This window comes from Poecilia reticulata, chromosome 18, assembly GCF_904066995.2.
Source record: "Poecilia reticulata chromosome 18, P_reticulata-male-v2, whole genome shotgun sequence".
NCBI classification, from domain to species: Eukaryota; Metazoa; Chordata; class Actinopteri; order Cyprinodontiformes; family Poeciliidae; genus Poecilia; species Poecilia reticulata.
The window spans coordinates 44,081-620,796 of record NC_088847.1 but is presented as its reverse complement, the minus strand read 5'-3'; the positions used below and the strand labels follow the sequence as shown (position 1 = coordinate 620,796).

The window sequence follows — 576,716 nt, the reverse complement described above, 5'->3', positions numbered from 1 at the left end:
AGGAGAGCGGCAGGCGGAGATGTTCGGTCTTGTCAGGAAACGACCTCTTAGTCCGGACTAGGTTCCTGGCTTGATTCCAACAGCTCGTCGGTTTCTGAGGGAATACAAAATATTACTTGAAGTCTCTTAAAACATCCATAACATGATTTCTGGTTAGACTCTGACCAACAAGTGGGACCATCGAGTGATGAGTGGCTGCTCCACTGCTTCTTAAAGGTCCACCAGTCAATCACTCGGAATCAGCTGCCGGTGCGCCAGCCTGTCAGAACTCTCCCCCGAAGATCCTCTATAGGAAAGAGCACTCACACTAACCCGAATCCTAACACTTGCAAAACTCTGCTCGCTTTTGAAACATTTTCTGTTTGCTTTTGGAACAAAAATGCACCGTTGCCTGGCAACCTCTCAGCCAATAGAATGAAAGCGTTGTAGTGGGTGCATTTGTTTTCTCCTAGCAGGTGTGCCTGTGTGGCTTGATTGTAACAACCTGCGCCACCCACTGGATGTAGGGAGAAACAACAACCTCAGATATCTGCATCGTGTTGCTCTGTCTGTCTGTTGTTGGGTTTCCGTCCACCTTCTCTGTGGTGAAGAAAAAGACTCTATGCTACAGACTTTGGTTGAAAAGCAAAGTTTTATTACAGTACTGCAACCTAAGTCAACATGACCGAATTGCGAGAAAATCTTTGCTCAGTTGTCATGAAATCCCCCTGATTTCACTGCAATCAGGGTGAAATCATTATTTCCCCCTCGGTGCTGTCATTAGACAGCACCCTTTTTATAGGGTCCTGGTCAACACACTCTCTCCTCCAAGTTTACATTATCACATGCCTGTCTTCCCAATATGGGCATGTTCAGGTCACAGTGGCAGTATATCTGCTAATGCATCTGTAGTGCATATATGAAACCTGCTTTTTGAACTCAATGTGTCTTTTTCTCAGCCGGTCCTCTTACACATTACCAAAAAAGTCCTCATATGTGATCAGACAGCCATCATACTCTGCATGAAAGTGCAGATTTGGGAGCTGTACTTTGGATTATTGTCTGGTTAAAATATCCTTCCCCAGTGTCTTTCCAACATTGTAAGTGATTCTTCAAAATTATCCTGAAGAATCTGCTGATACTGAGTGCAGCTGAAACACTGAGTGCCTTTAAATCTCAAATTAAAACCCACCTGCTTAGAGTTGCTTATGGCTAAATTGCGGGTTTTAATCCTTGCAAGATGCTGAAACTGAGGTTTGAGTTTTCTTGTATGATGTCGCTCTGCTGAAACTCTGTTCAAGGAGGCCCCATAAGGGCAAGTCCTCACGTGGATTGATTTTTTAATGTTTTTATCTTTACTTTTAATAATGTTTTTATCTTTTCTAATCTTTTTCTCTGTTTTTATTTTCTTTTTATTTTAATTATGTAAAGCACTTTGAAATGCCTTGCTGCTGAAATGTGCTATACAAATAAAATTTGATTGATTGATTGATCCATGCGACCCTCAACTTTAACGAGATTCCCAGTATCTCGTTAAAGAGCATGATGGAACCTTCACCAAATTTTACGGTGGGCAACATGTGTTTTTCTTGGAATGATGACGTTATAAATGGCTTTTGGCTGCCGTGCATAACGTCCGTTGTAGAGACCAAACATTAGGTCACTTCATTTTATTCCAAAATGCTTTTCCATACCTCAAGCAACTTGTGCGTGCAGAAAAGGCTTCTGTCACATCAATCTCATGTATAGCTTCTGGTGCAAAGTGTGCTCAATTTTGGTGTCAGACAGTGACACCATCTACGGTATGATGATGTAGGTTTTTGGAGGTTTTCAGTGGCTTGTCTTTGACTGTTCTCACCATCATTCTTCTCTGATAGTTTTCTTGGCCTTCCACATGTGGGCTTAACAAGAACTGCGCATGTGCTCCTCCATTTCCTTACTCACAGTGGAAACTGACAGCTAAAATCTCTGAGATAACTTATTTTATCCTTCCCCTAAATCATAACATTGAGCAATCTTTGTTTTCAGGTTGCTGAAAACAAAGATTTCAGCAAAATCTGAAATGTTTTGCAATGTAAAGAAGTTGATCTCTTCTTTACATCTCTGAAGAGTGGCAACATTGGGGCCTCAAACCCCCAAACAACAACCCAAATGTTGTTTGGGGCCTCAAACAACATTTGAAAGTTGTTTGAGGCCCCAATGTTGCCACTCTTCAGAGATGTAAAGAAGAGATCAACTTGCAATTAAGGCAATTGTTAATCACCTTAAATAAGGTGATTATTTACCTTATAATTAAGGTCAATCCATCCATCCATTTTCTTCCGCTTATCCGGGGTCGGGTCGCGGGGGCAGCAGCTTCAGAAGGGAGGCCCCAACCACTTCTTCCAGCTCCTCTGGGGGAATCCCAAGGCGTTCCCAGGCCAGCTGAGAGACGTAATCCCTCCAGCGTGTCCTGGGTCTTCCCCGAGGCCTCCTCCCGGTGGGACGTGCCCGGAACACCTCACCAGGGAGGCGTCCAGGAAGCATCCTTACCAGATGCCCGAGCCACCTCAACTGGCTCCTCTCGACGTGGAGGAACAGTGGCTCTACTCTGAGTCCCTCCCGGATGACCGAGCTTCTCACCCTATCTCTAAGGGAGAGTCCAGCCACCCTGCGGAGGAAGCCCATTTCGTCCGCTTGTACCCGTAATCTCTTTCTTTCGGTCATGACCCAAAGCTCATGACCATAGATGAGGGTGGGAACGTAGATCGACCGGTAAATCGAGAGCTTCGCTTTTTGGCTCAGCTCTCTCTTCACCACGACGGACCGGTACAGCGCCCGCTTCACAGTAGACGCTGCCCCAATCCGCCTGTCGATCTCCCGCTCCCTTCTTCCCTCATTCGTGAACAAGATCCCCAGATACTTAAACTCCTCCACTTGAGGCAGGACGACCCCCCTGACCCGGAGAAGGCACTCTACCCTTTTCCGGCTCAAGACCATGGCCTCGGATTTGGAGGCACTGAGCCTCATCTCGGCTGCGAACCGCTCCAGTGAGAGCTGCAGATCACGTTCCGATGAAGCCAACAGGACCACATCATCCGTAAAAAGCAGAGATGCGATCCTAAGGCCACCAAAACGGATCCTCTCAACACCTCGGCTGCGCCTAGAAATTCTGTCCATAAAAGTAATGAACAGAATCGGTGACAAAGGGCAGCCTTGGCGGAGTCCAACTCTCACCGGAAACGAGCCCGACTTACTGCCGGCAATGCGGACCAGACTCTGACACCGGTCATACAGGGACCTGACAGCCCGTATCAAAGGGCCCGGTACCCAATACTCCCGGAGTACCCCCCACAGGGCCCCCCGAGGGACACGGTCGAACGCCTTCTCCAAGTCCACAAAACACATGTAGACTGGTTGGGCGAACTCCCATGCACCCTCCAGGACCCCGCTGAGGGTGTAGAGCTGGTCCAGTGTTCCACGACCAGGACGAAAACCACACTGCTCTTCCTGAATCCGAGGTTCGACTATCCGACGGACCCTCCTCTCCAGGACCCCTGAATAGACCTTACCAGGGAGGCTTAAGAGTGTGATCCCCCTGTAATTGGAGCACACCCTCCGGTCCCCCTTTTTAAACAGGGGGACCACCACCCCAGTCTGCCAGTCCAGGGGAACTGCCCCCGATGTCCATGCGATATTGCAGAGTCGTGTAAGCCAACACAACCCTCCAACATCCAGAGCCTTAAGAAACTCCGGGTGGATCTCATCCACCCCCGGGGCCCTGCCACCGAGGAGCTTTTTGACCACCTCGGCGACCTCGTCCCCAGAGATTGGAGAGCCCAACCCAGAGTCCCCATGCTCAGCTTCCTCAACAGAAGGCATGTTGGTGGGATTGAGGAGGTCTTCGAAGTATTCCGCCCATCGGCCCACAACGTCCCGAGTTGAGGTCAGCAGCACACCATCCCCACTGTAAACAGTGTTGGTGCTGCACTGCTTCCCCCTCCTGAGCCGCCGGATGGTGGACCAGAATCGCCTCGAAGCCGTACGGAAGTCTGTCTCCATGGCCTCTCCAAACTCCTCCCACGCCCGAGTTTTTGCCTCTGCGACAACCCAAGCCGCATGCCGTTTAGCCCGCCGGTACCCATCAGCTGCTTCTGGAGTCCCACAGGCCAAAAAGGCCCGGTAGGACTCCTTCTTCAGCTTGACAGCATCCCTCACCGAAGGTGTCCACCAACGGGTTCGAGGGTTGCCGCCACGACAGGCACCAACAACCTTGCGGCCGCAGCTCCGATAGGCCGCCTCGGCAATGGAGGTACGGAACATGGTCCACTCAGACTCAATGTCCCCCACCTCCCCCGGAACGTGTTCGAAGTTCTGCCGGAGATGAGAGTTGAAGCTCCGTCTCACAGGGGACTCCCCAGACGTTCCCAGCAGACCCTCACTACACGTTTGGGCCTGCCAGGTCTGACCGGCTTCCTCCCCCACCACCAGAGCCAACTCGTCACCAGGTAGTGGGCAACTCCAGAGTGGAAGTACGTCCAGCCCCTCTCAAGGAGACTGGTTCCAGAACCAGAGCCATGCGTCGAGGTGAGGCCGACTATTTCTAGCCGGAACCTCTCAGCCTCGCACACTAGCTCCGGCTCCTTCCCCACCAGAGAGGTGACGTTCCACGTCCCAAGAGCCAGCTTCTGCAGCCGAGGATCAGACCGCCAGGGTCCCCTCCCTTGGCTGCCGCCCATAGCACAATGCACCCGACCCCTTTGGCCCCTCGGACAGGTGGTGAGCCCATCGGAAGGGGGACCCACGTCTCCTCTTCGGGCTGAGCCCGGCCGGGCTCCGTGGGTAAAAGCCCGGCCACCAGGCGCTCGCCATCGTGCCCCACCTCCAGGCCTGGCTGCAGAGTGGGGCCCCGGTGACCCGCGTCCGGGCGAGGGAAAACGCAGTCCAAAGTTCATATTCATCATAGGGGTCTTATAATTAAGGTAAATAATCTTATTTACCTTAGGGTTGAGTAGGGCATTTACCTTGATAAAACAATCAAGGTAACTGCCTGTAAATGCATTTAGAATTGATGGTGTCTATAAATCAGAACTTGAAATTAACAATGGTAAAAAGGAAAAAAAAAGCTAAAAATAATATGCTGATTTTAATAATAGCAGCACCATACAGGCTACTTAATTGTTGAAATTAAGGCAATTAATCACCGTAAATAAGGTGATTATTTTCAAGTTGTTCTCTGGATGGACTTCTCTTTAAGCTTCAACCAATAGCATGCAAAGTAGCATTGCATCTAGGAGTTTCCGCATCCTAAGCTGTGGACTACAAAAAATTAGCAGTCAAATGTTTCACAAATAATTTATGTTCCACAGAATACTCCACAAATGCTGAATCGCAAAACAGTTGGGAATCCACTGTATTTTATAAGCATGATTTCTCTATGTGGATACTGAAGTCCACCCATCTATTATAGAAGTTATAAGGGACGGTAGGGTCAGACGGTAAGCACTAGCATCTCTACAATAACACTGTGACTCTCTCACTATGGAACTTTCAAGCCTTTCACAGGATGGAAGGACAATATTATTCCTGCAGTGAGTTTTGGATCTTCTGATTTCCATCCAGTTGGATGTGCCAAAATATTAAAATAATTGGAACTTGTAGGTCCCTTAGTCAGCCCTTTTATTGCAGTAGTAGTAGTAGTTATGACTTGGCCCAGGTCTAATGTCTGAACTCCTCAACCCTCCCACTCACCAAAGTAAACTCATCACCGTTATCCTCTTCTGTCAGAGTACAGTGCTTATAATTACTTTGAATTCCAGCCAAATATGTTGGATAGTAATACATGTTCTTTTCTGTGTCCACAGGGAGATGGTGAATGCCTGGTTTGCTGAGCGTGCTCATACCATCCAGCCATCTGTCCCTAAAGAAAACTGTTCCCAGCAGCGTACCCAGCAGTCCTCCTCAGATCTTTGCCCCTCTTCTAACTCCACCATCCTCCCTTCAGGCCTCACCCTCCTGGACAACCGCTGCCCGTCCCCTGCCACTGTACCGAGCCCAGCTCCTGGTACCCCAACTCGCAAAATCTCAGCTTCAGAGTTTGACCGCCCACTAAGACCCATTGTGGTCAAAGACTCTGAGGGGTCCCTCACATTTCTGAGTGACTCGGAACGGGAACCCGTCCCTTTCTGTGGTTCGGTGATGGGAGAGGGTGGTGGTGATGATGGGAGTGGCAGGGAAGTTGACCGCTGCACCAGGCTGCTGGAGCTAGTAAAGGAAGTATCAAGTTATCTGGATGTGACTGCGCTCTGCCATAAGATCTTCCTACACATCAATGAGCTGATCACTGCAGACCGATACTCACTCTTTCTGGTAGGAACCTTTAACTTTCGCTCTGCCATCAACTACAGATAGGAAAAGATAGATTAATGCAAGCTCATGCTTATTTCACTCTAACACCTTATTTTTAAGTGAATCCCAAAACCAGGAACCACATTCAGAATGAATCCAAAGGTTTTAAATCCAATGATTTTATTGCCACAATAGCACAGATTGTAATATTTTTCAATGAGATGTAACATTGTTAGCTTACCGTTTTTGAAATTTCTCACTGTGCAGTGCATGTTATCCTCAAACGTTTAGCACGGTTTTCCCCAGAAAACTTGCTAAGGTGGTCGACCGGCGGTCCACCGTGTTTTTGTTTAAAAAGATGTTAAGCTGACAGGAAATGTAAAATTTTACTGGGTATTTATGCTACTGGCAAACATTGTCAACAATAATTAAACCCGCAAACACAGCAAATCAAAAATGCTATCAATGCTGTCATTTTAACACAGACCACAGATATAGAAATGTAATATTTGTTTATTAAAAATATAAATGCTATTGAATTTGATTTTGTGGTTTCAGCAAGTTTACTTTGTAAAAATTCACAGCTATAGTCTGATGCTGTGAGTTTAATCTTTAAGATTGAGCTCTGTTTGTTCACAAATACATTTCAGTAAATTACAATTACTACTGATTGCTTTTAAGGTTGGTCAATTAAACTAGGCCTTTTCCCAGAATTTAATAAAGGTGTGCGATCCACACCAAGGTAAACTTCAGAGATCAAACTGCGACAGCATGCACAGGCGCCAGCAGTGTGATTGGTGCACGCTCCCCTCCTGGCTTCATGTCGATAGGGGATTCTGTCCTGCCAGTGATATATGCAGCGCAGCAGTCTGGTTGATGTAAAAACAAAACAAATTATTATAAAAACAAAAACAAGCATTGCTTAGCCTGGGAGAGAGGTGGGGGATGTTCTTATTCACTGGGGGAAATCCTGAGTTTAGGGAATGTTTGCAGATAAAGTTCATCGAATGTCAAGTTAAAACACCACGTCTGCAGACATTCAGCCAACAATGGCTGTATGATGGCTGGACATTTGCTGAATGGCCACGCACAATGTCCACTGAACGTTTAATAGTACTTAATTTTGCCTTTCAGTGAACATTGTCTACAAACATTCACTGAATATTTATGTTTAGAATATGTTGTCTGAACATTCAATGCTTCCTGCATTGTCCCTACATAATTAACAATGCTCACAAGTTCTGGATTATGTTTTCTGATTTCTGGGAAAAGGACTTAATGACATAAGGAAAATACCTTGAATTTTAATCTTCTACAAACAAAAATCTAGGTTTCACTTCAGCTGCACCTTGTACTGGTACTGAAACATTTCATGGAATTGTTGAAGAAATAACACATCCAAGAAATTTACTCAATCATTTACTTCAACACTTAGCATTCTAGTTATGTAGTCAACAGTTTTTAAGGAAAAGGCTTGTATATTTAAATACATATGTGAATATTCATGTAAGTAAAGTCATAAGATTCCTAAGAATTGCTTAAGAAAGATTTGTTTAAAAATGCACTGGGCAGGGTTGTGTGATTCATTATATTTTATTCACTCAGACACAGCCTATTACTTTAACCCAATATTCTTGTGATGCTTTTCATGGATTTGGTTTGGAGTTTAGTGAAGAAACTTTGTTTAAACATTTGTTGGTTACATTGTTTTTGTTGACTCGATTAATAAGAAACAAAGTTAAAACATGACATTTCAAATACCTTCACTCGCTGTAACTATTTCTATGTTACAATTCTGTTAAAATTATTTTCCTTCCAACCTGTTTTGTCACATCAAAGTTATGAGCTTTAAAGTATTCCATTAGAATTTAATAAGATTGACCAATCCACAGGAGTAGCTGATTTTTAAGCAGAAGGAAAATTCTGCATGATTTTTACACAATGTGCAATGTTAAGCCCACTTTATTTAAATACCCACTGGCAACTCGAGACCATGGTCTTTAGCTGTTAAAGGGTGGAGGGCCTACTCTGGGTCAGCTGGGGTTTTGTCCTACTTCTTTGTAAAATAGGGCAGAAATTTATGATTGCTTAAGTAATTAATTTATCAATTATTGGACAACTAATCGATTAATCTGATTAATTTAAGATTTTTCATTGAACTATTTAAGCTTATTTTACACAATGTTAAAAGTACATTAAAAGATTAAAAATGAAGAAGTCAATTCATCAAATTTATGTGTGTAGCACGTCACCTACAAACAAAAATAAAAAGGCATGAAAACACCATAAAGTCAACAATTGAGAAACCAGTAAAAATACATTTTGATGAGTACCATCATCAAGATCATTAATGTGTAACGGACCAGGTTACATAATCACAGGAACTTGAGGTCAGGTTTTTACTTTATTGTGGTACTAAGCCGCTAAGTGATTTATAAACTAACAATATTTTAAATTCTCTGAGCTACAGGGAGCCAGTGGGAGGATTTTAGAACTGGGTGGTGTGCTCTATATTACTGGTATTAGTGAGAACACCATCAGCACCGTTCTGGATCAGTTGCAGCTGGAGGATTGAATTTTTTGGGTTTTTTGCTCTGGCAGACTTGAGACGACATTGATCTGGCAGAAACATTTGTCTTTTAATCCTGGAAATGTTCTTCAGATAACAGAAGGCTGACTTTGTATCGGTCTTTATGTAGGGCTGGGCGATGTATTGAGTATACTCGATGTATCGCGAGTTTTTCTACTTATGATTGTTAAAATGGCTATATCGCAACCATCGAGTATAAATTGTTGTTCAAATAATAAGCTTTCGCCATCAAATTTACTGCGAGTATGGTTTATCCGACAACCTACGAATGCATCACTAATCCCTCGCCCCTCCCAACTTGAAAATATTCCATCAATCACGTTGCGCGGAGAAAACAAACAAAGTGACAGCGACAGTTTGACGAGCCGTGAATGAGACGATAACTGAAGAGGAATCAGATGAACTAGTCTAGTTCCGAAGAGAAACAGCGCTGGATTAATAATTTGGTAGTAGTTCAGATTTTATATGGAGGATGTTGAACAAAATGAGGCAATTTGTGAAACATGTTATAAAACTATTGCCACAAAAGGTTCAACCACAAATTTATTTCACCACCTAATGAGACTATTCTTTTACATGCCGTTCATACCCGCACTGCCGCGGTAGAACTAGTCTGTTAAAGTGAAACCTGGAGACGTAGGTATGATTCATTTAGTGCTATGCAATGGGAAAAATAACTCAAAACTTTTTTTTCTCGCTCTCCGTGTTGGCTTTATGATACACGCAGGCTCGTTGCCATAGCAACTGACAACAACGCAACTTTATGTATCAGGATTCAGCACCAAAAGTACTCAAACATTGCCCCCACATAGAACAGAACATTCATTCCTTACAGTTTTGGGGTTTTAGGCTTGACGTGTATTTTGTGAGTATTAAGTAAATAAGTGATTGTTGTGGTAGATTAGCTACCACTGCTTTCAGCTAAGCTAACAGTGGTGGCTGATTAGCTAATTTAAACACCTTCTTTACTGATGATCTGTCAGTCTGTGTGTAGGTCGCCTTTTTTATTTTTAAGATGAACCAAAACACCTTATTCCACAACACGTATGTTACGTTTGTCAAAGTCAAGCAAGCAACTGACCCATTTTCCTCTCCCTCGCTATGTTTTTCTTAATTAAAACATTTTTCTGACCTTGTTATCTAGTCTTAGTGTGGACAGTTCATAGCACAACACTGCATCCCTTTTTATTTCATATAACCGAGATTATATTTAAGTCTAGCAGGGAAAGGGGTGTGGAAACTTGCATGGGTGAAATCATGCTGCAAGGGGTCTATAGTTTAAAATAACATTTGAAGCTCATTTAAGAATACCGTGATATGTATCGTGTATCATGATATAGCAAAAATATATTGGGATATTAGATTTTCCTCATATCCCCCAGTCCTATCTTTATGTGACTCTTAAGGTTCAGGTTTGAGTCCATCATTACACCTGATCTCTAGTTTCTAACTGGAATAAATGAAGCTGCGTCCTGACTCTAGATCAGGGGTGGGCAGCTCCAGGTCTTGAGTCAAATAATGAGGTCATCAGCAGGACTCTGGAGAACCTGACTGCACTTAGGAGGTAATTCAGCTGTTGGATTCAAGTATGTTGGACCAGGGAGACGTCTAAGAGTTGCAGGACACTGGTCCTCCAGGACCAGGATTGCCCACCCCTGCTCTAGATCCTTCCCCTTTAGATCCAAAAAGAAGAACTTCTGTTTTGTTTCTGTTCTGTTCAGCTGGAGAAAGTTATGGTTGATTCACATATTTATCTGTTCTAAGCATTTGTTCAGCGCTAGTGGGAGCAGGGGTCCTAACATAGAACCTTGGGGTACCCCACATGTTCGTCACAATTGTTCTTGGTACTCTTTTGACCCATATGCAAACACACTTAGAAGAAGGAAGCAGAATTCAGAAAATGTTATTAAAAAAATAAAGAATTGAATGTGGAGTTATGGTCAGGTGGATCAAAGTTAGAAGGAGGATTTGGCACGAGATTATTTTAAAAAAAAATTATTTCCTTTATTTAACCAGGTAAAATCTGTGAGATCCAGATGTCAAGAAGGACTTGGGCAGAAATCTGCAACACACAACAACCTGGTTACATAAAAATAAAACATATGCACAGGTTTAAAACAAATTTTAAAAACTGTTTAAAAGCAATGTCATTGATTAATAGAATATTTTTGCATGAGTTTAACAACTCCCCAAAAAAGTTCCAAAGAAATAATATCCAAAATCTTTAGTTCAGACTGGAGCTGATTAAATGCTGCGGGAGCCAACACACTGAATGCTGCCTTCATGTGGAACATGCAAAAGAAAAAACAATGTTACTGGTAGCGTAAAGAATAGAAAGTAACAGATTGTTATAAGAGAGAATTTAAGTATGTTTCTAGCCAAGGTGAGTAGAATTTTATAAATCAGGATCAAGTGCAGAGCTGGCCCGAGCCTTCGCCCTAAACGAAATCTGGCTTTGGGGCCCTCTATTTCTGCTAATAACGTGGAATGCTGCAATCAACAGTCAGATGATTAGATCACTTGTATGCCTGCTATAAACTTATTGCATCTCTGAGTGTTGTTTTTATCATATCATATAAGCAACTCACAACGATGTGTAAGACGCCTGCTACCTGTTACAAACCTGATACAATGATAGACAGTATTCAAGGACTCAATGCATTTGGTTGAAGCATTAGTAAAGAATGTTTCAACCAAGCATAATCCAGGAGTGTTACTGATATTAATTTTTTCTAGCCTTGAGGGCCCATTGCAATAATAAAATACAATCTTCATTTTTAGTGTGTGTAATAAATTTTCAATGTGTTTTTTTTAAAAAGAAAGCTCTTTATCTGACATATAACCAAGATATTTATAATTACTGACAAACTCAATTTTGTGAGTAGCGTTTCTTAACGGGGGCGTCGCCCGCCAGGGGCTGATCAGAGGACGGCAGGGCGGGCTGGCAGAAAAATTTACAACAGGAGGGCATTTGCTTGAAGGTAAACTTTACCCCTTACATGCACAACAATACCAGCTTAGACTTTGAGCTACTTGCTAAAAACTGAGATGTGTAACATAAAAACATGGACTGTATCGATGCGACTGTATCGATAGTGGCTCTTCTTCTCTTCAGTGTTTGTAGCTTGTTGGTGCAGCTCCACGCTCCTTCTACTGGTAGCTTCACCACATCAGTTCAGTGTGGCACTAACAGCACTTTTAAATACTCACTAGTCAGTATATCTGTATTTTGTAACGTTGTTGTAACGGGTTTACATCAGTCGGTCTTTCCATATCGATATGCTCCCTGACAGAAACTCGCCGTAGGGGTAAAAAAAAAAAAAAAAAAAGACGCACACGTTGCGCAAAACTCAGAAACAAGCAAGAGAATTGGGACATCGAATGGAGCAACGAACTAGATGTGAATCGGGGCATAAAAACAGAGAATCTGACTCTGATTCACGCTGAACAGTGAAAACAGCTCATACTGGCAGATCAGGTGAAACACATGATGATGAGGCAGTGAATGACATGATGAGTGAAGATGGTGAGCGTCAATAAAAAAGGGAAGCAAATTAACGAGAGAAACTAAAGAGGACAAACAGTAAACTAAGAAAGGATAATACTAATCAAAGGAAACTAAATGGAAATGAATGAAGATCAAAATGCAAGAAACTAAGAAACTAAAGTAAATACGGAGGAATAAACATGACAAGAACTTTCAAGCAATAATTAATACAGGAAACTCTGGCAAGAACAAACAAATACTATTTTCAGATCAAAGGTTAGATCAAATTGTGCCATGTTTTTGTTGGGAACACATCTAGTACTAAGGAGAAATATATTTTACAGATTGCAACAGTAAGAAAATAATCACTTATTTATGTTTTTTATTCAATTTTATTTTATATATTTATTCAATATTATTGTTCATGTCAGTGTTAATGTCATGAGGCTGATGACTCCATGACACTTTTAATTTGACTCATTAGGATTTGATTAAAAACCAGCTTTGTTCTTTGTAATTTCTGTCCAGTAAAACTATTAATCTATAAATCAATAGACTATTGAAAAATATCATCCATGTTTCTGTCTCATATTTGTATACCATTAAAAGGATCTGGAACTTTTGTTTTTTTCACTGAAAGCTCTGGTTTATACAATAAATGCCATGTGGGTGAAATTTTATAGATGATACTCTGATGTCCCATTCTCCTGAAGGCAGCACAGAGCTGCACCACCAGAAACCGACAGAAACACTGAAGAGAAGAAGAGTTATGATTGATATAGTTACAGTTTTATTCATGTTTTTATGTTGCAGAGCACTGTCTTTTTGCAAATAGTTTAAATTGGTATATATGTGACTTATCTGGCCATTTTGTGCTAAATTTAGCAACTAACATCAGAAAATGTCACAGAGCAAGATTCTTTTTCACTCTTATAGGCCTACCAATTTCAAGTTGAATGTCAGTTTGCATTTTTCTTAAGACACCTTTAAAAATGATTTCTGTTCCCATGTCTTTTTTGTTCTTTGGAAACTAATAATTCAGTAATGTTTTTCTTTTAAGGATTTTTGTTGATAAACACTGAAACAACAATAGAAATCAAGACAGCAACAATAATGATAGTAATATGAATCATAAAATAATATTCAGTGCAAGTAGCTTACATCTTCTTTGATGGGGGCCGGTGAAGGACCTAATGGATAGGGGGGTACTGGCCCAAAAACGGTTGAGAAACACTGACCTAGAGCTTTGGTAAGCAGAGACTTTCCCATTGCATCTCTGATTTATCTTATTTATTTCTTATAGATAATTCTGAATGGAACTGTCTTACTGTGTAGATGAATGGTGCAAGTCTTCTCGGGAAAGTGATGAAAGGAATCCGGGAAGTGAATCAACAGAGTGGATGGAGGAGAGAACAGTCTTTGGGTGTTCTCTCCCCCAAAAACTCCCCCAAAAGGTTCCTTCAACTTTTTTCAGTAAGGTTGAAGGAAGCTGTGTTGTGGAGATGTTTGAGGGTGTACACATAACTCAGCAGCAGATGGATTGGATGGAGCCAGCTGTGGAGGATAGACCAGAATCAACAGAACTTGAGCGGAACTAGGAAACCAGAACGACACTCACAGAATCCAGACTCGGAGATCAGCAAGAACCTACACAAAGAAATATTCAAGGAAAGTAATATTCAATAAGAACCAACACTAGGTGAGACACTAGGGTAACTCAGAGGGTTTACCAGTGCATGATTAACTCTCAGGCGTCAAAGTGCTGGTAAGGACAGGTTTAATCTGAAAGACATGAAATGTGGGATGAATCCGGAGGTTAGGAATAAGGCAGAAATGAACAGATGTGGGGCTGATGATGCAGTCCATTTTGGATGGACCTATGAATTAGGGAGACAGTTTTCTGGACATGAATTTTAGTGGAATATCATGAGATGAGAGCCAGATCTTTTGAACAGATGTGTACTGGGGGGCAGGAGTCCTTTTTTGGCTGGCAAAAAGGTGGTTCTGCCATGCACCATAATTTGGGATATTTACGGGAAAATACTAATATGGGAGCACAGCTGGAAAGGGGGGTAAAAAATAATAGTTTCCCAGCCAAAATGCAGTTCGTAAGTCTGGTTCCAGGATTAGGTTAATCTAGAATGGTTTGGCCCACAATATTTTCAATGTACCCTTAGAGCATGTGGGAATGATTGGCACTGGAATCTTTTCTGTCATCGATGGAGTGCTGACAAGAGAACATCTGGTTTGACATTTTTAGATCCTGGACAGTACGAAATGGGCAAGTTCAAATGTGAGAAGAACAAGTACCTATGGAATTGATGTGAATTAAGTCTCTTGGCAGATTGTAAATAAAATCAATTTTTATAATCTGCCCGAACCACCACAGGATGGAGGGCGCCCTCCAACCAATGGCACCACTCCTCCAGAGCCATCTTAATGGCCAAGATCTCATGACCCCTCAGATCATAGTTTTGTTCTGGGAGAGACTGTCTGTCAGAGAAAAAATCCCAAGGATTAAGCTTTTGGTCTGTCTCAGAATATTGTGATAAAACAGCTCCGACCCCCATTTGAGAAGCATCCCTATCTCCACGAACTACGTTTGGAAATCAGGCTGAATGAGTGTGTGCTTGTTTTTCCAGGTGGGTGAAGACAGCTCCAACAGGAAGTTTTTGGTCAGCCGGCTGTTTGATGTTGCTGAAGGATCCACATTGGAAGAATCATCCACCAGCTGCATTCGACTAGAGTGGAACAAGGGGATAGTGGGGCACGTAGCTTCCACAGGACAGCTGCTCAATATCAAGAATGCTTATGAGGTGAAGTCTGTGCTTTTTTTGTAATGTGTGGTTATTTTAACCATGGTTTTTGAGTTTGTGTCTGTGCTCTAATAGTTGGGGTCAATTAGTTGTTCTTGCTGACAGAGTAAAGGTCTTGATGACCGCTCACAGGAGACTAAACCAAAGAAAGCGAAATTAGGTCAAAGGGCTAGTTTGAAGACTTTATCCTTACTATACACACACACTTATTTGCTGCTATAATGACCATTTTAGTAAAGTGATCTACATGGTCATATTTCTCCAGCTACCAATTGAAAAAAATAAACTATTTACAATGGTGCTATCCATCCATCACTCCATCCATCCATCCTTTTGGTGTCGTAATTTTTTATTCTGTCTTTATGTCTTTATCTTTGTCTGTCAAATGACACTAATGAAAAAAGAGCAATTTGCAAAATACATCTGTCGGTCCATCATTGTCCATTTATCCATCCATCCATCCATCCATCCATCCATCCATCCATCCATCCATCCATCCATCCATCCATCCATCCATCCATTGTCTGGCTATATATCTGTCCGTTTGTCCATCCATTCTTGTATTGCTTGACCACCCATCCTACAGGATGAAATTAGGTCTGATAGGAGTCAAAACCCAAAGACAACTCAAATATAACTCCTAGATTTTTTTTACATTGGATTTGCTTACTGAGCAAAAAAAAGTAACTGTCTGAATTTAGAATGCAAGTGACAGGAACTATTATTAACGTATCTGTCTTATTTGTGTTTAAAGCATTTACAGAATAAACTAAGTACAATCTTACCAACCTGACTAAAGCTAGACATATTCTGAATAAACTTCTAACCATACAGCCAGACAGAGATTCTAAGAGGAGCAGCAAAAGCAAAAGAAGTGGATTAGCACACGATGTCCAGATATTGTTGTGTTTTTTTTGTCTTTAAAGGATAAGTCCTTTTTTTGAGACATTGTATTGCTTTTTCTGACCAGAACTTTGGATGCGCACTGCACATTGCAGCTCATGTTACCGGTGAAGCATGTGGTACCAACCGCGGCTACCAGGGGCCCCCAAGAGCATTTTATTTATTTTTTTTATCAATAAAATAATTTCTAAATACATGATCAAATATATATTATTGTAGAAACAAATCACTTCATAGTGAAATTGTTTGCTTTTGATATTATAATTACAAAAATAAATAAATAAATCAGCTCCACTGAGGGGGCCCCATAGTGGCCCAGGGGCCCTAAACGGCTGCTTAGTTTTCTTATACCTTGGGCTGGCCCTGGTTCATCCAGGACATGTTACTGTGGAATATAACTTCTGCTACCTGGAAATTAAGCTGTTATGCTGCACCTTCTCCGGGTCAGGGGGGTCGTCCTGCCTCAAGTGGAGGAGTTTAAGTATCTGGGGATCTTGTTCACGAATGAGGGAAGAAGGGAGCGGGAGATCGACAGGCGGATTGGGGCAGCTTCTGTCGTGAAGCGGGCGCTGTACCGGTCCGTCGTGGTGAAGAGAAAGCTGAGTCAAAAAGCAAAGCTCTCGATTTACCGGTCGATCTACGTTCCCACCCTCATCTATGGTCATGAGCTTTGGGCCATGACTGAAAGAACGAGATCACGGATACAAGCGGCTGAAATGGAATTCCTCCGCAGGGTGGCTGGGCTCTCCCTTAGAGAGAGAAGCTTGGTCATCCAGGAGGGACTCAGAGTAGAGCCGCTGCTCCTCCACATTGAGAGGAGCCAGTTGAGGCTCGGGCATCTGGTCAGGATGCCTCCTGGACGCCTCCCTGGTGAGGTGTTCCGGGCACGTCCCACCAGGAGGAGGCCTCGGGGAAGACCCAGGACACGCTGGAGGGACTATGTCTCTCACCTGGCCTGGGAACGCCTTGGGATTCCCCCGGAGGAGCTGGAAGAAGTGGCTGGGGAGAGGGAAGTCTGAGCCTCCCTTCTGAAGCTGCTGCCCCCGCGACCCGACCCCGGATAAGCGAAAGAAGATGGATGGATGGATGGATGGATGGATGGATGGATGGATGGATGGATGGATGGATGGATGGATGGATGGATGGATGGATGGATGCTGCGCATTCAGACCAAATGTGAAAAAAGTGTCTGATGCTTCAAGTTGGATGCATGTGTACTTTAAAGTCAGACGCTTCACATTTTGCTGTAGACACTTATCAAATCCATCAAAATCTTTGTAGTCCTTTTCCGTTGCCAGTCTCTTTGTACAATGGCAGATTAAATTGAGAGAGTGGCACCAAAATATTATGTAATGAAAGCTCCTGCAATCATAAGGGAGGTTCAGGCGTCTTTGATGAACATTTTGTGTTCAGTTGTTTTTTTAATATTTTTTTTTATATATGTTTTATTTTAAGTTTTCAAAGTTTAGAACATACAGTTAAACAGACAAACAAGGCCCAGATGCACAGGTCGAAGCATAAAACATTGCGGTTGAAATATGGTGTACACACACAGCACATATACATAATCACATACAAGGGTATACATACACACACCACAGGGTGACCAAGGGGAGAGACCATGGAAGAGTTTGATCAACTTAGTCTGGTCTTTGTAAAGTGTTCCAAGAAGGGATTCCAGTAACATGAGAAAGTGTCTTTAGAGCTTAGAGTGTCAATCAAATATTTTTGACCAAAGACCAGTTAGAGAAGGGTAAGACCAAAAAGCATGAGACTGTGTGCCTTCAGACATGTTACACCTGTCACACATTGGGCAGACAGAGGGGTAAATCTTAAGCAATCTGACCTTTGAATGGTGTAACCGATGTGTGATTTTAAACTGAATTAACTGATGCCTTCTGTTTATTGAACAAGAGTTGATTTTAGAAAGGCACCTGTTCCACAAGGGTTCAGGGATTGTTATCTCGAGCTCCTTTCCCCAGGCCCCCCTCATTTTTATGGTGTGTTCCACAGTACGGTCACCAAATAGATGTATAATTCTTCTAAGAAGATGTCTGGAGTCATCAAATGCCGTGCTCAAGTGGAAGAGTGTTGGAAGTTCTGAATCTTTGACTTAATGTAATGCCTGACCTGCAGATATTGGAAGAAGTGTGAATGGGGCAGATTGTATCTTTCTTTAAATAGGCTGAATGATGCAAACTTGTTGCCAATATACATGCCATAATTGACACCAGCCCCCTTTCCTTCCAGTCATGATAAGCTTTATTCTGCCAAGGAGGTAAAAAACTGTGGTTAAAACATAACGGCGTCTGTGCTGATGTATTTGGTAATGCAAGGAAACTTCTGATCTAATTTAGGATTCTTACTTCATGTTTTAACACAAAGCTCAGGTTTCGGTCGGCTTCCTGCTTTTCAAGGCAGGCAAACAACATAGCTGGTAGGGAGGAATTATTCACCAGTTTGGATTCCATCTTGACCCACAAAGGAGTATCAATCGCTGGGTTACCTGGGAACCCCTGCTGCCAGAACGTTAGTGTTCTGATGTTGGCAGCCCAATAATAGTGTTTAAATACAGGTAGGCCCAGGCCTCCCTCCCCCCTCGGCTTCTGTAAATGTACTCTAGAAATCCTAGCATTTTTCCCATTCCACATTTTTCCCATTCCAAAGCAAGTGGCTCCAGCGCAATGGCAAAAAGCACTGGAGACAGTGTCAGGATGGAACACATGGGTTCTTGATATATCAGCTTCACCCAGGAAATGAACGTCTCACCAAAACTGAATCTGTGCAATGATTCAAACATATGTGGCCATTCGACCTGGTCAAAGGCTTTATGTGCATCAAGGGCCAGAATAGGGGCGTTAGTATTTTTATGGTATACAGTACTAAGTAATCGTCTTACATTGAAAAAAGACAATTTGCCAGTCTGATCAGGATGGATAATAGATGCTAAACATTTATTCAGTCTAGTGGCCAAAATTTTTTTGTGATTATCTTATCTTAACATTTTGCAGTGCAATTGGCCTAAAGCTAGCAGGATCAGTTTTATCCCTCCCCTTTTTAGGAAAAAGAGAAATGTTAGCCTCGTAAAGGTAAGGTAAGGTAAGGTAATTTTATTTATATAGCACATTTTCAGTGCTGCACAGTGGCGCAGTTGGTAGAGCTGTTGCCTTGCAGCAACAAGGTTCTGGGTTCGATTCCCGGCCCCGGTCTTTCTGCATGGAGTTTGCATGTTCTCCCTGTGCATGGTGGGTTTTCTCCGGGTTCTCCGGTTTCCTCCCACAGTCCAAAAACATGACTGTCAGGTTAATTGGTCTGTCTAAATTGTCCCTAGGTGTGAGTGTGTGTGTGCATGGTTGTGTGTCTCTGTGTTGCCCTGCGACAGACTGGCGACCTGTCCAGGGTGACCCCGCCTCTCGCCCGGAATGTTAGCTGGAGAGGCAGCAGCAACCCTCCTGACCTCACTGAGGGACAAGGGTGTAAAGAAAATGGATGGATGGATGGATGGATAGCACATTTTCAGCAACAAGGCAATTCAAAGTGCTTTACATGAGTTAAAAGGAAATACAAACAAAATAACAAAGGAAAAAAGAGGAAAGAAAACTAATCTAATGTTGTTCTAAAGTATGTAAACTAAGTGCTCCTGTTCAGGGTTGCTAAGTATCTAATTCAATTTCTAAATAGTGAAACTCTACAGTTTCTGATAAAATAAGCTAAAGAGTGACTGATCTAATTCCTTTTCTGGGTTAAAAGTAAAATAAACTAAGCAGTGACTGTTCCTGTTAAGTATTTTTGGAATCCAAGTTTGTAGTTATTTTAATTCTAAGTCTGATTTCATTTCTGGGCTGTATAATATTGATCTAAATAGTGCGTACTCCACAATTTCTGATATTACTAATAAACTAAAATAATCATTTTCTGGGTTAAATAGGAAGAGCAGTGTGGTTTTCGTCCTGGTCGTGGAACACTGGACCAGCTCTACACCCTCAGCAGGGTCCTGGAGGGTGCATGGGAGTTCGCCCAACCAGTCTACATGTGTTTTGTGGACTTGGAGAAGGCGTTCAACCGTGTCCCTCGGGGGCACCGCAGGGTGCCCCCGAGGGACACGGAGGGTGGCACGCAGGGACACGGAGGGTGGCACGCAGGGTGGCTGGGCTCTCCCTTAGAGATAGGGTGAGAAGCTCGGTCATCCGGGAGGGACTCAGAGTAGAGCCGCTGCTCCTCCACGTCGAGAGGAGCCAGTTGAGGTGGCTCGGGCATCTGGTCAGGATGCCTCCTGGACGCCTCCCTGGTGAGGTGTTCCGGGCACGTCCCACCGGGAGGAGGCCTTGGGGAAGACCCAGGACATGCTGGAGGGATTACGTCTCTTGGCTGGCCTGGGAACGCCTTGGGATTCCCCCGGAGGAGCTGGAAGAAGTGGCTGGGGAGAGGGAAGTCTGGGCCTCCCTTCTGAAGCTGCTGCCCCCGCGACCCGACGCCGGATAAGCGGAAGAAAATGGATGGATGGATGGATGGGTTAAATAGGGAGTTCAAAAAAGCAGAAAGGACACAGTAGGGCAGGTGACAACATTCAGACAAAACAATGGGCAAAACAAAGACATGGGTGAAGGCGGTGATGTCAAAGGGCCACGAAGGAAAGTTACTGAGCCTCCTGGCAGAGTCCGATAGAGCTGTTGTTATCGAGGAATGTCCTTAGGAGTGTTCAGCTTCGCAACTCCATGGAAACAGGAGGGGGTGAGGAGGGAAGAGCGTTGTGTTTACATATCTTCAAGGAGATTGGAAATATGCAGCCCTTCCAAGGCCACACAGGGAAAGCCAATTCAGAAAGCAGAATGTCTTACGTTGGGAAGATTATAAATTTCAATCTTCCCTAAAGTCTCTCCGATACATCTCAGTTCCCATCCATCCATCCATCCATCCATCCATCCATCCATCCATCCATCCATCCATCCATCCATCCATCCATCCATCCATCCATCCATCCATCCATCCATCCATCCATCCATTTTCTTTACACCCTTTTCCCTTAGTGGGGTCGGGAGGGTTGCTGGTGCCTATCTCCAGCTAACGTTCCGGGCAAGAGGCGGGGTCACCCTGGACAGGTCGCCAGTCTGTCGCAGGGCAACAGAGAGATCATCTCAGTTCCCAATTATCCACATTAGTTTGGTCGTTCCACTGAGCCGAAACTAGCAACTTCTCCAAGATCGATGCCAAGTCGTTAGAGAGTTTTAGATTCCTCGTCTCTGTCCACCAACAGTCTGAGTGTTCGCTTGTTCGGCCAAGTCCATCACAAATTTGTCGATAATCCAGGAATCCACAAGCTCCAAACAGCAGAAATCCTGTTATGAATAATCCAGGGTAAATCCCACCGGGTGTGTCCCCGCAGGACAAGAGGTTCTACTGTGCCCAGACTTCTCATCGAAATTTGATCAATTGCATTGAGAGACTGGTTGACCAGATTCATAATTTGTAGATTTGGATGATGTGCAAAGAAAGGCTCCAAAAATATAGAAAAAGACAAAAACAGAGCAAGCAGGGAGGGAGGGAGCAGAGGAAGAAGGCATCCGCTTTCATCGAGAGAAAAGTCAAGCAAAGAGTTTTGGGCAGTTTTTCATCCTTTTTTGAAGAAGATATCATTCTAAACAAGAGTGGTGCAAGAAAGTCATAAAATTTCTTATAGAAATCTGAGCCAAAGCCGTCCGGCCCGGCAACTTTGCCAGATGGAAGGGATTTTATAGCGTCTCTGACCTCTTGAAGCGTCAAGTCAGACTCAAGGTAGTCTCTGTCAGGTTTATTCAGTTTAGGCAGCGGGAGGGATTTGAAAAAATTGTTAAAATCAGATTGTGTTGAATAATTCTCAGACAAATATAGCGTGGCATAGAACTCTCTGAATCTGCGATTTATGTCAGCAGGGTTGGTTAAGAGTGTGCTGGTTTTTGACTTAATGCTATAGATTTACCTTGTGGCTTGGGCACCCGTAAGTTGTAGCGCTAACAGTTTACCAGGCTTATCTCCAAGCTCAAAATTCTTTTGTCGTAGTTTCCAAAGCAAATTACTAACCTGGCTGTTCATAATTTCATTATATTCATATCTGAGTTTAAGTATTTCCTTATAGTCATCAGGTGATTGAGAGATTTGGTACTTTCTTTCCAAATTGGAGAGGGCACAGATGATTTCAGACAGATGTTTCTCTCTTTCTTTTTTAAGGGCTGAAGTGCAGAAGATTATTTTGCCACGCAAAACGGTCTAATGCTTCCCATAAGATGGAATCTGATACTTCACCATTATCGTTTATTTCTATAAAGTCCTTTAATTTAGAGGTTATATTTTTAATAAACTTATCATCATTGAGAAGGTCTGCTTTAAGTCGCCAGGAGTAAGCCTTAGTTGTTAAACAGACTATAGGAGAGAATGTCACTGGTTATTGAAGTATGTTATGAAATAAGCAAATTTGCTGCTATTTTACTAAATAAGCCGTAATATCTGGCTGTTTAACTTCTACAGCAACTTGGGTGCAGACTGCTCTAAAGATCAAAAAAGCTCAGAGGGGTTAACTCCTCTGAACCTCTGACAGATCTAGAATTGTAAGATTGAGAGAAAACTTAGTAGCAGAGTGATTCTATGAATTTGGTGCCTTTTGGGGTCTCAGGTTGCTAAAAAATATACCACAAAAAATTGTGTTTTTGAACACTGCATCTATTCAATCAATCAATCAATCAATCTTTATTCCAGACCAAAAAGGTCCATAAAAAAGGAAATAAGAGAAAATAAAATAAAAATAAAATAAAATAAAAAATAAATAAAAAAACATGACATTCACTGAGTCACAAATAAATGATGACACCAATGTTTCCACAATCTTGAGAAAAATCTCACTGTACTAAAAACAGGATTTACTAAAATTGCAATTATATTATTGCATGACACAGAAAATCTACACATACATCTATACATGAGATTCCTGAGCACAGCTGCGCATGTGGGAACATTATTATGTACAAACATATGGCTAGCACTGCTCCATCTAGGCACTCTGAGTAGGAGCCTCATGCCGTCATTGTAGGCCACATAAAGTTTCTGCAGGCTACTTTTGTTGTATCTTCGCCACAGATGGGCCGTGTAAAATGAAGTGCAAAAAGCTTTAAAAAGAGCTATCTTCACAGAGGATGAACACATACTAAACTTTCTGACCAAAGTATTAGCTTGTGCATACATCATACAATACTGCCTACGAATGTCACAATCATCAGACAGGTCATCAGTTATGTAATGTCCCAAATATTTAATTTCATTGCATCTGTTGAGGACAATGCCAGATAAAGAGAAGTCAGGGGTTATCAGATGCTTATCTGCCCTACTTCTAACAATCATAACATTGCTTTTCTTAGCATTATATTTGATGTCAAAGTCACAACCATATTGGGAACAGACCCTTAACAGTTGTTGAAGGCCAGCACTATATGGACTTAAGATTACCAAATCATCTGCATACATTATGTGATTGATTATGCGGTCACCAACTATACAGCCTGTTTTACAACAATTCAGGCGCTTTGATAGTTCATCCATGTAGATGTTAAAAAGGTAAGGGGACAGTAAGCTTCCCTGCCTTACTCCATTACCAACTTTAAACGAATCAGACATTGTGTTGGCCCATTTTACAAACATTGATTGATGACCATACCAGTAGACCAGAATTCTAATTAGATATTTGGGTACACCTCTTGAAGGACTCTGAACCTCCAAGAAAATATGTCTCCCCACCTTATGCATGAAATCCCAAACATTAATATGAATTTCTTTGCTGCTTAAGTTGTTTTAAATTCAACCCCGTAACGGGACAATTTCATTCCTCTATCAGTATAACTGCATAACATAATTAAACTAATTCTTCCAGCTCCTTTGAGATCACCTGTCCCTTGATTAAAATAACTATTTGTAAGTCTATTTTATTTTATTCTGAATCATAATAATTAGACTGATAAGTAGAATATGGCAACTTGATGTAAAAGCGCTTCTCATAATTCATGAAAATACACTTAAAAATAAAAATTAAATCAGGCTTTTTTATGTTTTTGAATCATTCTTTAAACTTTGCATCCAGTCCAACAAATTTTAGTCTAATATTTGCTGTTGTTATAAAAAAATCATAATGTATTGTGTTACAGGGTTGAACCCATTGTAAAAGTTGACCAGACTGTTACGGGGTTGAACACACCGGCTGGCTTAACAACTGGCTGTTTAAACAAAACTATTGTTTTTGTAATGGGGTTGAAGATTTTCTCTAAAGTATTCTAAAAAATGTTTATATTAGTAGAAATAGCTTGCAGTTACTGGCTATTTTTATTTGTTTTATATTCACTGAAAAATGAACATTGGTCAGAGTGGACATGCTCATTTGGCTGACTTCTATACTTCAACAGCCCATAAATTTTTTCAAAACATAATTTATCAAATATATTTGTATGTTATATTATCAAGACACATGGATATTTCCACTTCTTGATTTTCTCAAAAAAATGTGGGATAAACCTGTGGGACACAAAATGCACCGAATTCAAAGAATGATCCAGCTGCTGGTAGTCTCCCTGCAGACATTCAGGGGCCCCTATGAATGGTTGAATTGTAAGACAGGCTAAAACTGTCTTTTGTGCTGTGAGGTAGCAGCAGAATAATCAACGCTCTAGTACTAAACGTAACTGTAGTAAAGTACACCAGCCATGATGCTTGTCCCTTCTTCTTTATTCATCTTCTTTTCTACATAGATCTCTGTACAACTCTTTACTCACGCTACCTGGTGGCATTGTGGCAACATTGTGAACACAACATTTTCCCTTTTTGTAAAATGACTTACTTGTATAACAGAAGAATACGAGTTTCAATGTAAATAAGAAACATTGAGTGAACATCTTGAAACAACCTGTAAATATTAAGATAAAATTTATGTTACCTTAGCAGATAGCATACGCAATAGCAATATCAATATCAAAATCAAAATTTAACAGAAAACTTCTGTAACCAAAATATTGTAATATCAGTATTTGCGGTCAGACAAAGCCATAAACAGATATGCTGTATATTTTTTTTTCTTCTCTTAACACATTAATAATTAACTTTTACTATCAGCACAAGAGGAACAGATTATTTTCAAAACAACCAATATAACAGCGTAGCAACTTATCTTTAGAAAACATTTGCATAGGGTGCTGTGGTGGCGTAGGGGCAAAGAATATTATTTAACATTAAAGTTATTTAAAATATTGAATATGATTTGACATTTTAATAGAGGGTAGTGTGTCTCATGTAAAAGCATGAATTACCACTTTTTGGTATCAGTTGGTCACAAGGCGAGGCATGTTTGGTTCGGAGATTTGTTGACAGTCCCTAAGTGAACCTCCAAGCGCTTGAGGAGGGAGCTGGAGAACAGCTGGCCAAAATTAGCGTTCATAAATCGGATCAACCTTGAGCTAAACGCCGCTTGCTCAGCGGATATTGGAATATCCAACTCGAAACTAACTTCTCTGCAGTCAGTAATACAATAAAACCACCGGGATAAAGTTTGTTTTGGTATGTAACCTGCAAAGATGCACCGAGTGACTGGACCTAAACGCCCCACAACGTCTGACGCAGTGACGTTGGTTCCAAAACTCTACTGACCAATGAATAGTAGAGGAGCTAGATATAGAAGGCAGCTCTTCTCATTAACATAGTGAAAAAGAATAAGCAGAAAAAGAAGAAGGAAAAAAAAGACAAAACAAAATATCTACTTTTCTTGACAAAAACGCATGTTTAGGGGAAATGAAAAAGAAAATATATACGTTACTTGACGGAAACTCATGTGTAAGGAAAAGGAAAAAATATATATATATTTATGCTTTTATTTCTTATTATGTCGGTTTTGGTCCTCCATAGTTGCTTGCATCAGCTATGATAAAAGCTGTTACTTGCTGCGCTTATTGTGCCGAGGTGTTGACTCATGTCACAAATGTGCGTCAACACTGTGACCAGAATCGGCTTGTTCTTCTTGGAACAAGCCGATTCTTCTGACCAGCTCTTTACTATTAACGTTAGGACTGGAGTCTCACTGAGAACCGTTCTGTTCTTTGTTTTTGTAATGCTCAGTGCACACTGCAGTATCTATTATTATTTTACTTTATTAAAATACATATTTAATAATTGAATAAATAAAATACAAGAATGTAAGATCACACAGAGCGTATGCTCATTGCACTTTGATTATTTTCATCACCTGCCATCGGTGTGCTACCTGGTTTCAAGCAGCAGGAGACAGAGTGACAGTGGTGCGCTCCTTTTGTTTGGTTACTTCTTGCTTGTTTCTCTTTGGTCAGTGCTCATAGTTGAGCATTGTTTACCATTGGTGCATGGTCATGATTGTTATGTTTCATGATTCAGTCAGTGGTGGTTTCTGACATTGGCCATATGAGCAACTACCCAGGACTTTATCTTGGACCTCCGCAGATTGTGGCACAGAGATTGAAGCAAAACAGAACAAAAAAGAACTTAAATTGATAATTATTCATTTAAGCTCTAAGCATTAATATCTAGGTGTTTTTATATGAGAATGTGGATCTTTCAGATCAATTTTAGAAGCAATTTTTAATCATATTTCACATTTTATTGTCATGCAGCGCAGGGTGCTGGTCTTGGTCTTGACTTGGTCTTGGGTTGGGTGGTCTTGACTACAACACTGCTTGTAGTTGAGGATGTGTCAGATACAAGTAGGAGTGTAATGTTTTGATAAGTGTGATGCATGCCATTTCTTACCATCAACCAACAAATAAGTACACAGACCTATTTTCTTCTTAACAGTCCCTGGCTGAAAGTTGTGTGGATGTGCTTTTGGCACTTGAGTCGGCTTCCTTACAGTTGTTTCTCTTCTTCAAAAAGCAGAGTGCATGCATCCCGACTTGAGTCTGTGTATGACTGCATTTTCGCCTGCTTGGTGAAACTCTATGGTGGAGTGAAGCTGTATTAGTGAGTGTAGGTCGCTGAAGTGCTTTTTGAAGCTAGGTGAAGTCTGGATCTGATGCTGATGCATTGTTCAGCCATTTGCTGCTCTTATATAAGGTCTGCTTACTGTCTGTTGACATTTAAAGTTTGCACACAGCACATAAGTCAAAAATTAAACAAACAGTCCATTCATTTGCTGCTGTTCTGAAGTGTAACCTCCGTTCTGCAACTTTTGAACAGTTTGTTTAAGTCAGGGGTGCCAAAAGGAGGTCTCTGCAACTGTGCTTTGAGTTGGAGATGGAACAGGTTCCATTTTTAACCCAGGAACACTCCTACGCAGAAGTATTCATACCATCTGAACATTTGATCACATTAGAGCCATTGACATGGATGGGTTATATTGAAATTTAATGACAGTAGGGGTGCACCTATTGCAGTTTTCTGGCCAATCATTGATCTTTAAAATAGATGAACTTCACCAATATTCACCAAAATATATTACGCTGAGAGGTATATCCCAAAATATTTTTAGCTGGCAATGCAGCCAAATGTGGTGGAAACATGCATTGCTCCAGCATTCCAGACTTTTCAGACCTTCATTTACTAAAAAACTAATTGTAATCTATGCATCGGTTTTTTTTCTTTCACTTCATCAATATACACTGCTTGCAGTTAGTCTGTCACATGTAATCCACATAAAAGAGTTCAGAGTAGGGATGAGTGATATATAGTTAAAGTTTTATCTCAATATTTTGTGATACTATTGTGATGATACTAAAAGTGGCAATAAGAACTAGTCACTACTTATTTTTAGGTAACTGTCTTGCTGAAATGGCAATAATGTCCCCAGAAACAGAAATACTGCTCTTGAAAAACATTCCCATATGATACTTTAGGACACCAGTCACATAAAAAAAAGTGATTTATATCACTAAGCTGTGCACAATAAGTGCATTAATCATATTTTTCTATTTATTGATACTCTGACTGAACTAGCAGTTGAGAAAATCGTAACAATAAGAAATCCTGACAATATGGGCAGTATGGGTCTGACAATATGTCCTAAACATCATAATATGGAATTTATTGTTATAACAACAAATAAGAAAGAAATTTATCGCAATAAATGATAAACAATGCAATAAATGCCCAAATGTAGTTCAAGGGACATGAACACTTTACAAGTTCCGTACTTAACTTAATAGCTATTAGAATTGGTCATAAATTGCACCATACCATGTTGTGAAAGAGCATTATGTTTGGGACCAAAGTAACCTCACTTCATACTAACAAGATGACTTGTGGAACTTCTGCCTCCCTAGGACCCAAGATTCAACGCAGAAGTTGACCTGATCACAGGCTACAAAACCCAAAGTATCCTTTGTCTACCCATCAAGAATCACAGAGAAGAGGTGAGATAGTATATACTTACACTCTGTTCAATCCTTTCTGTCACTGATGATCTAGAAATCAGATGCTGTGCCACAATTTCAGCAACCTAGCTGTGGATTTTAAGGTGAATAATGTGGAGGTTGTCCTTCTCTTTCTTTATAATTACCAATGACCAATGATTGGAACACGGGGAACCTTTGTGGATCTGCATGATCGTAGTCCATGCAGATATAATACTGGCTTTCCACTGGACTGTTACACTGGTGTTTTCAACAGTTTTCATGTTATGTGAAAGATGAGTTGTGCAAGTTCTTGAGATTTGAACCTGTTAATTAGTTTATTTTCTTCTTAGTATAACAGTTTGGGTCCCAGAGGGACATGGTCAAATGCCTTCTCCAAGTTCACAAAGAACATGTAGACTTATTGGGTGAACTCCCACACACCCTCCAGGACCCTGCTGAGGGTGTAGAGCTGCTCCAGTGTTCCACAACCAAGACAAAAACCACACTGCTCTTCCTGAATCCGAGGTTTGACTATCCAACAGACCCTCCTCTGCAGAACCTCTGATTTCAGGGCTGTGCAGAGACCATTAAAGGGGCAGGTGCTCAAAAAAAAAAAAAAGGGCACATCCAAACGTATTTTAGGACAGAAAGTTAACAAAGCCACACAGCTTTTAAAGTTTAATAAACAATGATAAATTACAAAATTGTGAGATACACAATCAAAGCTAACGAACATCTCCATATAGAGCATAACACTATGCCTATGTAAGATATTTTATTAGTAATTTCTTTCTGCAGGTCTATTTTGTTATAGGAAAGTTTTGCAATATTCAAACCCACAATTTAGCAAGATATGTAAATCAGAGCTGGACCACCAGACATATTTTATCTTTACAGAATTACACTATTAAAATATAAACAAGGGCACAAAGCAACCTTTTAGTGACTTTAATCTATAAAACAGAGCTGCCTGTTTGCTGCAGTGGAGATGAAGACGGTCCATTCAGGAAAGCAGAGCTGCAGCAAACTTTAACATGGAACTGCAGAAAAAAGAGAAAAACAAAAGCAAATATTGAATTGTTAATAAATGTCACCATGAGAAAAGCCTACTGAGTTTTGCTTAAAAACAACTTTTTAAAACATTTAAATCACACATTTGTCTCATGCAAAACAAACTTATTTGTGCATGTCAGAAATCTTTTCTTAATATTCTAAGTTTTTGTTTGACTCAAAGTTTTGCTTGTGATTCTCACGAGTCGTGAGCAGAGACTAAAATCACAACAAAAGATTTCTGATGTGTGCAAATAAAAGTTTATGTTTGGAAAATAACTTTTTAAGTTCACAAGACAAAAATTAGTTATTTAATTAAAAAGTTTTTTAAACAAAACAATTTGTTTTTTAGAAAAGAAATTATTACAATCCCAAAAGTTTTGATTACAATTTTATTTTACTTAACTGAGGTTCGGTTTATTTCCCCCATTGAATAATTGGGAAAAAAAATTTAACTTCATACTCTGCGAACCAGACCCTAAACTTACTTAAAGTCTTTGTTGAGTTTTTTCCCCTTCATTAATGTCACTTTTATTACATTCATTATATCTATCATGGTAATTCAGGGTGAGTTATTTTTAATTCTAAATTAATATCCTTATTGGACTTTTATTTAAGAGCTATTCTCCTTCAAGATACATTTACCTAAAGGTAGAATAAATGAAATGTACATTATGCAGCAAAGGAAATTAGAAGATCCGACATATATCCATTATGGAGATGACAGGTTTTAGACGGGCGATGTGCCCCTATTGCATAAGCGATACTGAAGAATGACTGATATCATTAACAATACAGGGAAAAAGCTTTTAGTTATCTTGCTTTGCTAGCAAAATCGTTAGCTAGCAGCTAGCTAATAGCACAACAACAACAACAGCCTAATGTCTGCATGATAAAATAGTGAATCGATAGATAAGAACAGTTTCTCCTCACCTGGCTGTCTCCTCCCCTCAGTAGTTCTTCAGAGAAAGGCAGACGCAGAGGCCTGTCAGTGTCTGTTGTATTTCATTACCTCTCTGTTTAAACCGCGACTCCGAGCTGAAGCAGAAACGATACTTCAACGTTTTCCATCATCTGACAAGCAGCAGGTCTACTCCACTTTATTCACCAAAAATGTTTTTTTTAATTCATCAAAAACTGTTCTGTAATCTGGAACGTTCGCTACGTTGAGCTCCAGTTAGCCGTCTTATCTCACTGCGCGAGAAGCAACTGAGTCATGCGTCACGGGCAAAAGGTCAAAGGTAATAAGGTGACCGGAGGGCTTATTATGTTGTATAAAAATGAAATAATAATAATCATAATTTTAGTACATGTTATGTGTCACAAGAGGGCTTAGAACATAATAATACAAAAAAAATAAAATAAAAATTGACCAAAAGGGCACTTGGGGGCAAGGAGCAAAAAGGGCAGGTGCTCAAGCACCCCAGCTCCCCCTCTGCACGTGCCTGCCTGATTTAGACCTTACTAGGGAGTCTTAAGAGAGTGACCCCTCCGTAGTTGGAATACACTCTGCAGTCACCCTTTTTGAATAGGGGGACTACCACCCAGGTCTTCCACTCCAGGGGAACTGTTCCCAATGTCCTTCCAATATTGAGTCATGTCAACCAACACAACCGTTCAACAACTAGAGCCTTAAGGAACTCTATGCAAATCTCATCCACCTCTGTTTTGACTGCCTGGACCTATCTGCTGCTTCTGGGGTCGCTCAGGCCAAATAGGCCCGACAGGACTCCCTCTTTAGCCTGACAGCATCCCTTGCTGCTGCGACAGGCGCCGACAACCTTGCGCCCACAGCTATAATAAGCTACCTCAACAATGGAGTTGCGGCATATGGCACACTAAGCCTTAATATCCACAGCAGTAAATTAGCGCAATTACAATTTATCTGGAAAACTGAAGCTAGAGGAAGCAAAGTTTCCTCTAGAAAATTAGAGGAACAAACTAGTTACAGACTACAAAGCACCCAAAATCACCTGCTCAATGTTTTCTAATTTAAAACTAAATTAAAAATTAGCTCTGCTATTAGCATGCGCCCATTCCTACACATTTAAGTCCTTGATGTCTTCCAATACTGGAATCCCTCTGTTCTTTGTAATTTTAAGACTATCTGCATTCTACCCTTTTTTCTGAACTCTGCTCCTTGGAAACTTAGGAGCGTTTCCTATAATGCTTTTTAAAAAGCACAGTATGCTAAAAGGCTAGAGTAGCAGTCCCTCTAGGAAGCAGTCTGTCCATATACCCTACAGCATGTTAACACTCTGTAATCATGAAACTGTGGTATTTTTACTCAAAGTTTTCATGGTGTGAGAACAAATAGTTACCCCAGTGTGGGGTAAACTCTACTGCTTAAAATAAATAAAACGTAAATGACACAGTCTATAAAACAGCTTTATGAATGGAATGGGAAGGGAGATCAAAGTTCTTCCCTTCAAAGAACCTTACCTCCTACCTCTATTCTCAAGTAAAAGCAGGATGGCTGAAGTTATTATGTTGGAAGATTCATTAACCACCTATCTTTCCTCTTCTTAAAGATTTCACAGTAGTCACTGATCTCTCAATGAATGCCTCTTCCAGCACCTTTAATAGAAAAAATGTCCCAAATCAGTGTTTCCTGTCATAGTTGACATTGAAGATGGTGTTCCTGAAGTCCTACTCAGCTTCTCTCCTCCTAAAAAACACAGCAGATTGAGTTGTTGTAAAAGAGCTCTATTTTTGTCTCATCTGACCACAACATTTTCTCTGAAACCTTTACCAAGTCATTTAGGTGTTTGCAAGGAAATCAAAAAGATACAGGTGGTGATTCTTCTGCAGTGTGGCATATTTCTGCTACACTTCAGTCCCTTACAGAGTAGTCTGAGTGACTGTGGTCCAATAGCCTTCAGATCATTATAACAATCCCATTTTATATAACTGTGGGTTGATCCCTGAACCTTCTCATGATTATCTTCACCCTAATATTCTCATTCTCACTAAGCTTCTAGATTATGTTCTTGGAGCTATTAGCAAATCAAATATTTATTTCTCTCCCTGTTGTGTTCGACACCGTAATTGTTTTTAAGTCATTAGAATACGCAAATCAATATGAACTTTATAAACATCAGTACTGTATGAAAACCTGTGCCACACTTGGAATAAGGAAGGAACAGCTACCATTTGGTCCGATGAGCCAAGAATGACAACAGCCCCCACTGAGACATGTTGGTTTTTCCATGTAAGCATTTAAACCTGCATTTGTAAGAAATGTTTATGGTGTTTTCACTTTCCATTCTACAAAAGAAAAATGACTGAGCACCACCAAACCAGCTCATGAGCCATTATATTTTTACAGTCAGTCTGACACATTTAACACAATCCTGCTGTGTTAAGATCTTGCGTTGTTTTAGTGTTTTGATTATTTAAATCTAGTTTGATTATTCTGTGTTCCTTAGTCTCTTTCTTTGATTAGATCAGTCTTGTATCTGTTTTATTTTAGTTCAGTCCTTCTTAGTATTTCTACCAATTTTTTGTCTAGTTACTCCTTAGTGTTAGATTAATTTCTTTCTCCTTTGTGTATTCTCCCTCGCCCCCCATGCCATTTTCTCTCTCTCTCCCTACTGCCTGGCTTCTGCTATTTTTCCTCAATCCTGCAAACCGTTAGCTCATCAGTCGAGGAATCATCATATATAAAGTGTGCATATGCACAAAATATCTGCGGCACCATATTTTATGTACAAGTCGGCAAGTATAACAATAAATGTGGGTTAAAGGTTTGTGTAAATATGTGCAAACCTTAACCTTTACCTGCCACGAAAATGTGCGCCAGCCACACAAACTTTTAGTGTGGACAATAACAAACTACAAAGAGTCAAAACTCACATAAAGATGCAACTGTGTATTGGTCTAAATGCACTGAAACCTGACTCCAACCAGACCAAGAACCTGATGTTTTTTCATCATTTTAATCTTTTATTGTTTAAACTTAAAAGATGAAATTGTACCACATTTATCCTCTGACAACAACATAACACACACACAAAATAAATAAAATAAAAATTAAAGAAAAACCTCACTCGAATGTAAATACTGGTAGTAAATTTTCTCAGTTTTTGTAAAGATGTAACTGCGCATTGGTCTGTCCGACCAGGTGGATGAAATGTATGTTGTCTGCAGGGTAATTTCATTCTCACTGAAAAAGAAAACAGGGGGCTGAGGTTAACACTGTCAGATTTGATTTCAACACTTTTAAAGTGTCTATATGGGTCCACACCAGAAAGTGTTAGTTTAACTCTTTTTGGAGAGTTAGTGTCAGGTAGGATTCTGTTTTGTTTTCGTTTTGGTTTGTTTTCTTTGTTTTGGGAAGCCTGCTGCTTCCACGTTCCCCCACCAGATGCCGCCTGTGAGCAGAGCCCCTGGAGCAGCGAATGGGAGAACCTGGAGACACACCTGTGGTGCATCAAGAGGACTGATTCTGTGGATATTTAAGAAGCCGCGAGCTGACACGTTGTTGCCTGAGTATTTGTTTTACCTGGTAATCAAACGTTCCTGTGAGAGGCCCTCTGAGTAAGCTTCCCGTAGTAATCCTGTCTGTGTTTGTCCTCCTTGTCAGGTTTTGCCTGAGGTTCTCCAGCGGTTCTCAAGAACGGAGTTTATGCTAACTCCTGCGAACCCCCCCGTCTGCTTCCCCTCGACGCCATTGGTATTACCAATCGGTTGCCTTCCCGAACACTCCCTTCCTGGTCCTCTGTTCTCTGCGGACTCAGCAGTACGTACCTGGTCGTGCCCAAAACTGCCCGGCTTCTCATCCTCTGGACCTTTGTCAGCCGTCAGCTTGCCCTCCACGCAGCCATCTTACCTGTCCATCCTCCCACGGCCACTTGGTTCTCCTCACCGTCTCCGGATAACTGTCTGCTCCAACAAGTAACTCACTCTGCTCTAAAGTAAGCCGCCGCCATAAGATCTGTGACTCCTTGTGTGTCTGAGCCTTACCTCTACTTCTCATCTACAGTGGCTGATCTGGTGGTTCCGATCCTGATTCCTGCTCCACACTCACTCCCTTTCCCTTTTCCCTTTACAATAAACCATATTGTTGTTTTGAAATGAGCGTCTCCTGATTGTGTTCTTGCATGTGGGTTCAAAGACTGGAACTAAACATGACAGAACACTCAGGCCAACAGTTAACCCCAGCAGACGCTAGTAGGAGACCTTTGTCCGAACAACAAGAACTCATACAATCACATCATGCCGCTCTCCATGAGCTGGAATCCCGACAAGCCGAAACTAACCGTCGCTTAACTGAACTGTTTAACTTTCTTCAAGGTCCGGCTCAACAGGATCCTAATATGCCGCCCCCATCTTCAGAGGTTCAGAGTTCATCCACTGCTGCCATATTTTTTGAGGTACGCCCCCCAGCACCTGATAAATTTTACGGAGAGGTGAAGAAATGTAAAGAATTCATTTTACAATGTGGAATAATATTTAATCACTCACCTCAAAGTTTCCGCCATGATGACGCAAAGATAGCGTATATGTCCCTGTTAACCGGACGAGCCCTGGAATGGTCTGAAGCTAAGTTTTCCTCTCCTACAAACTTTGGGTGTACATTCTGATTTTTTTGAAATATTTCAAGCAGGTTTTCTGTAGATACCGACAAGACCTCAGTTTCCCGTGATTTGTGGAATCTTAAGCAGGGTCAAAAGACCGTATCAAAATTTGCTATAGATTTCAGAATAAAGGCTGCAGCTTCCGGCTGGGACACAGTCACACTGAAGAGTGCATTTTTCCACGCATTGAATGAACAAGTGAAAGATGAGTTAGCCACCCTAGACGAACTTGAGTCTTTAGAAGATTTCATAAGTTTAACCATCAAATTAGACAACCGCATAAGGACACGCATCAAGGAACGAACTCGCCGCAGTTTTCATTTGGAGTCCGCCATCTGTCTCATCTGTACAACCAGTTTCAGCAGCTACCCCCGAACCGGAACCCATGCAGCTGGGACACACTCGCCTGACCCCGGAGGAGAGACGTAAAAGGTTAAACTCGCCTGTGTCTCTACTGTGGTGAGTCTGGACACTTCATTGCAAACTGTCAAATCCGTTTAAACCCCCAGGTCCGAGAGTAAAGACGAGGAGACTTGCCGGCACCAACATCCACAACTCAATCTCGTCTTCTTCTTCCAGCTACCCTGATAAATAACCACCTGTCTCTTCCCCTGTCAGCTCTAATCGACTCCGGTTGTGAGCAAAACTTAATCGACGCCTCCCTAGTTAAACAGATGGACATCCAGATCGATCCTCTTCCGGTTCCCCTTCGAGTTGCCGCTCTCAATGGAGAGGTCTTATCGCAAATCACGCACAAGACCAAGCCTGTCCGTCTCATCATTTCCGGTAACCACTCTGAGAACATTTCATTCTTTGTCTTTAGTGCAACCAGTTCACCCATTGTTCTGGGCTTCAACTGGTTTATTGCCCACAACCCGCACCTAAACTGGGTTAAAGCACATGTTGAATCTTGGTCCCCCAACTGTCACGCTACTTGTCTTTGTTCTCTTGTTCTGCATTTCCCTCGAGTTCCATGCCTGCAGAGAACTCCGAAAGTGAACCCCCTGATCTCTCCGCAGTTCCAGTTGAGTACCATAATCTAGCTCCTGTATTCAGTAAGGATAAGGCCTTGTCACTTCCATCTCATCGCCCGTATGATTGCGCCATTGATCTTCTGCCCAGCGCCCCTCTGCCTAACAGCCGTCTATATAACATCTCACGTCTTGATCGCCAAACCATGGAAAAATACATTAACGATTCATTAGCTGCAGGCATTATTCGTTCATCCACCTCACCTCTTGGTGCAGGATTTTTCTTTGTAGGGAAAAAAGTCGGTTCATTACGCCCTTGTATAGATTACAGAGGTTTAAACCAAATGACCATAAAGAACAAATATCCTCTTCCACTCCTCTCGTCAGCCTTCGAACTGGTTCAGGGTGCAACTGTGTTCTCTAAACTGGATCTTAGAAATGCTTACCATCTCCTTCGCATCCAAGAAGGAGATGAATGGAAAACCGCCTTCAAGACTCCTATGGGGCATTTTGAGTACTTAGTCATGCCCTTTGGTCTTTCGAACATTCCTGCTTTTTTTCAAGCCCTTGTGAACGATGTTTTAAAAGACTTTATTAATGATTTCGTTTTTGTCTACTTGGATGACATTCTGATTTATTCCAGCTCCCTGAGAGAACACATGTTGCATGTTCGACAAGTTCTCCAACGTCTTCTTGAGAACTGACTCTATGTTAAAGCCGAAAAGTGTGTGTTCCATCAGTCACCTTCCTCGGATATGTCCTCAAAGGCGGACAGGTAAGACCGTCAGAGGACAAAATAAAAGCTGTGTTGGAGTGGCCCAGACCTGAGACTCGTAAGCAGTTACAACGGTTCCTAGGATTTGCCAACTTTTATCGCCATTTTAGACGGCCTCCCCACTAACAGCACTTACCTCCTCCAAGGCAATGTTTTCTTGGACGCCCGAAGCGGAAGAAGCTTTTACTCTGTTAAAGTCACTGTTTGCCAACGCACCAATCCTCATCCAGCACGATCCCACCAGACAATTTGTTCTCGTGGTTGATGCTTGTGATTCGGGAGTAGGGGCCGTCCTGTCCCAAGTCTCTCCCAATGATGACAAGTCTCACCCATGTGCCTTCTTCTCTCGCAGACCGTCTCCTGCAGAGAGAAACTATGACGTAGGAGATCGAGAGCTCCTGGCTATAAAGCTAGCACTGGAGGAATGGCGTCACTGGCTGGAGGGAGAGGAACACCCCGTTGTGGTTTGGACTGACCACAAAAACCTCTTATCTTCAGTCAGCCAAACAAAACAACCCACGACAGTCCCGCTGGTCAGTATTCTTTTCCCGGTTTAACCTCTCCATCTCCTACCGCCCAGGATCTAAGAATGTTAAACCGGATGCCCTCTCCAGACTCTATACCCCTGACGACTCGGAGGAGGGACCGGCACCTCTGCTATCCCCGAGTTGCATGGTCGGGGTAGTCACTTGGGAAATCGAGGATATTATTTGTCAAGCCCAGCGTCAAGAGCCACCTCCGGAGTCCTGCCCTCATGGAAAGGTTTATGTTCTCACCTCGATCCGAGCCCACTTTCTACAATGGATACACTCATCCAGATTCTCGGGACACCCAGGAGTAAGCCGCACTATTGAGTTGGTCAATCGAAGATTTTGGTGGGGATCCGTTCATAAAGATGTCAAGGAGTTTGTTCTCGCCTGCCCCACCTGTTCAAGAAATAAATCTTCCCATCAACCACCTTCCGGCTTACTTCAACCCTTACCTGTTCCCAAACAACCATGGTCACACATTGCCATCAATTTTGTTACTGGGCTTCCACCCTCAAAAGGTATGACCACCATTTTCACCATCATAGACCGTTTCTCTAAAGCCTGCCATCTCATCCCTCTCCACAAGTTACCCACCTCTGCTCAAACAGCCCTCCTGCTCTTCAAACATGTATTTAAACTGCACGGCATGCCCCAGTAGATCCTTTCAGACCGTGGCGCTCAGTTCATCTCTCAGGTTTGGAAACAGTTCTACTCATCCAACCCCGAAGATTGGGCCCAGTATCTCCCTTGGGTGGAGTATGTCCATAACTGTCATGTGTCTGCAGCTACCGGTCTATCCCCTTTTGAGGTTTCCCTGGGTTATCAGCCGCCATTGCTATCCGCCGACGAAGACAAGATCTCGGTAACCTCTGTTCAACATCACATTCGCCGTTGCAATAGAATCTGGAAAGACACAATCTCTGCATTAAACATTACAGCCGCACAAAATAAACGTCTGGCCAACTGCAGAACCCCTGCTCCTGTTTATACTGCGGGCCAGAGAGTTTGGCTGTCCACTAGACATATCACTGAAGTCTCTGTCGAAGAAACTCTCCCAGGTTTATCGGCCCATTTGAGATCCTAACCGTCATCAGTCCCACCGCTGTCCGTCTCAGTTTACCCTCCTCCCTACGCATTCATCCCACCTTCCACATTTTCCAGATCAAGCCAGTCCGGTCCAGTCCCTTGTGCCCTCCGGCCGAAACCCCTCCTCCTGCCCGTGACATTGATGGTCACCCGGCATACCCCGTTCGCCGGATTGTTGACTCCCGTCGACGAGGTCGTGGGTTCCAGTACCTCGTCGATTGGGAGGGTTACGGTCCGGAGGAACGCTCTTGAGTTCCCCATTCCTTCATTCTTGACCCTTCTTTGATTACTGATTGTACCGCCTCTCAGCCATCCACCTCTTCTCGGCCGCCAGGTGGTGTCCGTTGAGGGGGGGTACTGTCAGGTTGGATTCTGTTTTGTTTTCGTTTTGGTTTGTTTTCTTTGTTTTGGGAAGCCTGCTGCTTCCATGTTCCCCCACCAGATGCCGCCTGTGAGCAGAGCCCCTGGAGCAGCGAGTGGGAGAACCTGGAGACACACCTGTGGTGCATCAAGAGGACTGATTCTGTGGATATTTAAGAAGCCGCGAGCTGACACGTCGTGGTAATCAAACGTTCCTGTGAGAGGCCCTCTGAGTAAGCTTCCCGTAGTAATCCTGTCTGTGTTTGTCCTCCTTGTCAGGTTTTGCCTGAGGTTCTCCAGCGGTTCTCAAGAACGGAGTTTATGCTAACTCCTGCGAACCCCCCCGTCTGCTTCCCCTCGACGCCATTGGTATTACCAATTGGTTGCCTTCCCGAACACTCCCTTCCTGGTCCTCTGTTCTCTGTGGACTCAGCAGTACGTACCTGGTCGTGCCCAAAGCCGCCCGGCTTCTCATCCTCTGGACCTTTGTCAGCCGTCAGCTTGCCCTCCATGCAGCCATCTTACCTGTCCATCCTCCCACGGCCACTTGGTTCTCCTCACCGTCTCCGGATAACTGTCTGCTCCAACAAGTAACTCACTCTGCTCTAAAGTAAGCCGCCGCCATAAGATCTGTGACTCCTTGTGTGTCTGAGCCTTACCTCTACTTCTCATCTACAGTGGCTGATCTGGTGGTTCCGATCCTGATTCCTGCTCCACACTCACTCCCTTTCCCTTTCCCCTTTACAATAAACCATATTGTTGTTTTGAAATGAGCGTCTCCTGATTGTGTTCTTGCATGTGGGTTCAAAGACTGGAACTGAACATGACAGTTAGTACCTCAACTCTTATAAAGTCTCAAATATCAAATCTGCTGGAGTTAATTTAACACTTTCTAACTCTAATTCAGTGTTAGATCTTAATATTAACTCTCAGAGTATTTTTAACTTGATGAGTTATTTGTAATTAATATTAAATAGGTACTTTATTGTTTTGAACTTTTAAAAATTCTTTTTAAAACATTTAATAAAGAGGCAATAATTTTCTGAAAAGCATTTATTTCAAAACGTGCACCATAATTACAAAACATATTACGTGGAATAATGTGCATGTTTCACATGTTTCTTTCTTTCACATATTGCTTATCAAATGGTCTGACATATCAGCTGTGCAATACAAACTGCAGTATGCTTAATACATTTTTCTTCAAAACATATCAATGAGGAATGGAACGAAGGAATACATTTTTACTACAACTCTAACAACAAGCCTCAATTACAGAAATGTAGAGTTTCAGAGATATTAATACTTACAAAATCATTTTTGGAGCTTGAATCTTCAAAGAATCCATGGAGGGTGAGGGAGGGGGAGGTTAGGCTGACGACTGGAGATTCATCCTCAACCAGACTGGTTCTAATATATACAAAAGGGCAATAAAACAGTGGTTCTTAACCTGGGTTCGATTGAACCTCAGGGGTTTGATGAGTCGGTCTCAGGGGTTCGGCGGAGCCTCTGCCGCGGAGGTAAAGACACACTTGTGTAAAGTCGTGATGATGCCCTGCTTTGCAATCACGTTACATTGCTTAGCCAATCAGAGCTGCGGAGGAGCACTGATTGAAGGAGTTCCACTCTTTTTACCAAATTCTATAGTCTAAATCTGCTCCTTAGTCGCATCTTTTCGGGGTTGCTACTGCCGGGGGGGGGCGGGTAAGAAGGGTGGGTTCGGTGAATGCGCATATGAAACTGGGGGGTTGGGTACCTCAAAAAACGTTAAGAACCACTGCAATAAAAGGATTAAAACATGCTGCAAAACGTATATAAGAAGACACAACAGCGGGAATAACGCTTTCAACAGTTTTTCAAAGGAAAAAAATCGATCAGAAAGGTTGATAAATCGGACCAATATGCATGTAAACGTTCAATATCATGAAAAAACACACTCAAGATTATTACGGACCTGTTTAAGTTAGCCAGGAATTTGACTGAATGTTCACCGGCTCTATTTTTTCCAACACTTATACTCCGCTAACATTCGGCATGCTAAGCTAAATATGCTAACACCGAGCCGTGTGGCGAACGTGACGTCTATCATACAGGTTGAGCTCAACTCAAAATAATAGTTATAAACCATCTCAGAAAAAATGACTTACCAAGCGTGGTAAACACCTCAGACATGTGGAAAGTAAATAGTCCTGAAATGACTTGGCTTCTGTCGCTTCGCTTCGGTAGGAATCTGTGATTCTGGGGCGGAGTCAGTGAATTAACTCCTATAGTCGCTGCAGGAGTTCAGAGTTAAGAAGTAAAGAGTTATTGATTCTATTTTAACATCTCTAGATTTGATAAGGAAACACTTTGTTTTAACACTGGATTTTAACTACTAGTAATATACACAACAGAGTTACATAAACAGAATGTGACTCTATTAGAGTAAAATTAACTCTGCTTTTGCACAAAGTCTAACACCAAAACATTTAACACTTGAATTTGCTGTGTAATGGAGAACGTCGCTAATAGAAGGATTCGGAGGAAGCGATTGATCAGAGACCACATTGATATGCTGGGAAATATTTATGATGATTTATTAGCATTTAGATTACCCCCTGAGTGATCATTCTAGAGCTCTGCACAGAACTTAAAGGAGCTGTTCGTTACTGGTGCAGCTGGGGCTGCTGCCAGGTCAGACAGTGCTTTAGTCGAGCTCTGCACACTGTCTTTCTTTAAATCCCAGCTGAACTCCTTGCTGTTCAAACAAGCACCTCCATTTGAATCTTTTTATTTGTTTTAAATTCTAATTGGAAGTTTTTCTTTAAAATGTATTACTTTTGTGCGGTGACCTTATGTGCCCTGCTGGCACATATTAAATAAAAAATACAATTATTATCATTACAGCTACTTAAACTACTACAAACAAGGCACCATTTCCATGGTTATTGCTCCACGTGGTGTCAGACGTCCGGGTATTTATTCTAATTTACAGATGTATGTATTGGTGGCTCCAGGGCGGACCAGCAGCTAAGCTCCATTTTCCGCACATTAGGATTGTGTATAGGAAAGATGTGTGGCCACATGCGCGCACATTTGTATACATCTGAATTTTTTTGTGCACTGTACTTTTCTAAATTTTTCCATACACCAAGTTTTAGTGTGAAAGCCGTCCACTCTTTTATACATGAGACCCCAGGTCTTTTGTTCAGCATTCAGCCTCAAAGTCTTTAAACCCTTTTCTTCTCACACTCCATGCTGGTTCCTCCTATTATTCCCTGTTGTTTTCTCGTTTTTTCCTGTGTCTCTTGCTGGTGTTTTACTTGGATTTATGGCTTTTGGTCTGCTCTGTCTTCCTGTGTTTTTTTATTTTTTCATTTTTCATTAAAACTTTCTACATAATCCCAGCTCCCAGCTACTGTCTGCATTTTGGTCCATCCTCAAACTCATATCATGACATGCTGTTCTGAAACGGTTTCTGATGATATAAAGCTGCTCTAAGTGAATTACTTTGTCTTTGCTTTATTATTATTCCTATGTATTGCAGGTTGTTGGAGTGGTTCAGGCTATTAACAAGAAATGTGGAGAGAACAGTGCCTTCACTGAACAGGATGAAAAGGTTGGTCAGTTTGACTGTGTAACATCTGCTATCAGCCAGTGGTTTTCTTCCCTGCTTTACCGTTGCTTTTGATAGTCCTCATCTGTAGTCTGGCAAAAACCAGCCCTTTATTCTACACTTTGCTTCAGCCAGAGGGTGTAGATCCTTGGCTATTGAGAAGTAATTGCTGGAGGCATGGACTCTTTGATCCAATCGCTAACATTTGGCTGAGGCATATATAAGGTGCTAGTTTGAAGCTGTGAACCATACCGGAAATTTGCTTGCACTGTAAACAACCATCCTCCACTGTGAAGAGAGAGGTCCTGAGCCAAACAACATCTTTGCCTGAAATAAAATACATCAAACATTCCTCTTGCTTCAACTTATTAAATCATTTATTTAACCATGTAAAACCCCATTGAGGGTTTTACATGGTTAAAAATGAGATCCAGATCTCATTTTCAAGTGGGACCTGAGCAGAAATCTGCAATACATAAAATTCACATTGTACCATCCCACCTGATTTGGACAGCTCCAGGGAGGTCAAGGTAGCTGGAGCCTCACATGGGTCCAACTCAATCCCTGCAGCCCAGAACATCCTTAAGAGGCATTGACCACCAGCCAGGAGCCCACTACATCCTGAGAGCCCCAGTATGACACCAGAGTTGCACTCTCCATATGAAATGTATATCTGTTTATATTTTACCATGAAGCACTTGCTATATAGATAAAAATGATTTATTATTACATGGTACCTGCTTACTATTTTGCCTCCCAACAGGATTTTTCAGCCTATCTAGCCTTTTCAGGCATAGTTCTGCACAATGCACAGCTGTACGAGACCTCGCAGTTGGAAAACAGACGCAATCAGGTAAGAGTGGATGTCTGTGCAGAATCACATACATGTACGTGTAGCTTAGTGTGTGATGTGCTGAATGTGCAGGTGCTGTTGGATCTGGCCAGACTGATCTTTGAAGAGCAGCAGTGTTTGGAGGTTGTGCTGCGGAAGATTGCTGGAACCATCCTGTCCTTCATGCAGGCTCAGGCCTGCACTGTTTTCATTGCTGATGACGACTCAATGGTCAGCGCACATACACACATAAACACACACTGATCAATCACTTGTATGATGCCTTGCAAGAGTATTTACACCTTGTGAAAATTTCTACATTGTATCATATTATAATGGTGACAAGAAAAGTAAATGATGCTTCATTTAAATTTTTTATTGTTTTTCACAAATAATAGTTGTGCGTTGTAAAAACCCAACCCTATGAAGGCCTCAGAGGCTATTAGAGAATATTAAATAACCCACTGCCCCAAAAAGACCAGTTTAAAGTTTAAAGCAGTTGGGGTTGGGTTCTGGTCAAATTGGACCAAACTTAAACTTTCTGAGCTCCATGCAATCTGACACACTATATCCATGGTGAAATTTATATTGGTGGCAGGATCTTGCTGGTATGCTTTTCTTCAGCAGGAACAGGTAAGTTGGTCAGAGTTTATGGAGCTAAATCCATTAAAAGAAAATGTGTCAGAGACTGCAGGAGACCTGAGACTGCATTAGGCTCTCACCATCCACCAGGACAACCACCGTAAACATACAGATAGTGGTGCACTGGAGTGGTTTAGATCAAAGTAGATTAATGTGTTAGAATGGCCTAATCAAAGTCCAAGCCTAAATTCAATTGATGACATGTAGCAAAACCTTAAAATGTATGTTCACAGACCCTATTTATCCAATCTGACAGAGTTTGAGTGAGTTATTCAAGAATGAGAAGAAATTTCAGCCTGTAGAGATTTAAAGTTGGTAGAATCTATTGATGGCCAATGTGGACTTAAAATTTTATTGCAATGTTTTGTGGTTAGTACGACAAAAAAATTTAATAATAATAAAAAATATGGTAAACTATTTATTCTTTTTTAGGTAACTTTATGGCTGTGACTACATGTCAAAGCATTTATAGCACCACAAACATTGATCTTTAAAACCATTTCCATTTTCCATTACTTAACGAAAGTTCATATCACCAAACTGCACAACAACAACAACAACCGCATTTAGCCATTTTTTCCAGTGTATTTACATTGGAAAACAGAATTGATTATCATTAAGGGTGCAAATATTTCCAGTGTCTCAGTAACTGATTTCGCCCTGTCTGATCAATTCTCTGTTATTTTTGAAAGTACAATCTCAATTGACTCACTTAGCAAAACAGCTATTACAAAATGTTCTTACATGGACAACACAGCAGAAACATTTAATCAATTCTACTCTTCCTTGCACATTGCATAAACATTAACAATGCTTGAGCTTTATTTACCACAGTTGACAGACGCACAAGCCCTCCTGTGATTGTACCACCTGAACCCCACTCCTACAAGGCCTGCGATGAATTTGCCAACTTCTTTACAGAGAAAATAAAAAAAGGTTAATTTGAACATCCACACCAAAAAAAATCAATGCTATGCCCAAACAACAAATACAAAAAAATGACTCATTTTCAAATGCTTAACTATAAACGTTTAGAAGACGTTCTAAATCAATTAAGCTCCTCTTCCTGCTGTCCTGGTATCCTACCCACAACTTTCCTTAAGAAAGTTCTGCCTGTCGTTGCCTCTGATCTGATTCAGCTCTTTGATTGAAGTGTGTTGGACCAGGAAGACATCTTAGAGTTTCAGGACAACGGCCCTTAAGGGCCAGGATTGCCCAACTCTGATCTAGAGCAAGTCCAGTCCTCAAGAGCTACCGTCCTGCAACTTTAGATGCATCCTTCCTCCAACAGATCGGAATCCATCCATCCATCCATTTTCTTCCGCTTATCCTGGGTCGGGTCGCGGGGGAAGCAGCTTCAGAAGGGAGGCCCAGACTTCCCTCTCCCCAACCACTTCTTCCAGCTCCTCCGGGGGAATCCCAAGGCGTTCCCAGGCCAGGTGAGAGACGTAATCCCTCCAGCGTGTCCTGGGTCTTCCCCGAGGCCTCCTCCCGGTGGGACGTGCCCGGAACACCTCACCAGGGAGGCGTCCAGGAGGCATCCTGACCAGATGCCCGAGCCACCTCAACTGGCTCCTCTCAATGTGGAGGAGCAGCGGCTCTACTCTGAGTCCCTCCCGGATGACCGAGCTTCTCACCCTATCTCTAAGGGAGAGCCCAGCCACCCTGCGGAGGAAACCCATTTCGGCCGCTTATACCTGTGATCTCGTTCTTTCGGTCATGACCCAAAGCTCATGACCATAGATGAGGGTGGGAACGTAGATTGACCGGTAAATCGAGAGCTTCGCTTTTTGGCTCAGCTCTCTCTTCACCACGACGGACCGGTACAGCGCCCGCTTCACAGCAGACGCTGCCCCAATCCACCTGTCGATCTCCCGCTCCCTTCTTCCCTCATTTGTGAACAAGATCCCCAGATACTTAAACTCCTCCACTTGAGGCAGGATGACCCCCCTGACCCGGAGAAGGCACTCTACCCTTTTCCGGCTCAAGACCATGGCCTCGGATTTGGAGGCACTGAGCCTCATTCCGGCCGCTTCACTCTCGGCTGCGAACCGCTCCAGTGAGAGCTGCAGATCACGTTCCGATGAAGCCAACAGGACCACATCATCCGCAAAAAGCAGAGATGTGATCCTAAGGCCACCAAAACGGATCCCCTCAACACCTCGGCTGCGCCTAGAAATTCTGTCCATAAAAGTAATGAACAGAATCGGTGACAAAGGGCAGCCTTGGCGGAGTCCAACTCTCACCGGAAACGAGCCCGACTTACTGCCGGCAATGCGGACCAGACTCTGACACCGGTCATACAGGGACCTGACAGCCCGTATCAAAGGGCCCGGTACCCCATACTCCCGGAGTACCCCTCACAGGGCCCCCCGAGGGACACGGTCGAACGCCTTCTCCAAGTCCACAAAACACATGTAGACTGGTTGGGCGAACTCCCATGCACCCTCCAGGACCCTGCTGAGGGTGTAGAGCTGGTCCAGTGTTCCACGACCAGGACGAAAACCACACTGCTCTTCCTGAATCCGAGGTTCGACCATCCGACGGACCCTCCTCTCCAGGACCCCTGAATAGACCTTACCAGGGAGGCTTAAGAGTGTGATCCCCCTGTAATTGGAGCACACCCTCCGGTCCCCCTTTTTAAACAGGGGGACCACCACCCCAGTCTGCCAGTCCAGGGGAACTGCCCCCGATGTCCATGCGATATTGCAGAGTCGCGTAAGCCAACACAACCCTGCAACATCCAGAGCCTTAAGGAACTCCGGGCGGATCTCATCCACCCTCGGGGCCCTGCCACCGAGGAGCTTTTTGACCACCTCGGCGACCTCGTCCCCAGAGATTGGAGAGCCCAGCCCAGAGTCCCCAGGCTCAGCTTCCTCAACAGAAGACATGTTGGTGGGATTGAGGAGGTCTTCAAAGTATTCCGCCCATCGGCCCACAACGTCCCGAGTTGAGGTCAGCAGCACACCATCCCCACTATAAACAGTGTTGGTGCTGCACTGCTTCCCCCTCCTGAGACGCCGGATGGTGGACCAGAATCGCCTCGAAGCCGTACGGAAGTCTGTCTCCATGGCCTCTCCAAACTCCTCCCACGCCCGAGTTTTTGCCTCAGCGACAACCCGAGCCGCATGCCGTTTCGCCCGCCGGTACCCATCAGCTGCTTCTGGAGTCCAACAGGCCGAAAAGGCCCGGTAGGACTCGTTCTTGACAGCATCCCTCACCGAAGGTGTCCACCAACGGGTTCGAGGGTTGCCGCCTCAACAGGCACCAACAACCTTGCGGCCGCAGCTCCGATATGCCGCCTCGGCAATGGAGTTACGGAACATGGTCCACTCAGACTCAATGTCCCCCACCTCCCCCAGAACGTGTTTGAAGTTCTGCCGAAGATGAGAGTTGAAGCTCCGTCTCACAGGGGACTCCGCCAGATGTTCCCAGCAGACCCTCACTACACGTTTGGGCCTGCCAGGTCTGACCGGCTTCCTCCCCCACCACCGGAGCCAACTCGTCACCAGGTAGTGGTCAGTGGACAGCTCCACACCTCTCTTCATCTGAGTGTCCAAGACATACGGCCGCAAATCCGATGAGACGATGACAAAGTCAATCATCGAACTGCGGCCTAGGGCGTCCTGGTGCCAAGTGCACATATGGACGCCCCTATGCCTGAACATGGTGTTCGTGATGGACAATCCGTGACGAGCACAGAAGTCCAACAACAGAACACTGCTTGGGTTCAGATCGGGGGGGCCGTTCCTCCCAACCACGCCTCTCCAGGACTCACTGTCATTGCCCACGTGAGCGTTGAAGTCTCCCAGTAGAACAAGGGAGTCCCCAGGAGGGGCACTCTCCAGTACCCCCTCTAAGGACTCCAAGAAGGGTGGGTAATCTGAACTGCCGTTTGGCCCGTAAGCACAAACAACAGTCAGAACCCGTCCCCCCACCCGTAGGTGGAGGGAGGCTACCCTCTCGTTCACCGGGGTGAACCCCAACGTACAGGCGCCCAAATGGGGGGCAACAAGTATGCCCACTCCAGCCTGGCGCCTCTCACCGTGGGCAACTCCAGAGTGGAAGTATGTCCAGCCCCTCTCAAGGAGACTGGTTCCAGAACCAGAGCCATGTGTCGAGGTGAGGCCGACTATTTCTAGCCAGAACCTCTCAGCCTCGCACACTAGCTCCGGCTCCTTCCCCACCAGAGAGGTGACGTTCCACGTCCCAAGAGCCAGCTTCTGCAGCCGAGGATCAGACCGCCATGGTCCCCTCCCTTGGCTGCCGCCCATAGCACAATGCACCCGACCCCTTTGGCCCCTCGGACAGGTGGTGAGCCCATCGGAAGGGGGACCCACGTCTCCTCTTCGGGCTGAGCCCGGCCGGGCTCCGTGGGTAAAAGCCCGGCCACCAGGCGCTCGCCATCGTGCCCCACCTCCAGGCCTGGCTGCAGAGTGGGACCCCGGTGACCCGCGTCCGGGCGAGGGAAAACGAAGTCCAAAGTTTGTATTCATCATAGGGGTCTTCGGGCTGCGCTTTGTCTGGTTCCTCACCTAGGACCTGTCTGCCTTGGGTGACCCTACCAGGGGCATAAAGCCCCAGACAGCATAGCTTCTAGGATCATTGGGACACTCAAACCCCTCCACCACGATAAGGTGATAGCCCAAGGAGAATCAAAAGGCTGAATTCCCTCACCAGCAGTCAGTCAGCTACGAAGAGGCCTGGTAACAAACCATTCATTTAATTCAAGTGTGTTGAAGCAGGGATGCAGGATGACAGATCTGGAGGACTGAACTTGAGCACCCCTGATATAGAGTCAACACACAGCTTCAGTTATTACATCTGGAAACTAGAGATCAGGTCTGAAGTCTGGGTGGAGTGATGAACTCTGACCTGAACCTTCTGAGTCACGTAAAGACAGTTACAAAGCCGGCCTTCTATCACCTGAAGAAAATTTCCAGGATTAGAGGACTTGTGTCTCAGAAAAATCTAGAGAAACTCATCCATGCGTTTATCTTACGCTGCTGCTGGCGTTCTCACTAAAACCAGGAAGATCACATCACCCAGGTCTAAAGCCCTTCCACTGACTCCTTGTAGCTCAGAGAATAAACTTTAAAATACTGTTACTAATTTATAAATCACCACGACACATTAAAGATCTGCTGTTGTTGTATCAACCTTCCTCTCAGATCTTCAGGTTCTGGTCTGATCTGAATCCCCAGAACCAGAACCAAACATGGAGAAGCAGCATTCAGCTTCTATGCACCACAAATCTGGAACAAACTTCCAGAAAACTGCAAAACAGTTGAAACACTGACTGCCTTTTAATCTAGATTAAAAGTTGCTTTTGAAACATAATCAATTAAACATTAATCAACATTCTCACGTGTAATGGTGGAAATTGACAAAATATAATGTGACTGTGTGTTCTTTAACTTTCTACTTTTGCGTTTTTATGATGTAAAACACTTTGAAGTGCCTTGTTGCTGAAATATGCTGTACAAACAAACAGTGGTAAAAATAACATTTCCAATAATACTCCGTTTTTGTTTTTTTAATGGACATCATTAATTAGAATTTATCAAGACAACATCCATCCATCCATTATCATACACACTTATCCCCAGTGGGGTCATGAGGCGTGCTGGTGCCTATCTCCAGAGGTCAATGGGCGAGAGGTGGGGTCACCCTGGACAGGTTACCAGTCCATCGCAGGGCAAAGGAGAGACAGACAGGACAAACAACCATGCACACACACACTCACACCTAAGGAGAATTTACAGAGATCAGTTAACCTAACAGTCATGTTTATGGACTGAGAAGAAGCCGGAGTACCTGGAGAAAACCCATGCATGCACAGGGAGATCAAGACAACAATAAATCTAAATTCTTATCATACGTTTTTCACAATGAAAAGTGTAATTTCAGCCCTCTTGAAATTACAATAAATGCCCACACATAGCAGATATCTACCCCAAAAGTCCTGCAGCTGGATCTACTGTGAAAGATGGTAATACACAGTATTGGCAATAAATTGGCCCTGATCTTGTAGCAATCAGCAATCGGATGACACTTGTATGCTGTTAGAGAGGGCTGACTGACAGAACCTGCCACAAGGTCACATTTGCGGTTAACAATAATCCCCCCACTATTGCCAATTTAATGACTTTTTTGCTATATTTATGAATGTTTCAAACAAAAAAATCTGTATCCACCAAAATCGGAATCAGACTTTTTAAAGATCTAAATTGGTTGAAAAACTGCAATTAGTGCACCTCTTAAAACCACGCATCATTGTCACTGTACATATTGATTTTGGACTACACTGTGTTGTTGGATCACAAAAAATATCACAATAAAAGAACGTGATTACAGTGTGACAGAGTTCAACAGGAGTACATTTTTTTTGTCAGGCAGCATAACTGAGCTGTTTTTCTCTTGCTAAAATCTCCCCTTCGTCAACAAACACTGTACCCCTGGGACAGATTGTGCAGGATAATTTTTAATGAGATTAGTCCATCTGAGGGAATTGAAACACAGTCAATGCCCTCAGATGCCCAAGAGATCACCTCCATGATGAGTTTCATTATTGCACATGATAGATGACAGGCAGGCAGCGCTGAGGTCTCTGCTAAATATAAACATCCACTTTTCTACTGTAATGTAGGTAATGATTGTTGCAAGAGCAAACTGTAATTTATTCCTGCCAGCATCTTTATCCCATAGTTTTTTTATTCAAGTGACACTGTGTGCAAAATTATAATTTAGTTTTGATCACATCATCATTTGTATGCATATTTTCCAATTCCAGGCTGTATAAACTTGAATGCTTGTTGAATCTAAACATATCAGCTGATGTGTATTTGTTTAGTGAGGGAGGGTGGGGCTAAGAAGATCAACATCCTATATCAAGATGTGTATCATTATTAGGCAGCTTATTTTCCTCAGGCAAAATGAGCCAATAAAGAGATTTAAGTGAGTCTGAAAAGTTCAAAATTGTAAAAGGCCTTTCAGAGGGATGCAGCACGCTTGAAATTACTAAGATATTGGGTCGTGATCACACAACCATCAAACGATTTGCTGCAAATAGCTAACAGGTTCGCAAGAAACGTGTTGAGAAAAAAAGATGGAAATTAAACTGCCAAAGAGTTGAGAAGAATCAAACGTGAAGCTACAGGAACCCATTATCTTCCAGTCCTGTCATTTTCCAGAACTGAAACCTACCTGCAGTACCCAGAAGTACAAGATGTTCAGAGACATGGCCAAGATAAGGAACGCTGAAACCCGACCCCCATCGAACACTGCAGTAGCTATTTTATTTCATTAAAATATCTTTATATTTAATTGGCGAATAAATAAAACAAGAACGTAGGAACGCAGAGCATGCTCATTGCTCTTTGTTTTCGTCACCTGTCATGGTGGCAGACGTTGCAGCAGGAGGGAGGATGAGAACAGTCACGGTGCTCCTCCTGCTTGGTTACTTCTTGCTTATTGGGCCTTGGACAGTGTTCATAGTTGAGCGTTGTTAATTGCTATGTTTAATGGTGCAGACAATTATTATTTCTGACATTGGCAATATGGGCAACCGCCCAGGGTGTTATTTTTTTAGGGATGGCAGGAGACCTCTGTGTATTGTGGCACAGAGATGAAAGCAAAACAGAATGAAGAAGAGTTTGAATTGATACTGGTTACATTTATTTCAGCTCTAAGTATTTAATATCTAGGTGTTTTTATGGGAAAGTGAATCTTTCAGATCAATTTGAGAAGCAGTTTTGATAGGTGCACTTAATTTTATTGTCATGTAGCACGGGGTGCTGGTTTTGATTTGGTCTTGGGTTCGGTGGTCTAGACTACAACTCTGCTACGTGGCTCCTTGGTTCCATGTCCTCCTCTGCTAGTCGGATTTCTTTCAAAATAAATTATGTGGCAAAAAAAGTGAAGTTCATGTTATGTTAGGACAGGAGACAAGATGTTTCCATCCCTGAAATGATGATGCATAGAATCACATATCTAAGTCTAAACTATGTTACAGAGTAAACGCAATAAAAACATGCTTTATCTGTGGCTGTTCATTAAAATGGCACATTACTGATGTATTAAAATTAAATACGATTGGGACACTTAATGATATTAGTGATTAGGTAATGCATTCAGCAAGTACTTTTACTTTTAATACTTAAGTATTTTTAAAAACCAGTACTTTTTTACTTTTACTTAAGTAAAATGTTAATGTGGTACTTTGACTTTTACTTAAGTACATTTTTGTCTGTGTATTTGTACTTTTACTTAAGTACATTTTTTGAGTACTTTCTCCACCACTGGTGAAATGCCTGATAACGATAAGACCTGGCGGAAATGACGGGAGAACCAGAAGCGAGAAGCTTGTTTTCCTGGTTCAGAAATGAAGAGAGGATCATGAGGAGAAGCGTTAGCGGCGAATCGGGACTGGACATAATTGAAAATGGGCTCGTACGGGTTGAGGGAGGAATCGAGGCGGAAAAGATAGATGGGACAAGAGACGGCGAGCTGATCGGTCTTACTTTTCCGCAGAGTAAAAATCATGGTGTCGTGGCTGAGAATGGAAATATCTGAAAAGCAAGGATGAATGAACTAAAACTTTTATTCTTCGGGACTTTTTTAGTCACTAAAACCTGGATTTTCTGTGTGTGACTGAGACGTGGCTGAGTGTTGGTGAGTCCAGTGCTCTATCTGAGCTTTTACCGGCGGATTGTTCTTATTTTAATTCACCACGGACTTCGAGGAGAGGGGGAGGCACAGCGACTGTTTACAAACAGGACTACAAATGTAAGCTGTGTTTTCTACAGACGTCTTTCCACAGCTTTGAGTTTACGTCATTTGAAGTGAGACACGTAAACCCAGTTTTCTGTGCTGTCGTTTACCGCCCCCCCAAATATAATAAGGATTTTATAAGCGACTTCTCTGACTTTTTATCTGGGATTATAACTAACTATGAACATGTTCTTATTGTTGGAGACTTCAATATACACGTGTGTTGTCCTGATAAGCCTCTGGTAAAGGACTTTTTAAGCCTTCTGGACTCTTTTAACCTGGTACCGGCCGTATCCGGTCCTACACATGAGCACGGACACACACTGGACCTGGTTATTTCCTGCGGTCTGCCTGTGACTAACCTGGAAACCTGTGACTCTGTGTTCTCGGATCACCTGCCTGTTTTATTCAGTGTTAGTTTGACACTTACTGCAGTTAAAACTCGCTGCTGTTCGGCGCTGTCCGATTATTAACCCTTCCACTGCCACTCAGTTCTCTGCTGCTTTTCTTCAGCTCTGTGGATCATCTGACTTCCTCAGCTCTGATACAGAAGAGCTCTGGTCCTGGTTCTGTTCTTCCTGTCAAACCATTCTGGACTCGGTTGCTCCATTAAAAACCAGGCAGCCAAGGATTAAACCTGAGCCTTGGTTTAATGACAGAACTCGTGCTGCAAGGCAGGAATGTCGTCGTGTTGAACGCAGATGGAAAAAGGATAAACTGCAGGTTACCCTTCAGATTTTAAAAGACTGTTGGCGTCTCTACCAGAACACGGTTAAAGAGGCTAAAAGGGAATATTTGGCAAATATAATTTCCTCAAACAGCCATAACCCACGTGTTTTATTTCACACCATTGACTCTGTCCTTAATATTCCACAGAATGCCTGTTTGGAAGCTTCTCCTGACATGTGTGATCATTTTCTGCGTTTCTTTATTGAAAAGGTTGGTAGTACCAGGGCTCTTATCACAGCTCCTGACTCTGTTTCGGTCCCTTGCTCTGTTGCTTTCACTCAGTTTGACCTGTGACTGTCTCACTTTTAGAGGACGTGGTCGGCTGCATTAAGCCATCAGGTTCCCCCAGTGATCCTGTCCCTCCACGGTTTTTTAAAGATATTTTATCTAGCATAGTGCAGCCTGTTCTTGCAATTATAAATAGCAGAGATCCAGGAGGAAGCTCAGAGGGGACAGGGCTTCTCTGTCATGGGTTCTAAGTTATGGAACGACTTGCCTTTGCAGGTCAGAGAGGCCCCTTCACCGTCCACTTTTAAAGCTCGTCTTAAAACCCATTTATTTTACTTGGCTTTTAACACCAGCGGGATCTAGTTTTAAATTGTATGTTTTTGTTTTTAAACTGTAAGTTTTTATTTTTTTTATTATGTTGTGTTTTAATGTACTTTGTATCAGCTGTGGTTGTTTTAAAGTGCTTTATAAATAAAGTTAGTTTGGTTTGGTTTGGATATTTTCAACTTTTTTAACAAAAAACTGCAAAGTGGGGCGTGTGATATTATTCGGCCCCTTTACTGTCAGTGCAGCAAACTCACTAAAAAAGTTCAGTTTGGATCTCTGAATGATCCAATGTTGTCCTAAGTGACTGATGATGAGTAGAATCCACCTGTGTGTAATCAGGTCCCAGTATAAATGCACCTGCTCCATGATAGTCTCAGGGTTGTGTTTAAAGCACAGAGAGAATCATGAAGACCAAGAAACACACCAGACAGGTCTCAGATACTGTTGGAGAAGTTTAAAGCCGGATTTGGACACAAAAAGATTTTCCAAGCTTTAAACATCTCAAGAAGCACCGAGCAAGTGATCGTATTGAAATGGGAGGAGTATCAGACCACTTCAAATCTACCAAGACCCGGCCGTCCCTCTAAACTTTCATCTGGAACAAGAAGAAGACTGATTAGAGATACAGCCAAGAGGCCCATGATCACTGTGGATGAACTGCAGAGACCTACAGCCGAGGTGGGAGAGTCTGTCCATAAGACAACAATCAGTGGTACACAAATCTGACCTTTATGGAAGAGCGACAAGAAGAAAGCCATTTCTCAAAGATATCCATAAAAAGTCTCATTTAAAGTTTGCCACAAGCCACCTGGGAGACACAGCAAACATGTGGAAGAAGGAGCTCTGGTCAGATGAAACCAAAATCCAACTTTTTGGCCACAATGCAAAACGATATGTTTGGCATCAATCAATCAATCAATCAAATTTTATTTGTATAGCACATTTCAGCAGCAAGGCATTTCAAAGTGCTTTACATAATTAAAATAAAAGCATAAAAGCAACACAGCTCATCACCCTGAACACTCCATACTTACTGTCGAATATGGTGGTGGCAGCATCATGGTTTGGGCCTGACTTTCTTCAGCAGGGACAGGGAAGATGGATGGAGCCAAATACAGGACCATTCTGGAAGAAAACCTGTTGGAGTCTTTAAAGACCTGAGACTGGGACGGAGATTTATCTTCCAATAAGACAACGATCCCAAACATGAAGCAAAATCTACAATGGGATGGTTCACAAATAAACATATCCAGGTGTTAGGATGACCAAGTCAAAGTCCAGACCTGAATAAAATTGAGAATCTGTGGAAAGAGCTGAAAACTGCTGTTCCCAAGAGCTCCAGCTGTTTTGCAAGGAAGAATGGGCAAGAATTTTAGTCTCTTGATGTGCAAAACTGATGGAGACAAAACCAAGTGACTTGCAGCTGTAATCGCAGCAAAAGGTGGCGCTACAAAGTATTAACACAAGGCGGTCGAATAATATTGCACGTCCCACTTTGCAGTTTATTTGTTAAAAAAGTTGAAAATATATAATAAATTTTGTTCCACCTCACGATTGTGTTCCACTTGTTGATTCTTCACAAAATAATAAAAATTTTAGCTTTTTATGTTTGAAGCCTGAAAAGTGGCAAAAGGTTGAAAAGTTCAAGGGGGCCAATACTTTTGCAAGTCACTGTAGCTGCTGATGTAGCCTCAGCTCGTCTGTATTTGTCCCTCCCATGAACTCTCTCTGTCCAGACAAGCTGTCTCCTCATTGCTTACCTCCACTCTTTGTCTCTTTGTCTCTATTCTGTTTCTCTCCCTACCAAACATTTACCTAGAGATTAAGGACTTCTTCTGGCTTATTTTCCACACAGCCATCTTTATGCAGGTGTCAGTATTTTTTGTCTGTATTTTCTCAACTAGGTCCATTAGTCAGCAGATTTTAACACAATGTTTTCTACAGGAAAATAGTTTCTGTCTTTTGGAGTTGGAGTAAGAGGCAGTCCAGAAAGAGCAAGAACATGTTTGCTGCCTTCATTTTGCTCATGTGTTGTGTCACGTTGGGAACTGTCTACATGTCTGCTGTATAGTATCTATATAGTTTACTTGTCTATGCACTTACCTTTATAAAGGCCAGGAGATGTTTAGCTTTAACTGACATTTTTATTCTCCAATCTCTTTTTTTGTGGTACTCAAGTTGCTCTGACGGAACATCTGGTTGTTATGTGCATGAATGTTACTTCACTGTATCTCAGTGTGTTGGCATTTGCAAGTATAATTGTGTCTGCTGGTGTTTACATAAATGATGTCTGATTGGGTTTGACATCTGCATCACCACTGGACATGTTTCTTCCCCCACTACACTGAGAAAAATTTGACCAATGGTTACTTAAAAAAATTGTGGCAACAAAGTGACACGTAATATAATTGAATAGAATTTAAGTTCTACAATTTTGATTAAAAAGTATTGAATATGTTAACTTAACTTAACTTAAAAAAATGAAGTACATCTTAATAAAAGCAACAGCTGAAATGTGTTTGATTTATTAATATCAATGCAAATGATCATTTATATTGCCCAAAAATATTTAGTAAATCCAAGTCAATTTTACAAGAAAAACTAATTTTTATTTACCAAGTATTTGAGCAAAAATGATGTAGATTTATTAAATATCTGGGGGAAATTTAATCATATTTACTAATAATCTAGGTGAAATTAATTTATATTTATTAATTAAATGGGTGAAATTGATTTACATTTACTAAACATCAACATAAAAATTATTTGGATTAAGTAAATAATACAAATAATATCAATTCATATTGTAGCACATTATTGGTTAATTCAACACATTAAAACTGTTGTTCTTATTAATCTGTAGCTAAAATAATTGATCAATTTTAAGTTTTTATTTGTATCATAGCACTTTAAATCTATTCAATAATATTGAATGTCACTTTGTTGCCCTAATTTTTCTGTGTCTAATTTACACAATATCCTGACCAAACTTGAGTGGCATCAAAAAATAACAAATTACAATGCATAAAACAGCAGCAGCATTTATTTGTGCAATTTTATAAAACGTGTTTATCCAGCACCAACTAGTGCAAAATTCCTAAATACAACAATAAAACAGAGAAGGGGCAATATATATCAGTATCAAGTCAAAAACATAGTGCCACTCTGCTCAAAGTTAACATGATTTTTTAGAACCATCACATCAACAACAATCAACGTGGACTCAGTTAAACTTGCTTCAACAATTTATCAATCACATAAGAGTTCACTTTATGTTTAAAGTGAACTCTTATGTTCACTTTTGTGCTCTGCATGTTTAAGGCATGCAGAGCCCAAAACAAGTATGCACATAAAACCTACCTGGGGAAAACACATGACAAGATGTGAGAGTTGGGCGAGACCTTTGAGGCATAAAAACTTCCATTTTCTTTTTTTGTATGTTTATGCTACATCTTGTCACCTTGTTGGGGCCCTTGGCTCCGTGACACTTACTTTCCTTTTCAAAAATAAGTTGAAAGACAGAACTGGAAAAAAACATATTAAATAAAGTGAAAAAATGAAACACAACAAAGTTTTCCAGCCTGCAGATCATCACCCTTCAGTGGTGAAGCCTGCATGGACTCTCGAAAAAGGCAATAGTGAATGCTCTATGCTGTTTAAAAGGGACAAGGGTTCATGTGACAGACCTGAACAGATCCAAGCCATATAACAGGCACATATGAGAACAAGGGGTCAGTCCTTAGAAAGGGTGGTTAACTGTAATGTACTGCAAGAAAAAATACACATGCAGAAATCCACTGAACTGAAAATGACCCTAATTTTAACTAACTTCACCAAGCATTTCACAAAGTTTTGCGTGTTGGTTTTGACAGTGGCTTGTCTATTCCCTTTTGTTTAGCAAGGGTCCGTTTTCTTAAGCCAGTAGTTTATTCCTGAGGCTGTTCACTTTTGGGGAGAGCTTTGAACTATCCAGCCCGAGGAGAAGTTTCTGAAACACTTCAAACGTGTATCTGAGCTCCTTTGGATAGGCGAGATTCACAGCATACGCCAACCCAACAAGCAGGGAACAAGCCCTTGGAAAGTTACCCAGAGCAGTTAGAATTTTCATGCCGTCCACCACGATACCGATGTCTGGATCCTCTGACGTGTTAGCTTTGATGTTGTAGATCTTCAGGCTTTGAACAGCAAGGTCCTGTGACACACTGTCTTCATCAGCATCCTGTAATAGCAAGAACATTGTGCATATCAGACAGTGCAGCCAAAGGAGAAGGTTCCATTTCCCAAATTGCTTGCAACTGTTTGGACAAGAAAATCTAGAGCTTGTCAGCCGTTGCTTGTAATGCACTCTATTTATGTCAGTGTTTTAGACAAATCTGAGATGACACAAAAAAAACTCACATAATTTATAAAGGAAAAATATATATATATATAAATCAATCATAATAATATATTATACTATAATCAATTATGCAATGAGGAGCTGAACAGTTACAAATATTTCTAAATGAAGTTTCTGAAATTAAATCAATCCATTACACTATTATTTCTTCCTGGCACTGTCTTGATTAATATCTTATTCTGCGTTGCCTCAGTCTTTCTGTAAAAATGTCTTTGTATTCACAAAGCAGCGTCTTGGCCATCATTTCTTAGCTCACTTTTAGGGACAAATTGCCAAGACTTAAAAATAAAAAAGTTATGGTTAGGTAAAGCATTCTTAGGAAAAAAATTACATAAATTACTGACAAGTTTTAAATTATGCCAGTTGGTGAAATCAAATTGAGATAGCATTCTGCACTAGCATTTAAAAATTACTTAATGGAAAATAAGAATTTAAACACACTTAACAGAGGACAATGATATACCTTGCCAATAACTACTGATAGAAATACAGTTATGACTATTTTGTGATTTGACTTTCCAACAAACAACAAGTACAAGAGATGAGAGAAATCACCTACTTTATATTTTAACATCTAATTCAACTTACATCGTAGTCTTTTAAGAGTTCATCTGTAGATTCCCCAAGGTACATCATCAAACATCGAATGATAACATCTCTGGTCATGTTGATGTCAGGATTGCTTGGAGTCTGAAACGAAAAAAAGAAACACCAGGTGGTTTATATTACTGTTAATATTGAGTTCCTGTGCCGTCTTGGGGACCAGTGTAATAAAACACTACTCATACAAATTCTCATGCGATTATTTCATATTCCATTTATAAAGACAATCACAGGCTGACCTCCAGTAAATTTAAGTAATAATATTCCATAAGTTTAAACACGAAACTTTGAGAATAAAATATTAGCAACGATAATGCTCAATGAAAGATACCTTGAGTAGGATAGCCTGCAATCTCAACCCCATGCTTCCGCCCTTCGAGTGGAAGAGGTTCAGAAGTCGAGGAGTAAATTCATCCAGTTTGGACATGAACTTTGATTCAAGATGCACCATTGTGATTCTGTGAAACTCATCCTGGATCTGAAAGACAAATCATGAAACCAGTTTTAAAGCATCAAATATTACAAACATACATACTGTTCTTACGACATTTTTCAAAAGGAAGAAGATGGATCAAATTTGATCTATAAAAAAGATGACAGTAATGTAACACATTTTGTATCAAATTGCTAAATGCAGAATCACAAATGCAATCCTTCACATTGACTAGGAATATTTCTGATTGGCATGCACTTAGAACTCACGTGAGATGTCTCAAATAGAGCGGGCCATCTGGCTTTGATGTCCTCTATACTGTGTGATTGGTTGATGATTTCGTTTCTTCTGTGTGCAAATGTTTTGGCCATTTTTTCTTTTATCAATGCGTTGTTGTCCTTTTTCTTTACTTCAGTAAGCAACAGAATTCTCTCTTGTTCTTGACTTTCTTCATCCTCTCCAGCCGGGTAAGGAGGAAGGAAGTTTATCTCTGCTTTTCGAGGCTTTTTAACATTCTTTGCAGACTTCTTGTCCGCATGGGTCTTGCGTTTTAGTGCATTGCATAACACCTCAGGAACACCGTAGCCTCTGAGTTTGGTGCGATAATTTGACATCTTGTATTTAAGGCTTTGCTGCCAGCCATAGTAACCTGCAAAGGAACCGGGTTCCTTGAGACAAGGATATTTATTGACAAGTGCCTCAGCAACATCACTTATCTGTGAACCTGAAGGATAGGCTGTATAAGTATATACAGTTTCAGCCAGTTTCTCAAGTATGTCTGCCTTGATCTTAGAGGTAGTGAGAAGTGTTCCATTCTTCTTGTAGTCCTCATTGCCTCTTTCAAGATACATCTCAGTTTCGTATGCAAACTGCGGAATGGGGAACTGCTTTGGCCATGGCTGACAGCGTTCTGTGGTACTGCGCCCAGACAGGATAATGGTGTCCTGTGAAGAAGATGTTCCAGCAGATGACTCTGCATTTGATGCAGTTGACTCTTCAAACGATGCAGAGTCACAGTCAGTGGACTGTTGAACAGAGGAACTGTCCAAACTTTCATGAGCTGCATACAATTTCAGAAGAATAGGAGAAGTGTGAACAACCTTTATGGTGCCTTTGTGTTGGATAAGATCACTGTTGTGAAGAGTAAAATAATCTTCAAATTCCAAGTCAAAATACTGAAGACTGAACTCAGTAGAAATCCCAAAGGTCTCTTTCACAATATTATGCAGCTCCTCCACAGTGGGCGGGATTCCTGATGGAAGAGCCAACTTCTCAATTCGGTCGTCAATTATTACTCTGAGTTTTGCCTCCATCTCTGCCATCCTGACTAGAATAGACAAAAGTTAAAGATATTCTTATAAAGTACATAAAAAAACCTATATAAAACATTTTATAAATAAAATCTGTACTTATTTAAGTGCAACACCACACTTATAATCAGAACATTAAATGTGTGTGCCATAATTATGATTCTTAAATTGCAAAAATGTCAACAAAAAAGGATACTGTTGTTATATTTCCAGAAAAATGTGTTTAAAAACAGATGTTATGAGATGTAAAGGTTAATATAATTTACCAAAATTACCTAAAACAAAGTACAGATGTGACGTTTGAGTGTGACCAAGCGTTTTCCTCCCACACTGTATGCAGCCAAGGGGTACACATCACCAAGTTTCTGCTGCTCAACAAGAGCCATTTTGCCAGTGTTCTCAAGTTGAAAAGATCTAAGATGCTCTTCATACCATGCATCTAGTAACTTTACAATAAAATGTGCACGGTTGTTCAAAATGGCTATCTGAATAATCTCAGCAAAGTCAGGAAGTCCCCCAGTAGAGCCATACGGTAAGATCATCCCAACAGTGTACTTTGTTCCATAGCAGGTGACACTGTTAGCAAACTGCACGGAAGACAGAAGCGGTGATGTTTCTCTTAAAGCTTCCTGTATGTCTGAATGCAGTACATCTAAAGGCACCACAGATATTTTTGTGACACACAATGGCTGTTTTCCACCATCTGTATGTAAATGGCATGCCATCATCATCTGATGTTTTGTAGCAAGGGTCACCAATATATTTTTGAAGTTCTTTGTGTGCCTCACAACTTGCTTGAAAAAGCTGTGTTTCGCTTCAAAGCGCATTGTCCACACACCAACCAGAGGCCCATACTCTGCAATCAGTGCAGGGTAATGTTCTAAATAATGGTGCTTGGGTGTCAGTGTCTCTTCAGGAAAAACTTCTAAGAATCTGTCGCGATGCTCAGATATTTTAAAGTCAAGGTATGCAATACTTTCAACTGAATGAACAGGGGCAACCACCAATTCAACTATGTCTTTTAAAGTCAGAAGAACCTGCCAGGCAGCATCATCCTCAGGTACTCGTGAACCAACAATGAGTGGCAACAACCGTATTAGGGCCCAATTTTCATGGGCATTTCCTCCTATCGTTCTGCGACGAATGTAGTTTTGAGGGACTGCTTGAGGGCTGTTGGCTTTGTCTGAGCCCTTATAGGGAAAACGTGTGATTAACTCGTTGAGTTCAGTCAAATTAAAGTACTTCTTCTTGGTGAAAGTCTGAAAACACAATGCTAGTTCTCTTGGGACTATTCCTTCAAAAAGGTCATGTAGTGCATCTGGTGGATACCCAGATACAAAATGAAAGTGATTCAGTTTATCAGTCAATGGACACGAGCGCTTAACGCCAAAGCAATGGGTTAAATTTGGATTTTCTCTCACAGTTTGCACATGCAAACTATGGTCCTTCTTTGTCCGAGGTGGAAACACTCCAGTCCGCACTTCGTGTGTCTGGTACTCCGAAGAATGTCCAAGACAAAATCTACAGATGTACGGCCCCTTGAAACTTTCAACTAGTCCACTAATTGAATGTGCACCGAGATTATCGGCTACAACACAGTGTACAGTTCCTTTAACTCTTTTTCCAACACTGGAAATGAAAATCCCATCCTCTTCTAGAGTGGCAAGATCTTTCAAGAGGGGTTCCAAAACTGCTTTGTATTCAAACTGTTTGACATCAACAGCTTTGCAAAGTAAAGCTAGGTGTATCGACGTTAATGCAGACTGCAACTGTAAAGGCACATTTGCCAAAATCCAATAAACGGCTGTTATTTTGTGTTTTTTTTTTGACGTTCCTAGTGGGTTGCACACTTCAAAGTCATCGACATAAAGGATTATAGAGAGTTTTATCTCTTCTCCAGCATAGAAGGCATTTTGCTTGAAATGTTCACCATCAAAAGTTGACTTAATATATCCAGTACTGTTTAAATGTCTGGATGACAGTCCCTCTGCAATGTGGTTATTCTTCAAAACCTTCTGCAAAGTCTCGAGAATAGGCACATATTGAAAGGTCTTGTTCTTTTGGGAATCAAGAATATATTCAACAGGATCAATGCACTGGAAATGCTCCTTAAAATACCGTCTTCTCTTAAAAGCTGAACCAAGTGGACCACCTACAGCAAATGCTGTACTAATGGGATGGAAGTTGCACAACTGTTCTGCCAAGTCTGTTATGATGGCCTGGTCAACAATGCTCTTATTTAACTTCAATGTTGAATCAAGTATATCTCTAACAACTTCAACAGATGCTGAAGATGAAATGAACTGAAGGTCTTCAACCAAGGCATCAATGCACTTCACTGAGGCATTATAGACACTTTCTAGCTTCAGCAGAAGTAAACCGATTCTTTGAAGAACCAAGTATGATGCACTTTCGTTATCACAATCTAAACTTGTGCCCTCATTATCACTGGCCTCTAATGAATCAGAATGGTCAACAATCTGATCGTGGTGACTCTCATACACACCTTGCTTAAAATCGCTCGAAGAATAGGATTTGTGTGTTCTACTTTTGTGTTTCAAAAATGTATTGTATATATTTGTCCGAAAGCTGCATCCTTCAAATACACAAAAGACAGTTTCGTGGCTCTTCAGGTGATTTCCTATATGCTGAAAGTAGTCCTTCTCTGTAGAACAACTAGCACTGCAAACTAAACACTTAAAAGCAGGGATGATTCCTGGCTGTATACTGCCATGAGCTGTATGATACCTGGACAAATGTGTGCGAAGGGCACCCTGTGTTTTAAATGTGCAGGGGCAACTGTCATATAGACATGGCTGGGTTTGCCCACGACCAAATGTTGCGTGTTGTAGTCTGTAATGTTTTAGTAGATTCCCTTTTGTTGCAGACAAAGACTTGCAGATCTTACACTGCCACCCCATAGGCCAGAACCTAAGATAATAAGAAAAAAAAAGGTGTTTTTAATTTAGTGTATAACTAGTAGCCTACATCACTAATAGATCTAGTAATTAAATAATGTGCCAGGGCTGAACAACCAATCAAAATTTTATCAAAATTGCAATACAGCCTACTGCAATTTTCAAATCACAGGAGGTACAATATTTCTTACATTTCTTAAATCTTAAAAAATTATTTTAAATGAAATGTTCTGCTGCAAAGATGTCCTGGCCTACACATCCTAATCTAGAGACTTAAAAAAAAACATCCGTTACACATCCCTGCAAGAATCACGCCATAATCATCTTAATTTTTTTAATGAAAATAAGAAAACAATTATACAAAATTATATTTCCCTCAGAAATTGCAAATCATTTCGCAACTGTAATGTCACTGAAAAGATCATCACAATTAAGTTTTTTTTTTTAAATCATCCAGCTCTATAATATACCAACTATGGATGAATACCTCATCCAATCCCACTTCAAAAAATGAACTATCGTTTTAAGATGTTAAGACAAAAATATGAAACAGGTTTTAAGGTAATATGCACATCAACAAATGCCAAAAAATAAATATTAAAATCAAAGTTGCCCAAAACGGACTAAGGAAACATTTCTCTCACTCTCTCTGTGGCAGCTCAGTCAGTACGAAGCTACATACTGATTTCAACCCAACAATGACAGACGCATCTCACTGTAACTGTTTATCTGTCAGTGAGCTGCAGCCACAGTTTGAAAGCATAACGTTTTTCCGAGAAAACGGGAAAAATGAGGAAGCCGTGTGTGCCAACTGAATGTAACTAACGTAATGTTAATGGAGAGCCTCAGTGAGAGCCGGTGAACTGGGGTTTAGCAAAACACCAGCCATTGTGCTCAAAACACGCCAAATTAAAAGAAGAAAGAAGAAACAGCGCACTTTGTCTGAAAATGTAACTATGCAAAACGGCTGATTTTTCTTTCGAAATGTGTAACGTTATAAAAACTGATTAGAAATCTGCTATTAACATGCTACTTGAGTAAAAATGTTACTTGAGTACATTTTAATTGTAAAAACTACATGCAGTAACTTTAAACGAAACTCCTGAGTTGATTAGCTCATTGATTATCTCACCGTTGAAAACAACGTCTGTTCCTCCATTATGGTGCCCAAACATGCTAGCTAGCTTGTTAAGGTGGGGGAGGGGAAGCTTGGGCTGAGGCCAAGAAACTAAATTAAATAAAAGAGTAGCTTGTATTCTACGGCCACTATATAACGGTATTACGTTAGTCACATTAAATTGTGACATTGAGACTACTTTTTCAATCATTGCAATGCATTTAGTCAAATCAAAGACGACGTAGACTGACTTCGAATCCTTCACAATATAACTTAATTGACTTGCTGTACAGTAAAGTTGCCATGTTTGCTAATTTGCAGTAACTTAAGACAATGTTTAACTGCTACAGACACTTGAATTGTTTAACTAAAAACACTTAAAACATGTCTTACCTTTAAGCAAACGGTAGTCCACGAAATGCTGAGCAGACGCGATGTTCCTGTGATGAAAATGCCTTGGGCGGGAAAAAGTCAAGGCCTCCCAAATGAGTAAAATTTATCAATTTTCTGCATTTTTGACTTTACCAATGAAAATAAATAAATAATACTTATTGTTTTTTTGCTGATTATATTTAAATAAAAACAGAGTAAAATGCAATTAAAAAAATATTCAAATTTGGTTAATTCAGCTCAGTGAGATTCAAAACTGCACACAGTCTTTTTTATTATGTATAGTTTGCTCTTATTTATTTAGTAAATATTACTTAACCCTGATCACACTTTTTTCAGTGTAGTTGGAAATGAAGACACGTCTGAGAAAACATTTTTCATAGTATTTCTGCACACAGTATATATTAATAGTTATATCCTTAAATTATAAGCATATATAGATACTGTATTATCTACATGTGCTCAAACTTTTACACATATTGTCACATTAACTACAGATGGGGATGTTAATTAATCAGTATTGTTAAAGAAAAATGCCACATGGTTTTAAAGGGTAACTAAACCTTAAATGAACTTTGATTTTTCAGATGAGCTGTCTAAAGATGTTTTCACACCTGATTGTCTGGTAAACTTTGTTTGATTTGGAGCCAAAACTGCAACATTTGTTACATTTTCAGCTACTGTGGTTCTCTTTCACACTACACTGCATTATATAAAGTGTTTTGGCTGTTGTTCATCTTATGTACTTATTATTATCTCACGTAATTCATTTGGTTTATTGATGACAACTTCACTTTTTTGTGCTCAATTAATTAATTTAGCAAATCTAAATAACTTAATTAACTTAAAGCAACTTTTTACTTTAACTTTGCTTGAAACAATTGAGTTCAAAGCCAGTTTTGTATCCTAAGTCTGACCAACTCCATTCATTATGATCATCCAGCTCATTTCATTAAGTCTATTCAACTGAATTTACTAAGTTTTTATAACTTAATTTATTCAGTGTGTTTAACATGACAAATTTAAGTTAGTCTTACTTAAATCATTTATTTTTTATTCATTTATTCAGATTTTATTCAAATTTCTTTGAATTATTAGAAACTTATCTGTAATTGAATTGCTTCAGCTAAGTTGAAACTGTTACCAATTGAAGCAATTAAATTGGACCAATTAAGAAATGTGCTTTGATCTAAACTTAATTTGGACCAAATCTGGTTGAACCAACTTAATAAATTGAGTGACTATAAGGCCACATAAGGAGACTTTAGTCCTGGACGCGGCCGTCACAGGTTCAATTCCAGCCTGTTGACCAATTTGCTGCATGTCTTCCCTCTCTGTCATGACCCACTTTCCCGTCTAACTACTCTTAAATAAAGGCCACCTGAGCCAAAAAACCCTGGTAAAAAAGAGATCATTTATTAGTTTCCTTTTTTATTTGATGTAAACTAAATGATTTGAGTAAGACTGACTTAAATTTGTCAACTTTGTTCAACTTGTTTCTTTTTAAAGTGTGTGTCATATCAACAGGTTGCTGTGAGCCTGTTTGCCCCCTTTGCTTGTGATGGCGCTGCATCAAGAACTGCTGAAGGAAACAAAATAAAAACCTCTGAAGAAGACACTGAGTGCAAATGTTTTCTTTGTGAAATGCAAACAAAAATGGATGCTACTTTTGTCTTTGAGCCTTTTCTCCTGCCAGCGTACACACATACCTTTGTTTTGGTTGCATTTACCCAGAATGCCCTGCACTTTCGGTGGAGATAGGCACCAGCAGCCCTCCTCACCCCACTAGTGACTAGGTTGTAAGAAAAAGGATGGCCCTGCACTTTAGTCCACTTCCTGCTTTTGGAGCAGTTTTCAGTCCACTTGGTATTTATATGTTCATTCTAGATATGACACTTCAACTGAACCAAGACTGAAGACCAAGAGTTTGCTTTTTGGTTCCACAGTCTTCGATTAGGAATTCACATCTCCCCAAATGAAGCAGACTTTCCAGGCCAACAAACTAGCGCTGGCAGGAGAAATGACTACGGTCTTTTACCAAAGACAAAACAGAAATCCTATAATCACTAAAATCTCACTCCACGCCATTTTTGTTTACATTTTGTGAAGAAGGAAGTTGTGCTGTCTTCTTCAGAGGTTTTGGTTTCCTCCAGTGCTTATTGGTGCAGTGCCATCCCAGGAGAGAGGGTGAACAGGTTTTTCAAAGGGTTTGGTTACTTTAGCAAAGTACAGTGTAAAAACAAACTGCAGCAGCAGAAAATGTAACAAATTTTGTAATTGTGGTCCCCAATTTAACCAAGTCTACCAGAGTATCAGCTGTGAAAACACTGATAAATGCATGAAAGAAACAGAAATTCCTCTGCTCTCCTGAGATTCTTTTTGCTGTCCTTCCTCATCAGGTACAGCTTTTATGGATAGCTGAGCTCCAAATGTATCCTGTATTTGGCCCAGTTTTCCATTATCCTGTATTATCCGGTTATAAACCTTCCTGTCTGTCACAGACCCCAATAAATGTCATAACATTTCTGGCTCCTTTTTCTGTTTAAAACATCTTTATTGACCTCACCTAGACACCTAGACAGATATAGTACTACAGAGCAAAGCTGTGTATATAGCATGTGTGCACAATTGTGCACATTATTCCAAAGCGTAGAAGATGCTTCTTCCAGCTTCAACATCCTGTCCCTACACTTTAGATGGAAAAATTATACTTTTGTGAGGGTCTGAGAGAGCAAGTTGAGAGAAAACAAGTCCCTATAAGGGGGGAAGGCAAAAGAAGTGTTGAAGTAAACTCTGCTTGATGAAAGGCTTAATTAATAGATCAACATCTCCTTTTCCCTACTTTACTTCCAGGTAGTGTGCAAGGTTTTACTGTTGGATATTTTGAGCTGAGCTTTGTTGCGATCACGTAATTTCAGGGTAGGAGGTATCTAATATGACTAGAGCACTCAGGATAAAACACAGAGGAGCTTCTCCCTAGAATGAGCTTGAGTGAACTCAGACCAAGTCTGTAATCTGTTAGATAAGTTAAAATCTGCATTCAGACCAAATGGGTTGTACGCGTCAAAAAGGCGTCCAACATCTCAAGTTGGGTGCACACTTTAAGGTCAAAGTTTAGGAAGAGGGAAGAGAAGTCTGAAAGTTGTGGGTCCGATTCCCCCTTTTTCCTGCCACATTTCAATGTGCTCCTGGGCAGTGGTGTGCATGCTTTTGTTTTAGAGTAGCGGTTCTCAACGTGGGCAGTACCGCCCCCCAGGGGGCGTTCAGAGGACGGCAGGGGGCGCTGGCAGACATTTTTACAAAAGGGGGGCGCTGGGATGCCTTTGGGGGGCGTTTGGTCGAAGGTAAACTTTACACCTTAAATGTACAACAATGCCAGTTTAGACTTTGAGCAACTTGGTAAAACTGTCTTGTGTAACATTAAACTATGCTTGGCTGCAACTGTATCGATGGCAGCTCTTCTTCTATTCAGTGTTTGTTAGCTTCTGTTAGCTTCATGGCGCAGCTCCGTTCTCCTGCTACTGGTAGCTAAAATCACAATACCCTCACTTTGTATCCCTCTGAAAAATGAACCCATTTAAATAAAGAAATCCCTCCATGGTGATACCACGATAGAGAGCGTTCATTTTATAGCGTTAACACGGAGCTGTAAGTGGTCCGGTATGAAACGGGGTGATAGAACAACACAGCACTTTTAAATTTCAATAATCAGAATGCAGAAATTGTTTCCGTTGTTTTAAAAGGTTTATGTCAGTCTGCCTTTTCCCCATCAATATGTTTCCTGACCGCCCTGCACCTTAGGGGGTTAAAAAAAAGACGTTCACATTACACAAAACTCTGAAACAGGAGAAGCGGAACATAAAACGGAGCGACGAACTAGATGTGAATTATGGCATAAAAACAGAGAATCCGACGCTGAACAGTGAAAAAATCAACACATGATGTGAAACACATCATGATTAGGCGGCGCAGCAGGTGATGAGTGAAGATTACTGATGGTCAATAAATGATAAAACAAATTTAGCAACAGGAAAAGAAACTAAAGTGGACATAGCAATAAACCAAGAGAGGATAATACTAATCAAATGAAACTAAATGTAAATGAATGTAGAACAAAATGCAAGAATAAACTAAGAAACTAAAGTAAATACAGAGGAATAAACTGGTATGGCAAGACCTTTCGAGCAATAATTAATAAAGAGGAATATATGGCAAGAATAAACAGACACTATTTCCAGATAAAAGGTAAAATAATATTGTTGAAGTGTCATGGGTTTGTTGAGACCATATCTAGTACTGAGAATAAATATATTTTACAGACCATAACAGTAAAGAACTGATCACTTATTTATGTTTTAATTAGATTTGATATATTTATTTCTTCAATATTATTTTTCATGTCAGTGTTAATGTCATGAGGCTGATGACTCCATGACACTTTCAATTTGACTCATTAGGATTTGATTAAGAACCAGATTTGTTCTTTGTAATCTCTGTCCAGTAAAACTATTAATCTATAATCAATAGACAGGTCTATATAAAGATATAATCCATGTTTCTGTCTCATATTTGTATGGCATTAAAAGGACCTGGAACTTTAGTTTTTCCACTGAAAGCTCTGGTTTATACAATAAATGCCATGTGGGTGAAGTTTTATGGATGATGCTCTGATGTCCCATTCTCCTGAAGGCAGCACAGAGCTGCACCACCAGAAACCCACAGAAACACTGAAGAGAAGAAGAGTTATGATTAATATAGTTACAGTTCTATCCATGTTTTAATGCTCAGTCGTTTTGCAAATAGTTCAAAGTTTAAACTGGCATGTTGTTCATCTTTTATCTGGTCATTTTGTGGAAGATTTAACAACTAGAAAATGACACAAAATAAGAATATTTTTTCCACTGATTGGCTGCTGTTAGGCCTACAGATTTTAACTTGAATGTTTGTTGCATTTTTCATAGACGCCTGTGAAAATAATTTCTATTCCCATGACTTTTTGTTCTCTGGGAAATTATTTTTGATGATAAATACAGAAACAAGCAAAAAAATCTAAACATCTACAATAGTGATAGTTAATATTAAGGATAAAATAATAGTCAGTGCTGTCGAGAAAAGTCGAGCTCATGCCACTTCCCCATGCTGGAGATTTTAGTTTAATAATAACTATGAATAAAGTTACCTTTAAAAATAATTACACAGGTGACATCAAGACCCAACAGTAGAGTCAGACGGTAATAAAATTAATCTGGTTGTTATTATGTCCTGCAAACTTTGCTTTAATTTCTTTTTCTATTTAATCATAAAAAATCACAGTCAGGCAGAAAGAGAGTCATGGAACAGGAAGAGCTGGTTTCCTGAAGAAAGAGGAAGAAAGCTTCCAGCCTGCATGAGTATAAAATAGTTCAGACCATTCCTTATTTTAAAGCATTAAAGGTTTAAAGAATAAAATCTAAACATTTTGAGTAATTGGATAAAACCCAGAGTGAAATACTTACATTAATAATAATAACTTATAATTGGGCCAATAATTAATATTGGTTTAACCAGTGGTTGATGTTGGTTTTATTATAAGAATATTTAAACTTACTCTTACACTTGTGGAAATTCTTAGAAGTAAAACAAGTAACTGTAACATGATATCAAATAATTAGAATAATGGATTATTCTTGGTTTCTTTTCAGAAGTGTCTAATAACTCGCATTATGATTATAATAAGAGTAACTAATAAGTTATGGTTATTATAATATTATAAATGAATGCTAAACTAGAGAAACTAAAAGGTTATAAATGTGATTTTGACATTGAACTTGAAAAGGTGTAAAATGTGAAACTGTAATTAAAGGTCACTGATGTTGTGTTGAAGGTAGATGGGAGGTGAAAGGTCAGGGGAAAAGAGGAACTGATAGGAGAGCAGAAGTGACCAGGGCCTTATTGCTAAACTTTAACTTTCCTAAGAAAAGGTTGGGCAGGAAACAGACGTAGTTCGACTGTTGAGCAACTTGGGGATCATTGGAACAGAGATCAGGTCATAATGTCTCCAAGGTGATGGATATGAGATAATTTGTCCAAGCAGTCAGCCAATGAGAGGCACAGCAACAAAGCTAGCCAATGCAAATGCACCAAAAGGTGGATAAACCCTTTATAAGGTGGGTGCAAAAGAGGAATCGTTGGTTGGATCCTTCAGGCAGCTTGGAGCCAAGACGGAGATGGACAAAGAACTCTGCAGCTGAAGAAGAGCCGGGGCCACAGAGCCGGAGACTGTTCTGCACATGGGGACCAACCCGTTAGCCCCGCAACATGTGGCTTCAAATCGCACTTCTCTCATCAGCTGGGTTCAGACCCCAAAGACAAAAACTAAGGCAAAGATGAAGATAAAGACAAAGAACAAAGGTAAAGAGGAAGAACTGGTTTGTTCCTTCCGTGGGACCAGGAAGATCGTGAGACGAGGAGAAAGGAGCTACAGAGCTGCAAGACAAGAAGCTGAGGACCGCTACGCGCATGAGGAAGTCACCCTGAGGCCCGAGACCTGCTGCTCTAAGTCAGTACTCTTCCTGTACTGGGAACCTCCTGCTGCTGCAACACCTTCTTCATCATCAGGCCAGTTCTGGGGTTCAAAATGCCAAACTCTGTCCGTCTCTCTCAAAGTTTCCCTCTTTTAGTTCTCAGTGTCAGCATTAGGGAAAGATAGGCTACATTATTGATTTTACTTATTTGATTATTTCTGCTACTGAATTAAGCTGTACTGACTCTTGCAAAATTGCCTCACTAATAACATAATTAGCATTTAAGAAAATCTAAAAGATGTTGTGGACATTCAATTAATGAGTCACCTTAAAGTTCTTTGATGGTTGTGAAATAGCTATGAAGTTTGATTCTGGGAGGAAAAAGTGGAAAATGTTTTATAGGTTGCTTTTAGCCAAAACTAAAACACCCTTGGGACTCGCCCGAGTCACTAAAACCAACCTGGTTCAGTAACAAGTTGTAATAAAGAGAAAGAGCGACCGTTAACAGGTGACCTCTGTGAAACTAGTTGGTTGCAGGCTGCTCAATCTGGCTAATTCACAGGGTGAAGAAGGTGGGACATCTGGATGGAGGTCGTTAGAAACCAGGCTAGTCTTTCTTGATGCCAGCTTAAACAGAGTTTACTTCAGTTGTGGACAGGGTAAAATCCCATCAGATTTAGAAAACTCAATTCACCCGGTAGATGGAGAGCTGGTAGCTCATCTCCCTCCTCTGAGAAGGGGAAGTTTGAGAGAGAGAGAGAGAGAGAGAGCGAGAGAGAGAGAGAGAGAGAGAGAGAGAGAGAGAGAGAGAGAGAGAGCGAGAGAGAGAGAAGGGGGGAGGGGTGGGGGGTTGTGCAACAACAGTGCAAAGTAGCCTGCACATTTTTTGGTGGGGGGCGGTGAGGGACGTGGATAAAGGCTAGGGGGGCGCTGGGCCAAAAAAGGTTGAGAAACACTGTTTTAGAGCTTTATCTTTTTCTTTTTGCTAACTATGAAAACATTTTAGTGCACTTAGCTGCCCCTAAATAAATTTTTCTGCATACATTCGAGAGAACTAATTTATATGACTGTTTGTAAACCTTCAGTTGAATAAAGTTTGACTTTAGTATTGAACTTTTAGCTACCAACTGGTAAGTATTTTTCAAATAGTTTGATAAAAGCAGTTTGATCATGCTTTTATTTTGAAGTGGGTGAAGACTGGTCACTCTGCAGTTCTGTTTTCTCCCTGTTTCCCCAAAAAACCTTTATTTCAAATAAGAAACATAGGAGCAAAATGAAACACAGACAGTAAAAAAATTATATAAACAGAAGATGTAAACATAAACAAGGACAATATCTAACAGTTTTGTAGGACATGCAAATTTTAATGTCAAAAGTAAATTGGACCTCGATGGTTATATTTTTTTAAGGACACATATTATTTAAATTGAACTTAGTATTTAGAATTAGCTTCCGCTAAATATAACGTTGATGTAGCGCTCATTGCTTCATCAGTTCAATTTTTTAAGACTAAAATGCGGTGCTAGAAGGGCATTCCTAGTGTGTCACTTCCTTTAACTTTAGCTTTGTATCTATGTGCCCATGGGTACTACGTGTGTGTATATATGAGCTGTGTGTATATATGAGCTGTGTGTATATATGAGCTGTGTGTATATATGAGCTGTGTGTATATATGAGCATGCAAGCAGCTAAAAGAGATAAAGGAAAACAGAATTATTTACTCCCAGCAGCGCCCGCCACTGCCCCCGGCATGACACTTAACCTCATGTTGCCTACTGATCTGGGTATCAGTGAGTGGATGTGTGCATGTTGTGAATGTGATTGGCTGCAGTGTAAAGCACATTGAGTGGTTGGTATAACTAGGAAATTTAGCCTATTTGCTTATTTTCCAAGTCAAATAAACTTGTTTCATTGTCTTTGTAGAATTCCTTCTCCAGTGTATTTCACATGGAACATGAGGAGCTGAGGGAAGTCCTACATACTCCCAAAAGGTAAGAGGATCCCCTTAGATGCAGACTGTCCCAGATTCATTCTACTCTTCCCTCCCCCATTTATCACAAATAATAATTCCTTAATTTTGCAACCTATGTTTTTCCCCCTCTCCTTGGGCTGCCACCTTATCGTGGTGGAGGGGTTTGAGTGTCCCAATGATCCTAGAAGCTATGCTGTCTGGGGCTTTATGCCCCTGGTAGGGTCACCCAAGGCAGACAGGTCCTAGGTGAGGAACCAGACAAAGTGCAGCCCGAAGACCCCTATGATGAATACGAACTTTGGACTGCGTTTTCCCTCGCCCGGACGCGGGTCACCGGGGCCCCACTCTGGAGCCAGGCCTGGAGGTGGGGCACGATGGCGAGCGCCTGGTGGCCGGGCTTTTACCCACGGAGCCCGGCCGGGCTCAGCCCGAAGAGGAGACGTGGATCCCCCTTCCGATGGGCTCACCACCTGTCCGAGGGGCCAAAGGGGTCGGGTGCATTGTGCTATGGGCGGCAGCCAAGGGAGGGGACCCTGGCGGTCTGATCCTCGGCTGCAGAAGCTGGCTCTCGGGACGTGGAACGTCACCTCTCTGGTGGGGAAGGAGCCGGAGCTAGTGTGCGAGGCTGAGAGGTTCCGGCTAGAAATAGTCGGCCTCACCTCGACGCATGGCTCTGGTTCTGGAACCAGTCTCCTTGAGAGGGGCTGGACGTACTTCCACTCTGGAGTTGCCCACGGTGAGAGGCGCCGGGCTGGAGTGGGCATACTTGTTGCCCCCCATTTGGGCGCCTGTACGTTGGGGTTCACCCCGGTGAACGAGAGGGTGGCCTCTGTCCGCCTACGGGTGGGGGGACGGGTTCTGACTGTTGTTTGTGCTTACGGGCCGAACGGCAGTTCAGATTACCCACCCTTCTTGGAGTCCTTAGAGGGGGTACTGGAGAGTGCCACTCCTGGGGACTCCCTTGTTCTACTGGGAGACTTCAACGCTCACGTGGGCAATGACAGTGAGACCTGGAGAGGCGTGGTTGGGAGGAACGGCCCCCCGATCTGAACCCAAGCGGTGTTCTGTTGTTGGACTTCTGTGCTCGTCACGGATTGTCCATCACGAACACCATGTTCAGGCATAAGGGCGTCCATATGTGCACTTGGCACCAGGACGCCCTAGGCCGCAGTTCGATGATTGACTTTGTCATCGTCTCATCGGATTTGCGGCCGTATGTCTTGGACACTCGGGTGAAGAGAGGTGCGGAGCTGTCCACTGACCACTACCTGGTGACGAGTTGGCTCCGGTGGTGGGGGAGGAAGCCGGTCAGACCTGGCAGGCCCAAACGTGTAGTGAGGGTCTGCTGGGAACGTCTGGCGGAGTCCCCTGTGAGACGGAGCTTCAACTCTCATCTCCGGCAGAACTTCGAACACGTTCCGGGGGAGGTGGGGGACATTGAGTCTGAGTGGACCATGTTCCGTACCTCCATTGCCGAGGCGGCCTATCGGAGCTGCGGCCGCAAGGTCGTTGGTGCCTGTCGCGGCGGCAACCCTCGAACCCGTTGGTGGACACCTTCGGTGATGAATGCTGTCAAGCTGAAGAAGGAGTCCTACCGGGCCTTTTTGGCCTGTGGGACTCCAGAAGCAGCTGATAGGTACCGGCGGGCGAAACGGCATGCGGCTCGGGTTGTCGCTGAGGCAAAAACTCGGGCGTGGGAGGAGTTTGGAGAGGCCATGGAGACAGACTTCCGTACGGCTTCGAGGCGATTCTGGTCCACCATCCGGCGTCTCAGGAGGGGGAAGCAGTGCAGCACCAACACTGTTTATAGTGGGGATGGTGCGCTGCTGACCTCAACTCGGGACGTTGTGGGCCGGTGGGCGGAATACTTCGAAGACCTCCTCAATCCCACCAACATGCCTTCTGTTGAGGAAGCTGAGCATGGGGACTCTGGGTTGGGCTCTCCAATCTCTGGGGACGAGGTCGCCGAGGTGGTCAAAAGCTCCTCGGTGGCAGGGCCCCGGGGGTGGATGAGATCCGCCCGGAGTTCCTTAAGGCTCTGGATGTTGCGGGGTTGTGTTGGCTAACGCGACTCTGCAATATCGCATGGACATCGGGGGCAGTTCCCCTGGACTGGCAGACTGGGGTGGTGGTCCCCCTGTTTAAAAAGGGGGACCGGAGGGTGTGCTCCAATTACAGGGGGATCACACTCTTAAGCCTCCCTGGTAAGGTCTATTCAGGGGTCCTGGAGAGGAGGGTCCGTCGGATAGTCGAACCTCGGATTCAGGAAGAGCAGTGTGGTTTTCGTCCTGGTCGTGGAACACTGGACCAGCTCTACACCCTCAGCGGGGTCCTGGAGGGTGCATGGGAGTTCGCCCAACCAGTCTACATGTGTTTTGTGGACTTGGAGAAGGCGTTCGACCGTGTCTCTCGGGGGGCCCTGTGGGGGTTACTCCGGGAGTATGGGGTACCGGGCCCTTTGATACGGGCTGTCAGGTCCCTGTATGACCGGTGTCAGAGTGTGGTCCGCATTGCCGGCAGTAAGTCGGGCTCGTTTCCGGTGAGAGTTGGACTCCGCCAAGGCTGCCCTTTGTCACCGATTCTGTTCATTACTTTTATGGACAGAATTTCTAGGCGCAGCCGAGGTGTTGAGGGGATCCGTTTTGGTGGCCTTAGGATCGCATCTCTGCTTTTTGCGGATGATGTGGTCCTGTTGGCTTCATCGGAACGTGATCTGCAGCTCTCACTGGAGCGGTTCGCAGCCGAGTGTGAAGCGGCCGGGATGAGGCTCAGTGCCTCCAAATCCGAGGCCGTGGTCTTGAGCCGGAAAAGGGTAGAGTGCCTTCTCCGGGTCAGGGGGGTCGTCCTGCCTCAAGTGGAGGAGTTTAAGTATCTGGGGATCTTGTTCACGAATGAGGGAAGAAGGGAACGGGAGATCGACAGGCGGATTGGGGCAGCGTCTACTGTGAAGCGGGCGCTGTACCGGTCCGTCGTGGTGAAGAGAGAGCTGAGCCAAAAAGCGAAGCTCTCGATTTACCGGTCGCTCTACGTTCCCACCCTCATCTATGGTCATGAGCTTTGGGTCATGACCGAAAGAACGAGATCACGGGTACAAGCGGCCGAAATGAGTTTCCTCCGCAGGGTGGCTGGGCTCTCCCTTAGAGATAGGGTGAGAAGCTCGGTCATCCGGGAGGGACTCAGAGTAGAGCCGCTGCTCCTCCACGTCGAGAGGAGCCAGTTGAGGCTCGGGCATCTGGTAAGGATGCCTCCTGGACGCCTCCCTGGTGAGGTGTTCCGGGCACGTCCCACCGGGAGGAGGCCTCGGGGAAGACCCAGGACACGCTGGAGGGATTACGTCTCTCGGCTGGCCTGGGAACGCCTTGGGATTCCCCCGGAGGAGCTGGAAGAAGTGGCTGGGGAGAGGGAAGTCTGGGCCTCCCTTCTGAAGCTGCTGCCCCCGCGACCCGACCCCGGATAAGCGGAAGAAAATGGATGGATGGATGGATGTTTTTCCCTCTCCCTCAGAGGCCATTTGATGATATTTGTTTGACAGACATTTTCATAAAGTTTCATTATTATCATATGGAGGGAAATGTATCTTCTTGACATAATATTGAAATCAAAAAGAGAAGCATGGTGCAGAAACAGTCTCAGTATTAAATGCACCAAACAAGATTCACAAATGGACAGAACAACATTTTTACTTTTTCCTTCAATCAATCAATCAATCAATCAAATTTTATTTGTATAGCACATTTCAGCAGCAAGGCATTTCAAAGTGCTTTACATCATTAAAATAAAAACAGCATGTGATATTGAATAAACAGTTAGAAAGACAAATAATTTTTTATTTTTTTTAAAGAAAAAGGGCTGCACAGTGGCACAGTTGGTAGAGCTGTTGCCTTGCAGCAAGAAGGTTCTGGGTTCAATTCCCAGCCTGGGGTCTTTCTGCATGGAGTTTGCATGTTCTCCCTGTGCATGGTGGGTTTTCTCCGGGTTCTCCGGTTTCCTCCCACAGTCCAAAAACATGACTGTCAGGTTAATTGTCCTCTCCAAATTGTCCCTAGGTGTGAGTGTGTGTGTGCATGGTTGTGTGTCTCTGTGTTGCCCTGCGACCGACTGGCGACCTGTCCAGGTGACCCCGCCTCTCACCTGGAACGTTAGCTGGAGAGGCAGCAGCAACCCTCCTGACCTCACTGAGGGACAAGGGTGTAAGAAAATGGATGGATGGATGGAAATAGAAAAAAGGTAAAACCCGCACCCCTTGTAGGACTTCAGTTAAACGTCTCACACCTCAGAGTTTTAGTTAAGATGTCATTTAACAAGGATTCTCACACCCCTAGATATAGATTCGTTTAACTGGGACGTTTTCCGGGGGGGCTTTACATAGACAGTGTGAAAGAGAAATAATAAGTAGATGAAAAGTAAAGATAAAAACATTAAAAACATCAAAGACATCAAAACCCGCACTCTAACCCTAATTTAGCCATAAGCAACTCTAAGGTGTGTTTTAAGTTGAGATTTAAAGGCACCCAGTGTTTCAGATGTTTTGTAGTTTTCTGGAAGTTTGTTCCAAATTTGTGGTGCGTAGAAGCCAATCATATGAACCGACCCTACATTGGGGTAACTTAGCCAATCACATGAACCCATTCCAACAGCACTGTAGCCATGTGGAAGTACAGACATTTTAGACCTCAGCATTGCTTCTGCAGCGACAGAGGAGCAGTAAGTGAAATATCTACCTTGACATATTTAGCTGCATGTATCTTGATATGATTATGACAGGGAAGCATTGTCGATTGGGTAAAATTTTAGACTTCAACAGAGGAATCAATCGTTTCCCATCAATCAAGAGTCCAGACACTCTGGACAAAGCAAATAGCATTGGACAAGGGACTGGTTTTTACCAGGTAGTGTGACTATAGTGATTGCGTGAAATGAACTGTTTTCCTGGGATGATGGTAGTGACTGTGGTAGGAGTTTGCCATACCAACTAAAAAATACGGTAGCAATTCTTCATTGCAGAACTGCAATGAAGAATTGCTTCATCTAGCTTCATCTTCCAAAACTGCAGATAAATTGCTTATATCTTTGGTGAAATCCTCATAACTTCTTCCATCCATCCATCCATCCATCCATCCATCCATCCATCCATCCATCCATCCATCCATCCATCCATCCATCCATCCATCCATCCATCCATCCATCCATCCATTTTCTTTACACTCTTGTCCCTAAGAGGGGTGCTGGTACCTATCTCCAGCGAGACATTTTGGGCGAGAGGTGGGGTCACCCTGGACAGGTCGCCAATCTGCCGCAGGGCAACAGAGAGACACACAGAAAAAACAACCATGCACACACACACCTAAGGAGAATTTAGAAAAACCTGACAGTCATGTTTTTGGACTGTGGGAGGAAATCGGAGTACCTGGAGAGAACCCACCATGCACAGGGAGAACATGCAAACCCAGGAGTCTTATAGTTTGGCTTGAAAAATTACTCTGTATGACAACATTGAGCAAGAGAAGATTTCTTCTTCCACATCACCTGCTCAGGTAAAATGTTGATGGAGAAGATTAATTAATATAATATATATGCGGATTAAAAAAGGCATTGAAATACATGAGAAAGTGAAAACTATTGCTATGAGTGTAAACAGTTAAAATGTGCTGTATGGATGTTTTCCACCTTTTTGATGTTATTTATGGGTACAGGAACAGGAAAAGAGAAAATAATAGTTGTGGAAAACATTCTGAGAATAGCTGAATGAGACAAAAACCAGATGTCCTTTTTTGCCGTGTTGTCCTTTAGATATCCTTCTCTTTTTCAACCAGCTTCCAGTGCAGTTTCTTCTAACCTAATAACTTCTGTGAATGTCATTATGTGTTTGTGCTGGATTTCCTCTTGGCAAGATCAAATTCAGCAAAATTGGACGTCTCCAACAGGGCCAACTTGGGAGAGGAGGGGTCCTGCAGGATGTTAGCTTTAACCAACTCCAACCACAGGAGGATTTTTATAGTGGCATTAACCAAGGCCTGCGGCTTCCCAGTGACCCACCATCTGTTTCTCCAAAGCAGGAAGTTCAGTCAAGCAAAACCAATGTTTATCCAACTCGCAAGAATCACAGTCGGAGCATTTCAAGTAGAAAAAGTTGAACAATTAAGTTGTCCTGGATACAGAGCTGGATTGTGCTTCTATACAGAAATCTATAGTTGTACTGTCACACTTTGTGGGTGATGGCAGTAGTGAGGCCTCGTTTAACTCAATCCAACAGAGAGGAGGGACAGAAAAAGTGAACTGAGTGAGCGAGCAAAGAAACTAAATGCATGCTCAGAATGTCAATCTGATTATGCGTGCTGAATCTAGTTAGGAAATAAGATTTGATGAGAAATTAGTCTGAGGCTTTGTGTAAAAGCCAAGAAAGAACAAAAAGTTAGACACTCAGAAATAATGCCTTGGTCTCAGTGTATTGGTGCAGACCATTGATGACTTTGTGAAACCAGCTGGACAGTCTAAAATGGCATAGTGACTTCCAGCTGTGGTTACATTTCTACTAAAATATCAGAGGTAAAAAGATGAGATCATGATGAAGCATTTCTGAACTTACTTTACTTTCTTCACCTTCAATGCAACATATAGTATATTATGTACAATTTAACAGAAAAAAATCAATATGTGTGGGAAAAATATAAAACATAAAAAAGGTGCAATGTTATGATTGCAAACCATTGCAGGGTTTCCCCCAGAAAATGTGCTAAGCCTGGTGGTCGGGACACCGAGGCGGTCCACTATGTTTTTTTATTAAAACATGTTAAGTAGACAGAAAAAGTAAAAATATTACTGGGTAATTATATGTTACGGGAAAACATTGCTAGTGAAACGCTATTTAAACCCACGTCTTAAAATCAACTAATCAAAAATTCAGTTAAAATGAATATAAACTATTTGCACTTCTGTTTAATCTAAATTACGTCAGCAGCTCCATCAGGCCCCCCAAGGGCTTCAGAGTCTGTGTTAAAATGCTAATATTTTAACACAGACTACAGATACATAAATGTAACATTTGTTTATTGAAATTATCAATGCTGCTAAATTTCATCTGATGATTTCAGCATACATAAATTAAAATATTTTAAATTGTTTAACATTTAAATGTAAGATTTTAAGGAGCTGGCAAGTTTACTTTGTAAAAGTTCAAAGAACAATATTCATAGTTAGATTGTTTTGTTACCATAGCAACAATCTGATCCTGCGAGTTTAATCTTTGAGTTTGAGATCTGTTTGTTCACAAATACATATTTAACTCTGTCTGACTAAGTGGACAAAGCATTTGATATGTTTTGATTAGGGTTGCCACCCGTCCCGTAAAATACGGAATCGTCCCGTATTGAATCGATACGGGACGGGATTTGTTCCGTATTTCTATAAATGTCAGATAGACTCGCCTATTACACACATATCAACACTAAGTGTAACAATAATGACCAAAATAAAACATAGGAAATATTAAGGTCAGCTAATTTCTCTTTGCGGGAGCTACACAGGACCCCCAGAATGCTACGGACCGACGCATATTGTATGAATTCATTGTTCAGTGGTCATTAATGACCAGACACAGACCTGCAGCCCAGGGGCGGATCTAGACGGGGGCCAACTGGGTACCAAAGAAGTTATACTAACTAAATGTCTTATGTTAATACTCAGTGGTGGATTTTTTTAACCTTCACAATTTTACTTTAACAATGAATTAAAAATTATAGTGTTGCGCTTTTAGCTGCTGTATTGAGATATGATCACACTTTCCATCTGCTTTGTTTGCTCCATTTGAATGTAACTAAAAGTATTTGCTATGTTGTGTGTTTTCTTCCTCAGAGACTGTGATGTCAGTCAGATAAACTACATGTACGCTCAGTATGTTAGAAACACCATGCAACCTCTCAACATCACCGATGTCACCAAGGACCTGCGCTTCCCTTGGACAGTCTGTGCCTCACACTTCCTCACTTTTCTTTATTTCATTTTTTTCCTGGTCCTATTAAGTTAATCCCCTTTGTTATTTAACAGTGTGAGAGCCCTGATTGCTCCAGCAGTCGGATAAAAAGTTTGCTCTGCACTCCAATCAGAAATGGCAAGAAAGACAAAGTCATAGGTATGAGCCATGTTGCTTTCTTTGTTTACTGGCCCAAATTTTACCGTCTTGGGATTGAATCTGGTAGACCAGCTCAAGGTTCTGCAAGACAAGGGATTTGTTCAAATGAATGCTAAAGACTAACTGTAGCATTTAGCAATAAACTCTACTACTCTAAACTTTATAGCAGGGGTTACCAACTCCAGTCCTCGAGGGCTACCGTCCTGCAACTTTTAGATATGTCTCTGCTCAAACACACCTGGATCAAATAAACTGCTCATTTCCAGCCTATTGCAGAGAGGAATGAATGCTGGTGAGGAAATTCAGACATTTTGGAGCAGAGGTGAATCTAAAAGTTGCAGGATGGTAGTAGCCCTTGAGGACTGGAGTTGGTGACCCCTGCTTTATAGCACGACTGAAACATGTCCAGGGTTTTCCATAGTGGTGCCAGCGTAATGCTAGTGGGGATGATTTGCTAAATTTCCATGTAAGAACCAAACTGAACAATTTGTGTTTTGTGTGTCTGCTTGCGTGCTTGTAGGTGTGTGCCAGTTGGTGAACAAAACGGACGAAGCGTCAAGCACCGTCAAGACCTTCAACAGAAACGATGAGCAGTTCTTGGAAGCGTTTGCCATCTTCTGTGGCCTTGGCATTCAGAACACACAGATGTATGAGACTGTGGAGAGAGCCATGGCCAAACAGGAGGTCACTCTGGAGGTCAGCCCCGCTTACCTTGTTCAGATCTGGAAGAACACATTGAACCCTGCCTAGTCATGGTTCAGTGTTCAAAAATTTTTTTGTGAAAAGTAACTCCAAATTATCTGTGGAACATATGCAGATTTTTTTGTAGAACATATCTCAAATATTTGAAAGAAAATGGGAAGCTGAATGACAGTGTTGGCTGACATGAAAACACCCAATCCAGGCATTCATTTTCCTTGGCACTGATTGGCTGTATCCCCAAAAATGGAGATAGATAGGAATGTCACGATACGATGTCACGATCCAATATTGATATTGGAAAACAGTCCGATATCACCGATTTTAAATATCAACTACTCATGATTACAGTGGCCTATTAAACACAGCACACAGGTCTGGGAGAAAGTTCTGAAGAAATTAAAGCAGAGTTGACTTTTGCAACAATATTGCAACCTTTGAAGATGTCACATCTTGTCTCCAAAATATTTTCTTTGTTTGGGACACAAAGGGGGAATGGGCCGACTGAAAGTGGGCTTAAGATCAAGGAGTCTTTATTTGGAATAGAATGACTTTAGGTTCTCTTTATGCTGAGTCAGAAATTACCCATTTCTTTTAATTATTGTTCCAACTATACACTGTGTGCACAATTATAATTTAGTTTTGATCACATCATCATTTGTATGCATATTTTCCAATTCCAGGCTGTATAAACTTGAATGCTTGTTGAATCTAAACATATCAGCTGATGTGTATTTGTTTAGTGAGGGAGGGTGGGGCTAAGAAGATCAACATCCTATATCAAGATGTGTATCATTATTAGGCAGCTTATTTTCCTCAGGCAAAATGAGCCAATAAAGAGATTTAAGTGAGTCTGAAAAGTTCAAAATTGTAAAAGGCCTTTCAGAGGGATGCAGCACGCTTGAAATTACTAAGATATTGGGTCGTGATCACACAACCATCAAACGATTTGCTGCAAATAGCTAACAGGTTCGCAAGAAACGTGTTGAGAAAAAAAGATGGAAATTAAACTGCCAAAGAGTTGAGAAGAATCAAACGTGAAGCTACAGGAACCCATTATCTTCCAGTCCTGTCATTTTCCAGAACTGAAACCTACCTGCAGTACCCAGAAGTACAAGATGTTCAGAGACATGGCCAAGATAAGGAACGCTGAAACCCGACCCCCACTGAACAAGACACATAAGTCGGAACATCAAGACTGGGCCAAGACAGATCTGGAGACAGATTTTTCAAAGGTCCTATGGATTGGTGAGATGAGAATGAGTCTTGATGGACCAGATGGATGGACCTGTGGCTGGATCAGTAATAGGCACAGAGCTCCACTTCACATCAGACACTAGCAAGGTGGAGGCAGGGCGCTGGTATAGGTTGGTGTTATTAAAGATGAGCTAGTTGGACCTTTTCGGGTTGAAGTTGGACTCAAAATCAAGTCCTAAATCTACTGCCAGTTTTTAGAAGACACTTTCTTCAAGCTGTGGTTCAGGAAAAAGTCTGTATCTTTCAAGAAGACCATGATTTTTCTGCAGGACATTGCTCCATCGCATGCATCAAAGTACTCCACTATGGAAGGCCTTAAAGATAAGAGAATAATGAAGCGGTCCCCTTCCTCACCACACCTAAACCCCATTGAGAACATGTGGGCCTTTCTTAAACAGGACATGTATGGTGAAGGAAAACGGTTCACATCTCTGATCAGTGTCTGGGAGGCTGTGGCTGCTGCTGCACGAGAAGTTGATCGTCAACAGATCAAGAAACTGACGGACTCCATGAAAGGAAGGCTTATAAGTGTTATGGAAAAGAAGGGTGGCTGTAAAGGTCACTGATTTATTTTTTAAATGTCAGAAATGTTTGTCAATTTTGAGCTGACAAGTGACAAGTGAGAAAAGTTTCAGTTTTAATTCAGCTGCATAATAGTTCTGCGCATACAAAAATATTGTATTAAGAAAGCGAAAATCTCATTTTTATTTTCTAAAATATTTAGTTTCGAGATAATTAACATTTTGAATTGACCGAGAGAGCTGCAGTTGTTCCACAATAAAATTATTCCTCAAAGCTACAACTAGCACAACACTTGTGCACTCAGTGTATAACAGTATCTTACAATACATGACTCATCAGAATAAGTAAACCACAGGCAGAAATGAGACCAGTTTACAATTGTCCTTTGGATAATTTTGTGCCTGTTTTTGTATATGCGTTTCCATTTTACCTCTCCTGGTTGTGAAGTATTTTAATAACATAAGGGATTAAACAACAGTTATCAAGCGTATCTATAGGTAAAACTGTTAGTGAAACTCAGTTAAAATTTTAAATTGACCTAATTGCAGGGTCTGTAATTGATTGATCACAATTAATTACATTTTATTCAAACACAATTGAAAACCCTTTTTGCCCCTAAATTATTGAACAAACAGAATCACATTGATGTGATTATTTAATCGAAAGTAACGTGGTAAAGTCTCCCTCCTGCAATTATTCAGACCCTTTGCTCAGTAGTGATTAGAAGCACCCTTTTTCACACCTGGATTCCTCTGCCATTCTTCCTGTTTTGATTTTAGGAAGTGGCTGTAGTGAAACAGAGTGGAAAATTTTAAAAGGGTCTTAATTCTTTCCATAACCACTGTATTTCCATATATGCAGCATATGCTGCCACATGCTGCTGAATTTGATTTGTCTGTGTCCTCCAGGTTTTATCATATCATGCCTCTGCCACTGAGGAGGAAACCCGGGAACTTCAGGTAACTGCTGTAAATTAACATTTCAAACTATGTATGATACAAACATCAATATGAAACTGGAGGCACAGTGACACTCAAAGAATGAGTTTCTAAAGTCACAAAGAGCAGACCTTTTGTTTGATGACAGACATGAAATGTAACACAACTGAATCAGCACAAAGACTCCAGTAAAAACAGCTCAAAATGGCTGCTTTCTATTCATATTCACAACTGGAATAGCAGGAGAAGTTATTTAGCATTGAAGTGAACATTTAGCTGCTTGATAATTGATGATGTGTGATGCTGAAGTAGTTACCAAAGACCCAGAAACTCTGTTTCAGGCTTTACAGTAGCGGTTCTCAACGTGGGTTCTCGACTTTGAGCAACTTGGTAAAACTGTATCGATGGCAGCTCTTCTTCTATTCAGTGTTTGTAGCTTCATGGCTCCGCATCAGTTCAGCGTTACACCGGCTGATGACGCTGCTGGGATTCACTTTGTCTGGTATTTATGTAGCTACATATGTTATGGCAGTTCTGTGATCATGTCAAAGCATCAATTTATATTAAAAAGTGTTTTATTTCCGTTTGAAAGCTGCCCGCTTCCATGGAAGGACAACAGAAAATCGCTCTTATAAACATGTAATTACTAAAATCACGATACCCTCACTTTGTATCCCTCTGAAAAATGAACCCATTTAAATAAAGAAATCCCTCCATGGGTGATACCACGATAGAGAGCGTTCATTTTATAGCGTTAACACGGTGCTGTAAGTGGTCCGGTATGAAACGGGTTTGAGGGAACAACGGTACCACAGCACTTTTAAATTTCAATAATCAGAATACTGAAATTGTTTCCATTGTTTTAAAAGGTTTATGTCAGTCTGCCTTTTCCCCATCAATATGTTTCCCGACCGCCCTGCACCTTAGGGAGTTAAAAAAAAAAAAAAAAAAAAACTCCGCGCACATTGCGCAAAATTCTGAAACATGAGAAGCGGCAAAACGGAGCGACGAACTAGATGTGAATTAAAATAAAAACAGAGAATCCGACGCTGAACATTGAAAAATCAACACATGATGTGAAACACATGACGATTAGGAGGAGCAGCAGGTGATGAGTGAAGATTACTGATGGTCAATACATGATAAAATAAATCTAGCAACAGGAAAGAAACTAAAGTGGACATAGCAATAAACCAAGAGAGGATAATATTAATCAAATGAAACTAAATGGAAATGAATGAAGAACAAAATGCAAGAATAAACTAAGAAACTAAAGTAAATACGGAGGAATAAACTGGTATGGCAAGACCTTTCGAGCAATAATTAATACAGAGGACAGTATGGCAAGAATAAACAGACAATATTTCCAGATAAAAGGTAAAATAATATTGTTGAAGTGCCATGGGCAGGGGCGCAACTACACATTATTCAGGTGGATGCGAAAACATAAATTGGCGCCCCCCACGAAGGAGCGTAGAAACATACGCTCGTCCCCCAAACCCCCTCCTCCAGACGCCGATACGTTTAGGCAAAACTTGCTACATTTACCCCGTTATGTGCGCGAGGTGAAGGAGCGTAAGGCGCGCTGAATGTCCGGGAAAACATAATCAGTGCGGCGATTCAAAACATCTACAGTAATGATAGTAACATTAATAATAAAATAATTATCAGTGCAAAGTAGCCTACAAATTTTTTGGTGGGGGGCGGTGAGGGACCTGGATAAAGGCTAGGGGGGCGCTGGCCCGAAAAAGGTTGAGAAACACTGATTTACAGGCCATAATTAGCATGCTAGCTATGGCCGGTATAAAACAAACTAAACAAGAATGATGGGTCGGTATGAGATTCTCACTATGTGATAATGTTAAATATGAAAGATTTCTTTCATATTTCTCAGTTTGTTGTTGCTTTTAATCTTTATTACTGTACAGCATTTTTGAGTGTCTAGAAAAGTGCTTTATGAATAAAATGTATTATTCAGAAAATACCACAATCATACAAACAGATTTCCGATTAATTATGTACATTACAAATTGATCCCAGCTATCAGACAAAGCAGTCACGTTCAGTTGATTTATTTCAAAGTGGTTGAAAAGTTTTCTATCAAAGGAAACCCAGCAGATTGCATAGAGTTGCATGGACTTGCAGCACTCACTCCTCCTGGACGAACACAGACAGTGGAAAGGAAAACTCCTCCATAACAATTAGGAAATCTCCAGCAGAACTAAAACCTGAATCAGGTTCTGCCATGGGGTGTTCTGCGGGGGTAGGGGTCTTCAACCTGTGGCTGTGGAGCTGCGTGTGGCTCTGTGGACAGTCTTCAACGACACACCCCAGAGGAAAATGTGTCCAAATGACAGTTTTTTGTTTTTTTTTAAGAATGAACAATTGACCAGAAGAAATGTATCAAGACAATGTAACATTTGTGGCTCTAAATGAGTATATTACCTAGACTGAGGTCAAGAATGAATCTATGTTGTAAAGGTTGCAAACCCCTGGCCTAAAGGTTTGAGAAAACACAGAAATAAAACACAGCAACACTGATCCAGGTGTACTTTCTGTTTTAAAGGAAAGTTAAAAGTTAATGGCAGTAGTAGCTGCTTGAGTAGCAGAGACAAATCAGCTCTGAGCCTGTTAGGATGAAAAAGAGCAGATACAGTTCAACATAGTAAAAGCTTAGCCAATTACTTTGTCGTGTTAAACACTGGAAGACATTATGGAGGACCAAAACTGACAGTGAAAAATAAAACCAGAAGTGTATAACGTTTGTTTTTCATTTTTCTTACACGTGCATTTTCATCAAGAACTATATATGTTAGAGATGTGCCGATCAGGTTTTTTCCTGCCGATCACCGATACCGATTTATTATTTTTTTAATCATAAGCACTGGTTACATTATGTGGAAAAAGCAACCATGAATTCACCTTAATTTAGACAAAAACTTGTTTTTAATAACTTTTTCCAAGAAAAAAACAAAACAGGCATTGTGCAAATTGTACTGCTATCGGTAATACTATCTTTAACAGACTGAAAACATATGAAGGTTCTGAAGAGGTTAAATAAAACCTCTCAACATTGCCAAAAGATTCAAGTATAAAACATACATTCAAAGGCAAATACAAGTACAATAAACAATCCTGAGTTACTGAATGAAAACTTCCTGATAGCATGGCGGCTAGCTGATTACTGCTAGTTCTGAGTGGCTGTTTCTGACTGAGCGGAGTAATTATGCAGAACAGGGAGGACATCGATTATTTTTTTTGAGATTATCTGTCTCATGTTAGGACAGCGAAAGTTTTAATACGTATGTAAAAATAATTTTTTTAGGTTAGATGCTGCAGCTTTAAACAGAGGTTCGGTGTGAGAGTCACTACCAGGTGGAGCAGAAGCGGCGCTCCGTCTGTGAAATATTACTACCTGTAGCGTAGCAGCGGTTCAACAGCGAGAGCAGAACCAGCGTCTTACATTGCAGCTCGAAGACTTAAATAAGTGTCCAGGTTATTTGTTTAGCTTTCTGACCGTCATGCTAATCCAGGTGAGTGTTTGTAGCTGTGCGCTGCTTTACCTGCTATCTGATCCTCAATATGTCTTTTTTTACTGCAGTGAGCCTCGATGTAGCCAAACTCCGTCAAGTATGGCATTGTTTTTATGTCGTATTAGCTTCGTTGTGTTGATGCATTTTGACCTGCTTCACCCCGAGGTAATTTTCCGCTGCAACATGCAAACTTCCCCATTCACTCAGTGCGTTATAGTTCCACACGACATCGCTTAGGATTTGTTGCTGCGCGTTTGCGCAGTGTGAAGGAAAGAGGAGACCAGCTGCACAGGCAGGCTGAGAAATGAGATGCAGGTGATCGGTTTATGTGATCAGCAACAAGAGACCGTGATCGGCGATCACCGATCATACACTTTTTCACGGAAAATCGGCCGATTATGATCGGTGGCCGATTGATCGGCACACCTCTAGTATATGTCTTGAACAGTGGTGGAGAAAGTACTCAAAAATGTACTCAAGTCAAAGTACCACATTAACATTTTACTTAAGTTAAAGTAAAAAAGTACTGGCTTTTAAAAATACTGAAGTATTAAAAGTAAAAGTACTTGCTGAATGCATTACCTAATCGTTAATATCATTAAGTGAACCAATCGTATTTAATTTTAATACATCAGAAATGTGCCATTTTAATGAACACTACCACAGATAAAGTATGTTTTTATTGTATTTACTCTGTAACATAGTTTAGACTTAGATATGTGATTCTATGCATCATAATTTCAGGGATGGAAACATCTCGTCTCCTGTCCTAACATAACATGAACTTCACTTTTTTGCCACTTTTATTTTGAAAGAAATCCAACTGAAAGGGTGGGCAGGGGAAGACATGCAACCAAGGAGCAACAGAGCAAAGTTGTAGTCAAGACCACCAAACCCGAGACCAAATCAAGACCACGCTACGTGACACAATAAAATTAAGTGCACCTATCAAAATTGCTTCTCAAATTGATCTGAAAGATCCACATTCCCATAAAAACACCTAGATATGAAATACTTAACTAGTATCAATGCAAACTCTTCTTCATTCTGTTTTGCTTTCATCTCTGTGCCACAATACACAGAGGTCTCCTGCCATCCCTAAAAAAATAACACCCTGGGCGGTTGCCCATATTGCCAATGTCAGAAACCACAACTGTCTGCAACATTAAACATAGTAATTAAGGCAATGCATTAACGGTAAACAACGCTCAACTATGAACATTGACCAAGGAACAATAAGCAAGAAGTAACCAAGCAGGAGGAGCACCATGACTGTTCTCATCCTCCCTCCTGCTGCAACGTCTGCCACCATGACAGGAAAAGCAATGAGCAAGTTCTGCTTTCTTACATTCCTGTTTTATTTATTCGTCAAGTAAATAAATATATATTTATAATGTTTTTTTAATGAAACAAAATAATAGCTACTGCATTACAAGAACAAAGAACGGCTCTCAGTGAGGCTTCAGTCCTATCGACCTTAGTAAAGATCCGTCCAGAAGAATCGGATCGTTCCTGAATGTCATATCACTATGTTGCACTTTGGTCACAGCGTTGTCCCATATTTGCGTCACCTCAGTCAACACACAATAATTCAGCGCATGAGTGACAACTTTTTTTTCAACACAGATGCAACATGTCTCTCTGTACAGCTAGCTTTGCTAGCATCACCTCCACAGATCTTACCTTTCTTTAAGCTTTCCTTTCAAGTGACACTAAAAGGTGGACGAAGTTCCACCGTCTGTGAAAGCGAAGCGCTGCTGATTTTACATGTCGCCATATCTTATGATTTATGCAGCTATTATATTACTGACATTAGACAGACATCTTCTCCTGCTCAGAGGAAACCACTGCGCATGTCTTAGAGCTCCGCGTGCGAGTAAAGGTGGAGCCGATGGGTGACAACAGACACTAAGTCACGTTATTGCTTGGATTTTACGGCGCCATCTTAAGTCCCTGAACTTCACATCTTAACGGAAAAAAAGCTAAATGCGACTTGGATGTAACGAGTAACGCGACACTTTTGTAGAAATGTAGTGAAGTAGAAAGTACAGATATTTACTTTAAAATGTAGTGGAGTAAAAGTAGAAAGTATCCATTATTAAATCTACTTAAGTAAAGTACAGATACACGAAAATTGTACTTAAGTACCTAAGTCCCACCACTGGTCTTGAAAATAAAATATATATTTTTTATTTTCCTTTCCGTATTCAAGAGTTTGTTCTTTTTACATTGAATCATCTCCTTTTTTCACTTTTCTTTATGCATTTCTGCCTCATTATGCTAATGAGGAAGGTGGTGTCAAGGCTGTCCAGCAGTTTATAGATGAACTGAAGCTTAACAACCAGTGGCGGAGCCAGACTTTCAAAATGTTAAATGTGCGCACACACACGCACACACACACATGAGCTATATAGCCTACCTCATACCATGAGAGACACAAATAAGCATGACATGCCGGCTCAGACGTCGCCCGGTCAAACAAGGTCTGCGTCAGGTGCTGGGGGACCAGAGCACCCTGATGAAAAGTGGGCTACTGGAACAAGACGGAAATGGGCGAGAGATGAAAACATGGATCTGTTGGAATGCTACTACTCAAGTAATCCTAGTCAGAGGGGCTACATGCAAAGACTGTGGGAGGAATGGTTAGCTCGACATCCCCAGTCAACACTAACTGCCAAACAACTAGTAGCTCAGTGTTCCAACATCCGCAAACGGCAACTGCTGTCACAACTGGAGATTGACGAGGTACGACACAAGTGCTACGGGAAGGAGCCAGGATGCCAGGTCAGAAGGGAGTCAACTACGACTCCCCGCCCAGAGACTGGGTATGTAGCCCCAGTAATGAACCAACCATCTGAGCTGAACGAGGCAGCAACTGACCTGAGAGAGAGAATCATGGCCCGCATGAACACCAGACGACCCCGACACCAATTACAACGGCTGAGTGAAGTACCATCAGAAAGTCTCATTGAAGATGTGAATTCGGCATTGAGAACGATCCCTACCAACACCATAACAGAAACCAATGAGCTGATATACAACTCAGCATCAGTGATCCTTGAGATGCTTGGTTATAAGAGCAACCATGAGACCCAATACCCACCATGGAAAAGACGGTTAGAGGCTAAGATCAAGACAACAAGGAGGGAAGTGAGTCAACTGTCAGAGCTCCAAAGGGGTGCAATGAAAAGATCAGTACCCAAGAAGTACAGCCAGATGCCCATACCTGAAGCACTCGAAACTGCCAAACAAAGGCTCCAAGCCTTGGCCAGCCGCCTAAAGAGATACACGAGAGAGAATGAAGCCAGGAGGATTAACCGGCTCTTCGCCACCCAACCAGCTAAAGTGTACTCTCAATGGCAGGGTAATAACAACAGAGCAGACCCACCCAGGCTGGAGACTGAACAATACTGGAAAGGCATATGGGAAAGGGAGGCGTCCCACAACAGCAATGCACAGTGGCTAACCTCTCTACGAGAGGACCACAGCAACCTCCCTGAACAAGCCCCGGTAACCATCACTGTGGCAGATGTCCAAGACAGAGTCTCGGGTATGAAAAACTGGACAGCACCAGGACCTGACATGATCCATGCCTACTGGCTTAAGAAACTCACTGCCCTCCATGAGCGACTGGCAGCTCAACTGAACCAGCTGCTACAAAATGGGACTCACCCTGAATGGTTAACTGAAGGGCGCACAATCCTGATACAGAAGGAACCCTCGAAGGGTTCAGTCCCATCCAACTATCGGCCAATAACCTGTCTCTCTACAACATGGAAGCTCATGTCAGGCATCATAGCGGCTAAGATAAGCGGGCACATGGATAAATACATGAGCAAGGCACAGAAGGGCATAGGCATAAATAGCAGAGGAGCCAAACACCAACTCCTTGTAGACCACACAGTCGCCCGAGACTGCAAAACCCGACACACCAACCTGTGTACCGCTTGGATTGATTACAAGAAAGCCTATGACTCAATGCCACACACTTGGATCATTGAATGCTTAGAGATGTACAACATCAATAGGACTCTAAGAGCCTTCATTGCAAACTCGATGGGGCTGTGGAAAACCACCCTTGAAGCCAACTGCAAACCACTTGCACAAGTCTCCATCAAATGTGGCATATACCAAGGAGATGCTCTGTCCCCACTGCTGTTCTGCATAGGCCTGAACCCTCTCAGCCAAATCATCAACAAGACTGGCTACGGATACCGACTCAAGAATGGGGCCACGATCAGTCACCTCCTCTACATGGATGACATCAAGCTGTACGCCAAGAGCGAGTGAGACATCGACTCACTGATCCACACCACCAGGATCTACAGCACTGACATTGGGATGTCATTCGGACTAGAGAAGTGTGGTCGGATGGTTACAAAGAGAGGGAAGGTCGCCCACACAGAAGGGGTCTCACTCCCAGAAGGAACAATAGCAGACATAGAGCACAGCTACAAGTACCTGGGAATACCACAAGCAAATGGCAACCTCGATGAGGTCACAAGGAAAGGAGCCACAGCCAAATACCTCCAACGAATAAGGCAAGTCCTGAGAAGCCAGCTCAATGGCAAGAACAAGATCCGTGCAATAAACAGCTACGCCTTACCAGTAATCAGATACCCTGCCGGAATAATTAGCTGGCCAATGGAAGAGATGAAGGCCACGGATGTTAAGACTAGGAAGCTACTAACCATGCATGGAGGATTCCACCCCAAATCCAGCACCCTGAGACTGTACACGAGCCGTAAGGAAGGAGGCAGAGGACTAGTGAGTGTGAGAGCCACTGTCCAGGATGAAACATCCAAGATCCATAAATACATCAAGGACAAAGCCTCAACGGACGATGTGCTCAGCGAATGTCTCAGGCAATGGGGAACAGAAGACAAGGTGCTGGAAGTACCATCATGGGAGGACAAGCCCCTACATGGGATGTACCACCGACAAATAACTGAAGTGGCTGATGTCAGGAAAACCTACCAATGGCTGGAGAAAGCTGGACTCAAGGACAGCACAGAGGCTCTCATCCTGGCCGCCCAGGAACAGGCCCTAAACACCAGAGCAATAGAGGCTCAGATCTACCACACCAGACAAGACCCAAGGTGTAGGTTGTGCAAGGAGGCCCTGAGACAGTCCAGCACATAACAGCAGGGTGCAAGATGCTGGCAGGGAAAGCATACATGGAACGACATAACCAAGTGGCGGGCATAGTGTACAGGAACATCTGTGCAGAATATGGACTGGAAGCCCCGAGATCAAAGTGGGGAACACCCCCAAAAGTGGTGGAGAATGACCGAGCTAAGATCCTGTGGGACTTCCAGATCCAGACAGACAAGATGGTAATGGCGAACCAACCGGACATTGTGGTGGTGGATAAAGAACAGAGGAAAGCCGTTGTGGTGGATGTAGCAATACCAAGTGACTACAACATCAGGAAAAAGGAGCATGAGAAATTGGAGAAATACCAGGGCCTCAGGGAGGAACTGGAAAAGACCTGGAAGGTGAAGACCACAGTGGTGCCTGTGGTCATCGGGGCCCTCGGGGCAGTCACCCCCAAACTGGAGCAGTGGCTCAAACAGATCCCAGGAACAACATCAGACATCTCAGTCCAGAAATGTGCAGTTCTAGGCACAGCCAAGATACTGCGCAGAACCCTCAAGCTCCCAGGCCTCTGGTAGAGGACCCGAGCTCAGAGGATGAAACAGACCACCCGCGGAGGGTGAGAAGGGAATTTTTTTTTTTTTTTATATATATATATATAAATTCCCTTCTCACCCTCCGCGGGTGGTCTGTTTCATCCTCTGAGCTCGGGTCCTCTACCAGAGGCCTGGGAGCTTGAGTATCTTGGCTGTGCCTAGAACTGCACATTATTTCTGGACTGAGATGTCTGATGTTGTTCCTGGGATCTGTTTGAGCCACTGCTCCAGTTTGGGGTTGACTGCCCCGAGGGCCCCGATGACCACAGGCACCACTGTGGTCTTCACCTTCCAGGTCTTTTCCAGTTCCTCCCTGAGGCCCTGGTATTTCTCCAGTTTCTGCTGCTCCTTTTTCCTGATGTTGTAATCACTTGGTATTGCTACATCCACCACAACGGCTTTCCTCTGTTCTTTATCCACCACCACAATGTCCGGTTGGTTCTCCATCACCATCTTGTCTGTCTGGATCTGGAAGTCCCACAGGATCTTAGCTCGGTCATTCTCCACCACCTTTGGGGGTTTTTCCCCACGTTGATCTCAGGGCTTCCAGTCCATATTCTGCACAGATGTTCCTGTACACTATGCCCGCCACTTGGTTATGTCGTTCCATGTACGCTTTCCCTGCCAGCATCTTGCACCCTGCTATTATGTGCTGGACTGTCTCAGGGGCCTCCTTGAACAACCTACACCTTGGGTCTTGTCTGGTGTGGTAGATCTGAGCCTCTATTGCTCTGGTGTTTAGGGCCTGTTCCTGGGCGGCCAGGATGAGAGCCTCTGTGCTGTCCTTGAGTCCAGCTTTCTCCAGCCATTGGTAGGTTTTCCTGACATCAGCCACTTCAGTTATTTGTCGATGGTACCTCCCATGTAGGGGCTTGTCCTCCCATGATGGTACTTCCAGCACCTTGTCTTCTGTTCCCCATTGACTGAGACATTCGCTGAGCACATCGTCTGTTGAGGCTTTGTCCTTGATGTATTTATGGATCTTGGATGTTTCATCCTGGACAGTGGCTCTCACACTCACTAGTCCTCTGCCTCCTTCCTTACGGCTCGTGTACAGTCTCAGGGTGCTGGATTTGGGGTGGAATCCTCCATGCATGGTTAGTAGCTTCCTAGTCTTAACATCAGTGGCCTTCATCTCTTCCATTGGCCAGCTAATTATTCCGGCAGGGTATCTGATTACTGGTAAGGCATAGCTGTTTATTGCACGGATCTTGTTCTTGCCATTGAGCTGGCTTCTCAGGACTTGCCTTATTCGTTGGAGGTATTTGGCTGTGGCTCATTTCCTTGTGACCTCATCGAGGTTGCCATTTGCTTGTGGTATTCCCAGGTACTTGTAGCTGTGCTCTATGTCTGCTATTGTTCCTTCTGGGAGTGAGACCCCTTCTGTGTGGGCGACCTTCCCTCTCTTTGTAACCATCCGACCACACTTCTCTAGTCCGAATGACATCCCAATGTCAGTGCTGTAGATCCTGGTGGTGTGGATCAGTGAGTCGATGTCTCGCTCGCTCTTGGCGTACAGCTTAATGTCATCCATATAGAGGAGGTGACTGATCGTGGCCCCATTCTTGAGTCGGTATCCGTAGCCAGTCTTGTTGATGATTTGGCTGAGAGGGTTCAGCAGTGTGTCTGTGAACAAGTTTAACTAAATATTGTATTATGACCGAAAAGAGAGATGTAACTTCAATCCTGTATGTAGATCAGCAAAAAACCCTACAAGTTACAATGAAATACTGCTACTTCCGGTGGGCGCCGGAAGTAAGACCCATAATCGTTTCCCCAGTAAGCCTCCGAGGAATAAGGTGGATAAGGAAAAGACAAAACAAAATATTTACTTTTCTTGACAAAAACACATGTTTAGGGGAAATGAAAAATAAAACATATACATGATGGAAACTCATGTGTCATGAAAAGGAAAAACTAAATATAGATTTATGCTTTTATTTCTTATTATATCAGTTTTGGTCCTCCATACTTATGAACTTTGCATTTGAAACATTATTTAAGGCTGTTTTAAGTAGTCCTATACACATCTCCACCAGTGAGAGGCAACAGTGCACGAACAGACGTGCAGTGTGTTTATGAACAAGAAATCTTCCATCTTGCTGGCCTCCCTAACACAAGTTATAACCATAGACATAATATAAGGATAGACGCCTTATGGACTGCTCTTGCCTATTGTCGCTGACGAGATTTAGGGCGTTATGTGTTTAGCAGCACAATGACGTATCAGGTCATTTAATCAATCATAACACACTTTTTGTTACTGGAAACCATATTCAAACATCTATCAAACCTACATTTATAAACAATTGTATTATTTAAGTATATTTTTAATACATAGTTCAGCATATTTAAATATGCTTAGTGGCTACAAAATAGAATAGGAATGGAATATTCTGATATTGATGTATGATGAGCATATTACAAAGCACACAGCCGTTCATCATTTATTTAATAAATTATTTAGTAAGATCAATACATATTTATATAACTATACAAACACAAATAAATAATGATTAATACTGAATAATATATATTGGATACATGTTTATATGTATGTATGTGTATACATACATATAGATATGTGAATATGTTTTTCAGCTGATGAGTTCTAGCTTCAGTGATTCAGCAGCTGAGATTCCCAGGTCAAAAAAAGTATATTTTAGTATATTTCAAACATACTTAAATTTGTGAAAGTACACCTATACTAAGTATTAAGTGTACTACCTATAAGTATATCTGAAGTATACTAAAAGTATACTTGTACCAATTTCGAAATTAGAACTTTAAACACACTGAAACATAATTGTACCAAAATACACTTTTAATATATTAAATAAAAGTATACTTTAAGTGAACAAAATATATATTTGCCCAAGTGTAAATATACACTTTCTGAAGTGTATTTAAAATATATTTTGTGTATATTTAAAAATATATGCTCAAAATATATATTTTTAAAAATTTACTTAACACTACTTTAGATTATTATTTTCAATATGTTTTAAATTACATCTCAGTGTAAATTTTAGGCTAATAAAGTATGCCTTAACTTTCTTTATTTAACCAGGTGAACCCCATTGAGATCCAGATCTCATTTCCAAGAGGGACCTGGACAGAAGTCTGCATCACGCAGCAAAATGATTACAAAATAAGACTAATTAATACATATGCAGAAGTATGTCTTTTAGGCACCTTTAAAGTGTGTTTAATGTAATATGTAGGCATACTTTTTAAGTACCTAAAAAGTATGAATTTTTAAGTGCCTTAATAATCTTTTACTAGTTATTAAAATTGCATACAATAAAAAAATGTATAATCATGATGTAATTTTTAACCTCTTAGTTAACCTCTAAGTACCCAATCCATTTTCAGATGTGTGATGTAAAACCTTATCATCAACGGCATTAGCTCCAGTTCATACTCCAGACCAGATGGTGGCGGTATTGCACACTTTCATTTATTTAAAAAAACGCCACAAAGAGAAGAAAAAACTTGAACGCAGGGAAGATAACAGACGATGTTCAAATTCGCCATTTTTACTCGCATAATACTGCCTTAAAAGTAGAGAGGGCCTTGAAATAGTAACTAATTTTGGTAAATTCAGCCGGTGACGTCCTAGTCCAAGTTAGACGACAACACAACGGGACAACAACCGATGGAAATGAAATGTGTGTCACAAAAGGAGCCCGGAGGGACGAAGGCTGCTAAGTGTTGCTAGCTGGTGGTAAGTTTGCTTATTAATTATCTTCATTTAATTATAAACAGTGCAGTAAAGATATATAACTTATGTTGGTTTCATAAATAATTATTTTATCAATTTTATTGTGACTTGTATAATTATTACTATAGGAATCATTCAGCTTCATGTTATAACTGCATTGAGGCTGTTTGTTGCGACTTATACTTTAATTCATAAACTTAACCTGGTTTTAATTAAGCTCCATAAGAGAAAGAGACTTTGATATTGTGAGGTTGTTGTTCTAACTCGTTCATCAATGTTTTTATCTTCAACATATGTTTGCAGTCTAAGCAAATGAAAGAGGAAGCCAGAGAAATCAGGTGTTAGGAAACCTAAAGACTTTTCTGTCTCAGAAGAAGCTCTGACTCCACAAGATCACCAACCAGCTCTGAGGATGAACCTTCACATCATCTTCATGGTGTAAGTTTGTTTTTGTTTTTTCAATGAGGAGCTAGCTACATTTCATTTTCAACAACAGAAACTGCTGTTACCAACACCAAGTGCTTAATAAACATGATTTGGTTTAAAGGTAACTGGACAGAATTTCCCCCCTTGTTAATCTAACATTTCTCTTTCATACATTTTATTTGTTGTTGGCTTTCAGGGCCCTGTGATGGACTGGTGACCTGTCCATGGTGAACCCTGCCTCTCATCTGATGGCTGCGTTCAGAACAGATGTGTTCAGATCATGGATGGAAAGATTTTAAGGTAGTTTGTCTCCTTAAGTCCACACTTCAAACAGCTTCACAGTTAATGCCAACATCAACTGATTCTGTGACATTGCTGACTATTTTTTTCTACTTCTAACATAAACAGGCAAAGAAGACACCCAGAAATGTTTTTCCACCCCAGGCATCTGGTCCCAATCATCATCTGTTCTGATGATGTCACATATATGGCGAGTCCACAACGTCTTAAAATTGTAAGTATAATTTTTTTATTTGACAGTTTTCTGTTCTCTTTAAATACAAATACTTTCTCTGTTTAATTGCTCTATTGTTCTTTTTTGTAGGTTTCTGTAAGGTGCAGTGAACGGGAATGTTCTGTCGTTGATCCTCACTTTTATGTTTTATTGTCACACTTAAATTTTTATGTTCATGTGTTCACTTTTGATGTGTAAACTGATAATTTATGTAAAGTTCATAAAGTTGTGAGTAAAAGTGGACAATTTTAAAATGTCGGTAATAAAACAAAATATTTGAATTACCTTGGGCATCTTGTGTAATTAATCTTTCCATGTAATTGTAGCCTAAAACAATGTAAATACTGTAGTGTAGTTATGCATGTAATGTACAAAATAGGAAAGTAGGAATAAAGACGAATTATGAGTAATTAAAATTGTACTTTATTATCAAAAGCAGGAAATAAAAAATAAAAAATCAACTATTCAAAATATATTTGAAGTATATGAAATATGTATTTTAAATATATTTCTGAGACAGAATTATTACACTCTAAATATAATTATATCAAAATATAATAATAAAGCTCTGAAACATTATATTTAAAAAGTATACTTTAAGTACACTAAGTACAACTATACTATACTACTAGTATACTACACTACAGTGTACTATAAGTTGTAATTTAATACTATTTAAATACTACTAAAGTATACTAAGCACAAAAATAGTTGTTCCAAAATAATACAGTTTAAGTACATCAATCAAAGTATGTTAAAATTTAGTATACTAAAGTATACTTTTTTTTTACTTGGGCTGAGTCCAAAATCTGATGCGAGATTTATCCGTGGTGCAGTGAATCCGTCTCTCTTTGTATATATCTCCCTCTACTTCCTCACATGTGTCTTAGGGAAACCCATACATCCATCCATTTTCTTCCGCTTATCCGGTCTTAGTGAAACCTTCAAAACAAAAACGGAAGATTTAGGATGTATCTTACTTCTGACAGAGTGGAAGAATTACATATAAATAATAGTCTTTACCACCTGTGTAAACTATGCTGGTGAATGTTATAACACATAATATACATTTTATAATATGTGTTACATTGTTTCATTTCTAATATAGGCTCTTGTGTCAGATAATCTAAGCCAATGTTAGAGAATAATTAATTTTTTTAGATTTACAGAATCTCAGTTAACCTTCATAGCAGCTGAACCCGTATTACATCAAGCACTGTAGCTAATATTAGCTGGTATCTCGCTAATATTCTAATCACAATATATACACAATGATATGTCCCTCTTACTTGTGAAATGTTGTCTGTGGAGCCCTCACATCAATAGTCCATGGATCTGAAAAACAATATCCCTCAGTGCTGAGGCATCTTCTGTTGTTTTGGTTGAGCAAAGTAGGAGGGACGACTGCTCCAAGATGGCCGCCGTATTTCCTGCGCCGGAGCAGCCAATGCGGGGTCTAACTCTTATATTATGACCATAGGGTCATAACGACCAGACCTCCTGTTTAAAAGGAAGCTGAAGTGTGTCACCTATTACATATGAGGTATGTGTCTTATTAACTTTACATTTTCTTTGAGAAAATAACATTGACTATGTTCTCTTTCTTTGTAGTGTTAGCTATAAGCAATTCAAGACAATGCCACCTTGCTGTAAGTTAATGTTAGCTAAAGTTATTAAGCTCTATTACTGTAATGTTAGCCCTTAATTTTAAACATATTTTAAAGGCAGGCAAATAGTTTTTTTTCCTCCAATTTTAATCTAGCAAATTAAAAGCTATCGTGTTAGTCAAAGTTATCCTTTATGTGCATTACTTAGTAACTTGGCTGAAGTGACACAGTGCTTGTGTTCTTTGCTTTGGCAACTTTAGTCACATGAAGACCCATGTTAGCCTAAGGACACATGGTGGGGACAAAGGTGGCTAATGAAGACATGCTATGGGTGTAGAGGATGATAATGAGGACCAGCCACCAGAGAAAGAAGTCCCTGTTTGACTAAAGAGAAAGAAGCAGATGAAATATTCCCCAAGAATATTAGGTAAGTCATTTTTGTGTTACTATTTTCTCCAGGTGAAGAGGGGTGGGAGGTCACAGGGTAAGTGGAGAGGGGGGAGTAGGAATCAACATCCACCAGCTCAGTTAGTATGCCATGTTTTAGACAAATATTGTTGTCAAATGTAAAACTGGTGTTTATTCTATTAATAAACATCTTGCAAACATCCATAAGCCAGAATATCTGGTTGGAAATAAGTTTGAATGCTCATTAAGTGAAAAGATACTCATGTGCCTAAAACTACACATTAAATGATGCAATCTGAATAACAGTGGCAGGCTGCATGAACTTTTGCCAAACAAATATTTCATCAGAATAATTTTGTTCAGCTGTAGTCATAATGCTTCTTGTATTAGGAAATAGTTTTAACTAGGCTTGTCACGATAAATCAATTAATCGCATGATAAATTAAACCTATCGACCTCATTTTAATTATCGGTTTTATCGTCTCTTCCTGTCTTTTTATTTTCTTTCTGTTGATGACACTGAATGAAAAAAGGCTCAGCTCCGGTGCTCTCCACTGACCCTCCCTTCCTCATTTCCTTAGTCTAATGTCCAGCGCACGGGACATGAGTTGTCGGCCCATTTTCAAAACCTGAGAGACACATTAGCCGACAGAAATCCTAGGTATAACGGTTCGATCGGGTTCGATCGTGCCGTGTGGTGTCCAGCCACACAGCCATTATTTTGGACTTGTAGCCCAAAATAATGGCTACAAGTCCAGTTAACTAATTTTAATATCAGGCATTAATAAGTGCTTCACTAGAATCTACCTGTGATGCATGTGGCTCAGTGTAAAGTCCTGACTGAATGAAAAATCATTATAACCTATTTATGTCACGTTAATGAAGAACAGCTGAAAACTTACCGGGTTTATCAACTGCTGTAGCAATTTGGCTCCAACTCCTCTCCTTGTCATTTCTATAGTCTTTGCACGAAACGTTGAATAAATATTAATGTTGTTTCCACATATCATCTCCGATGTCCGCTGGACTTCGGGTTGCGCCGTGTCAGCTGTTTGGGATTCCCCTCCTTATTTCCCCTCAGAAAGCGCAGAGAAGAATCCGCGCATTCTGATTGGCTACCTGTCACATTCAGCGTTAAGCTCCCAGTCGGGGAAACCTCCTGATTTAGATCGGAGCGGTCATGACGATCTACCGTAACACACCACACACTGCAGGATGATCGGTTACAAAATAACCAGCGACAATCTTAGATCGGCCAACGTTCTAAGATTGTCATAAGGAGAAAATAGGAGCAAAAAACGGTGTAGTGTGAACTACTGCATTAGGTAGTGGGATGTGCCCATCTTCTCTATTTAATTATAGTGATTACTGAAGGGGAATATAGTATACAGACTTCATAATCTGCACTCTTTTGGTTGAATGCAGTATTTATTTCCACTTTGGCTTTATGTTGTTTAGTTTTTATTCAAGTACGTTTTTTGTTAATGGAGACTGAGAATCCATTTTATTTTTGTTTTTGGTTGTTTTGTTTATTTAGTTTATCAGTTCCAGTGTTATGTGTTCTTTTGAAAATAAAGTGTATCTGTCTATGGCAGGAAATAGCATGCATTATTAGTCATTTTCATTAAATCAGTGTCAAAAGGTCTTGAAACAATATCGTTTATTGCAATAATTTTTTAGACAATTAATCTCTCAGCAAAATTTGTTAACGTGACAGGCCTAGTTGTAATCCACTTTATAACAACCAGTCATGTTAACTAGACATTTGTCTGCCAGTCTACCATTCTGAGAGTGTGAAGCATTTTTGGAATGGTATTTAAATAAATGCTGAATTAAGATCATATTGTTTTCTGTTTATCTGTTTTTGTTCTTTTGACCACAGGGGATTGAGTCATCAGCCACTATGAGAATGTCCAGAAGAGATTCACCAAGTTTGAATTCATGAAAAGGCTTTCATCATGATTAACACTAACCACAAGTATTTCAAGAACAGCTATAATTTTTAAGCATTTCCGGACACCTTCAAAAAGCTGCTTCCAGGAAATGAAGACAAGAAGATCTCCCCATTTTCAGAGCTTTACAAGAAGGCTATAACGAAGGAGAAGGCTGACACAATCAAAGCAAAAAATGTTAGGACTGTTGAAAGAACTTATTTTCTTAAATTAAAGAATAAGTAATTCTGTTTTAGTTTTCCAATCAGTATTTCAAAGTTTCAATATAGTGACCAGAAGTTAAACCCTCAGTTTGAAGAACAAGTGATCTTTTGTTTTATTCCAATGTACAAAGGGTTTGTTCTACAGCTATGATGGTAGTTATAAGTAGTCCAGTGTTTTCCACTTCACTTGAGGTAAGACTTAATATTAGTGACTGTGTTAGCATAGCATTTGCCACTGTAATAACACTGAATGACATTTTTACAATTGTTGCTATTTGTTTCACTTGAGGTAAGAGTTAATATTAATGATATTGTAATGACACTTAATGACATCTTTATAACTCTTGCTACTTGTTTCACTTTACTTGAGGTAAGAGTTAATAGTAATGACTCTAAATATAGCATTTGACACTAATAACACTTATTGATATCTTCATAACTTGTCATGGTTTTGGGTAGTTTCTTTGCCGACATGCAGAACACACTCAGGAGGCAGGTGATAATGTGCTGGTCTGGACAGGTTTGATCTGGGATACATGTGTGGGATGAATGCGAAGAGAGGGGAGAATGGGGAAGATGGACTGCTGTGGGACTGATTATGGAGTCAATCTCATACGGGCCAATGTATTTGGAGACGAGTTTCACGGAGACGGACTTGAGAAGCACATTATGTGCTGTTAACCAGACCTTCTGTCCAGGTGAATATTGTGAAGCAGAAATTCTTCTGCAGTCAGCAAAACGGCGGTTCTGTTTTGAGGTGCGATGTAAGGCTTGGATGGTTCTGGACCCGATGTGTTTGCAGCGGCGGTGGACTGATGGTGATCGTTTTCATTTGTAGGAAAAAGTGGAGGTTGATAGCCAAGGGAAACTTGAAATGGGGACAAACCAGTAGCAGCAGAAATGTGTGAATTATGTGCATTCTCAACCCACGGAAGGTACTGGCTGCTCTAACTGAGGTGTGGACGAAAGTTCTGTTTGGGGGACCGGTACCAGGGTCAGGTTCAGTGAGGTGGGCTTGTTTTATGGAATCTTAAATGTCCCAGGAAACTGCTCCAACGGTGAAACTGGGATGTAGGTAGGATGAGGGTAGGGGTCTTGTCTTGGTCATCAGGAGAGAACTGTCGAGAAAGAGCATCCGGCTTGACATTCTTAGAACCTGGGCAATAAGAGATGGAGAGGTTAAAGCGTGAGAAAAATGGAGACCAGCAAGACTGACGGGAGATAAGACGTTTGGCGGATTGGAGGTATGAGAGATTCTTATGATCAGTCCAGAGCAACATGGGAAATTCTGCGCCCTCCAACCAATGACGCCACTCCTCCAAGGCAAGTTTTATGGCAAGAAACTCTTGGTTTCCCATGTTGTAGTTGCACTCAGAAGGGGACAGTCTGCGGGGATAAAAGGCACAAGGATGAGTCTTGTTATCAGAGGATGATTGTGAGAGAACTGCACTGACCCCTGTCTCAGAGGCATCAACCTCAAGAATGAATTGTTTATGTGGATCAGGTTGAATGAGAATGGTGGCTTTAGCAAAGTGGTCTTTGAGGTCAGGAAAAGCTGAATTAGCTTCTGGAGTCCATGAGGTGCTGCGGTCTGACTGTAGTTTTTAATGAAGCGGCAATAGAAGTTAGCAAAAAATAAAAAAAACCTTTGAAGTTGTTTGCGTGTCTCAGGTAGGGGCCAATCCAGAACAGCCTTGACTTTCCCTGGATCTGTGTGAACCTGTCCGCCCTCGGGGATGTAACCAAGAAATGTTAAGACGTCTTATGAAATTCACACTTCTCTGCTTTTACATAAAGATGATTCTCGAGGAGACGCTGAAGAACCAGGTGGATGTGTTTTTGATGTTTTGACAGGGATTTGGAGTAAATGAGAATGTAATTAAATACACGAAAACAAAGACATTCAGGAAATCACAGAGAACGTCATTAATTAGTGCTTGGAAAAATGCGGGAGCATTACAGAGTCCGAGGGGCATGACTAAATATTCAAAATATCCGATTATTAGTTAAAAGCTGTTTTCCACTTATGTCCCTCCCTAATACGTACGAGGTAGTAGGCGTTGCGGAGGTCTAATTTGGTAAAGGGGGTTGCTCAATAAACAGGTTCGAGCGCTGAGGATATAAGAGCTAATGGATATTTATTTTTTATTGTGATCTAATTCTGATTTTTGCCCACAAAAATAAAACTGCGCCAAGTGGGGAGGATGAGTAGCGAATGATTCCAGTTGCTAAGGAGTCACTTAGATATTTTTCCATTACCTCTCTCTCAGGACGGGAAATGTTGAAAAGTCGGTTAGTGGGTAAGGGAGCTCCAGGAAGTAAAACAATAGCACAATCGTAAGGATGATGAGGTGGGAGAGAGAGTGCATTACCTTTACTGAAAACCACTCCCAGACCGTGATATTCAGCGGGGATGAGAGAGAGATTCGGAGGGTCAGCCCCATCAGGATCTGCCGGGCTGTAACCTTGAGGAACGGTGGACCGGAGGCAGGAAGCGTGGCAGTTGAAAGACCAGTATTCTATGTGCAAGTCTGACCAGTTGAGATGTGGATTGTTCATCTGTAACCACTCAAAACCTAATACTATGGATGAATGAGAGATGGGGAAGACAAAGAATATGACTTCATGATGGTTACCTAACAAGATGAGTTGAAGAGGTTTGGTTTTGTGTGTAATCAGAGGCAAGCCTCTCCCGTCAAGAGCTGAGACATAAAGAGGAGAAGGTAATGGAATGGTTTCAATGTAAGACTAGCTTACAAAAGATGAATCAATTAGGTTTTGTTCACAACCAGAGTCAATGAGAGCAGACAAACTGATCGATTCAGAATTAAAACAAAGCGGAGCTGAAAGCAGAAAACGGGGGCATAAATTTCTCCTGAGACGGTCCGTCAGTTTTCCTGTGTCTACTGTGTCTCTTTTGGCTGTTGTACTAGCCGCAACATAGTGACCGGGAGAACCACAATAAATGCATTGATTGGCTTGGATGTGCCGTAATCGTTCCTCCGGGGTCAATCTGGTTCTGCCTGTTTGCATGAGTTCGAGACCACTGTGTGAAACGGCAGCGAGGGCCGGAGGTTGATTTACAGGAAGCGGTGATGAAGTAGGTTTGGATGAAAAGCGCTTGGATCAATCTCTGTTACGGTCTCTTAATCGATTATCCAGACAGATGGCCAATGAAATGAGTTCATTTAGAGTACTGGGTTCGTTTAAAGGTGCCAACTTGTCTTTAACAGAGTCATTGAAGACATGAAAGAAAACACTCTTTAAAGCTGGTGAATTCCAACTAGAGGCTGCAGCCTTCATTCTAAATTCCACAGCAAATTCTACTGCAGAATGTTGTCCCTGTTGTAATGTCCATGCGTTTGTTTGAATTCCAGTAAAAAGTCATCAAATGAACAGCCAAAACAAGAGTGGTCCTGGAAACGGGCTTCAGCCCATTTTACAGCCTTCCCAGTGAGAAGACCTATGATATATGATATCTTAGCAGCATCATAATGGGAAAAATTCTGAGGTGCTCGGTTAAAAACTAATGAGCACTGTAATAGAAACCCCCAGCAGCGCCCAACGTCACCTGCATACATATCCGGTGTAGGTGAGCTAACGTCACGGAAAGAGGCGGAAGGCTCGGAAGCCAGCTGAGTAACGGAGGGAGCATCGGGGAAGTCGGCTGATTCCGGAGATGGTTGCAGATTCTGTAAAAGTTTTGCTAAATGATTCAACTGTTAATTTGTGCTTTCTTCTTGTTCACAGAGAGATCTCAGGACGGCTTCATGGGATTGAATGAGCGTATTCTGTTCGGAGAGCGCGCTCCTGAGTGTGTCAGTGGGATCTGTCTGGCCCGAGTGTTCTGTCATGGTTTTAGGTAGTTTCTTTGCCCACATGCAGAACACACACATGAGGAAGGTAATAGGTAATAAAGTTTATTGTACAAAGATGATTATGAATGTGAGTCTTCAGTCTGGGAAATCGGGGAGCCAGGAGTTGGGGACGGAACTGGAACAGTGCACAGTGGTGAGTGGCAGGAGATGACACGTTGAAAATGTGTAGAACCAAAAAGTGATTCTTACTGGTGGCACAGAACAAGAATCTGTGGGGGGAGACAGCACATATGGGGAAGCGTCTTGGTGTCGGGGAGATCCTGAGACTGTCCAAAAGGACAACCGCAGGGTGGTGGAGGACAGGTTCGCAGGTATGAGGAAGAGAAGTTGAATGTTGCCAGCCATGGTATGTGATCCAGAAGAAGAGACCAGATGGATTTGAAGGGATGATTCCAGGAACTTCTTCAGAAGAAACCATAAAAGCTAACACTCAGGTGTCGAGGCACTGGCAACAACTCCTCTTATCCTCAGACTGATGAGCCCAGATGAACTGCAGGTGTGCAAGATGTATAGCAGGTGCATCTTCCACAGAGGCTCATTTGCTCTCTCGGGAGGACACTGAGGGAGGCAAAACCCACACAGAACCCAAAATCCAGCCTCCTGACATAACTGTTGCTATTTGTTTCACTTTATTTGAGGTAAGAGATAATATTAATGACACTGTAATAACACCTAATGACATCTTCATAACTGGTGCTACTTGTTCCACTTTCCCTGATGTAAGAGGAATTAACAATCATTTGACAGTGTAATAAAGCTTAATGAAATCTTTATTGTTGGTCCTATTCCACTTTATTTCAGGTAAGGGGAAATATTGAGTACTGTTTTGTTAATATGCTTTTGACAGTGTAATAACACTTAATGACATTTTGACATACTTATGACATATGATTCTTGGTTAATGTCAAGTTATCATAAGAAAGACATTTTTTTCTTGGTTAATGACAAGTTGTCATAATGAAGACTAGGTGTGCTGATCGATCAGCCACCGATCAAAATCAGCAGATTTCCATGAAAAGGTGTATGATCGGTGATCACCGATTACAGTCTCACCAAAACTGACTTTACAGCCTGTGTGTGCAGCTCATCTCTTTCCTTGACATTATGCAAGCACGTGGCAACAAATCCTAAGCGATGCCGTGTGGAACTTTAATGCTCTAAGAGTGAATGGGGACGTTTGTGTGTTGCGGGGGGAAATCCGGGGTTGAAGCTCATCAGAATGCATCAACACAATGAATGTAATATGACATTTAACTCTCACACAGAATGTTTGCTTAATGCTGCAGCATGCAAGTGAAACAGACAAAATATTTTCCATATTATTAAAATGTTCACTATGTCTTAACATAAGATGGATAATGAAAAAATAATCAATCTCTTCTGCCTCCTCCTGTGTTCTGCAGAACTACTCGGCTCAGTCAGAAACAACCAATCAGAACCAGAACAAAACAGCCATGTTCTCAGGACATTTTGATTTAGTAATTCAGGATTATTTATTTTGATGCAACCGGTGTTTAACATTGAATGAATGTTTCCTTTTTTACTTGACATTATTTGATATAGGCAATGTTATAAGATTCATTTGATTTATATATAAATTAGACTTTAGAGAGTCTTACTGTTAAATATTGTATTACTGATTGCAGGTTTTTCTGTTATCCTTTTGACTGAGTAGCTGCTCTATTGTGCCTGCGAGTGTTTTGCATGTTTTACGTCTGAAATTATGTGAATTTATTCCAGATAATTTTTCCATTTTGGAAGATCACATGGTATCATTTATACCTAATCTGAAAAATTAACAGCCAGTCAAGGTAATCTGCATAGATCGAAGATTGGCCTCACGGGTGATCAGTAGAGGTGTGCCGATCGATCGGTCACCAATCATAATCGGCCGATTTTCGTGAAAAAGAGCATGATCGGCGATCATTGGCTCTTGTTGCCGATACCGATCACCTGCATCTCATTTCTCAGCCTGCCTGTGCAGCTGGTCTCCTCTTTCCTTCACACTGCGCAAACGCGCAGCAACAAATCCTAAGCGATGTGGAACTATAACGCACTGAGTGAATGGGGAAGTTTGCGTGTTGCGGCGGAAAATTGAAGCAGGTCAAAATGCATCAACACAACGAAGCTAATACGACATAAAAACAATGTTATACTTGACGGAGTTTGGCTACATCGAGGCTCACTGCAGTAAAAAAGGAGGATCAGATAGCAGGTAAAGCAGCGCACAGCTACAAACACTCACCTGGATTAGCATGACGGTCAGAAAGCTAAACAAATAACCTGGAAAATTATTTAAGTCTTCAAGCTGCGATGTAAGACGCTGGTTCTGCTCTCGCTGTTGAACCGCTGCTACGCTACAGGTAGTAATATTTCACAGACGGAGCGCCGCTTCTGCTCCACCTGGTAGTGACTCTCACACTGAACCTCTGTTTAAAGCTGCAGCATCTAACCTAAAAAAATGCATTTTACATACATATTAAAACTTTCGCTGTCCTAACATGAGACAGATAATCTCTAAAAAATAACCCATCTCCTCCCTGTTCTGCATAATTACTCCGCTCAGTCAGAAACAGCCAATCAGAACTAGCAGTAATCAGCTAGCCGCCATGCTATCAGGAAGTTTTCATTCAGTAACTCAGGATTGTTTATTGTAATGGATCCTGTATTTGCCTTTGAATGTTAAGTTTTATATTTTAATTTTTTTGGCAATGTTGAGAGGTTTTATTTTGGCTCTTTGCATTATTTAGCCTCTTCAGAGCCTCCATATGTTATCAGTCTGTTAAAGATAGTATTATTGATAGCAGTACAATTTACACAATGCCTGTTTTGTTTAGTTTTCTTCTTGGAAAAAGTTATTAAAAACAAGTTTTTGTCTAAATCCACATAATGTAACCGGTAGTGTTTATGATAAAAAATAATAATAATAATTATGTGATCGGTATCAGTGATCGGCCCTCATGGGTGATCAGTATCAGCAGGAAAAAACCTGATTAGCACATCTCTAGTGATCGGTATTGGAATCGGCAGCAAAAATCCTGATCGGAACATCCCTAACAAAGACATTTTTGTCTAGATTAATGTCAAGTTGTCATAACTTTCAAATTATGACATATTAAAAAAGTCACATTTTGAATAATGTCAACTTTGTATTAAAAGTATCATGATTTACCAAATGACACTTTATGACAACATTCATAAGTATTCATGAAGACTTAGTCATGTTCATGACAGGTGTTATGTCATGTTTATGACAGTGTCATGTCAGTCTTATTCACACCCTGTCAAATAAAGTGATACCAGCCAAGCTTGTCCACTGATCTTATCTACCTCAACAAAGGCCTAAGACTCAGCCACTGTCCTCTTTTGCTCTCCCACGAGAAAGGTTTGACTGATAGACCGACCCACCAGGGGATATCTGCATATTTACAGTCAACAATAGTTACCCCACTGTTGCCAACTCAGCAACTTTCTTGTTATAGTAAGCAACATTTCAGACAAAAGAAAATTGGTATTGCCAAAATCGGAATCGGCAGGTAAGGCTTTTTAAAAGATCGGTAATCGGCCAGAAAACTGCAATCGGTGCACCCCTACTAGCAACCAACAGTGAACCTGTAGTCTGAGAGGGAAAGGTTCTGTTGGGAATATATGGGCCAACCAGATCTCTACTACATTAGCTCAAACAATGGGATCATAGGATCAGCTAAGGTCCAGCTCTGTCCGTCTCTTCTTAGTGTGAAGTGATTGTGATAACAGCACAGCCTGATGAGGGGCCTCCCTTTGGCGCCACAAAGTCTGAATCATCTGATCAGACACATGCCTGATTTTCTGAGGCCACTACATGCCGTTTGTGACAATGCAAGACAAGAAACCTTCATAAAGACCTTATTGAGTTTCTAATGGCATCAAAAACAATGTCCAACTTGTTAATGTCCAACTGAGTACTGCACAAGGTTCACTTCTGCAATCTTTTCAAACTTAAGGGAGTGTGTTGGTGTTTGCAGGTGACCACAGTTCCTTCGGCACAGTCGTTGCATCTGCTGGACTTCAGTTTCAGTGATTTCGACTTGTCAGACACTGAAACCACCCTGGCTACTATCCGCATGTTTATTGACCTCAAACTGATCCAGAACTTCCAGATGAAGTACACGGTAAGAACTTGCATATATTCTGTATAGTTAATATATTTCCTTATCCTTCTCTAAGTTTCCTATATACCTTGGATTTCTTTAATTATATATATATATAAATGCTGTCAATAGATTTACATTTTTAATCAAATTACTCTCACTCTGGCACTGTAATTAATCACAATTGCTATACCTAACTTTGTAAGCATGCAAAGCATGCAGTTGTGTGAGCCCCTCATTCCGGCTAATCCCAATCAATTAAATAGCAATAATTTTATTTATTTATTTATCTATTTTTTTGAAACAGAAAGCAGATAATTCTGTCTTCCAGTACTCAACAACAACTAAGTGAAACTTACTCCACTACATATTCATACAAGTATTAGCACACTTGTTCAGGGGAGAACTGATAGATAAGACATAGTTAATTTCCACTTCTTTATGTATAAAAGAAATATATAAGAAAGTTGCCAAAAATATTTGAGTGGCTTTTAGCAAATAAAATTATGCATACAAACACATATACACATTTTTTCTGTCTGTCTGAAGTTAATTCAAACTAACCTAAAACTTGAAAAATTTGGTTTGATTTAACTTCAGACAGTATATGTGTTTGTATGTGATGTATGGAAACAGGGTGTCTGTTCTTAAAATCTTAACTTCACTTGTCTAAAAGTAACTCCTTGCAATGTCTTCAATTCATTTTTTAAAAAAGCAAGCTGGCCTTGAACATGTTAATCACAGGTCTTATATTTTGTGTCACTACTATTTCATCTTGTATTCTATGTAGTCTTTTTTGTTGTGGGACTTTTCTGTCATCCAAATGTTTGAGTCACCTCTTCTATGCCTTCTCTGTCTCGAAGCGGTCAGGTTTGTTTGAATTAACTAGGTTCTGATGTACTCTCGCTAGCTAGTTGTGTATTGTGTATACCGTTTATTGCTTCTATGTAAACAGTTTCCCTTTTTTATTAATTGCAAAAACGATTGACTTCTTTCTCAGTAGTGCATGAAAGTGAGTAAACACATTTTTACTTAGTTTTAACAAATAGTGACACTTTTCTAGTTACATTCATCTGTCTTTTACAGCTATATGCATTCCACTTTATAAGTTGACAAAAGAGCAGATAACAATACTGTCAAATGTTTTAATAATGAATACAATCCAATAATAAAGATGAAGTAATGACAAAAGAAAGACAAAACTAAAATATGTAAAACAAATAATGAAATCCCGTCTGAGGTAAGATAGTCCACACATTCTTCACAATGGTATTTTTTATAGGTCCAAATGTGTACAGTGCGCAAAAGGGTGGAGAAACATTTTTAACTGTGTTAATACCTGTGGAGGGTGACCTCACAAAAACAGCTTTGATTGTAGAAAATGAGTAGCTTGAGGCAGAGCAGACTGTCAGTTTGACATTAACACGGAGAGCTGAGACTCTGACCACCCCACAGCATCTCACCCAGGAAGCACACTGGGTGAGATTTACTGTACTAATAATAGTACATTATTAGTATTCCAGAAGATTCATTACTGCAGTCATCCATTCTAATCTATGATAATTTTATGATTACTATGGAGAAAATAAGCCAGAATTTGATTAGCTGAGTAATGCTGTAGAGTTCTTGTGGTGCCTTGCTTGAATTATTTCTGCATACTGTTCCTGATGAGCACATAGAGCAGCAGGAAACACCAATTTATGGCAAGAGGGTTGAGTCTTCACTCAGACTGCACTAACACCTCAAATAGCCAAGTTTGGTCTGTTTGTCCTGCTTAGCACTGTGTAAAATCCTACTTGCTTTCAGTGATGCTTTACTTTATGTGACCAGTGTGGTTCCAACCCCCAGTCTTAGACACAAGGGGGAGCAAGCAACTCAAAAACCCAAGGAACAAACATCAAATTGAAAGTCATTTATTGCTAAATCGCCTCAAAGGTAGGCTCAATAAAACAGCTCTTTTCCAGGTGTTTGCCATGGTCCAACAATTGTCTGTAAAAGTCACCGGGTGAAGGGCCACATTTGATACCTGGTGCCATTGATTGAGCCCCACTTGCTGTGCTGCTTGCGACCGTAGTGATCTGCCTGCAGCGTACTCCTCAGGTCCGCACACAGCTGATTCTGTGCCACTCTGGAACCGCTCCACTCCTCAGGTATGACATGCCCTCTCCAGGAAGATGCTGGTCATCAGTGCTGGCCGTCCGTCCACCTCCCATGACTCTGCACCTAACATGTGGGTTCTTGCTCCTTGTCCTGGAGCGCATCCTTTTATCTGGCATCAAGACACCTGCATGATCAGTCAGTTACTCCTTATTAGACGACCAGACTTCAGTTCAGAGTGTCTCTGAGGCAAAACACTACTAAAATCAAATGCAAAAATAAAATGTTCCACTGTGTAACATTTACTCTGTATCAGGTGTGTTATGCTCTCATATTTTGTGCAAGAAAGAAAGCACAACAAAATGCAAAAACTGGCAACTCTCTAAGATAATTCAAATAAATAAATAAATAAATGATGATCATACTTTAGATGAATTAGCTGTGGTCAGGGCAACAACAGCTCTTGGGAAGAAACTGTTTATCAGTGCATCTGTTTTTGATTTTATTGCTCTGGTACGCCTCCTCTAGAGACAGAAGAGGGCAGCCAATCAGTCTCTGGGTGGTTTCTGACCCTCTGGAGCTGCTTCCTCTCTGCCACCCTGCAGCTGGAGAACCACAGCAAGATGCCATGGCTCAACACCAACTCCACAGAGTAGCACAGGACACCACTGGGCAACTTTATGATGGTGTTCTTCAGGGGGCTACAGTCATGGGTGTAGAGAAAGTAGAGTAAGGGGCTTAGAACACATCCTTGTGGAGAGCTGGTGCTGGTGCTCAGTGCTGAGGACAGGTGGGATCACACTCTCAGGAAGTTCATGATCCAGCAGTAGATGTTGTGGAGTCACCCAGATCCCCAAGGTTCCTCACCAGTCTGCTCCGAATGATGGTGTTAAAAATGAGCTGAAGTCCAGGAAGAGCAGCTTCACATAGCTCCTTTGCTGTTCCACTTGGTCAATGTGGTGTGCAGAGTGGTAGCGATTGGATCCTCTGTAGACCAGTTGGTTCTGTATACAAACTGGTGGGGGTAGAGTGTGGTTTCTCAAAGCACTTCATGAGGATGGCCCTTAGTGCCACTGGCCGGTAGTCATTGAGACTGCTAATGTTCTTGTTTGGCAGAGGGATGATGATGAAAGACTTTAAGCATTGTGGGTGGGATGGAGCACTGGGTGAGGGACTGATTAAAGATGCTGGTAAAAAACCCCAGCAGCTGATCTGCACAGTCCCTCAGCGCTCTCCCTGTCACACCATCAGGTCCAGAAGCTTTCTGGAGGTTCACTGCCCTCAGAGTTCTCCATACTTCCTGTACAGTGATGGTCTGGCAGTGGAGGAATGCTGCTCTGCTGGTGTTTCAGCCTCGAAATGGGCAATGAATTTTGCCAAAGACACTGAACAACCTCAGATAATCACAAGCTTTCTGTAGCATTTATTGCTTAAAATACTTTAAGATTTAGGAGCACAGAACGTGACATACAGAGAACTCTGACGTGGTCATTAGCTTTGTTCCGATCCAATTGTCACGCTAATCTTAAAGTGTTGCAAAAAAGAATTAAAAAAATAATAATATATATATATATATATATATATTATACAATTTTATATATATATACAATTTTGCCAGACGTTGACAGTCCTCTCATGGCTGTAGATAAAATGTAGCTTGCAATACTTTGACAGGACCACATATTTCAGCAAATTGGAGAGTCTGCACCTCTGTGCTGCAGGTTTGGAGTTTTGTTCCCTGATATGGCACAGACCCACCAGTGGATTGGAAAGTTTTCTATGTAGGAACTTTTCCTGCAGATGACAAAAAAGTTCCTTTTTCGACAGTTCCATCTTTCCTCTAGCGCTTTAACTCTTTTTTGGAAAAGCCAAAAACCACGTCAAGCGAGTGTAAAAATGTTTTTGTGAAATTGAGGAAGTTATTTCCATTGACCTTTTCTAGTCCAATATTCCAAAATATGCATGAAAAACATTTCCAGAAACAGCTAGTGTCTTGGCTCCTCTAATGCACGGCAGCCTCAGCTCTCTATCTTCAAAACGAACTAAGATCAAAGATTTCTACAAACAACATGCTCTGGACATAGACCACCCAGGTATTGACCTATACTCAAACTGTTATGGCAACAACTTACAAGAAAGCAAAAAACAAGATAAATATTGGCAATAATGTGCAGCCTCGACTGACACCCTTTTTCTGTTGTGAACATAAAATAAATCTAAAGCACAACGTTGCAATGAATTAAAATGCTGTTTTCTGAATTTTTAAACTTGTGTTCATGTGCAAATTGCATTACACAAAGCTTTGCAACTTTAGAAATATGATTTTGATTTAATAAACTATGGATTAAAGTTTGTGTCATCTCCAGCAGGACCTCTGTTTTTTGCGGTTGTCAAACTTTTACTGCTTCTTTTATCCTCTACAGGCCTTGTGCCAGTGGGTTCTGAGTGTCAGGAAGAACTACAGGAAGAGTGTGGCCTATCACAACTGGAGACATGCACTCAACACAGCACAGTGCATGTTTGCTCTGCTCAAGTCAGGACGCTTACAGGTAGGTCCTGATTTTTCAATTATGCCAGTTTCATACACTCAGCAACACCCTCATTTATGCAGGGCCATTTTCTATAAGGTTGTATAAAGCTACAATATCCATTCTGAACGATATTTAATCATGAGAACTGGGTTTACTTGTCTCTTACCTATCTAGTAAGACACAAGTATTTAGCCCTGTATTTTACATACAGGGTTAAATATACAGCTAAGTCCAAAATTATTCACATCAAGATTTTGTTTTTATTTGACTGCCATATTTCCTGGGAGTAGAAGTTATATTAATGTTTTGAAGTGTTGATCTGTGGAGGGAGCTAAAAATTGGAGTGATGGTGAGGAGACCTTCTGGCCTCAACGACTTGTATAAATAACATTCAACATGCCATTTTTAATAAAAGAATAATTTAAAAACTTTTCTTTTAATTATTCCATAGATTAAATCTGTAAGATTAGAAATTATTACATTTCCATTGCTTTGTCAGTGTTTGAGAGAAGAGTACAAACTCCTTTGTAGAATAAAAATCATTGTATAAGTTGCTTCACTCCATTCACATTTTTAATTGAGTTAATTGCAGGATCTATAATTAATCGAAATTAATCTTTTTTTTTTAATTCCTATGTTGACAAAATAAACATTTTTGATTCAAAAACCTTTTTTGCTGCAAAGTGTTAAATAAACAGACATTTTAGATATAGTTTTTAATCTGTTCTTTTTCACCATCAGATTGGTGCAAAGCGTTATTCTTGGCTTTCAGCTTTCCAGAGTTGATCATTGATGGAACTTTGGTAACACTTTATTTGAAGGGGTGACTGACATGACACTGTCATAAACATGTCATAAACATGTCATAAACATGTCATAAACACCTGTCATAAACATGAATAAGCCTTCATGAATATTTATGACTGTTGTCATAAAGCGTCATTAGGTAAATTATGACACTTTTAATACAAAGTTGACATTATTCAAAATGTCTGTTATGACAACTTGACATTAACCAAGAAATTATTACTGATATAAATTTGTTCTAAAAGTATTACTGATTGCACTTTAGAAATGAGGTAACTTTATGTTATTAAAGGTAAAGTTTAAACAGTAATGATTTCTTGGTTAATGTCAAGTTGTCATAACAAAGACAATTTGAATAATGTCAACTTTGTATTAAAAGTGTCATAATTTACCGAATGACGCTTTAAGACAACAGTCATAAATATTCATGAAGACTTATTCATGTTCATGACGGGTGTTTATGACATGTTTATTACAGTGTCATGTCATTCTTATTTACACCCCTTCAAATAAAGTGTTACCAGACATTTTTAGAAAGGCCATCCTGTGGATACTGACATGAGCATTGAGGATGTCTGTGCTGCTGCTACATGTTGAGATACTATGTAGGCTTGAATAGCTTTGCTGGTAGGCTAACTCCTTGTAGCACAACTAAAAACATAACCACATAAAATCTTGCCATGGTGTTCACAGCTTCTATAGAGTAGTATGCAAAAGTCTTGAGTCATTCTTTGTTTATTTCGTTTTCACTTCAAAGAGTCAGACTGTCTTATAACATTTCCTCTTCTAATAATCTACAGTATTTCTTTAGGTATTGACTGGTTTGTCACTAATTTTTCTGTAATGGACATAATCAGTGGCAGCAGTTCTAAGGAAGTAATTCTATTCCTTTTTGGACAGAATAACCTGAATGATGTGGAGATCTTGGCCCTGATGATTGCAACTCTCTGCCATGACTTGGACCACAGGGGAGTCAACAACTCCTACATACAGAGGTACAGTAGGAAGTCAGAAAGGGTGAGATGGAGGCCATACATGTAATCAGTGGATTTACAGTGCAGGTGACTGCTATGTCACCATTGTCCAGGAGTGATCACCCATTGGCCCAGCTGTACTGTCACTCTACAATGGAGCATCACCACTTTGACCAGTGCCTCATGATCCTCAATAGCCCTGTACGTATACGCACATAAACAAACACAATATTCAGTCCAACATCTTATTTTTATAGCATGACTAAGGCATCAAACCTGAAAAATTAAAATCTGCTCACATTTAAGTAATTGTACATAAATTACAACCACAGGAAAAGGCCATGACTTTCAAAGAGCAACTCTGTTTGTGACACAGAGTAAGCTTGAGAATAGTTCTAGTTTAGATTGAGAAATAACTAATTAATACCAAAATACCAAATTCACAGGTAAATGTGCAGCAATGGGATTTGTGTGCTGGGACGTTTTTTGTAAAGTGCCTTTAGATGAGCTGCATTGTGAATTGGCAACTATAAGTAAACTGTATTGAAAATGAATTAAATTGGGTGTGTTTGTGTGAGCATGTGTATCATAAGGTATGAGTGGTTTTCTTACTTGCTCACTGGTCTTATGTGGATGAGAATGTGGGGATTTCATATTTTCATATTTACACACATTATGACTGTGTCATAATGTGTGTGATAAAAAAATGGAGTCAGCTAGATCTAAATCAAGCTTGATTGTAAACGGTAAAGATGAAAAATGTCTATCCTAAATTCATTAACTGACCAGGAGAAAACAACGATAACACCAGATTGAGCTCCAACAATTCAAAAGATTCACCACATCATTTACATCCAGTGACAGTTGATGCAAATAAACAACTGCTAACAGAGCTGAAGGGGTCAAATGAAATTCAAACTTTCAGCAAAGGCCAATCTTTATTTTTTCTGCCAAGATGAGACATACCTACTAGGGGTAGGCATTACTTGTCATTTGTCATTTATTGTAATACATTTCTTATAAGAATTTTTATGTATTGTTGTCATTATAAATTCCAATTACGTTTACAGTAGAGATTATGATCTGCCACCGATCATAATCGTCCCATTTCCGTGAAAAAGTGTATGATGGGTGATCACCGATCACGGTCACTTGTTGCTGATCACCAAAACGATCACTTTTATCTCTCTTCATAACCTGCGTGTGCAGCTCATCTCCTCTTTCCTTCACATTCACAAGCACACAGCAACAAATCCTGTTATGTGGAACTTTAACAGTCTGAGAGTGAGTGGGGACGTTTGCGTGTTGGGGCAGAAAATTACCTCTGGGGTGAAGCACGACACAATGCATCAACACAACGAATCTAGTGTGGAATTTAAAAAACAAACAGTTGACGGAGTCTGGCTGCATCGAGGCTCACTGTAGAAAAGAAAGGACATCCGGAGCGGCCAGACAGCAGGTAAAGCAGAGCACAGCCACCAATACTCACCAGGATTAGCATCACGGTCAGAAAGCTAAACAAATAACCCAAAAAATAATTCAAGTTTTCGAGCTGGCAGTGGAAGATGCTGGTTCTGCTCCCACTGTTGAACCACCACTACATGCTACTGGCAGTAATATTTCATATATGGAGCACCACTCAACCTCCACCTGGCAGTGAACTCTCACACAGAACGTCTGCTTAAAGCTGCAGCATGTAACGAATCGCCGCGAGAACTGAACCTCTGATCTAAAGACTCCAGCAACTGGTTCCCCACAATATATTATTATATATATAATTATAAAAATGAAATGATATGTAATTATTAAAGGGAAAGTTATTTAGGTTTTTTATTAGGGTCGTATCTGTCCATTTGTCGTCCTTGTACTCCTGTACTCAGTAGTACGTTCTTCCAGCTATACTTGCCAACCAGCGTTCTTGAGTATTGAGAAATGATCTTAGTCTCTGCTTGGACTCTCTGCTCACTTACGAAACATGGAACTGCCTTTTTGGCAGAGTCGTCTCGCAACCTCTCAGCCAATAGAATGAAAGTGTTGTAATGGGTGTGTTTGTTTCCTTCTAGTGAGTGTGCTTGTGTGGCTACTATCGATTAGAGATGTGCCGATCAGGTTTTTTCCGTCTGATTCCGATCACCCATGGGGCCGATCACCAATACGATCACCGATACCGATCACATAATTTTATTTTTTTTTTTAAATCATAAACACTACCGGTTACATTACGTGGAAAAAGGAACCATGAATTCACCTTAATTTAGACAAAAACTTGTTTTTAATAACTTCTTCCAAGAAAAAAACAAAACAGGCATTGTGTAAATTGTACTGCTATCAATAATACTATCTTTAACAGACTGATAACATTTGGAGGCTCTGAAGAGGCTAAATAATGCAAAGAGCCAAAATAAAACCTCTCAACATTGCCTAAGAATTCAACTGTAAAACGTTACACTCAAAGGCAAATACAGGTTCAATAAACAATCCTGAGTTACTGAATGAAAACTTCCTGATAGCATGGCGGCTAGCTGATTACTGCTAGTTCTGAGTGGCCGTTTCTGACTGAGCGGAGTAATTATGCAGAACAGGGAGGAGATCGATTATTTTTTTAGAGATTATCTGTCTCATGTTAGGACAGCATAAGTTTTAATACGTATGTAAAAATAATTTTTTTAAGTTATACGCTGCAGCTTTAAGCAGAGGTTCGGTGTGAGAGTCACTACCAGGTGGAGCAGAAGCGGCGCTCCGTCTGTGAAATATTACTACCTGTAGCGTAGCAGCGGTTCAACAGCGAGAGCAGAACCAGCGTCTTACATTGCAGCTCGAAGACTTAAATAATTTTCCAGGTTATTTGTTTAGCTTTCTGACCGTCATGCTAATCCAGGTGAGTGTTTGTAGCTGTGCGCTGCTTTACCTGCTATCTGATCCTCCTTTTTTACTGCAGTGAGCCTCGATGTAGCCAAACTCCGTCAAGTATGGCATTGTTTTTATGTCATATTAGCTTCGTTGTGTTGATGCATTTTGACCTGCTTCAATTTTCCGCCGCAACACGCAAACTTCCCCATTCACTCAGTGCGTTATAGTTCCACATCGCTTAGGATTTGTTGCTGCGCGTTTGCGCAGTGTGAAGGAAAGAGGAGACCAGCTGCACAGGCAGGCTGAGAAATGAGATGCAGGTGATCGGTTTATGTGATCGGCAACAAGAGACCGTGATCGGCGATCACCGATCATACACTTTTTCACGGAAATCGGCCGATTATGATCGGTGGCCGATTGATCGGCCCATCTCTAGTATAAAAATGTCTGTTGCTGTCCTTGTTTACATGCTACAGCTACCATGTTTTAAATAAACAAATAAATGAAATTTAACATTTATTTATTTATTGTTGTGAAGCACTTTGGTCAGCTGACGTTATTGTAAATGTGCTATATAAATAAACTTATTTGACTTGATTTGACTTAAGATAGCAAACTCCAAGGGTATCAAATTCTTTTAGGTCAAGAAAAAGTTTTAGTTAAAAAAAATAGAAAGGGACAGTGAAGTAGGTCACCTATGCTAGCTTGACTTTGACAGCTTTAACATGTAGATGTGCTGCAGAATTCGGTGTGCTTTGGTTCAGTAAAAAAAAAGAAGGCGTCCTACACATTAACTCTGACAGATCATCAGTAAAGCAGGTGTTTGAATTAGCTGTATTCAGACTTATTAATAATTGCAAAATAAACATTAAACCTGAAAACATTAAAATGTAACGGATTAAATGTTATGTCCTTTGTGTGGAAAATGTTTGCTGAATCCTGATAAACTAGTGGAGCGTTTGTCAGTCAGTTGCTATGGTAACAGGTCTGCATGTAGCTTACCCAACACAGAGTGAGAAAAAAGGAGCATACGAGTGGTTTGGAGTTGTTTTTCAAAGGTTTTTTGTTCTACTGCAGCAGCACAGCTGTGGATGACAAGCAAAAGAATATTTTTTTGTACTCCAGTGTTGTGCTCCAAATTTCCGGATGTAAACAAGAACATGCAGCATGTTTACACTCACACAGTTTTCTTTCTCCAGGGAAACCAGATCCTCAGTGGTCTCTCTTTGTCAGAGTACAAGACCACTCTGAAGATGATTGAGCAGGCAATACTGGCTACGGACCTCGCCCTGTATATGAAGTGGGTACCAGAGAAAACAATTCTAGACAGGCCAGCGGGAGGTGTGCTGGGTAATTTGGTCTAAAGCTAAAAACATTCACTCTGTCACCCAAAACGTGTTTGCTCACCCCATACCAAGACATGTTGAACAGTTTCATAATCCCAACTTCATAAGAACAGATTGAGGACGGTCACTTCCTGTTCCAACGGTCACTGGTGTCCAACATTTTGAACACCAGTGACAAAACAAGGTCCATAAAGACAAGGACGGGGAAGTTAAATGCAGACCAACTTGAGATAAATTAGAGCAGAAACTGACTCAGGCCGTCTTGTTCACCATCGGTGTCTGACCTCAGAAATGTGACCGAAAGGTCACAGAAAGGTCTACATTTCTGTAAACACTCCTAAAACCTGTGCAGAACTTTTCCAGAAAAGTTGAAGATCTTGTAAAGGAAGCCTTTCACCTAGGCCTGTCACGATAACAAATTTTACTGAATGATCATTTGTCCCAGAAGTTATTGCGATAAACCATAATATTGTTGCTTTCAGACAATTTTCAAGCAATATAATGGTAAAGGCATAATAATGCAAGAACACATTCTCAAAGATGAGTAAACTTTAAATTTGAATGAATATTTAAATAAATATCCAAAATAAACAACAGAGGACAACAAATAAATTAATTATCAGTCATATTTTTTATGTCCTTCAAAAAAAGGGCTAGTTAATACCAAAACACCAGATTGAAGACTCTTATCATCCAGTTTTTGGTAGAAGGAGAAAAATGATAAATTATGCAAATGAAAATGACTGAATTTGTTTCATCCGATTAATTGATTTATTGTGACAGGCCTACTGACGCCTGTGGATTAGGTACAAAATATCACTGAAGTTTATATGTGGGTGAAGGCAAACCAGGAAATACTTTGAAACAATCTAGTGTATAAAAGTTTGCTAAAATATTAATTTCATTAATTGTAGCGGATGCACCAGTTTTAACTTTTTTGCTTTTCATCTGCGTGTATCGTCAGAGGACGAGAAGAGTTCTTTGAGCTGACCAAGAACAACCAGTTTGTTTGGGAGGATGACCATCACAGGGACCTGCTCAGGTGAACAAAAAGACTGAATTTGAAAGGAGTAAATAAACTTTTAACAGCAGGAGGTGGCTAGTCTGGGATTAGTTTAGTTATTTCTTTCTTCACCCTGTAGCCAAAAATCTAGTACATTATGTTTAATGTATGTAAAAATGCAGACATAATATCTGGATTAAAATTTTTTTAACGGAAAAATCTGATCTGAAAAGTGTACTGTGTATTTGTATTTTTACCCTCTTTTTTCTGATACACCTAATTAAAAATGTAGGTCAAATATTCATGAAGTTATGTTTATACCATCATGTGACAGCGTTTATATTGTGTCCCTTCATCTCCCTCAGGTCAATGCTGATGACTGCGTGTGACGTCTCTGCCATCACTAAACCCTGGCCGGTTCAAAAAAGGGTAAAAAACAACAATCATCTACTCAGATTTACCTTTGTCTCTTTGTTGTGTTTTATTTTCTTTAGGTCACCTAACATTATTCTAACTGCTGCTTTCTGAATGACAATGGATGAGTTATTCTTTCTCATCATAAGCCTGATATTTATTATGGAAGCGCATTGCTATGACGGAGAAAAAACAAAAATTCGAGCGCTATCACCTTATAACGTGACACGTATCTTTTATAAACGTGATAATTTTATGTCCAGGAAGCATCTTTAATCTATTATACTTTTAAAGCTAACATACTTAGACACTTCCGACCTGGAATAGATATTCATCTCTTGTGCTATGTTGCATGACGATAAATCTGAATCTGAAAAGTTGTTGGCATCATTATCCCAGCTGATGCATCCCTGTGAGCCACAACAGCCAAACAGAAAGGCAGGCAAATGAAAGAAAACAGAAAGTGGAAATAATAGCAAATATTGCAAACGTGATAGTTCATTTCTAATCCATTCCAGATGCAGATGTAAATTGCTCATTACTGAAGTTTCACAATTCAAATAAAGGTTTCACAAAACACACTAGGTTTGAAATATTTTGTTATTGGGGTAGAATAATCTAGTCCAGATTTGAAGTGTCGATGTATGTTTGTTTTAAAAGCAGAACAGATCATTTCATTATGTTAAGTAAATTTCCATCAGGGTTTCCCCCAGAAAACTTGCTAAGCCCAGCGGTCGGGGCGTCGAGGAGATCCATCGGTGGTCCACCATGTTTTTTTGTAGTAAAAGATGTTAAGTTGACAGGAAATGTAAAAGTATTACTGTTTAATTATATGTTACGGGAAAAGATCTCCGGTGAAATGTTAATTAAACCCACAACTAGTCTAAAAACAACAAATTTGCACTTCTGTTTAATCCAAATTAAGTCAGCGGCTCCATCAGGCCTTCAGGGGCCCCATAAATGCAAATATTTTAAAACAGACCACAGATACATAAATGTAACACTTATTTATTGAGATGATCAATGCTGTTAAATTTTATTCAATTGTTTAGGCATACATAAATTAAATGAATTTAAATTGTTTAACATTTAAATGCAAGATTTTAAGGAGCTGGCAAGTTTACTTTGTAAAACTTCATAGAACAATATTCATAGTTAGATTGTTTTGTTACCATAGCAACAATCTGATGCTGTGAGTTTAATCTTTGAATTTACAAATACAAATTAGTAAACTGCGATTATAACTTATTGCTTTTTAGGATGGCCAATTAAACTCCCTTCTCCCATATTTCACTAAATCTAACACAGAAGCTGTTAGAGGTGCTGATGTTTTTAGCAACAAAAGGGGCCCCTAAATAAAATTCTGCTCCAGGCCTCATACAGCCTTGGACCGGCCCTGCATGATGAGGTAATCTGCTGCACTACGCAGAGATGAGCAACAAACGGGAGATTTAATTCAATGCTGCTAATGTAACTTTAGTGTCTGTTGAGTTTTTAATCGTCACAGAAACTATTCTGGTTGGTCGAGTTTCTGGGACTCGACCTGCCTGACAGTCACGAGTTTCTCTCAGATCTCCGCCTCATTAACTCTAAGTAGACAACAAACAAACATTTGATATGGTTTTAATGCATCGTGTAACCAGAAAAATAATACTAAAAATAATAATAAAATAATATGAAATCAGCATGAAGCTCCTCACCAGCTGAACCTGCATGATGAGGTTAGCGCTGCTCGTTATCCACAGACATAAACTTTACGGGGAAGACAGACAAAGAGCCACACGGTGGGCAGCGTGTTGAGATGGAAACGCCGCATATAATTGTTTGTTTACAAAGATGAATTATTCTCACCACTTCACAACGCGACCTCTGAATTGGAGCTGCGTGAAGCTGACATCCCACCCACGTCCAAAAACTCAGCAAATAGTCTGAATGGTTGGTGCTCCTGTGTGGTTCTGGTGGCTTCTATCGGTGTAGCAATGAATGACAAGGAGCTGCTCAAGTTGGCATCAGCGGTTTCTTTAATTCTTTATCTGCATTTTACAGAACGGGCCTGGAGGTAAAGTCAGTCTCTGGCATAAAACAAGCTCCTCGTCGGTGATCCTCATTACCCATAATACCCCGCTCTTTCTAGGTGAAGGCAATACAACTTTTTACCAGCAGATGGTGCATTTTAGCAGGATTTAACCCGAACCATTTTAACTATGTTACACTCCGTTTGTGCAGGTTTGTGCAGTTAAAATTGTCGTTATAATTAAACATTATAATTTTGTCCGATGACGTCACGGTCACCCACCGCAGTGAAGATGGTTCGAGCTCCGTGGAGTAAGCACCGTTTAGCTTAAGGTTGATCTGATTTATGAACGCTAATGTCGACCAGCGGTTCTCCACTGCTCCCGGCCGCATCGCCCGAAGCTTCACTTAGGAAACCAAAGCTACACAAACGACAATTTTAACTTCACAAACCTGCACAAACGGAGCACCAACCATTCAGACTATTTGCTGAATTTTTGGACGTGGGTGGGGTGTCAGCTTCACGCAGCTCTGAATTCACTACAAGTTATTTCTGCGGTTCACATAGAGCTGCGCAACCAGAGCTAACACGGCGGGTTTTAAACTCTTACCTACAGTTCTCCAAAAGATTATAATTCCTAAGTAAGTTGATATTTACGTCAACTTATTCTGGTAAACTGATGTAAATATCAGGCACGTGCAGAGGGGGGGTCTGGGGGGGCTTGAGCACCTGCCCTTTTTGCTCCTTGCCCCCAAGTGCCCTTTTGGTCCAATTTATTTATTTGTTTTTCATTATTATTTCCTAAGCCCTCTTCTGACACATAAAAACATGTGCTAAAATTATTTGCTTTTTTGTTTCTTTTTTTTACAACATAATAAGCCCTTCGGTCACCTTGTTACCTTTGACCTTTTGCTCGTGACACATGACTCAGTTGCTTCTCGCGCAGTGAGATAAGACGGCTAACTGGAGCTCAACGTAGCGAACGTTCCAGATTACAGAACAGTTTTTGATGAATTAAAAAAATCGTTTTTGGTGAATAAAGTGGAGTAGACCTGCTGCTTGTCAGATGACAGAAAGCGTTGAAGTATCGTTTCTGCTTCAGCTCGGAGTCGCGGTTTAAACAGAGAGGTAATGAAATACAACAGACACTGACAGGCCTCTGCGTCTGACTTTCTCTGAAGAACTACTGAGGGGAGGAGACAGCCAGGTGAGGAGAAACTGTTCTTATCTATCGATTCACTATTTTTATCAGACAGACATTAGGCTGTTGTTGTTGTTGTGCTATTAGCTAGCTGCTAGCAAAGCTAGATAACTAACAGCTTCTCCCCTGTATCTTTAATGATATCAGTCATTCTTCAGTATCGCTTATGCAATGGGGCACGTCGCCCGTCCAAAACCTGTCATCTCCATAATGGATATATGTCGGATCTTCTAATTTCCTTTGCTGCATAATGTACATTTCATTTATTCTACCTTTAGGTAAATGTATCTTGAAGGAGAATAGCTCTTAAATAAAAGTCCAATAAGGATATTAATTTAGAATTAAAAATAACTCACCCTGAATTACCATGATAGATATAATGAATGTAATAAAAGTGACATTAATGAAGGGGAAAAACTCAACAAAGACTTTAAGTTTAGGGTCTGGTTCAGAGTATGAAGTTAAATTTTTTTCCTAATTATTCAATGGGAAAAAAAAACTAACCTCAGTTAAGTAAAATAAAATAGTAATCAAAACTTTTGGAATTGTAATGATTCCTTTAAAAAAAAAAGTTTTGTTTAAAAGACTTTTTAAACTTAAATAACAAATTTTTTACCAAACAAACATTTATTTGCACACATCAGAAATCTTTTGTTGTGATTTAAGTCTCTGCCCATGACGTCATGTGAGAATCACAAACAAAAACTTAGAATATTAAGAAAATATTTCTGACATGCACAAATAAGTTTGTTTTGCATGAGTCAAAAATGTGTGATTTAAATTTTTTTAAAAGTTTTTTTTAAGCAAAACTCAGTAGGCTTTTCTCATGGTGACATTCATTAACAATTCAATATTTGCTTTTGTTTTTCTCTTTTTTCTGCAGTTCCATGTTAAAGTTTGCTGCAGCTCTGCTTTCCTGAATGGACCGTCTTCATCTCCACTGCAGCAAACAGGCAGCTCTGTTTTATAGATTACAGTCACTAAAAGGTTGCTTTGTGCCCTTGTTTATATTTTAATAGTGTAATTCTGTAAAGACAAAATATGTCTGGTGGTCCAGCTCTGATTTACATATCTTGCTAAATTGTGGGTTTGAATATTGCAAAACTTTCCTATAACAAAATAGACCTGCAGAAAGAAATTACTAATAAAATATCTTACATAGGCATAGTGTTATGCTCTATATGGAGATGTTCGTTAGCTTTGATTGTATATCTCACAATTTTGTAATTTATCATTGTTTATTAAACTCTGAAAGCTGTTTGTTAATATTCTGTCCTAGAATGAGGTTAGATGGGCCCTTTTTTTTGAGCTCCTGCCCCTTTAGTGGTCTCTGCACGGCCCCGGTAAATATCCATACAGGTCAGCCTGTGTCCAGTTTGAGTGAAAGGAGGCGCGTGCGATCCCGCTGAGGTAAAGCAGCAGCAGCGCGTGAGGCAGCTGTGTGATTAGTCCGCGCGCTGTCGGCATAAACTATAAACCTATCCTTTAGGAATAAATCTGCACTGCTAGTGAAATGCTAAGAGCAACAGAGACAAGCCGGCTTGAAAAAAAAAAGATTATTATTATTATTATTTTCCTAGAAACATAAACAAGCAACGCTTAGCCTGGCGGCGGGGCTAGTAAAGCATGGCGGGCCGCCAGGCTTATACGCTGAGGGAAACCCTGTCCATCATTAGTTACTTATTTACAGTCATACATTAAGCATAATTTACATGATAATTATTATTCACCGAATTCAACTTGATTGTACATAATTACAAAAAAGTGATGTGAAAAATAATCAAATTCAAACCATGATTTGTTTTAGAGAGAGGAAGTCTTATATTTTGAAGAATGATTAACAGGATCTTGTTTTGTCTTTTGCCACTAACTTGTTTTCTGTTGATTTCGGTTGCTTGGTTACGGACAGCCTTTTGCCGTTATTCAGCTATTGCATTGTTCAATAAAAATCTGAACAGAAAATGTTCAGCATATACATCTGAGCCTCCGTTATAATTGCTCTTTAGCCATTCCCCGAATCAGGAGCTACAATCGGAAGCCAACTTCAGCTTCCATCCAGACAGTCAGTTAGGAGCGCCGCCACAGCTGGAGGATCGGACTGATGTTTCCTTCTGTGCAGCCCCGTTCTGTTTAGGATCATGATCAGATTGCGCATGCTATTAGTGGTTTCAACCACAGTGCAAAGCAGCATCCATATCTCTCCATGTTTTGGATCAGGGGTCTCAAACTGAATTTACCCGACGCATGACGTCATTACCGCTTCTACTTGTCACAACAGCACAGCGGATGACGAGCAGCCCAGTAGCAGTTGTCTTTCTCTGCGTTTGATCGTGGCATTTGTTAATCTTAGAAAGTACCGGAATGGTGACTGCAGGGAAGGGCAACTGGTACCGGACTGGTCCATCATCCACCACACTGTTACAAGCGTAGTGTACATGAAGTCTGTGTAGCTTAGCCTAGCACCGAATGTCAGCCATGACGAGGAACGGCGGGCGGGACTTCCTTCAGAGGTCCGCTCACTCTGTGGGCTGCACTAATATTATACTGTCATATCACAGTGGGGCCACGAGACATCGTCCTGTGGGCCGCAATTGGCCCGCGGGCCGCGAGAATGGGACCTCTGTTTTAGACCAAACATGAAGGGAAACTCGACCAATTCCTGTTAGCCAATGTACTAGTCTAGCATAATACTGCCACTTCCTGGACATAAAATTATCATGTTTTTACAAGATACGTATCATGTTATAATGTGATAGAGCTTGAAAAAAAAAGTTCTGCGTGATAGCAAAGCGCTTCCGTAATTTATTAAGCTAAATAAGAAATATCATAATTTGCAATATCACACCGTAGAAATACTCAATGTAGGCTTTCAGTTGTTTCAAAGTTGCATATGGCGCTAAATCTCTAAAGCTCAAATAATACTCCAATCTCTGATGACCTTTTAAACATATGGTAGTTAGAACACCATTGAAGTGGACAAGAACTACCTAACCTGAGACCAAGTAAAAACCAAGACCACTGCCACTGTGTACTGAGACCGAGACAGAACCAAGACTTTTAGGGGCTGAGACCAAGTCAAGACCAGCACCCACACTAATATTAGGTGACATTAGATAGTAAACAGCTGACAAGAAACAGAAACTAGCACCGTAAACCATACCACACAGGTAACTTGTATAGCTAATATTCACTACATCGTTTTGTGTGAGGGCCGGGTAAAGAATTGCTTATGTTAGACAGATAGCTTTCCTAGCATTACTTACCTTACCTTGTGCTTTTCTTCTTAGTGACGATAAAAGGCTGTGATAGTCCCCACCTTCAAAATTTGTATTGCCTTCTCCTCAATTTTGTTTTACAGATATATTCTTCATGATTTATGTAGCTAAATTGTATTACTAAAGATTTTGCAGACATCTTCTCCTATTAACACATAAATTGGAGAATATTCTAGCAATTTAGTGATATTTCCACAATTGTGTTCTTGACTGGCCTAGAAATAAAATCCAAAGTCCTCAATCTCCAACACCAACATAAGACTGAGTACAAACGTGGACGAGAAAGTGTTCTTGAGACCAAGACCAGTCACCAGTACTGCAGCACCAGGACTTTTTTTTCTAGTGTATGTACAACAAACATCATAGAGTGACCAAAAGCAAAAAGGGGTATTGATCCTCAAAATAATTAACCAAATAATAGAACAAATAACAGCTATAGAAATTATAAACCAAAAAGGAGGAAAAAACAAAGCAAACACAAAAGCACAAACAAACAAGGACTTATACATTAAAATGGATACATTCAACACAAAAACAAAACACAGAACATAGTCAGTTGGTGTCTGTTTTATAGTTCATGTTCAGTTCATCTAGATTACCAAGTAAGGATAGTGGGATGTTGTGGCCAGAGAGTTGAGACAGTTTGGTGATTGTTTCTCTCCAGACGTTTTGGATTAGTGGACAGAGCCAGAATGCGTGGAGGTGGTCATCAGTCGTATTGAGTGTACAGTGTGTGCAAATGTCTGATTCTCCAAGTCCCATGATGTGCACCATGTGCTGTGTGAAATGTGTTTTATGGACTATTTTATATTGTTTCAACAGTATGTTGATGTTGTTGGAGATGCTGAAAATGCTATGGCAAACATTATTACAAAATTGATTGTCTGTATGGATGGTAAGACCTTTTTTCCCATTTAGTGATCAGAATTTGAAGTGCATTGTTTGTTGACGATATTAGTTTTTATAGTTTGGAGAGTGTTTTTGGAGACTTTGTGATTTTGTTGAAGCTATCGAGTAGGAATGGTTGTCCATGATGAAAGTTGTTGATGTTATTTTTGATTTGATGGATATTTTTTTATGGATTATATTGAAGAAACTGTTTTTTTTTTGTCAATGTTGTATTTAGCAATAAGCTGTTGAAATTAGGGGTGCAGCAATTTATTGGGCAGCCGATTTATTGGTGCCGATTTCCTTAATTTTGTGAGATCGGTGATCGGACGATTTATACATGTGAAGTTGATCTTATCTACCAATGTTATCGACCTCTGCAAAGGTCTAAAAATCAACCACAGTGCTTTTCTTTTCTCCCGTGAGAGAGGCTTGATTGACAAACCGGCCAACCAGGTCATGTCTGGACATTTACAGTTAACAATAGTTACCCCAGGCTTTCCCCCAGTGTATTATAAGCCTGGCGGCCCGCCATGCTATACTAGCCTCGCCGCCAGGCTAAGAGTTGCTTGTTTACGTTTCAACAAAAAAAAAAAGAAAAATTGTTTTTCTTTTTGTGTTTTTTTTTTCAAGCCGAGCTGCAAGCATCTCTTCCACTCTTAGCATTTCACTAGCAGAGCAGATTTATCCTAAAGGATAGGTTTATAATAGATAGGTTTATAGTTTAAGCATTTAAACCCGACAGCACGCGGACTAACCACACAGCTGGCGCTTCTGCGCTTTGCCGCTGCTTTACCTCTGCGGGATCGCGCGCGCCTCTTTTCACTCAAACTGGACACAGGCTGACCTGTATGGATGTTTACATCAATTTACTGTGAGGAATTATGATCCTTTGGAGAACTCTAGGTAAGAGTTTAAAACCTGCCGTGTTAGCTCTGTGAACCGCAGAAATAACTTGTAGCGAATTCAGAGGTCGCGTTGTGAAGTGGTGAGAATAATTCATCTTTGTAAACGAACAATTATATGCGGCGTTTCCATCTCAACACGCTGCCCACCGTGTGGCTATTTGTCTGTCTTCCCCGTAAAGTTTATGTCTGTGGATAACGAGCAGCGCTAACCTCATCATGCAGGTTCAGCTGGTGAGGAGCTTCATGCTCTCACCAGCATATCAAATGCATTGCCTACTTTCAATTAATGCGCGCAGAGATCTGAGAAACTCATCCCATAAATTCGACCAACCAAAATAGTTTCTGTGACGATTAAAAACTCAACAGACACGAAATGAAAGAGTTACTAAATCCAAATCTCCCGTTTGTTGCTCATCTCTGCGTAGTGCAGCAGATTACCTCATCATGCAGGGCCGGTCCAAGGCTGTATGAGGCCTGGAGCAGAATTTTATTTAGGGGCCCCTTTTGTTGCTAAAAACATCAGCACCTCTAACAGCTTCTGTGTTAGATTTAGTGAAATATGGGAGAAGGAAGTTTAATTGGCCATCCTAAAAAGCAATAAGTTATAATCGCAGTTTACTAATTTGTATTTGTACATTCAAAGATTAAACTCACAGCATCAGATTGTTGCTATGGTAACAAAACAATCTAACTATGAATATTGCTCTTTGAAGTTTTACAAAGTAACCTTGCCAGCTCCTTAAAATCTTGCATTTAAATGTTAAGCAATTTAAAATCTTTTAATTTATGTATGCCTAAATTGAATCAAATTTAACAGCATTGATAATCTCAATAAAGTTATATTTATGCATCTGTGGTCTGTTTTAAAATATTATAGTTTATGGGGCCCCTGAAGGCCTTGGGGGCCTGATGGAGCCGCTGACTTAATTTGGATTAAACAGAAGTGCAAATTTATTGTTTTTAGACTAGTTGTGGGTTTAAATAGCATTTCACTGGAGATGTTTTCCCATAACATATAATTACACAGTAATACTTTAATATTTTCTGTCAACTTAACATCTTTTAATACAAAAACACGGTGGACCGCCTTGACGCCCCGACCACCAGGCTTAGCAAGTTTTCCGGGGGAAACCCTGTACCCCATTGTTGCCAATTCAGCAACATTCTTGATATATTGAGCAACATCTCAGACAAAAAACACTGGTATTGGCCAAAATTGGTATCAGCAAGTTAGGCTTGTGTTGGCTGTTTCCTGTTTTTGTCTCTTTTAGCTCTGATTACTCGGTTCAACTCTGTTTATGTAGTAGCTGGCAGTGTAGTCCTCGTGCACTCAGGGATGTGTCCCTACTGTTTCATCTCCCTGGTGCTTTTCGTTATTCTGCTCCTCATTAGGAATGGAAGGCTCACAGGGAGCTCAGCACTTTGACATGTTCTTTGTGTGTCCATAATTGAGTGCTCATTAATAAAAACAGCTGTGGCCCCCATCATTAGATTACATCTCTGAGGAAAACATGCAAAGCAATAAACATGCATGCACATGCAAATGATCTGTAACATGGAAACAGGGACAGACAGGAAGGCATCTTATGTGGGTCTTAGTAAGAAACAACGTCACATCTTCTAGGATTACAGGAAATTGTTTACTTTAAATTTCTTAGCAAACGTTACCTTATGTTAAGACAGACTGAAAGTTTGTCTTAACATTACTCAAACTATAGTGTATCCTAATACAATCTGGAGTTGCGCAACATCACTGTGCACAATACCTATTTTGCAATTAACTGTTTGGGCGGCAGTAGATATTAGCCAATAAAATCAATACCATGTGTTCAAGCCCTCTGTGTAATTCAATCAATCAATCAATCAAATTTTATTTGTATAGCACATTTCAGCAGCAAGGCATTTCAAAGTGCTTTACATAATTAAAATAAAAACAGAAATAATCAGTGAGAAAGAGAGAGATTTAAAAAAAATAAAAACAAAATAAAAATAAAAATAAAAAAAAATTTTAAAAAAACATTACATCATTAAAACGTCGAAAAGAAAGAAGAAGAAATTAAAAACATTAAAGACATAAAAACATGGAAGACATCAAAATTTAGTTTTAATTTAGTTTTAATTAATTTAGTTCAGCTGCTCTCTACATGGGGTCTGTTTGCAACAAGCAGAAAGACATTCCATCAGTTTATTTGTCATTAAATAATTAGATTTAAGTCAGGTCATCATCACAACATTCATCAGCATCATCACATATCTTCCGGCTTTCCTAATATTGCACAGTCTTAATACGAAGCTGAGTGCCACACGTTAATAAAGGCAGAACTAAATTTTCTTTTAGCGCTTTTGCTAATTTTGTTTATTGCACTTGACTTTGTTGCCCTGCGACAGACTGGCGACCTGTCCAGGGTGACCCCCCCTCTCGCCCGGAACGTTAGCTGGAGAGGCACCAGCAACCCTCCCGACCCCACTGAGGGACAAGGGTGCAAGAAAATGGATGGATGGATGGATGGATGGATGGATGGATGGATGGATGGATGGATGGATGGATGGATGGATGGATGGATGGATGGATGGATGGATGGATGGATGGATGGATGGATGGATGGACTTGGCTTCCTCCTTATTTATTTTTCCAGATAAATTCTAAAGTGCTCATTTTCTTGGCTGTTAGCAAACCTTTAGTTGAATAAAGTTCAGCATGCTTTGGTGTTTCAGTTATGAACTGTTAAGATTTTTTCAAGTACTTAAATATTAATTATCTTATTGTGAAGTGGGTGAAGACAGTTTATACAGAAGTTCCATTTCCTCTCCTCACATTCTCTCTATTTTTCCCCAATAACATAAAAAACATACAGGAATGAAATACAATAGACCGTAGAGAACAAAATATAAACACTAGGGGAATAATGGAACATGTAAATTAGACTTGGTCATTGTAGAATGTGGATGTTCTCCAGACTTGAATGACTCCTAAATCTATCTGTAAAACTCATTGTTTTGATGCAGACATGGGAAGGTGTTGCTTTCACTGACACAAGTAAATAAAGACTTCCTGGATGTTGTTTTTCTGAGCTATAATAAGATATTACTCAGCTAGAGTCCTCCAGCTCTGCTGCTCTGAGGCTTGATTACCAACCCATGGAGCCCTGCAGGTGGCGTCAGTATTCACTTCCACAGAGTAATGCTGATTGGAACCTGAGGCTGATCTCTGTAAGCACAGACTTTTTACATAGCAGGACTCTGTTGGCAGGTTTATTATTTCTGTTGTTAGTCTTTGTATTTCACTTTTTGCTCTTTTAAAGTTTGACAGCATTAAGAAATATCTTTCATTTAGAATACCATGTCTCATGGGAGCTTCATTAAAATGCCAGATGTGTTGGATTGTCAGTACAGCAGCATTAGGGGTTTCCAGCTTCAAACACTGACAATGTATTGTGCTGTATTTTTAAGCTTATGCTTAAAAATACAGTTGTATTTATTTCTGTTTTGGCTTGTATGTCTGTGCAGTCAAATGTTGACGTTGAGTTTTTGCAGATTGCAGAACTTGTGGCCACTGAATTCTTTGAACAGGGGGACAAAGAGCGTCGGGAACTGAACATCGAGCCCATTGTAAGAACACAAATCCTAACTAACATATTAGAATTTATTCTGTCATATAACTTAAACTGCCAAATAAAGAAACTACAACTTTTGCTTGGAATCATTTTATGCCTTTTACTTCAGGATCTTATGAATCGTGAGAAAAGAGATAAGATACCCAGCATGCAGGTTTCCTTCATTGATGCCATTTGTGTTCAGCTATATGAGGTAATTTGGACCCAACTGTTTCTGTCTTTTCCATCTAGTGATCCAAGTGACTTTCAGACAAAAGCCACCGTATCATTTTCTGTCATTGTTGTTTTCACAGACCTTGGCTGGCTTATCAGAGCACTGCTGCCCTCTGCTGGAAGGGTGTCAGAAAAACCGGCAGCATTGGAAGCATCTGGCTGAGGATGGTGAGAAAGGCCTGGTCAATGGCCTGGTGTGATGCAACTACAGTTTAGCTTCTGGAAAAACTGCTAATTTCAGGACTGCTTCCTGTGTCTCCCAGACTCACTAAGCATTCATAAGATTAGTATGATACTACAAACATGTGGACTATGGGCCTTTAACCATTTCTGAAAAGGGAAAGCCACCACAAGGTCTCAAATGTCATGTGGTTCTCACCAAGCAGTTCTTCCCACATCTGTCACTGCAGTCATTCTATCCTATTCTGGTGTGTTCCATTTATCTTGGAAGTCGGAGCTAAGATATGAGAACATAGGCGTAACTTCCTGAAGGCCTGGTCCCCACCAATATTTCCTACACATTCTTTCTTTATGTACCTGCATGTATTTGTGGACATTAACTCAGCAGCAGCTGTGCGCTGTGTACAAATATTAACAGCCAGTGGACGACTGCTTTTTAAAATTTCTTTGTAGGACGTACAGTAAATGGCGAGTCCGCTCAGTGAGCTAGTTGATAGGACATCACAAGACTTGCAGTGCGCCACATGCGCTATTGGTTTGCGTTGAGCCCAGAATATTGGTGGTCGGGGAAATGACACAGTCAAGCAAAGAATCTGAAAAAAGGACAGTGTTTTGCTATTAATTGAAAATTTTACAACAGCAAGATAAAGTCCAAGGGAATCACTTTTCACATGGCAGTAATACAAAAGAAAGTGGGGAGTAGGTTAGTTGCTGTAGCTTAACTTTGATAAACTTTACATATGCAAGCTGCATAGTTCAGTGTGTTTTAGTTCAGTTAGCACAAAAATAAGGCGACCCACACATCTACTTTGTGACAGATTATCAGTAGAGCAGGTGTTTAAATTTGCTAATCAACCACAAGTGGTCAGGCAATTACTTTTTAATGATTGCACAGAAATCTGTAACAGACTGAATGTTCTCTTTTGGTATTTCTTGATGTGGGAATTTTTTTAGTCTGTCTTTTTATGTTAATTCCTAATACACTTGTACTTAATCTTTGAGCTCCTGGAGCTGTTGTTTGACAGTTGCCTTGGCAACGGCTCTATGTGTGACGTTAAGCTGACACAGAATGAAAAAAAAACAAAATTCAATTGGTTTCAAGTTGTTCTCCTGGATTTCTACATCCCTGGACTAATTGCATCATTTGTTTGTAGAACGTGGCCATATTCACAGCAATCATAAAATAGGATGAAATATTATATAAAGCATAGGAGTCAAAGTTTAACCATTTCTCCTACAGCAGCAATTAGGTAAAATTAAATGATTGGCTTTAAAAGAGAAATTTACTTAATCCTCTACTGCATCTTGACAGAACTGACAGAAACAAAGTTGTTTATATATCTATATCCAGAGAGAATACATAGTTTACATATCCAAACATTGGCAATCTTTGGTATGTTTAATTTAAGCCACATTTTAAGAAAATTGCATCAGCAATATGGGCGTTATGACCATTTTTGTGACAGATTCCTGCTTATCCTGCATTGGAACAGTAAGTGGTTTTGTGGATATGACTATCGGCATCTGCCATCAACAGGTCACTGGCTTTAGGGGCTAATAGTCAATCTTCAATCTAGTAATTAAAATAAATAAATCCCTTCTCACCCTCCGCGGGTGGTCTCTCTCTCTCTCTCTCTCTCTCTCTCTCTCTCTCTCTCTCTCTCTCTCTCTCTCTCTCTCTCTCTCTCTCTCTCTCTCTATCTATCTATCTCTCTACCAGAGGCCTGGGAGCTTGAGGTTCTCCAGTATCTTGGCTGTGCCTAGAACTGCACATTTTTGGACTGAGATGTCTGATGTTGTTCCTGGGATCTGTTTGAGCCACTGCTCCAGTTTGGGGGTGACTGCCCCGAGGGCCCCGATGACCACAAGCACCACTGTGGTCTTCACCTTCCAGGTCTTTTCCAGTTCCTCCCTGAGGTCCTGGTATTTCTCCAGTTTCTCCTGCTCCTTTTTCCTGATGTTGTAGTCACTTGGTATTGCTACATCCACCACAACGGCTTTCCTCTGTTCTTTATCCACCACCACAATGTCCGGTTGGTTCTCCATCACCATCTTGTCTGTCTGGATCTGGAAGTCCCACAGGATCTTAGCTCGGTCATTCTCCACCACCTTTGGGGGTGTTTCCCACTGTGATCTTGGGGCTTCCAGTCCATATTCTGCACAGATGTTCCTGTACACTATGCCCTCCACTTGGTTATGTCGTTCCATGTATGCTTTCCCTGCCAGCATCTTGCACCCTGCTATTATGTGCTGGACTGTCTCAGGGGCCTCCTTGAACAACCTACACCTTGGGTCTTGTCTGGTGTGGTAGATCTGAGCCTCTCTGGTGTTTAGGGCCTGTTCCTGGGCGGCCAGGATGAGAGCCTCTGTGCTGTCCTTGAGTCCAGCTTTCTCCAGCCATTGGTAGGTTTTCCTGACATCAGCCACTTCAGTTATTTGTCGGTGGTACATCCCATGTAGGGGCTTGTCCTCCCATGATGGTACTTCCAGCACCTCATTCTCTGTTCCCTATATACAAGTTTCCCATTGGGATTAACAAAGCATTTATGAATTTAAATTTGAATTGAATATATCAATGGTCACTCTACAACCTAACTGTAGGTTGTACAGTTGGGTCATTTTCAGTCCCACTAAAAATGACGAACAGAGAAACAGATGTGACTTGCTGTGGCAGCTTCTGATAAGGCTAACATGGGCAACCGCCCATGGTGGCATTTTGTGGGGGATATGAGTTGAATTTTGTAACTTTTTTCAACTATAGGCAAGCATTGAGCAAATATACAGACTCATTCCATAAATTAGAATATGACTATAAAGTTCAATATTTTAGTAATTCCTTCACCAAGTGAAAGACATAATAGAGATTAGAGGACAGGTGTCCCTGCCACTCGCTCAGCTGTTCCTCACAATACATCCCCACCAATTTGCAATACAAAGTCACACCCTTGTATGAGAATGATGTCGCACACAACTAATCTATGTGTCAGAAAACTATAAGTTACACGATGCATCAAACCATAATAATAATAAAATAAAACCAGCATGATGCGTGACTACGAGGGGAATGTGAAAGCTCCTCCACTGGCTGAACCGCTTAACCACTAACACACCAGCCAACCATACATAAAATTGATCAGTGCAGACACAAAACCACATGCTGTGCAGCGTGTGTAAGTGGCGGGTGAGATATAAACGCACACACCACACATAATTCTGTGTTCACGAAGACAAATCACTCAACCTTCTTTTCTTAGTTCTAATTTCATCTACCACCTGCCTGGGGACTGGTGCAGAGCTGCAGCAGTGCAGACAAGAGGCTGGTTGTACTCTGGACAGGTTGCCAATCAGATCACAGGGTAACACAGAGACACAGGACAGTCAAACATGCACACACATACTTCAAGATAATACTATACTCAATTCCAACTTCAAAGATCAAATGGAACACACAGTTACAATATACGCACACTAATGGATGAACAGGGATAATTTTGATCTGTCTGGGTACAAAGCAATAATGAACATGTATACTGATTTGATGGTAGTATGGTGTAATTTCCCTTTTAAAACTAAAGATAACTGAGAATGGAAATGCTTATATTCTTACTTGAATTAAGCCAAGAGCCAAAATTCCATTGATTCATCAGAGTTTAATTTCCTGTCATTTGTGAGGGTTAATCCACTTACACTGCAAGTGAATCCCAGAATTAACATTATCCCATTGCCTGATTATTGCACCAGCAGCTCACATAATCCAAATTTAAACTCTAACAACAAACTGGAGACAATAATGTGTTGCATCAACAACTCTGAAATCAGTGTTGGCAACACTTACATTGTCATTCTCAGGAAACATTACCAAGTGCAGAAAAGAGCCTCTTAGGCTGTGTTCACACTGCAGCCTGAAGTGACCCAATTCCAATTTTTTTGATGTAATGCGACCTGTATCTGATCCTATTATGACAGTCTGAACAACACAGGTCGGATTCCTTTCGAATGCGACCATATCCGATACGTATCCGATTCAAATGCGACCTAACGCTCAGGCCGCATTTATCCGAATTGAACGTCACTGATTCTCAACAAATCTCACTATTCTGCATCCTGATACGCGCAAGTGGGAAGAAAAACAACAACCATGACGGACTATATGAGGATTAAGTTGTTAATATGCTGCTCCGGTTGGACAACAACTTCAAATATGTAAGCTAAGCTCCACCGTTAGCCTCCATGTTTACTTCCACAAACACTGAGCTCTTCTTCTTATGGCGGTTGGCAGAACACTGAGAACGCTGACGCTATGGCGCCCTCTACTGCGCATGCGGGACACTTTCAGGTTGTTTGCCCGTTCAGACTGCAGGACACATACAGGTTGCATAAGTGTAGCTGTGTGAACGGCCCGGGAAAAAAATCTGAATTGGGCCACTTCATCCTCCAGTGTGAATGCAGCTTTAGTGTCCTTTCTGCGCCAAGTGACTTTCACCATTAAGTCTCACCTGCACAATTATGGTCACTATGAACACAGCAACATCCCAGTGGGATAAACTGCTATACTTACTGTATACTTTCAACCATGTCACAGATTAACTTGTTAGATATCTTATTTCGTTTGAGTCATTTATACTGTTTCACTCACTGCCATTACTGTTGCATATTTATTTTGTTTTATATATTTATTAAAGTTTCTACATTGCAAGTTGAAGCGTTTCTTAGGAGCACTCAGTTGTCATAGGAAGAGTAGTTTTGCTAATAAACTTGCTTTACTTACTGGACCTTTGTAAGAAACAACTGACAAATGAGATTTACTAAGTGTGTAAAATCCATATGACAGATTTATTTCCCTGAACATTTCAGCCATATAAAAGGAAATTCAAATGCTCTATAGCAGTGGTTCTTAACCTGGGTTCGATCGAACCTCAGGGGTTTGATGAGTCGGTCTCAGGGGTTCGGCGGAGCCTCTGCCGCGGAGGTAAAGACACACTTGTGTAAAGTCGTGATGACACCCCGCTTTGCCATCACGTTACAGGATCACGTTACATTGCTTAGCCAATCAGAGCTGCGGAGGAGCACTGATTGAAGGAGTTCCACTCTTTTTACCAAATTCTATAGTCTAAATCTGCTCCTCAGTCGCATCTTTTCGGGGTTGCTACTGCCTCTAGTGGCGTGGGGGTGGTAACACAGCTAATATAATTACATTACTAAATCAGAATACCGCAAAGTATGTTGTGTGTCGGGGGGGGTTGTAGTGGAGGAGGAGGAATAAGAAGGGTTCGGTGAATGCGCATATGAAACTGGGGGGTTTGGTACCTCAAAAAAGGTTAAGAACCACTGATCTAGAGGTTTCCACTGCTGGGTTTTGGTACAATAGGACTAATCCTCAAGTAAGTAGTTTCTCTACAGCTTCAACACCTTTTCATTGACCAACCAATGTGGATAATGTCTAGTTAATTTTGTGAAAGGATATATTTATAGTGGACCCCTGTGAATTTACTTATTGTTTTTTTCTCCTGTAACTGCAGATTATTCACAAATGTTTTCTAATAGGCTATCTGAAATAATAGAAAATGCAACTTGGGAAACTGAAATACCTAGCCACAATGCTACTTCTCACATTATCCAAAACAGCCAGTCCAGAAGCACCATTTATTTTCCTTGGTTGCTGGTTGGCTATACTCCTATGAGCACAGCATGGACATTAGCTACTGCAGTAGTGCTAAGAAGGTTTCCTTTGTGTGTAGTAATTCATATTAAGGTATGTTTGGTGTTTGAACTTTTGAAATAGGCTGTTATTTGAATTTGTGGATTTTACCTATTCGTCCCCAAACTCCATGAATACAGGGGTTCACTGTAAATTACTTCTACTGTTTTTTCTCAGATTAGGTCACAGATTTGCTTACGTACCATCAAAGCACCTTGTAATCAGTTGACCAGTGTAATTGGATTTTACTGTAACAAAGGCTTCCAATAGCAGTAAGACTTTCCAAGTCCCAAACCAAAGGCTTCCCAAACATTCCCTTAGCTTCCATTACTTATCTTGCTGTAAAATATTTACTGACAAAAGCAACTAAACACCAGGTCAATTAACTGAAGACGGTTTTATATGACCAGTTATTGGTACTCAACGTCTTGATGTGGAGGGAACTGGTAACTCAAAATAGGTCAGCAAAGGGCCTAGGACCTAGACCCTAGGTGGTGGCATCACAAAGGTTACTGTAGTGCAGGGATCCCCAAACCTTTTCCTGTGAGGGCCACTTAACTTTTCCCTTCTCTGGTGGGAGCCGGAGTCAGTTTGTAACAGAAAAAATGTGACAATTGCAGGAGAGCCTAAATGTAAAAATGTATAGTTTTCCAGAAAGCACAATCAAATAACCCTCTCTGGGTTCTTCACAGAAAAAAATCTAAGAAGGATTATAGTCCGTATTTTCCGAACTATGAGCCGCACCGGACTATAAACCATACGCCGAAGTTTAAAAAAAACAAAAAAAACAGTAAACATACACATATAAACCACAGATATCTCTGCCGCTCCAGGTTTTCCACAACGATGCAACAGCAGCATTGGGGGGCGGACACCCAACAGTTGAGTCATAACAGGTCAATTGAATATCACATTTATTAGGGTTGAAAAAGAAAAAGTTGCCAAGTTTAGATTTAACATAACTGATTACGGTAGTTTCCGAACGGTAACTGTAACAGTAAAAGTGCTGATCCTTCGTGTTGCTACTAGCATGTGCTAAATGACAATGGGCGCTTTCTTCTGCTGCTTCTTCTTCTGCTGCTTCTTCTTCTGCTGCTTCTTCTTCTGCTGCTTCTTCTTCTGCTGCTTCTTCTTCTGCTGCTGCTTCTTCTGCTGCTTCTTCTTCTGCTGCTTCTTCTTCTGCTGCTTCTTCTTCTGCTGCTTCTTCTTCTTCTTTAGATTTCAACGGCAGCTTGCATCCATTATTGTTGCACTACTGCCATCTACTGGATCCTAATATCTATACTTCAAATTTTCATAATGATCCCTGTATTATTTAAAAAAAGAAAAGAAAAATCTTCTTTTTCCCCTCAAAGCTTTTTAAAGGATCAACAACATTCTCAAATTTCAATTCCCTATTAAAACCTAATTCCATTTTAATGATCGCTTTCTTCTTTTATTTCCAATTTTGACTTCCAATGATTGACTTCCTGCTAAAGAGCCCCCTGGTGGTTGAAGAAAAATCAAAATCCACATATAAGCGGCTTATAGTCCGGAAAATACGGTGTATATGAATATAAATCTGAATGCGCTTTGGTAATATTCAGGAGGTCGGACCAAATGTCGAGGCGGGCCTCGACATTAGTCACACTGATAAAAGTGACTAATGTGTTTTACTCACTCTCGCAGGGCCTGACTCTATAACTTATTGTTGTACTCAGGGTACCACTTGGTTCCCATACCAATCTTTTTTTCTGGCCGCTTAGCTGGTTTTGTCAAGTATAAAATGTCTCAAGTGAAACTGGTCAGTCATTCAAATAGGAAGCTTTAAATCTTGATAAACACACAACAGGTAACAGGTGTTCCTTAAATTCAGCTTCAATACTGAAACACTTGTAGACGCACACTCAGAAATCTGTTTGTAACTGTGGTCGTTTTGTGTATTTCTAAACCATTGAAATGTAATAAACTGATATGGTACAATATGAACATGTTTCACGTCTACATCTGTCGACACCACTGAAAACTGTGGGGCAAGTAAGCAGTATAGCTGAATAAATGGAGCTTATTTTTCATTCTGTTCGTGGATGTGGTTTGTGAAGTGCCATCCAGTATTTTCACTGGATGGCACTTCATCCAGTTTATAGATTAGCCTATAAGAATTAGACCTGATTCCAGTTTAAAACAGCCAGATATACGGCTTTTCAGCATTTTGAAGCTGGTCAACATCTAACTAAATTCGAACTTCACAGTGGAACTTCGTAAACTCAAGAAGTCCATTTATTACTTCTTTCGCTGAGATAAAGCGATTTTGGCTTCAACTCTATTGGAACATAAGAATTAGACCTGATTCCAGTTTAAAACAGCCAGATGTACTGCTTTTCAGCATTTTGAAAAGCAACACTGTTTATTCATAGATTAGCCTATGAGCAATTTTCCATGTATTGAGAGTTAAATAATCCAACCTAGGACAACTCCAAACTTCTAGTACAGCCGACGTTGCCAAAATAAAAAAGAAGTAAAGCATATAATACTGAGTAACTGTATATGTCTTTATAGACAAGGTTTATCTTCCTCTCTCAAAGCTAGATTTATAGTTGATGGGTTGAACCAGGCACAGGACAGCGCACCAAAAGCACTTACCCTACCTCCGCGCGTTGGCCTCAGATGACGTCGCAGAGCCTGGTCGTTCACCTCTGAATTTGTAACTTAGTGTGGATCTGGACGATTTATAAGATGTTTTTGCAGAGCAGGTCTGTTTGCGCTGACATTTATATAAACCCTCTGTGAGGGCTCATTTTAATTTGCAAAAACTTATTTTATACAAACATTTTCCTCGATCCAATCACCTGGCAAGAGCTCCTTCAAAAGACGAAGCAACTACAGATCCACCCGCTTCAGTTGTGCTTCAACCCACCTCCTCCCCGTTTCCATCACCAGCCTCACAGACGCCTCCAGGTCCCCTCAAGACTCCTCTCTCCAAGCTCCGCTCCACCACCAGTGACTGGGCCCGGGGGAAGACCTATCTGAGCTTCGTTCGAGCCGATCATTCAAGCTCACTGCGATTCTCAGCACGCTCGTCTTCCGCCGATGTCCGAGCGCCAAATTCTCTGTCCAATAAAATTGTCTAACTGCTGTTTCTCTCTCTGTGTGAGTCTCTACAGATTGAAATAAGTTTTAAATGTCCTTACATTCCAGTGTCTTCAAATAGACCTATTCATAAAATTCAAATCTGTACCCAGATAGCACAGAATGATTGAAACAACATTGAATCAATGTCAGCCAGAAACGTTGAATCAACATTGAAAGTGGACGGTGTAAATAAACAGAAATGTGTGCAGAACCACATTCAGATGAAGGTTGAATCAATGTTGATTCCTAACTGATTCAATGCAATATCAACACAAATATGCATGTAAATTGACATACAAATGAAATGATGGTTGAATCAACATTGATATAATGTCAGTTATGGTTGAAACCCTAATGTTGATTCAACATTCAAGTCACCGTCCACTTTAAATGTTGTTTCAATGATTCTGTGCTATCTGGATTGGGTCGTTCCTGGACAGTCAGCTCAACTTTGCTGAAAACACTGATTATATTTTGAAGAACTGTTCTCAGAGACTCTACTTTTTAAGAAGACAGTGATCGTGTGCTGACTCAACCAGACTCTTGAATTTAAAGGGAAAAAAAATCATATTTTATTCATCACTACAGAAGGGTTCAGTGAATGCGCATATGAAACTGGTGGGTTCGGTACCTCAAAAACGGTTAAGAACCACTGCTCTAAGGTAATGCAATGGATCCAGTTTGTCCTGTAAAATGGTTGAACCTAGTCCAAGCAGACTGAATTATGGATCTCTGATCACTCTATTGCCACATTCAAGATGGTGGCAACGTAACGCAAGACTGTTTGTAGAATGACACATCTATGTATTCATGTCTATGGTCCATATCGCTTAGTTAACATAGGCCTGCAGTACCGATTCTGAAGTGCAGGGCTAAAGAGCTCCAGCCGGGGCCGGATATCCGGCTTTTGACCAAACGGTCCTCCTCAACCAAACTGTTGTCTCCGGGCTTAAAACCTTCTAGACCGTGTCGGCGGCGACACATCTAAATTTGCAGTACCGTAATTCCGACACACGTAGCGCTATCTGAAAAATTCCAACGGTTTCTGAAAGGGGAGACGTTGCACTTTCCAGCAAGTATCGGGTTAATATGGAAACTTCACAGCTGCAGCTGCAGAGTGTAATTAATCCGGGGGGCACTCTTTAACAGTAAATTGCAAAAATAACTTGCTGGATATTGAAAGTTCCGGTTGTTATGGATACATGGGTAAGTATATCATCTCACAGGACATTTAAAGAACTACTTACAATTAAAATAAGGAAGATTTATTTAGTCAGACGTTTGAAACTTAGGCGTAAAGAGCTCCGTCTGGGGGCTAGACTTTCAAGCAAAGCGAGCATTGGACCAAACGGCCCGCCTCAACTAAACTGTAGATAATAGACAAAGATGTCTGCCAATCAGAATTCTAGCTCCTGTGTTCATGACCAGTGACTGTAAAACGGTTTGTAGAAAAGCAGCGCGTGCGTTCGGTTCGGCGGTTAAATCAAATGCGATATGAAAGAAGATGGAGTTTGTCTGACCATGTAGAGAAACACGTTTAGTTGAGAAAGGAAACTTGTCTGATGTCTGATTTTCTAATATTTTATGTTTTATTGAGAATTTTTGTACAGATGTTTTAGCAGTTCTGTGATCATGTCAAAGCAGCAACTTATATTAAAAAGTGTTTTATTTCCGTTTGAAAGCTGCCTGCTTCCAAGGAAGGACAACAGAAAATCGCTCTTATATGTAATTGCTAAAATCACGACACCCTCACTTTGTATCCCTCTGAAAAATGAACCCATTTAAATAAAGAAATCCCTCCATGGGTGATACCACGATAGAGAGCGTTCATTTTATAGCGTTAACACGGAGCTGTAAGTGGTCCGGTATGAAACGGGGTGATAGAACAACACAGCACTTTTAAATTTCAATAATCAGAATGCAGAAATTGTTTCCGTTGTTTTAAAAGGTTTATGTCAGTCTGCCTTTTCCCCATCGATACACCCTGCACCTTAGGGGGTAAAAAAAAAAAAAAAGAAGATGCGCACATTGCGCAAAACTCTGAAACAGGAGAAGCGGGACATAAAACGGAGCGACGAACTAGATGTGAATTATGGCATAAAAACAGAGAATCCGACGCTGAACAGTGAAAAATCAACACATGATGTGAAACACATCATGATTAGGCGGCGCAGCAGGTGATGAGTGAAGATTACTGATGGTCAATAAATGATCAAATAAATGTAGCAACAGGAAAGAAACTAAAGTGGACATAACAAGAGAGGATAATACTAATCAAATGAAACTAAATGTAAATGAATGAAGAACAAAATGCAAGAATAAACTAAGAAACTAAAGTAAATACAGAGGAATAAACTGGTATGGCAAGACCTTTCGAGCAATAATTAATAAAGAGGAATATATGGCAAGAATAAACAGACACTATTTCCAGATAAAAGGTAAAATAATATTGTTGAAGTGTCATGGGTTTGTTGAGACCATATCTAGTACTGAGAATAAATATATCTTACAGACCATAACAGTAAAGAACTGATCACTTATTTATGTTTTAATTAGATTTGATATATTTATTTCTTCAATATTATTTTTCATGTCAGTGTTAATGTCATGAGGCTGATGACTCCATGACACTTTCAATTTGACTCATTAGGATTTGATTAAGAACCAGATTTGTTCTTTGTCATTTCTGTCCAGTAAAACTATTAATCTATAATCAATAGACAGGTCTATATAAAGATATAATCCATGTTTCTGTCTCATATTTGTATGGCATTAAAAGGATCTGGAACTTTAGTTTTTCCACTGAAAGCTCTGGTTTGCACAATAAATGCCATGTGGGTGAAGTTTTATGGATGATACTCTGATGTCCCATTCTCCTGAAGGCAGCACAGAGCTGCACCACCAGAAACTGACAAACACTGAAGAGAAGAAGAGTTATGATTAATGTAGTTACAGTTCTATCCATGTTTTAATGTTGCAGCTCAGTCGTTTTGCAAATAGTTCAAAGTTTAAACTGGCATGTTGAACATCTTTTATCTGGTCATTTTGTGGAACAACTAGAAAATGGAAAAGAATAAGAATATTGTTTCCACTGATTGGCTGCTGTTAGGCCTACAGATTTTAACTTGAATGTTTGTTGCATTTTTCATAGACGCCTGTGAAAATAATTTCTATTCCCATGACTTTTTGTTCTCTGGGAAATTATTTTTGATGATAAAAACAGAAACAAGCATAAAAATCAAAACATCTACAATAGTGATAGTAATATTAATAATAAAATAATAGTGCAAAGTAGCCTACAAATTCTTTATTGGGGGGGCGGTGAGGGACCTGGGATAGGACCTATGGGATAGGAGTGCTGGTCCGAAACAGGTTGAGAAACACTGATTTAGTTGGTAATGTTGCATGTTCTAAAACATTGACTAAAAGGACTCTTATTTAATGTTGAGGGATTTTTGCCTGTAAGACTAACCTATAGGGCACAGACATTTTACATTTTGTTTTGAGTTGAAATGTAGTGAAGTCTTATTTAAGTTTGAGTGTTTAGCTTGTTAATTGTATTGTTAGAAGCCATTGTTTGCACTATTCAAAGACTGTGGCAATAGCAACGTTATAGTTAATCTCTATCATAACTAGAAGTTTCAGGCTCAGGATTTTTTTTACTTTAAGCCCTGGAAGTGCCTGAGCAGATTAGACTGACCTTGGCAACACATAGATACTAAAATCTGATTTGACAAAACACCAAAAATCCACACAGACATATACGGGAAGCAGCAAAGACAAGAGAAACATTATAAAAAAGAGAATAGACTATTGAAAGTAAATAACATTTAACCGAATACTTTTTATCAATTAGGTTACAGCTAAATGTTAGTGATTCTGATAGCTATCGGTTGATCCCGATATTGAGCCGATTTGATATTAGTACAAATCACACATACTTTTGTTACTTATTTCTGGTGGGCAGAAATGCTGGAAAGGAATGTTTCCATCAGCGTGCTAATACTGGAGATTTTAGATAAGGCCTATATATTCTGATCTTTTTTTTTTTTGGCTGATATTGAACCAGGACACCGCTAATAGCTAAAGCTAGTTTGAACCCCATTTTGTCTTCAGAACTACTTTAAGTTAGTTACTACTTAAAGCTGCAGTCTGTAATTTTATAGGAAATATTTATTTTACATATTTGCTGAAACTGTCAATATGTTGTGACAGCATGGTATGAGACGGGTAATCTTTGAAAAAATGTAGCTCCTCTACCTTCTAGTGATAACTAGGAACAATTCATTGGAGCCACAAGGCAGATCTTAGCTCCAAGGGTGAAGGGACACATATTGGAAACCTGACAAATAAATAGCTTGAGCAGAAATGTCATAAACGGGTTACTTAGTAAAATGTTAGTCTAATCTGACCAAGTAATGTAACGCGTTACTATTTACAATCCAATAATCAGATTAAAGTTACGTCTACAAGCCACTCATTTTCTTACACCTTTGTCCCCAGTGGGTCAGGAGGTGTTGGTGCCTTTCTCCAGCGAACATTTCAGGTGAGAGGCAGGGTCACCCTGGACCAGGGGTGGGCAACTGGAGGGCCGGTCTCCTGCAACGTTTAGATGTGTCTCTACTTCAACACACCTGAGTCAAATAATGAGGTCATCAGCAGGACTCTGGAGAACCTGACTGCACTGAGGAGGTGATTCAGCTGTTGGATTGAAGTGTGTTGAACCAGGGAGACGTCTAAGAGCTGCAGGACACCGACGGCCCTCCAGGACCAGGATTGCCCACCCCTGCCCTGGACAGTGGTGACTGCATGCATCTTTCCCCATTTCAAGTTGCTGCTGAGCTCATGTCTCTTGATGAGCAGAGTATAAAGCTGGGTGAGGAACTGATCTCAGGGCCTCTTGGCCAATGGGCAGCCTGGGTGCTGCAGCTTTGTTGGAAATGTGTGTACTTGCCTTGTTTTTAAAGATGCCAGGTTCATGGTTTCTCCCAGGTTACTTTTTACTTAAGAAGATTGTCTAAAAGCCCTGGATTTTGTTATTTACACTCTAATGTTTTCTTTAGGTTTTTCCCCGCCACCATCAAGATTCTTCCTGGTTTATTTTTAATAAAACTTTAACTATGCTCTCCTGGTTTGGCCTCTTCATTTTCTGTGTGTTACACCCTCCAAACAATAGACTGGCTTGGGGATGCAACAGATGTATTTTTCATTGAGTAATCAAGTAGTTACTTTTTCAAAGTAACTATGCCATTCCTGGTAATAAACTATCTGTACATTAAACGTATGTATATGTTTTATGATCTCAAGGTGACAAACTGTCCCAAAAAACATCATCTTCCATTTCCTCTTGAACAAAATGGCTGGAGTCTTTAATCAAGCGTCATTCCAGGACTGAACGCTCACTTTATCATTTGCCTCACAACTAGCAAGATAAATACACACAAGCTTACTACTAGATTTTGACATATTCTATTTGTCAAAATATGTTTTATTATTGATCAAAAATACTTTTACATATGTTTGGCACTTGAACTGGTTCAAGTTTGGTTCAAGAAAGTATTTTACTTTCAAAAACTAAGTAAAATACAGCTATTCAAACAGGACCCAACAGTTTTACACTGAATACAGTAGTTTGACCAACAAAAATTAAGTCTAAAAACATTTTTTTCTTAAACAACTCTACATCAGTGCAAAAGTTTTCCCATAAAAATAAATGAAAATCATGCTTTTCACATCTAACAGACACTTTAGCTCCTCACTGATAACTCGGTGTCGTCTCATTTCCTGCCCTGCATTCAGTAACTTGCCAACAGGAGCCATGGCTCTCAAGAGATTGAAAAAGACACAGGCAAAAAAGCCTAAATATTTTTTTTCTCTTGTCATTTTCAGCCACAAACATTTGATTAAAATATCTTGTCGTGCTCCTGTCTCTCCCCTGTCCTGCTCTTTTCATAATTTAGCTTATTTAAAACGTAACAGGTTAATACATATTTCAATAAACTAATTGAAGACCTCACCAGAGCTTCCTCAGTCACTTCACCTTTCTTCAACAGCATCACTATTCTAGCACTGCCGTTCTCCTGAACATTACATCATATTTAATACAATGTTATACGTGTTGATAAATACAAAAACAGAAAAGGCTCATTTTACTGCTGTTTCAGTCTCATTGTGATGAAATAAAACATTGTAGCTAGAGGAGCTAACCTTTAGCCAAAGGTTAGCAGTAAAATATTGGACGTGTGATTATTCCAGAATTATACGACTTGGCCCTGCAGTTTGAGTTGTGAGATAGCAGGCAGTCTTCCGCTTCAGTCACCGCTAACCAATAGGGACAGGTCTTACATCGCTCTCTTTAGGCCCCGCCCAGGATGTTCATGTGAGATTCGCAAGCAAAACTTGAGTTCAACCAAAAAATTCTGACATGCGCATTTAAAAATTTGTTATGCAAATAACTTTTTCCCTTCAAACAAGTGATTTTAATAAAAAAACTCACATTTTTAAACATTTGTTTTTGTTTAAAAGAAAAATTCTTACAATTCAAAAAGTTTTGACCAGTTTCATTTGAGATTTTTTTTTAAACGATTTTTTTTTTTTGTAAATCCAAAAGTTTTGACAATTTTAATTTGACTTTTTTTTTTTATTAATTGTGAAACCAATTTAACTCCATAATCAGTGAAGCAGGAAAAAAACATCTGTCAACAAAAATTCCTTTTATTTGACATTTTTTTTATATAAAGCACCATCTGATAAAACAGAAGATGGCCACTTTGAAATAACACACATTAAAGAAAACTGTCAACATTTACATCAGAAAGGACAGCAGAATTTCTTCCAAAGTAAAAAAAAGTCCTGTAAAATGTACTTTAAAGAGCAGCCCCGGTGCTTCAGCAGGTCAAACTGAGTCGGTCCTCTTGTAAGCCACCATGCTGTTCACCTTGTGGATGGAGGTGGTGAAGGAGCGCAGGCGCACCTCCTCTGATTGGTTGATTATCTGTGGGCCAGACTCCTCCCACTTGTCTGGAACCACCAGGTCTTTATCAGTGTAGACCAGGAGATCAAAGGCACCTGCAGGGGAAGGTCAGAGGTCAGAGATCATTGGAACAAAGCAAGATAGTAAAGAGGAAGAAGAGGAACTTACATGGCGTCTCCAGCAGAGGGAGGAAGGTAACCGTGGCTGTTATCTGCCTGATGACAGAGCGGATCTCATCTTGAATGATCTTGATGGATTTCTCCCTGGGAGCACTGGGAACACAACCAACGACCAAAACTCATCCTTACTGATGGCCGAGAGCTTATTTTAGGTTTATACTGCCCCCTGCTGGGGAAGATCATTTTGTACCCTACAGTTTCTAACAATATTCTAATTTGAATTAAAAAAAGCATCAAAAAATATTTGTGTGAAATCAGATTTTCTATCTGAAGAAAGCAACATGGCGCTGACCTGCTCTCCTTAGCCGATTTGTCACACTCGACGTCAAACTGCCATCTCTCCAGCACCTCATTGGTTTCCAGACACGTAATGACCAACACCAGCTTCTGCACGGTGCACTCAAACAGCCACTCTGAAACAATGATGAACAAAAGGAGAAGATTTGGAGAGCACCGATTCCAGCTCTTCTGGTCTGATCGACCAATAGTCATTTTCTTCCTAAAAACATCAGTTACGGTAATTAGTTTCTGAAAACTTCATTCTACAACTAAGATAATACACAAATAGTCGTGCACTGATTGCAGTTTTCTAGCCGAACAACTTAATTGATCTGAAAAGTTGCTAGATATAGCAACAAAGTTCTTTTCACATGCAAGTATCGAAGGATCGCCTGAAATGAAGACGATGGTGTCTGTTTTATTGCTGCTCTCCTACAGAAAGAAACAATGGAGAATCCAACCGAAAATGAAAGAACTGAAAATGATTCTCATATATTAACTGATTTTACTAAACTTCAAACAAATGATTTAAGAAATGCAAAACTATTTAACCAGGATAACTTTATCATCATCTGCATATCTTAATGAGGGCAGTATTTTTAGATCTATTGCTGCCACCTACTGGCCAATGATGTTACATTACATACTCTTAACTTTACTGTGTCAGAATTACTGATTTTAACAGGGATATTTGACTCTGATCAGACTATCGAGATCAACTTTCAACCTTTTAGTTTCCATGGTGACCTGTAGCTGAGGCCAAGCAGAAAAATCAAGTTGTCATTAGAACGTCAGGAATCCATGGAATAAAATCTTTAAACTATTTCAGTTCAGGTGACTCGTCTCTCGAGCCGTCCCACTGAGCACCGGTACCTTTGAGCTGAGACACCACGTTGGTCAGGTAGCTCTTCAGCTTGGGGTCAGTGGTGAGCTGCAGGGTCATGTCATAGTGTGTGACTCTGGTGAAAGTCTCAGGAGGGTAGATGCCCCTCTGATACAGGATACTGTTGATGCCAAATGCTGTGGAGAGACACTGGGTCAGCTAAGGTTCAGCTAAAGATGCTTAGAAATCATGTTGAAGTGGAACTGGAGATGCATGGATCAGACATTACTGGCTTATATTGATTTCTTGCTTTCTTTGAGGGAGACCGACTCAATATATCCAATTGCAATGATCACTACAATTGCAATATGTGGAATATCAACACAAACTGCTTGAATGCAATATTTTTTTGACTCTAACATGCAAAAAATGTTTGGCCTTTTGGATTTCTTTCTACAGGCTATAAACCCACACGCTTGTGCACTAATTTACACTCCTGCTCATAACAAACTGACATAACATGGTGACAGCTTTTTTTTTTAAAAGGTTTTGTTGGCTCTAGTGGCCTTTATTTGAAAGTAGTTCGACAGGAAAGAGGGCAATGAGAGGGGGAAGACATGCGGCAAATGTCACCAGGCCGGGAATCGAACCTGCAACCACCGCCACGAGGACCAAGGCCTCAATACATGGGTTGTGCTTTGCCCCTGCTTGAATAAAATGCAAGTACGCAGCATTTTTTGAGAAGTCTGGATTGCTTCACGTATATTTTGCACATTGCCTATGACTGTTGCTCGTGGGGACAGAGATTTCAGTAATCTAAAACCAGTGGTGGGAAGTAACAAAGTACAAGTATATCGTTACTGTACTTAAGTACATTTTACGTGTATCTGTACTTTACTTAAGTAGATTTAATAATGGATACTTTCTACTTTCTACTTCACTACATTTCTACAAAACTGTCGCGTTACTCGTTACATCCAAGTCGCATTTAGCTTTTTTTCCGTTAAAATGTGAAGTTCAGGGATTTAAGGTGGCGCCGTAAAATCCCAGCAATAACGTGACTTAGTGTCTGTTGTCACCCATCGGCTCCACCTTTACTCGCACGCGGAGCTCCAGACATGCGCAGTGGTTTCCTCTGAGCGTCAGTAATATAATAGCGCTGCATAAATCATAAGATATGGCGACATGTAAAATCAGCAGCGCTTCGCTTTCACAGACGGTGGAACTTCGTCCACCTTTTAGTGTCACTTGAAAGGAAAGCTTAAAGAAAGGTAAGATCTGTGGAGGTGATGCTAGCAATGCTAGCTGTACAGAGAGACATGTTGCATCTGTGTTGAAAAAAAAGTTGTCACTCATGCGCTGAATTATTGTGTGTTGACTGAGGTGACGCAAATATGGGACAACGCTGTGACCAAAGTGCAACATAGTGATATGACATTCAGGAACGATCCGATTCTTCTGGACGGATCTTTACTGATTAAATTTATTTCAGTTCTAAGTATTTAATATCTAGGTGTTTATGGGAATGTGGATCTTTCAGATCAATTTGAGAAGCAATTTTGAAAGGTAAAAGTAAATTTTTTTGTGTCACGTAGCGCAGGGTGCTGGTCTTGACTACAACTCTGCTACTGGCTCCTCGGTTGCCTGTCCTCCCCCACCCACCTTCTTTCCATCCCCTTTCTGTTGGATTTCTTAAAATAAAATAAATGCCACTAGTGGCAATAAAAGTCAAGTTCATGTTATGTTAGGACAGGAGACAAAATGTTTCCATCCCTGAAATTATGATGCATAGAATCACATATCTAAGCCTAAACTATGTTACAGAGAATAAAAACATACTTTATCTGTGGCATTGTTCATTAAAATGGCACATTTCTAATGTATTAAAATTAAATACAATCAGTTCACTTAATGATATTGTATTAGCAATTCAGCAAGTACTTTTACTACTCAAGTATTTGTAAAAGCCAGTACTTTTTTACATGAGTAGAAATGTACTTAAGTACAAACGTTAATGTGGTAGTTTTACTTTTACTTGAGTACATTTTTGAGTACTTTCTCCACCACTGTCTAAAACTTTAAAAAAAATTTAAGCAACCTATTTGCGTATTGTATTCAGAGTGCTGCATGTAAAATTCACAAACAGTAAACATTGTGATAGTATCAGTATTGGACCAAAGAAAGCAGGGCTTTAAAATTGTGGTGCTTTTTATGGGTGAAATAGACTCAAGAAATTGTAACAGCAACTGCGAAGGGGGGGCTTCATTTTTTATTTTTTTTTGTCATAGGGCCCAAAATTCCTGGCGGCGCCTGCAGGAGACTAATAAACCATCTGATCCTCTCAGAGGAGCAGCTCTTGGGTCCACCAGGCGTTTTGAACAGATGCATGTTTTTTCAAGCATGCATGGAAGAATCAAGGCAACACTCCAGGTATGATTTTGATGAAGGAATAAAATCATTAAACCCAGCAACCTCTCGCTAAAGATTCCCCACAAAACGCTAAAATGTAACCATATCGATGCCTCCTGCTCGAGTAAACAACTTTAACACTGAGGCAAAGATCGGTTTATGAACAAATTGCGCTCCAATAGACTTCGGGATGTAAAATATCAACATTAAACTCCCATTTGATTTGATTTTGTAGCGCTCAGCGTGGTGCAGGTGGGCGGTGCTTTCCACTATGAAGACAAGTAAAAATAAATTGTTATCTGCAACGACAATAAGTTGCATTTATAGCTCCGAGAGCAAACACACTGGCTTCCGGTGTTTATTGCAGTTTCACGTTGAGGTCATGAGTTTTACAAAGACTCAGCTCAGGCCCAACAGTTGCACTTTAGCACAGCGTGTTGTGTAGAAGCTAAGGGAGGAAACGAGCTGCTAAGCTATGGATTGAACTGAATACTTACAGAAGAAGTCAGCCACCAACTCCGCGCTTCCTTTAAGAGTGATTCCCTTAAGAGTACTGGTCATGGTTCCAACTATCACCAACAGATTCTCCTCTAAAAGATTTTTGTGCCGCTTCTCTGTTGTCTTCTGCTACCCGCCGTGTAGTTTGAAAATGTCATATGCACTTACACGCATGCGTAAAGCCTCCCTTCTCAAGTTGCGTTTACATTTTCTTGACGCGAGGGGGCAGTGCGTAACAATCCAACTGTTGATCTCAGTCTTGCCACAAAAGACCCTGAAAGATTTTCGCAAATTAAACTAGTAATCTCTACATTTAACTTTATTGCTACACTCAGTGAGCCAAACCGCTGCATGTGTTCAGAACAAGAAAGCAGGCATTCCTATACTTTTGTGTAATATTTCATTAAAACTTGTCATTTGTCAAGATTTGTTGTTGTGCTGTTAGGTTTTGGGGCCATTGCTCGCAGGTCTGTCCCAATGTCATAGTGGAAGTTATTTGTCCTTCTAAATCAGTGGTTCTTAACCTTTTTTGAGGTACCAAACTCACCAGTTTCATATGCGCGTTCACTGAACCCTTCTGTAGTGATAAATAAAATATGATTATTTTCCCCCAAATTCAAGACATAGTGGTGACCCAACTAAAGTCTAGTTATGTCACCCCACGATCACTGTCTTCTTAAAAGGTAGAGTCTCTGAGAACAGTTCTTCAAAATATAATCAGTGTTTTCAGCAAAGTTGAGCTGACTGTCCAGGAACGACCCAAGGTATTTAAAATTTGCCAGTTTCAACAGGTTGGCCATCGAGAGAAACTGGAACCACTTTAAGGTTTTGTTTAGGTCATTTAATTTGCTCTACATTCTTAAGAGAATGGAAAAATTAATAATAAATACTACAGACTTTGCGGTATTCTGATTTAGTAATGTAATTATATTAATTGTGTTACCACCCCCACGCCACTAGAGGCAGTAGCAACCCCGAAAAGATGCGACTAAGGAGCAGATTTAGAAGTTCACCGAAAGCTACAGAATGTGGTAAAAACTGTGAGCTTTGCTGAAGTAATTAAAGACACAAGTTCAAATCCATGCTGAGAGTGGATCTCCTTCAATCAGGGCTCCTCCGCAGCTCTGATTGGCTAAGCAATGTAACGTGATCCTCTGATTGGCTAAGCAATGTAACGTGATCCTCTGATTGGCTAAGCAATGTAACGTGATCCTCTGATTGGCTAAGCAATGTAACGTGATCCTCTGCAGCAAGTGATGGCAAAGCGGCGCGTCATCACGACTTTACACAAGTGTGTCTTTACCTCCACGGCAGAGGCTCCACCGAACCCCTGAGACCCACGTTAAGAACCACTGGCATAAATATTTGAATAATTTACCCCAACTCTTACTTCTATTGTTCTATTATTTAAAAAATCGTTAATCCAATTATACATTTTTCATTTTATTCCCATTTTATCCATCTTAATTAATAAACCCTCCTCCCAAAGCATGTCATGCGCTTTTTCAATATCAACAAATGAGCCTAAGAGAATTCCTTTATTTACCTGAGCCTTTCTTATTTCATTTTCTAAACAAACAATTGGATCTACAGTTGTCCGTCCACTCCTAAAACCACTCTGATAAGGAGATATAAGAACTCCTTTTTCTATTTCATACATTAATATCTTAGTTATCATTTTCTCCATCAATTTACATAAATTAGATGTAAGAGCTATAGGCCTATAACTTCTGACCTCTATCTTATCCTTACCTGGCTTTACTATCGGTAAAACGACTGAATGTTTCCAACTAGGGCAATTCATCTTGTTCCCATATTTTATTTTATAACTTTAAAACTACTCCTTTAGCAGCATCTCATAACTGTTCAATCTTATTATAGTATACGCCATCTTTCCCTGGAGATATATTTTTTACTCCAATCAAAGCTCTATTCATTTCAAACAATGTAAAATATTTATCTAAAACACCTCTTTCCTATTTAAAATGTCTCTATTATCTTCAGTAATTTTCAATCTCAAAAATAATTCATTTGATAAATTTTTAGAACTATGCACTTTCACAAAGGACCTAGCAAACATCTCTGCTTTTTCCTTATGTAGCCTCACACTGATTACCTTTAATTATAGGTAAAGAAAAATCCCTTCTAATTCCTCCCGTCATTCCCCAGATCTCGTTTACTTTATCTTCTGTTCCAATTGTATGACAAAAACCTCTACAATAATTCTTTTTAAATAATTTAACTATTCTCTTAACTTTAGACTGAGCATTTTTGTATAATATTAAATGACATAGGGGTGACCCAACTAGAGTCGGGTCACCCCACGATCACTGTCTTCTTAAAAAGTAGAGTCTCTGAGAACAGTTCTTCAAAATATAATCAGTGTTTTCAGCAAAGTTGAGCTGACTGTCCAGGAACGACCCAGGGTATTAGCTGACCGGTACGGCGTCCATCAGTCCACGGTCTGCCGGATCATCACAACGTGGACTAACTTTTTATTTACAGTACTTAGTTAAACTATGATCTAGAACCCAGAGCACCAGATATGCAAAACTCTACCTGCAGACTTTGTTGGCTACCCTGACCCTGCAGTCATCCTGGACGGGGCTGAGCCGGACTTCCTCTCCTCCAGAGTGACGAGTTTTCATCACCAGTAAAGGCAAAACAAGTCTGATGTCTGATTAGCTGCTAGGAAGTATATTATATATTCACTGTTCATTTTGCTATCCTGTTTGTTCCTACAATAAAACTGAATACTCTACATTTCACAAACCTTTTTTCCCCATTTCTCTGTGTTTACATTATATCAAGCATGTAGATCAAGAATTCAAGTTAGATGTTAAAATGCAACACATTTAGGTTATACCAGCAAAGAAATGTGAATATTAAGTAATATGTTGTTAGTCATATAATTTAATATGCTGAATAAGGCTGGATGATATAAGACATAGAGATAATATAAGGATAGACCCTCATGGCTGCTCTCGCCTGTTGTCGCTGACGAGATTTAGGGCGGCCATCTTGGAGCGGTCCACCACTCCACTCAGCGTTATGTTTAGCAGCACATTGACGCATTTAATCGATCTGAACACGCTTTCAGATCGAAAACCATAACTTTACAGTAATATGGTTTATTACTGGAAACCATATTCAAACATCTATCAAAGCTACATTTATAAACAATTGTATTTTTAAGTATGTTTTTAATACATAGTTCAGCATATTTAAATATGCTTAGTGGCTATAACAATAGAATAGGAATGGAATATTCTGATATTGATGTATGATGAGCATATTACAAAGCACACAGCCGTTCATCATTTATTTAATAAATTATTTAGTAATTTAGTAATTAGTAATATAAACACAATATCAATACATATTTATATAACATACAAACTATACAAACACAAATTAATAATGACAAATAAATAATGATTAATACTGAATAATATATATTGGATACATGTTTATGTATCCAATATATATATATATATATATATATATATATATATATATATATATATATATATATATATATATATCCAAGGCCACGGATGTTAAGACTAGGAAGCTACTAACCATGCATGGAGGATTCCACCCCAAATCCAGCACCCTGAGACTGAACACGAGCCGTAAGGAAGGAGGCAGAGGACTAGTGAGTGTGAGAGCCACTGTCCAGGATGAAACATCCAAGATCCATAAATACATCAAGGACAAAGCCTCAACGGACGATGTGCTCAGCGAATGTCTCAGGCAATGGGGAACAGAAGACAAGGTGCTGGAAGTACCATCATGGGAGGACAAGCCCCTACATGGGATGTACCACTGACAAATAACTGAAGAGCTGATGTCAGGAAAACCTACCAATGGCTGGAGAAAGCTGGACTCAAGGACAGCACAGAGGCTCTCATCCTGGCCGCCCAGGAACAGGCCCTAAACACCAGAGAGGCTCAGATCTACCACACCAGACAAGACCCAAGGTGTAGGTTGTGCAAGGAGGCCCCTGAGACAGTCCAGCACATAACAGCAGGGTGCAAGATGCTGGCAGGGAAAGCGTACATGGAACGACATAACCAAGTGGCGGGCATAGTGTACAGGAACATCTGTGCAGAATATGGACTGGAAGCCCCAAGATCACAGTGGGAAACACCCCCAAAGGTGGTGGAGAATGACCGAGCTAAGATCCTGTGGGACTTCCAGATCCAGACAGACAAGATGGTGATGGAGAACCAACCGGACATTGTGGTGGTGGATAAAGAACAGAGGAAAGCCGTTGTGGTGGATGTAGCAATACCAAGTGATTACAACATCAGGAAAAAGGAGCAGGAGAAACTGGAGAAATACCAGGGCCTCAGGGAGGAACTGGAAAAGACCTGGAAGGTGAAGACCACAGTGGTGCCTGTGGTCATCGGGGCCCTCGGGGCAGTCACCCCCAAACTGGAGCAGTGGCTCAAACAGATCCCAGGAACAACATCAGACATCTCAGTCCAGAAATGTGCAGTTCTAGGCACAGCCAAGATACTGGAGAACCTCAAGCTCCCAGGCCTCTGGTAGAGAGATAGATAGATAGATAGATAGATAGAGAGACAGATAGAGAGAGAGAGAGAGAGAGAGAGAGAGAGAGAGAGAGAGAGAGAGAGAGAGAGAGAGAGAGACCACCCGCGGAGGGTGAGAAGGGAATTTTTATATATATCGTATTTTCCGCATTATAAGGCACAGCTAAAAACCTTCAATTACCTCAACAGCCGACAGTGCGCCTTATATATGGACCAATATTGAGCCACAACAGGTCCAGCAACTACGATAAGCAGCTGCCGATTTCATTTTCCCCCGTAGAAGAAGAAGCGCACGGTGCATGCTGGGATAGTTGTCAGAACGCTGGTCTGTAATCTATTAATAAAGTTTGACTGACCTATCTACCTACCGACCTGATAATCAGGTTGTCTGCAGGTCATTTAGCACCACGTTCTCCACCAACATGCTGTGCGCGAACGGAGAAGGGTGACCATCGTCCAGCCACGCCCCAGAAGATTCTCCTCGCTGACCGCAGTCAGACTGTTTTGTTGACAATCTCTTTAGTGCAGCTCCATCTAGTGGATGCATAACGTGACTCCAGCCTCTACTGTAGCGTCTATTCTATGCGCCTTATAGTGCGGAAAATACTGTGTGTGTATATATATATAGCCTTGACCAAAGTTTGAAGGCTAAAACATCATTAGCTAGCATCTGGAAACAACTTGTTTTTACTTTCAATCCAAGTCTGTGAGTCACAGGATGCCTCCAACCAATGGCTCTTTAGTCTTTTGACCTTTCAGCAGATTCACACTCCAAAGGAATTGTCTAGAGGGTGTTTAAAACTCGAACCATCAGCAGGCAGTCCTAACAAACAGTAATTAGCAACACCAAAAGCAGCAAATGATTTGCCAGCTCTGGCTGCTTGGTTTTATAGGTCTGACTGGGCAAAAATCTGCAGTTTTATTAAGATTTCATGCCTACTGGCTATTCTACACCAATAAAATTTTATATTCTAGACCAAGAAAAAGAACATTGATAAAATTGCCTTTTCAGCACATTCAGTAAGAATTCTATTCCTTTTAAATGGATACAATGGCATCAGCAAGTTGGAGCATGATGCTGACGGCTGTAACATGATCCTGAAATCACTGCATTATCATCTCCATCACATCCATGCCCCTACTGAGTTCTTGTTCGGCACAGCAGCACAAAAACCTCTCCAGACTGGCTGACTTTATACATGCAGTACTGTTCAGGTAGAATGGTGGTTGATCAGGCTTTGATTTGGCAGCAGGGGGGAACGGGAACAAACTTTCCCACCTGTTTATATGTAACTCATAAAACTGCTAGGCTTTTAAACTGCTGCAGTATGTGTAGTTAAGATAAAGACTTTATTTGAGTTGCCCTTGAATACTCCAGTGTTGGATCTTTAAAAAAAATCATTTTTGTTTCAAATAGTTAAATCATTGAAACATTTTAACAAAACGATAGAAATGCAGAAACTCAGACTTTGATGATGCTCATGAACTGTAAGATCCTTGGTTGTGTTTGATTATTTAAGGATGTCACCTATATTAGCACATGGAAGAAGTGCATCACTTGTATTGTGAAAGAAATGTCAAAAAAAAATTTTTTGTTGAATTTGGTAAAAATATAAAACCAGAAAAAAAACATATTTTCTTAAAAATATGTTTTTCAAGACATACTTCACTGGCAAGTTATTGCGTACATGTCAGTGATGTTGTAGTTATTACTATATAACAACTACAATGGGTCAGACTTAACTGTCTGACATGTCACAGTTGAAAAGACAGTTATTCTGGATACTGACCAGGGGCCTCATGCATAAAAAAGTGCGCAGTTTTCAGACTAAAACTTGGCGTAAGGACAAATTTTAAAAAGTGCAGCGCACAAAAAAATCGGATGCATAAAGCCGTGCGCACGCACGTGGCTGCAAACCTTTCCTTTATAAATCCTAATTTGCGCGGGAATTTACTATTATTATTTAATATTTTTATTTTCTTTATTTTGTTTTTGTGTTACTTTATTGTTTGGGAATAAATGCGGTTCAGTTTCATCAGGCACGTGGGGGGGCTGGATGGGGGGTGGGGGGGGGGGGTTCTAGAGCACCTGCCCCTTTTGCTCCATGCCCCAAGTGCCCTTTTGGTCAATTTTCTTTTTTTGGGGGGGGGGTTATTATTTTCTAAGCCCTCTTCTGACACATAACATGTGCCATAATTATTCCGTTTTTTGTTTTTTTGTACAACATAATAAGCCCTCCGGTCACCTTGTTACCTTTGACCTTTTCCCCGTGACGCATGACTCAGTTGCCTCTGCGCAGTGAGATAAGGCGGCTAACTGGAGCTCAACGTAGTGAACGTTCCAGACTACAGAACAGTTTTTGATGAATTAAAAAAAAAAAGGTTTTTGGTGAATGAAGTGGAGTAGACCTGCTATTTTGTAACTCAGTAGGCTTTTCTCATGGTGACATTCATTAACAATTCAATATTTGCTTTTGTTTTTCTCTTTTTTCTGCAGTTCCATGTTAAAGTTTGCTGCAGCTCTGCTTTCCTGAATGGACCGTCTTCATCTCCACTGCAGCAAACAAGCAGCTCTGTTTTATAGATTACAGTCACTAAAAGGTTGCTTTGTGCCCTTGTTTATATTTTAATAGTGTAATTCTGTAAAGACAAAATATGTCTGGTGGTCCAGCTCTGATTTACATATCTTGCTAAATTGTGGGTTTGAATATTGCAAAACTTTCCTATAACAAAATAGACCTGCAGAAAGAAATTACTAGTAAAATATCTTTCATATCCATATTTGTATGCTCTATATAGATATTTTCCTTAGCTTTGATTGTACATGTCACAATTTTGTAATTTATCATTGTTTATTAAACTCTGAAAGCTGTTTGTTAATATTCTGTCCTAGAATGAGGTTAGATGGGCCCTTTTTTTGAGCTCCTGCCCCTTTGGTGGTCTCTGCACGGCCCTGAGTTTTATCGTTTACTTTTAAGCAATAAAAACATAAAATCATGAAAAACATTGGATTGATGATGCTTCTTGGTCTAATAACATTGAATGTAGTCTGATTTCAGTGTATTTAGGTGAGTTTTGACACTGTAGTTTGATATTGTCCACAGAAAAAGTTTGTGTGGCAGCCGCACATTTTCATGCCAGCGCAAAGTAAAGTTTTATACATGCCGACTTGTGCGTAAAATATGGCACCGCACATTTTTTGTGCGCACACACGCTTTATGCATGAGGGCTCTGGTGTCTGACTTCACAACATGCACTTCTGCTCACAACTATGTCATTCATCTCACTTATCAGTGTTGTCCAGGTTTAAAGCAATGGTTGTCTTCAACCAGTGGAGACAGTGGCGCAAAAAGTGGGCAACGCATAGGGGCGCTGCACCAGAGGGGGCATCAAAACCCCGTCTCGAGGGGGCGGCGCGCTGATGATGTGTTCGCATCCACCTGAATAGTATGTAGTTGCGACCCTGAGTGGAGACCAGTATAGGATAACAGTGTCAGGGAAACCTTCTGCAAAAAAGAAAAAACTCACCTCAAGGCTAAAGCTTCAGCATGAAGTTCAGAGAAAACTGTGGACTTAGCCTAAAAACTGCAACAAGCCCACCTAACAGGAGTTCTCCCCCGCCCCCAACCCCCTGTGGCTCTCTGCTGCCCTCCGGCCCTCTTCACAGCCACACCGATTTTTACCCTCATTTTATATGAAGCTCAGGTTCATTTGCTTTAGCTTGCTTTTCACCATGGGTCTTCTGTTTATCTCTCTTTCAGTGGCAGATGTGAACAATTTTTTGGTAGGGCTGATGTGTCACAAAATTTACATTTATCCAGAGCAGCACTAGTATTGTGTAACTATAGCAATGTTAATAACTGATTTTGTACATGCATGTTTAACTGAGAGAAACTACAGGACAGCTTTATGGGTCCAGACGGTGTCAGACCCAAAGTTCTTAAGGCTTGTGCATGTTGGGATTCTGCAACATCTCTTCAACTCTAATTTGACCCAGTAGACCAGGGGTGGGCAATCCTGGTCCTGGAGGGCCGTCGGTGTCCTGCAGCTCTTAGACGTCTGCCTGGTTCAACACACTTCAATCCAACAGCTGAATCACCTCCTCAGTGCAGTCAGGTTCTCCAGAGTCCTGCTGATGACCTCATTATTTGACTCAGGTGTGTTGAAGTAGAGACACATCTAAACGTTGCAGGAGACCGGCCCTCCAGGCCTGGAGTTGCCCACCCCTGCAGTAGAAGGTTGCAGTGTTGTGCAAGACATCCTGCCTGGTTCTGATCCAAGAACAGTCAGACTCTGACTGCAGACCTGTTGTCCTGGTATCCCGCATCCTGTTGGAGCACCTGAGTTAACAAACAAACACAAATTAGGAGTTGGAGCTGAAGACGCCCTCATCCACCTATTTCAACAAACCTACTGTCATCTGACCAAAGCAGTGACCAACGTGAGGAAGCAGTAGACATGGTTTGAGTGTGGAGAGGAATGGATACATACAAAATATGTTAGTAAATTTAAATGATAAATCACAAATTTTATACTTTGTTTAGACCAAATAATTTTTTATCATTAACTGATCGTATAAATCTTAAAATTGAAAATGAGGAAATAATTAGAGAAACTTCTACAAAGTTCCTGGGGGTCTTCATAGATTAGTCCTTAAATTTTAAACTACACAAACTATCTACCAACAAAGGTGTTCAAGTATGTTGGCCTGTTTTTACAATGAAGGTTTTATCGACCTTTATCCACACTTTTAACCATGTATAAAACTCATATAATGCCCCCACCTCTCATCCATTCCATCTTTTTGAACTCCTTTGCCTAACAGAGATAAATATATATCAAAACGGCTGCATAATGTTCCAAGTTGTAAATAAAACTACTCATAGATTGACTAAGCTCGTTCCAACCAACCAGTGGTCCTCAGCGTACTTGCAGAACTAGGAATAAACATCTTATCTCTAGCAAACTAGAACACTTAATATTACCGGACAAACTTTTGCTTGGAGGGGCCCAAAGGTTTGGAACGAGCTCAATGAGAGATTAACAAGGTTGAAACTCATCTCCACTTTAAAAAAACAGTTAAAGATTAAATAGTTTTATTTACATACCTGAGATCTTCTGCCTGTTCAAAGGTTACATCAGTCTGTGGAGTTGTGTGTTCCCATGTTCACTGTATAAGCTTTAAATCAATTCTTTGGAGACCTGATTCACTCTATTATTTTACAGTAATGATGTGTTGTAAGTTTATCATGGAATTTGTTAAATTGACTAAATAAACTGAGGAAAAAAAGTGATTTGTGAACACATTAGTATTATTTTCAGGTTGGTTCTGCATATCATGGATGTGGGTCAGAGAAAGCTCACTGCTGACTGAAATATGACTGATAATCTGCAGGTGAGGGTACAGGTTTTGGGGGGCTATGGTAGTTTAATAACGTCCACCTGACACCACACAAAGGAGGCCCACAGAAGACCCACTGGGCTATTTTAAGCCTCTGCAGTGCATGCCTCTCTAGACTGGAGATGTTGAAGAAGGCAAATCAACAAGCGTGAGTATGTGTGTCAGCCTGGCTGCCCTCACACAAATAAATGAGCAGTTTTCTGTGAAGCACACTGAGCTTCTTTCTCCATACATAACCTGTGCTGAAAAGAACTGCTGCTACACACAGAAGCAGCCATGACATGGCTCTGTGTTACATTATGGTGACTGAGGGGATGTGGTCAAGATGCTACTCGCATATTATTCTGACATATTACTCAAAAACTTACAGAGTGCTGGATTACATCAAGCACACACACATATCCTTGTACTTCTATACAAACTGAAGACTTTGTTATTGACTTCCATTCATTTTAGAGACTGTATTTATGTTTAGCCCAGACATTTTTTCCTAACACTAACTTTAACCAAAACCTAATTTACACCTTACCTCTAAACCTAACAGTCATCGAACTGGGCTTTGGTCCCCATAAGGCCCATGATTTTAAGAGGGTTAGTAAACAGGCACGTGCAGAGGGGGGGCTGGGGGGGCTTGAGCACCTGCCCTTTTTGCTCCTTGCCCCCAAGTGCCCTTTTGGTCCAATTTATTTATTTGTTTGTTTTTCATTATTATTTCCTAAGCCCTCTTCTGACACATAACAAATACTAAAATTATTTGTTTTTTTTTGTTTTTTTTACAACATAAGCCCTCCGGTCACCTTGTTACCTTTGACCTTTTACCCGTGACACATGACGCAGTTGCTTCTCGCGCAGTGAGATAAGACGGCTAACTGGAGCTCAACGTAGCGAACGTTCCAGATTACAGAACAGTTTTTGGTGAATTAAAAAAAATCGTTTTTGGTGAATAAAGTGGAGTAGACCTGCTGCTTGTCAGATGACAGAAAACGTTGAAGTATCGTTTCTGCTTCAGCTCGGAGTCGCGGTTTAAGCAGAGAGGTAATGAAATACAACAGACACTGACAGGCCTCTGCGTCTGCCTTTCTCTGAAGAACTACTGAGGGGAGGAGACAGCCAGGTGAGGAGAAACTGTTCTTATCTATCGATTCACTATTTTTATCCGTAGACATGAATACGTAGGCGCCTCATGCAGCGGGTCGGCCCGTTGCTGCGATACGTAACAGCGTCCGCCATGTTGAATGTGGAATATGTGCCAGTAGCTAATACAAGTAAATTGACCGAACTTTATAAAGCGCCGTTCTATAAAGTATTTTAAGTTAATTCCTGCCATTGACACATTTTCTCACACACATTAATATATTTGGCAATCAAAGAAATTACTAAAGAGAGTTTCTAACTTTTGATGTGATAATTTAATTGTTTTGGAGCATTTCTGAATAAAGAGCACAATGTTTGATTTTATAGAAATGATTCTGATTATTTTTATATTGAAATTGATAAACAGACACACTTGTGTTTTCTTAAAGAATATATTTACATAATTTAATGTACATTTAACATTTCAAGACAAACAAATAATTTTCCTGTATTTATTTTTTATACGTTATTGAGAAATGACTTTTGATTTATAAATTGTCAAACATTAAACTACATATTTTTCTTACTTTTTTCCAGAGAATCAATATTTATTACAGTATGTCAACTCTGCTATTGACAGCAAAGAGTGAAAATAATTCTAACAGAGTAAATTTTTATTTCATTACAAGCTGTATTAATACACTAACACTTCAGATTGAGATATTTAAAAATACACTAAAAGTGAAATAATAAAACATTTATTTATTATACTGGGAACACTGGTCACAGGCTTCAGTCTGCTGGTCACACTGGGAGAACTCAATGACTTCTGAGACGTCCTGGTTCACAGGCTAAAGCCAAGAATAAAAGAGAAATTATCCAAAAGTGTAATAGAAAATACATAAATGTTTCCTTCACATTCATAAAAAGACATTTTCAGCATGTTGGGCTCTGACTAGTAGCATCTTTATAGCTAAATACCGACATGGAGAAGCTGAGCTGGAAACAGACTGAAGACCAGCAGCTCCAGCTCTGATCCTGACTGACCTTTACTCACTAAATCCTCTGGTTTTTAGTTAACTTCTCCTCTAACAGCGGTTTCTCATCAGCTCTCATTAGAAAACAGTATGAAAACTTTAGCTGCTATGCTAACAATCAGCTGTTATTTCGGGCCAATTTAGTTACTTAGGAAATATTTTCCGGTTGTTTAGAAGGAAGTTTCTGGCTGCAAAGTCAAGTAATTCTGATCTTTCATCTTTACCTGGGAAATGTGATGCCAATGAATCCAGTTTGTTTCGTAAAACGGTTGAAACACAGCACAGGACTTAAGGAGCTCCATCGCCCTGCTGCCACATAGAAGATGGCGGATGCTGTTACATACGACTCAGTGCTCCATGAGGGATCTACGTATTGATGTCTATGTTTTTATCAGACAGACATTAAGCTGTTGTTGTACTATTAGCTAGCTACGCCTTTGCTAGCAAAGCTAGATAACTAAAAAGCTTCTCCCCAGTATCTTTAATGATATCAGTCATTCTTCAGTATCGCTTATGCAATGGGGTACGTCGCCCGTCCAAAACCTGTCATCTCCATAATGGAGATGACAGGAACCCACATTACACCGCAATTTAGCAAGATATGTAAATCAGAGCTGGACCACCAGACATATTTTGTCTTTACAGAATTACACTATTAAAATATAAACAAGGGTACAAAGCAACCTTTTAGTGACTGTAATCTATAAAACAGAGCTGCTTGTTTGCTGCAGTGGAGATGAAGACGGTCCATTCAGGAAAGCAGAGCTGCAGCAAACTTTAACATGGAACTGCAGAAAAAAGAGAAAAACAAAAGCAAATATTGAATTGTTAATGAATGTCACCATGAGAAAAGCCTACTGAGTTTTGCTTAAAAAAACTTTGAAACATTTAAATCACACATTTGTCTCATGAAGTGAATTTTTTTTTGCAAAACATGTAAGGGTACTCAGAGGGGACCCGGAAATTCAACCACACACAGGAGTATAAAAAGGAAAACAAAGTTTATTTTTTCAGATACTGGTTTCAGCTAAGGGAGAGGTCATCAAACACAGCACTGAGGAGAGAGTGGAGAAGACTGGTGATGCACGAAGGAGGGGTATCTAGAAATGTTCAGCTTAACTGACCTGTAGAGCAGTGGACGGGTGGAGCAGAGGGTCTGATGACAGGGAGAAGCAGGAAACCAGAGGAACAGGCTTCTGTGGAGGCAATGAAAATCTCCACGGGGAGATCCGAGATGCAGCACCCAGAGACTTTGTCGAAAAACAGGCAGAGGTCATACACAGGAGGACAGAGAGCAGACTTAGCTTAGAGGGGCAGGCAGTAATCGGTGGTCGTGAGGCAGAGCTTGGGTCAGGGTCCAGAAATCCAGAATAGAAGGGATCCGTGAAGGGCTTGGCAGGAGGGGTAAATCCGTGGTCAGTAGGGGGGGTCGAAGAAACACAGAAGGCTTGGCAGGAAACGCTGGATCTCTACTGGCTCATGGCTGTCGATAATCTGGCAGGGAAGCAGAGGCTGAGGGGTGTTTAAGTAGGGCAAGGCCCAGGTGGAACAGGTAAGCAATCAGGCGTGGCAGGTGAACTGAATGAGGGCTTAACACAGCATGGACAGGACATGAATCATAACAAAACAAACTTATTTGTGCATGTCAGAAATCTTTTCTTAATATTCTAAGTTTTTGTTTGACTCAAAGTTTTGCTTGTGATTCTCACGAGTCGTGAGCAGAGACTAAAATCACAACAAAAGATTTCTGATGTGTGCAAATAAAAGTTTATGTTTGGAAAATAACTTTTTCATGAGACAAAAATTTGTTAATTTAGAAAAAAGTTTTTTAAATAAAACTTTTGTTTTAAAAAAAGGAATCATTACAATTCCAAAAGTTTTGATTACAATTTTATTTAGTTGGGTTTTTTTTTGTTTAATAAATGGGAAAAAAATATTTAACTTCTTGCTCTGCGAACCAGACCCTAAACTTTCTTAAAGTCTTTGTTGAGTTTTTCCCCTTCATTAATGTCACTTTTATTACATTCATTATATCTATCATGGTAATTCAGGGTGAGTTATTTTTAATTCTAAATTAATATCCTTATTGGACTTTTATTTAAGAGCTATTCTCCTTCAAGATACATTTACCTAAAGGTAGAATAAATGAAATGTACATTATGCACAGTGGCGGAGCTAGACTTTTAAAGTTGGGGGGGCCAAGAGGGGGCCAGGACTACGTCTGGGGGGGGCAAAATTTAAAATGTGTGTGCATATATATATATATATATATATATATATATATATATATATATAAACTAACCAAACTGAATATTTGGTTATTTTTTAAGCCCCTCTGTCATTTGACATGTTATAATTAACACCTTTGACTGGAGCACATGGAGACATGATGGACTTTAGCATAGAGTTCATCACAGAGGAAACTAAAATCAATCAAATAAAAGATCCTTTCTGAATATCATCTCATGGACACTGAACTAAATGCGTCTTTCTGACCGGGAGCTGACAGCGTGTTGAAGAGTTATGGACACCTTGGTTAGGAAGCTCTGATTGGACAGGTCATTTGACAGGTAACAATATTTCGGGTCGGACCAGAACTATTTGCCTGATGGTGGTTCAGGGTTCTAATGAGTTTACAGTTAATGAGTTTGGAGCACACAGAGAAAACCTAAAGAGAATGTTATGATCTACTTATTGTAGTTTATGTAGAGGAATAACAGCTGACTGTTGAGAGAGGAAAGAAATTAAAGTGCAGATCCGTTAGGCAGAAACAAGCGCAGAGCGCTGGACAATAAATGCGCTTAAATGCTCCACGGTTACGCTCCAATTAATCACACATGACATGACAAACGCCAAATATACAATATATAGTTACACTGTTTAGTTAATGGTGTTTTAAAAACAAAACCAGTAAAAACTTAACCTAGTTAATATGTCAGATTCCCTCCTCAGCCTCGTCTTCTGTCCAGACTGTGATCAGCTGACCACTTGGTGCACAGACAGTTTCAACTTTACTCACAGAGAACATCGTGGAGCTCATTATTAATCAGACTAAGAACAATATCTGTCAGAGAATCATCTCTGATCTGGTCGCTTTAACGGACCAGAGACTTTGGAGCGTCCAGCAGCTGATCCGCTTCTGCGGGTTTTTTCTCCTGCTGAGGGAAGTGATGCGGGATCAGGAAACGATCAGAGTTCTGCCGTCTTCTAATCACGTCATTTCGTGAAATGTTACCTGATTTCAAAAACGTTCTCGCAGGGAAATACTAAATGTTTTGTTGGATGACTACAAATTGGAAATAAAATGATTTTTTTCTTTGACGGACAACGAAAAAACTCCAGCGCCACCTCTGCTCCAAACCACGAACATTGTCGGCCCCTCTTCGGTTTTTTTTCTTTTTGCGGAGGATCAATAAATAACTTATTGGTGTTTTACCATCACCACCAGGTGTGAAGTGCTTTAGCCTTTGAGTTGCACCACAGCAGCATAACTGAAACATCCAGGAGAAGAATATCAGCTTGTTATGAGTATAAAGGAGGCTGGTATCGCGCCTGATCTAAATCTATTTATTTATGTCATCACATGGACTTAAATAAAGTTTTATACATTTTCTTTTCATATATTTATTATTGTTTTTCTTCTTTAGATATTAGGTTGACTATGATTCCAAATAATGTACAGGAATAACCTGGTGCTGTTACGTCAATCATCTGGGGGGGTCACTGGGGGGGCCAATCAGATGACAGGGGGGGCACTGGCCCCCCCTCTGGCTCCGCCACTGATAATGCAGCAAAGGAAATTTGAAGATCCGACATATATCCATATGTAGATGATCGGTTTTGGACGGGCGATGTGCCCTTATTGCATAAGCGATACTGAAGGGCAAGGAGCAAAGAGGGCAGGTGCTCAAGCTCCCCCAGCTGCCCTCTCTGCACGTGGCTGCTCAAGTGGATGCAAACACATCATCGGCACGCCGCCCCCTCCAGACGGGGTTTTGACGTCCCCTCTGGTGCAGCGCCCCTATGCGTTGCATGCGCTGCATACCCACTTTTTGCGCCATTGCCCTTACCCTAACCCAGTGGTTTTTAACCTGGGTTCGATCGAACCCCAGGGGTTCGATGAGTCGGTGCCAGGGGTTCGGCGAAGATAAAGATTCTTGTGTAAAGCCGTGATGACGCCCCGCTTTGCCATCACTTGCTGCAGAGGATCACGTTACATTGCTTAGCCAATCAGAGCTGCGGAGGAGCCCTGATTGAAGGAGATCCACTCTCAACATGGATTTGAACTTGTGTTCATATATAAGAGACATAATATAAGAGTAAACCCCGCATTGGCTGCTCCCGGCGCAGGAAATATGGCGGCCATCTTGGAGGGGTATTCCCTCCTATTTTGCTCAACCAAAACAGAAGATGCCTCAGCACTGAGGGATATTGTTGTTCTGATCGATGGATTATTGATGTGAGGCTCCACAGACAACATTTCACAAGTAAGATGGACATATTATTGTGTATATTTTGTGATTAGAATATTACTTTACTGTATTTATGTCCACCGGTGAGATACCAGCTAATATTAGCTACAGTGTTTGATGTAATACGGGTTCAGCTGCTATGAAGGCTAACTGAGATTCTGTAAATCTAAAAAAATTAATTATTCTCTAACATTGACTTAGATTATCTGACACAAGAGTCTATATTAGAAATGAAACAATGTAACATATATTATAAAACTTATATCATGTGTTATAACCATAGGTGTAGGAAGCAGGGGGAACGGGGGGGGGTCATGTCCCCCCCGATATTGGAGACGGTCACATTCGTTCCCCCCAATAATTTCACCGCAGTAGCAAAGAATTTTTAATCTTCCACTCGCGTGCTTTTATTTTGAAGGCGCACAACAGCGCATTCAGCAGAGCGCTTCCTCCCCCTCTGAACGGCTCAGAGTAAAGGCAGCAGCAGAGAGTCAGAGAAACTCTGTTTGAATGAGGTAAACGATCTGTCATGAATTTTGCCATGAATATCGCTCGTTTATAACATCTTGTTGTCAGTTTACTTTCATATATAGAACTAAATCTTTTTTGTTAAGCCGTTTTAATTCTGGGATAGTCACATGTTCAAAATTTTACTGCTAACTAAGTTAGCTAGTCTAGTCACAATGATTTAGTATAGCGGTTCTCAACGTGGGCGGTACCGCCCCCCAGGGGGCGTTCAGAGGACAGCAAGGGGGACTGGCGGAAATTTGTACAAAAGGGGGGCCTGGGATTCCTTTGGGGGGCGTTTGGTCGAAGGTAAACTTTACACCTTAAATGCACAACAATACCAGTTTAGACTTTGAACAACTTGCTAAAACTGTATTTCGTAACATTAAAACATGCATGGCTGCAACTGTATGGTAGCTCTTCTTCTATTCAGTGTTTGTAGCTTTTTGGTACAGCTCCGTCTCCTGCTACTGGCAGCTTCACCGCATCAGTTCAGCGTTACACCGTCTGATGACGATGCTGTGATTCACTTGTCTAGTGTCTGATTTTCAAATATTTTATGTTTTATTTAGGATTTTTGTACATATGTTTTGGCGGTTCTGTGATCATGTCAAAGCAGCAACTTATATTAAAAAGTGTTTTATTTCCGTTTGAAAGCTGCCCGCTTCCATGGAAGGACAACAGAAAATCGCTCTTATAAACATGTAATGACTAAAATCACGATACCCTCACTTTGTATCCCTTTGAAAAATTAACTAATTTAAATAAAGAAATCCCTCCATGGGTGATACCACGATAGAGAGCGTTCATTTTATAGCGTTAACACGGAGCTGTAAGTGGTCCGGTATGAAACGGGGTGATTGAACAACACAGCACTTTTAAATTTCAATAATCAGAATGCAGAAATTGTTTCCGTTGTTTTAAAAGGTTTATGTCAGTCTGCCTTTTCCCCATCGATATGTTTCCCAAACGCTGCGCACCATAGGGGGTAAAAAAAAAAAACAACTCTGCGCACATTGAGCAAAACTCTGAAACAGGAGAAGCGGAACATAAAACGGAGCGACGAACTAGATGTGAATTATGGCATAAAAACAGAGAATCCGACGCTGAACAGTGAAAAAAAATCAACACATGATGTGAAACACATGACGATTAGGCGGCACAGCAGGTGATGAGTGAAGATTACTGATGGTCAATAAATGATCAAACAAATTTAGCAACAGGAAAGAAACTAAAGTGGACATAGCAATAAACCAAGAGAGGATAATACTAATCAAATGAAACTAAATGTAAATGAATGTAGAACAAAATGCAAGAATAAACTAAGAAACTAAAGTAAATACAGAGGAATAAACTGGTATGGCAAGACCTTTCGAGCAATAATTAATAAAGAGGAATATATGGCAAGAATAAACAGACACTATTTCCAGATAAAAGGTAAAATAATATTGTTGAAGTGTCATGGGTTTGTTGAGACCACATCTAGTACTGAGAATAAATATATCTTACAGACCATAACAGTAAAGAACTGATCACTTATTTATGTTTTTAATTAGATTTGATATATTTATTTCTTCAATATTATTTTTTATGTCAGTGTTAATGTCATGAGGCTGATGACTCCATGACACTTTCAATTTGACTCATTAGGATTTGATTAAGAACCAGATTTGTTCTTTGTAATTTCTGTCCAGTAAAACTATTAATCTATAATCAATAGACAGGTCTATATAAAGATATAATCCATGTTTCTGTCTCATATTTGTATGGCATTAAAAGGATCTGGAACTTTAGTTTTTCCACTGAAAGCTCTGGTTTATACAATAAATGCCATGTGGGTGAAATTTTATGGATGATACTCTGATGTCCCATTCTCCTGAAGGCAGCACAGAGCTGCACCACCAGAAACCCACAGAAACACTGAAGAGATGAAGAGTTATGATTAATATAGTTACAGTTCTATCCATGTTTTAATGTTGCAGCTCAGTCGTTTTGCAAATAGTTCAAAGTTTAAACTGGCATGTTGTTCATCTTTTATCTGGTCATTTTGTGGAAGATTTAACAACTAGAAAATGGCAAAGAATAAGAATATTTTTCCACTGATTGGCTGCTGTTAGGCCTACAGATTTTAACTTGAATGTTCGTTGCATTTTTCATAGACGCCTGTGAAAATAATTTCTATTCCCATGACTTTTTGTTCTCTGGGAAATTATTTTTGATGATAAATACAGAAACAAGCAAAAAAATCTAAACATCTACAATAGTAATGATAATATTAATGATAAAATAATAGTCAGTGCAAAGTAGCCTACAAATTCTTTGGTGGGGGCGGTGAGGGACCTGGATAAAGGCTGGGGGGGCGCTGGGGTGAAACAGGTTGAGAAACACTGAGATAGCCCATCAATATCTTCACCAGTTTTGTTTGTGAAACTGTCACCAGTTATGATTATGCAAGTGTAGCAGTGTAAGCAGATAAATGGGACAGAGGAAATCTATATTTGTATAATATATGTGACCATTGTTATTGTTTGGCCACGTTGTGAGGAAAGACAACTGCAACCAGAGAGGTGCTGATTTTTACATTTGTTCAAACATCTTGTACTTGTTTTTTTACAAGCTCAACTGATTAAATACGTTGATTTGCTAAGCAGAGAGCTCTTGGAGATCAGCTGTTTTGCACCAGCTATCCGTCCCAATACGGAGGCACAATGCCTACACTGCCCCCTATGGGTTGATATATTTGGAACAACACACAATGTGTGTAATAAACTGGTCTATGTAATGTGTAATTCAGCGGGTTCATATGGATGACCACTTTTTTAAAAAAACTGATCAGGTGTGGACGAGATTATTTTATATTAAAAAAAAACAATATCTCTGCTACGTCGTTTTAAAAAGACCCAGCTACAGGTGGACAAGGCCTAAAATTCAAACTACCTTGCAAGCGTTAAAAACACGGATAAATTACAGAATAAATATACAAACCGCTTGCCATACAATTAGTTCTCTGAGCGTTTGTGCAGTTTGTGCTCTGTGGGAACTTTCAGCAGTGGAGCCGCAGCAAGAAGACAAATGGGAGGATTGTGGACGGCTTCTGAACGCGTCATGACACTGAGGGGATTGGACTGATTCGGACCTGCGTCCTTCTGCAGAACAGACCCCGCTGTGTGAGTCGGGGGACAGGACTGCCTCTCTGAGCGGAACTCCACCGGAGTTCTGCTTAAGTTCCCGGGCGGAGCAGCTGCCGCCTGCCTGCGAGCCACATGGACCCTTCCCGCTGCAGAACATGCTGCTAGCGCCTGTTCATACCACCGAACCCGAGCTCCACGCGCCGCTGCTGCCTCCTAGTCATGCGCACAGACCACCTCCGTTGAAGATCCGAATCGGGCTGAAGATGTTCCTGACCTTCCTCCTCAGCTTCATCGTTCCTCCGGTATGGAGCGTTCACATGTCGTGGGAAAACTGGAGGTCCGCGCTGCGCAACGGAGGAGATGAGTTCGAACCGCCGATCTCCCAGCCGCACATCGTCTTCATCCTGGTGGATGATCAGGGCTTCCGGGATGTTGGATACCACGGCTCCGAGATCAAAACTCCGAACTTGGACCGGCTGGCCGCACAGGGAGTGAAGCTGGAGAATTACTACGTCCAGCCGCTCTGCAGCCCGTCCCGGAGTCAGCTGATGACCGGCAGGTAAAGAACCTACCTTGCAAATGAAAACTGGCCCAGTCTGCAAGGAAAAGTGTAAGACCTTCATTTTTAATTCATTGCTGAAGTAAAACTATAACATGAAATTGATCCAAGGGACCAATTAGTTACTGTTTCTGTCGATACATATTACATAAAAAATTATATAGCATATATATATATATATATATATATATATATATATATATATATATATATATATATATATATATATTAATCAAATCAAGCCTCAAACATACAGAAAATCTAACAGATTATAATCTTAATTTGTTTACTTTATTATACCAAGGAAACTTTTTAAATTCTAAATAGGCCTGTCGAGATAAACGATAAATCGATTAATCGCACGATAAATTAAACCTATCGACCTCATTTTAATTATCGGCTTTATCGTCTCTTCCTGTCTTTTTTTCTTTCTGTTACACTGAATGAAAAAAGGCTCAGCTCCGCTGCTCTTCCTTAGTCTAATGTCCAGCGCACACTACACGAGTTGTTGGCGGATTGTCGGACCATTTTCAAAACCTGACAGAAATCCCAGGTATAACGGTTCTATAGGGTTTGTCGTGCCTTGTGGTGTCCAGCCACATGGACACAAAGTAATGGCTACAAGCAGTGGCGCAAAAAGTGGGTATGCAGCGCATGCAACGCATAGGGGCGCAGCACCAGAGGGGGCGCCAAAACCCCGTCTGGAGGGGGCGGCGCGCCGAGGATGTTTTCCCAAACACTTCAGCGCCTTACGCTCCTTCACCTCGCGCACATAACGAGGTAAATAGCGAGTTTTACCTTTCACGTATTGTTGAAGACGAGGTCCTTGGGTCCTTAGCCCTGACCTGACGTACCTTCCGATTTATGTTTTCGCATCCACCTGAATAATGTGTAGTTGCGCCACTGGCTGCAAGTCCAGTTAACTAATTTTAATACCAGGCATTAATAAGTGCTTCACTAGAATCTACCTGTGATGCATGTGGCTCAGTGTAAAGTCCTGACTGAATGAAAAATCATTATAACCTATTTATGTCACGTTAATGAAGAACAGCTGAAAACTTACCGGGTTTATCAACTGCTGTAGCAATTTGGCTCCAACTCCTCTCCTTGTCATTTCTATAGTCTTTGCACGAAACGTTGAATAAATATTAATGTTGTTTCCACATATCATCTCCGATGTCCGCTGGACTTCGGGTTGCGCCGTGTCAGCTGTTTGGGATTCCCCTCCTTATTTCCCCTCAGAAAGCAGGAGGAGAATCCGCGCATTCTGATTGGCTACCTGTCACATTCAGCGTTAAGCTCCCAGTCGGGGAAACCTCCTGATTTAGATCGGAGCGGTCATGACGATCTACCATAACACACCACACACTGCAGGATGATCGGTTACAAAATCACCAGCGACAATCTTAGATCGGCCAACGTTCTAAGATTGTCATAAGGAGAAAATAGGAGCAAAAAACGGTGTAGTGTGAACTACAGCATTAGGTAGTGGGATGTGCCCATCTTCTCTATTTAATTATAGTGATTACTGAAGGGGAATATAGTATACAGACTTCATAATCTCTTTTGGTTGAATGCAGTATTTATTTCCACTTTGGCTTTATGTTGTTTAGTTTTTATTCAAGTACGTTTTTTGTTAATGGAGACTGAGAATCAATTTTATTTTTGTTTTTGGTTGTTTTGTTTATTTAGTTTATCAGTTCCAGTGTTATGTGTTCTTTTGAAAATAAAGTGTATCTGTCTATGGCAGGAAATAGCATGCATTATTAGTCATTTTCATTAAATCAGTGTCAAAAGGTCTTGAAACAATATTATTGTTTATCGCAATAATTCTTTAGACAATTAATCGTCCAGCAAAATTTGTTATCGTGACAGGCCTACATCCAAAAAGAAAAAGTAAGAAGACAAATTCCTCCAACTTTGATACTTCAATGTGATTTAAGAGAAAAAATAGCAGCGACATGCTGCTGAACAAATGCAACTGATCATCAGATACCTGCTCAGTTTTGGTGATTTGCTAGACTGGTGTTTACAGGTGTCTGTTCACTCCATGCCAAAGTGGAAAAACATCAGCAATGAGTGGAAAGAAGCAACCATTATTGCTCATCAGTCTGGGAAAGAGTATAAGGCCGTTTTCAAACCATGAGGTCCATCATAATATCTGCCAGTCATCCCAGAACTGGATGTCCCAGGAAGTGATTCACCCCATGCAGTACTAAAGAAATTGCTAGAAAAAAAGAAAAGATTCTTGATCTGCAAACCTGTGGTGGCATGTTATAAATGTTAGAGTTGTCAACAGCTACAAATAAAATGAATTGTTTAAAATACTTAAATAAATTCACCTAATTTAGACATAAAACAGGCAAACTTCAGCAGCTACTCGGTCAAAAGATAAACCTGCAATCAGTAAAACGATATTTAACAGCAAGGATCTCTGTACCATAATTATTAGTCAAATAAATCTCACCTCAGCGCTTATATCAAATAATGTCAAGAAAAAAAAACATTTATTCAAAGTCAAATGCAGGTTGGATCAAAATAAACTTATGAAAGTTTATTTTAGTAAGTTACTTAAAGCTTAAAGTTGCTCAATCAAAACATCCTGAGAGCAGGAGATTGATTATTTTTTTCAGATTGTCTTATGTTAGGACAAAGAAAGTTTTAATACATGTATAAAATCTTTTTTTGTTTTTTTTAGAGGTGTGCCGATCGATCGGTCACCGATCATAATCGGACGATTTCCGTGAAAAAGTGTATGATCGGTGATCATTGTCTCTTGTTGCCGATCACCAAAAAGATCACATTTATCTCACTTCGCAGCCTGTGTGTGCAGCTCATCTCCTCTTTCCTTCACGCTGCTCAAGCGCGCAGCAACAAATCCTGTCGTGTGAAACTTTAACGCTCTGAGTGAGTGGGAATGTTCAGCAAAGCACCTGATCAGACCATCCCTATTTTTTGTTTGTTTGTTTTGTCTAGGTTACATGTTGCAGCTCTAAGCAGACGTTCTGTGTGAGAGTTCACTGCCAGGTGAACTCTCTGAAATATTACTACCCGTAGCGCGTAGCAGCGATTCAGCAGCAAGAGCAGAACTAGCGTCTTACACTGCTAGCTCGTTGACTTAAATTATTTTTCGGGTTATTTGTTTAGTTTTCAGACCATGATGCTAATCCGGGTGAGTATTGGTAGTTGTGTGCTGCTTTACCTGCTGCCTGGCTGATCCGGATGTCTTTTGTTCCCTGCATTGAGCCTCGATGTAGCCAAACTCCATTAAGTGTTTGTTTTTTGAAATGCCATATTAGATTCGTTGTGTTGATACATTTTGACGTGCTTCACTCCCGAGTTATTTCTTCAGTGGAACACGCAAACCGAGCTTCTCTCTCTAAGGGAGAGTCCAGCCACCCTGCGGAGGAAACCCATTTCGGCCGCTTGTACCCGTGATCTCGTTCTTTCGGTCATGACCCAAAGCTCATGACCATAGATGAGGGTGGGAACGTAGATCGACCGGTAAATCGAGAGCTTCGCTTTTTGGCTCAGCTCTCTCTTCACCACGACGGACCGGTACAGCGCCCGCTTCACGGTAGACGCTGCCCCAATCCGCCTGTCGATCTCCCGCTCCCTTCTTCCCTCATTCGTGAACAAGATCCCCAGATACTTAAACTCCTCCACTTGAGGCAGGACGACCCCCCTGACCCGGAGAAGGCACTCTACCCTTTTCCGGCTCAAGACCATGGCCTCGGATTTGGAGGCACTGAGCCTCATCCCGGCCGCTTCACACTCGGCTGCGAACCGCTCCAGTGAGAGCTGCAGATCACGTTCCGATGAAGCCAACAGGACCACATCATCCGCAAAAAGCAGAGATGTGATCCTAAGGTCACCAAAACGGATCCCCTCAACGGTTCCCATGCAGAGAAAGTGAAGAATGTGAAATATGCCTGAAGAATGTGTCTGACATTGTGAGACCAATATTTCTAAGTGGTCCCTTTTCACACTCCTGAACTTTGTAAAATCTAATTAGTTCACCTTACCTAAAGAAAAATATGCAAACTTTTTGTCTCAAAAAACTCTTGAGAAACCCTCATTTTTAAGATTAGTAAGATAACCTCACTCATTTTAAGTTAGCAGTACTAAATCATGTAGTAAAATTAACAAAAATAAAATAAGTTGATGTAACTTATTTTTCATGCACTGTCAACTTATTTTTTAATTTGTCTGGACTGCTTGATAAAAATTGAATCCCACCTAGAATGACTAAATACTTGCAACTTACTATTTACTCATTTTTCAAGTTCACTTAGACAAACTAATTTTCTTGAATGAGTCCTTTCTCCCACTTATTTTTCCTTTATTTTATTAAGTTTTTATTGGTTCCTGTCTGACCACTCCTTACTTCAGAGTGGTACTAAAAATGGGTAATGAGAGAGGGGGCAGACATGCAGCAAAAGGTTAGGTAAGGTCATTTTATTTATATAGCACATTTTCAGCAAGAAGGCAATTCAAAGTGATTTACATGAATTAAAAGGAAATACAAACAAAATAACAAACCAAAGGAAAGAAAAAAAAGAAAAAAAGCAAAATGACAAATTTAAATCCTTTTCTGGTGTAAAGTGAGTAGTTACAGTTTCTAAAAAGTAGTAATATAAAAGTAATTAAGTAGTGACTGTTCTTGTTAAGTATTCAAGTCAGAACCTGAACCTTTGACAGCCGCGTCCAGGACTAAGGCCTCCATGCATCAGTTCTTCTTCACCCCTGAGGTTCAGAAACAAAAGGTTCAAAATTTTGTTGAACATAAATGAAAATGCAACATGGACAAGGCACACTGGATTCCACATGTTTGGAAGGAGAGCAATGAAATTCCTAAAGCACAAAACTCTGGGTTTGATTTAGTGAACAGGAGAGTTGAAGAGTTTATTTTCTTAAACTTGTTTATATCTGCTCACAATGAGTAGGTTTGGTAAGTAATGTATTATCTGGCAGGCATGCTTTCTGTATAGTAGAGTTAAAGGGGACTTATTATGCTAAATTTAGCACATTTTTGTACTTCCATTTGGTGTTTACCGCTTCTATAAACAAGTGCTTGAAAAACCCACCCAGTCATTTTTTGACAATAAGTTTGTTTTTTGGTGTCTAGAAAATAAACCGTTTCAAAAATCTCCCAACAATCAACTGTAACTTGTTACCTAGCAACCCCAACTGAGCCCAGCCCATAACCTATCGACCCACCTTAAGCTTCAGTACTTTTACTCATCTGGTTTTACCCCTGTGTGGACTCTACAAGGGCTGCTGAAAGATTTGATTTGGCATCCAGAAACCTCTTGCTGCATTTTTGTTGGTTGAGCATGAGGCTCCACTTTAGCTTTTCAAAGATGTATGGTGTATAATTGTGCATCTGTTTGCAGTAATTTTCACATGGACGTATATATGTGGAGTTGGGGGCGTGGCCAGGAGCAGCTCATTTGGATTTAAAGTGACATGAGGTCCTAAAACGGCTCATTCTGAAAGGAGCTCAAAATAGGCACAACTGATCAGACACAAAATGTGATGGACATGTTTTGTAGAGCCCATGGAACATCCTAAGCTATTCAAGGAAGCATAATAGTTCACCTTTAACAGAAAGTGATGTTCATTTCACTGAAGGACCTGCTGAATGCACTGCAGAACAATTAGTATGTTAAAGAAAGAGGTGGACCTCAGAGATACCAAGGAAATAACAAACAGCTTTGCCAAAAAGAGGAGACAATCTGCTCTGGGGCTGACTGATGAAATGCAGAGCTGCTTATCTGAACCACATGTAAAGAGGATGTGGAGCAGAGGGCCAGCCTGTAGGTTTGTTTATGAGCTTTTAGAAACAAAGAGGTTGGAGGAGTAGAAAGTGAACTTGACTTGTGGGATTTGAGCGTACAACTAACGTGAGTGATTTGAAGATAATGATGTGATTTATTGGTAATGTGGAGCGGTGCTTGTGTAAAGAAACTGGCGAGATGAGTGTGATTCCAGCTGCAAGAAGAGCGGAAGAGCTGACTCTGACATGCGATAAGGCACAGGAGTGAGCCGCCAGCTGTTTCTCTGCCTCGTAGTCTCCATGGGTTGACTACAAGATGAAGAAATGATGTAACAATGCTCAGCACTGGGCTACAGCTTCCCTCCCCTGCCATGGATACTTTTAAAAGAGCCGTCCAAAATAGTCAAGTCAACATGTGGGGCTCCTGCAGTAAAGGAGAGATGATGTCTGAGGGCAGTTATTCAGACAACATCCATCGGTTTATAACTTGGACCAGTTACCAGCATCAAGATGGACACAATTCAAACGGCACAAAAAATGTCCTTCATACTATCCCTATGACTCAGGCTGGGCATAGAGTAACACAGTGCCCTCTTTGCTGGCTGAAATAAGCATCCTCCAACTTACTTTTGCTAAAGGAAAGATCATTTCCATTCTCTGGCAATATTTTCCATTAGAAACAACTTAGGGTATTTTCAGTCCTGGTAGTCTGGTGGACGTGGCTCGATTGGTGACCAATGACTTCAACGAATCCCCACGACTGATACTCTTCCTCATTCTCCCATCCACTTCATTGTTCTCTACATTCATATTTCAATGCCCAATTATGAACTCATAAAGCATTCTTTTAGGCTGCACAGTGGCGCAGTTGGTAGAGCTGTTGCCTTGCAGCAAGAAGGTTCTGGGTTCGATTCCCGGCCCCGGTCTTTCTGCATGGAGTCTCCATGTTCTCCCTGTGCATGGTGGGTTTTCTCCGGGTTCTCCGGTTTCCTCCCACAGTCCAAAAACATGACTGTCAGGTTAATTGGTCTGTCTAAATTGTCCCTAGGTGTGAGTGTGTGTGTGCATGGTTGTGTGTCTCTGTGTTGCCCTGTGACAGACTGGCGACCTGTCCAGGGTGACCCCGCCTCTCGCCCGGAATGTTAGCTGGAGAGGCAGCAGCAACCCTCCCAACCCCACCAAGGGACAAGGGTGTAAAGAAAATGGATGGATGGAAAGCATTCTTTTTCCTCCACCAGCCCTGATTGGCCCAGGACCAGCAACTTCCAAAACATTATTCCCATGATCATATTGAAACTTCTCCCTTTCTCCCGCTCTTCATCCAGCGAGGTCTCCTGATGAGCCATGAACGGGGGCATCACGTTCTGATCTGTTATGTGAGTTACCTTGTGAATAGTTTGTGGTAATAAGGAAGATGTAGAGGTTGGAATTAGCACATCTCAGAACAGACAGATTCCTCACTACAGATGGTAGGTTCCTTTTGCTGATCACTACAGGCTGACAATCTTCCCCTCTGTGCTGTTTGGACTTTAATATTTTTCAGAGTTTTTTCTTCTGGTAAGGCCAAGTGGATAGAGGCATTTACTACATCAGAACTTAGGCAAATGTGTGTCCAACTTCTTTTTTGTACATCAACTTTTTTTTCTTTTTTTCCTGAAATCCAGGAAATCCTCTATCGTAAAAACCCTTTTAGCAAAACTGAGGACATTTTTTTTATTTTGCCATTTCTATCAACCTTTCAAATACAATAAAAATGCAGATAAAATAGCATTAATGGAAGTTTGTCACTGTCAAGACTTTGGCTTTTGGGTTGGGATTTTGTTTTTTGTGCTTTTCTGTATAAATTATGTTCCAGTTCACTTTAGTTTAGCCCTTCATGTTCATTGTAGTTTCATTATCTGGTGTTACTTATTTTGGTCCGATTTGTCTTGTTCTTGTTTTCCCTCTTTCAGTCCTGTGTCTCTAGTTATGTTTTATGTCGTTACTCTAGGTCTAGTTGTTGTTGACTGCCAGAGTTTACTTCTGTTCTTCTTTAGTGATTCTAGTTAAGTTTATCTCTGTCTAATGCTTTTGGTAATTCTAGTTTGTGTGTTCCTCAGTTCTTATTAGATTAGTCTTGTTCCTGTTCTTTGTTTTCTTCTTATGTCTTTGTTAATCATGTTTCTTTTTACTTATTCTTAGTGTTAGAATTATTTCGTTGTTCCTTGTTGTGTATTCTGTCCAGCCTCTCTGTGTCTCTCTCTCTCTCTTTCTCGCTCCTTGTTCTGACTCCTGCTGCAACTACTCACACCTGCAAGCTGTTAGCTCACCAGGTCAGGTCTGTTGTTTCCACTCTCAACCTCACAGTATTTAAGCTTCTCATTCCCTGTCGCTAATCACCAGTCTCTCTCATCACATCACCTGGACCACCTGTATCCCCTCGTGTCTCCAGTTTTGCTTGGTTCTTGGATTTTCTCATTCCAGGGACTTTTGTAGGTTGAGTTGTTCATTTGTTCTTCATTAAATCCTTACACTGAACTTCATCTCCAGCCTATCCACTTACACACATACACTATGGCAGTGATGTATGTGTCTTTGCATGAAACAAATGCATGAAGTTGTGATATATCTTTAATTCTCTTCCAAATTTAATCTGGTGCTCTGCTCAATCTTGGTACCATTGATGTACATTTCTCCATTTAAGACACTGAAATAAATCTGTAAAAAATTCCAAGAAGCTGATGGTATGCGTCACTTTACACAAAACAAACTGATTTTTAATGGATTCATCTGGCTATGCGAGCCAGAAACAGTGGTTAGTCTCCCAGTCAGTCCCAAATTCTAGGAATGAGTTGCAAATGATTGTCTCGTTATTGCTGAGTTTGGAACATTTACACAAAGCTTATTTGCTGTATATATTTACAAACTTTAGTCTTGTCCGTGGGGAATAGGAGCCTGTTTGATTGTCTTCAAAATTTAACTTGCTTTCTGACAACTGAACTAGATCTTTGTTTTACCGTTTTCACACATCACAAACCTCAAGAAAAGGCAAAGGAGATTTAGAACAAGGTCAAAGGGTGAGGAGGAGGCAAGCAGTTCTTTGTCTCCAGGGTGTCTTGCTTTTATTTAAAGCAGATGTAGGGAGTCAGACAGAATTTAACGTTTGCTGCCTCAAGAGTTCCTGTTTGTATCAATGAACTCTCCTGCTAAATGTTCTTGATTAATTGCAAAGGGAATTAAAGTAAGAACAGAGAACTGGCACTCGTCTGAACCAGAGGCTATGCCAGACCTCCTCTTTGTTTTTCACTATGAAAGGAAAGTTTATCTGTGTTATCCATAATTAGGGTTCTGAGCCACAAACTGCAAAAGCGAGCGGATGACTAATGCAAAGCATGTTCATCCACCTGCTCCCAGCAGGCAGGAAGTCTTATTGTTTTTATTCCATTTTTTTCATTCTTCTTCTTATGTTTCTTCGCTGAAACTCGTATTGCAGCCCAGCCCCTAAACTTATTACAACTTTTATTTGGTATCTAAGTTCAGTAGCCACACTATAACTCAAATACAAATATTCAGGCATGTTCACCTGTGTGTAGCACTATGGCAGAAAATATGTGTTCCAGGTTATAACTTGAAAACTGCAAGTCCCTTTAACAAAATTGAGGTGGGCAATGTTTTCTAGAAAGCTTGTCCAACAAATGAACCACTGTGCAAAAGTTGTTGATCAGGATTTTTTTTTTCAGTATTAAAATTGCATTAGCCCAAACCAATCTCTCCCCTCAGGATACAGTCTGAGCCAACTGAAACTTAGCAAAATATACACTTCTGTTTTTCCCCCAAATTACAACATAACAGCTACACATGAAGTTACAAATTAAATTGCCCATAATCGACATTATGAAACCATATCAAATTCCACAATTTCCTTTTTTTTTGCCAACTACAAACACAAAACTGATCATATCTAGCTAGTTTTTTTTCAATGTACACCCTGAGGTGGCTCTGTAAAATTGCGAAATTAGTTATTGCACATACCTCCACCACGTAGCTGTTAGCACACACACACACACACATTATATATATATATATATATATATATATATATATATATATATATATATATTATATAAAATATGGTCATAGTTGGTTGATGTGGCGGTGTATTTACAAATAATAACTTTCAAATTTTAATTGACTTTCAAACAATAAATCAACTTTTACACTAAGGTCTCTTAATGTTTCGTTTGTTTTGTGCATTTACAGTGCATCACAAAAGTGAGTGCACCCCGCACATTTCTGCAGATATTTAAGTATCACTTTTCATGGGACAACACTGACAAAATCACACTTTGACACAATGAAAAGTTGTCTGTGTGCAGCTTATATAACAGTAAATTTATTCTTCCCTCAAAATAACTATATATACAGCCATTAATGTCTAAACTGCCAGCAACAAAAGTGAGTACACCCTAAGTGAATGTTCCTTGAGTATCAATATTTTGCGTGGCCACCATTATTGACCTAAACTACCCTAACTCTCTTGGGCATGGAGGAGTTCACCAGAGCTTCACAGGTTGCCATTGAAATGCTTTTCCACTCCTCCATGATGACATCACGGAGGTGGTGGGTGTTCAAGACTTTGCGCTCCTCCACCTTCCGCTTCAGGATGCTCCAAACATGTTCTGGAGACATGCTGGTTCTGGAGACATGCTTGGCCAGTCCATCACCTTCACCCTCAGCCTCTTCAATATAAAGCAGTGGTCATCTTAGAGGTGTGTTTGGGGTCATTATCATGCTGGAACGCTGCCCTGCGACCCAGTTTCCAGAGGGAGGGGATCAGGCTCTGCTTCTGTATTTCATGGTACAGATTGGAGTTCATGACATGTAACTACCCAACACCTGCTGCACTCATGCAGCCCCAGACCATGGCATTCCCACCACCATGCTTGACTGTAGGCATCACATACGTATCTTTGTACTCCTCACCTGATTGCAGCCACACATGCTGGAGACCATCTGAACCATCTCTTGCTCTCGATGAAGGCGGACGCTTTTTCCCTCTGCTCCCTCCCTGCTCCATGCCTGCTCTGCTTGCTCTGTTTTTTCCTGACCTTTCTATATTTTTGGAGCCTTTCTTTGCACATCATCCAAATCTACAAATTATGAATCTGGTCAACCAGTCTCTCAATGCAATTGATCAAATTTCGATGAGAAGTCTGGGCACAGGAGAGTCCTCTTGTCCAGCGGGGACACACCCGACGGGATTCACCCTGGATTATTCATAGCAGGATTTCTGCTGTTTGGAGCTTGTGGATTCCTGGATTATTGACAAATTTATGACGGACTTGGCCGAACAAGCGAACACTCAGACTGTTGGTGGACAGAGACGAAAGTTGGATGCGAGTCTTGCTGAGACTCACAGCCCAGCTGAGGAATCTAAAACTCACTAACGAGTTGGAATCGATCTTGGAGAAGTTGCTAGTTTTGGTTCAGTGGAACGACCAAACTAATTTGGATAATTGGGAACTGTGATGTATCAGAGAGACTTTAGGGAAGATTGAAATTTATAATCTTCCCAACCTAAGACATTCTGCTTCTGAATTGGCTTTCCCTGTGTGGCCTTGGAAGGGCTGCATAATTCCAATCTCCTTGAAGATATGTAAACACAACGCTCTTTCCCGTCTCACCCTCCCCTGTATCCATGGAGCTGTGGAGCTGAGCGCTCCCAAGGACATCATGCCTTGATAACAACACCTCTATCAGACTTCTGCCAGGAGGCCGAGCAACGTGGTTTCATGGCTCTGTGATGTCACCGCCTTCACTCATGCTTTGTTTTGCCCTTTGTTTTGTCTGAATGCTGCCATTTGCCCTAATGTGTCCTTTCCTTTGGTTTGTTTTTTTGTTTGTATTTCCTTTTAATCCCTGTAAAGCACTTTGAATTGCCTTGTTGCTGAAAATGTGCTATATAAATAAAATTACCTTACTTTATCAGACCACAGGACCTGGTTCCAGTAATCCAGTGTTGACATGTCTTCAGCAAACTGTTTGCAGGCTTTCTTGTGTACAGACTTCAGAAGAGGCTTTCTTCTGCAGTGACAGTTTAAGTTGATGTAGTTTGTGGCGTATGGTCTGAGCACTGACAGGCTCACCTCCCACCTCTTCAATCTCTGCAGCAATGCTGACAGCACTCCTGCACTTATCTTTCAGAGACAGCATTTGGATGTGATGCTGAGCACATGCACTGACCTTTGGTTGACCAACGCGAGGTCTGTTCTGAGTGGACCCTACTCTTTAGAAAGCTGAATGATCTTGGCCACTGTGCTGTGGCTCATTTCAGGGTGTTAGCCATCTTGTAACCTCGGCCATCTTTATGTAGGAGCAATTCATCTTTTAAGATCCTCAGAGTTCTTTGCCATGAGGTGCCATGTTGGAACTTTCAGTGACCAGTATGAGACGGTGTGAGAGCTGTACTAGAAAACTGAACATATCTGCTCCCTATACACAGCTTAGACCTAGTAACACTAACAAGTCACATGACATTTTGGAGGGAAAATGACGAGCATTGCTCAATTTGGACATTTAGGGAAGTAGTTTCTTGGGGATGTACTTACTTTTGTTGCTGGCAGTTTAGACATTAATGGCTGAATATAGAGTTATTTTGAGGGAAGAATAAATTTACACTGTAATATAAGCTGCACACAGATTACTTTTTATTGTGTCAAAGTGTGACTGTCACCCTAAAAAGGTTCATTTCAATTTGGATAAAATCATACAAGGCTTAACTGTACTGATAAAGTATGTCAAAAGTTGTTAAACTATTCACGTTTATAATGTATTTCAATCTTATACAACTGAGATGCTTACTCATATTGGCAGTCAAAATGATAGAATGGAGGGGGTAGGAAAAACAGAATGCTTTTTTTCTTCGATTCCCTGTTGGATTTCTGCCTCTTTGTATTTTCAAGTAAAGAAATTGCAACGATGGATGGATTGCACCTGAGGGTGTAGACCTGAATTAGGGTGATTCTCCTTTGTTCTATAGATTTTTATATGGGCAAAAATTGAAAAGGTCCCCAAGATGTGCTAGTTTGTGCTAAAAATAACATCAAACAACCAAACTTGCTTCTCCTTTATGCTGGGTATTTTTCATACCGATATGTTGGAAGCATACAGTGTATCACAAAAGTGAGTACACCCCTCACATTTCTGCAGATATTTAAGAATATATTTTCATGGGACAACAGGCTTCATATTCATATAAAGCAATATTTATATGAATATAAATATTTATTTAAAAAAAAACATATATATATATATATATATATATATATATATATATATATATATATATATATATAATACATTCTTATTCTGCTATAGAATGATTTGGATCCATGCAGCACTGTTTGCATGCATCATGTTATGGGTGTTGTGACGCCAGAAAACTTTGCTTGAAAAAGAGATGTAATAATAGGACACAGTGCCAAAACCTGATCCCCGGGCAAAAATGAGCGTTCCACTGCTCGACGATCAAATAAAGATTTCATCTTATGTTGGCTAGAAGACAATTTTTCTTTAGCCAAATTCCACGCTGCATACAGTCTATGCCTTAAACCATTTAGATAGTCAATCAGATTTTGGGGTGGTTCTGGTTCTTTCCACTTCGCTGCCACAGCTGCTAAGGGACCCTTAACGGTGTGTCCAAACACCAACTCATTTGGGCTAAAGCCTATGCTCTCCTGAGTAACCTCCCGAGCAGCCAACATCAACCAGGGTAAGCCATCTTCCCAATATTTCCCCAGTTCTATACAATAAGCGCGAAGCAATGACTTTAAAGTCTGATGGAAACGCTCCAACGCTCCTTGACTTTCTGCATGGTAAGCCGTAGATCTGTTGTGTTTAACACAAAGCTGTTTTAGCACCTGGCCAAAAAGACGTGAAGAGAAATTTGTGCCTTGATCCGACTGAATAGTCTGAGGAATACCAAATACAGAGATGAACTGAGAAAGAGCACGCACCACAGATTTTGCTGTTATTGTGCGTAACGGGTAAGCCGCCGGATATCGAGTACTTTGGCACATAACAGTCAACAAATAGCAAGCCCCAGATCGCGACCTTGGCAAAGGACCTACACAATCAACAATTAAGTGCTCAAATGGTTCTGTTGCAACAGGGATGGGTAATAAAGGAGTAGGTTTCAGCGGTTGGTTAGGCTTTGCAGTTAACTGACAGACATGACATGTCCTAACATAGGAGGAAATATTCCTCTTCAAACGAGGCCAAAAAAATGTCTAAGGACTCGGTCGTAAGTTTTTTTAATACCAGCGTGTCCAGACTCATCATGTGCTACTTTCAACAGTGCCTCACGATATTTAGAGGGAACCACTACTTGAAACACAGCATGTTCCACAGAACCAAAATGTGGCACCCATTTTCTTATTAGCACCAAGTTTCGAAGAAAATACGCACCTTCGTGGTCTGAAACGGCACCCTCCGGACGAACCTGCTGAAATAGTTCCTTTAATGAGGAATCTGCACGTTGTTCCGTTATCAAATCAGTACGAGTGACAGGAAATGTGAAATCAGCCAGAGGCAAAAAGAAATAGTGATCTTTATTTTCATCTTGTGCGTCCTTCTCACTGTTCACCTGAGAGCGCGACATAGCTCGAGTCACAGCACAAGCTGTGAAAACATTCGAAAATTCACACTCACTCTCCTCTTGTGGATTCAACTTTTGAGACTCCGGCTCACCATCAACTGAGGCTGCGGGTAATTCATCTGTCCACATGCTGGAACCCGCTAGATCATTACCCAAGATGACCGAGACCCCGTCAATAGGTAACGCAGGCCGCACTGCCAGCAAAGCCTCTCCACAAAAAAGCTGGCATTCCAAAAACACCCTGTGGAGAGGAACCAACAAAACATTCAAACCCATATCCCTCACCGGAATACAGTTGTCCATGTCATCGTGCTCGGAGAGAGGCAATGCATCCGCCTGAATAAAAGAATTAAACGCACCAGTGTCTCTAAGTACTTTCACAGGTATTTTCTTTTCACCTTTTGTCAATGATACGTAACCATCTCTTATAAATGGTAAATATGATTCCAAAGGCTCTATGAGCGGCGATTCCTTTCGTTTCTCTACACCTGTAAACACAGGTGCCGCTAAACCAGCGCCCTCTGGCCTAGGCTGAAATGTTGGAGATCTGGACTTAAATAGATGGCAATCCGCTTTCCAATGACCACGCTTATGGCAGTAGTTGCACCGATCATTACTGTCCAAAGCACCAGAAGTTTTAACTTCCACCTTACGCACTCCAGTAGGACAGCAAAAATGATCGCTTCGCCCAGTGTGCCCCCTGAAACCACTCGCTGTTGGAAACTGGGATTTGTGGGTCAAAACGTAATCATCCACGAGTGCCGCGGCTGCAGCTGCAGTCTGAGCTTTCTGTTCACAAATATAAGTTGCAACCACCTCAGGAACAGAGTTCTTAAGTTGTTCCAAAACAACAAGTTCACACAACTGCTCAAATGTTTTAGTTTCTGCGGCCGCGCACCATCGCATAAAATGCATTTTAATATCTCTGGCAAATTCCAGATAACTCTGCTCAGAGTTTTTTCTGCAATTCCTAAACCTCTGCCGATATGCCTCAGGCACCAACTCATAAGTTTTAAAAACAGCAGCTTTCACCTTAGCATAATCATGGCAATCAGAGTCAGACAACATAGAAAACACTTCTTGGGCACGCCCCACAAGCACACACTGCAACAATAGCACACGTGCAGAGTCAGACCAGCTGCGCGCCTCAGCCACACGCTCAAAAATGACAAAAAAAGAATCTGGATCAAGTTCATTAAATTTAGGCAATAAACGTAAATTCCCAATGACATCAAACTCCATGTCAACACCATCAGAAGCAACTGAAGGAGAACGAGGGACTCCAGACGCGATACCCTGTTTAGCCAAATCTAACCGTGTCCGTTCGATCTCCAACCTAGTATGCTCTGCCTCCAAGAGAGGCAGAGCATACTAAAGAAAAATTTTCTTCTAGCCAACATAAAATGAAGTGTGAATTTGCGAAAGCAACCGTGACATATCTAGGCCATGTAGTTGGGCAGGGTCAAGTGCGCCCAGTCGCAGCCAAGGTGCAAGCAGTACAGAACTTTCCTGTTCCTGTTACAAAAAAGGATCTCATGCGTTTTCTTGGTCTGGTTGGTTATTATCGTTGTTTTTGTAAAAACTTTTCTTCGGTAGTAGCCCCATTAACCAGCTTGTTGTGGAAAGATGCCAAGTTTGACTGGTCTCCTTCTTGTCAGCATGCATTTGAGCAGGTAAAACAGCTTCTCTGCTGTGCTCCGGTTTTGGCTGTCCCACGCTTGAACGCTCCTTTTCAGCTCCATGTGGATGCCAGTGATGTGGGTGCAGGTGCAGTTTTGACACAAGTGGATGACCTGGGAAATTGCGAGCCAGTCAGTTATTTTTCAAAAAAATCTAACTAACATCAACTAAATTATTCGGTTATCGAAAAGGAGACGCTTGCTTTAATCCTGGCTTTGCAGCACTTTGATGTTTACCTGGGTGGTGGTACTCCTATTGTTGTATATATGGATCATAATCCGCTTACATTTTTGACGACGCTAAAATGTCCTAATCAGCGTTTGGTTCGTTGGTTGCTCTTTTTGCAGTCTTTTTCTTGGACATACGGTACATAAAAGGGCGAGATAATGTAGCTGCTGATGCGCTTTCTCGTGCCCCTGTATTGTAAACCATAATATATTCTAGATCTGGTTGTTGTTGTTTGTTTTTTTTTGACTCGGGATTTCCTTGTGGGAACCCGTGTTTTGTGGGTGGGGGTGTGACGTCCCCCTCCACTTCACGTGGAGGGGTCCTTCATTTATTGTGTTTTATCCTGAGGCGGAGCAGAAGGGGCGGGACCAGGATTCTCCAGGCCCAGCGCGACCTCGGTATATAAGCAGCCTGCTTATATACCGAGGGGAGGAGAGAGGAGCTGAAGCTGGCTTGGAGCTGAGTCGGCTTCTCCACCCAGCTCTGCCCTACGGAGGGCTTTTCCGCTTACCACCGGCTGCAGAGATGACATCGACCACAGGGGGGCCACCCGCTTGTCGCTGTTTATTTTTTTGTGTTGTTTAATAAAGAGCGTATTTCTTGTGTTGAAGGCCGTGTCTCCCTGGCTTTTGTTAGGGCTCACGAGCCGGGTCGTAACAGGTGTTTTCGGTACATTTCTCTACGGTGTGTTCATTTGTTTTTGTTTTTCTTGTAAATTTTTATAGTGTTATGGCTATAAAAAGGGGGCAGGACAAAATACAGATGCTGAGAACTGGGACACACTTTGCACCAGTGATGGGAATTTCAGCTCGTCCCAGTCGGCTCTTTCAGCTCCAAAACTGCTCTAATGTCACAATCACCTGCAGACCCATGAATTGATTTATTTTGGCAAGTAGGAATGTTTTATCTAATAAATCCTTTTCTTCCCTATATGAGAAGTCTTATACTTTCTTAATTTTATGTATTTGTTCTGTTAAGAAAACAATCTTACTTTTGTATATTAATCAAACCTTATATATTTGACAAAAACAAATGAACTAAAGTAAGGTCACTTTTGTACATGCCACTTTTGAAATGCAACAACATTTAAACATTATTTGTTCAATTATAGGTATTTATTTATTTATTTATTTATTTATTTATTTATTTATTTATTTATTTATTTTTACAGTGAACAGTTCTAGGTATAATGATAGTTTTACAAGGTCCTGTAAAACTGATCAAACTGACAGAATCACTGCTTGAGCCAACAGACGGGTTCTTTTCTTCCTGCTGTGTTGGGGAATACTTCACCGTATTTATGTCTTCATCTTCTAATGGCTTTTATCCTTTTCTTTTTTCAAAGGTATCAGATCCACACAGGCTTGCAACATTCTATCATTCGAGCCACCCAGCCCAACTGCCTGCCCTTGGAGAATATCACTCTCCCCCAGAAGCTCAAAGAAGCGGGCTACTCCACCCACATGGTGGGGAAGTGGCACCTGGGCTTTTACAAACGTGGCTGCCTTCCCACCCAACGAGGTTTCGACACTTTCTTCGGATCCCTGCTCGGAAGCGGCGATTACTACAGTCACTACAAATGCGAAGGCCCCGGCATGTGCGGATATGATCTGTACGAAGGGGAAGAGGCCGCTTGGGAACAGGACCGTGGTTTGTACTCTACTGTGATGTTCACTCGAAAGGCTGTCAGCATCTTGGCCAATCACGATCCCCACAAGCAACCCTTATTTCTTTACTTGGCCTACCAGGCGGTTCATTCCCCGCTACAAGTTCCTGCTCGCTATCTCGAGCGGTACAAGGGAATTCCAAACCCACATCGCCGAAAATATGCCGCCATGGTTTCCTGTCTTGATGAAGCCATTCACAACCTGACCTTAGCCCTGAAACACTTTGGTTACTATGACAACACAGTTATAGTGTACTCCACAGACAATGGGGGTCAGCCATTAGCCGGTGGAAGTAACTGGCCCTTGAGGGGGAGTAAAGCCACCTACTGGGAGGGGGGCATCAGGGGAGTAGGTTTTGTTCACAGTCCCCTGTTAGTCAAAAAAGGGTCAAAATGTCTAACTTTGGTCCACATAACTGACTGGTTTCCTACTCTGGTGACTCTTGGGGGAGGCACCTTAGATGAAGATCAAAACCTAGATGGATACGACGTCTGGGAAGCTATTAGTGAAGGTCGTCCATCACCTCGCCTAGACATTTTACATAACATCGACCCAATTTACATTAAAGCCAAGAATGGCTCTTGGAAGGCGGGATATGGATTGTGGAACACTGCTGTCCAAGCTGCGCTCCGAGTTGGCCACTGGAAGCTACTGACAGGTGTGCCAGGCTACAGCGACTGGGTGCCACCACAGACGTTCTCCAACCAACGACTAACCACTCGCCACCATAATGAACGTGTGCGTTGGGACAGGGGTAAATCCATCTGGCTGTTCAACATCACAGCTGATCCTTATGAGCGAGTAGACTTGTCTCAGCAATACCCACACATAGTAAAGAAGATGCTGATGCGGCTGGTGCAGTACAACAAGACCGCTGTGCCAGTGCGCTACCCTGCAAAGGACCTGCGCTCCAACCCGCAGTACAACGGAGGAGTATGGGGACCTTGGTACAAGGATGAGAAGCAGGAGCGGAACGAGGAGGAGGAGAGATATAATAACTTGTTAACAAACCATCTTGGTAAAAGAAGGTGGAAAAATAAATCAAGGAATATAAAGTTAAAACGCAAAGCAGAACATTAGCTTAAAGGATTCATGAAGAAACCTCAGACTGCCTTTACTCAGGTATCAACACTTCTTGTTTTAGGACATTTTAACTCCAGGCAGTCTAAACTGGACTCCAGTAAACATTACGGTGAGAAAGTGTTTACAGATTTCTTCTGTTTTAGTTTTTTTTCTGACTTAAAAATTTCAGATCAAACATTTTAATTCCACACAGAAGTAACTTGATTAAACAGAATAGGCAATTTTCAAATGATTATTTAATTTCAGAGAAAAAGCAAACCAAACCTGACTGAAGGTATGTTTCCATCAAGGTTTTTTTTGTTTTGTTTTTTTTTGCAATTTGAAGTATCGCATTAGAAAAGGTTGATGGAAATGCAAAATTTTAAATAATTTCCTCAATTTCAGAAAAAAGTTTTTTTATGTTTGTTTGAGATGGTTTTTGTCTTTTCCAAAAAGAGTTAATGTGTAAAAGACAGAAGCACATTTGCTTCTGTCAGGGTCTGTCCTTACCAGAGGCATGAAACAAGTAAAATGTCAAAATCCAAACCTCCAGCTCGGAGGGAAGGACTCTCCATTTTGTTGATGCTAGTTAGCAACCTCTACATCTTGTTTATTACAGCCATGTGTAGCGTCAACATCATGCTTTGTGCTTGAGTCACTGCAAACCAGTAGATGGAAATACACTTAATTTTCTTTGACTTTTTTGCAGCATTTTAAAAGTTTGCATGACATCTGGATGGATGTGACAAAAAATAATTACCCTCTAAACTTAATGACTGGCTGTGATGGTAACAACTGCCACTTTATGCTTTTCCTCCATAGGTCCATGTTGCTTTGGACAGTTTTTCCTTTTTTAAACAAAATTCAAATTTATTTACTTAGGTTATATTTGCCTCATATGTGTTCAATGACACAAAATATACAATTGTAATAAAAGAAATAAAAAACAGAAGAACTCTGTAAGAGAGTAGATTCTTTTCCACAACACTTCATAGTGTGTAAGATGTGCTGATGGAGCTTTCGGGATGCCTGACGGTGACTTGATCAGGCACTGATGCCATGTCTAGACAGTAGAGTATTTGTTTTCTTTTTTTTACAAGAATCTATTGCATGACTGAGCTGGTGTCACTTTTACGTTCATGTTTCACTTATAGTAGAAAATAAAACTTTTTTTTTTTTTACTGTTGCCATAAATTTGATGATAATGAAGTAAGACCCAGTCCTATCATGTTTTGTTCTTTGTGGTGCTATATTGTTGTGCTAGCAGATTTAGGATTTATGTCATGTTTGTGTTCAAATATGTTGCCTGTTATAACATACTTTGTACTTTCAAACAATAATCTTTGTTCTAACAGTTAGAAGTCTGGTCAGGCACCGGGCCAACCTGAATCTAACTCGAGCAGCAAAGTAAAGCCTTGGGCATTTAGCTTTTTGTCTTTACTATCTTTCAACCTATGTTTGATTAGTTTATTGCAGCCATATGTTCTTCATTCCATTTAAAAAGGAATACTTTTGTGGAAAATATGTAACAAAAGTTACCACAAGGCTATTGAGCACATAAATGTCAAATTCAGCATCCTTGGGGCTTAACCTTGATAAAGCGTTTGTTTTCTTCCACATAGACCTTAATATTGCCTTTTATTTTCTATTATGACATGTTAAACAGTAACATGTTTAACAATGTTACTGTAAATCTTGCAGTTTATGTAAAAGGAGGAATGGAGCTAATTATATGGAACGATAACAAATTTCAAACTGAAAAGCATGTACTTAGCATCCATGTCAACAAAGGTCATTTAAATCATTTTCACCCAAGATATGCTTTTTACTAGAGAATAATTAACAGGTCAACTACCTTGTTTGATGACCAACCCATGGTGTGGCTTCAGTGTACTTGAATTAGAACATTTGTGCGTCACCTGCTGTAGGGTTCTGGTACTGTCGGAAGGATTACAGTACTTGGGAACAGGCTGAACAGCTGTGGAGCTTCCCCTTGGTCTGAGAGCCAAACTGCATACCACATCTTTTCCATCCACTCAAACTGGGATCCCCCAGATGATGATTTTTCCTTTGTGCCAAGTAATGACTTCAGTCAACTCATACTCTGCCTAAGCATTTAGTCAGAACATGTTTAACAATGTTACTGTAAATTAATACAACAATGGTTCATTTTTAGTTGAAAAGTTGAAAACATGAAATTCTTTCTAACTTAGGCTCCCTGGAGAGGTTTGCAACACTTTGTGTCTTTCATTCAGTAGCTACACCTATTTTCAATCAATACATCACTTAAACAGAACCTGCATGATAAAGTCAAGGGTACCAAAGGATTATCAAAAGCAAGATATCATGCTTAGACGTTAAGAAATTCAGGAACAAATGAGAAAGAAAGTAACTGACCTTCATCAGTCAGGAAAGGATTACCAAGCTATTTTGAAGTCTTTGGGACTCCACTGAACCCACACATGGTCAAAACATAGAAGAGTGTTGGAGGTTCCCAGGAGCCACCGGCCAGCTAAAATTATCCCAAGAGGTCAGTAAAGACCCCACAACAGCAACCAAAGAACTGCCGGCCTGCCTTGTCTCAATTAAGGTCAAAGGTCATGTCTCCACCATTAGTCGAAGCATGAATTCTGCTGTCAACCAAAACATCCTGTCGGTGACCTGAAGCTGAAACCAACTTGTTTTCTGCAACAGGATAATGATCCAAAACACACCAGCAAGTCAGTTTATTCACTCAGTTTAACAAATTCCATAATCAACTTACAAACATGTTGTTTTACATACATTTTTTCATACATTTTTATTACACTTCTAATAAAAACACAACAAAAGCACATCATGCATTCATCATACCATCCAAATACAGCAGAAATTATGTTGCCTCTAAAAATCTGTTACAAGTGATCTCGAGTATTAAAACAAAGCAATTGAATCTTTCACTGTGGACCCTCCAAGCAAAAGTTTGTCTTGTGTTATTAAGTCTTCTATTTTTGACATATATGTTTATTTCTGGCTTTGTAAGTATGCCATTAGTTTTATTTACAACTTGCAGGTGTTTTGATACATATGTATTTCTGTTAGCTAACGGAGGTCAAAATCAAGGAATAGAGGGAAGTGGAGGAATTATCCTCAGACCAAGACGCAGCTCTTCTTATCTTCTTTGAACCCTTTCAAGTTTCCTGAAATAACATAAGTGTTGCACCATATAATATTAGAGTAATTAATGTGCGGCTTAATGAGAGTTTTATATATAAAGAGTATGGATTCCAGGCTGAAGGAGCGTCACACTGACAGCTTGCTTCCCTTTTTCAGTTCGGCAACGTGGAACATACAAAAGAAAAATGTTGTTAAAGCGTAAAGAATGGGAATTAATAGATCTATGCAGTGGTGGAGAAAGTACTCAAAAAATGTACTTAAGTAAAAGTCAAAGTACCACATTAACATTTTACTTAAGTAAAAGTAAAAAAGTACTGGTTTTTAAAAATACTTAAGTATTAAAAGTAAAAGTACTCGCTGAATGCATTACCTAATCACTAATATCATTAAGTGTCCCGATCATATGATCATATGCCACAGATAAAGCATGTTTTTATTGAGTTTACTCTGTAACATAGTTTAGACTTAGATATGTGATTCAGTGTTCATAGTTGAGCGTTGTTAATTGCTATGTTTAATGGTGCAGACAATTATTATTTCTGACATTGGCAATATGGGCAACCGCCCAGGGTGTTATTTTTTTAGGGATGGCAGGAGACCTCTGTGTATTGTGGCACAGAGATGAAAGCAAAACAGAATGAAGAAGAGTTTGAATTGATACTGGTTACATTTATTTCAGCTCTAAGTATTTAATATCTAGGTGGGAAAGTGAATCTTTCAGATCAATTTGAGAAGCAGTTTTGATAGGTAAATTTAATGTTATTGTCATGTAGCACGGGGTACTGGTTTTGATTTGGTCTTGGGTTCAGTGGTCTAGACTACAACTCTGCTACGTGGCTCCTTGGTTCCATGTCCTCCTCTGCCAGTTGGATTTCTTTCAAAATAAATGTGTGGCAAAAAAAGTGAAGTTCATGTTATGTTAGGACAGGAGACAAGATGTTTCCATCCCTGAAATTATGATGCATAGAATCACATATCTAAGTCTAAACTATGTTACAGAGTAAACTCAATAAAAACATGCTTTATCTGTGGCTGTTCATTAAAATGGCACATTATTGATGTATTGAAATTAAATATGATCGGGACACTTAATGATATTAGTGATTAGGTAATGCATTCAGCGAGTACTTTTACTTTTAATACTTAAGTATTTTTAAAAACCAGTACTTTTTTACTTTTACTTAAGTAAAATGTTAATGTGGTACTTTGACTTTTACTTAAGTACATTTTTGTCTGTGTATTTGTACTTTTACTTAAGTAAATTTTTTGAGTACTTTCTCTACCACTGCATAGCGTCACTATGCACTTTATTGCACTTTGGTCACAGCGTTGTCCCATATCTGCGACATGTCAGTCATCATAGATGCAACATGTGTCTCTGTACAGCTAGCTTTGCTAGCATCACGTCCACAGATCTTACCTTTATTTAAGCTTTCCTTCCAAGTGACGTTAAAAATTGGACGAAGTTCCACCGTCTGCTGCTGATTTTACATGTCGCCATATCTTATGATTTATGCAGCGCTATTATATTACTGACGCTCAGAGGAAACCACTGCGCATGTCTGGAGCTCCGCGTGCGAGTAAAGGTGGAGCCGATGGGTGACAACAGACACTAAGTCACGTTATTGCTCTGATTTTACGGCGCCACCTTAAATCCCTGAACTTCACATTTTAACAGAAAAAAAAGCGCAACGAGACTTGGATGTAACGAGTAACGCGACTGTTTGTAGAAATGTAGTGAAGTAGAAAGTACAGATACTTACTGTAAAATGTAGTGGAGTAAAAGTAGAAAGTATCCATTATTAAATCTACTTAAGTAAAGTACAGATACACGAAAATTGTACTTAAGTACAGTAACGACGTACTTGTACTTCGTTACTTCCCACCACTGGATCTATGTAAAAGAGAGTTTAAATATGCTGGAGCCAAACCGAGTAGAGATTTATAAATCAGGATCATCAAGTGATTGTTTCTCTTAAAAGAGGCCATTAAGCTTTTGCATACAGCTCACAATGATGTGTGAGAATCTGCTACCGGTTACAAACCTTAAAGCACAACAATACACAGTATTTAGTGACTGAAGGCATTTGGTCGAAGCTTTCATATATAAAACATCTCCATAATCCAGGAGTGGCAGGAATGTTGCAGCTACCAATTTACTTCTAGCTTTAAGAGGGAAACAAGATTCATTTGGTAATAAAACCCAATCTTCATTTTCAGTGTTCGTAGCAAATTTGCTATGTGATTTTTAAAAGAAAGCTCTTTATCTAAAATAAAGCCAAGATATCTATAATTACTGACAAACTCAATTTGTGTCCCTACAGCAATGGAGGGATCTCTGATAGTTTCCTAGAGTATGAAAAAACCATCGCCTTCGTCTTATCCACATTCAAAACCAACTTCAGAGTTTGTAAACGAGCTTGAACTATAGTAAAAGCAGACTGCAAGTACTGAAATGCCTGTACAAGTGATGAAGAATAGCAGTAAATCACTAAATCATCTGCATAAAAATGAAGAAGCATTTGACAGATTTTCACACAAACTGTTTATATAAATAGAAAATAAGTATTTCTAGGGTGAGGAACCAGGCAAAGCGCAGCCCGAAGACCCCTTATGATGTACAACAACCTTGGATCTAGTGTTCCCTTGCCCGGACGCGGGTCACCGGGGCCCCACTCTGGAGCCAGGCCTGGAGGTGGGGCACGATGGCGAGCGCCTGGTGGCCAGGCTTTTAACCACGGAGCCCGGCCGGGCTCAGCCCGAAGAGGAGACGTGGGTCCCCCTTCCAATGGGCTCACCACCTGTTGGAGGGGCCAAAGGGGTCGGGTGCAGTGTGTAACGGGCGGCAGCCGAGGGAGGGGACCCTGGCGGTCTGATCATTGGCTGCAGAAGCTGGCTCTTGGGACGTGGAACGTCACCTCTCTGGTGGGAGCTAGTGTGCAAGGCTGAGAGGTTCCGGCTAGAAATAGTCGGCCTCACCTTGACACATGGCTCTGGTTCTGGATCCAGTCTCCTTGAGAGTCTCCTTGCCCACGGTGAGAGGCGCCGGGCAGGAGTGGGCATACTTGTTGCCCTCCATCTCGGCGCCTGTACGTTGGGGTTCACCCCGGTGAACGAGAGGGTAGCCTCCCTCCGCCTACGGGTGGGGGGACGGGTTCTGACTGTTGTCTGTGCTTACAGACTGGTAACAACAGTTCAGATTACCCACCCTTTTTGGAGTCCTTAGAGGGGGTACTGGAGAGTGCCCCTCCTGGGTACTCCCTTGTTCTACTGGGGGACTTCAACGCTCATTTCGGCAATGACAGTGAGACCTGGAGGGGCGTGGTTGGGAGGAACGGCCCCCCCGATCTGAACTCGAGTGGTGTTCTGTTGTTGGACTTCTGTGCTCATCACGGATTGTCCATCACGAACACCATGTTCAAGCATAAGGGTGTCCATATGTGCACTTGGCACCAGGACACCCTAGGCCGCAGTTTGATGATCGATTTTGTCATCGTTTCATCGGATCTGCAGCCGTATGTCTTGGACACTCGGGTGAAGAGAGGTGCGGAGCTGTCCACTGACCACTACCTGGTGACGAGTTGGCTCCGGTGGTGGGGGAGGAAGCCGGACAGACCTGGCAGGCACAAACGTGTAGTGAGGGTCTGCTGGAAACGTCTGGCAGAGTCCAATGTGAGGCAGAGCTTTAACTCCCATCTCTGGCAGAACTTCGAACACGTTCCAGGGGATGTTGGGGACATGGAGTCTGAGTGGACCATGTTCCGTATCTCCATTGCCGAGGCGGCTTATCGGTGCTGCGGCCGCAAGGTTGTTGGTGCCTGTCGCAGCAGCAACCCTCGAACCCGTTGGTGGACACCTTCGGTGAGGGATGCTGTCAAGCTGAAGAAGGACTCCTATCGGGCCTTTTTGGCCTGTGGGACTCCAGAAGCAGCTGATGGGTACCGGCGAGTGAAGCAGCATGCGGCTCGGGTTGTCGCGGAGGCAAAAACTAACCCTAACCCATGGAGAAAGACTTCCGTACGGCTTCGAGGCGATTCTGGTCCACCATCCGGCGTCTCAGGAGGGGGAAGCAGTGCAGCACCAACACTGTTTATAGTGGGGATGGTGTGCTGCTGACCTCAACTCGGGACATTGTGGCCCGGTGGGCGGAATACTTCGAAGACCTCCTCAATCCCACCAACATGCCTTCTGTTGAGGAAGCTGAGCCTGGGGACTCTGGGTTGGGCTCTCCAATCTCTGGGGACGAGGTCGCCGAGGTGGTCAAAAAGCTCCTCGGTGGCAGGGCCCCGGGGGTGGAGGAGATCCGCCCGGAGTTTCTTAAGGCTCTGGATGTTGGAGGGTTGTGTTGGCTCACGCGACTCTGCAATATTGCATGGACATCGGGGGCAGTTCCCCTGGATTGGCAGACTGGGGTGGTGGTCCCCCTGTTTAAAAAGGGGGACCGGAGGGTGTGCTGCAATTACAGGGGGGTCACACTCTTAAGCCTCCCTGCTAAGGTCTATTCAGGGGTCCTGGAGAGGAGGGTCCGTCGGATAGTCGAACCTCGGATTCAGGAAGAGCAGTGTGGTTTTCGTCCTGGTCGTGGAACACTGGACCAGCTCTACACCCTCAGCAGGGTCCTGGAGGGTCCATGAGAGTTCACCCAACCAGTCTACATGTGTTTTGTGGACTTGGGGAAGGCGTTCGACCGTGTCCCTCGGGGGGCCTTGTGGGGGGTTCTCCGGAAGTATGGGGTACCGGGCCCTTTGATACGGGCTGTCAGGTCCTTGTATGACCGGTGTCAAAGTCTGGTCTGCATTGCCGGCAGTAAGTCGGGCTCGTTTCGGTGAGAGTTGGACTCCGCCAAGGCTGCCCTTTGTCACCGATTCTGTTCATTACTTTCATGGACAGAATTTCTAGGCGTAGCCGAGGTGTTGAGGGGATCCGTTTTGGTGACCTTAGGATCGCATCTTTGCTTGTTGCGGATGATGTGGTCCTGTTGGCTTCATCGGAACGTGATCTGCAGCTCTTACTGGAGCGGTTCGCAGCCGAGTGTGAAGCGGCCGGGATGAGGCTCAGTGCCTCCAAATCCGAGGCCATGGTCTTGAGCCGGAAAAGGGTAGAGTGCCTTCTCCGGGTCAGGGGGGTCGTCCTGCCTCAAGTGGAGGAGTTTAAGTATCTGGGGATCTTGTTCACGAATGAGGGAAGAAGGAAACGGGAGATCGACAGGCGGATTGGGGCAGCGTCTACTGTGAAGCGGGCGCTGTACCAGTCCTTCATGGTGAGAGAGCTGAGTCAAAAAGCGAAGCTTTCGATTTACCGGTCGATCTACGTTCCCACCCTCATCTATGGTCATGAGCTTTGGGTCATGACCGAAAGAACGAGATCACGGGTACAAGCGGCCAAAATGGGTTTCCTCCGCAGGGTGGCTGGGCTCTCCCTTAGAGATAGGGTGAGAAGCTCGGTCATCCAGGAGGGACTCAGAGTAGAGCCGCTGCTCCTCCACATTGAGAGGAGCCAGTTGAGGCTCAGGCATCTGGTCAGGATGCTTCCTGGACGCCTCCCTGGTGAGGTGTTCCGGGCACGTCCCACCGGGAGGAGGCCTCGGGGAAGACCCAGGATTACGTCTCTCGGCTGGCCTGGGAACGCCTTGGGATTCCCCCGGAGGAGCTGGAAGAAGTGGCTGGGGAGAGGGAAGTCTGGGCCTCCCTTCTGAAGCTGCTGCCCCCGCGACCCGACGCCGGATAAGCGGAAGAAAATGGATGGATGTTTCTGTTTTACTTTACTTCTGTTCTTTTTAATTATATTTATTTATTCCTTTTGTCTGGTTACGCTGATTCATTTTCCTAGTTCCCATGTTCACTCTAGCTCACTCACCCCCTTTGCCATTCTCTCTCTCCCTATCTCTCAGCCTACCTTCTGCTCTCTCCCCTCACTTGCAACCTGTAAGCTATTCAGTCCTGGTCTTTTGTTCCAGTATTCACTCTCTGTCAGTGGTGTCCAAATTCAGTTCTCGAGGGCCGTCATCCTGCATGTTTTAGTTCTCTCTCTGATTTAGCACACCTGGATCAAATGTGATGGCTCTTTAGAAGGCTTAAGAAGAACAATGACATGCTGAAAAGATTGTTACTACTAACACCAAGGAGAGAACTAAAAGGATGCCAGCCTTTGAGAAGGAACTTTAGACCCCACTGTTCTTAATATAAATACACATCTTCTCTCTCTTTGCTGGTTCCTCCTGTTAATACCCCAATACTTTCCTGTTTCAGCCCACTGTTTCCTCACACCTGGTTCATGAGGTTTTGCTCTGGTCTGGCTCTGGGTCTCCTGTTGGTTTTTGTATGTTTTTGTTGATAATTTTTCATTAAACATTCATCATCTATTGGCCATTTCTGCCTCTCTGCACTTGGGTCTTACTTAACCACAAGTCACCATGACAATTTTCTGTGATACTGAATCTTGGGGTTTCATTCTCTGTAGGCCATAACCATCAAATAAACAAGAAAAAAGACGTGAAATATTTCGGTCTGTTATGCCTCTTTAAGAGTTTCACTTTCTGAAATGAGTGACTTGAAATATTAAACTTTTTCACAGTATTGTAATGTTTTGAGATGCACCTTTAGGTTCACAATGAAAACCTAAACAGAGCAAAGTGTTTGTAGCTAGCTAGAATGTGTGCGACTCCCAGACAAGGAGCAAATGCAAAACACTGTAATTGGAGCTCAAATCCAAGAGCAGAAAACAAGGCACTGTTGTTAAAAAGGTCAGAATTACTTGAGGAGCAGTGAAATATATTGTGAACACCACCCATAATGTTTGTAACTCAGCCACTGAAAGCATTACTCAACCCAGAACTACACGCTCCAGCTACTTGGCAAAAGAAGGACATTCTTTCATGGAGAGGTAATTCACTCTTTTTCCCAAGCTGTTATACAAGTACACGAATTGACTGATGTCATGTTTGCTAGTGACATCACAGGAATTCCTCGCTGTGAAGTCGCATGCAAACAGTGCCAAAAAGGCAGATAAAACCGTCAATTTTCCTTTTCTGTGACCCACAGAGACCAATGAGGAGTTTCAAAGTGTGAGAAAAGACTGAACAGAGAGCACAGCTGATCCTAGATGTTTCTTGGCTAGTAGTCTCTTCAGCCATGGGGATTTCCTGTACAGAGCATATTCTCCCATGAGCAGCTGGAATGGTTCTTGATCTTTAAGAGGTCCAGGTTTCACACTTTATCCAGTTCATGACACATGGTCCCGCTTGGTGTTCCCCACTAGGCCACTCCCTGCAATATAACAGTATTCCTGCAGTTTTCTTTCATTAATCTTTTCATGGATCCTCTCACTTGCACCCTATCATTTGTTTTTTCCCCTCTTGCTCAATGCCTCATTCAGTAGAACTCCCACAAAGGTTTTGCTCACATCAAGAACTCTGTGGATCTGATGGAGAGCTTGATGGTTTGTGCTGTAGAATCTTGCACGCAATATAAAACAGCTCAGCTTTTGAAAGTACTTAGCTAATGATACAGTATCCTATAAATTTCTTCACATCCTTGAATTTGTCCACTTTTTGTCTCGCACACAAGGCCAGACTTCAGACAGCACTTACAGGGGCAGTAGCCTAGGGCCCCAAGATTTGGGTGGGGGCCCCAAAACATTGTTTTTTGTTGTATACTGTGCATGTTTTATAAAAACTGTACCACATATTGAAGTCAAGAGCTCATTTAGCTTGTGATGATTTATCAAACTATTGTTGGATTTTTAGCAATTTAAACTATACTCAAATATGTGAAAATTACTTTTTTTTTTTTTTTTTTTTTGAATTAGCATAGAGTCAAATGCCAGAGGTTTTAAACCAACAATCCATCCATTTGGTAACTGATGTTTGATTTTTTCTGATTTCTTTTTATGCCTTCAGATCTTAGGACGGTGCTTTGCTCTGCAGCACAGCTTTCACTTTTTTCCAGCTGCTAATATTAGCATCTGTTATTGTTTTTTTTAACCTCAACACACTCCTAGATATCGCTCCATTAGCTATGCTTTCTGCCTCCCTGAGTGTCTGAACAACTTGCAGTTTTTACAAATATTTGTGTCTTGTTTGTCACTCTGTTGCCTTTAATAGTTGCTACTGGAAACCCAAAATACTGCCGTGATTTGAGAGTAGTATCTTCTATTATAATTTCATCAGGTAATGCATGACTTTACTGCCTAAGACAAACAACCCCAAAAACTGATTGGAAAACCAAAACCAAAACACCTATTAGTCGGAGCAGGCACCCACCCTCCCATCTCTTCAGGGTAGATTCCTGACACCCTCAAGTGAAGAAAACAAACAAAATCTAAACACTGTCTGATTCACTCTTCAATCTGTGTGCAGAAGAGTGAATTAGACCCACAAGCCCTTACTCCCCTCTTTTGTACCTAATAAAATTGGTAGGTTAGATGGGGAAAAAAGTCCATTTCCCTCCAGCTGTGCACTGATGCAATCCTTTGTCTTCTCCTGATATTTACGACTCATACAGTCACATCCTTGTTTGGGCATCTTTTCTCACATAAGCTTGGGAGCAGAAACATGAGCGCATGCAGTACATGTTGAGCAGTCCAGCCTCACAAGCTGAGCTGCTGCATTACTGTGATTTAGTTCTGCTTTAAAGGGCGTTCCAGCACACCTGGTACTGATGTTCCTACCCACAAGATAGAGATTTCTTAAATCATCCCATTTTATAAATATGTAATGTTTAATATATGAGGTTCAGAAGTCCTTCTCAAACATGGTGAACTTTTCTTCTACATTATTGCATAACCAGTCATTTTTAAAAGAATTACTTCATGTGGAAGCATAAAACTCTGGCTTTCTAACTTTATTACAGTACAGGATGAGGATTCTATGACTCAAGCAGAAACACAGACACAAATACACTCTTATTATTTTTGCAAACAGAACATTTGGCAGCATTAGTTGTTCATCTTCCACCCCCTTCACACTGCATGAAAACACCGTTAGCTGAGGCTGTTGTAAGTGCCCTATATGAATAAACTTTACTTTTAAATGTAAAATTACCTTAAAACCTGGGTTCCCGGGGTGTTTTGGGTATGCAGTTGGTTCATGCTTCTTGGGTGATGGTGGTGACAGTGGTAGGACTTTGCCTCGCAATCCGTGGGTTGCTGGTTTGATCCCGGCTCCACCCACTCCTTGGGCAAGACACTTCTCCTGCTTTGCTTCTGTCAGACTGTGGCTAGTATCCAGTAATGTGTGTGTGTGTGTGTGTGTGTGAATGATTGTAGTGTGAAGTGCTTTCAAGTCCTCTGGACTTGATAAGGCCCCATACAAGTACAAAGCCATTGACCATTTTTTGTGGTGGACCCAAATGCACACAGTCAAAATTCTCAACATAGATATAACCCTAACCCCATATATGCTGAGAATTTTAATGTGTAATAAATTAATAATTATATGGGGTAAAAGTTTGGTGTTAAAAGCAATACAACACTGATTTGAAACCACTGAATTGAAGTGGTAACTAATGCCTTACCTTTTCACACCACACGTCATAAGATTATCTTTGGAAACATCATGATAATAAGGGGAACCTTAACGGGGTCCTTTATTAGTTGTAATTATATACTTTATTTCAGAAATATTTATTTTACATCTAAAAACAGAAACATTTATTTTAGATGTAAAAACAATACAGTGAAAATACTGTAAGCTGTTGGATTTTTATAAATTTAAATAAAATTATAGCACAATTATTGTCACCCTAAACTACCATGTTGTTTGCACTGCAATGCATTTTGGGTAAATTATGTATGCTAGGTCCAATTTTGCTAACTCCATCCAGTCAAAACAGCAACAAGTAACATTGTTAAGCCTTTTCAATTTGAACCAGAGCGCATTGAAATTGATGGGAATGTAGAAATCACAGTGAAGATGAGGAGGACTAAACAGTTGAAGAGGAAAGAGTTAGCCAGAAAAGTTGGTGTTTGTGATGCTGCTGCTGCCTTCAGCTTCATAAATGAAACAATGAATTACATGAATCTCTGGTCCAGACTGTGTGATCCAGTATGTGGTTCTAAGTAGCTCTGTGTTGGATCCAGTCTTCAGTCTTGTAACATCTGTTTAGGCTCTGGTCTTTGGTTCGGTGTTGGGTCTGTGATTTCACATTCGGTACTGGTGGCAGTGGCATTAGCTTCTTTATTGTTTAAAGGAGCTTCCAGTGTAACCCACGTTACCGCCATGACCAAACCACCTTCCTTTAAGTTCCGGGATCCTCATGTGTGTTTTAGTGTTTTCCTATAAGCTGCTGCTCAATGTGGCTGTTGGCATGAGTTGTTTGTAAAACAACCTGAAACCTCCAAATCTGACTTGACTAATACAAGAAACCTGATGATTGGTGGTGAGTTATGTTATTAACCAAGATCTGACATGAAGTCGTACCTGCAACAGTAGCGCCACTAATGTTACATCCCACCTGTTGTAGTGCTCACCAAGTTGTGATCCGGTTGACAGCTGGTAAAGCTTCCCGCTGCAACTTCCAAACGGTTACGTTGCATCAACCTCCTCAAACAATTCACCACTCGACAGTGAGTCAATATTATATTTAAGCAGCGTTATTTCTGATGCTACAGGCTATGCGCCGCCAGTTAGCACTAGCTACTAACTCGACTATCAGTTGCTCAGGTCAGTCCAATTCACTTATTGACTGAATGTAAAACCAAACTAAATGAGCCAAATTAATGGCAATACCTTTGTGATGATTGAATGCACTATGCATATGTCCACTAGGTGGCAATCACGAGTTTATGTCAATGGATAATTGTAAAAGAATAGGACAACAGAAGAAGAGAGTTTTTGTGACATACCTGTGCGAAACCTATGTGAGCAGACCCATGAAAAAAGATACTTTAATAAAAGTGTCTGAGCAGTACAAGAAAACTGGTTATTATCGAACACAAATATAACAACCTTTAATATTTAAAGGCAGTTTTTCCCCCAATCCTAGATTTGATCATTTTTGATTGTTTTGTTAGTTGTTGTAGTCCATGCTGGTGCAGCAATGAAGTCTGGTACCAAAGATCATTTTGTTTGTAGCTATATTGATCAATCAAATTTGTAAATTTGATTAATTTGATTTATTTGTTGTTGTTGTTTGCAATTCCTTTATTGAACATTATCAAGTGCACTTTAGGAAAGAAATGTTTGTTTTCCTTTCCATCTTTATATAATGACGTCAGAATCATCTATGTAATATATATGGACTTAATATGCGTTTTCTGGTCTTTTAGGTCAGTTTTTTTCCCCCCTTTGTTTCACGTGATGACTGAAGATGGCGAGCTACCCACACACCGCCTGGTGGTAGGAAACTGAACAGCACTCTGAATCAAACTGAACTCAGGAAATCGAACCAAACTCTCAGGAACACTAATGGAAAAAAAACACAATTATTTCCCCCCTTGGTTTTGGATTTTCTTTGGACTCTATGAAACGTGATTGATGTGTATTGGGTTTCGAAGTGTCACTGATATTTATTATTTTTCTTTATCTATGTTGTGATCTGTGTTTTTCTGTGTAGTTATTTTGAGATTTTCTGCGTTTAGTCCTGTTTCCCTGTGAGTCTCTGTCCTGTCCCAGCTGTGTCTAGTTACCCGATTACCCTCCCGGTGTATTTAAACCCACCTATTGTCTTTGTCTCTTGTCGGGTCCTCGTCTAATGTCTCATGTTGATGCTCTCCAGTCGTACTGATAAGTCCTGGTTTGCTTAGCTCTTGTTTTTCAGTCTTCAGTTATCAGTTGCTACCGGTATTTAGCTGTGTGCTAAACTCTCTGCCATGCCGCCTCTTCTGGACTGTTTGAGCCTCTATCATTAAATTCATCATCATCTTCATCACAACCTGGGTCCTTGGCGTACATCTTCACCGCACCCCCAACCACACATCATGACAATCCAATTTATTTATTTATGTATTTATTTATTTCTGTATCAGAAATAAATACATTTCTGAGGCCAACTATTTCTGTATCAGTCTAAATCATTCATCCCAATCATGACTCCATGCCATTCCTATTTCTGATCAAATTAAAGTACAAACTGGTTACCAAAACAAAACACTGGAGTCAGACCTGTGCACCCAAACACAGCATTAGACCTGTCTCTGACGTTTCTCCAACATCTTTTGCTTGCTAGCTGACATCAGGCTTTAGGCGCTTTGTGGATAAAAGCTGTCTGCACAGTATTTGGTTTTAGCTTGCCAGGTAGGGTTGCCACCTTTCAGAAATCCAAATAAGGGACGCCCACCACGGCGCGTCACCCGACTCTCATAGGGTGGGATGTCTGCTGCAGTGATGGATAATATTTTCTGGCGGTGTTTTTTGTCCTTAAAAAGTGATCCATAGAGCAATCGTTCATGCATAGAGGTCGGTTAGAGTACCCCAAAACTGTACTCCAATCAGAGTAGTATACTTTAAATACATTTAATTAAGCAAGTGTAAACTGATCATAACACCTGATTTAATATTCAAAATGTGTCCTCAAACAACTAAAAGTATAAAAGTTATGTGAACATTCTGGCATTTTAGAGTATTACCAAAATATTTATACAAATAAGGAGTTGGGTTTGAAGGCTGGTTCTAGACCAGATTTACCCCAGAGACCAGGATAGTTGGTGTTTTTCCATGGCAACACTTGAAAAAGAATGAAACAAACAAACAAACAAAAAAAAACAGCAATATATCATTTGATATAATAAGTGAGCCAAAGACCCACTTGTGTCTCCAGAGATCCAGGTTACAGATCCCTGGCAGATGGAAAGTGTGATTCTATACAAAAGTGCAACACTATAATTTTTAATTCATTGTTAAAGTAAAATTGTGAAGGTTAAAAAAATCCACCACTGAGTATTAACATAAGACATTTAGTTAGTATAACTTCTTTGGTACCCAGTTGGCCCCCGTCTAGATCCGCCCCTGGGCTGCAGGTCTGTGTCTGGTCATTAATGACCACTGAACAATGAATTCATACAATATCATTTCCACCTCTTCTTGACGGCAATAAGGAGTTTATTACTGCTGGTGTTAAGTCAGCTTTGATGCAAATCTTCTTGATATACTTCACTTTTGTTGCCACTGACACCAACACCACCGTCGAATAAAATACAACATAAACTTAAATGAGACATTGTCATGAATACAATGACGACATAAACAAATGTTATAAAAACATATAAACATACCTAGCTGGCTGACCGTTCATTTTGAGGTAGAAATGAGAGAGTAATTAATACATGAGTTCTATAAATTTATACGGAGGCCTTCAGGGGACATAGGGAATTTTTTTCTTTTGCGTTCGCTCGCAATAATCTACTGATCAGTTCATGGGGCATAATTGATACCTTAAGCCCAGTGGCAACTACACATCATTCAGGTGGATGTGAAAACATTGATGCTTTTGCACCAAGCGCATCCTCTTTCTGCAGTGGTGGGAAGTAACGAAGTACAAGTACGTCGTTACTGTACTTAAGTACAATTTTCGTGTATCTGTACTTTACTTAAGTAGATTTAATAATGGATACTTTCTACTTTTACTCCACTACATTTTACAGTAAATATCTGTACTTTCTACTTCACTACATTTCTACAAAACTGTCCGTTACTCGTTACATCCAAGTCTCGTTGCTCTTTTTTTCCGTTAAAATGTGAAGTTCAGGGATTTAAGGTGGCGCCGTAAAATCCCAGCAATAACGTGACTTAGTGTCTGTTGTCACCCATCAGCTCCACCTTTACTCGCACGCGAAGCTCCAGACATGCGCAGTGGTTTCCTCTGAGCGTCAGTAATATAATAGCGCTGCATAAATCATAAGATATGGCGACATGTAAAATCAGCAGCAGACGGTGGGACTTCGTCCAATTTTTAACGTCACTTGGAAGGAAAGCTTAAATAAAGGTAAGATCTGTGGACGTGATGCTAACAAAGCTAGCTGTACAGAGACATGTTGCATCTATGATGACTGACATGTCGCAGATATGGGACAACGCTGTGACCAAAGTGCAATAAAGTGCATAGTGACGCTATGCAGTGGTAGAGAAAGTACTCAAAAAATGTACTTAAGTAAAAGTACAAATACACAGACAAAAATGTACTTAAGTAAAAGTCAAAGTACCACATTAACATTTTACTTAAGTAAAAGTAAAAAAGTACTGGCTTTTAAAAATACTTAAGTATTAAAAGTAAAAGTACTTGCTGAATGCATTACCTAATCACTAATATCATTAAGTGTACCGATCGTATTTAATTTCAATACATCAATAATGTGCCATTTTAATGAACAGCCACAGATAAAGCATGTTTTTATTGTATTTACTCTGTAACATAGTTTAGACTTAGATATGTGATTCTATGCATCATAATTTCAGGGATGGAAACATCTCGTCTCCTGTCCTAACATAACATGAACTTCACTTTTTTTGCCACACATTTATTTTGAAAGAAATCCAACTGGCAGAGGAGGACATGGAACCAAGGAGCCACGTAGCAGAGTTGTAGTCTGGACCACTGAACCCAAGACCAAATCAAAACCAGCACCCCGTGCTACATGACAATAACATTAAATTTACCTATCAAAACTGCTTCTCAAATTGATCTGAAAGATTCACTTTCCCACCTAGATATTAAATACTTAGAGCTGAAATAAATGTAACCAGTATCAATTCAAACTCTTCTTCATTCTGTTTTGCTTCCATCTCTGTGCCACAATACACAGAGGTCTCCTGCCATCCCTAAAAAAATAACACCCTGGGCGGTTGCCCATATTGCCAATGTCAGAAATTGCACCATTAAACATAGCAATTAACAACGCTCAACTATGAACACTGAATCACATATCTAAGTCTAAACTATGTTACAGAGTAAACTTAATAAAAACATGCTTTATCTGTGGCATATGATCATATGATCGGGACACTTAATGATATTAGTGATTAGGTAATGCATTCAGCAAGTACTTTTACTTTTAATACTTAAGTATTTTTAAAAACCAGTACTTTTTTACTTTTACTTAAGTAAAATGTTAATGTGGTACTTTGACTTTTACTTGAGTACATTTTTTTCTGTGTATTTGTACTTTTACTTAAGTACATTTTTTGAGTACTTTCTCCACCACTGTCTTTCTGGCCCCAGCGAACATTCTGGAATGCACATCCTACTTTAGCTTTTCAAAATAAGAGTCGTAGTAACAAAAACTGTGCATAATACAAAATAAAACATGTAAACTAAAACTATGGCAGTAAAATAAAATATATCAACATTCTAAAATAAAACATACAGAAAGCCCTAACAAACCTTTTAAAGTAGGAAGTATTTATGCATCTACTGTTAATCTAAAACAGTAAATACATAAAGAACAAATATATGATTTGTTTTTTAAATGATTATCTGTATTATTTTGGCTGATATTATTATTCATTAAATAAGCAAGTAATCAAACTAATACATTCTACTAAAAGCAAAATAAGAAACTTAATCATAGCAACATGTTACCGTATCAGGATCTGCTGTGTTCCTCTCCTGATCTATTCTGTCTGGTTTCACACTGAGCCACGATGGACACTTTTTTTTTTTAATTGCCTGTGTTCATCCTCACTAACATTATTCAGTACTAATGTACCTAATAAAAGTCCTTGTGAATGTATGGCTCTGAGCCTAAAATGGAACCCTGAGGGGCCCGAATGATGCACTAATTGTTGCTAATTTTGTGATTTTTGTAAATTAACTTTTTGTCATACCTATTCTGTCGTTTTTCTTATTTATTCAGATTTTTAGATGTTCACATACAAATGCATACTTACTTTATTTTATCCTTATTTGCTGGTTTATCCAAATATTTATATTGTCATGTCTGAACTTGATGTGGTGCCCAAAGAACCAAATTCTTAGAATAATAATGTACACATGCACTCTTATCTGCATTTATTTACACAATTGGTGAGGGGTAAGCTAACTGCAGTGTTATTTTGATCTATTATAAAACCTTGTATAAACTGTGTGCTTGGTTCAGGAGCACACAGGGAGGGTTCTGGATACTGCCAGGTAAAAATAAATCATTATATGGTCACCAAGTCATGTACTTCAGTCAGTGTTTGTCAAAATTCCCATTGATAAAAAAACACTTTACATTTTCACATAAGTGGAGTTTATAGATGGAAAGTCTACAGGGAACAAAAGGATAAAATAGTCAAAACAAAGACATAAAAGGGAGTTAAAGATCACAAGAAGTTAGGAAATAAGATGACAATTTTCCAGAAATCCTGGCAGGATGTGCTGAGAGGCACATCCTGGTTCCTCCCTATGTGGCAGTGAGTCAGCCACGCAGCTGTTCACTCTGCTGGCAAACAGCCAGTCCTCTGCACACACCTTATTTTTCTCAAGAAAAAAAGACTGGAAATATTTCAGTTGCAGGGACTGTGAAGCTTTCCTCCTATCCCAGGCAGTGTGAGGGAACCTTCCACACACAGAGGAAAGTTTGATCGTACTCTTGACATGCAGCTTCAAGACGTCACATCTTCATTTCTGGACCTCACCTGGAGTACTAGCACCTCCTGTCTGGTCAGGAAGGCCCACCAGTGTCTCTACTTCCTCAGGAAGCTACAGAGAGCTGGACTTGGGAACTCAGTCCTGAGGAGCTTCTATCGCTGTGTGGTGGAGAGCATTCTCTGCACCTGCATCACCGTGTGGCACAGCAGATGCACTGCTGCTGAGAGGACGGCTCTGTAGAGGGTGGTTAAGGCTGTACAGAGGACTGTGGGGAGCAGCCTTTCCTCCATGATAGACCTCCACACATCAAGGTGCAGGAGGAATGTGGTCTGCATCATGAAGGACTCCACCCATCCTGCACACAGGCTGTTCCAGCTGCTCCCCTCAGGCAGGAGGCTGAGGAACATCCAGAACAAAACCACCAGGCTGAGGAACATCCAGAACAAAACCACCAGGCTGAGGAACATCCAGAACAAAACCACCAGGCTGAGGAACATCCAGAACAAAACCACCAGGCTGAGGAACATCCAGAACAAAACCACCAGGCTGAGGAACAGTTTCTTCCCTTCAGCCATCAGCAGCTTCTCCATATAGATTATAGATTAGCTACACACAGACTACACATATCTCTTAAATTTCTTTATTGTTCATCTGTTTATTTAATTATTTATCTGCTTATTTTTTTAGTGTAGTGGATTCCTTGATCTGAGACTCAAGTACAAATTTCGTACCACAAACTATCAAGGAAGTATGACAATAAAAAAATCCTGTTAATTATTGAACCCTTGAATCCTAATTTATTGATGTGGATCTGTGTATATATGTCTGAACAAGTGAATACAGCCACTCTGTATAATGGCTGTTTTCAAACCAAAGCACCTTTCTCTTTAGTTGAAACCATTATCCACATCCAAGGGAATCTACTGGCTTACGTTGATGCTCATCAATTGCTGTCTAACTAAAAGTGGTTGGAGAGTGCCATCTTTCTGTTTTCAGTGTAAAAAAAAAGGCAGCAAATTTTGTGTCCAGCCTTTACCTGTCCAAACATAGGCTGTTTTGTAGAGATTAGCTTTGCTATTAGTCCCAGATTATCCCTATTATTTACCAAGCCAGTCACACCAACAGGGAATTTGCAAAGCCCATCAGGCGCCGCCCTGGCAGGAGGAAATAAGAACAATAAGAAAAAAATATCAGGTAAGGAGAGGGGGAAATTTTTTAAAAATAATTAGACCAAATTTCCCCCCTGGTTAATTTAACATTTGTCTTTCATAAATTTTATTTGTTGTTGGCTTTCAGGGCCCTGTGATGGACTGGTGACCTGTCCATGGTGAACCCTGCCTCTCATCTGATGACTGCTGGAGATAGGCACCACCAGCCCCCCTCACCATCCTACAAGGATCAGTGTGTTCAGATCATGGATGGAAAGATTTTAAGGTAGTTTGTCTCCTTAAGTCCACACTTCAAACAGCTTCACAGTTAATGCCAACATCAACTGATTCTATGACATTACTGACTTTTTCTACTTCTAACATAAACAGACAAAGAAGACACCCAGAAATGTTTTTCCACCCCAGGCATCTGGTCCCAATCATCATCAGTTCTTATGATGTCACATACATGGCGAGTCCACAACGTCTTAAAATTGTAAGTATTATTTTTTTATTTGCCACTTTTTTGTTCTCTTTAAAATACAAATACTTTCTATGTTTAATTGCTCTATTGTTCTTTTTTGTAGGTTTCTGTAAGGTGCAGTGAACGGGAATGTTCTGTTGTTGATGCTCACTGTTCTCAGGAAGGAGAAATGTCACTTTGTCTGGAATATTGTGTCATTGTATTAAAACAATACTCTGTCCTTGGTGAAATATTTTTCACAATTCCTCTAAAACAGGGGTGTCCAAAGTGGGTCCTGGAGGCCCGGCGTCCTGCATGTTTTAGTTCTCTCCCTGGTTTTATACACCTGCATCAAATGATGGCTCATTAGAGGCCTAAGCAGAACACTGACTTGCTGAGGTTGTTACAACCACTAAGGAGAGAATAAAACATGCAGGATGCCGGACAGACTTTGGGTATCAGAGCTGGGTATCAGCAGACGTCTGACCGCTGATACCCAGCGGTCAGACGTCCTGATATCACCATCTCCAACATCTCAAGAAACCTACGAGTTTCCTCCAGACACCCAGACATGAATGTCTAGATTCGCTTTGTTGGTGTGTCATAATTTTTTTGTTATGATTTTTCCCGGTGTACTTGTGTTCAGTTTATGTTGAGTTAATTTAAGAAGATCGGGCTAATATTTTTTATGTAGCGTAGTCCGAGTTTTGTTAGTGGACATTGGGGTTATTTCATTATAATAAAGTAAACTAATTAAGTTTTCTAGTGTTATAATTTACAGTATTAATGCTGATGTGTGTTCTGATATGTCCTCTTAAAGGCAAACCGTCGTACGAAATGGATGAGCTCAGTCCAGACTGGGGTCCAACGCTAAACATGGGTCACTGCGAGGTCAACGCCACAACATCGGACCGACATATGCGTCATTTAAAGAGGCGATACAGCAGCACAGTTGAAGGCCAGGCAGCAAAGACCATAGTAGAAAAACAAGAAGGGGAGCAAGTTATAGAGACTGCATCAGAAACACCAGAAGAGGTCAATGAAAACACAGTAGAGGAGGTAATGGAAGAGGAGCGAGTTGAAGAGGCTGTGGAGGAAACTCCAGGAGAGGAGCTCAGCAAGGCTGTCGAGTCTGAAGAGGAACATGAACTAGCATCAAAAAGTAGAATGTCACTTGTGTGAAGAGAGAAGAGAAGAAATAAATCGCCTGTTACAGGAGAACAGGAAGCTAAGGTCAGAGCTGAATAAAAAACAGCTGGACACAGATTTTTTTAAGGATGACACAAAAAAAGTAAAATATTATACAGGACTTCCTTGCTTTGTCATTTTATTATCATTGTTTAACACTGTTAGGCCTTTTCTGTCAGTATCAAAAAAACTTCCACAGTTTCAAATGGTTGTACTCACACTAATGCGTCTAAGACTCGATCTACCTGTTCAGCATCTTTGCCATCTTTTCAATGTCTCACATAAAACTCTGTCTTTGCTGACACCCTTGATGTGTTGTATGCACACCTTAAGCCTTAAGCCCATGGTAAACTGGCCTGAGAGGCTCAGTTTACAAGCCACAATGCCTCCTCAGTTTTTGGAAACATTTGGAAAACATGTAGCAATTATTGTTGACTGTTTTGAAATAGCCACAGAAAAACCCTCTAATAAAAGCACGTGCACAATCCTTCTCCCGGTACAAAGGCAGACACACTATGAAATATCTTATTGGAATAACACCACTGTTACGACTGGCTCAATGTCATAACAAAAACGGGAGACCATGCAGGGGTTAAAGTGTAGAAAAATGAATATTTATTAACAAAAACAACAATGGATTGTGGATATCAGTGGTGTAATGCAAATGCTTGGATGTGTTGTATGAGTGCATATGGAAGAGTTGAAGTGCCAAAACAAAGACAAACTCAAATGTGCAAAAAGGAGGGGAGCCGAGGCCTGGCAACAGAACACCATAAGCGGCAGAGTGGACGCTGAAGGCGACCCAGAAGATGGACAGCCAGGTTTAAGTACTCTGCGTTCCCAATCAACCTGATCAGCAGCACCTGTAAAGGGGAGGAGCACAAGGACAGACAAAAGCAACACCTGCAGCCCAGCCCTTAAGGCCCAGGGCCGTAACAACCACAGGGTCGATTTCTTTTATTTCTAAGGGATGGGGTGGACGTACTTCAGACAAGCACATTACAGAACTGTGGCCTTCTCTCCAATTTATTACATTGTGTTAGCGGACAGAGGCTTTGATAATAGAGACAGCATAGGAATGATGTGTGCTGAGTTCAAAATGCCATCATTCACTAAAGGGAGATGTCAGCTGGATGCTAAAGATGTTAAAGACACGCGAGCTTTAGCTCACCTCACAATTCATGTGGAAAGAGTGATTGGCTGCATGAGGAACAAATACAAACTGTTACACAGAACTGTACCAATTAGGTTGCTGCTTACATTGAGGGTGAAGAGGTGACACTTCTTGACAAGATTGTGTGTGTGTGTGTGTGTGTGTGTGTGTGTGTGTGTGTGTGTGTGTGTGTGTGTGTGTGTGTGTGTGTGTGTGTGCTGCAGCTTGGTGAACATGTGTTCTAGTGTGGTTATAAAACCTAAAGCAAATGAAACCTGAACATGTTGATATGAAACTCCAATGCTGCACTGATAATAATTAAAATGCAGATTGGAAAAAGATTTTCTGCACTCATTCTTTTGAAGTATTTGTAGTCAGGACTGTTTTACGTAAAATGTAGATAAAAAAAATAAAATTGTATTGTTCCATTCATGATTGTGTTGAAATATTTGTACAGTTACTTAAGTACAATTTTCGTGTATCTGTACTTTACTTAAGTAGATTTAATAATGGATACTTTCTACTTTTACTCCACTACATTTTACACTAAGTATCTGTACTTTCTACTTCACTACATTTCTACAAAACTGTCGCGTTACTCGTTACATCCAAGTCTCGTTGCTCTTTTCTTCCGTTAAAATGTGAAGTTCAGGGATTTAAGGTGGCGCCGTGAAATCCGAGCAATAACGTGACTTAGTGTCTGTTGTCACCCATCGGCTCCACCTTTACTCGCACGCGGAGCTCCAGACATGCGCAGTAGTTTCCTCTGAGCGTCAGTAATATAATAGCGCTGCATAAATCATAAGATATGGCGACATGTAAAATCAGCAGCGCTTCGCTTTCACAGACGGTGGGACTTCGTCCAATTTTTAACGTCACTTGGAAGGAAAGTTTAAAGAAAGGTAAGATCTGTGGAGGTGATGCTAACAAAGCTAGCTGTACAGAGAGACATGTTGCATCTGTGTTGAAAAAAAAGTTGTCACTCATGCGCTGAATTACTGTGTGGAGGTTTTGACTGAGGTGACGCAAATATGGGACAACGCTGTGACCAAAGTGCAATATAGTAATATGACATTCAGGAACGACCTGATTCTTCTGGACGGATCTTGACTAAAGTCCTATAGTGCTGAAGCCTCACTGAAAGCCGTTCTTTGTTCTTGTAATGCTCTGCGTACACTGCAGTAGCTATTTTATTTCATTGAAATATCTTTATATTGGCGAATAAATAAAACAAGAACGTAAGAACACAGAGCATGCTCATTGCTCTTTGTTTTCGTCACCTGTCATGGTGGCAGACGTTGCAGCAGGAGGGAGGATGAGAACAGTCACGGTGCTCCTCCTGCTTGGTTACTTCTTGCTTATTGGGCCTTGGACAGTGTTCATAGTTGAGCGTTGTTAATTGCTATGTTTAATGGTGCAATTTCTGACATTGGCAATATGGGCAACCGCCCAGGGTGTTATTTTTTTAGGGATGGCAGGAGACCTCTGTGTATTGTGGCACAGAGATGAAAGCAAAACAGAATGAAGAAGAGTTTGAATTGATACTGGTTACATTTATTTCAGCTCTAAGTATTTCATATCTATGTGTTTTTATGGGAAAGTGGATCTTTCAGATCAATTTGAGAAGCAATTTTGATAGGTAAATTTAATGTTATTGTCATGTAGCACGGGGTACTGGTTTTGATTTGGTCTTGGGTTCAGTGGTCCAGACTACAACTCTGCTACGTGGCTCCTTGGTTCCATGTCCTCCTCTGCCAGTTGGATTTCTTTCAAAATAAATGTGTGGCAAAAAAAGTGAAGTTCATGTTATGTTAGGACAGGAGACAAGATGTTTCCATCCCTGAAATTATGATGCATAGAATCACATATCTAAGTCTAAACTATGTTACAGAGTAAATACAATAAAAACATGCTTTATCTGTGGCTGTTCATTAAAATGGCACATTACTGATGTATTAAAATTAAATACGATCGGTTCACTTAATGATATTAGTGATTAGGTAATGCATTCAGCGAGTACTTTTACTTTTAATACTTAAGTATTTTTAAAAACCAGTACTTTTTTACTTTTACTTAAGTAAAATGTTAATGTGGTACTTTGACTTTTACTTAAGTACATTTTTGTCTGTGTATTTGTACTTTTACTTAAGTAAATTTTTTGAGTACTTTCTCCACTACTGGTTAGCACTGGTTGAAATTAAACATTTCAGAGTAAACAATAAAGGTGACAAGTTAATATTGTGAAATAGTCACATTTTAGATAAATATTTGTTTTATTTGACATATTTCAGTTAAGAAGTGAACATGTAATGAAATAGATCCTGGCCTAGCATTTCATGTAAGTGAACATTACAGGTAACAAATGTGTCGACCATCTGAGGTAATAAATTTTATTGAAAAATTGCTACACTCCTCACTGCTGCTTCCACCTTAAAAAGTAGGGCACCTATATGGGTGCAGGTCTCTGCTCCCCCTGCCAGGCAGGTGCAATGTGAACAGTCAGCAGTGCCAGAGTTGCTCAGGATGACCCATGGAGTTAACAGTGGCTCATTGGGTCTCTGAGTGCATAACCTGCAAACACACAACTGAAATGAATGAAATATATATACAAGTGAACCTAGAACTAATTGTACTATCTATTATTCCAATCAACATTTTACTATTGAAGAATAACCATGACATTGTAATTTCAAAGAGGTTATGAGTTACAAAGCGAGAAGTGCTGGTGTATCTAGCAGCTGCATATTTAGGTTTATATTGTACATACTTCAGATGTTATTTGCCTTTTTATAACTGTATTTTCTTTAATTGTACATGTGTAAATGACAAGTTAGTTCTCTAGGTCTTTCTATCTTATTAGACAAGCTGAAAGGAAGTAAAAATGCAGTGGAATTGCCGACATTTAATTCAAACTTGGAGCTTCGCAAATCAGTTAGTACTTTAATAATAACACATTTACACTTTTTAGTACTCATACCAAGAAACATTCTGATTGACTGTAAAATAATGTACTTTAAGAATGTATATAAAATTAAGCAGCTCAGAGCTTACCGTTGTTCGAACCACAACGTCGCAATCCGGGGGGTAAAATGTCCAAATCAGGTACCCGCCATTCGTAAACTGGACATGTGCCTCAACTGATTCGCGGTGTAAGCACTGACACCACAGACCAGGTACGCAAACATGTCTGGGAATGTCAAATGAGGTCAATGATCAGGGTTTCTGCTCCAACTTTTTATCTCCAACGGGTCGTTATGTCCAATTTTCGCTATTTTTTCCGTGTAGCGTTTCTTGGCTTCTGGGAGAAGCTTTTTGCGATATAGCCCACTTTGTTTCAAACTGCTTTTCAGCATTGTGGAAGAGGAGAATACAGTGGAGCTATAAAGGTTGAAAAAGGTTATTATTTTGGAGAAAATCTCATCAACATCAATATTTCCACTAAATAAGAGGGGAAAAAATTGTTTGATAAAGAAAAAGCCTTTCAGCCCAACAGAACCAAACTATTTTTTATATTAGACAATTAATTTAATTTCACATAATTATCGCGATAGAAGCCATATGTTTGTTTAATACTTAATGAAACATATTTACCGTGTTTCATGTTTGTTTTAAATTACGTATATTCACAAAGAAAGAAATAATTAGTTCAAGTTTGTCGTTTATTGAACGTTCAGAAACTACAGCGGCTGTGATGAGCCAAGACAACGGTAAAACAACCTGAACAAGTGATCAACTCTAAACCACTTACACTTTTTTACTCTCCGGGTTCACACTGCAGCCTGAAGTGACCCAATTCCGAGTTTTTTACCGGGGTCATTCACACTGCCAGTAAATGCAACCTGTATGTGTCCTGCAGTCTGAACGGGCAAACAACCTGAAAGTGTCCCGCATGCGCAGTAGAGGGCGCCATAGCGTCAGCGTTCTCAGTGTTCTGCCAACCGCCATAAGAAGAAGAGCTCAGTGTTTGTGGAAGTAAACATGGAGGCTAACGGTGGAGCTTAGCTTATATATTTGAAGTTGTTGTCCAACCGGAGCAGCATATTAACAACTTAATCCTCATATAGTCCGTCATGGTTGTTGTTTTTCTTCCCACTTGCGCGTATCAGGATGCAGAATAGTGAGATTTGTTGAGAATCAGTGACGTTCAATTCGGATAAATGCGGCCTGAGCGTTAGGTCGCATTTGAATCGGATACGTATCGGATATGGTCGCATTCGAAAGGAATCCGACCTGTGTTGTTCAGACTGTCATAATAGGATCAGATACAGGTCGCATTACATCAAAAAAATTGGAATTGGGTCACTTCAGGCTGCAGTGTGAACACAGCCTCCATCTCTCTGTCATTTAAGCACACCTGTTGCCATGGCAACCGCCTGCGCTCCACAAGCCGACCAGAGATTACGTTAAAAACATAACATTTAGTCTGTTTCGATATTAGGTTTTCAGGCTTGATATTTATTTTGCGATCATTAATAAGCCTCATGAACACAGTGGTGGTTGATTAGTTCATTTTAAACTCCTGCTCTGTTAGATAATTTGGTTATGGAACCAAAACGCACATAATTGCGCAACACCTTGTTGAAACAATAAATACTGAGATTATTATTGTTGTTGGGTCATTAATTTGAACACGTTTTGTTGATTTTTTTGTTGTTCTTTAATAAAGTTTATGAACGTTTTGATAAGCCAGCCAGAGGAGGACGTGCTGGTCCTCCTCTGGCTGGAGGACAGTTCAGAAACGATATGAAATGAGAAAAAAGTTATTTATTAACTGATTAAGTCGTGTTTTAGATTGTTCTTGAAAATCTAATCAGTCACGGCCAGTGGCGGTGCCAGAGCGGGGGTAAGGGGGGCCAGTGCCCCCCCTGTCATCTGATTGGCCCCCCTAGATGACTGACATGTAACAGCACCAGGTTATTCCTGTACATTATTTGGAATCATTCTAAGCCAACCTAATATCTAAAGAAGAAAACCAATAATAAATATATGAAAAGAAAATGTATAAAACTTTATTTAAGTCCATGTGATGACATAAATAAATAGATTTAGATCAGGCGCGATACCAGCCTCCTTTATACTCATAACAAGCTGATATTCTTCTCCTGGATGTTTCAGTTATGCTGCTGTGGTGCAACTCAAAGGCTAAAGCACTTCACACCTGGTGGTGATGGTAAAACACCAATAAGTTATTTATTGATCCTCCGCAAAAAGAAAAAAAACCGAAGAGGGGCCGACAATGTTCGTGGTTTGGAGCAGAGGTGGCGGTGGAGTTTTTTCGTTGTCCGTCAAAGAAAAAAATCATTTTATTTCCAATTTGTAGTCATCCAACAAAACATTTAGTATTTCCCTGCGAGAACGTTTTTGAAATCAGGTAACATTTCACGAAATGACGTGATTAGAAGACGGCAGAACTCTGATCGGTTCCTGATCCCGCATCACTTCCCTCAGCAGGAGAAAAAACCCGCAGAAGCAGATCAGCTGCTGGACGCTCCAAAGTCTCTGGTCCGTTAAAGCGACCAGATCACAGATGATTCTCTGACAGATATTGTTCTTATAATGATTAATAATGAGCTCCACGATGTTCTCTGTGAGTAAAGTTGAAACTGTCTGTGCACCAAGTGGTCAGCTGATCACAGTCTGGACAGAAGACGAGGCTGAGGAGGGAATCTGACATATTAACTAGGTTAAGTTTTTACTGGTTTTGTTTTTAAAACACCATTAACTAAACAGTGTAACTATATATTGTATATTTGGCGTTTGTCATGTCATGTGTGATTAATTGGAGCGTAACCGTGGAGCATTTAAGCGCATTTATTGTCCAGCGCTCTGCGCTTGTTTCTGCCTAACGAATCTGCACTTTCATTTCTTTCCTCTCTCAACAATCAGCTGTTATTCCTCTACATAAACTACAATAAGTAGATTATAACATTCTCTTTAGGTTTTCTCTGTGTGCTCCAAACTCATTAACTGTAAACTCATTAGAACCCTGAACCACCATCAGGCAAATAGTTCTGGTCCGACCCGAAATATTGTTACCTGTCAAATGACCTGTCCAATCAGAGCTTCCTAACCAAGGTGTCCATAACTCTTCAACACGCTGTCAGCTCCCGGTCAGAAAGACGCATTTAGTTCAGTGTCCATGAGATGATATTCAGAAAGGATCTTTTATTTGATTGATTTTAGTTTCCTCTGTGATGAACTCTATGCTAAAGTCCATCATGTCTCCATGTGCTCCAGTCAAAGGTGTTAATTATAACATGTCAAATGACAGAGGGGCTTAAAAAATAACCAAATATTCAGTTTGGTTATTTTTTACGGTTATTTTTTTATTGGTCACGGCTAATTGAACTAACTGCTGCACAGTGAACCCATTGATTTTTTACAGTAGACAGCCGCTCCTCTCTCTTGCAGGTACTGCGTACCCCCACTAAATCTTTTAGGGGTAGCAGTACCTGCCGTACCCCCTTACTTTCACCTCTGGATATAGGCAGTAAAAAATAGGTTTAAACATATTTTAGCCTTTCATATGGAGTTACTCTTACAACCAGTAGAAGTTTGAAGCAGATTTGACCAAAGTCATATGAATGAGCTGAAAAAAAAGTACTGTACTCCAGATACAATATGATTATCTACTCAGGTGCAGCTCAGGTTCAGTCAATTATTTAACAAGAACTCTGTCATTTAGTTTTAAATGACCAAGTTTTATGTAAAAGAGTACAGAACTGTTACATAAAAAAGAGTTCTGTACTCTTTAAATATGAAAAAGTCATATTTAGTGAATTGGATGTTGAGTCTTCAATAAGAAGAGTTGATTAGTTGATAGTTATGTTAAAGCTTTGCCACTAGATGGTGGCAAAGAAAAAGACTATATCTGCTAAATGGAGCTAATTTATCTATTAAAAATAGCACCTCATGTCATGGTTATGGTGTTAATTTAGATAGAAAAAAGTGTCTAACTCACAGGCAGGCAATCCTTTCTGAAAAATATAACATTAAATATAACTTAATGAGACAAGATTACAGGCCTGATGGCGCTCATGTGAACTAAAGACATTATTTCAGAGGAGTCCAGGAGTTGATCTCGGCTGCCTGTGCTTTGTTTTACCACATTACTTCCTCACTATTAGATTAGCACAGATTAGACTAAATGGGGATTAACAGATACATTTAACAGGAGTGAACCTGATGAGGCCTCTGAAGCATTTCTGAGCTGGGAGGGTTGAGGAGGCAGGGGGTTTGAAATCAGTTCATTGTAAAAGGTCCATTTGATTCATTAGTGTTTGCCCAAAGACATTTTAATTATTAGCACTTTTAGTGGTAATAATATATAGTATAGTGACCTACTTCCTTTGATTAGCCAGTGGCCTACTACTGATGACCCAGAATACTGAAAGTAGTAAAGATCCATCATTCTCAGCTGTGTTATGATTCTGTGTTCTGAATTTAAGGCAGCTTTCCACAAAATTGTTAGACCAAGCTTCATGTACTCTTGGCATCAAACTGAACTATTGGTTTACTCATGGTGGTGCTGGTTGCTGTAAAAGAGGAGAAAAGGTGCTGAAACCACTGTTTTCAAATTGGTATCGGCCAGAAAACTGCAATCAGTGCAGCCCAACGTAAGATGGAATGCATACACACATGTTTGTGACCATTTATGTATTTTTTGGACCACTTTTTTCAGTAACAAGTAATCTAACGTGTTATTTCAAATCCAGTAGTCAGATTAGTTACTTATTGAAATCACTTTGCGTTACTATATTATTTTGTAATTTAATGCCATATTTGGTTACCTGACTCTGGTGCACTCAGCACTCAGCTCAGCGGATATGACATGTAATAGTATTTCCTCTGTGCGTCTTGGGGAGTGATGCCGTTTCTACGACAGTATCAGCAGCGACAGAAAACGAAGGAACGGAGGGAGGAAATCGATGAGCATCTCGTTGTTGGAAAAACAGAAACTATTTTGAGTTTCTGTCGCCAAGTCCGATTATTATAAGCGGTTTTTGGATTGTTTTGTTTCTGAAGTCGCTTGCAAATTTAACGAATCACGGGTTGCGCTTTTTGGGCTCGTTTTTGAACGTAAAGTTATTCATTTGCGCTTGGAAATAAATAGAGACTCATAATTAATCCCAGAATTTGTCTGTCATCCAGGTCGTTTAGGTCAGACTCTCCCTGTCCATCATTTCCCGGATGATCCGTCCCGCTGTGTTTCTGTTAATGTGAAATTAATATATTTGCTGTGAATGACGTCGAGCTTCGCGTTGCGCTCCAAAACTACAAACATCGAGACTAATATGAACAGTGAAAACAGCCACGAATGAACGTGTCTGTAAAGTTGTGCAACTAAACGCCATTATAATTATTAATATTAAGATTAGTGTCACAAATCTGTGCAGGAGGATATCTGAGTTGTGGAGCTGCAGCAGCAGCTCTGTGCGCTGCGCTGTGACGGCAAACGCAGGGCGGTAATGCAGAATCTGGAGGCTGGGGCAGGGAGGGGGCCTTTAAAATCCTTCTTAGAGTTTTCCAGACAATAGTGGAACACACAAAAACATGCACAAATTACTAAAGTTTTTTTGTACTGTTGAAACCATGAAATAATCTCCCCTTCAGTTCAACCTTATAAGTGGAGACACATTGTTGATGTTACCATTATAAAATAACTTACACTTAAGTATTGGCAAAGATCGATGTAATTTTCACAGGTGGCGGAGCGTTGTTGTTAGCAGCTGCTGAAAATAACTAAAAAAGTTACTTTAAATGTAACTTAGTTACTTTCCAAGTCAAGTAGTCAGTAATCCAATTAAAGTTACTTTTTCAAAGTAACTATGGCATCACTGTTACATTCTTTGATTAAATTAATTTCTCTTAAGTGCAACTTCAATAGCTAAAAATGTAATATATACCAGGTGAGTCTTTCTCCCCTGAGAATGTGGATCGGTACCGGGTTGATTCTGAGCCTTCAAATGTTTCGCAGAACTTAGACATTGATGTAAAAATAATGTTTGTTTTAGCCACAAAATGATTATGTTCAGCAGCAAACAACACATCCCCAACTACAGCATACAGCAGCTCATCGATTTAGTAATGCAGTAGCCATGTAACCTGATGTAAAAACATTTTGCTAGACAATATAAAACATTGAGAATTTTAAGTATTATCAAACATCAAACACGGCGTTTTGAAGCCAAAAAACCTCAGAAATATACAGAGCCAACCATGAGAATCAACTAATTTAAAGTTAAAACTCAGCTTCACGCAGACATTAGCATAAATGTTTGGCTGTTGAACTGGACCATTCAAGGTTGCTATCAAGCTATTTTTCTATTAGCAGCTTCACAAATCTTTTTGATAAACATTAAGCAGTTATGGCAAAATTAATCTGAAAAAGTAACTTTAATTAGATTACTGATTATTTCTTGGAAAAGTAACTTAGTTAGATTACTGACTACTTGACTTGGAAAGTAACTAAGTTACATTTAAAGTAACTTTTTTAGTTATTTTCAGCAGCTGCTAACAACAACGCTCCGCCACCTGTGAAAATTACATTGATCTTTGCCAATACTTAAGTGTAAGTTATTTTATAATGGTAACATCAACAATGTGTCTCCACTTATAAGGTTGAACTGAAGGGGAGATTATTTCATGGTTTCAACAGAACAAAAAAACTTTAGTAATTTGTGCATGTTTTTGTGTGTTCCACTATTCTCCACTAAACTCTAAATGGGATTTTAGACCTCCCAGCCCTCCCTGCCCCAGCCTCCAGATTCTGCGTTACGGCCCTGTGTTTGCCGTCACATCACAGCGCACAGAGCTGCTGCTGCAGCTCCACAACTCAGACGGCTCCTGCACAGACTTGTGACATTTATCTAAAATTAATGATTATAATGGCGTTTAGTTGCACAACTTTATGAACACGTTCATTCGTGTCTGCTTTCGTGTTTATTGCTCTGTTCATATTAATCTCGTGTTTGCAGTTTTCTGGAGCGCAACGCGAATACCTTGATATTAACAAAGACACAGCGGGACGGATCATCTGGGAGTAGATGGACCTAGGGTTGCCACCTTTCAGAAATCAAAATAAGGGACGCCCACCATGGCGTGTCACCCTACTTTCATGGGGTGGGATGGGTGCTGCATCGATAGACAACATTTACAGCAGTGATTTTTGTTTTTAGAAAGTGATCCAGAGGGGGCGCTGTGGTAGCGCAGGCGCAAATCACAACCCACATATTGAGGCCTTAGTCATTGTGGCGGTGGTCGCAGGCATAGACATAATGGACCTTACCAAGCTCTGCCCAGAAACGCCCCTCAAAAGTCCCACGTGACTTCATGTCTCACATTAACCTCCTCACAGAGCTAATAGCTTCTTTGGGATTTTTCGTTTCGACTGACTGCAGAGTATTTCTGAGTCGATTAGTTTAGCATTTCTGCCGGATTTTCACAAAATATCAGCCACGACAAGGGAACCAACAAGTTCATGTCATCTTTTTTGGACGACATCAAGATGTTTTAGCCACGCGATGCCTCTAACATTGTGCGAGTTGCAGCTAAATGCTACCAGTTGATGAGGAAAACAGCAGATCCTCAGACCCTCAGCATAAATATAGCTGTGGACAAGATCACTGATGCCTGTTGTTCTTGCAAGGCTGGGTAAGTCGGACATTCATGGTTTAGAGGGTTCGAATGTGCCTAGGACTTATACACGGTACTCGGTGCTAGCGTGGCTAACACGATTACAGTTTAGTAAAAGCTAGCGTGGCTAACACGATTACAGTTTAGTAAAAGCTAGCGTGGCTAACACGATTACAGTTTAGTAAAAGCTAGCGTGGCTAACACGATTACAGTTTAGTAAAAGCTAGCGTGGCTAACACGATTACAGTTTAGTAAAAGCTAGCGTGGCTAACATGATTACAGTTTAGTAAAAAGCCTTTTCAGGTGAAATAAAATCTTTAATGTTTTCAGATACGGTACACATTGCCTATTGATCTGTTCAGCTAACGTAAGACTGTAACAGACAGGCTTCAGGATGTAGAAGTTGTATCGGTACTGCCATTATGCTGTACTTGGCTAAAAGGTTTTCATAATGCATGTGTTTATTATTGACTATTTTTTTTCATTCACTAAACACAAAGAAAGCAAAGCAATAATACTTACACCAGCAGACACTTTGTTCTTATTGATCCTACGACGGTTGAGCTGCAAATGCGGTCGTGCACAAGCTTTGATCCAAGCAAGGCTTTCCGTTTCAGATTTTGGAAATCTGTGAATTTTAGTTCCACAAACACGATCAGGATACCTGACATCGCCTGTACAGATACCCCACTGACGGTGGAGAACCATTCTTTATCGAGTCCTGACGCAAAAACTTTCTGTTGGTCTGCTAGTCCACAATGTACATTAGCATGAGTTTGTGAGCCGGTAACCCACGTGATAGCTGTGCTGTGACGTAAAATGGGCATTAGCCAATGAAAGGCGGGCCCTGTGGTAAGGTCCATATAAAAGTTAGACCCCGCATTGGCTGTTCCGGCGCAGGAAATACGGCGGCCATCTTGGAGCAGTCGTCCCTCCTACTTTGCTCAACCAAAACAACAGAAGATACCTCAGCACTGAGGGATATTATTGTTCGAATCGATGGACTATTGATGTGAGGCTCCACAGATAACATTTCACAAGTAAGATGGACATATTATTGTGTATATTCTTTGATTGGAATATTACTTTACTGTATTTATGTCCACCAGCGAGATACCAGCTAATATTAGCTACAGTGTTTGGTGTAATACGGGTTAAGCTGCTATGAAGGCTAACTGAGATTCTATCAATCTAAAAAAATTAATTGTTCTCTAACATTGACTTAGATTATCTGACACAAGAGCCTATATTAGAAATGAAACAATGTAACACATATTATAAAACTTATTTTATGTGTTATAACATTCACCAGCAAAGTTTACACAGGTGGTAAAGACTATTATTTATATGTAATTCTTTCACTCTGTCAAAAGTAAGATACATCCTAAATCTTCCATTTTTGTTTTGAAGGTTTTCTAAAGACATGATGTGAGGAAGAAGAGGGAGAATCTATAAAGAGAGATGGATTCACTGCAGCACGGATGAATCTCACATCGGATTTTAGACTCAATCTCAGCTGCTGAATCTGAAACATAGATATATCTATATATGTATGGATGTATATACATACATCCATACATATAAACATGTATCCAATATATATTATTCAGTATTAATCATTATTTATTTGTTATTATTAATCATAATTTTTTTGTGTTCGTATAGTTATATAAATATGTATTGATATTACTAAATAATTTATTAAATAAATGATGAACGGCTGTGTGCTTTGTAATATGCTCATCATACATCAATATCAGAATATTCCATTCCTATTCTATTGTTATAGCCACTAAGCATATTTAAATATGCTGAACTATGTATTAAAAACATACTTAAATAATACAATTGTTTATAAATGTAGCTTTGATAGATGTTTGAATATGGTTTCCAGTAACAAAAAAGCGTGTTATGATTGATTAAATGCGTCAATGTGCTGCTAAACATAACGCTGAGTGGAGTGGTGGACCGCTCCAAGATGGCCGCCCTAAATCTCGTCAGCGACAACAGGCGAGAGCAGCCATGAGGGTCTATCCTTATGTTATGTCTATGGTCGCAGGCAGCATGTCTTCCCCCTCTCTCATGACCCACTTTCCTGTCAAACTACTTCGAAATAAAGGCAGCTATAACCAACAAAACCTTTAAAAATCAATAGTGATCCAGAGAGCAATCATTCATACATTGAGTACTCCAAAATTGTACTCCAATCAGAGTAGCACACCTTAAACATGTTTAATTAAGCAAGTGTAAAATGTATTTGGTAAACTGCTCAAGTACTGAGTAACTGATAAAAAAAAAAATCCACCTCTGAATATTAACAAAATACATTTATTTACATTTATTATTTCTTCTGTACCCCTGATGGCCCCCATCTAGAACCTCCTCTGGGCAGAAGGTCTGTGTCTGACATTAATAATACATTAAATGACCACTGAATTAATATGTCAACATTTCTTAATAAAGCAAACAGAAAGCCCTAACAAATCTTTTTAAAGTAGGAAACATTTATGTACATTATTTACTGTTAATCTCTTAATATGATTTGTTCTTCAAATGGTCATTTGTTTTATTTTGGCTGATACGACTATGCATTAAATAAGCAAATAATTGATCATCTAATAATCAAACCATAACTAAAACCACAGTAAGAAACTTAATCATAGCAAAATGTTCTATACCATATCAGCCTCAGGAGATGATTGAGGGATGAAGAGATGCTGATTTCTGGTTCTTTAGGTTCTAACCGGGTCTGCAGTTCCTCTCCTGATCCATTCATAACAGCAGCAAGATGAACACATTTGTTTTAATTGCCTGTATTCATCCTCACTAACATGTTCAGCCTGGGATTTGAGTCTTCCCTCTCATGTCTGTATCTTTATGAGAGGTTTTGGTTCTAAGGATGGTGGAGAATTGGGTTGAGGATGTTTTAAAAAGACCCGGGTTGATAGCAGCTCACCGCGGCTGCGTAGTGACCGTCTCTAGGCAACCACAAGAGCGTCGGTCCGTAGTGTTCTGGGGTCCTTTAGCTCACACCACAACAATTTAGCTGACCTTAATATATCGTGTGTTTTATTTTGGTCATTATTGTTATAGTTATTGTTGATATGTGTGTGTTAGGCGAGTCTGTCTGACATTTATGGAGATATGGAACAAATCGCATCCCGTATCGGTTCAATACGGGATGCAACATTTAACAGCCAAATACGGGACGATTCCATATTTTAAGGAACAGGTGGCAAAACTAGATGGACCTGGAAAGCCTAACTAAAACTACCTGGATGTCAGACAAATTCCAAGGCTTATTATTTTGTCTGTGCTTATTTCCCAGAAAAATGAACAACTTTATGTTAAAAAACAGTTCAAAAGCGCAACCCGCGACTCATTACATTTGCAAGCAACTTTAGAAAAGAACAAGCCCAAAGATGCTTATAATAATTGGACTTGGCGACAGAAACTCAAAATAGTTCCTGTTTTTTACAGCAACAAAATGTGCATCTCGTTTCCATTGTATGTTTCTGTCGCTGCTGATACTGACGCATAGAAACGGTGCGCAGTCCTTGTTGTGAGTCGGGGTTTTGTGTTTTGTATAGGGTTTCCCTTTCCTTCCACCTGTTCAGTTTCTCCACCAGATGGAGCCTTGGAGCTGCTGTTACCAGAGGGCGGATCTGTCATTCCTGTCTTTAAGAGGCGTGAGACGTCAGTCCTTCGATGCCTGAGTGTTCACCTGTAATGGTTCTCACGGCAAGACCTGAGTGCCACTTCCAGTGTCCTTTGGATTTCTCTCATGAGTCTCACGACTCATCTGACCTTTTTCTGGTTCCTACCTCCATGACTGACATCCTACTAGCTCCTCTTCTTCAAGCACCTGTGTTACCTGTCCGCCCTCCAACCTCACAGCTTCCACCATCCAGCAGCTTCCACAAGTATTCATCTCGCTCATCTGGACCAAGCACAACTCAAGCCCAAGCCCAGATCGCTTTAATTTCTCACCCCCCTGGTGGACCATCATCTTCATCACCATGTTCCTATATTCCCCAAGTCTCCAGTAAAAGAAAAACCACAGAAGATCCATTCATTTATAACTGTTTATTTATTCAATAAAACTTTTTTCACTTTTCGTTTTGCCTTCTGTATGTGGGCAAAAAGCCTTCCAAAAACCACGACACTCCTCAAGACGCATAGAGGAAATAAAAGAAAATTTAAAAAGAAAATTGTAAGTCACAGTGATTTGGATAAGTAACTTTAATCTGATTACTGGATTTGATAAAGAAACGTGTTGCATCCAAGAAAGTGGTCCAACGTCAGTAACGCCTTACTTTGTAAGGCGTTACTGACATCACTGACATTATCAAGACACATTATGCGAGACAAGATGGCGCCGGTGTGTGTGGCTGCTCGTCTGTCGTTCTCACATTTGCTTATGTTTGTGTTGTTTCTGACCTGTATCGTCTGCGGAACTGAGTCTCTACTGATGTACGGTCGTAGCACACTTCTGGACCTCCAATCTTTGGTCCAGGATGTGGAGTTTTTCGAAACTGTTGGCCAACACTCCTTGCCCCCGCTTCTGTCGGGGATTCCGAGCCACCTGTTCCGGATTCCTGCGCTGCTTTCACGACGGAGACGTCGTCGTCGTCGTCGTCGCCGCGGTAGACGAGGCGGCCAGCTGGTAAAGCTGAAGTTTTATCTGACGCACTGTTCTGCTTTTACCCGATCATCGGATGGATCGTTTCTGGGCTCTCGGGTGCCTCGGCGTTTCTTGGATCCTGTTGATGTCTGTTTGGTGCCAGTGGTCAGCGTTCAAGCCCCTCTCCAACGCCGTCCCTGCCCTTCCCGGATCAACATACGCCAACGGTGTCTCCAAAACCTGAGACCGCTGTGCCGGGTTTCCAGACCTGTCGAAGCCCAGGATCCAGCTCCTGTCAGGATCGGCCTGGTAAACGCCAGGTCGCTTGTGAATAAAACTTATTTTTCGGGACTTTTTTAGTCACTAAAACCTGGATTTTCTGTGTGTGACTGAGACGTGGCTGAGTGTTGGTGAGTCCAGTGCTCTATCTGAGCTTTTACCGGCGGATTGTTCTTATTTTAATTCACCACGGACTTCGAGGAGAGGGGGAGGCACAGCGACTGTTTACAAACAGGACTACAAATGTAAGCTGTGTTGAGTTTACGTCATTTGAAGTGAGACACGTAAACCCAGTTTTCTGTGCTGTCGTTTACCGCCCCCCCAGATATAATAAGGATTTTATAAGCGGCTTCTCTGACTTTTTATCTGGGATTATAACTAACTATGAACATGTTCTTATTGTTGGAGACTTCAATATACACGTGTGCTGTCCTGATAAGCCTCTGGTAAAGGACTTTTTAAGCCTTCTGGACTCTTTTAACCTGGTACAGGCCGTATCCGGTCCTACACATGAGCACGGACACACACTGGACCTGGTTATTTCCTGCGGTCTGCCTGTGACTAACCTGGAAACCTGTGACTCTGTGTTCTCGGATCACCTGCCTGTTTTATTCAGTGTTAGTTTGACACCTACTGCAGTTAAAACTCGCTGCTGTTCGGCGCTGTCCGATTATTAACCCTTCCACTGCCACTCAGTTCTCTGCTGCTTTTCTTCAGCTCTGTGGATCATCTGACTTCCTCAGCTCTGATACAGAGGAGCTCTGGTCCTGGTTCTGTTCTTCCTGTCAAACCATTCTGGACTCGGTTGCTCCATTAAAAACCAGGCAGCCAAGGATTAAACCTGAGCCTTGGTTTAATGACAGAACTCGTGCTGCAAGGCAGGAATGTCGTCGTGTTGAACGCAGATGGAAAAAGGATAAACTGCAGGTTACCCTTCAGATTTTAAAAGACTGTTGGCGTCTCTACCAGAACACGGTTAAAGAGGCTAAAAGGGAATATTTGGCAAATATAATTTCCTCAAACAGCCATAACTCACGTGTTTTATTTCACACCATTGACTCTGTCCTTAATATTCCACAGAATGCCTGTTTGGAAGCTTCTCCTGACATGTGTGCTAAGTTTCTGCGTTTCTTTATTGAAAAGGTTGGTAGTACCAGGGCTCTTATCACAGCTCCTGACTCTGTTTCGGTCCCTTGCTCTGTTGCTTTCACTCAGTTTGACCTGTGACTGTCTCACTTTTAGAGGACGTGGTCGGCTGCATTAAGCCATCAGGTTCCCCCAGTGATCCTGTCCCTCCACAATTTTTTAAAGATATTTTATCTAGCATAGTGCAGCCTGTTCTTGCAATTATAAATAGCAGTCTGTCCTCAGGTGTGGTGCCCTCTAGTTTTAAACATGCAGTAGTGCAGCCACTGCTTAAAAAACCTGGCCTTGATCCTACTGTTGTGGCTAATTATCGGCCTATTTCAAAGCTGCCTTTTCTTTCTAAGTTTTTAGAAAAAATTGTGTACTGTCAGCTGAAACAGTTTTTAGATGACAATGGCATTCTGGAGGTTTTCCAGTCAGGTTTTAAAACTCTTCATAGCACAGAATCTGCTTTAATAAGAGTTTTTAATGACATCCTTCTTGCATGTGATTCTGGTAACCATGTTGTTCTGATCCTAGTTGACCTAACTGCTGCCTTTGATACTGTAGACCACGACATTTTAATATCGCGATTACATCACATTGTTGGTATTGATGGCACTGTTCTTAAATGGTTCAGGTCTTACCTAGAGGAGAGAACATTTTCAGTGAAAATTAGTGACTCTGAATCATCTGCTGTTTCAATGACTTATGGTGTCCCACAGGGCTCAATTCTGGGCCCTCTGCTTTTCTCTCTTTATTTATTGCCTCTGGGTTCTATCCTTAGGAAACATGGGATTTCATTTCATTGTTACGCTGATGATTGTCAGATTTATTTGCCCCTGAAGCAGAAGGATGTCCATTCCATTAAACATCTCCTGGCATGTCTAGGTGATATTAAAGCTTGGTTGGCCTTGAACTTTTTAAATTGTAATGAAAACAAAACAGAGGTGATGGTGTTTGGACCCAGTGACTCCTCTGAGTCCTCCTCTGTTGACCTTGGACCTTTGGAGGTATATTTTAAACATGTTATTACGGACCTTGGTTTTAAGGTGGACAGTGATTTTAAACTGGACAGCCAAATCAGAGCCGTGGTTAAGTCCAGCTTTTATCATTTAAGGCGATTGGCATCAGTGAAATCTTTTCTTTCCAGGCAACATTTTGAAACAGTGATCCACGCTTTTATCTCGACTCGACTGGATTACTGTAACGCACTTTATCTGGGAGTCAGTCAGTCGCTGCTCTCACGTCTGCAGCTGGTTCAGATGCTGCTGCACGACTTTTGACAGGAACTCGGAAGAGGGAGCATGTGACCCCTGTCCTGGCCTCACTTCACTGGCTGCCTGTATATTTTAGGATTCATTTTAAAATTCTTTTGTTTGTTTTTAAATCACTGCATAATCTTGCCCCGGCTTACCTCTCTGAGCTTCTTCACCCCTACGTACCTTATCGGTCTCTCAGGTCAGCAGATCAGCTGCTCTTGGAGGTACCAAGATCCAGGAGGAAGCTCAGAGGGGACAGGGCTTTCTGTCATAGGTCCTAAGTTATGGAATGACCTGCCTTTGCAGGTCAGAGAGGCCCCTTCACTGTCCACTTTTAAAGTTCGTCTTAAAACCCATTTATTTTACTTGGCTTTTAACTCCTGCGGGATCTAGTTTTAGAGTGTATGTTTTTGTTTTTAAACTGTAAGAGTTTTTATTTTTTTTATTATGCTGTGTTTTAATGTACAGCACTTTGTATCAGCTGTGGTTGTTTTAAAGTGCTTTATAAATAAAGTTGGTATGGTATGGTATGGTAAACATATCTTGGCTTTGTTCTATTCATCCTCTTTCTTTCCTCTCTCCCTGAAGGATAAGCCCTTTTTTGAGACATTGTTCTGCTTGCTTATCTTCTAGCTTTCGACGTTTGGATGCACTCTGCACACTGCAAGGCAGTTCATATTATCGGTGAAGTGTGCGTGACCTATCGCGGTCACCAGGAGGCCCCCCAAGAGTACACTGCTGCTGGCGTTCTCACTAAAACCAGGAAGATCACATCACCCAGGTCTAAAGCCCTTCCACTGACTCCTTGTAGCTCAGAGAATAAACTTTAAAATACTGTTACTAATTTATAAATCACCACGACACATTAAAGATCTGCTGTTGTTGTTTCAACCTTCCTCTCAGATCTTCAGGTTCTGGTCTGATCTGAATCCCCAGAACCAGAACCAAACATGGAGAAGCAGCATTCAGCTTCTATGCACCACAAATCTGGAACAAACTTCCAGAAAACTGCAAAACAGTTGAAACACTGACTGCCTTTTAATCTAGATTAAAAGTTGCTTTTGAAACATAATCAATTAAACATTAATCAACATTCTCACGTGTAATGGTGGAAATTGACAAAATATAATGTGACTGTGTGTTCTTTAACTTTCTACTTTTGCGTTTTTATGATGTAAAACACTTTGAAGTGCCTTGTTGCTGAAATATGCTACAAAAAATGTGATTGTTTGATAAGATCAAAGTGATCTTAGGACCATAACATGTTAAGACCGAGGTCAGGACACTTCCTGACCTGGTCACCCCTTTCTGGGGGGCCAACCCAGGTGAAAAAAAGTATACTTTAGTATATTTCAAATATACTTACATTTGTGAACAGTTTAAGTATACTAAGTATTAAGTGTACTACGTATAAATATATCTGAAGTATATTAAAAGTATACTTGTGCCAATTTCAAAATTAGAACTTTAAACACACTTAAACATAATTGCACCAAAATACACTTTTAATATATTAAATAAAAGTATACTTTAAGTGAACAAAATATATATTTGCCCAAGTGTAAATATACACTTGCTCAAGTATATTTAAAATATATTTAAAATATATTTTGTGACTTCCGGTTATGGCGCTGAGGTGAGCAGACGCATTGAACCAGAGCTCCCAACTAATTCCCCGTTGCCAGAGCTGAATTAACCCTCTAAGACCGATTATTTTATGATGAAAAGGGGAAAGGCATAGAAAAGTAACGTTAAATCAAAACAGACGAAACAGGCGAGAGAATTTCACTATTTGGCGAAGGCATATCTGACCAGCACATAGCTATGGAGGGCTTCAGGCTATCATCGGAGTTATCCACAAAGAGATTGTAGCTATCCGTGCAGACATGAAGGAAGAGCTGTGCTGCTTTCGTGACGACTTCGCCGACATGAAGCGAGATTTAAGAAGTTTCCAAGAGGAGATTAATGGAAAACTAAACGAAATTGTGTCGAACATAAAAAAGAACCTAAAGAAGTCGTTACAACGTGTGGCAGAAATGGAGGAGTGGACCGCGGCAGCGAAAGAGGTGCTGTCTCAAACTATAGACAAACAAGATACAATTCAAGCCAAACTGACTGATTTAGAAGCACGCTCACGTAGAAACAACATCCGTGTGTACGGGATTCCGGAAGACACAGAGGGAGACAATCTGTTGGAATTCATGGGCGGTTTCATTAAGGCTGAACTGTCACTCCAGGATATCGATTTGGCTGTACAGCGCTACCACCGGGCTTTGGGTCCCAAACCACCGCAGAATGCGAACCCCCGCTCTGTGGTGATCTCCTATGGCAGGCATGTCCAAAGTTCGGCCAAATACGGCTCGTGGTCAATTTTCATCCGGCCTGCAGCCTCTGTCATAAAATCAATAACGTCTGGCCCGCACATAGAATTAATATATCGGGCAGCAGTACTGTTGCCTGCATATGGCGTAGCTTACACACTAAATGCTGTTCCTCGTTTACCCACTAGAGGGCAGCAGCTCATGTGACTCTTTCCCCTCAATTTTCTAAAATGGCGACTATCAACAAAAAAAGGAAAGTTGACAGCGAGGGCCGATGATTCAAGGATGGCTGGAAATTAGACTATTTCTTTACTGAAATACGCAACAACTGTGTCTGCCTCATTTGTAAAGAGACTGTGGCTGTTTTTAAAGAGTTCAATGTGAAGCAACATTACCAAACGAGACAGGCTGACATACGACAAGATCACAGGGAAGGAACGCAGCGAGAAACTGAAGCAACTTGAAGCTAATTTAATCTCACAGCAGCGACATTTTGCAAGAGCCTAAGAGTCAAATGAGAAGCTACAAAGGCTAGTTACGAGGTAGCCGCGCTGACCGCAAAGCATTGCAAACCTTTCACTGAGGGTGAATTTATCAATGACTGCGTGATGACTATGGTGAAGAAAATCTGTCCTGAGAAGCAGCAAGAGTTTGCCAAAGTCTGCCTGGCACGTAACACTGTGGCACGCAGAGTTGAAGAAGTGTCATCAGACATCAAAAGACAGTTGGGAGTCAGAGGAAAGGAGTTTGACTTTTTTCACTAGCTTGCGAGGAAAGCACAGACGCCTCTGACACTGCTCAGTTACTTATTTTTTTTAAAGGAGTGGGCAACGAAATGAACGTTACCGAAGATCTACTTGAACTCAAGAGCCTGAAAAACCAAACGAGAGGAACAGATTTATTCTCTTCTGTTTGCGCTGCCGTGGATGACATGAAACTCCCCTGGAATAAAATTTCTGGGATTATTACAGACGGCGCACCATCCATGACTGGTGAACGAAGTGGATTAGCAACACTAATAAGAAACAAAGTAAGTGAAGAAGGGGGTAAAAAGCTGTAAAACTCCATTGTATCATTCATCAGCAGTTCTGTGTGCTGAACATCTCCAATACGAACATGTTATGGAACCGGTGAGAAAGGCTATTAACTATATCCGCTCCAGAGCGCTATGCCACCGTCAGTTCCAACAGTTTCTAAGCGAGATTCATGCGGAATATGGAGATGTTGTCTATCACACTGACGTGAGGCTCAGTCGGGGTTCTGCATTGTCACGCTTCTACTCTCTTAGGCAAGAAATCGGTGAGTTTTTGGCTGAAAAAGGACAACCTATGCGAGAACTAAGTGACCCTATGTGACTGGCTGATTTGGGGTTTCTAGTTGATGTTACAAAGCACCTTAATGTCCTGAACACCAGTCTCCAGGGACCAGACGCAGTCATAAGCCAACTATATTCGCACATCAAAGCCTTTGGAACCAAGCTGCAACTGTTTGAGAGACACCTGTCGCCGACCCAACCCAATACTGCACACTTTTCAGCGCTGCAAGAACTCATGACCAGATTCCCACAGAGCAATGTCAGTGCGCTAACGAGGCGGTAAGTATCAGATATTTCATCTCTGCCTGAAGAGTTTAAACAACGCTTTCGGGATTTTGCAGCCATCGAGAAGGAGATCGCTCTTTTTTCACCTTTCTCCGTGGACACAGATGATGTTCCAGACCTTTTGCAGCTGGAGCTCATTGAGCTGCAGTGTGACGCAGAGAGCCGCGGTCGGCACCAGCAGCTTTCTCTCGCCAATTTTTAACGACAGCTGGATAAGGACAGGGTTCGAGAGATTCGAGCATTTGGTAAAAAAATGCTAAGCTTGTTTGGGTCGACGTATTTGTGTGAGAAGACATTCTCGGTTATGAACTTAAATAAAAGCCCTGTGAGGACACGGCTAACAGACTTACGAGACATCTTGCGCATCATTATCACTGCCTTTGCGCCAGACCTGGCCTATATGCTGCAATCCAGATCTCAGTATCACCGTCACATTAATGCAGACAAGTCATTTGTCATTTACAATTAGTCTCTGAATAAATGTTGTTTTTTAAGATCAAAATCAGTCATAAATTCAGACAAGTTTTCAGTTTTCACTCCAGAATAATAAACTTTTAAAAATCTAATCAACATTTATAGTTATTAATGTCATATGAGCCCTGCACTTGTTGATTATTACTTGCTCATTTCTGTTATTTTATTTAAAGATTCTGTAAATATTGACCTGCCATGGTGAGATATTTTTTTGTGTTTCAAATGTAATTTGCACTCAAGAGTACAATTACTTCTGTTTAACCGTTAGAAAAAAGTTAGTGTTAAAAAAGTGAAGTGAATTGATTATTCAATTGCATATGACATGCATGTTTCAAATGAACCAAAAGACTTGCTTAAGATCGCTGGAATTAAAATAAAAAAGCACAGAAACACAGAATGGCTTGCTGAAATGTGTTTAAATATATTGCTGTTCTATGTAAAGAATGTTTGCCAAGGTCGGCCCCCTACATTTTTAACACACCAAATCTGGCCCCCTTTGCAAAACGTTTGCACACCCCTGTCTTATGGCATTCAGAACCAGGGATTTGGTGCTTCGTGCCGCGTGGAAGAAAAGAGAGATTCGCCTCATCCAGCAGCGGGTTTATTTCGACCAGGACTACCCGGCAGAGACCCAAAAGAAGAGGAAAGCTTACGCCCCTATCAGAAAACTTCTGAAAGAAAAGGGTCTCCGTTTCTAAACCCCGCCGCTAGCTAAGCTCCGTGTGTTTTTTGACGGTGGCCCGATCACATATAGCAGCGCGGCGGAACCCAGGTCAAAAAAAGTATACTTTAGTATACTTCAAACATACTTAAATTTGTGAAAGTACACTTTAAGTATACTAAATATTAAGTGTACTACCTATAAGTATATCTGAAGTATACTAAAAATACATTTGCACCAATTTCGAAATTAGAACTTTAAACACACTTAAACATAATTGTACCAAAATACACTTGGTACAAGTGTATTTTTTTATATAATAAAAGTATACTTTAAGTGAACAAATTATGAATGAATATGTATGAATTTTTAAGTGCCTTAATAATATTTTACTATTTATTAAAATTGCATACAATAAAAAAATTATAATCATGATGTAATTTTTAAGAAAGTATCCAATTTTCAGATGTGTGATGTAAAACCTTATAATCAACGGCATTAGCTCCAGTTCATACTCCAGACCAGATGGTGGCGGTATTGCACACTTTCATTTATTTAAAAAACGCCACAAAGAGAAGAAAAAGCTTGAACGCAGGGAAGATAAGCTGTTCAAATTCGCCATTTTTACTCACATAATATTGCCTTAAAAGTAGAGAGGGCCTTGAAATAGTTACTAATTTTGGTAAATTCAAGCTGGTGACCTAGTCCAAGTTAGACGACAACACAACAGGACAACAACCGATGGAAATGAAATGTGGGTCACAAAAGGAGCCTAGAGGGATGAAGGCTGCTAAGTGTTGCTAGCTGGTGGTAAGTTTGCTTATTAATTATCTTCATTTAATTATAAACAGTGCAGTAAAGATATATAACTTACGTTGGTTTCTTAAATAATTATTTTATCAATTTTATTGTGACTTGTATGATTATTACTATAGCAATCATTCAGCTTCATGTTATAACTGCATTGAGGCTGTTTGTTGCGACTTATACTTTAATTCATAAACTTAACCTGGTTTTAATTAAGCTCCATAAGAGAAAGAGACTTTGATATTGTGAGGTTGTTGTTCTAACTCGTTCATCAATGTTTTTATCTTCAACATATGTTTGCAGTCTAACTAAGCAAATGAAGATGAAAGAGGAAACCAGAGAAATCAGGTGTTAGGAAACCTAAAGACTTTTCTGTCTCAGAAGAAGCTCTGACTCCACCAGATCACCAACCAGCTCTGAGGATGAACCTTCACATCATCTTCATGGTGTAAGTTTGTTTTTGTTTTTTCAATGAGGAGCTAGCTACATTTCATTTTCAACAACAGAAACTGCTGTTACCAACACCAAGTGCTTAATAAACATGATTCATTTCAAGTTAACTGGACAGAATTTCCCCCCTTGTTAATCTAACATTTCTCTTTCATTCATTTTATTTGTTGTTGGCTTTCAGGGCCCTGTGATGGACTGGTGACCTGTCCATGGTGAACCCTGCCTCTCATCTGATGACTGCTGGAGATAGGCACCACCAGCCCCCCTCACCATCCTACAAGGATCAGTGTGTTCAGATCATGGATGGAAAGATTTTAAGGTAGTTTGTCTCCTTAAGTCCACACTTCAAACAGCTTCACAGTTAATGCCAACATCAACTGATTCTATGACATTGCTGACTATTTTTTTCTACTTCTAACATAAACAGGCAAAGAAGAAACCCAGAAATGTTTTTCCACCCCAGGCATCCGGTCCTAATCATCATCTGTTCTGATGATGTCACATATATGGCGAGTCCACAACGTCTTAAAATTGTAAGTATTATTTTTTTTATTTGCCATTTTTCTGTTCTCTTTAAAATACAAATACTTTCTATGTTTAATTGCTCTATTGTTCTTTTTTGTAGGTTTCTGTAAGGTGCAGTGAACGGGAATGTTCTTTCGTCACTCATGTTCGGAACATACTAATAGTGTCATGAAGTGTCATTCAGTAAATAATGACAATTTTAATGAGAATTTGCTGTAAAAGTTGGATGACAAGTGTTATGTTTATGACAGTGTTATGTCAGTCTTATGCACATCCCATCAAATAAAGTGTTACCAAAATGGTAACACTTTATTTAATTATAATTATAATTTTTGTTCTTTATAGTAATAACTTTCATGTTTTTTGTCACATTTAAATTTTCATGTTCATGTGTTCACTTTTGATGTGTAAACTGATAATTTATGTAAAGTTCATAAAGTTGTGAGTAAAACTGGACAATTTTAAAATGTCGGTAATAAAATATTTTAATTACCTTGAACATCTTGTGTAATTAATCTTTCTGTGTAATTGTAGCCTAAAACAATTTAAATACTGCAGTGTAGTTATGCATATAATGTACAAAATAGGAAAATAGGAATTTCATGAGTAATTAAAATTGTACTTTATTAGAAATAGCAGTAAATCAAAACAAAAGTAAGTGTAATTTAAATACATTATAGTAGTATATTTAAAATATATTAAAAGTATATTTTTAATATAATTTTATGACAGAATTAGTACACTCAAAATATGGAATATTTTGGAACATTTCTCTTGAATACTACATAAAAAAAGTATACTTAAAGTATACTAAGTATAACATGAAGTTGTTCCAAAAAAGTATGTTGAAGTATACTAAGTATACTAAAAGTTGTAATTTAATACTATTAAAATACTGTTAAAGTATACTAAGCACAAAAAAAGTTGTTCCAAAATAGTACAGTTTAAGTACATTAAAGTATGGTAAAATTTAGTATACTAAAGTATACTTTTTTTTTTACTTGGGAACGCTTAGTGAAGATAGGATTTTTGATAAACTCTCTTAAGACCAGAATTATGTAAAGGTCAAATGGAATAGTTTTTATATTTATTTCAAAACAACGTGTAATCAGTAACTGTCTTTCTAAAATATACCTCAATAGTTATATTGAGGTATAACTATTGAGTCGAGCGTTTTTTCCTCTGTTTAAAAAGCCAAGAAAACCCATATCCTGTCAGGTAATAAGAGACGTAAAGTTTTGTTCCTCTGTGAAACACATTACAATCAACTGAATCTACAGTAAAATTAACTAAAAATGATTCCAATGCTGGTCAGCCCCGGCTCCAGACGAGTTTAACAGGGGGACAAAATGAATCTGCGTAGCTGAACTAGGGGTGTAGTGATACAATAATTTCACGATACGATATATGATATTCTGGTCACTATACGATATGTATCACGATATTTGTTGAGCGATACAATTCGATACTGTTCAGTGCATTTTTACAATTTGAAAGATTTTAGGACAGTGATTTTAGTGACATTTTGTGTTCCATAGACTTGAATTTAGTTAACTGAAAACTGATTAAAATCACCAACTAGACAATACCTGAATCTGATTGGACAGTCTAACAGTCTGCAGCTGGACAAAATGAATCAAAGATGCAGTGAGAGAATTAGTTTCTGTCATTTAATTCATGTGTATTTGACATAAAACTCAAAGGTTTAAACGGTAATCCAGGAGCAGAGTGGGGAGATTATCAGCTTCTGTAGACTCTCAATATGCAAATGATTGCACTTATGTTTTTTCTTTTGAACACTGTGGCTGCATTTTGGAGTAAAAATGCAGCCACAAATCCAGTCTTTCGGACTATGGGAAAAAAGGTTTTTCTACCTTGGCTCCCGGAGTTAGCCGTGGCTGTAAACTGTTTACTACTAACTGTTAAAGTCGTGGCTCCGCCTCACCCCGTAGTGATCGACTCTCTGCAGCTACGCAGCGCCGCTATTCCCCTGCTTGGATCTCTGAGTAGCTGCCTCTCAGACTGCCAGGATCTCATCGTTCTCTCAGTCTCTGATACTCTTTGTCTGTTGCTAATAAAACTGATCGATCAGCCATTGTTACCATGGAAATCCTCACTGCGCCGCGGATTCCGGCTGCGGGTTTTTCTTCTTAGTCTTCCTGCTGATATCATCAACCCATGTTCATTCTTCAGGTAATCCTTTATATACAGAGCAGAAACCGCTAAGATAAAAACTAATTACGAAGTGAATGCTACCAGTCGAAATGTGCATTAATTTCGCGATCTTACTGCTTTTGCAGCTGCTCCGTTCGAGCAGCTTCTCCGTTCCGCTTCTCTTTCATGGTTACTTGCGCAACTTTACTTCGTTTCTCAGCAACAAAATACAGCCCATCGTCATTTATTGAAGATTTTACATTTCCAAAAACACAGGAATCTAATGTTTCGTTTCGTTTTGTACGTTTGGAAGCTCATTCCCTCTCATATAATCAGAAAAACCGGGGAATGGCGGCGCTTTTGACATTTTCTCTGACATTCAGAAAAATATGGTTTACTAATTTTAGCATAACTCCGGTTATACTTGGTCTATTAACACCATTTAAAAACTGGTGTGTAGTTTATAATGTGCACTTTAAGCTCAAGTTGAAAGTAAGACTGAGGGAGGCGGAGTCTTGCTACGACGTTAAAAAGAGCTATAAGGCTATGGACCCTAACGGATCGATACTCGCGAATGAAAAATCGATACTTTCTGAGGGCGGAAAATGTCGATATATATCGCCAAATCGATTTATTTATACAGCCCTAAGCTGAACACAGACAACATCAGTAGACTACAGGCTACTTGTTAACAAGCTTAACGTGCTATATTGGTATTAGCTAGTCATCTTTTAGCTAACATTACCTGCATCCAACTGCTTTACTCAACTCAAGTCGGTTAGTTTGGGGGGGAACTGCAAAGTTCTTTGCGTTTTGCTGGTTTGCTGCCAAGTTTCAGCTCCTGCGTAGCTGTGCTCAGCAGCAGCAGGTCTCCGCCGCTGTCCCACAGGTGTAAACCCAGCGTGAGCGTCTCAGGGTTCATGTTGCGCAACCTGTTTTTGCGCTTGCAAAACAGGTTGCGACGTGTTAACAACGGATTAAACAGTTAACTGCTGAAAATAGTGACAGAGGACACAGATATGGGAAGTGGGGAAGCCCCTAGTGTATCAAAGTGACATAGGAATAACAGAGAGTTGGCCATTCTAAGGCAAAAACAACAAACAGCTTCCAGTCCGGGGGCGGGGGGGCAGGGGGGGCATGGCTGATTCTGTGGGCGGGCAATGTCCCCAATGCCCGCCCATGCCGCCGGGCCTGGTCCTATTGCAGCTCTGAGTATCAATGTTCTTCCGTGTGTGCTTTTATTTTGCTGGGTCAGTACCGGATATGGGGAGGTGTGTGTGTGAGTCTTGACTGTGTTGAACGGATCCAAAGTGTCAGCGCAGAAACAGCCACAACAGCAGGTCGCTTCGTCCCTGTGAAAGCCGGGGGGGGCGGGGGGTCCACGAACCTGGAACTGGGAGTAGAGATTGCGCCGCAACTCATTCAACCTAATTGTATTTCTTGTCTTTTCTTTGGCGGCGGCGGTTCCGAAATAGGACCAGGTGACATACAGGACGCGGAGGGGAAAGACTCCCAGAGTATTAGGACAGCTTTCAGTTTCCCCGCTCACTTCAACATGGCTTCAACCACCTGCACCAGGTTCACTGATGAGTACCAACTGTACGAGGAGCTGGGAAAGTAAGTTGTGTTCATTATTTTGGGTGGTACAGTACAGGGTTCTACCGGAACCACCTACAGAAGCAGGACGCCTCGCTAAATCTCGGTTTAGAGTCTCTTAAGGTGTTGGGGACACTCCTAACTCGGCTCTATTCTAGTTCACGTAATCAGAGAAGGACTTTTGAATCTGACGTTTCTGTTCCGATTCTGGAACGTGAACATGTTGGAGCTGTGAACGAGTTGAGCTGAAAACTCGCCTCCTGACCTGTTTGCGGCCACTCAGGTGTTTGAATCAGGACAGACCTGGAGGCTGGTTCTCCAACCTCTGCCCTTTGCATCAGAAGCTCCTTTTGCCTGGGGTCAGAGGTCACTTTCTAAGGAACTGCTTATTGTTTCGCTTTGTCTTCAGAATTGCGATTCAGTATGTTTGGAATTCACGATGAAAATTAATATATGAACAGGATAGAAGTTTGAAAGTTTAACTCGCAAAGTGCACCTAAAAAATACTTTTGTATGTTATTTTATCCTGCTGTCACACTAACTTTGTCAGAACTGCTTCCCAAACTGCTGCAGGCTTGTGAGGCTAGAGACTCAATTCAGTTTAGAGAGGTCCAGAAATTCTTATTTGAAATTCTTATATTATTATAGTTGGTAGAGCTGTTGCCTTGCAGCAAGAAGGTTCTGGGTTCGATTCCCGGCCCCGGTCTTTCTGCATGGTGTTGGCATGTTTTCCCTGTGCATGGTGGGTTTTCTCCGGGTTCTCCGGTTTCCTCCCACAGTCCAAAAACATGACTGTCAGGTTAATCTCTAAATTCTCCCTAGATGTGTGTGTGACAGTTTGTCCTGTCTGTCTCTGTGTTGCCCTGGCAAACAGGGTGAACCCCGCCTCTTGCCCGGGACGTTCGCTGGAGTTAGGCACCTCGCTAGGGACAAGGGTGTACAGAATAATAATGGAAGATGATGGGACAAGGGATAAAATATGGTAGTTTACCGGCCAAAACGGGAGACGGTATGCAGACAACTGAACAAGACACCGAGCACAACTTCCATCTTCACGAAATGCAAACAAAAATGGAGTTGCATCAGATTTTAGTGTTTGTAGCTTGAAGCAGTGGTGGTCCTGGTTTTTCCACCCTTCCCACCCTAAGGGCGTGCCCCTTAAACACCTAAGACATTCCCAACAAAGTAGTTGATGGAGGGTGGGGGGCCCTGGACGCTTGCCCATGTCACCCATATTAGAAACCTCCACTTCCACAAAGCATCTCTCCTGCTAGCGATAGAACCACATGTTTGTTTTTGGTTATATTTGCCCAAAATGCCCTGATCTATAGTCCACTTGGCCTGTGGGAGGCTTGGGATTCACAGGTCTAAAGTGCACCAGAATTTACTTTGGGTTTGTAGGCGGACCAGAACTTGCTTTTTTGGTCAGAGTTGCAGATTTCTGCCCAGGTCCCTCTTGAAAATGAGATCTGGATCTCAATGGTTAAATAAAGGGGAAAAAAGAGAGTTTGACTATGCATTCACACCTCCTGCCTCATTTTAGGCAAATAAGCTTGAGTTGCAGATTAAACACAGCTGGTGTGATGCACCCCAATATTATGGTGATTATATTAGGGCTGAAACGATTCGAGTACCTTAAAATTCCTCGAGAAAAATTGACCTGCCTCGAAACTTTGTTATATTATGTTTTATTATTTAGAGCATTGTGTTCCAGCCGAGACTTTATTTGTGCTCTCACTTCCGCCTGAGTTGTTGACAAAAGCTAAGTGTTGCAGCATAATGTCCAGGTTTCAAGTTGGGCCTGGGAGGATTTTACTGATTCATGATAATGTCTGGGTTTTTGTTGTTTTTCGCGGGATCAATAAACATCCTTAAAATGACGGGAGCGATGCTTGGAGTACTTGTCCTCTAGGAGCTGCTGGTTCAGAGCGCGGCAGGATTATTTATACAGGTGAGCAGATAGACTGAACACTGCGGGCGGCTGTGCTAATGCATAGCTTTACTGAAAATACCGGAAAATAAATTTCATATCATCCCAGTCGCAACCAATGGGTGGCAAAGAATTTAGTATCCACAGATTTTAGCTATTTGAGGGCAACTATGGTTTCTAACCACCGTGAATACCGGGGGTTCAATATATCACGGAAAATAAGGTTTTAGAAAGTTGTAAGCAGCATATATGTTTAGGGCTGCGCAACATATAATCCAGGGCTGTTGTAAATGAATATTTTAGTAATCAAATAATCTATCGATTATTCTTACGATTAATCGGGTAATTGGATAAAAAAGTCAAAACATTGGTAAATCTAACATAACAGCTGTATTGCCATCATATATCAGTCCAATTTTTTACATTTCAACTTCTCTAACAACTTTTCTGTAGTTTAGAAAATTAACTTGTAACAATAAAAGCTCACTTTGCAAGTTAATTATTTCTGCATATTTTAATAAAATCCCAAATATACTGTAATATGCACAGTGTTTTGGCCAATATCCATGTTTTTTTAAATTATTTTTGATCGCCACTCTTTGGGTTGCAGCCAATTGGACAAACCTGTATTGGCTGCTATGAAAATACCAGCTAATAGTGTTTGAAGTACATCTGCAACTTTGTGTTTTATTTATCTGACATGAGGTATATGAAAAAATCGTCGAAATCCACAAATACTGAACCGCAAACAGGCGCGAGTCCACTATATAATAGTAACCGGTCCAAGCCTACTTCACATTATTATTCGGTTGTCTAATTTCTTTGGGAATAATAAAGAATTATTTTTAATGAATATATTTTGAAATTGATTGGAATAAAACTTGCTACTTTATTGTACTGATGTAATCAGTGATTAATTAATATAATACAGTATTAACCCATCAGCGCTGAATGCAGTCTTTCAGGATCTCGTTTCCATAGAATTCCAGAAAACAAGGAAGCGCCTGTCCATGTGAGTTCAGAGCATGCAGCAAATGTTTGATCACACAACCTCTGACCAGCAACTCTTTGTGTCCTGCAGGGGAGCTTTCTCTGTTGTGAAGAGGTGCATGAAGATTTCCACAGGACATGAGTATGCTGCCAAAATCATCAACACCAAGAAGCTGTCTGCCCGGGGTAAGAAACTAGCATCTGAGGAGAAGTCCTCAGGCGCCGCGTCTCAGCGGGAAGACGTTTTAGCTGCGTCACCCCTCAGAACAACTTCCTCTTTGCAGCCACAGGCTTTCTCACGCCTCTGCAGCCTCATCATGTCTGTAGCAGCAGAAAGTCAATGCAGCTGCAGTCTAACCACAGCTCACTCCCTTCAGCTGTAAATTCACTTTTCTTTTCCTTTTTTAAACTTCCCCTGCCTTCATCCACAGCAACAGGTCGAGCTTTGTGTGACTCATTCTTCAAATAGTGTCTGACTCACGCAGATGCCAGCGGTAGCGGCTGGCAGAACAGTGGAGTGGTTTGTTTCTCTTGCAGTGAGTGTCTGTTCACACCATTTCCCTCTTTTTATTTTGATAATTAGGTGTGCAGCATGGGCCGGCGCTCCCTGCTGTCTGAGTGTTGCACTGCTGACTGATACCTGCTGCAGACCCTCACACAGAGAGGAACTGGCTCAGTGGGCACATGTTGGCTTTAGTGTGCAGAGTCTCAAAGGAGCAGGGGATATATCCTCCCACCATTAGCAGCTGCATGACGAAGAGCAAAATATTTGATTCATGCGGCTGGGCTGAGAAGGGCTGAACCATCTCGTAGTAAACTTGGAGGGGAAATCTGATCTGTGCTGGTTGCCATGACTGTTTCCATCCATCTTGTGCTCCAATGGTTGGCTCGCTGAGCTGATGGTAGCTGATGGGGACAAGTTGGAGGAGCTGTGCAAGACCACCAGACCTGCTTTTGCAGTAATCTCGGGCGGTCTTAGAAACCTGGTTTGGGTCAGAACTGAGAACAGTTTGTGTTTTTCATTCTTTTCTGTAAAATGGATACAGTACAATGACTAAAAGCTGATGTTTTACCTCCCGCACTTGCTGTAGGTGGAGAAATGGAGAATCATGTAGCTTTTGCACAGATGAGCAATGTTGGATGTCAGAGCAAAATGTGTGCACTAACTTGTGGCTTTTTAGGGTGCATTCACACCAACCATGTTCAGTCCGTTTTAATCCAACTCGATTGTTGGCCTGGTATGAGGTGTGAATGCATAATCGCACTATCAAGTGGACCACAGGGTTTCCCCCAGAAAACTTGCTCAGTCTGGTGGTCGGGGCGCAGAGGGGGGCCTACCGTGTTTTTATATTAAAAGATGTTAAGTAGACAGAAAAAGTAACAGGAAAACATTGCTAGTAAAATGCAATTTAAACCCACAGTTAGACTGAAAAATAATAAATAAAAAAAAATTACAATTAAAATGAATATCAATTATTTGCACTTCTGTTTCATCCAAATTAAGTCAGTGGCTCCATCAGGCCCCCCAGGGCTTTAGGGACCCATAAATGCTAATATTTTAACACAGACCACAGATATATAAATGTAACATTTATTTATTGGAAATATCAATGCTGCTAAATTTGATTTAATGGTTTCAGCATGCATAAAATAAAATATTTTGCATTGTTTAACTTTTAAATCTAAGATTTTAAGGAGCTGGCAAGTTTACTTTGTAAAAATTCAAAGAGCAATATTCATAAATTGTTTTCTTACAATAGCTGCAATCTGATGCTGTGAGTTAAATTTTTGAATTTCAGCTCTATTTGTTCAGAAATACAAATTAATAAACTGCAATTATAACTTATTGCTTTTTATGTTGACCAATTAAACTATTCCTCATCTTCTAGATTTCACTAAATCTAACGCAGAAGCTGATAGAGGTGCTGATGGTTTTAGTAGCAAAAGGGGCCCCTTAGACAAATTCTGCTTCAGGCCTCATACAGCCTTGGACCGGCCCTGCATGATGACTTAAATCTCTCCCGGCTTTACATGCATAACCTTAACTTTTAGGAATAAATTTGCTCCGCTAGAGCAACGGAGACGCTTACAATCCAGTTTAAATTAATTTAAAAAAAAAAAGTTATTTTTTGGATTATTAATTTTTCTAATGACAAAAACAAGCAACGTTTGGACTGGCGAGGGGGCTAGTATAAAGACTGGCAGGCTGCCAGGCTTATAACACACTGGTTGTATCTTCAGTTGAAACGTTCCAATTGTCCCATCTCTTAAGAGGAGGAACAAAAGCTAAAAAAATGGTGAAATGGATCATTTGAGTCCGCCACTCAAATGGTGGACAAAAGCAGTAACATCGTGATTAAAAGTAATATGTTGGATTTAATTCAGCCTCGAGCTTCTGATGAACTAGTTCTGATTTCTGCTCCAGATGCGAACCAGGAGGACATTGTGAGGCTGTGCGTTCAGACCCAAGCAGGCGAAGTGCCCATAACTTAAGTGGAGTCGTTTAATTTATTATAAGTTATTGGGGCCACAGTTAGTGGTGTTTGTCACCACGGAGAAAAAGTTGTTTGTGTTCATCTGCTTTATGTGTGATGGAATCTGGATTTGTGTGCAGCTTGCTGAATGTTAATTAAACCGCATAAAAATTAAATGCAACTGAATAGCCTATGTCAATATCAATTTTAATTTGACGAGTAAAAATGGAATATGACGGGTTTTTGTGCTGTCAGTCAAAATGACAACGCAAAATGATCATCTAGCATCTCTGACTGTGATATGTAATTTTTTTTTCTTTCATATTTTTCTTCCAGCACTACATGACCAAAGTCAATAACCCATCTGGATCATTTGTCCTGCAAAAAACCCATCCCTGAAATCATTGGCAGTTTAAGTGAAACCCTGTCCAGATGTTGTGACTGTGGATCTTGTGTTCAGTGGCAAGACAGGCTGGCAGGAAGGGAAAACTAGGCCAGTGATTAACAGACAGTGATTCTTGGACTCAGTGGAGTGGAAATGATCACTTCACAAACCCACACTGATGTGGAAAAGCTTGCTCAGGTTTTAGGGGCAGCCATTCTGTCATTTCAACTTCTGGAAAATACCCGGGGCTCCAGCTGTACACGGTGCAATGCTCATTACCATGGAAACAGACAAAAAATGGAGAGCCAAATATAGTCTGTGGTGAAAGAATGAAGCTGAACTGTACTTTATTACTGCAGATGTTTGCACGTGTGGGGAGATCACTTTTCTAAAGGATGACCAGATTACATTCACAGTGTCAAATGGGCCTTTTTGGTCAAAGTTTATCTTGGGTAATGTGCAGTATGCTCACTGTACTGCACTGTTCACTCACAGAAAGCAGCCACCCTTGCAATCAAAGACTTGAAATAAGTTGTGTGTTGGAAGTCAGCCTGGCTGCTGCTGTCAGCAGCTCAATAAGCCACTTAACCATCACACTGCTAGGACCAGACATGAAGCAGGAGTCAAGATGGGATATCTGGTATCATACGAGCATGAATGTAAAACAAAGCAGAGCCATGAGCAGTTTGTACACAGAATTATCCAAATCTCCTCCCTCTGCTCCTGGCTGACACATAGGAAGTATCATTTGATTCCTACTGAGTTAGACCTTGTATGTTGCCTCCACAATAAAAGCAGAAGCATTGGCTTTCTTTCCATCCAATTATAATGGAAATGTTTAGGAAACTTTTGAAATATTGCTGAAAAAATAGAACTGAAATGAAGCATGTTTCCATCAACTGGCTTGGAGCGAGTCAACCAAGTTACGCAACTAAAACGTTACATCTGGATGTTTTAGGAGAATATTACAATATTCAAAAGAATATTCACTGAACTCCAATCCAGAATTGCACAGCATTCTGGGAGATGTAGGCATAGGAAAGACTTTTGCTGCTCACTTAAGCAAGGTTGGTGGCATCGACTAACTCACTCACTCTTTGGTTACCTGGCAACAACCTGAGTTTTCTCCACTGTGCCTCATAGTTGCTTAAAAATGAAAAAAATGTGGAGTGAAAATTGGATAAAACTGGAAACGTCACAGCACAGCTTTGACACCATTTTAGGTATTTAAAAGAAAACAACAAATCCATAGTCAATTTAACAATTATCTATATAAGCAATTATCGATATTGACCAATATGAAATGCTTATACTGTGATAAGTTTTTCAACCAAAACTAGCATTCCAACAGGCTCACAGCGAACTGACAATGGGTTTTAGTCAAATGAATTGCTCTTGTTCTTGGTGTTCTACTTGAATTTGACATTGAACTTAAGTATTAAAAGACATACCAAGTGAAGATGAAGAGCGTGTATTTGTGCCAAAAATAAATTCATGCTGAACTTCCATTTTTAGCATTGATGCACACCTGCTTGGAGCTTGCTGAAAAGATCTCGTTGGACCAATGCAAATCAGCACGACAAACAGAAATTAAGCAACTGTGTAAAAGAACAAGTGTCTGCCTAATTCATCTGCCTGCCTAATTTCCCATCAATCAGATGGTGAGAGTTATTATTCTTTCCCTTTAAAGAGTGCTATTTGTATCTGGTACAAAACTGTTGAGTCAGCAGAACAGTGGAGAACACAATGGGAGAGGTGGGTAATCCAAAACCTGTTCAAATGAGGAGTGCTGACTTTCTGGAGAACTTGTAACAAAACTCAAGACTGCTTTTTTTTCTATCTATGGAGCTTGGACGGAGTACAGATTACATGGCGTTCAATTTGGGAGGCAACAACTGCTGCAAACTGGGACTTTTAAAACAAATTTTGCTGCTTTATATTACAAAAAAATACCCACAATTTTCCAGTAGGTCAGGAGAGTGGGATTTGGGTGTGTGCTATGTGTGCATTCATATTTGCATTTGGTCGTTGCATGTAAGGATCTATCGTGATGGTGTTTGACTTCTTCCTCAACTAAACTGATGGCTCACAGCCTAACAGTCACAACCTTTCAATTACACCGTGTTCCAAATTATTATGCAAGGGATATTTTCTCTTAAATGGTCAATGCAAATGATGGTCAGTATAATTTTCAAGTCATGAACTATTACAGTATAAATCAAATTTTACTGAACAAACCTCCCAATGAGAACAGTATTTTTTCCAAAAATAAACTCAAACTGCACTGTTCTAAATTATTATTGCACAGCAGATTTTCTAAACATTTTATGGATTATAAAGAACTGCAAACGGTCACGCTTTGAAAGTGCAGCATTAAGTGGTCACAGGTACTAAAATCAAAAGCTATTTCAATGTAAAACATCTTAACAGACCGAGTTGCATGTTAACATAGGACCTCTTCTTTGATATCACCTGCACAATTCTTACATCCATTGAACTTGTGAGTTTGTGGATAGTTTCTGATTTAATTTCTTTGCAGGATGTCGGAATACCTTCCCAGAGCTGCTGTTTGATATGAACTGCATCTTGATATGAACCCTTAGATCTTCTGCTTGAGGATATTCCAAAGGTTCTCAATAGGGTTGAGGTCAGAGGAGGGTGGTGACCACATCATGAGTTTCTCCCCTTTAATGCCCAATAAAAGGGGCACACAGGAATTCCTTGCAGCATTCCTGTGTCGTGCTGCAAGGAATAAGCCCCTAAAGACCCTTTAAAACCACAAAATAAAATCTGAATATGTTTCTAGAAAATTCTGGTGCTGACCTTTAAGTTTAAGTTATGATACTTCCAAAATATTCAATTCCTACATATTTATAGGTTGTAACATGAAAAAATCCCCCCAAAAATAAGTTTAAAGCAACTTAAATAATAATTTAAATAACACATGACTTGTATTGAAAACCACTGCAATAAATAAATATTTATGAGAAATTTTATTAGATGGAGTTACTTATTAAAACGTTTTATTTAGAGCCTCGCGTTTTTTAAAGGTGTAGCAGAGATTAGATTTGTGACTCTGAATCAAACTCATATCTTAGCAGCATTTTAATCTTAGTTTGACTTCTATGGGTCTCAACATGTTGTTTACTGAGAAAAATACTTTTATTAATTGCTACTTACTAGTTATTTTTGATGGTGCAGCTTGAACAAAAATAACGTAAACCACATTTTACTGTAACTTTGCCGACCCCTCCAAAATTGCTCTTAAAAAATTCCCTGTTTATGGTCCCACCCAATAATGAGATGGGATCTACACCCTTGCCCATATATGCCCAGCATATTATAGGCCTGGTGGCCTATTGCAAGCGTCTTATGTTGCTCTGAGCGCTTCACTGGCGGAGCAGATTTAATCCTAAAAATATGTTTATAGAAGATAGGTGATAGGTATTTTTCTCGAACCTCCATTAAAAGAACCACAGATAATGTATATGAATTTTATGACCAAGCTTTTGCAAAAGGAGAAGACTCGGCAAACTGCTCCTCCAAGCCGTTCACTGAGCGTCTGAAGACCTTTGGTTACAGCTTGTCTTTTATTATCAAGCAGAAACAGGGAGGATAGCTAAAGAAGACAGCAGAGACAAAATATTACTGAACACAGGCAGTTTCTAAGATAGGGAGTATTCCGGTTGATAAGAAGGCACCTGTAGAAACGTAATTTAAGGTCTGGGAAACACACAGTTAACTGTTTCACATGAAGACAAACGGGCAGATGGGGCCTCCAGGTCAGTTTATACAGACAGAAGGAAGAGAACACTTTAAATTGAACATTAGACTGAATATGAACTAAAGTAATAACAAAATGATAATACCAAAAAATCTCTAACAATAGGTTTAGTTTATGCAGTTAAAACTGGACCAATCACACCGCTGGCGCCTCTGCGGGTTGCCTCGCGTGCTGCAGTAGCTGGATTAAGTTTATCTTGGCGCGGATCGCGTGCGCCTCCTTTCATGGTCAGCCTGTGTCCATACAGGTCAGCCTGACCATACATATTTACATCAACCCCCTGTGAGGAATTATGATTCCTTTCAGAGTTTTTGATCAAGGTAGGAGTTTAAACACCACTCTGGTTAGCTCTGGTTGCGCAGCTCTACGTGAACTGCAGGAATAACTTGTAGACGCCCTTTCAGAGGTGCGTTGAGTGAGCGGGGAGAATGATATTTGTGATCAAAGAACTGCATCTTTGATCACAAATATGCAGTTTGTGCAGCTTTTCCATCTCAGCACGCTGCCCAGCGCCCGGCTCTGCCTGCGCTGATGAAGTATATCTGTGTTCCCGGTTGGCCGGTGTATTAGTTAATGAAGTAACTAGAGATGTGCCGATCAGGTTTTTTTTCTGCCGATACCGATCACCCATGAGGGCTGATCACCAATCACCGATCACATAATAATTTTTTTTTTTATCAAACACTACCGATTACATTATGTGGAAAAGGAACCATGAATTCACCTTAATTTAGACAAAAACTTGTTTTTAATAACTTTTTCCAAGAAGAAAACTAAACAAAACAGGAATTGTGTAAATTGTACTGCTATCAATAATACTATCTTTAACAGACTGAAAACATATGGAGGCTCTGAAGAGGCTAAATAATGCAAAGGGCCAAAATAAAACCTCTCAACATTGCCAAAAAAATTCAAGTATAAAACGTTACACTCAAAGGCAAATACAGGATCCATTACAATAAACAATCCTGAGTTACTGAATGAAAACTTCCTGATAGCATGGCGGCTAGCTGATTACTGCTAGTTCTGAGTGGCTGTTTCTGACTGAGCAGAGTAATTATGCAGAGCAGGGAGGAGATCGATTATTTTTATAGAGATTATCTGTCTCATGTTAGGACAGCGAAAGTTTTAATACGTATGTAAAAATAATTTTTTTAGGTTAGATGCTGCAGCTTTAAACAGAGGTTCGGTGTGAGAGTCACTACCAGGTGGAGCAGAAGCGGCGCTCCGTCTGTGAAATATTACTACCTGTAGCGTAGCAGCGGTTCAACAGCGAGAGCAGAACCAGCGTCTTACATCGCAGCTCGAAGACTTAAATAATTTTCCAGGTTATTTGTTTAGCTTTCTGACCGTCATGCTAATCCAGGTGAGTGTTTGTAGCTGTGCGCTGCTTTACCTGCTATCTGATCCTCCTTTTTTACTGCAGTGAGCCTCGATGTAGCCAAACTCCGTCAAGTATAACATTGTTTTTATGTCGTATTAGCTTCGTTGTGTTGATGCATTTTGACCTGCTTCAATTTTCCGCCGCAACACACAAACTTCCCCATTCACTCAGTGCGTTATAGTTCCACATCGCTTAGGATTTGTTGCTGCGCGTTTGCGCAGTGTGAAGGAAAGAGGAGACCAGCTGCACAGGCAGGCTGAGAAATGAGATGCAGGTTATCGGTATCGGCAACAAGAGCCAATGATCGCCGATCACCGATCATGCTCTTTTTCACGAAAATCGACCGATTATGATCGGTGGCCGATCGATTGGCACACCTCTAGAAGTAACGCTAAGCTGATCATACAGGTTCAGCCTGATGAGAAGCTTTCGCGGTGTCCTGTCTGTAACGCATCGCGCTGATTTTGTATTATTATACTATTATTTTTAGCATTATTTTTCCAGTTAAACGATGCATCAAACCGTATCAAATGCTTTGTCCACTTAGTCAGAGTTAATGTTTGCGGCCACGTGGAGATCTGAGAAACTCATCCCATAAACTCGACCAACCAGAATAGTTTCTTTGACGCTTATTAAAAACTCAACAGACACAAGATGAAAGAGCTACTGAAGCCACATTAGCAGCATTGAACTAAATCTCCCATTTGTTCCTCATCTCTGCGTAGCGCAGCGGATTACCTCTTCATGCAGGGCCGGTCCAAGGCTGTATGAGGCCTTGAGCAGAATTTAATTTCGGGGCCCCTTTTGTTGCTAAAATCATCAGTACCTGTAACATCAGTTATAATTACAATTTACTAATTTGTATTTGTGAACAAACAGAGCTCAAACTTAAAGATTAAACTCACAGCTTCAAACTGTAGCTATGGTAACAAAACAATCCAACTATGAATATTGTTCTTTGAACTTTTACAAAGTAACCTTGCCAGCTCCTTAAAATCTTACATTTGAATGTTAAACGACTTAAAATCTTTTAATTTATGTAATTTGGATCAAATTTAGCAGCATTGATAATTTCAATAAATCATTTTGGTCAGCAAAGAGATCTTTTCTCTTTCCAAAATTGCTTGAAACCTGAGGCTGATTAATAATGTGGAACATCATTAGGTAGATTTCCTTTAATTGAGCTAATCAACCCAGCTCTCTGAAATGAATTATAGTGATTCAAAGAGCCCTGACACACAATACCATCTATAAATTTAATAGCACAACAAAAAAAATATTTGTATGACACTTAAATCCAATTTGCATAATAATTTGGTGTATGTTGAGGTGTCTGCCTTCCCATTTATGTTTGCACTGTGAATGTTTGCCTGTAAAGCAGAGAGGAAGTTTAAGTTTAGTCACTGGTCACCTTAAACCCATTTATTTGTTTATAGTTTGTGAAGAAGGAAGTCACGCTCGGTCTCTTCAGAGGTTTTTGTGTCGTTTCCATCAGTAGTTCTTGGTGCAAAGGGGGAAAAGGCTGGGTTGGATCATTGGACTGGGTGCAGTTTAAAAATAGAATCATCTTGTTCCCCAATCGAACACAGTCCACTGGACTATCAGTTGTGAAAACTCTACAAGAAGTAGCTCTTGTTTTTTTTTCTTCTTTTGTAACTTCTTTGATCATTCATGATCTGTCATCGATGAGAATTAGAATTTAGATCTTGATGCTAAAATGTAAGAACTTTGTTTTCATCATATCTATATCTGATGATTAAAAGAGAAGAATTTGCTCCTCATGATTGAATTTGCTTTATATACATGATCATCTGCTGGCATCATTACACTGCACACTCCTAGAACCAGATATCTGTGGAACAGCAGATTCAACACTTGACCTTCTTTGTACTTTGCTGTCACTTGGTACTTGTTTAGTGTCGTCCACCTCACGGTAATAAGCTGTTTCTTACTTTTGCATTGCTGCCGTTTTAGAGCTCAGAAATGGAGAACTTGAGATGTCGCCTTCTCCTTGTGTCTGATTTTGATGCAAAGTGGAGTATTCTCTTTGGGCTTTCATCAAGCAAAATAGGCCAACCACTTGAGGGACAGACTTCTTGCTTTAATTAGGGCCACTCTGTCTAGCTACTGTAGTCTACTTACAGCCTCTATCAGAGGTGTTTTCATCTGCTTTTAATAAAACCTCTTTTGGAACGAAAATGATAAGGTCAGTTCCATCTCCCTGAGGCTTTGGGATTCTTCACAAATGTCACTTTCCTCTCATTACTTTTGTATTTCATGAAGTTGATTTTCACAGAAAAGTAGACCGTAAATGCATTGACATGTACAATAAAAAACAAGTGTGCTGTTATGTTTTAGACACCTTTCTTAATTTGAATAATGGACTCTTGCTTTGCTGGTGAAAAGTGGGGAGATTTTTGTTATAGCAATGTTTGCCCTGGAAGAGGGGGAATGACGATGAAAAGTGGGTATTGAATCATATCTTACCACACAGATTGCTTTGCCTTTTCCTTGTTTTGTATTGCTTTTTTATTATGTTTTTAAGGTTCAGAATGGAGCACAGGGACATTTTATTAACCATTTCAAATCATTGTCCACATTCTATTAAGGTTTTAGAACTCCGGTGCTGCACATTCTATCCCATATATCTCACCTTTGAACCTGTAGTATGAAGCAGCTTTATAGATTGTATATTGCTTCCTTTAAGAAAAATGGTGAACAAATTATAGTCACAGTTCTGTAAAAAAAATTCCTCCTGGTTAACTTCAGGTGTAGATGGAGCTGACAGAGCATGTGTGACTAATCGAGGAAGTGAACTTCTGTTGCACACAAGTGTACAGTTGAAACATATTTGAATAGTGGGGGAGAAGGGTAGGAGGGATAGGATGTTGTTCTGTGTGTGTTCTTTAACGGACTTCTCACTCAAAACCTTGACATTTCTTCTCTACTTCGGTACCTCAAAAAAGGTTAAGAACCACTGAATTAGACTATGTTTATACAGGGGTGCTGTCTTGAAGCTCACAGTATTTTTGGATGTTGATTGGAGAAAAAGTTTTACCCTTAGACGGCACTGGCAAGATATCTTAAATCCGTTGTATTTGTCTTGCCAGGCCACTAGGTGGCACTGTGATTTTTTATTTTTTTTTAGCATGCAGTTGAAACGCACATGCGCTATTGACTCTTAGATTGTTCTATATGCAAGAAACAAGAAAAAGGTTTTTCTTGTTACCTGGTGGATTTTTTTTCTTGGGGAAAAAAGTTATTAAAAACAAGTTTTTGTCTAAATTAAGGTGAATTCATGGTTCCTTTTTCCACATAATATAACCAGTGCTTATGATAAAAAAATAAAATAAAATATGTGATTGGTATCGGTGATCGGCCCTCATGGGTGATCGGAATCAGAATTGGCAGGAAAAAACCTGATCGGCACATCTCTAGAACAAACCAAAAACTCCCACCCCCAACTCCCTACACTGCCCAGAACTGAAAGGACATAGTTATCTCATTGTTATTTTAATATTAGGTTTCCGTTATTGTGACTCTTTTGTCCCATGTTGTGTTTGACACCAACTTCCCGATGGGACTAGAGACGGTAATGAACCATACGACTATAATCTCTTTTTATATGCCAATATTCATTTATATGTATTGTCATGTTTTAAAAATAAACCAAACTACACATCTAGCTAAAGATTGTAATCATTTGAACATCTAGTAGATTTAATTTTATGCGAAACTGCTGGTGTTTTAGCATCTAGTTGGTCCTTTTCTGGTAAAATCCAGCCCCTTGTTCTAAGCTTTACTTTGTCCAGAGGATGTGGACACTCGGCCATTGAGAAACAATTACTTGCTGGTGGCGTGGACTCTGGGTAAAATAAGATAAAATGGTTTCAAACTATAATAATCGCTAATGCTTTAATATTTGTCCCTCATTCCCAGAGAAGGCCACTGATGTAAGGCCTCATACATCAAATTAAACTCAAATTCTGTTTAGAAACTGATAATTTTTCTTTACTTATTTCAGTTTGACATAGTTTAGAAAGGTTCAATTTTCAATCTGATTTAACAAATGTGTGGTTTTTATCTAAAAAAAAAACACTTTTTGAAATCTTTTTAATTTTGTCTGTAGTTGAGTCTTATTTGGTCTAACTTGGTATATTCTCCCAGTTATACTTTTTAGACTCCTGTTCTTCCAACCCAGAAATGGAATGAGACCAGAGGATACTTAGCAACCCTGAACATGAGCACTTAGTTTACATTCTTTAGACCATGAGCCAAGGTACATTATTTTAATTGAAAAAATCACAAGGCACACCACCAACCAAAAATGTAAATAAAGATACTCTGTAGCCGCCTATATGACATATACAGTCATTCTTATCAAAGTCTCTTGAATAGGAATCAAATAAACACAAAAATGTATTTTTATCACATTTTACATTTGTTATTTGCACTTAACATGTCCACTTCAAAAATACACCTGAACAGCCACAACACTGTGGTGTTAAACTTAAAGAAGTTGTAGAAAACGTCAAACTAACTAATCCACAAGCATCTTATAGCCGGAATACAGAAAATAATTCTTATTCTGAAAGAAGCAATGATATTTGGGAAACATTTCACTTCATATTCACTGTTACAATATGAAGAGTTGCATGTACAAAATGTCAATATCTGTGTATTTTACCCACCTGGTGTGAAACCTGTGCATGTTTGGATGAAAACAGCTGATTTCCTGGCAGAAATTGAAGAAAGACAAAGCTCTTCCTCAACATCTCAGTCTGTCTCTGGTTTTAGTTTTTATAGTAGCCAGACTAGAGAAGCTCACTTCACACAGACATGTGGGAAATGGACTCATGTTCTTTCCAACTACTGCTGAGCTTCACTGTCTTTTCCATCACTGTCATCACAGTCTTTCTAGATTCAATGCTCTCACCGCTACCTGTAACATTCATGCATCACTAATTCTCTTGTTTTAATGTAAAATGCTCTGTACCTACTGCCATCTAGTGGTAAGAACATTACATGATTACGCTGCTAGTCACTACTACAGCAGAGACACTTGAAGATGTCATTATTTGCAGATAATTCATTCATTTTCAAAAAAATTTTTTAAGACCAATTACCGGACTGTAGAGCGCACCATACTATAAGCCGCTGGTATCTCTGCTGCTCTCGGTTTTCCATAAGGACCCAGCAGAGGGCTGAGCCATAATAAATCTGCTGGACGCAGCGCTCCGTCTCCAAATCCAAACCATGGTTTCGTTCACACCGAGTTTATGTGCAGCGGCTCTATTTCCCTCCTGTAGTGCCAGATCGACAGCCCTTAACCTAAAAGCTGAATGATATGAGTTTGAAAACATTTCTCCGTCATGCCTGCTGCTAGCATGTGGTTGTTCTAAATGAAAATCAGCGCGTTCTTCTTTGATTTACAATTTTGACTTCTAATGATTCACTTCCTGCTAGAGAGCCCCCTGGTGGTTGAAGAAAAATCCACAGAAAAGCCGAACCGGGCTACAATCCGCATGGTTCAAAGTTTAGGAAAAAAGTAGCAGCTTATAGTCCAGAAAATACGGTACCGTAGGTGAAATTGAATAATTTCCACGCCACACCTGACGATCACTCACGTCTGTTATGACAACTTGACATTAACCAAGAAATCATTACTGTTTAAACTTTACCTTTAATAACATAGAATTGCCTAATTTTTAAAGTGCAATCAGTAATACTTTTATAACAAATTTATATCAGTAATGATTTCTTGGTCAACTTTGTATTAAAAGTGTCATAATTTACCGAATGACGCTTTATGACAACAGTCATAAATATTCATGAAGACATGTTCATGACAAATGTTATGTCATGTTTATGAAAGTGTCATGACAGTCTTATTCACCCCCCTTCAAATAAAGTGTAACCCTTTTTCTCTAGTATAGAAAGGCACAACAAACTTATGATATTTACAGAAACTTTCCATAAGTAGAAAAGAAATTAAAATACATCCAAACTATTTGGACTATTTCTGAGTTATTATCGTGGGGTAATCAGTCATCTGACAGTTTTGATTGTCTCTTATTGGTCTGGATGGTTTAAATGGCTGCTTTCAGTGCCGTTCCATCTGAGCCTTAACAGACATAAACATGCAGTAAACAAATCGATTTTTAATAAATTTTTCTGCACCAAAGAGTTCATAATGATAAACACGTTTTATTATTATAAAACACAGCAAACTAATGGTGGTAGAGGGCAGCACTGGGTTAACTCGGAGAATCTCATCTGTCCGTGTATCAATCAACTCCAAACCTCTTTGTTCTGTCACAATTATTGATTTATTAAATTTTGATTATCATGCTCCAAACTTTGCGAGGACTGACCAACTCGCTCACCCGCTTCCTCAAACACACAGAGCCAGCAGCCAGTCACCTTCCCATTCATACTTGATGACGTCTCGCCCACATCGACACGCCCACCACCAGGTGTCAAAGCCCCTGCTCCTGTCAGATCAATAATTACTTATTTCATTCATATGGCTCTAAAAGAGCCTCAGTGAAAACGTGTTTATTATTATTAACACTTTGGTGCAGAAAATTGATTAAAAATCAATTTATTTACTGCATGTTTATGTCTGTTAAGGCTCAGATGGAACGGCACTGAAAGCAGCTCTTTAAACCATTCAGACCAATAAGAGACAATCAAAACCTTCAGATGACTGATTACCCCACGATAATAACTCAGAAATAGTCCAAATAATTTGGATGTATTTTAATTTCTTTCCTACTTATGGAAAGTTTCTGTAAATATCATGTTTGTTGTGCCTTTCTATACTAAAGAAAAAGATATAAAACATCATATTTCACCAGTAGATATTAACATACATGAAAAACCCGTACATAACCTTGTATTAAAGCAGAAAGTACGGCGCCCCGTAACAAAGGCTTACAGTATCAATTATGCCGCATGAACTGATCAGTAGATTATTGCGATCAAATGCAAAAGAAAAAAAAAATTCCATTGTTTCCTGGAGGCTACAGATTAGCCTCAGATTACTTTGAGACCAAAGTAATCTGTAGATTTTTGTCATCCAGTTTTTGGTAGAGAGAGAAGAGAAAAACATCAAATCATGCAAATGAAAAGTATTGAGCTGGTTTTAATTTGTCATGTGATTAATTGATATATTGCTTATTGTGACAGGCTTACTTCTCAGTGCAATGCTGGTAAAAACTCTTTCAGAGGGTTAGTGGAGCCAACACTGCGTCTTCCTGAAGGCAGAGTGTGAAAAAGGGAAGGAATTTTTAAAGAGACAGGGACCCAATTTAGGTGTTAAAATTCTTTTAAGTTGTATTTTATACAGCATTTTTATAACAACTGAAGATGATAGTCACTTCATTATGCTGTAAAATGGCACCCTGTACTTGGAAACCACAGAATACTGCTGCTCCTTTTAATGCAAGAAACATTTAAACAACTAGATTCACATCAGAAAAAAGGTTCATTTCTCATATATGGGAAACACTTACAGTATGTTATTGTAAAAAAAGAAAGGTAACATCCATCAATCACTTTTTCTCTTTGATTTCTTACATCTTATTTTTTGGGATCTATTAGTTCTATGTTTATAATAGTCAATATCAAAGCTTCAAAGTCCCCGTTTAGAAATCCATACAAGACTTCCTCAGTGCTTTTGTTGGAAAAACGGATAGTTTCTATTCTGTCTTGAATTTGTCTGAGCTAGTGTTCATGGCATCCTCAGCAGTGGATAATTAAGGTTGTGTCACTTCACTGAGATTTGACGCCTCCACTTGAGTGTGACTGACTCTTAGATACAGACTTGATGAGCTACAGGAGAGGGAAACGTGTCCTCGGTTGTTCAGGGTTACACTTCATCAAATGCAAATTGCTCTATACCCTTGTTTTAGAATCTGTCTTCAAGGTAATTGATCAAGATCAATAGCCAATACTTAGCGCTTGTTTGATGGTCTCTCAGAAAGTGTTGTATGAGGCAGGTTCATAAAGGACCAAAGATATGTGTGATGTGTTGATACAGCATTATTCAGGGCAAAGTGAGTGCAAGTGAAATGTGGAGCATGTCCAGAGGTGGATTTGTGTTTTTCTGTGCTTCCATGTGTAATCCAGGGTTTATAATCCCAGTCTCGTGCCACTGTCACTGCATCACATCAAGCAAACCTCCTCCACCCGCCTATCCACTGTGGATTATGGCTGCTTTGAGCTGTAGTGAGTGGAGCTAAGGGAAATGTGGTCATATCTGAAACCCGGCTCTGTCAAGAAAAGGTGGATGGTGGTTTTACTAGATGAGGATTAGGACTTTATCAGCAAGTGATGACTAGGCCTGAAATGATTCCTCGAGTGATTCGAGTACCTCAATTATCAAAATTCCTCAAGGAAAATGTATCTACCATGACGCGTTCTTAAATTAGATTTTATTATTTAGCGCACCGCGTTCCGGCCGGGTTATTACTTACGTATTTGTGAGCCTGACTCTTTATTATTGAATTTAATATAATTTCAGATTTTTGTATAACTTTCCTTCAGGTTAACTTGGAAAGTGAGCTATTATTGTTACGAGTTAATTTTCTAAACTACAGAAAAGTTATTGTTAGGGAAGCTCACCTGTGAAAAATAGGACTGATGTTGATATGCGATAGTAATACTGATGTTATGTTATTTTTACCAGTGTTTTACTTGATCTTTTTTTATCCGATTACTCAATTAATTGTAAGAATAATTGATAGATTACTTGATTACTAAAATATTTGTTAACAGCCCTAATTTAAACCTTGCAATATCACTGCTACTCAATTTCAGTAGAATATAGCTGGACAACCATCCAGCTATATTCATGAGAAGACCTGTTGTTGTTGCTGGAAAAGGACAGTGCAGTGGTGGTAAATGCTGACGAACGGTTATGTATTGCATGGCCTTAGTAAGACACAAGTTGCCCGCTGTGACATGGACAGGCCAGATGAAGTGGTTCTGCTTTTCATAAGAAAAACTCAGATGGAGCAAAAAGGTGACAGCGAGAGGCGAGTCAGGTGGGTGGTGTTAAATAAAGGCCACTGGCAGAGAATGTTCTTTTCTTCACCACAGGTGGATGGGGTGTGAATGGCATGTTATCGACTGTTATGTGTTTCTGATGTCACCCACCTCCACTATTCACCTTTTAAATCTCATATTTCAGTCTGAATTTGGTGCATTTATGTAAATGTAAAAATTAGTGACGAAGCTTATATGTAGATCCCCTTTTCAATTAGAGGGCAGACTCCAGTTTTATCTCAGCTTAATCTCTTAAACCCTCGCTGACTGCAGTAGTTTCCCTCAGCTCTCATTACATTGTGTGCGTGTGTGTCTCTAAACACCCATGTATTTTCCAGTGAATTTGTGTTCCTTGAGCTGAACTGGAATGTTGTCACACCGGATTGTTGGTAATTTTGCAAGTGCTGGCTTGCAGAGACCAAAAGACAACAGAGGAAGGACTTCTTGCTGCCTCTAGGGAGGTTGAGTCTGCTTTTAACCTGGAGTTGCTGAAGTGGGTTTACAGTGTGTTCCAGTGTGTCTGAGCTCCCAAAGGAAGCTTTCATGGTGACAACATTCAGCCTGCACATACACAGCATCATTTTAGGTCTGAAAATGCCTAAAACCCTTAACCACCAGGAGTTGAAACTGTTAAAACCTGGCTTACCCTGTGCCACTGCTCACATCTGTGCTACTCCCAAATAGAGTCTAACTAAAAGTGAGCAGCTCTCGTGGTGCTGCAACTCTTTCATTAGTATGTAGTGGGGTCCCAGTCAGCTGCAGAGCACATCTTGTTTGGGTGAGTATGATGTTTGCTGCCTGGTTTCATGCTTCCTTCCTCAGCGTATGGGGTTGATTTGTGTTGCAGCCTTGTGTAAATCAGTGATGCATGATGTTTGAATATGTGAAGCAGGTGCAGACCTCTTTATGCTCTGGGGGGAGGAAAAAGCAAATCTGTTGGGCTGGATGGATGCTCTTTGTGCACCAATGAGCAGTTTGGGTGTCCAGACCTACCCACAATCAGATGTAACCCAGTTATCAGCCAAGCTTCTGCTAAACAGGCCAGTATTATCACCACACCACAGTCTTCAGTTATTAGTTCCTCTTATTTCTTTTCCCTCTGTCCTGTCGGGGAGAAAGAGAAAAGATTTTCCCTCTTATCTTTTATCTCAGAGAAGTTCTCATTCTGATCTTTAGCAGATTAGAGGGAGGAGATCAGATTTAAGGGCTGGTCCTCTTCTGCAGGCACTAGCCTGCGAGGAAAGACTGGGATTTTCTGGCTTCCTTCACTTTTATTTGCTGCCGTCAAAAGCTGTCAGTGGATTCACTTTCTAGTGCGGATATGCTGCACTTTCAAAAATGGGGCAGTAGATGATGTAATACGAAGTTTTGTGTTTAAAAGATGGAAATATAGAAATGATCCTTCAATGTTTCACAGTGCATTCCGAAAAAAAGTGCATCCATTTTGGTTTTTGAGGTTTGCATCAGGACATAAAGTCATCTAGTTATCGAAGATTAAAAGGAGATAAATACTGTAGCTCACAGAATAGACTTTAAAATACTACTGATGGTTTATAAATCAATCAATGCACCACAATACATTAAAGATTTGCTATTGTTTTACCCAAGGATGTAACTTTGTGTTGCAAGTTGGTGGAGACGAGGAGCCGGGGGGCGCTGATGCACCCAGTTACTGGACGACCTTTTCTTTTTAAGTTCTAAGAATAATCCCAAAAGTGACATGTGAATGCCAGACAGTCTTATTCAATAAATTAGGATATATGTCCTAATCAGGCTTGTCAGATTAATAGTACCTTTTGAAAAAACCTTTAAGCAGCTGTTAAACATACTACGACATATAAATATGTTAAGACGTTAGTAATCTAATTAATCTATATAATGTCTTTCACTTAGTGATGGAACTGCAGTGATGTGATTCTGACTCCACAGATGTCCTTCAGTTGGTTGGCAAAACCTTTTGTCCTGCTGACTTACACACAGCAGATGAGATCAAATCTGTCTTTAATATTTAGCAAATATTAAAAATGCAAAACCTTTTTTGGGTCTGGTTGGAGCAGTTGGTGAGTAGAGTGACCATTGATGTTACTGGATTCTATAAAATGTGGCTTAAAGCTAAGACACTGATGTTTGGATATGTAAAATATATATTCTCTCTGCATATAAATCTATAGTTTGGCTTCTGTCAGTTCTGTAAAGAGGCTGCAAAATCCCGAAAGCGTTGTTTAAACTCTTCAGGCAGAGATGAAATATCTGATACTTACCGCCTCGTTTGTGCACTGACATTGCTCTGTGGGAATCTGGTCATGAGTTCTTGCAGCGCTGAAAAGTGTGCAGTATTGGGTTGGGTCGGCGACAGGTGTCTCTCAAACAGTTGCAGCTTGGTTCCAAAGGCTTTGATGTGCGAATATAGTTGGCTTATGACTGCGTCTGGTCCCTGGAGACTGGTGTTCAGGACATTAAGGTGCTTTGTAACATCAACTAGAAACCCCAAATCAGCCAGTCACATAGGGTCACTTAGTTCTCGCATAGGTTGTCCTTTTTCAGCCAAAAACTCACCGATTTCTTGCCTAAGAGAGTAGAAGCGTGACAATGCAGAACCCCGACTGAGCCTCACGTCAGTGTGATAGACAACATCTCCATATTCCGCATGAATCTCGCTTAGAAACTGTTGGAACTGACGGTGGCATAGCGCTCTGGAGCGGATATAGTTAATAGCCTTTCTCACCGGTTCCATAACATGTTCGTATTGGAGATGTTCAGCACACAGAACTGCTGATGAATGATACAATGGAGTTTTACAGCTTTTTACCCCCTTCTTCACTTACTTTGTTTCTTATTAGTGTTGCTAATCCACTTCGTTCACCAGTCATGGATGGTGCGCCGTCTGTAATAATCCCAGAAATTTTATTCCAGGGGAGTTTCATGTCATCCACGGCAGCGCAAACAGAAGAGAATAAATCTGTTCCTCTCGTTTGGTTTTTCAGGCTCTTGAGTTCAAGTAGATCTTCGGTAACGTTCATTTCGTTGCCCACTCCTTTAAAAAAAATAAGTAACTGAGCAGTGTCAGAGGCGTCTGTGCTTTCCTCGCAAGCTAGTGAAAAAAGGTGCTGGGGGGGCTTGAGCACCTGCCCTTTTTGCTCCTTGCCCCCAAGTGCCCTTTTGGTCCAATTTATTTATTTATTTTTCATTTTTTTGTATGATTATTTTCTAAGCCCTCTTCTGACACATAACATGTACTAAAATTATTATTATTATTATTTTATTATTTATTTTATTTTTTACAACATAATAAGCCCTCCGGTCACCTTGTTACCTTTGACCTTTTGCCCGTGACACATGACGCAGTTGCTTCTCGCGCAGTGAGATAAGGCGGCTAACTGGAGCTCAACGTAGCGAACGTTCCAGATTACAGAACAGTTTTTGGTGAATTAAAAAAAACATTTTTGGTGAATAAAGTGGAGTAGACCTGCTGCTTGTCAGATGATGGAAAACGTTGAAGTATCGTTTCTGCTTCAGCTCGGAGTCGCGGTTTAAACAGAGAGGTAATGAAATACAACAGACACTGACAGGCCTCTGCGTCTGCCTTTCTCTGAAGAACTACTGAGGGGAGGAGACAGCCAGGTGAGGAGAAACTGTTCTTATCTATCGATTCACTATTTTTATCAGACAGACATTAGGCTGTTGTTGTTGTTGTGCTATTAGCTAGCTGCTAGCTAACGACTTTGCTAGCAACGCTAGATATGTAAAAGCTTCTCCCCAGTATCTTTAATGATATCAGTCATTCTTCAGTATCGCTTATGCAATAAGGGCACATCGCCCGTCCAAAACCGATCATCTCCATAATGGATATATGTCGGATCTTCTAATTTCCTTTGCTGCATAATGTACATTTCATTTATTCTACCTTTAGGTAAATGTATCTTGAAGGAGAATAGCTCTTAAATAAAAGTCCAATAAGGATATTAATTTAGAATTAAAAATAACTCACCCTGAATTACCATGATAGATATAATGAATGTAATAAAAGTGACATTAATGAAGGGGAAAAACTCAACCCAGACATTAAGTTGGGTTGAGTTGAGCTGTATATTTTTGGAGCTCCCTACAAATGATTCACTCCTAATTGTTACTGGGGAAATATGTCATTTATTGTAAGAGAATTTTTTTTCCCAATTATTCAATGGGGGAAATAAACCGAACCTCAGTTAAGTAAAATAAAATTGTAATCAAAACTTTTGGAATTGTAATAATTTCTTTTCTAAATAACAAATCGTTTTGTTTAAAAAACTTTTTAATTAAATAACAATTTTTTGTCTTGTGAACTTAAAAAGTTATTTTCCAAACATAAACTTTTATTTGCACACATCAGAAATCTTTTGTTGTGATTTTAGTCTCTGCTCACGACTCGTGAGAATCACAAGCAAAACTTTGAGTCAAACAAAAACTTAGAATATTAAGAAAAGATTTCTGACATGCACAAATAAGTTTGTTTTGCATGAGACAAATGTGTGATTTAAATGTTTTAAAAAGTTGTTTTTAAGCAAAACTCAGTAGGCTTTTCTCATGGTGACATTCATTAACAATTCAATATTTGCTTTTGTTTTTCTCTTTTTTCTGCAGTTCCATGTTAAAGTTTGCTGCAGCTCTGCTTTCCTGAATGGACCGTCTTCATCTCCACTGCAGCAAACAGGCAGCTCTGTTTTATAGATTAAAGTCACTAAAAGGTTGCTTTGTGCCCTTGTTTATATTTTAATAGTGTAATTCTGTAAAGACAAAATATGTCTGGTGGTCCAGCTCTGATTTACATATCTTGCTAAATTGTGGGTTTGAATATTGCAACACTTTCCTATAACAAAATAGACCTGCAGAAAGAAATTACTAGTAAAATATCTTACATAGGCATAGTTGTATGCTCTATATGGAGATGTTCGTTAGCTTTGATTGTGTATCTCACAATTTTGTAATTTATCATTGTTTATTAAACTCTGAAAGCTGTTTGTTAATATTCTGTCCTAGAATGAGGTTAGATGGGCCCTTTTTTTTGAGCTCCTGCCCCTTTAATGGTCTCTGCACGGCCCTGATTGAAGATGCCCTTGATGCCTGAGAAACACATCAAGGGCATCTTTACCCTGGTTTTGTCAACCAGGACATGCGTTTTGTCCTGGTTGACAAAACACATGGAGAATACGTTAAGGGGTATTGGGAAAAACATTGAGTGGCTCAAAAAGTTTTCATTCCAACTAAAGCCGGACAATAAGACTTTAGATGCTGATGCATAAGGTGAAACTTATTGGAAGGGGCTGGGAGGTCACAAATCTGAACCATGCAGTCCCCTCTCTGTCCTCCTAGATCCCTCTTCACATGTGTTCTTACAGCGTTGGAGAATATTTCATAAACTGTTGTATTACAGGGTGGCCCACAAAAAAGTAGTCTACTTTTTTTAACTTTTTTTTTTTACTTTTCGTACACTTTTCAAAGTGTACGCTAATAACCCAAAAACTTTACAGCAGTTGAAAGACAATATTTGGAATGCAATTCAGAGCACTGGTGCCCCAGAGTTGCGTCGCATATATGACAATAAGTTAAGGCCAATACTGCATCGACGCACATGGGGATCATTTCCAGCACTTTCTGTAAAGCGTGAGTGAAGTTCTTTCTTTCTTTACAGAAGGCCACCTTTCTGTAAAGAACGCAGTAACGCAGGCCACCCTGTATTTAGTGCCTCTCTTTGTTTTTATAAAGTTTATTTGATAGGGACAGACACACATCAATATAGACTAACTGAATAAAACATCATCCCATGTTTGCATCATGGTGCAATAGCAACAGCTGATTCACAGCACTTGTCCCTAGTTGGGCTTTAAAAAAGTAACTAAAAATTGTAGCGATAATCATTTAAAATAGCACAACATAATGTATACAAACTGAAAAATGTAAAACATCAAAAATGGTTAAGCTCTGTTTTTGACATAGCCAGAGTTTTGCTTGAGTTTTGAACGTACTAAAACTGGAGTCAGACTTTAAATGAACAGGAAGTGAGTTAAAGCTGCAGATCCTCTCACAGACTGAGCACTTTGAGCAAAAGTGGTTCTTCGAAAGAGAACCTTACAATTTCCATCTAAAGCTGCTCTGGTAGATCTGCTGTTGCCCTGCAGTCTCTACGCTATCGCTTAATGGTGCAGGTGCAAGTCCATTTAAACACTTAAAAATCAATTTTAAAACATTATAATTTAGAAAATTTGTAAAATCCAAAATGTCAAATTTAGCCAAAATGTGACAGTGATGGAATCTAATCGGCTTTTGATATAAAACCTTTAAGGCCCGATTATAGAGACTTGCTAATGGTTTGAGTAGTTTGACTAGACTGAGACCAGACAGGAGCTCCGTAGGTCAAATGTGAGGATCAGTGAGTTCAAAAACATCTCTGCACAGTCAAGTGTCAAACAATGTCTAATAATTTTAAAAGGGTTTATATTCGATCTAAGTTTTGCAGATTTTATCAACATGGCTCCTAAAATTTAACTGAGCATCCTGAATTATTCCTAAATATTTTTCTTGTGATACTTGTTAAGGCCCGTATTGATCTGAATACTCAAGGACTGTAATGATATTTTCTTGATTGAAAAGCAAAAGCACTTTGTTTTCTTTGTATTGAGAGTTAAGCAAGAATCCTTTAGCCATGTCTTTGTTTTTAACGCTGCAGGCTGACTCCTATTTGCATGAGCCTGGAATTGGCTTAACTCATTTGAATAACCAGTTGAGGGGGAGTGAGAGGGCTAAAATTAGATTTCCCAGAAACCAAAGCCATGTGGTCAGCAGGACATGTCTGAAGTGCGATGAAACAAAAAAAAAAAGAAAGAACATCATCCACAATGACATTGTTTTTAAAACTGTTTGTTTTTGTTTCTTAATAATGAATATCAGCAAAATTCTTGTACATTCTGTGAGGTCCTGTGTTCTGATGATTTCATCCCATTCCAAGTGAATTTGTATCTGAAGAACTGCGAACAGCACAGATGAGCAGCTGAGATATAATAAAGACATTGATTTACTGATTGTCGTCGTGATTCTGGCATTTGCATGCATCATCAGTCTGACGACTTACTGCAAGTCAGTAAATTGAAGCAATCTGCTGGGTTTCATTGGATAGAAAATATTTGAAGCAGTTTCAATAATAAACTAAACTTGAGTGTAGGGGTTCACCGATTACAGTTTTCTGACCAATCACTGATTACTGTTCTTTAAGAACATGACCTGCGGGTTCAATTTTTACCCTTTTTTCTTTTTGTTTGAAACGCCGCAAAATATAGCAAGAAAGTTGCTGGATTGGTAACAGTGGGGTGACTACTGTTAACTGCAAACATGACCTGGTGCGCCAGTCTGTCGGTCAAACCTTTGTCACAACAGAGTAAGAGGACAGTAATAGATTTTTAGACCTTTGCTGAGGTAGATAAAGTTGAGGGATAAGATCAGCTTCACATCACAAATCTCCCAAAATTCAACAAATCGACTGGGCCTATACATTGGCACACCCGTACTACACTGCGTTGTGTTGAAGAAGATTTTAGGTTATAATATATTTAAAGAAAATCTCTGGCTCAATCTTCTGCTCACAGATCCCAGGTTCTCCCGGCGGGAAACCACACAGTGGTTGAGTGTTGACGTCACAGAATTTCAGAGTTTAGTCAAATAGAATACAAGGTATGAAAATACAACAGAAACATACATTCATTTACCCGAGACAAAGAGGAGAGAGGAAAAAAACAGCAAAGATGCGTCTTTGGAGAGTGCTGATGCAAAAGCAAAATAAAGCAGCAATCTGATTTGTTACTCCTGTGTACAAACTTTTATAGTAAAGGCATGTTTTTCCTCATTAATATATTCAAATAAGGTGTACCTCTGTTTGACCAACTGGAAGCTGTCTTTGACCCTCTTTAAAGTTAGAAGCTCCCTGCAATTTGTTTCCAATATCAAACATCAGTTGTCCCCTTTGTCTAAACAAAGTGGAAGCAGAGCTTCTCCTCCACTGGCCTGAACTCCTGCTGTTTTATGGCGTTTCACAGATCAGTGTGAAGCTGGAACTTCTGATTCTTTCCCACACAGACAAAGGGCAGATCAGAAGATTTAGCAGGCAATCTGCTGTAACTACAGGTAACATAAAGGTCAAGTTGGCAGAATAAATGATTAATCTGAAAACTATAATTAGTCTATTTCAATCAAGACATGTTAAGTTTTAAAACTAGCATATTTTAAATTTATTTTCTTAATTGTTTACCAGGAATCAGATAATAATATGTGGTGTTTACTTTTAATCTAATCTTTTTGACTGAATTTATGGATTGAATAGATTACATATTTCTCTGTGTAAAGTGCCTTCAGGCAGCCTTTGTGGTAAATTGTTCTATAAATACATCCTATTGAATAGAGTTTTAATGACCAGGTTTTAGAGAATATGAACAAAAATCTTTTTATCATTAGTTTTACTTCACATCTGTAACAAGGACTTTGATTTTTGGACTAATAATAAAGGACAAAATTCAGCAGCAATGTGGCCTCTCTTCCTCTGCAACTCATAACAGTGGTGCTGAAGTAGAGCCAAAATTAAGACTATTAACACACCTGTGATAATTGTAGTGGTAGGATAAAAACATTTTGAAGCTAGGTATTGATCTGATTCAGTGTTTTTGAACCACTGTTGTGCCGTGAGTGATCGTCAGGTGTGGCGTGGAAATTATTCAATTTCACTACGGTACCGTATTTTCTGGACTATAAGCTGCTACTTTTTTCCTAAACTTTGAACCATGCGGATTGTAGCCCGGTTCGGCTTTTCTGTGGATTTTTCTTCAACCACCAGGGGGCTCTCTAGCAGGAAGTGAATCATTAGAAGTCAAAATTGTAAATCAAAGAAGAACGCGCTGATTTTCATTTAGAATAGCGGTTCTCAACGTGGGCGGTACCGCCCCCCAGGGGGCGTTCAGAGGACGGCAGGGGGCGCTGGCGGACATTTTTACAAAAGGGGGGCGCTGGGATGCCTTTGGGGGGCGTTTGGTCGAAGGTAAACTTTACACCTTAAATCCACAACAATACCAGTTTAGACTTTGAGCAACTTGGTAAAACTGTATTGTGTAACATTAAATCATGCTTGGCTGCAACTGTATCGATGGCAGCTCTTCTTCTATTCAGTGTTTGTAGCTTCATGGCTCCGCATCAGTTCAGCGTTACACCGGCTGAAGACGCTGCTGGGATTCACTTTGTCTGGTATTTATGTAGCTACATATGTTATGGCAGTTCTGTGATCATGTCAAAGCATCAATTTATATTAAAAAGTGTTTTATTTCCATTTGAAAGCTGCCCGCTTCCATGGAAGGACAACAGAAAATCGCTCTTATAAACATGTAATTACTAAAATCACGATACCCTCACTTTGTATCCCGCTGAAAAATGAACCCATTTAAATAAAGAAATCCCTCCATGGGTGATACCACGATAGAGAGCATTCATTTTATAGCGTTAACACGGAGCTGTAAGTGGTCCGGTATGAAAAGAGATGATAGAACAACACAGCACTTTTAAATTTCAAGGTTTATGTCAGTCTGCCTTTTCCCCATCGATATGTTTCCCGACCGCCCTGCACCTTAGGGAGTTAAAAAAATAATAATAATTCGCGCACATTGCGTAAAACTCTGAAACAGGAGAAGCAGGACATAAAACGGAGCGACGAACTAGATGTGAATTATGACATAAAAACAGAGAATCCGACGCTGAACAGTGAAAAATCAACACATGATGTGAAACACATGACGATTAGGCAGCGCATTTCTGAATAAAGAGCACAATGTTTGATTTTATAGAAATGATTCTGATTATTTTTATATTGAAATTGATAAACAGACACACTTGTGTGTTTTATTAAAGAATATATTTACATAATTCCATAATTTAATGTACATTTAACATTTCAAGACAAACAAATAATTTTCCTGTATTTATTTTTTATACGTTATTGAGAAATGACTTTTGATTTATAAATTGTCAAACATTAAACTACATATTTTTCTTACTTTTTTCCAGAGAATCAATATTTATTACAGTATGTCAACTCTGCTATTGACAGCAAAGAGTGAAAATAATTCTAACAGAGAAAATTATTTTTATTTCATTACAAAAGCTACATTATTACACTAATACTGTGTAAATATAGGCGGCTACAGAGTATCTTTATTTACATTTTTGGTTGGTGGTGTGCCTCGTGATTTTTTTCAATTAAAACAATGTACCTTGGCTCAAAAAAGGTTGAAAAACACTGAATGATAACCCAGTGGCTGGCGCAGGCAAATGAGAAGCAGATTTCTGTTACGCCTGTCGCAATAAACAATAAATCAATTAATCGTACAATAAATGAAAGTTACCAACCTCATTTTATTTTATCGGCTTATCGTTTCTTCCTGCCTTTTTCTCTTTCTATTGATGACACTGGATGAAAAAAGGCTCAACTCTGGTGCTCTCCGCTGATCCTCCCTTCCTCATTTCTTTAGCGTAATGCCCAGCTCTCACTACATGATTTTAGAACTGTCTGCTGATTGTCGGCCCATTTTCAAAACCTGAGAGATCACCCACTAGCCGACAGAAATCCTATGTTTAACGGATTCGATAGGGTTTGATCGTGCCGTCCAACAATGGGCACAAAATAATGGCTACAAGTCAAGTTAACTAATTTTAAAATCAGGCATTAATCAATGCTTTACTAGAATCTACCTGTGATGCATGTGGTTAGAGTCAGCGTAAAGTCCTGACTGAATGAAAATCATTGTAACCTATTTATGTCACGTTAGCAGTGAACAGCTGACAAGTTACCAGGTTTATCAACTGCAGTAGGAACTTCGCTCCAACTCCTCTCCTGGTGGTTTCTGTGGATATTCTTTTCACGGATTATTGAATAAACATGAATGTTGTTTCCACATATCTCCAATGTCCGCTGGACTCTGGGTTGCGCTGTGTCAGCTGTTTGGGATTCTCCTCCGTGGTTTCCCCTCAGAAAGCACGGAGGGGAATCCGTCTATGCTTTCAGTGGTTAGGGTTAGGATCAGCATTGCCTGTTTATTGAATTGGAAAACAAATGTTCTCAGTGACTCCTGATAAACATCTGAGCCAGCAGTTATGTCCTCCACAGTGGGGGTGGAAGATGATCCTGTGGTTTACTGTTATCTGGACAATTGTCTATCATAACTATAATTAAGTGTAATAATACAATAGGGTTTGTTATTTTTGCTATCTTCTTCCACTGTTGGTGTCATGAGAGCATTAATATATTTTGATCTGTTCAAAAACCAGCTTAAATCCAGGTATTCTGTGCCATTTAACTGTACAGAGGCACTACTTGATGTAACTGGTTATCGTACTTTAACACTCTTAAAACTCTAATGTATATTACAGACTGTCATGTAAACATCTGGAGCCAATACTAAAACTAACAGAAATGATCATTGGTAACACTTTGAGGGGGTGGGCATAAGACTGACATGACACTGTCATAAACATGACATAACCCCTGATGTCACCAAATTTCATGGGGACTTGGGTAACGCTTTTTTTCTGTCCCCACAGATCACCAGAAGCTGGAGCGCGAAGCCAGGATCTGTCGCCTGCTCAAACACGCCAACATTGGTAACTGATTTATTTTCCAGCTTACTGCATCTCTCTGTCTTCCCTTACTTTGTGTTGTACTCTTGATGACCAACATAGATGTTGAAATGGACAGCCTTCTGGTTGGGAAGCAACATTGTAGTCATTAGTTTCTGATCTGTGTAGCTAAATGTTTGATTTGATGCTTGTAGAATGAAAAGCTTCAGTTTATCTTTTTTAACTCAGCTTTCTGCTGAAGCTTCTGTAAGTTTTCCACTTCATCTTCAATGACACATTGTCGCTGTACTCTGGCCAGTCGTCATGTTTGAAGCTCTCCATCAACTGCTGCCATTCTAAGACTATCCATCCTGGATGGTGATGCAGGGATGCCTTGGATTACAGTCACCACATCACTGTCCAGCTCAGTGTACATGTCACTCTTTTTTTTTGTCATGTGACAGTGGGCTTCGAGACAGACTATCAGAAGCGACAGGGTTTTTCCTGGTACATACGAGATCCAAACCTGAAGCAGTATAAGTCTCATGCGAAGACGCTGACACCACCAGGAAACGTTATCGTGCTGTGATTATTACTAATGGTACCAGTGGTTTGTGATCAGCTTCCAGAACTGATCCAGGTCACAAAAATATTTGTCAAGCTTCTCATAAAAAACCCCACAATGCCAACTTTATTTATAAAGCACTTTAAAACAACCACAGCTGATACAAGTGCTGTACACTTTGTATCAGTGTACAGCACTGATACAAAGTTAGAGGTTCTGAAAACATCAGAACCTCTAACAGCTTCTGTGTTTTTAAAAAAATAATAAAAATAAAATAAAAACTTAGTTTAAAAACAAACGCATACAATTTAAAACTAGATCCCGCTGCTGTTGAAAGCCAAGTAAAATAAATGTGTTTTAAGACTAACTTTAAAAGTTAGGTAAAAACCCAGGGTTTACCAAAGTAAAACCAAAGTAAAGCCATGCTTTACTAGGTCCCCCACCACGCTAAGCTTAGCTTGTTTTATTTTTAGTAAAATTAATAATTGAAAAGATAAAAATAAATATTCAATTTCCTTTTTCTCCTAAATCTTAAAGCCAGATTGTGTCTCTGTTGTTCATAGTTTCACTCGCAGAGCAGATTTATTTCTAAAAGATACGTTTATAGTTTATGCATTTAAAGCCGGAGAGCAGACCAATCACACAGCTGGTACCTCTTCTCATTGCCTCACTCATCATGCAGGGGCCCCTCTTCCTGCTGAAAACATCAGAACCTCTAACAGCTTCTGTGTTAGATTTAGTGAAATCTGGGAGAGGGGGAATAGTTTCATTGGCCAACATAAGAAGCAATAAGTTATCATTTATTAATTTGTATTTGTGATCAAATGCAGCACAAACTCAGAGATTAAACTAACATCAGATTGTTGCTTTGATAACAAAACGGTAACACTTTATTTGAAGGGGTGTGTATAAGACTGACATGACACACATGAGATAATATCTGTCATGAACATAGAGAAGTCTTTATGACTTCTCTATGGCACATATCGTTTCTAAAATGCTGTATTTTTCCACATTTCCCACATTTATCTTCATTTGTCCCTTTTTATTTCCTTGCTGCTTACTGTGTTTTGGTTTCCAATACATGTATCTCTTCTTATGGTGGACCTCCTCCACTTATCTCTCCGACTTGGCCTGTTGGCTCACCTGAGCTGCCACCTCTTCAGATTGTTTGGTGGTCTGTATCATTTGTGCCAACGTCAGACTCGCCATCAACTGCAGCCAGCAGGAGAGTTCTTTATCCTGTATCCTGTATCCCGACAACAATGCAATCCTGGACCTTTTTTTAAAGGTTTTGTTGGCTCTAGTGGCCTTTATTTGAAAGTAGTTTTGCCAGGAAAAAGGGTCATGAGAGAGGGGGAAGACATGCAGCAAGCATCGCCAGGCCGGGAGTCGAGCCTGCGACCACTGGCATGAGGACTAAGGCCTCAATACATGGGTTGTGCGTTGCCCCTGCGCCACCACAGTGCCCGAACTCACAGGTTTCTGGTAGGTCATACAGCACTCGGATGAAACACTGAGCCTTTTCTACCTGCCACTGAACACGCTAGTGAAAGCAGGCTCTCTCTCTTATATTTCTCTGGGATAAGAAATATTCATCAAACTTCTCCATAATGATAGAAAGATAATCACGGTCCTCCTTTGAGCGAACATGAATGATTTATAAATCATCTCTACTTCGCTGTCTACAGCATAAATCAGGCAGCTCAAAAGTTAAACTGTCTGCACAGCAATAGAGACCTGCTTCTTAGGCTACATTCCCACCTTGTAGTGACTCTCCCTCCTGCCCGGTTGAACTCACTGGCTACACTCCTTCCTCGGCCTTTAAGAACGAGCTGCTATCTGCACTCCGGGTTGAAATCAAAACTGAACTCAGAGAAACTCTGACCGAAAACTTGTCGAGGACTAAGGCTGAGCTGGCAGTGAAATCAGAATTAACTATCAGTCTTACAATCATTCAGCTGGTTGCACGCTTGAAGGATACTATGGGCGAGTTAGAGACATCACTCTACCTGCACCGATAACATCACAGGCTAAGGTTGAGCAGCCATCAGTGGATCTGAAAAGATTAGACACTAAATGGGATAACCTGGAGCCCAGATCTCACCACAATAATATACAGTTGATAGGCATTCCAGAGAATTTTTCCACCTCTTCTACAGCCATCTCCACTTCGCTTAATGAGGGTTTTCAATTGGAGAAGGAGCCCTTGGTGGACCATCGTACTCTCCAGCCGTAACCTGGAGAAGCGACCTTGCCCTATAGTGGTCCACCTGCACTATCACTTGGAGTGTGTGGACATATTGTGCCGAGCTACGACCCAGGTGCGGTTCAAGATTGGAGACATACACTTCTCTGTTTTTCCTGACCACACGCCAAAGACGTTGTATTATTGTATTATTGTTGTATTATTTCATGTCCCAATTCTGTTCGTGAATATATATGCCCCCAATTTTGATGATCCAAATTTTATGCATGCTATTTGAATGCCTTCCCTGTTTAGATGATAATGTCCTTATATAGTAGGCGAGGATATGAATTGCGTCATCGATCCCAATCTAGATCACTCTGACCCACGTAATTTGGTCCCTTCATTAATGTCTAGATCACTCTCAGATTTCATGTCAAAAAAATGGTTGCATTGATTCCTGGAAATTTTACAATCCCCTTAGCAAGGAATTTTCTTTCTTTTCCCACTTGCATCGGTCTTTATCTTGGATTGATTACTTCTTTGTCGACGCTAAGCTAATTCCAGAGGTTCCAGCTGTTAATTATCACTCTATTGTCATTTCTGACGATGCCCCTCTTTCATTAGAGATCAAGTTTTCTTTTCAACATCCATATGCAACACCTTGGAGATTCCATCCTTTACTTCTTTCAGATGAAAGGTTTAATACATTTATCATAGCTAAAATCGATTATTTTATTGCAATGAATCAGAATGAGAGGGATCCAATCTCGCATTCATTACTTTGGGAATCACTTAAAGCAGTGGTTTCCAAACTTTTTCTCCTGGGCCCCCCCAGTGGTTTCCAAGCTATTTCTGGGTCCCCCCATATGGCTTGCAAATAGTTGTCTGGTTGAACGATGTGTGTGAGCGAAGGGGGTGGGGGCTGTGGATTCTTAGAGACTCCCTGTTATACTCAGCCCCGGCTCCAGACGAACAAGAGGGGGGAATCAGCTTTTTGGGGGGAAAATGAATCGTAGCTGAACACAGACAACAACACCAGTAGCATACAAGCTACTTGTTAACAAGCTTTTGTGATGTATTGATATTAGCTAGTTAATCATTTTTTAGCTAGCATTAGCTGCATCAACAGTCTGTTAGTTTGGGGGAAAAACTGTGAAAAGTTCTTTGCGTTTTGCTTGTTTGCTGCTGTTGGGAATGGAAATCCCGATCTATTAATCATAATTTGTATTGACACACGGAACATAAAATCAGCCAAGAAAAGCATTCAGATTTTACTTATTTTATTCACTTTCAGCGCTGAAAGGAGACGCTTTAACCATTACATCTGAGAAGAGTTTCTAAAAAAGTCTGTAGCGTCTGAGGAGAAGGAGGAGGGCAGCTGATTATATGGACTGAAGACACTCCCTCAAATCACACCATGCCTCTGTGGCCTGAGAAAACATTTCTTTTCCGTGAGAAATGAACCTTGGTGTCTAACAGAATCAAACATGTAACTTTTTACTGTGGCCCTTTTGTCTAACAGCGTGTGACTCTTTCTCGACCTGGTAAAGCGTCTCAGCACTGCCATGATTCTAACACACCTGCGTAGCTCTGCGCAGCAGCAGCAGCAGCAGGTCTCCTTCGCTGCCATACAGGTGTAAACCCAGCGCAAACGTTGTAGCGCTCATGTTGCGTTTAAAGGCGGCTCAGAAAAACATGTTACGACGTGTTAACAACGGATTAAACGGTTTTAACTGCTGATAAAAGTGACAGAAGACACAGATATGGGAAGTGCAGAAGCTCCTACTGTATCAAATTGACATAGGAATAACAGAGTTGGCCATTCTAAGGTAAAAACCCAGCGCATACAGCGTTCAGGTTTTTTTTTTCATCCAGATGGGATGAAAAAGGAAGGGAGGGAAGAATATACACTGCTCAAAAAATAAAGGGAACACTTAAGCACTTAAGTGAACACTTAAGTGTTCCCTTTATTTTTTGAGCAGTATATTTCACACGCACAAATAATGAATTTACAAACTACAAAAAAATCAGAGGAAGGGAATATTAGTAACTGGTATTGGAAGAGAACACTGTGTCAATGTTTAGAAGATACTAACATCTTCAGAAGTATCGAACTCTCCAGAGAGAAATATTATATTTTGACACACGTATCAAATAGTATATATGCAAACACATTAAACTCTTCATGTCACACTTTGAGACGCTACGATCAGATATCAAGCAGCAGAAAACAACAGAGTGACTTTCCGAGATCAGACCTTGGTTAGCGGGGTAAACACACTCCACCCGTTCGCTGAGCCTGGAGCCGCCTGGCTCCGTTAGCTACACTACGCTACTCCGGAGTATATTTCAAAGAAATTGCATGAGCTAAGTGTGTAGATGAAGCTATGAGGATTACTTTCTAGCCTAAAAACATCTTTAAACAACTTTTTGTGACAAATTAATAGTGTACGTATATACCTTTATTTATTGCTGCTGTGCAATGGTGGCCATCTTGCTGGTCCAGAGACGAGACGGGTATGGCTGCAGGATGGTATGGAAAGCCACTGCCCCGTGCTCTGGTCTTTCAAAATAAAAAAAACAAAACTAAAAACTCAGGCTAACCATTTTTCTGGTATTATTTGTTTCTCACAGGAGCATTACTTAAACTGACTTGTGGCTGGCAGAACAGTATAGAGCCTGAAACCTGAAAGGAACAAGCTTGTCTCCCTGCAGCCTGCACAATGTGTGTGATACTGTGTAAGCCAGACAGAGAGAATTTTCGGGACAGACCGCTTGTCAAAAATGAAATCATGAAAATCAAAACTGACCGCTCGTTATCTGTTTTTTCGTTTAGTGCACTTAATGGGAAAACGGATAAGGAGCCAAAAATTCGATTTCCGATTTTGGTTTAATAAACGAAAAATAAAAAATCTAGTCTATTTTCGTTTTCTTATTTTTTATTTCAAACGAAAAAACAAACTGCCTGAAAATACTTGGACCGGTCACTCTACTATTAATTCAATTTTTAATTTCATTTTACTCCTCGTTATTTAAATCTGAATCTCCAGCTGATACCACTGAAATTAACATGCTTCTTGATGGTCTCAAGTTCCCTGTGATAAACCTAGATGTTAGTAGGGAACTTGACCTGCCACTAACCATGGAGGAGATTGTTACTGTCATGAGAAGCATGCAAAGCAATAAAGCTCCTGGACTGGATGGATTTCCTGTTGAATTTCTTTTTTAATTTCAGGACAAGCTATAAGGAATCATTACATCAAGGCAGTCTCTCCCATACTTTAACACAAGCCTCTATTTGTCTCCTCTTAAAAACAGATAAAGATCCTAATCTTTCTAGCTCATACAGACCTCTCTCCTTAATAAATGTGGATGCTAAGATCTTGCTAAAGTTTTAGCACATCTTTCGGAAAGTATTATACCAACTATTATCTCATATGAGTGAACTGGATTTGTTATCGGGAGGCAACTATTGTTTAATATCCATGCACTCTTGAACATTATCTATCCTAAAACCACCTAAGTACCTGAAGTGATGATCTCGGTTGCTGCTGAGAAGCGTTCGACAGAGTTAAATTGGACTATTTATTTGCTGTTCTAAGGAAATTTGAACTGGGAGATGTATTCATTTCTTGGATATGTCTCTTTTATACGTCTCCTTGTGCCAGCATTTCCTACAATGGCATTCAGTCCTGGTTTTTTTTTTGTTGTTACTTTTCTGTGGCCCTAGACAGGGATGCCCGTTATCCCCTCTCTATGGCTAGTTTGCCCTAGCCATAGAGCCTCTGTCAATCTTCCTAAGGTCTTCCAACACTTTCACTGGAATTTCCCATGTAGGCACCGAATTCAAACTATCGCTTCATGCTGACGATTTATTGCAGTATGTCTCAGATCCTACTCTATCCATTTCATCAATTTTATCTGCCTTTCAGAGATTTGAATCTTTTTCAGGCTATAGAGTAAATATTGCTAAAAGTGAATGCTACCCTTTCAATCTGGCAGCATTAAAATTTTCACACTCCGACATTCCTAGTAAGTTGAACTTCTCTGGCTTTAAGTACCTACAGTCATGGCCAAAAGTTTTGAGAATGATTAAAATGTTAATATTTAGAAAGTCTACTGCTTCAGTTTTTATAATGGCAATTTGCATATTCTCCAGAATGTTATAAAGAGTGATCAGCTTAACAGCAATTAATTGCAAAGTCAATATTTGCCTAGAAAATGAACTTTATCCCCCAAAACACATTTCCACTTCATTGCAGCCTTAAAAGGACCAGCTAACATGGTTTCAGCTCCATTAACACAGCTGTGGGTGTTGATGAGGACAGGGCTGGAGATCAATCTGTCATGATTAAGTAAGAATGACACCACTGGACACTTTAAAAAGAAGCTGGTGCTTGGCATCATTGTTTCTCTTCTGTGAACCATGGTTATCTCTAAAGAAACATGTGCAGTCATCATTGCACTGCACAAAAATGGCCTAACAGGGAAGAGCAGCTGGAAAGATTCACCTCAGTCAACAATCTTATCACATCATCAAGAACTTCAAGGAGAGAGGTTCCATTGTTGCCAAAAAGGCTCCAGGGCGCCCAAGAAAGACCAGCAAGCGCCAGGACTGTCTCTTAAAAGTGTTTCAGCTGCGGGATCGGGCTACCAGCAGTGCAGAGCTTGCTCAGGAATGGCAGCAGGCAGGTGTGAGTGCATCTGCACGCACTGTGAGGCGGAGACTCTTGGAGCAAGGCCTGGTCTCAAGGAGGGCAGCAAAGAAGCCACTTCTCTCCAGGAAAAACATCGGGGACAGACTGATATTCTGCAAAAGGTACAGGGAGTGGACTGCTGAGGACTGGGGTAAAGTCATTTTCTCTGATGGATCCCCTTTCCGATTGTTTGGGACATCTGGAAAACAGCTTGTTAGGAGAAGACGAGGTGAGCGCTACCACCAGTCTTGTCTCATGCCAACTGTAAAGCATCCTGAAACCATTCATGTGTGACGTTGCTTCTCAGCCAAGGGAGTCAGCTCTCTCACAGTCTGGCCTAAAAACACAGCCATGAATAAAGAATGGTACCAGAATGTCCTCCGAGAGCAACTTCTCCCATTCATCCAAGAGCAGTTTGGTGATGAACAATGCCTTTTCCAGCATGATGGAGCACCTGGCCATAAAGCAAAGGTGATAACTAACTGGCTCAGGGAACAAAACATAGAGATTTTGGGTCCATGGCCTAGAAACTCCCCAGATCTTAATCCCATTGAAAACTTGTGGTCAATCATCAAGAGACGGTGGACAAACAAAAACCTAGGAATTCTGATAAAATGCAAGCATTGAGTGTGCAAGAATGGACTGCTATCAATCAGGATTTGGCCAGAAGTTGATTGAGAGCATGCCAGGGAGAATTACAGAGGTCCTGAAGAAGAGGGGTCAACACTGCATATATTGACTTGCTGCATTAACTCATTCTGTCAATAAAAGCTTTTGTTACTCATAATATAATTGCAATTGAATTTCTCTTCTCACAGTCAATTTTTTTGCTTTTGATGTCTAAAATTAAATTGGACTTCCAAAGATGGAGTAGTTTACCTCTCTCACTTCTTGGTAGAATTAATGCAATTAAAATGAACGTTTTACCCAAATTTCTATTTTTGTTTAATTGTCTCGCACTTTTCTGCCAAAGCACTTTTTCAAAACATTGGATCAAACTATATCTAGTGTCCTATGGCATGGAAAGCCACCCAGTATCGGCAAATCCAAACTTCACAGATGCAAATCTAGCGTTGGATTGTCACTTCCAAACTTCCAACTGTATTGTTGGGGGGCACATATCTACAAAATTTCATTTTGGTTTAGATAGATGGACCGCTCATGGTGCAAGTTAGAGGCACAGTCGTGTTCCTTGTTCTCTCTAAATGCTCCTCTAACTTGACGACAAACGATTTACTGCTAATCAATTGACTATTTTAGCATTTACTTCCTTATTGGCAACCCTAGCCCTCTGTTCCTGGATTGAGTGTTGCCCCTCACCCTTTTTTTTCCATTTTCTTTTAATGCTTAATTTTCCTTTTTATTTTATTATCTTTACTTGGTGTGTACGTAGATGGATAGAAAGATTCAACTTTATTGTTATTGCACATGTCCCAAGTACAGGCAACGAAATGCAGTTTACATCCATCCAGAAGTGCTTAAGCGAAGTTATAAATATAAATATATATGATGATCTAAAATATCATTTGATTATCATTTATCATTGTATCGTACAAATACGATACAATGTACATGTCTACAGTTATGACTGGGGTAAATATACAGTTGTGAACAGACATATACAAAAGTATGTACAAGTGTATACATGGTATGCAGTATTATTATGATATAGAGTATTAATTTGAATGTTCAGACTAAATACCTACAAACTATGACTGTGGTGAATGTCCAAGCAGTAATATACATATGTTGTAGTATTATTAAAAATACAATATTGGTGCAATATTCAGACTACAATATATACAATTGTATAATCATGGTGAATATATAAGCAGTAAGCAGTAGTATACATATGGTATATATGCACAAGTTATGGGTGGTTGCTAGTATGTGTATGTAGAATGCAAATATTTTGTTCTTTTCAGTTATGTAAAAAAACAAACAGAAACCTCATTGGAGCTGTGTCCTATGCGGCAAATTTGTGGCATAAGTAATACAAATATTTAAAATATATATATCTTAATGGTGGAGAATCAACTTGCTGTTCCAGAAAAACCATTTATCCGCTATCGTTATTGGTCATGTTAACTAGCTTGTGTATTCATGGCAGGCTTTGTTGTTGTGAGCCAGCTTTAGTATAGCAGAGAGCAAGGAGAAAGGTATGAGCAGTGCATACACATGGGTGATTGGCAGTGCTAAATCCCTCCAACAGGCTCTGGTTTTCTGTAGATAACAGTAGGACCGTAGGGAGAGGGCAGAGCTCTATTTTATTTTTTTCATTTCCCCACTGATTGTAGCTTGTTTTTTATGTTAAAAAATCTTATTTTTCTATATTTTTAACATAAAAAACATTTTTAAATAAAAGTTCAACTGCAACTTTTATACTTTGCACCACCTTGATGGTTGGAAAACCTAAATAAATCAAAAGCAAGTATACTTGTTGTTATTTAATTCAATTCAATTCAAAAATACTTTACTACTCCCAAAGGGAAATTGAATGTTGTAACTCATTAATTTTTCAGAGTTATTGTAGATGCTGTTTATTTATTCAATAAGTTAACTGTAAAAAGTATTTTTTAATTGAAAATGTTACTTATTTTGTTAGTTTTTGATTAAAGTGCAAGTGCAATTAATTTCAATTAATTAATTACCAACTCTGCAGTTAACTTTATTAAAAATTTTAATCAAGTCCCACCACTATTTATTACAGTTATGATGAGGCTATCTATGACATGTATTTGTTTTTTATTGAGAACATGTAGGAACGTTGATACTTTATATCATTATAATAATTTACTGAACAATGTCCAGTGTGGTGTCGGACTGAAGCAAATCATACAATGACATCTGCTGTATTCAGTTGAGGTTTGAAGTGATAGGATAACAAAGTATGAAAGATGATCTACTTTCAAAGTATGCCTAACAAAGTAGACATACTACCTACTTTGGTAGTATGTCATCCTACCAAAAGACATACTTTGTCATTTGGTAGGATGACTTTGGTATCCTACTTTTGGTAGGATACCAAAGGATGACATTGGTAGGATGACACAATATGAAAGATTATGGAGGTTGAATACTTCAACAAGGCATTGTGAACCCTCCTTACCTGTTTTTGTGTAAATCTGTCAAAGTGAACCTGATCTGAGGGCAGACCGTAGAGAACCTCCGTAGTCCTGAGCCGATGCTACAGGATCCCATTGGCCGGCATTGATGTAACAAACTTCACACCTCATTGCTTCATGTCAGCTTCCTGTCCAGCTAATTGGCTTTGCACCACTAGCACAGTTTCTTCCTTCGTCATCTTATTCAACCAAGTGGAAGAGACAGCCTGACATCCAGGCCCTCCCACCCCCAGAACAGTCAGCACATCACTCCCATTGTTCTATTTTTAGCAGAGCGACATCTGGCAGCTAACTCCAAGGCAGAGGCATGCTACTCTCTGCATGTTTTCCATCATAATCAAATTATACTTTCAACATGTGGAGGTTTTCTTAGCAGGATGGCTCATGTTCAGGAGTTCACCAATCAAAGAACGTAGTTTGCCTCTATTCAGTAATAGTTTATAGCTATTTGTGACTAAAGTTTGAAATATACATTTTAAAATGCCATTGATCAGAGAGATTAAATGATATGAAAAGTTTTATATAAAGGACCTTGTGAAAATCTGTGAAAATCCAAATTATTTGTGGAAAATTAATCTATTCAGAGACTTTATTCATAGAGCATATCTAAATATTTTAGATATGCTTTAGAATATATCTAAAGCATATCTAGAAATGCTTTCTGCTGTTTGGAGCTTGTGGATTCCTGGACTATTGACAAATTTGTGACGGACTTGGCCAAACTAGCGAACACTCGGACTGTTGGTGTGGACAGAGACGAGGACTTTAAAACGCACTCAAGAGTAGGAATAAATCTTGGAGAAGTTGCTAGTTTCGGCTCAGTGGAATGACCAAACTAATTTGGATAATTGGGAGCTGAGATGTATTGGAGAGACTTCAGGGAAAATTGAAATTTATAATCTTCCCGACTTAAGACATTCTGCTTCTGAATTGGCTTTCCCTGTGTGGTCTTGGAAGGGCTGCATATTTCCAATCTCCTTGAAGATATGTAAGCACAACGCTCTTTCCCACCTCACCCTCCCCTGTATCCATGGACAGTGGCGCAACTACACATTATTCAGGTGGATGCGAAAACATAGATCGCCGCCCACCCATCACCCTCTCCCCCCCCAAGGGGGAGCGACGCCCACTCGCTCTCGACGATACGTGAAGGATAAAACTCGCTACATTTACCTCGTTATGTGCACGAGGTGAAGGAGCGTAAGGCGCGCTGAAGTGTATGGGAAAACATCATCGGCGCGCCGACCTCTCCAGACGGGGCTTTGACGCCCCCCTCTGGTGCTGCGCCCCTATGCGTTGCATACCCTGCATACCCACTGTTTGCGCCACTGTCCATGGAGCTGTGGAGCTGAGCGCTCCCAAGGACATCATTCCTCAATAAACAACACCTTTATCGGACTTTGCCAGGAGGCTCAGCCATCTGGTTTCATGGTCCTTTGACGTCACCGCCTTCACTCATGTCTCTGTTTTGCCCTTTGTTTTGCCTGAATGTTGCGATTTGCCTTACTGTGTCCTTTCCTCTTTTTTGTGCTCTTTCCTTTGGTTTGTTACTTTATTTGTATTTCCTTTTAATTCATGTAAAGCTCTTTGAATTGCCTTGTTACTGAAAATGTGCTATATAAATAAAATTACCTTACCTAAAACTTTCAGGGCAGTGTGCTTTGAGGATACTGGCTTTTCAGTCCTTAGAACTGACCACAAAACATAGATTCAATGACGTCTTTTCAACATTAATTATTTGGCTATAATTAGATAATTGTTTGATGGTTTATCCACCATCAATTGTTGACCTTAACCATAAATTCAACCTTTTTGATTATAATTCGACATTGAATTAACATCTTCAGCAGGTTGCAAACAAGCCAACAGTGAAGGGGCATCCATGGGGAGTGGGATGTCCCAACCATCCCATGAGTGGGATGGTTGGGACAGCATACATAGATTCAACATTGATCAGATGTTGGCATTTCAATCATTAGAATTTGACCACAAAACATTGATTCAATGACATCTCTTCAACATTGGTTACTTGGCTGGAATCGGATGATTGTTTGATGGTTGATTCACCGTCAATTGTCGACCTTAACCAAAAATCAACCTTTCTGACCATAATTCAAAATTGACAATATTATCACTATCACTATCTGGGGAGATATGGAAGGTTTTTGATGTTGACTTCTGCAGTCAAGATAAGATGGTTTCCACCTTGTGTATTAATGAATATTCACTTGGCATGCAGTGATATGAAGATTTGTGCCGATGTTTATATCTGATATTATTAATACTGTTATGGTTGAGAACTGATATTTACTGATATATATTTATTCCATTGCCCTTTCAACACTTTGTAATCACATGTATTCTCTGATTTTAGCTATTTGCAGACAGTTGTGAACCCTAAGCCCTGTGAACACAGCTGGTCCACTGTAATGTGTATGATTTCAACATTATTCACAATGTCTGCGGTTTTGTTGTTTTGCGGTAAAGTGTGTTTGAAATTGTGCAAAGCCTTTTCTGTTCAAGGAAACCCAACAAACTGCATCAAGTCATTGACTTGCAGCATTCACTCCTTCTGGACTAGCATGTAGTGGCAATTGCTTGTTTTGTTGTTGACTTTATAGCAATCCTTCATACCATGGGTGGATGTAACGACAGTAGAGAGGAAAACATCCCCTTTAACAGGAAGAAACCTGCAGCTGAACCAGAACCTGGCACTGTACAGGTGGCCATCTGCTACGACCGACTGGAGATTTGAGAAGACAGAGTAGAATGTACCAAAGGAAATGGATGAACTGATGTAGGATTAATTTTGATGTTCATGAAAGTCAAAATTTAATGGCAAGAGAATGAGAACAATTAGTTGATGGCAGCGGTATGTCAGCTGATGCTCTGCTCCAGGAAGGACTCGCAGCTAAGCTGAGCACCAGAATAGGTGTAGCTTCTGTGGAGAGAAAAAGTGAGAGAAAATAAGAAGTTAAACACATTCCTAAACAAATTCCTGTCAGAAGGAATTAGTGGTAAATGAGGGAAACTGCAGCATCCTGTGTCCTGCTCCATCCACTGGTTTCTATGGTTTTCTCCTCAACCTGTTGCTAGGTTCTGCTACTCCGGGCCCACAACCTGCTTAACTAATGAAAGTTGCGATCAAATCAGAACACTTTCAGTTGAAAGAATTATAAAGCAAAGAGGTCACTGGGTCTTTGGGAAAATGGAGGAAATCAATTTACTTATTTTTGTATATTTTAGCTAGACTTTTATTACCATGTTAAACTAAGATTAGATATTTTCCGAATTATTCAGAATTAGGAATAATTCTAAATAATTTTCTTTGTTTTTTCTTTTGCTCAATAGTTATGTCACAGACGTGTGTGGTACAATGTTATATATGTAGTAGAAGCTGTTCTCTTCCTTCATATCTTTTCTGTTTTGGTCATACATGTCAGTTTTAGACCCAATCTCATAGAGTCTGTTGGTTCGTTTACACTGGCAATTTGGAGCAATGAAAAAGAACCGGTTAAAGTGCAATTTGGTTCTACGTAGTGAGCTTTTCCATTATCTCCTCTGTACCTTACTAATGTGGGCAGGCCATGAGCAACAGCAGCTGTGGTCGACTCTCCTCTGATGTTTGCAGCAACACTTAGCAATAGAGAACCTCAAGGTTCTGGTTGTGATGGACCAAAATATACCCAAATATTTGCTTTTGTCTTATCAAAATTCATTCCTGGGCCAAACATAATGATAAAGACTGAGATCAGCTGATTATTTTGCTGTACATATAATTACCTTCTGGCATTTCTTTCTTAAAATGTGCAACCTTTTGGATTCATGTAATGCAGTCAAAAATGTAAACCAGTAGCCATGCGTAAATTTTATTACTTTTTAACCAAATGAAAAATAAAATTCACATCTCAAGCTAATATGTAGTTCCTGTGTTTCACAGTGTCGACTCAAAACAGCAGCTCTGTCAGAATGTTGACCACAGCTTCACTGCTTCTCTCTTATTTATTACTGTATTTCAGAGTGGCAAACTGCTAGCAATGCTGCTAATCACGGTCATTCTGCTGCAAAAGTAACGGCATGTGTTCGCTGCTGCTCCTGATTAAACTCATACTTAAACTTCTCCATACTGAGCAGCTCTCTGATATCAGACGGCAAGTCCGCAGTCCACAGCTAAAACCATTAAATGTTGTTTGCAGTTTTCAGTGATGCCAATCAATGAATGTGGTCAGCTGTCAATCAAATCACTTCGATGCAGTACTCAGCAAAAGTAGGTGCAAAAATCTGAGAACAGCAAACAGTGGCGCAACTACACATTATTCAGGTGGATGCGAAACATAGATCGCCACCCCCTTGACGGAAGGAACGTCAGGGTGAAGGAGCAACGCTTGCTCACTCTACCCCCCCCTCCCTGAGGCGACGATATGTGAAAGGTAAAACTCGCTACATTTACCTTGTTATGTGCGTGAGGTGAAGGAGCGTAAGGCGCGCTGAAGTGTATGGGAGACCATCATTGGCGCACCGCCCCCTCCAGACGGGGTTTTGGCGCCCCCTCTGGTGCTGCGCCCCTATGCGTTGCATGCGCTGCATACCCACTTTTTGCGCCACTGACGGCCAGGCAGAGCCGTGCTGGATCTGCTGATGGAAAATGAATCTGGCTGAGGTGGACCGCGACTAAACTGGTTAGAGGCGGGCTAGTGGAGAAGAGCCTAAAGCTAATGTCACTTCATGGTAGTTAAGTGTGTCATGAAGAAGCCTGTGTTAGTTGGCTTCTTGCTCCGACATGTCGGTCTTTGTCTTTCTTCACAGTTCGGCTCCACGACAGCATATCAGAAGAAGGATTCCACTATCTGGTGTTTGATCTGTAAGTACTCCTTCTTTTTTTACCAAGTCATATTAATGTCCCAATCAGACAGTTAACTCTTAGCTGTCACACCAAAAACTCTTACATGTTTTGGGGATGACAAAAACATGTTGCATCCATATCCTCATGAGAGTTGAGGGGGTGTACATTAATCCATCCTGGTTCTTCCTACAGGATTTTAGTCGGTTGTCCAAAAATCTTTGCTTAAAAATAGCAGCCCCTTGTTTTACGGCGTTTGCTTTGTTCAGAGGCTCTAGGCCAGGGGTCACCAACTCCAGTCCTCGAGGGCTACCGTCCTGCAACTTTTAGATGTGTCTCTGCTCAAACACACCTGGATCAAATAAACTGCTCATTTCCAGCCTATTGCAGAGAGGAATGAATGCTGGTGAGGAAATTCAGACATTTTGGAGCAGAGGTGAATCTAAAAGTTGCAGGATGGTAGTAGCCCTTGAGGACTGGAGTTGGTGACCCCTGCTCTAGGCTCTCAGCTGTCGAGAAATGATTGCTACCTGAAGGTTTGGATTGTGCTGAGATTTTAACTTTTAACCCTAACTGCTAACGTTTGTTCGTGATGGTATGTAATGCACCACTTTGATGCTAAGAAGCTTACTGGAAGTTGCCTGTGCTGTGAACAACCGTCCTCCACTGTGAAGAGAGAAGAGCCGATCCGGGCGAGTTTTATTGTTAATTTGGAAGCATCGCCAACATGGACTGAACAGCTTCCTTCACTTCTTCTGCTGCCATTGCTAAAACTACAGACTACAATTCTAAAACAGCACAGAAAATTGTCATTGTTCACTACTGCTTCTTCTGTTCACCCGATAACAAAAATCAGCCACAGACAATCTGAGTCAAGGGAAGGCACAGGAAGGCAATGACCAGGCTAGCTTGGAGATGAGCTCCCATAAAAAATGAGCAGGGGGTTTAGGTGGATATTCAGTTGTCTGGTTACAATTCAACATATAAAAAAACATAAACTTTATGGATATTTTATCTCTTCTTTTGAAAGCAATACAAGTATGAACACTTTTTATTCAGGTTATTTCAATGGTAATAAGTTTGTGTGGCTTCATCACGGGGGGCTAATAATGCTGACCTCAACTGTACACATTCCTACCTGTATTTCTAGGAATAGCTTGTTAGAAGGGAAATATGGAATTTCTGCTAGTGGTGTACCAACTGCAGATTCCTCACCAATCACTGTTCTTTCCTGATGCCAATTTAGACCAATACCTGTTTTTCAGCCCTCTTTTTTTATGAGAAGGAGACTGGTTCATTTTCAGACCTTTTAGCAGCCCAGCTCCAGAGGAGTTTAGTTGGGGGTTTAGTTGATTTATATGTAGGGGGTGCAGCTTTTACTTTAATATTAATACATAAACACCTCTTGTGTAACCTCTCGAATAAAATAATCATGTTAATACAAAATAAGCAAGGATGTAAACAGAGACATGTATAAAATGTTGAGTAATCATGCCTAAATTTACATAAACATTAGCTTATATGTTACACAAATCTAAGAATCTAATGTTTCTAATCTCTGAAGTCAATTTCTTTAAATGCAAAATCAGCAGCAATAATAGTATTGCTCAATTAAAAGAAAAAAGTACAGTGCAGTAAAACTACTCATATAAGTAGTTTTTCCCAAAAAATTACTCACGTTAATATAACCAGCCCTAGTATAGATGGCAACTATGCTACCGTGTTTCCCCGAAAGTAAGACGGTGTCTTACTTTCTTTTTATCCCCAAAAGCCCCACTATTTCTTACTTTCGGGGTATGTCTTATATTGGAAAAAAATTGTCGAATTTTTTGTTTTAACCATAAAATTAACATTTATTAACAACCTGACCAGTATTGTATTCACCACAAAACAGTTTTATAAAAGGAAGTGCAGGGGACGGCGCGGTGACGGTATGGAGAGGGAGACGGTGCGGACGTGGGCAGGAGGCAGCGCGCAGCTAGATGAGAGGGAGGCGGCAATACCCCCGTGTTTCGTGGTACGGCTTATATTAGCCGACCCCCCTGAAACCCCCGATACGTCTTACAATCGGGGAAACACGGCAGTAGCCTATTCTTGTTAACAAACTTAATGTGATGTATTGGCATCAGCTAGTCCATTACCTGCATCCAACAGCATTACTCAACTCACTCTGTTAGCTTAGGGGGTAAAAACTGTACAACTTTAATTGCCTTTTGTTGGTTTGCTACCATGATTCTAACACAGGAGTGTCCAAAGTTGGTCCTCGAGGCCCGACATCCTGCATGTTTTAGTTCTCTCCCTGGTTTAGCACACCTGGATCAAATGATGACTCGTTATAAGGTCTAAGCAGAACACTGACTTGCTGAGGAGGTTGTTACTACCACTAGGGAGAGAACTAAAACATGCAGGATGCCGGGCCTCAAGGACCCACTTTGGACACCCCTGTTCTAACACCTGAACAGCTCTGCACAAGCAGCAGCATGTTTTTGTTGCTGCTGCACAGATGTAAACCCAGCATGAGCATCTTGGCGCTCCATGTTGCATTTAAAGGTGGCTTGGAAAAACATGCTATGACATGTTAACAATGGATTCAACTGTAACGGCTGAATATATATATAAATAAATAAAGGAGGTGTGGGAACTCCTATTGTATCAAATCGAGAAAGGAATAGGAACAGAAAGTTGGACACTCTGAGGTAAAAAAAAAAAAAACTTCCAGTGCAGAGTTGGCACAGCTGACTCTGTGGATGTCCTCTCAGTGCCCGCCCATGCCGCCTGGCCGGCCTTTGAGAGAGATGAGATTGGTAGGTAAGACTGTATCAGCCATTTGTCAATTTTTCAAAATGAAGGAAATCCGGGCTGATGTATTTGTGCACTCCTAATTTCAGGACAGAATCAGTTTACATGTAGAATTTGATGAAATGTGAGGGTTTTTTCTTCTGCAGACAAGGGAAGAACCATCTGATTTTACTCTATCAAACTATGTCACATGTTTTCTTATCATCAGAGTCACTGGTGGAGAGCTGTTTGAGGACATTGTTGCCAGGGAGTACTACAGCGAAGCTGATGCCAGGTCAGTGTTGAGTCTGATCTTATGATATTTGGATAACATGTTGGTGAGACGTGTTATACTTTGGACCTTGAAGGCTTAGGGAAGCACAAACTTTAGAGATGGAACAATCCGATGTATCAGTATGAATCATTAAAAACTGTACACATCACATGAATTTTTGTTCCTATGTCTCATATGCTTTTAATACCAAAAGTAATCCCTTCTTTCATTACGGTCAGTCCTCTTTTACATCGTGTTCCAAATTATTGTGCAAATTGGATTTAAGTGTCATAAAGATTACATTTTTTGTTGTGCTATTAAATTTATAGATGGTATATAATAGATGGTCAGGGCTCTTTGAATCACTATAATTAATTTCAGAGAGCTGGGTTGATTAGCTCAATTAAAGGAAATCTACTTAAGAAGGATGATCCACATTATTAATCAGCCTCAGGTTTCAAGCAATATTGGAAAGAGAAAAGATCTCTTTGCTGACCAAAATGATCAGATAGTGTAGTGCCATATGACAAGGTATGAAAACATATCTTGTCATACCTTATCGTATTTTATCGTACTGTGAAGAGATTTGTGGCTGATTCAGAACAAAGATGGATTTGTGCAGATAAAGACATAATGAGGAAGGTTTCTGTTAGAGAAATTAATCGGATTAAGAGAGCAGCTGTTAAAATGCCCTTACAAAGCAGCAAACAGTTATTTGAAGCTGCTGGTGCATGTCGAACCTCAAGGTGTCAGATCCTCCAGAGGCTTGCGGTGCATGAACCTACTATTTGGCTACCACTAACTGGTGCTTACAAGCAGAAACGGTCGCAGTGGGCCCAGCCGTACATAAAAATTAATTTTCAAACAGGCTTGTTCACTGATGACTGCTGTGCTACCATGGATGGTCCAGATGGACCCAGTAGTGGATTGGTGGTGGATGGTCACCACGTCCCAACACGGCTGTGACGTCAGCAAGGAGGTGGTGGAGTCATTTTTTGGGCCGAAATCATGGGGAGAGAGCTGGTCGGCCCCTTCAGAGACCCCGAAGGTGTGAAAATGACCTCAGCAAAGTATAAGGACTTTCTGACTGATCACCTTCTTTCATGGTTCAAAAGGAAGAGCTGTACCTTCAGTAGCAAAATCATCTTCATGCATGACAATGCATGCTGCAAGGAATACCTCTGTGTTATTCCTTGCAGCACGACACAGGAATGCTGCAAGGAATTCCTGTGTGCCCCTTTTATTGGGCATTAAAGGGGAGAAACTCATGATGTGGTCACCACCCTCCTCTGACCTCAACCCTATTGAGAACCTTTGGAATATCCTCAAGCAGAAGATCTAAGGGTTCATATCAAGATGCAGTTCATATCAAACAGCAGCTCTGGGAAGGTATTCCGACATCCTGCAAAGAAATTAAATCAGAAACTATCCACAAACTCACAAGTTCAATGGATGTAAGAATTGTGCAGGTGATATCAAAGAAGAGGTCCTATGTTAACATGCAACTCGGTCTGTTAAGATGTTTTACATTGAAATAGCTTTTGATTTTAGTACCTGTGACCACTTAATGCTGCACTTTCAAAGCGTGACCGTTTGCAGTTCTTTATAATCCATAAAATGTTTAGAAAATCTGCTGTGCAATAATAATTTAGAACAGTGCAGTTTGAGTTTATTTTTGGAAAAAATACTGTTCTCATTGGGAGGTTTGTTCAGTAAAATTTGATTTATACTGTAATAGTTCATGACTTGAAAATTATACTGACCATCATTTGCATTGACCATTTAAGAAAATCTGAGAAAATATCACTTGCAGAATAATTTGGAACATGGTCTATTCCCCGTCTCTGTGTGATTTATGGAATGGATCCACCTAAAAACAGAATCTTTATGGTCTGATGATCTAACAGAGATTCAGCTTAGTAGAGATTAATTTCATAGTTCACACTTCAGTCATTTCAGATGCTGTCATATTGAGGAGCTTTAGAGTTTATCACTATCAATAGATGATGGCCTTGTAATGACCTCAGTTTTTAAAAGGTTTTAAAAATGACAGCTGCCGGTTTGTTTTGTGTCATGTGTCATCTGCTTTGAAAAACAATGTAAAGGCCAGTTTTGATTATTTATATAAAATATATTTGCACTTGTAAGTGAAGTATATTTAACATAAACGTCACACGTTATTTAAGCCCCATAATAAGCACACTATAGAAAAGACTTTGGGCCACAGTCCCAGCCGTTCCACTGAAAGCTGAACTGTTCACCGTCTGTGCTGATTTCTGTGCTTCTGTATTCTGTCAGCCTGATATCACCTAAACTCTCCCTTTTCCTCTCCTTTTTGCTTCTCTGCCGGTGTCTTTGTCTCCTCTGCAGTCACTGCATACAGCAGAGTCTAGAAAGTAAATCATTGCCACATAAATGGCATCGTACACAGGGACCTGAAGGTCAGTGAGTGACCACTCTGCCCACCTGTGGCACCTTGCCTTGCTTCTAAAGTGCCTGATCAATCGACCAATTACTGTTCCTCTGAGGGTCGCCTCTGGCACACCCTGAACCTGCCCTTTGCTTGCTCATCTGCCCTGCCAGATTGCTTCACTGCCCACCTGTGGCAGGAAGATGGAGACAGGTTGGCAGAGAAGCAGGTGATGGATGGAGTAGCGCTTTCAGCCCGCTAGACATCATCATTGCTTGCTTCAATTTTATACAGAGCACATAATGCATGTAGCCCAATGTTAAAGCCACACTCTGACACAAGCAGGGACCAAACAGGTGATGAGGCAGAGGAGGAGGGACAGCTTGCTGTTTTAACATCATAACAGTATCAAATAGTAATGAGGGGCTACTGTGACATAGCTGTAGAAATTAAAAATGTAATGTTTCTGTAATAAAAACTTTTTTTTCTCATGTTTTGCATTGTATTGAAGCACACTGAAAAAAATGTCCATACATTTTAAAGGCCTTCATGCACAAGTATGCATCACATTTATGCCATCAATTTTGATTTAGAATTTTTTTCAATGTCTGGACTGATACAGATATTAATACCTGATCGGTGCATCTCAAGTGTATAGGGGGATGGTTATTGTGGTGGCATGGCATGCTGCTGTTGATGTTAAATGTGATAAAGAGAGAATGATAATGAGCAGAAAACCTGAGGAACAAAAGCATCACTTTATATAAATAGCACCAATCCACAACACATTCCATCTAAAGGAACATTGCAAACAAAAAAGTCAAATCATATATATTTTCCAAATTTATTCTAGTTATCAGTCAGACTCTGTTTAACATTAAAATTTGTTTAAAAAGTTTTCCATCTTGGGAAACCTTGCAGGTTGTATCAAGTCATCGACTGGCAGGATTCACTCCTCCTGGACCAGCATGTAGCAACAGTGGAAAGGAAAACTCCCCACCAACATGCAGAACCAGAAACTGGCTAGCATTAGCTTCCACTAAACACCATTTCAGTATAGCCCTTAAGCATTAGTGAAACTAAATTAGTTCTGTAGGTTTAGCACAACTAGTTTTTTTAGTTAGCAGTGGCACCACTGGTTAAATTAGTACTTTTAAGTGTCTTCATTAGCACCAGAGGAAATAATTTTCACTGTTAATAAAATCCAGGTAGTCTGCATGGTGGCTCAAACTAACATCTTTGTAAGGAGAGAGAGATTTATGAGGGAACAGAAAGGAAGCAGGAAGAGGTGTACCACTGTCTCCCTCCTCTCATCCGTGGTCCTTCCTCTGGTTGGTCAGGGTTGAAACCCACTTTTGTTTTGACACCTGAGCAGAAAATGGGCTGTGCTAGGTCAGCTATTACAGCCACAGAGAAACGTCTCCAGAATCCCGTTTAGTATGTTGATCACTTTCATGAATGGTTCTTGTGGTCAGTCAGATTTAACCTTCCTGCACAGGCTCACCACTAACACGGTCAGCAGCTGCCCAAGTGTTAAAGCAAGCACAGGGATGTGTTGTAGGTAAGAGCTTGTCACTAACCCAAGGCCCCTTGGTGTTTGCATGCAGTCATTGCATTCAGCAGATCCTAGAGGCTGTGCTTCACTGCCACCAGATGGGTGTGGTTCACCGTGACCTCAAGGTAAGTGGACATATGTTTACATCCCTGTTCTGTGACCTCACTCTGCCTTTTGTTCTACTTTTGGCTGATTCTTCCCTTCTAAATGCAAACCATCTTTTTCTAACTTAATCACCAAACTATTTGGTTTTAAAATTAAGCTGATGTATATTTAGAATACATTTCTTGTGAACAATTTGAATTAAAATCATGTTACATTCAACTTTTTATTTTCTTCTAAATTTCTAAAGCAGATTTTCTGAATGTGGTTTGTTCAGAAAGATCTCATTTGGTAACCAAATGCAGCAGGTGTGTGTGTGCGTGCAAGGTTTTGTTTACTTTCAACAATAATAAGCTTGCATTTTGCATTGGATGACTGCTGCCTCTTAGTGACCTGATTGGCTGTTGCCAGGCAACTGGAATGGCTTGTTGGCCAACTCTAAGACAAACAACTACAGGGAAACAAATCAGCCCATCAACAAATAAGGAGGAAAACACACACGCATGCACGCACGCACACACACACGTTTGTATTTCTACCCAGATTAACACCTTACCCTTACCCAAGAAATGGGGTCCACCACATTATGACCGGCCCTGGACCCCCATAATGCCCTTTGGTTTTTAAAGCATAAATTGATATACCAGAGATGTTCTTAAATAGAACTTCCAATTCTCTTCAGTAACGGATATTAAGATCCAATGATATGCCTAAAGAAATGAAGAAAGAGTTCCAACTCAGACTCTTGAAATCTTAACTGCTGTCTGTATTGTTAAAGGCAGAACAATTAGAAAATGTTTCATGGTTTCATCAATATGTATGTATTTGTCTGTCCTTGTGTTATTAGGAACCGAGTACAGACCTCCAGATACTGTGAATGTGCTGAATATGACAAAAACCACAAGTAGCATATCAGCACAAGCACTTAATAGCTGAGAAGTACTATGGTGTAGGGCTGATGATGTTGACTTGTTTTAAAGCCTCAAAGGGTTAGTGATATTATTCATGGATGCGAATAATATAGTCACATCCATGAGCTCCTCTGCATACCAAAATGTACTAAAGCCAAATTGGTTGCCTTATTTTGACATCAATTGTGGGGCGACATCAGGGTAGGACTTCACCCCGCTCCGGTGCAGGGCAGCCTCACTTCTGCCAGACTTCCCCAGAGCAGCTGTGGCTACCATCTAGTAGCTTGGCACCATCAGCATGAGGGAATGGGTGAATGACTGTAGTGTGAATTTCTTTGGGATCCTCTGGACTTGATAAAGCGCTATACAAGTACAGAGCCCTTTACCATTTACCATATTTCATAGGGTCGACAGTGGTAGGAGTTTTCCCTGCAATCGACAGGTTTCTGGTTCGATCCCCGCTCCACCTGCCTCTGTTGTTGTGTCCTTGGGCAAGACACTTCACCTACCTTGCTTGCTTGCAGAGGTCAGAGGACCCAGTAGTGACTGTGCTTGGCAGTCTCACCTCTGTCAGACTGCAGGCTTGTAGCTTATCAGCATCAGCGTGTGCATGAATGGGTGAATGACTAAAATGTAGTGTGAAGCACTTTGGGGTGCTTCACACTATACTGAGGGGTGGGGTGACTATTTTTAACCACATGTACAGATGTGACCTGGTGGGTCAGCCCACTCTTACAAGGGGACATTAACCGATTTCCAGTCCTGTGTGGATTTTGAGTACATTGGTGGATAAGATACATTTTTCATCCAAGTTTTGGTCGATAACCCAAAACTAAGGAAATCGGCACCGATTTATTGGCCTGCTGCTTTATCAGTGCAGCCCTACTATGGACCAGGTCATTCCAGAGAGCTTTATCTTATGTTTTCAGACGTACTAATTTCACCTTAACCCAACTCCAACCTTCAGATGTCTTGATTACATGGAACGCAGTGTGTGCTGGGCATTCAGCTCTTCAGTCTGTATGCATGGTATGGTTTTTCGTATTGGATCCAACTTAATTTCAGCAGCTAGCAGGAAGTGATATGAGCTGGAAATGAGCACCACATCCTGCATATCACTGAAATGTTTTCTCAGTTTTGGGAGCAGCATCTTGCTGGTTTAACAGTGATTGCTGCTGTAGATGGAAAAACAAGTCATGTTATCAACTTCCTTCCAGATTCACCATTCATATCCACTCATCCTCCGTATATCTCATTTATGTGAAGAACTTAATGTGAAACCTTCATTTCTGAACATTTATTGAATAAATTAATGGGAGTAGATGATCACTTTCTTCCTTTGCTGTTATTTTACTGTTAGACAAAAAAATGTTGCAATTTCTGGAATTAGAAATTGCAACATTTTTTTATAAATGTCACAAAGTGTGTGTCATTCACCTTCTCTGAAGCCTTTGCCATCTCAGCATTAGTCACATTCTTTCAAGTATCTGCTTCTGTCTGGTTTAAGCAGAATCCATCAGCATCTCCCCACCCAGCTGTTTGGAGATCAGACGCCCACTTCCCCTTACTGAAGTCAGCTTATGACTCAGAGCAGGGGTGTCAAACTCCAGTCCTCGAGGGCCGGTGTCCTGCAACTTTTAGAAGTGCCTCTGCTGCACCACACCTGAATAGAATAATTAGGTCATTAGCAAGGCTCTGGAGAACTGAGGAGGTAATTAAACCATTCGATTCAGGTGTTTTGTACCTGTGGCACATCTAAAAACTGCAGGACAGCGGCCCTTCAGGACTGGAGTTTGACACCCCTGACTCAGAGGCATGATTTGGTTATTTAGCAGTTTGGATTCTAGCTCAGCTGAGCTCTAACTTTAGTCTTTCATGTCATCATGAAACGATAGCAGGGTTTCCCCAGAAAGCTTACTGAGCCCAGTGCTCATGGCATCAACGCGGTCCGCCTGGCTTATAATACACTGGGGGAAACCCTCCACACCTTTTCCGCCTTTACCTTTGGTTTCAACTTTTCAACTTATTGTTACATGACTGTGCTGCTGTGAAATACTAAAAGTATATTTTGTGTCTCCAATCCAAGCCAGAGAACCTGTTGCTAGCCAGTAAACTGAAGGGAGCAGCAGTTAAGCTGGCTGATTTTGGCCTGGCTATAGAAGTGCAGGGAGACCAGCAGGCATGGTTTGGTAAGTACAAGCTTTTTTTTTATTTGAGTGAGATCGGTAGTACTTATTTTTTCCCTGCTTCTTCCATATATCTATGCAGTTAAATTAATTATACCTCCCAGTCCAAGAAAACCATAAGGAAGTTTAGATGAAATCCACTTTGAATTAAATAGTTGCTAACCACATTTCCAAAATTAATTCCAGAGGGACAATAAGCACCAAAAGTAGAGAAAACCGTACGTCTCTCAGTGAAAACCGTCCGTTGGAAAGATCCATCTTATGAATAAGATGGATCTTATAAATAAGATCCATCTTATTTATTGTCACCTGGAGGTGACAAATTGTGAGAACAGCAGAGAGGCTGCTACACTAGAGAGTACACGCATATGGACACAAGACACCACGTATTGGGAAGCCAATATGCCCCACACTTGGGTAGGTCTGTGTGGGGTGGACCTACCTCTGCAAGGGATCAGCAGCAGCATCTAGGTCAAAAAAACATAACGTGAGATGTAGGGCACCAAAACCCCAACCCAATCCCAACAGTACCCCAATCCTCTGCACAAACCCAAGTCAGCTAGACCAGTGTTTTTCAACCTTTTTTGAGCCAAGGTGCACTGTTTGAATTGAAAGAAATCACGAGGCACACCACCAACCAAAATGGAAACAAAGATATTCTGTAGCCGCCTATATGACATATACAGTCATTCTTATCAAAGTCTCTTGAATAGGAATCAAATAAACACAAAAATGTATTTTTATCACATTTTACATTTCTTATTTGCACTTAACATGTCCACTTCAAAAATACACCTGAACAGCCACAACACTGTGGTGTTAAACTTAAAGAAGTTGTAGAAAACGTCAAACTAACTAATCCACAAGCATCTTATAGCCGGAATACAGAAAATAATTCTTATTCTGAAAGAAGCAATGATATTTGGGAAACATTTCACTTCATATTCACTGTTACAATATGAAGAGTTGCATGTACAAAATGTCAATATCTGTATATTTTACCCACCTGGTGTGAAACCTGTGCATGTTTGGATGAAAACAGCTGATTTCCTGGCAGAAATTGAAGAAAGACAAAACTCTTCCTCAACAGCTCTCAGTCTGTCTCTGGTTTTAGTTTTTATAGTAACCAGGCTAGAGAAGCTCACTTCACACAGACATGTTGTGGGAAATGGACTCATGTTCATGCTCAGGCGGCAGATTGAAAACCTGAGTAGCAGCACAGTCAGCTGACAAAGACATTGGTTGAGGATTTTTGTATCCTCAACCAAATAGTCATGTTCACAAATGTTCAAGCTTTCAAAGGGGCAGTATTATATTAAATCAACTTTTTTGAGCTTTACATTATGCTATAATGTTATTTCTTCATCGTAAACATATCTGGAGTGTTGCCTTAGTTCTTTCATGCTTGTTTGAAAAATCTTTTAATCTCCATGGCAACCATTCAACTGTGCAAAACACCAATAGGACCTAGATCCACCTTCTAGGAGCAGCTCCTCCTCAGAACTGCAGTTTCCGAGCTCCCGCCTTGCAGAGCATCCCTCCCCTGCAACTCCTTCAGTTCCACCAGGTGTATGATAAATGCTGCTGGCAAACACCTGCTGAGCTCCATATATAAAAGCTAATTTTCAATGCAACTCTGATAAAAAAAACATTAAAGGGTTAATAGGGGAGTCATGTTGTGATAATTTCCTGAAGTCAGAGTTTCAAAAAGAGCAGGAGTTTTTAAAGACACAGAAGCCCAGTTTCAAGGTGTTAAATTTTGAAGTAAAATTTCTTTTAAGTCATATTTGAGATATATATATATATATATATATATATATATATAACTGTTCAGTTATAACAACTGAAGTTAACAGTTACTTGATACAATATTATAAAGCGACATTGTGTGCCTGGGAAATGCATAATACTGACTATTTAAAAGACGTTGGTAGATTATTGAAACTGGGTAAAGAACTGCACCCACTGGAATATGCCAGTCATATTCTACGCAGCACACTCAGCACATACAAACCAAGAGGTGACGCCCTGGAGCACACCGTGTACACCATACACCAACCATAAAAGATAGTCCCTGTTGCTCAAGGTGGTTCCTGATCTCGATCGGTACGGATGCTAAGCTAGGGGCTCTACATGGTGCTAAGTGTGTTTCTTTCTTCCAGTTTGTTGACCTCCACTCACAAACCTGGCTTTCCGGGGACATTAATCCCTGGGTCCTGTGAACTACTTGTTACTGAGATGTTTTTAATGGACTTTCTCACATAGCAGATGGCCCAGTTTAATGTTAATGTGTGTGTGTGTGTTTGTCTGTTTCAGGTTTTGCTGGTACACCAGGGTATTTGTCTCCAGAGGTCCTGAGGAAAGATCCATATGGAAAGCCTGTGGATATGTGGGCCTGTGGTAAGGTTTTCTGCACATTTCACTACGGTATTTAGGAAAACATGTGCGTGCACACACACGCATATATACAACTTTATAGTGAAATTGTGTGTAATAGAATCATATTATTACTAGAAAAAGTAATAAAAAATCAATTGCATTTGGCTCCCTAGCGGCCCCTGGGGCCCTAAGCTGCTGCTTAGTTTACTTATGCTTTGGCCCGGCCCTGCTTCTGTATGTCTGTTATGTCTGTTCTTCTGGTCACATGAGTCTTTTTGGGGGCGTAAACTGTTCTCACAGAAATCTAATTGCAGTCCCACCATTCAAGTATAAACGACCACACAGAAGATATTTCAGCAAATACATGGAATTGAACATCAAGAGCAGCTGGTGTGTGAAAGTAGCCATTGACAGTAAATGGATCAAAATACAACTGAGATTTTCTGCACTGTAATGATAAAATACAGCCATATCCAGCTTAGAAGGCGGCGTGCATTATCACTGCAAAAATTTCTATGATTTACAGTTTCAAAGATACAACACAGCTAATGTGTTGGCCATTGAATGTGTTGGACAGCTGAATGCAAATATCACAATAAATATGTTCATAAATTAGATTGAATGAGCATTACATTTAAAATAGTTGCTCATATCCAAAGTTTCTTTCTGCTCTGTAGATTTGTGTGTGTGTGCGTGTGCATGTGTGTGTATGCCCAGTAAGCTCTTGAATTAATGGGTGCTGACAGCCACTCCACACATGTCTGATGGGCCAGGCTACCTGGGCTTGAGATGTACCACTCACTCGCACACACACACTCACACACACACACTCACACACACACACGCACGCACGCACACTGTAGGACACACTTGTGCTGACCAACTGAATCCACAGCATCAATAGCCTTTCATCTTTTCCTGGCAATCAGCCGACCAATCAGAAACATCACTCCTGGTAGCACCAGCAAACACAATCATTGAGCGTGTTGTCCTTTCATTATACACTGTTCAGCTGTTTCCTGCTTTGTTCCTTTCACTATGGCTACTCAATAATTAGCACTGTGTGCAAACATTTGTCAGAATCAATGGATCAAACAATAAGGAGAAAATATGAACATTTCTGCAATAAAATACATGTTTGAACATGAATTATGTATGATTTGTTTTTTCTTGCTTCCTTATAATTTTGCATGAAGTGAAGTCTTCTTTAATCACACCTTATCCTGATTTATGCTTTCCATGTGCAGATTATCATCGTTATAAAACTCTATTTCCACTATCTTGTTTGTTTTTGTGTTTTTAGGGGTGATCCTCTATATTCTGCTGGTAGGATACCCTCCGTTCTGGGATGAGGACCAGCATAGACTGTACCAGCAGATTAAAGCTGGAGCTTATGACGTGAGTTTTACTTTGGGGGGGGGGAGTGGCCAAGCCGAGGTCCAGAGCCTGGACCGCATCATGTTCTTCCTCTCAGCCTAAGTATTTCAGGGCTAGCTGCCAGTCAGTGATGTTGAGTCACAGCCTGAAAGGAAGTTGATCTAATGGAGGATTGCTTTTTTTTCCAACATATGTTTATTGGTTATGTCTGTATTTTAATACAGACAAACAAGCAATCATACAGTAACATCAACATTAACATTACCCCGGCTCAGACAAAAAAAAGGAAAGAAATGAAGGCACATTATTGCAATATATTATGGAGGCTACTTGGAAAAAATAGCAGAAATATCTAGACCAGTATAAAGAGGTCCCAAATATTATGAAACATAGTTTTTTTATTGTGTAATTTACTAGTTAGAAAGTCCAACAACACATTCAAGGACAGTCCGTTGCCATTGTGTTTTGGATGGAGCCTTATCTGTTGTCCAGTTCAAGAGGACACATTTCCTGGCACAGAATGTGAGCATCCTGTACAGATGTTTTTCACAGTTCTTCTTAAGGCTGTTTTTCATTCCCAGTAACATATACATTGGATTACACCCAGTGCTAATGGAAAAGATCTTGTCCAACTCTTCCTTTATACTGAACCAGAATTGTTGAATTTTACTACAGGACCAAAGACAGTGAGTTAGATTACCCACCTCTATTTTACATTTGGGGCAAAGCGGAGAAAGTCTGGATTAAATTGGTGACGTAGATATGGAGACATATGGGCACAATGTAAACTTTTTAGTTGAATAGCTTTAACCTTATTACAAACACTTAAATATTTAGCATCTTCCCAATCTTCATCCCAAGCCTCATTGCTGATCTCCATAGCTCTTTCTTCCATGTCTCCTTTAAGACAGTTTTGTAACCCCCAGTTTTTTTTAATAAGGTATAACAGGTCTTAATAGAGCTTATAATTTTTGACTTAAATAACTGATTTTCACAATCAGAGACATTTTGGTTGCTGAGCAACGATGTGTTCTTCAAAATGTAGTCCCTCACCTGTAAATACCGAAAGAAATCATGTCTGTGAATATTATATTTGGTAATTACCTGATCAAAGGACATCAAGTTTGGTCCGTCCATTAAATCAGAAAGAACAGAAAAACATTTTGTTGCCCACACATCAGAAATCCCAGGTGGAAAAAGGGGATTATCACATAATGGAGTGAAAAGGGATGTTAGGTGAGACCTGCCTTCAAGCTTTTGAATTATTCGCCAAGCTTTAACAGTAGATAAGGTGAGAGGGTTATGTAAGAGAATAAAATCAGTAACTTATCTTGTATTATATTCTCTTGTCCTCCGATCTTCAATGATGCCATGAGTGGAAACAAAAGCCACACACAGATAACAATCAAGCGCTCCACGTCATGCATTTTCAGAGTTTATTCCAACATTTAAAAGTATAAAATCACATCGACAACACAGACACTTCAAACACTAAAACAGACATTCATTTACCTGAGGCAAGTAGAAGTGTAGGAAAATAGAGAAACAGAAAAAAGGCAAAAAACACGTTTTTTGGAGATTGCCATGCGGCTGCAAATAGCAAATCTGATTCATTGCTCTGGGGACCATACTTTTATTCAAAAAGGGTGTTTTCTTTGTTTTAATTTATGCAATTATGCAATTAAGGCATGTTGTTCTCCTTGTACGGCTACAACTAGTTTCAAATTACTAAGTTGGGATGTCCGAAGCAATTTTATTACCTTCTGAGACCCGTTTAATTCAGGGCTACAGCGCTTCTCTATGTAGACAATGCAGAGGGTCATTTAGAGCAAGCTCTTCTCATGCCAGTTTGAAATGTGATATTATTCCTAATTCCTGGTTGGAACAAAGCCTCTAGTTTTACCAGAGTTCAACCAAAAGCTAACCTGTCTTAAACCTATTTTATTTCCCTGTCGGGCAAATTCCTACAAATACAGATCAGTGCAGTAATTTTAAATTGACATGAAGCCTGGTACGCAAAGTGGTCCAGAACCTCTCCATTCTCTTAGATCAAAGTGCAGATTTTAAGGATTAAGACACTTATAGAATATACCTGAACAGCTTCAATAAAAACACATTCATTCTAGACATTTTCTAATTAATGTTATGCTAGTTTTGATTATATTTAACTGATATTACCATTTGGCCTAGGTTAGAGACTCCATGTACTTGTTAATATAAAACTACAAATTAGACTACTTCAAGTAATGTTAATTTTAACTGAATGGTATTTGTTGGAAAATGCAGTACAACAAAAGGCATTCCGGTGTTTAAAATATTCTACTAATTAAATTGCAATTATTAAAAGTATTATGTGTTAGTTTGTTTTTCCTTAAGTTTTAGTGTTTTCTCCCTGTGGGAGATGACTTGAGAAGTCTCCTCGCTGCCTGTGTGCCAGAGTTCATTTATGACGTGGTTCCTTCCTGATAACAGACATTCTTTTCAGCAGGGCTAACTTCTTACTCCAACTAATCCTGCTCAATCTACCTTTTTCACATGTGGTAAGATTAACTGTATTAAACACTAAGAATATTTATTTTCCTCAACAGTTACTACAACACATTTTTACATTTTTAAGTTTATTAAAGAATAGTAAGTTTTTCAAAGGGATGTTAGACATGGAACTCTCTATATCAAGCCAGAGAGAAACTGATTTCTGTATCCAGTCAGCAGCTACCCGCATGCGAGCGCTAAACTGATACTTTCTTATGTCTGGGAGGTTGTGATGGTCCAACCAGTAAAGGACAAGGACAAAAGCATATATAAAAAAATTATTTCTATTTATTTTTTTCCAAAGAAAATCTCAACAAAAGGTTTCAACAACAAATCTAAAAAATATAGCAAAATGGGCCCAAAAGAAATCAACTAAGGGAACATCACTCAAGATAACAAACCAAAGACTGAATTCACACAATGAACACACAGGGGAATTTATACAAACAGGCTAGCCTACACAAAGAGGAGGGGTGGGGAAGGAGACAAAGACAAATAATGTATAAACATACATGACTAATTTAAACTAAAACATTTTGACTTTAACACAACTATCCATCCATCCATCCATTTTCTTCCGCTTATCCGGCGTCGGGTCGCGGGGGCAGCAGCTTCAGAAGGGAGGTCCAGACTTCCCTCTCCCCAGCCACTTCTTCCAGCTCCTCCGGGGGAATCCCAAGGCGTTCCCAGGCCAGCCGAGAGACGTAATCCCTCCAGCGTGTCCTGGGTCTTCCCTGAGGCCTCCTCCCGGTGGGACGTGCCCGGAACACCTCACCAGGGAGGCGTCCAGGAGGCATCCTGACCAGATGCCCGAGCCTCAACTGGCTCCTCTCGATGTGGAGGAGCAGCGGCTCTACTCTGAGTCCCTCCCGGATGACCGAGCTTCTCTCTCTAAGGGAGAGCCCAGCCACCCTGCGGAGGAAACCCATTTCGGCCGCTTGTACCCGTGATCTCGTTCTTTCGGTCATGACCCAAAGCTCATGACCATGGATGAGGGTGGGAACGTAGATCGACCGGTAAATCGAGAGCTTCGCTTTTTGGCTCAGCTCTCTCTTCACCATGACGGACCGGTACAACGCCCGCTTCACGGTAGACGCTGCCCCAATCCGCCTGTCGATCTCCCGCTCCCTTCTTCCCTCATTCGTGAACAAGATCCCCAGATACTTAAACTCCTCTACTTGAGGCAGGACGACCCCCCTATAAACACAACTATAAAAACCAAAATAACCTAATACCAAAAAGGTAATAGCAATTATGCTATTAGTGGAGAGAGGCAGATTCTTTCACATCAAGTCCCCTGCTTCCAGCAGCCTGATGGACTGTTCCACTTCCTGGTTTTCTTTTTGACCAACCACCTTCTGCCAGCCAGTCCTTAAAACTGGGGAAAAGATGGAGGAACCTCCACACACGCCCCCTCTTCTGGAAACTCCATGGGCCAGCGTGACAGGTAGTCAGCAGTAGAGTTCAGCTTCCCAGGGATGTGATGGACATCAAACTGGAATGGTTGCATCGCCAGGTACCAGCGAGTTATTCTGCTGTTTGAGTCTTTCATTATTTCAAGCCACTTCAGAGCCTTGTGATCCATTTCCAGGATGAACCGTGTCCCCAACAGATAATATTTGAGTGAATCCAAGGCCCACTTCACAGCTAGGCACTCCTTTTCTATAGTGGAGTATCAAGTTTCCCTTGGGTAGAGCTTTCGGCTTATAAAAGCAATTGGATGACGTACCCCCGGGGGTCCCTTGAAGCAGCAGTGCACCCAGCCCACGTCCAGATGCATCAGTTTGCAAAATAAATGGCTGGTCAAAGTCAGGGCAGTGTAATGTTGGAGGTCCACTCAAGGCACCTTGGATGTCCTTAAAAGCTCTCTCTGCTTCCTCCGACCACTGAAGCTGATTAGGTCTCTTGGTACTGGTCATATCTGTAAGCACAGCAGCTCTGGCAGAAAAGTTAGGAATGAACTTATGGTACCAACCCGACATTCCAACGAAGGATTTTAGCTTTGTCCTGGCACGACAGATGACACGACTGAATTGCTTGAACCTTCTGGATCTGAGGTTTGATGACTCCATTGCCAACATGTCCGAGATATTGAACTTCCTTCTTGGCCAGGGTGCATTTAGCTGCATTAACAGTCAGACCTGCAGCATGAAGAGACTCAAAAACAGCCTTAAGATGTTGCAGATGGTCCTCCCAGCTGTTACTGTAGATGACAATATCATCTAAATAAGCAGATGCAAAATTTGAAAGACCTCCCAGTACCTTATCCATAAGTCTCTGGAAGGTTGCAGGTGCTCCATGAAGCCCAAAAGGCATGACGGTGAACTGATGGAGGCCCCAAGGTGTCCGGAATGCTGTCAGCTCACGAGACCAGGTGGTAAGGGGAACCTGCCAATTTAGAGAGATCAATGGTGTACTCCCGGAGTACCCCCCACAGGGCCCCCCGAGGGACACGGTCGAACGCCTTCCCCAAGTCCACAAAACACATGTAGACTGGTTGGGCGAACTCCCATGCACCCTCCAGGACCCTGCTGAGGGTGTAGAGCTGGTCCAGTGTTCCACGACCAGGACGAAAACCACACTGCTCTTCCTGAATCCGAGGTTCGACTATCCGACGGACCCTCCTCTCCAGGACCCCTGAATAGACCTTAGCAGGGAGGCTTAAGAGTGTGATCCCCCTGTAATTGGAGCACACCCTCCGGTCCCCCTTTTTAAACAAGGGGACCACCACCCCAGTCTGCCAATCCAGGGGAACAGCCCCCGATGTCCATGCGATATTGCAGAGTCGTGTGAGCCAACACAACCCTGCAACATCCAGAGCCTTAAGAAACTCCGGGCGGATCTCCTCCACCCACGGGGCCCTGCCACCGAGGAGCTTTTTGACCACCTCGGCGACCTCGTCCCCAGAGACTGGAGAGCCCAACCCAGAGTCCCCAGGCTCAGCTTCCTCAACAGAAGGCATGTTGGTGGGATTGAGGAGGTCTTCGAAGTATTCCGCCCACCGGCCCACAACGTCCCGAGTTGAGGTCAGCAGCACACCATCCCCACTATAAACAGTGTTGGTGCTGCACTGCTTCCCCCTCCTGAGACGCCGGATGGTGGACCAGAATCACCTCGAAGCCATATGGAAGTCTGTCTCCATGGCCTCTCCAAACTCCTCCCTTGCCCGAGTTTTTGCCTCAGCGACAACCCGAGCCGCATGCCGTTTCGCCTGCCGGTACCCATCAGCTGCTTCTGGAGACCCACAGGCCAAAAAGGCCCGGTAGGACTCCTTCTTCAGCTTGACAGCATCCCTCACCAAAGGTGTCCACCAACGGGTTCGAGGGTTGCCACCACGACAGGCACCAACAGCCTTGCGGCCGCAGCTCCGATAGGCTGCCTCGGCAATGGAGGTACGGATGTCCAATGTCCCCCACCTCCCCCGGAACGTGTTTGAAGTTCTGCCGGAGATGAGAGTTGAAGCTCCGTCTCACAGGGGACTCCGCCAGACGTTCCCAGCAGACCCTCACTACACGTTTGGGCCTGCCAGGTCTGACCGGCTTCCTCCCCCACCACCGGAGCCAACTCACCACCAGGTAGTGGTCAGTGGACAGCTCCACACCTCTCTTCATCTGAGTGTCCAAGACATATGCCCGCAAATCCGATGAGACGATGACAAAGTCAATCATCGAACTGCGGCCTAGGGCATCCTGGTGCCAAGTGCACATATGGACGCCCTTCTGCCTGAACATGGTGTTCGTGATGGACAATCCGTGACGAGCACAGAAGTCCAACAACAGAACACCACTCGAGTTCAGATCGGGGAGGCCGTTCCTCCCAACCACGCCTCTCCAGGTCTCACTGTCATTGCCCACGTGAGCGTTGAAGTCCCCCAGTAACACAAGGGAGTCCCCAGGAGGGGCACTCTCCTGTACCCCCTCTAAGGACTCCAAGAAGGGTGGGTAATCTGAACTGCCGTTTGGCCCGTAAGCACAAACAACAGTCAGAACCCGTCCCCCCACCCGTAGGCGGAGGGAGGCTACCCTCTCGTTCACCGGGGTGAACCCCAACGTACAGGCACCCAGATGGGGGGCAACAAATATGCCCACTCCAGCCCGACGCCTCTCACCGTGGGCAACTCCAGAGTGGAAGTACATCCAGCCCCTCTCAAGGAGACTGGTTCCAGAACCAGAGCCATGTGTCGAGGTGAGGCAGAGTATTTGTAGTCGGAACCTCTCAGCCTCGCACACTAGCTCCGGTTCCTTCCCCACCAGAGAGGTGATGTTCCACGTCCTAAGAGCCAGCTTCTGCAGCCGAGGATCAGACCGCCAGGGTCCCGTCCCTCGCCTGCCGCCCATAGCACAATGCACCCGACCCCTTTGGCCCCTCGGACAGATGGTGAGCCCATCGGAAGGGGGGACCCATGTCTCCTCTTCGGGCTGGCCACCAGGCGCTCGCCATCATGCCCCACCTCCAGGCCTGGCTCCAGAGTGGTGTCCCGGTGACCCTCGTCCGGGCGAGGGAACGCCAGATCCAAAGTTTGTGTCCATCATAAGGGGTTAAAACTAACTTATTTTAAATTTATTTTCTTAACACTATCCGGCCTCCTGAGACTCTACAGCCATCTGGGCCAAGAGAAACAGATGAAGGAACCTCACAGGTAACTGAAATTCTGGTTTCTCTCCTGCTCTGCCAGGAACAAACCTTTAATACTGTATTTTAATTCAATGAAAAGTTCTCCAAAAACCCAATTTGTTGTTCTGCACTCAGCATCTCCAAAGTTTAGTCCTGATATCAAACCAAAAGCAATAGATAATATCAACAGAAAATAATGAAGTACAATTCCTGTTTCTAACCTAATATAATATTCAAATAAGAATTAAGACATTCATTCACCATAAACCTAAGTATTTTTCTAATACTATACAAAACACTTTCATTTGATTCTAATATAGTCAGAAATAATACAATTTCAAATGCATTCATCATTGACTAAATTAATTCTAAAACAAGATAATACAATTTTCAGTCAAAACATGTTATTAATAACTAAGAAAAATGTCTTACAAATTAAATGTTAGTGATTTAAAACATTTTATGTTCAGTTTTTTACACCATGTCAGATGTTAGTTTTGAAGACTTCTCATCCTGGTTACGTGAACCGACCAAAGTTCCCTTTCTCAGAGTAATTCAAGTGATGCTGTCCTCCACCTTCCTGCATATGTTAATTTATGACCTCCTGTCTTTAATGATAAGACCCCAGGGGTCTGAGCCGAAGCTCTCCTGCAGATCTATTTCAATACTTACCCAGCAATAGTTTTAGTTTCTAATCACTAACAGCAACATGTTCAAAATTAAGGAATTTGTTCTAAAAGGTTTAAACTGTGTTAAACACTAAAAATTTTAATTTTTCCTCAACAGTACTCACAGTGCGTACAGTTGCAGACACTATTGGATTTATAAAGATTGTTGAATTATGAATGTGCAATAAATAAGCACTATTTCATTGGACCTCTGTGTATTCTGTGAACTGGGCTCTGTCTGTGGACGGTTGAGATTTTATTGTCAAGCCTACCGACTGCCAAAATTTCTCATGACTAATTTCTTCATTTCCCACAATCACAATGGATACCAGCAAGTTTGATGAGCCAGTTGAGTGCCTAGCGCCATTTGTTTCTCCATCAGGGCAACTACTGCACAACTGCCAGAGCTGCAGTGGGAGTGGCAGTCATGCCAAGTATTCCTGCAACTGTGCTCTGACTCAACCTTACCAGCTTGGGGTCTCATATAAATCAACTTGATGTGAACACTGCTTCCTGCCAAGCAGTTCCCTGTAAGAGTCCGTGATTTTTGGAAAAAGGCACAAACCTACTTGCAAACATATCTAGCGGATCTCCACTTTGACTCCACATTGAGAAAACGTGGGCCTTTGAGGGAGTGAAGGACACCCAAGTATTTTGAGGCAACAGGAATCTGCTGCTGTGCATGTTTTATAACACGTTGTTGCAAGCAACCAAAAAGTGAACTCTTGACCTGTACCACCTGCCTTGAATGTTTATGATAAAAGTCCAGAGAGGAATCAGCCGACTTGTGTGTTCTAATTCGAAACAAGAGCGTAAAATTTTGAAGCTAACACCCCTTGGGCAATGGTCTCAAGCTGCAGTCCTTGAAGACCAGAGTTGCGAAACTTGAATTAAATGGCTACAGTGCGTCACTAACTTGCAGTCCAGCTCTACATAGCTCTGCTATTGAGCGAATATTGGAGCAAAGACATCTAGTTGTTTGTATTTCCTTTTAATTCATGTAAAGCACTTTGAATTGCCTTGTTGCTGAAAATGTCCTATATAAATAAAATTACCTTACCTCACCTTACCTTACTGCAGTACTTGAGGACTGGAGTTTGAGACCTCTGGCTTAGGGGCTCCATAACGTTAATTTGTTCTGATTAGTTTTTCAAGTGTGCAACCTAAGAAATGAACTGAAGACAGGGATTAAGTGTGCATAGCTGACCTTTATGTCTTCTCCCTAACAGTTTCCCTCTCCGGAGTGGGACACAGTGACTGCTGAGGCCAAAGACCTGATCAATAAAATGCTAACCATCAATCCAGCTAAGAGAGTGACTGCTGCAGATGCTCTCAAACACCCCTGGATATGTGTAAGTATCATACACATATACTGCTTCCTTAGTCCTCAACTTCCATGACTGAAGTGGAGCTTATTTGATTTCCCAAGAGCCATTTTTGATGCTGTACCGTCTCTGTATTCACAGCAACGCTCCACCGTGGCCTCCATGGTGCACAGACAGGAAACAGTGGAGTGCCTCAAGAAATTCAATGCCAGAAGAAAACTGAAGGTAAAACTCTGCTCTGAACTTCTGAACAGGCACTGTTCACTTTGCTGCTTGAAATCAGAAGTGGTTTTTTTCCTGAAATAGATGTTTCAATATTTTCCAGATCTTGTCCAACTAAGTTTTTTCTCATTCAATATTTTCTGAAGGGTGCCATCCTGACGACTATGCTTGCCACTCGCAACTTCTCAGGTAGGACTGAAAGAGTTCAGAGTAAAGTGTAAAATGACACTTCTTCTCTGCCCTTCCTGTAATATTGATTCCCCTGAAATGCTAAAAGAGATGGTCTTTTAGGTCTATTGAGCCCCATCTGTCCTCCGTTCAATTGCTACAAACTGAGCAAATCATTACAATCTAATTTACAGATCCCTACTTACCTACTAACCATACTTTAACAGTCTGAGAGTGAGTGGGGACGTTTGCGTGTTGGGGCAGAAAATTACCTCTGGGGTGAAGCACGACACAATGCATCAACACAACGAATCTAGTGTGGAATTTAAAAAACAAACAGTTGACGGAGTCTGGCTGCATCGAGGCTCACTGTAGAAAAGAAAGGACATCCGGAGCGGCCAGACAGCAGGTAAAGCAGAGCACAGCCACCAATACTCACCAGGATTAGCATCACGGTCAGAAAGCTAAACAAATAACCCAAAAAATAATTCAAGTTTTTGAGCTGGCAGTGGAAGATGCTGGTTCTGCTCCCACTGTTGAACCACCACTACATGCTACTGGCAGTAATATTTCATATATGGAGCACCACTCAACCTCCACCTGGCAGTGAACTCTCACACAGAACGTCTGCTTAAAGCTGCAGCATGTAACTTAAGAAAACAAAAAGATTTTAGATGTATATTAAAATATGTCTCTTATGTCTAAATTAGGTGAATTTGAATGAAATATTTGTGATCTGTACCCAAAATAACTGTGTTCAATCTACTTAGGAGTGACTTTTACTTCTCTTCCCTTCTTGTCTTCTCTGGTAACATTTCTCTGGAAGGTAAGAGTCTTTAGTGCAACTAGCAACGCTGTGGTTCTGAGGCATGTCTGTTGGAGTAACTCCATAGGGCTTTCATGTGGCACAGTAATTCTGTTACTCACCACATCAAGAGGAAAAAGAAAGGAAAAAAATACCACTAAAATCTACATTTCTGTGTTTTAATTAATTGGATAGAAATTAGTGTAGTAATATTTGGAACATACATCTAAATTCCAATGTATTTACACGTATATAAGTATATACGTATAAAAATTATGTGTATTTATACCAGTGTCGTGCGGTCAGGGGAGGCCTCACCTGTCATCATGAGAAAATAATATATAATAATACAATTATTTATAAAGATATTTTAACCCTGTGGTTTGTACTATAAAGTACCTATTTTTCATTTAATTTAACCAAATCTGATGATTTTTTTCCTTCATAATCGTTGAATTTTCTCATTTTCCCATTCAAATGCTTGGAAGCGAAGCCGGTGAGGCAGCAGTTAGCTGAGCCTCACCTGGGATTGATCAACTTCTCGCTAACTGCACCGGTTGTCATTCTATGAGAGCATGCTCCTCCTGTCTGTATGTCGACAATAAAATGGTTAAAAACATTTAATGTATGAACTGATTTTCCATAATTTAGCTTATGTATTTAATGTACTGTGTTTTTATTGTCACCAACTGTGTGTGTAACGTGTTTCGTGTGCTGAGGAGCGATTATACACGGCAGAGCACAGACTCGAGGTGAGGCAGGCAGTTCTCGTGCCTCATCACTGGAGGCGCTCATGATCCCAGACATTGTGACTCCACAACTGCAGAGTAAGAGACGGTAACAGCGAGCTAGCCATGCAGAAGCTGCACTGATACAGAGAGGGGGAAAGACGTGGTTTTGAGTTGTACTTTAACAGTTTCTCCCTTTGCTGTTAAGAACAGCACGAAATTAATAATATCTACATGTCTAAGTTTGATTGAGGTAACGGAATTATTCTGCGGCGCGGCTAAGCATCACATTTTAAAGAATAGTCGTTTTGTACGCATGCGCGAAATTTCCTTATGTAAACAACAACATGCAGGGGTCTAGATTTGTAAATCCGATTATAATTAAGTCGGTGCCTCACCAGCTATGAACCTCACCGCACGTCACTGATTTATTCGTAATATTTATACGTATAAATATAAGTTAGACAAGGTTAGACTTTTCTCTAACAAAACCTCCAGTTAACATCAAAATATTGTTGATTTAAATCATTTGTTCAAGTGATGTAGCTGACCTTTGAGGACCTCTGCAAACTTTAACATTTGCAACATTCCCAAATCTGCAACATTTCCAAAGTTCTGCAACCATGCTCACTGACAGCAACAGTAAAACTTCCATCTAGAAAAAAGTCAGATTATTAGCAGAAGAAGGAAATTGACTCTTGGTGCCTCCTTACTTTGATATTTTTCTGGGGTAAATTTCTACTCTGGTAAATACAGAAGAAATGAAGTGGGAATAATTGCCAAAAAAAATTCCCTGGTTCCAGGGAAAAGTTCCTACTGTGAAAATATTCCACTTATTCAGGTAAAAAGAATTTAAAAAAGATAGTGATTTCTCACAGCAGCAGTTTTAATTTCTCTATTCTGTAAATTAAAAACTCTTTTTTCTTTGTTCCTGTTTCTTACTCATGAATTTGGGGCCATCTGTTTCATGATAGTTTTTGTTGCTGTGGGTGTAACAAAAACACTGCAGTCCATTCCAACCACAGTGCACCAAAAACAGTCAATTGTTCTGCTGTAATGTTCTGTTTTAAACTAATCCTGGTGTTCTACAGTTGTTTTAGTCTTTCATTCTTCTGTGCCAGTACCAGTGGTATGCTAATGCGCTAATAAGAGTTAACCCAGTGTTTCTCCCCCTGGTCCTCAGGCCCTCTTCAAATGATTGCATGACCATCAGGTGCTGCAGAAGCCTGTTAATCACCCAGAGATACAATTCAGGTGTGGCAGAAGGGAAACACCTAAAACATGCAGGACGGGGGGCGTTGAGGACCAGGGTGGAGAAACACCTATCACCTATCAGTTAGTGCTTTAGCGTTTTTGCTAACTTGAAAGCGCATAGCTCACTTAGCTCCCCCTAAATAAATTTCTCTGGATAAATTCTAAAGCGGTAATTTACTTGGCTGTTTTGTAAACTTTCAGTTGAATGAAGATTGAAATGAAAGCTGTGATGAAGTTTTGTTTTGGTTATCGACTGTTAAGTAGATGGACATTTATGTTCATGCTCTTATTTTCAAGTGGATGAGGTCTCTCTTATTTTCCCTAATAACTTTATTTCAAAAAAGAAACAAATGAGCAAAATAAAAATGCAGACAACAGAGAACAAGTCAGACAGGAACACAGTATCTCTAAGGGCATTATAGAACATGTAAATTGTAATGTCAAAATTAAATTGGAGCTGGAGATTTATAGTCCTTCAAGACCAGATATAATTTAAATTAAAGTTGATACTTTAGCATTAACTTCTGCTAAAGACACTGTTGGTGTAACCTTTTTTAGTACAACTAATACTTGTGATTGGGACTGAACCAACTATGTTATCCAACACATTTTTACACTATGATCTGACGACACTTGTTGGTACTTTCAAACAAAAAGTGCTCTTCTTCCATGGCTGGAGAAAATCTGTTGCCACTCTGCAGCGAAAAGAATTGTCTATATTCAATTCTTAAAATAGACAAATCTATGGTAACCTCCTGTTTTTGTAAAGGATACACAGATGACCTTTGCCCCTACTCTGCCCTCACTGCGACTTCTTATCTGCTCCATGTCTCCGTCTGTCCATGCATAACTAAAGAATAGGTGGTTATTGATTGGCAACATAAACGAGAAATTGGCTTTCGTGATTCCAGCTCCTTAATAAATGCACGTTCTGTTCCTGGTATGATTGAGACGAGATATAGGTAGATTACTGAAAGCTGGGATAAAAATTGAAGAGCTGAACACAGCAGATTCTAACGGACTCATTGGATGAATCCTTGCATGTTCCAGACTGATGATTCTGTAAGTTTGGTTTGAACTCCAGCGTTTCCCCCAGAAAACTTGCTAAGCCCGTTGTTTGGGGAGCCAGGATGCCCCACCGCTGGGCCACCATGTTTTTGTATTAAAAAATGTTACATCAACAGGAAAGGTAAAAATATTACTGGAATATGTTGTTGACGATGCTTAAGCATGCAACTATAGTCTTAAGAACGACAAACAAAAAACATACTATTAAAATAAATAGCAATTTTTTGCACATGTGCTAGAATCTGCCTAACAGGAAGCAGAAAAAGCATTTGACATGCTGCAGTTTGAGGAATTGTGATGCCATAAAAAAGGTCAACATTAAAAACAACGTGCTGCGTGACTACAACACACTGACACGTTCCTCTGAGGAACATATACATAAACTTTATGAGCGCAGACCAAGAGCCAGTGTGTTGAGATGTAAACACACACCCATACATAATTGTTTGTTCACAAATGTATATCATTCTCACAGCATGCTCAATGCGCACCTCTAAAATTCAACTACATTGTATACCTGCAGTTCACATTGCGCTGCGCAAGAGCAAATGCTGTAACGTTTAAACTTGACTCCTAGCTTGAAGAATGATTCTTCACGGGGTTAAATATGAATAGTGATACAGGTGAAGTTTTTCTCCAAGAACACTTTTCCAGTTTGAATGAGAAGTCAGGTGCAAACTGCGCTGAGGTAAACTTTGAGACATTCAGCTGCATTAGCGTGCTGGGCAGCCAATGCACTGAGGCTCCAGCCAGCGGTGTGATGTCTGCGCTGCCAGCCTCATGGCTTGTTCAGGGCATCAGCTACATAAATCTTTTTCGGGAATTATTCTGTCCCGATTCTGCTGGTGAAATGCTCAATGCAGCAAAGACCCTGCAGTTCAGGATTACTGGTGTATAAAAAATGTAAAATTTTCTACTATTTTTATAAAACAAACAAAGCTTAGCGGCTCGCCAGACTTATACTGGGGGAAATTCTGAATTCAATCTGCATTTCTTCCCTTCTTTTTCCAAATGTAGCAGGGTGCCCACCCTGATGCACACCGTAATTGGCCAACATTGAACAGACTTTGCATGAATGTGTGTGCGCATGTTGATGCTAGTGTGTGATTATTAATTCCAGCTGGTCGCTGATTTTCTCATATTGTTATTTTCGTCTTCACAGCAGCCAAGAGCCTGCTGAACAAAAAAACAGATGGCGTCAAAGTAAGTGCCCTTCCTCTCCGTCTCACACTTAACCCTTAGCACTCATTCACTATTATTTGGCTCTGATATTTTTATGATGGTGTTAATGAAATGGACGTTTGGGTTTCCTCGGTTAAATCTGTCTGAGTGGCTGTGAAACCTTTTCCCATTGAAGATTTGCCTCCACATGGTCACTGTGTGTCAGCAAAGGAAAAGCATCTACAGTGAGCACCGAGGAAGAAGAACGAAGAACTGATGATTGACGTCTTCATTTCTGTCACTGTTCTCTCTGCTGTCCTGACAGGAAAGGAAAACCCTCCACTCATGCTGAGATAGTGTGTTTTTCTCACACAGCTGCTTCTAAACCAGACTTGATTTCACCCATTTAGGATTGTGATGAGTCAGCAGAGCTTTGTCCAATCAGAACTGCAACCTTATATTTCCTTGTGCAATGAGCTCAATTTAAAAAAAAATCTTGTTGTAGATGATCTGCTTTAAACTGATCCTTATAGTGGAGCTCATTTCTTGTTTACCGCTTTTGATCACTTTGAAGACATTGAGGTCACTAGACTTCTGCTAAATAAATCTTCCCAGATAAATTCTAAAGCACTCATTTTATTTGCTCTTTTGAAGCTTTTCAGTTGAATAAAGTTAAACATTTGTGTTGAAGTTTATTTTTGCTATTGGCTGCTAAGAATTCTTCAAGTACTTGAACACCTATGCTCTTATTTTGAAGAAAGTGAAGACAGTTCACGAGGGTTGCCTGATCTGTCAGTTTTCAGTCCAAACACAATATCTATCCTTCCTTCCTTCCTTCCTTCCTTCCTTCCTTCCTTCCTTCCTTCCTTCCTTCCTTCCTTCCTTCCTTCCTTCCTTCCTTCCTTCCTTCCTTCCTTCCTTCCTTCCTTCCTTCCTTCCTTCCTTCCTTCCTTCCTTCCTTCCTTCCTTCCTTCCTTCCTTCCTTCCTTCCTTCCTTCCACTGCAGTGGACACTAAGCCTTGTCACCTCTGCCCTGTCCTGCCCGTCTTTGTGTCCACTGTCCTCCAGATCAACAACAAGGTTAATGTGGTCACCAGCACCAAAGAGCCTGTCCCGTCTCCTGCTCTGGTACACTGTCTGTCTGTCTGTCTGTCTGTCTGTCTGTCTGTCTGTCTGTCTGTCTGTCTGTCTGTCTGTCTGTCTGTCTGTCTGTCTGTCTGTCTGTCTGCCTTTCTGCCTCGGTTGCTGCTTGGCTGTTGACCGTTGCAGTCCACCATCACACCAGTCCTCTGTGTTCTGATTACTTTTGATTCATGCTGATCTCGTCATTTTAGCAGTTTCATTATGTGCGACATGAACCACCCATATACTCTGCCGTACTTTGTTACATTTCTGTACATTGGCTCCATTGTTGTTGATGCTGGGTTAGGGTTTTTAGGGTTTGGGGAATCTGATATGACTTGCGATAATTTACAAATGTAATACTTTTGTGTTCATACTAAACTCATAACCCAGGTTGTAAGTAGACTATCCACCTGCTGGAAATAATAAAAATCAATGTCAATTTATTAATAAAGCACTTGAAAAACAGATATTAACTACACCAAAATGCTGTACATTATTGATTAAACTCAGATAAAAACACAAATTAAAACACAGGACAAGTAAATTACAAAGTCAGGCCTTATGGAAATGCCAAAGATCTTGGAGATAAGCTCAAGCTAAACCATTTAGAGCTTTAAAAATAAATCCAATAAGAAACTGGCAGCCAATGCATAGAAACCAGTAATGCAGTTACATTCTCTCGTTTCTGGGTTCCAGTTAGGAGTCTAGCTGCAGCATTTTGAAAAATGTAGAGATGCTGTAAGAAGATTTAATGAGTTGTAGTAGTCTCAACATGTAGTAATGTAGGCATGCATACATTTCTCAAAGTCTTTGATACAGAACATTGATTTAACCTTTGCTAGAAGGCACAGACAAAAAAATGCTTGATTTCATGACAGAGCTCACCTGCTTCTCCAAATTATGACAACTGTCAAAAATGATACCAAGATTCCTAACAGAAGACTGATAAAAAGGAGCAAGGCAACCAAGAATTTGATCAGGTTTACCAATAAGGTTCTTTTTTAAAAATCAATATAACTTCAGTTTTATTTGGATTTAAGTGAAGAAAACTTTGGTTCATGTCTTCTAAAGCTTTTTTATTTGTCACCAAATAAAAAGCCATTTTGAATGCATGCTACTTCAATAGTTAGCTGACACTTAAAGCAGTCTAGGCTCTTCCTAATAACAGGTATATTCCATTCAGTGATGTCAGTGATGTCACAGTAATAATACATTTGCAATATATTATACAGCCCTAGTGGTCATTTGATTTTTCTGTAAATCAGGGGTCTTTAACCCTTGTCCTCAACATATTTTGTCCCGCAGGTTTTAGATGCATCCCTGCTTCATCATGGCCAAATCAGATGAATGAGCCATTACCAGGTCTTTGCCAAACTTGATGTCATGTTCAAGAGGTAATTCAATAATTTGTCTGAGGTGTTGAAGCAAGGATGCAACTAAAACTTTCAGGTCAGTAGATCTAGCATTGGAGACCACTTGTCTAAATGTAGAATATGCACATTATTCTGCCTTGCAAAGAGTGAGTTATTCTAACCCTTACTGAGTTCCCATGTACCAGTCTTACAACAGCCAGTCAAATTGCTCTGACCGCCAATATCTAAAGTGAAAAATCTTGACTATCTTTAGGTGTCAAGAAAGAAAGAGAATGAAAGAGTCAAGAATTTGGGCATTTTTGACCAACATGTCAACCTTAAAGCTGCAAAGATGAACCCTTGTCTAAGCTCCCTTTGACTGTTCATAAATGGGTGGCCAAAGAACAGTCCTCAAGTGTCCTTTTGTAAATATCCAGCTGGTCTACTGCTATAAAGGTCGAAACACATTGGTTTCGACCAATGATAACGTGTATGACACAAAAATGTCCGACACAGAGTCTGACATTTGTAGAGGTGAAGCTCCTGTTGGACGGTCCCAGTCTGCAGTGGTTAGGGACTAGTACTAAAAGCATCCAACGGAAAGATGCTTTCTTTCAGATTGATCTGGCAACGGGATCATGGTTGGTCATTGTGTTTGAGGATAGGAGGCTTGCTTGTAATTTGTTAGAATCTTGAAAAAGGTCTTCTGTCAGCCAGAGACTAAATGCATTCAGAACACCTGCAGTCCAGGTTGCTGTTGATGATGGATGCATTCATCTACAATTATTCGTTCAGCTTAGAACTATAGCATAGAACAATATGGTGGCTTAGTCAGAATCTGTTACTGTTCTACCCCCAAGTCCACTCAGAGTTGGCTTGTGAACATCCTTTACTTGTCAGCACCTTACCTCGAGAAATAACGAGGTCCAGTTGAGACATCTAAGAATACTCTGCAGTAATCTGCTGAAAAAATCTGCATGTTTCACTCAGATACATGATATGGTGTCATTATGGGTCTGAACATCTTTTGGTTTAGATGCTGATCTGGCTGACGAACTCTCCAGGCATAGTGAGCCTGAATGCATGGTACTCCGATGCACCTAAAAGTGGTCAGCCGGTGATGTCTTAAACTAGGCCAACAACGTTCAACAAAGCACATAATGAAGACCATCCAGCTTTGCATGAGGTTATTTTGTCTCGGTGTGGTATAAAAATGCAGCCACAGTGAACAGGAAGTAGTTCCGCGGTACCATGGACTGGACTGCCATCGGGTTCTCCTTTTATTATCTGTATGACCTTTCTAAGTTTGAAGTGACATGTTTGCAAAGTTGTGTGTGGTGGACTGTTAGTTTGCTGTTGAATGCCTCATGTGATGTGTGTTATTCTACTGTGATTTCTTCGTTTCAAATCTTTAGTAGTACAAGCTAATGACACGTGAGGTGAAACGTTTTCTACTCTCACATGGTTCCATCTATCAGTTCTGCTGCTGTTGTAAATCTGTTTTTCTTTGCATTATTTTCTTTTTCATATCTATCTCTTTGCCTACCATCACATCTGTATATTAATATTGCCTCCTAACACTGTCACTTTGCACCAACCTGCTGCTTTTGTCCTGCTGTGGGTCCTTTCAAAATAGGAGCCACAACCCACTGTTATCCACAATCCAGCTGATGGAAACAAGGTATCCAGCTGATCTGAAGCTGTAGTTTACTACTGCCCTGCTGCTTAGAGCCAAGCTTTACTGTTGCTTTGAACATTTTTGTGTTCTGTTGGTTGTGAAAACTTAACATCATGTGAGAAAATAATGTCTTGCACGCAAAACTGTTGCTTGTTTTTTTCCAATTATAAAAAGGATTATGTTTCCAAAAATAATTCATTCATTCATTTTATTGTCTAAATCACAGAATGATTCTCGCTTCTCATTTCAGTGTGTTTAAACGATATAAAGCTCTATCATTATGACATTACAGTGTTGAGAATATATGCATGCTTGGAATAACCTGGGAACCTTGCAACGGCATGAATACCAAACGTCCTGTTCAAATCCCAGTCAGGTCAGCACAAGCACATCTACCATGTGTTGATCATGAGCTTGTGCAGACATTTGGATCAATGTCATCACGTATATTTCATAAAATCATAAACTGACATTGTGGGAACACATGCATGCTTGTTTTCATGCTTTGTGCTACGCTGTTATCTGATGGTGTGCTAGTCATAGTGGAGTATTGCTAAATATTGCTGTGCATAGAAAGCGACTATACCAAATAAAAGCTCAACACATATCACATCTATCACTAGATTAATAAAATCATCTTTTATTTTTTACTTCATTTAAACCACCTAATGTGCATGCCTGAACAGGTGATAGTTTTCTTTTCATGTTTTTGAAGTAACTTTATTATATTTAGTCAAACATTCAACTAATATGAACTCTTTAGTAGACCTTGTTCTAAGAAAACTGGTTGAAAACACCTATTACTTACTGTTTGATTCACATTGCTCTATTTACATGTTAATATCTTGCATGAAAAAAAGTTGTAAAACTAAACTATAGATGTCAATGTCAATCTATTCACAAGGCACTTTAAAAATGACTTTTAACTGTTCCAAAGTGCTGTATGGTATTCTTATGATGTCCTGATCAGGATTTGTTTTATGATATTGGTCAGTCATTGAGGAAAAGGCAGTTCCAGTCCGATGCTTCACATAGTCATGAACATCAATCCCATGTTTATATGGGATTGATAGGCTAGGCTAACATTAGCAAATGGACTATAGTTTGATATGACTCATTAATAAATAGGAATTTTTTCATTCCGTCACAATATGCTTACTGCAATATTTGCTCATCTACTTTGTATACAGTCACAAATGTCAATTAAATTTTTTAAGAGCCTCAGTGAAAACATGTTTATTCTCAACTCTTTGATGCAAAAAAAACCCCATTGAAATCGATTTATTCACTGCCTGTTTGTACCTGTTCGTGTACGGTTTGTCAAGTTTAGTTTTCTTTTCCAAACAAGTCTGCTTTAGTTTGTGTGATGAGTCCAGACCATGGTGAAGCTTGGTCTGTTTTCAAACTGCACATGAAAACAGTCCTTAAACCATTCAGACCAATAAGAGACGCAATCAAAACTGATGACTCATTACCCCATGATAATAACTCAAAAATAGTCCAAATGGGTGTATTTTTTTTCCTACTTACAGAAAGTTTCTGTTTATATCATAGATCTGTGGTGCATTTCTACCCTAAAGAAAACAATATAAAGATATTTCACAATGAGATATTAACAAACATGGAGAAACCTTACAAAAGCCTTGTATAGCAGAAAATATGATGGGCACCGTAAGAAAGACTTTACAGTATTCAATTATGCTGCGTGAACTGACCAGTACATTATTGTGAGGGAACGCAAAAGTATTGTGTTCCCTCACAAAAGAAAAAGAAAATCCTCCGTGTCCCCTAGGAGGCTCCGTAGGTAGCAGTTCTTTAAGAGTGATAACATTTAACAAGTAGTGTTTAGCTGCTTTCTGTGCAGCTTTTTCTGCTACTTCATCAGCTGTTTGTACATTGCAGAGCAGATCACATGAAACGGATAGAAAGGAAGCTGAAACAGTCGATATGGTTTCACTGTGAATGTTGCTGTGAAGGGTAAAAAATCAGTTATGAAAGCCACACACATAAATAGACAATAATTTATTCTGAGGTTGGGGGGTGGTCTGTGCAGCACGGCACATTGGTAGCACACCATAAAGGGGGATCAGAAGTTCAGCTTCGTCAACGCTGATATTTTGGATTGCATCTGGAGCCCAAGCTTCACCATGGTCTGGAAACATCACACAAACTCAAATGAGCCAAAAGCAGACTTGTTTGGAAGAGAAAACTAAACTTGACAAAAATGAGAAATGTCAAGTGTAGGTTAAATTTAAACTGTCCTATCATTTATTGCGTGTCAAATTTAAACAATATTTCTCAATGCTGGTGCAATTAGTAAGATTTGGATACCACAAAACTGACCATCAGACCTATCCTTTCATCACTTGAAGCTAAACCATCATCATACAAATACCATTTCTTTACACCCTCTTTGTTTAGTGCTCCAGTAGATTACTTTAAGATGACCACTCTGACATCTGTCTAAGCCTGGTGCCTGTCATTACTGTTTCTTTGTGATGGCTACAGTTTACTGTATATATGAAGAACATATGTTCATATTTGTGCTTTTTACAGGAGTCCAGCGAGAGTGCCAACACTACCATTGAGGATGAGGATGTAAGAGGTAAGAGACTATGGACATTTCTTTTGCTTGAAACTTGGTTTGGTTTTTCTCTAACTCTCACTTGTGTGTTCAATCATTGTGAATTCTCAAATGTTGTCGTTGCGTTTTAGTCAGTTTATATGTCTTAGCTGACACATACAGGAATGGGGAGTAGTTGATCTAGATGCTGTATTAATGAGTCTTTTAGCTGCAGTTAAAATGAGCTTGGTGCATAGTGATGGACTGTTTAACTGACCTTATCATTTGGATGTTCCAGAAAGAAATAGTTTCACTAAATGTTGGGTCCCTGAGGGGCAAGCAAAACAGAAAGAGAAGAAAGAGAATTTAGCTTCAGTTTATTAAAAGGACAATTTTGTATGAGTTTGGCCATTGTAGATGATCATACAGCAGTTGACCTGCCAATTATGATAAGTATTGAACGCATCATACATAGATCTTCTCTCGCCCATTCCTGGTTCCCCCATGTTGGGTGGGTAGCTGTTTATCTTCAGCTTGGTCTTCTACTAGAGTCCTGCAAGCTCCAGGGCTCTTTGTAGTATGTTTTGTGTTTCTAGGACTGCACTCTTTTGGACTGAGATCTCTGTTTCCTCAGGCATATTTTAGAACATTTTTTTCTATTGTGTGGGGGTCACTACCCCAAGTTCTCCAATGATCATGGGCACTACAGTTGCTTTCAGATGCCAGGCTTTCTTTAGGACTGAGCCCTTGTTGTTTCTCTCCTCTCTCATTTTCATAATATTTGTATTGCTTGTGATGGCCACATGGATCACATCGGATGTTCTCTTCTGCTTTTCAGTAATCACAATGCCTGATTGTGATGGCCATTACCATTTTGTTAATTTGTATCTGGAAGTTCTGCAGGATCTTAGCTCGGCCATTTTCCGCCACCTTGGAAGGGAATTCCCACTTTAATCCAATGGTCTCCAGTTTGTTTCCCATGCAGATTATTCTGCGTGGAAATACAAACGCACAGAATCAAGATGCCACAAGATTCTGTGGCATCTTGCATATTCCTGTCCAGCCATCTTACACCCTTCTGTGAGTTTCTGGATTGTTTTTGGGGCCTCTTTCCACAGCTTGTTCCTGGAAGTTTGCCTGGTACTTGGATTCTTGTAACTTTTCATCAGGCTGTTAGAGTAGACTTTATTGTGGGCATTTGAAAGTACTTAATTCTTTTTGTTGGCATAGAAAATGGCAATTCTGATATTGAGGTGTTGTATATGTTTAACCATGTAAAAATAATTTGACTGTCAAACTAAATCAATTTTACTAGATATTGCAATTGATTTGCTAGAAAATAAAAGTGAAAGTTGGCTGCCTCTAATCCTCCAAGAATTTTATTTTTCCAATAGAACGTGCTCCATACATGTGTCAGTTGATGTAAACCAGTTTTGTGTAGGGGTAATTGAGAGGACTGAGAATAGATAATTAAGTTGTGGAAGTATCTTGGTTTTAATTGTGGATTAAAACCGATGGTGAAAATGGAAGGTTTGTCCAGTATTTAAGGTCATCTTCAATCTTTTTAGGTAGTGAGGTTTCCCCCAGTGAATCATAGGCCTGGCGGGCCACCAGGCTTTACTTGTGCCCCCACCAGGCTAAGCATTGCTTATGTTTCTAAGTCTTTTTAAATGTTTGCATTTTTAAGATTTTATAGCTGGTGTTCAGATATTCATCTTCAAATCTTTTAATAAAACATAATTATCAAGTGATATATTCAAATTTCCTGTCAACTTTAAACATTTTTCAACTCAAAAAATGACAGGCCACTGGATGAATGACTGCCCTAGTGCCCAGCCACCAGGCTTAGCAAGTTTTCTGAGGGACACCTCGAGGTATGAACAAATAATTCTGACAGCCTGAGGAAAGTATTTATTCCTAGATATTTGATATTCCCATAGTGAGAGGTCATGCAGTATTTTGAGATGCAGAGTCTCATGTTCTATCAGAGAGTGGAAGGATAATGGATTTTCCCCACTTTACGGTGTAGTGTGAACTTTTGGAAAAGATAAATCAATGATATTAAAAGTTTCTTGGAGAGAATTATGTGCATCATGTAAAAATAACAGGATATCATCTGCATATAGACTTTTGGGTAACACTTTATTTGAAGGGGTATTCATAACTGACATGACACTGTCATAAACATAACATAACACCTGTAATGAACATAAAGAAGTCTTTATGAATGTTTATGACAGTTGTCATGAAGTGTCATTCTGTAAATAATGACACTTTTAATTCAAAGTTGCTCTAAAAGTTGCTTTGAAAGTCCATTAAAAATGCCAACTTTGCATTAAATTATCATAATTTACAAAATCATGCAGATAGACTGAACACGGCGGGCGGCTGAGTAGTTACTGCTTACCGTGTAAATGTAGCTTTACGGACGAACCTGGCAGAAATCATCTGAGTGTGACAAACGAAGGTGTCAAATTCCGTTGCCAACGTCATCACAAAAGCTGGGCAAGGCACACACCCGTCAAGCCTCCCGTTTTTTACCCCTTTTCCCCACAATTTTTTAAAACCATTCTTCTGTAAATATCCCGTATTGCTCTCTTCCTGGGTCTACCGGCGGTATCTCCCCCCCATATTACGCTTGTTTGTCCATCGGTCTTCCCCAGACCTACCGTCTGTCTCCTGGTTTGTTTCCTCCCTCAAACCCCCATCTTACATTTGTTTGTTCGAAGATGAAAACATAAACTAAAAGCTGGACTATAGACATTTTTCATAAGCGTATTTGTGAGCCTGCCTCTTTATCATTAAATTGAATAGAATTTCAGATTTTTGAATGAATTTTTTTTCAGGTTAACTTAGAAAGTGAGCTATTATTTTTACAGGTTAATTTTCTAAACTACAAAAAAGTAACTGTTAGGGATGCTTAAATATGAAAAATTGGACTGATATTGATATCCAATAGTAACACTGGTGTTATGCCAGATTTACCAATATTTTATTTTATCAATTTTTTTGACCCGATTACTCGTTTAATCGTAAGAATAATCGATAGATTACTCGACTACTAAACTATTTGTTTACAACAGCCCTATTCACAAGTTTGTTCGGTTTTTTTTGTTACAGTTTTTTCACTTTTAAAATATAGTAGTGCCCCCTTTCAGGGCCCTCTCACAATAAATAAAATTAAGTATTGGAAAATGCGGGCTAAATCTAGGAGAACCACCAGCTACTTTCTCCACCCTTCTCAATATAAATAGTGGATATGAAATACCAAATCTCAAATGGGATTAATATATTGAAATGGTACAATTCAAAACATTAACAAGAGCATGGCGCCAACATCTGCTCCTCCAGAACTCGCTATGAGACCAGTCCCTCTGGATAAAACAGGCCTCAGAGTAAAGGTGAGGGAGGATCAGGAGCTAGACAAAAGAGGGGGAGGTCAGGTCCAGACTCAGACCTGCCCACCACTTTGAGACAAAGAGTTGTAAAACTTTGCATGTTGAGGGCTAACATTTAGGAAACTGTGTTCTTATGACCCTGAAGTACATCTGACTTTGAAATCAAGGAAAGAAGAGAAATTGGCCAAGAGAGAGCCAATTAATTCTAGCAGCACTGAATTCAGTTGTTCTGGACTGAGACAATATCTAATACGTGGCAGAGCAACAACATAAGAATACAAACAGTCTGGCTTTTGTAGATGTGTAAAAAAAAAGCCATATCACTATTCTTTAATCACGTCATGTGATGGGAGGAGCCCCAACAGAACGATCTAGAAGCGGACTTGAAAAAGATTTGGCTTGCAAAGCGGAGCTGTTGTTAGAAGGTCTGGGTTTGAATCCAGGATGTTTCTGCATGGAGGGACCTCACCTCCCATCCAACTGCTGGAGAAAGGAACCAGCCTTTTTGAGACGTTGGATGGATGGAAAACTTTTTTTTCTATTAACAAAAACTGGACATGAAACTATTTATGAGAGAAAAACTTTCTGTATGAAATGATGAAGGAATGAATGGGTGTACCCAACTTGGCTTTTCTCTGAATGTTTCTGGTCCTGCCTACTGTGCATTTATGTGAATACTTTGTGATTTCTTTTTTGAAGGGGGTTTAGATGAAGTTGCAAATGTCAGGGGAAATGTTGCCCTAAAAACTGACAGTATCATCTGCATCAGCCAGTACAGTGCATCAGCAGTGGGTTGCCAGATCTGTACCATTTCTGAGCAGCCGCTCCTAGATCGTTCTGTCCTCCCATCACATGACGTGATGCAGCATTACAGTGCTGCAGGCTTCTCGGAGCCACCATTTTGGAGAGAAAGGGTTCCATTACTGTCTTCTGCTTCCTGTTGTCAGTGTGATTTGTTCCTTGCTGGTTAAAGAGTGAAGAACAAATTGTCATTTTCTGCTCATACTGCATGTATTTCTTCATGTTTACTGTATTTCCATCTCATTTTCTTTGTCATCCCTGCTGCATTTCCATCTCATTTCCCATTATCCTCAGCACACTCTCCTTACTCTAGTCACCAAATCTTCCACCTGAAGCACCTAAAGTACTCAGCCTCTCCCCCTTTGCTCTCACATTCTTTGTCGTCCTCCTCTTCCTTTTCCTCCTGCTGGTATTCTCCAAGCGTTTGGCCTAGTGGTGAAGAGTGCAGCCAGCTCATCCTATGGTCACTGATGGCTGCCTACCTGCTCCTTTTCATCACATCTGTCACCCTGGTCCTTTTCTCTGACCATTCCACTGCATCCCACTGCGGTCCCCAGTACGCCCCCACACAGGGCACTGACACCCAGCACAGAGCACCACTGGCTGACCAAGATCCCACCGACTCCCACTGTAAGTGTCATGGTAACATAGCTGGAAGGAAGCTACAATCTTGAGCTGAGCTAAAGTCCATTTCCTAACTTTGATTCATGCTGCTTAGAAATATTGGTGGTAACTAGGATTATATTTTTACTTATCAAGATTTTTTTACATTCAATGTTTTAGATCAGTGTTTCTCCACCCTGGTCCTCAACGCCCCCCGTCCTGCATGTTTTAGGTGTTTCCCTTCTGCCACACCTGAATTGTATCTCTGGGTGATTAACAGGCTTCTGCAGCACCTGATGGTCATGCAATCATCTGAATCAGCTGTTCTGGAATAGAGGCTCATCTAAAACATGCAGAGCAGAGGGGCTGAGGACCAGGGGGGAGAAACACTGTTTTAGACCGTGACAGACAACAGACTGTTCTTTCCAGGTCAGTTTTCATTGAAAAAGTGAACTCAAGTTCTACAGACACAGAGTTCTGGTTCTAAGTAAACTGTCTGCAGTTTCTGTGATTTTAAAATTAATCAAGAAACCTACATGATGTCCTTGGTCCTATTCAGGTCCTTTAAATTTCGTACCACAAACAAGCAAAGCTGGTATGACAATAAAAAAAAAACTTGAATCCTTGAATAAACCCTGGACAGTGCTCCAGATATCTTCCAAGTGTAAATAAGTAGAGAAAAGTACAGATCCATTGGTTTTAACGAAGAAAATCAGCAATTATTCAGATAAACTGCTAGTTTCATCAATTGGATGTCTGAAGTGTAACCATTTCACGGTACAAAATTATTCACAACTCTTGAACCTTTATATATTGTTTCATTTCAACCACACACTGCGGTACATTGTTTTGGAATTTTCTGTGACTGTGCCAAGTACTACATGATTAGCTATTTTTTCCTTCAACTGTTGTGCGAATTGTATGCAAAAATGTTGCAGAAAAGAAAAAAAAAGTGAATTAGTCTGGACTTGCAGACTTGGGCATTTTTATTAGTTTGGTGGCCCTGGTAAGGCACAGAGCCTACTGTCAATCGGACAGTTTGGTGTATCAGAACTGGGTTTCCATCCCCCATTTAGGACATTAACTCTTTTTCAGAGAACCCAAGACCACCTCAAGTGAGCGAAAAACCTGTTTTGCAAAATTGAAGAAGTTCTTTTGAATTTTTGCCATTTTCATCAACTTTCTCTGACCAATGGATACTTCATGATGTACTTAAAAAAATTTGATATAAACACAGCCAATGTGGAAGGAAAAGCACACCTGTTGTTTTTTTTTTTGTTGTTTTAACTTTTTTATGTTTACCACATAGCTTACTAAGATGTTCCACAACTGTTGTGTCTTTTGGGTTTATTTGCTTAGCTCCTAATTTCAAATGTCACATCACCATCCATCTGTCTGAGACCAGGTAATTAAACAAATAATTAATTGTCTTATTTTCACTTTTGCTTTGTATTGTGACTTGGTTGTTTGAACACATACCAGTGTTGTGCTGTGTGGTATTGTACACCATTCATCAAACAATAACTGATATAGACCAAGAGCTGTTTAGCTAGTAATTTCTGAATTTCTGATAATCAGGTGGTGCTCCAACTTGGTAAATTTGATTAAAATGACCAGCTTTACAAATAATTGTTCTTGACAGTCAATGGGACTGTCAAACCTTTAGCCAAACTACACATTCTTGGACAGCAGTCTAAAAGAACTCATTATAGTTCATGTCCTTTATGAACAAAATGTAGAAACATATGTTTTTAAAGAATAGATCTTTAACAGCATTGGCACATTTGTTGAGCTAAGAATGTGCTTATTTGATCCAAACACTGTGAATGTGTTTCTGATCTCAGCTGTGTTTGTTTGCAGGTTTCAGAGGAGTTAAAGTTAAAGGTGGATAACTGCTGTGGATCTGCTTTCAGTGCACATGGATGTTTTAATTGTTACATAGTGATATAACAATTAAATGGGTTTTTGGAGTTGAAAGACTTTTCAGTGCGTCAGATCTCGACTCGCACCTCACTGAACTAAATTAGTGCATAAATTCAGGGACAGTGCCATCTACTGGTCAGAGTTGGTAATGACGCATTTACCAGCCTAATGCATTAATTCTTGAATACTGAAGAAAACACATTAAACACTCATGTTCATGTTTTGAAAACTACCTTTGGCAATCTTTAGAACAATTGCTAAACAGAACCAGGCCCTATTGAAAAATTCAATATAAAATATAATAATTCAGAAACTATTCAAACACAGATTTGAACATCTAATGACAGATTTCATATAGTTCCAGCTGCATGAGGTAACACATTGAAAACCACATGGTTAATGATCCTTTACATCATTAAACAGCTGATTACTAAATGAATCTTGCTTTGTCTCAAAATCCTTTAACTGATCCAATAAATCTAATAAATGTATTACTAAGACCACAGTGTGCCTGTCCATGTGTTGTCACGGTCTCGTGCAGCATGATGTATGTGGCAACTTTAGTCTCGGAGAAAAAGATGATTTCCAGCTGATGGCTCACAATGTAATGTTTCCACTCTACAAATACCAATAATTATCAGTGGAATTATCTGCACATTTTATAGCATTTTTAGTGCTTACATGTCTCTATGATGCACTGAATATTTTAAAAGTTTTCATTAGCAAATGGATGAAATTTATAGTAAAACTTATTAAATTTAATAACTTAAGCAATTCACACCGGTATGCTGAATTTCAACTTTTGGACCAATTCAATACTGTTCTAATCAGTTCTACCTCGTGGCATGGTGTTCCATCATGGTAGAAATCCATAAACGATCATCAAATTGTTGCTGGATTGTTGGAAGAAGTTGCTTTTGCAGGATGATGTGATCCCACTCAGTGTCTGAGTGGAAGTGGGTGGAAGCCCATCACCTTAGATAAAAAGGAATGACTCGCATGCATCAGATCAGGATCAATCAATCAAATTTTATTTCTGTAGCACATTTCAGCAGCAAGGCGTTTCAAACACAAAAACACAGAGTCATGCAACATAGAATCAACAATCAAAAACATTAAATTTCCTGCCAAGTCGAAGTTCTGCCCTTATGAGTACCTCATAAAAAAGGGGGGGGGCACTCCCCTTCTCAACAACGGGGGGTGGCGGTGGGGATTCCAACCCGCACCCCTTAACAACGGGGGGGATCTCCAACCTGCACCCCTTTTCAACAGTGGGGGAGGACTCTAAACCCTTATCCCTTTTCTTGCTAGCGCTTGAACCCGGGTTGGGATTCAGGTGGGTTTTAAGTCGAGATTTAAAGGCAGTCAGTGTTTCAGCTGTTTTACAGTTTTCTGGAAGTTTGTTCCAAATTTGTGGTGCGTAGAAACTGAATGCTGCTTCTCCTCGTTTGGTTCTGGTTCTGGGGATGCAGAGCAGAACCAGAACCAGAACCTGAGAGGTCTGGAAGGTTGATGCAGCAACAGCAGATCTTTAATGTATTGTGGTGCTAAACCGTTCAGTGATTTATAAACTGTCAACAGTATTTTAAAGTCTATTCTCTGAGCTACAGGGAGCCAGTGTAGGGACTTTAAAACTGGTGTTACGTCTCTATCTTCCTGGTTTTAGTGAGAACAGCAGCAGCAGCTTCTGGATCAGCTGCAGCTGTTTGATTGATTTATTAGTCAGACCTGTGAAGACGCTGTTGCAGTAATCAATGCGGCTAAAGATAAACACATGGATGAGTTTCTCTAGATCGTGCTGAGACATCAGTCCTCTAATCCTGGAGATGTTCTTCAGGTGGTAGAAGGCCGACTTTGTGACTGTCTTAATGTGGCTCTGAAGGTTCAGGTCAGAGTCCATCACTACTCCCAGATTTCAGGCCTGATAGCTGGTTTTTAGTTGTAATAACTGAAGCTGTGAATTGACTCTAGAGCAGGGGTGTCCAAAGTCGGTCCTCGAGGGTCGGCATCCTGCATGTTTTAGTTCTCTCCCTGGTGGTAACAACAACCTCCTCGGCTTGTCAATGTTCTCCTTAGGCCTCTAATGAGCCGTCATTTGATCCAGGTGCATTAAACCAGGGAAAGAACTAAAACATGCAGGATGCCGACCCTCGAGGACCGACTTTGGACACCCCTGCTCTAGATCGTTCCACTTTAGGTCCAAAGATAATAACTTCAGTTCTGTTTCTGTTCAGCTGGAGAAAGTTTTGGCACATCCACACATTGATCTGTTCTAAGCATCTATTCAGTGATTGGATGGGTTCAGAGTCACCTGGTGACATCGTGATGTAGAGCTGTGTATCATCCGCATAATTGTGGTAGCTAATCATATGTCCTGTTATAACCTTAGCCTGTAGGACAGGGGTGTCAAACTCCAGTCCTGAAGGGCCGCTGTCCTGCAGTTTTTAGATGTGCCACAGGTACAAAACACCTGAATCAAATGGCTTAATTACCTCCTCAGTTCTCCAGAGCCTTGCTAATGACCTAATTATTCTATTCAGGTGTGGTGCAGCAGAGGCACTTCTAAAAGTTGCAGGACACCGGCCCTCGAGGACTGGAGTTTGACACCCCTGCTGTAGGATCATATAAATGTTGAAGAGAAGGGGTCCTAGGATTGAACCTTGGGGTACCCCACATGTGACCTTTGACCTCTCTGATGAGAAGTTTCCGATTGAAACAAAGAAATCCCTGTTCTTTATGTAAGATTCAAACCAGTTGAGCACTGGACCGGAGAGTCCGACCCAACTCTCCAGTCGATTCAGTAAAATGTCCTGATCAACACTGAGGTCCAACAGAACCAGCACTGTGGTTCTCCCACAGTCTGTATTTATATGGATGTCATTGAACACTTTGACTAGGCCGTCTGCGTGCTGCGGTGAGCACGAAAACCAGACTGGAAGGAGTCAAAGCAGTTTGTTATTGTTAGGAAGTTATTTAATTGTTTAAAAACAGCTTTTTCAATAATTTTGCTGATGAATGGGAGGTCAGAGGTCAGAGGTCGGCCTGTAATTCTGCAGTAGGGATTTGTCCAGATTGTTCTTTTTTATAAGTGGTTTGATAACTGCTGTTTTCAAAGCCTGGGGGAAAAAAACACCTGAAGAGAGCGATGAGTTACTATTTGGATCAGATCATTAATGACAGGCAGGACTTTCTTAAAGAAATGTGTGGGTAGGACATCCAGACAGCAGGAACCGGAGCTTAATTGACTTATAATTTCTTCTAGGGTTTTATAATTTAGTAGTTGAAATTGGGTCATTTTTCCTGTACTTGTTTTTTGTGGGGCCAGCATTAGTACTGTCTTTGGAGTGGATGTGCAGATTAATCCTCTGATCTCTTTTCTCTAAAAAGAAACTTGAAAACTTGTTGCTAGCGGCATTAGATTGGAGTTCAGGTGGTAACGTCATAGGAGGGTTTGTGAGCCTGTAAACTGTCGCAAATAAAGCTGGAGCATTGTTAGTGTCTTTGTTTGACATCTGCAAAGAAAGCCTCTCTTGCATGTTTTAGTGTTGAGCGATCGTTACGTCGTCTTTATGTTCTCCAAAGAAACCTACCTACTACTTTGAGGTCAGCTATGAGGTCAGTTCTGTTTGTTGCTGAAAATTTCCTCAGTCACTGTGCGGATGAGCATTTATCATATTGTTTATCATTTCAATCAATCAGTCAGGTTTCACATTTCAGCATTGAAGGCAGTTCAGAGTGCTTTACATCATAAAAACTTAAAAATACAAAGTCAAAAAAATCCACCTCACAGTAAACCAGTAAAAATTAAATTTTGTCAAGATTGTTGTTGCACATCAAAATGTTGGTCAATGTGATTCAAAAGCAACTGTAAACAGGTGGATTTTAGTCTAGGTTTAAAGGAACTCTGTTTTAGCTTTTTGCAGTTTTCTGGAAGTTTGTTCCAGATTTGTGGTGCATAGAAACTGAATGCTGCTTCTACATGTTTGATTTGGGCTCAGAACAGACCAGAACCAGAAGATCTGAGGGGTCTGGAAGGTTGATGCAGCAACAGCAGATCTTTAATGTGTTGTGGTGCTAAACCGTTCAGTGATTTATAAACTAACAATATTTTGAAGTTTAGTTTCTGAGCCACAGGGAGGATTTTGGAACTGGGTGGTGTGTTATATCTTCCTGGTTTTAGTGAGAACTTGAGCAGCAGCGTTCTGGATCAGCTGCTGCTGGAGAATTGATTTTTTTAAGCAGACATGTGAAGATACTGTTGCAGTAATCAATGCGACTAAAGATAAAATGCATGGAGGAGTTTAGATCTTGCTGAGTCATCAGTCCTATGATCCTGGATATGTTCTTCAGGTGATAGAACGTCAACTTTGTAACTGTCCAATCTGATGAGAAGTCACTTATTGAAAGTACTTTGTCAGTACTGTGGTAACTATGGAAACCAGACTGAATGATGATGAAACACTGTTTTTTCAATAATTTTGCTGATGAATGGAATGTTGGAGTTTGGCCAGTAAATCTGCAGGAGTGATTTGTCCAGATAGTTTTTTTTAGCAGTGGTTTGATAACTGATGTTTTTAAAGCCTGAAGGAAAACACCTGATGAGAGGAATGAGTTACTATTTGAATCAGATCAGAGGCAACGACAGGCAGGACGTTCTTAAGGAAAGTTGTGGAGCTTAATTGATTTAGAACGTCTTCTAAACGTTTATAGTTAAGTAGTTGAAAATGAGTCATTTTTTTGTATTTGTTGTTTGGGCATAGATTTGATTTTTTTTTGGTGTGGATGTTTAAATTAACCTTCTATTTTTTTTTACATTTTCTTTGTAAAGAAGAAAATTCTTTACAAAGAAGTTGGCAATTTCATTGCAGGCTGTGATCAGAGATCAGGTCGTAAATAAGTGAATGTTTCTGTTTATGATTTCCGCAAAGAACGTTTCCCTTTCATGTTTTAAGTTATAGCTATTGCAGTCTTTCTTTGTAGATTTCATAATTAATGTGAAGTTGACTTTTACACCATTTACATTTGGCCCTACAACAAATGTTTGTTTCAGATCTAACTATTTGCACATATCACAAAAGTGAGTACACCCCTCACATTCCTGCAGCTTTTCATGAGGCAACACTGACAAAATGACATTTTGGCACAATGAAAAGTTGTCTGTGTGCAGACTGCTTTTCATTGTGCTTTTCAACCCTAACCCTAAACTGCCAGCAACAAAAGTGAGTACACCCTAAGTGAATGTTCCTTGAGAATCAATATTTTGCGTGGCCACCATTATTGACCTAAACTACCCTAACTCTCTTGGGCATGGAGGAGTTCACCAGAGCTTCACAGGTTGCCATTGAAATGCTTTTCCACTCCTCCATGATGACATCACGGAGGTGGTGGGTGTTCAAGACTTTGCGCTCCTCCACCTTCCGCTTCAGGATGCTCCAAACATGTTCTGGAGACATGCTGGTTCTGGAGACATGCTTGGCCAGTCCATCACCTTCACCCTCAGCCTCTTCAATATAAAGCAGTGGTCATCTTAGAGGTGTGTTTGGGGTCATTATCATGCTGGAACGCTGCCCTGCGACCCAGTTTCCAGAGGGAGGGGATCAGGCTCTGCTTCTGTATTTCATGGTACAGATTGGAGTTCATGACATGTAACTAACCAACACCTGCTGCACTCATGCAGCCCCAGACCATGGCATTCCCACCACCATGCTTGACTGTAGGCATCACATATGTATCTTTGTACTCCTCACCTGATTGCAGCCACACATGCTGGAGACCATCTGAACCATCTCTTGCTCTCGATGAAGGCGGACGCTTTTTCCCTCTGCTCCCTCCCTGCTCCATGCCTGCTCTGCTTGCTCTGTTTTTTCCTGACCTTTCTATATTTTTGGAGCCTTTCTTTGCACATCATCCAAATCTACAAATTATGAATCTGGTCAACCAGTCTCTCAATGCAATTGATCAAATTTCGATGAGAAGTCTGGGCACAGGAGAGTCCTCTTGTCCAGCGGGGACACACCCGACGGGATTCACCCTGGATTATTCATAGCAGGATTTCTGCTGTTTGGAGCTTGTGGATTCCTGGATTATTGACAAATTTATGACGGACTTGGCCGAACAAGCGAACACTCAGACTGTTGGTGGACAGAGACGAGGAATCTAAAACTCACTAACGAGTTGGAATCGATCTTGGAGAAGTTGCTAGTTTTGGTTCAGTGGAACGACCAAACTAATTTGGATAATTGGGAACTGTGATGTATCAGAGAGACTTTAGGGAAGATTGAAATTTATAATCTTCCCAACCTAAGACATTCTGCTTCTGAATTGGCTTTCCCTGTGTGGCCTTGGAAGGGCTGCATAATTCCAATCTCCTTGAAGATATGTAAACACAACGCTCTTTCCCGTCTCACCCTCCCCTGTATCCATGGAGCTGTGGAGCTGATCGCTCCCAAGGACATCATGCCTTGATAACAACACCTCTATCAGACTTCTGCCAGGAGGCCGAGCAACGTGGTTTCATGGCTCTGTGATGTACACTTATTTACCAACCCAAAACTTGGAATCCAGAAAAACTACCTTAGGAACTACTTTTTAGACTCCTATTCTTAAAAACCAGAAAAAGAATTAGATCAGAATTAGATCAGAGGATACTTACTTATACTTAGGAGTAGGAGTATCTAGTTTATTTACTTTGGATCAACATTATTAGCTTTTTCTTCTTTTGCTCTTTCCTTTTTTTGTTATTTTGTTTATATTTCCTTTGAATTTCTGTAAAGCACTTTGTTGCTGAAAATGTGCTATATAAATAAAATTACCTTTACCTTTAAATACCTAAAATTTTAGAATGGAAGTGATCATTATTACATTGTTCCCATTAAAGTGAAAGGCATGTCTTGTAGGAACAAGTCTCCATGGACATACACCATGGAAACTCACATTTCTGCAGATATCATGGGACAACACTGACAAAATGACACTGATACAATAAAAAGTAATCTGTGTGCAGCTTATATTACAGTGTAAATTTATTCTTCCCTCAAAATAACTCTATATTCAGCCATTAATGTCTAAACTGCCAGCAACAAAAGTAAGTACATCCCCAAGAAACTACTTCCCTAAATGTCCAAATTGAGCAATGCTCGTCATTTTCCCTCCAAAATGTCATGTGACTTGTTAGTGTTACTAGGTCTAAGCTGTGTATAGGGAGCAGATATGTTCAGTTTTCTAGTACAGCTCTCACACCGTCTCATACTGGTCACTGAAAGTTCCAACATGGCACCTCATGGCAAAGAACTCTGAGGATCTTAAAAGATGAATTGCTCCTACATAAAGATGGCCGAGGTTACAAGAGGATGGCTAACACCCTGAAATGAGCCACAGCACAGTGGCCAAGATCATTCAGCTTTCTAAAGAGTAGGGTCCACTCAGAACAGACCTCGCGTTGGTCAACCAAAGGTCAGTGCATGTGCTCAGCATCACATCCAAATGCTGTCTCTGAAAGATAAGTGCAGGAGTGCTGTCAGCATTGCTGCAGAGATTGAAGAGGTGGGAGGTCAGCCTGTCAGTGCTCAGACCATACGCCACAAACTACATCAACTTAAACTGTCACTGCAGAAGAAAGCCTCTTCTGAAGTCTGTACACAAGAAAGCCTGCAAACAGTTTGCTGAAGACATGTCAACACTGGATTACTGGAACCAGGTCCTGTGGTCTGATAAAGTAAGGTAATTTTATTTATATAGCACATTTTCAGCAACAAGGCAATTCAAAGTGCTTTACAGGGATTAAAAGGAAATACAAACAAAAAAACAAACCAAAGGAAAGGACACATTAGGGCAAATGGCAGCATTCAGACAAAACAAAGGGCAAAACAAAGCATGAGTGAAGGCGGTGACATCACAGAGCCATGAAACCACGTTGCTCGGCCTCCTGGCAGAAGTCTGATAGAGGTGTTGTTATCAAGGCATGATGTCCTTGGGAGCGCTCAGCTCCACAGCTCCATGGATACAGGGGAGGGTGAGACGGGAAAGAGCGTTGTGTTTACATATCTTCAAGGAGATTGGAATTATGCAGCCCTTCCAAGGCCACACAGGGAAAGCCAATTCAGAAGCAGAATGTCTTAGGTTGGGAAGATTATAAATTTCAATCTTCCCTAAAGTCTCTCTGATACATCACAGTTCCCAATTATCCAAATTAGTTTGGTCGTTCCACTGAACCAAAACTAGCAACTTCTCCAAGATCGATTCCAACTCGTTAGTGAGTTTTAGATTCCTCAGCTGGGCTGTGAGTCTCAGCAAGACTCGCATCCAACTTTCGTCTCTGTCCACCAACAGTCTGAGTGTTCGCTTGTTCGGCCAAGTCCGTCATAAATTTGTCAATAATCCAGGAATCCACAAACTCCAAACAGCAGAAATCCTGCTATGAATAATCCAGGGTGAATCCCGTCGGGTGTGTCCCCGCTGGACAAGAGGACTCTCCTGTGCCCAGACTTCTCATCGAAATTTGATCAATTGCATTGAGAGACTGGTTGACCAGATTCATAATTTGTAGATTTGGATGATGTGCAAAGAAAGGCTCCAAAAATATAGAAAGGTCAGGAAAAAACAGAGCAAGCAGAGCAGGCATGGAGCAGGGAGGGAGCAGAGGGAAAAAGCGTCCGCCTTCATCGAGAGCAAGAGATGGTTCAGATGGTCTCCAGCATGTGTGGCTGCAATCAGGTGAGGAGTACAAAGATACATATGTGATGCCTACAGTCAAGCATGGTGGTGGGAATGCCATGGTCTGGGGCTGCATGAGTGCAGCAGGTGTTGGTTAGTTACATGTCATGAACTCCAATCTGTACCATGAAATACAGAAGCAGAGCCTGATCCCCTCCCTCTGGAAACTGGGTCGCAGGGCAGCGTTCCAGCATGATAATGACCCCAAACACACCTCTAAGATGACCACTGCTTTATATTGAAGAGGCTGAGGGTGAAGGTGATGGACTGGCCAAGCATGTCTCCAGAACCAGCATGTCTCCAGAACATGTTTGGAGCATCCTGAAGCGGAAGGTGGAGGAGCGCAAAGTCTTGAACACCCACCACCTCCGTGATGTCATCATGGAGGAGTGGAAAAGCATTTCAATGGCAACCTGTGAAGCTCTGGTGAACTCCTCCATGCCCAAGAGAGTTAGGGTAGTTTAGGTCAATAATGGTGGCCACGCAAAATATTGATACTCAAGGAACATTCACTTAGGGTGTACTCACTTTTGTTGCTGGCAGTTTAGGGTTAGGGTTGAAAAGCACAATGAAAAGCAGTCTGCACACAGACAACTTTTCATTGTGCCAAAATGTCATTTTGTCAGTGTTGCCTCATGAAAAGCTGCAGGAATGTGAGGGGTGTACTCACTTTTGTGATATGTGCAAATAGTTAGATCTGAAACAAACATTTGTTGTAGGGCCAAATGTAAATGGTGTAAAAGTCAACTTCACATTAATTATGAAATCTACAAAGAAAGACTGCAATAGCTATAACTTAAAACATGAAAGGGAAACGTTCTTTGCGGAAATCATAAACAGAAACATTCACTTATTTACGACCTGATCTCTGATCACAGCCTGCAATGAAATTGCCAACTTCTTTGTAAAGAATTTTCTTCTTTACAAAGAAAATGTAAAAAAAAAATAGAAGGTTAATTTAAACATCCACACCAAAAAAAAATCAAATCTATGCCCAAACAACAAATACAAAAAAATGACTCATTTTCAACTACTTAACTATAAACGTTTAGAAGACGTTCTAAATCAATTAAGCTCCACAACTTTCCTTAAGAACGTCCTGCCTGTCGTTGCCTCTGATCTGATTCAAATAGTAACTCATTCCTCTCATCAGGTGTTTTCCTTCAGGCTTTAAAAACATCAGTTATCAAACCACTGCTAAAAAAAACTATCTGGACAAATCACTCCTGCAGATTTACTGGCCAAACTCCAACATTCCATTCATCAGCAAAATTATTGAAAAAACAGTGTTTCATCATCATTCAGTCTGGTTTCCATAGTTACCACAGTACTGACAAAGTACTTTCAATAAGTGACTTCTCATCAGATTGGACAGTTACAAAGTTGACGTTCTATCACCTGAAGAACATATCCAGGATCATAGGACTGATGACTCAGCAAGATCTAAACTCATCCATGCATTTTATCTTTAGTCGCATTGATTACTGCAACAGTATCTTCACATGTCTGCTTAAAAAAATCAATTCTCCAGCAGCAGCTGATCCAGAACGCTGCTGCTCAAGTTCTCACTAAAACCAGGAAGATATAACACACCACCCAGTTCCAAAATCCTCCCTGTGGCTCAGAAACTAAACTTCAAAATATTGTTAGTTTATAAATCACTGAACGGTTTAGCACCACAACACATTAAAGATCTGCTGTTGCTGATCACAGTTCCCAATTATCCAAATTAGTTTGGTCGTTCCACTGAACCAAAACTAGCAACTTCTCCAAGATCGATTCCAACTCGTTAGTGAGTTTTAGATTCCTCAGCTGGGCTGTGAGTCTCAGCAAGACTCGCATCCAACTTTCGTCTCTGTCCACCAACAGTCTGAGTGTTCGCTTGTTCGGCCAAGTCCGTCAAAAATTTGTCGATAATCCAGGAATCCGTAAACTCAAAACAGCAGAAATCCTGTTATCATGAATATATCCAGGGTGAATCCCGTCGGTTGTGTCCCTGCAGGACAAGAGGGCTTTTATAAAAGTTACATACTTTCATATTGCCCACTCTCTTCATATTGCCTACTCTTTTTCACTGGGAAACGGCTCTTCTTCCCACAACTCATAATGTCTTCATCTGTCTAAAAGTTAAAGGTTTGAGTTTTGTAATGAGCTGGTTTTTTTTGTTTGTTTTGTTTTTTTTAGCTGGATGTGCATCAGCAACCTTATCTGTAGTGTCTTTATTTGCAAAGTGAAGTCCATGAGGGGACGGACGGTATTTCAGCAGTGTCACAAATGGTCAATCAGAACTAGGTGGTGTTGGATGCAGGATGCTTCCCCTGCCTTATTTTTCTGTTCTTTGACAGCAGAGCGGCTTGTTTTTGGACCTTCTCAGAAGAAGTATGTGTCAGTCATCAGTAGGTGGTATCCTGGTCTTGGTGACCATTCTTGGACATGTAACCGGTCAGCAGGGTGTCAGTGTTCAGTTAGCTGGAAACAACACTGAAGCTGTCCAAGGTACAAAAGGTTTCTGTGTGAAGGATGCACTACTTACTATTTGCATTCATTGTCTCCTAGCTTACCTCTTTAGCATGAAAGGTAATGTTGATGTTGCATTGAGTTCTATCACCTTCACCTCCAACCAGCCTCTAATTCATTCTTCTCCATGTGACTGTGTGTGAGCCATGCCTCAAACTGTGAGCTTCCCTTCCTGAACATGATCATCATCGGTGCTCTCATAAAGATCAAAATTCCAACTTGTGTTTCAGTTCACAGTTTACAACAAACAGCAACTTTTTTGGGTGTGTCTTTTGCAGCCCGTAAGCAGGAGATCATCAAAGTGACAGAGCAGCTGATTGAGGCCATCAACAACGGAGACTTTGAGGCCTACACGTGAGTTCAGCTAGCTTCATACATCTCTACATGTGTTTCTATCTTCAGGCAACTCTAATGTGATTGTCTGTTTCAGGAAGATTTGTGACCCTGGTCTCACATCTTTTGAACCTGAGGCTTTGGGAAACCTGGTCGAAGGCACAGAGTTCCACCGCTTCTATTTTGAAAACGGTAAAGATTTTCTGGAAATTCTGGGATCAAAGTTCAAGGTTTCTTGTTGGAAAGCCAATTCAACAATACACACACACTTGGTTGGTAATATACTCTTTTTTTCTCATATAAGTTTTCTTATTTTTCTGGTTTTCTGGTATTGGGAAATTTAAATGCAGGAAATCAGGAAATTTCCTGCATTTAAAGGAAATCATAAATTCCTTTAAATGCCTGCTCCTTTTCAAACAAATTGGCATGTCAGTTGGCATGATTATTTCCTATATTTTTCTGTTTTGTCTGTTCAAAATAAATGACTCTGCATTCTAGCTTCTATTTTTCTATATTTATTTTATTGTTTGGGTTGGTAATACAGCAGGCCCCTGGTATTTACAGCCAGTTGTTGGGCACAACTGTCTGCAAATAGCTAAAATCTGGAAATATTTGAGACCCCCTCTATAAACTCCTATGACTGCCTATTTTAATAGTTCAAACAACAAATATACCTTATCATACATTGATAGACATAATGGAAACAGTCTATCTACATTAGCGGCTCTTTGGAGTTACAATCAATAAATGGATTGAATGCTTTGCAAACAACAGCCAATCGCATGCCACGTAGCATTTTGCCATTGTATTTCAGCTTCCCAAGCTCCATGCTCTATAAAAATAGGTGAATCCATGACTATTGAGCAGCAAATAAACAATGATCCATTGTAGTTGCTGTGTCCAGAAACCTCTAGTATAGCGGTTCTCAACGTGGGCGGTACCGCCCCCCAGGGGGCGTTCAGAGGACAGCAGGGGGCGCTCGTGGACATTTTTGCAAAAGGGGGGCGCTGGGATACCTTTGGGGGGCGTTTGGTCGAAGGTAAACTTTACACCTTAAATCCACAACAATACCAGTTTAGACTTTGAGCAACTTGGTAAAACTGTCTTGTGTAACATTAAATCATGCTTGGCTGCAACTGTATCGATGGCAGCTCTTCTTCTATTCAGTGTTTGTTAGCTTCTTGGTGCAGCGCCACCAAGAAGCTTAGGGTTAGGGTTAGGGTTAGCTACCAGCTTTTAGCTACCGGTAGCTAAAAGCACGATATCCTGACTTTGTATCCCTCTGAAAAATGAACCCATTTAAATAAAGAAATCCCTCCATGGTGATACCACGATAGAGAGCGTTCATTTTATAGCGTTAACACGGAGCTGTAAGTGGTCCGGTATGAAACGGGGTGATTGAACAACACAGCACTTTTAAATTTCAATAATCAGAATGCAGGAATTGTTTCCGTTGTTTTAAAAGGTTGATGTCAGTCTGCCTTTTCCCCATCGATACGCTTCCCGACCGCCCTGCACCTTAGGGGCTTTAAAAAAAAAACACGCGCACATTGTGCAAAACCCTGAAACAGGGAGCGACAAACTAGATGTGAATTATGACATAAAAACAGAGAATCCGACGCTGAACATTGAAAAATCAACACATGATGTGAAACACATGACGATTAGGCGCCGCAGCAGGTGATGAGTGAAGATTACTGATGGTCAATAAATGATAAAACAAATTTAGCAACAGGAAAGAAACTAAAGTGGACATAACAAGAGAGGATAATACTAATCAAATGAAACTAAATGGAAATGAAGAACAAAATGCAAAAATAAACTAAGAAACTAAAGTAAATATAGAGGAATAAACTGGTATGGCAAGACCTTTTGAGCAATAATTAATACAGAGGACTGTATGGCAAGAATAAACAGACACTATTTCCAGATAAAAGGTAAAATAATATTGTTGAAGTGTCATGGGTTTGTTGAGACCACATCTAGTACTGAGAATAAATATATTTTACAGACCATAACAGTAAAGAACTCACTTATTTATGTTTTAATTAGATTTGATATATTTATTTCTTCAATTAGGATTTGATTAAGAACCAGATTTTTTCTTTGTAATTTCTGTCCAGTAAAACTATTAATCTATAATCAATAGACAATCAATAATATTTAACAACTAGAAAATGGCAAAGAATAAGAATATTGTTTCCACTGATTGGCTGCTGTTAGGCCTACAGATTTTAACTTGAATGTTTGTTGCATTTTTCATAGACGCCTGTGAAAATAATTTCTATTCCCATGACTTTTTGTTCTCTGGGAAATTATTTTTGATGATAAAAACAGAAACAAGCATCAAAATCTAAACATCTACAATAGTGATAGTAATATTAATAATAAAATAATAGTCAGTGCAAAGTAGCCTACAAATTCTTTGGTGGGGGCGGTGAGGGACCTGGATAAAGGCTGGGGGGGCGCTGGGCTGATAAAGGTTGAGAAACACCTCTCAGCTCTAGTAGATTGAGCTTTTATGAAAGTAAGTGTGCAGAAGATGAGATAAATTGATGTAGCTGTGAAATGAAAAGCTGGTCAGACATGGACATCCAGTAAAAAACAGATTTTTCAGGTATCCAAAGAATACCTCAAAAATCTTTCACAAGTCAAGTTTTTCCTCGGGCTACAATCACCGGCCACGTTATTAGGTACACCTTGCTAGTAGGACCCCCTTCAGAACTGCCTCAAGTTAATCCTTCGTGGCATAGATTCAACAAGGTTCTGAAAACATTCCTCAGACTCTGATCCATATTGATATGATAGCATGATGCTATCATATCAATATGGATGTGCAGCTGCAGATTTGTCAGCTGCACATCCATGATGAAAAGCATCTGTTCCACCACATCTGGTGATTGTGGAGGCCATTTGAGTTCAGTGAACTTATTGTCGTGTTCATGAAACCAGTCTGAGACGACTCACGCTTCATATCATAGCACGTTATCCTGCTGGAAGTAGCCATCAGAAGATCAGAGCACTGTGGTAATAAAGGGATGGACATGGTCAGCAACAATACTCAGGTGGCGTTGACACTTTGGGTCCATCAGTCAATTGGTACTAATGGACCCAAAGTGTGCCAGGAAAATGTCCCCCACAGCATCACACCACCACCAACCTGAACCGTTGATACAAGGCATGATGCATCCATGCTTTCATGATGATGACGCCAAATTCTGACCCTACCATCCGAATGTTGCAACAGAAATCGAGACTCATCAGACCAGGCAACGTTTTTCCAATATTCTATTGTCCAAGTTTGGTGAGCCTGTGTGAATTGTAGCCTCAGTTTCCTGTTAGCTGACAGGAGTGGCCGGACACACATATTGTGCATTCACAGATGCTCTTCTCGGTTGTAACGAGTGGCAACTTGAGTTACTGTTGTTCTATCAGCTCGAACCAGTCTGGCCCTCTGACCTCTGGCATCAACAAGTAAAGAGCAGTTGGACAGGTGTACCTAATAAAGTGACCAGTGAGTGTATATGCTGCTAATGTGTGTTTGCATAACATTTCATATAAAAAGTATTGATGCACTTTAAATTATTCAATAGTTATATTGTTTCCTTTGCTCAAAGTATTACAACATCTTTTTCCGTGCATGCTGATGACACAAGACAAATATTTCTGTATGATCACGGCTGTGGCACATTCATGGTATATATAAAACTCCTGCTCTGGAAAATGAACTTTATTGTGATATGCTAATTTCATGGCCTGCCCAACTTATTCAAGTGGTAAAAGTGAAGGCAAACTAGCTGAACCTGGTCAGCTGACCAGGTTCAGCTGACCAGGGCCATGTAAACCCAGTGGTCCGGTATGTAAACCAGTTTACAGTCTGAACTGGACTGAATTTCACAGAATTAGCTGCCATCTGTGATACAGTAGCTTCTGTAGTGTTGTCGTTCTATCAGCTCGAGCCAGTCTGGCCATTCTCCTCTGACCTCTGGCATCAACAAGGTATTTGCGCCCACAGAACTATGGTTGTGCGTGAAAATCTCAGTAAATCAGCAGTTTGAGTATTTCAGAAACTGCTTCTGGGTGCAGCTTCTGTACCCTTTGTTACTCGGAGCTCAGCGTCGGGTTGAAGACTGGATGTTCATGTTTGCATTTTCAAATTTTCTGATGAAAAGTCTACCTGCATTTTATCCAATGTCAGATCTCCATTTTATCACATCACTGCTCAAAAATTAAGAAGATCGCCTGTATGTTCATCGGTATTCTCAGGTTTCCCGGTTGGTTTACTTTTGTTCTCTGTAGCTCTGTCTAAGGGGAAACTGCCCATCCACACCATCCTGCTGAACCCCCACGTCCACCTGATCGGGGACGAGGCGGCCTGCATTGCCTACATCCGCCTCACACAGTACATCGACAGCAACGGCATGCCGCGTACCATGCAGTCCGAGGAGACCCGCATCTGGCACCGCCGTGATAGCAAGTGGCAGAACATCCACTTCCATCGCTCCGGGTCACTCACCGTCCCCACCAAGTACGATCAACCCCAAAGCACAACCATATGGTGACGAATCAAGTGAAACCATGTTTTATCTAACGGTCATGTGACCTGTGTTGCAGTTGAGTTGACACTCTTGGACCACAAACAGCCTCCAGCAAGACAGCTGACCAAACCCCACCCACCATGTGGACACAGCATCCCAAAGCCAATCCTTGCTATCCTTTGCTAATGCTCAGTGTGTTGTTTACATATGGTAGCTGCTGCTGCACTCATGTTAAAAAGTCAACAGAAGTTAATCAAGGGATTTATGATTTTGTAGTGAGAATGTGTGCTGTTTCTATCAGTAGTGTGTTTATTACCTGAGCTTCGGTTTCACCCCTTTTAGATCTGTATGTTTTAACAGGAGTGCCTGGTCATTTATAGGCTGTTAAGATGTGAAACTTTATCATTTTTTTTAGCATTCCATGTATTCATATATTATAAAACGCTGAGGGACAATGACCAAAATGTCACACACTGTACCTCCTTGCTCATGTATCTTTTCAGTACTGCCATCTATCATGTTTGCTTTGTTTTGTTTTGATGAATAAGTTTCAGTGATTAATGCATTTTTTTTCATTTTTCATTTTTTTACATCCTTAAAGTAAAAATCCATTCAGCTCTCTGGTTTGCTAGGATTTTGTTTAAAAGGAAAGTTCTGTGAGAATGTAAGCGGACATGGAATTTCTAGTCTTGGATATTCTCATACAATGATGAAAATGTTCTCTGTTCAAATTTGTTACATTTTATGTTGTGATATTGATGCTTGTTCCTCTTTTAGGCTTCAGTTTTTGTGATTCCCTCCTTTACCATAACTTCCCACTGTTTGCCAACGTTCCTCAGCACAACTTTTGGTTAAGGTCTTCATTCATCATTTAGTTATTCATTTAATGAGTATCATCATCACCAGTGCTCTCATTATGCTTAATTCTTGTCATTGCGGTGATGCCATGGGATTAAAAGGAAATGGGCTCAAAATGTGAGGTGTTCAGGGCCTTTGATCATTTTCTTCATTTTTGGAAGGTTTTTTTTTTTGTCTATACAACTTATTTGGCATAATCACATTACACTTTCTACAATATACTGGTGGGCCAAGCCTATCAAATAAAATGTCATTTAGATGAAATATGCATTTTTTAATCAATTTAAGTAAGGTGGGTTTGAATATTTACTATTCAAACCCACCTGCAGTTATTGCTGGGTTTCAGATAGTTATGCGGATCATAACTAACTATGATCCACTTTCAAATGTGGGCTCAACCTGTGAGCCAGTTATTTGGCTTAGAGTTAAATATTTAGCCTTGGATGACATGTGAAATTCACATGGAGATCCCAAAGAGGATTTCTTCAATTCAAAACAGAGCAAAATGGATCACAATAATACTCTAAATCGGCTGGCACAGATTGTGAAAAAATATGCGTGTATTTAGGATATGATCCTAAATATCATATCCATCTAGGTAAAAAGACTTCTCTTAAGGATTTAGGCTTTAGGTGTCGAGACGATCTGGAGCTGCAGACATGATGAGCCTGGAGAATAACATTCTAGCTCCAGGTTGGGTCAACCATTTCTGCCTGGTGAGTTGTGCTTTTTTAAGAAATTAGTCTACATAATGATGCAACAACATGTTATGCTTGAATCTCCTGGTAAACAATTTATTTAGCTTCTGTAAACCCAAATTCATGCTGAGTTAATGTTTCAGACTGAACATTTAGATGCTGGATCAACAGAATTAAACAGGCCCATTTACTTATTGGCCTCCATTTGACGTTGATTCTACGTCATCTGACACCCAGCAATAGTGTAAAGTCACAGTCAAAAGTTAACTACAATAATTTGGGTTATTGTAGTCATAAGAGTGGAAACTAGTTTATTTTTCAGTCATATTTTCACCATGTTCATATTTACTTAGATATTTAGCTCTGAGCTTTAATGAAGCTAAATAATTGGTTTCAAAGTGACTACTGAACTAATATGCAAATAAATACAAATAAAATGGCTCAACCTTTCAGCTAGTTATTTGGCTTGGAGTTAAATATTAAGTCGTCAAAAAACTGTTTGATTTTTTTCTTTGTTTTGTTTTTTTTCTGTATTGACTTTCAGGATTAAAACACACACACACACACACACACACACACACACACACACACCCTTGTATTTGCCAAAATTGGAATTGGCAGGTCAGGCTTCCAGTCTTACAAAATGGAAATATGTCAATTAAGTTTAATGCTCCTCAATTAGAAACAAAATATAATTCAGACCTTTCTAGTACTTTTCTGTCATAAGAGTGGATAAAATGTAAAGAAGTAAATTTCTTTCTATAATGACCAAAAATAATGACATCACTTCCTGTTGAGCACATGTACAGTTTATTGTTTTGCCACTTACACACTGCAGCTGACGTTTCAGGTGCATTTATTTTAAGAATAATTCAGTCATACATGCCCGCATAGATAGTTAATATGGATATATTGAGATCACCATGGAAACAAGATGCTTCTATCAAATTCATTGACTGCTTTGGACACCAAGTTTTGTTCTGCGATTCCATCAGTGGCAAAGTAAAAAGTAAAACGAAGTGAAAACTGCACCTAATCAGTCTGGTCAACAAAACCAAATAACCAGAGAACGAAAAACACACCATGTCAATTTTCAGTATTTACATTCAGCTTTTGAACTTTTTCAAACACACATCCAAACGTCAGCTTGAGGCGCGGCAGGTCTAAAAATGATGGGAATAAATAAGAAAGGAAAGATTTGTGATGACGTGCAGGAGTGTGGAAAGAGCATCAGCTGGACATCAACTGGACATCAGCTGGTTTCTGAGTGAACAGGGGCAACAACAGGTCATAACCTCAGGTCACAACGGCTGTTTCAGGACAATCAAATAAATAAAGCTGATGTAAAGAAGACCAAGTAAAAGGAAAACTGTTCTTCAGTCCAAATTAAATCTATTTAGTATCAAACTAACTATTTAGTCCCTCTGCTTCTACCTACATGTAGCGTGATTATAGATTGAAAAAAGAGACTCAGCTGATCAGTCAGACTTGTAACTATTTTATATAGAAAAGCAGATGTTCAGTGAAATGGATCACATTTTATAATCACTATAGTGACGTCTGAGCTTCAGAGAACCTGATTCAAACCTGAGTCTGCTCTGCTGTCCACTTCAACACAAAGCCGATGTATAACATACATTTTGTCGCAGGGTGCCTCCCAGGCAGAGGGGGGCGCCAAACACACAGCAGATAAAGAAGCCGACGTTGATCAGAAGACAAAAACAATAAAGCTAGTTTTAAAGAATTCCAATGTTGTTGTGATAAATCTCGTGATTATATTTGACCTTCTGTAAACTGCTGGAGGTGACTGAGGTTACATCCTGGCCCTTTGACGCTTCTGCTGACTCAGGAGAACATCAACAAAGATCACCTGCAGCTCATTGGCATCACAGCCTCCAAGATGGAAGGAATTTAAAATCTACGAGTTAATTCCTTCCCAAAAATTCTTAAATATGGTATTTTTAAAAATGCTTGAGTTTGCAGAAACTGAGAGGAACACCAGAACCTTGAAGTTGAAATCTGTTTTCTTAACTATTTGCTTTTGTTAATTTGTCTTTCTAAGCAAACTCATGTTGATGAATTGCTATCCTGAAAACAGCCACTTGTACGATTGCTTCCTGGACTGTGTTGAACTTTTACATTTTACCCAACTGCTAATGTTTGCCTGTGACGTGTGTGTCAGTTCTAGTCTAAGAATCTTATCAACCATCCTCCACAGTGAAGATCTGAACAATACAGCTGTTAATGTTGATTTAATATTTGAAAGCTGGTCACTGAACAGCTTCCTTCTCTTCCTCCGCTGCCATTTGCTGAAACTACAATTCTAAAACTGTCACTATTTCTGCTGGTTGGAGAAATGAAAATGAGCACTGAAGGGAAATAAGAATCAAGTGGAACTGCAAAGGCCAGGCTTATAAAACATTGTTCTACTGCACATGTAGCAATGATTGATCAGTAATCCTTCAACCCTTCAACAAGTCTTTTTCAAAGCCAATTCCATTCAGCAGTTTCTTCATAAACTTGTCTTCAGAGAAATCTGACTTAGATTTTTCTCTGTTAAAAGTTTGGAAATCAAACATTTAAGTTTTAAGTGCTGAGAACATGCAACAGTTCTCAGCACTAAGTTCTCAGTAATAGAACGTAGAACCTAGGGGAGGGGAGAGGTGCACCAGGTGCACCAGGTGCTCCAGGTGCTCCAGGTGCTCCAGGTGCACCAGGTGCTCCAGGTGCACCAGGTGCCTCATCACTACTTTCTCAATAAACACACTATTTACAGTCACATGCCAGACGAGACTCTACAATGTGAAGTTAAACTGAAATAAGGGTTGTTGATGCGTGATGAAGATAAAAGCTATGATCATGAGGTTTGGCTCTGAAACACACCATCACCATCCATGGAACAGTAATTTTATGAGTCATTTCTCCAGATATATGTACAGCAGGTTTTCATGCTGTATTAAATGCTTTAACAATTAGTTGATTTTCTGTCCAGCCACATCTAGATTCCTTTCATCTTCTTTATGTATAAATCTTTACAAGAGTTCTTGAAGAGGCCCATGAATGAGGTGCCTGTTGGTGAGTTGTACCTCCAACACGTCAGAGCAGCTCAACACTGAAATAAAAGATCTAAAACGTTGAGAGGTGCTTTCTTTGGTCAAAATTAGAGCAAATGGAAAAAAAAATATCGTTAAAGGACAAATCCTGTTCTGAAATTTACAAACCAACATTTGGAGATGAGAACATCTGGTTCTGAGGAAGAACGTCACCAAACGTTTCAGTTGAAGATGTAGTAAGGGTTCAGTGGAAGTAGCTGCTCAGTCATGGCTCTCCTGCTCCTCTTCCTCTTCCTCGTCTTCCTCCTCCTGGTCGTCCTCACAGTACCTTTGGAGCAGGTGGCGCAAGTGCTGCTGCAGGGCATCGGGCTGCAGAGCGTCTGGGGTGTCGTCCAGACGCTCCAGGTGGACATGCTTCCCCTGGGCATCCCGCACCACGGTCCTCTTCTGGGTGCGTGACTTAAACATCAGGCTTCTGCAGGTGGAAGCAAACATGAGGAGTGAGACAGTCGGATCAGGTCAGACCTGGAGGGAAACGTGGAACGGCATGTTATTTCCCGATTCAGTAAGCAGAAATGGAATTGGGAATATTTTTTTACCACAACTGAGTGGAACTAAATGAACAACAACTGTTCTGATCCAATTTTATTCAAAAACGGATCAGAACCAAGTCCTAAGCTTTTCTTGTGCTGAAGACATTCTGTCAGAAAACTCTGGGCTGATCAGATGAGAGTCGACCTGCAGCTGAGACACAAAAGCTCTGAATCTTCTTCTAACTCTACCAACATTTATTTCAAAACCTTCACACTGTTCCCTGGAGAACCACAGAACAGCGGCCTCTCCATTTTTTTTTTGTTCCATCAATTTTTGCCTTTTGGGACATTTAGCCTGATTGACAATCGAGACTTTTCCATTTTTCCATTAGGCGTTTAAAATAAGGCTTTTGTAAAAACATACAAAAGCTCAAGCAAGCTTTTGTATGTTTGCTTGAGCTGATTGTGTTGTGCCAATAAAATAGGAATCAATTCAGATTAATGAATAAACTATGGCAAAATGACATGGAATACTGGAAAATAACTTAAAAGATCCCTAAAAAAATTGAAATCAATTTTGCAGAACCACAAATGCAGCACAACAGTAGACCAAAGTTTCCTCTTTAATCTTTTAATTGCATGCCAGTCAAAGAAATTGGTTATTTGCTGCAAAGTTGTGCTATTATATTAATAAATCCTCAGACTTGATAAGAAATCAGTGTGTCAGTGATCTGAATTCATTCCTTTGTGAAAGAATGAGTTTGTAACTTATGATTCCAGGAACTCTGGAGTTATAAAGTCAAACTAAAGAATATTTAATTTCGTTAAGAATTTAATTGACAAGAAGTTATTGATTACAATTATTAATAATTACATAAACCAAACACAGATCAGATCTGGGGCTGCACAGTGGCGCAGTTGGTAGAGCTGTTGCCTTGCAGCAAGAAGGTTCTGGGTTCAATTCCCAGCCTGGGGTCTTTCTGCATGGAGTCTCCATGTTCTCCCTGTGCATGGTGGGTTTTCTCCGGGTTCTCCGGTTTCCTCCCACAGTCCAAAAACATGACTGTCAGGTTAATTGTCCTCTCCAAATTGTCCCTAGGTGTGAGTGTGTGTGTGCATGGTTGTGTGTCTCTGTGTTGCCCTGTGACAGACTGGCGACCTGTCCAGGTGACCCCGCCTCTCACCTGGAACGTTAGCTGGAGAGGCAGCAGCAACCCTCCTGACCTCACTGAGGGACAAGGGTGTATAGAAGATGGATGGAGATCAGATCTGTGTTTGGTTCCCAAGATTGTTGGGAATCAAGATTCCCAACAATCTTGATTCTACAATTTGAGGTTGGTACAAAATTTTTGGTTTCCAGAAATCTGATTTCCAACAAAACTAAAAAGTTCACTTGATTAATCTGCTGCCGTACATCATGTGGGGACACCACAAACTAAAACGTTAGTTGTGTACAAAATGGCATAAAGCTTCAAGTCCTGAAGACCTCAAAGTGTTTCACATGTCCAGAGGCATGATGGCGTCAACCAGTTGCCATCATTTCATCCAGTACTAATCTTGACTGCTGCAGCTAATCCTAAACATTAGCTCCACTAACCAACACTACTTATCATAAGTTAATGCTACACCAAGTGGCAGTTGGAAGCTCTGGTGGCGCAAAGCACAACCCACATATTCAGGCCTTGGTTCTCATGCCAGTGGTCACAGGTTCGATTCCCAGCCTGGCTACATTTGCCGCATGTCTTCTCCCTCTCATGACCCTCTTTCCTGTCAAACTACTTTGAAATAAAGGCCACTAGAGCCAACTAAACAAGTTTTGGCCTTGGCTAGACAAAAAATTTAAAAAGTTTAAGGGGTGTGAATACTTTTGCAAACCACAGTAAATGTCTAAATGCTTAAAGAATTTTTAAGTAATTAACTAAAACTTCAACACAAGATGTCATCTCAACTGACATCTCAACTCCGCTTTAGCCGAGTGGAAGTCTTAAAAATGACCTCTGCAGTAATGACCTCTCATTACCGCACTGGACATACTGCACATTACCTCTCATTGGTTACCATGGAGACGAAAGGTGGGCTGGAGTACAGAAAATACTGCTGACAAGGACTTACACTTAATTTTCTAAAATTGTCATTTTAGAAAATACACATTTTCTAAAATGACAAATTGAACAGTTAATTCCTGCTATGTGTGGAATTAACTGATTATATATTCCAAAGCAGTTTTTCCTCTATTTTATGTTTCTAATATAGATAAAAAGACAATAAACTATATTATTTTGAATGGAGAGCATTGCTGATTTTCATGCTGAAATCAAGATGATTCTGGCTGCAGACATTTTTCTGGTTCATTTCCCTTTGTGATCAATACAGATGGATTGATTGACTGAATTCATCGAATGATGAACCCAACCTTTGCCCCAAAGCCAACCATAAAACCCAAATTCAACCACAAAGATTATGTATTGAGCCATGAATTACATGAGATAAATTTCCTAAATTTTTCTCCACAACTTGCATCTTAAGATCCCGTCTATGAAAACCAGAAGAGAATTGTTGAGTCAGCTTTGATGGAGTCCAACAGGGTGTAGAAAGAGACAGAGCAGATTGGACTTTTTGAGGAAGCTTCTGCAATCATTGAAGGATTTCAATGATTCAATGATTGAAGGATTTCAATGATTGCAGAAGAGTTCATTCTCTTCTGCCACCATCTGTTGGGTTAATGTAGCAGCATCAGATAAATAAGGCTGGAACCTCTGAAGATTCTTCGGGTACCCTACTGATCCTTGCAATAGTCATCAACATCTATAACAACTTCTTGATGAATCTTTAATAGTTTGAATTACATTTATTTTCCTTCGGGATTATTACAAATTGTGACCATCAATCCTGTCTGCCATTCCAGTCCTGCTTGAAACACTGAAGATACGCGTCAACCACAACAACCCCATAACATCAAGTGTCTTCTGGATCTCAAAGAAAATGTACCAACAAGGTGCTTCAAACAATCTTAAGGCTCTGACGGCAAAGTGCTCCTTTGGAAAGTTCTCCACTCAGATCTAACCAAGCTTGGAACAAACCCTGCTTTCCTTCTTTGAGGAGCAGAATTATTTGCCATTATTTGTCTTGAACAAGTAGACCAAGTTCTCACCACACTTGCCACATTTAAATATTACGATTTTCCGGCTCTCTTCAAAATCGGACACATTTGAGCTCCAGTTCTGACAGAACAGCAGATTTACAGCAAAACCTTTAGAATGTGAGTTTAGTTTTTCACAGAATTTGTATCTTGAGCTATCAGTTAGTTCAAAACTGGAACAAATGGTAAGATCAAGAGCCAAAACTTTACTTTTTGCATTTATTAAGCAAAGTTTAAGCACTGAAGGTAAGAAGGGGAAGTCACACCATGCCTGTGACTAACAGCTTGTCTTCACAGTATTGCTCAGAGCCCAACCTTTTAACCACAGAACCGTCCTCCTGTACCATCTCCTTCTCTACCACATGAGGCAGCAGCACTTTGCCAAAACCTCCAGCATAACTCAATGCCTGGAGGGGAAGAGTGAGGGAGAGGAGACACATCAGGTAGAGAAACTTCTGCTCAGCAAAAAGGTAACTGAAAAACATCACACCTTGCACAGATAAGAAAACAAGCAGATCAGAATCTCAACTTTTCCATTTGAACACGCTGACCTTTTCAAAGTCCTCCTGGGCTGAGGGGAGGTCTGCAGACAACAAGGGGTCTCCTCTCTGCTTCTCCATCCTCTCACCCCTCACCATGGTTGTCTTGACAACTTTGCTGACTTTTCGACCCTGAACAGGTTCCACCTCAAACTCTGACACTGTGGTGGCACCCAGAGCCAGGGGTTCAGAAAAGGTCAGCTGGAGACAGAACAAAAACACACCAAGGAATTTCAACATGATCAAATGTCTGTGGGACACAGCCAGGGATGGAAATTAACAACCTTTTCTCTCCAAATGATGGCTCTGCAGAGCCTTCAGACTTTTACACGGATGTCTTAAATGGAGCACTAGTATTGAAGCACACTTATTTTACACCAAAATTAAATTGGGCCCCCGTCACGCAACTACTGTTACAAAATCTTCAGTCTTATCTGGTCAGAGAGGCTTTTGATGGGTCCATCAAAAACCTGACAATTTTAAAGGCTTGCTTTCTTTGGTCCAATAGTACAATATTTACTGCTCATGAAATTTACATGCAAGAGTAAAATTAAGTCTGCATACAGTCTGCAAGTAGGTTGCTTACATTTTTTCTTAGTTTTAGATACTGAAATGTCTCCCAACGAGCAACAGCCACAGGCAACATGCAAAATATACATGAAGAAATCCAGACTTCTCAAAAAATGCTATGTAGTCGCATTTTATTCAAGCTGCAGTACATAACTTTAATAAAAATGTTTTCTCCATATTTGTTAAAGCTGTTGCAGCAGTTTGTTATGAGAAAGATAACCTGTGAAAACAATCAATCTCCTCCATCTCCTGTCTGGAAGGAGGTAAAGTAATGCACCGTTGACCAAAACAACCAATCAGAACCAGTAGGAGGGTCTTAGCGTTGTCAATCATCCTCATTTACTCACTGCTAAATGTGCTAATAATGGAGAAACAACTTATTGTGACAGGAAAATCGTTTATCTGCCATCACTGTTTTTACATAATGGTCTTCCCATCATGCTAACTATATTAAGCATTTACACTATGCTAGCTGCAGAATAGCACAGAGCGAGGGGGAGGAAGGATGAGCAGCACCACATGAGATTGTGATTGACAGCACTAAACCTCTCCTGCCACTGACTGGTTGTTTCTAGCACTAGGAGAAAGCAGAGGAAATAGATTTTTCAAAGATTACCTCTATGGTATGAGATTATCTCATACTAGGGTAAATAATAATAATCTTTATTTATTAATTAATACCTAAATAAATAATCATTTATTATTTATTAATAAATAAATAACTACATTTGTTTATTTATTAATGAATAAATAAATTTATTTATTCTGAATTTATTATAAATAAATTGTGGAGGGCCCCCTGTTGGTCAGGGCCCCTAGAAACAACATTTTAAAAAATATGTGAAAAAAATATTTATATAAAAGTTACATACTGCAGCTTTAATTTCACTTAGGAGAGGATGAGTCAGGAGGGACGTGGGTTAGAGCTGCTGCTGACTGACTCATCTGTTAATTGTAGTAAAAGGTTCAAGGAGAAAAGTTCAATATATGAATATGTTGGTAATTTTTTTCCTTAACTCCTTAAATGCTAGTGAATTGGAGGCAAACAGTAGTCTGTAGCTAAGCTAACAATGCTAAATGGTTGATAATCTCACACAGTCTACACAGTCTCACCTCTCTTGGAGAAAAACTGGATTATAAATTGACACTCTTGTCTTTTTTCTCTCTCCCTCTCTCTTTTTTGCATGAAAACCTGATTTTGTAACTTTTCTTAGCAGCATAGTAACTGGTACAGTCGTTCTTGTCTTGCACTAACTGCAGCTGAACAGCGTCACTGTCAAGCGCCCCAAGCTGGAACGAACCATTTCATGCAGATCCAGGGGAGTTCAGGGAAAATATAGATGTGTGCTTTTTTGGTCTGGGAGGGGTAACATTAAATTTTTACTGCTAAAAACTATCTTCAAAAATACAATATGATTAATTTTGTAATTGACAGGACCCCCTGTTGGTCAGGGCCCCTAGAATTGTCATCACTTTTCCCCCATATATCGCGCCCCTGGTGGCCGGTTAATCCACAGTGGCGTGGAAATTTTTTATTTCCACGCCTAGACACAGCTGTGCATGTAGAACTTAGCCTTAAAACAGTGCAATCCTGTTCATACCCCAAAAAGATTTTTGCATTTTTTCAAGCCACACCCACAAACTTTAACACCTTCTGATGATATTTGTTGTGAATTGGTGCTATGTGTTCATTATTTCACTGAATTTTCAATGATAAATCAACGCGACCATTATGCATGGTTGGCTAACCATTATAGTCATAATGGTTGACTATTTAACAAAAATGAAACCTCACTGTCAGTAAATTTCCTATGTAAAAATCCAAGAAACATTGTGCTTTTCTTTTTGAGGCCCCCTGAGTCAAAACTTTGTAGAAACACCTTTGACTGCAGCTCTTTTAGGGTTTCTTTCTACAGCACAGGTGTCAAACTCCAGTCCTGGAGGCCCTCTGCCCTGCATCTTTTAGATGTGCCTCTGCTGCACCACCTGAATAGAATAATTAGGACATTAGCACGGCTCTGGAGAACTGATCTACACAAGAAGGAGGTCATTAAACCATTTCATTCCAGTGTTTTGTACCTGTGGCACATCTAAAAACTGCAGGACCTTGAGGATTGGAGTTTGACACTAACATTATTGGACATCCTTCAGTTTAAAGTCAGTCGGATTGGATGGAAAGTGTCTGTGAAGAGAAGGTTTGAAGTCTTGCTACAGATTCTTGTCCAGTGGCAGGTTAATGTGTGATTCGGTTACGATCCTCTGCAGTGAGCAGCTCTCTGATAGCAGACAGTGTGTCCGTGAACAAGTTTAACTAAATATTGTATTACATACACCAAATAAAACGTTTTTTCTGAAATTAAATCAGATTAAACTTTGTGTTTTGCGTTTGTTAGAATGAACATTTGCTAAATACAGATCCACCCACAAATTATCTAACCACCTTATTCCTCGGAGGCTTACTGGGGAAACGATTATGGGTCTTACTTCCGGCGCCCACCGGAAGTAGCAGTATTTCATTGTAACTTGTAGGGTTTTTTGCTGATCTACATACAGGATTGAAGTTACATCTCTCTTTTCGGATCCTATTCCAACTGTAGATCTAGGCCCGGAAAATGGGACCCACCTCTTTCTGGTCTCCCTTGCTGTGAAGCACAGTTCTCTTTGCCACTCTGGACACAGCATCTCGTTCCTCTATCTTCACCATCTCCTGGTGGGAGCCCTCAATGCTCACTTCCTGTGTTTCTGACCCATCCGGAGACGTACATTTACGAATCACCTTCCGCGTGATCTGGTGATGATGAATGCAAATGGACAATTACGGTGAGAGGGTCAGCACCGTACTGTTTGGAGCCTCTGTTATTGTCTTGTATTTCTTACCTTCTTCACTACCAAGTTGCCATGTTCATCTGTGTACTTCTCTTCAGTCACAGTCTGTGGTGGAATGTCTGGCAGTATATCCGCCTGCAGAAACAAATCAGTTGCAGAATACCATTGGCGGCAATCTATCTAAGATGATCTTGTCCCGCCTGGGTTCAGGCCAGGCTGTCAGACTCATGCAGTTTCTATGAAAGTTAAAACAGCAAGTTTGGTGGTTCATTTCCTGGTCATTAATATTTCTTTAAATAATTCATGTGTTCATTTTTTTTTCTTGGCAGTGAAAAAAAATGTTTATCTGCTGAGTAGTTGAGTAGTTATTTGATATTGGATAATAAAACTAACCCTTGGTTTTATTGGTAATCAGCTCTCATCACTCGTTACACTTTAATTACGTCTTTAGTGAGTGGAAAACTGTTCATTCTTTAAACTGAAAAGTCATGAGAGTATGCTTATGGTTTCCAGTGAACTTACCCTCACTGAAAACATTTTTATATTTTAGAAGACAGAAGCTTTTTTTAAGAGGGATGTTGTACTAGTTATTGTTACAATAAATGTTTTATCTTGAAAGTTCAGTTTCACTATATAAAACCTTTAAGAACCTGTGAAACCCGACCACCCACTCCACCTCTTTGTGGTGCTGCATCATCTTTTATGTTACCTGAATGATTATTCTGCGTCGGACCACTCTGGTGGTCAGCACCTCCTCCTCTGAGCTATCAGAGGACAGTGCTCCTAGCTCCTCTGCTATCTCCTGGAGACAGCACACAACCAGCATGGGTGAATGTCATGTGTACTACAACAAACTGCTACAGGCAACCCATGCTTAGGCTTTTCTCTTAACCTCACACTCTTCTGTTCTTGCAAGGGAAATAAATTCAAAATGCTGTACATAAAAGTGATGAGATGAAGAGAAGGCAAAATAAAGCAACAATCTTCAACAAAAACAAACATGCAGCAATAAGAGCCAGCTTATCTACTGCTCATGAGGATGAATTGAAATGTCAAATGGGAGAAAGAAATATAGAAATGTTCAGTGTTTTAATTTTTACACTAAGGGGGGAAACAACATGCACACACCAATTGATGCAAACAGTGGTGTATGTAGTAGAACTCTTCAGAGCAGCTTGTTAATCTCAACTGTGCATCAAAGTGAACAACTGCAAATACTTCTTCACAGCGGAAACATCTTTGCCTTTTAAGTTTATGCTCTTGTGCACATCAGTTTCATAAAATCAATCTAGGTTTTTTCTTCTACATTATGTGTGCAACAGCAATCTGTCTGAAACTAGGCAAGTCAGAAACCAGTGCTCATGCTCATCCTCTTACCATTCCCAGGAAGTCATCATCATCGTAATACCCAGCTTGATCTCTAGATAGAAGCTGCTCACAAATGGGAAAGCCACCCTCTGCAGCACACTCCCGTGAAACATCTGAATCATAAGCAAATTCACCAAGACTTTCACTGCCAGAAGACAGTTGCCTTTTAGGTTCTACTTGAAGAAAACGTTGAGTGGTGTGCTCAGGGTGGACTTTCAGTAGGCCCATATCTGAACTACTTCTTGGGTTTATTGAAGAGTGCTCAGAAAAATAAGTTATCTCATCTTCTGGCATCACATCTTCTGGTTCAAAAAAGTCTTGTTGGCAGTCAAAGAATTCCAGCTCTGAATCTGATGGATGTGGAGACTCTGCAACCTCACTTGATATCTTTTGTCGGTTGGTTGTAGTGTTTGGTTCAAATTCTGATGCTGTTCTCTCGAATTCAGAGAGGACTCTCTTAAAGCCTAGAGAAAATGTAAAGTCTTTGGTGACTTCTGACTCTTCGCTGACGGTATCTTGAGAGGCAAATTGTGCTGAGCTGGGACCACTAAACACTGGAGACACTGGACTCAAATCATCGGAGAATGCTTGGCCACATTCAGAAACTCCCAAGGCTTGTTGACTAGAAAATCTTGTCTTATAATCAGTTGGTACCAAAAACTCATCTGACTTGGGTGAAAAATGTTCACTGGACTGAACTTGCATAAAGTCCCATGTGTCTGGATTCTGTCTGGACACATGGGACTTTAAACTTGAAGCTTTCTCATGCACAGACAGCACAGGAGGAACAGTTCGGTGTGTTTTGTATAAAGTCTGATCAGGTGGGAGTATGGGATCTGATGTGATTGGCTTATCATCAAAGAACAGCTCTGTAGTTTTACTGCCACCATTTGCTGCTGCTGCGACAGGAAACTGGTTGCTCTGGGTATCAAATGTTCGAAAGTCTGGGGGAACCTGGAATGAAATTATTTATGTAAGTTTATTACATCTGCACAGAGGTTATGTGAACCTCTGAAAGACATGAGCATTTTAACTCATTAGTGCCACTGCACAATTTAAATTAAACTTGTGTTGTTTCCATCACCCATCAGTCAGTTAGACCTATATGTATATCTAAGCCGGGGGTGCCCAAGTCCAGTCCTTGAGGACTTGCAACCTCTAGCTCAGGGGTGGGCAATCCTGGTCCTGGAGGGCCGGTGTCCTGAAACTCTTAGACGTCTCCCTGGTTCAACACACTTGAATCCAACAGCTGAATCACCTCCTAAGTGCAGTCAGGTTCTCCCGAGTTCTGCTGATGACCTCATTATTTCACTCAGGTGTGTTGAAGAGGAGATGGAGACCGGCCCTCGAGGCCTGGAGTTGCCCGCCCCTGGTCTAGATGCATTCCTTCTCTAACACATCTGAAGCAAAGGAAAGATTCATTACTGAACCAAATGGCAATTCAGTCATTTGGTTCAGGTGTGATGGAGAGGGGATTTATTTAAGTTAAAGAATATTAGTTCTCCAGACCTGGACTTGGTTATCCTGGTGTAAGAAAATGTTGCAGAATTTCATCATCAAACAAAAATGAACCAGAGGAAAATAGAAAGCGGTTAGTAATATTATCAGCAACCCAAAAAAGATCCAAAACTCCTTCAAAGTATCAAAGGCCTCTGTTCCTATAGCGTTAGCCTGGCATGTCCTGAGTTAAAAGCAGTGTGTTGTTTTTGAGTTATCCAAAGGTTATTGGTGCATTTTCATGCTCTATGTCTTACCCTATGATGGGTTGGTTTGCCCTGTAGATCTTCACCACTTTTTCGTTGGGTCTTTGTTTCCTTTTGTTTTGCATCTTTAGTTGTTGATGGCTTTGGAGACAAGTATTCTCCGGCATCTTCATCTGCTTTTGATCTGTGGAAAATTTCTTCTTTGCATATCCAGAATTTTGACTTGGATTCTGTCATTTGTTGCAGATGAGGGCAATGTTCTTTAATGAGTGATGATGACACATCATCACTCATGTGGGGTGAAACCTCTGAACTGAGCTCATCTTCAAAACAAAATATCTTCTCTGATTCAAGGCTTGCAGGGCTCAGAGGTCTGGGGTTATCATCAGTCCAACATTCAACGGGTAAGGCTACAAACTCAGAGTCTGATGACAAAGACACAGGTGAAGGTGATCTATCATAGGAAGTAGGATCCATAAAATAAGAAGATAAAATTCTCATAAATTCAGGAACTGGTGAATCAGGCAATAACCAACTGAACTCATTGATGGATGAAATGGATTCAGGTGAGGAGGGTCGGTTAGTGTTTCCATCTGACATATCAGCAGAATCAAAGGATTCAGAATCTGAGGATGAGCATAAGATGAGATGTCTCACGGGGTAGACCTGTGGTATCGGAGCAAACTGAGGGATGGGGGAGTCTGGAGAAAGTGACCTATTCTGAACCCATTCTGAAACGGTTTCTGGAGCTGATGCTCTTTGGTCAGACATGGCTAACTGGAAAGACACAGGTCTGTACTCAGGCAGTGACTGAGCTGACAAAGGCCTCTGATTCTCATCCTGATTCTCAGACAGAGCAAATTCTGGAGATGAAGGCCTGAATTCTAAAAAGTCTGAATTCAGTTGCAATAAATCAAGCTCTGAAGCTTTAGATTTAGGAGATGATGTAGTTCTGAGATACTTCACACATTCTGACCTCTGTTCTGGTAATGTGGCATCTGGTGAGAGGGGCCCAAATTCACAGACAGATTTTGGAGATTCGGGAGATACTCTAGCGTCTTCCACCTCCGGTAAATTTGGACTGAGACATTCTGGAGATCTGTAGAGATTATTGCTCTCTTTGTCAGATACTGAGGTATATAGCAAAGGATTGCACCACAACTGTGTCTTTGGTGATTCAAGCTTTAGCTGCTTGTAAAGAGCTGTTCCTGATAACAAAATGTGTTCAATCATTGGACGTGGTGATTCCGTCAGCCGTGTGTTCATTGCTCTTTTTGTTTCTGTAGCAGAGAACTGATGAGTAACTTCTGAATGTTTTAATAAAGATGATAGATCTTTGTCATTTTTGTTTTCTATTTTATTGTCCTGTCGATTATTTGTAACATTCCTTTCACATGTATCTTTGTTACGAATAAACTGCATGAAAGCTGTTTTACGAATAAAGGTTTCTCCTGCATACTGAGGATCTCGTACCTTAGAAATCAACTTCCATAGCTCAGCGTCATAAACAAGACTGTACTGAGGTACAGTGGCAGGTGGGAGAGGCTCAACTGATGTTTTTGAAACAGTGCAATCACTCATTTCAACCAGTGATGATTTGGGTGCTAAATGCTCCTCTTTCTCTGACTCCAATGATTCTGGTGAATATGTCCTCGCTCCTGCATAAAATGGTATTGATAACTGTGACATTTCATCAGAATATGACAATTCTATTGATGCATAGCTTGTTACAATCACAGCAGATTCCACAAATGTCTGAGTAAAATCAGGTACTGGAGATTCAGGAGGATATTCAATATCTGATCTTTCTGACTGAGGTGACACTGTTCTTTTGTCTTCAAGCCCTTTGTCAAATGAATAATATTCCAAGTAATATTCAGTATCTGACAGCAGAGACTCGGGGGATGAAGCCCTAGTGTATGTTTCCTGTATTACAGTCTCAAGTACATTCTGAGTAAAAGAAGGAAGCGGTGAGTCTGGTGATAATCTTGTGTTTTCCTCAATTGACTCTGGAGATTCACTTCTATTGCTTCTAAGTGACATCAATTCATCAGGTGACATGAATTTGAATTCTGGTATGGACTCAGTTGAAAATGACCTGTCTTGAATCTGTGACTTTATCGACAGAAGAGAATCTTTCCTATGTTCAACACCAAATCCCATTGTTATCAAAAGTTCACCTAAAGCATACTCAACATCTGACTCAACAGACTCAGGGGACGGTGATCTATAGCCAACATTTACTATAACATGTTCTCGCACTACTTTGTAATCGGATCTCAACAAGTCTGGAGACTGTGCCCGGTTTTCATCACCAGATGCTCCTGAACTTGGAGAAGATGGTCTGTGGTCATACAATAATGACCCCAGGCTTAAAACAATATATTCAACCTCTGAACAAGTTGACTCAGGGGATATCGACCTACTTCTAAAAATTGCCTTGGGTAGTTCAAACACTGGCTGCACAATGTCAGGTAGAGGAGAATCAGGTGAAAGCCTGATTGATGTTAAAGATTCTGGGGAAGAAGATCTACTTTCAGTTAAGCTTGGAAACTCTGAAGGCATTTCTAAATCTGAAAACACTGATTCAGGTGACGTGGACCTTAGTTCCAAGTTGGGTATTATGGAGTCCTGTTGCCTAAATATGGGAATAGGTGAATCTGGCGAAAGTGGTCTCAACTCTTCTTTGGATATTCTTGAACAAGGAGATTCTGCTTGGACTCCAAAAAGCCAAGTCATACACAAATCAGTCTCCACATCTTCCTCCAAGAACTCAAACTCAGGAGAAGTGGACCTGTATCTGACCCTTACATTAGAAGATAAGGCTATGGGGTACAGAGGTAAAGGAGAGTTAGGAGACAAACAGCCAAGCTCATCATCCGACTGCCCCGATGGGCAGTATTCTACACTGTCCTCAAAATCTAAAGTCTGTGAAATTAAAGGGGCATATTCAATTTCTGAAGCCTCTGATTCAATTGATGATGACCTGTTGTAACTTGTCTTATGATGACTGTCAGAAAAGTCCAGAAAAGTAAAGTCAGGAACAGGTGAATCTGGAGAAAGCAATCCATATTGACTTTGAGGTGTTAGAGATAGAGGTGATAGGGGGCAATCATCTATCATCAGAGAGGAAGATAATTCCATTTCCACATCTGAATACACGGATTCTGGTGAAGTAGACCTTGAAACAAAGACTGAAACTATGGATTTTTCTGGTGTTTGAGTAAGTGTGAGAATGGGAGAATCTGATGAAAGAGCATCAAACTCTTCTTTGGATGTTGTTGAACCAGGAGATGTCGCTCTGTCTTCAAAAAGCCAAGTTGTACACAAATCAATCTCCAAATTTTTGTCTGAAGCCAATGACTCAGAAGATGAAAACATTACATTCATGTGACATATTTCAGCATGATTACGCGTAAATTCAGGAATGGGCGAGTCTGGTCTCAATTCATCTTGTGATATTGAAGAACCAGGAGTTACTGCTCGGACTTCAAAAAGACAAGGCACAGATATGTCCAATTCTAAATTGGTTTCTTCGTCTGAAGATAGTGAGGTTAGGGATGAAAAACTTAAAGCTAAGTGTGAATTGAATGACTCTTGTAGAGCCTGAGTAAAATCAGGAATGGGGGAGTCTGGTCTGAATTCAGATTCAGATGATAATTCAGATGATGCTCCTCTATCCTCAATAAGCCAGGACTTACAAAACTCCATCTCTAACTCCTCATCTGAATACACAGGAGATGCAGAACCACATATTAATGTGTTTTCCTCCCTGTGTGTGTATTGATGTATTGGTGAGTCTGGGAATAAATGTTGGCATTCATGCAAAGACAGATTTGACTCTGGGGAACTTGGTCTTTCTTTAACTTCATCTTCAAACAGCTGACAAATGAAGGGAGGAAAATCCAAATCTGAATGATTGGATTCAGGTGATGATGCCCTGTAACAACTGTAATCAACATGAGCAACTGAGAAAAGTTGTCTAAAGTCAGGTACTGGAGAATCAGCTGGAAGATTTTTGTATTTACTACCTAAGGCTACAGAGTCAGGAGATAGACACTGTTCCTCAAACCACATCACCCCCCAATTCATTTCCACCTCCAAATCTGATGACACTGACTCTGGGGAAGAAGATCTAAGCTCACAGTATCTGTTTATGGATTCCTGTAGTGCTTTCCTAAAATCTGGAATTGGAGAATCTGGGGAGAGCGATCTCAATTCATTTGGAGAACCAACAGATTCAGGGGATGTTGATTTGAAAATAAAAGTCAGAGACACAGGTGATTTAGATCTACACTCTGACTGAGAATCAGATGACAAAGGTCTTCTTTGAAGCTTGGCTTCTGACTCAAATGCATCTGGTATGCTTTCAGTTTGCCTCGATATACTTATTAGAGGAGCACACTCCAAGTGTGAAGGAACTGATGGAGGAGATTCTGACCTGAATCCAACAAATGAGGGAAAATGTTCAGTCGAATCAAGTAACGGGGTCTGACATTCACCTTCTGGTATTATTGAATAAGTTGTAATTGACTCTGATACTACAGGCCTGAAATCTGAGAAGGGTGAATCATGTGATATTGCACTCCTGTCATCAACAGATATTGCTGAAGTCATTGATTGATGTGTGCTTTCACTGAAAGTTGTGAGCATGCAATGTTCTGAATCTTCATCTGACACAGTTGATGCTGGTGAATCTAGCAGAGACTGAGAAATGTTGAGGGGTTGAAAGGAAAATCTGGGACCTTGAGAATCTAGACACAGGATGGAATCCGATGTTTTATCACTTGTAGTCATTTCCAAAAGAGACAAAGATCTGGATTCTAATTCTGCATTGCCTGACCTTATATTATCCTCCAACTCGCTTGTTCTTACTACAGGGGATTCTGGAAAATACTCAGTTCTGGTGCCAACATATTCAAAAACTCCTGTTTTACTAAAGAATGTCTCCCCAATGTACTGAGGATCTCGTACTTGAGAGATAAGCTTCCAAAGTTCTGCATCAAAAACAAGTCTGTAGACTGGTACCCTGATTTCCTTTAAAGAAGTAGAAGTATTGGTCTGTACTATCACCATGGTCTCAGATACTTGTGATTCTGGTGAGTCAGGTCTTTGTTCTGAAATAGATAAGTCTACATCTGATTGTGCATATTCAATATCTGACATCACACAGTCTAGATCTGAAAGAACTGAACTGGGTGATAAGGATCTCTGTTGTGTGTTCATATTAACTTTTACTAAAGTGTGTTCAAACTCTGGAATGCATGAGTCTACTGAAACAGGACAGCTTTTCTTAGCAGAATCTATAACAGACTGTCTGCTCTCATTAAATGCTGATGTTATAGACACAAACCCAAATTCAATATCTGACATAGCAGAAACAGGCGATGAATGCCCTTCAAGTGAAGCCAGATGAGATTCTACAAGAATTTCTCCGAACTCTGCAATGGGTGACTCATGTGAAAGTGGCCCATGTTCATCCATGGAATCGATAGATGGAGGTCGGCTCTCACCAAATAATGATTCCAAAGAGACAGATCGAGACGGCATGTCTGAAGCCACTGAAACAGGAGACAGGCATCCATCCAGAGTGGTTGAGACATGTGGGTCCAGTAAAACCTGGCTAAATTCTGGGACAGGGGATTCTGGTAACAAGAGGTTTGTTTCATTAACAGAATCTACTGAAGAAGATCTACTGGCATTGAATAGCAATTCTAAAGAGACACAGCCATACTCTATATCTGAGGTAACAGAAACAGGTGAAGAATATCTACCTTGTGCAGACAGTTCATAGTCTTGCACAACTCGTTTAAACTTTGGTATGGGTGACTCAGCTGAAAGTGACCTATCTTCCTCATAGGAACATATGGATGGAGGTCGGCTCTCACCAAATAATGATTCCAGAGAAGCAGACCCATAATGCATGTCTGAGGAACTTGAAACAGTAAACACAGATCCCTGCAGGGTGGTTTGAGGATGGAGGTCTGTTAAAAATAGGCTAAACTCAGGAATGGGGGATTCTGTTGAGAGAGGATAATTTCTGTCAACAGAATCTACAGATGAAGGGCAGCTTTCTCCATATAATGATTCCATTGATGCAAAGCTGTACTCTGCATCTGAACACAATGAAACAGGTGAAAAGGATCTCTCCCATAGTGTTAAATGAGTTTCTAATGAGCTTTGTCCAAACTCCGGTACAGGAGATTCATGGGAATGGGGTTCGTTTTCATCAACAGAATTCAAAGATGGGGGTCTGTTCTCAAAGGGTATTGTTGCCAAAGAGACACATCCATACTCATCAGCTGAGTAGACAGAATCATTTAATGAAGATCGGTCAGATATCTCTCTTATAAAAGATTCTGATAAAAACATTTCAAAACTGGGAACAGAAGAGCCGATTAATCGTGTCTTATTTGCACTGACAGATGATACTGAATCAGGAGATAATGGTCTGTCCTCAAAAAATAAACTGTTTAAACCTAGTTCTATTTCCAGATCTGACAAACTTGATTCTGGTGACACTGATCTGACACCAAGTATTGAAGCATCTGTGAAGGAGGTCTGGAACTGAGGAATAGGGGAGTCTAGCGTTAAGGCTTGGTGACTACCTGCAGATCTGCCTGACAGAGAAGAGTCTGGCCTTACCATTTCTAGCAGCATTAGCGATTCAGGTGACGATGGCTGGGATTGCGCTTCGGAGTCAGGTGATAATGACCTTTTGTACATTTCTACTGGCAAATAATTGGTTTGATCATCAATGGCTTCTCCTGCATTTTCCTGATTATAGTCTAACAGTGTGCAATAAAATTGATGGTTTCCTTCTTTGCTTCTAAATGTTTCTCTTGAATACTGTGGATCATGGATTTGAGAAATTATCCTGGAAGGCTCTGCATCATAAGCTAAACTGTAGCCTAATGGAGGCTGTTCTGTTTTGACTGCAGGCCAGAAAGCTGAAAACTCTTCAAGTGTGTCTGAAGTTGATAGTAATGAGCATTTCAGATCCTCAGATGTAGGTTGTTGAGACAAAGATGGTAAGGATGCATCACCGAACATTTTCATTCTAACTGATGTAACACATTTAACATTCACATTTGATTTTTTTGCCTCTGAATAAACTGGAGATAGTTGTGTTTTACTGCCATCAGTTGACAGAAGCTTTGTTTTTTCCAGGGGTGGAGCAATGTTTTGGTCTGACTCTGTACCATCAGCTTGTAGCGACTCTGTTTGGGATGAATTTTGTTGTACTAGTCTGGCAGACCTTTCTTCCGTCTCTGTTCTTTCTGTTGTTTCAAATTTACCAAGACTTGATTCTCTTGGAATAACGACAGTTTGTGCAAATTCAAGTGCAAACTCTTTGTGAAGAATGTGGTCTGTTTCAGGATAAGTCAATAATCTAAAATCAGTCTCAGAGTCACAAGATTCAGGAGATAGTGGCCTATCCTCAAAACATGACAACAAAGGCATGGCTTTGTACTCAACAACTGACAATACAGATTCTGTTGAGAAAGCGTAATAATTTCCTAGAACTGCATGATGTGCAAAGGACATATACTGTGGTATCGGAGAATCTGGATACAGACACTCATCAACTGTGTCTGATTCAGGAGAATGTCTTCTAATATCCAACAGTGTGGACTGTGGTGACATCGGTCTGTATTCAGGCACTGAATCTGAAGAAATAGATATCTCCTCAACATTATGCAGAGAAATAACCCAGTCATCTTCATTTTCACATTGTAACTTTGTTAGTGATTGTTGATTTTTCTGTGCATCACATAACAATGATTTTAGTAGGTGATCATCAGTTTTGGAAGCCAAAGTTATATTTGTTGGTTTAATGGAGGAAGCTGTATACATCTCTGATAATTCTGCTGACACAGATTCATCTCCAGATGTAACAAGAGAAGGTGATAAAGCTTGGTCTTCATGATGAAACAGCACTGAAGACATTGAGGTGGTTTCTGTACCAGGGCCGGATAATCTGGAACTGTGGTCTCTACTAAGAAAAACTGGATCAGGCCAGTTTTCTGACTCTGATGAAGATGACATACCATCATACTGAAAAGGCTCACAAGGAGTTCGTCTAAAGTGTTGGACAGGAGAGTCTGGTGGAGATAATGAGGTAACCGTATGGAAACCATAATGATCAGGTTCAAAAAGCGAATATACTGTTTCAGAAATAATGGACTCAGGAGACGATGCTCTATCCTCCATGTTAAAAGTTAATAAATGCGGTGACATGGACTGCTCACCACTATGGACACCGACTGATGATACTGCACTTCCGATTGGTTTTCTGTTTGAAACCATTGGTCTTAATGGTCTTTCTTCCGCATCCGATGTTAAGAGCAAAAGAGTATGATTTGACCTTGGGGCTGCAGTCCCATCCTCTTCAAGTTCCCATGATAAGAGAGGTGGTGGAAGTGGGGATAAGGGCCTAAACTGTGGCACTGGAGAATTTGGGGAAAGTAAATTCAGCTCATTTACCGATGAGATGGACTCGGGTGAGGAGGCCCTGGACTCGTTTAGGAGTATTACAGTATGTGGAGAACACTCAGGTGAGCTTTGAAGGTCAGAAATTATTCCAGGCATTGATTCATACTCAGGCAGAGATGGTGCTCTGAGTGACTTTGCTTTTACTAAGCTATTTTCAACCCTGGATATGCCTGAAACAATATCTACTAAGTGAAAATGTTCTTTCTCTAATTCTATGCTACCCTTTGTGAGGCTATGAGTCGCCTGAACTTCATCTTTTCTGACTGCTTGAAGGGGTGAACTCTCAGCTATTACAGAGAGATCCCGAGCCTCTGAATCCATGGATTCAACACCATACCCATACAGGACTTTATAAAGTCGGGGTGACACTTCGTCCACACTTACTGTGGCCGTTTGCTTGGATCGTGTGCATTCTGTCCTGCCTGTGGGCAAAGCAAGCTGTTCACTCTTAGTTTGTTGTGTTGCTGATCCTTTTTCAGAAACCTCATCAGGTTTTGTGAGTTCCATAGAAAGTTTTCTGAAGTCCTGTTCATCTTGCTCATACTCAAACAAGCTGTCACCAAAATCAGTCATGGACAGCGGTCGGTCTTCACAAACACCTGTTCGTGAGCTGTTGAAAGTCTCTCTCAGAGCTGATGGGGATAGGTAATCTATGATGTCTCCTGTAAGAGTAGTTCGTAGACACTCCAAACTCCACTCCTCGGCCCCCTCTGCCCCTTCACTTTCAACAGCTCCTTCATCTTCACATGATTCAAAAGTGGATTTGGGAGGCGGAGTGATCTGGGCACACAACTTAGGCCCCCCTTTGTACACAGGGTCTATCAAGTGGGAACGGAGGTTGTAGGGAGAGGTGCGGTACAAAGTGAAGAAAGGACTTACTTGCTTGTAACTTCCAACATGTACCAGGTCTGTCACTTCTTCATATATACTTTGTGATGAGCTGCAAGAAAACAAAAATGTCATAGTTGTTCATGCAGTGAGATTAGAAAAACCCAAAAGGAATCTGTAGACATACATCATGCATATTAAAGATAAACATAAATTTCTTCTGGATGTCAAAACTGGTCACATGCCTTTCATATACCTCAGTGATGAGCCTTGGTCAAAAAACAGAAAAGATAATTGTCATTATTTGTATGCAGCTTTTGAATGTTTTTTGTTCTTAAGGGAAAATGTTATGATCCTACTGGGTCATAGTTTCAGAAATGGGAACTTGAGTTTGTAACTTAGTGTTTTCACACCTAATAGTCCGGTAGACTATTAGGTGTGACTACTAACAGCACTGATGCCTCTGCGCGTTCCCTCATGCTGTCGCTGCTTGATTTCTGAAGTTTACCTCAGCGCAGAAATCTGAAAAACCTATAAAGCTCAGGCAACCAAAACAGTTTCTGTGGCGCTTTTGAAAAACTCAACAGACATGAAATGAAAGAGCTACTGAAGCCACATAAAATAAACCTCCCATGGATACAGAGACGCTGTGGCTTCGCAGTGCAGCAGATTTAGCTCATCATGCAGGGCCAATCCAAGGTTGAATGAGGCTTTGCGCAGAATATGATTTAGGGGCCCCATCAGCACCTCTAAAAGCATTTCACCATGGATTTAGATAAATATGTGACATGGGCTTTGTTTAATTGGCCAACCTTAAAGGCAATCAGTGATAATTGTATTTTACTGAGATGTATCTGTGAACAAATAGACTTCAAACTTAATGGTCAAACTCACAGCATCAGGTTGTAACTATGGTAACAAAATCTAACTATGAAGATTGTTCTTTGAACTTTTACAAAGTAAACTTGCCCGCTAGTTAAAATAAAAAATTTAAATGTTAAACAATTAAAAAATTATTTATGTATGCTGAAACCATTAAATCTAATTTAGCAGCATTCATATTTTCAATTAACAAATGTTACACATCTATAAATGTGGTCTATGTTAAAGTATTAGCAGTTATGGGGCCTCTGAAGGCCTTGCACTTTTGTTAATTCACAAAATTTCAACTTACTTTGTTTCCAACTCTCTTTGTAGTTTTTCTCTCTGGGCTTTTCTCATGAATTCTGTAGCCACAGGACCTGCCTCAAATCGTCCAGATGTTTCATGAAGTGATGATAAACTAGTAGATAGCTCCTCTGCTGGTACCACAGGAACTTCTTGAACTAAAACTGGGCTTCTGCCAGCAGCTTCTTTACATCTGCATGACCTTGGACTGTCAATATCGTCATGAATGGCGCCAAAACCTGTTGGAGCATTTGGGTGAGGATGAAACACAAAAGTCTGTTTGTTTAAATATTAAAAAGCTCCACAACCAGTTTTATAATATCGAAATCACTAGTCTGTATGAAATAAAGAAAAAAATTATGGCAACTTTTCACACCTTCGCTGTGGTCCAGCATGAGAGTTTGTTCAATCTCTGCGTAGGTATGTGAAGATGTCTCCTCTTCAGCAGATTTGTTTATCTTGGTTTCAATAAGATGAACAATGTCCATCCGGTTGATCTTTGTCAACCTCTTTATAAGTGTTGATTCTGCTGAAACACCAAAAAAAGACAATTCAAAAATAAAAAGAAGAAATTTGGATCTTTCCTATTCAGTTGAAACAAGATATTTACACCTACTGTGTAAAACTACACAGAACTATTTTCCTCAGTTTGACATTCAATCAGAAACTGATTTTTCTGTTTCAGATCAGTTACAATTAGCAAAATAATTTGTACTTGCCACATGCCAAAACAGTGAGAGATAATTATTGGAATTAAAATAGAAGTCAAAAAAGTGTATACACTATGTACAGTGTATGTAGATGTGTTTGAACGTACAATTGTTTACAAAAGCTTGAAGAAAACTACGGCTAATAAGATGGTTTCAAACATTACTGTTATGATTCTGGCCCGTCTGCCTTCTCTGTTTTCCTCCTCAGCTCTCCTTCCCTACAATTAAGCTAATCTTCTTCTTGGTTTTAATGGCGGGTGACGTCCAACAAGATGCATTATCGCCATCTACTGTGCTTGAGTGTGGGCCAGAGTATTTTCCTTTTTTAACCTAGCCTAAATTCTCATACACAATATTGTTTCCTTTAAAAATTTAATAACTGCTTTTTGCAATCAAACTCATCTGATCCACCTGCATGCTGCTGTGCTGCAGTGTAATCAGGCTCATGTCATGCACCTGTTCCAGGTGGTTGCACAACTTAGCGTGGGTGGAACACGCTACGAGACTAGCACCACTAGTCTTTCACCCCTATACATTGTCCAGGGATTCCATCCACTGGTGTTCAGTTTAAGGCCAAAGTTCCCTCTGCTCATGCTGTTGCTATGAAGTGTCAACAAGTCTGTAGAAAAATCATGAACAAAATGTCGGGGGTGCAATCCAGGACCGCCAACCGCCACCGTGATTTTGGTGGGCTCCTGTTCTCCTGCATTCTCCATAAACTTTTCATTGCATCACTTTTGTATTTTGACTGAAATTTCAGGTCCTCAGTTTTGACTGTTAAAATTATACTTAAGGTTCAAAATGGTGCAAATTTAAAGGCCTGAAGATGCACCACGCTTCTCAGTGCAATGCTGCTAGGCAAAATAAACTTTCAGCCTAGTATATACATATACTGTACAAAAAGACACAACTGGATATTCTTTGAAGCTTGAGAGAGATTAATTCAGAATCAGTGGAAGCATGCAGTTGGATGTATTTAAGGCAACACCTCCAACACACTAACCCCTTGTGTGATATGGAAAGTAGTCCAGATATCAGGAAGAATACTGTGGATCTCTTAAAGTCTGGTGCATCTTTCAGTCCGATTTCAAGAAACCTCAAGAGCAGTCCAAATTTACAGTATCTGTTGAATTACATTATTGCACTTCATGAAATAGATGGTATCATTAAGAAACCTTTTAAGATATTGGGGAAGTTTAAGCTTGAAGTCAGCATTTCAAAGGCCAGGAGGAATGGGCTAGATTTCCGGCTATTCAGTTATGAGCAAAAATGACAGGGCATCCAAAACATTTGGCCCAATTCATACCACTTAAAAAGTTAATTCTACCAAAGACTAAGTAACTATATGTAAATTTTAGGGTTAGGGCTAGAATTTTAGCAAACAAAACAATGACAAAGTGCCTTTTTATACAGTTCATCTGGTTTCAGCTCAGTGTTGGAAATATTGACCTGAGGCACTGTTTCCTTCTGTCACGGTCCAAAGGTTCAGAAGGGCATGGCTTTGGTCTTGCAGAGAGTTTGGGTTTTCGGTTCTTATCATGTTGATTTTCTCCTCACTGAAGTCCAATTCTCGTGCTAACTCTGTTGGCAGGGAAGAAGATAAGTTAAATTCAATCTGTGGTTCCAAGAACAAAACATCCAGATTTTCTTTTAATAAGAAAGAATACACATTTTGAAAGTTTTAGCTTGACGTGTGCTATATAGTGTGACTCACCCGTCCAACTGAAGCCCAGGTGATCAGCTATAATGGCCAACCGTTGCTCATTTCTTTCTGCTTCATCCTGTGGATCTACTGCAAACACCACCAGACATTCATGAACGGTCAAAGTCACAAGATAAATTACATTAACAAACATGATCTAAAAAGGGTTCGCTGGCTTTCTTTTTTTAATTCCAGTTACCAGTTTGGCTTCCTAAGTGCTTTATAGAAATCCTTTTTTTTTTTTTTCCAAAAATGAACTTAATGTTTGTTTCCAATTTTCTAACAAGTCAAATATTTTTCAGTGGTTTTATAAAGTCTTTAGATCAGTCTTGAGATCTTCAAAATACATAGAAGGAAAGAGAGATGGCAATACATAGACAATAGATCTCCAGTAACACAGCAACAAGGGATCTTCAGCTACAACGGGACAAAACTACAAGAGACAGAGAGGCAGCACCTTTACAGCTAGAGCACTAATGAGGTAGAAGAGATAGAGAATAGCCCCTGTAACTGGGGGATACCTTGACTTTGGACTTTATCATCTGGAATTCGCTGCATCTGTGTCTCAACAGGGTCGTCCCACAGTGGTCTAATGGGAAAGACGTCTCCTGAAGGTGGGAACCGCAGATCTGGGAAGGGTTCTCTTTCAATAATGGATGGATCAATAAGACTGCTCTCGTCATCTGAGAGTCCAGTCACAGCTTCTTCATCTTTATCTGTCTCAGCCTGTGCCAACCTTGCCACAACTTTTGCTGCTTCATCACTGATCTCTTCAAAGAACTCAATAGACTGTTTCTGTAGTTTGCTTTTTGGTTTAGTGGGTGTTGTTGAATGAGATGAATGAGTAGTTTTGCCACGGACTGGCAACCTGGACTGAAAACCTTTAGATCTTGCAGACTCAACGATCGCGGGACAATCCTGCTCCTTTTTAATAGGTGATCTGGTAGACTCCACCTCACAGAAGCTTTTGGCTTTAGAAGATTGTGTCTTAGTTTTAAAATCCACAGAAGGACCTGCATCTGTCTCAGATTTTCTCCTAGTACCCTTTTTTACAGGAACTTTAATCTTTTTCTCTTGAGCGGATTCCACACGTTTGGCATGAGAATCAGGTTTGGCAGAGCTAGCCTTGATAGGTATCCTGGATTTAGAGTCTAAAGTAAAGTAGGTCTCTTTTTTAACAGCTGTTGGGGGGGGTGATACATGAGAGGGTGAGGAAATTATAGGCTTTGCTCGACTCTGTGGAACAGACCTAGCTTGTGCTTTGGCTGTGCTTTGTATCTTCTTACCATTTTGGGAAGCACCTTTAAGTGGCTGCTTGCCTGTTATTTTGTGGGCTTCTACCACTGACTTTGTTTCTTCAGGGGAGGAATCAGAGGACTCTTGGCCTTGCTCAGAGTAAACCGATCTAGTTACAGTAGTTTCTGCAGTTTGTACATTTGTTATTGGTTGTTCAGTTGTTTCTAAATCTATTGATCCTTCACTTATGTTGTTTTCTGTTTTAGTCTCAAGAGGTTCAGGGCATACCAGATCTTTCTTTGAAGTTTTGGTAGAAGCTGAAATGCCCATTTTAGGGATTTTAGACTTAGACGTATCAGCTTTACAGCCTAACTGATCTTCCTCAGATGGGGACTGAAGCTGTGAATCAGTAATATCTTTTAATATTACATCTTCCCCAATTTTAAGCTCCAGTGTTAAATTGAGACCTACTGCTGATTCTCCAGCCGATCTATTTTCTTGCCTGGGCTCATTTACGGTAGGCTCCTCTAAAAACTGGTCACCTATCTGAAAAAAAGCAAAGCCACCCCCCTCCTCCTCATAGCTTCTCTTAGTCATATCAATCGCACCACTCCGTGTCATTTCAAAGAGCTTCCCTTCCTGGAAAAGAAAAGGGTTGGGTTCACTGGTAGGAGTGCTCTCTTCTGTTGGTGTTCTACCAGGTGTGGTGTCTGGAGTTGCTTGCACAGACTGACGATCCATCACTAGATTCAGGATCTTCTGTTCTTCGTCTTTTACACGTGCTGCAAAAGTGACATCATCTTCTCGCATGGCAGACCATGACTCAGTCTCCACTCTTGCAGTTACTCCTTTTGATTCAGTTCTAGGAATATTTGATGCCTCATTCTCTTCTTCACCATCATTGTAGATAATGACCTCATATTTTGTTTGACTTGTAGCAACTTCAGGACAAAGCCCAGCTTTTGGTCCTCCGGCATGACCCCATCTATCCTCTTTCACCTCATCTGTTACATTGCAATTTGGTTTTTGCATACCTGTCTGTACCTTGCTAGCATCTAACATATGACCTCTATTATCTACATTATCACTTGACCTTTTCAAACTCTCCTGTTTTTGTTCATCTGTCCTGTTTTCAATACTTGAAGTTGCTGATGTTGTGCTACAAACATGGTTAACAGCTTCAGTGGACGATGGGACTTCTTCCCATGAAGTTTTCAGATTGGATTTTGAATGATGCTGGTCTGAGACAGAATGAGATCCCTCTGAAGTGACAGTGGCTGATGTATTCTTGACCTCTTTGCTCTGGGTTCCATCATGCACACCTGCTGAAAAAGGAGAGGGAGGTTGTACTTTAATATCTGGACCAATAAAATGAGCTACTTTTGAATCTTCTGTTTGTCTATTGAGTCGACATTCACTTTGCGAAAGCTTTTCACTGCTGGGCTTTAATGTTTCACAACTGTTATCCCCTGTCTTGTCATCTCCTGAGAAAAACAGATCTTTGCTAAACCTCCTGTTGCTCTTTGGGTCTTGTTCCATTTGATTAAATGTTTTTATTTTGGTAGCCATCTTAAACATTTCCTCCTCTGGAGTGATTTTTTTCTTAGCTTCATAGTTGTATGTTGCATCATCCTCTGCCGGGTCTTCAGGGATAGCAGCCGGTTTCAATGAAATGCACAGGAATGCATTATCAAGGAGTCTGGGGTTTACCTCATAACTTACCTCTTCAGAACTAGGTGTATCAGGGGAGAGGAGACTCTTACCCGAACTTGTCATCTGAGATGTCTGCTCAAAACTGTCATCATCAGCACTAGGTTCAGGGTCTCCAAGCAGCCTACCATGAAAAGCATCTTGGGGGAGGTCTTTGGTCTTAGAGGGTGATGTGTGGTTAGACAACTTATTAGCATTGCGTACTGATGGGAACGATGGGTGGCTTTTTTGCTGTACAGGACTGCTCTCCAGGGAATCACGAGGGGATGATTCTGTGGTTGGACTGGGCTCAATAGAGTCTGGGGATTTATGGGAAGAATTTTCTTCAATCAGAGGGCTACCCTCTAAAGAGTCTCTGTGGCTTATTGTCAAAGAGTCATCAGCTAATGGACTGAGGGCATCCGATTCTTGCTTTAAAGGTAGGTCAAAGCTTTCATCATACTTACATGGGGATCTAGAGACTCGAGAACCAACTAATGGCAATGCTATCTCATCATCAGGGCTATCATCATCACTGAGAAATGTTTCTACAGTTTCTGAAACTCTCTTAATAAGGTTTTGAGGTCTAGCTGGCTTAGATTCAGCCCTCCTAACAGACATTGACTCACTTGTTGTGTGGTCATCTGCAGCCTCGCTGGAAGAGACATGGAGTGTCAATTCTGTAGATACCTGGTCACCAGAAGTCCCTACACCAGAGTCTCCAGACTTGTCCTTGTCTGTAAAGTCTTTAACTTTTGTGGAAGTTGATGACAATGTTGTAGTTGACTGTAGTCCAGACAGACTCTCAGGGCTTGTGCCTGAACTGGTCAGTCCCTCATGTTTGTAACTGTCCTCTGAGTTAAGGTGATCTCCAGAACTGCCACTTAGTGATTTAGCCACACCCTCATGTTTACAGTTGTCAGAGCTATTGTCAACGGCACCATTTCCAAAGTCTAGTGTTTCAGATGGTTCTGAGTGAGTGCTAGATTTGATTTCTTTATATTTTTCCTGCAAAGTGGTCTGTTTTCTGGCATTTTTGGGATCCAACAATACTTCTTGACCTTGTGAGGCATGTGAGGTCATTGCTTTTGTCATAGATTTTGATTGCACAGAATGATATGGTGTGGCTTTTTCTGATCTTGATGTAGCTGTTTTAACCTCAAATAACCCAGACTTTCTCTTTGAGGGATCCTGTCCTGTCTGAAATGCTTGCATCAGTTCTTTAACTGACATTGTTTCCTCAAGCTTTTCTGATTCAGCTTTTGGGGATTTAGAAAGTTTGGATTTAGATGATTCTTTGGCTTTTGGTGATGATTTACTTATAACAGGCAAATGGGAGAGTTTGCTTCCAGTGGCTTTTTGGCTCTTTTGCTCAGCCTCAACTTTTTGTTGTAAGGCTTTGACTTTGTCCTTTATTGACCCTATAGGGGTTTCTTCAATAACTGGGGACACAGGTGATGCAGAAGTGGGAGCTGTTGGTACGCTAAGAAGAGCTCCTGCTTCTGTTGAGCCCTCTGCCTGCTCCTGATCTTTCCCCTTCCTTCTAACTGGTTTTTTAACATCACCAGTTATGCTTCTTTCATGGGATTTGACTTGAGCTGACAGTTTTGCACTTTTCCGTAGTACAACATCAGTGAATTTTTCTTGGACACCTGTCTCTTTTTTAGTCTTTACTTTGGCACTCACTGGTGCATCCAGGAGGTATTCTTTAAGGTCACCACTGCTCTTGATGGCTTTTGGTCTAGGAGCCCCTCTCTTAGCCTTACTGTCACGCAAGATTGGCTCCTGAACTCCTAGGGCAGCCTTTTTTTTTGCCTCTTCTATTTCAGAGTCTGAGAGGAGTACCCACTCTTCAGCTATTCTAGTTGGGTTAGCTGCCTCCTCTCCCACCTCACCCTCATATGTTCCACTTCTCAGTATCTCACTGACTTTCTCAAGGTCCTCCTTGACTTTCTCCAGATCCTTTTCCATTATTTCTAAAGGTTCTCCAGAAACTTCCTCTGTCCCCTTCTCTGGACCACACCTTCCTAAGGAAGGGGATTTCTCTGCCGAGTCTGCGGTCAAGATGGCAGTCATTTTGATCAAATCCTGTTTCATCTCTGACACGTCGGACAGAAGATCTGGTTCTCGAATCAGCTCAGATTTCAGGATTGAAGTCTCCGTCTCTTCATCTTCCATTTGGAAGAAGAACAAGTAAGGAGTAAAGAAAAGCAAAAATTCAAATGAAAGGAGACAAACATTGGAGAAGGTGGTCAGGATAAGTTTGGAACAGGCTGCAGGGATCATAGGACATTTTATTCACAATGGGTTCTACAGTAGGTATCAGAGGAATTAGGCTTATACTTTCTCATGTTTCAGGAAATTATGAATGAGCTAATTCCAACAAAAACAAAATAAACATAAGAAACCAATGAGAAAGGATATGAGCAGGAAATAACTTGCTTAAGCTCTCACACCCACACTCACAAGACCAGACCATTAAGCAAAACAAAATATGCCAAGTATAAGGAAGAGCCTAGAAGTCAATATGTACAACATAACAATGGACAACACAAGACATAATGACGCGGAAGGATCTCAAGATTGCTCAGAAGTAGGAGATATGTCATATGATGATGGACAAAATGGCTTTTAAAAAAAGAAAACAATTGACTACTGAAGAAAGCCAGTGAAATGCTACTGATGACGATTTACCACGTCATTGTTCATTTATTTATAAAGCACTTTAAAAACAGCTATGACCTGCACTAATGTATTCTTAAAACATGCTTGATCCTTTAGGAATTTAAAAATCTGCAACAATGTTTAAAAGAATCACGAGAAAATACATTAATGAGTGACTTTAAAAAAAGACAAAAACCTAACTGAAGAAATGAGTTCTCAGTAATTTTATAGAAATAAACATTCATACACACACATAGAAACACACAAAGTAATGTTAGGCAAGTTATTTCCATGCAAAACAAAGGAAAGTGCTAAGGGTGAGGGCATGGAAGGGTGTGAATGGAGTGAACAAACAATTTTGCTTGTGGTTCGTTTAGAAAAACCCTCCATCTGTCGATATGTGCACATGCATGCAGCACTATAATTCCTGTGCATTAAGTATGCTTCACGTGTAACACGAGTCATGGTTTGAGCTTTAACTATACTAAATACTTAAATGTTTTAGTGTTGGATGGCAAGGCTTGGGAGGTGGTAAGGTGGAGAACTGCTGCTTGATTTACTACAATACCAGAAGCTACAGCAAGCACTACATTAAAAGCATAAATTGTTTTTGGGAGAGTTTTAGCTATCTATATTGAACTTATTAAAACAATTATACAAAACAAGATGCAAGTGGACCCTTCTTCTAATTTACAAATGCTGCAGAGGGAATATTTTGCTTGACCTGCATAAGAACAAGTACCATCACAAATACGTTTTTATCTTCTTTCTGGTCAAAATTGTCCTTTAAATGAACAATTTTGAACCCTGAAGGTTAAATTGTTAAACTAATGACAATCGTAAAGGTGAAACTAGGAGAAAAGGCAAGAGAAGTAGCCAGGAGAAACAGAACAACAACATGGGGATGAGTGGAGAAAGGCTTTGAATTGGAGTGAAGAATTGATGAAGAGTTCATAAAGGCTTGAATTATGAGGAAATAGTCGAGAGCAGGTTGGATGTGTTGATGTATGTTTTTAGCTATTTTTATGTACATTGGACATATTCCTCACACCATTGCTTTTGTTAGAATAATGAGATTAAATTAGACATTACACATCAATAAGTCTAAAGCGTCTTTTGTGTCCAGACTTTCATTAAGAATAGAATAAATGAAAGGAATAGCTTACATTTTTCAAAGGTTCTGCCGGTCTGAAAGAGAACACAGAATGGCGTACAGTTAGTTTGCTTAGATGACCATGGCTGTGTAAAAGGCACCAACACAACTACTTAGTAAAAACTACACTCAACAGATACTGTACATCACATTCATTAATGTATCTTAAAGAAATTCTAATCTTATCAACTATGTCACAAACAAGGTAGGACATTGCAAAACCCCAATTATTGGAACGGAAGATCAGCTGGGAAGAAAAGGGAAGAGGAAGCAGTGGCTGCTTTTACCTGTTCCTCATGCTCTTGGTCTGAATCTGAGTCCTTATGAGAGCAAAAAGTAGCAGGAAGCAGAAGGGAGTGCAGATATAAACACAGGAACAGTAAAAACAGGTGGAAATGCTCAATGTAGTAACAAACAGCCCATCACATCTGTCAAACTTCAACTGACAGACATGGATAAAAACACTGATCATGTCTAGTTCAAAGTCTGGACTCTGAGCTAGACATGATCTAGTGAACTACAAACACACCATCACTTTCACAACCCTCTGTCTTCATACCTGGAGACGGCGTTGCCTGGTGCAACAGTCATATAATAATGCTGCCAATGATTGTTTGCCACTTGGTATGTTCAAATTGACAAATAGTGTCATACAAACCATTTACCCCTTACATATTCTTCTGCTTTGGCATATTTTAAAAATTACACTTAAATGTTTTTATATCAAACACAAAAAGCAGGTTTTAAATTATGATTACATTTTTTAAGGGGAAAAAAGGCCAATCCAAAACTTTCCTTTTGTTTATTGATGCCATTCAGAAGGGGACCTGCTGGTTTGGTTTGGATCATTGTTCTGCTGCATAATTCAAGTTTGATTAAGCTAAAGGTCTTAAGTTGTTTGTTGGACATTCTCTTTTCCTCAAGCAACAAAGCAATCGCACCACCACCACCGTGTTTGACTGTCAGTTTGATGGTCTGCTTTTGAAATCCTGTGTTAGTTTTAGGTCAGGAAAGAGTCTGCTGTGCCCCCCTGGACTGGAAGCTGTTGTTTTTATTTTTACCTCAGAGGGGCCAACTTTCTGTTATTCCTATCTCATTTTGATACAGCAGGGGTTCCCACACTTCCCGGGGAACCTGGGAACATTCCCCACACATTTTTCAGCTGTAACATCTGTTTAATACATGTCATAAGTTTTTCTGAGTCGCCTTTAAATGGAATATGACCCCTAAGATGCTCGGTCCGGTTTTACAGCTGAGCGGCAGCGATGGAGACCTGCTGCTGCTGCGCAGAAATGGATGTGTGTTAGAATCATGGCAGAAAAAGCAAAGAACTTTGCACAGTTTTTTTCACACACTAACCGAACTAATGCTTCTGAATGCAGATAATGTTAGCTTGTTAAAAATAGACCACTAATTTTGCTGTTAAGTTCAAAAGCAGGTAGAACTGGTTACATTAACGTGAGTAACTTCTTGGTATTTATGAGTAGTTTTACTGCACTGTACTTTTTTTCTTTTACTTGAGAAATATTATTATTGCTGCTCTTAAGTAGATTGATTTTGTATATAGAGAAATAAACTTCAGAGATTGGAAACATTAGATTTGTGCAACATATAAGCTAATGTTTATGAAAATTTGAGCATAGTTACTCAACATTCTATACATGTCACTGTTTACATCCTTATTGTTTATGTTATATTAATAAACATGACAATTTTATTTGAAAGGTTACATAAAGGTTTGTTCATGTATTTATATTAAAGTAAAGGCTCGTTTGTTTGCCCCCCCCCAAAACAAGCCAATGCCCCCCAGCTATCTTCCTCCGGAGCCTCAGTCCGTCTATCCAGCCTCACTTTCTTGTTGTGACAAGACATGTTGACATTATCAATGCTTCTCTGTGGCCTCCTAGATGAGCCAATGTTATTTTGGAGTAACTTTGGTTGGCTGGCCCCCCACTGTGCCACTCTGTTGCATGCATTTTGTATATGTGGATAATGATTCCCATTTTTACTCCCTTTTGGGCTGATAGATGTCATTGGTTCCCATGTGTTGGCATTTCACATGTTTTAGCTGACGTCATGCAGGTTCTGCTGATTCTACAGGGCAGATATGAATCAGAGCAGGATGTGGTAAGTGAAAGTGAAATCTGGTCATTTACAGATAATTGATTATTTATAATTTATTGATTATCTAACCAAAGGTTTATGTTTTTACAAAGGACCAGGTTGATATGGATAGCATTTTTCTGTTATACATTTATTCAGGTCATCATTGTCATTTGTGTTTTCATACCACTGTTGAACATCAAATAATAATGTAACCTTTGCCATATTATCAGCAAAAATTGCCACAAAGTCCAACATTATTAAAAGCTAAACATGTGTTAAAACTGGCTCATTGGATGCCAGTTTTAACACAGGAATGCATAAATGGAGAATAGATATTTCTTACTTTGCTATAAGATGGAAGCGTGATGTTGAGGTTGCATATGGCATTTTGGTGAAGTGACCTGTAGTTCCTAGGTTCCTTCATGAATGACAGTCGACCACATGGCTCCTGGGTGTTGTCTCTGATCTACATAAGCAGGCAGATCACAGAACTGGCTTATGCTTTAATATGTATAAGACCATGTAAATGACATAAAAACAGCAGCTTTATGTTCTGGTGTAATGTAGTAAGGAACCATTCTTACTTTGATGAAGAGTGCTAGCCTGTTCTCCTTAAAGGCATAGAAGCTGAACAGATGATGTTGGCCACTTTTGGTGAGTGGAACCAGGTTTCCAAAACAGTCTGCATATATAGGTTTCCCTTCCAGTACCTGCCAAATTAGTCAGTAGAGTGTAAATAGCCACCAAATCATCACCTTCCTAAAATAAATGGCCTTTCTTTTTTTTTTTTGTGCCAAAAGTTGTTTTTTTGCACCTGTTATCCTTTGGCAGATCCAAAAATCATTTTTGACAAAAAAGCCATTATTATAGAAATTTGACAGGATACAGCTCTGTATTGTATTTGACTTATCTACTGCCTATTTGAAGGTGCCAATGATGACTTGTGGTGTTCACCATGGACCATGGATTAATTCCAGTCCTTCTTTCTTATAAACCCTCTCACAAGTCAATTTAAGTAAAAAGAAAAAAAATGTATTTGTTACTGGTGGTGCCGAGGCTCTAAAAAAGCATAGCAAATATGTAACAAAAACTAATTAAAGATATCTTGTCGGCTTTATTTTCTCAGTAGTCTGCAATGGCTTCCCACAGTATGAGGCTTTGGTAAATCCCAGGTCCAACCTTCCATCTCACCTCTACATCCCGGCTCCGAGCCACCTCAGTGAAGTTCTCCTGCTGTTCCAGTGTTTTATCAATCTTGTCATCAGTCATGCAAAAACAGCGCAACCGGGCCTCAATTGGGTCATGGGTCTTGGCAAAGATCACAAACTTGGCCATGTAGGGAACACAGATGATCTCTCGATACACTTGAGTGGAGAAGTTGACAGATTCCTGGACTTGTTGACAGTCTATCAGCCAGAACCTTGAAGTAAGAAGCAGCAGAAATCAACATGGTGGGAGCTCAAGCACCCAGAATTGAACAAATAATTTGTCACAGACAAGACTCAACATTCTTACCTTGCAGAAACGTTGGTGGTGAAGGAGACACAATCATTAATAAATGTTAATGGTGTTGTCCCTGTTATATCCTCCCACTGTGCAGGTGTTGTTCCTCCTGAACATTGACACAAAATTATTTGCTTAGAGTAAGAAAGGGTCTTAACTAGCACTGCTTAGTTTTGCAAAAGTATGCATGAGCATTTTCTGACCAGTTATGCTACAGAGCAGTCGTAATGTGGGCGTGTCCCCTCCAAAACCATTAAGATTTGGGTCAGAGTTGCTCTTGGGGACAGGGATGGTCATGGTAATGGGTTTATGGAACTTTCTCCTGCGAGGCTCCAGGGTGACAATGGGACTGAAGGAGGCCTTGTTTCCAAGGATCTTTCTCACCACACTTACATTCACTGGCTGCGCCTGTAAAAGAAGATGATAAAAAATGAACAAAACCAGGTGGTTTGGTATCAAAGTGTGACTGCAGGTTCAATGAGTTACCTGAAGTCCAACTCTAATCCTCTTGGTGAGCGCCCCCTCTGGAAAAACTGCCTGGACTTGAGGCACAACAGTACTGCTTAGGATGCCTCCCTCGGGACCAATCAAATTATTGTCCTGCTTGATGCGTGACACCACTGCAAAATACTGGGGGAAGTCTTTCGTAATAATTCTGCAAAGGCGTTTCCTTTCCAGCTCCTCTGGTGGGTCCAGTTCTAAAGGCAGGAGGTGAAACAAGACATGTCAGGTTTTGTGGGTTCACTCTCTGAGGCTGCGGGCCCACCACGATTGGTTCCCTGCCCGTATTTAGGTACCTCAAAGGGTATGCACTCTCACTCGAGATCAGGAACCACCTTGAGCAACAGGGACTATCTTTTATGGTTGGTGTATGGTGTACGCGGTGTGGGGGGCTGTGGGGGGTTAGGGGGGTTTAGGTTTAGGTCAGAAAAAGGGTATGGTTAGGGTTAGGGTTAAGAATTGGTGAAGGTTTAAGGATGTGGGAGGAAGGGGGGAGGAAAAAGAAGGGGGAAAAGGGGGAGGGGAAATGGGGGGTTGGTTAGGGTTAGGCAAGAAGGAGGGTGTGGTTAGGTTAAGAGTTAAGGATTGGTGAAGGTTCAGACTAGGGGATATGGAGGGGGTGGGGAGAGAAGAGAGGAATGGGGGGGAAGAAGGGGGGATTTGAGAGAAACTTGGTGTGGTTAGGTTAATAGTTTGGGTTTTGTTGATTATTTAGCCGATTATAACAGAAAAGATTGGGAGTTTATTTTTCAAAGTCATATATTTACTATTATTCATTCATTCATAAATGTCACAATTTTAAAGTAAATACTGAATTAAATATTTAGTCAGCAAGCTAAATGTTTAGTTTCAAACTAGTATTTATTTTGGAACTAAATGTGTTTAAATATTCTTGACTATAAATGTAGTTTTTAATTAAATATTTTGTATATTTTGTTTTAAACTAGTATATTTAACCTCAACCTAAATATTTAGTTTAAAGCTTCCTTAGTTTCAACCAAAATATTTAGCACAAAGTAAAATATTTAGCTACTATGCAAAGTCACTTGCCAATACGCAGAAGTGGAGAACCAAAAGGAAACTGGGTCTTGAAGCTCTGCATAAACTCCTGCTGGTGCCTGATTGGCTCCCGCTGCAGCTCATGTCTCCATTGTTTCTTCTCACTGCCCTGTTGTTGGTCACTAATGATTTCACCAGCTTTAGAGATCAACATTTAGCTTCAAATAAATATTTAGCATGTTAACTGAATATTTAAATTTAGGCTAAATAATTACTTTAAACATTTAGTTCAGAGCTAAATATTTACTTTGTAATCTAAATATTTAGCTAAACTAAATATTTAGTTTTAGATAACCAATATTTAGTTTGTAAACTAAATAACTTAATTCAATATTTTGTTTGAAATTATGACATTGATAAGTTATGAATAGCATGGTGTAATTATGATTTTGGAAAATGAACCCCCATTTCTTTTTCTTACGACAGGTTAAATAACCCAGATTATTGTACCTTCACAAACTCCCCATATGTATGATTATGTTGTGTTTTTGTTCCTGCTTGTTTCAGGTCACCAGCACCCAGACACTGACCCTCATCCATGCCGTTCAGAATCCGATTGAGTTCCTCTGGTGTGTGTTCACATTGATGCTCCTTCCAGCTCTCTCCTGTCTCACTTCTGAGGATCACCAACTCCCGCTCCTTTCCTCGGAGTGAGGCAAAGTGGGGAATTTCAACAATCACGGGACTAGAGGAGATGAGGGAAGATAAAGTATATCACTCAGATTATGGTCTGATGGAAGATAACGTTGTGCCTGCAAGTGTTTGGTGCTTCAGCCTCAGTGAGGCTCAGGTGACTAAAGTTTGATCAGTGCAGACAGAGTGACTGACTAGTGGAATGGGTTCATTGCTGAAATATTTGAGAGTAAACTGCATAAATTCCATTGCAGTGGTAAATATGTGCAAATCTCACAGCAGGGATGTAATTTGTTATAGAATTCTTTGGTTCAAATTAGTGTCAAACTGGCTAAACTATGGAGCAAAGTGCAAAAGTTACACTGAGCTTTGTTGACAGGCATTTCCTGAAGTCACCGTTTATGAATTCTATTGGAATGCAAAGCAGATATTTAACAGCTGAACATTATTATGATATTAGCTGAAGTACTTCTTACACATTAGCTTTTATATAACTGAAATAGGATCAGTTACGATACTACACTGCCCATCAAATATATACAAAAGGGAAATATTCCTTCAGCATCTAGAAAGAAAAGACCACAAATATAAAACTAAAAATGCAAGAGCTCATTTTCATGTGAAATGGTTCTTTGGCCTGGCAGTCCTATTTTTTAAATTGACACTGTTGCTGATGTAACAAATTACATCAAGGAATCTGTCATTAAATACAATGCTTTCCTACTGTAAACTGTATGGATCATGCTGACTCCGTAAAATATGTAGCAAAACATATTTTTGCTACATATTATAAACTGTGCTATAAACTGTGCTAAAGTGCAGCAAAACAACTCACTAGTCAGTTCACTGTGGCCAAACAACCATTTCAATTTCACAAACTGATGGAGAGAGCTGAACACTTAGTGACAAAAAGCTAAGTACCCAGACAGAACGGCAAAAATGCAGTGAAACTGACTGAGGGTCATGTGACTGCAGTGGTTACCATATATATATATATATATATATATATATATATATATATATATATATATATATATATATATATATATATAGGTTATAAATATAACCTATTTTATTGTGCTACCAATATAAACGGTGGCAGAACATCGGATAGTACTATCAGAGGAAAGGCTGTTATTTTCTCCAATGGCATGTCGGCAAACAGCTTCTGGAATTGTCCTAATACAAGTTGGGCTGAGAAAAGACAGGGTGACCTCGTTGGTTAGATGTTTTTCAGACAGAATATTTTGTTACGCTCTCTAATGTCGTTCTGGTTGCTCAGATCTGTTCTATACATGCAAGGTGTGCATGTCCATGCACAAGGCTGTGGTTGGCCCATCACAGCCTTCTATATGCCACTCATTTTAAGTTATGTCCAACATCAACCAATCCTTCTGGGTACCTGACTTTTTTGTTCAATGTGGAGGGGATTACAAGTGACAAGAACAGTTTCTATGAAAAAACTATAGAATAAAGCATAAAGAGGGTAAGGCAAAGCAATAACAAACAGAAGTGTGACAAATAAAGTGAGGTACCAGACATTAAGGGAAGGGGTTACAAAATATTAAAAAACATGCAGAAATAATATATGAAGTGAAAGGCAGAAACTGAGGCTGGCATCCATAGATTGTTTCCTATGCAATATTCTATGCTTTATGAGGCCTCATCACCCTACCCAAGAAATTTAGTCCCCGGTGGACCAAGCTGGAGGATTCTGCTAACCAAACTCTCTCCCTCATTTAGAGGTGGAGGGGCAGTGGGGAGGTGGAGTTTACTGTGTGACACGCCAAGCATCCATCCGCAGCAGAGTGGAGGAGAAAGCACACAATGTTTTGGTTGAATGGAAAATCTAATTGTTTTGTAAGCATGTGATTATTCTCTCAAAAAAAGAAAGAAATACAAAGACACATCATTTAAAAAGACTATTGAAGGGTACAGCATCCTGCACAAAAAACATTAAAATCTGGACTTGTTACTGCAGTAGCATAATCAACCAGATTTCACTGGAAAAATATTATATAATGGCTGTTTTTTTTTTTTTTGGTGTGCCGTTTGTAAAGTTGTGCAGTCAAAACTTTACAGCAATCATTTGAGTTTTTTAGCCTATCATAAGGGGAAGAAATGGGGCTCATTTTCCAAAGTCAAAATATTTTGCTCCAAGCCAAATATTTGCCTTATAAAAAAATTTGTAGTTAGCAAGGTAATATATAGCTTGCCACTAAATGTTTAACTCCAAACAGAATATTTAGCAGCTTGGCTTACTAATTACATATTTAGTTTAAACTCTCATAAATAAATGTATAACATGGTGAAAATATGGCTATTTTTCTCCCTCATGACAGGGTAAATAGCCAACGATTTGGGGGCTAAATGTTTAGCTATCTAACTAATCTAAATATTTAGCAAAGGCATTTTGCTTTGCGAGGTAAACATGTAGTTAGCCTTAAGCTGAATATTTAGCCTGCTAACCGAATATCCAGCTAGCAAGCCAAAATTTTGTAGAACCCTATAAAAATATTACTATCAAACTAAATTTTAGGCTTCAAACTAAATATTAGCTTGCTAACTAACATTTTTTATAAGGTAGTTAGCTTGAAGCAAAATATTTTGTTTAGGAAATATTTAGTTAGAAAATGTGACATCTATAGATGAAAGAATGACATTGTGAAAATATAACTTTGAAAAGCCAATTCAGATTCAAAAATACTTTATTGATCCTGAAGGGAATTTAAATGTTGTTGTTCTTCAAAGAGTTTTGTTGCCAGGAAAAATCTACTGTAGAGGTCTGTATTACAGGGACTCTGAAGAAGCCTCTGACTAAAGACACTGTTTCCTCAATACAGTCTCATGAAGAGCATGGTCAAGACTGTCCATAATTTTCTTGATCCTATGAAAAATCCTTCTTTGCATCATCATTTCCAGAGGTTCCAGTCGTCCCCAGAACAGAACCAGCCTTCTTTATCAGACTCTTGAGCCTTTTTAGGTCCCTGGTTCTGATGCTGCTGCCCCAACAGATGACAGCAGAAGAGATGACGCTCTCAACAACAGATTGATAAAAGATCTGCAGCACCTTGCTGCAAACCTTCAAGGATCTTCGCTTCCTTAAGAAGTTCAGTCTGCTCTGTTCCTTCTTACTTCTCACTGTTGTGTCTCCAGTCCAGCCTGTTGTCAAGGCCAACACTGAGGTGTTCATATTCCTCAATCCTTATTACTTCCCCTTATGATAGGCTAAGTAACTCAAGTAATTGCTGTTAATTTTTGATGTGAAAGTTTACAAATGACACAGTATAGTTTTTGATATGTTGCAGCAGTGATATAATAACTGAAGCATTATTGCATTGGTTTGTGTTCCAAGGAACCTAAATAGTATCCATGACTCTGTTATCTTGGGGTGTGAACATGATATGACACAGAGGTCAGCTTATCTTACACACTTGAACATTGGAAAGACAACAGCACATGGCATTTATTTCTAATGAAATAAATTCTCAGACCCTTAACATATCCTTACCAGGATGGTGCTGTATAACCTTCAATATAATAAAACATTAATTAGAATATCATATCTGTGCTAGAAAACTTCCAGCTTGTCTGCACATAAAGGCTAACTGTCCATTGGATGGCCTAACATTGTAACTTACAGTATATTGTGATATATTCCCACATATTACCATTAGAGGACATAACCAGCCACATATAAAACCAATCATGGTGCATTTATGTAGGTGGAATTCATAAGAAAAGCCATAGTTAAGGTTAAGGATTAACAGTTAAAAATAGTTAGACAGGAGCTGTTATGAAATCAAACTGGGCATGCTGGAGAGCAAAGACTGGCAGACCCTGGCACTGGCAGGAAGCAAGAGCAGATACACAAACAGCTGAAGTTAGGCACAAGCTGGGGAAAATCAGTCTGAAAGAAAGAGGGCAGCAAATCGTAAGTCTCAAGCAATCAAGAATATAGAAGGTCCCCCCACCTTTCTCACACTGTTAATGCATCTTAAAGTGCATATTTAAGGTTCTTTTAAATGGTAGAAAAGTATTTTCTAAGGTCAAACTGTAAATACGGTTGCTGTATTTGGTCTGTAACTAGCCAGCGAAAGTTTTAAAGTATTGAGTCACCAAAAAAGCTCCACTTCTAGAAAAGCCATGTGGTTTGCATGACGTAACTGGAGGAGAACGGAGCCCTGCGGTCGGATTTCTGAGCTCAAGGAGGTTTTGTTTGCTCAGGTTAAAACATATGTGCAGCTGATCAGGCTGCAACTGGTCTGGTCCAGAAGAAATTACAAAATCAGGCTGAAATCCACTGCAGTGCCACCATAACAGCAGAAGCAGCGAGGGGAAGACAGAAGATGACGGGGAGAAGAGACAACAACAAACCAGAGTCGCAGCTTTGACCTGTAAGAAGGTGGGTGTGGAGAGAGTTATTCAATTTTCCAGGAATATGAACATTTTTGACTCTAATTGTATGTACAAAGGACCCTCCAGAACGCTACGGTCCAACACTGTTGTTACGGTTGCTTAGAGACAAACACTACAAAGCCAAAGTGAGCGTCTATCAACCTGCGTCTTTTTAAAATGTACTCCACCATGTCCTTCAAAGCAAATCTCTTGCAAAAGTACAGATGTGAGTGGTTAGACGCCCATCCCAGGCTCAGCAATTTCAGTGAGGATAAATACAGACATTGAAAAAATCATTTAAAATGAACTGCAGACCCGTTAGAACCTAAAGAATCTCTTCATCCCTCAATCATCTCCTGAGGCTGATATGGTATAGAACCTTTTGCTATGATTAAGTTTCTCATTGTGCTTTTAGTAGACTGTTATGGTTTGATTATTTACTTAGGATGTTCATTTTGGATGATAGGTTTTCTCATATGATAGTATTAGCCAAAATAATATAAATGTCAATTTACGGAATAAATCAAACAAATAGATTAACAGTAATCTATTTGTCTGGTGCATTTTTGTCAGCATGTTTTTCCTTCATTCACTGTCCACTTTTAAAGCTCGTCTTAAAACCATCCATCCATCCATCCATCCATCCATCCATCCATCCATCCATCCATCCATCCATCCATCCATCCATCCATCCATCCATCCATCCATCCATCCATCCATCCATCCATCCATCCATCCATCCATCCATCCATCCATCCATCCTTTGGTTCATTTATACATCAAATTATGAAATATTGCCCTGTTTTTTATTTTCTTCATTTTTTAATTGCCCCTATGAAAAAACACTGACTATCTCCAGCCCCCATAGTACATTTGGTCTAGAACCAGCCTCTGAACTTAACTCCTTCTAAATATTTTGGTGTTATTGAAAATACCAGAATTTGCACAGACCTTGCTTTTGGCTGTCTGACATGAATTTAAAAATATTAAATCGGTTGTTATGATCAGTTACTCAGTACTTGAGTATTTAACTTTTTACCAAACACTTGCTGATTTGAAAATTAAGCTACTTCCACTTAACATGTTGAAGTTATACTCTGATTGTTATACTCAAAAAATTGTTATACTCAAAAGAAAAAAAAAAACCCGAAAACAGCTGTGAAATTAAGTGCACCACTTCTGTGGGCGCCTCACTGTGGTGAGCATCCCTTATTTTCATATCTGAAAGGTGGCATCCCTGGTTTGTGTGCATGTTGTTTTCCATTCCAATATCTGCTGTTCTACAATTTATATAATCTCTGTCAACAGTTCCAGCTTCTGGCTCTCCTGTGAGCCTTCAATCTTAAACATGTAGCTGATTTAATGTTCAGGATTAGTCACCTCCTCCAGGTCTTACTCCGTGTTTTTAGCTGCACAGTCCGGAACGTTCTCCTCCATCTATGTCATTAACGGTGGTCACTAGGTGGAGCAGTAAGCAGGATAGGTAGAGAAGGTACCAATACCTTATATTTTGAAATATGGGCCATTTTTGCACCAAAAATGTTAATTTCAGACCTGTTATGACACAAAGGCTTCAACATGCATTTAAAGTGAAATATGTACTTTAAATGATGAGCAATTCCTGTCATTCCAAGTGTGCTTCCAAGAGTGACAAGCATAATATTACATATTTCTGTAGAATTACTATATTTGTTTGCTGGCATAACTCTTCCAATATTCTGTGTCTACTTTAAGTCTCTACCTGTAGCCTTACCCAAGAAACTGGGCTCCAGATGGCCCCACTTCAATAAGCCTGCTGGCCAGACCCTCGCCCTCCACCATGGGGGGCATGGTGGCCAGACGGTGCCGTTTCACCAGTCGACAGGTGACCCTTGTTGGGGCGCTGCATTTCTTGGGTGGAATAATGATGCGGAGGCCATTATGTCGGCAACCACGCATGGCTCCTCCCCTGGCGTCCACCATGAAGCTGACCAGGAAGCTAAAGCGGAACAGGAAATTTTTCACAAATGAAAACATATGTCACTGATAGCGTTTGATGATGAGGCCACAGACACCAAAACTAATAGAGTAAGTTGTTTTCATTAATATCTCAAAGCCCCCTCTCCATTGTCAAGTCTAACTCTATCCAGTTAATATCTGGTTCAGTTCTAGCCAAGTTGGGTGCATCTCCACTGGCAGTGTGTTCCTGTTAGAGGGCGTGAATAAGTGGGAATGTGGGAACATGAGCAAGCTGTGAGAGCATAGGGTTGCTCTGTCCAGTTGACGCTGCGTGTGCTCTTTTGCCACATTTGATAGAAAGATTTGGACCTCAAAGTCTGACCCTGGAATTATCAATATGCAGCAATCTTGCCAAATACTATTGATTGAAAATAGTGGTTGAGATATTGATGTTTGAAGAGTTTGCAAATATCGTTTTCACTCATATTGTGATGTAAATTCAATGACCAATCAACAAATGCAGTCTACTGCCAATCAAATCGTTTGCATGCAATACCCAGGTTGGCCCGACTTGTTCCAAAAAGCGAGGAGGGTCCCACAGGGTCTACAAATGGAGACAAATCTGGCTGGAGCTGAATGAAGAGGAACCGGGTAAAGCCACACCCAAGGAGAAGGCGCTTAAGTTTTATAAGCTGATAAGAGCATATTTCTCAGGGGAGTCACCATCTGACTCCAGCTGTGGAGTCAGATGGTGACTCCAAAAGTCTGTGGAGGAAACTAAAGATTAGGGTGATGGTGAGGAGGTGTTCTAACCCCAGGTCTGAAGTTCATCATCAAAGACAAATCATCAAAATACCAGAGGACACACACAAAAAGAAGTCCCCTCAGTGGAACTGATTTTTTTTTTTTGTAACAATTTCTATGTCAGAGCAACAAAAACACACAATTTCATTATGAAGTTATTTGTTTTTACAATAATATACATTTGATAATGTATGTAGAAGTCAGTATTTTATGGACAAAAAGAAAAAAAAAATGCTTTTGGGGGCTCCCTTGTGGCTACGGTAGGTCATGTACCCTTCACCAGTAATATGAACTGCCTTGCAGTGTGCAAAGAGCATCCAAACATCCAAAGCTCTGCTAGAAGATAAGTTAGCAAAACAATATCTCAAAAAAGGGCTTATCCTTCAGGGAGAGAGGAAAGTCTCAGTTAACAGATGAACGAGCTAAACTGCTAAAATACTTCCCTGTTGGAGGTCTTTCTAACAGAAAGATGTTAAAATACTTTCATCGATTTCTGTGAAATCTCCTCTCCCCAATCAGATAAATGTCCAGGGGCTGATGAATTCTGTGTATAGTTTTATAAAAATATAAAAAGCTAAATTAAACTATTACAACATGTGTCTGACAAGTTTTTTGAAGGAGGGGAACTCCCAAAATGTGTGTACTTAGCTCATATTATAGATATTCCAAAAAAAAGAAAAACATCCAGAATTATGTGCTTCTAATCATCCAATTAGCGTCCTTAGGGTGGATGTTAAAATACTTTCAAAGAGCTCAAGAGTCACCATTATCTGTTGTTTTCCTTAGCAATCGACCCATTAGCAATTGATGTCCGGCAATCATCAAATATCCAGGGAACAGTTATAAGGGGAACACACTACAACCTTTTATGTGGATGACATTCTCTTGACTTTAACAGACACACCAAACTCGGTACCTGTGCTAATCAATTGTGTGGAAGAATTCGGTCAAATTTCTGTATACAAGATAAGTTTTACAAAATCTGAAATTATGCTTCTTGATTTTTCATCTGAGCACAAACCGAACCTCCTGCCCCACAGATGCCGCCCTGTGCAGTTGCCCATATCACTCATATCAGAAACTGCCGTTGATTTTAGGGACAAGATTTCACTGCCTTAGGGAATGCAAAAAGGTTAAATGGTTTTGGCAAACTATATGGGCTGAGGTTGAAAATGTTCAACAAATAGAATGTTCAAAAACAATATCCACATATAAATTTAGAGCAGAGTCTGGTGTCTGTTTTCTCACCACTCATGAAGATAAAGCCTGGGACTCTTTCATGCAAAATGGAATTGGTGCACACATCAAACATTTTAAGTTGGGAGAAACTGGCTGGAATGATGTTCCACATCACAACAACAGATGTTCTATTGAACAACTTAATCCATTGTTTGATTCTGCAACACGCCCAGAGTTACAAGGCTCAGAATAATGTATCCCCAAAATATGGTGTGATGCTCATTTTGCTGTGAGACACGGCAACATGGAGGCCATGTTAGTGGAAATGCAGACTTCACTAGACAGTGAATGAAATCAGCGGATGTGTCCTCAACCTTCATTGCCTCAGTTTTTTCAGACTTTTGCAGTTTTAACTTGTAGCTTCCCGCCTTATGTGGAGGGAAAATGAAGATACATGAGGTCTGCAGAATAACAGGTTTAAAACTTGGAGGTTTTAGTTCGATTCACACAGCTCTCTATATACTGTGATGCCTGAGCCTGAGAATATGTGAGGCAATGTTTACTGAGGACAGACACACAAACATGCACCTCTCCAAGAGGAGAACACGTGTGAGTGGAGGAAGAGTGGTGATGATGATGAAGGAAAATGTGATTAAACCAAGATGCAGAGGGTCACCTGCTGTGGTCTCCATGATCATGGCACGGAGAGGAACGGCTAAAAACAACAATCACATTGGGAGGCATTAAAAGTTGAGCAATCAGTTTGAAAAAAAAAAAGTGAGGAAAATCAGAGCAAGGAAGGAAAAGATTGTTGTTATAGAATTAAAAAGCATGTTTTTGGTCTTTATGTGCAAACTAATCTGAAGTGACAAGTGACCCAATTCCAATTTTTTGTCAAATTGGATTTTTTTGAAGTGGTTGTTCACACTTACAAATATAAGCGACCTGTATGTGTTCTCCAGCATGAACAGCTAACGACCTGGAAGCGTCCCACATACGCAGTAGAGGGCGCAATAATATCACACATGGAGAGCGTGCGCAGTAGTTTGCCAACTGCCATAAAAAAGAAGAATTGCTCAGTGTTTGCGGACCCTCCGCTGTCTGTCTGTCTGTCTGTCTGTCTGTCTGTCTGTCTGTCTGTCTGTCTGTCTGTCTGTCTGTCTGTCTGTCTCCTCTCTAAATCTGGGAGCTTGAGGTTCTCCTCCAGTATCTTGGCTGTGCCTAGAACTGCACATTTCTGGACTGAGATGTCTGATGTTGTTCCTGGGATCTGTTTGAGCCACTGCTCCAGTTTGGGGGTGACTGTCTGCCCCGAGGGCCCCGATGACCACAGGCACCACTGTGGTCTTCACCTTCCAGGCCTTTTCCAGTTCCTCCCTGAGGTCTTGGTATTTCTCCAATTACTCCTGCTCCTTTTTCCTGATGTTGTAATCACTTGGTATTGCTACATCCACCACAACGGCTTTCCTTAGTTAATAGTGAATATTTAGAACCATGTTTGTGATTTGTGAAACTTCAGGAAAGGTTGATTTAACCACTTTAAATTTGTGTGTGTGTATGTATGCACACACACACACGCAGACACACACACAGACACGCACACACACACACACACACACACACACACATATACAGGTCCCGGTGAATTGTAAGGACAATTTTTCCGAACCAGTCACAGTGGTGAATTATGGGAGCACCCCTTTCCACTTGCTCTACAGGCCGACTGAATGTGTCAAAAAATCTTTAATGAGCCACTCAACAAAGATCTCAGTTAAAATTGTGTTTACACACTACACAACTCTAAATATAATGACCTGACTTTATGCAACATTAACAGGACATCGGTAATTAGATAAATAAGCCACACCCCCTGCATAACAATACATTATAAGTACCAATGAGAATTGCAAGGACATTTAAAATAAGACTTCAAAGAATGTCACTAAGACATACTAAAGTACCCAAATGAGCATCAAATGGATTAATTCACACCCTGCAATAATTGTAGTGTTCATTTGTCATGAACACAGGCACGGACTACAAAAATCTCAGTCAAAATATGAAAAAAATAATAATCAAATAGAAATATGGTCAGCAATATAGTGCTTGTTCATTACCTATAGGGTAATGTTTAGACCTATACAAATTAAAATGTATTATGGAATAAACAAACGACATTGTCTTTTGCAATTTTTATTTTTTGGAGCAAACCAAAACACAGGAACCTATCAAGCTTAGTTTTTCAAAACAGTTTGACTTTAGTCAATAATGAAGTTAAACCCAAGTTCTTCTAGATACCACACAATACACATGACCCAAACAAAACAAAAATCTTACTTAAACAGATTGAGAAGCAAACAAATCTCTCTTTGAAGCAGGTTTTAAGAATACTATTCTACTCAAATATTAATCCTGAAGCCCTTTCAAATTAAGGTACAATGCTCTACAAAGCATTGTGCCTCATTTCAACTAAAGGTGAAGCCCAACTTAACAAAAGAAAACAAAAATTTAATTGTGATACCTTTAAGAAAACATATTACTAGAACAATTTTGCCTTTTTCAACAACCTGAAAATCAATTCTCTGAATTACTTTGAAAATGATTAAGAGTTCAAGTTTTGTTGAGTCTCTTCAACATCCATCTTGGACCAACTTAGAAATCAGAGCACATTATAGAAAACTACTCCAAAAATAAACAAGCAAACAAAACGAAAAAAAGGTAAAGGTTAAAAACAAAATGCCTTTTCCTTTAAATGTTACTTTTAACAGTACATACTCTCTAATACAATGAGCCGTTTATACTCACCTAAGAGTTGAACTTCTGGGTTTTTATTTTTTAAAACAACAGAATGCTTGAAAGTTCTTAAGATTTTGTTTAGAACATCTTGGCTCAAGATTTATCTGACATTTTTACTTTTTCTTTTGGACACACCACAATTTCTAACAAAGTCTCTTATGTTCTGAATTGAGCGGTTTATTAAAGCAGGATGTTCTGTCTGTTGACACTGTTGAATTTCAACAAAACTTGCCAGCTTCCCAGTGTCAATGTATTTCTGAAAATGTTTCAACACTGCTGCAATTTCTGTAGGAGACCAGGGACGTTTTAGATTTCTCTGAGGATGGTCCTTTTCAGGATAATCTACAAACAAGAGAGACAATTTTACTTTTTAAAATATAAATCATATGTAGGAGTCTGTTACTGAACACTATTGAGTAACACTGTATATAGAGCTATGGGAAAGCTAGATAAGTTGTTTGGCAATAGCATTTTAAGCAAGGTGCTAGTGATTGCCAACAATATTACTCTTCGGGTCAGCTATACACAGTCCTCATTATGCTGTCCCCTGACAGGAAGAAGCATTGCTGGGACTGTGTCTACACTTTCAAAAACCCATGTCCACTAAAATACCTGTCAGACAAATTACAAAGATTTCAAAGTCAGACAGCTGTTCACCTGTGGTTCAAGAGACGAGGATAGTGATCCCATTGGTTCTTCACCGACAGTTTTGTTAGGATGAGCAGAAACCTGTGGAGAAGACAGCAAATGAGTCATTAAGATTAATTTAATATTGACTTCAAGTTAGAACACTATTGAGTAACACTGTATATTGGGCTATGGCAAAGCTAGACAAGTTGATTGGCAATAATATTTAAAACAAAGTCCCAATGGTTGCCAACAATATTACTCTTCGGGTCATCTACACACAGTCCTCATAATGTTGTGCCCTGACAGGAACAAGCATTGTTGGAACTGTGTCTACTATCTCAAAAACCCATGTCCACTAAAATACCTGTCAGACAAATTACAAAGATTTCCAAGTCGGACAGCTGTTCACCTGTGGTTCATGAAACAAGGATAGTGATCCCATCGGTTGTTCATCTACAGTTTTGTCAGGGTGAGCAGAAAACTGTGGAGAAGACAGCAAACGAGTCATTAAGATTCATTTAAAATTAACACCAAGGTAGAACACTATCGAAAAACACTGTCAATAGAGCTATGGAAAGCTAGGAAAGTTGTTTGGCAATAGTATTTTAAGCAAGGTCCTAGTGATTGCCAACAATATTACTCTATGGGTCATCTATACACAGTATTCATAATGCTGTCCCTTGACAGGAAGAAGCATTGCTGGGACTATGTCTACTCTCTCAGAAACACATGTCCACTAAAATGCCTGTCAGAAAATTTACAAAGATTTCCAAGTCGGACAGCTGTTCACCTGTGGTTCAAGAGATGAGGACAGTGATCCCATTGGTTCATCACCTACAGTTCTGTCAGGGTGAGCAGAAACCTGTGGAGAAGACAGCAGTTGAGTCAGCAACTGCTTAATTAAGATTAATTTAATATTGACTTCACGATAGAACACTATAGAGAGGCACTGTATAAAGAGCTATGGTAAAGCTAGATAAGTTGTTTGGCAATAGAATTTTAAGCAAGGTCATAGTGATTGCCAATAATATTACTCTTAAGGTCATCTATACACAGTCCTCATAATGCTGTCCCTTCACAGGAACAAGCATTGCTGGGACTGTGTCTACACTCTCAAAAACCCATGTGTACTAAAATGCCTGTCAGAAAATTTACAAAGATTTCCAAGTCGGACAGCTGTTCACCTGTGGTTCAAGAGGCGAGGATAGTGATCCCAACGTTTCTTCACCTACAGTTTTGTCAGGATGCGCAGAAACCTGTGGAGAAGACAGCAAACGAGTCATTAAGATTAATTTAATATTGACTTCAAGTTACAACACTATAGAAAGAGGTATGGTAAAGCTAGGCAAGTTGTTTGGCAATAGTATTTTAAGCAAGGTCCTAGTGATTGCCAACAATATTACTCTTCGGGTCATCTATACACAGTCCTCATAATGCTGTCCCCTGACAGGAATAAGCATTGCTGGGACTGTGTCTACACTCTCAAAAACCCATGTGTACTAAAATACCTGTCAGACAAATTATAAAGATTTCAAAGTCGGACAGCTGTTCACCTGTGGTTCAAGAGATGAGGACAGTGATCCCATTGGTTCATCACCTACAGTTCTGTCAGGGTGAGCTGAAACATGTGGAGAAGACAGCAATTGAGTCATTAAGATTAATTTAATATTGACTTCACGTTAGAACACTATAGAGAGACAATGTATAAAGATCTATGGTAAAGCTAGGAAAGTTGTTTGGCAATAGTATTTTAAGCAAGGTCCTATTGATTGCCAGCAATATTCCTCTTCGGGTCATCTATACACAGTCCTCATAATGCTGTCCCTTGACAGGAACAAGCATTGTTGGGACTGTGTCTACACTCTCAAAAACCCCATGTCTACTAAAATACCTGTCAGACAAATTACAAAGATTTCCAAGTCGGACAGCTGTTCACCTGTAGTTCAAGAGATGAGGACAGTGATCCCATCGGATCATCACCTACAGTTCTGTCAGGGTGAGCAGAAACCTGTGGAAAAGACAGCAAACGAGTTATTAAGATTCATTTAAAATTAACACCAAGGTAGAACACTATCGAATAACACTGTCAATAGAGCTATGGAAAGCTAGGAAAGTTGTTTGGCAATAATATTTTAAGCAAGGTCCTAGTGATTGCCAACAATATTACTCTATGTGTCATCTATACACAGTCCTCATAATGCTTTGCCCTGACAGGAATAAGCATTGCTGGGACTGTGTCTACTCTCTCAAAAACCCATGTCCACTAAAATACCTGTCAGATAAATTACAAATATTTCCAAGTCAGACAGCTGTTCACCTGTGTTTCAAGAGATAAGGACAGTGATCCCATCGGTTCTTCACCTGCAGTATTGTCACAGTGAGCAGAAACCTGTGGAGAAGACACCAAACGAATCGTTAAGATTCATTTAATATTAACTTCAAGATAGATTAACACTATATACAGAGCTAAGGCAATGCTAGGTAATCCAATTGTCCAAAGTATTTTTAGCAAGGCCCTCGTGATAGAAAACAATATTACTCTTCGGGTTATCTATGCACAGTCTTAGGAATTCTGTGCCTTGTCAGGAATAACCATTGCTGGGACTGTGTCAAGCACACACCTTAGGAGTAGACAGCAAACAGTTCAATGAATAAGGAAAATAAAGAATAAATAGCTCCAAAAGTGTTCTTAAAACAATCGTGGAATTTAACATAGGACTGCACTTCTCTTAACCTCAGTTGCAGCTGGTTTCATATTTTCATATTTGTTTAACTTACCCAACAAAATAGCCTACAAAATATTTTGAAAGCACTAGTTAATAAGGAAAACATCAAAAAAGGTTTAAATCACACCATGTGAAACTGTTGAATGATCTGGCTATTTAAACTTTCTTATGAAAAAACTTCTGGTAATATTTATTTATTTATTTTTACATTAACTGCACCATAAATTGCAAAAAAGAGATATGGATTATGAGCTATGCACTGTGAATTATTGTGTTCTATAATGAAATTATTCTTGAACATTTATAAAATGAATATGTAAAACAGTAAACAAGGTTAGCTGCACATGCTAACATCATAACTGAAGTGAGCAGCCATTAGCCCATGTTGCCATTTTTGTTTCTAGTTGGCATTGACTCAATTTTAAGACAAATGTAACATTCTAATTCCTGTTTTTAAATGGTCATTCCATTTAACACATGGCGTGTTTAAACCTTGTTCTAAGTGGTCACCTGTTCTCAACACAAGCTAGCTTTTGCTCATTAGCGGTGCCTTAATTAGGAAGTGCTGCATGAAAATATATGTCGGTCACATTGCAAATATGAGTAAAACTTTGCCAACCTTGCTTGTGTTCAAATTACTTTAAGAAAGACTTACCTACATACTTCTCCACATCCGTCCAAGTTGCAGCGCAGAATTGTTCATTCCTCACAGAGAGCGCAACATCAGTCTTGGGAGGAAAATGACAGAGGGGGAGGGGTTAAAGCTCCACCCCTTTTCCTCTCTCCAATTAGGTGTTCTTTGATGAACAAATCATTCACTAGGTTTTGTGATAGATTTATTATTTATCCACTACCGTAGACCTTTATGAAAGTGATTTCCAAAATTATTACAGGTGTCATTTCCATAGTGACCAAAGTTATATAGTATGTGCAATTGTGTATATCAGGGGTATTCAATTCATGATATCTTAGCAATATTTCATGATGCCAAGGTCTGAAGAGAAAAATAAAATATATACAACTTAAAATTTAGTAGCTGGGCAGTTTTTTCAGTGTCTGCATGCCTTGATTTGCTTTTCAAATTGAATGGATTCTGTCATATTCAAGTACTTTTTGACAATATTTATAGTCATGAAACAGGGAGCTGAATATGTATGTCTGATTTCTCATGTTTGATGTTCTTTCATTCACTGAGTAAAAGTAGGATGTCAAGTCAAAAGAAGAACCTAAGTAAAACAAGAAAACTGCATGTTCACAAGTGAATGACCTCAGAAAAAAACTAATAGAAGAAAGCTTGATTTATATTTTTGTTTACCATCTGGACTTAAACTATTTAAAAATGAACATATTTTATAACTGAATATTTTTAGACTTAGATCACTTATTTTGCTTTCAGTGACAGAAGTGAGTGCTTGCTTGTCATGCCAGAATTTTAACCTGTGCTAGAATGATGTCAGAACCAGTCTCATGCATGTGTGGATGTGCTCATTGGTGAGCCAGGAACAATATTTGTTTTTTATAATGTTCATTGTGGAGAAAGCTGGCTCACAGTTGTGTGTGGAACCAAATATAATTGAGATTTGCAGGGCTACTTACCTCAGAGCTGTGAAAGCTTTGAGAATAGTAGCCCTTTGGAGCCAGAACGTGTAAGGATCAGTCCTTACAGATTGTTCCTTCAGGGATAAATCTGCTTAGATTGTAAAAGCTGTGCCAGTAAATCAGACAGTGCTCAACAAGATTTTAGGTTGCTATTTTTGTTTTGGTTCAGTTTTGGGTTTGCATAAGACATAATTTTAGTCTAGATGCAGACCAGCGTCCGCCTATTAGTGACCTCTGGTGTATATCTTGATCTCATTGGGTCTTTATTCAATTAAATTTAAAAATAGTTTGCTTATTCAAAAAGGAAATTAAATGTTGATGTAACTAATTAAGGAGTTATGATAGATTGTGGCCAAGAAAGATCTCCTGTAGCAGTCCGTTTTACAACCAATCTGAAGAAACATATGGCTGAAGAGATTCAGATTTGAAATAATGGGATGGTCAGCATTGTCTAAAACATTCTTTTTGATTTTATGCAAAATCCCTTTGTGGATCATCATCTTCAGTCATCCCCAGCCACAGCCTCTTGTCCATCTCTGATACATCCCCCAACTGCAGAGTCATTCGAGTAGTTTCATAGGTGACAGAAGTCAGACTTATGCTGGAAGCATGACGTGTACTGAGTGAAAAGGAATGGTGAGAGTACAGTGCCCTGTGGAGCTCCTGTGTTGCTGACCACCTGGTTAGACACACAGTCCTTCAGTCTCACAAACTGTGGTCTGTCTGTGAGGTAGTCATAGATCCAGTTGATTGTTGGGGGCTCCATCTGTGTCTTCTGGAGTTTCTCACAGAGCAGATCAGGCTGAATTGTGTTAAATGCACTTGAGAAATCAAAGAACATGATCATCAAAGTGCTGCCTGCTTTGTCCAGATGACAGTGGGTTTGATAAAGCAGGTGTATGATGGCATCATCAATTCCAACTCCATGGCAATAAGCAGGTAAGACAGACTATTTCAAGATGAACCTCTCAACCTTGCACACCTGCTCAGGCTTCTTCCCCACCAGAGAGGTGACATTCCACATCCCAAGAGCCAGCTTCTGTAGCCAGGGGTCAGATTCTTGGTTCTCCTCTATCAAAAGGAACATTGGTTACCTTCCTGACTAAGGCCCTTATCTCCTGATCACTCAATTTAGACAACCAACAAGCTCTATAGAGAGCCCTAGTTGTTCCAAACTGATTCCATTTATGAATGAAGGAGGCCACTGAGCTCATTGGGGACTTCAAAGCAACATAATTTTTAATATCCTTCCCCAGATGTTTGCCTCAAAACAATGCTGTCTCTGAGGTCTACAGACAATGTATTTGATTTCATGCTTGGTGTTTGCATACAAACATTGTCCATTTTGGGACTTTATAAAGACAGGTGTGTGCCTTTCCAGATCTAATCAAATTAACAGAATTCATTACAAGTGGACTCTATTTAAGTTGTAGAACTTAATCTCTGCAATTATCAGTAAAAATAGCTCTATTTTGAGCTTCATGATAAAGGCTGTGAATACTTATGTATTTAAATGTAATTTGTTAGTAATTCGTTTTTAGTTAGTTTGCAAAAATCACACACTTTTTCACACATCGTGTCATAATAGGACATTTGTGTTATCAATCTTGAGGAAAGGGATTAATACAATTTGGAAAAAAGTTATAACAACCAAACATGAAAAAAGTGAAACGTTGTGAATACTTTCCAGATTCACTGTATATATGGATAAAAAGGTGTTATCCAGAAATGTTCACACAACCTCTGACAAGTCTAAGTCTCTTCTTAATAAAATTAAAATTTTCTCATCAAATCTCCAACCTCTAGTGAGTTGCATCACTGTAGATTAGGATTTAGTTGGGTAAGGTTTGTCCCTACACCTAAACTATTACATTTGCATGTGATAATTATCTTCCAATCTCCCAATATTTATTAACAGCTATCTTTTAATCATTCAACATTTAATTTACTATCCAAAAATATGCTATGGTCAGTAATACCATATTATTAGGCCACTGACATTTTTAGTCTCAATATTATTAATCCTCTTACATCCTTCAGTATACTATAAAACCATAGATTAAAGATTAACTTTGCTGAAATGAATCACCCAACAGCAAGCTACAGATTTAGTACCTCTAAAATAATCAGTGTTTTAATTTAGCCAGATTTGCATTCAATAAAGTAGCATATTTTAAGGAGAATTGTTATCTAACACACATTTTCCCCACAAAAACCTTCATTACAGGGACTCCCATGTGCTAGCCAATCAGCGTGTCTAAAAAAATACACATGTGTGAATTATTCATGAGCAAGTGCAATACCCAAAGTTACCACCCGGGGCGCCATATCGATACACAGGTTATACACAAATGTCATGTAAATGTGAATTATTGGGACTTTGCCTGATTTTTGGAATTTAACCCTTTGGCATCCATTAAAACCCCCTCCAATCATTTTTACGTTGCAAGAATTATGAGGACATCGGCACTGTCCCACTAATTCAAAATGTCCCGTTAGTGTTGCGTGTATACAGGCGAAATGTCCTGTTAATTCACCTGTGCCAACACGCAGACACACACACACACACACGCACACACACACACACACACACACACACACACACACACACATATATATATATAGAGGCGAGGGGTGAAAACATGGACATGGACAGTAGTAGCATCTTTTGGAATGCTATTACTCAAGTAACCCTAGTCACAGGGGTTACATGCAAAGAATGTGGAAGGAATGGTTACGACATCCCCAGTCAACACTAAACACGGCCGAAACGTCCGCTTGAGCCAGCAGACGCCACTGATGATTGAGTTCTGAAATTCTGCTCAGACTTAAGATACGAATTAGAGCCGAAACAACTTCGTTGCCTCGACCCTAATAACGCTATAAAAACCAGGCAAATAAAAGAGAGTAGTCTAAAATAAACTAACCAAAAAACAATCTCCATCATTTACAAACAGCGCGCTCCGCTCAAACTCTGATCATAAATAACCTCACTGAACCGTTTTCACCCTCCCACAACATCTCAAATCAAGGGAGCCTAGAATCCTGCTTACACTCACAACACTTAAACATCTCAAATGGACCTAAAATTAATTATAAGAAAGGCCAACATCAAAAACAAAAAAAGCAAACCAATAAAAACATTAAAAAAACCCAGAAGAACCATAAAAAAACCTAGAAATAATTTTTTTGGAAAACTAAACCTGAACAGACAGAACCCCAAATAACATAACTATAAACCAGGGTAGCACTTAAAACCTTACTGAAAATTAGAACCAAACCCCCCACCCCCATGTTTCTACTCCCTCCCTCCCCCCCTGCCAACTCTCAACAAAACCCAAACTATTAACCTAGCCACACCAAGTTTCTCTCAAATCCCCCCTTTGTCTCCCCCCCTCCATATCCCCTAACCCTAACCTTCACCAATCCTTAACTCTTAACCTAACCACACCCTCCTTGCCTAAACCTAACCAACCGCCCCCCCCCCTTTTTACACCCTTCTCTTTCCCCCCACCCCCCCTTCCTTAAACCTTCACCAATTCTTAACCTTTACCCTAACCATACCCGTTTTCTGACCTAACCCTAAACCCCCCCCACCCCCCACAAACCAACCCCCTCCCCACCACCACCAACTTCCTTTTCCTTTTCACCCCTCCTCTGGTGACTAAACACTCCCAAATTTCCTCCTCCTATGATTACGAACACCAACATAACAGAGCACCACAAGCTCCATCTGGGCCCAGCTCAGATGAAGCAACTGCACCCACTGGAATATGCTAGTCATATTCTACGCAGCACATACAAACCAAGAGGTGACGCCCTGGAGCACACCGTGTACACCATACACCAACCATAAAAGATAGTCCCTGTTGCTCAAGGTGGTCCCTGATCTCGAGTGAGAGTGCATACCCTTTGAAGTACTTAAATGCGGGCAGGGAACCAATCGTGGTGGGCCCGCAGCCTCAGAGAGTGAACCCACAAACTAACTGCCAAACAACTAGTAGCTCAGTGTTCCAACATCCACAACTGCTATCACAACTTGAAATTGATGAGGTACAACACAAGTGCTATGGAAAGGGGGAGCCAGGGCGCCAGTTCAGAGAGGAGTCAAGTACAACTCCCTGTCCAGAGATTACGTATGTAGCCACAGTAATGAACGAACCATCAAAGCACCCAACCAGTTAAAGTGTACTCTCAATGGCAGGGTAATAACAACAGAGCAGACCCACCAAGGCTGGAGACTGAACAATACTGGAAAACAACAACAATGCACAGTGGCTAATCTCTCTACGAGAGGACCACAGCAACGTCCCTGAGCAAGCTCCAGTAACCATCACTGTGGCAGATGTCCAAGAAAGAGTCTCAGGTATGAAAAACTGGACAGCACCAGATCATGGTGCTGTCCACCATGATCTGGCATGATCCATGCCTACTGGCAGAAGAAACTCACTGCCCTCCATGACCGACTGGCAGCTCAAATGAGCCAGCTTCTACAAAATGGGACTCACCCTGAATGGTTAACTGAAGGGCGCACAATCCTGATACAGAATGATCCTTCAAAGGGTTCAGTCCCATTCAACTACTGACCGATAACCTGTCTCTCTACAACATGGAAGCTCATGTCAGGCATCATAGCGGCTAAGATAAGCGGGCACATGGATACATACATGAGCAAGGCACAGAAGGGCATAGGCATAAATAGCAGAGGAGCCAAACACCAACTCCTTGTAGACCACACAGTCACCCGAGACTGCAAAACCCGACACACCAACCTGTGCATGGCTTGGATTGATTACAAGAAAGCCTATGACTCAATGCCACACACTGGGATCATTGAACATCAACAGGACTCTAAGAGCCTTCATTGCAAAACTTGATGGGGCTGTGGAAAACCACCCTTGAAGCCAACTGCAAACCACTTGCACAAGTGTCCATCAGATGTGGCATATACCAAGGAGATGCTCTGTCCCCACTGCTGTTCTGCATAGGCCTGAACCCTCTCAGCCAAATCATCAACAAGACTGGCTACGGATACCGACTCAAGAATGGGGCCACGATCAGTCACCTCCTCTACATGGACGACAAGCTGTACGCCAAGACATCAACTCACTGATCCACACCACCAGGATCTACAGCACTGGGATGTCATTTGGACTAGAGAAGTGTGGTCGGATGGTTACAAAGAGAGGGAAGGTCGCCCACACAGAAGGGGTCTCACTCCCAGAAGGAACAATAGCAGACATAGAGCACAGCTACAAGTACCTGGGAATACCACAAGCAAATGGCAACCTCGATGAGGTCACAAGGAAATGAGCCACAGCCAAATACCTCCAACGAATAAGGCAAGTCCTGAGAAGCCAGCTCAATGGCAAGAACAAGATCCGTGCAATAAACAGCTATGCCTTACCAGTAATCAGATACCCTGCCGGAATAATTAGCTGGCCAATGAAGGGGATAAAGACCACGGATGTTAAGACTAGGAAGCTACTAACCATGCATGGAGGATTCCACCCCAAATCCAGCACCCTGAGACTGTACACGAGCCGTAAGGAAGGAGGCAGAGGACTAGTGAGTGTGAGAGCCACTGTCCAGGATGAAACATCCAAGATCCATAAATACATCAAGGACAAAGCCTCATAGAGGCTCAGATCTACCACACCAGACAAGACCCAAGGTGTAGGTTGTGCAAGGAGGCCCCTGAGACAGTCCAGCACATAACAGCAGGGTGCAAGATGCTGGCAGGGAAAGCGTACATGGAACGACATAACCAAGTGGCGGGCATAGTGTACAGGAACATCTGTGCAGAATATGGACTGGAAGCCCCAAGATCACAGTGGGAAACACCCCCAAAGGTGGTGGAGAATGACCGAGCTAAGATCCTGTGGGACTTCCAGATCCAGACAGACAAGATGGTAATGGAGAACCAACCAGACATTGTGGTGGTATTCTAATAATCCAGTCCAGGTTTGAAGTGTCTAGGTGTTGTAGATTTGGAATTAGAGCAGTCCTCGTGTGACCAAGTTAAAAAAAAAAAAAAGTGGTGAAATCGCCCTTTTTTGAAGTTTCACAAATCAGAAAAAGGTTTCACATATCCCAAACATGGCTTTAAATATTCTGCTATTAGAGCAGAATACTCCAGTCCATGTTTGAAGAGTATAGGTGTTGTGGTTTTGGAATTAGAGCAGATCTTGTATGACTGAGACAGAAAAAAAGGTAAAAATTGCCCTTCATTGAAGTTTCACAAATCAGATAAAAGTTTCACAAATCCCAAACATGGTTATAAATATTCTGCTATTAGAGCAGAATAATCCAGTCCAGGTTTGAAGAGTCTAGGTGTTGTAGTTGTTAAACTAGAGTCGATTAAAGATGCGGAAGGTAGTGAAAAACTAGGTGGAATCGCCCTTCAGCCATTTCCCGAATCGGAAGTTAGAATTAGAAACCAACTTCAGCTTCGTAGAAAACTGCATGTTTAAGCTTTGGCCTACACATTTGTATTTAACATGGAATGTTTGTGTCATTGTTAACAATATTGTCCAACACTGGAACTTCGCCTACCCTGAATGAATGGGACTGCAGGACAAAGCAATATTATCCAGGTTCTCTGTTCCCCAACTCAGTCTGTAGGAATCCCTCTCATTCTCCCTTGCAAGTGATGAAACCTAGAATCAAATAAGTATAATTAAAAATTACTCAGAACATTTGGAAAATTTCTCATGAGCCACCCATGGCACATTCCTTCACTAAGACTTGTGTTTTGTCAGAGTTGCACCTGAACCACAAGACTTGTAGAACAATGTCCTTTGGGCAACACCAAATTCAAGACATTTAGCCAGAATGTGCTGCACCATAATTGGCTCTTTGGTAGCTGTTAATTTTGAGACAGTTATGTTAGAGTTGGTCTGACAGACACCGGACATGGAGTCCTGGCTGTCACAGTCAAAGTCTAACCTTTTGCAATCTTTTCTTTGTCCTGATTAGTTTGTTTTATGAAAAGCAGCAAGGTTTTGTCTAAAATACTTTTAACCAATGGGAGTACCTTGTGACAGGTGAGCATCTCGTCCATCATACCATCATGTCTTGGAGAATAGTAGCCATGATGGGTGGGTGTGAAGGACCTGTCTGAACTGGAGCACAAAATATCAGAATAAACCATCAAACCAGTGAAGGTCAAGAACAGGGAAATTCATTTAGCTGAACAGAATTGGTAACTAACACAACATTTAACACTAATCATTTTCAACACAAACAGCCATCAGTGTCCAATAACTGACTAGATCGGTTTGTTCAGCTGAGAGTTAGTTATTTCTGACCTGAGCTGCTAAATTCAATGAATATCACATTTAGGAACAAATGTCATTCGATGAAAGGTCTCACCAAGACCAGACAGAGTGTAGGACTGGATGTTCCTCTGTTTGAAATACTGATGTTAGAGAGACCCCATGCTAATGCATCAGGCGTGAGTCAGAACATACCTTTGGACTCCACTATGGATGAGTGAGAAGGGACACATGAAGAGTGTATGAGTACAATATCTCATGCAACACTGTTGTGTCTAAATAGCAGGCAGTTAGGCATCAGATCAGATGCATGACCACTTTCACTGCCTCCTTTCAATATTATTGTGTACATGTGGAAATTTCACGCATGCACACAACACTGGAGGGAAAAAAGGCTTTTCTTTTACATGCCATCCATAGCTGCAATGACATGGTAGAACAATTCTGTTAACTTAATGAAACCTGGAGATGTAGGTATTATTCATTGAGTGTAGTGCACCACAACAAAGGAAAAATAATGCAGAAAAAATATTAAAGAATAACTCAAAACCACTTTTTTCTCAAAGAGAAAAGGTTCAGGAAGGATTAACTTAAAGATGGTGAATCTGTCAGGATTTGTTTCCCATTTCTTTGTCAACTTGTTCAGTTTCCTCACTTGTGTGAAGACACACCATGTACTTTACATAATAGGATCTGCATGAAGAAAGTCAAAAAACAGACAATCTTCAGAGTAGAATGTACCTGTCAAAAATCAGATGATCAACTGCTTCAAGACATTCTGAATGATTAGAACAAAGTCTGGCTCTTTGGTGGTAAACAATCTGAGGTGCTTTGGCACTTTTGCACAGCACTGCATGCATGTACTGTACACTGACACAGGGCAATATTCTAATAATATATGTAATATAAAACATATTTAAAGAAGGTGCAGACTTAAGGGGATTAAATAGTGTTAGAAAGGCAAAGCAATGTGTGAAGAACACATGTTCTCTGGCAGGGTACCACATAAGGGACAATGGTAAAACGTGTATGAACCTCTGAGCACAGATTTCTGTATTTCACCAATGGATTTTCACTTCACTGTATAATAGTTTTTGTCTGAGGTATGTTGTTCTGGCTGTAGATCAGGGAGGTTGTGTGGTGAAGCATCTGGTACCTCTCAGTGCGCGCCCCCTCTAGGCTGAAACGGAGGTAGTTCATCCCATCCAGGTATTGTCCTGGCAGGGAATCGTCTCCCAGTTCCTTGAGGTCTTCAGGCCTCAGATACTCTCCACCGTCACCTGTCATTGTGTCATCACCTTCAAACAAACAAAAAAAAAAAGTTATTTTAAATCAAAACTGCTTTTAGGAGGAGCAAACATCTGCGGGTCAAAAATTATATGATGTTGCATATTTCAATTTTTCCTGAATAGGTCATTGTTGAAAATGAGAAACTGTTTGCAACTTACCTGGTTAAATAACGGTTATACATATTGATAATTAAAAGATGAAATGAGGTCAGTTTGACTTTTGTGATGAGTATATCATTTCAATCAATCAATCAAATCTTATTTGTATAGCACATTTCAGCAGCAAGGCATTTCAAAGTGTCATTAAAAACCAAAACACAGTCATGTAACATTAAATAAACAATCAAAAAATAAAATAAAATTAATGAATAAAATAAAAATGTAAAAATATTAAAACCTGCACCCCTTTTCCAACCCTTTAGAACTTTATTTAAAACGATGTTTAACTGGGACTCTAACCCTTTAGGACTTTAGTTGAAACACCGTCAACTGGGACTCAAACCCATTTAAACTCAGTAAACTCAATATTTAACTTCACCTTATGAAAATACTGTAGGACTGTTAGAATTTACTGAATTCCTTCCCTAATCAACTATGCTGGCTGTCTTACACCAAACAAAAGCATTGATTGCAGCAGCTCATGCACCTTGCGTCATCTGCAACACTAACGCAAAGCTCTACTACTACACTGCAAGGTCCGTAAGATAGGGATTCAGGCATCACTAAGTTAAAGACTTCAAGGAAAAGTTTCACTAGCCTAAAATGGGGCTGCGGTTTACAGCAAACAACAATTAGTGACAGGCATCAAAATCTTAACCCTCCTGTTATGTTCGTTTCTGAGGTACAGCAATAATGTTCGTGGGTCAATTTGACCCGGGGAGAGTTTTATCATGCAATAGTGTCAGGAACCAAAAAATTCCTCCAAAACATTTTTTTATCTGATTATTAACTCTAATACTAATGTTCAAATGTTGTAAGAACACCTGCTTTCTTGCAGTTCATTGTGGAGTAAAGAGAGCAGGGAGAAAATGGGTTTTTGTGTGTCTGCGTGTGCATGTGTGTGTGTGTGTGTGTGTGTGTGTGTGTGTGTGTGTGTGTGTGTGTGTGTGTGTGTGTGTGTGTGTGTGCGTGTGCGCGTGTGTGTGTGTGTGTGGTGTGTTGTGTTGTGTTTGTGTGTGTGTGGTGAAATAAGGTTCATAGCTGTAAGGAAACAAACAGAATTGGACATTTTTAATCTTTTTTTGCACTTTAACTTGACTGCCGGGTCAAATTGACCCGAACAGTATCGATGTAACAAGTAGATGCAGGGGGGCTGCAAATGTGTAAAATGAATACATTTTCAATTTATATGTAGAGTTCACCTATTAAGACAAATAGAAAAAGTTTCATGCAATAAAAATACTTGCAACTATTTTAAACATATTTTTAAACTTTAAAACGGGTCAATTTGACCCACAACATAATAGGAGGGGCCACCATTTAGTATAGAAACTAAAGACTGTCAGAATTTTCTTATTCATAAATATTCATTTCTTGACATTCAGGCTTAAAATAATAAAAAAGGCTAGTGTTTGAATGTTGAAGAATTGTCCATAATTAATATCTAGTATCTAGAATTTATTCTTTTTATGATGAGTGCTTACACTGGATGTTAACTAACTGGTATTACTCTTACTGTATTGATGGAATTGATTGACGAACTGGACAGACATCAAGCAATTGGACTAAATAAGTTTGGATCTGTAGACAAAGTGATCTGGTCTTTCTCAAGTTCTCTGGTGGAGACCTCTTAACCCCTTTACAATAGACATAAAATAGTCATAATTTATTAGGATGATGCTGAAATATTAGTAGAAAATAATAATATGCATTTAGAGTGACCCTGGGTACGTAGGTGTTTTAGGTACGTAGGTAATAACTGTGGGTAGGAATCAGAGCTGTTTGTTTTGTAGATAACCTTGATGACATTTGTGCTTGTTTAAAATAGTACAATTAATAAAGCTTGAACTGATTTGACCAGACCTTAATTAACACAAAGTTTCTAGAAATGTGTCTAAATACTGGTGATTTTGACTTCCACATAACTAAATAAAGCATGATTAGAATCTCAAAATCACTAGCGGCATTTCCATTAACCATAAAAATTGCTCAAATTGAAAAACTCCCGTTCTTCAATAAGGAGTTTTTGCGCTAAGATAAGGTGGTTTTCCAGCCACATACAAGTGGAAGTATTTCGCAAAACTGCTATGGAAACCCTCTTTTCACATCACACACAAGTCATGTGATCAACAGCTCTATATATTACTACTGGGGAAAATGACAGAAGAGAACAGGAAGTGGTAAGAGGATGACAGTTTGTTTTTCTTTTTTCAGACAATGTCCAGCTGGCTCCATCAGAGCTCTCACAGCATCACACAGCTCATAAAAAGTTGTGTATCATTTGAACATGTTGAATCCATAGCTCTTCCCGAAAATAACGCTGCATATGTTTGGGGAAACGTATGCAGCGTTTCCCCAAAACACGGCATACGTAGACACCCCCTAGTAGGCGGGGCTTGTCACTCAAAGACTGACTAAGATGCCAACGTCTACGCTGATGGCTGATAGATGATGAGCGCTAGCACCATGGCTGAATTATGAATACATCTCATGTAACTGTTTATATTGATCGCTGCCAAGAATTTTAGGGACTTATGTGAAAAGCTTATTCACACGTGATTTTAATTTCTTATTTAATGGAAACACCACAATTGTGTTTTTTTATATATTAACAGAAAAGGGATGAACATTTGCATAGGTTGGTAATGGAAATGCAGCTGCTGCTCATTGTTTCTTTTCTTTTTTTTCTTCTTCTTCTTTTGTATAAGCAGGTAAGGCCTAAGAGGGAAGCTGCTGCAATAGAGAGGAATCAGACTACAGGTCCAGGTCTGCCTGAAAGCACATCCGGCCAACAGAACAAAAAAGAAACGTACTGAAATAAGACCCAGATGTTCCCCTTCCCATAGTATGCCAACTTCCTGAAATGTTAGATCAGAAGGTATAACATGTTATATTGATGTAAACAGGAAATAGAGATTGCTTTCTTCTGCTGGTTTGTGATTTGGGGGCAAATTTATGGTTGGATATTTGCTGCAGTGAAAAAAATCTAAACAATTTAAATGTTCAGTTAGTGGAACATCAGTAAACAGTGATAAGAAAATATCCTGCAAATCATACAGAACCCTTATTTGTATGATATGCATTGGGGTGTAACGGCACACAAAAATCATGGCTTGTGTTGAGACATATTTGGGAAGCTTCAAAGGAATTTATTTCATTAAGTTTTAAAACTTAAAAACTAATCAAAAATTGAAAACCAACAAGGCTCCGGGGACAGATGGTTATTCATCTGAATTTTATAAATTGCTAAGAAAACCATTGATCTCCTTGTTAAAAAAAACATTCAATTGGGTATTAAAAGAGGGAGAGACACCAAAGTCCTGGAGAGAAGCTTTCATTGCGGTTATTCCAAAAGAAGGAAAAGATCAATTAGATTGTGCCAACTATAGACCAGTTAGTGTCCTAAATTTAGACTAAAGACTATTTACAGCAGTCATGGCTAGATGACTAGAGGTAATTCTGCCGGACATAATTAATTTGGACCAAACAGGATTTATAAAGAAAAGACAGACAACGGATAATATTAGGCGCACATTGCTGGTAATGCATAAGATTATTAAAACAAGAACAGAAGCAGTAATATTAGGATTGGATGCAGAAAAAGTTTTTGACTCTGTCAGGTGGAACTTCCTATATAAGGTGATAGAACAATTCAGTTTTAACAAAACATTTATCAAAATTATTCAATCATTATATTACCAACCCACAGCGAGAGAAAAATTAATGGGAGCCTTTCAAATACATTTAGATTGCATCGAGGATGCCGCCAAGGCTGCTCCATTAGCCCACTGTTATTTGAGATATATTTAGAACCTTTAAGCCAATGGATAAAACAGAACGAAAATATAAAGGGTATAGTATGGAAGGAGGGGAACAAAAGATGGCATTATTTGCAGATGATGTTTTGATTGACCTATCTCAACCAGGCAGGTCGCTCCCAGCACTAATCAATACAATGGATGAGTTTGGGCTGATGTCAGGCTACAAATTAAACACAAAGAAAACCCAAGTTTTCTCTTTCAACTATTCACCAGATCAATTCATTAAAAATACATTTAGTTGGGATTGGCAGTTGAAATCTCTGAAATACCTTGGAGTGTTTCTGTCCCATGACTTATCTGATCTAAAATCTTTAAACTTTAGCCCCTTGGTGTCGAAAATAAAGTCAGATATGGGAAGATGGCGTTTAATCCCCTTTACAAGCTTAGCGTCAAGAGTAGAAATGACTAAAACAAATGTGCTACCAAGGTTACTGTATTGTTTTACATCTCTCCCAGGTGAGGTGAAGGATAAAGAGTTTGCAGAATGGGATAAAATCATATCAAGATTCATTTGGCAAGGAAGAAAACCACGGGTCAGATTCAGAACTTTGCAGTTATCAAAGGATAAAGGGGGGTTAGCCTTACCCTGTCTGAAGAGCTACTATGTAGCAGCACAGCTTGGTTCTCTACTGAACATAAGCAATCCATTATACACTGCAAAATGGAAAGATATAGAATGTGCTATGTCACCCACAATACCTCTACAAGCCATGATAAATGATAACAAATTGAAAAAACACCTTAGGGAGGAGTCAAATCCATGGCTGGGGTTATCTCTTGACATATGGAATGAAATTATTTTAAAATATGAGTTAACAGAGCAGAGTAGAGTACTAAGGTGGATAGCGCATGACTCCGATTTTAAACCTAATGAAACAGACAAAACATTTAGTAAATGGGAAAAGGGTCCAAAGATATTCTGGGAGATGTTTAAGAAAAATAGTATACAAAGCTTTGAAGAAATTTCTACAGGTACTTACAATTGAGGCATTATATGGAGGAACTACTAAAATGGTAAATGGACTGAACTTATATAGCGCTTTATCCAATCATTTTGACCACTCAAAGTGCTTTACACTAGAGTCTATTCACCCATTTGCACTCACAAATGCCCACAAATTTATACACCGATATGAAGGATAACTAAGAAGGATAAATTTAATTCAGTTGGAATCTGGTATAATTAAGATGTTCATTTCAGCAAATGAATCAAACTTGGGGAAGAAAGTAATTTCAAAACTGTACACAGGATTATAAAATTGGAAGAAAAGTAATACAACATACATAAAAGCAAGATGGGAAAAAGATGCAAATTGTGGGCTTTCGCAGGAGAACTAGAAGGAGATATGTGGGCAACAGGGGAGAACATCTTGTTCCCTTTCGTGGAGAGAGTTTGGCTGGAAGAATATTATAAGATATTTCAGTACACCAGCACAAAGAAAACAGATACAAAATGCTGGAGGCAGTGTGGAAAAGACAGAGCGGGTCACTTCCATGTCTTTTGGGATTGTGCCTACATGGTACCCTATTGGCAGGACATAAAGAATTGTATGGATAAGGTACTGGGGGTGAATATTCCACTTGCATTTGAGGATCTGTACATGGGAAAAGGGATGGAAAGGTTCACAAGATCAGGCAATAGATATATGTTTAGAATTATGTTGGTAGCAAGCAAAAAAGCCATTACTAGGAAATGGCTGAAGGCAGAAGCTCCTAAAAGGGAAGATTGGGTTGACGTAAGGCATAATATTATTAATATATATTATTATGGAAAGGCTGACTTTTTCCATCAGATTAGAATCTGGAAAATGTAAGAATTATTGGAAAAATTGGCAGGGTTTTATTTCACCATGGAGATCAGACTTTATTGATTAATAGTGTGGTTATGGGAGCCCTTATAGAGCTACAGACTGTAAATAGTTGGCTTTTAGTTAATTTACGATGAGAAAAGAGTTAAAATTGTGATGACTCGGAAGAGAAGAACAGAAAAAAAGAAAAAACATTTTGGATGATCTTTTGTTTGTTACAAGTGAATGGATAGATTGGATATTATCTAGACTAGCAAGTTGCTATGTCCAAGGCAGGTACAGATTATATGTGCAGATTTTCCTGAATGATATGTGTGGAACATTTGGAAAAAGAAAATAGTGTAAAGTCTGTATGTACACTTGTATTGAAAAATTGTCAATAAAAATGTGCAAATTAAAAAACAAAAAATTAAAAAAAAATTAAAAAAGTTGAAAGTATAGACCTGATTGAAGATTTGGTAGATTTTTTTTCCAACAAATTAAGTACAATAAGCAGACAGTTTCTGGCTCTTGCACAGTTTCTGTTTTTAGTTTTCTGGGGGGGTTTGCAATGTGGTGTTCTGTTGTTGGACTTCTGTGCTCATCACGGATTGTCCATCACGAACACCATGCTCAAGCATAAGGGTGTCCATATGCGCTCTTGGCACCAGGACACCCTAGGCCGCAGTTCGATGATCGATTTTGTCATCGTTTCATCGGATCTGAAGCCGTATGTCTTGGACACTCGGGTGAAGAGAGGTGCGGAGCTGTCCACTGACGACTACCTGGTGACGAGTTGGCTCCTGTGGTGGGGGAGGAAGCCGGTCAGACCTGGCAGGCACAAACGTGTAGTGAGGGTCTGCTGGGAACGTCTGACGGAGTCCTCTGTGAGACTTTAACTCCCATCTCCGACAGAACTTCGAACACGTTCCAGGGGAGGTTGGGGACATGGAGTCTGAGTGGACCATGTTCCGTACCTCCATTGCCGAGGCGGCTTATCGGAGCTGCGGCCGCAAGGTTGTTGGTGCCTGTCGTGGTGGCAACCCTTGAACCCGTTGGTGGACACCTTCGGTGAGGGATGCTGTCAAGCTGAAGAAGGAGTCCTATCGGGCCTTTTTGGCAGCTGTGTGAAGCTGACACCCCACCCACGTCAAAAAATCCAGCAAATAGTCTGAATGGTTAGTGCTCCGTTTGTGCAGGTTTGTGCCGTTAAAATTTTCGTTTGTGCAGTTTTGGTTTCTGAGATATTAAACATTATTTTTTAGGTCATCTAGAGTTCACCATCCCCCCATATCGCTCCAAAACAAACCAAAGTGGGCTAAATTGTTAGTGCTCCGTTTGTGCAGGTTTGTGCCATTAAAATTTTTGTTTGTGCAGTTTTGGTTTCTGAGATATTAAAAGTTATAATTTTGTCCGATGACGTCACCGTCACCCTATCATGTTCCAAATCAAACCTAAGTGTGGGCTACTTCTTGTAATTCTTCAGATTCTCAGCTGTTGTACAATGTGTACATTTTGTTTTGAACTTCAATAAAGACTTAGAACAAGAAAAAATGTGTCTCATTTCAAGAAATGTTTTAAGATAGCAATGTTTTTTCACGAACGTAGCTTCTCTCCACAATAATTGAATCCTGCTAATAAAGGACATGCAGCCTGACCCTGACGTAATGTGTATAACCTGTTCAACTGTGCTTTGATTTCGGAGGTGGTCTGAAGAATTATATTCACATTGTTGATGTACTGTCTGCTGATTATGCAGCAAACGTGTAAAAAAATTACATGAGCCTATAACGGCCAATTTGCTAGTTGCTTGAGCAAAGTTTTTGCAGAGTAAAACGGAAATGTGTCATTATTTCAAAGTTCATCCAAGTAATGTACTTAATATTTAGTAAATATATTTTCAATGCAACGACTTTCATTTCATCCAATTTCTTACATTAAATGTGTATGGGCTTTTGAAGGATTTTGAAAAGCTCCACATGTTTTGCGAACTTTGACATAGTTCTCACACAACTGGGATTGACTCCACCCACACTGTAGTGAGCCCCCTCCCCCACCACCCCCAATCTTGTTTTGGCGGTAGAGCAAGTGTAATTTCAACCTCTCGTTAATATTCTAGCGGTCTCAAATCGTTTTGAATAAAAGTCATTTTTGGAATTTTTTCAACCCCGATTTTGTTGAAAAAATTTCACATAAAATATTGACTCAATGCAATCCATCCCCATAAAAGCAGAGAGGATGTATGCAGGGCTAGCTTATATATGCATTTATTTAAATTCACAACTTGTATTAAGTGGATATTTCAAACCTTCTGAAACATAGCGAGGCATCATCTTGCAGCCTTTACATTTATATTGAATCATTAACACTTAAGCATATGCACAAAGGGCACATCTTCTGAATACAATTAAAAAATGTATTCGAAAGGAAAATAAAAATTTAACAGGTACTTACATTTTCAAGTAACGATGCATTATTGAATTATATATATTTTTTTAAATTCAAGACTATTTTAAGTGTGCAGACACTGCTAGAATACAATTTGTGGCTTCTTTGAAATCATGTAGGCAATAATTATTTTAAGCAATGCTAATCAAAGCCTTTTTATTTTTTAACTAGATGCCTCGACAACCAGGAGTAGACAGAGAGTCTCTTTTCGCAGTTCTCTGCAACTCAAAAGAGGCCATTCTAGAAAACGGCCATATAGCCACTCCAGCTGCTGCTGTCTGGACAGAGATAAGTCAGCAGTTGGGAAATAAAATGTCTGCAAAAAGTCTGTACACATTTGTAAAGCTGAACAGACACAACATCTGGTCATGCTTGGAAGTTAATCAAGGAAGTGATCCTGAAAGCCCTGTGGACACAGAGTTTGACTCAGACACTGCTTCTCCTGGTCAATGTTCAGATTTTCAGCTCAAAATTATAACTTTTAATATCTCAGAAACCAAAGCTGCACAAACGGAGCACTAACCATTCAGACTATTTGCTGGATTTTTTGACATGGGTGGGGTGTCAGCTTCACACAGCTCTTTTAGGCCTGTGGGACTCCAGAAGCAGCTGATGGGTACCAGCGAGTGAAACGGCATGCGGCTCGGGTTGTCGCGGAGGCAAAAACTCGGGTGTGGGAGGAGTTTGGAGAGGCCATGGAGAAAGACTTCCGTACGGCTTCGAGGCGATTCTGGTCCACCATCCGGCGTCTCAGGAGGGGAAAGCAGTGCAGCACCAACACTGTTTATAGTGGGGATGGTGTGCTGCTGACCTCAACTCGGGACGTTGTGGGACGGTGGGCAGAATACTTCGAAGACCTCCTCAATCCCACCAACATACCGGGCCCTTTGATACGGGCTGTCAGGTCCCTGTATGACCGGTGTCAGAGTCTGGTCCGCATTGCCGGCAGTAAGTCGGGCTCGTTTCCGGTGAGAGTTGGACTCCGCCAAGGCTGCCCTTTGTCACCGATTCTGTTCATTACTTTCATGGACAGAATTTCTAGGCGCAGCCGAGGTGTTGAGGGGATCCGTTTTGGTGGCCTTAGGATCGCATCTCTGCTTTTTGCGGATGATGTGGTCCTGTTGGCTTCATCGGAACGGGATCTGCAGCTCTCACTGGAGCGGTTCGCAGCCGAGAGTGAAGCGGCCGGGATGAGGCTCAGTGCCTCCAAATCCGAGGCCTTGAGCCGGAAAAGGGTAGAGTGCCTTCTCCGGGTCAGGGGGGTCGTCCTGCCTCAAGTGGAGGAGTTTAAGTATCTGGGGATCTTGTTCACGAATGAGGGAAGAAGGGAACGGGAGATCGACAGGCGGATTGGGGCAGCGTCTACTGTGAAGCGGGCGCTGTACCGGTCCGTCGTGGTGAAGAGAGAGCTGAGCCAAAAAGCGAAGCTCTCGATTTACCGGTCGATCTACGTTCCCACCCTCATCTATGGTCATGAGCTTTGGGTCATGACCGAAAGAAAGAGATTACGGGTACAAGCGGCCGAAATGGGTTTCCTCCGCAGGGTGCCTGGCTGCACAGTGGCGCAATTGGTAGAGCTATTGCCTTGCAGATAGAAGGTTTTGGGTTTGATTCCCAGCCCGGGTCTTTCTGCACAGAGTTTGCATGTTCTCCCTGTGCATGGTGGGTTTTCTCCGGGTACTCCGGTTTCCTCCCACAGTCCAAAAACATGACTGTCAGGTTAATTGGCCTCTCCAAATTGTCCCTTGGTGTGAGTGTGTGTGTGCATGGTTGTGTGTCCTGTGTGTCTTTGTGTTGCCCTGCGACAGACTGGTGACCTGTCCAGGGTGACCCCGCCTCTCGCCCAGAACGTTAGTTGGAGATAGGGACCAGCAACCCTCCCGACCCCACTAAGGGACAAGGGTATAAAGAAAATGGATGGATGGATGGATGGATGGATGGATGGATGGATGGATGGATGGATGGATGGATGGATGGATGGGTTTGCAATGTGTTTGGCTGCAAAACACAGACTGCAAGACAGAACAAGTTATTTCTTGTCCTCTCTTTTCATGTTTTGATTTAGATCAGCCTTTGCTTCTTTCATTCTTCACAATAAACTTTTCTTAGTTATTTATGTTATATCACTTTTATTAATATTCTTTGTATTCATTTCTTTTAGAATTATGTTCTGCCTGCTCCCCAGTTTGTTTTCCCTTTCTATGCCATCTCTCTCTCCCTCAGCCTGCCTCCTACTGTCTCCTCACAGCTGCACAGCTACTTAGCACTGCTCCATTGTTCTAGCAATCAAGCTCCCAGTATTTAACCTATTCTCTTTCACACACTCCTCACTAGTTTCTTCCATTAACCTTATGCCACCAGGTAGGTCTCTGTTTCCTGGCTCCCTGTGGGTTTCCTTCAAGTTTTGTAAGATGTAAGAGAAACACTGTTTATGACACAGTGAAAAGTAGAAACCTCGTGGTTTCCGTCCCTCACTTCCGACGTCTGTGACAGTGCCTCATTAAGTGACATAGTACTATGTCACCCAATGACACTATGTCACTTACTATGTCATTAAGTGACATACTTGCAATAGCCTGTAATCAATATGGTAAATGACAAAAAGTCACATTTACTGAACTACATAAACAGAAAAATTCTTTACAAAACAAAATATTGTGCATATCTTGCAATACTTTCATTCTTACGATTAAAACTTTTACTAATTCTTTTAGAAAAATACCATAAAATATTCAGAGTAGCACCATAAAATCAGTAATCTTGATTTTAGTGTAATTATTCTACTGGATTTGGAACTGAATTTGTTTTAAAAGTCAATCTTGTCACCCCGGTTTCTATAGCAACAGATGGCAAAGTGCCGGGGGACTTACCTTCTTCATCTGATACATCCAGTACTTCAGTCATGGTTTCAGGCACATTCAGCTTGTGTTTCTCTGTCACCGTCTGTCCACAGAGGGGAAACATTTATTGTTGTTGACACATGACACCCATAAGGCTCATGGTTTATTAGATAAAACTGCTTAAATTTGAACTAAATCAATCCCATCTCATTATACCGCTTCAGCACAAATGAACTTATATTAAATACACTGATACAACTCCATAACATCACAGAGTCTAGTTAGACCCTAAACTGCCCTCAAAACTTTTGGTAATTGGAATAAAAACTGATGAAATAAAGATGCTGAAGCTGAAAGAATCTAAAATATTTTGACCTTACAAAATAAAATCTTCACACCCAAGAAGTTCTCCACTTTTGGTCATATTACAACCACAGACTTCATTCAGTGTATGTCTTGGGATGAAGGTGACAGATCGGCACAAAGTGGAGAATAACTGAAGTGAACGGAAAATGACACATGGTTTTCATGTTGTTTTTCTTTTTAACAAATGAACATTTGAAAAGGATTTTCATGCATTAGTATTACATAGTAAATGAAGCTGCAAGTCTTTTTTATGGATTGTTTGTGCCTACCAGTATTTCCATTTTTACAAATTTCTTCTTTGTAAACTGGTCGGAGAGCATCTGAACAGCAAGTTGTAGATAAGAACTTTGACTAGGCCAATGAAATAACTGTGAATCTCTAAAAAATACAAAAATACAAAAAAAAGGCATCCCACGGCATGATGCCTGCATCAATTTTTCATTGTGGGTATGGTGTGTTCGGCTTGATGTTCACTATTCAGTGGAATGTTGGTTTTGGGACAAAAAGTTTCTTCTTGGTCTCTGAACAGAGTGCCTCCTTCAAGTTACATTTTTTTAGCAGCTCTTGTGGGCTTTATTTGAGAGCAGTCAGACAGGAAAGTGGGAGGGTGATGGGGCCAGGACTTGAACCTGTGACAGCCGCGTTGAGGACTAAGACCTCCATATGTGCGTTGTGCAGCACCACGGTGTCCCATTCTTCAACAGCTTTAAAGACTTTGAGAACCCTGTATCATTTTTCCTCCTTTTAACATCATGTTTGTTAAGTGTAAATTCACTCAGAGATTTCTGCAGTGTTTGTGCCATACCGTAGTCGTGGTGATGGTCTCCTCAGTGACGACTCGCAATGTGTCCACCACAGAGATATAGCCCAGCCTCCGAGCTATACCCAGCGCAGTATTTCCATTCTGGGGACAGGAAAGTAGACTCCAGATGCCTGTATTTGCATTCGAGTTTGCATCTGCTTTCAGTGAGTATATACAAACCACAGTAATGGCGTTGGGCTTGGCCCCATACTGAAGCAAAACATTGATGATGTGTGTGTTTCCTTGCTGGGCAGCTTGATGAAGCGGAGTGTATCCACTCTAGGAAGGGAAATTGAATGATGAGAGTCATTGAGAAACGACTGAAGCTGAATGCTCTGCAATAACTTCAGTTACATCAGTACCTTTGTCTTGGCGTTGACACTGGCCCCGTTTTGAAGAAGGAAGTTTACCATCTTGACATTACCATAGTGACACGCTACAATTAGTGGGGTGTAGCCCAGCTATGAAAAAGTAAAAACATCTTATTTCTCCAATCAGGAATCATGGAAACATGAGTGTAAGGATTAAAACGGATTTTGGATGCTGATATGGACAATTCAAAAGTCCAAACCTCACTATAATAGATTACCAAATTTTGAACAACACTTAATGTCCAGGGGAACACCAGAAATCAGTGGGGCCACAAAAAGTGAATGTAAAGGCTGTAAACTCAGTGACATTCAAATATTGTAAAAACTAGTCTGATTGTTATTATTAAATAATATCACGAGTTGTTATCAGAATCTTAAAGTCCTTAGAACACCTTTGACTGCACTGATAAATCGGCCCCGATTCCTTCGTTTTAGGAGAGAGATCCTAACATGAACCAATCTTATGCACTTATCTCTGAAAATCAGCCACTGTCCCTTTTTTGTCTGCAGTGAGAGAGAGCAAACTGCCCACCCGTCCACCAGGTAATGTCTGCAAGAGTTCAGTTAACTACACCCACACCACTGTTGCCAACTAAGCAACTTTGTTAGCAACTTTTCAGACAAAAAAGTTGATCAGCCAAAATTGGAATTCTCAGGTGAGGCTTTCTAAAGATGGTGATCGGCCAGAAAATTGTAATTGCTGCATTCCTATTTGTGGCAAAGCACAATTGCCAAATTCTGTATTCTATGGTTCTAACCTTCATTCAACCATGAAAAACTTCATTGAGATCTCAAATCTCCTTTTCAAGAGTTGGCAAGATAGCAGCACTGTTCACAAATATTAACTTTTACATTAAATCAGAAAAATCAATATGTTTTACTCTTAAAAGTATCAAAGCATATAATAATAAAAACAAAATTATCAACAAAAAAAAAGCCAGCTAAACTCTCTTCTTCATAGTCTTTAATCTTTAGTTCACCGTGAGTCATTTTCTCTGTCAATTTAAAATCTTGCTGAAAATTGTTCCAATCATTTGGGCAGCATATTTAACTGCTCTCTTTCCCAGGTCTTCCCTAACTCTTGGGACAAACATTTGGGAAAAGCCTGGGAACAAAGTCCATACCGGATGTCGAACTTAACTGTCAGCACAATCAGATACATCAGAAGGAAAACCAGCACATTTCTAAACAAAAAGCAGCAAATATGACTGACAACCAGCAGCTGCATATCAATGACAACAGTGAACACGATATCCACAGTCATTAAAAAAAGTGCAATGATAAACCACTTTCTTAGATTTTGTTCTGGTGAATTCATGAACAATTGTCCAAAAGAGACAGGAATGTTGTTGAAGTTAAATAATCTCACATTTGTTGAGTGTACAAAAAAAAACTGTTTTGCCTGTTTTGGTCATTCCGGTTCTTGTCTCAAACCATAGAAGCCTTTGGTGATAAAATAAAAAAACACACCAGGAGAGGCAGCAGAAGGGAAGCCCTAGAGATCAGACTTTACAGCTATGTTCTGCATGACCATATCTATTAATCTGTATAATCCTAATCTGTATGATTTGATTAATCTTATGCGGGCAAAATTAACCAAAGGAAGATCAGTAACCAAAAGGTACTGGACTATGATCAGTAACAACTTCAGTCTGTATCAGAGACATGAAATCTGAAGTGGGACATTAGTGCCTAATTGACAAAAGAGGAGAAATAAAACAGGAACTCCTTTCTCATACTTTAGTCTGGTGGTCCACGTTGGCACCATTCTTGGAGAGAATCTCAGCAACCGATACTCTGTCTTCTTGGGCTGCCAGATGGAGCGCGGTTAGGCCACTCTGCTTGAGCAAACAGAGAAGTAACATACAGAAGTGACACAATACAAATGGCTAACTTTGCCTTATATCAGGTTTGGTGGTCAACATTACCTTGGTGGAAACATTGATCTGGGCTCTTTTGCTGATTAACAGAGCTGTCATGTGTGTGTGACCCTCCTGCGAGGCCAGATGGAGTGGTGTGACCCCCTGGTTGGTCAGGATGTTGGTCTCTGCGCCGTATTGCAGCAGCACTGTGGCAATGTCCATCTGGTTCTTCTTAGCCGCAATATGCAGAGGAGTGTAGCCATTCTGGTTCATGAGAGGCAGACGTTAGGCTGGATGTTTTCAACTGTTCTGACCCAAACAACAGCATTGGCCATGTGTCAAGCTTTAAATAAATTGTAGTATTAAAGCTATAAACCTTTAAGACATCAGGTCTATTAGGGTGCAATGTGTGGAAACGTATTTCATTAAAGACTCATGCCAGTTCTTTGGAAATAACTCTGCAAAGAATGATCAGCTCATTTTATGCTAATACAGGCATCTCATCAAGATGTGATGAATCTTGTAATTAGTCGATTTGTCTTGTGTCAAAGGAAAGCATAACAGTATAGGAGGTTTCAGATGATCCACAACCCAGAGGTTGGTATGTGAGGGCAAAGGCACACGCCAAAGGTACGGTGCCAACACCAAAGCATTTTGAGACAATCTCTGTGGGGTTGGATCTCGTCCAGGACAGGAACTGTGTGTGGATGAACTTGAAAAGATAGGCTCTTAGCACTGAAACAATTAATTTTTTGAAAAAACTTCATATTTGTTCTTGTATGTTGAACAAATATTGTTGAACTCAGTGCTATTTGTGTAAAGGTACTAGCTTGAATCTTTATTGCTGATTTCACAGGTTCAGCTATGTTACATTTATTTCACCACAGAATCATTTTCTCAGTGTAGCCTAAACTAACACAACAAGCACTAAAAGTTTGTTGACATTCACATTAACTGTTAGAACCCCAAAGATGTTGACTCTTTACATAAACCTAGTAGGGCTGCAACTAGTAGTGCTTGATGCGTTCATGTAAAAATATTATTTTCCATGTACTAAGGCTACCTTAAACTCAGACATAGAAACTTATACTTATTTTATTTTCATTGCAGAAAGAAACAGTGAAATTGATCAAATGTTGTCGACTGACCACTAAAGCACACAGAAAAAACACAGAAAAATCACAAGTGTGCCTAAAAATATATGAATAAATATACAAATGATAATATATTGGTAACTTACCCGCACAGTTCAAAAGTACACATTTTTGGTGTTGTCTCAATTTCCTTTAGGACTGGTTTAGTGTGTGTGTATGCGTGTTTGCCCTGTGTCTCTGTGTTGCCATGTGAAACACTGAATATCTATCCAGAGTGTAACCCATCAGCCTCCTATCCCTGTCACTATAGAAGCTGATAGAAATGCATCTGTTGAAGAAAACTGTACCATTTAAACCCTAAATGTTTTAGCACTCATCTGTCACCTGAAGTCTGTGCTCCAAAACTGACACAGCTACTGCAGACTTGTTCACATTTCATCGTACAATACTAAATTGTACTAAATATGTCAGTAATGTCCGACAGGCCAACACGTTTATGCAAACACTGCTGTATGGATAAATGGGTACAGAAATTGACTGACTTGATTAACTTTAATGCTTGATAAAAGCCATTAAAACTTTTATTGAATGGCTTAGTTTCAATAAAAGTTTTTTATTGAAAAACAAAACAAACAAACAAAAAACATGTGTAAACACTGCCTAAAATTTTTGACAAAATCTTAAAATTTGACCTCTTATATTTATTATTCCAGCCTGGTTGGAAAACAGAATCAAAGCAGATGATTTTAGTGCCAGTGAAAGAAGAGAAAGACTTTTGATGTGAACCAAGTGATTCTCCTCATCATGAACTATGTGCTATAGACCAGTGGTCCCCAACCCTGGCCCTCAGGGACCGCTGTCCTGCATGTTTTTGATGAGTCCGGACTCCAGCACAGCTGATTCATATGATTGCATAACCTCCTTTGCATTCCTGCAATTGCTATAGAAGTCAGTTAATCACTTTCATTTAACCCAGGTGTGCAGTAGCAGGGAAACACCCAAAACATGCAGGGCAGTGGGCCCTGAGGACCAGGGTTGGGACCACTGCTATAGACCCTCACCTTAGCCATTGCGTGGGGAGACGCTCCTTTGTCCAAAAGCAGGAGCGCCACCTTTTGGTTGTCATAATGTGCTGCAACATGGAGGGGAGTGAGGCCGTTCTGTTGGGGAGGAATGGTGAGTGCATGAGGATTAAGGAGCGGCTAGTGAAGCAGGGAAACCAAACACTCACTGTTAGACAGGTTGACCAGAGGACAACAGAATGAGTCAATATGAAGAAGAAAAAATAGCTCCTGTTGACCTTTCTGATTAATGCCTGTCTTGGTAAGGCATATCAAGGAATACCTGGCTTCAAGTACCACATAAGCTTACCAGTTCTCTGGCAGTAAACTCTCTGGCAGCCTTAATACAGAAAACCACCAATTTTACATTCACATGCAAGACACATGAATATACTGTACATATTTATCTATCTTGATAATCCAGTGTTTGCTAGGGGAATCCAAGCAGAATTGGTCTATTTTGGATGTTTACCTTTCCAGCAGAATCAGGAGGCGCACAGCGCTGCATCAGCAGTTTGACCACATCTAGGTTTCCATACTTGGCAGCCACATGCAGAGGAGTAAACCCTTTCTGTAGAGAAGGAAGCAGAGACAGTAAGACCAAGAGATGTTGAAAGATCTATACATAAAATCAGAAAAATACTGTAGAAATATATACTTTAAAGGCTTGGTGAATGTTTTTTAAAACTGTGTTTTGTTCGGCAGCATGCCACTCAGACATGTGCCAAAGACTGCCAAGGTGAAACCCAACAAATTTCATTTCACAAGTGGAGCATTACATCTTTCACTATGATACTTCACTTGATTTATTTAGGGGCATTGGTGGTGACAGTGGTAGGAGTTCACCCTCAATCAGCAGGTTGCTTGTTCAATCCCTGCTCCACCTGCCCTCTGTGTTTTGGGACTCAGCCACAGAGGGCAGGTGGAAGGACACTTGATAAGGCGCTATGCAAATGAAGCCTAGGCATAAATTCAAGCTGTGAAACTCTCTTCTGCCTACCAGCATCATCAATTACCACTCCTCAGCCAACCAGCACCAGATTGTTGCTCTGCCCCAGCCAATCACCACGCAAGAGCTCCTTCAAAAAGCCAAACCACACATCCACCTGCTTCAACCCACCTCCTCTCCATCTCCACCCTCATCCTCCCAGGCATCTTCCAGGCTCCCTCCTTTCCAGGCTCTGCTCCACCACTAGTGTCCGAGCCCAGGGGAAGACTACCCTGAGTTAAGTTTAAATGACTTGTCAAATACTAATTGTCCATCAATTTCTTCAAGGTAAATAACAAAAATGAAAAAGAGATTCTTGGTTGAACCTTGTGAGCAAGTCAAAAAGTAAAACGTGATTTATGATTGTGAATTTCTCTTAACAACACATATATAACATGTCAAAGGGTATGTTTAATCATCCTAGAAAGAAACCAAAAGTTATAGCTTAGAGGTACAACGGTCCATATTATCCAGGCAAATACTACTCGTCTACTTCTGTGTCTGCAGCTACGGAAGGTTTGGGATTTTCAAAATGCTGTTAATGATGCATTGATTTTCTCTTGTTTACCTTCTCTCTGACATGTTCAGAGATTATATCAGCATGTTAATAGAATAAGCTGAAAGATGAGATTCAGATAGCATGAATAGAGCAGGAAGCTACATAAAACTGCTATCATATAGCGTGACTATTCTGTTACATTAAAATTAGCTTTCAGCTGGTAAACTTGCAACGTGACTCAACTCTTGAGAATATTAATAAAAATATGTAACTAACATCTGACTTCAGTTTGATTGTACAGCCTGCAGAGGGAGCCCTGATGTATTTAGAATGAAGAAGTAAACAAGGTCAGTGTTGGAAGACGCCACATGATCAGTGTGTTTATGAGCAAGCAGACCTTTGTTAGGCCCTGGATTCTGTCACACGTACTGGTGACCAGAAACACTCTTCTTTCTGGTCACAACAAGTAATAAATAATAAAATAAAAATGCAAGAATTGTTAGGAGAAGTTTTGGAAATGACCATTTACACTTGTGTGATATGATGAAAACTACAGATTGGTTTCCATAGTGACAGCCACACCCTGCTCCCTCCCCTGAAATGAGCAGGAAGCGACAGACTGTAGTCCACAGAGGAGGATGCAGTCAGGATTATAACAGCAAGACATCTCCACTGTCATGTCAATGTCAAATATATTTATATATCACTTTTATAAACAGGTTTAAAACTGCGCCAAAGTGCTGTACCAAGACAGTAACACAATAGAATAAGTAGATGAAAAAAGAAAGAGAAAAAAAATCATGCAAAAAAAATAAGAGTAATAATAATAATAATTAAATTAAATAAATTTAAACATCACAACAGAAGAGTTACTATATCAGGCCTCAATTAAATGCCAGCAAATACAAATAGGTTTTAAGATGCAATTTAAAATGATCCAGGCTGTGGGCAGATCTAATCTGGAAAGAGCTTTTCCAGAGAACAGGAGCGGCAACACAGAAAGCCCAATCTCCTTTGCTCGTAAGTCGAGTCCGAGTAACTCTCAATATCAGCTGATTATTAGATCTTATGGTTCTGGACATTGGCTGCACAGTGGCGCAGTTGGTAGAGCTGTTGCTTTGCAGCAAGAAGGTTCTGGGTTCGATTCCCGGCCCCGGTCTTCCTGCATGGAGTCTCCATGTTCTCCCTGTGCATGGTGGGTTTTCTCCGGGTTCTCCGGTTTCCTCCCACAGTATAAAACATGACTGTCAGGTTAATTGGTCTGTCTAAATGGTCCCTAGGTGTGAGTGTGTGTGTGTACATGGTTGTTTGTCCTGTGTGTCTCTGTGTTGCCCTGTGACAGACTGATGACCTGTCCAGGGTGACCCCACCACTCGCCCGGAATATTAGCTGGAGATAGCTAATGAACCCATTAAGGGACAAGGGTGTTAAGAAAATGGATGGATGGTGGTTCTGGACACAGAGTGAAGTTTCATGGTGATGAACAAGTCGGGGTTCAATCACAATTCACATCTTCAACTTTTTGTGGTCCCATCAATCATTCATCAGAAGTGATGTAGATTTGGAGACGCAGTACGAATGCTATCTAAGGATCCTTCACACAGTACCTATAGAAAGCATTTACACCATTGGATATTTTAGTCATAAAAAGGGTATCTCTCCTTGGGCTGCCACCTTATCGTGGTGGAGGGGTTTGAGTGTCCCAATGATCCTAGAAGCTATGCTGTCTGGGGCTTTATGCCCCTGGTAGGGTCACCCAAGGCAGACAGGTTCTAGGTGAGGAACCAGACAAAGCGCAGCCCGAAGACCCCTATGATGAATACAAACTTTGGACTTCGTTTTCCCTCGCCCAGACGCGGGTCACCGGGGCCCCACTCTGGAGCCAGGCCTGGAGGTGGGGCACGATGGCGAGCGCCTGGTGGCCGGGCTTTTACCCACGGAGCCCGGCCGGGCTCAGCCCGAAGAGGAGACGTGGGTCCCCCTTCCGATGGGCTCACCACCTGTCCGAGGGGCCAAAGGGGTCGGGTGCATTGTGCTATGGGCGGCAGCCAAGGGAGGGGACCCTGGCGGTCTGATCCTCGGCTGCAGAAGCTGGCTCTTGGGACGTGGAACGTCACCTCTCTGGTGGGGAAGGAACCGGAGCTAGTGTGCGAGGCTGAGAGGTTCCGGCTAGAAATAGTCGGCCTCACCTCGACACATGGCTCTGGTTCTGGAACCAGTCTCCTTGAGAGGGGCTGGACGTACTTCCACTCTGGAGTTGCCCACGGTGAGAGGCGCCGGGCTGGAGTGGGCATACTTGTTGCCCCCCATTTGGGCGCCTGTACGTTGGGGTTCACCCCGGTGAACGAGAGGGTAGCCTCCCTCCGCCTACGGGTGGGGGGACGGGTTCTGACTGTTGTTTGTGCTTACGGGCCAAACAGCAGTTCAGATTACCCACCCTTCTTTGAGTCCTTAGAGGGGGTACTGGAGAGTGCCCCTCCTGGGGACTCCCTTTTTATGACTTTTACAAATCAATCATGATCAACAAAATCTGATCATGATTGAAGTTTTTAACAAAAAAAAACCCAAACCTACCCTAACCCTTTAATGTCAATGTGAAAACTGATATTGAATAAAAATATGTAAAATACAATAAGTGATCTTGTGATAGGGTGTCCAGTCACCCATTGATGGCTGCAGATAGGGAGCAGCACACTCACGACCCCACTGCAAGCGAGCGATGGATAGACAGATGAATGGACGGACAATAAGTGATTGAATAAATATTCATCCCATTTAAAGTTACTGACCTAACTCAACGGAAGTTCAGCCAACTGGTGTTGGCAGTCTGACAAAGAGTGGAATGGAGAAGGCCTGAGAGACAGCTTTGTCAGGAAGGTCCATTCACTGGCTAATTAGTAATACTGGCTACCATTAGAGCATAAAGACAAAAGAGCACTCCAAGTACAGCAGAGAACAAGTCACTGATATAAAAATATCTCTCAAGCACTGAACAAATGAACATCCCATGGAGTTCAGTTAAATCCATCACCAAGATACAGAAGGTATATGACATATGTGTAATTTTGTCTCTTAGTCCTCACAAACTAAGAGATCGTGCAAGAAGGACAGAAAGAGGGGATCCGAACACCTTTGACTACATCAAAGGAGTTAAAAGCTTCAGAAGCCGAGATGGGAGACATGTGGGAGACTCCACTATCAAATGGAAGAAAGATCTTTGGTCTGACTCATGTAAAATCACTCAGAAAAAGAACAGGCATCTAATGGCATGCTGCATTTTTAGTTTTCATTGGAAAACTAAAACAAAAACAACCATAGTCACACCTCCTGTGTCTGGCTTGGTCTTTGTGAAACGGATAAAGCCAGAGCGAACTGATGGCACTATGCCAAGCCTTTCTTTATCTCTTATCCTGTAGTTCATAGTCCTAGCGCCCCCTCTCTGTGTGGCTGGTTATATGCTGCTGGCCCCTGTACTAAGTGCCAGTCTGTGACAGCTGCACGAGAGGTGAGTTACATTTTTCCGCACACAGCATAGAAAAGCGTTAACAATACATAAGACATTATCTTTATTAACTTAGAGAGTAATGAATACTTACTAGATGCCTGGCACCAGCTTTTGTACTTCCAGTGTTTTCAGTACTGTAAAACACTCTATGTGCTAAAGTTAAATGCTAATATAACAGTATTGTAGTGTGCTGAGTGAAGCTGAGCTGATTGCACTGATTCATATCTGATATGTTCTCATTCAGGAAATAAAATGCCCCATCACCTAGAAACTCCTCATCTTCATTAAGAACTACACAACGCAGTCGAGGGGTTACTTGGGCCAACCCGGTTCAGTGGAGTGAAGCAGAACCTGGTTACACTAAACTAAGATACAATAAACTAAGCTAAACTTATATAAGAGAAGAAAAGCTAAGCTAAATTAAGCTACACTAAACTGAGATAAGTTTTATTGTCCAAAGGAAATTTGTACTGGGTACAGACACTGGCAACTGCATAGTCTAAAATCCATACGCATGTTAGGGTCACATTTAACCTAATATGCTTAACACTTTGCACTGGATACATTCTAAAACATAAAATAATAGTACATAACAGAAACATAATAATACAGTTTAAAATCTTTAAGATCTTCACCTACGGTCACATTTTAGTGTTTGTTGCTATTAAAGGTTTTGATAAAGTGGAACAAATTTGTTCTTGTAGTGGTTCAGACTAAACAGGTCCAGTCAAAGCCAAAGACCTCAGCCTGAATAAAATGCTGTGGTGCGGATGCTAAGAGAGCTAGAGGTGTGTTGGCCCACAGAACACTGGGCCTGTGATGTAAGATCTAACAGGAGTAAGTTTTATTTATTTTGAACATGATAGTATAAAATCATGCACAAGAACAAAGAATGTAAAAGACACATATTTTTGTACCACAGTCATCTTAACATGCTCAAAAAGGAGTAGGAAGAAGTAAGAAACTTGTGACCTCCTACCCCATAAACTCATACAATATTTTCAAATGGACCCTCACTAATAAATCAAATCAAAAATAAAAATAAACAGGTTAATTAATTTTCCATTTTATCTGGGTTTACATATGTCCAAGTATATACATGCATACATCCATACCTACACATGTACATGTACACATTAATGCTCACCCATATTTCTATATCGTTAAAATGACCTCCTTATATTTCCTTTTAAATAGTATTAAATTTTGACTTTGTTTCCACTCATTTAACTTGCTCCATAACTTTACCCCGTGAATTGAAATACAAAAGCTCTTTCTTGTTGTTCGTAAACTATGAATCCTTAAGTCGGAGTAACCCTTTAAGTTATATCCCCTTTCTCTCTCAAAAACATGCTCTGTTTGAGCTCAGGTAGCAGTTTATTAGATGCCTTACACATAATTTGAGCGATTTTAAATTCCACCAGATCTTCAAATTTAAGAATTCTAGATTTTAAGGATAATGGGTTTGTGTGCTCATAATAACCAACATTATGGATGATTCTAATGGCTCGTTTCTGCAGAATGCTTAGTGGATGTAAAGAGCTTTACTAATTTAACATATACTCTTTCTAGAGTTACACCCTCTAGCTGGATTTGAGTTTGTGCTTTTTTGTAACAGTTTCCAAAAACCATGATTTTAGTCTTGTCCAAATTTAGTGATAATTTATTATCGTCAAACCATTTCTTTAATTTACTGATTTCTGAAGCGACTATGGAGAGAGCTTTCACCAGAGACTAGAATATTTGTGTCGTCAGCAAATAACACAAATTTTAATACATTGGACACTTTGCTTGTGTCGTTTATATACAAATTAAACAAAACTGGTCCCAGTTCTGACCCTTGAGGTTCCCCACATACAACCTCCAGAATCAGATTCAATCTCTCCCATCTTCACGAATTGTTTTTTGCTCTTTAACTCCTCATCCAGTTCAAAACTACTCCCCGAATTCCATAGAGTTCTAATTTTTTAATTACGATATCATGATTTGTGACAAAAGCTTTCTTTAGATCCATGAATACCCCTACAGCTAATGTCTTACAGTTGCATTAGTAATTTCTTCTAAGGCAGCTCACACAGTAAAACTGCATTTAAAATTCAAATTAAGATAATGCCATGTGTTGTGTATCTAAGGTTGTTTTGTAAGACCTTTTCATGAACTTTATTTAAAGTTAGCTTGTTGCATTTTAAATAGATTGTTGTTTTTTCCCATAATAACAGCTAATGTGTTTTGGATCAAATCCGTTAGCAACATGCATGTCCTAAGTGACAGAGTAGATTCATTTCATTTGGTAAGTCTGGACATCCACACTGATTTCTTGACCACCTCATCAAATTAGACGAAGATTAAATGGCTGCCCCACCACCCACCTTCGTAGCCAATGAATGGGAAGCCCCAGCCTCCAGCAGCACCGAGGCGGTCTCCACCTGCCCCTCCCTGGCAGAGATGTGGAGCGGGGTGTAGCCATTGGTTGTGGCAGCATCAGGATGGGCCATGTGCTGTAGCAACAGCTGCACGATCTCTGTTTTCCCAAGACGGGACGCAATGTGAAGAGGAGTCTGGTCCTCCTGGGCAGGATGAGGGGGGGAGCATGACAGTTTTTAATCAAACAGCAGACCTGATATTAATGACAGATATTGATAAGTGCAAGACATGTGACTAAAGGAATCTCACCCGCGCCCGAGCATCCACCATGGCTCCGTTTCTCAGCAGACATCTGACCACCTCCACCTGGCCAGCCCTGGCTGCCATGTGTAACGCTGTTTCTCCACGCTGTGTACAGCAGGTAACACACCGTGTCAGATGTAACTGAAACACTGTGTCAGCTCCCTCCTGCCCTTCCCCATTACTCACTATATTGCTGACATCGGCTGAGGCTCCGTTCTGCAGCAGGAGCAGGACGATGTTCAGGTGACCCATAAAAGCTGCTACGTGGATGGGAGTCAGGCCAGACTAAACAGGCAGCAGAATGCAGACACATGGTGTGAATAAAAGATCAGTGCTCTACAGTGTTGCAAAACACTAGTTAAGAGGCAAAACAATGATGAACTCAGATCACTTTTTATTCCAACTTTCTTTATTGAATTTAACAGCTTGACATGCATCAATCATTAGGACAATAAAAACACAGTATAGATAACAGAGAAAAAGCAGTGCAAGCTGATTTATCCCAGAACCCAACCCACCCTGAACACAGTTTCGAAGAGGAAGAAGAAGAAAAGATGGCGAATGTAACCGTTATAGTGTAACGCACGGATCGATGAACGTGTTTGTATGTTCAGAAAAAAGGAAGTAAAGAAAATTTACAACCACCGCATGTCTCCACACCACTTTTGGTCGAGCGTGCAACAATAGTAACGTTAATTGTAAATTAAACAAATATATAAATGACAAATAAAGAATAGAAAAAATATAATAAGAAGAATATATATTGGTTAAAAAAAAAGAACTAGATATCGGTGAGAAGATCTACAGATAATTTAATTTACTTCTGTATCAGGGAGCAAAGTCATGGTACCCACTAAAGATAGGAAAAGTCTCCAAGTCTCCATAAATTTGCTGGTGGAACCCTCAAGTGAAAATCTGTGTTTTTCCAGCTTCAGGTTGTAAAGAACTTCTCTAGTCCATTGGTTGAGAGACAGGGGGACGCTTAGTTTCCACTTGAGTAGAATAAGTCTTTGGGATAAAAGGATGGTGAAAGCCAGGGCCCGTTTCAAAGAACCCCAAAAGCCCAGGTCTGGAGGGTAGCCAAATATCGCCGACAATGGATTGGGCAGAATTGTCTGATTATATGCTTGACTAAGTATTTTAAAAATGTTACCCCAAAACCCGCTTAGTTTTGGGCAGGCCCAAAACATGTGGGTATGGCGACTGTCCACACCTATTGCAAACATCACTGACTGATGAGTAAATTCTTGCTAGTTTTGTGTTTGTGTAATGTACTTTAAAGAATATTTTGCACTGGATTAAGGCATGCCGGGCAAAAATTGAGGATTTATGAATTAAATTCTTGGCGGCCTTTCACTGCTCCCCATCTACCTCAGTACCCTGCTCCCCCTCCCATGCTATTTTAACAAGAGCTGCAAATCTTGAGGTGTTATTATTATTAATGGAATTATATAAAAATGAAATACAATTTTTCCGTTGTGGGTCTACTTGCAGAAGAGTATCCAAAAGTGTTTCAGGGGGTCGATTAAGTGCGGAAACACCTTTTTAACATAATCCCTGGCCTGAAAGAACTGAGAGAAATGAGATTTGGGCTATTGGAATTTACATGAAAGTTCAGCAAAGGATGAAAAGGTATTGTTGCAATAAAGGTCCTTTACAGTCTTGTTCCCTCTTTCATGCCACAAGTTAAAAACTAAGTCAGTGACTGAAGGCATACAGTTACAATTTTTGGTTAAAGGAATTTGTATCGAGGGTCCATGCAGGCCAAACTGTTTCCTGAATTGGCTCCAGATAGTTAATGTAGCCCTGACTATGGGATTGTCCTCTACCAGGGAGAGGGGCAGGGAAAGCTGAGGCCTCTCTAGTCCTCTCTGCTTTGTTTGAGAACAAAGCAGAGAGGACAACGAATAATGGCTAGACGCCCTTTCAATCTGCACCCAGGCCGGTGAAACATCAGCATCACACCTCCAATACAACAATTTCTGTACATTAGCTGCAGAGTAGTATTGCCTGAAGTTGGGAAGAGCAAGTCCGTCCTCAAGTTGGGGACTGTAGCACTGATTTACGAAGTCTGGCAGTTTTTTTAAGCCATAAGAATTGAGATATCTTCCTGTCCAATTTGTCAAAAAAAAAATTTGTAATTAGTATAGGAACATGCTGGAAAAGGTATAAAAATTTGGGGAAAATAATTTTAAAAAGATTCACCCGTCCCACCAAAGATAATGGTAATAGGGACCACCGGTCAAAATCTTTCTCCATGCTCTCTAATAACGGTAAAAATTTCTTATTCATCATGTTAGACCAGTGTTTCTCAATTCCGGTCCTCAGGCCCCCTTGCCCTGCATGTTTAAGATGTTTTCCTTTTGCCACGCACCTGGATTGAATATCTGGGTGATTAACAGGCTTCTGCAGTACTTGATAGTCATGCAATCATTTGAATCAGCTGCTCTGGTATAGAGGCACATCTACAACATGCAGAGCAGGGGGGCCTGAGGACTGGAATTGAGAAGCACTGTGTTAGACATAGAACAGATGAATATTCCTAAATAACGAAACCCTGCTTCTGCCCATTTAAAAGATGAGACTGAATGTGGAAGGTTCCTTGCCAGAGAGTTCAAGGGAAATAATTGGCTCTTCTGGTAGTTAAGCTTGTAACCTGAAAGCTTGGTATATTGTTCTGGAATGTTAAAGAGAACTGGGAGAGATGTATGAGGATCAGAAATGTATAAGAGCTAGCCATCCGCGTATAGGGACACCTTATGAGTTGCACCAGATCTTAGAATACCCTTAAAACCTTCTTTGGCACGCAACCAGATGGCTAGAGACTCTATTGCGATAGCAAATAGCAGGGGGGACAGAGGGCATCCCTGCCTAGTGCCCCTTCCAAGAGGAAAGGATGAAGACACCATACCATTTGCTTTAATTGAGGCTACAGGTGATGAATACAGCAGCTTAACCCAAGAGATAAAATTGTTATCAAAGCCAAATCTTTCCATTACTTCATATTAAAAAAAACCATTCGACCCGGTCAAATGCCTTCTCGGCGTCGAGAGATACAATTATTTCAGGTGATGGAGTACCTGGCGTATGGATAATATTGAGAAGACGTCTGGTGTTATGGAATGACTGTCGCCCAGTCATAAAGCCTGTCTGATTTAATGAAATAATGACGGGAAGAACTCGCTGGAGTCGGGTTGCAAGAATTTTAGATACAATTTTCAGATCTACGTTTAGGAGGGAAATAGGTCTATAGCTAGTACACAATCAGGGGTCTTTATTGTTTGTAAGAATCAGAGATATTGTAGCCTCTGATAAGGTGCTAGGCAGGCGCCTGTTTGAGAAGGCCTCATTATACACCTGTGTCAAGACTGGCGCCAGAAGATCCTCATTAGCCTTATAATATTCCGAAGAGAAACCGTCAGGGCCAGGGGATTTGCCCGAATTTAAGGACTTGATAGATTCTTGCACCTCCAATAGGCCCACCTAAACTTCTCATCAATTCATCGTCTATCAGTGGAAAGCTGATATCATTACGTACGTCATGTCACAAGGGTGGAGTTAGGGAGGTATACAATTCTGAATAGAATGACACAAATCTATCATTTATCTTTCTGGGATCAGAAAGAATCTCCCCAGTAGCTGATCTGATGAATGGGATTAATTTGGAGGTTCCCTAAGCTCGCGCTTGGAAAGCTAAAAGCTTCCCGCTATGTCGCCAGATTCAAAAAAGCACTGCCTTATCTTGGTTAGTTGAAGTAGAGTAGTCGTCGACATAGTTAAATTGAAATCAGTTTGGAGTTTAACACGCTCATTATAAAGGCCATGGTCCGGGTTGGATGCATATTTTGACTCCACTTCTTTAATCTGGTTCAGCAAGTCATTAGTGTGACGTAACCTCTTCCTTGTCAAATTAGAAATAAAGCTGATGAGCTGGCCTCTTATATACGCTTTTGAGGCTTCCCAGAGGTGAATCATTAAGAACAAAGTAAAGTGAAAGCTGATTTTTTAAAAATCTGTTTATAGTCCTCCTTGGTAAGCAGTATAGAATTAAATCTCCAAAATTTAAAACAGTGGGCTTCACAGACCAAAGCTAAAACTAAGGAGGCTGGTGCATGATCGGATATCGCTATAGTGTGATAATCACAGGCTTTTATTTTAGAAAGCAGTCTGATATCCATATGGAAAAAAATCTATGCGTGCATAGGTACAATGGGCATGGGAAAAGAAGGAAAACTGCTTAAGTGCCGGGTTCCCATGTCTCCACGGATCCACCAGTCCCAACTGAATTTTAAAATCATTTAGCAGCATAAGATAATGAGATAGTTTTTTTTTGAGGATCTGTCTAAGCGAGTATCCTGGATCATATTAAAGTTTCCCCCTAAAATTAAATAATAGTTTTCAATATCAGGCATAGATGAAGAGTCTGGACACAAAGGTATCGTCATCCCAATTTAGGCCGTAGACACAAGCTGGTATCACCAGAGATTTACAATTTACCAAACATAGTTATGAAACGACCCTTCGTGTCTGCTATTATTTTGTGCTGTTCAAACATAATATTATTACGAATAATTATGGCTGTTCCTCGAGCCTTAGCATTAAATCTAGGATGAAATACATGGCTAATCCAACTTCTTTTACGTTGCATTATCTCTTTATTACCAGTGGTGGGAAGTAACGAAGTACAAGTACTTCGTTACTGTACTTAAGTACAGTTTTCGTGTATCTGTACTTTACTTAAGTAGATTTAATAATGGGTACTTTCTACTTTACTCCACTACATTTTACAGTAAGTATCTGTACTTTCTACTTCACTACATTTCTACAAAAGTGTCGCGTTACTCGTTACATCCAAGTCTCGTTGCTCTTTTCTTCCGTTAAAATGTGAAGTTCAGGGATTTAAGATGGCGCCGTAAAATCAGAGCAATAACGTGACTTAGTGTCTGTTGTCACCCATCGGCTCCACCTTTACTCGCACGCGGAGCTCCAGACATGCGCAGTGGTTTCCTCTGAGCGGGAGAAGATGTCTGTCTATAATATAATAGCGCTGCATAAATTGATATGGCGACATGTAAAATCAGCAGCGCTTCGCTTTCACAGACGGGGGGGACTTCGTCCAACTTTTAGTGTCACTTGGAAGGAAAGCTTAAAGAAAGGTAAGATCTGTGCTAGCAAAGCTAGCTGTACTGAGACACATGTTGCATCTGATGAAAAAAAGTTGTCACTCATGCGCTGAATTATTGTGTGGAGGTTTTGACTGAGGTGTCGCATATATGGGACAACGCTGGTACCAAAGTCTGCAATATAGTGATATAACATTCAGGAACGATCCGATTCTTCTGGACGGATCTTTACTAAGTCCTAAGGACTGAAGCCTCACTGAGAGCCGTTCTTTGTTCTTGTGTACACTGCAGTCTATATATATATATATATAGACATTCATTTAATTGCTGAATAAGTAAAAGTTGAACGTATGAACACAGAGCATGCTCATTGCTCATTGATTGATTTCGTCTCCTGTCATGGTGGCAAACATCGCAGTGGGAGGATGAAAACAGTCATGATGCTCCTTCTGCTTAGTTACTTGTTGTGCCGTTGGACAGTGTTCATAGTTGAACGTTATTTACCGTTAATTGCGATGTTTCAGTTGTGGTTTCTGACATATGCAATATGGGCAACCGCCCAGGGCGTTATTTTTCTAGGAATAGCAGGAGACCTCTGCGGATTGTAGCACAGCGATGAAAGCAAAACAGAATGAAGTGAGTTTTAATTGATACTGGTTAAATATATTTCAGCTCTAAGTATTCAATATCTAGGTGTTTTTATGGGAATGTGGATCTTTCAGATCAATCTGAGAACCAATTTTGATAAACTTAATGTTATTGTGTCATTTAGCGCGGGGCGCTGGTCTTGGGTTCGGTGGTCTTGACTACAACTCTGCTACCTGGCTCCTTGGTTGCATGTCCTCCACCCCGCCCGCACCTTCTTTACATCCCCTTTCAGTTAGATTTCTTTCTAAATAAATGAATAAAAAAACACGGGAAAAGACACAAACTCACATACACATTTCCACTAAAACACTCACATCTAGATTCAGACCCCCTTTAAAGCAAAAACAAAAGCATCTCCTATCCCCTGCGAGCCTTCCTTCATTATAGACTAACATTTTCTTCCTCCCAAAATCAGAATGGTCACTTGTCGGAAGGCAACCAGATCAAACCAGTCAACTACAAATTCAACCAATGTAACTGTAGAAGAACTTCTGAAAATCTCCATAACTGAGTTAAATCAACCTAGTAGCATAATACACATCAAGACAGATTTGCTGGCTCTGAATGAGTAGTTCATTGGTCATCACAGCATCCAGTCACTGTAGAAGTAATCAAGTTCAGGGCTATTTTTAATTGTACAAGTTAATCAGAAGAAAAATAAAGTAAAGCAAATCTAGAGACAACTTTGCATTAAACAAACTATGAAGAACCGTCTGAGTTCTGCAAGTGGAAAGATTAACACCACTAGTAGACCGCTTAGATCCAACTAATAATTATTCCCCTGGCGGGCTTGAGCTGGATGGACGAAGAGGGTCAATGTAGCGCTTGGTGTCATCAGATGAAGCCAGAAACTTCGACTCCCATTCTCGGTCATGATGAACAGTCTGGCTGGGTAGCGAAATGCAAGCTTGAGTCCCCGATCATACAGTTCTTTCATGATCCCGCGGTAAGATGAGCGCTGCTGTAAAACCTCCGGGCAGTAATCTCCAAAAATATGAAATGGGGTACCCTTATACTTCAACTTGCCTCGCAACTCTCTGGCTTTGCGTGAAACGAGCTCCCTGTTTTGATAGTTGTGGAAATACACAATTACGGCTCTGGGTTTCTCACCCGGGCCCGGTTTTGCCATTAGCATCCGGTGTGCTCGATCCAGCTCCCGAGCCCTTTTCAACGTATCTTCCCCGAAGACCTCCAGAAGTAGTTGAGAGAAAAATGCTGTAGGATGCGAACCTTCTATGCCCTCAGGAAGTCACACCAACCTAGCGTTGTTGCGGCGGCTCCTACTTTCCAAATCCATTAGCTTAGCTTTCAGCTTGTTGTTCTCTCCGGTCACCGGAGCTAACTCAACTTACATTGCCTGTATGTCGTCGCTCATGGTAGTGGCCACAGTTTCCAGTGATGAAATACGCTGGTGGTGGGTAGAAATGATAGATTCAAAGCGCTCCAGTTTTGTTTCGAGTTTAGTGAACGCTGCATTGAACTCCGCTGAGAGAGATTTCTTGTGGTCAGCTAACGTAGCCGTTAGCACAGCCATGATGTTCCCCCTCGTCTTTTTTGGCTCTGCTGGTCATAACTGGTCGCGGTTCTACCACACTACAGTCACTGTTGAATGGGATATATGCCACGGACTTCCGTTTTAGCACTTCCGCATTATGCCACATAGAATGTTTCCGGTGCACAGGCAACAGTATGTTAACAGGCAACAGTATGTTAACAGTGGCTCCTCAGTCCTGCAGAACTATTAATGATGCCTATAGAATTATTCAGACGTCCTGAAACGCTCCAACAACAACAAAGGATTTAAGCTGGATGTGTCAAAACACATCCAGCTGCACAGTGGCGCAGTTGGTAGAGCTGTTGCCTTGCAGCAAGAAGGTTCTGGGTTCGATTCCCGGCCCCGGTCTTTCTGCATGGAGTTTGCATGTTCTCCCTGTGCATGGTGGGTTTTCTCCGGGTTCTCCGGTTTCCTCCCACAGTCCAAAAACATGACTGTCAGGTTAATTGGTCTGTCTAAATTCCCCCTAGGTGTGAGTGTGTGTGTGCATGGTTGTTTGTCCTGTGTGTCTCTGTGCTGCCCTGTGACAGACTGGCGACCTGCCCAGGGTGTACCCTGCCTCTCGCCCGGAACGTTAGCTGGAGATGGGCAACAGCAACCCTCCTGACCCCACTGAGGGACAAGGGTGCAAGAAAATGGATGGATGTGTCAAAACTTCACAATAACTTCGAAGGTGAGTTAATAAATCGTTTGTATTCATCATAATGCCTCATATGTCTGACGTAGCTAACAGGGACAAGCTTACAAAGGTGCTCTGTAAACGTTAAGTGTTTTGATTATCTGTGCAGTGTGCAATCTACATATAGATAGATAAAAATATAGATATAAACATATATAGATCTGTCCATATTGTGCCCAAGCTATCAGTCGAAGCTGAAGTTAGCTTCCGAATGTAGCATCTAATTCGGAAAATAGCTAAAGGGCGATTACACTTAATTTTTCACTATCTTGAGCTTTTTTAATGTGTTGTACTTTAAAAACTACAACACCTAGACATTTCAAACCTAACTAGATTATTCTGTACTAACAGCAGAATAAATAAAACATTTGTGAAACCTTATAATTGATTTGGGAAATTTGTAAAATGTCAATAGATTCCAGAACGCATTAGATCAGAATTATTAATTTGTGATTATTATTTTAACTTTCTGTTTTCATTTTTTTTTTTTTTTATCTTTATAATAGTTGGAGTTGGACAGGAGTTCAGTTTGATGGCTTCCTGGAGGGAGAGATTGGCTGAGCTAATGATGCCAACAACTTTTCTCCTGCTATTAATTTTTTTGCTTTTCTTTATATAAAGTATTTCTATCAGTTGCTCTTTTTCCATTTTGTATACAGTATTTGCTTTATTTTTTATTTTTACCCTAATGCTTACCTGGTCAGGTGAGGTGGAAATGTACATCCTCTTGATTACTGACAAATGTCAGAACCACATGGACTGAGCTGGTTACAGCAGATCAATCTGAATCTTAATTTCTCATTAAAACGACTTATTGTAATTTTAAGACATTGTTATAAAATTTCATCTTTATTCTGCTGTAATGATGACTACATTCTTGCAATTAAAAGTTCTTATATCCTGACCTTAATGCTCCCTTATACAACTCACAGAGCAGATGATTGAAATAAAAGCATTTTTTAAAAGTATTTTCTGTGATTTTATAATAGAAATTGAGGACGAGAGAAACCGATTAAAATCAAATCTGATATGAAAAGAAATCTTGTATCATCCAGCCTTATTCAGCATATTAAATTATATGACTAACAACATATTACTTAATATTCACAGTTCTTTGCTGGTATAACCTAAATGTGTTGCATTTTAACATCTAACTTGAATTCTTGATCTACATGCTTGATATAATGTAAACACAGAGAAATGGGGAAAAAAGGTTTGTGAAATGTAGAGTATTCAGTTTTATTGTAGGAACAAACAGGATAGCAAAATGAACAGTGAATATATAATATACTTCCTAGCAGCTAATCAGACATCAGACTTGTTTTGCCTTTACTGGTGATGAAAACTCGTCACTCTGGAGGAGAGGAAGTCCGGCTCAGCCCCGTCCAGGATGACTGCAGGGTCAGGGTAGCCAACAAAGTCTGCAGGTAGAGTTTTGCATATCTGGTGCTCTGGGTTCTAGATCATAGTTTAACTAAGTACTGTAAATAAAAAGTTAGTCCACGTTGTGATGATCCGGCAGACCGTGGACTGATGGACGCCGTACCGGTCAGCTGGTCCAGGTGCTTGGATCCAGTGGAAAGGTAATCAGCACAGCGATCATGGCTCAGAAACATCACGAGGTGTTACGATGCAAACCTGAAAAATTAAAACTAATAAGTGTCCACATTTAGCTGCACAACGTAATCAAAACTAATAAATCCTCAGCTCTTTTTGAGAGTTTTGCTTGAAAATAAATGGACAATATCTCAGGAAATTAAATGTTTTAGTGAAATAGTTCTGGTATCACAAAGAAACTGAAAAAAATGTTTCAGAGGTGCAACAACACTGACGTTACTGAGCAAGAGTGAATTAAAATACTACTTAGAAAATGCATGTTAAAATCTGAATACTCTTTTGAAAGTGTGCAGCTGAAATTAATTTAAACTACTAGCAGGCAAAGCACCGTGTTCACCTAATACCTGCACCAACAATAATACAAAAAATAATTCATATAAGAGGCATTAGTTTATAAAAGTCGAGGCAAACCTAAATTTACCATTTTAAAAACAATGTAGTGGGAGGATGTAACTTCATAACCTCATTTTCTAAGCAGAATCTCAGAGAGAGAAAAAATAAATTACGTTGTGTAAAGCAAAAACAGATTATAGCAGTCAAGTGGAAAAATTCACTCTAACGTGGATTATAATTATGAAACAACAAAGGTAGATGTTATATTTTTGGGATTCGGGAAAGACGTGATTTGTACCATTTGTTCTGTGGGTTTTTATGTGGGTCGGTGCCACTTAAACGGCTGTAAATCGAAAGTTTTGGACCTTAATCTGACTGACTAGTTCGGGCTGAAGCGTTGCTGCTCTCGGTTGTTCTTAAATTACCTGCTCGGTGTCGCTTCGACTGCATGTTAAATGTATTTTATATAATTGTCACATAAAAAAAGCTAAGGAGTTGCCTAAAAATAATTTCATACTCCGTATAACACAAACGCATCAACACACGTATTGACTCACCTTGTGCCGAATCGCTGCCTCTGTTCTCAGCCTGTTCCCGTTGCAGTGGATTTCCTCCGGCATTATTTTCCTCCAACAAATTATTCCAGTGAACGAACCACGTACAGATTCCTTTTAACCTCCGTCTTCCCATTTCTGACGCTGGATCTTCAATATCCTCAAGCTTTGAAATAGCAGGCAGCTACAAACCGGGTGTTAGCTGTAGTGGCTAAGTTTTGGCTACAGTCCCCTGTCGCCTTGATATCAGCAGGAAAATGAAAAAAACTAAGCACTGGATGGTACCGGCTAATTACTGGACACAACGACACACCACAAAACTGGATTGTTGTACCAGTAGCTCGCAGATATTTTAAGTTTTGCATCTTTTTCATGGTACAGATCTTGCAGCTTTGGGTGAAAACAATAGGAGCAAGCAGGACCAGGAACCAATCTATGTGGCATAAATTCAAACGGAAATACGTCACCACCTCTCGTGGCATATACCCCATTAACAAACACGAAACGGAATTTCAGAAAAAGCTTCTACTCTAGCGGTTCTCAATGTGGGCGGTACCGCCCCCCAGGGGGCGTTCAGAGGAAGGCAGGGGGCGCTGGCAGACATTTTTACAAAAGGGGGGCGCTGGGATGCCTTTGGGGGGCGTTTGGTCGAAGGTAAACTTTACACCTTAAATGCACAACAATACCAGTTTAGACTTTGAGCAACTTGGTAAAACTGTATTGTGTAACATTAAATCATGCTTGGCTGCAACTGTATCGATGGCAGCTCTTCTTCTATTCAGTGTTTGTTAGCTTCTGTTAGCTTCATGGCGCAGCTCCGTTCTCCTGCTACTGGTAGCTAAAATCACGATACCCTGACTTTGTATCCCTCTGAAAAATGAACCCATTTAAATAAAGAAATCCCTCCATGGCTGATACCACGATAGAGAGCGTTCATTTTATAGCGTTAACACGGAGCTGTAAGTGGTCCGGTATGAAACGGGGTGATAGAACAACACAGCACTTTTAAATTTCAATAATCAGAATGCAGAAATTGTTTCCGTTGTTTTAAAAGGTTTATGTCAGTCTGCCTTTTCCCCATCGATACGCTTCCCCACCGCCCTGCACCTTAGGGGGTTAAAATAATAAAAAAAATTTAAAAAGACGCGCACATTGTCAAAACTCTGAAACATGAGAAGCTGGACATAAAACGGAGCGACGAACTAGATGTGAATTATGGCATAAAAACAGAGAATCCGACGCTGAACAGTGAAAAATCAACACATGATGTGAAACACACGCCGTAATGCCAGTTAAAAGTTTAAACTGGCATTACTGATGGTGAGCGTCAATAAACGATCAAATAAATCTAGCAATAGGACAGAAACTATAGTGGACATAACAAGAGAGGATAATACTAATCAAATGAAACTAAATGGAAATGAATGAAGAACAAAATGCAAGAATAATACAGTGGAATAAACTGGTATGGCAAGACCTTTCGAGCAATAATTAATAAAGAGGAATAAATGGCAAGAATAAACAGACACTATTTCCAGATAAAAGGTAAAATAATATTGTTGAAGTGTCATGGGTTTGTTGAGACCACATCTAGTACTGAGAATAAATATATCTTACAGACCATAACAGTAAAGAACTGATCACTTATTTATGTTTTAATTAGATTTGATATATTTATTTCTTCAATATTATTTTTCATGTCAGTGTTAATGTCATGAGGCTGATGACTCCATGACACTTTCAATTTGACTCATTAGGATTTGATTAAGAACCAGATTTGTTCTTTGTCATTTCTGTCCAGTAAAACTATTAATCTATAATCAATAGACAGATCTATATAAAGATATAATCCATGTTTCTGTCTCATATTTGTATGGCATTAAAAGGATCTGGAACTTTAGTTTTTCCACTGAAAGCTCTGGTTTATACAATAAATGCCATGTGGGTGAAGTTTTATGGATGATGCTCTGATGTCCCATTCTCCTGAAGGCAGCACAGAGCTGCACCACCAGAAACTGACAAACACTGAAGAGAAGAAGAGTTATGATTAATGTAGTTACAGTTCTATCCATGTTTTAATGCTCAGTCGTTTTGCAAATAGTTCAAAGTTTAAACTGGCATGTTGTTCATCTTTTATCTGGTCATTTTGTGGAACAACTAGAAAATGGCAAAGAATAAGAATATTTTTCCACTGATTGGCTGCTGTTAGGCCTACAGATTTTAACTTGAATGTTTGTTGCATTTTTCATAGACGCTTGTGAAAATAATTTCTATTCCCATGACTTTTTGTTCTCTGGAAAATTATTTTTGATGATAAATACAGAAACAAGCGTAAAAATCAAAACATCTACAATAGTGATAGTAATATTAATGATAAAATAATGGTCAGTGCAAAGTAGCCTGCAAATTCTTTGGTGGGGGCGGTGAGGGACCTGGACCCTGGGCTCTCCTTGGGCTATCACCTTATCGTGGTGGAGGGGTTTGAGTGTCCCAATGATCCTAGAAGCTATGCTGTCTGGGGCTTTATGCCCCTGGTAGGGTCACCCAAGGCAGACAGGTTCTAGGTGAGGAACCAGACAAAGCGCAGCCCGAAGACCCCTATGATGAATACAAACTTTGGACTTCGTTTTCCCTCGCCCAGACGCGGGTCACCGGGGCCCCACTCTGGAGCCAGGCCTGGAGGTGGGGCACGATGGCGAGCGCCTGGTGGCCGGGCTTTTACCCATGGAGCCCGGCCGGGCTCAGCCCGAAGAGGAGACGTGGGTCCCCCTTCCGATGGGCTCACCACCTGTCCGAGGGGCCAAAGGGGTCGGGTGCATTGTGCTATGGGCGGCAGCCAAGGGAGGGGACCCTGGCGGTCTGATCCTCGGCTGCAGAAGCTGGCTCTTGGGACGTGGAACGTCACCTCTCTGGTGGGGAAGGAACCGGAGCTAGTGTGCAAGGCTGAGAGGTTCCGGCTAGAAATAGTCGGCCTCTCCTCGACGCATGGCTCTGGTTCTGGAACCAGTCTCCTTGAGAGGGGCTGGACGTACTTCCACTCTGGAGTTGCCCACTGTGAGAGGCGCCGGGCTGGAGTGGGCATACTTGTTGCCCCCCATTTGGGCGCCTGTACGTTGGGGTTCACCCCGGTGAACGAGAGGGTAGCCTCCCTCCGCCTACGGGTGGGGGGACGGGTTCTGACTGTTGTTTGTGCTTACGGGCCAAACGGCAGTTCAGTAGTTAGGGTTCAATTTGGCTCCAACTCCTCTCCTTGTCATTTCTATATTCTTTGCATGAAACGTTGAATAAATATTAATGTTGTTTCCACATATCATCTCCGATGTCCGCTGGACTTCGGGTTGCGCCATGTCAGCTGTTTGGGATTCCCCTCCGTAATTTCCCTTCAGAAAGCAGGAGGAGAATCCAGCTTTCTGATTGGCTACCTGTCACATTCAGCGTTAAGCTCCCAGTCGGGGAAACCTCCTGATTTAGATCGGAGCGGTCACGACGATCTAAATCACACTGCAGGATGATCGGTTACAAAATCACCAGCGACAATCTTAGATCGGCCAACGTTCTAAGATTGTCATAAGGAGAAAATAGGAGCAAAAAACGGTGTAGTGTGAACTACTGCATTAGGTAGTGGGATGTGCCCATCTTCTCTATTTAATTATAGTGATTACTGAAGGGGAAAATAGTATACAGACTTCATAATCTCTTTTGGTTGAATGCAGTATTTATTTCCACTTTGGCTTTATGTTGTTTAGTTTTTATTCAAGTATGTTTTTTGTTAATGGAGACTGAGAATCAATTAACACTGGAACTGATTTAGTTTATCAGTTCCAGTGTTATGTGTTCGTTTGAAAATAAAGTGCATCTACCTATGGCAGGAAATAGCATGCATTATTAGTCATTTCCATTAAATCAGTGTCTAAAGGTCTTGAACAATATTATCGTTTATTCCAATAATTATTTAGACAATTAATCGTCCAGCAAAATGTGTTATCGTGACAGGCCTACATCCAGTTGCTGATTGTGTAACTCGTGAGGCAAAAAGAGTGTTTCCATTACATTTTGTGAAATAAACCAATTTTGATATTGCCACAAAAAAAACACTACAACCTGGCCACAAAACCTTTTTTTATCAAAACACAAGTTTTTTCAAAATTGCCGTGTTTCCATTAAGCACATTTATTTTTGAACTTTCGAATTGCGCAATTATATGGTTAATGAAAATGCAGCTATTCACTGCTCTCTGCCTCACACAGTGTGACGTCTCCTCTGCTCCTAATGTAAACAAATAATCATCATCCCTCCGTGTCATAACCTAGAGGACTTTACTGTGTTCTAGATTTTCAGATATACAGCTCTTAACTATGAAACTGTCTATTCTAACAGTTCCCTGGCTAAGTTATTTAACCAATCAGGACAGATTAAGAACATACTGCATATTTATTTACAACTGCAAGATGGCAGTGAAACCTAAAAATGTATATCACTAGAAATGAGCTAATATATAAAATATAAAGCTGGATGTTGTTTAAATCACCTCTGTAATTGCCTGGATTGACGCTCCATATTTAACCAGCAGCTCCATCACTTTTACCCGGTTCTTTTTACAGGCTATGTGCAGTGGAGTGAAGCCATTCTGTGGAGGAAGTGTGACAAGCAACAGCACATACAGCCATGAGGTACATTTCACCCATACATTGTAAATCTGCTACCTGCTGAATCTCTCCTCTTTGTCTTTCTAACCTACCAGAGCTCTGGCGTTAGGGTTGGCTCTTTTATCCAGCAGCAGTTTGGTGACTCTGTAGTGACCACAGTGAGCTGCCACATGCAACGCTGTCAGGTAGTCCAGTGTGACGTCATCAACAGGAGCCTTGTGCTGCAGAAGGTGTTTGACGCATTCGACATGGTCACCTTGTGCCGCCATGTGCAGTGGGGACAGCCCATTCTGAGAGATGAACAAGTGATTAAATAGAAAAGAAATGTCATGAGATGAATTGTTTCTCAGCAGCCAAGAGTCCAGACCTTCTGGATGGAGCAAAGCGTAGAACCAGGGGCTCCTTTCTACTGTCAGGCTTCATCAACATACAGCATGAGCAATAACTCTTTTTTTTGACTTAGCACTGCTTTGATGTCTTTAACATCTTCTTCTATTGAATTTTACTCTTATTTTGTGGACATTATTGCCACCTTGTACTGTGACTTAATGTTGATCCTTTTTAGATAGAAGATTGAAATTATTGTTCCACAGTGGGTTAATTCAACACTTGTTTCCATCTCCCCTTTAGGACATTAACTATTTTTTGGAAAAGTCAAAAAGAGGTGAGTTAGATGCTCTTTGACCATGCATATATACTTTTTTTTGTGCAATTGAGGAAGTTATTTTGAATTTTGCTGTTTGTGCCTACAAAAATGTTGACAGAAACACAGTTGGAGTGAAGAAGCTCTCCCGATCCACAACAGCTTCATGGCTTTTTATCATTTTTGATTAAATCCCAAAGACTTTATTCGGAGAGGTTTGGGTTGATATTTGATTCTGTGTGATCAGAACAGACCTGAAAGATAAGCATAAATACAGTGTGACCCACCTTGGTCCTGGCCAGTAAAGGGGCTCCTCTCTCCAGCAGTAGCTCCACAGCTGTCTCATGTCCACTTCGAGCTGCACAGTGGAGGGGGGTCAGACCATCCTGCATCACACATTGGACAGAAATGTGTCAGTGTGACATCACATATTTTTGTTTGTTTAAAAGAGACAAAAGTACAGCAAAAGTCACTTTGCTGTACTTTAACTTTGGGAATGACTTTTTAAGTTGTAGTTCCACTGCTGTGCTAGACTGTGCTCTCTCTGTAAGACAGCCTAGAGAGGTCAAAGGCTGTCCCTCTCCAATATGGCAGATGCCAGGCATTGATAAATTGTACAGTTGCCTCTCTCATCATTTCCCTGTGTTTTACAGAAACATTTAATCTGTTTGACAGGCTCAGATACTGGGTCTGTTACATCAGCATGCAAAATGCTGCAGAGATGTTAGCTTAGGATTATCAACTCAGTCCAACTATGGATAATGACTTAACCTAAAACAGCTGCTATAAAATTGTCAGGTGGTTCAGTTCAGGTGCTGCCAGAGACTGCATGATGTTTCTACATGTTACAAACCAAAAAAAGCTAATAACATGGTTGGACGCCAGCCATCCGGCCTCCAACCAAACACCAGCTGGGTTAAGACTCAACATTTAATCCACTGCTGTCCAGATAGACTGAAAAACCCCCAACATTTTTCACATCTGCTCTAAATAGTAAATTTTGTTTACTACTGCTAAAATGTTATTGCAGTTCCCTGGAATTCTGAGAGAAGGAATGAACATGAGAAGCTGGAGAGCCGTAAGGAAAGGATGTTCATCTAAAGAGCTTCCTGACTGGTGATACAGTCAGGAAGGAAACAACTTTGTCTTTGGTTCTGTGTCTGTGGTACCAACCCGTGTTTTAGCATCGATCTGAGAGCACCGATCCAGTAATAGGCGAACCATGTTGGTGTTGCCACGTTTAGACGCCACATGTAAAGGAGTTATTCCATTCTGCAGAAGAGAGGACAGGTTTAAGAAGGAAAATCTGACAGAAAGATTAAGGGTGCTGAAAATGTTCACATTTTATTATTAAAACCGAAAGCATTTTTGTTAAATATAACTGTATTTATTGTATATAAAGTAAACTTAATCCGAGTATGTCTATGACCATGCTGTCTTGGTGTGGATTTTATTATATTTCAATGTAATTTCATATTAATTGGACCTGCTTGTCTCCATTGAAATGAAATTTGACTTTTTGCGGTGCACAGTATGTGAATTGACACCAAACTAAAATCATTTTTAAAGTTCCAAACTGTTTGTGTAAAATTACAGTGCACATAAAAACTCGGTGGTATAAGATCTCACCCTGGCTGTGAAATCCACAGCCGCTCCACGGTTGAGTAGGAGAGTGGCCACATTGACATTTCCATAGTGGGCAGCAATGTGCAGTGGGGTAAATCCACTCTGGGACACAGACATGAAGAATAGAAAAAGACAAAAAGGAAAACAAAAGTAAACATCACTTCTACCTTCAGGTCCTGCAATATTGACCCTGAGTGGCTTCAGGTTTCCCAGCATGCAGTGGTCACTTCAAGCATCAGTTATCAACAAAAAGTAAACTGGAAAAGAGAACACCCCCCAAAAAATATATACAAGTCACCCATATAACAACTACAAATAATTTGGAAAGACAAACTCATTTTTCATGCAAGGTGAACATTATAGAAATGAAGAACCTCCTCCTCCAAAAAGCTAAACAGATTGTCATCCAGACTGAGATGAAGATGGACAAAAACATTATCTAGTCAAAATTAAAAGCAGCTAATAATAAAACTTAATAGATGGCACAAAGCAAAATGTATGGTTCCCATTAACACCAGTGCACTATGTTGACAGTACATCATAGAGTGATTAGAACTAGCAATGAGAAATACATGGGGAAAGTTAGAGATTGCAGAGCAGGTTGGAGGAGTTGTGAAATTCTTGCCTTACCTTGCCGTTCTGTAAGTGTTGGTCCGATTTAATGTGAAAAAGTTGTTTACAAGAGTGTGGAGAAAACAGTGACTAACAAGATGGTTTCAAACATTACACAGTTAAAAGCTTAGAATGGTGCAAATTAAAGAACTGTGGATGCATCATGCTCTCCTCAGTGCAATGCTGTTAGGCAAAATAAATGAAGCCGGGTATTTACATACACTGAATACATTTAAATGTTATTGTCAATTAGGGTTACCAACATCATTTCTATTTGATAAATTCCAGAACAACGAGAGATTGTCATTACATTCTTCAAGGCCGAAATCTTATGTGCCTCTAAATTGTTAATGCAAACGTGGATGATGATGTTATTTATGGACTCACAAGTTCAATTAACTTGTGAGTCTCTCCAAAAATCTCCAGTTAGAAAGTTTTATTTGCCAAGAATAAAGTTTTGCTGCTCTGATCCCAGCAGTTGACTTCTTGTAAATGTGAACCGCAATAAGCCTTGATAAGCAGCTCAGGATGAGGACCAGAGACGTCTTCCCTCCCCCCCCGAGGTCGGGACACTGGTGGTGGAAGCCAAAGAGAGGATGAAACCCTGAATGAGGCGGGAGAACAAGAGTGGAGTTGGGTTGAAGCTCAGCTGGTGAGTAGAGAGAGCCACGGATGGAGGGCCTTATAAATGGAGACTTGCTCGATGATTGGTTACAATGAGGAATGGTCCGTTGCTGATAGGCTGTGGTAGAAGCGCATGATGCAGTGACTGGATGATGCAGGTGAGGCTGAAGAGAGATTTCCAGTTTGAATTTCTGCCTAGGCTTCATTTCACAAAATTCGATTTCATTAGAAAGTCAGTTTTAAACAAATATATGCAAGAATAAACAGCATACGGACGTTCAACCATAAGGTCTTTCAGAAAGGAGAGGAGTTCTGTTCCACAGATGAACAGATTCTGGTGGGAAATGTACAAATCAACTCCAGAACTAAAGGTAGTAAAAATGCTAATGAGGCTGTTAAGAGAGACCTGTAGCAACCTCAGCTGAAATGTCACTCAGACAGGAAGAAGCCATTGCTCAAAAAGCAGCATAAAAAGTCAGACAAACCTTTAGTTTCATCAGACCACAAGACATGTCTTGAAAACAAAAGTTGAAGTGTTTTTCTTTTTTTAAGGTTTTGTTGGCTCTAGTGGCCTTTATTTGAAAGTAGTTTGACAGGAAAGAGGGCAATGAGAGGGGGAAGACGTGGGGCAAATGTCACCAGGCCGGAATCGAGCCTGCGACCACCGGCATGAGGACCAAGGCCTCAATATACGGGTTGTGCTTTGTCCCTGCGCCACCACAGCGCCCTGTTGAAGTGTTTTTCATTACAGCAAAAGTTAAATTTGGAAGAAAAAACAGGAGGGGTTAGAAATTGAACAAGATAGATAGAAGAAGAAGATTATATGGAAATTCTTAACCCTTGTGTGTGTGATGACTGAGGCAAACATAGAGGACTATGGCAAATGATACACGTTTTACGTGTGGGGTCCGTTGGACCCCATTTCTACATACAAGGGTTAAGCAACATCTGAAGATATCAGCCAGGCATTTAAAGGTTGGATACAAATGTCTTCCAATTGGACAGTGACTCTAACCATTTAGCCAAATGTAAAGGAATTTAAAATTGCTGTTATTTTTCTGGCATTTAACAAATAGATACGATTTCAGGAAAAATTTATTGTGGAAAAAATGGTGGTGTTGTACGCAGTGTATGTAAACATCAGGTTTTAAAGGAATCCACGATTAGTTGCAACAATAGACTTAATTTGAAAAACAAGTATTTTAGATGTTAAATCAATACAGTAATAATACTGTAGACTGTTTGTTATAAATTTTTATAAAATATTGTCACACGGATGTTGCCATGGTGTTTATGCTGCAATGCATTCTGGGTAAATGACATACGCTAGCTCAAATTTTGCTAACTCCATCCAGTCAAAACAGCAACAAGTAACATTGTTAAGCCTTTTCAATTTGAACCAGAGCGCATTGAAATTGATGGGAATGTAGAAATCACAGTGAAGATGAGGAGGACTAAACAGTTGAAGAGGAAAGAGTTAGCCAGAAAAGTTGGTGTTTGTGATGCTGCTGCTGCCTTCAGCTTCATAAATGAAACAATGAATTACATGAATCTCTGGTCCAGACTGTGTGATCCAGTAAGTGGTTCTAAGTAGCTCTGTGTTGGATCCAGTCTTCAGTCTTGTAACATCTGTTTAGGCTCTGGTCTTTGGTTCGGTGTTGGGTCTGTGATTTCACATTCGGTACTGGTGGCAGTGGCATTAGCTTCTTTATTGTTTAAAGGAGCTTCCAGTGCTGCCTGTTTCTGATGTTTCTCCCAGTATTTTTGTCTTGCTAGCCGGTGCCAGAGTTTAGACATTTTGTGGATGAAAACTGTCAGCACGACATATGTTTTTGGTTGCAAGGGTAACAACCACCTGTTAAATCTTTCATGAATTTTGCTTGTACAAATGATTTAAACTTTTCTGGAGAGAAATGTTGAGAGCACAAATGCGAGTCCTTCGGAAGTTGTGCTCAGCTCTTTCCCATTGTGCTCTTCTTTTTTTTCATGTGGGAAGCAGTCCAGACTCACCTCACTATTTTTTGTCTATTTTAATTACAGCCAACAGCGACGGTGTGAATTTTAATTTACACCAATCATAAATATAGTGATAAAAATAATTACAGTAAAGACAGCTTTCCTGCGTTTACTCTGTACATTCCAGTACAGAACAGACCAAACCAGGTCACCAGCCCACCATGCATGGCACAGATGAAAAATGGTGATCTCTATGGGTGAAAATATAATGAAAATCATAAATATTTTCAGGTAATTGTGAGTTTTGACACATCATAAATAGCATTTTTTAGCTAATAGCAAAATTGTAACATATTTAGGCCAACATGTTCAACTAATTGTGGATCCATTTAAGTGTAAATGCTTTATTCACATTAAGTGTCACATGTCTCCTATTCAGAAAACAATAACAGCCGATGTTATTTTCTAATTCTCTTTAAAAAGTAGAAAATAATAAGTAAAAAGTATTTTTTTTAAAAGAGGTTCTATCAGTAATCTTTTAAATGTGAATGACCAGGGCTGCCAATATAACAACAGGGTTGAGTTTTGAATGTTGCTGTACATTAATCTGTGAAAAAGAACAGGGTCTTTTCTAGTTTCCAGACTGCAGTGATGCAGAACAAAGAGTAGTTTTATATCCTGTTTAATGGACTACATTTTTACACTTTTGCCTCAATGATACTGTACTGTAATACTGTACCTTTAAAGCCAATCTCTTGTTATTATGCTTTAAACTTGATGATGATGGCTGGGGTTAGGCCTATATCCTAAAATGTACTCATCTGAACACAAAAAAAAAATAACAAAAGAACAAACAGCGAGATTAGAATACCTCCAGATGAAAAAATCAGCAGACTGTAGTTTGTGAGAGATAATGAGAATAGCAAAATGCTGACAGGACTTTAACTCTGTTGTACTTTCCAGAGCATCAACACAAAGAAAGTGGGACATGTTGATCACAGATTACCCAGAATGTCTTCCACTGGAACCTAAAGAATGCTAAAGTCCTACTGTTACCATGGAAACCACCAACTAAGGTTGGCCTTAGAATAAGGCAGCTATTTGCATAATTTATTTATGTTTAACTTAATAAATCTAAGTGTGTTGTAATTATATAATGAACAACCAAAGTCAAGTTTTTATGAACTAGAAACTACCTAAAAAAATACTTGATTGAAACAGTTCCTGGCTACTGCTTGTTTTTTGTTTCTCTGCTCAAAATTTGGCAGAAAATATGGAAAGCAGTGATAATTTTTTCACTTTTTCAATAGAACATTTGCAAGACGTGTTGCCCTACAACAGACTGGCGACCTGTCCAGGGTGAACCCCCCCTCTCGCCCGAAACGTTAGCTGGAGATAGGCACCAGCAACCCTCCCGACCCCATTAAGGGACAAGGGTGCAAGAAAATGGATGGATGGATGGATGGCATTTGCAAGACTACACCATCAGGCAGAGTGGGGTGGTCATAAATTTAAATTAAATTTAATTATATATCATAAAAGTCCACATTTTGTACCACAAATCCGTATTTCGTACCACAAACAAGCAAGGTGGTATGACAATGAAAAAAACTCCTTGAATGAGTATGCAACTCACTCATTGTGATGTTTCAGTCAAATGCAAAAGCTAAAAACTAGCCATTAAGTGCTCTGCTGCGCTGAAAGTAGCCTCATACTTGATGAACTCACGTTTTCGCCTTTCACATCTTAAAAATAATTTTGGTGACCAATAAAAAAGTGGTTTAATAAATTGCTGGCCAATCCCTACTGTCATATATAAACCAATGTCCTAAAAAAATCAATTATTGCAACCCATAAAAGCAAATGAATTCATGTTGTGCAATTTAAGTATTACAAATAACTTTATAGATTTTGTTTAGCTGTACATAAACTAAAAAGTCACGTTAATGACTTCTGCTAGCTGAAAATTGCCTTCAAGTGACAGCTGGTCTGTTGCTGCCTGGGAACTCTGATGGCTTATGGGTAGTATTTGGTGTTTTGAAATACTGAATGAAACACAAAGTTCATTGTTGTGTGGATGAACTTAAGTGTAATAAAAAATTTGATTTTAACTCTTTTAGGTAATTTTCTTTCTTTTTTAAGGTTTTGTTGGCTCTAGTGGTCTTTATTTGAAAGTAGATTGACAGGAAACAGGGTAATGAGAGGGACAAAACATGCGGCAAATGCTGCCAGGCCGGGAATAAACCCGCAACCACCGCCACGACAAATAAGGCCTCAATACGTGGGTCGTGCTTTGCCCCTGGACCACCACAGCACCCCCTATTTCATTTTAATTTTATCTCAGTAAGGATAAATAGTGTTTTGTGTATATAAATGTTTTTCTTTAATGTTTGTTACTGTGTAAGTGCGAGAGAGCCTGTAACTGAGAGAGAGCCTGAATACTTTCTCTCTTGCTCTCGATGAAGGCGGACGCTTTTTCCCTCTGCTCCCTCCCTGCTCCATTGCCTGCTCTGTTTTTGTCCTGTCTTTTTCTATATTTTTGGAGCCTTTCTTTGCACATCCTCCAAATCAACAAATTATTAATCTGGTCAACCAGTCTCTCAAAGCAATTGATCAAATTTTCTTGACGAGAAGTCTGGGCACAAGAGAGCCCTCTTGTCCTGCAGGGACACACCCGGTGGGATTTACCCTGGATTATTCATAACAGGATTTCTGCTGTTTGGAGCTTGTGGATTCCTGGATTATTGACAAATTTATGACGGACTTGGCCGAACAAGCGAACACTCAGACTGTTGGTGGACAGAGACGAAAGTTGGATGCGAGTCTTGCTGAGACTCACAGCCCAGCTGAGGAATCTAAAACTCACTAACGAGTTGGAATCGATCTTGGAGAAGTTGCTAGTTTTGGTTCAGTGGAACGACCAAACTAATTTGGATAATTGGGAACTGTGATGTATCAGAGAGACTTTAGGGAAGATTGAAATTTATAATCTTCCCAACCTAAGACAGTCTGCTTCTGAATTGGCTTTCCCTGTGTGGCCTTGGAAGGGCTGCATAATTCCAATCTCCTTGAAGATATGTAAACACAACGCTCTTTCCCGTCTCACCCTCCCCTGTATCCATGGAGCTGTGGAGCTGATCGCTCCCAAGGACATCATGCCTTGATAACAACACCTCTATCAGACTTCTGCCAGGAGGCCGAGCAACGTGGTTTCATGGCTCTGTGATGTCACCGCCTTCACTCATGCTTTGTTTTGCCCTTTGTTTTGTCTGAATGCTGCCATTTGCCCTAATGTGTCCTTTTCTCTTTATTTTTTATTTTGTTAGAAACTGTGGAGTACTCACTTTTAACCCAGAAAAGGATTATTTTAGATTATTTTAGTTTATTAGTAATATCAGAAATTGTGGAGTACGCATGATTTAGATCAACATTATACTTCCTAGATAACTTTTATGCAGAGACTCATACTGCTACAGCCCAGAAAAGGAATTAGAATTAGAATTACAACAAACTTAGAATCCAGAAATACAGGAACAGTCACTATTTAGTTACTTTTTATACTACTACTTGTTAGAAACTGTTTCTACTCACTTTTAACCCTGAAAGGGACTTAGAACAAGCTTAGAATTTAGCTATTCATCTTTAGATTATTATCAGTTATTTAGAAACGGTGGAATACTCACTTTTAACCCAAAATTAATTAGATTAGTCACTCTTTAGCTTATTTTTTCAGAAACTGTAGAGTTCTCACTATTTAGATGCAGAGACCAGAAGCCCAGAGACACTTTTGGATCGAGACTACTTTTTAAACTCCTGTTCTTCCAACACAGAAATGGAATTAGACCAGAGGATACTTAGCAACTCTGAACATGAGCACTTAGTTTACTTATTTTAGATCAACATTAGATTCTTTTTCTTTTTATTTTTTTTCTTTATTTATTTTGCTCTTTCCTTTGGTTTGTTATTTTGTTTGTATTTCCTTTTAATTCCTGTAAAGCACTTTGTATTGCCTTGTTGCTGAAAATGTGCTATATAAATAAAATTACATTAACTATGAGTGACTGATAAAGAACTAGAAGTTGGGGTTGGAATCCTTGTCAGCTCTCATTTTCTGTCATACATGTAGGGTGTGGGTTTCCAACAAAAAGTCTTAACTAAAAGTCGTCCTTACCAATGAGGTGAAGGGTAGTTGTATGACAGTGGATAAAGATCTGTTGTCCACCTAGCAATGGAGATAAGTTCAGACTTTGGGTGTGTTCTTTTTTGCTGTGACTATATAATCATGTGATCTTTGTTGTTCGGGACTCTCCTACTGTGTTCAGTGAGATGGGTCTTCAAACGCTTTTGCCTTTGAATAAAAATAAAGACAAAGATTAATCTTTCTCTAGTTATTGGAACAAACTCTCATTCTTTGAAGGGGAAACTGACCCTTCACTCTTCATTTTAACCTCAAGTTAAAATGGTCTTTCACCAAACCCTGCTGGGAAATAAAGTTTGAATTTAAGATATTTCAGATTCGTTTTGGCAGCCTTGGTCATTGTGTAATATTATATCAGTCATGCGTCAGTACATTGCTTCTATTTTAACTTCAGCAACTAGTTAATAGTGCGACGAGGGAGACCATGCAACACCAACAGAAACAGACATTATTACTTTATATAACAGACTAACACACAGCTTTCTCAGGAAGGCATCGGCACAATATGCATCAAATTAGGACATCACAGAAGGAAAGTGCATTCATTTCAATTCATTATGCTACTCAGAGATGCTTATGATACTTAAAAATGCACTGAGGATTCCAGATGGAAAATGAATTTCTCAGGGGAATAAACATAATAAAGGAAAATAAAGATTCAGTGATATTAATGCAACGTAATGAAATTTGGACTGTGCAGGGGACAGCAACTTCAGCCATTCCTGTCAGCCATACGGGGTGGAATCTGAATAAACTGTACCAAATCAACTGAAACAGAGAAAGTATAAAATGACCCAAACGATGGTTACGATGACAAGGTACGGTGGTGGACAGAAAGAAAAAGGGATGATAAAGAAACAAATCTGTGTGAATTAAAGGGGGATGTGTATACCTCAGTAGTCCTATTGACCATCATCTGTTGCAGAGGGAATGAGGGAGGGAAAGACCAGTTCAGTTAGCTTTGTTTTACACATAACTCCACTATAGTCCATGCACAGGAGAGGAGGCTGTGCAGCCATGTTCTAATCTGGGCAGTGACGTGGCTAGAGTGGCTTATTTTATTCCCTGTCTCAGATGCATCCTGTGGTTTGTCTTTCAAATTGATTGAGATTATTTAAGTCAACATATATTATAGTGAAAAGACTTTAGTACTACATTAAAATGCTACAAATAGTTAAATATAGAATGATATAATATGATAAAGAATATTAATATAACATATTAACTATGTAAAATTACAGGTTGCGTTTCCACTTCTCAAAGATGATTTTCCTCAAACTTGCAGTGTACCTTCAAGGACCAAGGCAGTCCAGAGTTAGGTACTCTTTGCTAATGCGCTATTAGCAACGCAAATTTTTTGTTGAGCATTTTTGTTAACTTTGAAAAGATTTAGTGCACTTAACTTCCCCTAAATTAATTTTTATGAATAAATTTGAAAGCACTAATTTACTTAGCTGTTTTGCAAGCTTTCAGCTGAATAAAGTTAGACATTTGTGTTGCTTATCGACTGTTAAGAATTTTTTACTTCTTTATATTTATGCTCTTATATTAAAGCGGGTGAAGATTGTCTATCCAGCAGTTCCTACCAGGTTAGAGGTCAACTCATTATACCCTAGTTCCTGGAATATTTAACCTATTGACCTTTTGCACGCGATGTTAGGCTCTTCAGAACTCTGGCCACTGCGCCATGATAGACGTCAAAACAGCCCATGCACTCATGAAAAACACACATCTGTAATTTAATATCGCTTTTTGTTGATTTCACTTTAAAAATGGTCAAAGGATCCTGTGCAGTTTGCTGCACAGAGACAAGGATGCAAACCAATCTTGTGATTTTATTGCATAACTTTGAATGAGGAATGACATGTTAATGGATAGGAGCTGTCAGTCTTAAGGACTCGGTGTAATCGCAGATTTGCAACAAGTACGTTTTACAATATGAGAAAACAAACGTTCATATACTTTAAAAATGAGTATGATTAGAAAGATACCATATATTGCTTTTTGGAGAAGGTATGCGTCTAACATTTAATAATATGGAGACAATGCCGCACCGTCAAAAAAAAAAAAAAAAGGTTAGCATCTAGTCTTTTGTACGTTTTTAAGGCTGCTATGGTGTAAGGGAAAAGGCCATTTATGACATACAGTCAGTATGAAAAGTATTCAGATCCCTTTAAAATTTTCACTCTGTTTCATTGCAACCATTTGCTAAAATCCAAAAAATTCATATCTTGACAGAAAAAACAAAAATGTAGACATTTTTGCAAATTTGATAAAAAAGAAAAACTGAAATATCACATGGTCTTAAGTATTCAGACCCTTTGCTCAGTGTTGATTAGAAGCGCCCTTTTTCACACCTGGATTTGGGGATCCTCTGCCATTCTTTCTTCAGATCTTCTCCAGTTCTGTCAGGTTGGATGGTGAACGTTGGTGAAGCCATTTTCAGGTCTCTCCAGAGATGCTTAATTGGGTTTAGGTCGGGGCTCTCTCTGGGCCAGTCAAGAATGTTCACAGAGTTGTTCCGAAGCCACTCCTTTGTTATTTTAGCTGTGTGCTTCGGGTCATTGTCTTGTTGGAAAGTGAACCTTCGACCCATCTGAGGTCCCGTGCTCCCTGGAAGAGGTTTTCTTCCAGGTTATCTCTGTACTTGGCCACATGCATCTTTGCTTCAACTGTAACCAGCCATCTTGTCCCTGCAGCTGAAAAACACCCCCATAGTTTTGCTGTTGGGATTGTATTGGGCAGGTGATGAGCAGTGCCTGGTTTCCTCCACACATACCGCTTAAAATGAACACCAAAAAGTTCAATCTTGGTCTCATCAGACCAGAAAATCTTATTTCTCATAGTCTGGGAGTCTTTCATGTGTTTTTTGGCAAACTTTATGCCAAAGTGTCTGCACTGAGGAGAGGCTTCTGTCGGGCCACTCTGCCAGAAGGCCCCAACTGGCAGCTGCAGTGATTGTTGCCCATTTCTCCACTGCATCTCTGGAGCTCAGTAGTGATCTTTGGGCTCTTCTTTATCTCTCTCACCAACGCTCTTCTCCTGCGATTGCTCCATTTAGCTAGACAGCCAGGTTAAAGAAGAGATCTGCTCGTCCCAAACTTCTTCCATTCAAGGATTATGGAGGCCACTGGACTCTTAGGAACCTTGAGTACTGCAAAACTTCTTTTGTAACCTTGGCCTGATCTGTGCCTTTCCACAATTCTGTCTCTAAGCTCCTTGGGCAGTTCCTTCCACCTCATGATTCTCATTTGCTCTGACCTGCACTGTGAGCTGTGAGGTCTTATATAGACAGGTGTGTGCTTTTCCTAATCAAGTCCATTCAGATTAATTAAACACAGCTAGACTCCAATGAAGGAGTAGAACCATCTCAAGGAGGATCAGAACAAATGGACAGCAAGAGTTAAATATGAGTGTCACAGCAAAGGGTCTGAATACTTATGACCATGTGATATTTCACTTTTTCTTTTTTAATTAATTTTTTTTTTCTGTCAAGATCGGATACATGAGAAATAATATGAACTTTTTTGATTTTAGCAAACAGCTGCAATGAAACAAAAAGTAGAAAAATTAAAGGGGGTTGAATACTTTCTGTTCTCACTCTAAATCATGTGGTATGAATTCAGGCAAAGTCAGTAATTTGATCAACACGTCAGGAGTGAGGAGGCATGGGTCAATTTCTAAGCTAGCTATTTTCAACTTTTGTAAATATTGCCGTCTACAAGCCCCTAGTAGGTGTGTTATGTTTACAGACAAATTAGCTTGACTTGAACTAGAAGAAGCCATGAATAAACTGGCAAAAACAACTTGGAAAAACAAGTTTAATTGCTCTGTTCAATACTCCCATCTCTCACTTCCAATGCGTACATCATGGCGCCTTGAATAATTAAGTGACGTAGATGCAAAGGGTCAATATGTTATTTTTTATGATGTAAACTTGTCCTCACTTTACTTTATTGTACTTACTATTTGTCTATAATGGGTGATTCTTTTTTTGCGGCAACATTCCATGTCCCCATGTTTTGCTTACAATTATTTTTGTAAAATGTGCAAAATATTTACAACAAAGTATTTGAATTATATATTTAGATGTTTGCCATTATTCAAATATAAATGAAATGCCTTTTAAATATTATTTTGTTCTTTACACACCTTTTTGGTGACTGACATGTTCACTTTCATGTGTCCCCAGTGCAGCGTAATAGACTTCCTCATGACATTTAAACTATAATATATATATATATATATATTTATGTTTTTCTTCAATAAATTGATTGACTGGACTAAACCTTATTTTAATATGCAATTGAATCTACTGAAACTATTTTCTCATTTGATATTTTCTTCATATTATACATGCCCCAGTACCAGTGGTGGGAAGTAACGAAGTACAAGTACTTCGTTACTGTACTTAAGTACAATTTTCGTGTATCTGTACTTTACTTAAGTAGATTTAATAATGGATACTTTCTACTTTTACTCCACTACATTTTACAGTAAGTATCTGTACTTTCTACTTCACTACATTTCTACAAAACTGTCCGTTACTCGTTACATCCAAGTCTCGTTGCTCTTTTTGTCTTTTTGCTCTGTTTTCGTCACCTGTCATGGTGGCAGACGTTGCAGCAGGAGGGAGGATGAGAACAGTCACGGTGCTCCTCCTGCTTGGTTACTTGTTGCTTATTGGGTCTTGGACAGTGTTCATAGTTGAGCGTTGTTAATTGCTATGTTTAATGGTGCAGACAATTATTATTTCTGACATTGGCAATATGGGCAACCGCCCAGGGTGTTATTTTTTTAGGGATGGCAGGAGACCTCTGTGTATTGTGGCACAGAGATGAAAGCAAAACAGAATGAAGAAGAGTTTGAATTGATACTGGTTACATTTATTTCAGCTCTAAGTATTTCATATCTAGGTGTTTTTATGGGAAAGTGAATCTTTCAGATCAATTTGAGAAGCAGTTTTGATAGGTGCACTAAATGTTATTGTCATGTAGCACGGGGTGCTGGTTTTGATTTGGTCTTGGGTTCAGTGGCATATGATCATATGATCGGGACACTTAATGATATTAGTGATTAGGTAATGCATTCAGCAAGTATTTTTACTTTTAATACTTAAGTATTTTTAAAAACCAGTACTTTTTTACTTTTACTTAAGTAAAATGTTAATATGGTACTTTGACTTTTACTTGAGTAAATTTTTGTCTGTGTATTTGTACTTTTACTTAAGTACATTTTTTGAGTACTTTCTCCACCACTGCCCAGTACTAACTTTCAACCCTTGTTATGATGTTTCATTTCTGCCTTCAAAAAGTCTAAAATTCCATAAAAATCATTTAATGTAAGTGACATAAATTAGTTTTGAAGTAAATTCAACCATGGAAAACAAAGTAGCTTCAACTGTCACCATCTCTGTACTTTTTATTATCTCAAATATGTTAAACTTGTAAAGCTTAAAGTTCCACCCTGTTAGGAAAGATTGTGGAAAATGTTTATTCAGTAGAATTTAAAAAACCTAATATTAGATTTAGTCATTAAAGTTTTGTTATTCTGTTGAAGGTTAACTAGCTAAATGTTGACCACATGAAGAGCTTCAGGTAGATTAGTTAGAAAGTTCCACCCTGTTATGTTCATGAACCAAATAAGGTAGAACTTAGGGTGAAAAGTAATAATTTTAAGTCAAGGTTTTATCAGATGTCTTTGCCATTTGTCTGTTTTCATTTCACTAGTTGCCCCCATTGACTCCTGAGGGGAACAATGAGTTCCTGTCCTGAGAAAATCCACTACAGGGATATCACCTGTTTTCCCAAATAGAACCAGGACAAACACTCCACCTGTACTTTGACTTGAAAGAGCCAATCCTGCAACTAATAATGAAAATCATCAGATTTTAGAATCAAAGACTTTGATTTTCCACCCTGTTATGTTCCATTCCACACATGTTTTTATTAAATATTGTTACAGAAACATTAAGTACTGTGAATTTTTCTGTGCCATGTTGGGAGTTGAAGACCAATTGAAGACGTATTGGTATACGTTTTTAAAATTACCAATGTTTTCAATGCTGTCAGTAATAATGAGTTAAAAAATACAGTTTTTTCTTTACAATACAGTCATAAATGATTCGTAACTTCATGATGTGTTACAATTTCAAGAATAAAACATATTATATAAGAGTGTGTCCCTTTTTAAGAAAAAGTCATTATTTTTCAAAATTTAAATGTTTAACTATTTGTGGTCTATATGTAAATGTTCATAACAGGTGGAACACATTCAGAGACAATGGTGAAAAAAAACACATGTAATTATTAATTTATCCAATCCTGAGCTTGCACATTATTCATTTCTTATTGTTACCATGTCAGTGTTGTAACAAAATATTTAAACTTAAAACATTAATACTTTTTTTTTCAAAAATCCTGAGGCCGAAATGTTGCCGCATAAAAAGAATCACCCCTATCTATTTGTCAATCTTTTTGTGAAACCTACATGATTCGACTTGCCCATATCTTTGCTGCTGTTATACCTGAATTTGCCATCTAAAATAGAATAAAAGCTATTTCTATTCTATTCTATCCTGTGAATTCTCTGTTACAGGAAAGAACGTTCACTAAAGTAAATGATAAATTCTGGGAAATAACTGGCTTTATGAAGTATTATTACTAAAACGCAACACTGACAGGATGTGATAGAAAAGCATCTACAATTAGTGTTGAGTTGCTAAATAAGCAACCTGGCTGGCTGGTATCACTCTGGTTACTGCACTGGCTTTGGATAAAAAGATTCTACAACTTCAAGATGAGAAGTAACACATTTATAGTTTTAATCTTTGTAGATTAAAACTATAAATGTAGGATTGATTTCAAACTGTAAGATGAAACTTTGTTTTTTGTAAACTTTTTTCAGAACAGGTTTTTTAATACATGCATATTATTTGTTTTACATGTTCTCATTTCTTTGAATTTGGGCTAAAATAAATACTGAAACAAAGTAGAAAACAGTAGATTTTTCAACCCACTTAAAGGAAACATCACATTGATTTCCTTTCAGACTGTTTTCTAAGCTGTGGTCAATATTTCAAAGAGGCTATGAGAACAAATAATAAAGAAGAAATACGTATTTACAAATTAGACAGTTTTTAATTTAATAATTTTTTTTGTTTTAATTTGTTTTTAGTTTGTTTTTTATTTTTAGCTTTAGTAACTAATTGTTAAATTTGTTTTTTCAAACAAAATAAATGAATTATCTTAGGATTTTTTTGGTAACTGAAGTAAATAGAGCAATTTTTTTATGATTACTGTCAATAACTGTAATGTAAAGAACTTGTTTTTCAGCAGGAATTTATGAGGTGCTTCAATGTAGAAAGACTGAATGGACATGTGGGTACTGATATAAACCCTCTTCTAGCCACGTGACTTCAAACCACAAAAAAAGTCCCAACTAAAAAAATATGACATTCTTGTTCCATTAACTGGTAAGTAAAGCCCCATCAACTTCAGGTTGTCTTCCTAACCCCTCCACCCCTAGCTGATGGTCCAAAACATTCGTTAGGATTATTTGTCCCCAGCTGTTAGCATGCAGCCTTAGATACAACCTGCAGACAGTGGCACACTCCATGCACTGGACATTGCTACATTTAGACATCGGTGCAGCGAGGAAAGGGAGGAAGAGGTGATGAGGGGAAGTGTGTGAAAGGGAGCATTTAAAGAGAGAAAAAGGAAAAGAAGGAGAGACCCGGTTAGTGGCAGGACCAGGAGTGACGTGGCAGGCACAGCGACACTGAGTGACAGAAACGGAGAAAGAGATGCATAGAGGCTGATGGGAAACCAGACGCTACACACATTTAAGCAGATTTGTGTCAAAAACTACATCACAACAAATTAGAGGTGCTGGAATTAACTAAGTATAGAAACCTTGGTTATACTATTTAAACATGCTGTGATTAGTATCTGGATAATATGCTAATTTCAAATACATTCTGTTTATGATTCAACACTTTGTCATAACAGAAAGAATCAATCAGTTCACGTTTGGCCTGGGTTGAACTGATATGAAAGGAAAAAGAAATGTGTTTGCAACGACAAGAAACAATGATTACTAAATATCTTCAGTCTGATTACATCCTGTGGTTTCATTTAAGTTCTAATGGCTTAATGAATGCTGCTCAAACACATTGCAGTTGTAAGAAACAAGAACTTTTTAGATCAAAGTTGTTTTCCCTCTTGGATGGTCTGCAGTCATGTGAGTACCAACTCATGTAGCAAAGATCTTATTTGCAACTAATAGGTGCAAACAGAGCTGATTGTGCGTCTTGAGTGACACTTTAAAGGTTCCCTTGTATGACCCCATTAGAGATGAGTGTACTTTTTCAAAAACACCTTTAAGTCAGGATCTGTATGAGTTGTGCAAACCTCATTATGTGAAATGGAAGGCAATAATATGCTGTGGAAAGTTGAAGTATCTCTGAAAGGTGCCAAGAGTTTGCCACTGAGTGGAGTTTGTGAGTTGGTGTGAAGTAGGGGATGATGTTAGCATTATAACCAACCCTGCTGCTGTTGCTCTCGGTAAAGCTAATTCTCAACTCAGGAACTCTAAAACCTATTTTTGTTTGTTTCACTTGGTTTTAATGTTGTTGGTAGTTACACCTTTTTAATAATAATTTTAGAATTGCATAATGCTAAACCTACAAATGAAACTTAATTTGTTCATGTTTTTAGCATGCTGAATGATCCATCCAGGGATGACGAGCAAATCAAATATGAATCTGTGTCTGCAATGTCAGCTTCACTGATGGAAGTACACACTGACACGAGACGTAACCAGCTCAGTTGGTAGAGTTGTGGAAGGACAAGATAGACAGGCTTGCTTTTGCAGTCATATTTACGTTCTTATGAAAATAATTTTTTAAGATGAGAGATTACATTCATACAAAAAAATCAAACAAACTATAGCATAATACCCATTTCCCTCTGGCTACAACTATATATGATGAAGACTGCAGATAATGATCACTGTAGGTACAAGTAATCTCATTACTGTGATCCCAAACAAAACTGGGTTAGACCTAGTTAAGCCCTAGTAGAAAATTTGGGTGATCTTTTACAGTTTTAACGAAACTATCAAGCCCCTATAAAGGGTCATTTCTGCAGCATCACTGTGGGTAAGAAGGAAAACATGGGGATTATCATCACTATTCAGCTATGATGCACCCACAAAAGTTAATCAAATCTTCAGTATAACAAAGATTTATAGATCTAGTAAATGTTAAAGTAGCGGTTCTCAACGTGGACGGTACCGCCCCCCAGGGGGCGTTCAGAGAACGGCAGGGGGCGCTGGCGGACATTTTTGCAAAAGGGGGGCGCTGGGATGCCTTTGGGGGGCGTTTGGTCGAAGGTAAACTTTACACCTTAAATGCACAACAATACCAGTTTAGACTTTGAGCAACTTGGTAAAACTGTATTGTGTAACATTAAATCATGCTTGGCTGCAACTGTATCGATGGCAGCTCTTCTTCTATTCAGTGTTTGTTAGCTTCTGTTAGCTTCTTGGCGCAGCTCCGTTCTCCTGCTACTGGTAGCTAAAATCACGATACCCTCACTTTGTATCCCTCTGAAAAATGAACCCATTTAAATAAAGAAATCCCTCCATGGGTGATACCACGATAGAGAGCGTTCATTTTATAGCGTTAACACGGAGCTGTAAGTGGTCCGGTATGAAACGGGGTGATTGAACAACACAGCACTTTTAAATTTCAATAATTAGAATGCAGAAATTGTTTCCGTTGTTTAAACTTGAATGTTCATTGCATTTTTCTTAAACGCCTGTGAAAATAATTTCTATTCCCATGACTTTTTGTTCTCTGGGAAATTATTTTTGATGATAAAAACAGAAACAAGCATAAAAAATCAAAACATCTATAATAGTGATAGTAATATTAATAATAAAATAATGATCAGTGCAAAGTAGCCTACAAATTCTTTGGTGGGGGCGGTGAGGGACCTGGATAAAGGCTGGGGGGGCGCTGGCCCAAAAAAGGTTGAGAAACACTGTGTTAAAGGCCTGCATACTATATTTTCCTCTTTGGTTATGCCTTATTTGTCTTATTGCTCAGAAATCTGGGGAAATACAAGTAAAACAAACACTGATGTATTAGTTAAGTTGCAAAAAAAAACTATAAGGCTTATTAATAAGGCGGGATACTGTGAACCAACTGATAAACTCTTCTTTCAAAGTAATATATTAACAATATTAACAAGATATTGTTTATATAAAAATACTAGAAATAATGTATAAAGCATTGAACAAAAGTCTTCCTTCTGGTATTCAGAAATTATTTAAATTGAGAGAGAATAAATATAATTTGCGAGGTTTGTTTATATTTCAATGTTCAAAACAGAAGAGCCAGATAAAGTCTAGATGCGTTTCAGTTATTGGTGTGAAACTGTGGAATGAATTGAATGATGATTTTAAGTTATGTCCTTTCTTGGTGAGCTTTAAAAGAGCTCTAAAATGTAAAATGATAACATCTTATATATGTATTGCGAAGATACCTTGATAGGTTGTTGGGTATAAAATAGGGTAGGCAAGAATAAGCTTGACTTGACGCTTGGCTTCAGCCTATTCCTTTCTTGGTCAATTATGGGTTTGTTTATTGTTGTTTTGTTTTTTGTGTCCTGTGTTTAGTGTGGACAATTTACCAAAATAAAGTGATTGATTGAATTTGATGCTGAAGAGCTTTTTTTAAGACAACAGAACGATAAGATTATTGACCATCAGCAGAGCTTATCCAGATACCGACCACAGTTTGATAGATGAAGGAAAATAGTTATCACTTATGTGGTGAACTCCTACTGTTAGTGAGCTAAAGCTGCTAGCACTACCTCACAATGGTCCATGATTCCCCTACTGGCTACCAGATGTAAAACCAGGAACGTCTCAAACAGCTCCTTTCAACATAATAGCTCTGCATATTTTATTTAGCTCTATCTACCCTCCATATAAAACACTGACAAAAGCACCAAGTACCACATGAGCTACTATACTTTCACACATGCCAAGCCTAAGTTATCACAATGAACAACGGCCATACCTTCGACTGGACATCGGCATTGTGATCATTCTGAAGTAGCAGGGCGGCTGATTTGGTATCATCCTTGCGTGCGGCAATGTGCAAGGCGGGCAGGCGAACTTTGCCTTTGGTATCGTTTTCCAGTAAGATGGAGACCACCTGGTTGTGTCCCTGCTGGAGGGCAATTGCCAGGGGTGTAAAACCATCCTAAATGAGGGAAGACAGAGAAAAAAATTTGATGGTTACTTACCACGTATATATGCCCAATACTTACAAGGAATATGATTAATAAAATATCCACAAAAAGTGATGGTGGTTTTAACATTTGGCAAAAGGAGGAACCTCAGATTACTCACTTCTGTTGCAATGCTCTGGTTGCCTCCATTCTCAAGCAAGTAGCGAACCACATCCATGTGATTCTCCTGGGCTGCCATGTAGAGAGGAGTGAATCCATTCTGGACAATTCCAAACCTAATTGTTACTCGTAAGGTCTTACACCATTATTTAGTAATTCTCAAAAAAGTTACAGCAGTAAGGACCTGGCTCGAGAGAGAAATGTAATCAACAGCTGTGGAAGATGAGAACAGGGGTTTACCTGAGACTGTGAATTGATGTCAGCTCCTCGTTTGGTCAGGATCTTCACAACTTCTGCCTGACCAGCCAGAGATGAAATGTGCAGGGCTGTGTTTCCTTTCTGAAAAACAGGAAACAGGTTCAGGTGAGAAGGATTTTTTTTTCCTGACTTCAAATGAACATTAATTGATTAATGCAGCAAATGTTAATAAGAAGCACATCAATGAGTACTGGTCAAGGCAACAAGAGTAGGACGCAGAGAAGGCTTTCTCTTCCACACAGTTAGATGCCTCTTCTCAAGTTCTATTATTCAAATTATTTTTGATTATTTTAACAGCCAAAAGGCAAAACTGTATGCTCTGTAAGTACACTGTGTGCATAATTATTAGGCAAGTTTCAGTATGGGCCATATCATCATTTGTATGCATATTTTCCAATTCCAGGCTGTATAAACTTGAATGCTTGTTGAATCTAAACATATCAGCTGATGTGTATTTGTTTAGTGAGGGAGGGTGGGGCTAAGAAGATCAACATCCTATATCAAGATGTGTATCATTATTAGGCAGCTTATTTTCCTCAGGCAAAATGAGCCAATAAAGAGATTTAAGTGAGTCTGAAAAGTTCAAAATTGTAAAAGGCCTTTCAGAGGGATGCAGCACGCTTGAAATTACTAAGATATTGGGTCGTGATCACACAACTATCAAACGATTTGCTGCAAATAGCTAACAGGTTCGCAAGAAACGTGTTGAGAAAAAAAGATGGAAATTAAACTGCCAAAGAGTTGAGAAGAATCAAACGTGAAGCTACAGGAACCCATTGTCTTCCAGTCCTGTCATTTTCCAGAACTGAAACCTACCTGCAGTACCCAGAAGTACAAGATGTTCAGAGACATGGCCAAGATAAGGAACGCTGAAACCCGACCCCCATCGAACAAGACACATAAGTCGGAACATCAAGACTGGGCCAAGACAGATCTGGAGACAGATTTTTCAAAGGTCCTATGGATTGGTGAGATGAGAATGAGTCTTGATGGACCAGATGGATGGACCTGTGGCTGGATCAGTAATAGGCACAGAGCTCCACTTCACATCAGACACTAACAAGGTGGAGGCAGGGCGCTGGTATAGGTTGGTGTTATTAAAGATGAGCTAGTTGGACCTTTTCGGGTTGAAGTTGGACTCAAAATCAAGTCCTAAATCTACTGCCAGTTTTTAGAAGACACTTTCTTCAAGCTGTGGTTCAGGAAAAAGTCTGTATCTTTCAAGAAGACCATGATTTTTCTGCAGGACATTGCTCCATCGCATGCATCAAAGTACTCCACTATGGAAGGCCTTAAAGATAAGAGAATAATGAAGCGGTCCCCTTCCTCACCACACCTAAACCCCATTGAGAACATGTGGGCCTTTCTTAAACAGGACATGTATGGTGAAGGAAAACGGTTCACATCTCTGATCAGTCTGGGAGGCTGTGGCTGCTGCTGCACGAGAAGTTGATCGTCAACAGATCAAGAAACTGACGGACTCCATGAAAGGAAGGCTTATAAGTGTTATGGAAAAGAAGGGTGGCTGTAAAGGTCACTGATTTATTTTTTAAATGTCAGAAATGTTTGTCAATTTTGAGTTGTATGTGTTGTGATCCGTGTTTTTCTGTATAGTTATTTTGGGATTTTCTGTGTTTAGTCCTGTTTCCGAGTCTCTGTCCTGTCTTCCCTGTTTGTTCCCAGCTGTGTCTCGTTCCTGTGATTACCCTCCCAGTGTATTTAGTCCCACCTGTTGTCTGTGTTCCTCATCAGATCCTCGTCGTTTGTCAGTTGCGTGTGTCAGTCTGTCTGCTTTCCAGTCAAACTGTATAGCCCTGGTTCGCTAAGCTTTTGTGTCTCCGTTTCACGTTGTCAGTAGCTACCGGTTATTAGCTGTGTGCTAATTGTTCCTGCCGTGCTGCCTGACTTTTACCGTTTCTTTTACCACCATCATTAAAGATTAATCATCACCTTCATCTGGGTCTCCACGTTCATTCTCACCACTACAACAATACCAATCATGACAGTATGTTTATTATTCTCACTTTTCCAGACTGCATTAAACAAGTGAGGCAGAAAAAGTTTCTGTTAATTTATAATAACTATAATAATATAATTCTGCACATTAGTAGTTTCCCAATAATTGTGCACACAAAGATGTCCTAAAAAGGTAAAAAATCATTTTGACTTTTGTAAATATTCAGGTTTGAGAGATTATTAATATTTTGGAATGATCAAGAGCGCCGTAGTTGTTCCACAATAAAATGAATAAAGTAATTAATGAATCTAAGTCACGAAAGATTAAGGCAGTTCTGAAGACAAAAGGGAGTCCAACCCAGTACTAGCAAGCGTACCTATTAAAGTGGCCGGTGAGTGCATAATTAAAAAATAACTTGAAAAATAAGCTGTTGGTACAGGTTAATTTTCTAAACTTCAGAAAAATAATTGTTAGGGATGCATAAATATGAGAATTTGTGCTGATAATGACATCCAATATTAATATTGCTGTTATGCAAATATTTATCAGTATTTTATTTTATTAAATATTGTTAACGGTGTCCACGGATGGATTGTAAAGGTGCGTGATAATAACCACTCCAGGAGGGAATAATGTTGATCTTCTTTTAATGAAGATAACCAAACAGGAGTACAGCTGGATGGTTTATGTGCTCTAACGCCGATGTAGACTAACTTTACACGTCCACACCAGAGTCAGCGAGCATCAAGAACTAACACAGAAAAACATTCCCCCCAGAACACACAACCGCTGCATGCAGAATTCTGTTAACGAAGTAAATGAACAGTAAGACACTTAAACTCAGATCAGCCTAGTCAGTACGGGAAATGATGCAGAGATAAGCAGATGCATACAAGTACTACAATATTTTTGTCGATTACTTGATTAATCGTCAGAACAATGAATAGATTACTTGATTACTAAAATAATTGTTTTAAACAGGGACTGCACAACTCTTAAACTGACTGTGGCACACTACACAGAATGTCACATAGGACAGGCACATGCAGGGGGGGGTAGCTAGGCGGGCTTGAACACCTGCCCCTTTAGTGGTCTCTGCACGGCCCTGACATAGGACATGGCTGAGTCTTTGCCAGGTCTCCACAACAACTGAATAGGAAATCAAACTCCCATGACACCTTCACCAAATCCAAAAGGAGAGAATCCACTTACAGTATGTCTCACAAACAGTCCATGTCATAAGACACAGTGACAAAAAGTTTGCAGTTGAATATACAAAAGACTACATACTCACAGTAATCTTTTGTGTAACTTTAAAATTCCTCTTCCATTTAGAAATACTTTCTGGCATAATGTTTGCTAACACTTGCACTTTGGAGCATCACCAAGGTTAGTTGCAACATGACAAACTGGAAGTAATTCCTTCTCTTATTGCAGCTTATGGCAACACCGGTATTCTCTGAGGAGGGGCTTGGCCCATGGCACTGACCCCACTTTACGTATCATTTTCCTTTAACCCTCCACCTTTACTCTGGAGCTCTGTTTTGGGAGTAGAAACATGCAATACTTGTTTTTCTCAATGAACAACATCTGTCATAACTACAGAGGAAATCTCTTTTAATTTAATATAGTTTGTGTCAAGAAAAGTCGAGCTCATGCCACTTCCCCATGCTGGAGATTTTAGTTTAATAATAACTATGAATAAAGTTACCTTTAAAAATAATTACACAGGTGACATCAAGACCCAACAGTAGAGTCAGACGGTAATAAAATTAATCTGGTTGTTATTATGTCCTGCAAACTTTGCTTTAATTTCTTTTTCTATTTAATCATAAAAAATCACAGTCAGGCAGAAAGAGAGTCATGGAACAGGAAGAGCTGGTTTCCTGAAGAAAGAGGAAGAAAGCTTCCAGCCTGCATGAGTATAAAATAGTTCAGACCATTCCTTATTTTAAAGCATTAAAGGTTTAAAGAATAAAATCTAAACATTTTGAGTAATTGGATAAAACCCAGAGTGAAATACTTACATTAATAATAATAACTTATAATTGGGCCAATAATTAATATTGGTTTAACCAGTGGTTGATGTTGGTTTTATTATAAGAATATTTAAACTTACTCTTACACTTGTGGAAATTCTTAGAAGTAAAACAAGTAACTGTAACATGATATCAAATAATTAGAATAATGGATTATTCTTGGTTTCTTTTCAGAAGTGTCTAATAACTCGCATTATGATTATAATAAGAGTAACTAATAAGTTATGGTTATTATAATATTATAAATGAATGCTAAACTAGAGAAACTAAAAGGTTATAAATGTGATTTTGACATTGAACTTGAAAAGGTGTAAAATGTGAAACTGTAATTAAAGGTCACTGATGTTGTGTTGAAGGTAGATGGGAGGTGAAAGGTCAGGGGAAAAGAGGAACTGATAGGAGAGCAGAAGTGACCAGGGCCTTATTGCTAAACTTTAACTTTCCTAAGAAAAGGTTGGGCAGGAAACAGACGTAGTTCGACTGTTGAGCAACTTGGGGATCATTGGAACAGAGATCAGGTCATAATGTCTCCAAGGTGATGGATATGAGATAATTTGTCCAAGCAGTCAGCCAATGAGAGGCACAGCAACAGAGCTAGCCAATGCAAATGCACCAAAAGGTGGATAAACCCTTTATAAGGTGGGTGCAACAGAGGAATCGTTGGTTGGATCCTTCAGGCAGCTTGGAGCCAAGATGGAGATGGACAAAGAACTCTGCAGCTGAAGAAGAGCCGGGGCCACAGAGTTTTATAGGTTGCTTTTAGCCAAAACTAAAACACCCTTGGGACTCGCCCGAGTCACTAAAACCAACCTGGTTCAGTAACAAGTTGTAATAAAGAGAAAGAGCGACCGTTAACAGGTGACCTCTGTGAAACTAGTTGGTTGCAGGCTGCTCAATCTGGCTAATTCACAGGGTGAAGAAGGTGGGACATCTGGATGGAGGTCGTTAGAAACCAGGCTAGTCTTTCTTGATGCCAGCTTAAACAGAGTTTACTTCAGTTGTGGACAGGGTAAAATCCCATCAGATTTAGAAAACTCAATTCACCCGGTAGATGGAGAGCTGGTAGCTCATCTCCCTCCTCTGAGAAGGGGAAGTTTGAGAGAGAGAGAGAGAGAGAGAGAGAGAGAGAAGGGGGAGGGGGTGTTGCGCAACAACAGTTGGTTTAAACATCACTAGAAGTTTTTTAAAAAGGAAGCTCGATAAAGACTGACTTGTCTGTCTGGTGTCAGATTTCAGACTCACAGAGGAAAGATCAGCGGTCATGGAGCTATAGGTCAAGCTCGGCTAAAGAGCTGAGCTTCTGACAAGCCGACAACAACGTGTTTACTGCTATGTTGAAACAGTGAATGAAAACAGGTGGCTTATCTATAGAACAATATCACATGTTAAGACTGGATATGTAAATATGTACAACGACTACAGCTGATGTTGGATGGTATGCATGGATGTATTATATCTTACCTTTGTGGATGAATCCACAGATGCACCCCGATCTAACAGCTCCTGGACCAGATCCACATGACCTTCCTTGGCAGCCAGATGCAGAGCATTCAGACCATTCTTGGAATAAAAGAAAGAAATATCAGAGCTGAGGTTGTAAGACACGGCAACGAGAATGTAGACAAACTGTCACATTTGGACAAAATAGTTACAACCTTATCTTCTAAGTCTATCATTAAAGAAGCATGATTGTCATCTCTGTCCATCTTTCTAGGGCACAGGACCAGTGTGAAGAGCTGCTTATCAACGTTAGATTACATGTGGAACCTTGTAATGCTGCAGTGGACCAGAGCGATTACTGAGAATGAAGCTATAAATAGTTGACTGTGTTTGTGATTCTGTGTGCAGATACACACACACAGTTATGCACTAACTATAATATCTGAACTGTAATGTTATTGCACTGGCACTGATCTGTGACCTGTAGAGCCTTAAACAAAGAATGAAATGGGCACATCTTATTGATTTCAAACTTGTAGTAGTTTTTAAGACCTCTATTAGTATCTTCAGTGGGCAAAGCAGTGTCATGTGATGCTGGAGCAGCTCACAAATGACACAAACACAAGAATGATACTAAGGATAAGAAAAAGGGAGTGTGATTTAAAAAAGTCTGATTGTGATGCGTGATACAACATTAATGTCATTTCTTCTGAATCCACCTAATTCAGAAGATCTATTTGTGTCGTTTTTGCTTAGTGCTTTAGACTATCTAATCATTTTGAAAACATTTAGCACCCTAGCTTCCCCTGATTTTTTTTTCTTTTTAGATAAACTCTGAGGTGTAAAGTTTCAGTTGAATAGAGTCTGTAAACTTTTGTTATTGACTGTTAAGAATTATTCAGGTAGTTAGAAACCCACAAGAACAAAACAAAACATGGACAGTAGAGACCAAGATATAATCATAAAAAGAATATCTAAGGCCAGTATAAACATGTAAATTATCCATCCATCCATCCATCCATTTTCCTCCGCTTATCCGGCGTCGGGTCGCGGAGGCAGCAGCTTCAGAAGGGAGGCCCAGACTTCCCTCTCCCCAGCCACTTCTTCCAGCTCCTCCGGGGGAATCCCAAGGCGTTCCCAGGCCAGCTGAGAGACGTAATCCCTCCAGCGTGTCCTGGGTCTTCCCCGAGGCCTCCTCCCGGTGGGACGTGCCCGGAACACCTCACCAGGGAGGCGTCCAGGAGGCATCCTTACCAGATGCCCGAGCCTCAACTGGCTCCTCTCGACGTGGAGGAGCAGCGGCTCTACTCTGAGTCCCTCCCGGATGACCGAGCTTCTCACCCTATCTCTAAGGGAGAGCCCAGCCACCCTGCGGAGGAAACCCATTTCGGCCGCTTGTACCCGTGATCTCGTTCTTTCGGTCATGACCCAAAGCTCATGACCATAGATGAGGGTGGGAACGTAGATCGACCGGTAAATCGAGAGCTTCGCTTTTTGGCTCAGCTCTCTCTTCACCACGACGGACCGGTACAGCGCCCGCTTCACAGTAGACGCTGCCCCAATCCGCCTGTCGATCTCCCGTTTCCTTCTTCCCTCATTCGTGAACAAGATCCCCAGATACTTAAACTCCTCCACTTGAGGCAGGACGACCCCCCTGACCCGGAGAAGGCACTCTACCCTTTTCCGGCTCAAGACCATGGCCTCGGATTTGGAGACACTGAGCCTCATCCCGGCTGCTTCACACTCGGCTGCGAACCGCTCCAGTGAGAGCTGCAGATCACGTTCCGATGAAGCCAACAGGACCACATCCTCCGCAAAAAGCAGAGATGCGATCCTAAGGCCACCAAAACGGATCCCCTCAACACCTCGGCTGCGCCTAGAAATTCTGTCCGTAAAAGTAATGAACAGAATCGGTGACAAAGGGCAGCCTTGGCGGAGTCCCACTCTCACCGGAAACGAGCCCGACTTACTGCCGGCAATGCGGACCAGACTCTGACACCGGTCATACAGGGACCTGACAGCCCGTATCAAAGGGCCCGGTACCCCATACTCCCGGAGTACCCCCCACAGGGCCCCCCGAGGGACACGGTCGAACGCCTTCTCCAAGTCCACAAAACACATGTAGACTGGACCTTGGGCGAACTCCCATGCACCCTCCAGGACCCCGCTGAGGGTATAGAGCTGGTCCAGTGTTCCACGACCAGGACGAAAACCACACTGCTCTTCCTGAATCCGAGGTTCGACTATCCGACGGACCCTCCTCTCCAGGACCCCTGAATAGACCTTACCAGGGAGGCTTAAGAGTGTGATCCCCCTGTAATTGGAGCACACCCTCCGGTCCCCCTTTTTAAACAGGGGGACCACCACCCCAGTCTGCCAGTCCAGGGGAACTGCCCCCGATGTCCATGCGATATTGCAGAGTCGCGTTAGCCAACACAACCCCGCAACATCCAGAGCCTTAAGAAACTCCGGGCAGATCTCATCCACCCACGGGGCCCTGCCACCGAGGAGCTTTTTGACCACCTCGGCGACCTCGTCCCCAGAGATTGGAGAGCCCAGCCCAGAGTCCCCATGCTCAGCTTCCTCAACAGAAGACATGTTGGTGGGATTGAGGAGGTCTTCGAAGTACTCCGCCCACCGGCCCACAACGTCCCGAGTTGAGGTCAGCAGCGCACCATCCCCACTATAAACAGTGTTGGTGCTGCACTGCTTTCCCCTCCTGAGACGCCGGATGGTGGACCAGAATCGCCTCGAAGCCGTACGGAAGTCTGTCTCCATGGCCTCTCCAAACTCCTCCCACGCCCGAGTTTTTGCCTCAGCGACAACCCGAGCCGCATGCCGTTTCGCCCGCCGGTACCTATCAGCTGCTTCTGGAGTCCCACAGGCCAAAAAGGCCCGGTAGGACTCCTTCTTCAGCTTGACAGCATCCCTCACCGAAGGTGTCCACCAACGGGTTCGAGGGTTGCCGCCGCGACAGGCACCAACAACCTTGCGGCCGCAGCTCCGATAGGCCGCCTCGGCAATGGAGGTACGGAACATGGTCCACTCAGACTCAATGTCCCCCGGAACGTGTTCGAAGTTCTGCCGGAGATGAGAGTTGAAGCTCCGTCTCACAGGGGACTCCGCCAGACGTTCCCAGCAGACCCTCACTACACGTTTGGGCCTGCCAGGTCTGACCGGCTTCCTCCCCCACCACCGGAGCCAACTCGTCACTAGGTAGTGGTCAGTGGACAGCTCCGCACCTCTCTTCACCCGAGTGTCCAAGACATACGGCCGCAAATCCGATGAGACGATGACAAAGTCAATCATCAAACTGCGGCCTAGGGCGTCCTGGTGCCAAGTGCACATATGGACGCCCTTATGCCTGAACATGGTGTTCGTGATGGACAATCCGTGACGAGCACAGAAGTCCAACAACAGAACACCGCTTGGGTTCAGATCGGGGGGGCCGTTCCTCCCAACCACGCCACTCCAGGTCTCACTGTCATTGCCCACGTGAGCGTTGAAGTCTCCCAGTAGAACAAGGGAGTCCCCAGGAGGGGCACTCTCCAGTACCCCCTCTAAGGACTCCAAGAAGGGTGGGTAATCTGAACTGCCGTTCGGCCCGTAAGCACAAACAACAGTCAGAACCCGTCCCCCCACCCGTAGGCGGAGGGAGGCTACCCTCTCGTTCACCGGGGTGAACCCCAACGTACAGGTGCCCAAATGGGGGGCAACAAGTATGCCCACTCCAGCCCGGCGCCTCTCACAGTGGGCAACTCCAGAGTGGAAGTACGTCCAGCCCCTCTCAAGGAGACTGGTTCCAGAACCAGAGCCATGCGTCGAGGTGAGGCCGACTATTTCTAGCCGGAACCTCTCAGCCTCGCACACTAGCTCCGGCTCCTTCCCCACCAGAGAGGTGACGTTCCACGTCCCAAGAGCCAGCTTCTGCAGCCGAGGATCAGACCGCCAGGGTCCCCTCCCTTGGCTGCCGCCCATAGCACAATGCACCCGACCCCTTTGGCCCCTCGGACAGGTGGTGAGCCCATCGGAAGGGGGACCCACGTCTCCTCTTCGGGCTGAGCCCGGCCGGGCTCCGTGGGTAAAAGCCTGGCCACCAGGCGCTCGCCATCGTGCCCCACCTCCAGGCCTGGCTCCAGAGTGGGGCCCCGGTGACCCGCGTCCGGGCGAGGGAAAACGCAGTCCAAAGTTCGTATTCATCATAGGGGTCTTCGGGCTGCACTTTGTCTGGTTCCTCACCTAGGACCTGTCTGCCTTGGGTGACCCTACCAGGGGCATAAAGCCCCAGACAGCATAGCTCCTAGGATCATTGGGACACTCAAACCCCTCCACCACGATAAGGTGGCAGCCCAAGGAGAGGCTGCCACCTTATCGTATCATTTAATTTGACATGTAAATTATGTCAAAATTATATTGTACTCGAGGATAATAGTTTTTCAAGGACACCTCAAAGAAAAATATAATTTGAACTGAAGTTAGCACTTTAGCTCTTTAGTATTAGTTTCTGCTAAATATTACGTTGATTTCGCACTTTTGCAGAACTAACATTTATGATTACTGCATAGGGTAAGTTATCTTCATGTTTCTCTTTTGGGTATATAAATTCCATTAAAAAACTGTAACACTTTATTTGACGGTGTGAATAAGAATGACATGACACTGTCATAAACATGAATAAATCTTCATGAATATTTATGACTGTTGTTATAAAGTGTCAGTTGGTAAATCATGACATATGTCATAATAGTAGTCATAATAATGTCATTAAGTGTTATTACACTGTCAAAAACATTAACAAAACAGTACTTATTTCCCCATACCTGAAATAAAGCGGAACAAGTAGGACCGACAATAAAGATTTCATTACGTTTTAAAAACAGTCATTACAAATTCCTCTTACATCAAGTGAAACACGTAGCACCAGTAATAACAATATCATTAAGTGTCATTGCAGTGTCATTAATATTATCTCTTACCTACATCATTTTTAAAGTTCAACCAGTAATACTTTTATAACATATTTATGACAGATCATGATTTCTTGGTTAATGTCAAGTTGTCATAACAAAGACAATTTGAATAATGTCAACTTTGTATTAAAAGTGTCATAATTTACTTAATGACACTTTATGACAACAGTCATAAATATTCATAAAGACTTATTCATGTTCATGATAAATGTAATGTTATGTTCATGTCAGTGTAATGTCAGTTTTTTTTCACACTCCGTCAAATAAATTGTTACCAAAAAAACTTACCAAGTCAGAGATTTGTAACAATGGTAACACTAAAAAAAGCTTTTGATGGAGGAAGCTAAGTTGGCTAATTCAGCTTTATGCCAACCAGGCTCATTTATTTGATCTTCCTCATTTCCCTAGAAAGATGGATTGTACAGAAACTCACACTATCACAGTCACATTGGGGCATCACTGAAATAATGACATACTAACACTAACACAGAACTCAATTATCACACAACTCTTTGTAGCCTAGCATTCAGGCACGTGCAGAGGGGGGAGCTTGGGGTGCTTGAGCACCTGCCCTTTTTGCTCCTTGCCCCCAAGTGCCCTTTTGGTCCAATTTTTATTTTTTTATTTTTTTGTATGATTATTTTCTAAGCCCTCTTCTGACACATAACATGTACTAAAATTATTATTATTATTTATTTATTTGTACAACATAATAAGCCCTCCGGTCACCTTGTTACTTTTGACCTTTTGCCCGTGACGCATGACGCAGTTGCTTCTCGCACAGTGAGATAAGACGGCTAACTGGAGCTCAATGTAGTGAACGTTCCAGATTACAGAACAGTTTTTGGTGAATTAAAAAAAACATTTTTGGTGAATAAAGTGGAGTAGACCTGCTGCTTGTCAGATGACAGAAAGCGTTGAAGTATCGTTTCTGCTTCAGCTCGGAGTCGCGGTTTAAACAGAGAGGTAATGAAATACAACAGACACTGACAGGCCTCTGCGTCTGCCTTTCTCTGAAGAACTACTGAGGGGAGGAGACAGCCAGGTGAGGAGAAACTGTTCTTATCTATCGATTCACTATTTTTATCATACAGACATTAGGCTGTTGTTGTTGTTGTGCTATTAGCTAGCTGCTAGCTAACGATTTTGCTAGCAAAGCAAGATAACTAAAAGCTTTTTCCCTGTATCGTTAATGATATCAGTCATTCTTCAGTATCGCTTATGCAATGGGGTACGTCGCCCGTCCAAAACCGATCATCTCCATAATGGATATATGTCGGATCTTCTAATTTCCTTTGCTGCATAATGTACATTTCATTTATTCTACCTTTAGGTAAATGTATCTTGAAGGAGAATAGCTCTTAAATAAAAGTCCAATAAGGATATTAATTTAGAATTAAAAATAACTCACCCTGAATTACCATGATAGATATAATGAATGTAATAAAAGTGACATTAATGAAGGGGAAAAACTCAACCCAGACATTAAGTTGGGTTGAGTTGAGCTGTATATTTTTGGAGCTCCCTACAAATGATTCACTCCTAATTGTTACTGGGGAAATATGTCATTTATTGTAAGAGAATTTTTTTTCCCAATTATTCAATGGGGGAAATAAACCGAACCTCAGTTAAGTAAAATAAAATTGTAATCAAAACTTTTGGAATTGTAATAATTTCTTTTCTAAAAAACAAATCGTTTTGTTTAAAAATCTTTTTTAAATTAAATAACAAATTTAAGTCTTGTGAACTTAAAAAGTTATTTTCCAAACATAAACTTTTATTTGCACACATCAGAAATCTTTCGTTGTGATTTTAGTCTCTGCTCACGACTCGTGAGAATCACAAGCAAAACTTTGAGTCAAACAAAAACTTAGAATATTAAGAAAAGATTTCTGACATGCACAAATAAGTTTGTTTTGCATGAGTCAAAAATGTGTGATTTAAATTTTTTTAAAAGTTTTTTTTAAGCAAAACTCAGTAGGCTTTTCTCATGGTGACATTCATTAACAATTCAATATTTGCTTTTGTTTTTCTCTTTTTTCTGCAGTTCCATGTTAAAGTTTGCTGCAGCTCTGCTTTCCTGAATGGACCGTCTTCATCTCCACTGCAGCAAACAGGCAGCTCTGTTTTATAGATTACAGTCACTAAAAGGTTGCTTTGTGCCCTTGTTTATATTTTAATAGTGTAATTCTGTAAAGACAAAATATGTCTGGTGGTCCAGCTCTGATTTACATATCTTGCTAAATTGTGGGTTTGAATATTTCCTATAACAAAATAGACCTGCAGAAAGAAATTACTAATAAAATATCTTACATAGGCATAGTGTTATGCTCTATATGGAGATGTTCGTTAGCTTTGATTGTATATCTCACAATTTTGTAATTTATCATTGTTTATTAAACTCTGAAAGCTGTTTGTTAATATTCTGTCCTAGAATGAGGTTAGATGGGCCCTTTTTTTTGAGCTCCTGCCCCTTTAGTGGTCTCTGCACGGCCCTGCCTAGCATGTACCACCACAAAACTGACTCTAATGCCTGTATTATAGGTGTTATTGTCCTGGACTTAAATAGTTCTTATTAGAGGTGTGCCGATCGATCGGACACCGATCATAATCGGACGATTTTCATGAAAAAGAGCATGATCGGTGATCGGCGATCATTGGCTCTTGTTGCCGATACCAATCACCTGCATCTCATTTCTCAGCCTGCCTGTGCAGCTGGTCTCCTCTTTCCTTCACACTGCACAAACGCGGAGCAACAAATCCTAAGCGATGTGGAACTATAACGCACTGAGTGAATGGGGAAGTTTGCGTGTTGCGGCGGAAAATTGAAGCAGGTCAAAATGCATCAACACGACGAAGCTAATATGACATAAAAACAATGCCATACTTGACGGAGTTTGGCTACATCGAGGCTCACTGCAGTAAAAAAGACATAAGGAGGATCAGATAGCAGGTAAAGCAGAGCACAGCTACAAACACTCACCCGGATTAGCATGACAGTCAGAAAGCTAAACAAATAACCTGTAAAATTATTTAAGTCTTCGAGCTGCAATGTAAGACGCTGGTTCTGCTCTCGCTGTTGAACCGCTGCTACGCTACAGGTAGTAATATTTCACAGACGGAGCGCCGCTTCTGCTCCACCTGGTAGTGACTCTCACACCGAACCTCTGTTTAAAGCTGCAGCATCTAACCTAAAAAAATACATTTTACATACGTATTAAAACTTTCGCTGTCCTAACATGAGACAGATAATCTGAACAGTAATGATGGATTAGTAGGAAATCATAACAGTGATTTTTCGTATTTTGAAATTTATTGAACACGTCAAGTTACAAATAAAATTACAGCAATGCAACACAATAAACGTTTAAAGGAGTGAAAAGAAGTATACTTACTAAAACCCACTCCTTCTCCAGAAACATCACAAAATGATCTCATCCTATTTATATGTATTGTATCAGTATACTTTCATTCTACTTTCAGATTCTTGCTTAATACAATACAATGATGTGCCAATAACAGCTCTAATAGTATTAGCAATGATCATGTTGACACTAACAACAACAATAACAACAACAGCATAACCCATCAATACAGTTCTTGTTGTTAAAACTGTTTGGACATAGTTTTAATTCCACAGTTAGTCATAAAGTTATAAAACAACATACTACAATTCTTTGTAGGGTTTCAGTAGGCCATTTCAAAAACAATGTAAGTCCTTGCTGCATCTCCTGCAGCTGCAAACTGACCTGTTGTGTATTTACTTCTGTGTACCTCAGTTGTACTTTGCAATTTTCCATCAGTTCAACTTTGTGTAAAGGAAGTTCTAAGCACTTTGTATTGCCTTGTTGCTGAAAATGTGCTATATAAATAAAATTACCTTACTATAAGAACGATTAGTGCCAACATCATTCCAACTACATTAGCTGATAATAAAAAAATCTTCTACACACCACAGAGCCAGTGGCAAATTTTACACTTCCATTTCATGTGACTGTTGTTTAGTTGGCTGCTCATTATAGCTGTTGCTAGGCCAGGCCTGTTTACACGCCATCAGGTTTCACCTCTCTCCTTCATTGGTGCTGGGAATGTTAATGGGCTTAGAGGAGACTAGATAATGACTGGGTCTAAATAAAGAATCTCTCTGAGTTAACCAAACTTATCATTAGAGAAGTAGAAACAATTCTGTAAACAGAAATAATGTATGTAGTCAGTACTGTGTAGGTGTGAAGGAATTTAGGCTCAGATGGCAGTGCCCTTAAAGTTGCCATAAATACATTGGTGGGTGGGTGGATAGTTGGGTGGATGGACGGACGGACAGATGGAGTTCTATTTCCTACCTGGTTACAGGTGCTGATGTCCACACCTCCTTTGAGATATTCCAAAACTTTGTCAATGTTCCCTGCTCTTGCTGCTCGCAGAAAACTGGTGTTGCTATCCGACTGAAAGAGAGCAAAAAAACATACAGAACATATTTAGGTCACAGACAGGGGCGGTGCCAGAGCGGGGGTAAGGGGGGCCAGTGCCCCCCCTGTCATCTGATTGGCCCCCCTAGATGACTGACATGTAACAGCACCAGGTTATTCCTGTACATTATTTGGAATCATTCTAAGCCAACCTAATATGTAAAGAAGAAAACCAATAATAAATATATGAAAAGAAAATGTATAAAACTTTATTTAAGTCCATGTGATGACATAAATAAATAGATTTAGATCAGGCGCGATACCAGCCTCCTTTATACTCATAACAAGCTGATATTCTTCTCCTGGATGTTTCAGTTGCTGCTGTGGTGCAACTCAAAGGCTAAAGCACTTCACACCTGGTGGTGATGGTAAAACACCAATAAGTTATTTATTGATCCTCCGCAAAAAGAAAAAAAACCGAAGAGGGGCCGACAATGTTCTAGTTTGGAGCAGAGGTGGCGCTGGAGTTTTTTAGTTGCCCGTCAAAGAAAAAAATCATTTTATTTCCAATTTGTAGTCATCCAACAAAACATTTAGTATTTCCCTGCGAGAACGTTTTTGAAATCAGGTAACATTTCACGAAATGACGTGATTAGAAGACGGCAGAACTCTGATCGTTTCCTGATCCCGCATCACTTCCCTCAGCAGGAGAAAAAACCCGCAGAAGCAGATCAGCTGCTGGACGCTCCAAAGTCTCTGGTCCGTTAAAGCGACCAGATCACAGATGATTCTCTGACAGATATTGTTCTTAGTCTGATTAATAATGAGCTCCACGATGTTCTCTGTGAGTAAAGTTGAAACTGTCTGTGCACCAAGTGGTCAGCTGATCACAGTCTGGACAGAAGACGAGGCTGAGGAGGGAATCTGACATATTAACTAGGTTAAGTTTTTACTGGTTTTGTTTTTAAAACACCATTAACTAAACAGTGTAACTATATATTGTATATTTGGCGTTTGTCATGTCATGTGTGATTAATTGGAGCGTAACCGTGGAGCATTTAAGCGCATTTATTGCCCAGCGCTCTGCGCTTGTTTCCGTCTAACGAATCTGCACTTTCATTTTTTTCCTCCCTCAACAATCAGCTGCTACTCCTGTATTTAAACTACAGTAAGTAGATCAACACAACTTGATCACACATTCTCTTTAGTTTTTCTCTGTGTGCTGCAAACTCATTAAATGTAAACTCATGAGAAGCCCGAACCAACAGGCAAATAATTCTGGTCCGACCAGAACTACTTTTACCTGTCAAATTACCTGTCAAAACATACTAACACAGACTATTTAGCCGCATTTTTATGCGGTTTAGTTAATATTCACCTAATTGAATCCAGATCCCATCACACATAAAGCAGATAAATGCATTTAACTTTTTCTCCGCAGTGACACAAACCACTGACTGAGGTTCCAATAACTTATAACAAATGAAATTAAGCAACTCCACTTAAATTACATCACTTCACCCGCTGGGGTCTGAACGCTCAGCTTCTCAAATTCTTCCTGGTCGCATCTGCAGAGAAACCTGCGCTGGTTTATCGACAGTTGGATCTGCCTGAACCAAACCGAACAATTAAACTCTGCGAGATTTTTCCCTTCCTTTTTTTTAACCCTGTCCGCAGTTTGGGCGTGCGTTTTTGCCAGGATTTTATTTATTTATTTATTTATTCTTGCATGGTTTCGCTTCTCCAAAACAGACCTCGCCGCACGTCACTGCTATCAATGTATGTGCATCCCCAACTGGGAAGGACATGTCTCCTGTATTTCCGTGAAAAAGTGTATGATCGGTGATCACTGTCTCTTGTTGCCGATCACCAGTATCGCATTCCCAGCCTGCGTGTGCAACTGTCTCCTCTTTCCTTCACACTGCGCATGCGCGCAGCAGTTAATCCTATGCAGTGTGGTGTGGAACAATCTGAGTGAACGGGGAAGTTTGCGGTGGAAAATTAACTGCGGGGTGAAGCACGTCAAAATGCATCAACACAACACCTCTAATGTGACATTTAAAAAACAAGCACTTGACGGAGTTTGGCTACATCGAGACTCAATGCAGGAAAAAAGGACATCCGGAACGGCCAGTAAAGCAGCGCACAACTACAAACACTCACCCGGATTATCATGATGGTCAGAAAGCTAAACAAATAACCTGAAATATTATTTAAGTCTTCGAGCTGCGATGTAAGATACTGGTTCTGTTCTCGCTGTTGAACCGCCGCTATGCGCTATTGGTAGTAATATTTCACAGACAGAGCGCCGCTTCTGCTCCACCTAGTGAACGTTCACACCGAACCTCTGCTTAAAGCTGCAGCACGTAACTTAGAAAAAAGAAAAGATTTTAGATATGTATTAAAACCTTAGCTGTCTTAACACAAGACAGATAATCTCTGAAAAAAATAATTGATCTCCTCTGCCTCTTTCTGTGTTCTGCAGAATTACTCTGCTCGCTCAGAAACCACCAATCAGAACCAGCATTAATCAGCTAGCCATGCTACCTATGGAGGACCAAAACCAACATAATAAAAAAATAAAAGAATAAATATATATATGACATAATAAGAAATAAAAGTATAAATATATATTTAGTTTTTCCTTTTCCTTACACGAGTTTTCATCAAGTAATGTATATATTTTCTTTCTTATTTCCCCTAAACATGCGTTTTTGTCAAGAAAAATAGATATTTTGCTTTGTCTTTTTTTTGCTTCTCCCTTTTCTGCTCGCTGTTTTTCTGCTGCATCGTTATGCTAATGAGGAGCTGGCTTCTATGTCTACTATTGGCCAATAGAGCTTTGGAACCAACGTCACTGCGTCAGACGTTGTGGGGCGTTTAGGTGCAGTCGCTCAGCGCCATCTTTACAGGCTACAGACCAAAACAAACTTTATCCCGGTGGTTTTGTTGTTACCTTACAAGACTTCTTTAGACTTAACAGACACACAGATTCTCAGACAACTACCACATTTTCTAGCTAAGGCACCAAGGAAGTGGTTTAATGTTCTCAGCTCTCATGTCTGTACGTGGGCTGAATTTTGTGGACTTTTCAGAACTGTGTTCTTACCTGCTGACAACCAGGAGAATATTATGAGGGGTATCCTAGACAGTTTTCAGCCCCCCGAAGAACCTCTCCCTACATTTGTGGCCCATATGGTCAGTGAGTTCAAAAGACTGAGGAACGCTCCGCCTGAGCAGGAGCAGATTGACCTTATCTTGTAAACATGCAGTAGAGAAGTACAGAGTGGCACTGTATGGAACACCTGTCAGGTCAGTAATGGACTTGGTGCTGCGTGCCCATGAGCTCCATTCTGTTCTCGGCACCAGCCTGTCACAGCCATCAAGGGTCCAGATGAAAAATAAAAATGATGGTGGTCTCTACTGTTTTAGATGTTCCATGCCTGGTGTTACATCCCGCACATGCCCAAACTGTTCCACTGAGTATCAGGGAACTCGACAGTCTGCAAGACCTGCTAGAGAGCATCCCCAAACTGCACCTGCAGAACCAGAAAGTGCCAACATGATGAGAGAAACACAAATAGTGAGTAGAAAGCAGGAAAACTTCAGAGGGGGGAGAGTTTTTCACAGGGCCAACCCTCCTCCCAGTCAGTAACTCTGCCCTCATTGCCTGTGTCAGTTCCAAGTTCACCACCTCAATCACGTTGAAGATGGAGCTTCACAATCATCTTGGAATACCCCTTTCAGAGTTAGAGTGAACTTTAAAGGAACAGCTCTGGAGGCCACACTTGACACAGGTGCGTCGCTTTCAGCAGTAAACGCAGACCTGATACCCGAAAAGACCCAAAATATGTCGTTAAAGAATCAGTGGCATTCTCCACCCATAAGACTGGCCAACGGCACCGACTGCAATCCGTTAGGTGTAACCTGGTTGACCATTGGATTTATGGGCAAGTCAGTCTATCAACGATTTGTGATAGTGCAGGACCTCTCATCCCCCTTAGTTCTTGGAATGGACTTTATGACTTGCACTTCACTAACAATTCATGTCCCAACCAGAACAGTAATTGTGGATGACAATTCCCCATTTTTGGATGAACCCTGTGAAAATGACTTTGTGGAGGCCGATCTTGAGTGTGGAACGATGACTCTACAGAACACTCCACAGCTCTCACTTAAGGAAAAAGTTGAAGAAGCTAACTTGAATCCTGAGGAAAAAAATGGACTGTGATTTTTTATCAACCAGAAAATGAATGCCTGGCTGTTATCTGGGCATTGGAACATTTCCGTCCTTATGTCGATGGTTTACATGTGACTATTTACACTGACCACAGCAGCCTCAAGTGGTTGATGTCTCGACCAAATCCCTCTGGTAGGCTTGCCAGGTGGTCTCTTCGCCTTCAGGACTTTGACTTCAGCATCATCCACAAACCGGGAGAACGTAATAAGGTGCCTGATGCCCTTTCATGTAATCCCCTCCCAGATGTGGACACACCCATGGATCTTCTTCCTCCCTATGCCGTGATTGGAAGCATGGATCTTTGTGCTCTGCCCTCTGTAATTGTGTCGGACCGTCCTCATGTTCGTCAGTTGCAACTGGAGGACCCAGTCACAGCCAACTTACTCTGCCAACTTGAAAATGACCAACAGAGTGAGGAGGATAACCAAGATCTGCAAAAGTTCATTGTACAAGATGGACTCTTATATTTCATTGATCCGAAAACAAAGTGCGGTCTTCACCCACTCAAGCAGATTAAACTTTTTGCTCCAACTGCACTCCGTAGTTATCTGCTCAAGTATTATCATGACCATCCTACAGCTGGACATCTGGGTGTTGCAAAAACTCTGGCACGCTTGCGTCTCAGGTTCTTCTGGCCAAACATGAACTCTGATGTAAAGAAATATGTGGTGTCATGTCGTTCGTGCCAAGTCACTAAACCGACTCAAAGAAAACCAGCAGGCCTCATGGTCCCAATCCAACCACAGAGACCATGGGAGTACACGGGTGTGGACTACATCGGGCCACTCCCCCACACACAAATGGGAAATGCATATATCCTTGTTTTTGTGGACTATTTCTCCAAATGGATTGAAGTGAGTGCTGTCAGGGAAGCAACTGCTCGAGTTGCTGCTAATAAGTTCATCAACGACATATTTGCCTGACATGGTTCCCCAAAATACCTTATTTCAGACAGAGGAACACCTTTCATCAGCGACCTGTTTGAACATGTTGTGTCAACACTTGGAACTGAGCACAGAATGACAACTGCCTACCATCCTCAAACTAATGCAACTGAAAGTGTAAATCGCACGTTGAAAACAGCCATTCGAGCACATATTGAGGACAAACACACTTCTTGGGACAAATATCTTCCCCAGATTTGTTTCGCGCTGCGTACGGCACCTCATGAAAGTACAAACCTGAGTCCCGCAATGATGCTCTATGGACGAGAGTTAGACACTCCCTTGGACCTCATCACTCAGCCGTCGTGGGAAGGAATGGACGACCTTGAGACTTCTTACCCAGATCACCTGAGAGCCTCAATTCAAGATGCTCATGACCATGCTTGTACAGTTCTCACAGAAAGTCATAGAAGGCGAAAGCATTACTATGATCTAAGATGACGCCCAATCTCTTTTAAAGTCGGAGATCTGGTCAGAGCAAAATCACACCCAAAGTCGGATGCATCATCTAACTTTTCAGCAAAACTGGCGCCTCTCTACATGGGTCCCTACCGTGTCTACAAAAAGATGTCCGACGTGAACTATTGTCTAACCAAGGTGGACACTGGAGAGAAAGCTGGAGTTTTTCATGTTGCAAACCTTCAACCATTCCACACCTGGGCTACAGCTTCATCTAACAAACACTCAAAGCAAACCACTTCTGCAGATTTGGTTTCCATTTCACCAGACAACAGTTTTTCCCCGGCTCTTTTGGACCCAGAGCCTGACTATGATGTTGACGCTGATATCGTCTCTGATGACGTCCCAGTCAAAACTGATTGGAAATATGCGGATCCTGTTCCAGCCTTTTTGGACCACGACCCTGTCCAAGACACTGACACTGCTTTGGAGACGGCTCTTAACAGTTTGCCCCCTGCGGATAATGGGTGTGCTGCTGGTGTCTCTTATAATTTTAGACCGAGACGTGTTCCGAGGGTCACCACTGACTGGTCAGTCAATAGATGGACCAACCCTTTTCATACCTCCAGGTTTAACCTGAAGTGACCTTGTTTGAACTTTGTTTTGCTAGTTTCAGTAGTGTTCTGTGACTGTCACTTACGTTTTGTTTGGGTCATGTTTAAACGTTTAACACGTTATGCCAAGGGTTCTAGCATTTTCAAAAGACAAAAAAAAAGGAATTCCACTTTCGTAATCGTCCCGCCTGCCTTATTTTTTTGTTTTTACAGTACTCGTAAAAGTAGATATTGCCGTTGTTGAAAACTGCCATGTATGTCGGCTTTTCAATATTATGCTGTATATTCCCGGTTTACTTTTAACAACTTATCCATGTATGGAGGTTTGTTAAGTATTGACTGTGCCTTTGCTGTGTTTGGCTGAGGGCAGCCTATTCTGACCTGGGGAGAATATGTAACAGTCGTAATTGTGTAGTATCTCTTTAAGACATTCTAGTATCTCAGATGACGTCATGTATGCGTCGCTGTTTCTTTTTAGAGAACGTCTGAGAAACCTGCTACAGTTGGATACTGTAACAGTCGTTACAAATTGTTACAATACCTGGACTGAGACGGACATATAACTCTCTTACGTTGGTGACGTTACGGGTTGCTTTGAACTCTGCTTATTTCATGTGTGAATGTGTAGCAGCCATTCGACCGGGCTTGTAAGGTTGGTGAAGAGTGTTTTATTAAAGGACAACACTGTGGAATTCTCAGTACCAGTGTAGTTGTGAGTTTCTAACCGTCCAGTCGAGTCTACCGCCTCCTCTCCTCCCTTAAACACAACCTGAAGCGTTACACCACGCTCCTCCTTTCTCTCGAACTGGACACAGGCTGACCGCTATGGATATTTACATCAACACCCTGCGAGGAATTATGATTAGTTATGATGAGTTATTGATTAAGGTAAGAGTTTAAACCCACCGCGTTAGCTCTGGTTAGCTCTGGTTGCGCAGCTCTACATGAACCGCAGGAATAACTTGTAGTCGCGCTTTCAGTGGTGATTTGAGCGAGCTGTGAGAATGATGTATATTTGTGAACAAAACATTATGCGGCGTTTACATCTCAGCACGCTGCTCAGCGTTTGGCCCTGTCTTCCCTGTAAAGTTTAGGTCTGTGTTCCCGGTTAGCCGGTGCGTTAGCGGTTAACGACCCAGCGCTAATCACTCATCGTGCAGGTTTAACCCGGTGAGGAGCTTCACGCTCTCCTCGCAGTCACGCATCACGCTGATTTTATATTATTATTACTAGTATTATTTTTCCGGTTACATTAAGCACCAAACCTTATCAAATGCTTTGCACATATAGTCAGACAGAGTTAATGCGGAAAAACAGCGGCTCCATAATGCTGATGGAGCCACTGACTTAATTTGGATTTAACAGAAGTTAACATAATTGATATTTATTTTAATTGTATTTTTTGATTAGTTGTTTTTAAGACTAGTTGTGGGTTTATATAGCAGTTCACTGACGATGTTTTCCCATAACATATAATTACCCAGTGATATTTTTACTTTTATTGTCTACTTAACATCTTGTAATACAAAAAAACGATGGACCGCCTCGGCGTCCTGACCACCGGGCTTAGCAAGTTTTCTGGGGGAAACCCTGCAGCAGAAAAACAGCGAGCAGAAAAGGGAGAAGCAAAAAAGGACAAAGCAAAATATCTATTTTTCTTGACAAAAACGCATGTTTAGGGGAAATAAGAAAGAAAATATATACATTACTTGATGAAAACTCATGTGTAAGGAAAAGGAAAAACTAAATATATATTTATGATTTTATTTCTTATCAAAATATATATTTATGCTTTCATTATCAAAATATTTATTCTTTATATATTTACTCTTTTATTTCTTATGTCTTATGTCAGATATATATTTATTCTTTTATTTATATATGTCGTATATATATTCTTTTCTTTTTTATTATGTCGGTTTTGGTCCTCCATAAGTTAGCATTTATACCCAAAACAAAAAAATTAACAGTCAATCCAAGTTGTCGGCAAAGATCAGTGATAAGCAGAGATCAATCTCACTGGTGATCGGTATCTGAATCGGTAGCAGAGAACCTGATCGGAACATCCCTTTATTTATATATATATATATATATATATATATATATATATATATATATATATATATATATATATATATATCCATCCATCCATTTTCTGCCCCTTATCCGGGGTCGGGTCGCGGGGGCAGCAGCTTCAGAAGGGAGGCCCAGACTTCCCTCTCTCCAGCCACTTCTTCCAGCTCCTCCGGGGGAATCCCAAGGCGGAACGTTCCCAGGCCAGCCGAGAGACGTAATCCCTCCAGCGTGTCCTGGGTCTTCCCCGAGGCCTCCTCCCGGTGGGACGTGCCCGGAACACCTCACCAGGGAGGCGTCCAGGAGGCATCCTGACCAGATGCCCGAGCCTCAACTGGCTCCTCTCGACGTGGAGGAGCAGCGGCTCTACTCTGAGTCCCTCCAGGATGACCGAGCTTCTCACCCTATCTCTAAGGGAGAGCCCAGCCACCCTGCGGAGGAATTCCATTTCGGCCGCTTGTATTTGTGATCTCGTTCTTTCGGTCATAACCCAAAGCTCATGACCATAGATGAGGGTGGGAACGTAGATCGACCGGTAAATGGAGAGCTTCTCTTTTTGACTCAGCTCTCTCTTCACCATGACGGACCGGTACAGCGCCCGCTTCACGGCAGACACTGCCCCAATCCACCTGTCGATCTCCCGACAGGCAGATGAGATGGTTGTATATGATGAGATGGCTATACTCATCATATATAGGAATATACATATACATGACGTATATATATGTGTGTGTGTGTATAGACCCATTCAATTGCTTGAAAAAAGACAACCACACTGCTCACTTCTCCACTGCTCAGTGCAACTCCCCACAATCTTTGCTGCATCACTATTACTGTCATATGATCAAATAAATACCACATGACCAATCTTCTCCCTTCAGAAACAGCAACAAGGCGCAAATAAGTATTGGTTGTAAATATCGATTCAGTTTATATATACAACCTATACTGATATGTTAAAAAATGGCTATCAGCCCATACCAATGATAGTGGCAATATATCATGCATCTCTAGTAATTTAAGAACACTATTTGCAGTCAGTAGAGTTCATTTCAATTGGCTGTTTTGAAGGAAGGAACTTGTTATGAAGTAGGCTTTACGAAATGTTAATAGTTCAAGCAGTTGGAGCTTTTATTAAGTATATTCTCCAGCTTGACTCCAGTGCCAGTTTGCTGTTTCTTGGTTTGAACAGCTGAAAGATTGGGAAGAAGTCAACCTTATTTATTTTTTCTGTACACTTTGTGGAGTTCACCAGCACTTGTGGCAGTGAAATAGCCACATGTTTGACAGATGCTTCATTTTTCTTAGGTTTGACAGATTCACTTTGAATACCTTAAGCATTTGTTTTGGATCTTGGTGATTCTGTTGTCTTTTCATAATAGTGATATAGTTTGTGACACACCTAAATAACTTATAACTGAATCTGATGTAACATGTAAATGTGAAGATCGAGTGATTGTTGTTCGCTCTGGTACTCATTTACTTGTAATGTAGATTTTAAAGTTGCCATGAAGATCACAATTTGAAATTGAAAGGTCATCATGTTCAGGTTCAACCGTTCTGTTGGAGTCATGTGGAACCTGCGGACAAACTGTTGTGTTGATTGAATTGCTGTCATAATCTCAATTTATGGAATTATAATCACAGACTACTGTGCGCTACCCAAAGGAGCTTTTAATATCATAAATGCAGAAAGGGGTGACAAGAGACACTGTTATTCTGTCCAGATCCCTCTGATCTTGTTTTTATGCAACTGTCTTTGTGAGCTAAATCCTGAAATAGTTTTGGTTTAAATGATCAGGCCGATTAAAGATAAACTTGGATATTCAGGCTTTAGCTTAACTGCCAACTCATTTGTCGATTTATTCAATAATTTAGCTGTAGCAAGGTTTTTTTTTGCATTGAAAATGTTGCTTCTTTTGTTTATACATAGTTTTTTTATTAAAGTTCAACTAATTACAGCCCCTGCAATTAATGTAATTAAATCATTCTATGGAGTCCCACCACAATTCTTTTATGTACATATATAGATGTAAAAATATGTAATAATCGGTTTGATGTGACATCTTTCCATACAGACTGGAAGAGAGCTCTGACCTTCCATGTTTTCTGTGCTTACTCTGCAGGCTTCTCTGATGGACAGAAAAGCCAGTTGTCATGGTTACCTCTTTAGAAGGCAATGCTTGTCTCTGTGTTAAGTGGGTGGGGGTAAGATGCTCCCAGGCTGAACACTGGTCTCTGAGAATGGATATGCTGGTGACGACTAAGGCGGTGGCTTTGCATTATTGATGCATTCCAGAGAAACAGACAGTGACTTTGTAAATGAATGTTGGATGGAAAATGTTCATGCACAAGCTTAAGAACAGAGATTTGTCACACTTGGCAGGTTTAATTAAGCCAGAAGGTAAAACGTCCAGACACAAGACGAAACATAAGCAGGAACAAAGAAAGGACATGTTGGAGGAATTGTGAAGGACGCCGGGGCGTGATTGTTTTCTATGTACCTCATTGTAAATGCCTTTACAGTGTTTGTATTTTCATTCAGCCCAGACGTGATCTTCGAGACGACCTGACCAAACACATCTACATTTCATCTAGAGGGGCAAACTAGGCCCCATTTCATCTATTACTTATGAAACATTTTCTGTAGGATTCAGTTTATCTCCATTTATCTGCATTATCATATAGTTTTTATTTAAAGACATTGCTTGAGGGTTCTCTTGGTCTAAATGTCACTATAGCAACCAGTCTGTTACACAAGGATGATTAAAACAAGGTTTCATAAACCATGACTCTGCTGCTATGAAGAGGAAGTATGTATTCAGCCAGGCTAAGCTGTTTTTACAGTCATCTATGGTAACTATGTGACTATTTTTTCTTGATACTAGAATCAGTTTTTTTAACATGTTTTTTTCTGGTGAAGAAGATGAGCATCCTAGAAAATAAAATATATTTTTGCACCTGTATTTTAGAAATGCTAGTCGAAATTATATTTTTAATGCATTTATTGAATACTGCAGTTAACTGCATAATTTAAAAAGTTTGATGGAGATGCATGTTTACCAGTCATGTTATGAAATTAAAATGACTGCTTATTTTACTTTAGAACAGGGGTGTCCAAAGTTGGTCCTCGAGGCCCGGCGTCCTGCATGTTTTAGTTCTCTCCCTGGTTCTAATGAACCAGATGATGGTTCATTAGAAGGTCTAAAGACAACACTGACTTGCTGAGGAGGTAGTTACTACTAACACCAGGAAGAGAAGTAAAACATGCAGGTCGCCGGGCCTCGAGGACCAACTTTGGACACCACTGTTATAGAATCATTTAAATTCTTGTTTCAAATTACATCAACGTAATTTCTGATCTGATAATGAATTTTATTAAACATCAATGAATTCTGCTCAAAAATATTTAGTGTGAACAGGACATTATCCTCAAGCTTTGCAAACTGTCCACTGTGTTAAAATGAACATTTACCTTAAAAACACAGAAGAGTCTGATCAATGTAACACACTTCCATCTCACTCATGACGTAACCCAAGATACAAAAACATGCCGCTAAGCACTCTGGGAAATAGTTCCTACTCCTGTCTTTTTCTTCTTTTAGGTTTGTTAAGTGCTAACCTAAAAATTGGTGTATTCAATTCTTGGAGGTTTGACAAAATTCATAAAGTTAACACAACTTACTACTCTAATATTATCTTTCACAAACTCACAAATTTAAGTTCAAAATCTAAAACTCACTAAATGTATTTGCCCTAAAGAGTAGAAGATAGTAGACACAACTAAATGCAGCTCAAATATTTTACAGTGCAGAAATAGCAAGATAGATGAACTATGAACCTACACTACAGATAAATGACTAAGCACAACTGATGGTTATTGTCAGATTGAGCTGATGCATATTCATTTACTGCATAGGGATTTATTAACTTCAAAAGTTTACTTTATAACAAAAAAACTATTTAAAATATATGTTGCCTGAACCACCAGCACAGGCATAGCTGTGAAAACGTCCATCTAAAATCACTCAGTCTCATTACCAGACTATATATATATATATATATATATATATAAAAGGTACTACACTTAGTGCCTTTATGTTAATCAAATTTACAGCTTCTCATGCATTGGTGTTCCAATTTATGGCTGTGGCAGCAAAACCACATTTACATTAAAACCTCCTAACCTGCAGTGGAATGCTGGGGGTGAGTGTAAAGGGGTTTTAAACTAGACATATTTATCTCCATATTTAACCATATTTAAAAGTTCTAGTAGTATAGAAAACATCAAGGGTCATTTTTCCATGACAAAGAAAAGAGAAAAGTTTGTGAAGTATAGAGAAGCACATGTATTATTAGTTCAAAGCTGCTGACCTTTTGTGATGCAGTGCAGTTTCTGCAGCAAGCAAACAATAGTTGACTGCAGGTCAACTTGAAAAGTCAGATCACAGCTGTTTGTGTGTGTGTGTGTGTGTGCGTGCGTGTGATGTAGACATCAGCGCTGCAGTGTCAGTACTGCATCCTTTTCTATGATATCAGACTGCAGTATTGCGGACAGGCTAGGATAAAGAAGATGGCTACATGTTTCATACAATCCTTAACCTTTATTAGAGACAATGTTTGTGTTCAGATACCATTGGCAATGCAAAACCTATCTGCTCAGCCTAAGTGAGGTGTTTCAGGACTTCTGTAGCTGACTCTGAGCTCTCTGGTCAAAGCAGCATGAATGCGGTAAAAATAAGCAACACACAGTGTTTTCCACAGGAGGAGCAGAGTTCTGGGAGCTTTGAACAAGCTGTGCGTAAGCCAGGATTTAGCTTGGATGAAGACACAGAAAGGACACAACTGCTGAATCATTCTGGACTGATTCCAACTGTAGCTTACCCAGCATCCAAAAAGAGACAGGAGACATGTCCTCCCCAGTTGGGGATGCACATACATTGATAGCAGTGACGTGCGGCGAGGTTCATTAGTGGTGAGGCCACTGACTTATGACTGAGACACCATCCATGTTGTTGGACCTACGGAAATTTCCCGCATGCGCACAACGCTGGGGGGCAAAAAGACTAATCTTTTACGTGTCATCCATAGCCGCGTTAACTCAGTGAAACTTAAAAATGTAGGTATTAATTTTGTGCTATGATCCACAGCAAAGTGATCTGTATTCGCCAAGCAACGCAGTCTCGTTGCCATAGCAACTGACAACAATGTCACTTCATGTTTTAGGATTTAACACCAAAAAACATTCAAGAATTTTGCTCACAGAATAAAACATTTAGTTTGTTGTAGTACGTTTCAGGCTTAATAAATAATTAATAAATTAATATATAATTGCTGTGGTAGATTAGCTACCGGCTGCACAGTAGCGCAGTTGGTAGAGCTGTTGCCTTGCAGCAAGAAGGTTCTGGGTTCGAATCCCGGCCCCGGTCTTTCTGCATGGAGTCTCCATGTTCTCCCTGTGCATGGTGGGTTTTCTCCGGGTTCTCCGGTTTCCTCCCACAGTCCAAAAACATGACTGTCAGGTCTCCAAATTGTCCCTAGGTGTGAGTGTGTGTGTGCATGGTTGTGTGTCTCTGTGTTGCCCTGTGACAGACTGGCGACCTGTCCAGGTGACCCCGCCTCTCACCTGGAACGTTAGCTGGAGAGGCAGCAGCAACCCTCCTGACCTCACTGAGGGACAAGGGTGTAAGAAAATGGATGGATGGATTAGCTACCGCTCCTACTTTACTGAATTATTTAGACATGAACTGTAGCCCACAAAACGCACATTTAATTAAAAAACTAAATAAAAACATCTTATTGCTGTCTTACCTTTACGTATCAATGAAATCCATGCACCGCTAATTCTGCACAAAAATATCCGTTCATCCAAAGCCAAGTCTATCCTCGGCATCTTTTCTACTCCGTTTGAGAATCATCAAACTGTCTCGAAGCAAAACTTTCAGCTCCGGTGTTGGTCTTCCTTTAGTTATCATCTCCTGCTTCAATTGAAAATCCACTTTAGAAAACTGTTTAAGTGTAGAAATGTAGTCTTTCATGTTGAAGAAAACAAATATACCGCTGTACTTTACTTATTTACTGTGTGGCTAGCTCCATGGCTAGCTCGCTGTGTCTTACTCTGCAGTTGTGCAGTCACAGTATCTGGGATCATGAGCGCCCCCAGCGGTGAGTCTGTTCTCTGCCGTTTCTGATCGCTCCTCCGCACACAAAACACGGTAAACACAGTTAGTGACAAAAAACACTGTACATTATATACATAAGCAAAATTATGGAAAATCAGTCCATATATTAAACGTTTCTTAGGCATTTATTGCCGGCGTACAGACAGGACGAACATGCTGTCATATAATGGCAGCCAGTGCAGTTAGCGAGAGGTTCATCAATCCCAGGGGAGGCTCAGCTGCTGCTGCCTCACCGGCTTCGCTTCTGAGCTTTTGAATGGGAAAATGCGAAAATCCAGCGATTTTGAAGAAAAACTCATCAGAAATGCTAAGTAAAAAATAGATACTTTATAGTACATGAAAATAGCAATATAAATGATTTTATATTATTTTTCCATGATAACAGGAGAGGCTCTGCCTCCCCTGACCTCACGTCACTGATTGATAGGCTCATAGGATGATTTACTCATAGTGCATGTGCAAGCAAACAGAACTGTACAGAAATATATTTGATGTACGATACATCAAATAAAGCCTCTAATGCTGTCAAAACCATTTTAAAAAACTTGTACTTAGTCAAACCATCACTCAACATTGTGAGTAATGTTAATGCCCTGTGAAGTAACTAGCACCAGTATAGATTGTTCATGTCTGTTGCAAAGCTTTGATAAAAAGTGACTAAAATTTGTACAGCAGCTAAATTAATCAACTCTTCTGTGACCAGTGGCGGAGCCAGACTTTTAAAGTTGGGGAGGCAAAGGGGGGGCCAGAACCACACACACACATATATATATATAGGGTTAGGGTTAGGCAAAAACGCACGCCCGAACTGCGGACAGGGTTAAAAAAAAGGAAGGGAAAAATCTCGCAGAGTTTAATTGTTCGGTTTGGTTCAGGCAGATCCAACTGTCGATAAACCAGCGCAGGTTTCTCTGCAGATGCGAAAATCCAGCGATTTTGAAGAAAAACTCATCAGAATTGCTAAGTAAAAAATAGATACTTTATAGTACATATAACCGCATGTCACTGATATATATATATATATGAGTATAGCTAGATTAAGTTAGCTTGTGCTAAATTCATTTAAATAATGCCCTGTGCTCTTCAACTGGTTGAGTTAAGTTTTTTCTTGGATGTGAAATAAATCTTTGGTTTAAATTGCAGCACTAACTTAAAACTCACAATTCAAGATTAATATACTTTCAAAAAAATTTAGACAACTTGTCTCTTGTTAAATCAACTTTATGAGCTTTAATTTCTGAGTTAAAACCGAAAGACTTTTCTTGTTTAAGTTACATTTTCAAGGCAGCAACCACCTTCAAATCTTTTACAGTGTATTTCTCTGACTTCATTATAGTGTAAAGTTGACAGCCATGACAGGTGGGGTGTCTTGCCGAACAGTCGTACGTCAGCATAGTGAAGAAGAGGGGGCTCAGCACGCAGCCCTGCGGCGAGCCAGTGCTGAGGGTGACGGAGGAGGAGACGGTGTTGTGGATCCTCACAGTCTGAGGTCTGTTGGTCAGGAAGTCCAGAATCCAGTTCCCTAGTGTGAAACTCAGTCCAAGAGAGGAGACCTTCTGCACCAGGGTCTATGGGTTGATGGTGTTGAATGTTGAGAAGAAATCCAGGAAGAGCAGAGGGATGGAAGGATTCCAGCTCTACAGGTGGGTGAGGGCTGTGTGGATCACCGATGAAATGGCGTCAGCAGTGGAGCAGTTCTTCCTGTAGAACACCTGGTGCAGTAGTGTAGAGAAAATAATCTCTGCATCAACATGAAGACGACCAATGAGATTGCGGTGGATTTCAAAAGGGACAAGGATCCTCTTCAGCCCCTGTACATCGGAGGAGCAGCTGTGGAGGTGGTCTCCAGCTACAGGTATCTGGGTGTGGACATACTGTATCCAGTGACCTCACCTGGAGTACTAGCACCTCCTGTCTGGTCAGGAAGGCCCACCAGTGTCTCTACTTCCTCAGGAAGCTACAGAGAGCTGGACTTGGGAACTCAGTCCTGAGGAGCTTCTATCGCTGTGTGGTGGAGAGCATTCTCTGCACCTGCATCACCGTGTGGCACAGCAGATGCACTGCTGCTGAGAGGACGGCTCTGTAGAGGGTGGTTAAGGCTGTACAGAGGACTGTGGGGAGCAGCCTTTCCTCCATGATGGACCTCCACACATCAGGATGCATCACATGGCTACAACACGGTTGGAATGGGTTAATGTGATTGGGTAAGTTTCTCCAACGTGGGGTCTGTTCATATGATGAGGTGAAACAAGGAAGCTATCTGATTGGCTACTGATCATTACCTGTTAAATAAAAGACATTTCTGGATCGGGGAGTCTCAAAAGTCACACAAATGCAGTGAAGCCCACAGGCCAGAAGCAGCTTGTAAATCAGATTTATTTGTGTTTTTACATCAAAAATACAAGTAAAAATGTTGTTCTGTCTATTTGTGCATTTGTAAATATTGAGATTAAGCTCCATAGCACAAACAGTCAACAAACAGCAGCATTTGGAGTCCGCATGTTGCTGTAGAATTTCATATTGACTTTCAAAGTGAGATGAAACTACCCACCCCAACCCATACACACTTTTACACACCAAGGCTGGAACAAACACTTCTGGCAATGGCTTTAATAACTGCTGCTCTGTCTGTGAGGTTCGATGAGCACAAGACAATAGATGAGTGTACTGTAGATATTCTAGATGTTATTGTTAGTGTTTTCATCAAAGGGCTGAAGACCACAGGGGCTTTTATGAGAAATGAAAGATTGCAAGCAGGCAAAGTAAAAATAGCATTAACATTTAAAAAGAAGAGCTGACAGTAACTTCTAAGTGTTCAAAGCAGAAAAAAACTGTTGAAATGTTGTCTGCACAAATGTCTTAAAATACCCCAAACATGCATTTCTCTGTGCTGCACTTGTTAATGCAAGCTCTTACCAGCATTAGTGAAGGCTGCACAGGAACATGTTCAGGGCAGTAGTATTCTGGCAAAGTGTTCTTGTCCAGGTTGAACTGGTTCCCAGCAGTTCTTAGGCCCTTGTCTGTACCACACACCTTACACATGGCTGCGTTACCCATGGTGTACGACATTCAGATCTTTCCCAACCAAAAGTAGAAGAATCTATGAGAGTGCATTTAATCATTCGGATTATCCACTCACTTTCCCTGCCTCTCCCTTAAAGACCTACAAGTTGCCATCCAGGGGGTAAACCCCTCAGTCTTAGCAGAACTCAGCTTGCCTTTCCCTGATGTACCACCTAACTGGAATCAAGTCAAATGACACTGTACAGCCAGCAGTGCAAGCTTTTCCTTGATGTTGATTCCTACTCTGACAATTGACTAACAACCTCTACCTTCCCCTCCCCCATTCCCCACCAACTATGTGACTGGCTATTTTTACACCCACAGGCCAAACTGTGCATGTAGAGAGAAGGGAGAGAGGGTGGTCCACATAGCAGCCAGCCAACCCAGAGGGAGGTGGCACCACAGATAGCCTAAATCTGCAAAAGTATGAGACCCAAATACTTCAATACTGTATAATATATAGGGTATGAAATTTGGCATTCTGGTCTCTTCAATTCCGGCATGGTGAGCTGTCTGGTGTGCCAACTCCCACCACACAGGAGCTGTTGGAGACACAAATCAGTGAAGACTGAAGACTGCAGGATAGTCTCGTGACTGTAAGAAGTAAATATTTGTATCAAACCGTCACTGCTACCTGTTACCTTCCCAATGAAACTAGAAATTAATTGTAATTAAAAAGGTAGGCCTCGTTGGGCAAGACAGAATTCTATTTTTGAGCATAATTATTTTTAAACATACATGTTTTCTTCCTCCACAGGATTGTGAATCAAAATGTCTATTTATGCTCTTTCAACAGGTCAGACAGTGCAGCAGACACAGAGGGACTTGAAGGAATCATCTGTCATCATAACTAAAATGTTCACCTATTTACTTCCACAGGAGTACTTTGCAACAAAATGTGACTTATTTTACGGATTTCCAAAGTAAAACATTTTAAAGATATTAATCCATGGCTTAGTGAGATTCCTTGACATTGTATGACTAATATAGACCCAGAGATTTTCATCAAGTTACTGTTTATTATTCCAACAGTATCTTCAGTAATTTGTGTGGTAAAACTGTCCTTTTGTTCTCAAAAATTAGCAATTAAAAATATTTTTAAACCCTTTATTGATAAGTATTTACAACAAATGTATTGGAAATATTTAGAACAAGCAAAATATTCATATGCCAAAAGAAAGAATTACAATTTTTAAAAGCACACAACATTGCAGCTATATTCTTGGAAAAAATATAGCTGATAATATAGATTGTCCAAATACACCATCTTGGGATGACTGCTCTGTGACGAGAACCCAGAGTTCCACAATGCTAAGACATAAACTGTCTGTATGCAGCCTGCCGTCTTCACCTTCATCTGGAAATTCAACTAGAGCACGCAGGTTATTCAGATGCTCCTGGCCAGACACAGGACTCCCACCTCCGGAGTGTTGGTGATGTTGCAACAAGGTGGATGTTGCACTCAGCACTTCCTCTCCACCACAGATGGCATCTCTACACCTCTGGGAGATGCACCAGGAAGGCTGCCCGGGGACAGGAGATGATGTTGGAGAAGAGGCACAAGGGCTGAGTAGCTCAAGGCCTGGATCCCATTCCAAACATTGCTCCAACACTCACTGTGTCCACTGTAAATTCAACTGTTGAATGTGCTGCTAGTGACAGATAAAAATCTTCTTCTTTTCCTTTCGGCTTTTTCCCTTTAGGGGTCACCACAGTGAGTCATCCGTCTCCAGGTAACCCTGTCTTCTGCATCTTCTTCTCTCACACCAACTACCTTCATGTCCTCTTTCACTCCATCCATAAATCTTCTCTTTGCTCTTCCTCTATGTCTCTTTCCTGGCAGGTCCATCCTCAGCATCCTTCTACCGATGTATTCAGTGTCTCTCCTCTGTACATGTCCAAACCATTTCAATCTGGCATCTCGGACTTTATCTCCTACACGTCTGACATGAGTTGTTCCTCTGATGTATTTCTGATCTTATCCATCCTTGTCACTCCCAAAGAGTACCTCAACATTTTAATCTCTGCTACCTCCAGCTCTGCCTCCTGCCTCTTTGTCATTGCCAGTGTCTCTAAACCGAACAGCATTGCTGATCTCACTACTGTCTTGTACACCTTTCCCTTCATTCTTGCTGATACTCTTTTGTTACACATCACACCTGACAGTTTTCTCCACCCAGCAAGGGCATCCGGCATAAAACATTTGCCAAATCTGACATGCGAGTCAAGAATATGATCTCCAGTGACAGATAAAAATAATTACTGAATATTATAAACATTATTATATTTATCATTGTTTATAGTGGGGATGGTGTGCTGCTGACCTCAACTTGGGACGTTGTGGGCCGGTGGGTGGAAAACTTTGAAGACCTCCTCAATCCCACCAACATGCCTTCTGATGAGGAAGCTGAGCCTGGGGACTCTGGGTTGGGCTCTCCAGTCTCTGGGGACGAGGTCGCCGAGGTGGTCAAAAAGCTCCTCGGTGGCAGGGCCCCGGGGGTGGATGAGATCCGCCCGGAGTTCCTTAAGGCTCTGGATGTTGCAGGGTTGTGTTGGCTCACGCGACTCTGCAATATCGCATGGACATCAGGGGCAGTTCCCCTGGATTGGCAGACTGGGGTGGTGGTCCCCCTGTTTAAAAAGGGGGACCGGAGGGTGTGCTCCAATTACAGGGGGGTCACACTCTTAAGCCTCCCTGGTAAGGTCTATTCAGGGGTCCTGGAGAGGAGGGTCCGTCGGATAGTCGAACCTCGGATTCAGGAAGAGCAGTGTGGTTTTCGTCCTGGTCGTGGAACACTGGACCAGCTCTACACCCTCAGCGGGGTCCTGGAGGGTGCATGGGAGTTCGCCCAACCAGTCTACATGTGTTTTGTGGACTTGGAGAAGGCGTTCGACCGTGTCCCTCGGGGGGCCCTGTGGGGGGTACTCCGGGAGTATGGGGTACCGGGCCCTTTGATACGGGCTGTCAGGTCCCTGTATGACCGGTGTCAGAGTCTGGTCCGCATTGCCGGCAGTAAGTCGGGCTCGTTTCCGGTGAGAGTTGGACTCCGCCAAGGCTGCCCTTTGTCACCGATTCTGTTCATTACTTTTATGGACAGAATTTCTAGGTGCAGTCGAGGTGTTGAGGGGATCCGTTTTGGTGGCCTTAGGATCGGATCTCTGCTTTTTGCGGATGATGTGGTTCTGTTGGCTTCACTTGTTTCGGGCACGTCCCACCGGGAGGAGGCCTCGGGGAAGACCCAGGACACGCTGGAGGGATTACGTCTCTCGGCTGGCCTGGGAACGCCTTGGGATTCCCCCGGAGGAGCTGGAAGAAGTGGCAGGGGAGGGAAGTCTGGGCCTCCCTACTGAAGAGGATGGATGGATATGTCCACATAGACTATATATACAGTAAATTACTGAACTATAAATTAGGATGTATTGATAGTAAAATGAGATGGTTTGTTCAATAAATAAGCTGAGAGAAATTGGAGTAACACAGACTGCGTCTCCCATGTGCTCATTTACATGCTGTTTTTCAGCTTCATCTGCTGCTGTGAACGGGTCCGGAACCCTGGTACCAGTTACACATGCATGCACAGGGAGAACATGTAAACTCCATGCAGAAAGACCCCAGGCCGGGAATCGAACCTAGAACCTTCTTGCTGCAAGGCAACAGCTCTACCAACTGCGCAGCCTGTATGCTGAAAACATTAAATGAAATTTAGCAGCATTGATAATCTCAAACAAATGTTACATTTATGTATCTGTGGTCTGTGTTAAAATATTAGCATTTATGGGCCCCTGGAGCCCTGACTTAATTTGGATTAAACAGAAGTGCAAATAATTGATATTAATTTTCACTGTATTTTTTGATTTGTTGTTTTTAAGACTAGTTGTGGGTTTAGATAGCCTTTCACTGGAGATGTTTTCCCGTAACATTTAATTACCCAGCAATATTTGAACTTTTCCTCTCTATTTAGCATCTTTAATACGAAAACACGTGGGCCGCCAGTGGATCGCCTCAGCACCTCCACCACCGGGCTTAGCAAGTTTTGGGAGGGAAACCCTGCACCTTGGCTAATAACTTAGCAATCACTGCTGCAGAACTGGAGCAAGTTGTTTCGGGGACACTAAGGATTCTGATGTTGCACCTAATCATTTCTTTCCATATCCTCGCATTTTTCCTTTAATTCCACCAAATCCTTCTTCAAACTGTTCACAGTGCTCTGCAGCAAAATCATCTCGCCAAACCAAGTAAATGGGCCACTGCCATTACCACACTACTACCCTATTTAGCCAGACTGGAATCCTAAAATAATGCAGAAAACCAAAGTAATCCTTCACATCTCCTTCTGTTCGCTGATTGGTCCTGTTCAAACAAGGAAATCAAACAAAGAAATCTAGCTCAATGGGAAAAATCCCAGATGGAGCATTGAAGGGAGATGAGAATCAAGTGGACCACTCACAAAACCCTTAATCCTCTATCACATTTAATATATAGCCAGATTAACCAGTTCTGACAAGTCACAACCCTTTTCAATTTCATTCACTTCCAATCCATGTAATTTCATTAATGTCCAAGCCAATCTCGCAAGAACCCTCTTTGATAAATATCTTCATTCAGATAAAGCAGCCAGTATAATATATGCTGTTTAAAGGCCAAACTTCACATTTAACTCAGAGGTCATGCAGTTCTTCAACACGCAGTGTGAACAAGAATGTTTCTATCCTTTTTTTACTCATTAGTTTGCCAATACAGCCCTTCGTCTTTCCTTACATCCAACACACAAACACACCCAGCCCAGTGGGTAATCCACCAGACGGGGCAGGCGCAGACAACAAATGCCTTTTAATCTGTACGGCCCATATGGCTTGCTGGCTAAGAGATGAGGGAGAGATGTTAGATACAACCCAATGTCCTTATATTATACTATACTATGAGAACAAATGCTGTGCTTTTCTGACATGAAAAAACATCATAATGTTGTTAAAATTCTGCCTCGATAAATAAAGCTGGGATTAGCCCACAACCCTTACCCTAACAGAAAACACAATGAATTATGTCCCAAAAGAGGCAGTCTGGTTTGTTCTGCATTTACCTTAACACAAAAACATCAGGCAATACCTAGTTCTAATATTAGCTGAACTGAGACACGGAAGGAGTTGCAACCCACAGAGGTATAAAGTAATATGATGCAGCAGTTCAACATCCAATCAAGCTTAAAATCTGGGATTTAAAGTCTTCCCGCTGAGAAACATTCAGAGGTTTGCTAGAATTAGTATTAAACTCAGTAAATCTCACTTAGAGGTTTCTGCAGCACTATGAACAAGAACTAAAATGAAAAATAAAAACATGAATTATAGAAACTTGAAAACTGTTACCATGGAAACAGATTTTTCATGCCTGGATGAATTACCAGATGTCTCACCATTCCTGCGAAAGGCCTGACCTCTTAATCTGACAGCATCAGCAGAAAACACAAGTTATTGTGCTTGTCAATAACAGACTGTGTAATCCAAGTAAAATGTCATCTATGTAGCCTGGATATTGAACTATAGCAAGTTTTGTCCATATTACTTGCCAATAATATGGGCAGTGGTTCAGCTGTGTTATTTCAGCAACCGCTTACAGCAGTTGCTGACTATGCATGTGATGCCATCGGCTGCGTTGTTGCTAACACAACACGTCAGTTTGTTTGTGGTGGTTCTGGTGATCTTGATCATGCCATGCTTTCCAACTTTTCAACAGTTTGTCAGCTGTTCTGCCAAGGAAAACAAAACACTATTTGTTTAATTAAAATTTCAGCAATCCAAACTTCTCCAAGGCATGAGCTTCTCTTGGCAAATAAGATCACAGCCTTGTTTTTTTTCTGCTCAGGCTGTAAACCTGTTGTTCAGAGGTAAACTGTGACTAAATAACCGTGAAACAATGTTTAAAGGACATTGAAGAAGGCCTGCGGGGTTATCATGATGGTACAGACTGGGAGGCTCTGTGCCAACAAAATGGACTAAAAGTGTGACAGGTGATATAAACCTCTATGAGAACAAGATCATCCCCATCAGAACAGTTAAATGTTTCCCTAACAACAACGTTTTTATTAGGATTTACCTGAGAACTTTCTAAGCCCAGTGATGGGCGCTATGTGAGTCATCCAGTGGAATTATTAAATAATCTTATGAAATAAATCTACCCATGTTTTCCAGGTAAAAAAAACTTTGAAAGTTGACAGGAAATAATAACTATGTTATTATGTGTTATTGGAAGACATTCTGATACCTAAACACCAGCTATAAATTCTTTAAAAAAACAACCATAAAAAATACAATGAAAAATAATTATTACAATTTTGCACTTCAGTTGTTTCATGTATCCGAAAATGTTTGGCTCTTACTTGTTAGTTTGTTCACTGAAGTTGTTAGTGTGTAAACCAGTAAAAGTCTGTGGTTACAGAGTTCCAGCGAATAAAAATCACCTGACCTCAGTCTCCTTGTGTGTTCACATACTGACTATATTGTTGCCATTGTGCTTCCAACCGTTTCACCAAAAAGATTATTTAACCCATCTTTGCTATCACTGTTACAAACAGTGCATATAAAAAAAATCTTATAATAAATAAATAAACAATGCTTAGCCTGGTGGTCCATCAGGTTTATGAAACACTGGGGGTAACCCTGCTTTACCACTGGTGACCTGAAGGAGTTGCTAAGAAAAAAAATTGCCTTCCGGAAGGTAGAGAGGGAATTATTAAGAAGTATGCAGAAGCAGCTAAAAGTTTAACAAATTCCCCTCTGGTAGCTAAACCTCACCATAGGGCAAATTTTTTGAAATATTCCAGCAAAGTGGGTGTAAGGAGATTTATTAAATAATCTTATTTTGCTATGAGACACTGTTCCAATTAAAAATTAATCAAGAATAACACAGAATGCATTCTATCATTACTTTATTCAAGGGTCAAATAAAATAAAATGACCGTTGAGACTTTCGCAAAATCCAGGAAAAAAGAAACAAATAGACACATTGCTTTTTAATATCCACCAGTTACGTAAGCATGGGACTTCCCTTCAACTGTGATAATTCTAGTGACTCTTTTTCTGTGTTGTTGACTTTTATAGATCAGGTAAAAGAATACCCACAATGAAATAGTAACTCAATAGACAAAACTAAAGCATGAGTGGGATAAACAAGAGAAGATTTTTTTTTTTTATAAAAAGCAAGAGACAAGAAAATGGAAGAACACTATTGCATGGAGACGCTGCCAAATGGGCTTGTTACTATTAGAGGACATATTAGAGCCCTTTAAAAATCGCTATGCCTGGAGATAATCGTACTTAAGGACGAGCTGAAGAAAGAAATGAAGAAAGAAATAAATCTCAGACAAGAAATAGACTTAACTGTCAGAACAACCAATAGCTACAGGCACAGCAAATGAACATCAGCAAAGCCCAGACATACATAGTTGAGGTGGAGGTGTGAAAGATGGACAATAATGAGGTACTAACAAAGATGTTGGAGCAAACACAGTGAATGCGAGAAAAACTAACCAACCTCAAAAGGAGATCAAGGAGAAACAATATCCAAGTCTTCAGTCTACCAGCGGATGTGGAGGGGAGCTCCACAGCTAGATATCTGGAAAAACTTTTTAAAAAAAGGAACTCGAGCTTTCAGTTGGGGCCAATCTCCAGATTTAAAGAGCCACCGAGACCTCACCCAGAAACCAAGCCTAAGAAAGGCAACCAGATCAATCGTGGTCACCTTCCTACAATTAGAGATGAAAGAAACAATCTCGAAGAAAGCCTGGCAGAAAAAGATTCAGGGAAAGAGCAAACAAATCTACTTTGATTATGATTAACCAACAGAAACTGTTCTGAAACAAAAGGCATATGTGAGTATTAAAAATGGGATTGAAGGAGAAAGGAATACTTTTCCAGACACCTCTTGCTAAAATCCGGATACACTGGGATAACGAAACAAAGACATACAAAAGTGCCAGAACAGCAGCGCAGGACATGAAGGAAAGGGGCTACACTGCTGAGCCAGGAGGAGACACCGTGGCAGCAGAGAGGCAGCGAGCAAAGAGGGAAGAACGGAAACCAGACACGACACACAGAGAGGATACTCTCAAGGATACTAATTCCAGAACCAGAGCCATGTGTCGAGGTGAGGTCGACTATTTCTAGCCAGAACCTCTCAGCCTCACACACTAGCTCCAGCTCCTTCACTACCAGAGATGTGACGTTCCATGTCCCAAGAGCCAGCTTCTGCAGCCGAGGATCAGACTGCCAGGGTCCCCTCAATCGGCTGCCGCCCGTAACACATTGCACCCGACCCCTTTGGCCCCTCCGACAGGTGGTGAGCCCATTGGAAGTGGGCTCACCATTGATTTATTGTTTATTGTGACATGCCTAGGTTAGCACAAGATTACATGGTTTCTACCCCAGACCATAAGTGACTAACGCAGCTTTGTTATGTAAATTTACTGAAGCCCTATTTCTGTCTAACTCTGGAAGAGAAAGAAGTAAAGGCAGTTGCCCATTCTGTGAAGGTGGATTTGACCTTCACAACAAGTTTAGCTGAGGATGTGCAGACTCCAGATGATGCTGTGTTCCAGGCAAGACTGAAGAATTTTGAGATGTTGTCTAATTTGCAACTATTACTGAGCCATTTGTTTGCATAAAGAAGTGAGCAGCTGAAGCAGTCCATTTTGGATTTTCATGCATTGTTCAGTGATATCCCAACATGTACTAACTTAATTGAGCATGATATAGATGTGGAAATTGCACAGCCCTTGTATCAGCATTTCTATTGTGTTCCTCCAGAGAAAAGTATGTTTTTGGAGTCAGAAGTTCAGCATTTGCTGGAGAATGGCCTGGCTAAATCATTTTGTTCCAGTTGGGGCTCACCATGTTAGTTGGTTAAAAAACCTGATGGTACTTACAGATTCTGTACTAATAACAGGAGACTGAACAGCATTACAAAACCTGACTCCTACCCACTTCCTCAGATGGAAGACTGTGTTGATTGTGTTGGAACTGCTAAGTATGTGAGTAAATTCGATTTGCTCAAAGGTTACTAACAAGTACCTTTGTCTGCTCGAGCCCAAGAGATGTCTTCCTTTATTGTACCATCTGGATTATACTCTTGCACTGTAATGAGTTTTGGCCTCAGAAATGCACCTGCCACTGTCCAGCGGTTGATGAACCAAGTGTTGACGGGCTGGAAGGTTGTGTGGTCTACTTGGATGATATAGTGGTCTTCAGTGACACATGGACTGAACACATGCTACGCATCCGACAACTGTTTCAGCGTCTTCAGGATGTTCATCTAACTGTAGACTTTGCAAAATGTGAGTTTGAAATAGCTACAGCGACTTATTTGGGAAAGGTTGTTGGGCAAGGACAAGTGAAACCAGTAAGGGCTAAAGTCCAAACCATTGATAGCTTTCCACCTTCTACTTCAAAAAAGAAATTGATGAGGTTTCTGGGGACTGTGGGTTACTATAGAAACTTTTGTGAGAATTTTTCTACTGAAGTGGCTCCATTAACTGACCTATCAAAGGCTAAAGTCCAGTTTAAGTGGTTCTTGGCCTGTCAGAAGGCGTTTGAAAATGTCAAGCTTCTCTTAAGCACTGTGCCTATTTTGTCTGCTCCAAGATTAAATCAACCATTCCAAGTACAGGTTGACACAAGTCAAGTGAGTGCAGGAGCCATTTTGTTGCAGACTGATGAAGAAGGTGTTGACCATCCAATATGTTTCTTTTTAAAGAAATTCAGTCAACACCAACTTAATTATTCGACCATTGAGAAAGAGGCCATGGCTCTTATTTGGGCACCACAACATTTTGCTGTGTATGTGGGCAGGGTTGCTTTTCCTGTTGTGATGTATTCAGACCATAACCCCTTGACCTTTCCGCACTCCTTACAGAGTCCATATCAGCGGTTGATGTGATGGGTCTTATTCCTGCAACCTTACAACCTTGAGATTCGGCACATTCAAGGAACTGAAAACGTGCTGCCTGATGCACTGTCTTGTTTCATTGATGTACCAGACTAACAAGCTTAATGGCTACAGAGGTCCAAGCTAGGGCCCTCTGTTTAAAGGGGGGAGGTCTTATGGCTGCATTGGGTCTCTGACCTTTTTTCTTGCAGGGTTCTGGAGACAGAACTTTTGCAAGTCTTGTGTTTTGCGCTGATTGCTGATTTGCTGCTTTAAAGCTGCAATGCATGCAGCATAGAGGAAGGCTTTTCCCTCTCTCTCCTCAGAACCTTGTTTGATTTGGTTTGTATCATATCTTCTAGTTGGTTTTTGTTAGCGTTGTTTGGCTTTGCTTATTTTTGGTTATTTATGGGTTTTGCATTAATCTAATTTGGTTTCTCATTTCAGGTATTCCCTTTTCAGGTTTTATTTCTTTAGTGTAATTTAATGAAATTATTTTTCTTGAAATCAGAAAATCCTTGTGTAGTCTCCTTTAATGTTACCCCATCAAAAGAGCCTGGTGGACGTAACAGTAGAAAGACATTATACCACCATCCCATAGCGAGAATCAACATAAATGGAAGCCTGACAAATTCAGTTGACAGAGATCAACCAGACAGGGGCACTGTCTATCACCTACACTGTTTGCTCTCTTCATTGAGGAAATACAAAATTAAACCAAAACACACCTTTTAACACAATAATATTCCATCAAAAGAAATTCAGGAATTGTTTCCAATCAAATGGAATATGATTCCCTGGGAGTTAACATCACTGAAGGGTTATCTACATTTTACAAAGCAAATTATGATAAAATAAGCCAAAAAAAAACATCTACTCTAATTCTAGATCTGACCTTAATAATTTAAACTATCAAAATTAATGTGCAGCCAAGACTTCTGTATTTGTTCCAGACCTGGGACAAGATAATACAAGATATTAATTTGGGTGTCAAAAAGCCTAGAGTTAGATATGAAACTCTCCAGCTATCGAAAGACAAAGAGGGTATGGATCTCCCAAAATTAAGGGAGTACTTATATGCAACTCAGCTCAGACAAGTTATATGTTGGGACAAAGCAGATTACACGCAAGTATGGAGAATCCCAATTTCAGTATGTTATTTGAGACTAAGATAGATATGAGAAGATTAAAAAGTACATGGATCCAATTAGAGCATTTACACTGGAACTATGGTTGAAAATACTAAAACAGAATAAAGGACATAAAAGTGCTCAGATGGGTAGCATACACTCTAAAAAGAAATGAGTTGAACCAGGGAATCTGTCCCTGGTTAGCTTGAGTCATTGTGTTAGACGAGGGATACAAATGTGGTATCAAACTTAATTATTTCATGTAAAGTCAAAGTGAAAAGTTCCTTTAGGTTAAGATTTGTAAGTTTTGAGTTAAATAAACACAAAAAAGTAAGTTGTCATAGCAAAAGCAAAAGAATTAAGTGAAATTAATGCAAATAAGTCTATGGACTTATGAACTGCAGCCCAAAAACACTTTTTAGAGTGTATGATAGCGATTTTAAGCCAACAATATAAGATTAAGGATTCAAACAATGAGTAAACAAGGGGGTCACAGCATGGTATACTCTACAGAAGAACAGGGAGCTGGAGAGTTTTCAGAAAACTTGTAGACTCATGACATAGAAATCTGATGGGATCCCTCTGTGGAAATGAGTGGTGTGATTAAAACTGTGATTAATTCATTCAATGGAATAAAAATTAAAATCATACTTACTTTATGTCAAAATTGATAATGAGTAAGCGATCAACTAAGTTTATAAAAGAAAAATGGAAATCAGAGCTTAACGTTACAATTACAGATGAGGAAACGCATCAGATATCCACCAATTTGCTGATATGTGGGGAGTTCTTTTTTTTTTTGTCTTACAGCTGTATTACCGCTGACTTCATTTTCAAACAGAACTCACCCTTACTGAAAATTGCTATCTTCAAGTTTTCTTGAAAGAACTTCCATACTGAGCTTACTGATGACTTCACTGTTTGGAAAAAGAGAATTTGTCAGTTTCTAGCCAGCTGATTACTGTTCATCCATTAAGCCCAACAGACTATTATGACTGTCAGAGGCTGCTCTGGTGTCACAACTGTCATGGACTTCAGCCTTTCCATCAGTCATTGTTAAATTTACCAAACAGAAAGACTATGTGCCTTCAGTTGGAATTTAGACAGCTGTATGTATTTAATGCAAAACCAAAAATGGACAAATGCCCCCAAAATGCAGAACTAAGTAAAGAAGACTCCAAAATAAAATTTTTACTGAAAGACTGCAAGGCAGACATATTTCCTAATAGTTTTCACTTCAACTAAGCACTTTTGGGTTATCTTTTCCACTTTTATTATGCATCATATCATCATCATCACCATCATCATCAACTGTTCTGCCACTGTTAGAACCCAACATCAGACCAGTTTTATGCAAATTCTCACTGAACTTTGTTTGTTCAGATCTTCCAGATACCCAGATGGCCTATAATAATGAGCAAAATTACTAAGCCATTTCACAAATAAGCACAGATTGCATTAATGTAGGGTAGGCGGCAGGCATCACATGGAAAACATGAGAAAATATTGAAACCCCCCCAGAATAGAGTCAAAGTGACACCTCTACTGCTACGTATAGTGCTGTTAACTAGTTTGTCTCAACATATGTCCACAGCAGAACCCCTTTCCCCCCACACGTTTCTAGTGGTGATGGGATTGGTATTTTTGATGAGCTGCAGGGTCCCACATTGCCACAGCAGCCAGATTATAAATGCTCTAATCCGGGATTTTACCAATCCAAATTCAGCATCACACTGTGGTACATGACCAGCATCCACATACCACTCAGTGAGGTGGTTTGCATGCATGGGTAACTAGGGTGAAAATTTTACTCTTTTATTGCAAAACAAGTTCAAGTTGTTCATTAATGTAAATTAACTTCTGGTTTTTTAGGTTTTTGAATAATGCCTTATGAAGACCAAAAGGTAAATTGGAAGATGGACCATGTAGCACAAGACAGGTTCTGTAAAAGAGCACAGGGAGGTGCGGGGGCGAGTAAACAGCAGAGATTAACATCTATTATGAAAACTATCAGCTGTGCACTCAGCCGTGGCCACAGATTAGACCAGAGGTAAGGAGGCTTTGCCACTGGGATAGCACAATATTGGAATGGAATGGAAGTGGGTGGAAGGTTTGATGTACCATACAAACCAGTACAGAGACAACATACTGAGGGCCTGATAAAAAACCCCCTCAATTTTATTGATACATTGTTTGATCCAATCACTGCAAAGCCATCAGCTTTGTAATACCTTTCCACATAGATTAGAACCGACAATAAAGCCACAACAGGTGCAATATTACATCTAAATGTAGCCTCTTATTGGGGACATTACATTCCCTGGCCAAAAAGAAGGTCACCACCTGGATTTAAGTAAGGAAATAGGTACGAGCCTCCTATTGGATAATTACTGCATGGGCAATTATGTTTCAGCTGGCAATGGATGATCTCCAGGATCATCCTGAAGATGATCCAATGAAGCAGACATTTTAAAAAATGAATGCAAACAAGGATGATTCTAACAACAGAGTGACAGACATATCCATGGAGAAAGATAGGCACATGGATTTCACATATAAATTCAAAGTTAGCTAAACTATTTTAAATGTTAACTACAACAAGAGAGCCCAAAAACTCCACGTAAAACATTAGTGGTGGGACTCCTTTAATATGTTTAAAAGAGTTAATTGCAGGGTCCTTAATTAATTAGTTGCAATTAATGACATTTTAATAGAAAACTATATTGACTTAATAAAAAAGGACCAATTCACAAACAAATGTCTCCAGGCACTTTACAAAAAATAATTTCATTTTAATTATACACATATTCCTATTGATCCTAGTTATCAAACAGTACAGTATGCTCAAATTAATTAGTCCAATTAGTTTGTTTTATCTAAAGAAACCCAGCAGATTGCTTCAAATTATATAGTGGAACAACAAGCAAATAATGAAGGTACAATTAAAAACTTTCAAAACATCTACACGTCAAAATTGGAACATAAGCATCTATTTTAGGTTTCATATAAAGTTGTGTACCAGTTATGTCATTGGACCAAAGCATTGTCTTCAACCTCACTCTGAATCAGGATTCCTTAGCCGATTTGAATATCTACACGTTCATCTCTTAGAGATCTCATAAATCCTGCCGTCTCTTCACTGTAACAGAAAAGCTTCCACTCTGGTGTAACAGAGCAATAGGAAGCAGAGGAAGGAGGGAGAAACACTTTAAACACAGATTCTATACCAAGTACTCCTTGCAGCATAATGTTGAACCAACAAGCCATTTCATTAGAATGATCTGCCAAGTCTCTGCCCTTCAAATCTCTTGTCATTCAGCCTTCAAAGCTCTCTGGGGCAGGTGTTTGGTAAAACATCCATTATGAATCCCTTATGTCAATCTGTTTCTCAAGCTCCCTAAAAATACAACTCCAATGTTTTAGTTGAAGTGCATTTACTAAACGAGTAATGTGAGGAGGTTAAAACTGAAAAGTACAAATGGCACAGAAGCTGCGCTGAAGAAAAAGCAAATGGATTACTACCACAAACGTCCCTGTAGCAGATTTGTACCACACGTTCAATCTGCTGCTATCATTTAGAGATAGTGACAGGAAAAAGAAGTAGGGGAGGGAAAGATTAAACGGGGGTATTATGTAATCGTTCGATCCATTTCAATTAGAAGGAAGGAGCTTCATAACAGTTCCTTTGGGGGGATGATGAACCAAGTAGGCACAACATGAGAGTCAGACAAGTTTTTAACGTAACAGCTGGCTCTGTTGTCAAGGTGACTTACTCTGGATAAGATGTTTTCTGCAGACAAGCAACAGAATTTGAATCTGCCATATGAACCAATGCCTTCAGAATTCATAGCTGTAGTTTACTTGTTAAAGTAGTTTTTTCTGATAATTCACCTATGCGCTACTCCATAGTCCAAACTATATGTGTTGTAAAGCTCATTTTGACAGGTTAACAATGAAAGAACATGTCACAGCTAAGCAATCTGCTGTTATTCTGCAGGTGGTGACAAAAAGTGAACCCAAGGCAACCAGAGGAAGACTTTACTGTAATGGTGCGCTCACACTAAACGTGTTAAGCGCATCAAAAACGCAAAGTTCGATGGGTGTGTATGCTAGTCTGGTTTACATTCAAAGTTTATGTGGAAGTGTGTCAGATGTGTCAAAATCACTCTGGCCAATGTTTTCCATTGCCGGCCTATTTTTAAAAAATCTAAGACAAGGAATACAATTTCAGAAACTGATAATCCAGTGGGACTAAATAAGGTGAAGGGGGGCATGTTCTGTCTTTCTTATGCCACAGCATGCTGCATGTGATGTCGTCTCTTCTGTGAATGCACTTCTGTCAGAGTAATAAACTGTTCACACCGACATCGAATCGAGGCTACATTAAATTTAAATGTAAATTGCCATATAAACTTGAATTTCAACAAAAAAAAAACTTTAGCATTAAGTGCAGTTTTATACAATCATCATTGAATCCATCCTCACCTACTCCATCACCACATGGTACACTCAGTCCACAACCTGCAAGGATGTGGGTTTTTGTGTGTGTTAGTTAAATTAGTCCCTGTGCTGCCGTGTCTAGCCCCTTATTGTTCTCATCTGTCCCTTGTTCCCTTATTTTTCCCTGGGTGTATTTAAGTTCACCTGTACCTCCTGTTCCTTGTTGGATTATCTGTTGTTCTTCCCCGTTGTTCTCCGTATTACCTGATCATTAAACCAACCATTTTCTACTCATATCTGGGTCCCACCGCTTTATCCTCATCACTACAAACCACAATTTATGACACAACGAGGAAGAAACATGGATTACTACGCGTCATGTGCACTTCTGAGAAGGTGATCAGCTACCACCTCTGACCTTTACAGATCCTGTACTCCTCCAGGACTTTAGGTCATGCAGGTTGGATTGCGGAGGAGGTTAAACAGGCTGTGTTCTAGGTTCCTTCTCTCCTCAGGTAGAAGACTACGGTAGAAGACCCTCAGGTAGAAGACTACGGTCCAGCCAGACCAGAACTTCATACCACAAGAACGGTTTCTTACTCTCAGCCATTAGATTTATAAATAATAGTTAATTAACACAGTCACTTTATCCATCTGCTACTCTCCACATGCATACATATTTTTCTTTTTCATATTCACGTTTTATTTCATTATTTGTTTTGCATCAATACATTAAAACAATTTACTAGCCTGTGAACTTGTTTATTGGCAACGGCAATATAAGTGATTCTAATTTTGATCCATGATGCTGAAAGTTTTAAAAATGTAGATTTCAAAGACCACTACAATGCCCACAAGTAAACTGATAAAATAATTTGCAGCACTCAAGTGCATTGTCCTTCATGTTTCTAAAATTTTCTGAGATGCTCCTCATTACTCAGATGGCTTTTACTATAAGAAGTAAAATCTTAAATTTTATTCTGGATTTACCAGAGAACCAATGAAGCTAAAAGAGGAAAAACATGATCCCTCTTTTTAATTTTCATAAGAAATCTGCAGGTTTTTGGATCAGCTGTTCTCTGTAGACTTCCTGATAGTAAAGAATTACAGCCTTGAAATAACAAATGCAAGAAGTAGTTTTTCAGCATCACTCCTACACAGGATATTTCTTACAGGATCATTTTAAACATATTCCAGAGATGAAAGACACGTGATTAACACAAAATTTAAATAGCTGGTTTATGGATATATAGAGCTGAATATCCTAAGCATAACAGCGGAATTTTATCTCATGAGGTCTTGATCTGATCCCTGATATATATGCTTCCCATTCTGATGGGAAGACCTCAAGAGCCAATGTCCTGCAGAATTTAAATGAAAGGCTAGTGCTGTTTCCTTGATACTGTCATGTTCAAGCCATTCTAAGAGAATATTGTGGTCAAGTGTGTCAAAAGCAACACTGAGATCTAGCAAAACCAGAAAAGAGAAGTCCATAATCTGAAGCCAAGAGAATATTGGTGACCAAGTGCTATGAGGAGCTACAAAACCTGACTGAAACTCATTCAGCCCTGCATACCATCCAGGGTTTCCACCAGTGTATTATAAGCCTGGCAGCAAGCCATGCTTCACTAGCACCCTTGCTTGTTTTTGTTTTTAGGAAAATAATAATTAAAAAACTAATAATAATAACCGCTTCTTTTTTTTTTAAAGCCAGATTGCAAGCGTCTCTTTTGCTCTAAATGTTTCATTGGCAAAGCAGATTTATTCCTAAAAGATAAGTTTATAGAAGATAAGTTTATAGTTTATGCATTTAAAGCTGGCAGAGCAGGCCAATCCCACCGTTGGCGCCTCTGCGCGTTGCAGCAGCTGAATGTCTAAAGTTTATCTCAGTGTGGATTGCGCACGCCTCTTTCACTCAAACTCGACACAAGCTGATGGGAAGCATATATATCAGGGATCAGATCAAGGCCTCAAGAGCCTCAAGAGATGTACATATCCTGTATGGATATGTACATCAACCTCCTGTGAGGAATTATGTTTCTTTGGAGAACTCTGCATCAAGGAAGGAGTTTAAAACAAACCGCGTTAGCTCTGGTTGCGCAGCTCAATGTGAACCGCATGCCCAGCATGTGGTTCTGTCTGTCTACCCTATAAACTTTATGTATGTGATCCCAGTTAGCCGGAACATTAGTGGTTAACCAAGCAGCACTAACCTCATCATGCAGGTTCAGCCCAGTGAAGAGCTTCCGTGCTCTCCTCTTAGTCACCCTTCACTCTGGTTTTATATTACTTTATTATTATTTTTTACGAATAATCAAACCATATCAAATGCTTATGCTTTGTCCTCTTAGTCAGACAGAGTCGATGCATGCGGCTGCGCAGAGATCAGAAAAACTCGTCCCATAAAGTTGAGCAACCAAAACAGTTTCTGTGACTTATTAAAAACTCAACAGACATGAAATGGAAGAGCTACTAATGGCACTTTAGCAGCATTAAATTAAATATCCCATTTGTTGCGCATCTCTGCGTAGTGCAGCAGATTTAATTTATCATGCAGAGCCGGTTCTCGGCTGTGTGAGGCCTTGAGCAGAATTTGACTTAGGGGCCCCTATTGCTGCTAAAAACATCAGCACCTCTAACATCTTCGGTGTTAGATTTAGTGAAATATGGGAGATGAGGAATAGTTTAACTGGCCAACATAAAAAGCAATAAGTTTACAAATTTGCATTTGTGAACAAACAGAGCTCAAACTCAAAGATTAAACTCGGAGCATCAGATTGTTGCTATGGTAACAAAACAAACTAACTATGAATATTGTTCTTTGAACTTTTACAAAGTAAACTTGACCGCTCCTCAAAATCTTACATTTTCATGTTAAACGAATTAAAATATTTTAATCTATAATTTTAATCTATAATCTCAATACAAAAAAATTTACATTTATGTATCTGTAGTTTGTGTTAAAATATTAGCATTTATGGGGTCTCTGAATCCCCGAGGGTCCTTATAGAGCCGCTGACATAATTTGGATTAAACAGAAGTGCAAATAATTGATATTCATTTTAATTGTATTTTTTTTTTATTTATTGTTTTTAAGACTAGTTGTGGGTTCAAATAGCGGTTCGCTGGCAATGTTTTCAACATCTTTTAACATCTTTTAACAGAAAAGCATGGTGGACCACCTCTGCACCCCGACCACTGGGCTGAGCAAGTTTTCTGGGGGAAACCCTGCCATCTTAGCACTTTGAGATTTTTTCTAATGAAAAGTGCGATACAAATTAAATGTATTATTATTATTATTATTATTATTATTATTATTATTATTATTATTATTATTATTATTATTATTATCTCAGTCCATTCAAACAGAAATGAAAAAAAGTGATTCAGTTCTGGCAAAAAGAAATACTACCTTCAATTTAACTGGTTCCTATTCAATAGTGTAGCTCATTCAGGTTGTTCTAGTCAATCAGATGTTAGGCTAAGAAAATGAAGCAAACTTTACTGTTCTTCCTTTTATCAAACAAGCTCAGCATGCAGTGATCCAGGCTGATTATAGTTCATATTTAATGACAACATGCCTTCTCCTGTCAAAACATAGAAAAAGATCATATTGCCTGAATTGGCATAATGGAGGAAAAACTGCATTAAAATGATGTCAGAGGTGAACCTTTACCAATGAAAGCACAGCAGGGAACCTATTCTGTTTGCCTGCAAAAATACAAACATCAACATTGAACCTGCATTCAAAGCGTATGATGGACCACAAACCTCCCTGCGTAAATATGCCTACAGATGAACAGGGCTTGATCTGGTGTCAGGGTATAGCTGACACCAGAGAAAGAGCCACAATATTAGCATCAAGGTTCACTCAGCCTGCATTCAGTTGTTTTACTTGAGCTGGAATCTAAGTTGACAGTGATGTGTGTTGGATGAGGTTTAATGGTTGGCAAATGGTTTTCATCACTGAACAAAGTTTGCAGCATTTGGATATTGCTTTTTTCCTGATCAGTAGACCCTTGACTATGTTCAGGTTTACATCCCCATGAATTCCCCAACAATTACCTGGATGATGACAGAATCATGAGGGTGGAAATGGACATTTTCAGCCAGAATACAGAAAATGATGAGAACTCATGTTAAGTCTTTTATATATGACTTTGTCAAAGATTCCTTTGGTTTCAAAGGGTGAGGTGACATTTGATGATGATAAGACTTGAACTAATGATCACTGACATTGAAGCACTGATTGTCCATAAGAGTGGGAAGGGGTGGATGGTTCTAAGTGTGCTACCTTCCGCTTGCGTTCAGCCCGTTCCCTGGAACGGCGCCTCTTCTCTCTAGCTTTCTCCAGAGCCTTCAGGTCCGGAGGCTGGTCCATCTCGGACCTGGCCTTCTTAAGTTGAGCTGCGGCGTGAGCCATGGCCTCTCACTGTTCCCACAGCGACAAGACCTTTAGATTACTTTCAGAAGTCTTCTCAGAAACCTCGTCTGAATAGCTCCAAGGACCTGCCAGTCCACGGATATCAGCTTCACCTCACCGGGGCAGTTTCCAAGGACAAACTGTCCGGCTTAATCCTCTAACCCAGCAGATCTCTTCACCCAGACACAAAGTGTGAGTGTGTGCTGAAAGCCTCCCTCCCTGGTGCCTGGGCAACTGCATCTGAGACAAGGTCAGAAAAGGAAGAATGCTGCTCTGGCACACATCACAGAGAGGTAAGCCCAACAACCAATCCAGAAGCTCGGAAGAGACAGAAAGGCAGGGGGAACTCCACCCCTCCCTCCCAGCTCAGTCTGCAGAGAAAGGAGAGGGTGCCATGGAAACGTAGGAAACCTTTGATTTGCTCCCTTCTGATCTCTGATCAGGCACAAGTCGGCACGGTATGAAAAATGGTAAGGAGACAGTAGAGGGAGATGCCAGAGGAAACAGCGAGTGGGAGGAGCCAGAGGACAAGGGAGTATCAGCGTCTGTCCTTTGGAAAGCTAGGTAGGTAGGGAGGTGCCACTATGACAGAAGACAGAGGGGATAAGATGTGCTCTGTTGTTTCTGAGATCTCCCCTGTTACTAAACCAATCATGGTATCGTCTGATTGCTGTCTGCTCTGGAGATCTCACAGCTCCGGAGCAAACACAAAGAACAATACATCCATCCTTTTACTCTAAAGGCATATCCACACATATCTGCGGATGTGGAGAAATTTTGTTTATATTTAAAAGGAAAACAGGATGAAGTGCTGCTGCAAAAACCATCCAATAAACATGAATGTTTTTCACATCACAGACTCATCAGGCATTCCCTGTCCATGATGCTGAAACCACCATCAGCAGAAGAAATGTGTGATTTGGGTTAACCTGGCTCACTTTAAGATAGCAGTGTAATGCAGTGACAAAATTACTGCGAGCAACATTAAACAGTGAAACTGTTTGCAAATGGCCTCGATGAAGCCTAAACCTGCATTGTTATTATTGTTATAACTACCATTACAATGTTAGCATTATACTAATGGCGCAAACATGGCCTTTATGTGCTGCTCTAGCAAGTCATTAATGTTTTGTGAAGTCATTTATTGCACTTTTCTTGGTAGCAACCACCCTTCTTAGTTTTTATTCAATGCTGCCATCTACTGGTCAGTACAAACATTACAAGATTGTGCAGCCTCACCCGTGGAGGGGTACAGATCTTTTTGTAATACACATTGCAAATAGATGAATGCAAATTGATTTAACTTATAAGTAACTCTTTTGGGTTTGAAAGAGGCTTCCGTTTTTGGTCTGTACATTACTTCACTTTATTTTATTTTTTTTCAGTGAACCCTCAGAAAAATAATCAATCTATCATTCCTTCTGTTCTTTCATTTATCTGTTCAATCATTTTCTTTGCTTTTCAAAGAGTGTCTGAAGGGACAGGCATGCTTGGGCATCCTTCCTAGATATGTATGGGGAAATTTTACTGCCCTAAGTCAAGAGCACATATCTTCAGTTGCAAGCAGCATTTCATCTCTGTTCTCAAAACTTGTAATGCTTGGACTCAAAACTTCTGGTCTCTTTCAAATATTCTCTGTGCTCTCTCAAATCTTTGTGTTCACTCTCAGATTTTCTCCTCATTCTGTGCAGAATGAGGTTAGGGATTAAGGTTAGGATTGATCTACCGTAACCCCTAACCCACAACTTGTAAACCTATCTGCTCGCTTGCAAATTCTTTTGTGCTCTCTGGCGGAACAAAAAATACCGTTCCCTGGCAACTGTCCCATGAGGTTGGGAGCTTTCACTAGGGTGCATTTGTTTCTTTCTCGTGGGTGTGACTACTATTGATTTTAGCACATGCTCTTTCTGCATTGAAGGAGCATGTGCTATGATGATCTATCAATCTATCTGGATTATTAGGTAGATATCTATTAATAGAAAACCATTAAACTGATAAAAATCAACAGCATTCTTTTGAAAGCATGTCATAATTCTTTAAAATTTAAATAATCCCCCCTCTGAAAGCTGAAAATTCCAGCAAAGTGGGCGGAGTCGATGGACACGGCCGAGTGGGGGGATGAGCCGAGGGGGTGAAAAGTAGTGATGGTGAGATGAAGTTTTATGAAGCATGGAGGCACTCCATGCTTCATAAAACTTCATGCAGTTCCACCAGATGTTTGCTATTTGATGCTGGCTAGTCTGAAGGAGCTGAATGGGGCAGTTGTGGTGCAGGGATGCTGTGTGAGGCAGAAGCTCAGAAGCTTGGAAACTTCAGCATTGAGGAGGAGCTGTGCCTTGAAATCGGGAAGAGGTCCAGTCAATCGTTATGCTCAGCTGAATGGTTTCCATGGAGATGAAAGGATTTCTCAAAAACACATGAAATAATCAAGGCAGCACTCCAAGTTTGTTTATGATGAGGGAATAACATTATAACATGATGTCAAGCTCAAAAAAGTTGATTTTACATATTAACCCTTTAAAGATAAATGCACAAAAACAATTTGATCTTGATTTATTAGATGTATAACAAGTAGGTAAAAGACAAGAAAGGGAGTTGGATGATATAGTTCTACTGTATTCAAAAGTACAAACAAAAATACCAAGTATTTTTTGCATACAACTATATAAAGGATTGTAATTGTTTTGATTCTGCCTGTTTGCAACTTTCACACCTCCTCCAACTACAGATGTCTCACGAAAAAGAAACATCCTTTCAGCCTCTGAGTGGGGACCTGCTCAGAGGAAATATCTGTCCTTGTGGGGGTTTGGTGAGCTTTATCTAGGATGTAGAACAGACAAGGAGGAGCTATTAATTTGGAGACTGAACATCAGTAATACACCATCATTAACCCATTTATTAAAATCTTCATCTGTGAGAATCTGATTATGTCACATATACTCATGTGTGATGCTCTTTTAATCTGCACAGTTAAAACACAATGCATCACACAATGACATGCATGAGGGAAGCTGGTCTGTTGGGGGTAATGTATAAATGTATATTTTACAGCCAGCTTTTGGTGTTTTGCCCTTCGCTCTGGGGGGATGATTGGTTATTCATTAACAATAACATTTAAAACCACTGCTGTGGAGACTTAGCCACTTCATCTTACTAATACAGAGAGCAGCAGCAATAGTTGCTGTCTCAGTTGGCTGATGGGCCCCATGGGGCCAATACAGGTTAATCTGGCCAGGAAACATCCATCCATTTTCTAACACCCTTTGTCCCTAGTGGGGTCTGGAGGGTTGCTGGTGCCTACCTCCAGCAAACGTTTTGGGCAAGAGGTGGGGTTCACCCTGGACAGGTCGCCAGTCCATCACAGGGCAACACAGAGACAGACAGGATGAACAACAATCACACACACTCTCAACCCTGGGGGTGGGGGGGGGATAATTTGGAGAGTCATAAACTCTCCAAATTATCCTACGCATGAGTCATGAACACACACATGCACAAGGAGAACATGCAAACTCCATGCAGAAAGACCCTGGGCCGGGAATCAAACCCAGGACCTTCTTGCTGCAAGGCAACAGCGCTACCAACTGTGCCACATGTTTCCTGGTGCAGCCCACCAGGAAACATGTTAAAGCAATATTCTTAAGGTGTTTGCAATTTCCTGGCATTAACAATCCTCTCGTTAAATTTTAATAATTGACAATGATGAAGCTGAAGGGGTTATGCCATTGTGGTTCCTTAGAATGGTCAAACATGGAGATACAGATTAGACAATACAGCAAAACTTTCAGGAAGCAAAATACTCCACTTATCTCTAACACATAGACTGTGTTTCACCCGTTGCCTAGCAACAAAAGTGTGTTGCTTGCAGCAACAGGGGAGAAGTTCTCTGCTGGATAACCTGGTCTCATGGCTTTCATTAGCCCTGTACTACAACCTCTCCTCACTTAATGAGTTGTGCGTGCCTGTGTGTGTGTGCGTGAGTGGGCATGTGTATGTGTTCTTGTATTTGATATAATGATAGAGTTTAGGGTACTGGTAGTACCTGTACTACTGGTAATGGTTTAGTTTAGGTACTGGTAGTAAATGGCTACAGTAAGTCTGACAGAAGCAAGGCTGCCATGGACCAGCGCCAATGTGCCCTCTGACCCCCACCAGCAGGCAAGGTGGGTGAAGTGTCTTGCCCAAGGACACAATGACAAAGGAGGGTGGAATGGAAATTGAACCAGCAATTCACCGATTGCGAGGCGAACTCCAACCACCATCACCACCATAACCCTTGTAGTAGTCAGTGGCGATTCTAGCCCCGTTTGCTAAAGCAAAATACGGAGTCATCCCATATTTGACCGTTAAATGTGCGTCCCGTATTGAACCAATACATAATTGTTTGATAGACACGCCTATCATACACACATCAACACTAAGTGTAACAATAATGACCAAAATGAAACACAGGAAATATTGAGGTGAGCCAAATTCTCATGACGGGAACTAAAAAGGACCCTCTGAATGCTACAGACCGACGCTGCCATCACGGTTGCCTAGAGACGGACACCATGCAGCTGCGGAGAGCTGATATTAAAACCTGTTCAACCCGACGGACCCACCGGTGGGTCCAGCTGCCACGTGACCTCGGCTCGCTCTGTAAACAAAGGCTCCACGTGCCTTTAACATTTTTTTTTTTATTATCCGCTAAAAGAGGCTTTAATCTTTCAAAAACTATTTGAAAGATATAAAGGTTTTGCCCAAAATGTTAAGATTTTAGAGCTATTTAAAAACAGCTGATGAGATTTAAAGGTCCTCGGGCGATGACGCAACTGCCCGGAAAACACCCGATCAGCTGATCATCACGGCCATTTTGTGGCTTCACGAGACAGTGGAAAGACTCTCAGAGTATGGCACAAGATGTCGGCTATGCAAAATCATGACGTATTTTCCGGAACCCGATCTAAATGTATGCGTAATTCATGCGCTCTCCGTGCATAAGCAGGTGTTGTATACGGGAGTCTGAGCACGTGGAGTTATCTCGGTTCCGTGAGTTCAGTTTTGATTTATTTATGATAAATCGATCATAGCAGCAGAAACTGGACGATTTAGAGGCTTTTGAAGGCTTTTGAACAACAACGGTTTTTCGATTTGCTACGAGTGGAGCTAAATCTTGGAAAAATTATCTCAATGGCGCGGAGGAAAATGTCCGATTTGGAGGCGCTGTAAGAACTATTTCGGAGCGATTTTGAGCTGGAAGACGCTTCTGATAGCTGGTGGGATTCGGACGAGGAGGAAGAGGAAGAGCAGGACACAGCTGACAGACTTGATCTCGGTGTTGTGTAAGTTTCCCCCCGCAATTTCACACAAAATATTTGATGTTTTGGTTCTATTTATTTATTTATTTATTTCTGTGATTATATGCTTGTAATAACGGCAGGAAGTAAAACCATGTGGTTATTTGTTTATTTATGTTTTACTAAAATATGTTTTATTTTACTAATAAGGATTTCATGTTTACTTTGGTTCATTACTTTGTAATAAACCTCTAATTCTTCAAATACTTTATTTTTATTTATAGTCAAGTGGAAGCCGAACCATCAAGCTGAACCTCCCCCCACCTCTCATGATTCTTCATCTTCTTTGAGGTAAGATGTCCATTTTTTTGGTGGTGATGGTGGTGGTGGATTTTCTAAATTGTTTATTTGCTCTTTTAAATTACTTCAAAAAGTATTTTTGACTGTTTTATCTTGTTTCAATAAAAGTTTTCTATTTGGAGTCAAAGAAAGAGCTTTCAGGTCATCATTATTATACATATTACACTGTGCACAATGGTACATTTTGCATATAAATGTGGTAAATGTCATGACCAATGGTTTTATTATATGTAGAAAGTGTCATTAGATGGTAATAAGCTATTAAATTTTAACAAACCCCCAGTATTGATGTAAAAAACACATTTGGCACAGTTTGGTGACATTTTTGGCTAAATGTGCCCAAATGGCCTCTCCGCCTAAGAAATGTATCACTAATACCATTCTAAAATAAATATGATTCATCTGATTGAGTCCAAATTTGGTATACTTTTACACAACATTTAGATTTAAAAGTCTGTACTACTTTTTTGTGCTATAAATAATATTTTGGTAGTGTTTTGCAATGTTTATTTCAAAGAAAATTTTGGCGAGATTCAAAAAATGCAAAATATTTTGTATTTTGTCCCTAATATTTCAGGCAGGGTCAAAGCTACAATGGTGCTGACACCAGAAAACCATTCTATGACATCTTACCTTTACAGAGGTACCAAAAGTTTCTTATTAAATCTAATAGCTGTGAGGCTATAAGTGATTTACTTTTGTGTGTTTTTGTCAGGCGGAAATTTATTTATACCCCTTAGTGTGTAAGAGGTCTTTTTAAAATGTCTTCTACTTGATTCCATGTCCTTAGAAGCACAAACGCTTTTAAAAATAGAGACGTGAGTGAAAAGATGTGCATTATAAGCTGAACAATTTCGGTTAGGATGGATACTGTACATTGATTGACAAAAAAAATGTGTCCGTCGTGGCGCAGTGTGCTGCTGTATGATAGACAGAATGGATCAGGAGAGGAACTGCAGATCCATTAGAACCTAACGAATCAGAAATCAGTCTCTTCATCCCTCAAACATCTCCTGAGGCTGATATGGTATAAAACATTTTGCTATGATTAAGTTTCTTATTGTGAGTTTAGTAGACTATTGTGGTTTGATTCTTTGCTTAGGATGTTGAGTTTGTATGACATTTAATATACAATTGTTAGGAATAGTGGTTGGTAGTGGTGAGGAGAGACGCTGAGACCCAGGTTATGATGATGATGGTGATTTCTTGATGAAAAGCTCTAACAGTCCAAGTACAGACGGCACGTCAGAGAGAAATAGCGCACAGCTAACTACCGGTAGCAACTGACGAAACAAGACTGAAAACAAGAGCTAACGCAAACCAGGACTTAGCAGTTCCACTGGAGAGCATCGACGTAACAACTGACAATAGACGACAGTAGACGCTAGACAATAGACAAGAACCCAACGAAGAACACAGACAACAGGTGGGACTAAATACACACCTGGGAGACAATCAACGGGGAAGACGCAGAGACAGAGACACACAGGAAGGAAACTGAACACAAAAAACTCCAAAAATAAACAGAAACACGATCATGACAATAATAGCATTAGCCAAAATAATAAGTGGCCATTTAAAGAACAAATCATACTAATAGATTAACATTAAATACACAAATATTTCCTACATTACATTACTTTTATGTGTTTTATTAAAAAATGTTTATATATATAATGAATAATTGTTCAGTGGTCATTTCATGTATTATTTTACTAATATTTTAATAATGTGGTTTACCAGTTTGGATAATCTGACTTCCTATCAATTAAGAAAAAACATGCTAAGCAAAAATACACCAGACCTGCAGCCCAGGGGCTAGACGGGAGCCAAAAGGGGCTCTGAAGAAATTATACTAAATAAATGTCTTTTTTAAATATTCATGGTACATATTTTTTTAAATCTTCACAATTTTATTTTAACAATGAATTAAAAATTATTGTTGCACTTTTAGCTGCTGTATTGAGATAGGATCACAATTTCCATCTGCTAGATCAAGATCTGCAACCTGAATCTCTGGAGACACAAGTGGCTCTTTGGTTCACAATATTAAATGATGAAATATTGCTCTGTTTCCGTTTAATTTTGTTTAAAAAAAAAACGGACTACATGGGTCCCTCTAGTAAATTTGGTCTAGAACCAGCCTCCAAAGAAAAAAATAAAGACCATTATATAGTTTTTTTTAACCACCTCTAAGGGGACAGACTTGTATCATCAGCACCTTTATTCAGATGGCAATTTGCAATGCTTAGTGAGTTTTTGCAATGGGCAATTTTAAGTGGCAATGCAGTACTTCATTTAGAATAATTTTTATATTTATGAATGGAAATTGTGTACAACAATGGCTTTATTCATTTGAAAAGTATTTTTGTACTTCAGTACAAAACTGTGTATATGTCAAAAATATTTGGATGAATAATGGGTTAGTCTGATCCTGGTGTTTAGCCTTGTTACTCTTGTTGCTCTTTTTTGAAATTTGGTTAGTGACTGTTGTATTGTTTTGTAATTAATTACCCAAACCTCTCTGGAGTCACTTAAATAAGGTAAAACTAAAGAACAGTACAGAATGTCAGGCTGTTTCTGTGTCTGTGAATAGAAAGGTGTTTTGTACTATAACTATGATAGGCCCTCTTCATGAACTGTAAACTGAAATAGCAAAACCCTGACTTTATAATGTCTACTTTTCCATAGATGGACATGCATTCTTGTTTAAAGGGAAAAGGCTAACAGCCACATAACAATCAGATGAAATTAAGGGTAATACCATTTCTAAGTATGATTTTCAAATAAAGTTCAGATTAATGACTCATTTTCACTAGTCATGCACCTGAACTTCTACCTTGATAACAAACTGGTTTTAAGTTAATTAATCCTATGAATTTAGTAAAATGTTCTTCAAATGACTGGAAATACATAGTTTTGAGTAGATTTTATTTAAATTTCTGGGGGAGCAGACCACACTAGGACTGTTGTCTCTCATTAATTTTAGCAGATGTTGGCAGGTATGATGTAGTCTTGAGATTCTGTTTCACACTGAGTGTGTGTGTATATATATATATATATATATATATATATATATATATATATATATATATATATATATATATATACACACGTCTAGAAAAAATGATCAGTTTCTCTGATTTTACTCTAAGTATACTCTAGGTATGTTTGAGTAAAATTAACATTGCTCTATCCTATAAATTACTGACATGTCTCCAAAATTCCAATTACAAATTTAGTGACCTCTTAATTTTTTCCACACTGATCTGTGAAAAGCCGTAAAACAGCAGGAGTTCAGGCCAGTGGAGAAGAAGCTCTGCTTCCACTTTGTTTAGACAAAGGGGACAAATGGCCTTTGATCTTGGAAATAAATTGCAGGGAGTTTCTAACTTTAGAGAAGGTCAGAGACAGCTCCTGGTTGGATGAGCAAAGATACGCCTTATTTGAATAAATTAAAAGACAAGAATATGCCTTTATTATAAAACTTTATACACAGGAATAAAGTTGTGTGTAGAATAAACCTCTATACAGGAGTAACAAATTAGATTTGCTCTTGCAATTCTCCAAAGATGTCTTTGCTTTTCTTTCTTTCCTTCTTATTTTCCATTGTCCCAGGTAAATGAATGTATGTCTGTGTTGTTCTACAGTTTCTGTTGTAATTTCATACGTTGTCTTATATTGGATTAAACTCTGAAATTCTGTGAGGGCTTTCGGCAAGACGTTTTTGTCGAGAGTCGAACACTGTCAAAAATGGTCAAAAATACTGTGTTAACACCGTGTTCCACACAGAAAACAGCAATGAGTGTCACAGGACGAAAAGTGGGATTTTTGACCCTGTATTCTGACGCAAATGCAGCTAGTCAGTGACAGATATCGACAGCAATCAACAGTTTACATTTTCACTCATGTCTTTATAAATAAACCCCGCCGTCTCTCCTGTCTTGTAGTCCTGATGTCACTGAGCTCCTGGTTGGAGGAAGTTGGGGTCCATCCTGACTCCGCCTCATAGCTGCTGCCATCCTCCCAGAATGCCACCTCCTCTGCTGCCAGGACTCTCTGCCTTCCTCCATCAGCTGTTAATACAGAACAGACAATCATTATGAGCTACAGGCATCTTTTAGTCATTATGAAACTACAGTGAAATTGTTTGGCAACTTCCAGCTTAGTATGCTCACATAAGACATTAAACTAACAAAAAGCACATTAATACATTCTTACAAAAATAAAAACTTTAATGAAAAACAGAAAACACTTGGAAACAATTGGAAGAAAAAAGAATTAAAAGCAGTTGGTAATAAATACTAAAACAGTTCAACAAACTCTGAGGCAGATAATTTGCTTTGATGGATTTTAATAAATCACAGTACTTGTGACATCTCTAGATTAGTAATAAATCTTACCTGCTTCTTTCTTGAGCTACATCTGGATGACTGGCAGTAGAGCCTTGATGCAGCTGGAAAACATTTTTGTGCATTGTCAATACATAGCATAATTACATTATGTACATAAACAATATTGAAGCATAAAATATCATCAACATTCTAAAATAGTAGATACTCACACACAGTTGCATCTCTGTCCTCATCACGGACATCAGAACGTTCCAGAAGAGTCTGATTGACACAAATGTGACTCATTCTGTGGAGTCTGTGGAAATAAATGTAAAATAAAAAAACATTGTAGCAAATATATCACTTTCTCAAAAATACGTAAGTAAATAAGTTATTATTTACTTATTTTACTTATTTTTGTCAAGTTATTATTATTCTCAACCAACCATTATACAGTCGGGAATCAATGCAGTGATTATACATACCCGCTTCATGACTTCGTCCTCACAGCCGTCCTGCGTCCGCCATTTTGTAGATCTTTACTGCGTTCCACACTCTGCCTTGCTGTACTGCGTTACAACAAAATAAATAAAATAACGGGAAGATCAGTTTTCCTTACAAATATGCGAGTGTTCACTATTCACTAAATGTGAAATCATAACTTACTGAATTTCTCTTCGTCCTGGTGGACTCAGAGCTCCTCGGCACCGTGGTCTGAGGTCTGGCTGTTCAGGCTTGGCCATTTTTTAGGTCTGAAAAAATCAAAGAAGATGCGAGTATTTTTAAGAGTTCAGAACATCACATTGTAACAGAGATTACAATACAAAATCTCACCCTACACTTGTTTCGACATTAAGAAAACAACAGACCGCTTTCTGTAAGAAACAAACAAAGCAACTGGCCTCACGCCACATGCTCACTATTTAGAAAAGCTTTCTTATCGTGAGTTCGGTCTTGTTGGACCGCCGCGGTGTCATCTGTTGTTTTCCGCTGGAACATTGCTTAATATCAAAATGATACTGAAAAGGGAACTCCGTGAAATAGGACTTTTTCCACCATTTCACACAACGCACAGATATTTTCGTTCATGTTGGGTGTAGGCAGTTAGCACTCATTACCACCAGTGCAAATCTTCCTCTGGAGTTTAATGGACCTTACCAAGCTCTGCCCAGAAACGCCCCTCAAAAGTCCCACATGACTTCATGTCTCACATTAACCTCCTCACAGAGCTTAGCTTCTTTGGGATTTTTCGTTTCGACTGACTGCAGAGTATTTCTGAGTCGATTAGTTTAGCATTTCTGCCGGATTTTCACAAAATATCAGCCACGACAATGGACAAGGGAACCAACAAGTTCATGTCATCTTTTTTGGACAACATCAAGATGTTTTAGCCACGCGATGCCTCTAACATTGTGCGAGTTGCAGCTAAATGCTACCAGTTGATGAGGAAAACAGCAGATCCTCAGACCCTCAGCATAAATATAGCTGTGGACAAGATCACTGATGCCTGTTGTTCTTGCAAGGCTGGGTAAGTCGGACATTCATGGTTTAGAGGGTTCGAATGTGCCTAGGACTTATACACGGTACTCGGTGCTAGCGTGGCTAACACGATTACAGTTTAGTAAAAGCTAGCGTGGCTAACACGATTACAGTTTAGTAAAAAGCCTTTTCAGGTGAAATAAAATCTTTAATGTATGTCAGATACGGTACACATTGCATATTGATCTGTTCAGCTAACGTAAGACTGTAACTGACAGGCTTCAGGATGTAGAAGTTGTATCGGTACTGCCATTATGCTGTACTTGGCTAAAAGGTTTTCATAATGGATGTGTTTATTATTGACTTTTTTTTAATTCACTAAACACAAAGAAAGCAAAGCAATAATACTTACACCAGCAGACACTTTGTTCTTATTGATCCTACGACGGTTGAGCTGCAAATGCGGTCGTGCACAAGCTTTGATCCAAGCAAGGCTTTCCGTTTCAGATTTTGGAAATCTGTGAATTTTAGTTCCACAAACACGATCAGGATACCTGACATCGCCTGTACAGATACCCCACTGACGGTGGAGAACCATTCTTTATCGAGTCCTGACGCAAAAACTTTCTGTTGGTCTGGTAAGTCCACAATGTACATTAGCATGAGTTTGTGAGCCGGTAACCCACGTGATAGCTGTGCTGTGACGTAAAATGGGCATTAGCCAATGAAAGGCGGGCCCTGTGGTAAGGTCCATGGCGGCTTCTTGACAGACTATGAAAGCGCATTACTGCCACCAACTGGACTGGAGTGTTAAATGAAAGTTGACAGAAAAAAATACATTGTAAAAGTTATTTTTTCAAAAGTTACGTGACAGTATATTTTATTTTTATTATAATTTATTGCTAAAATGTTTTTAGATGTATATATGTTTAATTTACTCAATTCTACTTTGAGCTGTCTCCTTTTTAGTTTATACAGAATATGATTCATAATCCGTGAGTTATATTTAATGCTTAACTAACAAAACTTTAAAAAAAGAATACAAATGTTTATACTCTATCAGAAGGTATCACAAACTTTCAACCATTTTGTTCCTCAATTTAAACTTGAGAGTTAAGCAACTGAATACTGAAAAATCTGTAGTTTCTTAAGTCCTGTATTGTGATGTGGAATGACCACTACCACTCCAATATAGCATGACTCTGGGTCTTTAAAGCAATCAGTGAACATTAACATTAGTTTGAATATTATTCACAAAAATAATTTATGTACAATCTACCACTCTGGAACATGTTTTTTATTTTTATTTTTGATTAAGTTGTGCAATTCCTCCCATCACAAGATAAATCTTCAGATAGGAGGAATGTCAAAGTAAGATCACGTTTCACAAAAGTCTGTTGTATGTAATCATGCATATTCTGCTTTTATATAATAAATTCAACCAAAACTAAGTTTTTCAGTGCTCCTAACACACATGTAATATATATTTTAATGGATAAGAGATTGTTTTAATATTCTTTCTCCAAACATACTTCTTTATGGTGAACAGAAATTAAAAGGGATTAGCTACAAAATGAATAAGAGTCAAAAGGTGGTGCTCAACAGTTGATTTGCATTTGCATGGCTCTCAGCAACTTCATTTAAATACGAAAACCTCTGCTAGGCACAAGGGGAGGTGGGTGATAGGGGAACACGGACACACAGAGTTTTTGTCCATTTTTGGCTGTGTTCGACTGACTAAAACCTCTTGACGAAAGCCCTCAATCTCCATGCGCACAGCAGAACAAGGTGTCAATAGCTGTTGAAAATCCCATTTTTAATGTGTTAATAGTGTCAGAATTGCATGATGGTGCCACACATTCATAATATATTCCAATATGTTTTCAGATGTTAAACTGTCCCTGCAGACCATCATGGTTCTTTGTGCTCCTCTGAGTTGTAGGACGTCTCATCAGTGTCCGTCTTCCTGACTGCCAGTTGGTTTTTACCTTCAGGATGTCCAGAGACCTTCACCTTTCTGAAGCAGGAATTACATGAGCCCCAATGTGCTGACGAAACATTTCTAATTTTAAAAAATGTGTCTGATGTTCTTAGAGTTGAAGTGCATTAACAATCTGTTGTTTTTAACTTCTCAATATGTTTAATTATGATTCATCTGAGGTTCAAGTTATACTGAAAACAAAGCTGTATTCCTTCTGATCTGACTGGTTCTAGATTTAAATAAACCTTCCATGTTTTCACATTTTTGTCTCTAAGAATTAAAAGTTTAAACTCAGTCTTGTTTATCACTAATTAAGGTTACAGGTACTGGACACATTTTCTCACTTTCTTACATTGAAGATTCTCCAGGCAAACAGCTGAACAATGAGCGGATAGAATGATGTATAAAGTAGAAACTAACAAACATGACTTGTATTTTGAGTTCTTGATAATAATGTCAAAATGTTGGTCTGCTGGATAATGTATTCACTTTTGGATACCTTCATTGGTAATCTGCAATTTTAAGTGACAATGAAATATTTATACAATATAATGTTATTTTCACTCTGGCAAAAGCTCCTCACATTTTGGGAGGATTGTATTAGGACCTTGATGCCATACAAACAACAGTAAGTACAACAATGTGTGGAGTTAGTATAAAAAATTAGACTTTGTTCATTAAGAGAAAACAGCATTTATTTTTCTTCTGATTGCCTCAACCCTCTTCATGGAGCTCTGCCATCTCTGCTGGTAGCTGCTTCCTCCTGAAGGAGATCCAGTTGTTCTGACGGTTCTCTTCATCGTTCATCATGTCAGCCATGTTCCTCTTCTTCTGTTCCCTGGAAAAGTAATCAGATGTTATGTCTTGTAACTCATAAATGTAGATAACAGAGTTACTAATGTTGAAATTATATACACAGAAGGAATTATTTAAAACAGACATGTTACTTTATATATATGCAAACACTTTTTTTTTTACCATCCAGACATACAGAATTATAAATAACTGAAATAGTTGTGTAAATTAAAGATCAAACGTAATTACTTGTAAGTTTTAGACCGTTGAAGATATACAGCCATGGATTAAATACCACCAAGGTTCCCTTCAGGCTTATTGTTAATTCTACAATTAATAATTCATAATTTAATTAGAGAACTGATATGTAGCCATTTTACAATAATAGAATATATAACATGTCTTATTATCTTACAATGGGGGAAACTCCGATGCAACAACAGCAAAATGAGAAGCAATAGAAGCACCAAAGATAAGACATAAAAAACAAATGTAGGCCTACATGCTGTACAATATTGACAGTTATTTAACAGGAATGTGTAACTGAGTATCTTCAGAAAATGCGCATATTGTGTTTGAGCAATAAAAATACAGCAGACCTTTGTGTTTTAAATGTCTTCCATGACTGTATGTATGCAACCTTAAATATAGTAACAACCAGACAGATATATCTACAAACTGCTCACCTGGCTGGAGAGCAGCAGCGGCATCAACTGTGTCTGAGTTGGTGTTCACCGTGCAGCGACCTGTTGAGACGCTGTTAGACAAAAGGCCTGTAGTAAAGAGTTACATGTTTGATTCTGTTAAGACACCAAGGTTCATTTCTCATGGAAAATAAATGTTTTCTCAGGCCACAGAGGCATGGTGTGATTTGAGGGAGTGTCTTCAGTCCATATAATCAGCTGCCCTCCTCCTTCTCCTCAGACGCTACAGACTTTTTTAGAAACTCTTCTCAGATGTAATGGTTAAAGCGTCTCCTTTCAGCGCTGAAAGTGAATAAAATAAGTAAAATCTGAATGCTTTTCTTGGCTGATTTTATGTTCCGTGTGTCAATACAAATTATGATTCATCGATCGGGATTTCCATTCCCAACAGGCCCCAAAGCGCCCAACGAGGCTTTCCGTTTTCTCCACTACGGTGACAAAAATGACTCATTCCTCACGTCTCCATCGAGCTGCTGCTGAATATTGAAATCTGATGCAAAGAAAAGCAGACATCTTTGTTCACCGCTTGTTTGTAACTTCCATCACTTCCGTGTTGCAACAAGTTTGAAACATTACGCCTTCGTTTTTCTTCTCTCTGCTGCTCCATCTGACCACGCCCACGGCCAATCAGTGAACAAGAGTGAAGCTTGCGTCACCCATGAAAGCAGGGCCGGCCTTGAAAAAATGCCAGTGGAAACGCTGGTAAAGCAGGCCGAGTAGAGCCGAGCAGGTGGAAAAGGGGCATTTGTGTCAGTGTGTGTGCATGTGTGTGTGCGAGGCCAAGGGCTCCTCTGCTACTACTGCAATCTTCGAGTCAGGTATTATAATAAAGAGAACAATCCGTGGGAGAGAGGACACAATGGACTAATAGAGCTCACCCTCTGCCGCCCCCTCCCCTCCCATCATCATGCCCTGTCCAATAAAGCCACATGAGCCAAGCCGGAATTCCCTGGAGGTTTGAATGCCATAACATCCACTACCTTCTGTTTCAAGCATTAATCATCTTTACACACTTCTTCATCACAATCCTCTTTTTATTGTACTGTTAAGAAAATGAATTTAGAATATGTTAGTTTCAAAACTTAACATGTCTTGATTGAAATAGCCTAATTATAGTTTTAAAATTAATAACTTATTCTGCCCTATTGTCCTTTATGTTACCTGTAGATACAGCAGATCATTTCCTAAGATCTTTTGATCTGCCCTTTGTCTGAGTGGCAAACCATCAGGAGAACTTCCAGCTTTTCACACAGATCCATAAAAAGCCATAAAACAGCAGGAGTTCAGGAGAGTCTCTGCTTCCACGTTATTTAGATGGAGGCGACAAATGGCCTTAGATCTTGGAAGCAGATTGCTTCCAAGATCTGGCTTTGGAGAGGGTCAGAGACAGCTCCTGGTTGGATGAGCAAAGATACGCCTTATTTGAATAAATTAAAGACAAGAATATGCCTTTATTATAAAACTTTCTACATAGGAGTAACAAATTAGATTTTGCTCTTTGCAATTTCTCCAAAGACGTCTTTGCTTTTTGTTCGTCATTTCCATCTTTTGTCTTTTTCCCTCTCTCAGGTAAATTCATGTGTTGTTTGTGCTCTGAGGTTTCTGATGTTATGTGATGTGCTTTTCTGGTGATAGTATTCATCTGTCTTGAATAAATGCTGGTTATTGTGACGCCGTTATCTCTGCGTGATCTCAGTCTTTGCACACAGCATTTTCTGAATCCGGGCATAAGAGAGGATATAACGAGTCAAAAAGTTTTTAAAGTCTTAATAATTTTTCCTCTCTTAATAAAACAATGAAACATTATTGGACTCATGCACATGAATACCTTCACATAGATGATACAGACTGCCCCTCACTGGCAGGGTTGGATTATCAAAAGAAGATGAGCTGAAGTCATTTCTCAGCCTTCCTTCTAGTGAAGCAGCTCACACATGCATCCAATTTCAAAAAGTACGTGGATAATTTTACTGATGAAACAAAACTTAGGACTATGATGACATCCATAAAAAAAAATCATGATTCATATAGCTTACATCAGATGAGAAAAAAAACTCTCTAGTAATGTCTGAAAAATGGTTAAAAATAAAAAAAAATAAAAGTTACAGATAAAATGTTTATGTGGTATTCTATCATGAGGTTTCCAAAATACAGGGTTTTTGCTCAGCTGAAGTTATGTTATACTGGATACAGTTTGTTTAGGGCTCGGTCTCCTGCGACAGACTGGCGACCTGTCCAGGGTGACCCCGCCTCTCGCCCGGTATGCTAGCTGGAGATGGGCACCAGCACCTCCTGACCCCACTGAGGGACAAAGGTGTAAGAAAATGGATGGATGGCTGGATAGGGCTCGGTCTCCTCCCCTTTTTCATATAGAGTATTTTTTTATTCCTGTACTGTAAAATACCTTCAGATCAGATGATAACTAGGCTGACCATTGCTTTCCTGTGATATTCCGCTCTATCCAAATCTTGCCAACTCAGATTCCTTCTGGTAGATTTCCAATCAGCGAACAGAAGGAGTAGTAGTAAACCATGACATTGATTTTCTGCCTGTAGTTTTAGCAATGGCATCAAAGGAAGTGAAGGAAACTGATCAGTCCATGTCAGTCACACTTCAAAAATATTGAATTAACATCACCTTGTTTTGATCAGCACCCTTTTTTCCACAGTGGAGGACGGTTGATTGCAGCACAAGACATTTCAGGTAAGCTTCCTAAAGTTGAACTGCACATTACATAAGTCATGGACAAACATTAGCGACTGGGTAAATTTTTAAATCTCAACACAGTCCATGCCTCCAGAAAGAAATAGTTTCTCAGTAGTTGAGAGACCAGAACTTCTGGATGAAGCAAGGCATAGATGTGCATTTCACATGACATTTACATGTGAAAATTACATGTAAAAACCATGTACTACATAAAAACCGCATGTGTTTTTCACAAATTTTCACATGCGAATGACGTGAATCACATATAAAAGCACATGTATCTAATAATAATAATACATTGTGGTCACCTTACATAATTTAACATAACTTCAGTGTGAATTTTGAATGCCTAGTGATAAAAACCTATGGGATTCCAATGTTTTCACATGTGTATGACATATTTTACATGTGATAAACATGTGCATCTCATGTGTCACGAGATGCACGTTTTTATGTGTCACGTTTTGTATCTTTTCACATCTATACATGTGCATACATATGTGTACCATAGTGTACACATGGTAAAACACACAATGTTTATTCAAACCTTTATTCACATATGAGCTTAAGTGACATCCCATTCCTAATCCATATGACGTTGGTGCACATTTGCAACTAGAACAGCTTCAGCCCTTCTGGGAAGGCTGTCCACAAGATTTAGGAGTGTGTTTATGGGGATATTTGATCATTCTTCCAGAAGTTCATTTGTGAGGTCACATACTAATGTTGGATGAGAAGGCCTGGCTCTCAGTCTCCGCTCTAATTCATCCCAAAGGTGTTTTATCTGGTTGAGGTCAGGACTATGTGCAGGCCAGTCAAGTTCATCCACACCAGACTGTGCTATCATGTCTTTATGGGCCTTGCTTTGTGCACAGTCATGTTGGAAGAGGAAGGGGCCAGCTCCAAACTGTTGCCACAAAGTTGTGAGCATGGAATTGTCCAAAATGTCTTGGTAAGCTGAAGCATTCAGAGTTCCTTTCACTGGAACTAAGTAGCGTGGTTCCGATTCTTTGCATTGCACTTGGTGACGTATGGCTTGGATGCAGCTGCTCGACCATGGGAACTCATTCCATGCAGTTGTCTGCACATTGGTCTAGAGCTAATCTGAAGGCCACAGGATGTTTGGAGGTCTGTAGTGACTGCAGAAAGTTGGCAACCCCTCTGCGGCAGCATGCGCTGACCCTGTTCCGTCTGTTTAAGTGGCCTGAGTTGCTGTCTTTCCCAAACACTTAATTTTATTATAATAAAGCTGACAGTTGACTGAGGAATATTTAGGAGCGAGGAAATTTCACAACTGGATTTCTGGTGTGGACAAGAATTGAGAAACACTGATATAAATCTGCTAAAGACTGATTCAGTCCTTTGATTTTTAGATTGGTAACTCACTCAAGGGCTTTCAAACGCCCTTGCATGAGGTCTGCCTGGCTGAGTGTTGAATATAACTGCTGAAGGACAGGTGGATGACATGAGCCTAATTGTGCTGCAGCGCAGTAGCATGCAGGTGGACCTGATGAAGAAAACCGAGCAGGCAGATGAGCCAGAATCATAACAGTGGGATCTGTATCATAATTAGGGATTGAACAACTTCATATTTTTTAAGGTCAACTACAACATGATAAAAGTCAAGTCGAAGTCGACTAGTTGCGGTGACGTCATAGTGACTTAAGTGCAAAATGCTTCACAGCAATTTGGATGCTTTATCAGCCACATTCACGGCAAATATTTGTTTAAAAAATCCTGCTTTCACTAAGTCTATTATACAGATTTAAAAGAACAAGAGACAGATAATCATCCCAGACTTCTTTGTGAACAGGGTAAAAATTAAAATCTTGTCCTGCAATCACATTCTGTACCTGTAACTGGAATGTCTACTCTTCTGCCAGGTTGGCTCTACGACACCTCATAAAGACTACAATTCCAAACGTGATTCAAAGACTTACTTAACTAGCTGCACAGCTAATGAGTTTCTAGGATTTTAATCCAGGGGAAAAAGACGGCTACGAGAGATTAGGGGCTGTAAACCCAGAGGGTACAAAAAGAAATCTGAACTGCTGTTTAAAATTAGAAACCATGAAGTGCCAAGTGAAAACAAAGAGCTCAATGCAAACTACAGAAAATACGCAATCATTCTCAATGAACACAAAAAAGTCACATATTAAATGGGAAAGAATGTTTCTGTCTTAGATTTATTTGCTACACTTAAGGGTACAGTTGTAGTGAAGTTTGCCACACAACAAGTCAACTTCATCCATAACAGTGAAAATGTGCTGCTAACCTGTCTGTCAGAGCCTGCCTGGCCTGTTGCTCCCACCACCATGGCTGCGATCATAAATGCTCCCAACCAGGCTCCAACTCCCCCAGGTCAAATATATCCAATGTTTCCAAGCCAACATGGAAGTGTGGCTGCCGCTACTGACATGTGAGTGAGATGGAGAGATGTGTGTGTTGGTGATGGGTTTGGGGGTAGGGGGTGGGGTAGGAAGAACAGTATTGCCGGTAGTGTGTGGATTAGTGCGCAACATGCTGGAGGTATTAACACACTGCAGTGGACTTCACACACAAACACACATGTCTATGCACGACCTCTGAGGGGTGTGTGCATTCTTAAAGGGGATTAGGTGGATAAAAATAGAGAAGACTTTTCAACTGACCTAGAATTCAAATATTGAGACAGAGAAACAATAAAGGGAAGAGTGAACATGTAAACACGTTCACAGTTAGCGAGTCAAGGAGCAAATTCAATAGAAATAAATAAATATTTGAGCTCCAGGTTGGAGATCTCTGAGCTATCCGTCTTAAAAAAGTGAAAAGATCAGAATAAATGTTCAGACCTGGTGTAAAAGTTTTGTGTATGTAACTGACTTGACTTTTAAATCATTTGCTTAAATCAACCCAGCTAACTGAATTTAATTAAGCTCCCTACAGCAAATTTCTTTATCTGAAGCTCTTTTAGCTCCATTCAGAGATTACTTCCATCTAGTAAAGATGTTCATGTTTTAAACCACAGCAAACACAAAGTGGAGTCTAATTCCCTTCCATATCTCAGGACCAGATTAGTGTTCAGGGAACATGTTAATCAAAACTGCCTATCATGGGATTTATATTGCGTCATACCATCATTTGGAGTTTACACTGAGGAACAGGCTCCAATGAAAACCTTTAGTTTTTTCCCCCCTGGGTTGGCTGGATGAAACTGTCACATCAACTTCTAGAGGGCCACAGTGATTATTACAACCAACTATGAAAATAGATCTGGCTATTCTTGGAGGTTCACATATGAGCCATGTCCAAATTCAAGGGCTGCATCCTTCAAAGGCCAGATTTGTAGACCGCTTATGTGACAGTGCGGCGACAAGTCCTGTCCGAATTCAAAGACTCTTTCAAATGCGGCCTTACTTTTCCTCAGATTTGAACAATGGGTCTGGTCTATCTTTCACAACTCACCATATCCCATGACTCATTGCGGGTCCATACCAATGTATTTAATTTATTTCTGAGCAAATCGGTTTGACTGATTAAATTTAAGTCTTCAAATATAGTAGTTTTATTTAACTGTAATGTCTTATGTGAGATCTGGAGAGTATTAAATTTGTAAACAAATAATTTGATTATATTTATCCTTGTAGAAACGTGCTAAACATGTTTGGACAATTTAGAATCAATCTAACAGATTTCCTTTTCACTTTGAACAGCCTTTACTACAACAGGTGAAGAATAATACAGAAATCAGGAGTAATACATCACTAAAGAACAAACTTCAGCAGTTTTTTTTCCTTCGCCGTTCTGTGCTTCACGCTGTCACAGTTGCTAGGGAACATAAGTTACGCTGAGGTGGACGCTAGACAGCTGACTGAAGGCTAGACCTGTCCAAATTCACAGCTTTTCTCTTCCGGTTTTTGTTTATTTGTGGTCTGCGAAGGACCTGTCCTACATAGACCGGGTCTTTCGAAGGCTGCAGACCCTGAATTTGGACACAGCTATGGATTTGAAATATATTACTTTTTGTGACAGATAAAAAAGTGGTTTAATAATTTTCTGCTGCTGGTGGGCCAATGCATTGTGGTATACCTTGCTGGCCAATCCCTACTGTCATATACACTCACCAGCCACTTTATTGCATACACCTGTCCAACTGCTCATTAATGTAAATGTGGAATTAGCCCATCACATCAAATCAAATAAAATTTTATTTGTATAGCACATTTCAGCAGAAAGACATTTCAAAGTGTTTTACATAACAAAAAAAAAAAAACAGTATGTGACATTGAATAAACAGTAAGAAAGAGAGATTTTGAAAAAAAAAAGATTAAAAAAGATAAAAACATTAAAACCCGCACCCCTTTTAGGACTTCAGTTAAATGTCGTTTAACTGGGACTCTAACCCTCTGGGACTTCAGTCAAAAATGTCGTTTCACAAGGACTCCAACCTCTAGGTTTTTAGTTGAAACGCTGTCAACTGGGACTCTAAACCCCGTAGGACTTTAGTTAAATGTTGTTTAACTGGGACTCTAACCCACGTTTTCTATGTGTGGGACAGTAACCGCGCCTCTCCGGGGGGGCTTTACATCACATGGCAGCAAGTTAATGCATTTAGCCATGTAGACACAACCAAGGCGATATGCTGCAGTTTAAACCAAGCATCAGAACGGGAAAGAAAGGTGGTTAAAGTGATTTTGAATGTGACATGGTTGTTGGTGCCAGACAGGCTGGTCTGAGTATTTCAGAAACTGCTGATCTACTGGAATTTTCCATGCACAACCATCTCTAGGGTTTAGTTCTGTGGGCGCAAATACCTTGTTGATGCCAGAGGTCAGAGGAGAATGGCCAGACTGGTTCGAGCTGATAGAATGGCAACAGTAACTCAACCACTCATTACAACCGAGGTATGCAGAAGAGTCTCTCTGACTTCTGTCAACTAAGAACAGGAAACTGAGACCACAATTCGCACAGGCTCACCAAAATTGGACAATGGAAGATTGGAAAAACGTTGCCTGGTCTGACAAGTCTCGATTTCTGCTGCAACATTCGGCTGGTAGGGTCAGAATTTGGTGTCAACATCATGAAAGCATGGATGCATCATGCCTTGTATCAACGGTTCAGGCTGGTGGTGGTGCACATCAAAGTGTGTGGCAGATATTTTCCTGGTACACTTTGAGTCCATTAGTACCAATTGAGCATCATGTCAACACAATCACCAGATGTGGTGGAACAGGAGATTTTCATCATGGATGCGCAGCTGATAAATCTGCAGCAACTGCATGATGCTATCATATCAATATGGACCAGAGTCTGAGGAATGTTTTCAGAACCGTGTTGAACCTATGCCACGAAGGATTAACTTAAGGCAGTTCTGAAGACAAAAGGGAGTCCAACCCAGTACTAGCAAGGTGTATCTATCAGAGGTGGGAACTCGAGTCGTTAAAATCACGACTTGAGACTTGACTTGAAAAAATGCTCAAAGACTCGGACTTGACTTTGACTTTCATGCCATTGACATGGAACTTGACTCGACTTGAAGCCGTTTACTTGAAAAGACTTGATATTTTTTACTCAGTCTTAAAATTTAATTCTCATTCCGTATCAATATGCGCAGACCGTCCCTCTGTTTTTCTTCTCTCCTCATGTATCTATGTGTGTGTAGCTGCAGCACAACCAATGAAATTAACAGGATTTGGACATTTAAAAAAACGCGGCGCTCGAATATGCTTCCGCGAGTAATTTCTTTCGGCTACGTAGGTTATGAACTTTAGAATAAAAAACCAACTGCAACTTGTAAAACATGTAAGAAGAGAATATCGGATGGAGATGCCACGACGTCCAACTTTGTCCGGCATTTGAAGCTTCACAAAGATGGTAGGTGGCCCTTTTCTTTTGCTGTAAGATAGTTGACTTTAGCTAACTTCGTGTTAGCATGTGTGCTCCGGGTTAAATTGGTGATGGTTTACCATAAATCCGGTCCTTCAAATGCCTCCACAAATAATGTGCACCGTGTTATTAGCTCAGGAAGCCGGTGGATAGTGAGCGGGGCTCCGGAACAGAAAGCAGATTCTGGACCTGAACTCAGGGAACAGAGTCTCTCTGTCCATCATGATGATGAGCCGGTCCAGTAGCATCTAAGGATGGTTGGTGTATTTGAAGACATCTACGTTGGGAAATTATATTGACAATATATTGTTTACTGCAGTCAGTGCATTAAGTCAACTGTTTTTGACTTAATGCACTGACCGACGCGACTGTCACATGTCCACAGAACCCATTTCCAAGTAGCTTTGCTGGAAAAACAAATAAATAAAAAAAATCCTTTTTTTGGTCATCTTTCAAAAAAATTCTGTAAAAATAAAAATGGTACAATCTGACTGACCCTGAATATAACACTAAGTGGGATAGTTAACTGAGTAAGACATAAAATAATGAGCTCATTATTTTGTGTTTAGTGATTCTGACCAGCTTGATTCAAACAACATGTTTTTATCAATATTGATGTGAAATTGGCTGTAGATTTAACCCACTTGGCCTGACAGTTATTTATTTTACCATCACATCCAAATTCAAAACCACTTCACTTTATTTGCAATGATTTTGATTCTTTCATGTGGTTTATTTGTTAAAACAGACCAAATACAGTGACTGTCCCAAATAAATTTTGTGTTTAGAATATCTGGCTCATATTTACGGAGGAATGAAACTAACATACTTACAAATAAAAGCAGAAAAATAAATGCACCAGACCTTCCTGAGTTTACTTGTGATAACTTCATATGTATTTATTTCATTTTTTAAAAACTTATTTTTATTGAATATCAAGTTTAACAGAACTGCGCAATAAAGAGGTCCAATTTAAAAATGTTTTTTATACTTTGTGTTCAGCTGCACATGTTCTATCATTTGAGATAAATACAGATTTTAAAAAGAACAAATGGTCTATTATTTGAATTTTATGTATAATTGCAAATTATAAAAAACGACTCAAAATGACTTGAAATTAAAGGTTCTCAACTTGAGACTTGACTCGGACTTGAAGACAGAGACTTGAGACTTACAACACAGTGACTTGGTCACACCACTGTATAAACCAATAGCCTCAACAGATTCAATTATTGCAAAATATATAGTCTAATAAAGTTATATATAAATAAAGTTATATATAATCTAACTTTATATTAGACACTGCTTGCTTCAGCACGCAGTGTGACACTTATCACTTATCAATCAAAGCATATATTTATGCTTTTATTTCTTATCAAAATATATTTTTACTTTTATTTTTATATTCTTTAATTTATATATTTCTACTTTTATTTTTATATTGATTCTTTTATTTATATATTTCTACTTTTATTTTCTATTGATTCTTTCATTTATTATGTTGGATATATATTTATTATTTTATTGATATATTGATTCTTTTATTTATATATTTATTCTTTTATTTATATATGAGGTGTGCCAATGGGATTAGTGGGAACAAAAGTGATGCTGGGTGGCAGGGCACAATGAGCGCACCCACTACAGAACTGAGCTAACTGGATTAGCCTCAACCACTGCAGGCAGACTGTCATTAAGGCCTCATGGCTTCATGCCTACAAACCCACATATGGACTCTGGTGCCAGAAAGGGAAAGTCTAAAAACAAGACATGGAAGGAGCTGTATGACTGAGATGTTAGGATAGAGATGCAGTAGTGGGGGTGAGGGATTAAAGGGAAGATTAAGTGAAGGGAGGACCTGACTAAAGAGTGAAAGCAAACATGTTTTTATCTCAACCGAAGCAGTCATTGTAGAGCCTGTCACAAAAAAAATATTTGGAATGAAAAGACGGAGCATATTTCCTGTCTGTTGGTCAGTTTGCCTTTTCACTAATTTGCACAAATACTTCATTTGAATTTAATCTCTGGTCCTCAGACAAAAATCCAGCAGACTGGACTTCCTTCAGCAGCTCAGGAAGTCCAACCTGCCATAGTTGCTGCTGCTCATCTTCTCTCCTGCATTATTCTATTTATTACACATCCATCTGGGTGTGTAATAGTAGATGGTCAAGCAAAGTGGTGAGCTATGGGAATATCTGACCATTTTGTCAGGAGAACATCTACAAAGTGATGTTGGACATGGAGTCATGGTTCTGCTCTAATTCTGACTTCTGGGTAAAGGTCAGGAGTCTGTGCAGAAAGTCAAGTTCTGCCAAACTGTTCCCACAATGTTGGGAGCATGAAATCATTTAAAAGTTCTAGGCATGCTGAAGCATTAAGAGCTAATTGCACTGATACTAATTGCTGGAACCCAACTTGACTGTAGTTCAACGTGTCAAGTTGAACTACTTTCTGATTTCAAGATTTTACAAGTTCAATTCCAGCTTCCAGTATTACATAAATTCAGTCACTTAACCATTAACTAGTGCTGTAGTCAAAACCACCTAAGTCAGGGGTGCCCAAACTTTTTGAGACCAAAGATCTACTTTTTCTCTCACCAGCCACCTGAGATCTACCTCATGACACAAAGACATAAAAATTGCATATTAAACTCTATTGACTTATTTTATATGCGAATATACATTGGTTATAGCAGAAATAATAAAATGACAGAAAACCTAATCTCCTCAGTGAGATTCTGACACTGGGAGGTTGTTACTGGTTTCTCAGTTAGAAGCTGGTTTCAAACCTGACACCAGCAGGTGTCAGTCAGTCCTGGTGGATCTGAAATTTGGTTTGATGACCTCAATATGAGAAACTACAGACTGACGCGAGGAACCAAAGAGCCCAGTAAAGGTAAAAGCAAATCTTATAAAGTTGGGATATAATTAATTTCATTTCACATAATTATCGCGGTAGAATTTGTTAAAACTTAATGAAATATATTTGTCCTATTTGATGTTTGTTGTGACATAGACTCACAAACAAACGAGATAATTAGTCCAAATTTGTCATTTATTGAATGTTCAGAAACTACAGCAGGTGTGAAGAGCCACAGCAAAGGTAAAACAACCTGAACAAACGATCAACTCAAAACCATTCCTACCTTTTTACTCTTTTCACACCTGTTGCCGTGGCAACCGCCTGCGTCCCCATTCAGGCTAAGCAGCGATTACTTTAAAAACACAACATTCAGTCCGTTGCAATATCAGGTTTCCAGGCTTGATATTTATTTCTTGATTATTAATAAGCCTCTCATGAACACAGCGGTGGTTGAACAGTGTTAAGAAAATAAATTTAAAACTTAACCATATGTTCAATATTAGATAAAATGAAGTGTTTTAAATAAGAAAATTCTCTCCAAATTATATCCATGGTTTAATTAGCGTAATCTCTTATGTAGGATAGTTCTATTGAAACATATTACACTACGTTGAATTAAAATAACTTAGCTTGTAGTTCTTTATAATTTAAAACACAGCTAGTCTCTCTGTGGACCAAGCAGGCATTCACAGTTGGTCGTGGCTCTATGTGTGAGTTTAACCTTTTGACCATTTTGATGAGATTTAACAGCTGGTGTAAAACAATCTGGTCCTGCCAACAGAGTAGAGCTTCCTCTGGGAGGGTCATAAAAAACATCTGTCTTCATTCATTTTGAATTAACACTTCTTTGATCTTAGAAACAGGTTTTTACTGGAACATAGTCAACTAGATTTAAATGAACTAGCTAATGACAGTCCCCTAATTTGAATACAGCAAATCCTATACCTTTAAAAGTATAGGACCCGGAACCTTAAGATCAGATCGCTCCAGGGTTACCTGTGATGCTGTCTCCAGGGAACGGTGCGGCGGTGAAATGGTTCCCTGTAACGTTTGTGGATGACTGACGAGTGAGGTAAATATTGAATTGGATGCTGGTCTGTGATTTTATTGAATTCTGTCAGTTTCATTAGTTGTTTGTCTAATAAATGTTATGTTTGGACTTGGGAAAACGTTTGTCTTGTCTTTATGGTTCAGCTGATACGGTGACGGCATCAAGGAATCTGGGCAGAGGAGAGAATAAAATGAGTCAAAAGATTTTAATTCTTCCTCTTCTGATTAAAATTAACAACAGCTAATTTAAACTCCTGCTCTACTCGTCAGTCGGTCTTTGAGTCACTTTTTTTTTGTGAATGAACAGAAACTCACTGAATTATGCAACACCTTGTCGAAACAATAATTACTGAAATTATTAATTTTAACATGTTTCGTTTATTTTAATAATTATTCCTTTTTAATGAAGCTACAAATGTTTAGGATCTTAGTGAATATTTTTGATAAGTCTGTCAGAAGAGGAAGTGCTGGTCTCGCGTCCTAGCGGCGTTCAGTTTGTCACCCACTGCCCTGCCAGCATGCCTGTGTGGGCCCCATGTGGGGAAAAGGAGGGTAGACCAGATGGGTCCCATATGTGTTTTTCCGCGGATTCCACTCCCACATGGTTTGTCCATTTATGGCCCATGTGGGGCCCACGTTTGCCTGTGGCCCTACATGAGCAAACCCATGTGGGGCCACCATGGAACTCGCGGACAAACCCATATGGGACCCATCTGGTCTACCCTCCTTTTCCCCACATGGGGCCCACACAGGCATGCTGGCAGGGTGCCGAGATCGACTCAAAACCTTTCCGCGATCAACTGGTCGATCAAAATTGACGTATTGGGCACCCCTGTTCTAGACAATGTGCTGAAGGGCTGCAAGCCTCGTTGGAGTTAGCTAAACTGCTAAGTCTGACACGCTTCTCCGCTTTTGCAAAAGACAAGTCTTTATGGCCTTATGATCTTTTCAGAACCTAATACCAGTTTTCCTGTAGTCTTTTGAGTTGACATTCTTTTGCTTTCAAGTGGAAGTAAACCAAGGTGCAGTATGAGTGAATGAGAGATCTGATTTTAAGTGGAGCAAGATTGTTTGGAAGGCTAAGGCTTTTGTTGTAGGTGCAATCAATTCATCTGGGGAAGGAAAACAGTCAACATTGGGTAGACTATTAATACAATAAGATAAATTGTCCAGGTGATTGTCCTTAATACTATGAAAAGTTACAGTGGGGCAAAAAAGTATTTCGTCAGCCACCAATTGTGCAAGTTCTCCCACTTAAAAAGATGAGAGAGGCCTGTAATTTTCATCATAGATGTACCTCAACTATGAGACAACGGGAGAAAAAAAAATCCAGAAAATCACATTTTCTGATTTTTAAAGAATTTATTGGCAATATATGGTGGAAAATAAGTATTTGGTCAGCTACAAACAAGCAAGATTTCAGGCTCTCACAGCCATGTAACTTGTTCTGTAAGAGGCTCCTCTGTCCTCCACTTGTTACCTGTATTAATGGCACCTATTTGAACTTGTTATCAGTATAAAACACACCTGTCCACAACCTCAAACAGTCACACTCTAAACTCCACCATGGCCAAAACTAGAGAGCTGTCAAAGGACACCCGAAACAAAATTATAAACCTGCACCTAGCTGGGAATACTGAATCTGCAATAGGTAAACAGCTTGGTGTAAAGAAATCAACTGTGGGATCAATTATTAGAAAATGGAACAAGACCACTGATAATCTCCCTCGATCTGGGGCTCCACCAAGATCACACCCCGTGGGGTCAAAATGATCACAAGAACGGTGAGCAAAACTCCAGAACCACACGGGGGAACCTAGTGAATGACCTGCAGAGAGCTGGGACCAAAGTAACAAAGGCTACCATCAGTAACACACTACGCCGCCAGGGACTCAAACCTGCAGTGCCAGACGTTCCCCCTGCTTAAGCCAGGACATGTCAAGGCCCGTCTCAAGTTTGCTAGAGAGCATTTGGATGATCCAGAAGATGACTGGGAGAATATCATATGGTCAGATGAAACCAAAGTAGAACTTTTTGGTCAAAACTCTACTCGTCGTGTTTGGAGGAGAATGAATGCTGAGTTGCATCCAAAGACCACCATGCCTACTGTGAAGCATGGGGGTGGCAGCATCATGCTTTAGGGCTGTTTTTCTGCCAAAGGACCAGGACGACTGATCCGTGTAAAGGAAGGAATGAATGGGGCCATGTATCGTCACATTTTGAGTGAAAACCTCCTTCCATCAACAAGGGCATTGAAGGTGAAACGTGGCTGGGTCTTTCAGCAGGACGATGATCCCAAACACACCACCCGGGTAACGAAGGAGTGGCTTCGTAAGAAGCATTTCAAGGTCCTGGAGTGGCCTAGCCAGTCTCCAGATGTCAACCCCATAGAAAACCTGTGGAGGGAGTTGAAAGTCCGTGTTGTCCAGCGACAGCCCCAGAACATCACAGCTCTAGAGAAGATCTGCATGGAGGAATGGGCCAAAATACCACCAACAGTGTGTGAGAACCTTGTGAAGACTTACAGAAAACGTTTGATCTCTGTCATTGCCAACAAAGGGTATATAACAAAGTATTGAGATAAACTTTTGTTATTGACCAAATACTTATTTTCCACCATATTTTGCAAATAAATTCTTTAAAAATCAGAAAATGTGATTTTCTGGATTTGTTTTTCTCCTTTTGTCTCTCGTAGTTGAGGTATATCTATGATGAAAATTACAGGCCTCTCTCATCTTTTTAAGTGGGAGAACTTGCACAATTGGTGGCTGACGAAATACTTTTTTGCCCCACTGTATATTGCATGGGAGGTTAGATTTAGAACGAGAAATATTAACTCCAAATGATACAAACATGTGATCTGAAAAGAGCAAGGAATCCGCTTTACAGTCAGTGGGTAATATCTCCTGAGCAACAAATTAAATCCAAGACATCTCATTTAAAAGGTGTGGGGAAATTGGTGTATTGCTGGAGTCCAAAACGGTCCAAGCAGGATATGAAGGCTTTGGTAAGAGGAGTTAACATGAATGTTAAAATTTCCAAGAAGTATTATGTTTGGTGAGATTGTAGAAAGATGTGAAAGGAATCCAGCAAGCTCAGTAATAAAATCTCTGTTATATTTTGGACGGCGATACAAGGCAGAAATTATAGTGGGAGTTGGTCCAGAGAGCTGTCATACAGTTGCTTCAAATGAATGACAGACAGGAACAGTTTACACGCTCTACCCTCCACTTCGCACCGTAGATTATCACAAGATAATCGATTATTTTGTGATAATCGCGAGGTTGAGCGATGTAAACAAACCCTGGAGGAGTAGCGTCATTGAGTGGAGCAAAGTCATTCAGCAGTTGCCACTTTTCAGTTAAGCACAAAAAAAATTTACTTTTGGTCAGAGATTATATCCTGCACAAGATACCCTTTACTCATGAACAAGCGGTTGTTGAACAGACTGAAATTGATGGTTTTATTGTGACTGACAACTGTGTTAGCTGACCGAGTCAGGCGGGCCAACACACTGTACTGTAACGAAAAGAAAAGGTGTTGGACAATAGAGTGGATAAAAGAACCACAGCAAATACAGCGGCAATTCTATTTGCAGTTGTGTTTTTTTGTTTATCCCATTTGTGTTTTTAGATTGTTTTCTGTTAAGCTTCAGTTAAATAGTATTTGCTGTTTTAATGTTTACAATTACATTGAGAACAATAGGCACAAAATAATGGCTACAAGTCCAGTTAACTAATTTTAAAACCAGGCATTAATCAATGTTTTACTAGTTACAATTAAAATTTACCTGTAATACGTGGCTAGTGTCAGCGTCAAGCCCTGACTGAATGAATATCATTATAACCTATTTATGTCATGTTAATGATGAACAGGTGAAAAGTTACCGGGTTTATCAACTGCAGCAACTTCGCTCCAACTCCTCTCCTTGTCATTTCTGTGGATACTCTTTGCACAAAATGTTGAATGAACAGTCATGTTTTCACATATCACCTCCGATGTCCACGTGGCTTTGTCAGCTGTTTTGGATTCTCCTCCATGCTTTGAGGGGAAAGCATGGAGGAGAATCTGTGCTTTCTGATTGGCCAACCTGTCACATTCAACAGGCTGTTCTCACTTCCAGGCGAGAAAACTACACATTACTTCCGCAAACACCGAGCAGTAATCAGTTAAACCCTGATTTACAGTAATCTCTCTCACACACTTGAGTACCCACATCTGTTCTTAATATCAGTCTTTAATAAGACCTAACGACAACATAAAAATAATGTAAATATTATAGCTTCAGTATTGACGTAGTAGATTAGGAAGTACAATCACCTTCAAATAGCAAAAATCCCAAAATAATTGAGATTCCAACTAAACATGCTTATAACTGCCTACCTTAATAATGTAAACACCAAATTTACCTTAAAATGCATTACTATGCATTTTAAGGTATGCATAGTAATGCATACTAGGTATGCACTACTATGCATACCTAGTATGCATAGTATTACTATGCATAGTATTACTATGCATACCTAGTATGCATAGTATTACTATGCATAGTATTACTATGCATACCTAGTATGCATAGTAATACTATGCATAGTATAGTATTAGTACTATACTATAAAAGTACTATACATAGTACTTATGCATAGTATGCATAGTACTATACATACTATGCATTAGTATGCATAGTAATGCATACTAATGCATAGTATGTATAGTACTATGCATAGTACTAATGCATAGTACTATACATACTATGCATTACTATGCATAGTAATGCATAGTAATGCTAGTATGCATAGTAGTATGTATACTATTAGTATGCATACTACTAGTATGCATAATACTATGCATACTACTAGTATGCATAGTAGTACTATGCATACTACTATGCATAGTAATGCATACTATGCATTACTATGCTTTACTAAAATGCATAGTAATGCATTTTAAGTGGAAACTGTCTTGGCACAACTGCAGTAGCTAGCATCCATGGTCATCCTTATGTCTGCTCTTGGTGGCACATTCAATCGGCACCAAGGAAAATAAATGGCACTCCTGGATTGGTTGCTTTCTGAGCGCCACCAATAGTATGTCAAGGGGAACTTTGACAAAGGATGTCATGTATTGAAGCTGCAATTTCCTTCGAATATTTTAAATGTTCTCAAGAAAAAAAGTTTGTCGCTCAAAACAATAAATAGGAGCTGCTTTTCAACCCAAAGTAGAAAAAAGAGAAGCATCACTCCCAGAGGTCTTATGTGATGGATTATGACTGTACAGGTTTTGAAACAGACACTGCTAAGTTACAGATGCACAATTTGTGTCCCAACGTAAAGCAGCCAGGGAAGTTAATGCTGTAGGCCACCATAATGGTGTGTTTGTGAGATGCAGTGAGCCTATATAAGCATGGGGGAGGGGAGTACATCAATAATTCATTCATTGATCTTGAATGCTCCCTGCTGCCAAATGCTTTGCCTCTGCTTTCACCAACAATTTAATTTGTAGTTTCAGCATTACTGTCTTTCTTACCTGTCTCAGCCAGAGGCCTTGCTTTCCCTCAACCTAAGTCATGCAAAAAGATATTCAGAGTAAAGTGACTGCTTCTTCTGATTTGTCACTCCAGCAACTTTGTCAAGATAAATTAGCTAATTTAGGCATCTAATAAGTCTATTAGGTGTATGCAAACTTCTGTTTTCAATCTCTGCACTTTTAGAAACAAAATTATTTTCAGAACAATAAAAAAAAATAACACCAAGAGTTCTCTGATTAGATCACACCTTAGAAATGGAGGAATCAAACCAGCTAGCAACTTTATAACCGGTGGTGTCAGGAGTCACAATGAGAGTTTGATTCAGCCATCCAGTCCATGATGGAAACATAGCTACTGCCTTTCTGAAATCAAAGTTGTTTATGCTCATTTTGAAGTATCACATTAAGAAACGGCAAAATTCAAAACAACTTCCTAAACTTTCCTAAAAAGGTTTTACACCAAGTTGAGGGTGTGAACAGTGCCACCGGAGTGACTGGTGAGAGGCACTCCAGGTTGGGAAGGGATGGGATGCATGCATATGATTAGAAAGGCATGTAAGAGCAGACTTCAGTGCCTTGCCCAGTGGCACATCAACCCATGGAAGAAGAAAGCTGAAGTTCAAGATGACTGCTCAACCCATTGACTCAGTCACTCCATAGGGCAAGACAAAAGATAACACTAGTCAGATGTTGCTTGCAGCTGAGATGTTCCCCAAAACATATTGGACACAACTTGACATTGTAGACCGCTTTTTGTTGTTGGGAGCTCCAAAATCATCAATCAAATTGTGTGTGACAATGAATGACCAAAGATCACAGATTTCAATACACCATCAGGTATTTTTGAAATTGACAAAATACTTTGTCCATTTTGGCCAATAATCAATCAATCAATCAATCAATCAATCAATCAATCAATCAATCAATCAATCAATCAATCAATCAATCAATCAATCAATCAATCAATCAATCAATACTTTATTTTGGTTAATTGCCCTCATTAAACACATGACACAAACAAAACAACAATAAACAAACCCATAATTTATCAAAAAAGGAATAGGCCAAGCTTGTTCTTGCCTACCCTATTTATACAACAACCTACCAAGATATCTTCACAATACATATATAAATCTACAGCGCAAGATGTTATCATTTTACATTTTAGAGATCTTTTAAAGCTCACCAAGAAAGGACATAACTTAAAATCATCATTCAATTCATTCCATAGTTTCACACCAATAACTGAAACGCATCTAGACTTTATCTGGCTCTTCTGTTTTGCACATTGAAATATAAACAAACCTCACAAATTATATTTATTCCCTCTTCAATAATTTCTGAATACCAGAAGATCTTTGTTCAATGCTTTATACATTATTTTTAGTATTTTTATATAAACAATATCTTTAAATATTAATATATTACTTTGAAAGAAGAGTTTATCAGTTGGTTCACGGTATCCCAGCTTATTAATAAAATGTAGCTTTTTTGCAACTTAACTAATACATCAATGTTTGTTTTACTTGCATTTCCCCAGATTTCTGAGCAATAAGACAAATAATAAGGCATAACCAAAGAGGAAAATATAGTATGCAGGCCTTTAACATTTACTAAATCTTTTATTTTAAACAACATTAAATAGTTTTTGCAACTCTATTTCTAATACATTCTATGAGATGCTTCCAACTAAGTTTATCGTCTATAATAATTTCTAAGAATTTTGTCATTTTTGTCAGGAAAAGTTCCAGTTAAAAAACGATCTGTTACAAATATAAGTGAGAGGTTTACTAATACTATAAATTACCTCTTTCACAATAGCCATGTCAATATCATTGCAATCTTTGGATTTCTGCACAGTGGCACAGTTGGTAGAGCTGTTGCCTTGCAGCAAGAAGGTTCTGGGTTCAATTCCTGGCCCCGGTCTTTCTGCATGGAGTTTGCATGTTCTCCCTGTGCATGGTGGGTTTTCTCCGGTTTCCTCCCACAGTCCAAAAACATGACTGTCAGGTTAATTGTCCTCTCCAAATTGTCCCTAGGTGTGAGTGTGTGTGTGCATGGTTGTGTGTCTCTGTGTTGCCCTGTGACAGACTGGCGACCTGTCCAGGTGACCCCGCCTCTCACCTGGAACGTTAGCTGGAGAGGCAGCAGCAACCCTCCTGACCTCACTGAGGGACAAGGGTGTAAGAAGATGGATGGATTTCTTATTTTTACATTTTTTAACTACATCTATTACGTCACTTTCACTCACTATTCCCAGAAACATTGTATTAATATTATCAATGTTATTAAATTTATAATTATGTTTTCCATCTCTAGCCTTTGGCAATTCATTTACTAAATTAGGACCAATATTAACAAAGTACTTATTAAAGATTTCTACAATATCCTCAGTTTTTTTCCACTGTAGTCTTATGTTTAATACATATTGGAAAATCTCTCTTTGTTATTTTTAATAATACTATTAATTGTATTCCAAGTACCCTTAATATCATTGCTGTATTTTTGCAGTAGCCTATCATAATTCTGTTTTTATTTCCTCAGCACTGTTAACTTATTTTTTATATTTTTCTTCTTTTTCCTGTGTTGGGCAATTAATGAAATCCGTATACAACTCGTTTTTCTTTATACATGCTTTCTCCAAACTCTTTGTCATCCAGGGAGTCGATCTATTTTTGTATGTTTGTTTATATTCTTTAAGGGGACAATAATAATTATAAATTCTTTCAAATATTTCCAAAAACATATATGACTCATTAACATCATCAACATAAACATTTTGCCAATTATAGTTCAATAATTCTACTCTCATTTCTTCCACAGCTTCAGGTGATTTTACTCTCACTAAATTAGTAATTTGCTTTGTGACATTTAAATTAAACTGATTGCTAATATCTAACATAGTAAACACTGGCAAATGACCAGTTATATCTGTGACCAACAATCCACTTTTTGCTTTCACATTGAACTCATTTATAAAAATATTACCAATCAAAGACACACCGTCTTTAGTTATGTGTGTAGGTCTTAAAAATAATGGATAGAAACCTAAACCAAACATAGTATTTATAAATTGTTGTTTTAGTATGCTCATTATATGTCAACAAATCAATGTTAAAATCTCCACAAATAAAAGTAAACTTTTCATTGTGCCTTTCATACATCTCTAATATTTTCTTACTAAACTCATCTATGGATGAGCCAGGAGTTTGATAAACACAACTAGTTAACATATGACCAGATCTATTACCCTCAATTTTAACAGATAAACATTCCATCAAGTTATCAACTGAAAATGTCATGTTAGCAATAACAGTACATCTTCATCCAGACCTAACAAACAGTGCAACACCATCTCCCCTTTTGTTTAACCTATTCTGACTAAACATTTGATATCCATCTAAACCATCCAGCAGATCATTTCCCTTAGTAATCCAGGTTTCTAATAATCACACTGTTTGAAGCTGGTGCAACTGTAGTGTATCAAAAACACACTGCATGTTCAAAAATTGTAAGGGACTTGCACAAACCCAGCTGCATAACCGTTTTAACAAAAAGCCTCGATTCCAACCCATAACACACTACATTAAACAATTTAATAAATGCCAGAGTGCCTGGTTTCTTTCTTCTGGCAGAATCAAGCACATCCAACAGAGACTGGACAGATAGGAGGTTGGAAGAAAGAGGTCAACGTTAAAGGCCAAGACACACCACTTGCGTCCAAGTCTTCACACACTGTTCCGATTTTTTAAAGACAGATTCAAAACCAGTGGACCCGAGAGATTAAGTATTCACACAAAAGCATGCATTAGAAATCCCACCAGCGAAAACAGTCTGACAATAAATCAAAATTGCTTGAACAAGCTTAGATAAGAATACAGTTTCACACTTTCATTTCTTTTTGTACTTCTTATCTCCTGCCTTGGCTAGCAAAATTTTTTTTCTCAGTAAAATTACTTAGTTTGTATCATCCCCTAAATGGATGTGCTTTACTTTGCCACCATGCCTCACTTTGTCTCACTCATGAGATTCCCATCAAATTACAGTGCAGTTTTAAACCAAGATTGGTCAGACAGTCTGAGAAGCAGTCACAGGCAATCATGAGCAGTCTGCAAGCCCAAATTAACTTTAACGGGTTCTAATTTACCATTGGATCAGATGTCAAAATGGATCCGATGAGTTCTGGCCTAAAGACTGCAGAATGTAACTTTTGTAAAGTATACATCTCTTATATATTTATTTATAACTGTCACCATTTCGTGAGAGTATGTTATTAGACAGATAATCTGTGAAAAGATCAACCACCACCTCCTCCCTTAGCTACTATTTTTAAACTGGCCAACACTGTAATATTAAAAAAATAAAGTAACATTGTTAAACTTTGTATACTGCAATTCTGTGAAAGAAAGAAAAAAAGAACACAGTACTACACAATGTTTGTGGAAGTTTACCCTTAAAGGTTAATATTTTTTTTATAGTTTTCATGGTGTTCCGTGTTTCTACAATAATCTATGAATTATTGAGACCAGTGCAGTTATACAAGGGGGGAACGGGACACAATGCCATTTGAGACTGATTGACAGACCCGCCTCCTGGCTCTGATTGGTTGTTTCTAGCTAGCACTGGGAGACGGCACAGGAGATTTACGTTTTCACAGATTGTCTGTCTCAAACTGTCATGACAGTGACAGATTCAACAAATATATTCAAAAATATTTTTTTATAAATTTGATATAAACAGCAACATCGCATAATTTTAGCAAAACATTTCTAATGTGAAGCTGCTTGATGTTAGTTGCCATTTCATTTGGACTGCTAAACTGGCTGTTGACTTGCCTGGGGTATACCAGAAAATAAATAGATAAAAAAGGAAGAGAACTACTATAATTTTCTGTTGGTTTAACACGTCATAAAAGACATCTAAACCACTGACTTGAGAATAAATATAAATTACACAAACTGAATTTAAAGATGGTCTAAGAATATAAAAATATTCAGGGAGCAAATTATATTTTTATAGAACAAAACATAAAAAAGATCTATACTGAGGGGAAATTATTCACCAAGATTAAAAATTAGCATAAAATGTACAGATATCATACGAGTACTGGATTTGATGAACACAAATGTTTTGATACCCTGAGTTAGGTAATATGCATGAATAAAATGCTATAGAATTTAGACTTAAGGACTTCAGAATTTAGAGACTGTTCTCTCACCATTCATTTTCACTCTGCACAGTTCAGACTTCCAGGACAAGTTTAAACTAATGTCATCTACACAAACACTCAGATGACTCTGCAGTTGTCGGTTGTATCAGTGATGGACAAGAAGTTGAGTAGAGAGCTGGTGGAGCACTTTGTGTCATAGTGTGGAAACAATCATCTCATCTTGAATGTGAACAAAACAAAGGAGATGATTGTAGATTTCAGGAGGACCAGGGTCAGGTCAAACCCAATTTCCATCTTGAGAAAAGAAGTGGAAATGGTTGAGAAATATAAATACCTTAGTGTTGGCCTTGACAACAAACTGGACTGGAGACACAACAGTAAGTAACAGAAGCATCAGAACCAGGGACCTAAAAAGGCTCATTAGGGATGTAAAGAAGGCTGGTTCTGTTCTGGGGACAACTGTTTAACCTCTGGAGATGACAATGCACAGAAGGATTCTTCATAGAATCAAGAAAATTATGGGCAACAGTGGCTTCTTCAGAGTCAGTGCAGTACAGACTGCTGCAGAAGATCTTTCCTGCCAACAGCCATCACCATCTTCAATAACTCTGAAAAATCTAAATTAATGAGTTACAACATTTAGTTTCCTTTTGGGATTAATAAAGTATTTTTGAATTAAAAATTTCTAACATGCCTTTCTGATCATAAAAATGTGTCCCACTAGAGGTTGGCAGAAGGCTGCATGCCTTAGGTGCTGCAGAAATCAGATAAGCTGTCAAACATGCCATCAACACTGTGAGGAGGCTGATCAAAGTTAATAACAGGCACACAAAGAGCGACAGAGTAGCAGAGCAGGGACCCACCCTGTCAGTGTGTGAGAGGAGCCTCCTCCTCTCCCTCCTCCTACTACTACATGGAGGAGTCCACGACAACAACACAGGGAAGAGAGGAGGTCCAGCTAGCCTCAGCAGGTCCAGCTAGCCTGATCGAAAAAGCTTCATGTTGCCCAAAGATGGAGACAGGAGCCATCAAGGCAGGATATCACGTAAAAACAGCACAATAAACCCCATAATCTGCTCCACCTGCTCCACCTCTCCATCCCCACACCCAGCACCATGTGCAACCCCGTCCATCCACTTACCTTCTTGGGTCTCTTTCTCCTCTGCCCCAGCCCATTGATGCGATCGCTGGGGTCCAGCCTGTAGGAGTGGTTGTCCTCACTCATCCTGTCCCCCCCAGCACCAAAACAACCAACTCACTCCAGTTTACTCTTCTAGATTTTAGTCCCTTTTCTCTTCCTGTCCACCCCTCTGTGTGAAAAGAAGCGCCTGTCTCTTGTCTTCAGTCCTCACTCTACGGCTGAGCCAAGCACCGACCCAGCCAGAATAAGGGTTGGGGGAGGATTGGTCGGGGAGAGGGGCAAGGGGGAGGGAGCACAATGGTGTTGCCATGGTAGCAGCTGCCACCACTGTTTATCTGGAAACCTCACCAAGATACTTGTGTTCGTGTGTACACACACAAACACAAGTGGTAGTCGCATGCGAGTGTGTTTGTGTATGCGTGCGTATGTGTGTGTGAGCTTCTCTTTCTGTTTTCATTCAAGCAACTATGGAATGATCCAAATAGGACAACAGCATAATTGATGATCAATGTGTAAAATGTAAAATAAATAAATATGAGAAGACATTTCCAGTGAAGGAATGAAAGCACAAAGAAGCATTCAGGGTCCTAAGAATTTCACTGAGTTGCATCACCAAATATTAAGTCATTCAAAATTGCTTTAATTGTATTAATTATATTAAAAAATTATATTAAAAAATTGTATTAATTGTATTAAAATTAATTGTATTAATTATTGCTCGAAAGATCTTGCCATACCAGTTTATTCCTCTGTATTTACTTTAGTTTCTTAGTTTATTCTTGCATTTTGTTCTTCATTAATTTCCATTTAGTTTAATTTGATTAGTATTATCCTCTCTCGGTTTATTGCTGTGTCCACTTTAGTTTCTTTCCTGTTGCTAGATTTATTTGATCGTTTATTGACCATCAGTAATCTTCACTCATCACCTGCTGCGCCGTCTAATCGTCATGTTTCACATCATGTTTTGAATTTTTCACTATTCAGCGTCGGATTCTCTGTTTAAATGCCATAATTCACATCTCACATTTTGTGCAATGAGCGGTGTTTTTAAAAATTATTTTAACCCCCTAAGGTGCAGGGCGGTCGGGAAGCGTATTGATGGGGAAAAGGCAGACTGACATAAACCTTTTAAAACAACGGAAACAATTTCTGCATTCTGATTATTGAAATGTAAAAGTGCTGTGTTGTTCTATCACCCCGTTTCATACCGGACCACTTACAGCACCGTGTTAACGCTATAAAATGAACGCTCTCTATCGTGGTATCACTCATGGAGGGATAACTTTATTTCTTTATTTAAATGGGTTCATTTTTCAGAGGGATACAAAGTGAGGGTATCTTGATTTTTAGCTACCAGTAGCAGGAGAACGGAGCTGCGCCAAGAAGCTAACAGAAGCTAACAAACATTGAATAGAAGAAGAGCTGCCATCGATACAGTTGCAGCCAAGCATGATTTAATGTTACACAAGACAGTTTTACCAAGTTGCTCAGTCTAAACTGGTATTGTTGTGCATTTAAGGTGTAAAGTTTACCTTCGACTAAACGGCATCCCAGAGCCCCCCTTTTGTAAAAAAATGTCCGCCAGCACCCCCTGCCGTCCTCTGAATGCCCCCAGGGGGTGGTACCGCCCACGTTGAGAACCGCTATTGTAGCATGTCTTTGTTTTGAAAATGGTAAGAGGTTTGGAATTTTTCCAAAAACTTTATTTAATGGTGGGTCTGTGCCTTTAATAAGATTGTTCCACTACTCCCACACCAGATGGAGTGTGTCTACCTAACTACTGCAGACAGGAAAAAAAAGGATTGGCAAAATTGAGTATATTTAAGTTTTGCCATTCCCATTAACCTTTTTTAATGCGATGCTCCAAAACATACATAAAAATACTTAGATGGAAACATGGCTAGTTTCTAGAGCATTGAAGGGAACTCACTAAAACATAACTATTTTTACAACCACAAATTGTTCCCCGAGGCAGCGATACCCTGGGCAAAGAGTCGTATCAAAAATCACTACTTCATTTAACATGGAAAACATCTGATTTTAAACTCTGGTACCTTGCGTTCTTGTTCATAAAATCCATGTGTCATGTAGGTTGCAGGAATTAGAGTAGGATCAATGTGCAGACAGGAGAATAGAATGTTCATATGAGACATAGTTTAATGAAATAAGTCCAGAACACTACAAAACTTATTAGGGGAACTGTCTGCAGCTGAGAAGGTAGCAGTGAGGCTTGATGAGGTAAATGGAAAAGTGATTAAGGCAAAACCAAAGAGTAAACTAGAAGGGAGAGAACCTAAATAACAGAAATAATTACAAAATCTAAATAAATCCAAGACCTAAAAAGAGACTAAACCAGGGGTGGGCAATCCTGGTCCTCAAGGGCCGGTTTTCTGCAATTCTTAGATGTCTCCCTGGTCCAGCACACTTGAATCCAACAGCTGAACCACCTCCTGAGAACAGTCATGTTCTCCAGAGTCCTGCTAATGACCTCATTATTTGACTCAGGTGTGTTGAAGTAGAGATGCATCTAAAAGTTACAGGAGACCGGCCCTCCAGGCCTGGAGTTGCCCACCCCTGGACTAAACTAACAGAATAAACTAGAATGTGAAGATAAAATAAGTGAAAAGCAAACCCAGAAATAAAGTATGATCAAACTAAAAGACTAAAATAGCCTGGGGCAAATGATGAAAATAAGAAAAGAAAAAGCCAAAGCAGAAGTCCACTACTGAAAGGGACATGACAGGATGCATCCCAGCACAGGTTTCGTCACAGTTATCCAAAGCTTGACTTTCATGCTTACAGCAATCTCTCATCAGCATGTAAATGTGTGCATGAATGGAAATCACTGATTTTATGTAAAGTGTCTTTGAGGGTCCTAATGAAGTGATATATAAGTGTGATGTAATTTCATTACAGCCATCTTCATGACTTAGATCAAAGGACCTGCTCAGAACAATGCTGAATCACCTTTTACATTTCTACTCCATGTATCTGAGCACAGTTTCCATGCTGTGTCGGGTCAGACGTTCAATCTGCTTCACTGTCCGGGGTCATCAGAGCCCTCTGTAACTCCTCAGGGATTATGCCTAGCTTGTTCTCTCAATACTATACATTTCAGCATAATAATGTATTAAATTCCAAAGAGATGATAAACTGTGTGAAACAAATCCACATCCACCATGTTGTGTGGTTTTCCTCAGATTTCTGTTCCATTCCCTCAGGGAGAATTCTCTCCATTCTTTGTTAAGAGCCACAAATACATCCCTTAAAGTCTACATGCTAAATCACTTTGATTGCACTGGGAAGCCTTTCATTCTTGTGACTCTGGGTCAGTGTGCGTGTGTGTATGTGTGTGGAATGTGGGAGCACTCTTTGTCCTGCTGTGGATTTTTGGTGTGCAGTACAGACTCTCCCTCTGAGCCGCGGATTCTGATGGAAGTGTTGTCAGGTCAGGTCATTGTCATTGAGGTCTGGGTGAGTGTGTTTTCACTGTTGGTCTGGAAAATGCTTTGAAAAGAGGTTTTCTCCTCAGTGAGTCACATAAAGTGAAGAATTTTAATGTCTTCTCTGTGTGTTAAGTCATTAGAAGCAGAACAGAGCGTTTCCTTGTTCAGTCTGTAGCTCAACATACTCCTTTAAGATGATGCGCATGTATGTGGAAAACACTCCAGCATTAACACCTAAACAAGGTTAGGTTGTAAGTTTATAGGCATGTTAAAAAAATGCACACCCTACCACAGCTTGACTTTTTCCAACAGATTTGGACATGTGGATTTTATATACAAATCCTGAAAAAACAAATCCAGTAACTGTTAACATTCATCGCTACCAAGATTTTTAAAAAAGTCATTAAAAACTGATTTTTATGAGTTATTCCATGAACAAGCTTATTCACGTGTTATTTTAATTAAATTTCTTATTTAATAGAAACACTGCAATTGCAAAATTGTGTTTTTTTTGGCACTGATGGAATATAACTAAACATTTGTGCATATTTGTAATGGAAACACAAGTATTGAGTTTGGTGTGCCTGACTGAAGTGAGGTTGTGGTCTTCTAGATTAATATTTTTGCAGTTTATGGGTCTTGTAAGGAATTAAAACAGGCCTCAAAAGAATTTGAAATCAGCATTATTTAAAACAATCTATGAGTGGAGGACCACTGCCAAGATGTCTGGTGGTCTCATGGTCCCAGCAAGTTCACACCAAGATGCTTAAAGAAGTCTCCAAAAATCCTAAAATGGGACCAACTCCAGCACTTCTGGAATAATTTTATTTGGACAATTAAAACTGTTACTGTTTCACCAGAACAGAGGACATGTTGGGCATAAACCTAAAACAGAATTCCAGGACAAACCACACATACCAATTGTAAAAGCATTAGCATAGCCATTGGCTTCCTATGCAGTTCTGCTTCATTCTCATCTACAGTTGAGTTTCAGATGAGCTAACCAGCAAAAATAAGTAGAATATGTGAATGATGATGCTACTTTTTGCATTAATTTAGAGTTGTACTCTGCCCATATAGGGTTTGGCAATGGCTGGGGAGGAAGTGAACAAAGCCAGTCACAGTGAGTATTGGGCACGATTCCAAATACTGAGTTATTAAAGTTGAAACAAGAGGAACATTTAGGAGATTTTATTGCTGGTGAAGATGTTGTGGCCCTACTCCTCATGGAGAGGCTTACAGCAGACACCATTTCCGGTAAGCTTCATCAAGATGGCCCTTTCTGAAGGGTGTGTTGCCACATGCAAATGGTCATATTACATAAGACTACTGATTGCAGGTGGCCTTTGCCCACCTTAGTTAAACAAAAATAAGGCTGAGACTGCTTTTGAACGCCTTCATGTATCAGATAGAACTAAGATGAACCCAATTGACTCACAGGACACTCTGTCACCCTGTGCTGCAACTCTGTATTGCATCTTAATTCAATGTATGTTCACCCTGTTTTCTGTTAAAATAATATTCAATTCTTCTTAAATAATAATGAAACAAAATATTCACACCTGTGTCACACATGTAATTTTATACATTTTGTACATGTTTTTATGTTAATGTGTTTTTTTAATATTTTAGTCAAATATACAAAAATATAAAAAAAACAACTAATCGGAAATATCATGACCTCCTTGCAGTACCTCGGCGACCCCTGTGGGTCATAACACCCTATGCTGAAGACCTCGAAAATAAACAACTAGTTTGCTGTTGTTTCATGTTAAAGTGGTTCTATACCACATGTCTCATCTCCTGACTTGGGAGTTTTGCATCGTCCTTCAACGATCAGAAATGAGCATGTGAATTCATAGCTGATGACAGACTTGATGAGAAAACCCAGTCCTGTTTGATGATCAACTTATTTATTATGAACATCTATTCCCCTGTTCTGAATTTTAAAGCTGAATAGATTTCTTACTTTCCCTGCCCTTTGTTGCCCTCAAAAGGCCACATGCCCTGGCTGCCTGCCAGACATATGTGGGAAGGGGAGGTGGGGACAGCAGCTGGATGAATGCCACACTGTGAATATTTTATGAAGGGGTGGAGAGTCAAAGATGTGCAAATGGTGTATGGTGTCCCAGAGTGAAGGGAAATCTAAATGATCTTGTTGCTGGCATTGTTTTGTGTTGGAGAAGCAGAACACAATTAATGGATGGCCCCGTGTACAGCTGTGTTAAGTGATGAATTAGTACAGTATGTTTGGACTTCTTTTGCATGGATTATTATTATTTCATAATTGCCCCACTCAGGGTGGCAGCCCGTTGGAGTAGCATTATTTAAATTTCCCTTTCTGATCAATAAAGTATTTTGGAATTTGAATTACTTCATCAATGCATCATGGTATGAAGACTAAGGTTCTGCTGAGGTGTTCAGGAAGTCTTGCTCATCTATGCTGTTGGTTCTGATGTCTGTCATCCACAACAGCCCATACACTGTAAAAAATATTTTACTTGTCTTTTGGATTTATTTTGTTTGCAAAGAACACAATGTGTAGCTTTTAAATATATATTCTATTTAGCTCATAAATGCATGAGGTTTACAGTTCAAAGTCAACAATTTGTTAGGATTCAAGCTCTCTCGATGACTCTCCCCATCATCCGCCGACACAATGATTAAGGAAAGTCAAAAGCAATGCACGGGCCGTCGCACGTTGTCAAGATCCTCCGATCCAAATGTAGGTACCAGACCAGGAATGAAAAATTATCATGGTTAAGAAGGAACAGAATCTTGCTAAGATTACTAAAACATCCGAATTATTAAACATTAATCCTTAAGAGGGAAATAAAGTTAAGAAAAGGAATGGCATAATAAGGTGGAACAGATATGTTGTAAATGCAAATCATGTAGTTCTATATATATATATAAACATTTTTTAATATATATATATATATACAGTTTCCTTTAAAAAAACATTTTTTATTTTCTTATTTTTATAAAAAAAAATTTATTAAAAAAATCTTAACTATATAAAAAAAACTTATCTATATAAAAAAAATTTAAATAGTAATAAAATTAATAAATGCAAAGGCAAACAAAATAAAATAAAATAATCCTCATATATATATATAGAAAAAAAACAAGCGCAAGTACATACATATATAT

General features: G+C 40.3%; 7 protein-coding genes, 5 long non-coding RNA genes and 1 pseudogene across 52 annotated transcripts in view; 7 read left to right on the top strand and 6 right to left on the bottom strand.

Moving 5' to 3' along the window:
- pde5ab (phosphodiesterase 5A, cGMP-specific, b) overlaps positions 1-143,178 on the top strand; it is a 174,574-nt gene extending 31,396 nt beyond the window's left edge. Inside the window, exons 2-22 of the mRNA XM_081599054.1 lie at positions 5,823-6,327; positions 15,026-15,199; positions 28,393-28,482; positions 42,342-42,413; positions 43,174-43,263; positions 43,336-43,473; positions 73,537-73,604; positions 81,437-81,545; positions 81,629-81,713; positions 82,234-82,409; positions 85,100-85,150; positions 111,072-111,218; positions 115,718-115,843; positions 117,533-117,627; positions 117,720-117,807; positions 121,656-121,756; positions 122,767-122,844; positions 123,171-123,234; positions 135,040-135,114; positions 135,229-135,312; positions 135,413-143,178. Of these exons, the coding sequence (XP_081455180.1) occupies positions 5,823-6,327; positions 15,026-15,199; positions 28,393-28,482; positions 42,342-42,413; positions 43,174-43,263; positions 43,336-43,473; positions 73,537-73,604; positions 81,437-81,545; positions 81,629-81,713; positions 82,234-82,409; positions 85,100-85,150; positions 111,072-111,218; positions 115,718-115,843; positions 117,533-117,627; positions 117,720-117,807; positions 121,656-121,756; positions 122,767-122,844; positions 123,171-123,234; positions 135,040-135,114; positions 135,229-135,312; positions 135,413-135,532 (2,536 nt within the window). The 3' untranslated portion in view covers positions 135,533-143,178. The remainder of the gene's footprint in view (positions 1-5,822; positions 6,328-15,025; positions 15,200-28,392; positions 28,483-42,341; positions 42,414-43,173; positions 43,264-43,335; positions 43,474-73,536; positions 73,605-81,436; positions 81,546-81,628; positions 81,714-82,233; positions 82,410-85,099; positions 85,151-111,071; positions 111,219-115,717; positions 115,844-117,532; positions 117,628-117,719; positions 117,808-121,655; positions 121,757-122,766; positions 122,845-123,170; positions 123,235-135,039; positions 135,115-135,228; positions 135,313-135,412) is intronic.
- Positions 56,966-65,451, bottom strand: LOC145548528 (uncharacterized). The gene is made up of 4 exons (XM_081599055.1): positions 59,645-65,451; positions 59,274-59,420; positions 58,928-59,029; positions 56,966-58,159 (listed from the first exon to the last, which is right to left on the bottom strand). Exons 1-4 carry the CDS (start codon positions 60,695-60,697, stop codon positions 57,854-57,856), a joined length of 1,608 nt encoding a protein of 535 aa, XP_081455181.1. The 5' UTR covers positions 60,698-65,451; the 3' UTR covers positions 56,966-57,853.
- LOC145548529 (uncharacterized) lies at positions 94,555-100,156 on the top strand. Its single transcript, XR_014084538.1, has 4 exons — positions 94,555-98,517; positions 98,702-98,805; positions 98,914-99,019; positions 99,110-100,156. It is a non-coding gene; the product is annotated as an uncharacterized LOC145548529 (long non-coding RNA).
- Positions 143,179-151,019: 7,841 nt separating the features above from the next.
- Positions 151,020-155,663, bottom strand: mad2l1 (MAD2 mitotic arrest deficient-like 1 (yeast)). The gene is made up of 5 exons (XM_008434846.3): positions 155,482-155,663; positions 152,626-152,772; positions 151,766-151,886; positions 151,463-151,566; positions 151,020-151,389 (listed from the first exon to the last, which is right to left on the bottom strand). Exons 1-5 carry the CDS (start codon positions 155,543-155,545, stop codon positions 151,217-151,219), a joined length of 609 nt encoding a protein of 202 aa, XP_008433068.2. The 5' UTR covers positions 155,546-155,663; the 3' UTR covers positions 151,020-151,216.
- LOC145548714 (uncharacterized) lies at positions 153,574-163,441 on the top strand. Its single transcript, XR_014084719.1, has 3 exons — positions 153,574-153,846; positions 154,864-155,005; positions 162,539-163,441. It is a non-coding gene; the product is annotated as an uncharacterized LOC145548714 (long non-coding RNA).
- A 5,094-nt stretch (positions 163,442-168,535) lies between these two features.
- Positions 168,536-169,761, bottom strand: LOC145548715 (uncharacterized). The gene is made up of 2 exons (XR_014084720.1): positions 168,678-169,761; positions 168,536-168,607 (listed from the first exon to the last, which is right to left on the bottom strand). It is a non-coding gene; the product is annotated as an uncharacterized LOC145548715 (long non-coding RNA).
- A 5,798-nt stretch (positions 169,762-175,559) lies between these two features.
- Positions 175,560-196,863, top strand: arsj (arylsulfatase family, member J). The gene is made up of 2 exons (XM_008434847.3): positions 175,560-176,222; positions 193,890-196,863. Exons 1-2 carry the CDS (start codon positions 175,819-175,821, stop codon positions 195,289-195,291), a joined length of 1,806 nt encoding a protein of 601 aa, XP_008433069.1. The 5' UTR covers positions 175,560-175,818; the 3' UTR covers positions 195,292-196,863.
- Positions 196,864-215,233: 18,370 nt separating this feature from the next.
- LOC145548605 (uncharacterized) lies at positions 215,234-219,360 on the top strand (annotated as a pseudogene). Its single transcript, XR_014084623.1, has 5 exons — positions 215,234-216,368; positions 216,473-216,578; positions 216,670-218,311; positions 218,475-218,517; positions 218,702-219,360. The product of XR_014084623.1 is annotated as an uncharacterized LOC145548605 (transcript).
- Positions 219,361-229,545: 10,185 nt separating this feature from the next.
- LOC145548656 (uncharacterized) lies at positions 229,546-244,357 on the top strand. Its single transcript, XR_014084665.1, has 4 exons — positions 229,546-243,122; positions 243,306-243,443; positions 243,552-243,657; positions 243,750-244,357. It is a non-coding gene; the product is annotated as an uncharacterized LOC145548656 (long non-coding RNA).
- A 1,391-nt stretch (positions 244,358-245,748) lies between these two features.
- camk2d1 (calcium/calmodulin-dependent protein kinase (CaM kinase) II delta 1) lies at positions 245,749-354,491 on the top strand. 16 transcript variants are annotated; one of them, XM_008434849.3, is made up of 22 exons: positions 245,749-245,842; positions 247,279-247,420; positions 250,411-250,505; positions 279,002-279,061; positions 294,401-294,455; positions 297,442-297,507; positions 301,504-301,576; positions 304,551-304,653; positions 306,967-307,050; positions 308,333-308,427; positions 317,450-317,572; positions 317,687-317,770; positions 317,914-317,956; positions 322,953-322,993; positions 324,020-324,079; positions 327,065-327,109; positions 329,663-329,711; positions 347,663-347,683; positions 347,902-347,977; positions 348,054-348,148; positions 352,256-352,484; positions 352,571-354,491. In XM_008434849.3, exons 2-22 carry the CDS (start codon positions 247,359-247,361, stop codon positions 352,572-352,574), a joined length of 1,563 nt encoding a protein of 520 aa, XP_008433071.1. In that variant the 5' UTR covers positions 245,749-245,842; positions 247,279-247,358; the 3' UTR covers positions 352,575-354,491. The 16 variants fall into 16 exon arrangements, with proteins under 16 accessions (XP_008433071.1, XP_008433073.1, XP_008433074.1 ...); XM_008434851.3 differs by lacking the exon at positions 245,749-245,842 and adding an exon at positions 247,122-247,143; XM_008434852.3 differs by lacking the exon at positions 245,749-245,842 and having other exon boundaries at positions 322,956-322,993.
- Positions 354,492-354,843: 352 nt separating this feature from the next.
- ank2b (ankyrin 2b, neuronal) lies at positions 354,844-570,374 on the bottom strand. Of its 25 annotated transcripts, XM_081599467.1 has the most exons (51): positions 510,810-511,198; positions 493,376-493,477; positions 484,087-484,185; positions 478,612-478,710; positions 478,373-478,471; positions 478,038-478,223; positions 467,841-467,864; positions 459,562-459,660; positions 459,106-459,204; positions 458,220-458,318; positions 457,382-457,579; positions 457,172-457,270; positions 442,321-442,419; positions 442,141-442,239; positions 441,837-442,034; positions 434,948-435,046; positions 434,476-434,574; positions 432,387-432,584; positions 432,198-432,296; positions 430,450-430,548; positions 430,268-430,366; positions 430,091-430,189; positions 428,950-429,022; positions 417,732-417,873; positions 416,335-416,422; positions 415,854-415,957; positions 402,224-402,262; positions 399,380-399,604; positions 394,904-395,002; positions 393,126-393,280; positions 391,522-391,733; positions 391,239-391,443; positions 391,048-391,144; positions 390,724-390,952; positions 390,117-390,242; positions 389,876-389,998; positions 387,714-387,746; positions 387,440-387,461; positions 384,239-385,780; positions 381,206-383,245; positions 380,697-380,774; positions 380,432-380,563; positions 378,649-378,801; positions 378,280-378,511; positions 377,157-377,217; positions 365,420-365,512; positions 364,762-364,845; positions 364,508-364,672; positions 361,327-361,515; positions 361,091-361,182; positions 354,844-357,578 (listed from the first exon to the last, which is right to left on the bottom strand). In XM_081599467.1, the coding sequence occupies exons 1-51, from the start codon at positions 510,960-510,962 to the stop codon at positions 357,365-357,367; spliced, it is 9,591 nt and encodes a 3,196-aa protein (XP_081455593.1). In that variant the 5' UTR covers positions 510,963-511,198; the 3' UTR covers positions 354,844-357,364. The 25 variants fall into 25 exon arrangements, with proteins under 25 accessions (XP_081455593.1, XP_081455588.1, XP_081455590.1 ...); XM_081599462.1 differs by lacking the exon at positions 510,810-511,198 and adding an exon at positions 570,118-570,374 and having other exon boundaries at positions 381,206-385,780; XM_081599464.1 differs by lacking the exon at positions 510,810-511,198 and adding an exon at positions 550,779-550,923 and having other exon boundaries at positions 381,206-385,780.
- LOC145548654 (uncharacterized) lies at positions 403,725-407,150 on the bottom strand. The gene is made up of 7 exons (XM_081599484.1): positions 406,910-407,150; positions 406,527-406,591; positions 406,158-406,229; positions 405,764-405,835; positions 405,383-405,454; positions 405,001-405,072; positions 403,725-404,685 (listed from the first exon to the last, which is right to left on the bottom strand). The coding sequence occupies exons 2-7, from the start codon at positions 406,557-406,559 to the stop codon at positions 404,650-404,652; spliced, it is 357 nt and encodes a 118-aa protein (XP_081455610.1). The 5' UTR covers positions 406,560-406,591; positions 406,910-407,150; the 3' UTR covers positions 403,725-404,649.
- LOC145548655 (uncharacterized) lies at positions 539,625-541,291 on the bottom strand. The gene is made up of 3 exons (XR_014084664.1): positions 541,069-541,291; positions 540,908-540,960; positions 539,625-540,580 (listed from the first exon to the last, which is right to left on the bottom strand). It is a non-coding gene; the product is annotated as an uncharacterized LOC145548655 (long non-coding RNA).
- Positions 570,375-576,716: the final 6,342 nt, after the last annotated feature.

What these genes read in the sequence shown, in the direction of transcription:
- LOC145548528 (XM_081599055.1), bottom strand. Translation starts at nt 60,697, where the DNA reads ATGGCAGAGATGGAGGCAAAACTCAGAGTAATAATTGACGACCGAATT. An exon ending in CTCTATTTGAGACATCTCAC is followed by an intron (nt 59,421 to 59,644) that starts GTGAGTTCTAAG and finishes TTTGTCTTTCAG; the next exon opens with ATCCAGGATGAGTTTCACAG. An exon ending in AACTCTTAAAAGACTACGAT is followed by an intron (nt 58,160 to 58,927) that starts GTAAGTTGAATT and finishes TTGCTATTACAG; the next exon opens with GATGCTGATGAAGACAGTGT.
- mad2l1 (XM_008434846.3), bottom strand. Translation starts at nt 155,545, where the DNA reads ATGACCAGTACTCTTAAGGGAATCACTCTTAAAGGAAGCGCGGAGTTG. An exon ending in AAATCGGCTAAGGAGAGCAG is followed by an intron (nt 151,567 to 151,765) that starts GTCAGCGCCATG and finishes TTGTGTTCCCAG; the next exon opens with TGCTCCCAGGGAGAAATCCA. An exon ending in CCCTCTGCTGGAGACGCCAT is followed by an intron (nt 151,390 to 151,462) that starts GTAAGTTCCTCT and finishes CTTCCCCTGCAG; the next exon opens with GTGCCTTTGATCTCCTGGTC.
- arsj (XM_008434847.3), top strand. Translation starts at nt 175,819, where the DNA reads ATGCTGCTAGCGCCTGTTCATACCACCGAACCCGAGCTCCACGCGCCG. An exon ending in AGTCAGCTGATGACCGGCAG is followed by an intron (nt 176,223 to 193,889) that starts GTAAAGAACCTA and finishes CTTTTTTCAAAG; the next exon opens with GTATCAGATCCACACAGGCT.
- camk2d1 (XM_008434849.3), top strand. Translation starts at nt 247,359, where the DNA reads ATGGCTTCAACCACCTGCACCAGGTTCACTGATGAGTACCAACTGTAC. An exon ending in CTGTACGAGGAGCTGGGAAA is followed by an intron (nt 247,421 to 250,410) that starts GTAAGTTGTGTT and finishes TGTGTCCTGCAG; the next exon opens with GGGAGCTTTCTCTGTTGTGA. An exon ending in CACTATCTGGTGTTTGATCT is followed by an intron (nt 294,456 to 297,441) that starts GTAAGTACTCCT and finishes TCTTATCATCAG; the next exon opens with AGTCACTGGTGGAGAGCTGT.
- LOC145548654 (XM_081599484.1), bottom strand. Translation starts at nt 406,559, where the DNA reads ATGGGATCACTGTCCTCATCTCTTGAACCACAG. An exon ending in CCTCATCTCTTGAACCACAG is followed by an intron (nt 405,455 to 405,763) that starts GTGAACAGCTGT and finishes TCTTCTCCACAG; the next exon opens with TTTTCTGCTCACCCTGACAA. An exon ending in CCTTGTTTCATGAACCACAG is followed by an intron (nt 405,073 to 405,382) that starts GTGAACAGCTGT and finishes TCTTCTCCACAG; the next exon opens with GTTTCTGCTCATCCTAACAA.
- ank2b (XM_008434868.3), bottom strand. Translation starts at nt 510,962, where the DNA reads ATGTCGTACACCATGGGTAACGCAGCCATGTGTAAGGTGTGTGGTACA. An exon ending in CTTTACTGGCCAGGACCAAG is followed by an intron (nt 457,580 to 458,219) that starts GTGGGTCACACT and finishes TTCATCTCTCAG; the next exon opens with AATGGGCTGTCCCCACTGCA. An exon ending in TCTGAACGGCATGGATGAGG is followed by an intron (nt 391,734 to 393,125) that starts GTCAGTGTCTGG and finishes TCCTGCCTTTAG; the next exon opens with AACTGGACCCACCAGAGGAG.